Here is a 576,716-nt window from a genome sequence, read left to right as displayed (position 1 = left end):
CCTGCACATTGAGCTGTGATAGTCTGCAGTCGGAAACAGCAGTTATCACAGTACATGAACACGCTGGGGGAAAATGGCGATATATTTTACTCATGACGTTCTATTGCCTCACTGAGCACGTACGACTTGCCCAGCATGACGGAATAGTACGTCAAGGAGCGGGAAGGGGTTAAAGATGATAAATTCACACTTTTTTAGATAATGATGGTAGTAATGAAATTATTACAAAGGTCCATAAAACTTAGAGAACCTTGAAAATTATCAAATTCTCGTAATTATTTAAAGTAATTTCTAATCCCTTTAGTATCAATCAAAAGCAGACAAAATTGCTTTAATGGGTAAAAATAACACTTGTGACCAAGGTTAGAGTTTGAACTACTTATTTTATTTTGTTCAGAGCATTACAAATCTTGAATTACAAGTTTCTATAAATTCATTTTCAATATTATATAAAGCCTACAGAAACTAGAGAAAAAAATGTAGAAGAAGCTGGAATGCCCCTAGGGGTGGCGACCGCCGGTTTGACAGCCCTTAAGTAAGGAAATTTTTGATTGACAGCCTCAGGGGCCAATGGGGCTATTGTTGACAAATTCCAATGTTTCAGTGTTTGAGAACAAGGCCAGTTTTCTACAATGCCTTGTAAAAAGTTCAATATTGAAACCACTAATCACAAATACAGTGATGTGTCACCAAATTCATAGTTTATAACTCAATAGTGGAGTTAGAAGCCGGAATGCCTCGAAGAAGCCGGAATGCCGGCAAAACGCGCATCGGGTGTTTAGTTTTAATGTTACACATGTTTGGGTCCTTCTATCAATCTACAGAACCAGCAATCAATATCAATCTCTAACCACCCCCTGCCCAGTGCTCCCTCTCTACCTCCAGTATTTGCATCAGCGGAGTGAGCGAGAGGCAACTCGGCGGCGCTCCCTGTCAGGTGATCTAACATCACTGACAGAGCAATATAAACAGCTACATACCTCGATTAGCTCACTGTTACATGAGCGGCTAACGTCAGTGAGACCAGCTCTGTAGCTTACTCGCCCTGCCGTCTGTCACTTTCTCCGCTGCGATCAGCGGTGCAGGGGAGAGGGGGTATAACAAGGTTAACTGTCCTGCACTTGATGTGGAGTGTGTAGATACTATGACACCTCCTATCAGAGCCGGAGTCAGCACTCAGGCAAGTGCCGGGGCCCACTGCTCTCATAGGGTCCCACTCGGCCGCCGGGTGCTTTACGCCGCCCACCTGCCTAAATTAACAATAGCTGTCCGTGGTGCACGGCGGCAGATTGCAGAGATGAGCAGATAAAAATAATTTTAAAAAACTCACCTAACACGTTCCCACGACGAACTGAACGGTCCCGTCACTGTCTTCTTACTGGTACTTGGCGCAGCTCGCATCCACAATAACAATGCATTGCGGCTCAGATGACGTAATCATGTCACGCTGACGTGATTATGTCATCTGCGCCCACCGCTTTGTTAGTGTGGATGCGAGCGGCACCAAGTACCAGTAAGAAGGCAGTGACGGGACCATTCAGCTCGTCGTGGGAATGTGAAGGGGGGGGGGGGGGTTTAAAATATTATTATTGGAGCAAAGGCACCAAACTGGGGGATTAGCACAGGCAACAGACTAACTTCTATATGGTTGTATTTATGTATGGCCATGTATGATACTGTCTGATGGGCCCTGTATCTAAGACTACCACATGTTAGGCTTAGATACAGGGCCCCAGCAGACAGTAATCTTATACAGTATAAAATTACTGTCTGCTGGGGCCTTGTATCTAAGCCTACTATCATGGTCTAAAAGACAGTATCACACATGGGCCCCGTATCTAAGCCTACCACATGTGTTACAATTTTTTTTTTGTGTTTGTGTTTTTTTTACAGGTTTGATCGTTGGACTACTTCGATGTTGGCTTTTTTTATTTTCAATAAAATGGTTAATGAGGATGTGTGGGTGGGGGTTTATTTCAAGAAAATATTTTTTCGATGTCTTTGTATTTTCTTTTAAACTTTTATTACTACCGCCTTAGTAATGGCCACTGGCTGATTGACAGCGTCCATTACTAAGGCGGGGCTTAATGTTAGCCAGTAAAAAGGCTAACACTAACCCCCATTATTACTCCGATACCCACCACCGTCGGGAAGAGCAGGGTACGATCCAGTATTCAACCATCCGCGATGGTTGGGCACCGGGGCGGCCGCAGGCTGGTATTATTTGGCTGGGGAAGCCCAAAAACAGTGGTCCTTACCGCCCTGGTAATGCCAGGCTGCAGCTTCTGTGTTGTAGCTGGTTAGTTATGAAAAATGGGGGGGACCCCACGTAATTATTATTTTTTTTTTTTGTTAAATAATTTGAAAAAACGACGTGGGGTCCCCCCCCCAATTTTTTCATAACCATCCAGATACAACACTGAAGCAGCAAGCTAGCATTATCAGGGTGGGAAGGGCCACTGTTTTGGGCTTTTCCCAGTCTAATAACACCAGTCAGCGAATGCCCCAGTTCCCAAACATCGCTACAGATGGTCGGGTACTGGATCGTACTCGGCTCTTCCCGGCAACCCTGGTGGGTACCGGGGTAATAATTGGGGTTAGTGTTAGCCTCTGCATCGGCTAACACTAAGCCGCCTTAGTAATGGCTGCTGTCAATCAGCCAGCCGACATTACTAAGGCGCTAGTAAAAAAGTTTAAAAAAATACAAGGACATGGAAGAAATATTTTATTTAAATAAAACCCCCCACGCAACCGTCGTTAACCATTTTATTGAGAATAAAAAAATGCCGTCATCGAAGTAGTCCTTGAATCCGAAGTAGTCCATCATCTGAACATCTGAAAAACACAAACTCAAAAAAAATTAGTAACGCATAAAAAAAAAAACAACAATTCTTATACTTACCTTTCCTGGGTCCAGCAAAGGAGCCGCAATGTCAGTGAGCTGGACCCTATATCTAAGCCTATCATGTGTGATACTGTCTGCTGAGCCACTGTATCTAATCCTATCCATAGCTATAGGGTCGTAGTGTTATAGATATGCTGTCTCATATATATACACATATATATACACACATTTTTTTGGGGAGTGGACATATGTTAGTACGAGGATACTTACTGCTGGGGCCCTGTATATAAGTCTATCATGTGTGATAGCTTCGGCTGGGCCATGTATCTAAGCCTATCATGTGTGATACTGTCTGCTGGGGCCATGTATCTAAGCCTATCATGTGTGATACTGTCTGCTGGGGCCATGTATCTAAGCCTCTCATGCGTGATACTTTCTGCAGGGGCCATATATCTAAGCTTATCATGTATGATACTCCTGCACTTAGAATTATACTGACCCACATGGGACAATCTTTTAATAATTCTTGTATATTGATATGCTAATAAAGTTTTTTTATTTTAAATTTGCGTTTGGAGGTTGCAGAACCACATGCTATTCCCCTCTTCCCCTTCCATTCAATAATTGTACTAATTTGGTGGTGTACACCTCGTGGCTCCTTCCATTTAATCTATATTGAGAGAGTAACTGTACACTACTCTTTAATTATCCAAAGGCCTAAAAATGGTGATCGTTCTTGATCTTTCTTGATATTATCTGTAAGGATGTCCCTTACCAATATGCTTTAATTTTCAAATGTGTGCAGAATCGCTGATCCAAAAACTGGTCACATGGTGCCCGAAGGCTGTACACCGTGTTCCAAATTATTATGCACATTGAATTTAAGTGTCATAAACATTTAATTATTAGTTTTTCAATTAAACTCATGGATGGTATTGTGTCTTAGGGCTCTTTGGATCATTGTAATCAATCTCAGACACCTGTGATAATTAGTTTGCCAGGTGTGCCCAATCAAAGGAAAACTGCTTTAGGGGGGATTCACACGAACGTGTATTGGGTCCGTGCGGGCCGCGTGGTTTTCACGCGCCACGCACAGACCAATACAAGTCTATGGGGCAGTACAGACAGTCCGTGCTTTTTGCGCAGCGTTTGTCCGCTGCGCAAAAAGCGCGACATGCTCAATATCTCCGCGTATTTCACGCATCACGCACCCATTGAAGTCAATGGGTGCGTGAAAACCACGCAGGTCGCACGGAAGCACTTCCGTGCGAACCGACTGAAACAGCGCACCAGCTGTCAAAAGGATGAATGTAAACAGAAAAGCACCACGTGCTTTTCTGTTTCCAAACATCCAAACGGAGTGTCTTTGAGATGAGCGAACCCGGACAACCGAACCGAACTTCACCGGGTTCGGCCGAACTCGTTTTGGCCGAACCCGGCAAAAAAAATTCCGGTATGCGACGTCAGGAGATAGTCACTGTCGAGGGTGCTGAAAGAGTTAAACTGTTTCAGCACCCTGGACAGTGACTTCCGATCCCAATATACATGAACGTGTAAAAAAAAAAAGAAGTTCTGACTTACCGATAACTCCCGGCTTCTTCCTCCAGTCTGACCTCCCGGGATGACAATTCAGTCCAAGTGACAGCTCCAGCCAATCACAGGCCAAGCACAGGCTGCAGAGGTCACATGGACTGCGGCGTCATCCAGGGAGGTGGGGCCCGATGTCAAGAGAGGCGCGTCACCAAGGGAGGGAAGTAAGTACGAACTTTTTCTTTTTTTTAACAGGTTTCTCGATATTGTGATCGGCATTCACTGTCGAGGGTGCTGAAAGAGTTACTGCCGATCAGTTAACTCTTTCAGCACGCTGGACAGTGACTGACGTCGACTAGACTCATCTCTATGATGGCGGCTGCGCGAAAATCACGCAGCCGCGCATCATACACGGATGACACACGCAGCTGTCAAGTGGTTTTTGCGCACGCAAAACGCCGCGTTTTTTGCGAGCGCAAAAACGCAACGTTTGTCTGAATCAGCCCTAAGAAGGACGTTACACATTATTAAGCAGGCCACAGGTTTCAAGCAATATGGGAAAGAAAAAGGATCTCTCTGCTGCCGAAAAGCATGAAATAGTGCAATACCTTGGACAAGGTATGAAAACATTGGATATTTCAAGAAAACTTAGGCGTGATCATCGTACTGTGAAAAGATTTGTGGCTGATTCAGAGCACAGACGGGTTTGTTCAGATAAAGGCATAATGAGGAAGGTTTCTGCCAGACAAATTAATAGGATTAGGAGAGCAGCTGCTAAAATGCCATTGCAAAGCAGCAAACAGGTATTTGAAGCCGCTGGTGCCTCTGGAGTCCCGCGAACCTCAAGGTGTAGGATCCTCCAGAGGTTTGCAAGTGTGCATAAAGCTATTATTCGGCCACCCCTAAACAATGCTCACAAGCAGAAACGGATGCAGTGGGCTCAGAAATACATGAAGACTAATTTTCAAATCGTGTTGTTTACTGATGAGAACCGTGCAACCCTGGATGGTCCAGATGGATGGAGTAGTGGATGGTTGGTGAATGGCCACCATGTCCCAACAAGGCTGCGACGTCAGCAAGGAGGTGGCGGAGTCATGTTTTGGGCTGGAATCATGGGGAGAGAGCTGGTAGGCCCCTTTAGGGTCCCTGACGGTGTGAAAATGACCTCTGCAAAGTACGTAGAGTTTATGACTGACCACTTCCTTCCGTGGTACATAAAGAAGAACCGTGCCTTCCGTAGCAAAATTATCTTCATGCATGACAATGCGCCATCTCATGCTGCAAAGAATACCTCTGTGTCATTGGCTGCTATGGGCATAAAAGGAGAGAAACTCATGGTGTGGCCCCAATGTTCCCCTGACCTCAACCCTATTGAGAACCTTTGGAGCATCCTCAAGCAAAATATCTATGAGGGTGGGAGGCAGTTCACATCAAAACAGAAGCTCTGGGAGGCTATTCTGACATCCTGCAAAGATATTCAAGCAGAAACTGTCCAAATACTCACAAATTCAATGGATGCAATAATTGTGAAGGTGATATCAAAGAAGGGGTCCTATGTTAACATGTAACTTGGCCTGCTAAGTTTTTTTTTATTTAAAGAGCTTTTGATTTCTGTAAATATGACCTCCTGATGCTGCAAATTCAACAAATTACCATTTTAGTTCTCTTTACAACCTTTAAAATGTTTTGATCTCTGTTGTGCATAATAATTTGAAACAGTGCATTTTGAGTTTTTTACTTCTAAAAAAAATCTGTTATCATTAGGAGATTTGTTCAATAAAATTTGCCTTATACTCCAACGGTTGATGGCTTGAAGATTATACTGACTGTCATTTGCATCGACTATTTAGGAAAATCAGCGAAAAATAACATTTGCATAATAATTTGGAACGCGGTGTAGTTTCCTCTTACTCGACGCATCGACAAAGCCTCACGTTTATGCGGGCTGCCTCTTGCTTCCATTCGTGTCAGTGCGTCAGCAAGCACGTGATCGCAAGGGGCAAGCACTTTGACAACTGCAGGACTAGGAGTCTTGGTGTAGTGGTTCAGGACCACGGGCTTCAGGAGGGAGACATGAAAGGAGTTGGGGATCTTGAGGGTGGGAGGCAGCCGAAGCTGGTAGGACACTTAAAATCTGAAAAAAATCAAAGACAGAAGTGCCTCATAGTGCAGAATCCCAAAACAATGTTGAATAGGAATACAGGTGTAAGAATTATCCTCACCTGGAAAAGTTGTGCAGTATCCAGGCACAACGCTGTCAAAAGGCATTCAATGGATAAAGTTGCTGCTTCCTAGCCAATGGGACCAAAAAGTTCCACCGCGTAGTAATGGATCCGTGCGAAAAAAATATTATATATGTATGAGATATATATATTTAAGGAAGTCAAAAAGCACTACTTCATCCGGAGGTGGAAAAGAAAATAAGTTAGGTATTTGAGCAGTATTTATTAAGGTAACGCGTTTCAGCGCCGGACTGGCGCCTTCATCAGACCTAATACATTAACCCCTTCCCGCACCTTGGCGTAAATGCACGTCCAGGTGAGCAGTAACTTCGCGCACCTGGGCGTGCAGTTACGTCCGCGCTTTAACAGTTAACCGCTGCGTGGCGCTACACCGCAGCGGCGGTTAACTGTGCAGGGTGTCAGCCCTGCTCTCCCCGTTGCCGATCAGCGGCCTGTCGCCGCTGAAATTGGCAATTAACCCCTTCGATGCGGTGGTCGATTGCGATTACCACATCGAAGAGGTTTACAGCGGATCGGCAGCCCCTCACATGTATTTGCGGGGGCTGGCGATCCTTATCATGGCAACCAGAGGCCAGACAATGACCTCCGGGTTGCCATGTATGGAAGCCTCGGAGGAGCAGTCTCCGGCCGGTCCTCCGATGCTTCCTGTCAGTGTGACAGTTACGTCACAATGACAGTTAGAACACATTACACTACGTGTGTAGTGTAATGTGTTCTAGCAGCGATCAGAGCTGCAAGTCTAAGTGTCCCCGAGTGGGACAAGTAAAAAAAGTAAAAAAAAGATAATAAAAATGTTTTTAAAAAGTGTAAAAATAAAAGTTATAAGTGACATAAACAAAGAATGCTTTTTTTCCTATAATAAGTCTTTTATTATAGTTAAAAAATTAACACGTTAAAAAAAGTACACATATTTGGTATCGCCGCGTTCGTAACGACCCCAACTATAAAACTGCAATATTATTTTTCCCGCACGGTGAACACCGCGAAAAAAATAAACGAAAAACAGTGCCCGAATCACAATTTTTTGGTTACCAACCCTCCCAAAATATACAATAAAAAGTGATCAAAAAGTCGCATGTACGCCAAAATGGTACCGATACAAACTACAACCCGTCCCGCAAAAAACAAGCCCTTACACCGCTTTTTTGACTGAAAAATAAAAACGTTATGGTTCTCAGAATATGGTGACACAAAAAATTATTTATTTTATAAATAAGTGATTTTATTGCACAAACGCTGCAAAACATAAAAAAATTATATACATCTGGTATCGCCGTAATCGTATCGACCCGCAGAATAAAGTATAATGGTCATTTATAGCCCAGGGTGAAGGCCATAAAAAAACGAATAAAAAACATTGTCAGAATTGATGGGTTTTGGTCACCTTGCTTGCCAAAAAATGGAATAAAACGTGATCAAAAAAATTTCTGGTACCCAAAAATGGTACCAATAAAAACTACAGATTGTCCTGCAAAGAATAAACCCTCACACAGCTCCGGTGGAGAAAAATTAAAACAGTTCTGGCTCTCAGAATATGGCGATGCAAAATGTGCAGTGTCCAAAAGCAGATAAGATTGGGCACCATTTATCAGTGCGACACTGGCCACATATCTGCGGATTATTATTTATTTACTGCATTATTATACCATCTTGTTATACCCTGATGTACCCCGCACAGATAACATATGCCCCCACATTATAAACTGAAACACCAGTAAAACCCCAAACAGAACAACTACCAAGCTACATCTGCGCCCCAAAAGCCAAATGCTGCTCCCTCCCTTCTGAGCCCTGCAGCATGCCTAAACACCAATTTACGTCCATAGATATGGCATTGCCATACCCGGGAGAACCCGGTTAATATTTTATGAGGTATTTGTCTTCAGTGGCACAAACTGGGCATAACATATTATGCACTAAAATGGCATAGCAGTGGAAAATTGTAATTTTCACTTTGCACCATGCGCTGCGCATTAACCCCTTCGCGCACCACAACATAGCATGTCGTAGTGTGGGGGGTGATGTATGGAGCATCTCACGTGAAAAATAAAGAATTTAAAAGGGCAAAATCACTGTTTTTTGGTCACCTTGGCTCTACCTAAAAATGTAATAAAAAGTGCTCAAAAAGTTGTATGTACCAAAAAATGGTACCAATAAAAACGAACACTCGTCACTCAATAAATAAGCCCTCACACCGCTCTATTGACTGAGAAATAAAAAAGTTGTGGCTCTTGGAACGCGGGGAGGAAAAAACTAAAAAGGAAAATAAAAAAATGGATCAGTCCAGAAAGGGTTAATTACTTTCTAATGAAAAACCATTTATGACCACACGTGGGGTATTGCCGTACTCGGGAGAAATTGCTATACAAATGTTGGGGTGCTTTTTCCCCCTTTATCCTTTGTGAAATTGAAAAAAATGCAACATTTTAGTGGAAGAAATGTCGATATTAATTTTCACGGCCTAATTCTAATAAATCCTGCAAAAGACTTGTGGGGTCTAAATGCCCACTATATCCCTAGATAGATTCTTTAAGTGGTGTAATTTCCACTTTTGGGGGGTTTCCACTGTTTTGGCCTCTCAGGGGCTTTGCAAATGCGACATGGCACCCAAAAAACATTTCAGCTAAATTTGAGCTCCAAAAGCCAAATAGCGCTCCTTCCCTTCTAAGCCTTGCTGTGGGTCTAAACAGCAGTTTATTACCGCATATGGCATATTTCCGTAATCGGGAGAAATTGTTTTACAAATGTTGGGGTGCTTTTTCTCCTTTATTCCTTGTAAAAATTAAAAATGGCTACCTTTTTTCAGAAAAAAAAGTCGATTTTTACCTTTACAGAATAATTCCAATGAATTCAGCAAAACAACCGTGGGGTCAAAATGCTAACTTTATCCCTAGAAAAATTCCTTGATGAGTGTAGTTTCCAAAATGGGGTCACTTTCCAGGGGTTTCCACTATTTTGTTCCCTCCAGTGCATTTCAAACGCGACATGGCACTGAAAATTATTCCAGTAAAATCAGAATTTCAAAATCCAAATGGTGCTCCTTCCCTTCTGAGTCCTGCTGTGGGTCCAAACAGCAGTTTATTACCACATATGGGGTATTGCTATAATCAGGAGAAATTGCTTTACATATGTTGGGGTGTTTTTTCTCTTTTATTCCTTGAAAACATTAAAAATTTCTAAGTTTTTTCAGAAAAAAAGTAGATTTTCATCTTCACAAACTAATTCAAATAAATTTAGCAAAAAAACTGTGGGTTCAAAATGCTAACTATACCCCTAGATAAATTCCCTGAGGGGTGTAGTTTCCAAAATGAGGTCACTTTTGGGGGTCTTTATTGTTTTGGCCCCACAAGACCTCTTCAAACCTGACATGGTACCTAAAATATATGCTAAAAAAAAAGGAGGCCCCAAAATCCACTAGGTGCTCCTTTGCTTCTGAGGCCTGTGTTTCAGTACATGACCGCACTAGGGCCACGTGTGGGGTATTTCTAAAAACTGCAGAATCTGGGCAATAAATAATAAGTTACATTTCTCGGGTAAAACCTTCTGTGGTATAGAAAAAAATGTATTACAAATTAATTTTGTAAAAAAAAAATGAAATTTGTAACTTTCACCTCTACTTTGCTTTAATTCCTGTGAAACGCCTAAAGGGTTAATACACTTTCTGAATGCTGTTTTGAATACTTTGCAGTTTTCAAAATGGGGTGATTTATGGGGACTTTCTAATATATAAGGCCCTCAAAGCCGCTTCAGAACTGAACTGGTCCTTGTAAAAATCGCCTTTTGAAATTATCTTGAAAATGTGAGAAATTGCTGCTAAAGTTCTATGTCTTGTAACGTCCTAGAAAAATAAAAGAATGTTCAAAAAACTATGCCAAACTAAAGTAGACATATGGGAAATGTTAACTAGTGACTATTTTGTGTGGTATTACTATCTGTTTTACAAGCAGATACATTTAAATTTAGAAAAATGCTAATTTTTGCAAATTTTCTCCAAATCTTGGTGTTTTTTTACAAATAAATATTGAATTTATCAACCAAATTTTTTCACTAACACGAATATATAAATCAAAGGAGGGCTTGGTTGAAGCAATACATTAGTAAAGAATCATTAAATTAATATATTATAGGTAGCAAGATCTAACAGTATGATGTATCAATGAAATGTATATTATTAAAAGTAGAGGTGTTATTTGATAAATATATTGTCAGAGAAAGTATCAGTCAATAAATATATGATCTAGAACAATAATAGTGAAGAGAAAAAAATATATATATATATCTCAGTGAAAGTATAAAAGGATACAATGTTGGTGAGTAGTGCATAAAAATGTCAGTGAGTAATGCATACAAGGATGTATAACACACATATAAAGTACTTCACATAAAAACATATATAAAAATATATAAAATAAAATATATAAAATACGTATAGATATAAACACGTGTGCATGCACATTGCCCATATAACCTAGGAATCTAATAAGTGAATAAGAGTAAAAAAATATATATAATACCTAAAATATGCAAACACTAAATGTATATATATATATATATATATATATATATATATATATATATATTTATATATATATATATATATATATGTATATACAGACAAATATATAACAAGGATAAAAAATACATGGTTGAGAATTAATGGCATTAATAAATAGATAAATATATGATGGCTGGCATTAGAATAATGTCTCAATGTATTCATTAAGAACGTGCGGTTGTAGACATGACAGTTTATAAATCCAGTAGTTCTCACGTTGCCTGAGTTTGGCAAATCTATTGGGGGTGGAATTAGCAATTTGTTCAAAGGGCGTGATACTAATGCATTTAAAATCATGCTTTAAAAAACATTGCTGACATTAGACCTATGCTTATTGATCCGGTTTCTCAGATGCTGTATAGTACGTCCGATATACTGGAGGTTACAAGGGCCCTGTAATAAATACACCACAATGTCTGACTCACAATTTAAAAAGGTTTTGATTGGAAAAACCTCCTGTGTCACCAATGAGTGGATAGATGTTGCTCTATGGGTGATATTGAGACAACACAAACATTGAGATTTGTTACATCTAAATGAACCGATGATATTAGGCAACAAATTGACTGGCTTAGCGTTCGCTTGTCGAAGTCTACTTGGCGCCAGTAAATTTCTCAGGGTAGTGGACCTTCTAAACGTCATCTTAGGTTTATCAGGTAGAACTTTTTTTTAGATGTGGATCATTAAGTAAAATATACCAATGCTTCTTTAAATTTGTTCAATTAATTTATGATCAGAATTAAAAGCAGTTAAAAAATTTTTAAAGTTTTTGGTGGCGGCTTATTTTGTATCAGACAATCACTTTGTGAGTATGTTGACGCCTTTTTAATAGCCCCATGGATTAGGCTTTCTGGATAGTGTTTTTCACGGCACCGTTTAGTCAATATTTTACAGTGTTAAATATGCATCATTAGTGGAACAGTTTTTTCTAATCCTTTTAAATTGGCAAAAAGGAATATTTGTTAGCCATGGTTGATAGTGTGCACTTCTAAAGTTCAAATAGCTATTAATATCCACTTGCTTGAAAAAATTACTCGTAGCTAAGTTACCCCTAATATCCTTTGAAATTAAAAGATGTAAAAACTCAATGCAGGCCTCTGAGTAATGGTGGGTAAAAGTAAGACCAAACAAATTATTATTAAGATACTCAAAAAAAAAACTAGCATCAGTTTCACTATCGTGCCATAATAAAAACAAATTGTCTATATATCTGCGGTATAAAATTATATTCTGACAAAAAGTGTGATGACTGTATATGTACTGATCCTCAAATAAGACCATATAGAGGTTTGCATGTGATGGAGCAAATCTAGAGCCCATGGCACAGCACCTTGTTTGTCTGTATATATTATTATTAAAACTGAAAACCATGTGATCTAAAATGAAACGTACACAATCCAAAATAAAATAGCTCTGGCTTAATAGCATATCCGAGTGCTTTTCTAAAAAGTGTTTTATAGCCCCTACCCCTTTGTCATGAGGTATATTGGAGTAAAGTGCTGTGACATGAGCCGTTAGAAAATACAGTTCCTTAAAAGAATGGGATGTATCAAGTGCTTGTAGCTCTTTAATGATCTGGGTGGAGTCTTTTAGATATGATGGAAGTTTTATTACCCACTTCTGTAAGTGCAAATCAACAAAATGAGGAAGATTACTAGTCAAGGACCCTATCCCAGAGATAATAGGATGTCCAGGGGGTGAAATAAGTTTTTGTGCACTTTAGGCAGATGATAAAAAAAATGGTAGGACAATGTCATGAATTTTTAAAAATTTGCTCTCTTTTTTTATTCAGAAGATGGTTATTCACAGCAGTGGTTATTAGTAACTTATAGTCAGCAAGATAGTCCTCTAATGGGTTTACCCTCAGTGTTTTATAAAAAGTATGATCAGACAGTATTCTGAGAGCCTCCGCCATATAGTCATATCTGTCTTGGATAACGATACCACCAACTTTATCAGCTGATCTGATAACTATATTTGAATTATTGGCTAGAGTCTTAATCGCTTTTTTTCTCTGCAGGGCTAAGATTATTTTTGGTAGCGCGTATTGGTTCAAGAGATCTAAATTCATTACCCACTATATTTAAAAATGTGTCAATGGCAGGTCCACGGTGATGTATGGGGTTGAAGGATGATTCTGGACGTACATCTAATGGAATAGCTGTAGATGTTGTGTGGAGTAGCACCTCTTTGGACTGAGGTTCATTATTTGCCATAATTTTAAAAGTGTCTAGTTAATGTGAGATTACGTATATAAGTATTAAGGTCCAGGAACAGTTGGAAACCATTAGGTGAGGAAGATGAACAAAAAGATAAGCCTTTGGAGAGTAGTAAAATTTCATTATCTTGAAATAAATACTTGGAAAGGTTAAAAAGCTTTATTGTTTTGTTTGGTGTTTTTTTGCTTTTCCCGGCGTGTTTGAGGTAGTTTTTGTTTTTACCTCCTCTGCATCCTTTATATCTATTTTTCTTTTTACTTGCGGTTTTTGAAGCGGTTTAATGAAAACGTGTTATATGCTGGCTCTTTGGGCTTGTAAGCTGTGGTACTAACATAGACACTGTTTGTGTTGATAGACGAGTGAAAGCTGGGGAGGGGACAGGTGGCATGGTCAGCTGTGATGGTAGACCTAAAAAAGAGAACATCGATAACGATCAGTGAAAGTGCTATCAGACTGATTAGGTAAGGATTCCAATGTGATGGTTAGGTCTGAATATGTTGCAAAAGGGGTAATTGGGTCGGACCTAGTTGGGGACTTTTGACTAAGTTTCATTAGTGTAGACTCATCATGCACAGTGAGTTGTGATAATTAAATAATCACAGGGCCGTGATGGATAAGTTGGAACTTGTTTGGGAGACAGTTGTAATGGAGGATCAAGCTGTGCTAATGAAGTATTAGGCTTCATGCCCACTTCAGTCTCTTTCTTCAGGGTGCTAGCCATTTTTCTGACGGCTAGCACCCTGACCCATTCATTTTAATGGGGCCATGCACACTTCCGTTTTTTTGACGGTCCCGTTGCTCCGTTCCGACAAAAGTAGAGCATGTTCCACTTTGGTCCGAGATTCCGTGACCGTGAGGCCCATGCAAGTCAATGGGCCGTCAAAAAAACTGAAGGCACACGGAAGGCATCTGTGTGCTGTCCGTGTGTGATGGAGCCGTTGCCTAGCAATGGCCAGGCGGGCAGAAGTACATTAGAGATATTACACTAATCGGCAGCCACTTCTCTCTATCCATCACTGATAGAGAGAAGAGGCTGCTGATAAAAATAAAATAAAAAGCAGTTGTCTTGGTGATGAGTCCCTCTTCTTCCTCCAGTTCGACCTTTCTGTATGACGCGGAAGTCCATGTGGCCGCTGCAGCCTGTGATTGGCTGCAGAGGCGGTCACGTGGGATGAAGCGTCATCCCTGGAGGCCGGCCTTCTGACGTCATCCAGTCTTGCGTGACCGCCACTACAACCTGTGATTGGCTGCAGCCGTGACATGGGATGAAACGTCATCCCAGGAGGCCGGACAGGAGGAAAATGCATGGAGTTCTGGGTAAGTATGAACTGATTTTTTTATTTCATTAAAATTTTATTTTGCAAGCGCCGAGCATGGTCATTCTTCAACGCTAGTCACTGTCAAGGGTGCTGAAAGAGTTACCGCCGATCAGTGCAGCCCATTAACTCTTTCAGCACCCTGTAAAGTGACTAGCGCTGAACAACCCTGCTCTTTAAGCACCCTGGACAGTACCATGCTTGTCGCTCGGAAACGGAAAAACGGAGTGCCCACAGAAACCACACGGCTGCTAAAACGGGCACACGGATGCGTCAAAAACGTCCGCTAAAACGGTGAAGGAAGTGTGCACGAGGCCTTAGGTAATCCGCATTGCATTTTGCATACATGTTCTAAATGTTCTAGTGCCAAGGTTAAATCTACAGCTTTAAAGGGAACCTGTCACCAGCATTTCACCTATTGAACTTTACTTATCCCTCACTGGCCGCTGCTATCAAAAGTTCATTGCCATTATCCCCTCTCCTTAACTCCTCCTCTGACCGTCTGCAAACATTTCGTGCCTTTCATGGTAATAATACGGTGTCCCTTTGTGCGCACACAGCAGAATAGGACATCAATGCACAAGCGCATGATTTTGTGTGCTGGGGGAAGGCGAGGAGCTGTCAAACAAAAGTAAGGAGGCAGGGTAAACTCGGAAAGACTTGAGGAATGAAGATATGACTCTTTTCAAATGAAGATTTGACTCTTTTCAAATGAAGATATGACCTTTTATGGGAAACTATACCCCTCCAGGAAATTATCTATGGGTATAGTGAGCATTTTGACCCCACAGGTTTATTGCAGAAATTATTGGAAGTAGGCCGTGAAAATTAAAATCGACATTCTTTCAAAGAAAATGTGGGTTTAGCTAATTTTTTCTCATTTCCACTAAAGGACTAAAGGAAAAAAAGCACCAATACATTTGTAAATAAATTTCTCCTGATTAAAACAGCACTCCACATTTAGTCCTAAATGACTGTTTGGACACACGGCAGGGCTTAGAAGGGAAAGAGCGCCATTTGGCTTTTGGAGCTCAAATTTAGCAGGAATGGTTTGCGGAGGCCATGTCACATTTGAAAAGCCCCCGAAGGGACAAAACAGTGGAAACCTCCCACAAGTGACCCCATTTTGGAAATTAAACCCCTTGAGGAATTCATCTACAGGTGTAGTGAGCATTTTAACCCTACAGGGGTTTTATAGATTTTATTTGGATTGGGCAGTGAATATAAAAAAAATCCTTTTTCTTCAATAAGACGTAGCTTTAGCTAAAAAATTTTCATTTTCTCAATAAATAAAAGAAAAAAAAGAACCACAATGTTTATAAAGCAATGTCTCCTGAGTACGGCAATACCCGATATGTGGTCATAAACTGCTGTTTGGGCACGCAGTAAAGCTCAGAAGGGAAAGAGTGCAATTTGGCTTTTGGAGTACAGATTTTGCTGGATTGGTTTCTGGTTGCTATGTCGCATTTGCAAAGCTCCTGTGGGAGTAAAACAGTGGAAACCCCCCACAAGTGACCCCATTTTAGACACTACACCCCTCAAGGTATTCACCTAGGGGTGTAGAAAGCATTTTGACCCCACAGATGTTTCATAGCTTTTATTAGGATTGGGCAGTTAAAATAAAAAAAATCCTTTTTCTTCAATAAGACGTAGCTTTAGGTCAAAAATTTTCATTTTCTCAATAAATAAAAGAAAAAAAGAACCACAACGTTTGTAAAGCAATTGTTCCTGAGTACGGCAATACCTGATATGTGGTTATAAACTGCTGTTTGGGCACACGGTAGGGCTCAGAACAGAAGGAGTGCCATTTGGCTTTTGGAGTGCAGATTTTGCTGGATTGGTTTCTGGACACTATGTAAAAGCCCCTGTGGGACCAAAACAGTGGAAACCCACCACAAGTGACCCCATTTTGGAAACTACACCCCTCAAGGTATTCACCTAGGGGTGTAGCAAGCATTTTAACCCTGCATGTGTTTTGCAGAAATTAGTGTGCACTTGATGTTGCAGAGTGAAAATGGGATTTTTTTCCATAGATATGCCAATATGTGGTGCCCGGCTTGTGCTACCATAACAAGACAGCTCTCTAATTATTATGCTGTGTTTCCCGGTTTTAGAAACACCCTACATGTTGTCCTAATCTTTTGCCTGAACTATTGACAGGGCTCAGGAGTGAGAGAGTACCATGCAAAATTGAGGCCTAATTTGTCAACTTACAAAGTATTGGTTCACAATTGCAGAGGGTCTGATGTGAAATAATAAAAGGAAGCGCTGAGAAGTGACCACATTTTGGAAACTACACCACTCGAGGCATTTATTAAGGGGTGTACTGAGCATATTCACCCCACAGGTCTTTTCCATAAATGATTGCGCTGCGGATGGTGCAAAGTAAAAATTAAAAGCTTTTCCCTAGATGTGACATTTCAGTTTTAAATATGTCGTGGGCAGCTAATGCCACTGGAGACACACACTCCAAAAATGGTTAAAAGGATTCTCCCAGGTATGGCGATGCCATATATGTGGAAGTAAACACCTGTTTGGGCACGCTGTAGGACTCAGAAGGGAAGGAGCGCCATTTAGCTTTTGGAGCGTGGATTTTGCTTGGTAGTAGTTTTGTTTGGAGTTTTAGTGGTGTTTCAGTTTATAATGTGGGGGCACATGTAAGCCGTGCAGAGTACATCAGGGGCATAGTCAGGTGGTATAATAATGGGGTAAACAATAAAATGATCCATAGATGTGTATTACGCTGTGACACAATCCTTTCTGCACAGGCTGGTGTCGCACTGATAAATGGTGTCCTTACTTATCTCCCATTTGGTCCACACTCCGCACCTTTGCAGTTTGAGGAATTTTGCTGGGAAGTGCTGTCCTGGTATAATACGGGCGCCCTCACTTCCAAAAGATATGTTTGGGCCCTCCCCTTCCTGGTTCCCTAATTTTAGTGCCTTGATAATTTGCCTCTTGAAACAGAAATGTTCCCCTCGGGCCTGCACAACTGCATATTTTTCTTTCCTGACTTATTGGAGCCTTAACTTATTTTATTTTTTCATAGACGTAGTGGTATGAGAGCAGTTTTTTTTTGCAGGACGAGCTGTAGTTTTTATTGGTTTCATTTTGGGGCACATGCGACTTTTTGATCACTTGTTATCCTTTTTTTGGGAGCCAAGGTAATAAAAAAACAGCAATTCTGCCATAGTTTTTTTCTGGGTTTTTTTATACAGCGTTCACCATGCGTTATAAATGAAATGTTACCTTTATTCTGCGGGTCAGTAGGATTCCGGCGATACCTAATTTATAGAACTTTTTTATGTTTTACAACTTTTTGAACAATAAAATTACTTTTGTAAAAATAATGTATTTTTTCTGTCGCCAAGTTGTAAGAGCCATAACTTTTTAATTTTTCGTCGACGGAGCTGTCTGAGGGCTTGTTTTTTGCGAGACGCGTAATAGTTTTTATAGGTACCATTTTTGGATACATGCGACTTTTTAATCACTTTTTATTTAAATTTTTGTAAGACAAGTGACCAAAAAAAAAGCAATTCTGGCATTATTTTTTAGGTTGTCTTTTACGGCGTTCACTGCAAGGGACAACTAACATAATATTTTTAGAGTTCGGGTCGTTACGGACATGGCGATACCAAATATGTATGGTTTTATTATTTTTTTACAATAATAAATGACCTGATAAGGGAAATAGGGCCATCATGTTTTATGTTATTACTTGAAACTTTTATTTTATTTTTTACAACTTTTATTTTTACTTTTTTTACACTTTTTGTTTACACTTTTCTTTAGTCCCACTAGGGGACTTGAAGGTCCAAGTGTTTGATTGATGTTCTAATACATTGCACTACCTATGTAGTGCAATGTATTAGAACTGTCAGTGAATAGCTCCGGCCGGGGCCTAATCGGCTTCAGTAAATGGCAGACAGCCTGCCGATTTGCTACAAACCACTTTGATGCAGCGATCACATTGGACCGCTGCATTGAAGGGGTTAATGGCAGGAATCGGAGCTAGCTCCGGTTCCTGCCGATACATCGGGGTGTCCGCTGCAACATACAGCAGACACCGACTGCTGATGATGCCGGCTCAGCTTCCGAGACAGAAGCTAAGCCGACGCCATCTTGCCGATAGTACCGGAAGTCTTTTAGGCCCCGCCGGGAGGTGAATATTAGGCCTCCGATCGCCTTTGCAGCCACGAGCAACCCAGTGATCACGTTGCTCTGGTGCCGGTGTCTAAAAACTCCTCACAAGCTGCGTTCTCTATTGAACGCAGCATCTGAGGGGTCAATCGGCCGGATCGGATACTAGTTCCGGTCCTGGCCAATACCTCAGGGTGCCAGCTGTAACATACAGCTGTCACCCTGCGGTGATGGTACTGTGCTTTGCGGGAAGCCCTTCCCGATTGCGCCGTACAGTGAAGGAAATAAGTATTTGATCCCTTGCTGATTTTGTAAGTTTGCCCACTGTCAAGGACATGAACAGTCTAGAATTTTTAGGCTAGGTTAATTTTACCAGTGAGAGATAGATTATATTTTTTTAAAAAAAACTGAAAATCACATTGTCAAAATTATATATATTTATTTGCATTGTGCACAGAGTAATAAGTATTTGATCCCTTTGGCAAACAAGACTTAATACTTGGTGGCAAAACCCTTGTTGGCAAGCACAGCAGTCAGATGTTTTTTGTAGTTGATGATGAGGTTTGCACACATGTTAGATGGAATTTTGGCCCACTCCTCTTTGCAGATCATCTGTCAATCATTAAGATTTCAAGGCTGTCACTTGGCAAATCGGATCTTCAGCTCCCTCCATAAGTTTTCTATGGGATTAAGGTCTGGAGACTTGCTAGGCCACTCCATGACCTTAATGTGCTTCTTTTTGAGCCACTCCTTTGTTGCCTTGGCTGTATGTTTCGGGTCATTGTCGTGCTGGAAGACCCAGCCACGAGCCATTTTTAATGTGCTGGTGGAGGGAAGGAGGTTGTCACTCAGGATTTGACGGTACATGGCTCCATCCATTCTCCCATTGATGCGATGAAGTAGTCCTGTGCCCTTAGCAGAGAAACAATGTTTCCACCTCCATGCTTGACAGTGGGGACGGTGTTCTTTGGGTCATAGGCAGCATTTCTCTTCCTCCAAACACGGCAAGTTGAGTTAATGCCAAAGAGCTCAATTTTAGTCTCATCTGACCACAGCACCTTCTCCCAATCACTCTCAGAATCATCCAGATGTTCATTTGCAAACTTCAGATGGGCCTGTACATGTGCCTTCTTGAGCAGGGGGACCTTGCGGGCACTGCAGGATTTTAATCCATTACGTGTAATGTAATGTGTTACCAATGGTTTTCTTGGTGACTGTGGTCCCAGCTGCCTTGAAATCATTAACAAGTTCCCCACCGTGTAGTTTTCGGCTGAGCTCTCACCTTCCTCAGGATCAAGGATACCCTACGAGGTGAGATTTTGCATGGAGCTCGAGATCGATGTCGATTGACAGTCATTTTTGTATGCCTTCGATTTTCTTACTATTGCACCAACAGTTGTCTCCTTCTCACCCAGCGTCTTACTTATGGTTTTGTAGCCCATTCCAGCCTTGTGCAGGTCTATGATCTTGTCCCTGACATCCTTAGAAAGCTCTTTGGTCTTGCCCATGTTGTAGAGATTAGAGTCAGACTGATTAATTGAGTCTGTGGACAGGAGTCTTCTATACAGGTGACCATGTAAGACAGCTGTCTTTAATGCAGGCACCAAGTTGATTTGGAGCGTGTAACTGGTCTGGAGGAGGCTGAACTCTTAGTGGTTGGTAGGGGATCAAATACTTATTTCTCTGTGCACAATGCATATAAATATATATAATTTTGACTATGTGATTTTCAGTTTTTTTTTTTAATATAATCTATCTCTCACTGGTAAAATTAACCTAGCCTAAAAATTCTAGACTGTTCATGACTTTGACAGTGGGCAAACTTACAAAATCAGCAAGGGATCAAATACTTATTTCCTTCACTGTATATATACGGCGCATGTCGGGAAGGGGTTAAGGTTATTTGAAGCCTAATCTCTCACTTGACCATTTAGGTAATCCTTACAATCACGATTACGTTTTTTGGTCTTACTAGTTATCATATCGTATTCAAATTCTTTAAATGTTTGTTAACCCTTTCAAGACCGAGCTCATTTTGGCCTTCAGGACCAGCCCCATTTTTTCAAATCTGACATGTGTCAATTTATGTGGTAATAACTCCGGAATGCTTTTGCCTATCCAAGCGATTCTGAGATTGTTTTCTCATGACATATTGTACTTTATGTTAGTGGAAAAATTTGGTCAATAAATTCATTGCTTATTTGTGAAAAACACCAACATTTTGAGAAAATTTGCAAAAATTCTGATTTTTCTAATTTTAAATGTATCTGCTTGTAAAACAGATAGTAATACCACACAAAATAGTTACTATTTCACATATTCCACATGTCTACTTTATATTTGCATCGTTTTTTGAACATTATTTTATTTTTCTAGGACATTACAAGGCTTAGAACTTTAGCAGCAATTTCTCACATTTTCAAGAAAATTTCAAAGGGCGATTTTTACAGGGGCCAGTTCAGTTCTAAAGCGGCTTTGAGGGCCTTATGTACTAGATAGACCCCATAAATCACCCCATATTAAGTACTGCACCCCTCAAAGTATTCAAAACAGCATTCAGAAAGTTTCTTAACCCTTTAGGCGTTTCACAGGAATTAGAGATATGTAGAGGGGAAATTGCCAATTTTTATTTTTTTTGCTGCAATTCATTTGTAATACATTTTTTTCTGTAACACAGAAGGTTTTACCAGAGAAATGCAACTCAATATTTATTGCCCAGATTCTGCAGTTTTAGAAATATCCCACATGTGGCCCTAGTGTGATAATGGACTGAAATACCGGCCTCAGAAGCAAAGGATCACCTAGTGGATTTTGTGGCCTCCTTTTTTTAGAATATATTTTAGGCACCACGTCGAGTTTGAAGAGGTCTTGTAGTGCCAAAACAGTGGAAATCCCCCAAAAGTGACACGGTTTTGGAAACTACACACCTCAAGGAATTTATATAGGGGTATAGTTAACATCTTGATCCCACATGTCTTCTGCTATATTTATTGGAGTTTGCCTGTGAAAGTGAAAATCTCCTTTTTTTCTGAAAAAATATTTTAAAAAAAAATATTTGCAAGGAAAAAAGAATAAAACGCACCCCAAAACTTGTAAAGCTACTTCTCCTGATTACAGCAATACCCCATTTGTGGTACTAAACTGCTGTTTGGTCCCACGGCAGAGCTCAGAAGGGAACGAGCGCCATTTGGATTTTGAAGCGCAGATTGTGCTGGATTGGTTTTCAGTGCCATGTCGCGTTTGTAACGCCCTGGAGGGAGCAAAACGGTGGAAACCCCCCAAAAGTGACCCCATTTTGTAGACTACACTCTTCAAGGAATTATTCTAGGGGTATAGTTAGCATTTTGACCCCACAGTTTTTTTGCTGAATTTAGTGGAATTAGGTCGTGAAAATTAAAATCTACTTTTTTTCTGAAAAAACATAGAAATGTTTAATTTTTACAATGAAAAAGGAGAAAAATCACCCCAAAATTTGTAATGCAATTTGTCCTGATTACAGCAATACACCATATGTGGTAATAAACTGCTGTTTGGACCCACGGCAAGACTCAGAAGGCAAGGAACAATAATAGGCTTTTGGAGCTCAAATTTAGGTGGAATGGTTTTCGGGTGTCATGTCGCATTTGCAAAGCCCCTGAGGTACCAAAACAGTGGAAACCTCCCAAAAGTCATTTTAGGGGACTAGAACGAGCGATCATTAGGTCGCTGGTACAATACACTGCAGTACTAATGTATTGCAGTATAATATAATTTTTACAGGCTCCTGTAACAGCGCGATCGCTGTTCCTGTCCATTAGTCCTGGGTGTCAGCTGTAATACACAGCGGACACCTGCAGATAATGGAGCGGGTGCAGCGCATGAGCCCGCTCCATATATAACCCTCCGCACCACGACATGTTATTAAGTCGTGGTGCGCGAAGGCGTTAATGCGCAGCGGATGGTGCAAAGTGAAAATTACAATTTTCCACTGATATGCCATTTTAATGCACAATATGCTGTGCCCAGTTTGTGCCACTGAAGACGAATACCTCGTACAATGTTGAGGGGGTTCTCCCGGATATAAAATATCATATATGTGGACGTAAGCTGGTGTTTGGGCACGCTGTGTGGCTCAAAAGGGAGGGAGCGCCATTTGGCTTTTGGAGCGCAGATTTTGCTTGGTAACTGTTCTGTTTGGGGTTTTGCTGGTATTTCAGTTTATGATGTGGGGGTATGTGTAAATTGGGCAGAGTACATCAGGACATAATAAGAGGGTATAATAATTTGGTAAATAAATAATAATCCGCAGATATGTGGCCAATGTAGCACTGATAAATGGTGCGATCTTATCCGCTTTTGGACACAGTACAATTTCTGTCGCTATATTCTGAGAACCAGAACTTTTTTTATTTTTTCTTCACCGGAGCTGTGTGAGGGCTTATTTGTTGCGGGACAATCTGTAGTTTTGATTGGTACCATTTTAGGATATATGTGATTTTTTTTATCACTTTTTATTAGATTTTTTTTGGCAAGCAAAGTGACAAAAAACAAATTCTGACAATGTTTTTTGTCTTTTTTTTTTTACACTTTTCACCGTGCGCTATAAATGACATTTTACTTTATTCTGTGGGTCGATACAATTACGGCAATACCATATGTATATAGTTTTTTTTATGTTTTGAGGCGTTTGCGAAATAAAATCACTTTTCGATAAAAAAAAAATTTTTTTGTGTCACCCTATTCTGAGAGTCATAACTTTTTTATTTTTCTGTCAAAAATGCTGTGTAAGGACTTGTTTTTTGCGGGACGGGTTGTAGTTTTTATTGGTACTATTTTAGGGTACATGCGACTTTTTGATCACTTTTATTCTACATTTTTGGAGGGTTGATGACCAAAAAAATAGTGATTCTGACATTGTTTTTGAATTATTTTTTTTGCGCTGTTCACCGTGCGGGAAAATTAATATTATAGTTTTATAGTTTGGGTCGTTGTGAACGCAGTAATACCAAATATGTGTACTTTTTTTAACATTTTCATTTTTTTCCTATAATAAAAAGCATTTTTTGTTTTTGTAACGTATAACTTGTTTTTACACTTTTATAAAACATTTTTATTACTTTTATTAAATACTTTTTACTTGTTTTACTTGAAGACCTGCAGCACTGATAGCTGCTATAATACATTACACTACCTAGGTAGTGTAACGTATTATAAACTGTCAGTGTGACGCTGAGAGTCACACTGACAGGAAGCTTATGAGGACCGGCCTCTGGCTTGTTCTCATAGGCTGCTGTGCATGGCAGACCCGGGGGCCGTTGTATGGCCTCCGGTTTTGCCTTATAACCGATTGCAGCACCTGCAATCAGTCCCCGGGAAAGTTTGTTGTAGCAACAAACATTCCAGTTTGTTGTAGTAACAAACTTTCCAGTTCGTTGCTACAACAAACTTTCCCTGCGATCACATGACCGGGACCTGAACCAATTAGGTCCCGGTCATGTCTCCGGGACTAGAGGCAGGGGATAACAGCGCGATCCGGGTGTCAGCGCTACTCTGAGACACCCGGATCGCGCTTTTAACACCCACCGTGAATTCACGTCGGCGCTGCACAGAGCCCAGCATGCGCCGACGTGAATTTACTGTCGGGAAGCGGTTAACAGATTCAACCAATTTAGAGTAGTCGGGATGTGCATCAAATGGTTCCAAATCCATCAGTAACATATTGATAAGTATCAGCTCGCTCATTGCAAAGCGTAGTTCTCTTATTTAAAATGCGTTCCATAAACCCAAACATGCAAGTATCCATATACATCTCCCAATCATTATTAAAAGTAAAGTCATTTAAAAAAGGGAATTTAAAGAACAGACGTAAACCCCTTGGGAGTGATTTTTTTCTCTAAGATAAATCTCAAGGAAACGGCAAGTCAATGCAGTGGGCGGCCTCTTCTCTAAAACAATTTTCAAGAGAGAGGAAAGAGTTAGTCATTAGTTTTGTTTGATCAGCAGTGTATGGTATATTCATACCTGAAGGATCTGTTGCATAATGGTCAGATCCAGTCATTTCAGCTATTATGCTGTTTCTTACATAATTTCTTTCATCCAAAGGTGCAAACATCCTGTCTGCTGGTAAGGTGAAAAGGACACAAGTAATAGGAACACCAATCCACTAAAAAAATGTATGCAGCAATCCTACAATCTTACCTAATCCCTGAATAAATATACTTTACTACCGCTATCTCTTTTGAATCCCTTCCTAATTCAGTAGCCCAAGCACCTGCCACTGATCTTAATGCTCATTACCTCATCTCCTGCCTTAAAGGAACAGTGTCATCACAAATTATTTTTTTATATGTTAAAGATGTTAGTGCTTTATTAAAAACGTTTATATTTATTTGTGTGTTTGTGTTTTACTTTTTCTTATTTTTACACTTTTTCTTCCCTATGGGGGCTGCCATTTTTTGTTCAATTTCTGTATGTGTCGATTAACGACACATACAGACATGGAATACGGCAGCCACAGTCCCATAGGGACTGCGAACGGCTCCCGTCCCATTCACTTGTGTGTACGGCGTCTGTGTGGGAACTGCGCATGCGCCGCTCCCACACAGTCCAATTTGAAATTGGCGCCGTCCGGCGCCATTTTCCTGTGGACCGGAAGTCGCGGCCGGACAGTAATATTACTACTTCCGGTCGCGGCTTCCGGACTTGTGCACTTGCACCAGCGGCAGCAGACGGAGCGGACGGGCCGGAGGGAGCCGCGGCGGCAGGAGCAGGTAAGAGATTTAAATGTATGTTCCGTGTTTGTGTGTGTTTACTACTGTATGTAAACCTACTACACTTTGTGTTAGCTCAAAAAATGGCGACACACAGTGTAGAAGGTTACACCGTTCAAACCCCTCGTTTATCCCGGCACTAGCCAGGATAAAGGAGGGGGGGATGCTGAGAGCTCACTAGAGTGAGGGCTTTTCACCCAATGTTGCAATGCTGCAATTTTGGGAATAGCTCCATCTAGTGACCAGAAATGGGAAATACTATAAATTAGAATTAATTTATAATATTTCCTGACTCGTGAAAAAAATAAAAAAAATTTGAACAATGTTTAATCACCCACACACTAAATGTTTAATTAAAAAAAACAAACATGTTTTTCTGGCAACACATTGCCTTTAAAGTGTACCTAGCATTTTAGTTGACTCTTCAGAATGGTGGAGGATATTATACAGCAGTAATGAGCAGTTTAGCTGAGAATCCAGCACTTAGGTGACATACTGTATAACTTACTAGGAAGCTACAGCACATCTGACTGTGTCTTTCTCACTCTGTTCCTGCTCCCCTCCCCTCTACATAGACTTGTATGGGCAGCGTGTCTGTATCTCCTCTCTCTGCTCCCTCCTCCTCCTCCCCTCTTTATAGACTTGTATGAGCAGCATGTGTGTGTCTCGTTCTCGTCTCCTGCTCCCCTTTCCGTCTCCATAGACTTGTATGGGCAACGTGTCTGTGTCTCTTTGTCTTCTCTTGCTCCCTCCTCCCGATCCCCCTCCCCTTTTCATAGACTTGTATCGTAGGCAGTGAAGAGTCACACACCCATTTTTGGCAGTCCATCAATTCTTCTCTAGCTAGGGAAGGATTTTGGTTGACAACAGGGGGAAGGACAGCAGATTACACTAAGGCTATGTTCACACGGGGTATTTTGCCGAGTTTTTTGACGCGGAAACCGCGTCGCAAAACTCGGCAGAAACGGCCCGAGAACGCCTCCCATTGATTTCAATGGGAGGCGTCGGCGTCTTTTTCCCGCGAGCAGTAAACATGCCTCGCGGGAAAAAGAAGCTACATGCCCTATCTTCGGGCGCTTCAATGGGAGGCAGGAGAAAGCGTATTTCTCGCTGTTTTATGCCCGCGGCGCTCAATGGCCGCGGGCGAAAAACGGCGCGATAATTGCCGCGAAAATCGGCGTGCAGGGAGAGGAATATCTGCCTCAAAGTTCCAAACTGAATTTTGAGGCAGATATTCCTCCCCCAAAATACTCCGTGTGAACATAGCCTAAGGGAGACAACTAGTGGCAGTAACTTCACACTGAATTTGAATAGGAAAACAACTACATTTTAACAGTAAGTAGATTACAAGATGGATCTATATCAAGTATACTATTAGATTAGCATAAGTTGTTTGAAAAATTAGTGTCTATTTAAGGACAAGACTGATAAAATAGGTGAAGAAATTCTATTAAACCTTCTCTGTATTTTATCCTCTGGAAGAAGTCTCTGCAATGCTTTCTTCTGACAGCCTAAGACCTGTCTTCTTGATCCCATTCACTTTGTTCGCGCAGTGTCACTAGATGTTATTCCCCACTAAACTAACATTTTCAACCTTTTTCTTTCAACTGGAATTTTCCCTTTGTCTTTAAAATAAACGCTAGTCACCCCAAGTTTCAAGAAACCAATTCTCGACCCTTCTTCCATGCTAACTATCACTTTGTTTGTAACCTTCCCTTTTCCTTTAAACTTTTAGAACATCCGGTGTATACCTGATTGGTCAATTTCCTCTCTATTAACTCTCCAATGAACCCTCACAATCTGACTTATGACTTATGTACTTTACATTCTACTGAAACTACATTAACCAAAGTATCCAATGATCTCTTATCAGCCAAATCCAATGGTCAATACTCACATTTAGTCCTTTAAGATTTATCTGCTACATTTGACACCATAAATCACCCAACGCTCCTAGACACTCTCCTCTGTTTTTAGATGAGTTTTAACCCTCAATGCCATTCTTCAGTAAATAAACATCTACTTCTTTTTTAACCCCTTAACGCAGCAGGACGCACCGGTAGGTCCTGGTGCAGGGGGAGAAGTATGGAGCGCGTTGACGCGTTGAGGGCGCTCCATATGCTGCGGATGTTGACTGTGTTTTATAGCCGACACCCTGGACTAACAGCCAGGAGCAGTGATCGCGCTATTCCTGGCTGTTTAACCCCTCAAATGCTGCGGTCAATTGGCGACCGCAGCATCTGAGGCGTTGAAAAGCGGGGGCGGCCCCCTCCGACAGCTCATCGCCCCCCCCCCCCCGCAACGATATCGGGGTTGTTAATGGTTGTTATGGCAGCCCAGGGACCAAATGAAAGCCCTCAGGGCTGCCTTCACTCTGCCTTTGTTAAGCCTTGCCTGTGGCAGGGCTTAACAGATGCCTTTAAAAATGACAATATACTGCAATACATTGGTATTGAAGTATATTGTACCAGCGATCTAATGATAAACTAATAAAATGGGTAAAACGAAGTGAAATAACGTTTTTAATAGTGAAATAAAATAAAAAAATGAAAAGTAATGTAAAGTAATGTAAAAACTAAAAAGAGTAAACACAATTGGTATTACTGTGTCCGTAAAAGTCCGAACTATTACAATATAGCGTTATTTAACGTGCACAGTGACTGCCTTAAAAAATAACAAATGTAAACCGCCAAAATTGCTGTGATAAAAAAGTTATATATATCAACAAATGGTACCAATAAAAACTACAGACCGTAACCCGCAAAAAATAAGCCCTCACACCGTTGAATGCACAGAAAAATTAAAAAGATATGGCTCTCAGAATGTTGTGAAACAAAACAACATTTTTTTAACAAAAAGTTTTGTTATTTTAAAGTAGTAAAATATAAAAAAAATCTATATAACTTTGAGATCACCGTAATCGTATTGAGCCACAGAATAAAGTTAAGTTGTTGTTTTTACCAAACGGTGAAAGATGTAAAAACCGAACTGAAAAAATAATGGAGGAATCACAGTTTTTTTTTTCAATTTCAGCACACAAATAATTTTTTTCAGCTTCCCAGTACATTATATGGTACTTTAAATTCTACCAATAGAAACTACAACTCCTCCCGCAAAATAGAAGCCCTCACACCACTCTGTTAACGGAAAAATAAAAACGTTATGGCTTTATGTCCTTAAGGGGTTAAATGCTGACATAGTATCTGCCGTTACAGCCTCTTGAGTGTAGGGCGTTCCATAGTTTAACTACTTTAACTGTAAAGAACCTTTTTCTAGATTGATGTCTGAAACATCTTTTTTCCACATGCAATGAATGTCCCCATGTCTTTTCTAAAGTCCTTGGAAAACACAGAGAGGTGGTCCGTTTTAACCCCTTAACGCTCAGCGACGTACTATTCCGTCATGCTGACCGCCCCATTCGTGCTCAGTGACTGAAGAGTACGTCGCGGGAGTAACGGCCATTACGGCCGTCTTCCCGACACATAGAGGAGCTGTGACAGCTGCTGTCTTGTACAGCGGTTACCGCAGCTCCTATATGTGTCCCCGCTGATTAACCCCTTAAAAGCCGCGTTAAATAGCGATCGCGGCTTTTTAGGGGTTAAGCTACCATCACCGGCCTGCTACACGATAGCGGCCAGCGATGGTGACTATGGCAACCGGACACCTAACAATGGCGTCCGGCTATGCCATCGAAGGAAGCCTAGTTGGTCCTGACAAAGTCAGGACCCACTATGCTTGCTGTCAGTGAGTAGCTGACAGCTCCAATACACTGCACTACGCATGTAGTGCAGTGTATTAGAATTGCGATCAGGGCCTCCTGCCCTCAAGTCCCCTAGTGGAACAAAGTAATAAAGTAAAAAAAAAAGTACAAAAAAGTTGTGTAAAAATAAGAAAATAAAAGTTTTAAAAGTGATAAAAGTAAAAATCCCCCTCTTTCCTTTATCAGTCATTTATTATTAATAAAAATATATAAACAAACAAATAAACTATACATAATTGCTATCGCCGCGTCCGTAATGGCCTGAACTACAAAATTATTTCATTATTTGTCCCGCGCGGTGAACGTCGTAAAAGAAAATAATAATAAACCGTACCAGAATCACAATTGTTTGGTCACTTCACCTCGCAAAAAATGGAATAAAAAGAGATCAAAAAGTCGCATGTACCGAAAAATGGTCCTGATCGAAACTACAGTTCGTTACGCAACAAATAAGTCCTCGCACGGCTTTATTGATGGAAAAATAAAAAGTTGTGGCTCTTAGAATATGGTAACACAAAAAGTAAATGATTTTTTACAAAACGTATTTTATGGTATCGCCGTAATCGTATCGGCCCGTAGAATAAAGTGAATATGTCATTTATAGTGCACGGTGAACGCTGTAAAAAAAATAGAATAAAAGAACAATAGTAGAATTGCTGTTTTTTAGTCACCACGCCACTTAAAAATAGAATAAAAACTGATCAAAAAGTTGCATGCACCCATGAAAACTACAATGAATTCCTCAAGGGGTCTAGTTTCCAAAATCGGGTCACTTTTTGGGGGTTTCCACTGTTTTGGCACCACAAGACCTCTTCAAACCGGACATGGTGCCTAATAAAAAGGAGGCCTCAAAATCCACTAGGTGCTCCTATGCTTCGGAGGCCGGTGCTTCAGTCCATTACCGCACGGAGGCCACATGTGGGATATTGCTCAAAACTGCAGAATCTGGGCAATAAGTATTGAGTTGCGTTTCTCTGGTAAAACCTTCTGTGTTATAGAAAAAAATGGTATAAAAAGGATTTTCTGACAAAAAAAAAATGTACATTTCACCTCTACTTTGCTTTAAATTCCCGTGAAACACCTAAAGGGTTCATAAACTTTCTAAATGCTGTTGTGAATACTTTGAGGGGTCTAGTTTCTAAAATGGGGTGTTTCAAAGGGGTGTCTAATATATAGGCCCCTTAAAGCAACTTCAGAACTTAATAAATGAGGCAATACTTCGCTTCTTACATTATACTGATAATGAGCAGTGCCCACCTTGTGATGGCCCCAGTTTTGACCGTTTGTATAAACAGAGACCCCTATTAGACCGTTTCAGTGCCCGGTTTCCCCAAGCATACACCCCCGAGAAGTGTATTTCTATTGATGAGTCCTTGGTCCTTGGTACATTTTAAAGGGAGGCTTCAATTCCGCCAGTACCTGCCGAGTAAGAGGGCAAGGTATGTGCGAGAGTGCATCAGGGTATACCTACAAATTTAGGATATATGAAGGGAAGGACAGCAGTATTCAGCCCCCTGAATGCCCCCCTTACTGGGAATTAACGCAAAAATTGTGTGGCATTTGGTGCACCCACTGCTGGACCAGGGTTACCACCTCTACCTGGATAATTTTTATACCAGCGTCCCTCTCTTCAAGTGCCTCGCTTCCAGAAGTACTGCGGCATGCGGCACTGCTAAAAGAAATCTGAGAAGCCTCCTTAAAAACTCTGCTTGGGCAAACAGTCAGAAAGGGTGAGAGCAGGGCACAATCTAGCAGCAACATATTGTGTGTCAAGTACAAGACAAGACAAGGCAGATGTCCTTGTATTGACATCAATACATGCCCACACCAGTACCCATGTACCTGTACGAGGTACCAGTACAGAGACCCCCAAACCAGACTGCATCCTGGACTTTATAATAGGTAAATAGGAAGGGTGGACTTGTCAGATCAAGTCCTGAAGCCCTACAGCACCATGCGGTGTGGTATAAGAAGCTGGCCGTGCACATCATTATCAAGAACCTAATCTTTAGGGACCAAGAAGGGGGAACCCAGTACTTCTGGAAGCGAGGCCACATGCATCATACCAGGGCAACACTTTCTAGAAGAAGTTCCCCAAACTGGCAAGAAGGGAAAAAGTCAAAAGAGGTCCAAAGTCTGCTATAAGAGGGGGATAAGGGAGGACACAATATATCAATGGGACACGTGTCAAGAAAAACCAGGGCTCGGTATGAAAGTGTTTTAAAATTTACCATACATCCCTTAGATTTTTCTTCTAACCTAACGCACTCCGCACAGCTTATCCCCCTCATCTTTCCCTTCTGAGCCCTGCTGTGTGCCCAGGCAGCTGATAACAGCCACATGTATGATATTGCCGTACCCAGGAGAACCCATATTACAGTTTATGGGGTGTATATCTCTGGTGGCGCATGCTGGGCACAATATATTGGACACTGAAATGGCATAGATATATAGAAAATTGCAAATCTCACACTGCACCATCTGCTGCGCATTACCTTTTACACAATACCTGTGGGGTCAAAATGCTCACTACACTTCTAGATGAATGTCTTAAGGTGTGTCGTTTTTAAAATGGGGTCACTTCTCGGGGGTTTCAACTGTACTGGTACCTCAGGGGCTTCTGCATACATAACTTAGCAACAGAAAAGCTCTAGTAGGCCAAATGGTGGTCCTTCCCTTCTGAGCCCTGCCGTGTGCCCAGGCAGCTAAAAACAGCCACATGTAGGGTATTGCCGTACCCGGGAGAACCCACATTACAGTTTAAGGGGTGTATATCTCCAGTGGCACATGCTGGGCACAATATATCGGACACTGACATGGCATATATAGAGAAAAAATTGCAAATCTCACTCTGCACCATCTGCTGCGCATTATCTTTTACACAGTACCTGTGGGGTAAAAATGCTAACTACACCTCTAGATGAATGTCTTATGGGGTGTAGTTTTTAAAATGGGGTCACTTCTCGGGAGTTTCAACTGTACTGGTACCTCAGGGGCTTCTGCATACATGACTTAGCACCAGAAAAGCTCCAGTAGGCCAAATGGTGGTCCTTTCCTTCTGAGCCCTCCCATGGGCCCAAACGGCAGTTTATCACCACAAATGGGGTATTGCCGCACTCAGGACAAATTGGGCAACAAAATGGGGTATTTTGTTCCCTTTGAAAATAAGAAATTTTGTTAAAAAATGACATCTTATTTGAAAAAATTAAATTTTTTTAACTTCACAGCCCAATCCAAATACGTGCTGTGAAAACAATGTGCGATCAAAATGGTAACAACAACCATAAATCTATTTCTTGAGGGGTGTAGTTTCCAAAATGGGGTCACTTCTGGTGGGTTTCCATTGCTTTGATACCTCTGGGGCTCTGCAAATGCGACATGGCACCCGAAAACCAATCCAGCAAAATCTGGACTCCAACAAACACATAGCACTCCTTTCCTTCTGAGCCCTCCCATGGGCCCAAACGGCAGTTTATCACCACAAATTGGGTACTGCCGCACTCAGAACAAATTGGGCAACAAAATGGGGTATTTTATTTCTTGTGAAAATAAGAAATTTTATCGAAAATTACATCTTATTGGAAAAAATTTCATTTTTTAAATTTCACAGCCCAATTCAAATATGTGCTGTGAAAAAACCTTGTAGTCAAAATGGTAATAACAACCATACATGAATTCCTTGAAGGGTGTAGTTTCCAAAATGGAGTCACTTTTGGGGGACTCCTACTGTTTTGGCACCTCAACACCTCTTCAAACCTGGCATGCTGCCTAAAATATATTGTAATAAAAAAGAGGCCCCAAAATCCACTAGGTGCTTCTTTGCTTCTAGGGCTTGTGTTTTAGTCCACGAGCACACTAGAGTCACATGTGGGACATTTCTAAAAACTGAAGAATCTGCCCAATACATATTTAGTAGTGTTTCTCTGGTAAAACCCTCTGTGTTACAGAAAAAAAAATTAATACAATTGAAATTCAGCAAGAAAAATGAAATTTGCAAATTTCACCTGCATTTTGCTTTAATTCCTGTGAAATTCCTAAATGGTTAAAAAACTTTCTAAATGTTGTTTTGAATACATTGAGGGGTCTAGTATTTAAAATGGGGTGTTTTATGGGGGTTTCTAATACATAGACCCCTCAAAGCCACTTCAGAACTGAACAGGTACCTTAAAAAAAAGGCTTTTGAAATTTTCTTAAAAATATGAGAAATTGCTGTTTATGTTCTAAGCCTTGTAACGTTCAAGAAAAATAAAAAAATGTTCAAAAAACTATGCCAATCTAAAGTAGACATATAAGAAATGTGAACTAGTAACTATTTTTGGGGGTATAACCATCTGTTTTACAAGCAGATGCATTTAAATTCAGAAAAATTCAATTTTTTCAAAATGTTCTCAAAATTTTGCAATTTTTCACAAATATACACTGAATATACGAACAAATTTTACCACTAACATAAAGCCCAATGTGTCACGAGAAAACAGTCTCAGAATTGCTTGGATAGGTTTAAGCACTCCGACGTTATTACCACATAAAGTGAAATATGTCCGATTTAAAAAATGGGCTCTGAGCCTTAAGGCTAAAACAAGGCTGCGTCCTTAAGAGGTTAAGACATACAACCACTATACATATTTGTGATATACACAATATGGATAAAGTATTGGGACAGCAACACATAACACCTACAGGAGCTTTTATGCAGTCAGGCAGTCAATTTTCTCCTTTTCTCCTGGCATTTGCCAAACCCAGACTATTTTATATTACATGAAAACCTACAATAGTATCCCAATCTTTTCCTGGGGATGTGGGAAGGAGAAGTAGTCCTTCAAAGGCTTTAAAAAAACACACAAAAAAAAAGTCAAACAACGTCGTCAATTCAAAATCTGCTTCAAAATTCCTGAAGGAATTTTAAGGCAGATTTTTTTTGCCTTACAAAAACACAGTGTGAACGTACCCTCCGAGTATGGTGCTTGTTTCTAGCCATTTTTCTGTCTTTTTTGAAGAAGGAAATTAAATTTTTCCAGTGGTGCCTCGAGTCTGAAAAGGTTTGGAAACTCTGTACAATGCTACAGGATCATGCTAATGTATGCAAGGATCCCATAGTGGAGCAGCTCAGTTTGTCGTGGGAATCTACAGGGGGGCTCTATCTACACAGGGTGGGCTGTGTGTGGCAGCCAGGGGAGTGGGCATTATACTGTTTGGGGGCCACTAAGCGGACATTATACTGTGTAGGGGTACTACAGGGGGAAATATACTGTGTGTGGCACTTACGGGTCATAATACTGTGGTGGCACAATTACTGTGTCCTTGAAGGGGTTATAATATATTACATTATTAAATATTATTATTATACTGTATGGGGGCACTAAAAGGGCATTATACTGTGTGGGGGCACTATATAGGGCATTATACTTTTTTATGGGGCATTATTTTTATGATGGGGTGGGGCGCTGAAAGATAATTTCGCACACGGAGCCATCTATCCTAAGGCCGGCCCTGGCTCTGCTATAGCTGTCTCAAACATAAGTACTGTTACTGAATTGTGGATATGCCTAGAAGCAGTAACAGCTCAGCTGCAAAGCAGTAAGCTACACAATCTTATAGAAAGGGGCCATCAAACGCAGAGGCACATGGCACAAACAGTACAAGATGTGTGTCCTTATTTACAACACCATCTACCAATTTCCAAACTGCCTCTGGAAGCAATGTCAGAACAATAATTGTTCATCAAGAGCCTAAAGGAATTGGATTCCCATCAGTGAACAGCTGCACAAAAACCTGGATTCATCACGTGCATGCCAAGCATCTGCTCGAGCAGTGTCAAGTAGACTAACATTGGGGTTTAAATTAGGTTTTCCCACAATGGACATTTACTGTATCCCTTATACACAGGAGAGATAAAAAATATGTATACTCACTGGAGAGTCACTGGGACCCCCGCCGATCTCTAGAGCGGGGGCCTTGACCACCGTTCGTCTGTACGATTGCAGTGAAGAGGATTTTGAATGGAGCAGAAGTCGGGCTGCCGCTCAATTCAATGTCTATGGGTCCGACAGAGAGAGCCAAGTGAAGCTCTCGACTGTTTCTGTCAGCGCTACCGCTGCTTCATTCAAAATTCTCCTCACTGCGATCGTGCAGTGAGGAGGAACGGAGGTTGGGACCCCGGTTTTCGGTGGGGGTCCCAGTGGTGAGGCCCTCAGTGATCATACATTTATCACCTATTCTGTGGATAGATGATAAATGTATTGTACATTGTGGGAAAACTTCTTTAAAGCAATGACAATTATTTCTCTGCACTGGTAAATCATGTTTCTCCAATGTGAATCTAATGCAGGGATCGGTGTGTGGCAAATGGCAAGGGAACACCCCTTAGAAAAATTTGTAATGCTATTTTTTAAGCTTGGTGGAGGAGGATTCATGGGCTTGAACTTCATAGTTTTCGCTGTAACCCGTACTTCCAGTAAACAGAAATCATAATGTTAAAACACACTATGACAATCTATAAATTGTATTGTGCAAAATTTCTGTTGACCTTTTGCATAAAGCTTTGTAAAAAAAAATGTTTTAATGTTGGTGTGAATGAACTTGAAGTCCTGATTTTAATTGAATAAGTAGAGATGGTTCAGTGTTTTTCACTTACTATGAAAAGAGCCGGTGGATGTCCTAGCACCATCTAGGATTGTTACTGGCAAAAACTAAGGAGCAAAGTCTATCGAGTCCTCTTTTATTCACCAGTAAACCCTGAAAGAAAATGTTGGATGTTGCTGCAGGGGACACCGGGCCATTGTCCTGTGGTCGCAGTTGGTACAGAAGAAAGAAGCCTGAGATGGACCAAGCTGAACCCTGCCCTGGTAAATGTGGTGTAGTAGCACTATGCAATGTTGATCCAGAGAAAGGGAGGACGTTTTCTGACTTCAAATATTGCAATTAGAATAAATCCCTGGATCAAGCAAGTAGGACATCTAAATACCATTTAATCCCTTCCTTACCGCTTCACTTAAATATGCGGCAGCTAGGAGTGTGCCAGTCTGCTGAGCTGCCGTATATATTCGATCCCCTTTCCCCCACACAATCAAAGCATTTTTGTTACATGGAGTGTCCAGATCTGGTTGTAACTAACAGTCACTGCTCTGGGTTCAATCATTGGCCCCTGGATCAGAAGCTGTTAATTACGGTAAGACCTGGACTTCCTTAGGCCAGGGCTACACTGAGACTTTTTGTAGTACCACTGATTGATTTTAACTAAACGAATCATGTTTCAATAAGGGCACTCAGGTCAGAGACTGCTTATAAATAAATATTATAGTCAAATGTAAAAAAAATATTTAAAAACAAATAAAAACAATGAAAAATACAAAAAAATTAAATAAAGCCCCCCTCCCCACAAAAAAGTACATACCTCTTCGAACCCAAATTCCCCAAATTAGATTTCCTGCGTGATGTAGACGCATTATGCATGGGCATCAGGCCTTCATCACGTTCCTGACATGTACAATGTACGTTACTCCAAATATATAAGAGTTACCCCCAGCCATCATATTTCGACTATTCTATCTGCTTTTCACACCTTCACAAGAAAAATCTGTTCTTGGATCATTATGATCCATTAACAGAGGCTGCATCTAAAGATAAGGAGGGAGATGCGGTACATGTAAAACTAAAATAGTGTCTTTGTTCTCTGCGCTATAGTGACATCATACGTTCTACAATATACATATATTTGGCATCGCTATGCACAGGAGAACTAGAAAATTATTTCTTTAATTTTCAATATTTGCTTGTTCTGATATAAATGCTTGTGGACTTGCAAGTTCAGAACTCATCTCCTGTGAAACATGCTCTCTCCCTTTACTTCTCTTAACCCCTTCCCAACATTTGACATATCCATATGCCAAAGTCGGGTAGGGGAAGTATGGAACGGGCCCACGGAGTAAACCCGCTCCTATACGATGCCGGTATTGGCTGTATATTACAGCCGACACTTCAGAGTAACGAGCGGGATTGCGCTCGAGTGCGATCCCGCTCGTTTAACTCGTTAAATGCCGCGGTCAATAGCGACCGCAGCATTTAAATAATTCGAAAGAGGGGGCGACCCCCTCTAACAGCTCATTGCGCCCCCCACAATGCAATCGCGGCGTGGCGATAGTTGCTATGGCTGCCTGGGGGCCTAATGAAGGACCCAGGTATGCCATCTTTGTGCTCCTACTAAGCCCTGTCTCTGGCAGGGCTTAATATAAGCCTGCCAGAATCATGGTATACTGCAAAACATTCGTATAGCAGTATATAGTGCAAGCGATCTAACAATCGCTGGCTGAATGTCCCTCGGGAGACTAATAAAAAAAGTAAGAATTAGTCAAATAAAAGTTTTTTTTATGTAAAATAAAAATGTAAAATTAAAAGTTAAAAAAACATTCCTTTTCCCTTTTTCCCCCTAGAGAATAGTAAAAAAAATAATAAACATAATTGGTATTGCCGCATCCGTAAAAGTCTAAACTATTAGAATATATCATTATTTAACCCGCATGGTGTACGCCGTAAAGAAAAATTGTAAACGCCAGAATCTCTATTTTTTGGTGACCTCATCTCCCACAAAAAATGAAATAAAAAGTAATCAAAATGTTGCATGAACCCCAAAATGGTATCATTAAAAACTAAAGCTTATCCCGTAAAAAATTAGCCCTCATAACACTTAATCGACGGAAAAATAAAAAAATTATGGCTCTCAGAATTTGGCGACACAAAATAAATTTGATTTTTTACACTTAGGTTTTTACTTGTAAAAGTAGTAAAATATAGAAAAAACAATATATATTTGGTATCGCCGTAATCGTATTGACCCACAGAATAAAGTTAACATGCTGTTTTCATTTCACAGCGAATTCCATAAAAACGAAGCGCAAAAAACAATGGAGGAATCGCTGTTTTTTTCATTTTCTACCCCACAAATAATTTTTTCCCGATTTTATAGTACATTATATGGCACTATAAATGGTGCTACGAAAAACTACAACTGGTCCCAAAAAAATCAAGCCCTCATAGGACTATATCGACGGAAAAATAAAAAAGTTATGGCTTTTGGAAGGTAGGGAGGAAAAAACGAAAATGAAAATATGAAAAATGGCTGTGGCGGGAAGGGGTTAATTCACTAGCCTGTCTATCTATCCTGTCTCACACTGACATGACTGTGCACGCTGTGATTTCTGTGAGAAAATGCTGTGTGTGAATAATACTAACCTGCTCTGACCATAAATGCCCCTACAGTGCTCAAGGGTCCACACTGATACCACACTAACCACTGGACTAACTCATGCTTGAAGTCTTCACTGCAATTGTGTAAAGGATAAGGTACGCTATGGTTTTAAATTATAAAAAAAATGCATCCAAAATCTGCATTTTTTTAACTGCAGTGTTAGAATGAGATTTTTAAAAATTCATTAAGTTCATTGGAATGGGAAGTTATACTAACAATAAAATTCTTCTTCAATATGAAAAGAAGGTTAAACATAACACTTATTGCTACAAGTGATCATTACTTCATGCTAAAACCGTCATTGCATGCTTGTCTTATGGCCCATTTCTGTAAATGTATAATCCCATTATGTGGAGTGGTAGGCGGGAACAGTAAAGCAGACTGTTTTACAGAGCTCAGTATGTTACATAAGATGAAACATCTTGCATGGTTTCTAGACTGAGATAATCAGTGACTTACAGGACACGTTCCAGTTTTCCTGTAGTTTATGCTGCTAAACAATATTTCAATCTGTGCTTCAAGCTGGTCATAATCAAGCTGTTACTATGGTAACCTGAGTGTAGATGGAGTTGTTATACCAAATTGCATATGGTTCATATTGCCATGGAAACCAGTTTTTTTTTTTTTTTTATCAGGGCAGCTGTTTCTACTTTGCATTAAGATGTTGATGAAAACCTTTTCACCACGGGTCATCATGACAATGACTTTTTTAAATTGATCTGAATTGAAATCACCCGAAACAATTATAACTCATTCTGAACCCTTGTTGCTTGGGTAAATGGCATAAAGTATTACCTCACAGCATCTCAGGCATTGCAGCTATTTGCATCATAAAGCTGTGATGGTCCGCTTTATGTTATACTTTCATATTCCTATACTCTTTTGACCCATCCTGACGTTCATGGTTGTTGGAGAAGCTATGGGTAGTGATCTGAGTAAACAACATTGAGTATTCACATCAGTAGGGCACTTATTTAAAGGGGTTATGTGGGGACCGAAAAGTATTAGCAGTGTACTCACTGCAGTATGTGACTACACTCGTTAATATACTTTCCGGTTCCCCAGTCGCTCTGATTATAAGATTTTAATAGTTTTTATAGCGCTGGCAGGGGACCAGAAGTCTAATGGCACAGTCTTTTTTCATAACGACATGACTCCTCGTCATTTGACCACCCCCGGTGGTCCTACAGGTGCTCTAGACCTTCCTACAGAGTACCCGATGATAGTTAAGACCTGGAAAAGACAATACCACCTTACAAGGATTCTAGAGTGAAGAATGAGATTTCTTAGACTCCGCATCTCAGTTTAGCTAGCTTCCAACCAATTGAAGTTTTAAGGATTCACTTCTCTGGTGAGAGCTATAAGAGGCACACAGAGGTACATTGTGCGCCTATATATTGTTATGGGCGCTGTATTTCACATCCATGTTACCGTACATGAGGCCTATTCTTTATTATAGTAGATGCAGTGTCCAGTGTCTTCACATCAATGTAACTCCTAGTAGCCATATTATTAGCATTCTCCTGGAATGTTTAGGCTTCTCAATTGTAGGTTCATGATTCCAGTGACTTTCTCCTATTTTACTTGTCTAATAAGCTTCTCTTAAATCTTCAGTGGAAGATTAGGGCATGCAAAAACAGAACAAAGCGGAAGTGAGTGCTGGCGTCTCCTGAAGAGGAGATGCGGGCCAGTACTCACAGATCCGTGGCTGCGGCCGTCGGAGGGTGAGTAATCCTGACGGTCCGTGGCCATGGGCGTTACATTATTCGCAAGGGATTTGGCAGGATAAGTTAGAAAAACAATAAAAACACAAAGTAAAACACAGTCCGTAGGCTGTTGTACTATTACACAGGCGATCGCAAGGCAGCGTCCCTGGAGTCAAGGCTACAGACAAACTATGGAAGCCGAAGGGAATCAAGCCAACTCCGGCACGGAACGTCTACAGGACTGGTGAGTAGATGAATAATTTTGTTAATAAATGGTTAATACTAGTGTGGGAAACACGGAAGTATTTCTGAGATAATGTATTTGGAATATCGGAGGACATCATAAAACTTTTGGAGTTACAATACTCTCTTAGGGATTATGCACTCTTGCATTGTTACTATGGGAGTATAATTCAGTAATATGGCACCATGCGACGCACGATACTATGGCATAAGAATATGCTCACCTATATGAGTTGTCCTAGTCAGACACAACTCTGATGTAAACCGGGGTTTAAAAAGTCAAGTGTATGCTGCTGCCACGGTTCGATCCAGTAAACAGATTTGTTACCGCCAATAATTCGGAAGAAAAATAAAGAAAAGGTGGACCAAAAAACGGCGCTGCTATACATGTACTATGGGCCAATGTATTGGTAAATAATTTAAAAGGATTTATTGCAACAGGCTACGCGTTACAACAGAAAACTGATGTCTTCATCAGGCCATAGATATGACAAACAATACTACATCTTAAATACAAATAGTTAATAATGAAAAAAAATTACAAATCTGCACAGGTCCAAGATCAGTCATGAAGTCATACAGGGGTCAAGGTGATGCAAAACAAAACTAGAGTTTAAAAAGAACAAAGTTATAATTTAAAAAACCAAAGTTATATATAAATGTATAAAATGTAATTATATAGACAATACCTAAAAAGAAACATTAGAACTCAGAAAAACAACTACAGTTGTTTATTCACTGTCACAATCTGTGGGTATGTGGACACATTAGGCCATACCGCTGTAGCGGGCAGGCAGCTGGCCAATCAATAGAGTACCCAATAATACAAAGTCCAGTATAAGGGTACCTGAATAGTCCAGACAGTCGTAGTGGCTAGGCACAGATGGTACTTCAGACGGCAGATGATGCAAAGTGCGGCAGATGACACCAGGCGTGGTGTTACACAGCAGGCGTGACCAGAGGCACAACACGACTCCAACTTCTAAGGCACAGGAACAACGGTAGCACGGGATACAGGTAGCAGGAACGGGAACACTGGGAACAGGATAACACTTAGGGACCATTTGCAAGACTAACACGGGTAAACACAACAACGTTCAGGCAATGAAGGAAGGAGCAGGGCCCTTCTTATAGTCCAGGATGAATATGTGCTAATTAATGATTTTCTTCATGTGCGCGCAATGGTCCTTTAAGGCCGGGCACGAGTGTGCGCGCGCACCTTACGGGACACAACAGAACGAAGCGGAAGTGAGTGCTGCCGTCTCCTGAAGAGGAGATGCGGGCCAGCGTTCACGGATCCATGGCTGCGTACGTCGGAGGGTGAGTAATCCCGACGGTCCGTGGCCATGGGCGTTACACTCACATATTATCCGCAGGGGATTTGGCAGGATAAGTTATAAAAACAACAAACACAAAATAAAACACAGTCCATAGGCTGTTGCGCTTGTACAAAGGCGATCGCGAGGCAGCGTCCCTGGAGTCAAGGCTACAGACAAACTATGGAAGCCGAGGGGAATCAAGCCAACTCCGGCACGGAACGTCTACAGGACTGGTGAGTAGATGAATAATTTTGTTAATAAATGGTTAATACTAGTGTGGGAAACACGGAAGTATTTCTGAGATTATATATTTGGACTTATATTCAAAGGAGGGAGGGAAAAAAGCTACGAGTAAAACTATTATTAATTAACCGTACTTTGGTTACAATAAACTAAAGGACAGTAAGTCTCCTAAAAATAAACATAAAAAAGTGATTTTGTGAATAGTATAATTGAGTAACTATTTACTGGATAGTTTTAGATTGCGCTGATAAGGGGACCAGTAGTGTATCAATAATGATACAAACACATGGGATATAATATAAAATGTAAAAGAGTTAAAAGGCTACAGGTTTATAATGATACTTGGAGGCTACTAGCATAATCTAATATACATTTGAGTTTAGAATTTGAATGTTTAAACAATCACTAATTTAAAGGTATGCAAATTTTCGATATTCAAAAGGTGTCTTACAGGTAATTCAATGGGTATACAATAATATGCAGAGACCATACGGAAAGCAGTGTAAACAACATATTTGCTATTTAAATTGTGTATATAAAATGTACAATAGTATCAATGGGATAAATTTGATAATAACAAACTGGTAAAATAAACAGCGATGGTTAGGTACAGGGGTTACGATCAAAGGATTGCATCAATATTTAAAAGCTCATAAAGAACCCATAAAAACAAGGGCAAAACCACTGCAACTAAATGAATAAAATACAACAACGTGGCTTTTCTAAAAACATATAATGTTAAGGTAGTCAATCTAAATACGATTCAGTTATATCATTTAAGCCCCCTGGCTGTAAACATGATAATTTGAAAATCCAGTCATTTTCCCGTTGTTTTAATTTAATTAATCTATTGGGGGTCTCTGGGGGAATTTGTTCGATGGGAGTGATGGTAATAGAATCGAAATTGCACTTATGTTCATATGTAAAGTGGCGTGAAACACTATGTTTGAGAAAGCCTTTATTGACGTTGGAACGATGTTTATTGGTTTTGTTACATAGGGCTTGGGAAGTTCTACATATATACTGTAAATTAAAGGAACATTGTAGTAAATAAATTACATAGTCACTTCCAGAATTCAGAAATTACTGTATAGGAAATGATTCAAACATTACAGATGAGGAAAAAAAATATTCATCCTGTGGGTCATGTTTTTACAGCACAGGCATCTAGATTGTCCACATTTAAAGAGCCATATAATGTGGGGAACATTTTGAGAGCTGAGTTTTTTTTGTTATTGCTACTTAATCTACTTGGAGCAAGGATGTTCCTAAGGGTCTGAGATCTTCTAAATGTTATATTTGGATTATCTGGTATCAGGTCTTTGAGATGTGGATCATTTTTTTAGAATATGCCAATGTTTTTGTAGAATGGACCTAACTATTTTTTTACCTGTATTGTAAGAGGTGATAAAGTTATTAGTAAAAAAAAAAAAATCATCTTTTTTTGTTGTGGCTGGGTTAATGCAATGGGTTAATGGGTTAATGTTCCTGTGTCATCTCCATAGCTTTTTTACGGGCTCCTTTAATAAGGCTAATAGGAAATTCTTTCTCTTTAAATCTTTTTTCTAAAATATTACATTCTTTAAAATCGTTATTTTGGGAGGAGAAATTCTTCCTTATCCTTTTGAATTGGCCAAATGGTATGTTCTTTAACCATGGAGAGTAATGTGTACTCTTAAAATTCAGGTAACCGTTCACATCCACTGATTTGAAATGTGTTTTGGTGACAAAATTGTTCCTATTATCAATCCCGATATTAAGGTCGAGAAAATCAATAGACTTATCTGAAAAGGTGTGTGAATGATAATCCGAAGGTATTAGAATTTAGAGACTCTAGAAAAGAGATGGCTTCTGCTTCATCAGCGTTTCATATATAGAAGAGGTCATCTATAAACCATCTGTACATTATAATATTATTTTTATGCGGATGATCCCCTAAAATGTGAAAATCTTCAAATGTCCCCATATATAGATTAGCATAAGCTGTTGCGAATGGAGAGCCCATAGCACAGCCTCTTAATTGGTTGTAATTTTTTTTATTAAAACTGAATAAATTGTGTCTTAAAATAAAGTTAATACAGTTAGTTAAAAACAATACCTGTGCTGGTGGTATGAGTGGGTCGAATGACAGGATTGATTTAATAGCCTGCACACCTCTGTCATGGGGAATTTTCATATAAAGGGCTGTTACATTGGCTGTTATAAACTTAACTGTAGATTTAACCCCTTCCCGCTGTGGCCACTTTTGACCTTCCTGACAGAGCCTCGTTTTTCAACGTTGACATGTTTCACTTTATGTGGTAATAACTCCGGAATGCTTTCACCTATCCAAGCGATTCTGAGATTGTTTTCTCGTGACACATTGGAATTTATGTTACTGGCAAAATTTGCCCGATACATTCAGTATTTAATTGTGAAAAATGTAGCGAAAAATTGCAAAAATTAGCATTTTTCTCAATTTAAATGTATCTGCTTGTAAGACAGGCAGTTATACCACACAAAATTGTTCCTAATTAACATTCCCCATATGTCTACTTTAGTTTGGCATCGTTTTTTTAACATCCTTCTATTTTTCTAGGACGTTACAAGGCTTAGAACTTTAGCAGCAATTTCTCACATTTTCAAGAAAATTTCAAAATGCTATTTTTACAGGGGGCAGTTCAGTTGTGAAGTGGCTTTGAGGTCCTTAAATATTAGAAACCCCCAATAAATCACCCCATTTTAAAAACTGCACCCCTCAAAGTATTCAAAACAGCATTTAGAAAGTTTCTTAACCCTTTAGACGTTGCGCAGGAAAAAAGGCAAAGTAGAGGTGAAATTTACAAAGTTCATTATTTTTTTCCAGAAATTCATTTTGAATCCATTTTTTTTGTACCACAGAAGGATTTACCAGAGAAATGCAACTCAATATTTATTGCCCAGGTTCTGCAGTTTTAGGAAATATCCCACATGTGGCTCTAGTGTGCTACTGGACTGAAGCACAGGCCTCCGAAGCAAAAGTAGCACCTAGTGGATTTTGGGCCTCCTTTTTATTAGAATATATTTTAGGTACCGTGTCAGCTTTGAAGAGGTCTTGTGGAACTAAAACAGTGGAAACCCCCCAAAAGTGACCCCATTTGGTAAACTACACCCCTCGAGGAATTTATTTAGGGGTGTAGTAAGCATTTTGACCCACCAGTTTTTTTGCAAAAATTTTTGGAACTAGGCCATGAAAATGAAAATCTAAATTTTTTCAAATAAAATGTAGGTTTAGCTAATTTTTCTTCATTTCCAAAAGAACTAAAGTAGAAAAAGCACCACAACATTTGTAGAGCAATTTCTCTCGAGTAAAACAATACCAACATGTGGTCATAAACGATTGGTTGGACACACGGCAGGGCTTAGAAGGGAAAGAGCGCCATTTGGCTCCTGGAGCTCAAATTGAGCAGGAATGGTTTGCGGAGGCCATGTCACATTTGCAAAGCCCCTGAGGGGAAAAAACTGTGGAAACTCCCAACAAGTGACCCCATTTTGGAAACTATACCCCTTGAGGAAATTATCTAGGGGTATAGTCAGCATTTTGACCCCACACGTTTTTTGCAGAAATTTTTGGAATTAGGCCATGAAAATGAAAATCGACATTTTTTTCAAATAAAATGTAGGTTTAGATCATTTTTTTTTCATTTCCACAAGGACTAAAGGAGAAAAAGCACCATACAATTTGTAAAGAAATTTCTCCCGAGTAAAAAAATACCCCACATGTGGTATAAACGGCTGTTTGGACACACGGCAGGGCTTAGAAGGGAAAGAGCGCCATTTGGCTTTTGGAACTCAAATTTAGCAGGAATGGCTTGCGGTGGCCATGTCGCAATTGCAAAGCCTCTGAGGGGACAAAACAGTGGAAACCCCCAACAAGTGACCCCATTTTGGAAACTAAACCCCTTGAGGAAATTATCTAGGGGTATAGTCAGCATTTTGACCCCACAGGTTTTTTGCAGAAATTTTTGGAAATAGGCTGTTAAAATGAAAATCTAAATTTTTTCAAATAAAATGTAGGTTTAGCTAATTTTTTTTCATTTCCACAAGGACTAAAGTAAAAAAAGCACCATAAAATTTGTAAAGACATTTCTCCCGAGTAAAACAATACCCCACATGTGGTCATAAACATCTGTTTGGACACACGGTAGGGCTCAGAATGGAAGGAGCACCATTTGGATTTTGGAATGGTTTCTGGGCGCCATGTTACATTTGCTGAGCCCCTGTAGTACTAGTACAGTGGAAACAACCCAAAAGTGACTCCATTTGGGAAACTGCACCCCCTGAGGAATCATCTAGGAGTATAGTGAAAATTTTGATCCCAAAGGTTTTTTGCTGAATTAATTAGAATTAATCCATGAAAATGAAAAATATTTTTTTTTTCCAACAAGATGTAGTTTTAGATCAACATTTTTAATTTTTACAAGGAATAGAGAAGAAAAAGCACGCCAACATTTGTAAAGAAATTTCTCCCGAGTACGGTAACACCCCATATGTGGTTATAATCTTCTGTTTACATATATGGGAGCATTCAGAAGAAAAGGAGCGGTATTTATCTTTTGGAGCGTAGACTTTCCTGGAATGGTTTGCGGACGCCATGTTGCATTTGCAAAACCACTGATGTACCAAACAAAAGTGACCCCGTTTTAGAGACTACACCCCTAAAGGCATTTATCAAGGGGTGTAGTTAGAATTTAGACTCCACAGGTGTTTTTCAGAAATGAATATGCAGTGGATGGTGCAAAGTGAAAATTGCAATTTATCCACTGATCTGCCTATTCACCGCACAATATGTTGTGCGCCTAGAGAATCTTACCCCATAAATTGTTAAGCGGGTTCTCCCAGGTATGGTAATGCCTTACTTGTGGCCATAAATTGCTGTTTGGGCACACTGTAGGGCTAAGAAGGGAAAGACCGCCATTTTGAGCATGGATTTTGCTTGGTAGTTTTGTTTGAGTTTTGCTGGTATTTCAGTTTATAATGTGGGGGCATAGGTAATCTCTGCGGAGTACATCAGGGCATAATAAGAGGGTATAATAATGGGGTAAATAATACAATTATACATAGAAGTGTGTTACGAAGTGAAGCAATCCGTTATGCGCAGGCCGGTGTCACACTGATAAAGTTTTCTTTCTTATCCCCCTTTTCTAACGCTCTGCACCTTTTGGGGACTTTTTCTCCTTCGTAGTTTGGGAAATATTGCTGGGAAAGTTTTGCGCTGGTATTATACGGGCGCCCTCGCTTCCAGCGGATGTGCTATGTCCCTTCCCTTCCTAGTTCCTCAATACTAGGGCCCTGAAACTGAAGGAATGTTCCCCTCCGGCCTGCGCATTGAGATGTTTTTTCATCACCGCATTACTAGTGCCATAACCTTTTTTATTTTACAGTTGATTGAGCGGTGTGCAGGCTTCTTTTTTGCGAGACGGGCTGTATATTTTATTAGTACCATTTTAGAACACATACGACTTTTTTATCACTTTTTATTTCATTTTTTGGTAAAGGAAATTACCAAAAACAAGCAATTCTGGAATAGTTTTTTTATTGGGGTTTTTTCCGGCATCCACAGTGCGCCCTAAATTACATGTTAGCTTTATTCTGCGGGTCAATATGATTACGGCGATACCAAATTTATATAGTTTTTTTTATGTATTGCAGCTTTTGCACAATAAAATCACTTTTTTTATAAAATCATTTGTTTTCTGTGTCGCCATATTCTAAGACCCATAACTTTTTTATTTTTGTGTCAGGGATTATTTTTTGCGGCAGGGATTGTCATTTTCGTTGGTACTATTTTGGAGTAAATGTGACTTTTTGATCATTTGTTATAGCATTTTTTGGGAGGAGATGTGACCTAAAAACAAAGATTCTGGCATTGTTTTTCATGGTTTTTTTTTACGGCGTACACCGTGCGGGATAATTTACATAATAGTTTTGTAGTTTGGGTTGTTACGAACGTGGCGATACCAATTATGTATGGTTTTTTTATTTTTTTTTTTTTTTCCTATAATAAAAGACTTATTATGGGATAAAAGGCAGTTTAGCTTTTTTTTTTAACTTGAAACTTGTGTTTTTTTTTTTGTTTTACGACATTTTTATTTACTTTTTTAACTTTTTTGACTTGTCCCACTAGGGGACATGAGGGCCTGATGCCCCGATCGCTACTCTAATACACTGCACTACATACGGGTCCTCATCGGTTCCCGTACAAGGCAGACTCGGACTCCCATTTTTTGACGTCGCTAGGTTGCCGGTCGGGTTAAAACCCATCAGATGCTGCACACTATTGAGCGCAGCATCTGAGGGGTTAATCAGTCGGATCGGAGAATAGCTCCGGTCCTGGCAGTTACAGGAGGGTGCCAGCTGTATAATACAGCTGTCACCCCGCGGTGATGGTGCCGGCTCTGCTTCTGAGCCCGCACCATCACTGCGACGTAACTGTACTGCGGTTTGCGGGAACACCTTCCCGGCAGCGCCGTATATATACGGCGGATGTCAGGAAGGGGTTAATATGGTTAATTTGTAAATCCCATAGATCCCTGATTAATTGCGTCCATTAAGTAGGATGGTAAGCTTAATACAAATGGGTGTAAATGTAAGTCCACAACATGGGATAAATTGCTCGTTAGAGATCCAATACCCAAAATAATGGGGCAACCAGGAGGATTAATACAGGATTTGTGGATCTGGGGAAGATGATATATAAATGGCATGGTCGGGAAAGGAACTTGTAAGAAGCTCCTTCCTTTTTTGGTAAGAAGGCCACCAGAAAATGCTTCCTCGATCAGGGATTTGTACTCCACCATATTAGATGATAGTGGGTTGTATGTTAGCGTTTCGTAAAATGTACAAAACCTCATTGTTTAACATATATAATCAGTCTTTTCTTGTATAACAATACTACCTCCTTTCTCCGCAGAGCGGATAACAATCTGATCATTGTTGAGTAAGGATTTAATAGCCCTTCTTTCAGCTACGATTAAATTGTCAGAAATATTAGTTGGTTTTTCTATGGTTTTGAATTCATTACCCACTAGTGTTGAGAAAGTATCTAAAAAGGACCCACGGTGGTGTATGGGGTAAAAGTTTGATTTGGGGAAAACACCTACTGTGATAGGTGTGGCAGATGGATTAATAGTAGTATTTAAAGGTGTGGGTGGAGGGGAAATAGAGAAGTGTCTCAGTAATGTTAATTTTCTCACAAATCTATTCAGGCCAATGAATAATTCAAAAGTATCTGGGGGGCTTCGGGACAATAGGATAACCCTTTGGATAGGAGACTAATTTCATTTTCGTTTAGACTATAAGTAGATAAATATTGGGGGAAATATTGTTGTCTGGCCAAAAAAGATGTATGAAAGACAAGCTTTTAAAACTGCTGAATGACATCACCTGCTATAAAAAATTAAGTAACAATCCACTGTCTCTTTTCCAAAAACAGCTTTTTGAAATTCTAAATGAAGCCTTGGAAATGGGTATGATTCCCAAAACCATTGTGGAAGTACTGATGTTTACTAGTTCTAGGATTCCAACCTTCTATTTAATCCCCAAAATTAATAAAAAATATCATAGATCCACCCAGAAGACCGATAGTTTCAGGAAACGAAGGTATGTGTGAAACGGTATGCCAATTCATTGACTACTACCTTAAACCTATAGTTGCTGAAATACCCTTTTTCGTTAAAGACACTACCGATGTTCTGAATCTTTTGGAAGGCATGAACCTAGATTCTAACATGATTATGGTAACAGCAGACGATGAATTGTTGTATACGTCAATACGGCACACAGATGGCCTCCAAGTAGTGTCCCAAGCATTAAGATCTACCAACTAGGAAGACCTATGTAAGGTACTACTTACTCTTTTAGAGTGTATCCTAACACATAACTTTTTCATCTTTAAAGACAGGTATTTTTTTGCAAATACAGGGTACTGCTATGGGGGCCACCTATGCGCCGTCATATGAGAACATTTTCTTAGGAGCCTGGGAGATGGAAATTTTCATCACATACCCTGTCACTGGCATTGAGAAGGTCCACAACTGGATTAGATACATCGATGATGTCGTGTTCATTTGGGAGGGGTCTAGCGAGGATTTGGAGGCTCTAATGAAGAAACTCAACAATAATGACATTATTGTCAGATTAACATATAAATACGGAAGAGATATCGACTTTTTGGACATCAAAATTCAGATCAATGAATCAGGAAATCTTGAGACAGACGTCTTGAGAAAAGTGACATCAGTAAATTCGCTTTTACATGCAAAATCGGCACATCCTCTATGTACAATAAGAGGAATTCCGATAGGACAGTTCCTACGCATGAAGTGAATATGCTCTACAGACAAACAATTTAAAGATAAAGAACAAGATCTTAAGACTAGATTCCAGGAGAGGGAATACTCAAATAGAAGCATCAAAAAGGGTTACAAAAGAGCGCAGTCTAAGACTAGACAAAATCTCCTCTGTCCCAATACCAAATCTAAGACAGACCATCAGCCAGTTAGGATGATTACTACTTACCATTCACAATGGCAAAACATGATGGCAATTTTCAAAAGACATTGGCAAGCTTTACTTGCCAATTCAAACATTTGAAGGTTGTTTATCTACCTACCCCCATGTGACAGCAAGAAGGGCCAAAAATTTGTAAGATCAGTTGGTCCATAGCCACTACATCCCTGAGACGATTAACTTCTGGGGCAGTAAAGGGCCTCCATGGGGATGTTTTCCCTGTGGAACCTGCAAAGCGTGTCACAATATTGATAGAGCCTTCAGTTTTGAGGACTCTAAACATCAAAAGGTTTTCAAAATCCCACAACATATTTCATGTAGTTCCACTTCAGTCATCATGCCACATGCCAATGTAGTAAGATTTATGTAGGTTTTACCACGAGAGAATTCAGAGTTAGGGTACGGGAGCACGTCAGAGACATAGATAATGCAATTATGGAGGAAGATGTTACAAAACTAAAAACCATACCTAGGCACTTCAAGATTTTCCCTCCAATCCAATTCCAAGCTCCTTCGGGGTTTCGTGGTATCGACAAATTAAACTTAAGATCCTGAGGAGGAAATTGGGGTAAGAAACTCGCACAACTAGAGAGTAGATGGATATATAATTTGGGTCTTAATGAAACATCTGGTTTAAATGCCTTTTTGTGAATGTCCCTGATTTTAAGGGTGGAGGGACCAGCGCAAAGTAACCCCTGTTGTTACTGTTGGCCTTCATAATTTTATTCAAAATTTTAAATAATGTTTCTAATTATATTCTCTATTTACCTTTTCCTTTGTAGTTTAGATGTTCTTCTTTTTCCCTTCTGGGTAGACGTTCAAGAAAGAAGAAACCAAGATCTTCATGTGATAGAAATGGAATAATCCTTAAAAATTTGGTTGTACTGTGTATCGTATTTGTATATATAATATACTTGTTAGCAAAGTAAGCCAATTTGGTTTTAAGATATTAGTGACAATCAGTACTTGGGAGTATATTTTTTGGTTAATGCTGCTTTAATTTATGCACATAGCACTTTTTTAGAGTTGGAATATAGATATTGCAGAGTCATATTGACTATTGTTTAGTCCCCTTTGGGACCTTATGACACTGTTACCATTATACACATTGGTGCAGTAAAATATATTCACAGTTACAGCTGTTGATGCTAGTTTGGTAACATACCGACGTCACATGCAACTCTAGACACAATATGATTGGTTTAGCTTTCCCATATGAGCTGTCTCCCTCGGCCCTGCTAATTACGCCTCTTGAGGAGAACTTTAGTGAAATGCGCGTTGAGGTGGCCAGTCACACTCCCTACATACATTCATTTGTAAGACACCACTTCACCTCTTGTACCTTATGAAATCTTCAAAAACGTTTAAAACCTTGGTTATACCTAAGTTAAATTCCACTGTATAGTTTGATAGAAATTTAATTGTGCTCCCACAATATGAAAAAAATTATAAGATTCACTGAAGTAACAATTGAGTAAAAAATACCTTTTAATAGTAACTTGTTAAAAACAGGGGTATCACACCACTGTGACATAAGCCCCACCGTGATTATTAAAAAATGTATTAAACAAAAAACACTGAGTCATTATGATGCATATATCTCGGTGTTTGTAACGATATTTTGTCTGGAATCGGCATATATCCAGGGCACACCAGTAGTACAATCCCCAAATAAAGCACAGGTGTCCGAATAAATCGGATCTCCTAGTGCTGGGTGTAACACAATATGACTGTCCCCAATGCAAACATTCCATAAACAATAAACGACCCTACACGTTTCAGATACTCATCCTCAGGGGTCCGTATCTTGGTAACTCTGGCCTCTTCACCAGCGATAGTGATATTCAACAGCAGATATTCTGCTGTGCGTCACGGCAAGATGCACGTATCGATGTCAACGGCATACTTCATAGCAGGCGCTAGGTTACTATAAACGCTAAAACTCCACCCCTCGTATTAGGCGGCAACACATGAACTGACCAATCCCAGCACCCTCTCGATTCGTGACACCTGCCCATGTGACCCCCCGCCGTCAGCTGACAACCAGGGGTCATCATCGGCCGCATCAACCCGAACGCGCAGGCGCAGTAGAAGCCAAGGACAAGTCGCCCGGACTGCCAAACACGAGGAGGTAAGCGCTACACGATAATGTATTATAAGTATATATCTTGCGGGACAGTTAAACACCGCAAGTGGACTACCTCACAGAGCAACTAAAAAGTAAATAAACACATGTAAGGTGGACAAGAATACTAGATCCCTCATGTCAGGAGGGACTGAAGGCGATCTCCAAATGTATCGGCTGACCCATATGGCCATCTCAAAACTTAGTATATTAGGCAAATATGAACTCACCCACCCTATAGGCAACCCAGTGGAGATAGGCCACCCACAGGGGAATGGTAAGGCATGTTAGATAAAACATGTGTAATTAGTCTGCTCATTTAAACCTGCTGGTTGTATACATTCCAGTCTATGGATCCATTGTGCTTCTTTGCGTAAAATCAGGTTATCCCAGTCCCCTCCTCTTTTAGGGGGTCTAACAAGTTCAATTGCTTGAAACTTTAAGCATGCTGCCTGACCTTGGTGTTTAGCATGCACATGCTTAGATATTGGGGTGTCCCTAACATGGATAATGTCTCCAACATGCTCCCTAATACGGCGACGAAATTGTCGTGCTGTTTTACCCACATAATTAAGGGGGCATGGACATGTGATAAGGTAGACCACTCCCGCTGTCTTGCAATTGACATAATCCCGAATATTGTATTGTTTCTGTGTAACGACACTAGTGAAGCTATTCCCTTTAAAAATGAATTCACAGGCTTTACAGCTACCACATCTAAAGGTGCCCGGTATTTGTCTATCCAGCCACGTACCCCTAGGTGAGATAGGGTCAAAACAGCTATGCATGACTCTGTCCCTTATGTTTTTCCCTCTCCGATACGTGACAGACGGCCTCTGTGTGATCTGATCTACTAAATCTATATCAGAACTGAGAATACGCCAATACCTATTCAGTATCTGCATGATATCATTTTGTTTGGAATCATAGGTGCCTATGAGTCTCGTGACCTGTTCTTCTTTCCGTTTTTTAGGGACCAGGAGACATTGTCTATCTGCATCCCTTGCTCCCTCATAGGCCTTCCTAATAACACTCTTGGGGAAGCCTCTGTCCTTCAATCTTGTTTTGAGTTCCTGGGCCTGGCACTCAAAATCACCCATAGAGCTACAATTCCTGCGTACTCTCATAAATTGGCCTTTCGGAATGCCACGTTTGAGGGAATAAGGATGACAGCTATTCCATTGCAGAAAACTATTAGTTGCTGTTTCTTTCCGATGTACCTTAGTGCGGATTGTGCCTTCTTCTGTTTTTGTGATTTTCAAGTCTAAAAAGGACAATTCTTTCTCACTGATCTCACATGTGAATTTTAGTCCTACATCATTATTGTTGAGGGCTGCTACAAACCTATGGAACTCATCCGCTGTAGAGTTCCAGAGGATCAACACGTCATCAATATATCTAATCCATAATCCAACGGATGAAGTCCATTTGACAAATTTGTCCCCAAAGACAATTGTCTCCTCCCACCAGCCAAGAAATAAATTTGCATAGGTGGGAGCAGCAGGACTCCCCATTGCAGTACCACATTGCTGATGAAAGATTTTGTCTTCAAAAATAAATATATTTTTTTCAAGAACAAACTGTAATAACTGCAAAACAAATTGGTTATGAGCTGCAAACTGAGTACCTCTAGATCCCAGATAATACTCGACCGCTTTGTAACCACATTTGTGAGGTATGGATGAATACAACGCCTCAACATCCAGACTAGCCAGGATTGTATCTTTCTCCAGAGAAATACCGTCAATCTGTTTCAAGACATCCATAGTGTCACGTACATATGATGTGAGACTCAAGACAAAGGGGCGCAACACCTGATCAACATATGTACTCACATTTTGAGTTAAATTATTGATGCCTGAAACAATGGGTCTGCCACGTAAGGGAGGATACCCTTTATGGATTTTGGGCAGGCTATAAAAACACGCCATAACAGGAAATTGTGGGTATAGGAACCCGAACTCACCTGCACTAATCAAAGATCTGCTCTTTGCATCATTCAAGATGCTCAGCAGCTCTTTCTTGAATAGTGCCGTAGGGTTATCCTTTAAAATGGTGTAGCAGTCATGGTTAAATAAGATGTCCTCACACATTTTCTTATAATCATCCCTGCTCATGACCACAATGTTCCCACCTTTATCAGATGCCTTTAGAACAATGTTCTGTTTTTTCTCTAAAGTGGTCAGAGCTAATCGTTCAGACCAAGACAGGTTGTTATCCATGCCCCTACTGTCCTGACTAAGACTTTTGATCTCATCTCCTACCATATCCACAAATAAATCCACATTGGTAAAGTCTCCTATAGGTGGCAGCTTCCTACTCTTCATTTTTAGGTTGGTGAAGGGACCTATACCTGGAGCTCTTCCAGATTCCTCTAGTAACCCCTCTAGGGCTGAAAGGCCTTCCATATCAGACTCCTCTAACCCTAATTCCATACATTTTTTCCTATTATGGTGTTTAAAAAATTTAATCCATTTGAGTTTACGAGCAAATAAGTTGAGATCTTTTATCCACGAAAATGAGTCAAATTTAACTGTAGGGACAAAGGAAAGTCCCTTTTCTAATAATGTATTCTCTGATGCACTCAAACTATATTCAGAAAGGTTAATAATTTGAAGCCTATCCATATTATTCCCCTTCACTAATCCTTTTGTCCCCTCAGCATATAGCGGGAAATGGGAGGATTGTTGGCTAAAAAATTATTGCCACTATTAGAAGAGGCTCTCCCACGGCCTCTATTTCTACCTCTTGCTCCTCCCCTAAATTTTTGTTTCCCACCACTACTACCAAAAAATGGGCCCACTCTTTCAGAGTCTGTAGTTTCACTCTCTGATGTGGAAGGGTCAGATTCCCTCGGCTCCCTATTGGTCTGTTGATATTGCTGTTGTTGTGTAGTAACAAAATCATACGCTTTTTTCTCCCTAAATTCCTGTAGGTCTCTCTGGAATTGGAAGTGTTTACGTTCCTTTAGATGATTAGTGAACCTTTCTAGAGTTTGTTGGAGGATTTTATCCCTTTTATCAAAGCCAGGGGTATCTACCAAGGACTTAGCTGCCTCAATCTCTTTTTTAAGCTCAGCACTAATAAAGTCAAACTGGACTTTTTCTTCCTCTACCAAAATCTGCATCAGCCTAAGTGAGCTCCCTGTGATCTCCTGTTCCCACCTTTCTTTTATATTAGCGGTTTTTAATCTTGATGCTGGAACAATGGGGACCCTGAGACCTCTGGGAACTATCTTGTTCTTCAAATAGTTTTCCAGACTCTGGATCTCCCACCAACTTCTAGTATAATCTTTATGCAATCTATTAAGGTTTTTGAAGGTAGTTTTAAGAGATGCACCCTGAACTGTATACATCAGTTCACATTCAGAAAAAACGCTTTTAGCCTCACTCATCCACCCATCTGTGTTTAATTCAGAAAGTGCAAAGGCTGCCATACCTAGATATAATGAAATTATTAACTGTATGGACTAAATTTAATTTCACTGTATAGTTTGATAGAAATTTAATTGTGCTCCCACAATATGAAAAAAATTATAAGATTCACTGAAGTAACAATTGAGTAAAAAATACCTTTTAATAGTAACTTGTTAAAAACAGGGGTATCACACCACTGTGACATAAGCCCCACCGTGATTATTAAAAAATGTATTAAACAAAAAACACTGAGTCATTATGATGCATATATCTCGGTGTTTGTAACGATATTTTGTCTGGAATCGGCATATATCCAGGGCACACCAGTAGTACAATCCCCAAATAAAGCACAGGTGTCCGAATAAATCGGATCTCCTAGTGCTGGGTGTAACACAATATGACTGTCCCCAATGCAAACATTCCATAAACAATAAACGACCCTACGCGTTTCAGATACTCATCCTCAGGGGTCCGTATCTTGGTAACTCTGGCCTCTTCACCAGCGATAGTGATATTCAACAGCAGATATTCTGCTGTGCGTCACGGCAAGATGCACGTATCGATGTCAACGGCATACTTCATAGCAGGCGCTAGGTTACTATAAACGCTAAAACTCCACCCCTCGTATTAGGCGGCAACACATGAACTGACCAATCCCAGCACCCTCTCGATTCGTGACACCTGCCCATGTGACCCCCCGCCGTCAGCTGACAACCAGGGGTCATCATCGGCCGCATCAACCCGAACGCGCAGGCGCAGTAGAAGCCAAGGACAAGTCGCCCGGACTGCCAAACACGAGGAGGTAAGCGCTACACGATAATGTATTATAAGTATATATCTTGCGGGACAGTTAAACACCGCAAGTGGACTACCTCACAGAGCAACTAAAAAGTAAATAAACACATGTAAGGTGGACAAGAATACTAGATCCCTCATGTCAGGAGGGACTGAAGGCGATCTCCAAATGTATCGGCTGACCCATATGGCCATCTCAAAACTTAGTATATTAGGCAAATATGAACTCACCCACCCTATAGGCAACCCAGTGGAGATAGGCCACCCACAGGGGAATGGTAAGGCATGTTAGATAAAACATGTGTAATTAGTCTGCTCATTTAAACCTGCTGGTTGTATACATTCCAGTCTATGGATCCATTGTGCTTCTTTGCGTAAAATCAGGTTATCCCAGTCCCCTCCTCTTTTAGGGGGTCTAACAAGTTCAATTGCTTGAAACTTTAAGCATGCTGCCTGACCTTGGTGTTTAGCATGCACATGCTTAGATATTGGGGTGTCCCTAACATGGATAATGTCTCCAACATGCTCCCTAATACGGCGACGAAATTGTCATGCTGTTTTACCCACATAATTAAGGGGGCATGGACATGTGATAAGGTAGACCACTCCCGCTGTCTTGCAATTGACATAATCCCGAATATTGTATTGTTTCTGTGTAACGACACTAGTGAAGCTATTCCCTTTAAAAATGAATTCACAGGCTTTACAGCTACCACATCTAAAGGTGCCCGGTATTTGTCTATCCAGCCACGTACCCCTAGGTGAGATAGGGTCAAAACAGCTATGCATGACTCTGTCCCTTATGTTTTTCCCTCTCCGATACGTGACAGACGGCCTCTGTGTGATCTGATCTACTAAATCTATATCAGAACTGAGAATACGCCAATACCTATTCAGTATCTGCATGATATCATTTTGTTTGGAATCATAGGTGCCTATGAGTCTCGTGACCTGTTCTTCTTTCCGTTTTTTAGGGACCAGGAGACATTGCCTATCTGCATCCCTTGCTCCCTCATAGGCCTTCCTAATAACACTCTTGGGGAAGCCTCTGTCCTTCAATCTTGTTTTGAGTTCCTGGGCCTGGCACTCAAAATCACCCATAGAGCTACAATTCCTGCGTACTCTCATAAATTGGCCTTTCGGAATGCCACGTTTGAGGGAATAAGGATGACAGCTATTCCATTGCAGAAAACTATTAGTTGCTGTTTCTTTCCGATGTACCTTAGTGCGGATTGTGCCTTCTTCTGTTTTTGTGATTTTCAAGTCTAAAAAGGACAATTCTTTCTCACTGATCTCACATGTGAATTTTAGTCCTACATCATTATTGTTGAGGGCTGCTACAAACCTATGGAACTCATCCGCTGTAGAGTTCCAGAGGATCAACACGTCATCAATATATCTAATCCATAATCCAACGGATGAAGTCCATTTGACAAATTTGTCCCCAAAGACAATTGTCTCCTCCCACCAGCCAAGAAATAAATTTGCATAGGTGGGAGCAGCAGGACTCCCCATTGCAGTACCACATTGCTGATGAAAGATTTTGTCTTCAAAAATAAATATATTTTTTTCAAGAACAAACTGTAATAACTGCAAAACAAATTGGTTATGAGCTGCAAACTGAGTACCTCTAGATCCCAGATAATACTCGACCGCTTTATAACCACATTTGTGAGGTATGGATGAATACAACGCCTCAACATCCAGACTAGCCAGGATTGTATCTTTCTCCAGAGAAATACCGTCAATCTGTTTCAAGACATCCATAGTGTCACGTACATATGATGTGAGACTCAAGACAAAGGGGCGCAACACCTGATCAACATATGTACTCACATTTTGAGTTAAATTATTGATGCCTGAAACAATGGGTCTGCCACGTAAGGGAGGATACCCTTTATGGATTTTGGGCAGGCTATAAAAACACGCCATAACAGGAAATTGTGGGTATAGGAACCCGAACTCACCTGCACTAATCAAAGATCTGCTCTTTGCATCATTCAAGATGCTCAGCAGCTCTTTCTTGAATAGTGCCGTAGGGTTATCCTTTAAAATGGTGTAGCAGTCATGGTTAAATAAGATGTCCTCACACATTTTCTTATAATCATCCCTGCTCATGACCACAATGTTCCCACCTTTATCAGATGCCTTTAGAACAATGTTCTGTTTTTTCTCTAAAGTGGTCAGAGCTAATCGTTCAGACCAAGACAGGTTGTTATCCATGCCCCTACTGTCCTGACTAAGACTTTTGATCTCATCTCCTACCATATCCACAAATAAATCCACATTGGTAAAGTCTCCTATAGGTGGCAGCTTCCTACTCTTCATTTTTAGGTTGGTGAAGGGACCTATACCTGGAGCTCTTCCAGATTCCTCTAGTAACCCCTCTAGGGCTGAAAGGCCTTCCATATCAGACTCCTCTAACCCTAATTCCATACATTTTTTCCTATTATGGTGTTTAAAAAATGTAATCCATTTGAGTTTACGAGCAAATAAGTTGAGATCTTTTATCCACGAAAATGAGTCAAATTTAACTGTAGGGACAAAGGAAAGTCCCTTTTCTAATAATGTATTCTCTGATGCACTCAAACTATATTCAGAAAGGTTAATAATTTGAAGCCTATCCATATTATTCCCCTTCACTAATCCTTTTGTCCCCTCAGCATATAGCGGGAAATGGGAGGATTGTTGGCTAAAAAATTATTGCCACTATTAGAAGAGGCTCTCCCACGGCCTCTATTTCTACCTCTTGCTCCTCCCCTAAATTTTTGTTTCCCACCACTACTACCAAAAAATGGGCCCACTCTTTCAGAGTCTGTAGTTTCACTCTCTGATGTGGAAGGGTCAGATTCCCTCGGCCCCCTATTGGTCTGTTGATATTGCTGTTGTTGTGTAGTAACAAAATCATACGCTTTTTTCTCCCTAAATTCCTGTAGGTCTCTCTGGAATTGGAAGTGTTTACGTTCCTTTAGATGATTAGTGAACCTTTCTAGAGTTTGTTGGAGGATTTTATCCCTTTTATCAAAGCCAGGGGTATCTACCAAGGACTTAGCTGCCTCAATCTCTTTTTTAAGCTCAGCACTAATAAAGTCAAACTGGACTTTTTCTTCCTCTACCAAAATCTGCATCAGCCTAAGTGAGCTCCCTGTGATCTCCTGTTCCCACCTTTCTTTTATATTAGCGGTTTTTAATCTTGATGCTGGAACAATGGGGACCCTGAGACCTCTGGGAACTATCTTGTTCTTCAAATAGTTTTCCAGACTCTGGATCTCCCACCAACTTCTAGTATAATCTTTATGCAATCTATTAAGGTTTTTGAAGGTAGTTTTAAGAGATGCACCCTGAACTGTATACATCAGTTCACATTCAGAAAAAACGCTTTTAGCCTCACTCATCCACCCATCTGTGTTTAATTCAGAAAGTGCAAAGGCTGCCATACCTAGATATAATGAAATTATTAACTGTATGGACTAAATTTAATTTCACTGTATAGTTTGATAGAAATTTAATTGTGCTCCCACAATATGAAAAAAATTATAAGATTCACTGAAGTAACAATTGAGTAAAAAATACCTTTTAATAGTAACTTGTTAAAAACAGGGGTATCACACCACTGTGACATAAGCCCCACCGTGATTATTAAAAAATGTATTAAACAAAAAACACTGAGTCATTATGATGCATATATCTCGGTGTTTGTAACGATATTTTGTCTGGAATCGGCATATATCCAGGGCACACCAGTAGTACAATCCCCAAATAAAGCACAGGTGTCCGAATAAATCGGATCTCCTAGTGCTGGGTGTAACACAATATGACTGTCCCCAATGCAAACATTCCATAAACAATAAACGACCCTACGCGTTTCAGATACTCATCCTCAGGGGTCCGTATCTTGGTAACTCTGGCCTCTTCACCAGCGATAGTGATATTCAACAGCAGATATTCTGCTGTGCGTCACGGCAAGATGCACGTATCGATGTCAACGGCATACTTCATAGCAGGCGCTAGGTTACTATAAACGCTAAAACTCCACCCCTCGTATTAGGCGGCAACACATGAACTGACCAATCCCAGCACCCTCTCGATTCGTGACACCTGCCCATGTGACCCCCCGCCGTCAGCTGACAACCAGGGGTCATCATCGGCCGCATCAACCCGAACGCGCAGGCGCAGTAGAAGCCAAGGACAAGTCGCCCGGACTGCCAAACACGAGGAGGTAAGCGCTACACGATAATGTATTATAAGTATATATATATATATCTTGCGGGACAGTTAAACACCGCAAGTGGACTACCTCACAGAGCAACTAAAAAGTAAATAAACACATGTAAGGTGGACAAGAATACTAGATCCCTCATGTCAGGAGGGACTGAAGGCGATCTCCAAATGTATCGGCTGACCCATATGGCCATCTCAAAACTTAGTATATTAGGCAAATATGAACTCACCCACCCTATAGGCAACCCAGTGGAGATAGGCCACCCACAGGGGAATGGTAAGGCATGTTAGATAAAACATGTGTAATTAGTCTGCTCATTTAAACCTGCTGGTTGTATACATTCCAGTCTATGGATCCATTGTGCTTCTTTGCGTAAAATCAGGTTATCCCAGTCCCCTCCTCTTTTAGGGGGTCTAACAAGTTCAATTGCTTGAAACTTTAAGCATGCTGCCTGACCTTGGTGTTTAGCATGCACATGCTTAGATATTGGGGTGTCCCTAACATGGATAATGTCTCCAACATGCTCCCTAATACGGCGACGAAATTGTCGTGCTGTTTTACCCACATAATTAAGGGGGCATGGACATGTGATAAGGTAGACCACTCCCGCTGTCTTGCAATTGACATAATCCCGAATATTGTATTGTTTCTGTGTAACGACACTAGTGAAGCTATTCCCTTTAAAAATGAATTCACAGGCTTTACAGCTACCACATCTAAAGGTGCCCGGTATTTGTCTATCCAGCCACGTACCCCTAGGTGAGATAGGGTCAAAACAGCTATGCATGACTCTGTCCCTTATGTTTTTCCCTCTCCGATACGTGACAGACGGCCTCTGTGTGATCTGATCTACTAAATCTATATCAGAACTGAGAATACGCCAATACCTATTCAGTATCTGCATGATATCATTTTGTTTGGAATCATAGGTGCCTATGAGTCTCGTGACCTGTTCTTCTTTCCGTTTTTTAGGGACCAGGAGACATTGCCTATCTGCATCCCTTGCTCCCTCATAGGCCTTCCTAATAACACTCTTGGGGAAGCCTCTGTCCTTCAATCTTGTTTTGAGTTCCTGGGCCTGGCACTCAAAATCACCCATAGAGCTACAATTCCTGCGTACTCTCATAAATTGGCCTTTCGGAATGCCACGTTTGAGGGAATAAGGATGACAGCTATTCCATTGCAGAAAACTATTAGTTGCTGTTTCTTTCCGATGTACCTTAGTGCGGATTGTGCCTTCTTCTGTTTTTGTGATTTTCAAGTCTAAAAAGGACAATTCTTTCTCACTGATCTCACATGTGAATTTTAGTCCTACATCATTATTGTTGAGGGCTGCTACAAACCTATGGAACTCATCCGCTGTAGAGTTCCAGAGGATCAACACGTCATCAATATATCTAATCCATAATCCAACGGATGAAGTCCATTTGACAAATTTGTCCCCAAAGACAATTGTCTCCTCCCACCAGCCAAGAAATATATAAAGATATAGATTTAGTAGATCAGATCACACAGAGGCCGTCTGTCACGTATCGGAGAGGGAAAAACATAAGGGACAGAGTCATGCATAGCTGTTTTGACCCTATCTCACCTAGGGGTACGTGGCTGGATAGACAAATACCGGGCACCTTTAGATGTGGTAGCTGTAAAGCCTGTGAATTCATTTTTAAAGGGAATAGCTTCACTAGTGTCGTTACACAGAAACAATACAATATTCGGGATTATGTCAATTGCAAGACAGCGGGAGTGGTCTACCTTATCACATGTCCATGCCCCCTTAATTATGTGGGTAAAACAGCACGACAATTTCGTCGCCGTATTAGGGAGCATGTTGGAGACATTATCCATGTTAGGGACACCCCAATATCTAAGCATGTGCATGCTAAACACCAAGGTCAGGCAGCATGCTTAAAGTTTCAAGCAATTGAACTTGTTAGACCCCCTAAAAGAGGAGGGGACTGGGATAACCTGATTTTACGCAAAGAAGCACAATGGATCCATAGACTGGAATGTATACAACCAGCAGGTTTAAATGAGCAGACTAATTACACATGTTTTATCTAACATGCCTTACCATTCCCCTGTGGGTGGCCTATCTCCACTGGGTTGCCTATAGGGTGGGTGAGTTCATATTTGCCTAATATACTAAGTTTTGAGATGGCCATATGGGTCAGCCGATACATTTGGAGATCGCCTTCAGTCCCTCCTGACATGAGGGATCTAGTATTCTTGTCCACCTTACATGTGTTTATTTACTTTTTAGTTGCTCTGTGAGGTAGTCCATTTGCGGTGTTTAACTGTCCCGCAAGATATATACTTATAATACATTATCGTGTAGCGCTTACCTCCTCGTGTTTGGCAGTCCGGGCGACTTGTCCTTGGCTTCTACTGCGCCTGCGCGTTCGGGTTGATGCGGCCGATGATGACCCCTGGTTGTCAGCTGACGGCGGGGGGTCACATGGGCAGGTGTCACGAATCGAGAGGGTGCTGGGATTGGTCAGTTCATGTGTTGCCGCCTAATACGAGGGGTGGAGTTTTAGCGTTTATAGTAACCTAGCGCCTGCTATGAAGTATGCCGTTGACATCGATACGTGCATCTTGCCGTGACGCACAGCAGAATATCTGCTGTTGAATATCACTATCGCTGGTGAAGAGGCCAGAGTTACCAAGATACGGACCCCTGAGGATGAGTATCTGAAACGCGTAGGGTCGTTTATTGTTTATGGAATGTTTGCATTGGGGACAGTCATATTGTGTTACACCCAGCACTAGGAGATCCGATTTATTCGGACACCTGTGCTTTATTTGGGGATTGTACTACTGGTGTGCCCTGGATATATGCCGATTCCAGACAAAATATCGTTACAAACACCGAGATATATGCATCATAATGACTCAGTGTTTTTTGTTTAATACATTTTTTAATAATCACGGTGGGGCTTATGTCACAGTGGTGTGATACCCCTGTTTTTAACAAGTTACTATTAAAAGGTATTTTTTACTCAATTGTTACTTCAGTGAATCTTATACCTAAGTTACTATGTTCACTTACCGATTAAGGTAATAGCAACTTGCATGTAAATCTAGACCTAATAACATTTACCATGTTCGTATCACATTGTGTCACTTGGTCTCTGAATCTGCAAACCATTTTGTCTGGATCATAGCTTTGTCTATTACACGTGCACTATATTGCACTAACTTATTATTAGTTATATCCCGGTAAATACCGATATTCGTACATCTATTGACTAACTTAATTGCGGCTACCTACATTTACCTCCCCTTCCCTTTTTTGTTAGTATCTGTCACGGTCTGTGGGTATGTGGACCCACTAGGCCGCATCGCCGTAGCGGGGAGGCAGCTGACCAAACAACAGAGCACCCCAGCAATACAAAGTCCAGCACAGGGGTACCTGAATAGTCCAGACAGTGGCAGAGGCTTTAGCACGGATGGAGGTGGGTGCAGCAGGTTGCGCCAGACGTGGTTGATGACAGCAGGTGCAGCAAGTTGCACCAGATGTGACGGATGACAGCAGGTGCAGTAGGATGCGCCAGACGTGACGGATGACAACAGGAGCAGCAGGGCACGACTCCAATCACTAGCAGGCTCAGGAACAATAACAGAGCACGGGATACAGGATACAGGTAGCAAAGCACGGGAACACTGGGAACAGGGTAAACACTAAGGGGCCATTTGCAAAGACTAACATGGGAATTACTAACAAGGCTCAGGCAAGGATCAGAAGGGCAGGGCCCTTATTATAGTCCAGGGTGATCTGGGAATAATTAATTAATTATTTACATATGCACGGGCTGGCCCTTTAAGGCCGGGAACCAGTGCGCGCCCTCTAGTGAGCGCTACGGGACAGAGCAGACGCATGTGCCAGTGTCTCTGGGGAGGGAGACGCCAGCAGGAAGAGGAATATCTGCGGGAGGCAGGTAAGTGGAGTTCGTGGTCCGTGACCGCGGCCGTAACAGTATCATTGCATCGTCCCTTATTTTACCTCCTCCTATGTTACACATTCATCAGGATCATGCATCCAACAAAGTTGTCACAATATTGATGTTGCATTATTTGAGTGTTGACTGGTTCAGAGCTGTATCCATATCCTTATCTCATTCTGTATTTTAAATTTATTGAGTAAAATGTATATTTTAAATTCATAATATTCTGCTCATTGTGCATTTGTGGATTTTATGACTTAATTTTTCGAGTTGGTTTAAATATATGCATGGAGTTGTTCTAAGCCACTTTCAAATACTGTGGGAGCATTGTCTAAGTTGATCATTAAATGACTGATGGTACTGTTGTTAAAATACTAATGAAAAAAATGAAGAATATGGAGACTTGGAATGTCTGTCGCCTAGCTAAAACTTTGTATTGATTCCTGCTACAATATGCCCGACAAGACATGTTATAAATAAGTAGTCAAATGAAAAGCTGCCAATACCAAAGCTTCCAAGATATTTAAAATACTAAAGCAGATCATACACAGAAGAACATCATTTGTATTCAAGTATATGCTCTCAAGAAGCAGAAGCACTAGCTCCTACAAATGGTAAAAGAGTAAACTCTTTAGATATTTTGGTGCAAGAAATGCAAATGACCAGCTTTTTACCATCAGTCTGTCTGTAAGGGGTGGGTTTGATCAAATCAATCTGAGCCAGCAGATGTAGTTCAAGTGGCGCTTTCATAAGTGGTCCTATTCTGAGACTGAGGACCTCAAGCACCATGGGAGTACCACCGTAACCTTGTGTCAACATAACTGTGGACTCTGCAGTCCCTACGACAAAGTGTCACTGAGTGGCGATCCTCTACCACAAAAGTCCAAAAAGCTGTAAGACAGTATCAGTCACTGCATCACTGCAGGTCCTAGTACCAGCTACGCAACTGCCTTTCGCAGACTGGATTGCCATTCGGAGACGAAGACTAGTAGCAGGTCCTACCTTATAGAGAGAAAGTACTATGCACACCAAAAGGGAAATTCTTTTCCAAATAAATTATTTATTTATAGCCAGTAACAGTGCGACGTTTCGGTCAATACTATGACCTTCCTCAGGCACTATAGAATTTACAAACGTATATATATATTTATTTCGATTCCATAATATATAGTACAGAATGTCATAAGTAACAGTGGGATCACAAATGTACAGATCACAAATGCATATAAGTCTTCATAAGAAGCAATATTAAAAGTAAGTACAGTTAAACCTATGTGTCACAGATTACTTAAGGTCAAAGGAGAACATTTTCATCAAATGTATTACACATTGTACATATTCAAATATGTATATAAGGGTGCGTGTTATGCAGAAAAAAAATGACAATTGCAAAGAGAGGTTGCAGATCATCAGACAACGAATAAAATATCAAATATTCAATATCAAAATACTAGTGGTTACAGTGTAATGTTTGCAAAATCTGGATACCATCTGTGGAGGTAGTTAAGGAAAAATGACATATCAAGAAATATATAAATACACATCAGAGTAGACAGTGAACAAGTAGCAACGGATGGATCCAAGTATAAAAGATCTATTAGGTGGTATAGAAATGTGCTGTTTGATGTGCGTGTGTATAATTTATAATAGAAAAAGACAGGTTGATGTCCCATGTGTTATATAGCAATCCACACAAATGTGTGTGGGGATTTACCTGTGTAAATGCAGGATCCTGTTCGCTGGAGCATTCGTATGGCGGCTGACCGCTAGAGTCAGATAGAGTAGAGACTCCTCTATTTTATACCCAGCTGTGTAGTCACATGTATCGCCTCGGCGTGCTTCATACGCACATGTGGAACGCAATGTGACCGGATGTTGTTATATACCGGAAGTGGTCACCGTGATGTGCAGCCTACTGCTAGGAGTGTATGTGAGAGCACATGGCTCATTTGCATATCGCCGATAATTGGACGGGAATCGTTGCCACAGTACTAGAGATTCAATGTGATGTTAACCACTTCCCGACCGCCACAGTAAATTCACGTCAGTATTTGCTGGGCTCTGTGCAGCGCCTACGTGAATTCACGGTGGGTGTTAAAAGTGTGATCCGGTTGTCTCAGAGTAGCGCTGACACCCGGATCGCGCTGTTAACCCCTGCCTCTGGTCCGGGAGACATGACCGGGACCCAATTGGTTCAGGTCCCAGTCATGTGATCGAAGGGAAAGTTTGTTGTAGCAACGAACTGGAAAGTTTGTTACTACAACAAACTGGAAAGTTTGTTGCTACAACAAACTTTCCCGGGGACCGATTGCGAGTGCTGCAGTCGGTTATAAGGGAGAACTGGAGGCCATACAACGGCCCCCGGGTCTGCTATGCACAGCAGCCTATGAGAACCAGCCGGAGGCAGGTCCTCATAAGCTTCCTGTCAGTGTGACTCTCAGCGTCACACTGACAGTATATAATACGTTACACTACCTAGGTGGTGTAATGTATTATAGCAGCGATCAGTGCTGCCAGTCTTCAAGTAAAACAAGTAAAAAGTAAAAAATATAGTAATAAAAATGTTTCATAAAAGTGTAAAAACAAGTTATAAGTTACAAAAAATGCTTTTTTTCCTATAATAAGTCTTTTATTATAGGAAAAAAATGAAAATGTTAAAAAAAGTACACATATTTGGTATTACTGCGTTCACAACGACCCAAACTATAAAACTATAATATTATTTTTCCCGCACGGTGAACAGCGCAAAAAAAATTATTAAAAAACAATGTCAGAATCACTATTTTTTTGGTCATCAACCCTCCAAAAATATAGAATAAAAGTGATCAAAAAGTCGCATGTACCCTAAAATAGTACCAATAAAAACTACAACCCGTCCCGCAAAAAACAAGCCCTTACACAGATTTTTTAACTGAAAAATAAAAAAGTTATGGCTCTCAGAATATGGTGACACAAAAAATAAATAATTTTATCGAAAAGTGATTTTATTGAGCAAATGCCACAAAACATAAAAAAAACTATATACATCTGGTATTGCTGTAATCGTATCGACCCGCAGAATAAAGTAAAATTAAATTTATAGCGCACAGTGAAAAGTGTAAAAAAAAAAAAGACAAAAAACATTTTCAGAATTAGTTTTTTTGTCACTTTGCTTGCAAAAAAATCTAATAAAAAGTGATAAAAAAATCACATGTACCCTAAAATGGTACCAATGAAAACTACAGATTGTCCCGCAACAAATAAGTCCTCGCACCGCTCCGGTGAAGAAAAAATAAAAAAGTTCTGGCTCTCAGAATATAGCGACAGAAATTGTGCAGTGTCCAAAAGCTGATAAGATCGGGCGCCATTTATCATTGCGACATTGGCCACATATCTGCGGATTATTATTTATTTACCGAATTATTATACCCTCTTATTATGTCCTGATGTACTCTGCCCAATTTACACATACCCCCACATCATAAACTGAAATACCAGCAAAACCCCAAACAGAACAGTTACCAAGCAAAATCTGCGCTCCAAAAGCCAAATGGCGCTCCCTCCCTTCTGAGCCCCACAGCGTGCCCAAACACCAGCTTACGTCCACATATATGATATTTTATATCCGGGAGAACCCGCTCAACATTGTATGAGGTTTTTGTCTTCAGTGGCACAAACTGGGCACAACATATTGTGCATTAAAATGGCATATCAGTGGAAAATTGTAATTTTCACTTTGCACCATCCGCTGCGCATTAACGCTTTCGCGCACCACGACTTAATAGCATGTCATGGTGCGGGGGTTATATATGGAGTGGGCTCATGCGCTGCGCCTGCTCCATATTCTGCAGGTGTCCACTGTGTATTACAGCTGACACACGAAACTAATGGACAGGAACAGCGATCGTGCTGTTACAGGAGGCTGTAAAAATTATATTATACTGCAATACATTAGTACTGCAGTGTATTGTACCAGCGACCTAATGATCACTCATTCCAGTCCCCTAAAGGGAATTTTTGGAGGTTTCCACTGTTTTGGTACCTCAGGGGCTTTGCAAATGCGACATGACACCCGAAAACCATTCCAGCTAAATTTGTGCTCCAAAAGCCAAATATTGTTCCTTCCTTTCTGAGTCTTGCCGTGGGTCCAAACAGAAGTTTATTACCACATATGGCGTATTGCTGTAATCAGGACAAATTGCTTTACAAATTTTGGGGTGATTTTTCTCCTTTATTCATTGTAAAAATTAAACATTTCTATGTTTTTTTCACGGCCTAATTCCACTAAATTCAGCAAAAAATCTGTGGGGTCAAAATGCTAACTATACCCCTATAAAAATTCCTTGAGGGGTGTAGTCTACAAAATGGGGTCACTTTTGAGGGGTTTCCACTGTTTTGCTCCCTCCAGGGCGTTGCAAACGTGACATGCACTGAAAACCAATCCAGCAAAATCTGCGCTTCAAAATCCAAATCGCGCTCCTTCCCTTCTGAGCTCTGACGTGGGTCCAAACAGCAGTTTAGTACCACATATGGGGTATTGCTGTAATCGGGAGAAGTCGTTTTACATGTTTTGGGGTGCTTTTTATTCTTTATTCCTTGCAAATATTATTTTTTTTTACATTTTTTCAGAAAAAAGTAGATTTTCACTTTCACAGGCAAACTCCAATAAATATAGCAGAAGACCTGTGGGGTCAAGATGCTAACTATACCCCTAGATAAATTCCTTGATGGGTGCAGTTTCCAAAACCGTGTCATTTTTGGGTCATTTCCACTGTTTTGGCACTACAAGACCTCTTCAAACCCGACATGGTGCCTAAAATATATTCTAAAAAAAGGAGGCCACAAGATCCACTAGGTGCTCCTTTGCTTCTGAGGCCGGTATTTCAGTCCATTATCACACTAGGGCCACATGTGGGTTATTTCTAAAAACTGCAGAATCTGGGCAATAAATATTGTGTTGCGTTTCTCTGGTAAAACCTTCTGTGTTACAGAAAAAAATGTATTACAAATCAATTGCAGCAAAAAAAATAAAATTTGTCAATTTCCCCTCTACATTGCTTTAATTCCTGTGAAAAGCCTAAAGGGTTAAGAAACTTTCTGAATGCTGTTTTGAATACTTTGAGGGCTGCAGTTTTTAATATGGGGTGATATATGGGGTCTATCTAGTACATAAGGCCCTCAAAGCCGCTTTAGAACTGAACTGGTCCCTGTAAAAATCGCCTTTTGAAATATTCTTGAAAATGTGAGAAATTGCTGGTAAAGTACTAAGTCTTGTAACGTCCTAGAAAAATAAAATAATGTTCAAAAAACGATGCAAATATAAAGTAGACATATGGAATATGTGAAATAGTAACTATTTTGTGTGGTATTACTATCTATTTTACAAGCAGATACATTTAAAATTTGAAAAAATCATAATTTTTGCAAATTTTCTCTACATTTTGGTGTTTTTCACAAATAAGCAATGAATTTATTGACCAAATTTTTCCACTAATATAAAGTACAATATGTCACGAGAAAACAATCTCAGAATCGCTTGGATAGGCAAAAGCATTCCAGAGTTATTACCACATAAAGTGACACATGTCAGATTTGAAAAAAATGGGGCTGGTCCTGAAGGCCAAAATGAGCTCGGTCTTGAAAGGGTTAAGGTAAGATGACATGTGTATAGCCGGGGATATAATGTGGATATCCTTGTATCAGAGGGTAAAATGATATATGCAATGTTAAATACGGCATGAAAAGATAATACTAGAGGAATTGGTGTATAGAGGTAGTAGATTTTGTAAGGAAGAGTAGAAGGATAGGTAGAGAGGGGTTACTAATAATAAAACCATGTCCAGATGAAAGGATACATGGGGATGTAGTTAGTCATTCTTGGATCCGGAGAAACCATGGATAGTGATTTTATGTCTGCAATGAAATGCTAGTAATTAGTATAAATTACATTAAATATGAATTCGAAGATAAGTTATTTTGAAAGTAAAGCGCTAAGGCTAAGTATGCACAAATCAAGATGCATGAGTGTTGATCAGATATATAATCACTATAGAGGGGCTGATGATGTGGTAATTTAATTACAATGTATTACAGAAAGCTGCTCATTTCATACTCCCTATTGAGTCCCTTGGGATGCAGTGTTTGTAGGGTGTGGATCCAATATGCCACTCTTCGTTTTAACGAAAGTATTCTATTTCCTCCTCTTCTAGGCATGGGTATGTACTCCAGTACCTGAAAATGCAATTGTGATATATTATGTTTCTGTTCAATGAAGTGGGCAGGAATGGGAAGTATAGTGGACTTGTGTTGTTTAATGCAATCACATATACGTTGTGAGGGTTTAGCATCAGGAGAGGTTGGTACAGAGGTTTCTTTGTAGCCAGAGACAGGGATACCGTGCATTAAAAGTCATAACAGGGCTTTGCCTGTGTTTTTATTCTTGTCAAAGAAACAGCCTCTTGTACAACAAGGCAAAATAAAAAATAAATCCTGCTCGTCTGAGCACTAACTAAACAAGATATTATCTAACTATACCAAGTGCCTTCCTACCAGGCACTGGACACAAAGTAACACAGGTCTTTACTCACATAGAATACAGGCTACTCCAGCCTTAGTAGTCCCCAGTCTGAGTCAGGGGTGAGACTCCCACACACACTGTGTCTGCACCTTTTTATACACAGGCTACAGGTGCAGCTAATTGAGCAGCAGCCTTGTCCTACAAACAGAGATGGACTAGGGATTGGGGAACCCGCCCTGCTCTTCTCCAATCCAACTCCAGGCCCTTTTTTCCGGCTTTTCCTTAAGCCGAGATTGGAAAACTAGAGCTTTCTATTGCAAGAACTACTCATTCCCTGGAGCCTAGGATACATATGACAGGATTCTAGGGGAAATATACCTTCCCTCAATGACTTTACCTGTCACTGTCTCACAACGTATAATCTGTGACATATAGGTCTAACTGTACTTACTTTTAATGTTACTTCTTATGAAGACATATGCATTTGTGATCTGTACATTTTTGATCCCACTGTTACTTATGACATTCTGTACTATATATTATGGAATCTAAATATATATATATAAGTTTGTAAATTCTATAGTGCCTGAAGAAGATCACGGTATTGACCGAAACGTCGCACTGTCACTGGCTATAAATAAATCATTTATTTGGAAAATAATTTCCCTTTTGGTGTGCACAGTACTTTCTCTTTATTGTATTGGATCGGGTTGGGCCCCTACGTATGCACCCACGCCTAAACCTAGTGCTATCCGAACCTTGCTACAAGTCCTGCCTTATGCTTCCCTAGGGGAGGCAATTAATGCATTTGCATAACGCTCGGTCCTGTGTACAATACACTTAGTCCCTGTTGCCTAGTGTATTTGATTGGTTAAGGCACACCATTCCGCTAAGGGCCATTCTGGTCAATAATGTTTGAACATCTTTTGCCACTAATACTGATCGTATGTGAATTGTATGCTCTATGTGGTATTCACTTCAATAAAGCCCAGCTGCAATACCAGATAGGTTAGGGAACAGAAATTTTCCCAAATATACACATGCTCACTACCTCTACTGATAACAGGTAAACAGCTGCATAGTATATGCGTAGCTTAGCATACACTACCGTTCAAAAGTTTGGGGTCACCCAGAAAATTTTGTGTTTTCCATGAAAACTCACACATATATTTATCAAAAATATAAAAATATAGTCAAGACATTGACAAGGATAGAAATAATGATTTTTATTTGAAATAATAATTTTCTCGTCAAAGAATGCTCCATTTGCAGCAATTACAGCATTGCAGACCTTTGGCATAAGCTGTTCATTTGATGAGGTAATCGGGAGAAATTGCACCCCATGCTTCCAGAAGCCCCTCCCACAAGTTGGATTGGCTTGATGGGCACTTCTTGCGTACCATACGGTCAAGCTGCTCCCACAACAGCTCTATGGGGTTGAGATCTGGTGACTGCGCTGGCCACTCCATTACAGATAGAATATCAGCTGCCTGCTTCTTCCCTTAATAGTTCTTGCATAATTTGGAGGTGTGCTTTGGGTCATTGTCCTGTTGTAGGATGAAATTGGCTCCAATCAAGCGCTGTCCACAGGGTATGGCATGGCGTTGCAAAATGGAGTGATAGACTTCCTTATTCAAAATCCCTTTTACCTTGTACAAATCTCCCACTTTACCAGCACCAAAGCAACCCGAGACCATCACATTACCTCCACCATGCTTGACAGATGGCGTCAGGCACTCTTCCATCATCTTTTCAGTTGTTCTGCGTCTCACAAATGTTCTTCTGTGTCATCCAAACACCTCAAACTTAGATTCGTCTGTCCATAACACTTTTTTCCAGTCTTCCTCTGTCCAATGTCTGTGTGCTTTTGCCCATATTAATCTTTTCCTTTTATTAGCCAGTCTCAGATATGGCTTTTTCTTTGCCACTCTGCCCTGAAGGCCAGCATCCCGGAGTCGCCTCTTCACTGTAGATGTTGACACTGGCGTTTTGCGGGTACTATTTAATGAAGCTGCCAGTTGAGGACCTGTGAGACTCTAATGTACTTGTCTTGTTGCTCAGTTGTGCAGCGTGGACTCCCACTTCTCTTTCTACTCTGGTTAGAGCCTGTTTGTGCTGTCCTCTGAAGGGAGTAGTACACACCGTTGTAGGAAATCTTCAGTTTCTTGGCAATTTCTCGCATGGAATAGCCTTCATTTCTAAGAACAAGAATAGACTGTTGAGTTTCACATGAAAGCTCTCTTTTTCTAGCCATTTTGAGAGTTTAATCGAACCCACAAATGTAATGCTCCAGATTCTCAACTAGCTCAAAGGAAGGTCAGTTTTATAGCTCCTCTAAAGAGCAAAACTGTTTACAGTGGTGCTAACATAATTGCACAAGGGTTTTCAAGTGTTTTCTAATCATTCATTAGCCTTCTAACACAGTTAGCAAACACAATGTACCATTAGAACCCTATGTAGATGGTTGCTGGAAATAGGCCTCTATACACCTATGTAGATATTGCATTAAAAACCAGACGTTTGCAGCTAGAATAGTCATTTAGCACATTAACAATGTATAGAGTGTAATTCTGATTAATTTAATGTTATCTTCATTGAAAAAAACTGTGCTTTTCTTGCAAAAATAAGGAAATTTCTAAGTGACCCTAAACTTTTGAACGGTAGTGTAGGTACATATCATAATAGGGATAATACAGCAACATGATGACTGTCACATAGGGTTCGTGGATCCACTGGGCCGTACCGTCTTGGCGGTATGGCAGCTGGCCAACAGGGCGCAGGTCAAGGTCTATAATTCGTATAGGGTACCTGTGGCAGCTCGGACAGTAGCAAGGCAGGCTTGGCTGGGACTAGGCAGCGGGTAAACGTCAGGTGTGGAGTAGCAGGACAGGTGTAGAATACAGCACAGAGCACGACTACAGCTCAGCACGGCACTTTACCAGGATAGCACGGGATACAGGAAACACTGGGAACTGGAAAACACTGGGAGACCATTTGCATAGACAAAATAGGAAACGACAAACAACGCTCAGGCATCGAAGCAAGGGGCTGGGCCCCTCTTATAGTCCCGGGCACTCATGTGCCGATTTAAACATTAAAGTCCGATGCGCGCGCTGCCCCTACCTAACCTGACAGCCCGCAGCCACGTACATGACAATGACATAGGAGAGAAACCAACCACAGTCTACCACCAGGGGCCTAACACATATATATGTTTGCATATCAACCCTGTCCTACAACATTTTCTTAGGGCCAATTCCTTCTCCAATTTTGAATCCTAATTGTATGATTTTATTGATGTATTTGTAGAATAAAAGTTGTTTATTAATTATATATAAATTTTTGTCCTGTGTAATTCTAAGGCTTCAAATGAATAGCACAATCGACTATGGTATTGATTCCGTCAAAACGTTGGAACCCTTACACAACGGTGGCTAACAGAAAAAAATTTGCACTGGATCCATTACCATTGAAATCAATGGTGATGCAAACGGAAAACTATGGCTTCCATTTGTTTCAGTTTGGATTCCGTTCCTGGTTCCCCTGACAGAAAGCTCCGACGGGACCCATGAACGGAGTCCTGATGCAGATCTGAACAAAGCCTTAGTTATAGTGCAATAAAAGTAAACATCAATAGTAAACATCAAATACATATTTATGAATGTGGTATACATATTCCCTTATGTTATCTAGAAGTGTAAGACATAGGAGATATATTTTGATGAGTTAGTATTACATAAAATAATTCTTGTCAACCCAGCGAAGTGTGACTGTAGCAAGTACTTTGTTGTGTTTTGTTTGAGAAGTCAATGTGCTGTTCTACCCTTCATCAGATCTGGATTTCAGAATGTTGATTTGTTCCGCACTTCATACAGTGCATGGGAACAGAATACTGACACTCTAATTATAGCAACATTTCATATCTATACCCAATACATTCAAGACAGAATATGACACACCAGTAATTTCTCCATTTCCATATATGTCACTCTCTCAGTACGGAAATAACAATGTTAGAAAGGAAAGGTAATATATGCAGCTTCAATATTCTGTGCTGTTTTCCTAAGCATGAAGATGATATAATATACATAGAAAAAATATTGTATCATCAATATAATATAATATTCTATGTAAACTGACCTTTTCGTGCATATTTACTATTATATATTTATTTAACTATAATCTAAAAAGCAAATAAAATACAAATTAATAAGGATGGTATTAACTTTGTAGGTCACCCCAGGCCATGAAAAGCAAATATTCAATTTTCTTCAATGGTTCTGTAAAGGATCTGCCAGACACAGCTTCTGTGTCAACGCCCATAGGTAATCAGTCTGCACCTGCTTCTATGTCTGTGAGACTGACTCCATCTTCCACCACTCAGGATGGCAGGCTTAGGAGTGGGAGAGCCTATCACAGCCTGGCCAGACGGAGCTAGCTCCCGCCCTCTGTCTATTTATACCTGCCTTTCCTGTTCCTCCTTTGCTTGTGATTCTTCTCTGCTGGTTTCCTGGCCCTGCTGCAGCTTCTTGAACTACTGATCCTCTGCTTGTGATTGACCTTGGCTTTACTGACCACTCTTCTGCTCTGCGTTTTGTACCTCGCTCATCTCCTGGTTTGACTCGGCTCGTTCACCTCGCTTGTTGCTCACAGTGTTCCCGTGGGCAACTTCCCCATTTCCCCGGCTTCTTTGTACCCTTGTCTGTTTGTCTGTCGTGCACCTATTGAGTGTAGGGACCGTCGCCCAGTTGTACCTCGTTGCCTAGGGTGGGTCGTTGCAAGTAGGCAGGGACTGAGTGGCGGGTAGATTAGGGCTCACCTGTCTGTCTCCCTAGCCCATCATTACAGGTTCCAGTTGCCAACAATTGTAGGTCTTAAAGGAGCACTAAACCTAGAAATTAATGATACAATTGAACATGACTTGGATAAGTAGAGTCGAGTGATCCATAATTATTCCTTACCCTTTTAGAATAATAACACACGACACCAGGTTGGATTTTAATGGCCACAGCAGCCGTTTATTATAAATTTTATAAAATTAGAAAATTTTATAACCCAAACTTTAAATAACTTAGAATTCCCAAACATTGGAAATTCTACCAGAATACACATACCAAACCCTTAACAGGGTCAATATAAATAACACCTTATAATTGACCAGGGGAAGCCCTTGAGGTTACCACGACTTATAAAAAACGTAGCCATCTGCCACCACCACTTGTTTTACCTCCAGCCGTAAACCGGCTCGAAGGCACCTTCTTGCAGATGGCTTTTCCATAAAGCACTTCAAAGGGGTAACACCCTAAGAAGCCTTCCACCTATTTTTGGGGGACGCATACCCCTGATGCGACCCCCCCACCAGTTTTACTGACCAACCTCAAGGACTCCCCCCGCCAGCCACCGTGACAATGCAAACACCACCAATTACACCAGGCAATAACCACCATTCAATACCCACACTTCTCCTTCCAAAATCTGTAAAATAAAAAAGGGGCGGGTGGGCGGGACTCCTGTGATGTCTCACTTCTCACTGTCTCCCTCGCACTGAGGAAAACAGCGGGAAGCCCGAGACCTACTCCCCCTCCCTCCTCACTTCCAATCCCCTCCCCTTCATTCCCTGCACATAACCTTAACCCTTTCCTCACCTGTTCCCTCCTATCCTGTCATGTCGGCCTCCCCTCACTCCTTGCAGTCAGCAGTACGGCCGCTTCTTGACTTGGATAAGTAGAGTCGAGTGATCCATAATTATTCCTTACCCTTTTAGAATAATAACACACGACACCAGGTTGGATTTTAATGGCCACATCAGCCGTTTATTATAAATTTTATAAAATTAGAAAATTTTATAACCCAAACTTTAAATAACTTAGAATTCCCAAACATTGGAAATTCTACCAGAATACACATACCAAACCCTTAACAGGGTCAATATAAATAACACCTTATAATTGACCAGGGGAAGCCCTTGAGGTTACCACGACTTATAAAAAAACGTAGCCATCTGCCACCACCACTTGTTTTACCTCCAGCCGTAAACCGGCTCGAAGGCACCTTCTTGCAGATGGCTTTTCCATAAAGCACTTCAAAGGGGTAACACCCTAAGAAGCCTTCCACCTATTTTTGGGGGACGCATACCCCTGATGCGACCCCCCCACCAGTTTTACTGACCAACCTCAAGGACTCCCCCCGCCACTGCGACATGGACCTTCACCGCCTCAAGGCCGTGAGCTCCTCCACACCAACACACCTCTTTCAATCCCATCTGCTAGGGCCAAACTCCACAAATCCATCCCCACCTCATTCAAATGCACCCCATCCTGTCTCCAATAACAACCTACCCCCCCTTCCAGATCCCTATGCCTGACCACAACACCTCCATTTCTTGCCACAAATGCCGACACAGCCCTGTTTACTTTTATTCTGGCCTTATTAAGTCTCTCCACGGATCGGGCCAAGCGCCATGTCTTTCTTGGTACAATATCTGACCATACTATAATCAGGCCCGGGTGTAATGCCCATAAACACAACAAGTTGTGCTTAATATCCCTCACCAAATCTCGAAAAGGGCGAACACTCAAATCATTCCCCCCAACATGTAAAACTAAAATTTCGGGAACCCGGTCTAGCTGCGTATACACCTGGAATTCCGGTAGTACCCTTGACCAAACCATTCCCCGAAAACCCAGCCAATGCAGGATAGCATCCTCCCGCGGAATCCTTAGTTGACGACCATCCGGGCGAACCTCCGCCCGTAATGCGCCCCAGTACACAAAGGAGTGCCCCAGGATCCACACCAGCAAAGGACGCGAACCTGTGAAAGAAATAAACACACACTTCTTACAACTCCCAATCACACTCCATCTTCCACCAGCACCACATAACTCCCAGCAGCTTCTTAACAGTCTGACAGCAAGTGAGGCCGCACATAAGATCGAAAACGGTTAGACTCCCATCTCCCGATACGCCTGACCCCAGCCTCATCCAACCCCCATCGCACCGCCTCAGTTGCTGCGCCAATACGAAACGAATGGGAAGAATACTCAGCTGACTGCAACCCAATTGCCAGCAAACAGCGTTTAAACACTGCCCCAAATTGAAACCTGGATAAAAAGGACCCGTCTTCATGCCGCAGTAACGGAACCCCCATTACCCCCACCTGTACCCCAAAAGCAGACATACACTGTACCGGACACACCGCTGAGCCCCTGATGGAAAATAACACAATTCGCGTCCCCTTACCCGCCGTGTCCGCTTTTGACCTGCGCAGCAATGTCTCCACTCTATCGGCAAACAACTCCACATCCTCTTGACTCAGTCCCCCCGCGCGCAACCCACTTGGTGACACCAATTCACCCACTCTAAAAGCCCCAAAAAAGGCTAATGAAAAAGCCAAGCGAAACAACCGGACTTCGAAGGCTGAACTGCAAACCAACTCCACGGCCGTTCCTAATAGGCAAAGAATTCGGTAAGAAACTGGCCGCCGCCGATCTACCGACCCTCTTCCCCTGCGAATACCTTTTAAAGCTTGAACCGCCAAAAATTCTTTGGTAACGTCTTTTTCGCCATGCAATTTCAAGCCAAATGCCACAGCGGACACAAACTTATTCACTTTCGCTACAGACACACCAGACTCATACGCATCCCCCAACCAATACAATAAGGCCACCATCCTGTCCCGGTCTGACCGGACGTCACCCAAACCTCTCAACCAAAGCTCCCATTGAGCCCAGCCAGCCCTATACGCTGCCCATGTAGAACTCGCCAAGGATCGCTCAATCAATGCTCCTGCCGCAGAGAGACCAACTCCCAAAGATGATCCGGACATACCATGCCGATCCGATCCGCTCCCGGCGCCAGCTGACGAAAACGATCCCACTGTGAGCGAGAAAGGGCATCAGCAACGCAATTTTCAACCCCCGGCACATGCACCGCCACCACCCAAGCATTTAATGACAAACAAACCAACACCAAATGCCGCAACAGTTGAACCACCGGAGGAGAAGACGCCGAGATGTTATTGATAGCCAACACCACCCCTAGGTTATCGCAGTGAAAACGAATCTTCTTGTCCCTGAGCCTATCCCCCCAAATGGTCACAGCGACCACGATGGGAAACAGCTCGAGCAGGGCCAGGTTCTTTGTCAAACCGCTTTCCACCCAACTAACCGGCCATCCCCCAGAACACCACTGGCCACCACAATAAGCACCAAAACCGCCCCCTCCAGCCGCATCCGTAAATAAATCCAGATCCACGGAATCGAAAGCCCCAGCCATCCACAAGGACCTGCCGTTGTACTGTCCCAAAAACCGATGCCACACTTCCAAATCGTCCCGATGCTCCCCTCTCAATCTGACAAAGTGATGCGGAGCCCTCACACCAGCAGTCGCCGCCGCCAACCGCCTACTGAACACCCTGCCCATAGGCATGATCCGACATGCAAAGTTTAACTTCCCTAACAATGACTGCAGACTACGTAAGGTGACCTTTTTAAGCCGACACGACGCCTGAACCTCCAAACGAAGAGCCACCAACTTATCCTCCGGAAGCCTGCATTCCATTAAAACCGAGTCAATTTCGATGCCCAAAAAACGAATAACCGTAACAGGCCCCTCCGTTTTGTCAGGAGCCAGCGGGACTCCAAACTCCTTCATGACTCTCTGCAAGGCAAACAAAATATTGGCGCACACCGCTGATCTGCCTGGGCCAACACACAAAAAATCATCCAGGTAGTGAATACCTGAATTCACACCTGCGACATCCCTAATTACCCATTCCAAAAAAGAACTAAAAGCCTCAAAGTAGGCGCAAGACAGGGAACAGCCCATTGGCAAACAACGATCCACAAAAAACTTCCCCTCCCAAAAACAACCCAACAACGGTTGACTCTTGGGATGAACCGGCAGCAACCGGAAAGCCGCCTCAATGTCGGTTTTTGCCAACAAAGCACCTGCGCCCGCTTCCTGCACCAGCGCCACCGCTTTATCAAATGACGCGTACACCACCGAAAACAATACCGGATCAATACCATCGTTAACCGATGCACCCCGGGGAAAAGAAAGACGATGAATCAACCGAAACTTGTTTGGCTCCCGCTTCGGCACCACACCCAACGGGGAAACAACAAGATCCGACACCGGTGGTTCAACAAAAGGCCCAGCCATCCGACCCAAACCCACTTCCTTAAGAAGTTTTTCAGTCACCACCCCCGCATGCTGGTAAGCGGACCGGAGATTCCGGCGAGTCACTGGAATATCATAAGGAGGAGAAGGAATTACAAAACCCACGCTAAAACCATCTGCAATCAATTGCGCCCCATCCCTATCCGGGTATCTACCTAGAAAGGGGGCCATCCTTTCCAGCTTCACCGGCGTCACCCCCTTGACCAGCTGAACCCCCTCCCTTCTTGCCTTTTCGCAAACACCTTGATGCGCCATGAGATGACCCGCTGCAATGGGAACACACGTGCTTGAACTTACACGTTGCCCCAAATTTACACTGGCCGTCGTTAAACTGCCAGCAAAAACCGAGTTTTGAACCGGAACTTTGACCAGACTGACCGACCTGCCCTGCAGACCCTCCGCTCCCTGGAAAGGACTGTCCCGGCTTAACCGGAGCCGTCACCCTCAACCATAATGCGATATCCTTCTGATCCCATCTAATGCCGGGCCGAACCGCCTTCCGCTGCCGAAATTGTTCATCATAACGCAGCCACGCCATACCGCCATAAGCCCGATGCGCCTCACCGATAGCATCCATATAGCAAAAAAGCGCGGAACAATTTTCCGGCGCCTTTTCCCCCACCACACTAGCCAAGATCGCAAAGGCCTGCAGCCAATTCACAAATGTTTGTGGGATAAGCCGATAACGCCGACGTTCCTCCTCTTCCTTTTTGCTCTCATCCCTCTTCCCTTTGTCCAAATTAAATTTTACCAACGGAAGAAGGGAAAATATCTCCACATATTCGTCTTTCCAAATACGCTCCCGAACTTCCTGTTTTAAATGCGCCCCCAACGGCCCCTCAAAACAGACATACACCTCCCCCCTTGCTCTATCATCCAAGCGCACCCTGTCAGCCTCTTGAGCCCCGTCTGTCTGCACTGACACAGCCACCGCCCCCGCCGAGCCCCCCACTTGCACCCTATCATGCGGCTGCACTACCAACGGCGGCGCCGACCAAACCGCAACCGGGGACACCCCCGCCGATACCGGGGCCTGCGACCTATCCAATCTGCTAACCAGCTCACGCAAACATCCCACTATGTCATCGAGACCGCTACCACCTCCCCCGGCAGACCCGACGACTGCCCCAGAACCCGCCGCATCCCCCGCGCCACCCCCCATGCGCGGAGTAAGAGTAGGAAAAGAAGAAGAGCACCCACCTGGCTGCTCAGGCGCTGTGATCCCGCCAGCCGGACGAACTTGCCCACGCCGATCCTCAACCCCGTCTCCTTCATCCGTGTCACCCGTTATCTGCGACCGCTGCCCGCACCTACAATGCGAACACGGAGATCCCCGACCAGACTGTCCCGAAGGGCCGGCCTCCATATTGGCCCCGACGCTGATAGGGCCAGCCACTTGCTGCCCGTTATGCGGTATCCACAGTTCCGACCGCACTCCACATCCCACCGGACTCGCCAGTCTTCCGGACTCAGATCTCGCAGCAGCCAGCCCCCTGATTGGCACTTCACCAGGCGGGGCTGCCGACATCACCGCATCATGAACCACACTAGATGGGGGGGGGTATTGGGGAAGCCAGGAGCCAACCCCCCCCTGACCGCCAAGCACCGCCGCGGCTGGGGATTTCTGCCAGGCCGGGACCCCCTAGGGGATGCCGCTCTCCCTGGGGACCGGCCTGCAGCGACCCTGGAGGGGCTTCCCCGGCGGCGCCGAACCCGCGGGATTTCCTCTGGGCTAAGTCTCGCTGGGGGTCGTGTACGCCGTGACCTGCGAGCAGGCACCACCCCCGGCGTAACTACCTCGGGCCTGTTCACTCCACTATCCGGAGGGCTGAGCAGCAGAGGGCTGCCTAGATCCAAGGACAAAACAGCAGGGGATGATAGAGAGGAAGCCGCCCCTCCCCCCTCCCTGGCCACCGCGCGATGAGAGCGCCGGGGCACAGCAGCCTGGGGCACGGGCCTGCTCACTCCACTATCCGGAGGGCTGAGCATCAGAGGGCTGCCTAGATCCAAGGACAAAACAGCAGGGGATGATAGATAGGAAGCCGCCCCTCCCCCCTCCCTGGACACCGCGCGATGAGAGCGCCGGGGCCCAGCAGCCTGGGGCACAGTCATCCCCACAAGTCTCGTCACCTGCTCCTCAAACCAGCCGACGTCCTGATTATCAGCTGCCGCCCGGAGCCGCTCCACAAGTTCACTGAAGGACGCCATCTCCCACGATCAGGTAAGAACACACACACACACACACACACACACACACGCTGCTGCTGCTGCTGCTGCTGCTGCTGCTGCTGCTGCTGCTGCTACTCCTGTGATGTCTCACTTCTCACTGTCTCCCTCGCACTGAGGAAAACAGCGGGAAGCCCGAGACCTACTCCCCCTCCCTCCTCACTTCCAATCCCCTCCCCTTCATTCCCTGCACATAACCTTAACCCTTTCCTCACCTGTTCCCTCCTATCCTGTCATGTCGGCCTCCCCTCACTCCTTGCAGTCAGCAGTACGGCCGCTTCTGGAGATAAACTTGCCCACAGTGTTTGTCAGTGTGCAGGAATTTCTGTGTGTTCCTGAAACAAACATTCTTGTAGAAACACTGGAGAGGTAACAGGGTTCATTTTCTCCTGATATCTCTTACATTAGCCTCTCTTTAAATGAACACATGCAATAAAGGGGTGATACTTTTTTTGGAATGTAGGGTATTGAATAATATAAACTCTGGTTGTGACAGTAGAAGAGTCTTAAGGCAACAACATTATAATCTTCTATTATTTTAAATTTAGTGCTAGGTTGAAACTGAAGAAGAGCAAAACACTACAAACTTTGAGCTTCTATGTAATCTACAGCTTGATATAATCTGAAAAAAAAAATCTACATTACTTGAGCTAATATAAAAAATAGGTTTTCTGGCATATAAGCTTGAGGTTGCAGAGACTTGTGAAAATAAAAAAACCTATTGTAATATACTCATCCTCATTGCTCCAGTCCCATGTCATGGTTTCACTTAAGTTTTGAGTTCTCTGTTTCCATAGTGATGATGTGATGTCCATGTGACTCCCCTGACTAATCAACATGCTATGGCATGACATCACCATTAATGGAACATCAGTGTGGTGGGCAGCGTGGCTGGCCACCACATGTCATCACGTCATCTTGGAGGCAAAGAGAACTGTGGTGCGGGAATAGAACAAAACCAATGAGGTGAGTATATTATTGTTATTATTTTTACATTTTAAGACCCTCAATCTCCATTCTTATATCCCCAAAAATCTCTTCTGCTGAATAACTAAAAAAAAAAAAAGTACCAAAGTACACGTTTGACTCTAGTACCAGATAACCCTTCAGAGGCGAATGTTCACCAGTAAATCCAAAAGACAACAAGCCAGTGGAAATAAAATTATTTACTTTATTATCATCTTATAAACAATCTGCCTATTATCAGGTTCATAAGAGACAGTATTTTTTAAAAATTTCAATTTGCAAATTTCCATGACATACATGAAAAAAAAATTCACTTGATTTGGTTCAAAATTTGGTAAACAACTCTTAGGCATAAATTCCTTTTAGAAAGGAACTCCGATCTACCACTGGCTTTTTCTGTATGTGGAAAATGGGTGGGCACATCCAGTATAGACAGCCAAATGGCATCCATAGAAGTTGTTACTTTCTTACCTACTCTACTACTAGCTCCCTCAGAAGTTCATATTGGCATTCTCAGTAGCATGGGAACATCATAGTGGTGCCCTCCTGGGACTGGTACTTGTACAGAGGCAAGTTTGTGTAAATATGTAGTCAAGTTGAGATGCCCATTATTTATTAATAATTAAACGAGCCATAATAGACAGGGCATGTTGACAGTGGACATTTAATACATGCTTAATGTTGATTATATAATTGGCAAAATGTTAATTGTTTTGATGTATTTGTACTTCAGATGTATTATTGACGTAGACACCATTCCCAATAGTGCTTTACAAATCTGCTTATTTCATGGCATTTAAAAGCGGATTTCCATTATGTAAGATTTAAAAGCGTATGTCCATTACGTAAAAAATAAAAGTATGATCAATTCTTCACACTTTACTGAATTATTCATTATGATTTAATGATTAAGTAAAAAGAGGCCAAATGACTATGATCATGTCACATTTTCAAAAGAGTTTAGGTCCTATAAAGAGATTAGACACTTTCCATTTTCAGTGACAACAGGCAAAGCTTTTGAGCTGGTTGTAATATAATATTACAAGTACAGTAATAAAAGTTATTTAACTATTTGTCCATATCACAATCTAATTGTTAACATGGGTGAGGGACACCATTTGGTTTGGAATACATCATTTATGGGTGTAACATCCACAGCCACAGATCACAGACTCCTCTCATCCTGCCGATGCCTTCCTTCCAGGAGATGCCAGCACATGCGGAAGTCCTGGCCTGCAGTGACCACTAGGGTGCGCGCACAAAATCAGTCCCGGTCTTAAAGGGCCAGCGTACACATGTTTAGAATTGTCTAATCACCCTGGACTATTAGAAGGGCCTGCCCCTTCACTCATTGTCTGAGCGTTGTTGTGTTTACCCGTGTTAGTCTTGCAAATGGTCCCTTTGTATTTTCCAGTTCCCAGTGTTCCAGGTCCTGCTACCTGTATCCTGTGCTACCGTTGTTTCTGTGCCTTAGAGAGTTGGGGTCGTGTTGTGCCACCAATCACGTCTGCTGTGTTAAACCACGCTTGGTGTCTGCTGCCAAGGTCCCATCCGAGCCTAACCATCGCTACTGTCTGAACTACCACAGGTACCTTTACTCGGACTATAGACTTTACCTGGTACACTGTGTGGCCAGCTGCTATCCCACTTCGGCGGTACGGCCCAGTGGGTCCACATACACACAGATCGTGACAGTACGCTCAGGCCATGGACCCCGCTGGTCAACCCAAGACCATGACGACGTCATAAGTGATGCGGGCGGATATGCTAGACCTCCAGTCTTGACAGGACCAACTCCTCCAGGCATTGAACATTATTGCACATCGGCTGGATACGCAAGCTGCAGTTTATCTGGCACCTGCTCCTATTGCCTCTGCTGTTCCTCCTACTACACTTTGTGGCAGTACTGACCCGGCTACACTTCCTGGCAGTGCTGAACCACGATTTTCTAAAGCCACAACCTCATCGCTATGATGGAGACGCGAGGACCTGCAGGGGATTTCTAAACCAGTGCCAGATCCTCTTCAGTCAGTACGCCAGGGCATTTTCTATTGACGGCACAAGTGTCGCTTTCGTCTCTCTCCTTACTGGCAAAGCCCTAGCATGGGCAAATCCCATATGGGAGCATCAGGGACCATAGACCCGTGACTTCCAGGGGTTCCTACGGACATTTTTCACTGTATTTGAAGAGCCCAGATGGGTCTCGTCAGCAGCTGCCTCCCTGCTGAACCTTCGCCAGGGAGAAACTTCCGTGGGCGAGTACGCCATTCACTTCCGCACCCTGGCGGGAGAGCTGTTATGGAACAATGATGCTTTGGTGGCTACATTCTGGCAGGGACTGTCGTCCGATATCAAGGACGAACTTGCCGCTCGTGATCTGCCATCTACCCTGGATGAGCTTGTCTTGCTTGCCACCCGGGTTGACATGATGGTCCGCTAACGATATCAAGAGGCTCGTCCAGAGAGAGGACTCCACTTGCCAGCAATCCCTCGCCAGTTGGCCCTCCTGAGGAATCTATGCAGGTGGACCGGCTTAAGTTATCCTTCCCGGAGAAACAACGCAGACACACTTTGGGACTTTGTATTGCGGCCTCGGTGGCCATGTTGTGCGTCTGTGCCCTCAAAAGCCTAAGCAACTCCAATGCCTAGGATTGGTTGGGAGACAACCGTAGGCGATACAGTGCTGGATAAGAAACTCCCCTCAAAATTGTCCATCCCAGTGACCATAGTGTTTGGCAGGAAGACCCACCGGGTCTCTGCCTATCTGGACTCTGGATCTGCAGCCAATTTTATCCAGAGGGATCTAGTGGATCTCCTCCAGTTGCCCACAGTTCCCCTGGAGACGTCTTTGGCTGTTGCCTCAGTGAACGGTCTGCCTCTGCCCGATCCAGTCGTATCTAGGACCAAACCGCTGAGGTTCCAAGTTGGAGCTCTTCACTCAGAGCTAATTTCTTTCCTCGTCCTGCCCAAGGCCGTCAACACTGTGCTTCTGGGTCTGCTTTGAATTCGACTACATGCCCCAGTCCTGGACTGGATTTCCGGCGAGCTTCTACATTGGGGCCCCAAGTGTCTCAACCACTGTCTGGGACAGATCCATCCGGTCCAACCTCCTCTGCCTCGGTCGTTGGCAGGATTACCCCCTCACTACTCACAGTTTGCAGATATCTTCAGCAAGAAGGAGGCTGAGACGTTGCCCCCACATCGGGCGTATAACTGTCCCATTGAACTGGTTCCTCCTCGTGTACGGGTACACCCTCTCTCCTTGCCAGAGACCCAGTCTATGCCCGCTTATATCCAGGAGAATTTGGAGAGGGGTTTTATACAAAAGACCTCCTCCCAGGCCGGGGCCATTTTCTTCTATGTCAAAAAGAAAGACGGCTCTCTTAAACCTTGCATCGACTAACGGGGTCACAATCAGATCACGGTCAAGAACAGATACCCGTTGCCACTAATCTCTGAACTGTTTGACCGCATACAAGGAGCCAAGATATTTTTCCAAGCTAGACCTACGGGGGCTTACAACTTAATCCGTATCCGCCAGGGTGACGAATGGAAGATGGCATTCAACATTCGAGACGGGCACTATGAATACCTGGTAATGCCTTTCGGACTGTGTTACGCTCCCGCGGTCTTCCAAGAGTTCGTCAATGACATCTTCCGAGATCTCCTCTATGTCTGTGTTGTGGTCTACCTTGATGACATCATGATCTTTTCTTCAGACCCGACGACTCATCAGACACATGTCCGTCAAGTTCTGCTTCGATTAAGGGAGAATCGCTTATATGACAAGCTGGAGAAGTGCGTGTTTGAGAGAAACTCTCGACCCTTCCTCGGCTACATCATCTCAGATCAAGGCCTCAAGATGGATCCTGAGAAGGTAAAGCCCGTCCTGGAATGGCCACGTCCTCAAGGATTAAGGTCCATACAGCACTTCTTGGGGTTGGCCAACTTCTACCGGCAGTTCATCCCAAACATCTCTTCGATGACAGCGCCCATCTCTACCCTCACCAAAAAGGGCATGAATGCCAAGGTGTGTATTCCAGAGGCAGAATCTGCGTTTAATAGCCTGAAGAGAGCCTTCACGTCAGCCTCTACCCTCCATCATCCTGATGTGTCTCGACAGTTTTCGTTGGAGATGGATGCCTCCTCGATTGGTGCAGGCGCACTTCTGTTCCAGAAAGGTCCTAAAGGCAAGGCAGTGGTATGTGGCTATTATTCAAAACTTTTCTCTCCCGCAGAGCGCAACTACTCAATTGGGGATCGGGAGTTACTGCCCATCAAGTTGGCTCTGGAGGAATGGAGACATCTTCTGGAGGGCGCAGCTCACCATATTTTGATATTTACCGACCACAAGAACCTCACTTATCTCCAGTCGGCCCAACGGCTGAATCCCCGTCAAGCCAGGAGGTCTCTGTTCTTTGCCCGGTTCCAGTTTGAGCTCCACTACCGTCCTGCCGACAAAAATGTGAGGGCCGATGCCTTGTCCAGGTCGTTCGAGACCGAGGACACCATGGGGTCCCCGCGCAAAACATCATTGATCCGTCCAGCATTGTCTCTGTCAACCCCCTGCAATTTAGAGACATTCCTACGGGGAGGGCTCTTGTGCGCCTGGCGGACAGAAGTAGAATTCTTCGCTGGAGACACAGCTCCAAACTGGCAGGTTACGCGGGTGCCCGTAAAACCCGAGACTTGATTGCCCATCATTTTTGTTGGCCCACACAGCCTCAAGACACCATGGACTTTGTCTTATCCTGCACGGTGTGCCCGGCTAACAAGGTTGCTCACTCCAAGCATGAAGGCCTGCTCTGGCCACAGCCGATGCCCAATGCTCCCTGGCAGTATATAGCAAGGGAGTTTGTCACGGATCTGCCTCCCTCTGCTGGATGCAGTACGGTCTGGCTCATTTTGTTCCGCTGACCGGCATAACTTTTGCTTCTCGTCTGGCCAACCTCTTCATCCAACACATCTTCCACCTGCATGGTTTACCTCTGTATATTGTGTCTGATCGGGGGTTCAATTTACCTCAAAGTTCTGGAGAGCCGTCTGTAAACTTCCTGATGTGAAGTTGGACTTTTCCTCAGCCTACCATCCCCAGTCCAACGGTCAAGTCGAGAGGATCAATCAAATCATTGAGAACTATCTACGACACTTCATCTCAAGGCAACATGATGACTGGGTGCAGATTCTTCCTTGGGCCAAATTCTGCTATAACAACCGGACAAGCGAGTCTGCTGCTGCCACACCGTTCTTGATTGTTTACGGCCAACACCCACGAATTCCTCTCCCGGTGTCAGCTACGTCCCAAGTGCCCGCAGCTGACTCTTCATTCAGGGACTTCCTGCAGATCTGGCAGCAAACCCGATCCTCTATTCTGCTGGTGCTCGACCGCATGAAACGGAAGGCAGACACAAGGAGAAGAGAGCCTCCTCAGTTTCTTCCGGGTACCAAGGTTTGGCTATCCTCTAGCAATATCCGGCTGAGGGTGCCATGATACAAATTTGCTCCCAGGTTCCTCGGACCCTTCGAGATCCTACAGTAGATCAACCCTGTCTCCTACAAGCTCATATGTTTTTTTTAAAAAGTATTGTGATTGTTTTTTTGTTAAATTGTTTGTATACCTTTGTTCACCTCTAATTGGCCGTTTTAACTGTCACTCAGGAGTCATTCTGGCATTTTTTTAATGTATATAAACCAAACTTTTTTTGACTTTTAATGTATTAGGTCTGATTCAAGCGCCAGTCCGGCGCTGAAACGCGTTACCTTAATAAATACTGTTCAAATACCTAACTTATTCTCTTTTCCACCTCCCGATGAAGTAGCGTTTTTTGACTTCCTTAAATATATATATCTCATACATATATATTTTTTTGCGCACTGATCCATTACTACGCGGTGGAACTTTTTTGTCCCATTGGCCTAGGAAGCAGCAACTTTATCCATTGAATGCCTTTTAATAGCGTTGTGCTTGGATACTGCACAACTTTTCCAGGTGAGGATAATTCTTACACCTGTATTCCTTTTCAACATCGTTTTGGAATTCTGCACCATGAGGTGCTACTTTTTTTAAATTTATTTCAGATTTTAAGTGTCCCACTTCGGGTTTGTTACTGGCTTTTTTTGCCCCTACCCGCTCTGAGGTCATCTTCTGGTCCCCCCTGCATGTAAGCAAGACTTTCTCCATTCGCACTCAGCAGAATTTAAGCATCTTTGTAAGTAGCAGGTTTGGGTTGTGTGTCGTCTACAGTGTCTGGAGATATGCACAGTAATAAGCGCAGCATGATCCAATGTGCATATCAGTGTATTGTCGTAGGAGACTCTGGCCTGGTTAGATGAGAGGTACAGGTCATCGGGTGTTTGTAATATAGTCCAAGTCAATGTAAATTTCTATGGGTGTACGTTTGTAGGTTTTGGAGAAAGATAAAGGTGATAGGATAGTAAAGAAAAGGAGATAGTGATCCGAGAGTGGAAAAGGTGAGTTAGAGAAATAACACAGAGCCTATTAAATAAGCTCTAAGAGATCAATTCAATGGAGAACTTATGTTAGCTTCTCCTGTGGCTTCTTGACTTGAAAGGGGAAGAGGTAGCACATCATGGAGGAGATTAGCTCAACAGGAGTCTGCTTTTTCCCTTTGTTAACCTGTGACACCTATTCTCGAAATAATCTATTTATTGCACATTCACAGCTGACAAATGCACTGAAACAAGTCTGCTCATTACCTGCTCATGGACCTCACACAGAGCTGTCTCTTCTGGCTGTATAGGTTATTGATAGCAGCTGTAGCGTTAGGGTATGTTCACACGGCTTATTTTCTGACATTTTTTGGGCCATAAACGGTGTTCTGCTCCGACGGGGCGTTTTTTTACGCAGCCGTTTTGAAAAATGGGAGTGTAAAAAAATGTCAGCGAAAAAGAAGTGCATGTCACTTCTTGGGCCGTTTTTGGAGCTGTTTTTCATTGACGCTATAGAAAAACAGCTCCAAAAAAGGCAGCGAAAAACACTAGTTAATTAAAAAACATCTGAAAATCAGGAGCTGTTTTCTCTTGAAGACGTTTTTTGCAAAGCATGTGAACATACCCTTACCATGCAGGCAGGTTGGAAAGGCTGTGAGCTGTATTCCTGCTCTTAGAATTGAGGTCCATTGGCTGGGATGGGGAGCTCATGTTAAAAAAACGTACACATATTTTTGCAGGTTCTTTTGAGATGGAAAAGCATAATCTACTACTCTTTTTCATCCTGAAAAAAAAAGGTATACATGCATGATGGAAGCCAAAAGAACACACTTTTGGCCTCTGTTGGGCTACTGGATCCCTATAAACGCATTTAGCGTGTGTCGGGAGATTTCTCGATACGTAGGCCAAAAACGTTACATGCACATAACCTGAGGGTATGTTCACACGCAAAATAAAAAAACCTGTAAAATACGGAGCTGTTTTCAAGGGAAAACAGCCTGTGATTTTCAGCCATTTTTGAAACAACAAACTTTTTGTGGTATTTTATGCGACCATTTTTGGAGCTGTTTTTCTATTGACACAATGAAAAACGGGTCCAAAAGCGGCTCAAGCAGTGACATGCACTTCTTACGGGGCATTCTTTTATGCACCGTTTTTTCAAGCGGCCATGTAAAAAAAACGCCACGTTGAAACGAAACGCCGGTTTTCCCATTGAAATGGGCAGATGTTGGGAGGTGTTCAGCTCCTGCTTTTTCAGCTGTTTTTCGGGGCGTTTACAGCTGAAAAACAGCTGAAAATAAGCTGTGTCAACATACCCTGAAACTGACCGAATTCCAGCACTTGTCAGGTAGCAGTGTGGAAAAGGTTTATGCATAGTACACTGGGCACTGCACAAACTAATTATAACAAAGACACTTTAGCCTGTTTTTGGTTGCCCGGAAATCAGTGTCTCTGGTGTTTAAAGCAATACTAATCCTAGACAAATTATACATTTGTTCACACTGCTTGTCTGGCTGCAGGATCTTCTGCATGTTCCTGCAGCCAAACAGTCTAGTAGAAATCCTGCAGAGAACACAGGTGTTAATTTCCTGCTGATCTCTTACGTTTTTGGCTGCTGAACGGCAAACAAGGGAGGGTTTAGCATAGAGGGTGGGGCTCTATGATATGTGTGTCCTGCTATGAAGAGGGCAGACGGGGGAGGCTCCTGCTGCAGCCAGTAACCTTGATATATTTCTCAGTATCAAATAGCATCAAATGAAATGTGGGAGATTAAGGGATGAATTGCTGGGATATTTATTTTAATTTTTTTTGTACATTTTGTATGTTTTTTTTAAGGTTTTTTTAAGTGGTAGTTTGTAGCCTATGGAGGTATTTTTACTGCATTATCTAGTCATAGACAATTTGTTTGGTTACCTGCGGAGGAATAATGCTCAGGAGCTGCTAACCTGGTGCACCGTCATTGGTTATCTAGTAAATTTGTTTTGGTGACCCAGTGGAATAATTCCATCAGTACCTAGTGATCTTGTAGAAGTTAAAAAAAGATGTTCTATATACCGTATAGCAATGTGCAAAAGTCAGTGTCAGGGAAAAAAGGAGAAAACATATGTAACAGAATAGTGCACATTTTTAATTTAATGAAAAAAAATTGAATACGGATATTAAATTAACACAAGGGTTGTTTCTGACAACAATGTAAGATGCATACCAACAAAAATACTGTATTTCCAATATTGAATATAGTTAAAGTTTGGTCTAGTCATAATTTTTTTTATCACATATAATAACAACAAAACTACCTACAAAACTACCTACAAAAAAGCCAAAAAAAAACAAAGTCCATTTTCATCACAACCCTGTTTATCCATTTGGACCACATATTATTTCTTTAACTATACTTCGAAAAAAATAAATGAAATAAAATAAAAAAAAAATATATATATATCATATATATTTCCCTGCACTTCCCCCGTTTTTACCATTTACCAAAAAAAAATGAAATAAAAAGTGATCATACTTACCCAAAAATGATACCAATAAAAACTACACGTCCTCACACTACTCTATCTGCAAAAAATAAAAAAAGTTATGGCTCTCAGAATATGGCGACACAATGCAATTTTTTTAACAAATAATTTTTTCTATGTAAAAGTAGAACATAAAAAAAGAACGATATAAATTTAGAATTGTTGTACTCCTATTGACCCGTAGAAAAAAGTTAAGATGACGAAACCCAAAAAACAATGGAGGAATCGTTTTTTTTCCCCATTCCATCCCACAAAGAATTTTTTTGTTTCCCAATACATTATATAGTACATTAAATGGCGCCATTAGAAACTACAACTCGTTCTGCAAATACCAAGCCCTCACATGGCAAGGTTGATGGAAAAAAAAAGAAGAAAAATGGCTGTGGTGTTAGGGTTAAAGTTATATGTCTGAGAAAAAAGACACAAACATGAAGTGATCCTAGGCATAAGGGCATGTTCACACGTGGCGGATTTCCTCCGCAACTGTCCGCATCAATGCCGCACCTAATCCGGGTTGCGGATTACGGCTGCGGATCTGCCCAAAATGTGCAGAAAATTGATGCGGACTAGCTGCTGCGGACTGCGGGAAAAGTGCTTCCCTTCTCCCTATCAGTGCAGGATAGAGAGAAGGGACAGCACTTTCCCTAGTGAAAGTAAACGAATTTCATACTTACCGGCCGTTGTCTTGGTGACGCGTCCCTCTTTCGGCATCCAGCCCGACCTCCCTGGATGACGCGCCAGTCCATGTGACCGCTGCAGCCTGTGCTTGGCCTGTGATTGGCTGCAGCCGTCACTTAGACTGAAACGTCATCCTGGGAGGCCGGACTGGAGACAGAAGCAGGGAGTTCTCGGTAAGTATGAACTTCTATTTTTTTGACAGGTTGCTCTATATTGTGATCGGTAGTCACTGTCCCGGGTGCAGAAACAGTTACTGCCGATCGCTTAACTCTTTCAGCACCCTGGACAGTGACTATTTAGAGACGTCTCCTAGCAACGCTCCCGTCATTACGGGAGCCCCATTGACTTCCTCAGTCTGGCTGTAGACCTAGAAATACATAGGTCCAGCCAGAATGAAGAAATGTCTTGTCAAAAAAGCAAGACGCATCCGCAGCACACATAACATGTGCATGACAGCTGCGGACTTCATTGCGGAAATTAGAATCTCCATTGAAGTCAATGGAGAAATTCCGCCATGAGTCCGCCACTGCTCCGCAACAGACAGAGCATGCTGCGGACACCAAATTCCGCTCCGCAGCCTATGCTCCGCAGCGGAATTTTACGCATCGTCTAAACGAACACTGCTAAATTAAAGTGGAAGTCAATGGACAAACGGCTCCGCTGCGGATTAACGCTGCGGAGTGTCCGCAGCGGAATTTAAGTGAAATTCCGCCACGTGTGAACCCGCCCTAAAAGTTCCAGGATTGTAAGAGGCCATCCTACAAATGACTTAGCAGGGGTATGTTGAAGCTTAGGGAACTCTTCTTGAAGGTACAGCACTCCAATAAGAACCTAAATAATTACATATTAGATAATGCAATTATTAAGTTACGTAAAAAGTGTTCTATTTGTTCATTACATTTTTAGACTCGCATTTTATACGCCAGTGTTAAACATAAGGCCTTATTCACACGAACGTGTGAAACGTCCGTGTGACGGCTGTTGAAACAACGGCCGTCACACAGACCTATATAACTCAATGTGGCCGTTCACACGGCCGTTGTTTCAACAGACCGTGTGAAGGGTCCGTGAGAAAATAGGTCATGTCCTATTTTTTCACGCTTCACGCATCTCTCCATAGACTCTAGTCTATGGGGGATGCGTAATATCGCATCTAGTAGCGCAAAGCACGGATGCACCTCAGACATGAAAAACTGCAGTTTTTCACGTCCGAGATGCACAACGCTCGTGTGAATAAGGCCTAAGAGTGTCGGAATAAGACGCTCCAAACTTATTAAGAGGCACACTACTCTTAATAACTTTGGCGGACGGAAAGTGAAATTTGTTGTAACTAACTCAGTGTAATCAGAGGTTCCCTTGTAGTGGATATTATTAGTTCCAGGCAACGGAAACGGTGTGTATTAGGCATAAGGCCTTTCTTTATATATATATATATATATATATATATATATATATATATATATATATATATATATATATATATATATATATGTATATATATATATATAGTTTTTAATAATTACATTGCTTATATTTAATTAACTTTTTAACACTTTTTGTAACACGAGGATATTACACTTTATGAAAAGCAATATGTTATATCATGTTTTATCTTTTGCACCATTGATACTTATGTCACTAGTCACTTTATATCATTGTATGATGACAAAAAATCCTTTTATTATATTATTGTATACTGATTGATTGCACTGATTGTTTTGGGTTGTACCCCTTATATATACACGTATGTATTCCTAACACACACTGCTTGAAAATGCCTTCATAGAGGAGGTGAAACGTTGTGGTTCCATGTTGGATGAATAAATTCACTGTATTTGAGTGCTGCTTCACGTTCTCTTTTTTGGATATCTAACAAAAGGAGAGGTCACTCCTTTATTTTTGAAGCTTTGCACCAGCCTAATCAGGCTTATGTTTATGTTCCATTCCTGATTTTGGCTTATAAAATACATGCAAAATCTGCATTAAATCCACAATGTGTGAACAAGCCTCAACTGCAGGTATGTATACAGTATTTAAAACTCCTGGATGCAGAGTGCAGTGAACGTGAAAATAAATCCTTGAGTGGCAATGTCTGTGCTAATAGTATGTTCTTCCGGCCGGCAGCGTGCTTCCTGCATATAAATACAAACTCCAGACTTCATTGGTTGTGATGTCACTCACCAGTGGTACAAAGTTCAGGACTTTCTTCAATAGAAAATCCTCAGAATTTAAAAAATCATCAGAAAACTTAAATTTGACTGTAAAAACTGGACAATTGTCTTATCTTAAAGGGACACTAAACATAAAATTCACAAAAATAAATAAATAATAATAATATCTCCCAGCACTTCCTCATTTTTTCACCAGCGTTTTTATTGAAAATAATTTTAAACATGCATTTTTGGGGTCGTTTTGCAAATGAGAAGCTTATGGGGAAAAACAACAGACAACACAACATACCCAGAGTATGCAGCATTTGTAAAAGACATCACTGACCCCAAAAACATAACATAAATGCAATAAACCAAAACACTGTGTATGTAGACTGTTTAATATTTCATATATACTTTAAAGGCTATGTACACCTTTGGAGGGCAAATATTATTTTTTTAATAAAAAGGTCAGTTCATGTGATTAGTTAAACTCTCCAAATAGTTTTTTTTAATTAAAAATTAGTTTTACTTTTTGAGATACAGCTGATTTCTATTCTCTATACAGAGCAGCAGTATCGTTCGCTATGGGCTGAATCCGTCAGTCCCGCGGACCTGAAGGGTTCAGTGTCAGCAGGTCCTGAACTTAGATGTGATAGATAACAGGTGGATCCTGCGTGTCAGAGACATGTAGAACCCGCTTCAACTGAACCCATCAGTCCGGTGTACTTGACGGGAGCAGGATTTAGCGCTAGATACAGCTGCTCTGTATAGAGAATACAGAGCAGATGTATTTCAAAATGTAAAACTAATAAAAACTATTTAGAAAGTTGCGCTAATCACACTGACTGACCTTTTTATAAAAATTTGCTTTCCAGAGGTTTACATAGCCTTTAATGTAACATCTGGCCTTATTGTTTTTGACCTAACAAAAAGGTAGTGGAACACACCAATGAAAACGCAACACAAAAAAATGCAGTAAAACGCTGTGTATGAATGCAGCCTCAATGTAAGAAGTTTAATGATTGCCTGACATTACTAATAACAAGGACAAGTTTTCAATGTTTATTATGTATCCTCTTGGTTGTGATAGAAAAAGTCAACCTCACAGGCAGACTTGCTCCCTCAATAATTTTTTTAGCAGATGCCTCTACTGAACTTGCAAAGGTTCATCGAAACCAGTTTGCTGCATCTTCCTTTTGATGTTCAAAGTCTATTGAAAATGTTTCTCTTTCGTCAAAAAGTCCTAAATAACTAAAATAAAAAGTTTACTGTTGTCTAATTATTTTCTGTCTCAAATGGAAAGATGATATGTTTTTTTTCATGCACTCAAATGTAATGGCATCATAAAAAGGTTCATATTAAGACTTTCTGTGTGTAAGAAAAGGGTGATGAAAAATTTACCCAGACGCCCAGTGGGCTTAGGCATACAAGATATAAAAACATTAGAACAGGTTGGATAAACTCGCTTAGCACCTTAAGGCTGGGTTCACACGGGGCGGAATTTCACTTAAATTCCGCTGCGGACACTCCGCAGCGTTAATCCGCAGCGGAGCCGTTTGTCCATTGACTTACACTTTAATTTAGCAGTGTTCGTTTAGACGAGGCGTAAAATTCCGCTGCGGAGCATAGGCTGCGGAGCGGAATTTGGTGTCCGCAGCATGCTCTGTCTGTTGCGGAGCAGTGGCAGACTCATGGCGGAATTTCTCCATTGACTTCAATGGAGATTCTAATTTCCGCAATGAAGTCCGCAGCTGTCATGCACATGTTATGTGTGCTGCGGATCCGTCTTGCTTTTTTAACTTGACATTTCTTCATTCTGGCTGGACCTATGTATTTCTAGGTCTACAGCCAGACTGAGGAAGTCAATGGGGCTCCCGTAATGACGGGAGCGTTGCTAGGAGACGTCTGTAAATAGTCACTGTCCAGGGTGCTGAAAGAGTTAAGCGATCGGCAGTAACTGTTTCTGCACCCGGGACAGTGACTACCGATCCCAATATACATGTATCTGTAAAAAAAAATGAAGTTCATACTTACCGAGAACTCCCTGCTTCTGTCTCCAGTCCAGCCTCCCAGGATGACGTTTCAGTCTAAGTGACGGCTGCAGCCAATCACAGGCTAATAACAGGCTGCAGCGGTCACATGGACTGCCGCGTCATCCAGGGAGATCGGGCTGGATGCCGAAGGAGGGACGCGTCACCAAGACAACGGGCGGTAAGTATGAATTTCTTTGACTTTCACAAGGGAAAGTGCTGTCCCTTCTCTCTATCCTGCACTGAATAGGGAGAAGGGAAGTACTTTTACCGCAGTCCGCAGCAGCTAGTCCGCATCAATTTACTGCACATTTTGTGCAGATCCGCAGCAGAATCTGCAACGCAGATTCTGTGCGGCATTGATGCGGACAGTTGCGGAGGAAATCCGCCACGTGTGGTCATGCCCTAAAACTGTGCTAAGGAGCACACAAACAAAATTCTTGTTGGTAGAAGTGGAACGGCCACAGCTTCATTAAAGGGGTTTTACAGCGAAGTATACCGGTATATATAAAAAAAAATACCTGCAATCAATTTGAAAGCTGTTTCTTGTTCTCCATGTCATCTTGGAGATTTTCACTTTATTACTGTATAGTAGAAAGCTGTTGCTAGTCCATTAGTTGAGCTCGTGCCACTATAAACTACAATTCCCATGAGACTTTGCAGCATATCGTTTGTCTCTCTCCAACTCTTACTGTCCATGTCTCCACCCCTTTCATCTTCCTCCTGGCGACATAATGCGGGTAAAGGAAGCAGCAGTGGGTGGGAGATGTAGCAAGTGGTGCGGCTTGCATCAACAGGAGGAATTCAAGCCAAGCCCACTTGGATGACGAGAGTTCTGACGTGTCTACACAGAAGTGAGAGGTGGTGTTTGCGTAGTACAGGTGTCGACATGCATTTAGGAATACAGGACGTTGCCGCTCCCGGACTATAACCCACAGAAGTGGGGACAATTTGCATAAGGCCCTGTTCACACTGAGTTTTTTGACGAGTTTTTGGGGGCAGAAACCGCTCCAAAAAACTCCTCAAAAACCGCCCGAAAATGCCTCCCATTGATTTCAATGGGAGGCAGACGAGTTTTTTTACCACGAGTAAAAAAAACTCGTCGTGGTAAAAAGAAGCAACATGACCCATCTTGAGGCGGTTTCCGCCTCCAAAACCCCATTTCAATGAGTCAGAAAGAGGAAAAAAAAACCTCGACGAGTGTTTTGACGAGTTTTTGTCAAACCACTATGCAAAAACCTACTGGAGCAGTTTTTGCAGGAGGAATTTTCCTCCTGCAAAAAACTCAGTGTGAACACAGCCTAACAGTTATATTAGAAAGGTGTGTAACTTTGGATGTACTGGCAATTAGAAATAATTTTTGGGGACATTTTTAAAGAAAATAGGGTGAAAACCTTGCAACTCAATAAAGAAACCTCGTCTTTGTGTCCCCACTTGTATGAGGGCTACCTTGTCCCAGATGGGCAAATTAGTAAAACAGTACATGACTGACAGCAAGGTTCTGTCCTTCGCCAAGCTGTAATAAATAAAAGAATAAATAACTTTATAAATACAATATAAACATTAGAATAACAGTTGAAAACAAACATCATGCAGAAAAGGAGTGGGAGAGTGGGCAATTGTTTGACCAGAACACATGGGGTGATGGGAAGGGGCCACGCGCATTTAAACTTTTAAACGCCCCTCCCAAACCCAGCACAACAGCCAACAGAAAGGGAACAAAAAAGCCCGTTGTTATGATCATCTCTAGCCCTCCCTCTCGGTCAGTAGGGAGCCCAGCATTAACCCATTGGGTGCCTGTAATGAACAATATTCTCAAAAGGACTAGATTAAAACAATGAAGAAAATTATGTTCCTCTTTTGTCAAGCCACTAGTTCAAAAAATTATTCGCAAGTGCCACTTCTGTTTGAATCAACATATTGTATTGCTCTGAACCAAGAGCAGTGACAACCCCTTTTCATTTATCTTATTGGAGCATGCAGATCTGATAGACAAGGTCTAGAATTGGGGTGTCCTTTATAAGCTAAAGCTAAGGCCTCATGCACACAAACGTAGGGTTTTTACTATCCACAAATATGGATCAGACTGCTACGGATACACATCTGTAGCCGTCCGCAATTGTGGAAGCGCCCATGGACTTCTATGGGCAAGTCTGTGCCGCAATTGTGGACAAGAATAGAACATGTTCTATAATTTGCAGATTATTTCTATGGCCCGAACACACTCGTAAGTATGTTTGAATGGTGTCCGAGGCCAATAGAAATGAATGGGTTTGTAATTTCATCCGTAATTACGGGTGAAAATTACGGTCGTGTGCATGGTGCCTAATAGCCAGTGGTGTTTATAGAGGATGTGGGGCTCTATATCATACATAAACAAATTAGACCCCATTTATGTGCTGTTTGACACCACCACACTGGGGTGTCTTTATAGTATGTGCGACCGTGCCAATAGCAAGTCTGGCTTTTTTTTCTGTAGAGAACAACCAGTCTCAAATGAAATCAATAGATGGCCCACAATTTCAATAAGTGCCCTGCAATGTCCAATGCATCTCGGCTGAAGTTTTGCATTTGCCCAGCTTTTCTGCTAGAATTACAATACTGAGGTTGACTTGTTTCTAGGGAACTTCCATTCTAGTAACCCTGTGTCTCAGCATGATTTTAATTCTATAGAAGCTGCCAGCTCTCCTGACATGTCTGTTTTAAGAAATACTTGTATTCCTCATGAATTTTTTTTTTTTTCTTAGAACTGTGCATTGGACTGATTTTCTGTTATTATTACTTGAAATGTATAAATAAATTGAAAACTGGGCGTTGCCATTCCCCTTCTCAATAGGGTGCGTCCTTACATAGTCTAAGGCCGAGTTCCCACGTAGCGTAAGTGCTGCAGAATTTCTGCAACAAAATTCTTTGCGGAAATTCCGCACCATTTACAGTAGTAGCAAAGTGGATAAGATTCAGATAATCTCATGCCCAAACGTTAATAAATTGACCAGCAATGAAAAATGTAATTCCCCAGCATGTAAATTTATGCTGCGTTTTTGTTGATTTTCTGTTGCGGGTTTTTCCCATTGAATTCGATGGGGTTGCAAAACCCGCAACAATAAGTCCAGTGTTGCGACTTTTGCGGCGTATTCACAGCGATTATGCCGCAAAAATCCCAACTACGGAATATTAGAAAATAATCCTACTTACACAGAACACCCTACTCCTTCCTGCAGTCTGGCCTCTTGGGATGACGTTGCATCGCATGTGACCGCTGCAGCCAATCACTGGCTGCAGTGGTAGTCACATGGGATGATACGTCATCCCAGGAGGCCTGCCTGGATGAAGTCAGAAGCCAGCCTCCTGGGATGACGTTACATCCCATGTGACCGCCGCTGCAGCCAATCACAGGCTGCAGCGACACATGGGCTGCAGTGTCATCCAGGGAGGCTGGACTGCAATGGAGGGACGCGTCGCCATAACACCGACCTATGTAAGTATGAGCGTTTTTTACTGCTGCTTTCCGCAGTGGAAATTCTATCTGAAAAAAGCACCACCATGTGGTGTGGTTTTCGGACAGAATGTACTGCGGGTTCCAGGTCGGTTTTTACGCAGAAGTATCCGTCCCGTGGGAACTCAGCCTAACACTTTCAGCACTGATAAGACCGTGTCAAAGCATGCAGTGATGAATGGTAACACCCAGTTGTCAATTTATTCATACACTTCCACGAGGAATAAAAAAGGAACGGCACAAAACGGATTTCTAAGAAAAGATTCTCCAGAATTCTTATTTCATGGGGAATATAAGTATTTTCTAAAATAGACATTTCAGGAAATCTAACAGGTTCCCTTCAGGTGATTCAGAAAGCTGAAGTGATGTCATATTCTTTACTTCTGTTTAGGAACTGAGTATTATACTGCTATGCTGTTATATGTATTATCTTTTTTTCAGTAGTTTGAATATAATTTCTTTACCTTTTTTGACCTATTTTTTACCTTATTATGCCTCAGCTTTAAGAAAACTTTACAGCAAGCATTTTGTTATCTTTTACAAGTTCCAGGTTAATGGGTCTCTCTGTGTAACATGGTTATTGCATTAAGGAGAAATAGAATGATATTCCAATAATATATTAGTGCATTGACCTTACACATTGTCCTTGAAGTGACAATAAAAACAAAACAAAAAAATGACGTTTTGGTTCCACACAGGAACACTTTTATTATTTGGTTGATTCAGTGACACACTGGATTGTGTGTAATGCATTCTTTTAAGAGATCTTTCCAGAAATGAAATCTTTTTACTGTAAACACAGGGGCTCTGATCCACAGGTTTTATAAGTTTTGGCAGGTCCACCATACATGTACTGACAGATGGCATCAACTAAAATAGTATTTCTCAATTACAATCCACAACTAACCCCATGTTTTGAGGATTTGAGATTATTTAAACGGGTACTCTACTGAACATGTCATAAATATCTGACATGGTTTTTTTCTTTTTGTAGATCCCATAGACTGCAATGGACAGAGCCTTGTTTACATGCAGCTAGTTCTTCACTTTGTCCCATTCTATATAAAATAACTTACTACTTTTGATTGTCAAACAGAAATCAGGGGATATCCTCTTTTCCGATGGAGGTGGGGCCGCCATCTTTCAAAAAAGTATGGCATATCTTGTGGATATTCCATAAACGTCTAGTTATGAAACCTATTTAATTATAATAACTACACCTACTACCACAGGTGTTCTTTCTATATAAAAAACATGACCGGTTGGGTTTCTTTGAGGACTGAAATTGAGAAAAACTGATCTAAAACCTGTGGATGGATACCTAGCCACTGCATTAAAAATATAGTCTGTTTCTGCAACCTAAGGCAGGGGTCCCAAACACACGGGCTGCAGGCCGCATGCGGTCCCTGAGGCTGTCATCTGCGGCCACGGGGAGAGAGCAGATGGAAAAAGGAGCGCTCCTTCATGACATCAGTCCTTTTCCCGCGCTGCTGACGCATTGGTGGTAGGTGAGCAGTGGCCCGACAGTCCCCTATAGTGTAACCCCGCCCTGCAGATAGTGCCCCACACACCCCACTTTTGCTCTGGCCGGGGATTCTGGTAGACGAGGGAGTCCCAATGGAGCAACCTACATGAATGGGGTGTGTGGCGCTGTCAAGAGGGTGGTGTGTTTGTGTGGGGAGCTATCTACAGCTGAGAAATCCCAGGCCTGTGCGTCGACAATACTCTGGCTGGGAATTCCACTCATATTGGGGGGATGTGGTACTATCTATAGGGTGTGTGTGTGTGTGTGTGTGTGTGTGTGTGTATGTGTGTGTGTGTGTGTGTGTGCGTGCGTGTGCGTGTGTGTGTGTGTGTGTGTGTGTGTGTGTGTGTGTGTGTGGCAACATCTACAAAGGGGTGTGTGGCAACATTTACAAAGGGGTGTGTGGCAGTACCTACAAAGTAGTGTGTGTGGCAGTATCTAAAGAGGGCACGTGTGGCAGTATCTACAGAGGGCAAGGGGGGCAGTATCTACAGAGGGCACGTGAGGCAGTATCTACAGAGGGCACATGAGGCACTATCTACATAGGGTACTGGGGCACTATCTACAGAAGGCACTGGGGAACAATCTATAGAGGGCACTGGGACACTGTCTACAGGGGGGCTGCCCAATATTGACATTCTTGTGTTTGCCAAACGCTACCAACTGAGCAGCCAGACTGCATTTAGCGACACTTAAACTGGAAAACTGGATTGTTAAAACAAGCACGTGGAGTAAACTCGCAAATTTCCGGTAAGTTTAAACCTAGCGCTATTATTATAGTAATGTAGTGTTGTTATAGTAATGTAGTAGTGTTGTTATAGTAATGTAGTATTATTATTATAGTAATATAGTATTATTTTAGTAATGTAGTACTATTATAGTAATGTAGTATTATTATTATAGTAATATAGTATTATTATAGTAATGTAGTATTATTATAGTAATACAGTATTGTTATAGTAATGTGGTATTATAGTAATGCAGTATTGTTATAGTAATGTAGTATTATAGTAATGTAGTATTGTTATAGTAATGTAGTATTGTTATAGTAATGTAGTATTCTAGTAATGTAGTATTATTATAGTAATGTATTATTATAGTAATGTAGTATTGTTATAATAGTACAAATAACTAATTGATTAACAATAATTTGAAAGTAATGCAGCCCGTCAACTCCTAATTTTTTCTATGTGCGGCCCATTTACCCACCCGAGTTTGAGACCCCTGACCAAGGGAGTATCTAGTATGTATTTTACTTGAGTAAAAGCATATTAACATATTTCTGCTAGGGGTTCCCAAATGTGGGACCACTTTTATTTCTAAGGCCCCATGCACACGACCATGGTTTCCACGGTCCGTGCATGGCCCAGGAGCCTGGACCGCGATTTGTGGGCGGCCCGCGAGTGACACTCTGACCCGAAAATCACAGCCGTGCACATGGCTACGGTCATGTGCATGAGGCCTAAGGGTAGAGTCTAACCTGAATTTAGCTATAAAGAAACATGACAGCTACATTTTATATAAAGCATATGTAAGACTACCATAATTGAGGGGGCTATAACAGGGGCATAACTATAGGGAAAGCAGAGGTTGCAGCTGCACCAGGGCCCCAGGGCCATTCTTCCATATAAGGCAATACTAGTGACATCACTGTGTGCATTATTTTTGTATTATGATGCTGTGTTTATTATTTCTGTGCTGTGACATCACTATGTGTATGTTCGTAATAACCCGTTCATATGACTTGTCACTGGTTAAAATCCATACAATGTGACATTACTGTTTGTTATTTCTATTTTGTTACATCACTTTCTGCATTATCTCTGTATAGTTATTTACAGACCATGATGACATGTACTGTGACATCACTGTTAGCCTCATCCCTGCACTTTGACATCACTAACTATTATTTCTTTGCTGTTATTTCACTTTGTTTATTACCCATGTGCTGTGGTGTCAATATGCCTGTGTGGAAATATCTCTGTACTATGACATTTCTGTGTTTATTACCCTGTAATTACCCTGTGACATAACTACATTATCCCTGTACTGGGATTATACTGTGTTTATTATACCATTCATATCTACAGAGGTTGAAGCAAGACACATGTCGATCAAGTTCAAGCTTTCTCAATAAATTACCCGTCATTCATTGCTTGATTAGTTATAACCCATAATGCCATTTGTCAGTAAATAATTAGCCTTTTATTAAATGCTGACATAGTGTCTGCCATTACTACCTCTTGAGGTAGTGCATTCCATTGTTTGACTGCTCTAACTGTAAAGAACCCTTTCCTATATTGATGTCTCAAACATATTTCTTCCATACGCAATGAATGTCCCCTGATTTTTTGTAGAGTCCTTGACAAGAACAGATTATGCGCAAGTTCTTTATATTGCCCTGTACTGTGACTTCACTGTGTGCGTTAACCCTGCACTATCACTTCTATGTGTTTATTATCCCTGATGTGGGAAATATATGTTTGCATTATTAAGGCTCTTTGACATAACTACAACAATTGTTGCATTAATGGAGATATCACTGTGCATTTTTGGGGTTATAAGTATATAAGGTTCAGAGGCTGCAGTTGCACTTGGGAACTGACGTGATCCAACAATGCTATAAATCTGACACTTGCGCGGCAGAATAAAACTTATTTTTTACACTGAAAAGCTAGAAATACTAGGTTTTGGAGACTCCTAAATGGTAGAAGCCCCTGTTCAATTGTCTGTTTTAGGCTCCCTATATATAATCCAGCCCTATGTGTACCCCATAATTGTTGCCAATAGTAAAGTGAACTTACCTGTAAAAGTCCCTATTCCTTTGAATGTATTGGGTGGATGGGGAGTGGGCATAATAATTGTAGGATAATTTCACTTTATTGGTGGAATGAAGGACAAATACAGTATACATATTTACACAGGAAAATCAAAAATAAGAAATATGGCAACCCTATATCTATATATTCACAATGAGATTTTTTAAAATGTTTTTGAACTAATTTAATAAGTATGAGTTACAATTTCTTATTTGACATTAATGGCTGAAAACCTAAGATTATTCCACTTCCTCCAATCTAATTCCTGTTATTAATAATAGAGAAACCAAACGTAAAAAGCATCTAATGCAAAAGCTATTGAAATTTTTTTTTTAAATGAGTTTCTTATCTTAATGGGTTTGGTGGTTGGTAATAATGATGTGAAGCAATTAAATGACTTAGCTAGGTATTTCTCAGTAACGGAGGTGCTTGTATATACACAGTGTATTTACTAATTAATGCTTTTCCATAAGACACACTCAGCGTCCGATGGAAATTATTTCCCCTTCATTTAAATGGCCAATTAAGTATCAACTCGTGAATGTGTCTAATGAAACATCTTCAACTCCTCTTCTTCTTTTGTGCTTGTTGCTGGAGATACAATAAACATTAAGGCTGCTATTTTCTTATATACAGTTTTTCATGAATTTTCTGAAATTTAAAACTCCCAGTTTTACCAAACAACGATTCCCAGCGTGCTATGTCACTCACAGGCTGGTGAGGCGTGGTGGGACTTTTAATAGGAAACACAATGTTATTGAATGACACTTGGCTGCACTACAAAATGTATATACATATATATATACATATATATATATATATATATATATATATATAAAACCAATCATATAAATAACATATAAAATCTTAGTGCCAATGCACATAGCAGAGCGCCGTGGCCCATGTGCTGAGCCTGTTCGGCAATGCACTGAGCCTGTATGGCTCCTTTAGTGCAGGCTCCGTTGGATTGTTCTAGGGGAGAATACCCCTGTACATACGGAGTAGAATGGAGCATGCCACCATTTTTTTATGTCGGGTTTGTATGTAATCCGACAGAAAAAAAGCTCTCTATGAAAAATCGAAGGAATACAGAGGTACAGTAAAGGCCCATGCTCTTGTATGGGCACCGTAGTATGGCTTCATACAACTCAGAGATTTTACGGAGCCATAATATGGCCTTTGTGCATGAGCACTAGGGGAGCAAGCCACTTTTTTTTCTCTCTACATTGTAACATCTATAATTAGTTTTTCTGTCCTAGCTGACTTTATATGTTGTTTTTTGTAAGTCAATTTATATAGTTTTTAGACTTCATTTACCAATAATAACATACTAACTTTATTTTATGGTTTGTTACAGTTATAGGGATACAAAATGTGTATTATTTGTTTATATAGAAAAATAGTTTATTCTGTTTTGCAAAATTTGTAATTGTGTTTTTATTTGTGTTTATGTTCATTTATTTCTGTTTAACTTTTTTTTTTTTTTACGTAGGCCCTGGGCTGTCAGCATAAAACCAGTAGCCCCGGTGATTGCAATGCCTAAACTGACGGGGTTGAAGCAAATTAACTGGAATGGGGCAGTCACACACGGCAGATTTTGTTTCTGAATGGAGTTGTTTCTGCAACAGTTGCATGGATTTCTGCAAGACCCATTCAGATGACTGGAACTGATATTCAGTCGCAGAATATATCCTGCAAAAAAATTCTTGTGTTGTAGAAATTTCATTGATTGGAAATCAGTTTCATTTATCTAAATGAGCATTTGTTTTGCAGCAAGCCCATGGATTTCTGCATGTTCCATTATTGAACGGAACTGGTTTCCAATTGTTGAAATGCCAACAACAAAATCTGCCGGAAATTTTGCAGTGCTTACAGTAGCAGCAAAATGGAAGAGATTAAACAAATCTCATCCGGACACTGGGTATAAAACCATTAAGACCAGGGGCAGGGCATAAAAGAATACTAAAAAAAGCACAACATACTGCAATACATAAGCATTGCAGTGTATTGTGCAAGCAATCTAGCAATCACATGTTCAAGTTCCCTAGTGGGACTAAACTTTTGTTTAAAAAAAATTAAATAAATAAAGTTTTTAGAAATATTGGAAAAAAAAATCAAAGTAAAAACATAACACTTTTCCAATCTTTCATCTGAAGTAATGTAAACAATGAAAGATGTAATCATAATTGGTATCAAAACGTCTGTAAAAGTATGAACTATTATAATATAAAGTTATTTTTGCAACATGGTGAATGCCTTTAAAAAAACTCACCATAATTGCTATTGTTTTGTCAACTTGCCTTCCAATAAAAACAGAATAAAAAGTGATAAAAAATTTGTATGTACCCAAAAATGTAATTAAGAAAAACTACAGGTCGCACTGTAGAAAACAAGCCCTCACAGCTCAATCAACGAAAAATAAAAAAGTTATGGGTCTCAGAATATCGTGACACAGAACAAATTTTTGTTTTTAACTAATTGTTTTTGTTAAGTGAAAGTAGTAAAACATAAAAGAAAACTATATCAATTTGGTAACGCTGTATTCGTATTGGCCTGCAGAAAAAAAGTTAACATTTAATTGTTCCACTTGGTGAATGCCATAAAAACGAAATCCAAAACGCAATTGAAGATTTGCTCTTTTTATCTCTATTCCACACAATCTGCAGTGTCAATGGGATAAATTTAACATTGTTAAAAAAATATATAAACAGAAGGAAACATGTTACAGAATGAAACATAGTCATGGACAACACAACATGCTTCAACAAGATCAACTTTGGCAACATCGAGTTGAAGGGCTGAAGTAAAAATGTTCCACTTTTCACTCTAGAATACCAAAAGTGCTTTTAATAAATCTTCTAGCCCGGCTTATCCTATTTTTAAATATCCACCTGCGTACATTCATTCCTCTTCAGGTAAGACATCAAAGGGAAAGCTTCATCACCCACCGGGACTCTTTGTGATGTTCCAAGTAGTGGTCTGGATTCAGGAATTGATATGTGATTGCTCAGGATTTGGTGGCCAATCATTGATAATTAAAGCACCCGAAAATCACCAGTACTCCCATAGGCACCTATATCAATGGCTAAAACGGCATAATTAGTGTCATCCATCGCCATGAGGACCACAATAAATATTTTTTATATTTGAAGAAACTTTATCCTGATTGTGGTGGCTGACGGACTCTGATATGTTTGCCATTGCCATTAAAGATTACAGAGTTTTTGGCAAACATTATTATTTTACTATACTCTCTTAAAAAATGGTGAAATAAAAGATGTTAAAGTATAAACCATTACAAAATATTGAACATAAAAGTGAGACAATGTAAGATTGTAAATATAAAAGGTAGACATTAACTTACCGTAGGATTCTCAGCAGCCGCTTTTCAGCACTGATGCTTATCCTCATCTTGGTGTTTTGGCCTCAAAAGGTCATGGAGCCTGTTAAAGGCCTCCACAGATATTCTTGCAAAGAGGCAAAATTTACAGGGAAAACTAGGTGAAACATATTATATTTGTACACACAAACATTTGTTCATAATGAAAACCTGTCTGTAGTAATGCAAAATGACCTTTATATTCTCACCAATAATTGGCTGAACCTACATGCGGACTCTCCTTCTTGCTTGAAGTCAAATAAATGATGATTGGTACATAACATATTGGTCACATATATTATCCCAAAAAAAAATCATTTTAAGATATGTGAAAATCCAGGAAGAGTAGCAAAAGGGTGAGTAGCATGTAGCAGGCGTTGCATAATTGGATGAGGCGACAGAAAAAAACCCACATAAATACATTTTTTATCTTTTAAATGGCACACAGAACATTTGTACAGGTAGGTGTTTAGATATGTTACTGAGGCCTACATGAGGTTCATGGATCACCTGTAAGCTTAAAAATATCTTGCAAGGTGAAAGCAAGATTTTTGACTCATTTAGGGTCTGCACATCTGCATTGTAGGCTCCATTACAGCCCGTCACAGATTTTGTTGCTTATGCCTGACAAAATAGCGCAACATGCTGAACTATTGACAGAAACCAATTGACGTAGACCCGATGGAACCCATTAAAGTCAATGGGTCCCATTGGAGCTGATGGGTTCCATCATTGTACGGCTCTCGAGCTTCCGGTATTTTCTTTGTTTTGCTCCTAATACGAAGCAGAGCAACGGAAACCCGAATGCAGAGCTAAACCCAGCCTTAATATATTTGACAGACTAAAGTTTAACAAATGAATGTAATAGTTTACTTGCCCACCTTCTTCTCCGCATTATTCTGGAGGTAGTGTAGAGCAGGAGTGCAAGGAATGATGGTGTCAATTTTATTTGAGGGGCTAGAATGCAATAGGCAAAGGGGATGAACTACAAAAGTGAGCAAAATATATTATTGAAACAGTAAAATCCACAATGAATTCTGGACAGAAATCTGCACGATAATACATACTACAATATGTATTATCGTGCAGATTTCTGTCCAGAATTCATTGCGGACTTTACTGTTTCAATAATATATTTTGCTCACTTTTGTAGTTCATCCCCTTTGCCTATTGCAATCCGCATGTTTAATCCGCAGAAAAAACTGCATGAAATTCATAAATCCATATCCAGATTTTCATGCAGATTTATTTCAGGAAAACACACTCGATGTGTGAACACACCCTTAGGGGTTAAACGGCCAGAGGGGTTATAATATGAGTCAACTGCCTACTAAAAAGGGTTTCAAGGGGCAAATTAATGTATTTGAGATTTAGAGTTCAGCACAATATAATATTGGCACACGACCATAATGGTTTTTACTGTCCACAAATACGGATCCGCAAATACAGATTCGCAACGGTAGCCTTCCGCAATTGCGGAAGTGCCTATAGATTTCTAAGGGCGAGTCCGTACCACAAATGCGGACAAGTATAGAACATGTTCTATATTTTGCAGATCATTTCTACAGCCCGGATACACAAAAAGGTGTCTGTGGCCTATAGAAATGAATGGGTCCGCAATTTCATCCATAATTACGGATTCCGTGATTACGGATAAAAACTACGGTCATGTGCATGAGGCCTTACGGTTTTTAGAAAAAGTATTTGATTATGAATTTCAAACAAGAGAGAGAACACAAGGAAACCTGAGATTTTATTTAATTATTACCCCATATGTTCAAGGAACAAAATATCAGACACCCATATCACCCATATAAGAAAACAACTGCCCCTTTACACCACCACAGCAGTAATTGAATTGTAGTTTCTTTTTTTATACTGTGACTATACTTATCTGTCATTTTGTTAGATAGATTATTTGAGAAAACTTAATTATTGGATTAGAAAGAATGTAGCCCGCCAGAGCTCAACTGCTAAGACGTTCCTTGTATTTGGAAGTACTTTGATTTATCATCTATAGAGTATAGCCTCCTAACTTTTACTTAGAACAAATGTCTGGAATCAATAGACCATCAGTCTGCCAATTCATTCCAGTGTTCTTCCTCCCTCACAGCTGTTGTTCTCAAATTGTCCGATTCTGTTAACTACAGATGCACAAAAACAATGTATTTTGTTTTAGTATTTGCAAAATATCACAAATAGTAAAATATGGAAATAGATAGATGACAGGTAAAATAATGTCGGGAATTCTATCTATCTATCTATCTATCTATCTATCTATCTATCTATCTATCTATCTATCTATCTATCTATCTATCTATCTATCTATCTATCTATCTATCTATCTACAGAGATCCAAAAAATAGGCAGCACACCATAGAAATCAGTGAAAAAGAGGGTACTTTATTAACCCCAAGTGCGACGTTTCAGCTCTATCCACTAGAGCCTTTCTCAAGCAAATGACAAGTGAAACAACAGTGGTATAAATCAAGGTACCAATCAACAGATCAATAACAGCAATCAAATACAAATCTAGGTACAATATGAAAAAGTGTACGTACAATGTGAAACATTTCTTCAATAGTGATACATCAGTACAAGTGCATTCAGAAGAAAATAATGCAAAAGTGTTAAAGCATACACTTACAGGTTAAATCATCAGATCAGTGTAAATTATAAATCAATAATAATACATACACATGTGTATACAATCGTGAAATCAAAACAATGTTAAGTTTAAAACGGATATCACCTGGGGATGTCAGATCATGCAGCCGCAATGGCGGCGTCCACGAGGCGCAACTACGCATGCGCGGACGTATGGCTGAGAGCAAAGGTCACCCAGGCGTGTGACGTAATGGGCGCATGCGTACTGCGCATCTGAGTATACGGACGCCATCTTGGGTACTGGCTACAGCGAGGTAAGGGAAATATTACAGGCATTATGCCTATAGATAAACAGTAACCCCACTGAAAACAGACGCTAATTGACCGAGGATAGATCAGGGTGGCAGACATGGAAGCCCAAGAATCCCACGGACCCCAACATTAAATAGCTCTAATCCAGTGAGGGGGAAACAACGTCTAAACAACGCTAAAGGGACGGTAGGAGGTCACAGATCCGCAACCAGCAGATCTGTGTCACTCACATACAGGGAAAGCACCGTCACATGTATGCGTGAATAACACACACATGTGACATAGTGCAGTCCCAAACCTCCCCAATTGCATCGTGAGGCGGTCCAACCTTTATTTATTTACGCAAAATGAGTTTTTTTGCAATCGTTTTAAACAAATTTCAAACAAATTTGCCCTGGACATTATTTTGCTGAATTTAGAATTTTTACAACAAGAAATACGGACGGTTCAAGATAACATGCAGAAGGTTGATGTTGCGCTGAGGGCGGCTCTGGATAACCAGGAATATGAAAAATTTTCTGAGAGTTTGGTCATGCAAGTACAAAGATTAAAAACCGAACAGGAGGAAATAAAGAGAAGGAAGTGGAAAAGGGATGCGGATGATTATCAGAAGGGGAAGGTGTACAATTGGCAAAGAGACGACTACAGGGTTGGAACCGTGTGTCCAAGTATATTTGGAGACGCAGAAGATCGTTGGCACCCAATAAGGTTGGGATGGAAAATTCCTTTCCTTTTTTAGGGGAGACCCCGGACACTTCCATACCGGCAGGAAGCGTACCAGGAGAGGGGGTAGAAGGCACGGTTGGTGGTCTAAACCAGAGAGTGAACAGACCCAGACAACAGATGAGGAGAGGTCCAATGGAGTTGAGGAAACGATAATTGTCAATATCTCCTCCAAGGTATTGACTGATGCTCAATCTTTACTTTTGAATAAGGGTCTGTCGTTTTGTCCTGCTGCATGCACTGATTGGTTTATAATTGAGAAAGATCTGTTTCGCTTTTTTAGGTCCATAAAATTAAAATGGTGGTTCTCTGAGAAGCTTTTGGATATGCCTATTAGGAGCTCTGAATTAAATCTTAAACATGTGGGTCTTTTTAAGGGGAGTAATTTCACACCTTCATCCAGTATGCCGGCTATTGAGGCATTTATCACTGCAGTTAGGAATGATATTGAAGCTATTAAAATAGGTCCTAGTTCTGATAATAGACATGCACACCCTAATTTGACTACAGTAGAATTTGAGGCACTCAATGAGCTGACTAAAGACACGAGTATCACAATCAAACCAGCTGATAAGGGTGGTGCGGTTGTGGTTATGGATACTACCCTGTACTTGAATGAGATACAGAGACAGTTGAGTGACCCCGCTGTGTATAAACGGATCTCACAAGATCCTAAATTTGAGATCAGTAGGGAGATTAAGGCGATACTGGACAAGGCTAAATTGGGCGGGATCATTGATGAGAGTCTGATTGATTCAGGCTACGCGTTTCGACACTGTACCAGCGTCTTCCTCACTGGTACAGTGTCGAAACGCGTAGCCTGAATGTTCTAATAAATATCTACTTATATATTTTCGTATCTACCATCATTGACCATCTTTAAACAACCACGCAGCAGCGCCCTATAGGATCCTCCCTTTTGCTCCTTTTTGTCCATATGTTTTGACTAGCCGTAACCGTTCTGGTTTAACGGCTTTGGATCCTGGCAGCAGCACGAAGTGGACTGATTATTCTTTGCCTTTATCACATTCTAACGAGGTGAGCTTAACCGATCATGTTTATCGCTCTCCCGTTATCCCATTGACCTGCACTATGTGGCGCCGTGCCTTTTGCTTCTTTATACTTTTAGATTCTAGGGATTCAACAACGGATTTAGGACGCATTCCCTTTGTCTCGACCTATACGGAAAGGAGCAAGGATATTGCTAGTGTGATTAGACGACATTGGCCCATGCTGGGCAATTGTCTTCCCCGTGTTAATGAATTCACTAACCCACCACTTTTCTCGTATCGCAGACCTCCTAGTTTAAAGGACAGGCTAGTCAGAGCTGATATTGGCCCCATCAGAGCTAAGAAACAGACGTTTCTGTCCAAACCCAGGTTGGGTTGTTATACGTGCTTAAGTTGTGTTAACTGCAACCTTATGTATAAGGGGCACATTTTTGAACACCCTTGTACAGGTAAACAATTCCAGATTAGGCACTATTTGACATGTAATAGTGATTTTGTGATCTATGTACTTCAGTGTCCATGTAAATTTTTATATGTAGGTGAGACCACCTTGGACCTGAAGACTAGACTCAACCAACATAGGTATACCATTAGGAAGAAGAAGTTGGATCTTCCTGTATCCAAACACTTCTCTGACTTTGGGCATACCGAACAACAACTAAGATTTTCAATCATAGACCGCATCCCGCTACCCAGAAGAGGCGGTGACAGGACTAAGCTCCTGAAACTTAGGGAGCTTCAATGGATAGGGAGACTTTATACTCTAAAACCAAGGGGCTTAAATGTGGGTTTTGCTTTGGGTGGGCTGGTGTAGACCCTCCTTACATTGAGTCGCAGTGGTGGTATGTTCAGACCTCCCGTTCCGTATATTTGACATGAGAATTGACTTTCTATTGAATTTATACTAATTTTATTTTTTCTATTTTAGATGAAGATACATCTTTTGGGATATCACTCATGTGGATCGATTGGATCATTGCTTTATATTTTATGTATGGCTGGTTACCCTGTTATTATGTTTTATGGTACTGTTTCCTCATCAGATTTATGCAGTCTAAGTCCGAATGTGACAGGTGGTGGCTATAGGCATATATGGCTCCATGTTACTATGACCCGTCTTTGACACCAGTGCTCTCCAGTTTTTCTCTTTGTACACGCCTCACGATGCAATTGGGGAGGTTTGGGACTGCACTATGTCAAATGTGTGTGTTATTCACGCATACATGTGACGGTGCTTTCCCTGTATGTGAGTGACACAGATCTGCTGGTTGCGGATCTGTGACCTCCTACCGTCCCTTTAGCGTTGTTTAGACGTTGTTTCCCCCTCACTGGATTAGAGCTATTTAATGTCGGGGTCCGTGGGATTCTTGGGCTTCCATGTCTGCCACCCTGATCTATCCTCGGTCAATTAGCGTCTGTTTTCAGTGGGGTTACTGTTTATCTATAGGCATAATGCCTGTAATATTTCCCTTACCTCGCTGTAGCCAGTACCCAAGATGGCGTCCGTATACTCAGATGCGCAGTACGCATGCGCCCATTACGTCACACGCCTGGGTGACCTTTGCTCTCAGCCATACGTCCGCGCATGCGCAGTTGCGCCTCGTGGATGCCGCCATTGCGGCTGCATGATCTGACATCCCCAGGTGATATCCGTTTTAAATTTAACATTGTTTTGATTTCACGATTGTATACACATGTGTATGTATTATTATTGATTTATAATTTACACTGATCTGATGATTTAACCTGTAAGTGTATGCTTTAACACTTTTGCATTATTTTCTTCTGAATGCACTTGTACTGATGTATCACTATTGAAGAAATGTTTCACATTGTACGTACACTTTTTCACATTGTACCTAGATTTGTATTTGATTGCTGTTATTGATCTGTTGATTGGTACCTTGATTTATACCACTGTTGTTTCACTTGTCATTTGCTTGAGAAAGGCTCTAGTGGATAGAGCTGAAACGTTGCACTTGGGGTTAATAAAGTACCCTCTTTTTCACTGATTTCTATAGTGTGCTGCCTATTTTTTGGATCTCTGTTGATACTGAGAGCTTAGTCTGCTCCCTGGGGCCTGCACCCACATCCTTTAACCGGTGCTGATGGATCTGTTCGTTTTTCTATCTATCTATCTATCTATCTATCTATCTATCTATCTATCTATCTATCTATCTATCTATCTATCTATCTATCTATCTATCTATCTATCTATCTATCTATCTATCTATCTATCTAATCTATCCATCCATCCATTCATCCATACATCTATTTATCCATCATCTATCCATCTATCCATCATTCAGTACCACCAATAGATCTACCTGGATGCTTAACTACTCAACAGATCAAATTTGATGGCTGAACGGCTTCTGCTTGCAGACAGTCAATGGATATAATATTCCTAGAAGTGAAGTCATTAGATTGCGATATTCCTACTCTGTTGAGGTCTGGTAGGTTATCAAGTGAGCAAAGTTGGAGTTCATCTGTTACCATTATTTTTTAACCAAAGAAAAACATCAGAATATGTTCGCTTTTATACAGAAATATCATGAAAACCCAACTGTATTGAGATTTTATAATATTATAGTCAATAAACAAGTCTAAGGGCTCATTCATACGAGCGTGAATCTCGTCTGTTTGCTGTGCGTTGAAAGCACACGGCCCCATTGATTTCAATTGGGCTATTCACACATGCGTGAATTTTTACGCACCTAGCCGCCCATTGAAGTCAATGAGTGCGTGAAAACCACGGACAGCACACGGATGCGCATCTGTGTGCTGTCTGTGTTTTATGCATCAATTACATTGAAAAAATAAAAAGTGCTTGCGAGTGCGTGAAAAACACATGCCACTCTCAAAGCACACTGATGCATAACGCAACGCAAACTGACAGATTTACACTCGTAAAATTTGTCACGCTCGTGTAAATGTAGTCTTACGCAGTATATTATATATTTGTGCCCTATGACTAGTACCAATAAACATAAGGAATATATAGCATATTATTCCCATAGTAACTGTATATTACGAATGTTTTATAATCATTGTTTACATTGTGAGACTTTACCCATCAACAATGTAATGTCAATCACTCAGGGCTCTAATGACAAGACACAGAATTCTTATAATATTCATAGAAGTAGAACAACAAAATAAATTATGAATGGAATACAAGTTAATGGAGCCTGACACCGAACACCACATGTAATACTGTAAGAAATCCATAAACATTGCAGATACACTGCATTTCCTTCTATGAAATAAACAGCCGCTTCTCTGGTGGCCTCAGCCGGTCTCTGTTGGCTTCCCTGCAGCGATGAAGTACCGTTCTAGTTAATCACTGGCCTCACCGGTGTCTAGCCATTCTTGCTACCATCATTACTGAGGCCAGTGATTGGCTGCAGCTGTCATGTGCAAAAACGGAATGTCATCACTGCAGGAAAGTCAACAGAGACTAGTGTGGACTACCGGAGTGGTGAGAGAATGAACTGGTGAGGATTTTTTTTAGGTGACGGAAAAACCCTTAACCACTTCACGCACCATGACGTAAGTGCACGTCATGGTGCGGGGGAGGGGTGATGTATGGATTGGGCTCACACTCTGAGCCAGCTCCATATGCTGCAAGTGACAGCTGTGTTTTACAGCCGATCCCCGACACTAACGGGCAGGAACAGTGATCGCACTGTTCCTGGCCGTTTAACCCCACGAATGCTGCGGACAATCGCGACCGCAGCCTCTCAGGCGTTATAAACAGGGGGGCGGCCACCTCTGACAGCTCATTGGTCCCCCCATGATGCAATCGTAGGGTGCTGGTAGTTGTCATGGCAGCCTAGGGGCCTAATCAAGGCCCCAGGTCTGTCTTCACTCTGCCTCTGTAAGCACTGTCTGTGGCAGGGCTTAATAGAAGCATGTAAAAATGGCAATATACTGCAATACATTAGCGATATAACGATCGCTGGTTCAGGTCCCCGAGGAGGACTAATAAAATGTGTAAAATAAGTATTTAGTAGTGAAAAAAATAAATTAAAAGTTCAAAAACCCCCCTTTCCCATTTTTCTTCTAAAGTAATGTAAAAAATAAAAAAAGGAAACAAAATTGGTATTGATGCATCCGTAAAAGTCCGAACTATTACAATATAGCATTATTTAACGCACGCGGTGAACGCGGTAAAAAGAAAAAATATAAAACGCCATAATCGCTGTTTTTTTGGTCAACTTACTGGTGAATTTTTTTTAATAAAGTTATCTAAAAGTTGTATGTACCAAAAAAATGGTACCAATAAAAACGCAAAAAATAAGCCCTCACACTGCTCAATCGACGAAAAGGTATTCTGGCTATCAGAATATTTTAAAAAATGTTTTTTTTTTCTAACAAATAGTTTTTTCTTTGTAAAAGGAGTAAAACATTAAAAAGCCTATATAAATTTGTTATAAATTTGGTATCGCCGTAATCGTATTGACCAGCAGAATAAAGTTAAGTTGTTGTTTTTACTGCACGGTGAAACATGTAAAAGCGAAACACAAAAGAAAATGGAGGAATCACAGTTTTTTCTAATTCCACCCCACATAGAATTTTTTATTTTTTTTGCTTCCCATTACATTATATGGTACTTTAAATGGTGCCAATAGAAACTACAACTCCTCTCGCAAAAAACCAAGCCTTCACTCCTTTCCATTGAGTTACGGCTCATAGAAAGCGTGGAGTGTAAAACAAAATTGAAAAAATGGCTTGGACTTTAAGGGGTTAAGATTGTAATTATACTCACGTTACAGTTGACAGTAAAGTCTGCTGATGTGTTAACATTCATTAAGATTTTCATATTTGTCCTTAAAAATTTAGTTTTTCTGTTATTTTTGGCTAAATTGCCTAGAAAAAAAAACAAAACATTACCCTGATTGGAAACCCCACTATATGTCTAAGGCCCCATGCGCACGGCCGTGCCCGTAATCGCGGTCCATGATTATGGGCACGACCGGCCGCGGACAGTAACCCGCATTTGCAGGCCATGCTCCCATTATAAAGTGTGAGAGCACGGTCCGTAAAATAAAAAAATAGGACATGTCCCATTTTTTGCGGAAGCTTTCTACGGCCCAGACATCTTCCTGCAAATATACAGATAGGTGTCTGTGGGCCATAGAAATTAATGGAACCGTATTTTGATCTGCAATTACGGCCCGTAATTGCGGACCAAAATTACGGTAGTTTGCATGGGGCTTTATGCAGATTTTGATCAAATGACAATTTAAAAAACCCTGTTCATGATATAATCAAAATTATTACATTTTAGATGTTTGTTATTATTTCAATTGAAAATCTGTTTTTGTGCATTGTTAAATTAGTTATAAATTTTCACATAACCTACAGCGACAGCCAAGTTAAGGGGTATGTATTGGCATATAAAAATATATTGTTCACTTACATGGCCATATTTACGATCTGCATTCCTTCCTTACATTTGTTTGCTAAGAATAGGGTTAAATCTATCTATCTATCTATCTATCTATCTATCTATCTATCTATCTATCTATCTATCTATCTATCTATCTATCTATCTATCTATCTATCTATCTATCTATCTATCTATCTCCCTTTGTCTATGGTTGGGTAGAACTCTCCTACTTGATCATTACCCTTAGAAAAGCCCGTGCTTCCTTGAAGTGGGTGCTTTCTGCTAGGGTGCACAGCAGAAACAGTTGGGTAGCACTGATGGATAGGTTACAAATTACACTAATTGGCTTGGTCTGCCCCCGGTCATAACACTAATATGAAACCCATGCCTGAAGTGATTCCCTTCACTCATTAGTTCTAAAAGATCCTGAAGCTCAGGTTCTCATTTTCAAAAGTTTTACTTCCATTTTTCGGAGTAATGTACAATATATTTGTATTTTACAGGTAATTGATTCTAACTCCAGGTATCGATGATTGAACCCAGACTAGAGGCTAATGGTTACAGCAACATAAATACTGCAAGCAACGGGAAAGGGTGGCTGTAAATATACGGCAGCTCTGAAGACGCACACTGTCAGTGAAGCCTGGAGGGAAGGAGTTAAATTGAAGCCCAATATTTGTATCTTAATTAATCCTTTCCTTACCTGGGGTGTTTTGGGCCTTCAAGTCCAGAGGAAAATATTACCTTTTGGAATGCTCCATTCTTCAGGTAAAAAATGTTTTCTTTCTTAGTCTACCTAAAACATATTTTATCTCTTTTTTGGACACATGGGTCTTTCTTATTATTTAAAATTGGAGCGTATATAATTTTATTTTGTAGGTATTTTTTTAGATAAAAATGGTCAAACGAAAAAAAAAACAACTCTTTTTTTTAAAAATTGAAATCAAAGACTGTTCACATTACTGTCAAGAGTTCCGTTATTAACTAAACCATGACAGTTTTGACGGATCTCATTGACTTGTAAAGCTATGGAAACCTGATGGACAGGAGAATGGCACTGGTGTGAACAGAGGCTTACAAAAATATGTTTTCGTTGCTCATAATTTTGGGTAAAAGTAAAGTGTCACTAACTATGAGGAATTGTTAAATATGAGCAATGTTCAACTGTTCTGCTGCCTACGGGCACCGGAAGCAGGTGTTATACCTGCCTTTATGAGTGAGTATGGCCTATTCAGTGATTTTAAACTAGTATAGTTCTTTTTCAGTGATTTGTTTGCAATAGTGTAAGGACTCTCAATACAATTGGAACCCTTAACGTGGGTTGCGAGCTTGTGTATTTTTGCCAAAATATTAACCAATACCTCATGTATATCATTGATATTTATCGTGTATCATGGATATCTTTTCAGGATGCAGCCAGGTCTAGTGCTGGGGGAGAATGGTTTGTCAGTATATTGGAAGGTGGGCAGCCCGCCTTGTCTAATATTATGGGCGTGTCTATTAGGCTGTAAGCCAGCTGTAAAGGATTTGCCAGACACAGGTTCTGTGTCGACGCCCGTGGACAATCAGTCTGCACCTGCTACTATGTCTGTGAGACTGACTCCATCTTCCACCACTCAGGATGGCAGGCTTAGGAGTGGGAGAGCCTATCACAGCCTGGCCAGACGGAGCTAGGTACCGCCCACTGTCTATTTATACCTGCCTTTCCTGTTCCTCCTTTGCCTGTGATTCTTCTATGCTTGTTTCCTGGCTCTGCTGCTGCTGCTTGTACTACTGATCGTCTGCTTGTTATTGACCTTGGCTTTCTGACCACTCTCCTGCTCAGCGTTTTGTACCTCGCTCACTCCTGGTTTGACTCGGCACCTTCACCACTCTTGTTTCTCACGGTGTCTCTGTGGGCAGCTGCCGCGTTTCCCTAGCTTCTGTGTACCCCTGTCTGTTTTGTCTGTCTTGCATTTACTGAGCGTAGGGACCATCGCCCAGTTGTACCCCGTCGCTTAGGACGGGTCGTTGCAAGTAGGCAGGGACTGAGTGGCGGGTAGATTAGGGCTCACCTGTCTGTCTCCCTACCTTGTCATTACACCAGCATGGGGCACTACATGCACCCATGTGACTGGCACTTTTATAAAAGCTACATTTGTGTTCAATGATAATGCTAAGCAGCCACCCCCTCATGAATAGTAGACGTGTGAGTGGGTTTTTTATCAGTATATTGCACCAGTGTAATCTCCCTCTATGTAGCATTGTTGTTTGTCTGCGTCCTGCCAGGAGGTGTTATACCTGCCTTTATGAGTGAGTATGGCTTATTCAGTGATTTTAAACAAATATAGTTATTTTTCAGTGATTTGTTAAAAACCCATGTTGGGTTGAAACATCACATGATTCGGTGACTAAGAGCTACACATCCTTTTTTGCACCTTGAATGACTACTGCGGTTTTCATTTACTTCTATGGTCGTTTGAGGGGTTCTAGGGCTAGAACCTGACAATGCCAGCACCGTTTGGAATTGTGAGTATGGGTAACTTTTTACTGGAGCGCTGCTGACTTCCATACTTTTAACTTAAAATAGCGGGATTACACACCTTAAAAAGTGCGTGCACCCCTAAACCTTTTATATTTCCTGAAAGCAAACAACCTGACGATTGGAATTGTCTTGATGAGTTTATAGCAACCATTTCACCTTCATAAGCATAACAGATCAAGGTGTGTAACTTTTCTTTATACCACATACATCTACATCAACAAGAGCTTGTAATCTCAAAGACACTAAAATGAGCAATATTTGTCCATTATCCACAAATGAGATAAAAATATAAAAGCTACATTTCTTTGAGCGTGCACAGCATACCTTATATAAAAATAGAACTTAATAATTTATATACGCAAGTTTACATCGGTGATTATAAACAAACATTTAATGAAAATTCAACTTTGTGACTAAAATGCGTATTTCATAAGACCCCTTATGGAAACTAATCAAAGCAGTAGAAATATAGTGTAGCCTCACCTGAATCTAACGGTATTTTAATTTTTTAGCTGAGTGGCTCAGTTGCAGCGATAATCACTTTATTCCTTATATGTGTCACGATCTTTAGGTATGTGGACCCACTGGGCTGCACCGCAGTAGCGGGGTAGCAGCTGGCCAAACAACAGAGTACCAAGTCAATATAATGTCCAAGCACAAGGGTACCTGTAATAGTTCAGACAGTAGCAACGGTTTAGGCACAGATGGGACCTTGGCGGCAGGTGGTGCAAAACGTGGCAGATGACACCAGACGTAAGTCAGCAGGCGTAGCAGACGGCACAACCAGACTCCAACACTAGAGATGACACAGGAACAAATACAGCACGGGATACAGGATACAGGTAGCAAGGCACGGGAACACAGGGAACAGGATACGACTAAGGGACCATTTTAAAGACTAACAGAAGAATACAAACAACGCTCAGGCAAGGAGTGAAAGGGCAGGGACCCTTTTATAGTCCAGGGTGATTAGGGCTAATTAGAACTATATTTTCATGTGCTACGGGACACTGTAGAGCGGAAGTGAGTGCTGGAGTCTCCTGAGGAGGAGATGCGGGCAAGCACTTAGTCCATGGCCGCGGCCGTCGAGGAGTGAGTCAGAACGATGGTCTGCAGCCGTGGATGTTACAGTATCCTCCCTCTTACACCCCCTCTTTTTGGGGCCAGAGCGAGAGAAGAATTTCTTAATGAGGGTAGGGGAACTGAGGTTTTCTTCTGGCTCCCAGGACCTCTCCACCAAATACAATGTCCTTCCTCCTACCCTCTTGAAGTCCAAGATCTCCTTTACCTCGAACACATCAGATGAACTGCTGGAAGCAACTGCAGGACTAGGAGTTTTAGTGTAGTGGTTCAGGACCACAGGCTTCAGGAGGAACACATGAAAGGAGTTGGCGATTTTGAGGGTAGGAGGCAGCCGAAGTTTATAGGAGACTGGGTTAATTTGTTGCAGGATCTCAAAAGGTCCGAGGAACCTGGGGGCAAATTTGTATGAAGGCATCCTCAGACGGATATTCCTAGAGGACAGCCAGACTTTGGTACACGGAAGATACTGAGGCGGCTCTCTTCTTCTTGTATTCGCCTTTCGCTTCATGTGATCGACTGCCAGCAGAATAGAGGACCGGGTCTGTTGCCATATTTGCAGAAAGTCCCTAAATGCAGAGTCAGCTGCGGGTACCTGAGATATAGCCGAAACAAGAATAGGGATTCTTGGATGTTGACTGTACACAATGTAGAATGGTCTGGAAGTGGTGGACTCACTTGTGTGATTGTTGTATGAGAACTGGGCCCATGGGAGAAGCTGTACCCAGTCATCATGCTGCATGGAGATGAAGTGGCGGAGATAATTCTCCATGTTCTGGTTAATCCTCTCGGCTTGACCATTGGACTTGGGGTGGTAGGCTGAGGAAAAGTCAAATTTCACATCCAGGAGTTTACAGAGGGCTCTCCAGAATTTTTTAGATAAACTGAACCCCCTGATCAGACACGATGTAAAGGGGCAAGCCATGCAAGCGGAAGATGTGCTGAATAAAAAGATTTGCCAGTCGAGGAAGGTAGGCCGGTCAGCGAGATAAATTGTGCCATCTACAAAAACAGGTCCACCACCACCCAGACAGTATTGCATCCTGCTGAGGGGGGAAGGTCCATCGCAATGTGCTGCCAAGGGTCATTGGGTACAGGCAGAGGTTGAAGCAGACCAGCAGGCTTGCAGTGAGCAACCTTGTTAGAAGCACACACAGTACAGGAAGAGACATAGTCCACAATATCTTTGGGCAGCGTGGGCCACAAGAAATTACGAGTTATCATGTCTCGAGTCTTATGAACTCCAGCATGCCTAGCCAGCGGAGAATTTTTCTACTGTCTGCCAACCGAACAAAAGGCCTCCCCGGGGGGATGTTTCCAACTTGCAAAGGATTGGCAGTGACAATGCCGGACAGGTCTATTATACTTTGAGGGGGTTCCACAGTGTCCTCTGTTTCAAGCGACCTGGACAGGGCATCGGCCCTCACATTTTTGTCAGTGGGACGGTAGTGGAGCACCAATTGGAAACGGGTGAAGAACAGCGACCACCTGACTTGATGGGGTTCAGCCTTTGAGCTGACTGGAGATAGGTGAGGTTCTTGTGGTCGGTGTATATCAGGATGGGCTGAACAGCGCCCTCTAGCAGATATCTCCACTCCTCCAGAGCCAATTTGATAGCCAGTAGCTCCCGATCCCCAATAGAGTAAATGCGCTCTGCAGAGGAAAAAAGTCTCGAGTAATAGCCTGCCATACTACTGCCTTTCCTTTAAAGCTTCCCTGGAACAGAAGTGTACCTGCACCAACAGAAGAAATTTCCACCTCCAACGAGAACTACCGAGACACGTCATGATGATGGAGGGTCGAGGCTGAAGTGAAGGCATTCTTAAGGCTATTGAATGCTGATTCTGCCTCTGGAGTCCACACCTTGCCGTTCATACCTTTCTTGGTAAGGGTAGAGATGTGGGCCATTAGTGAAGAGAAGTTTGAGATAAATTGCCGGTAGAAGCTAGCGAATCCCATAAAACGCTGTATGGCCCGCAGGCACTGAGGACGTGGCCACTTCAGGACGGTCTTTACTTTCTTAGGATCCATCTTGTGACCCTGATCCGAGATGATGTAGCCCAGGAAGTGGCTGTGAATAGGGGATGCAAGTCTTTTGTAGGAACAACCCCTTCAGTGGCGTTGCGCTGTAGCAGCCATAGCAGCTGCTAGCGGAGCCTCCGGCCATAGGAAGGGGGACCCGTGCCGGCGGGCCCCGTACCAGCTGCTATGGCTGCTATAGCGGTAGTTACGCCACTGTCTTTGGCAAGGAGGGGAGGTATACGCGTCCACAGGTAGGTGAAGCATTAGGGACCAGTTCAAAGGGGTAGTCGTACGCCCGGTATGGGGAAGCCTCTCAGCTCCCTTCTTGCCAAAGACGTCCGGAAACTGCGCAAAATGAGTTGGTAGTCCTGTCAACAACTGAGACATAGGAGGCAGAACAGGATGAACCTCTAACAGGCAGCGGTGGAGACATTTGGAGCCCCATTGAAGAACTTTTCCGGAATTCCAGTCCAGGACCGGAGCATGAAGCCAAAGCCAGGGCAGGCCCAGCAACACCGGATTGTTGGCTTTGGGCAAAACGAGAAATGTAATTTGCTCGGTATGAAGATCTCCCACTTGGAGCTTCAGTGGCTTGCTCTCGGACACGATGGGATTGGGCAGAGAAAGGCCGTTCACCGAGGCAACAGCCAGGGGTGTCTCCAAGGGAGCTGTCAGCAACTGGAGCTGATCCACTAGGTCCTGTTGGATGAAATTTGCTGCAGGCCCGGAGTCCAGGTAGGCAGAGTGCGTTTTCTCACTGGACACTATGGTCACGGGAATCGACAATTTGGGAAAGAGTGTCTTATTTATCGCCGTTCCGCCTATGGTTGTCTCTCCAACCAAACCTAGGCACTGGAGTTTTTTGGCTTTTGGGGGCACAGACGCACACAATTGCCTCCGAGGCCGCAATACAGACAGAGTCCTGAAGTGCGTCTGCGTTGTTTCTCTTGGCGAGACAATTTGAGGCGGTCCACTTGCATACCCTCCTCAGGTGGAGCAGCTGATGAGGGCAACAGGGGTTGCTGGAATGTAGGAGCCAGCCTAGGAAGTCTTCTGGCCCGGTGAATCTCTTGAGACCGATCTTGAATCTTGATGTCAATATGGGTGGCTAGGAGAATGAGGTCATCTAGGGTAGAAGGCAGATCTTGAGCGCCAAGCTGGTATTTGCTATCTGAGGATAGACCCTGCCTGAATGTGGCCACTAAGGCGTTGTCGTTCCAGGTCAGCTCTGCCGCCAGGGTACGGAACTAAATAGCGTACTCAGGGGCAGATTGGGTGCTTAAAATGGTCCTGGATATAATCTAAACATGGCCCCATGTTGTGGGTGGGGTCAGCACAAGTAGGCGGAGTCAGCAAACCGTTAGCTGTAGCTACATTGTTGATAGATGTAATGATGCAGCCTTATTATTATTGTCAGCATTGGGCTGTGTTCACATCTGCATTGTACGCTCTTAGGCGGTTTTCACTCCACAGTATTTCTATTCATATAATGTATGTGCTGATAAAGTTCCCAGGAGATCATTAAACGGTTTAAAATACGAATGTCTCTGCTATCTGTCCTCCATAGGTGCCCATGTTAAAAAAACAAAACATTTATATACATGGAATAGCGCAGCCTTCAAAGTTATTCCACACAGCAAAAAATAGCTTTTTTAACCTCTGTTGGATGTATGGGGGTCTATTGATCCATTTATCATAGGCGTATGGAGCTTTCCTGCCACATACAGTAAACTGATGTAAATACCATGGTGTGAAAGAAGACAAAGAAGCTTCTACTGCAGGGAAAAAAATAGTGACCAAAATAGTGCAGCATGCCGGGCAGCAAGTGGTAGGGGTACTATGTCGAATAGAAAGGGGCAGGCGGGTCTCATGGGGTGCAGGGGACACTGAAGAGGATTTTGAACCTTTATTTGTGGTGGGGGGGACAGATGGTGGCAGAGACTCTGTGGGAGGAGGTGGAGAGGGGCATAGAAGGAGGTAGGGGTTAAGTAGGGGGACAGGGGGAGAGTGTTGGTGAAAGCTGGACTGTATTTAGAGTTGATGCTGCCCTATAACTCCTGAAGTTACGGAAGCAGCGTAGCTCGTTGACATTGCGACTCCAGCGCTGGACCCAGGAAATGTAAGTGTAATAATTGCTTTGCTTTTTTATGTGCTGTTAATTATTATTTTTGTTTGTGTTTTATTACAGGTTCGGTTGTTGGACTACTTTGGATTCTAGAACAACTTAGATGAAAGCGTTTTTTTATTCTCAATAAAATGGTTAACGAGAGTTGTGTAAGGGGTTTTTAAATTCAAGAAAAAAATAATTTTTAATGTGTTTTTCTTTACTTTATTACTACTGCCTTATTAATAGCTGCTGGCTGATTGACAGCTTCCATTACTAAGGTTGGGCTTAGTGTTAGCCAGTGCCGAGGCTAACACTAACCCCCCACATTATTACTCCGGTATCCACCACCACCAAGGGTACTTGGAAGAGCCATTTGTAGCGATGGTCGGGTACTGGGGCGACAGCAGGCTGGTATTAGCCTGAAAAAGCCCAAAAACAGTTACCCTTCCCACCCTGATAATGCTAGCCTGCTGCTGTGTTGTATCTGGCTAGTTATGAAAAATGGGGGGACCACACCCCTTTTTTTCTGATTTATTATTTTTTATTTAAAAAAATGACGTGGGGTCCCCCCTATTTTTCATAACCAGTCAGATACAAAATAGCAGCAGCAGGCTAGCATTACCAGGATGGGAAAGGCCATTCTCTGCCTAGTAAAACCAGCCTGCGGCCGCCCTATTGCCTGACCATCGCTCCAGATGGTCGGGTACTGGATCATACCCGGCTCTTCCTAGTAACCCTGTTGTTACCGGAGTAATAATTGGGCGGTAGTGTTAGCCTTTTCACAAAGCCCCTCCTTAGCAATTGACGCCGTCAATCAGACAGCGGCCATTACTAAGGCAGTAATAATATAGTTAAAAAAACGGAGACATAAAAAAAATATTTTATTCTCAATAAAATGGTTAACACAACCATCATTATCCATTTTATTGAGAATAAAAAAAAAACACTGTCATCTAAGTAGTCCTCGAATCCAACATAGTCCATTGACCAAACCTGTAAAAATAAAAAAAAATAAAAAATCAGTAACACATAAAAAAGCAAAACGATTATTATACTTCCCTTTCCTGGGTCTAGGCTGGAGCGATGGGAAACTCCTGACGTCACTGCCCCTATGTGGGTAGTGACGTCACGAGCAGTGCTGGAGTCCCCGAGCAGAGCGCTAGTAGAGCCACTGACCAAGGACTACGGTCCAGGGAAAGCTCCTGACATCACTGTCCATGTATGGACAGTGCTTTCACGGGCTTCCCCAGAGTCAGAGTCCTCTGGTAAAACACTAATAGAGGCTCTGCCCCGAGATTCTGGCCCCACAAAGTGGGCCATCTTTGAAAATCGATCCACCACCACCCAGAGAGTACTGCATCCGGCAGAGAGAGGCAGGTCCGTAATAAAGTCCATAGCTATATGCTGCCAGGGGGCATTGGGCACAGGAAATGGCTGGAGCAGACCAGCAGGTCTGGAGTGAGTGACCTTATTGGCTGCACATAAAGTCCATAATGTCCTTGGGCAGCGTGGGCCACCATAAATTATGAGCATTCAGATCCCGAGTTTTACGGGTCCCCACGGGACCTGCCAGTCTAGAGGAGTGTCCCCAGCGGAGCATTCTTCCATGGTCAGCCAGGCGCACAAATGTCCTCCCAGGAGGAATGTCCCCAACTTGCAGGGGGTTGACAGGGACAATGCAAGATGGATCAATGATGTTCTGTGGAACCTCCATGGTGTCTTCTGTCTCGAAAAACCTGGACAAAGCATCGGCCCTCACATTCTTGTCGGCCGGGCAATAATAGAGCTCAAAGTGGAACCTGGCAAAGAACAGTGACCACGTGGCCTGACGAGGGTTCAGCCGTTGGGCCGTCTGAAGATAGGAGAGGTTCTTATGGTCCGTAAAAATCAGGATGGGATGAGTTGCGCCCTCTAGTAGATGTCTCCACTTCTCCAGAACCAATTTGATGGCCAGTAACTCCCAATACCCAATCGAGTAGTTGCGTTCTGCGGAAGAGAACAGCTTAGAAAAATATCCACATACCATTGACTTGCCCTTGGAGCCTCTCTGGAACAGGAGTGCACCAGCACCGACAAAGGAAGGGTAGAGCATCTTTTTCAAACACCCACTTTTCCAACTTAGCGTATTCTCCCTTAAGCGCATAAAAACTTGACGGACAAGTCTCTGATGCGTCATAGGATCTGGAGAAAAAAATCAAGATATTATCAAGGCAGACTACTATACAAACATAGAGGAGGTCACGGAAAATGTCATTAACAAACTCCTGGAAGACTGTGGGAGCATTACACAAGCCGACGGGCATTACTAGATATTCATAGTGTCCATCACGGGTGTTAAATGCAGTCTTCCATTCATCACCCTGGTGAATCCGGACTGGGTTGTGAGCCCCACGCAGGTCTAGTTTGGAAAAAATCTTGGCACCACGTATACGATCAAACAGTTCTGAGATTAGTGGCAACGGATACTTATTTTTCACCGTGATCTGGTTGAGAACTCAGTAGTCAATACAAGGACGAAGAGACTCATCCTTCTTTTTGACGAAGAAGAACCCGGCTCGTGCCGGGGAGGAAGACTTCCGTATGAAGCCCCTCTTCAAGTTCTCTTTCACATAGTCAGACATGGACAGAGTCTCTGGGAAGGAGAGAGGATATACCCTACCATGGGGAAGGGATGCACCAGGAATCATCTCGATAGGGCAGTCATACGCCCAGTGTGGAGGCAATGTCTCCGTCTCCCTCTTGCTGAAGACGTCCGAAAATGCAGCATAATGACCCAGCAATCCTGCCAATGACCGAGGCAGCGGAGGCTGAGCCGAACAAATCTTCACCAGGCATCGGCTTTGACACTCAGGGCCCCACTGGAGAACCTCTCCAGAATTCCAGTCCAGGACTGGGGCATGTAGTCAGAGCCAAGGCAGGCCCAGCAACACAGGGTTAACGGCTTTGGATAGGACATAGAACGACAGGAGTTCGAAGTGAAGAGCTCCCACTTGGAGCATCAGCGGCTTGGTCACAGCTATAACTGGGTCTGGCAGAGGTAGTCCATTCACTGATGCAACCGTCAATGGTCTCTCCTGGGGGGTGGTGGTAATTTAAGAAGATCGACCAGGTCTCTACGGATGAAATTAGTAGCGTATCCAGAGTCCAGATACGCAGAGACCTGATGTGTTCTCTCGCCGGACACTATTGTCACTGGTATGGACAATTTAGACAGAAGTCCTTTCTTACCCAAGTTTGTCTCTCCTAACAACCCTAGGCTTTGGGATTTTTGAGGACACAGGTGCACAATATGGCCACCGAAGCCGCAATATAGACAGAGTTCCGAAGTGCATCTGCGTTGTCTCTCCTGGGTGGATAGCTTACACTGGTCCAACATCACAGACTCCTTAGGAGGATCAAAATCTGAGGACAGCAGGGACCAGACTAGGAAGGCCTCCCTCCCGACTAACCTCTTGGAGGCGTTCTCGGATCTGCATATTAATCCGGGCGGACAGAAGGATGAGGTCATCCAGGGTAGATGGCAGGTCTAGAGCGGCAAGTTCGTCCTTCATTTTAGGAGACAGGAGGTGTCTCCTTGGCGTAGGTTAATCAAGGAAGCCGCTGCAGATAAGACCCGTCCAGGCTTCTCAAACACCAGGCGAAAAGTCAGGAGGAAGCCCGGGAAGTCACGGATCTCTAGTCCTTGTCTTTCCCAGATAGGGTTTTGCCCATGCAAGAGCCTTGCCAGTGAGGAGAGAGAAAATGAAAGCGACCCTTGCGCCGTCAGACGAAAATATCCTGACTGAAGGCTGAAGTGGATCTGGCACTGGTTCAAAAATCCATGAGAGGTACCTGCGTCTCAATCATAGCGGTCCGGAAGTAGCAAAGAAAAACGTGGGTCAACACTGCTAGGAAGTGTAGTCTGAGTACCAACACTGCCAGGAGGTGCTGTAGGAGGAATGGCAGCACGTGCCTCATGCTGACGTGCGAGAATGTTCAAGGCCTGGAGGAGTTGGTACTGTCGAGACCGGAGGTCTAGCGTGACCGCCCGCATCTCTTGTGACGGCGTCATGGTCTTTGATCGACCAGCGGGGTCCATGGCCTGAGCGTACTGTCACGTAAGTTTCGTGGACCCACTGGGCCGTACCGCCTTGGCGTTATGGCCACTGGCCAACAGGGTGCAGGTCAGAGTCTATAGTTCATTTAGGGTACCTGTGGCAGCTCGGACAGTAGCAAGGCGGGCTTGGCAGGAACTAGGCAGCAGGTAGACGTCAGGCGTGGAGAACCAGGACAGGCGTGGTATGCAGCACAGCACGGCTACAGCTCAGAACGGCAATAGATCAGGATACAGGTTACAGGATACAGGAACAGGGAACACTGGGAGCAGGAAACACTAGGGGACCATTTGCAAGACAAACTTGGAATACGACAACAATGCTCAGGCGTGGGAGTATGGGGCTGGGACCTTCTTATAGCCCATGGTGCTCTGGGAGAAATTAGCTCAATCTCCAACATGCATGCGCTCTGGCTTCTTAAGTCTGGACTGGGCTCGTGAGCGCACCCTGGTGGTCACTGTGCAGCAGGATGGCCGTATGTGCAGACATCTTTTGAGAGAAGGGCGTCAACTGGATGGAAGGAGTTTGTGGTCAGCGACCATGGATGTTACAAGAACCAAGTTGAGTACATATGAACAGCACCAGAACAAAGCTCAGTAAATAAATACAACACCAGAACCAAGCTTCGATACTGATACTTTGTGTAGTGTTGCGATACTCGATACCAAAATGATACTTTGCCAACAATAATTAAAAATAAATAAAAGTTCTTCCATTTTCTGATGTGAGGTACGTAGTGGGATGAATTTTGAACCTCCATGTGCCTCACATTAGTAGTAATTAACCCCATCCTGTTTCTGGGTTAATCTGTGAGGTACATGATTGGGTTGGGTTAATTAGTATTAATGTGAGATACATGGAGGTTCAAAACTCATAATACCTTGTGCCTCACATTAATAAGTGAAAGAAAGCCGTTTTTTATTATATAATAGCGTAAACATCATGAATGACGCTATAAATTAGTTATTACGGTCGCGACGATACCAAATATGTGTATATTTTATGTATTGAGACTTATTTTAATGTTTATTGTAAAAAATGTGTATATTTTTTTATTTATTTAACATTAATTTAATTTTAAACTTTAATGTACTAACATATATCTACGGATAGTACACAGGCAGTTGTTAGGGCATACCTTATTATGCCCTAACAGGAAATATGGTCAGACAGTCCTGGGGTCCTTCAATGGACCCTGGGCTATTAGCCCATATATAGTATGTCCCTCGATCGCGTCACAGGCATTCCCTGTGACACAATCCAAAAGGTATTCCCCATTCTCATTTCCCCCTTCAATGCTGCGGTCAGCTTTGATCGCAGAATTCAAGGGAACAGATAAGAGTTTTCTCTGATCTCCGCCGTTAGAGCAGCCATTGTAATACAGCCATTACCCCGCTCCTGACAATAAGTGTGCACGCGCGGTCACTGTGAGGTGATGCGGCCGGCACTGCACTAATAAACGGGACGCAGGCACGGAAGAGAGAACATGAGGGTGTTTTGCAGTGCAACCACCATGTTCTGTCTTCAGTGCCGGCAATCATTAGTGCAGCGCTGGTCGCATCACATCCTGCTGTCCGCGCATGCACACTTGTCAGGAATCATACTGCAAATCAAACAATGACCGTCTAGCGGTGAGTCAGAACGACAGTCCGCGGCTGTGGAGGTAACAGTATGCACTATGTGTGACGTAATCGGCGCATGCGCAGTACAGCCGATTAGACCGGTGAAACTTCAGTGATGTACTGCGCATGCGCCAATTCGGAGGCAGAGGTGCGGGCGCGCTCATGGAGAATACGGGGCCAGGTGTGATCATGCCTTCTACACTGCCTGGCACTCTGTATCAAAGAAGGAAGGGAGGGAGGGTCGGACTGGGAATAGAAACCAGGGTGATTTGGAACAACGGTGACTCCCTCGTTGCTCCAAGAAGCACATTTGCATATAAGGAATAAAGTGATTAGGACAATCATTCAGCTGACATTTGTCAACCTTGATTCACCCAGCAGCATGCATGTTTGTTATATCTGGACATGTAACATACATTTATGTATTCTCTTTTCTTTTTATTTTTTTTATTGCCCCTTGCCCCCCTCCCTACCTGTACTGATCCCTTACTTCCCTTCCACCAGCTCCTGCAGCTCCACTTCTAGCTTCATCCCTCAACTCTCTTACATGTACTGTATAATACAGTGAAACGTCTTTGAGTCGACAACCCAAATTTGCCCAGAAAAATTGTCTTTTCTGGGTTTTACAGCATGTTTATGATTAGAAGTTAAAGGGTTTGTACAGTTTTGAAAATCCATTTTAATTTACTCTATTAGTAAATTCTGTGTTATCTCCTTATCTTTTGTGGAAAGCGTTTACAAAGAGTGTCTCTCCGTCCTGAGGACCTGTACGCTCCTGCATTACACGGACAAACCATCGATATGAATGGGCAGTGTGTAATGTTTAATTTTCCCTGTGAAATTACTATACTTAGGCTCTGTGCACATCGACAAAGCTCCCAACTTACAATCTCAACAAGTCCAAAGGGCTCCATTAGCCCGACGGAGGCCAAAAAAGTGAATTTTTTTGTCCTCCATTAGGCTGGTATACATCGGTATACCTTTTCTTGGAGAATGGAATAGCTTACTCAGGGGTGTAGCTGGGGGGCAGGGGGGCATGTGCTCCGAGCGCAGCTAGGAGGGAAGTTAAGGGGGGCGCCGTGCTGTGCGGCACAGGCATGTTTGCCACAGTCACAATTTGCGGGGCCTGTACCTCGGGACGCAGATATAATTGAATATTATGGCAGAGCAGGAACCGTTGCCGACGCTATAGCCGGGTATTCCGCTCCTTGAGGGAGCCCCTGACATCCCTGTCCATATATGGACAGTGACATCAGGGGCTCCTCCTGGAACAAAATCCCCGGCTAGAGCATTGCCGACGCTCTGGCCAGGAATTCATGGAATTAAATTCCTTATATGGACAGTGACGTCATGGGCTCTTCCAAGAGAAGATTTCCCGGCTACAGCAGGGATTCCAGTTCTAGAGGGAGCCCCAATGGCGCTATCTACAGGGAGGGGGAGTGTAGTGCTATCTACAAGGGGGGTGTACACATGTAAGGAGAAAGAGGCAGCACTTCCCTATGCCTTGGAGGTTTTAGTTCTACTGTGCTGCCCATACACCTTCTCTTGGATACAGGTGGGGTGTGGCACTATCTCCTAGGGGGGGGGGTGTGTGGCAGTATCTACAAGGGGCACTATTTATAGGGCGGTGTTTGGCATTATCTACAAGGGGGGCTGTGTGGGACTATCTACTAGGGGGGTGTGGCAATATCTACAGGGGTGCGTGTGGCACTATCTACAAGGGGGGCTGTGTGGCAGTATCTACAAGAGGAGTCTGTTTATTATATCACCATATAGTCTCATTAGCCTCAGTTATACAATCTGTTTTAGTCAGGCACACTGAACTCCTTAATTTATTTTCTTTTAATTTATTGTTATGATAACTACCTTATATAACTATATGAAATGTAAAACGTACAAATGGTTTTATGCTCGAGTTACATAAAAAAAATTTGAGAAAAAACAAAATTACACCTTAATGATTGGCAGAGAAAGCAAACATGGCAAGGGGGAAGGAGATGTCGGGAAAGAGGTTGGAGGGGGGTGCCAAAGTGAATCTTGGCCCCGGGTGCTGGAGAACCTAGCTAAGCCTCTGGCTTACTAGACTATGCTTTTCCTTCCTGAAGGATTCCCTTAAAAAGTTTACCGCACAGTATTCATTATTTTTCACATGGGAGTCTATGGGTGACGTTTGCCGCTGTATGGCATACGGCACATGTATACATTTAACGTATACTTCTTGGGCTTTTCAATAGCTTTTCATGACATATTGTTATGATTAGCAGCAGCACTGCTGCTAATCAATGATTCTGTTATCTCTGTGTTTGGGTGCTGCTAGGCAATGCCTTTGATCTGAATCTGGATTTGGTCATTGGCTTTGCCTGATTGATTTGGCTTTGCCTGGTTGATTAGGCCAGAGTACTTTTCTTGGGCTTATTTATACTTCAGGCCTGGATTACTCAGGTGCTGATTATACTGTCTCTGGCATGTGCTAACTCTTTCCAGATTCTTGTTTGTGACTTTTTTCTTGTCTAGTGTTTGTTTGTTCTGTGGGACCTAATGGTCCCCTCAGAGATCTAGTTTTTGTATAGTGACTTTATGTGTATCCTGGGATCAGTAGTTCCACTGGTATGTTTGCCTTTCCAGTGCGTTTGGTCTGCTGCCAAGTTGTTGTTCTACCCTACTGTGGAATAGTATACCTATAGAGTGAGTGCTGTAATTCTTGTCCACTGTCTATTCATCTGTTAACTGCTTGCATGCTATTTATTTGCCATTCCCTCCATTAGTGCATGTCTCCATTATCTACTGCCTTCAGAGTTCGGTTCCGCTCTTCCACTGGTGAGTTACTTGTTCCTTTTGTTTTCTGTCAGTGTTGATGCATTCTTCAGCCATGTGATAGTGATAGACTGACTGTTGCTGCGGTCTTGAGCACCACCAGCGGTGTAACACATAATAGTCCGTGGGCGACTAACTATTTTTTTTTACACATTTTATTAGTTTCCCTAGGGGACTCAAAAAAGCGATCATTAGATCGCCGGTATAATACACTTGAATACATGGACGAGTTACGGAAACAGCGTAACTCGCTGAGCTATGCTGTTCCTGTAACTCCCATAGTAGTGAATTGCAGTTACAGAAGCAGCGTAGCATGATATGCTGTTTCCTTAAAGAGGCTCTGTCACCAGATTTTGCAACCCCTATCTGCTATTGCAGCAGATAGGCGCTGCAATGTAGATTACAGTAACGTTTTTATTTTTTAAAAACGAGCATTTTTGGCCAAGTTATGACCATTTTCGTATTTATGCAAATGAGGCTTGCAAAAGTACAACTGGGCGTGTTGAAAAGTAAAAGTACAACTGGGCGTGTATTATGTGCGTACATCGGGGTGTGTTTACTACTTTTACTAGCTGGGCGTTGTGTATAGAAGTGTCATCCACTTCTCTTCACAACGCCCAGCTTCTGGCAGTGCAGCACTGTGACGTCACTCGCAGGTCCTGCATCGTGTCGGCACCAGAGGCTACAGATGATTCTGCAGCAGCATCGGCGTTTGCAGGTAAGTCGATGTAGCTACTTACCTGCAAATGCTGATGCTGCTGCAGAATCAAGTGTAGCCTCTGGTGCCGACACGATGCAGGACCTGTGAGTGACGTCACAGTGCTGCACTGCCAGAAGCTGGGCGTTGTGAAGAGAAGTGGATGATACTTCTATACACAACGCCCAGCTAGTAAAAGTAGTAAACACACCCCGATGTACGCACATAATACACGCCCAGTTGTACTTTTACTTTTCAACACGCCCAGTTGTACTTTTGCAAGCCTCATTTGCATAAATACGAAAATGGTCATAACTTGGCCAAAAATGCTCGTTTTTTAAAAATAAAAACGTTACTGTAATCTACATTGCAGCGCCTATCTGCTGCATTAGCAGATAGGGGCTGCAAAATCTGGTGACAGAGCCTCTTTAACTACTATTCAGTTCTATGGGAGTTACGGAAACGGCGTAGCTCAGCGAGTTACACTGTTTCCGTAAATCGACCATGTACGCTGGTTTCTTAACTGTTACAATTCATAACCCTGTAACTAAAGGTTAATAAGAGTACACTTGGTGGCCTAGCTGTATTTTTACATTGCACACAAAACTGAAAATTTTTCATTCATGGGACGGTGGGGGTTGTGGAAGTGGGAGGAGCGTTGGTTGTGGGGGAAGGGGCACAGTCGAAAGTTTGCTAAGTGGAATAGTCTTTGCTAGTTAAGCCCATTTCCCCTGTTTTTAGAATAAACAATGTTAGCAAATATAAATAATTTGCCAAAATACAGTATTTCTAGCTTGACCACACGTTATTCGTTATTTTTACCTTGTTGCTACTGGAGACATCCTCCAGCAGTCCTTTAGTTCACAGGACGAACATGCACAGTTTTCTTCAGCTCTCTGTGTAGAGCCTGTTTTTTAGGCCCACAGGTGTATAGCCGACGGGTCAGAGTCTGTAGACGGTTTTTAGCTAGGGATTATGGCTTTAGTCAAACCCAGTCAGTTGCGGGTTAATGGTAGGATGTATGGCATTGGTTGTTAACCTTTAGGTGGTGTGTCAGTGGTGCCTCCCCCCCTTTTTTCATAAAATTATTGATTTCCCGCTCTGTCTCCTCTTTTGGCTGCAATCTATGTACCGGCAAGAGAACATGGAAGACTCCATTCGTCGGCATCTCCTTCAGGAGGGTCCCGCCTGACTGCAGTCTCTGCTCGAGGAGACCTGCCGCCTAGCTCCCTCTGCGCCTGCTGCGCTTCCAGTCCGGATGTCGGCAAGGCAATCCAAACCGCCTGGCTCTCTCCATCCACCCACGTGAGTCAGCACTTTGCGTCCTTGGGACGTGGAGTGCCGTTAGCCTCCCATTACCTGGCCGCGTCTTCTCCTCCCCCACTGGCTCCGTCATGGACTGCATGCCCGCGGATGGATGCCATTTTCTTGGACTTTGTTCTCCCTTCTCCCGGCCTTACTGTTTCCTAAGGGCTGGGCCGGGCTAGGTCCCACCCGTCGGCTGCGCAAGCTATTCCTGTCACCGCGAGTATGGCTCCTAACACCGCCAGCCTCGCTGAATTTCCCAGGGGTGCCCCCCTTCCCCCTGCTTTCCGGCCCACGCCATTAGCCACATCCACAGCCGTACTCCCCTCTAATAGAGGTCACCATGGGGGGCACATGGCACAACTTATCCCCACCTCCCCATGATGATGAACCCCTACTCTCCCTGTGTGACAGTGGAGATGATTTATTCCCTGCGGAACAGGGCCAGTCCTCCATTCCTCCTGTGGCTTCTTCTCACCTGACAGCTTCTGTGTTAGTTCACAAGGAGTTGGGCCCGGCGTATATTATACCTACTGATCACTCTGGGTCCCGGTTGTCACACACTTACGGGAGGGGTCTGCTAGGTATAGGTCCTGGTCACAGCGTAGGCGATCCTCCCGTCGTCGGGGATCTCCTCGTTCTCTTCATCACTACTCTAGGAGGAGGACTTCACCATCAAGCAGTTCCTCAGAGGCCCCTTCCAAACGTTCCCGTGGTCATTCCTAAAACCGTGGCACTTCTACACGTGGACACGAGTCATCAAGGAGTAATTGCAGATCCAATAGAACTTCTCAGTCTGTGGCACTAACAGTTTCAGTTCCACCAGCATCGGTACCTGGGACATCTGTACTTCCACCACCGACGTCGAACACTGCTTCTGGTCTGGGTGAGTCTGACTGCCTCCGGGCATGGTCTACTGCTAATTCCTCTGATGTTGATTTATTATCTGCCCTGAGATCTTTATTGGCGAGCGTTTTTAGGGATTTTATTTTTGTGGTATAGCTCCTTCCGGTGCTCATTTGTCTGACGATACCAGGGAAAATATATGCAAGCATGAGTATGTGGATATTTGATCTCTTGTGCAGATGTTCGAGTACATCTTAACACACAATTTTTTTGTGTTCAATGGCTGCTTTCACCTACAGCTCCAGGGAACAGCCATGGGGGCAGCGTGCGCACCGTCGTACGCTAACCTCTTCCTGGGGTTGTGGGAGAGGGGTCTCTTCTCGGATGACCAGGGTGACTCAATGGCACGGGTCCTTTTCTGGGCCCGTTACATTGATGACATTTTGGTCATCTGGAAGGGTACACAGGCTGATCTGGTTTCATTCATGACTAGGTTGAACACAAATGATTTAAATTTGAAATTCACTTATAAAGCTCATCCTAGCCATTTGGAGTTCCTGGACGTCCACATTTTTACAGACGAACATGGCTTCCTTCATAGTGATGTTTTCCGCAAGGAAACTTCCGTAAATGCATTATTACATTCTTCCTCTTCCCATCCTCCGCAGACTATTCAAGCAGTCCCCATTGGACAATTTCTGCGGATAAAGAGGATATGCTCGTCTGATTCACTATTTGAAGAGCAGGCAGAGGATCTCAAAAATCGCTTTTTAGAACGGGGATATAGCATGAGATCTATCAAAAAAGCCTACCAAAGGGCAAAGCGCACCCCCAGGGATGACTTGCTATTTCCCAAGAAAATACAGATAAACATAGTCAGGTAAGATTTATTACTGGGTATCATTCCCGATGGCCACAAATGAAAGAAATCTTCAAACGTTATTGGCCGATATTACTGACAGATCCTACTTTAGACAGGTTTATTACTAAACATCCAAGTATTACAGCAAGACGGTCCAAGAATTTAAAGGACCACTTGGTGAAAAGTCATTATGATCCGATAAAAACCAAATACCCATTCGGGACCAAGGGTCCAAAGTGGGGATGCAACCCCTGTGGACAATGCATTGCTTGCCCTAATATAGAAAAAGCTACCACATTTACTAATGCCTCTGGCACTAAGATCTTCAACATTACTTATCCTATAACCTGCACCACCAAAGCTGTTGTATACTATGCAGTCTGCCCTTGCCCAAAAATTTATGTTGGTCTCACCTCCAGAGAGCTGAAGGTCCGAGTACGAGAGCATATGGCCGATATAAAGCGAGCATCAGGGGCAGAGAACCTGGAAAATTTGAAACCTGTGGCCCAACATTTCAAAACGCATCATTCCTGTGACTCCTCCAAAATGAAGGTGAGGGGAATTGACCACATCACATGCGGTATGAGAGGAGGTGCTATTAAGCAAAAACGTGCACAATGCGAGACTCGCTGGATTTGGACCCTTGGGACAATGTTTCCACATGGGTTAAATGAATCTCTGAGCTACGCTTCGTTTCTGTAACCATTGACTCCGCAGTGGGTCTTGGTTTTGAATCCCTTTTATATTTATATTTGTGTTATTTTATAGTACTCGTTTTTGTCCATCTCTCTTGTATGTACACAGAACTTCGCATCGCCTTTTGAGTCTATTTCGAGTAGGCTACCAAGTGGATCACATTTAATGGCATAAAGGAAGACTTCAGAATTGTTGTATTGCACGTGTTTTTATGGTCTCATATGTGTCCTGTGATTATGTAATCTTGTATTATTATAACATATACATACTTCATACATTCTTTTTGTATGTATGTTTTATATTGCATTGAATTCTTGTTGATACATTTGTATTATAATCATTTATTTTGGTAATCTGCTTTTAATATATTTTTTACTATACATATTGCTTCAGTATGTGTTTTATTATGTAATTTTCATTGCATTTCTACACACCTATGTGAATCACATCATGTGTTTTTATCCATTTTCTTATAAAGTTTTTTGATGATTGAATATAACATCCTGTCACGGTTATACTCATTAATTTTTAATTTTGCCTTATCACATTCATTTCCTCTTTTCATTTCATCACTTGTTCGTAACTGAGGTCCCTTCACTTGACTTCACCGTCCTTGTCACACCATATTAGCATATATTTTTGTTTTACCCTCACTGTCATCGGTCCCTTAATCAATATACTGTGCATTACCAATACTGGTCCGTCTTACATTTCTTTCTTTTTTCACACCCATTTCTTCATGCATCCATTCTTATTTTGCTATCATATACAATTAACTACCACACATTCTTCATCTTCCATTTTTATTATCATATGTCCATCACGTTTTTCCCATCTTAGTTCATCCACATTTACACGGCACACTAAGATTGCCCCCCCCCCTTTTTCTACTACTTACACACACTTGCTGACTCATGCTAAACAGTGCAGACATACCCTTTTCTCATTATACCATCTATTAGTTTCTCTCTTCCTTTATCCTTTGGTGACTTAAGTACGATGTGAGGGTACGCTGATGTAGTTTAATAACAAACATAAACAAACTCTCGGGGGGGGGGGGGAGTGGTCCTGGCTCATTCCGTCTGCTGTCTCTAATTGGAGTAGGCTATGGGGGGCGCGGTCAGTCCCCGCCGCCCCACATCCTCTCTGATGACGCAGTACAGGAAGTGGGGCAGCGCCATCTTTGCACCCCGCATCAGACGCCGCTTTTCCTCCATCCGGTTATGTCACCTCCTCTCCTAGACTCATAACACCTGGTATGCGTACTATATAAGAGTGGGCACGAGTAGCTCGACCCCAACCCCGGACGAAGGCAGGTGCCGAAACGCGCGTCGGGTGCAGACGTCTTATCCTCGTATCACAATGTCCATTGGTATGTTGAACAAACATTGTAATTTCTAGCAGCTTGCACAAAACATTGCTGGTAATTTTCTGACTTCATTTCAAATTAGGCCTTTAACAGTAATTCATACTTTTGTAATTTGTGGAGTTATTTATATGATTTCTCATACTTACCTAAAAATCGCCACCATCCTACTAAATATACTCATATATTTGTTATAGTCTTGTCTGACCTCATTTACCTTCATGCTGCCACAATATTACACGCTGACAAAACAACTATATCTGGCTTATGATTGATTTGACGTCTTTTTTGTTGCGTGACTTATCCTCTATTCCATCTTTTAACTTGTGCTATGTCTTTATTCAATAAAATTTGTATATTTTCTGTATTCTCATGTGCCTTAGTCGATCATTCTTTCTTGGTGGCTTCTGATCTCTGGTGTCGGTGGATTCTGGGACCATCAATAAGGAGAGACGTTTTGAAAGGGGGGTTCAAACTAAACCAAAGGTGCCGTAGACTTTTAATAATTGGATACAAGTGTTTGCGGTATTGGGTTGTGTAGTTTCTCAGAGATTTCCGAAAAAATATTTGTGTACTTGGATACGATTTTCAGCGCTTATAGGACGCATGGCGGAGGCAGTGTGGTGGCGTTACAACGAGGAGTTTAGGAGGAGAATGTCTCAGCGTCCCGAGATAGTTTGGGATACCAAGCCGACCAATGTATGGTTGCGACTTATGATGTCGCAACGCCCCTTTCAGCCCGCCGTCCCCTCCTCCGCATCCTTTACCGTTTCTGCTCCCGGGGTTGGGGGCCCTGCGCTGCGCCGGTCTGGATCATGCTGGCTCTTTAACGAAGGGCATTGCAAGTTCTATGGGTCCTGCAAATTCAAACATGAATGCTCTAACTGTGGGGGGAGCATTCCATTGTGCTCCACCGCCCGCTCGCACACCGCACATTAGTAGAGTCAAGGACACCGGTTCGCGTCAACGCTATGTAGCGGTGGCTAGAGCGGTACCCAAGGATAGGGGAAGCCGCCCTACTTAAAACTGGTTTTATGTTTGGTTTTTTCATACCCTTCGTTTATAGCCCCACACTATTGTTTTCTTGGAATTTAAAGTCAGCCAGGGAATTCCCACTTGTTATTAAAGATAAAGTTATGAAGAAGGTCAGCTTCGGTCGCATGGCTTGCCCTTTTCCCGTTTTACCTTTCCCTAACCTTCATATTTCCCCACTCGGCGTGGTCCCCAAAAAAAGAGGTCGGTAAATTTTGTTTAATACATCATCTCTCGTACCCCAAAGGGCTCTCAGTTAACTACAGCATTAGTAAGGAGATAGCTGCTGTTTCTTACGTTTAGTTTGATCGGGCTGTTGAGTTAGTGGGCGGGGGCCCTCATGGCAAAATCTAACATCGAGTCAGCGTTCCAGCTTTTGCCGGTTCATGAGGATTGTTTCCATTTGTTGGGTTGCCAGCTGGAGGGCCTTTATCACTATGACATGCGCTTGCCCATGGGTTGTTCCATTTCGTGTTTTTATTTAGAAGTTTTTTTCTCGAATGTGTTCTATGAGAGGAAACATGCGCTTCGTCTGTTACGCACTATTTGAACGATTTTTTCTTTCAATGGAAAAAACTAAGGGTCCTACTATGGTAATTTCATTTTTAGGTATAGAAATTGATCATCAGACATGGTTTTTCGTTTGCCCGCAGATAAAATTGGCAAATTACAGTCACTCCTAGTTTCAGCAAAGAAAATGCAATTGGGACAGATACAATCGTTGTCGTGTTTGTTAGTTTTTCCTAGCAGGGTGATGCCAATGGGTAGGATTTTTTCTCGCTGCTTGTCCATAGCTACGGCGGGAGTTTCTTCACCTACTCATCTAGTCCGTACTACATGTGACATTAAATCAGACTTGAGAATTTGGTATACCTTTTTTCAGGACTACAATGGGCGGACGTGTTGGAGGTCGCCTACTGTTTCCAGCCCAGATTTCGAGCTGTTTACAGATGCATCAGGTAGCCGGGGTTTTGGGGCCCTCTTCAGTATGGGATGGTGTGTCCCCATGGCCCGATCATTGTGTCTGTGGAATTGTGGGATTGTGCAATGGCAAATTCTTCTGTGCTATTCTCGTCTGACAATGCTAGTGTGGTGCATGCTTTTAACCATCTGACTTCCTCCTCAATGCCAGTAGTAGTATTGTTGCGCCAGATGGTGTTGCGATGCTTACAGCAAAACATCCAGTTCAGGGCCTGGCATGTTCCCGATGTCGACAATAAGGTGGCTGACTCTCTTTCCCGCTTTAATTTTCAGGTGTTTCGTTCTCTTTGCCCGCAGGCAGATCTAGAGAGGACAGTGTGCCTGGATTTGCTATTGTGGCTGTTGGATCCCAACTAGTGCCCTTCGTCAGCACCTCTCCCTGCAGGTAGCGCCTTTGGGGCTCTCTCTAAGAGTGTAATCCCCAAACAGCGCATTGTCGACATTCCGGCCGGGGATTCTGCTTCAGGAGGAGCCCCTGATGTCACTGTTCATATATGGACAGTGATGTCAAGTCAACCCCAGAGCCATAGTCCCGGGCAGAGCGTCTAGCACTGCCTGGAACTCCTGCTCCTGACATCACTGTCCATATATGGATAGTGATGTCTACAGCAGAGGTGAAGTCCAGGGCAGAGCGCTAGCAAAGGCTCTGCTCTCGTACTCCGTCTCTGGGGAAGCCCCTGACATCACTGTCCATATATGGATAATGATGTCAGGGGCAATACCAGAGCCAAAGTCCCAGGCAGAGCGCGACTAGCACTCTGTCTGGGACACTGCTTTGCTCCTGACATCACTGTGCATATATGGACAGTGATGTCAGGGGCTTCCCCAGAGACTGAGTCCCAGAGCAGACCCGCTTCTAGCTCTCTGCCTGGAGCTCCTTCTCTCCTCCTGGCAGAGAGTGATGTCAGGGGCAACCCCGGAGCCGGAGTCCCGGGAAGAGCGCTGTTAGCGATCTGCCTGGGACTCCAGCTCTGCTCCTGACATCATTGTCCAGTGATGTCAGGGGCAACCCCAGAGCCAAAGTCCCAGGCAGAGCGCTAGTATTACTCGGCCTGGGAGTCTTTAGCCAAGTAAAAATGGCGACAGAAAAATGCCATAGCGTTTAGTAGTATCTGCGTGCTAAGAATGCAGATACTATTGAATGTAGTGTTGTTACCGCTGTAGCAGCCATCGCGGTTGCTAGCAGGGTCACTGGGCATTGCGGGCAGTGACAGCGGGCGGCATGGGCTCCTCATATGGCGGCCCTGTAGCAGCCGCAATGGGTGCTACAGCGTTACGCCGCCTCCTAGACAGGGGCACACTCTGACAGGGGCAACACTCTGGCCGAGGATTGCACTCCGGGTGCTGATGCCGGCCCTCGGTATATGGTTTATTGAAAAATGGTTCTGATTCTGGGATAACTCCTTTAAAAATAGAATAGTTATGGTTAACAGAATGTAAGAAAATGCTCTTGGTCCTTAAGGAGTTAGGGTTAAGCTTAATTTCTTATAATGAAAGTTCTGGAAGGGTTTTTATTGCAATAATGAGAAAAATTATATTCATTCCATATTTGAAAAGCAATATGTATTAACACAAGTAGTTCCTGTAGAGAAAATTACAGGTTCTAAATTCATTAATTTGCAAAAGAGATATGTAATACCAAGAGAAATACTTCAGTAAGTATTAAACATTAATAGCTCCAAATGTGAACAAAGCTGTTTTGTCTGAGTCCTAATAAACATCAGTCTACGCGTTCATTTATAAAAGCTTTCTGCTTTGTACTAAGGTGATTATGAAGCTGTTAACATCTCTTAAGAGCATTAAACCCATACACACAATGGATTATTTACAGTATTACTAGCTCACTAGGGTTGCAGAAGGAAAATATAATACATGAAGTGCTCAATGCTCGTCATTCCTTTTCATCAAGATCTGTGCCTTAGTGATAATGCTTGTGTGTGCATTATAAGTATAATAATTAATAATGCCATGGTACTTAACCCCTTCCTGACCGCCCACTGTCTTTTGATGGCGGGCGCTGCTGTTCCGGAATCTACTGCAACGTCTATTGGCTCATGTAGGTGTAATGTGTATGTCCATATTGTGTATATGGGGTCTTTTAGCGAGAACATGCTTTCATTTATATAATAAACATGAATACTCATTAGCGGAGCACGGTTTATGACACTCTAAATGGCTATCATGGGCACAGATTACAGTCTTAGTAACAGTGTCTTAGGTCTTATTCACACGAACGTGTGCATTTTGCACTCACAAAAAAGCGCGCGTTGCAGTTCCGTGTGTCATCAGTGAATGGTGCATGGCTGTGTGATTTTCACACATATGCCATCCTTATGACACGCAGTTTTGATGTTTAGAAAAATAAATTATGGAAGTGCTTTTATTTTTTCCTTCATTTCTTTATCTACAGTTGCGCGAATCATGCGCGACACATGGAAGTGCTTCCGTGTGCTGTGCGTGATACGTGAAAAACGCCCAAGTATAGCACATGTCGTAAGTTTTACGCAGCGGACACACGCTGCGTGAAAATCACGGAATGTCCGAACGGCCCCATTGACTAACATAGGTCCGTGCGACGCGCGTGAAAATCACGGAAGTTAAACACGTTCGTGTGAATAAGGCCTGAGGCCCTATGCACACGACCGTAAAAAACCTCAGTTTTTGCGGACCGCAATTGCGGTCCGCAAAAAACTGAGCCATTCACTTTCATTGAACACTGACACCTTTCCGTAGCACTACAGAAGGGTGTCCGTGCCGTGGAAATGTTCCGGGAATTATGGAACATGTCCGTTCTTTTGCATTTTGCGGGCCGTGCTCCCATACTTTGTATGGGAGCACGGCCCGAAAATGCGGCTGTCAGTCGGCGGACGGCCGTGCCCGCAATCACGGGCCGTGATTGCGGGCACGGTCGTGTGCATGGGGCCTTAGTCTGTGTAATCCTGGTCTTCTCGTCATAACATCTGGGGTTGATATGTCGTGATATCGTAGAAGATAACTAGATGCAGAAAGCAAATAATATGTAACCTTCATGAAACACACACTACATTGTTGTGTTGAAATGCATGTTATAGGAATTTTTATGCAACTTCAGATATAGAAATGAGGGACAATGGGATGTGATCTGAAGTACCATAACATTCAAAATCTGATAAAAGGGGTGCAATGCATATGGTATATGCAATGCACTGGGCTGACTTTTCATTGGCGTACAAACTGTATTCCTCAGATGATTTGCACCTAAATAGAAGGGGGTCCGCTGTCCTGGGGGAGAGAATTCTAGCTGGGGTGGCGGAGTATTTAAACTAGGACTGAGGAGGGAGGTCAATTTAGAAAATAAAGGGGTAGTTAGGTTAGAGAGGGGTCAGACTATATTGGTGTGGGGAGAAACAGACTTTGGGGAGAGGACTACACAACAGGGTAAGGAGATCCTTTTGTTACAAAACAGCAGTGAAAACAAAAATGCCCAAATAATTTTTTAAATAATCTAATTTCTGATACCAAACGTGGCAATTTGAAATGAAAGTTAAATTTTATGTTCACAAATGCCAGAAGTCTAGCAAGCAAAATGGGGGAGCTTGAGGCCTTGGTACTGGAGGAACATATAGATATAGTTAGTGTTTCTGAAACATTGCGGGACTCTTGATATGACTGGGCTGTAAATCTACAGGGTTTTACACTGTTTCGGAAAGACAAGACAAATAGGAAAGGCAGTGGTATGTCTGTATGTGAGAAGTGATATGAAGGCGGTGGTGTATGTCTATGTGAGAAGTGATATGAAGGTGAGTGTAAAAGAGACAATAGTGGGTGAAGATTGTGAGGAGATTGAAACCTTGTGGGTGGAATTACAAAGGGAGGTAAACACTGAAATAATTACTTTTGGTGTAATCTATAGACCCCCCAATATAACTGAGGAGATGGAAAGTCAGCTATATAAACAGATGGAGCGGGCTGCACAGGCGGGTACTGTAGTGATAAGGGAGATTTTAATTACTTGGATATTAATTGGTGTCATGGTTCGACTTCAACTGCGAAGGGGAGACATTTTCTCAACCTGTTGCATGAAAATTGTATGGGCCAGTTTGTGGAAGTCCCGACTAGAGGTGAAGCTCTGTTGAATCTGGTCATTTCTAATAATGCAGAGCTTGTTGGGAATGTCAATGTTCGTGAAAACCTCGGTAACAGTGATCACAATATAGTTATATTTTACTTATACTGTAAAAAAAAAAGGCTGGGAAGGCAAAAACACTTAATTTTAACAAGGCCAAATTCCCCAGGATGAGGGCTGCAATTCAGGACATAGACTGGGAAGAACTAATGTCAAATAATGGTACAAATGATAAATGGGAGATCTTAAAATCTACTTCGTATAATTATAGTGCAAAATTTATTCCTATAGGTAACAACTATAAATGACTAAAATGAAACCACACATGGCTTATACCTTCTGTAAAAAAGGCAATGTATTACAAAAAAGGGCACCTGAAAAATACAAATATGAGGTACAGCTGTAGCCTTTGTAAATTATAAAGAGCTTAATAAAATCTGAAAAAAAGGTAATAAAATCAGCAAAAATACAAAATGAAAGGCAGGTGGCCAAGGATAGTAAAACAAATCCCCAAAAATTATTCAAGTATATAAATGCAAAAAAGCCAAGGTCTGAACATGTACCCAGGGGTGTAACTAGGAAAGACTGGGCCCCATAGCAAACTTTTGACTGGGGGCCCCCCCTCCCCTGGGTGTCACACAACCCCCCCTTGTGCCTTTTTTACAGCCCCCCCTGTAGATAACGCCATACAGCCCCCTTTGTAGATATCTACAGAGGGGGCTGTATGGCGTTATCTACTGGGAGAGGCTGTATGGCGTTATCTACAGAGGGGGCTGTATGACGCTAACGCCATACAGCCCCCCCTGTAGGGACCGCCATACAGCCCCCCCTGTAGGGAACGCCATACAGCCCCCCCTGTAGGGACCGCCATACAGCCCCCCCTGTAGGGAACGCCATACAGCCCCCCTGTAGGGAATGCCATACAGCTCCCCCCTGTAGGGAACGCCATACAGCCCTCCCTGTAGGGAACGCCATACAGCCCCCCCTGTATGGAGCGCCATACAGCCCCCCCTGTAGGGAACGCCATACAGCCCTCCCTGTAGGGAACGCCATACAGCCCCCCTGTAGGGAACGCCATACAGCCCCCTGTAGAGAATGCCATACAGCCCCCTGTAGAGAACGCCATACAGCCCCCCCTGTAGAGAACGCCATACAGCCCCCCTGTAGAGAACGCCATACAGCCCCCCCTGTAGAGAACGCCATACAGCCCCCCCTGTAGAGAATGCCATACAGCCCCCCTGTAGGGAACGCCATACAGCCCCCCCTGTAGGGAACGCCATACAGCCCCCCCTGTAGAGAACGCCATACAGCCCCCTGTAGGGAACGCCATACAGCCCCCCCTGTAGGGAACGTCATACAGCCCCCCCTGTAGGGAACGCTATACAGCCTTCCCTGTAGGGAACACCATACAGCGTCCCCCCTCCCAAAAAAATGTGACCTACAGTATGTCCTACAAAAGACATGTATCCCCTATCCACAGGATAGGGGATACATGTATGATCGCTGGCAGCGATAGGGAGAACGGGGGACCGAAAGTCCCCCGAAGTTTTCCATGGCTAACCTCTGACTTCCGGCGTCTGCGCAGCTCAATAAAAATGAAAGGAGCACTGGTCACGCATGCGCACGAGCGCGATCGGCGCTCCATTCATTTCTACGGCGCTGCCGACACAGACCCCGGAAGTCCGAGGTTTGTGATGGAGAACTTCAGGGGACTTTCAGTCCCCCGTTCTCCCTATCAATGCCAGCGATCACACATGTATCCCCTATCCTGTGGATAGGGGATACATGTCTTTTGTTTAATGGCAGAGCGGGGAGATACCTCCCTGCTCTGCCATAGTGTTCAGTGGCGTCGCGCTGTAGCAGCCATAGCAGCTGCTAGCGGAGCCTCCGGCCATGGTGGGGGCCCGTGCCGGTGGGCGACATGGGCCCCCTCATGCCACGGGCCCCGTAGCAGTCGCTACGGCTGCTACGGCGGTAGTTACGCCACTGGTAGGACCCCTAAATAGTAGTAATGGGGAGTTGGTCACAGGGGATCAAGGGAAGGCAGAGTTACTAAATGGGTTCTTTAGCTCTGTATACAACAGAAGAAAGAGAGGCTGATATAGCCGGTGCATGTGCTGTTAATACATCAATTAATATACTGAATTGGCTGAATGTAAATATAGCCCAAGCTAAGTTAAAGGGAATGTGTCGCCAAATAAAAAAATATTTTTAAGTAAGTTACTTATTTTTATAATATTTTATACGTTTTTTTTGCTGTATTTTTTTTTTCTTCCACAAGGTGGAAAGTATTAAAAATTAAATAATAGTTTGACATGTATTCCTATGTTGGCCACCAGAGGGTGCACTTCCCAGAATTACAGCAAGGTGAATCAGGAAAAGAAGCCTGACCTACAGCTGCTGTAAATGTGTGAGGGAAACTCACCCCCTCCCTATTTTTGGCTACAAGCCAGGAAAAGGTGTCTTCAAATTGCTACGCATTGTCCAGCTCCATTTTGGGTGTGTTTTTGGCAGAAGCTACAGGACAGACCAAAAGGCTAAGAATGATGAAAGTTAAAAGGGAAGACTCTGTGGTGAATGATTTTTTAGTTGACAGGTTCACACGGCGTGTATTTGACTCGGGTTTTGATGCATTTTACAGGCCATAAAACATGTCAAATGCTTGATTAACCTTCCCATTTACATCAATGGGAAAGCACGCCGTTAGTACATACAACACAATTTTTTACGCAAGCATTTTTATAAAACGCATTTCGGAACATTGCAGCGTCTTATCAATTTTTTGACACGTAAAGTGCGCCAAATGTTCCCATTGTCAATGGAACTCCTAACTATGCGCAAAAAAAACATGCACAAAACGTGTAAAAAGTCCCTCGAAAGACGTGTCAAAAAATGTGTCAAATGCTTGATTAAGCTTCCCATTTACATCAATGGTAAAGCCTACCATTAGTACATATAACACAATATTTTTACGCGAGCGTTTTAAAAAAAACGCTTTGTGGGAAAAAAAGAAGCGTCTTGTCAATTCTTTGGCACGTAAAGCGCGCCAAAAGTTCCCATAGTCAATGGGACTACTAATTACGTAAAAAATGCCTGTACTTTAAAAGACACTTACTTTACAAGAAACGCAAGTGTATTTTACACGTCTTTTTTTTTGAGTGGCGTGTGAACATGCCCTAAGGGAATTATTTTTCATTGGCCTGTAGTTTGTATTGCGGTGCAATAGAAACTACAGGATGGGAAGGGCCAAAAACAGTGACCCTTCCCACCCTGGTAATGCTAGGCTACTGCTGTTTTATTGTATCTGGCTGGGGACCCCAAGTTGTTTTCGTTAATTTATTCATTTAAAAAAAAAAAAATAACGACGTGCCCCCCGCCCGTTTTTCATAACCAGCCAGATACAATAAAGCAGCCACAGCCTAGCATTACCAGGGTGGGAAGGTCCACTGTTTTTGGCCCTTCCCAGCCTCATAATACTAGCCTGCGGCCGCCCCAGTGCCTGACCATAGCTACAGATGGTCAGGTACTGGATCGTACCCGGCTCTTCCCTATATCCCTGGTGGAGGTGGGTTTAAGGAGTAATAATGGGGGTTAGTGCTAGCCTTTTTACTGGCTAATACTATGCCCTGCCTTAGAAATTCACATCGTCAAAAAGACAACTGCCATTACTAAGGTGGTAATAAAGTATTTAAAAAAAAACACAGAGACATAAGAAAATAATTTTTTATTGAAATAAAAACTCCCCAACATAACCCTCTTTCACCATTTTATTTAAAAAAAAAAAAAAAAAGTAGATCATCTAAGTAGTCCAACGAGTCTACGACATAGTCCAAACGGTCCAGTGGAACCTGCAAAATAAAAAAATAAAGTTAGTAATATGTCACTGCTTCTTCATTCCTTGCTCCTACTATGAGTCGCCATGTAGTTACACGGCGGTTCACAGTAGGAGCAAGGAACGACAGAGCAGCGGTGCCCCCCCCACACAAACTCCCCCAAACATGCAACCGTGCCACACACAGACCCCCACACACACAGACCCCCCCATCCACACACACAAACACACCCTCTCCATAAACACAACTTATCGGCATGTTTAGGGGGGGTTTGCATGTGAGGGGGGAGGGGCACTTGACGGAGCAGGGGTGCTCGCCGCTGATCCTTAAAAACAGCTGATAAGCGGTCATGAAGGCTCAGCCACGCTTGTTTGCCGCTGATCATTCATAGCCGCCAATCAGCTGTTTTGAAGGAACAGCGGCGAGCACCGCTGCTCCGGCGAGCACCCCCCACAAACCCCTCCAAACATGCAGCCGGGCCACACACAGACACACGCACAAACACACACACAAACACACACAATCCCCCACGCCCGCCCGCACCTACGCACGCACACACCTTACCTGCAGCCGTTCTTTTCCAAAATGGTGCCAGCTTTCCATCTACAACGGGTCCCGTTCGTTATATCCTATGCCCTGTAGCTGCCGTATTCCATCTGTGTATGTGTCGTTAAGAGACACATACACAGATGAAATAAAACATGGCAGCCCCCACTAAAATAAAAAAGTGTTAATAAAAAATCATTTTATGTGAAAAAATTAATAAAGTACATATAAAATGTTAACTAAAAACACAAATTAATTAAAAAAAAAAAAATATTAACACCTTTTCTTTAAATAACATAAATGTGCACAAGGCCCCGGGACCAGATGGGTTAGAACCTAGAGTTGCTAAAGAGCTTAGTTCAGTTATTTCTGTCCCCATCTTCATAATATTCAGTGATTTTCTAGTGACTGGTATAGTGCCAAAGGACTGGCTCAGGGCAAATGTGGTGCCTATTTTCAAAAAGGGCTCTAGGTCTTCCCCCCGGTAATTATAGATCAGTAAGCTTAACATCCATCGTGGGAAAATGTTTGAGGGGCTACTGAGAGACTATATACAGGCGTAGTTTTTTCACTTCCCTTTTCCCATCCCTTGGTTAAACTTGATAGATGTGTCTTTTTTCAACTGTACTAACTATGTAACTATGTATTTGACAAAAAATAGTATTATAAGTGACAGCCAGCACAGTTTTACTAAGGACAGAAGTTGTCAAACTAACCTGATCTGTTTTATGAAGAGGTGAGCATAAGCCTAGACAGAGGGGCCGCTGTGGATATAGCATTTTTGGACTTTGCAAAGGCATTTGACTCTGTCCCTCATAGACGTCTAATGGGTAAATTAAGGACTATAGGTTTAGAAAGTATCATTTGTAATTGGATTGAGAATTGGCTCAAGGATCCAGAGAGTTGTGGTCAATGATTCCTACTCTGAATGGTCCCCGGTTATAAGTGGTGTACCCCAGGGTTCAGTGCTGGGACCACTATTATTCAATTTATTTATTAATGATATAGAGCAGGGGTCTCAAACTCGGCCAGGGAAGTGGGCCAAATATAGAAAAAATGGGAAGTTGACGGGCAGCATTACTTTCAAATTTGATACAATACAAAATTATTTTTAATCGATTAGTTATTTGAACTACTATAACACTACATTACTATAATAATACCGCTAGGTTTAAAGTTAGAGAGAATTCTCCACGTGCTTATTTCAACAATCCAGTTTTCCAGTTTAAGTGTCGCTAAATGAAGTCCGGCGGCTCAGTTGGCAGCGTTTGGCAGACACACAAGTCAAGATTGGGCAGCCCCTTTTTAGATAGGGGCACAGAGTCCTCTGTAGATAGTGCCACAGAGTCCTCTGTAGATAATACCACAGTGCCCTCTGTAGATAATGCCACAGCACCCTCTGTAGATGCTGCCACAGTGCCCTCTGTAGATGCTGCCACAGTGCCCTTTGTAGATGCCTCTGTAGATGCTGCCACAGTGCGCTCTGTAGATTCTGCCAGTGCCCTCTGTAGATGCTGCCACAGTGCCTTCTGTAGATGCTACCACAGTGCCCTCTGTAGATGCTGCCACAGTGCCCTCTGTAGGTGCTGCCACAGTGCCCTCCATAGACGCTGCCACAGTGCCCTACATAGACGCTGCCACAGTGCCTTCCGTAGATGCTGCCACAGTGCGCTCCGTAGACGCTGCCACAGTGCCCTACGTAGACGCTGCCACATTGCCTTCCGTAGATGCTGCCACAGTGCGCTCCATAGATGCTGCCACAGTGCTCTCCGTAGATGCTGCCACATTGCCCTCCGCAGATGCTGCCACAGTGCCCTCTGCAGATAATGCCACACACAACCCAAGTAGATAGCTCCATTGGGGCTCCCTCTAGGAGTGGAATCCCCAGCCAGAGCATTGCCGATGCTTTGGCTGGGGATTCCTCTGCTGTTGGAGCCCCTGACATGACTGTCCATGCACAGTGACATCAGGGGATTCTCCTGGACCGGAATGTTTTTTTATCAAGGGCAACCCCAGAGCCGGTGTCCTGGAGTAGAGCACTAGTATAGGCTCTGTGCCAGAACTCTGGGGAAGCCACTGACATCAGTGTCCATATATGGATAGTGATGTAAGAGGCTTTCCCAGAGCTGGGGTCCCGGAGCAGAGCCACTTCTAGCATTCTGCTTGGGATTCCAGCTCTGCTCCTGATATCACTGTCCATATATGGACATGGATGTCAGAGGCAACCCCAGAGCTGGAGTCCCGGGCAGAGCGCTACTAGGCTCTTCCTGGGACTCCAGCTGTGCTTCTGACATCACTGGGACTCCTGCTCTGGGGAAACCCCTGACAACACTGTCCATATATGTCAGGGAATTCCACAGAGTCCCGGAGCAGAGCCCATACTAGCGCTCTGCCCTGGAATCCACTCTGGGGAAGACCCTGACACACTGTTGATATGTGGACAGCGATATCAGGGAATTCCACAGAGTCCCGGAGCAGAGCCTATACTAGCACTCTGCCCGGGACTCCGCTCTGGGGAAGACCCTGACAACACTGTCCATATGTGGACAGCACTGTCAGGGAATTCCACAGAGTCCCGGAGCATAGCCTGTACTAGCGGCTCTGGGTCCCGCGGGCCACAGATAACCCCTGATATAGAGGATAGGATTAATAACACTATTTCTATTTTTGCAGATGACACAAAGCTACGTAGTATTGTTCAGTCTATAGAAGATGTTTGTAAATTGCAAACTCATTTGGACACACTGTTTGGTCATCCACTTGGCAAATTAAGTTTAATGTAGATAAATGTAAAGTTATGCCTCTGGGTACAAATAATCTGCATGCATCATATGTCCTAGCGGGAGCTACACTGGGGGAGTCACTTGTTGAGAAGGATCTGGTTGTACTTGTGGATCATAAACTAAATAACAGCATGCAATGTCAATCAGCTGCTTATAAGGGCAGCAAGATCTTGTCGTGTATTAAGAGGAATGGACTCGCGGGACAGGGATATAATATTACCACTTTACAAAGCATCAGTGCGGCCTCATGTAGAATATGCAGTTTAGTTCTGGGCTCCAGTTCATAGAAAGGATGCCCTGGAGTTAGAAAAAATAAAAAAGAAGAGCAGCAAATCTAATAAGGGGCATGGAGAATCTAAGTTATGAGGAAAGATTAAAATAATTAAACCTTTTTACCCTTGAAAAGAGATGACTAAGGGGGGACATGATTAATTTATATATATATATATATATATATATATATATATATATATATTAATGGCACATACAAAAAATATGGTGAATTCCTGTTCCATGTAAAACCCCTCAAAAACAAGGGGGCACAACCTCCTTCTGGAAGACAAAAGGTTCAATCTGCAGAGGTGACAATCCTTCTTTACTGTGAGAACTCTGAATCTAAGGAATAGTCTACCGCAGGAGCTGTCACAGCAAGGACAGGAGATTTAACAAAAAGCTTAGAAATATCAGCTCCTATGTCAATGTGTAGAAATGTTGTTTCATTCCTTCCTTTTTCCCATCCCTTGGTTGAACTTTATGGGCATGTGTCTTTTTTCAACCGTACTAACTATGTAACTATGTATATCATGGAGTAACTATGTATATCATGGAGTAACTATAGCCATAGCAGTCATAGTAGATGCTATGGGGCCGAGAGGTTGAGGGGACCACCTCAGTTGCAAGAACATTGTTCCTTTTTGTGAGGAATAACAAGTTGGGCTTTCTGCTATCTAGCACTTCTATCTCGGTTCTCTCATGTATGTTGCTTTTATCCATACTGTACCTTTAATTTTTTCTACTCACGCTGCTGTTTTAGTTTCCGGTCACTAGGTGGTGGGGACCCATCTCATTTTGCTATGGGGCCCTATAAATTCTAGTACATATACAGTTAGGAGAGTGGTTAGGCTTTAGGGTATGTGCACACGGTAGCAGGCTTTTACGTCTGAAAAGACAGACTGTTTTCAGGAGAAAACAGCTGCCTCGTTTCAGACGTAAATGCTCCTCCTCGCATTTTGCGAGGCTTCTCTGACAGCCGTAAATTTTGAACTGTGCTTCATTGAGTTCAATGAAGAACGGCTCAAATTACGTCTGAAAGAAGTGTCCTGCACTTCTTTTGATGAGGCTGTATTTTTAGGCGTCGTCGTTTGACAGCTGTAAATGACAGGTCGTCGGCACAGTACGTCGGCAAACCCATTCAAATGAATGGGCAGATGTTTGCCGACATATTGTAGCCTTATTTTCAGACGTAAAAGGCATAATACGCCTCGTTTACGTCTGAAAATAGGTCGTGTGAACCCAGCCTTACAGACATTGAGACAACCTAATTTTTGATTGAAGATGGACAACGATCAGCTATTGTTACTTGAGGAAGCTTCAGCCAGCCACACATTTTCCACTGCAGAGAAAATGTACTATTGCATGCAAACCATTCAAATAATTGACCATCCATGTAGAGACAGAGCAAGAGCCACTCTTTGTTGCAGCTCTCCATTCTGGTTCCGAGCTGAGTACCCCCCTCTATGACGTCCTCATGGATAACAAGATACATGGAAAAGGGTTATTATGATCAGACACCAGGTTATTATAATCCAGTCATTGTTACAATACAATAAATCTATTTTATGTATCTCTGAAGAGTTTATAAAAATAATATTATATGACTGTTGTTATCATCCATAATATTACATAGTTACATAGTTAGTACGGTTGAAAAAAGACACATGTCCATCAAGTTCAACCAAGGGATGGGATATATCTAATAAATATCAGGATAAACATGAACTCATGAACTAAGCCCCGAGAATGCCGTAAATGAAAAGATTTTAAATTATTGCTGGCTGGGGACAAGAGGGTGGACGGAGCATGGAGTTTAATGATTTTTATGAAATCAATAGCAATAATGGAAGTAATAAGGGAAAGGAGTAAATGAAACTTTTAGATGACAGGGATTTAGTCAGAACAGTGGTCCGCATTTCACTGTATAGTTAATTTGTTACCTAGTGTGAATTATGCAATGCAGAAATCCTGCCATTATTACACAATAAAGCTCAGTTTTCAATGTTTAATTTTGAAGTCAGTGAGGTAAAAACCTACAAAATACCAGCTATAGCACATCTTAAAAAACAGCTATCCATCATAAACTACACCGTGTTCCAAATTATTATGCACATTGGATTTAAGTGTGATAAACATTGAATTATTAGTTTTTCAATTAAACTCATGGATGGAATAGGGCTTAGGGCTCTTTGGATCATTGTAATCAATCTCAGATACCTGTAATAATTAGTTTGCCAGGTGTGCCCAATCAAAGGAAAACTACTTAAGAAGGACGTTCCACATTATTAAGCAAGCCACAGGTTTCAAGCAATATGGGAAATAAAAAGGATCTCTCTGCTGCCGAAAAGCGTGAAATAGTGAAATACCTTGGACAAGGTATGAAAACATTGGTTATTTCAAGAAAACTTAAGCGTGATCATCGTACTGTGAAAAGATTTGTGGCTGATTCAGAGCACAGACGGGTTCGTTCAGATAAAGGCATACTGAGGAAGGTTTCTGCCAGACAAATGAATAGGATTAGCAGAGAAGCTTCTAAAATGCCATTGCAAAGCAGCAAACAGGTATTTGAAGCCGCTGGTGCCTCTGGAGTCCGACGAACCTTAAGGTGTAGGATCCTCTAGAGGTTTGCAAGTGTGCATAAAGCTATTATTCGGCCACCCCTAAACAATGCTCACAAGCAGAAACGGTAGCAGTGGGCTCAGAAATACATGAAGATTAATTTGCAAACCGTGTTGTTTACTGATGAGTGCCGTGCAACCCTGGATGGTCCAGATGGATGGAGTAGTGGATGGTTGGTGAATGGCCACCATGTCCCAACAAGGCTGTGACGTCAGCAAGGAGGTGGCGGAGTCATGTTTTGGGCTGGAATCATGGGGAGAGAGCTGGTAGGCCCCTTTAGAGTCCCTGACGGTGTGAAAATGACCTCTGCAAAGTACGTAGAGTTTATGACTGACCACTTTCTTCCGTGGTACAAAAAGAAGAACCGTGCCTTCGGTAGCAAAATTATCTTCATGCATGACAATGCACCTGTAACGACGGGGGTAGGGAAACGAACAAGTGAGCCCTAATCTACCCGCCACTCTGTCCCTGCCTATTTGCAACGACCCGCCCTAGGCAACGGGGTACAACTGGGAGGCAGTCCCTACGCTCAGTAAGTGCACGAGACAAACATACAAGGGAATACAAAGCAAAGGGAAAGGGGCAGTTGCCCACGGCAACACCGTGAGCAACCAGAGTGGTGAACGAGCCAAGTCAAACCAGGAGAGCACGAGGTACCAAACGCAGAGCAGGAGAGTAGTCAGTAAGCCAGGGTCAGTATGGAGCAGGATCAAATAGTTAGGAGCTGTAGCTTGGCCAGGAAACCACACGAGAAGAATCACAAGCAAAGGAGGAACAGGAAAGGCAGGTATAAATAGACAGAGGGCGTGAGCTAGCTCCGTCTGGCCAGGCTGCGATAGGCTCTACCACTCCTAAGCCTGCCATCCTGAGTGGTGTAAGATGGAGTCAGTTTCAGAGACGTAGATTCAGGTGCAGACTGATTACCTATGGGAGTTAACCCCGAAGCTGTGCCTGGCAGATCCTTTACAGTACCCCCCTTTTTATGAGGGGCCACCGGACCCTTTCTAAGTGGACCTGGTTTACTGGGGAAACGAAGGTGGAACTTCCTGACCAATACCCCAGCGTGAACATCCCGGGCGGGTACCCAAGTCCTCTCCTCAGGCCCGTAACCTCTCCAATGGACCAGGTACTGGAGGGAGCCTTGGACCATCTTGCTGTCCACAATCTTGGCCACCCCGAATTCCACCCCATCAGGGGTGAGAACGGGTACAGGAGGTTTCCTCGAGGGAGCCAAGGACAGGGAGCAGCGTTTAAGGAGGGAGGCATGAAACACGTCGTGTATACGAAAAGATGGGGGTAACTCCAGCCGGAAGGAGACAGGATTGAGGACTTCAATGACCTTATACGGCCCAATAAACCGGGGAGCAAACTTCTTGGACGGGACCTTAAGATGCAAGTTCCTAGACGATAACCACACCAGATCCCCGACCATAAACTACGGGTTAGCAGAACGTTTTCTATCAGCCTGAGTTTTTTGTACGCTCTGGGACGCCTCTAGGTTCTTCTGAACCTGGGCCCAGACTGTGCACAGTTCCCGATGAACGACCTCTACCTCAGGATTGTTGGAACTACCAGGTGAAACGGAGGAGAACCGTGGATTAAACCCAAAATTACAGAAAAAGGGGGAGACCCCTGACGAGTTACTGACCCGGTTATTAAGGGAAAATTCGGCGAGGGGAATGAATGAGACCCAATCATATAGACAGTCAGAGATGAAACACCTTAAATATTGTTCTAGAGATTGATTAGTCCTCTCAGTTTGGCCATTGGTTTCAGGATGGAAGGCAGAGGAGAAGGACAGATCAATCTCCAACTTTTTACAGAAGGCTCTCCAAAACAAAGAAACAAATTGTACCCCTCTGTCCGAAACAATATTGACAGGGACCCCATGGAGACGCAGGATGTGATTGACAAACAAGGTAGCTAACGTCTTGGCGTTGGGTAGTTTCTTGAGGGGCACAAAGTGGCACATCTTACTGAAGCGGTCTACTACCACCCACACCACCGACTTGTCTTGGGATGGAGGCAAATCGGTGATAAAATCCATGGAGATATGTGTCCAAGGTCTCTGGGGAATGGGCAATGAACGTAGTAAGCCCACTGGTCGGGACCTGGGAGTCTTGCACCTAGCACAAACCTCACAAGCGGCGACGTAGGCCTTAACGTCTTTAGGCAACCCAGGCCACCAATAGTTTCTAGCAATGAGGGGTTTGGTACCCAGGATGCCTGGATGACCAGATAGTGCGGAGTCATGATTTTCCCTAAGTACCCTTAGCCGGTATTGCAGGGGAACAAACAGCTTGTCCTCAGGAAGGTTCTCGGGAGCTGAACCTTGATCAGCCGAAATTTCAGAGACTAAATCAGAATCAATAGAAGAAATGATTATACCGGGAGGCAAAATACAAGCAGGATCTTCCTCCGAAGGAGGGCTGGCCATGAAGCTACGCGACAGTGCATCGGCCTTAATATTTTTAGACCCAGCCCTATAGGTAACCAAAAAGTTGAATCTGGTAAAAAATAGCGCCCATCGAGCTTGTCTCGAGTTTAGCCTCCGGGCAGATTCTAGGAAAACCAGATTCTTGTGGTCGGTAAGTACCGTTACCTGGTGCCTAGCCCCCTCCAGGAAGTGGACATGACGAGGTATTCGAAATGACCTTCGGGCGTGTTAAACGCAGTCTTCCACTCATCCCCCTCTTTGATGGGTTATACGCCCCCCGTAGATCAAACTTAGAGAATCATTGGGCCCCCTGAACCTGAATAAAGAGATCAGGAATCAAAGGAAGGGGATACTGGTTCCTTACAGTGACCTTATTCAGGTTACCCTAGTCAATGCATCTCCTAAGACCACCATCCTTCTTCCCTACGAAGAAGAAGCCAGCACCTACCGGAGAAGTAGAGGGGCGAATGTAACCCTTGGCCAGGCATTCCTGGATATACTCTCTCATGGCTTCACGTTCGGGACAAGAAAGATTAATATCCTACCCTTAGGAAGCTTAGCTCCTGGTTCCAATTCGATAGCGCAATCGTATTCTCTATGAAGAGGTAACACTTCGGAGGCCTCCTTAGAGAAAACATCAGCGAAGTCCTGAACAAACTCAGGTAGCGTGTTCACCTCCTCAGGGGGAGAAATAGAATTAACAGAAAAACATGACGTCAAACATTCATTACCCCATTTGGTAAGCTCCCCAGTATTCCAGTCAAACGTGGGATTATGCAACTGCAACCAGGGAAGGCCTAAAACCAAATCGGACGATAATCCCTGCATCAACAGTACAGAGCACTGCTCCAAATGCATGCAGCCAACAAGGAGTTCAAAAACAGGGGTATGCTGTGTAAAATAACCTTTAGCAAGAGGAGTGGAGTCGATACCCACTACCGGGACAGGTTTAGGCAAATCAATCAAAGGCATAGCAAGAGACATAGCAAATTCCACAGACATGATATTAGCAGAGGACCCTGAATCCACGAAGGCACTGCCGGTAGCAGACCTACCACCAAAAGAGACCTGAAAGGGAAGCAAGATCTTATTACGTTTCATATTTACGGGAAATACCTGTGCGCCCAAGTGACCTCCCCGATGATCACTTAGGCGTGGAAGTTCTCCGGCTGCATTCTTACGCTTAGGACAGTTGTTCACTTGATGCATGTCATCCCCACAGTAGAAGCAGAGACCATTCTTCCTGCGGAAATCTCTACCTTGTTGGGGGGACACGGAGGCCCCGAGTTGCATAGGTACCTCTGAGTCTTCCGGGGAGGAACGAAGCAATGGAACCTCGGGAGGCATCATGGGGGAGTCGGAGGAGAAAACACATAAACGTTCACGTTGTCGTTCCCTGAGACGTCGGTCAAGTCGTACCGCTAAAGCCATAACCTGGTCTAGGGAGTCAGAAGAGGGATAGCTAACTAGCAGGTCTTTCAGGGCATTCGACAGACCCAACCTAAACTGGCACCTTAAGGCAGGGTCATTCCACCGAGAAGCTACGCACCACTTCCTAAAGTCAGAACAATACTCCTAAACAGGTCTCTTACCCTGACGTAAGGTCACCAGCTGACTCTCGGCAAAGGCAGTCCTGTCAGTCTCGTCATAAATGAGTCCGAGAGCAGAAAATAAACAATCAACGGAGGAAAGTTCAGGGGCGTCAGGAGCCAAGGAGAAGGCCCACTCTTGGGGCCCTTCCTGGAGCTGGGACATAATTATACCCACCCGCTGGTTCTCAGAACCTGAGGAATGAGGCTTTAAGCGTAAGTAAAGCCTACAACTCTCCCGAAAGGAGAGAAAAGCCCTCCGGTCCCCTGAGAACCGGTCGGGCAACTTGAGGTGGGGTTCAAAAGGTGAGGTGAGGGGAACTACCAAGGTAGCATCAGGCTGGTTGACCCTCTGAGCCAGGGCCTGGACCTGTAGGGAGAGACCCTGCATTTGCTGAGCCAGGGTCTCAAGGGGGTCCATAGTGGTGTCAGGGACCAGGGTAGACTAGGTATGGGCTTGTGATTATGTAACGACGTGGGTAGGGAAATGAACAAGTGAGTCCTAATCTACCCGCCACTCTGTCCCTGCCTACTTGCAACGACCCGCCCTAGGCGCCTGGTACAACTGGGCGGCGGTCCCTACGCTCAGTAAGTGCACGAGACAAACATACAAGGGAATACAAGCAAAGGGAAATGGGCAGTTGCCCACGGCAACACCGTGAGCAACCAGAGTGGTGAACGAGCCAAGTCAAACCAGGAGAGCACGAGGTACCAAACGCAGAGCAGGAGAGTAGTCAGTAAGCCAGGGTCAGTATGGAGCAGGATCAAATAGTTAGGAGCTGTAGCTGGGCCAGGAAACCACACGAGAAGAATCACAAGCAAAGGAAGAAAGGCAGGCATAAATAGACAGAGGGCGGGAGCTAGCTCCGTCTGGCCAGGCTGCGATAGGCTCTCCCACTCCTAAGCCTGCCATCCTGAGTGGTGGAAGATGGAGTCAGTCTCAGAGACGTAGATTCAGGTGCAGACTGATTACCTATGGGAGTTAACCCCAAAGCTGTGCCTGGCAGATCCTTTACAGCACCATCTCATGCTGCAAAGAATACCTCTGTGTCATTGGCTGCTATGGGCATAAAAGGAGAGAAACTCATGGTGTGGCCCCCATGTTCCCCTGACCTCAACCCTATTGAGAACCTTTGGAGCATCCTCAAGCAAAATATCTATGAGGATGGGAGGCAGTTCACATCAAAACAGAAGCTCTGGGAGGCTATTCTGACATCCTGCAAAGATATTCAAGCAGAAACTGTCCAAATACTCACAAATTCAATGGATGTAAGAATTGTGAAGGTGATATCAAAGAAGGGGTCCTATGTTAACATGTAACTTAGCCTGTTAATTTTTTTTTTTATTGAAAGAGCTTTTGATTTCTGTAAATATGACCTCCTGATGCTGCAAATTCAACAAATTACCATTTTAGTTCTCTTTACAACCTTTAAAATGTTTTGATCTCTGTTGTGCATAATAATTTGAAACAGTGCATTTTGAGTTTTTTACTTCTAAAAAAAAATCTGTTATCATTAGGAGATTTGTTCAATAAAATTTGCATTATACTCCAACGGTTGATGGCTTGAAAATTATACTGACTGTCATTTGCATCGACTATTTAGGAAAATCAGCGAAAAATAACATTTGCATAATAATTTGGAACGCAGCGTAGTGTGTTTCCAGGAGTTCATAGGTTTCCATTCACATTCAGTGTGTGAGCGCAGTTTATAGGTTCATATAAGAAGAAATATAGGAGGGAGATTGCCAAGTCCAGTAATGATGACTAAGATATGGAAAGCAGCATGGAGCACAAAGGAAAGAGATTTAGAACAACTGATATGTATAATGGTGGGGCAAAACATCAAGCATCCAATGAAAAACTGCCTAAGGCCAGATTCACACAAACGTGTGCGTTTTGCATGTGTCAGCAGCGTATGATGCGTGGCTGCGTGCTTTTCGTGCAGCCGCCATCATTATGACACTGTTTGTATGTTTGTAAACAGAAAAGCACGTGGTGCTTTTCCGTTTACATTCATAGCTTTTACTGCTGTTGCGCGAAACACACGCGTCACACGGAAGTGCTTCCGTGTGCTGCGCGTGATTTTCAGGCACCCATTGTCTTCAATGGGTGCGTGATGCGCGAAAAACCCACAAATATAGGACATGTCGTTTTACTCAGTGGCTAACACAGGTCCGTGCGAGGCGCGTGAAAATCACGCGCGTTGCACGGACGTATATCACGTTCGTCTGAATAAGCCCTAACTGCGTGCATCCTTTGGAATATTGGGTACAGTTTTGGACACCTGTATGTAAGAAATACTTTGAAGCATTATGTGTGTATAAAATCACTGAACAGGCCATATTTACTCATGAGGGCAGGTACAACACCTCCCGGCAGGACGCAGACAAACCACAATGCTACATAGAGGGAGATTACACAGGTGCAATATACTGATACCCACTCACACACTCAGTATTCATGAGGGGGTTGGCTGCTTAATGTAGCTTTTATAAGAGTGCCAGTCACATGAGTGCATGTAGTGCACCATGCTGGCTTACAGCCTATTAGTCACGCCCATAATATTAGACAAGGCGGGCTGCCCACCTTCCAATAAACTCACAAACCATTCTCCACCAGCACTGGACCTGGTTGCATCCTGAAAAGATATCCATGATACACGATAAATATCAATTATATACATGAGGTATTGGTTAATATTTTGGCCAAAATACGCAAGCTCGCAACCCCCGCTTGCGAGTCTCTACACTCCTATTACAAACAAGTCACTGAAAAAGAACTATATTCATTTAAAATTACTGACCATAGAGGCTGTGTATAGGTGTAGGAAAGTGCCAAGAAATAAAAATTTTAGGTTATTTATTTTGAAAAAAAGATGGCTTATCTTCTCACAATGTACAACAGGCCTAGGCAAATCTTAGCAACATCACTGTAGGGCAACCGGGAATCTGTGAGTCTGACCTTACACGTCACTTTCAGCTTTGTCCCGCCCCCCTCCCTTCCCTCGGTAGTCAGGATAGAGCTCAGCTTGGTAGTTGCAACAATGTCATTGCTCTTCCCTTTAATACCAAAACTATACGTTATATATACTGGATTACTGGAGATGAGTAATTGATCCAGGGATATGTCCTGATGGCCATATTTCGAGTTGGGAAGGACTTTTTTCCTCCTAATATGAGGCAAATGGCAACCACCTCACAAGGATTTTTTTTTACTTCCTCTCGGTCAACACGGTTTATAGGTTGAACTTGACCTCAGCAAATAATTATTGCTTAATCATATGTGTGCTTCAGTGTAGTTTTCTAGTAAAGTACCAACCAAAAGTTGTGTGGCCTCATCAAAGTATGAGCATACTATACATTGAGAAATGGCTGGTATGGAATTGACATGCTATCAGGAGGAAGAACAGTCAACAAATCACAAGAGTGCATATACCATTATCTCTTTGTACTTCGATACTGGTAGGTTTATTTTTGAACTTGCAATACCTAGGATTCCATACGTGATACGGTATTACGTTCAGCAGAAAGTTGTATCTGACACATTGTGCCTACTGGCCTTCGATATGACCTTAATCTGTCGTACTTTATGGTTGAAAGATCTAGCTGTTTACTTAACGTTTTCACTGTTTACTGCCACTCATGCTTGAAAATTGCTTATTCAATTTCGCTGTGTTATATCAGGCATGAAAATTACCACTGCTAATTGATACCAATACAACTTAGAAATAAAATATTTGGAAGGTTATTGTTCTGTGCTCTAAAGTATGTATCATATGCGTTATACACATATATTTGTCAACTGTTTCTGCATTTTCACTAGTAAATATCAATTTTAGACCGGACTTATACACCTATAATGTAGGCATATTTTAGCTAAAATGGGACCATGTAAAACCGATCTTAAGTTGTGTTCAGCTGGCTATAATACACCACTGTGGTTCTGTCTTCTCTAAAGGATGTCCAATTATTTCTGACCTGTGGTAGGGGCTTTAATCCTGTGCCACACATTTATGATGGTACATGGTATGATGGTTTAAAGCCCAGGTCCAGGCACCTTCAATGTACAGTACTATAAAAGAGGAGTTAGCAGGTTAAATTCCTGGCCCATGAACAAAAATTACATTGGATACTTAAAATGGCTGTTTGATACCCCTAACCATACCCCTAACCATTGTCGCTATTACGAGGGCAGGTGAAGAAGTAGCTGGACTACAGATAGGCAGTGCCCAAAATTATGAGTATATAAATAATATCAAATTCTTTATTGTTCTTCCCATAACATGTACATTACCTTCCTCTTCTGAACGAGATTACATATTCGTTACAGTCCTTAAACTCTCCATACATTCTAGCCTATCCTCCACCCTCAACCACCTAGCAAATCACTTTTTCTGAATTAAAAAATCTCTGACATCATAAATATCATTACTAAAAACCCTCCCGTTGTCCAGATATATGGAAATGACCTTGCAACTTTTCCATAGATCTTACATTTCCCACTCCGAAAGTCAAAAGATAAATATTTATTATCCCATGGAGACATGTTTCTGATGTAGACCACCACATGCAGACATCAGCCAAAACCTGTAATCATGTTGAGCAATCCAAACACTCTAGTCCACTGTCAAAGGCTTTACCCGAACACACTTGACCAACTTTTTGCCCTTCACTGGGATATTTTTGGGTTGGGTGGAGCCTAAAAACATCTGTGACTGGAGTACCAAGAAAATACTGCAGATAGTCACTGTGACCAAGAAAGCAATATTACACATGCCCCATGAGGAAGCTTTATTATCACATTACCCATTTGTATCCTAAATAAACTCAACAAACATTGTGTACGTTCTGCGTTCTTTGTCTGATTTTATTTTGTTCACTTCATCACGGTCTGGAAATTTGCTGGAGCTTCTCAAGATTAACTCCATTAAGAACATGTTAAATCAGACACAAATGCCATGTTATGTATTGTTTATTATTAGGTTTAAAAAATGTGCAATAAAAATAGTTCCAAAATAAATTCTTCCCCACAAATTTACAATTTTGAATCTTAAGGCTGGGTTCACACTGAGTTTTTTTGCAGTTTGGAAGTTTGAGGCAGATTTTCCTCTTCCTGCACGCCGATTTTCGCTGCGTTTTTTGCCCGCGGCCAATGAGCACCGCGGGTATAAAACTCCGCAAAATACGCTTTCTCTGCCTCCCATTCATGTCAATGGGAGGTCATGGGCGTAAACGCCCGAAGATAGGGCATGTCCCTTCTTTCTCCCACGAGACGGTTTTACCGCTCGCAGGAAAAAGACACCTCCGCCTCCCATTGAAATCAATGGGAGGCATTTTCGGGCCGTTTTTGACGAGTGTAAACTCAGCCTAAATAACAGTCCCCAACTCCAACATATGTCAAATATGATGGAGTTCATTATGGAAACATCATAGTTCACTGATCTTCTCTACTTCTCTCCTGAGTTTGTTAAAATTTAGCAACATTTTTTTATTTTTAACTGGAACTCATAACCAACATAGCACTTTATATTATTCCAAAAGTTGTTTGAAGCAATTGCTGATTAATGTTGTTTAACTATAGTTTTGTGGAAATTGTCAGAAGGAATACTTCAGGCTCCAGACAAGAGTATAGAGCAAGCTTTTGATGTTGACAATCACTTTTAGAATCTTTGGAGTTAATCGTTTGGGAAGCATGTTTTTTTTATTACAAAAGGAACATTTGTCTTCTGGGAAAATCTTGCCCTGGTACAAATTACCTTGCATAGAACAGTTATACTTAAATGCCGTCCAAGTCATAAATCAAACTGTTTATATTTTATGTATATCCCACTTGGCAGTCAATCTGATATCCAATTGGAAAATAAGACAAAGAAATACAACACAAGGCTTATTGTTAAAAATCAATGTATACAGCTAGACAAATGGAGAACTAGTCCTGAAGCACATTACTACACACACAGTCACACACTCGCACACATATATATATATATATATATGTATATATATATATATATATGTATATATATATATATATATATATATATATATATATATATATATATATATATATATAAAAGACAATGTAGAAAGCAGTGATGGCACCAGGACTTCAAGGCATATGCAAGCAAAGTGGCTTTATTCACCTCAAAAAAACAAAGCAACGTTTCGGTTCAACAGGAACCTTTCTCAAGCCATGACAAACTCACAAAAGTGCCAGGTATATATAAGGAGGACGTACATCAACTGGCAATCAAACAAATTGACAGTACAATTCTCATAAAATACAAAAAATGTGAATATCAGAGTGTATTATAAATTTTATACAAACAGTGCAGCAATGAGTCTTCAAAACGCTATTAATAGACGACAATAAATTTGAAGACATGATTTATACATATCATAAATAGTGAAAACTCAATGTAATAGGATCAATTAGGAGGACAGCAGAGGCTAATTAATGATTAATTTAATTCAATAAACGTACAATTTTGAACTCTCTTCATATGCCCAGCGTGTGGAGTTCGCGCGCATGCACTGCGCATGCTCCAAGATGGCGTCAAAACCGGATATAAAATCCGGTGAAGCGCATCGTGGAACGCAATCGCTACCGCGCATGCGCAGGGATGGAGCTTGCATTCCAATCCCATTGCGCAGGCGCGAATAGCGAAAAAGTATAGACTAGATTAGATATATACAATTAAGTCTTATAGACTAACTGGAGGGTAATATGTGGACAAATATTGCACCAATCGGGATGTAAAGAGATCATCAATGTCAATGGGCATGAATTTAAAAATACAGCGATTTCTTAATATATATATATCTCTCACATATCCCATATATGAAAAATGTGACTATGGTCACATATGGGATTAATGGGCACACCATAATAGATAGACATTGATGATCCCCGACATAAGTGTCAAATACATTAGATATATCAAAAGGAAGAAAATAAATAATATATGGCATATATATCATAGACAATATATTACTGTTAAGGACATGCTCATCAATAAAAAGATGGCAAACCTACAATATAATAAGCACCATACTCCAGAATTAATATAATTATCTATAAATTTATGCATAATAGATATACTATAGTGCTAAGATCAATGCTGGATATAGAGAAAAGTAAGTCAACAATTTCATATGGGACATAATCATCCTAAAACTAGGCCTCTGCTGCTCTCCGCAAACCTTCATAGTGCTTGACACATCCGTATGTATCTAAGGACATATAAGAAGAGAGGCAAATTACCATATAATATACATATAAACACAAAACCAAAATTATGATTAACATTGACAATAAAGTTTAAAAATGTCTGCATAAAAAGAGTAAAAATAGGACTCCCAAGATATGCATACATAAGACACAAACAATACCAATCGGGAATGTAGACCCATCGTATCCCCCAGATCAACAGGCAAGTCAGCCCCCATTTTTTTGTGTAAAAAGAGAATTTTTAAATATGTGGGCCATAAGGATATTCTATATTCAGCCCTTTAGGAGACATAGTTTCCAACTTATAGATCCACTCTAGCTCTTTTCTCTTGAGAGCCAAACCTCTGTCACCACCACGTCTCATTTGAGGTACAGAATCAATGATCCTGAACCTCAACTGTGACAGGATATGATTTTTTTCACAAAAGTGTCTTGACACTGGTAGATCCTGTCTCTTTGTTTTGATGTTAGATTTATGATTTCTCAACCTGAGACGTATTTCCGTTGTGGTCTCACCAACATAGTGTAGACCACAAGGGCAATTCAATAAATAAATCACAAAAGATGAATGACATGTGAAAAATCCCTTAATTTTGATAACACTGCCAGTTTGTGGATGATTAAACGAGTCACCCTTCATCATGTGCTCGCAAATATTACAACCCAAGCAGGGGTAACAACCCGATTTGGGAGGTGCCAAAAATCTTTGACTCATTCAATTAGACCCAATATCAGCTCTCACTAGACTAGTCTTGAACATTTTGCCTCTTCTGTAGGCCATCATGGGTCTCTCCTGGAATTCTATTATTTCCGGAAAGGCTCTACTCAGAACCTTCCAGTCCCTCCTCAAAATCTCACCAATTTGTGAGCTTAGTGTGGAGAAGGTGGAAACAAAGGGCATGCGAACCCTCTTTTCTACACTTAGCTTTTTACCCAAGAGGACCTGTCTGTCCAATACATCCACCTTCCGTCGATTCTGCTCCAAGATATGATTTGGATAGCCTCGATCAGAACATTTTTTGCACATCTGAGCAAGTCGTGAGGATAGTCTGTCATCTTGACTTACCACCCTCTTGACTCTGATCAATTGGCTATATGGTAGTGATTTCAGCATAGCCCCCGGATGTTCACTTGAAAAATGTAGTAGATTATTTCTATCCGTCTTTTTAGAAAACAGGTCAGAAATTAGCCTGTTTTCTATGATAGAAATCCGAGTGTCTAAAAATTCAATTGCAGTAGTAGAAAAAGACATGGTAAATAGAATAGAAGGATTTAGACCATTAAGAAATGCTACAAAATCCTGTAGTTGACTAATTGATCCGGTCCAGATGAGGAAGACATCGTCTATGTATCGCCACCACCGCAGCACTTGGCTGAAGTGGTGGGACACATAGACAAGGTCCTCCTCAAAACAGCACATAAAAATATTAGCATAGGTAGGGGCCATATTTGACCCCATTGAAGTCCCTCTCTTTTGCAAATAAAATTTATCTCCTACCAAAAAATAGCTCTTCATCAGGATAAATTCCAATAATGATTTGACAAAATCAACCTTGTCCCTAGAAAAGCCCGATCCTTCAAGATACGAAAGTGAGGCCTCAATGCCCTCTTGATGTATGATTGAGGTATACAGACTACTCACATCAAGGGTAACCAAGACCGAACGGTCAGGGATCATAAGATCCTGGATCCTGACCAGGATGACCAGAATGCTGAAATCATTACCATATAGCCAATTGATCAGAGTCAAGAGGGTGGTAAGTCAAGATGACAGACTATCCTCACGACTTGATCAGATGTGCAAAAAAAATTCTGATCGAGGCTATCCAAATCATATCTTGGAGCAGAATCGACGGAAGGTGGATGTATTGGACAGACAGGTCCTCTTGGGTAAAAAGCTAAGTGTAGAAAAGAGGGTTCGCATGCCCTTTATTTCCACCTTCTCCACACTAAGCTCACAAATTGGTGAGATTTTGAGGAGGGACTGGAAGGTTCTGAGTAGAGCCTTTCCGGAAATAATTGAATTCCAGGAGAGACCCATGATGGCCTACAGAAGAGGCAAAACGATCAAGAATAGTCTAGTGAGAGCTGATATTGGGTCTAATCGAATGAGTCAAAGATTTTTGGCACCTCCCAAATCGGGTTGTTACCCCTGCTTGGGTTGTAATATTTGCGAGCACATGATGAAGGGTGACTCGTTTAATCATCCACAAACTGGCAAAATTAAGGGCTTTTTCACATGTCATTCATCTTTTGTGATTTATTTATTGAATTGCCCTTGTGGTCTACACTATGTTGGTGAGACCACAACGGAAATACGTCTCAGGTTGAGAAATCATAAATCTAACATCAAAACAAAGAGACAGGATCTACCAGTGTCAAGACACTTTTGTGAAAAAAATCATAGCCTGTCACAGTTGAGGTTCAGGATCATTGATTCTGTACCTCAAATGAGACGTGGTGGTGACAGAGGTTTGGCTCTCAAGAGAAAAGAGCAAGAGTGGATCTATAAGTTGGAAACTATGTCTCCTAAAGGGCTGAATATAGAATATCCTTATGGCCCACATATTTAAAAATTCTCTTTTTACACAAAAAAATGGGGGCTGACTTGCCTGTTGATCTGGGGGATACGATGGGTCTACATTCCCGATTGGTAATGTTTGTGCCTTATGTATGCATATCTTGGAGTCCTATTTTTACTCTTTTTATGCAGACATTTTTAAACTTTATTGTCAATGTTAATCATCATTTTGGTTTTGTGTTTATATGTATATTGTATGGTAATTTGCCTCTCTTCTTATATGTCCTTAGATACATACGGATGTGTCAAGCACTATGAAGGATTGCGGAGAGCAGCAGAGGCCTAGTTTTAGGATGATTATGTCCCATATGAAATTGTTGACTTACTTTTCTCTATATCCAGCATTGATCTTAGCACTATAGTATATCTATTATGCATAAATTTATAGATAGTTATATTCATTCTGGAGTATGGTGCTTATTATATTGTAGGTTTGCCATCTTTTTATTGATGAGCATGTCCTTAACAGTAATATATTGTCTATGATATATATGCCATATATTATTTATTTTCTTCCTTTTGATATATCTAATGTATTTGACACATGTCGGGGATCATCAATGTCTATCTATTATGGTGTGCCCATTAATCCCATATGTGACCATAGTCACATTTTTCATATATGGGATATGTGAGAGATATATATATATATTAAAAAAATCGCTGTATTTTTAAATTCATGCCCATTGACATTGATGATCTCTTTACATCCCGATTGGTGCAATATTTGTTCACATATTACCCTCCAGTTAGTCTATAAGACTTAATTGTATATATCTAATCTAGTCTATACTTTCTCGCTATTCGCGTCTGCGCAATGGGATTGGAACGCAAGCTCCATCCCTGCGCATGCGTGGTAGCGATTGCGTTCCACGATGCGCTTCACCGGATTTGATATCCGGTTTTGACGCCATCTTGGAGCATGCGCAGTGCATGCGCGCGAACTCCACACGCTGGGCATATGAAGAGAGTTCAAAACTGTAAGTTTATTGAATTAAATTAATCATTAGTTAGCCTCTGCTGTCCTCCTAATTGATCCTATTACACTGAGTTTTCACTATTTATGATATGTATAAATCATGTCTTCAAATTTATTGTCGTTATTTATTGTCTATTAATAGCGTTTTGAAGACTCATTGCTGCACTGTTTGTATAAAATTTATAATACACTGTGATATTCACATTTTTTGTATTTTATGAGAATTGTACTGTCAATTTGTTTGATTGCCAGTTGATGTACGTCCTCCTTATATATACCTGGCACTTTTGTGAGTTTGTCATGGCTTGAGAAAGGTTCCTGTTGAACCGAAACGTTGCTTTGTTTTTTTTGAGGTGAATAAATCCACTTTGCTTGCATCTGCCTTGAAGTCCTGTTGCGGTCACTGCTTTCTACATTGTCTTCTATTTCTAAAAAAAAGGGGAATTGATTCATCCCCTGGTGACGAGCACATGGCCTGATTTTCTGCTATTGTGGAGTGCTGTGTTTATCCATTGCTGGACTGTGTATATATATATATATATATATATATATATATATATATATATATATATATATACATATATATATATTTTTTATATATATATATATATATATATATACATATATATATATACATATATATAATTTTCACTTTAAAATGTTCCTATTTTGCTATAAACGTCTGTTAAAATTTGACACAAGCCAGTGGCATACATAAAGAGGGAGGCCTCAGAGCGAGAATCAAAATAGGATTAATTTCCACCCAAGATAGAAGGGTCTGGATTTCGTTTTCCCCTCTACACGCTTTCTATGACCCTTGAGGCAATCCCCCAACCTTGTTTGTTTGCTACAATGAAGTTCCCCTGGGGAATCCTTAACAGGTTCCCGACACCAAATAGCAGGGCTGGGCCCCTCTCTCAAAGAGCCCCGTGTATTTAAGGGCCCCATGCCTGGGCTGCCTCTATGTTACCTACTCCCGAGTCATAAGCTGATAATAAAACTGAAAAATAAATTTTCATCTTTTACAAAACCAAAATGTTTATCCTCAGAACTTCACATGAAGGGCATAAATATGTAAATAAGCTCAAGATTAGATCTGTTCACGGAGAGGCACATTTTTCAAAACAGCAAAGTGTTCAATATGAAAAGCGCCTAGTAAATCATTTCCAAACAAAGCCTTACAACCTTCACCTTTAGGGGGTCTGACTTTTTTTTTAAATGTTACCTTAGAACTAAATTGCCATCCATGCAAGCAATTTACTTCCTCGCACTTTCCAGAAAGAGATCCACCATATGAAATAAATGGATTGTTTTGTGGACATACAGCAATGTTTAAAATGTTTACTTTACATTATGCTATATACTGTATAAACATTTTCAGTCACAGTCCCTCACTTATTAACCGCTTCCCGACCGCCCACTGTAAATTCACGTCGGCGCTTGCTGGGCTCTGTGCAGCGCCGACCTAAATTCACGGTGGGTGTTAAAAGCGCGATCGAGTGTCTCAGAGTAGCGCTGACACCCGGATCGTGCTGTTAACCCCTGCGTCTGGTCCCGGAGACATGATTGGGACCTAATTGGTTCAGATCGTAGGGAAAGTTTGTTGTAGCAACAAACTTTCCCAGGGACCGATTGCGGGTGCTGCCGTATGTTGTCATGGCAAAACCGGAGGCCATACAACGGCCTCCATGTCTGCCATGCTCGGCAGCCTATGAGTACCAGCCGGAGGTCGGTCCTCATAAACTTCCTGTCAGTGTGACTGTCAACGTCACACTGACAGTTTATAATACATTACACTACCTAGGTAGTGTAATGTATTATAGCATCTATCAGTGCTGCAGGCAAGTATTAAAAATGTTTTATAAAAGTGTAAAAATAAGTTATAAGTTAAAAAAACAAAAAATGCTTTTTTTCCTATAGTAAGTCTTTTATTTTCCCATGTAAATAAGCCCTAATACTGCTAAACTGATACATCATATGTGCAAAGAAAACTTTGCAATATTTTACATCTATGTGAGTGGAATATGTTTCCACTATATGTATTTTCTCTGAACATTTTGTTTTTTTGTATACATTTTATATTTCTGGTATATTTGCATGTATACAATAATACTTATACTCTATGCTTTTCTCTTGTAAATATGTAAAGTTAAAGTGATTGTGATAAAGGCCTGGATCGGCCGAAACGTCCAACTAAATCGCCTGTAAAAAAAAACAACTGCACAATAGTGTCTTCAAAACACTGCTTGAAGAAAAATATTAGTTCTGTAAACACCTTTGTGAAGAAAAAACAAAGAAAAAAACAAAATATATTATATTCATCTATACGCTTGAGTGCTTTGGTTGTTTGTTCTATATATAGTGTGGGTTGTCCAAACCCGAACCCTCACAGCACCTGAACATTTCAGCCAGGAGTGCAATCCAATTTTTTACATCTCAGAATATAGCAACAGAAATCACAGTTTTTTAGTCACCTTAGCTTTTAAAAAAGATGTAATAAAAAGTGATCAAAAAGTTGTATGTACCAAAAAATGGTAACAATAAAAACTACAGCTCATCCTGCAAAAAATAAGCCCTCACACCACTCAGTCGACCAAAAAAATAAAAAAAAAGTTATGGCTCTTGGAATATGGTGAAACAAAATGTTTTTTTTAACAAATAGTTTTTACTTTGTAAAAGTAGTAAAATATATTTTTTAAAAACTGTATAAATATGGTATCACCTTAATCGTATTAAGTCTCAGAGAAAAGTTAAGTTGTCGTTTTTACCGCACGGTGAAAGTCGTAAAAACGAAACCCAAAAAACAATGGAGGATTCGCAGCTTTTTTCAATTTCAGCCTGCAAAGAATTTTATTTTCAGTTTTCCAGTACATTATGTGGAAATTTAAATGGTGTCACTAGAAACTATAACTCCTCCCACGAAAAATAAGCCCTCACACCACCTACTGATAGGAAAATAAAAAAAGTTATGGTTCTTGGAAAGCGGGGAGGGAAAAACGAAAATGAAAAAGAAAAAAATGGATTAGTCTAATGAAAATCCATTTATGACCACGTGGGTGTATTGCCGTACTTGGGAGAATTGTTTTACAAATGTTGGGATGCTTTTTCTCCTTTATCCTTTATGAAAATGAAAAAAAAAAAAAAAGTTTTTGGGGAAAAAATGTTTCCTAAATGGGGTCAGTTTTGTGGTGTTTCCACTATTTTGGTACCTCATCAGGGGCTTTGCAAATGTGACATGACACCCAAAAGCCAAATATTGCTCCTTTCCTTCTGAGCCCTCTCATGGGTCTAAACAGCAGTTTATTACCACATATGGGGTATTGCCGTAATCAGGAGAAATTGCTTTACAAATTTTGGGGTTATTTTTCCCCTTTATTCATTGTAAAAATGAAACATTTCTATGTTTTTTCAGAAAAAAAGTAGATTTTCCATTTTCACGGTCTAATTCCACTAAATTCACCCAAAAAAAAATGTTGGGTCAAAATGCTAACTATACCCCTAGGAAAATTCCTTGAGGGGTGTAGTTTCCAAAATGGGGTCACTTTTGGGGGTTTCCCCCTGTTTTGGTTCCTCCAGGGCGTTGCAAACGCGACATGGCATTGAAAACCAATCCAGCAAAATCTGCGCTCCAAAATCCAAATAGTACTCCTTCCATTCTGAGGTCTGCCGTGGGTTCAAACAGCAGTTTATTATCACATATGGGGTATTGCCGTAATTGGAAGAAATAGCTTTATAAGTTTTGGGGTGCTTTTTATTCTTTGTTCTTATATTTTTTCAGAAAAAAAAAGTAGATTTTCATTTTCACAGACAAACTCTAATGAATATAGCAAAAGACCTGTGGTGTCAGAATGCTAACTATACCTCTAGATAAATTCCTTGAGATGTGTAGTTTCCAAAACCGTGTCACTTTTGGGGAGTTTCCACTGTTTTGGCACCACAAGACCTCTTCAAACCTGACATGGTGCCTAAAATATATTCTAAAAAAAGGAGGCCCCAAAATCCTCTAGGTGCTCCTTTTCTTCTGAGGTCTGTGTTTCAGTCCATTACCACACTAGAGCCACATGTGTAAAATTTCTAAAAACTGCAGAATCTGGCAATAAATATTAAGTTGCGTTTCTCTGGTAAAACCTTCTGTGTTACAGAAAAAAATGTATTAGGAATTAATTTCGGCAAAAAAATTTGTACATTTCCCCTCTACTTTTCGAATTCCTTCGGAACGCCTTAAGGGTTAAAAAAAAACTTTCTGAATGCTGTTTTGAATACTTTGAGGGGTGCAGTTTTTAAAATGTGGTGATTTATGGGGTCTATCTAGTATATAAGGCCCTCAAAGCCACTTCAGAACTGAACTGGTCCTTGAAAAAATAGCCTTTTGAAATTTTCTTGAAAATGTGAGAAATTGCTGCTAAAGTTCTAAGCCTTGTAACGTCCTAGAAAAATACAAGGATGTTCAAAAAACAATGCGACTATAAAGTAGACATATGGAATATGTAAAATAGTAACTATTTTGTGTGGTATTACTATCTGTTTTACAAGCAGATACATTTAAAATTAGAAAAATGCAAATTTTTGCACATTTTCTTTACATTTTGGTGTTTTTCACAAATAAGCAATGAATATATTGACCACATTTTTCCACTACATAAAGTACAATTTGTCACGAGAAAATAATCTCAGAATCGCTTGGATAGGCAAAAGCATTCCAGAGTTATTACCACATAAAGTGACACATGTCAGATTTGAAAAAATGGGTCTGGTCTTGAAGGCCAAAATGAGCTCAGTCCTGAAAGGGTTAAAAGTATCTATCTATCTATCTATCTGTCTGTCTATCTATCTATCTATCTATCTATCTATCTATCTATCTATCTATCTATCTATCTATCTATCTATCGATCGATCGATCGATCTATCTATCTATCTATCTAATATTTTTCTAGGTGACAACAGATGCAGGACCCCCTGAATCATGATGCGATTGTCGTGAAAACAATGTAAATGCACATTTTACCTGTAGAGATCCACAGGACAAATATTTATGTTCTTTCTAGAGAAATGTCAAGAAATGTGTCCGGTTTGTGATTTAGGGTGGATTTTGCTTGTTCCCAACTTCTGGAAAATGCCCAACATCTTCTAGTTTGCCGTGGGAATTACATGATACTGGACACCCAATAAAGGGACTGTATTACAAGGAGCAACACCTTTATATAACCTGAGGCAATAACCTGTTGTGTTACATTTATGTCATGTTTAATCTTCTTATTCATGTCTGGACATTTCCTGGACTAATTTATTATTATTGCAGTTTGTCATATTTTTCAACTTTTTATACTTTTCCCTCTCATTTAGGCACAATCATACTGCTGTGTCTTTACTGGACCTATCTGATAATTGTGTGGCACAGGTAGAGGCCGCCACACTAAAATAATCTATTGAAATTTGCTGTATTTCTCAAGTCAGCTTTGGGAATACTTGTGTAAGGGCATCTAAAAGAATTCTGGGAACTGGGTCCTGGAAAGGACAAGGCTGATTCCGATGGGGAGGAAGCAGTGTCAGAATTAATTCTGAGGGCTTAGTCCCTTATACAGAACATATACACGTCCACTTTTCATTTAATTGTAATCTTTGTTTTATCATTGCACAGACAAGACAAATTGTCAATAAGGTCTAAAAGGTTATTTGGTAATCAACTTATAAGAAATACATCCTAGTGGCAAGTAATTGGCTCCAAAAACAGCTCTAAATGCTAGACCTTTGGGGTCTATTATTGTGTCTGAGTCTGGATCCTGTGGAACTCTGGTGGGCAAATCTGACTAGGAGAAAGTGTTGATTATGTCCATTAAAAACAATAATCTTGATTATCGCGTGAAGCTTTTAACCCCTTCCCACATATGGGCATAACTGTATGCCCATTTTAATTATGCCTTAAGGCAAATGGGCATACAGTTACGCCCTGAAGATCAAGCGGGCACAGGAGTTGTGCCTGCATCATCTGTAGCGGGTGTCAGCTTATGGAGCATATGAAGCTAGTGAAGAAGTCAGAGATTAGACAATGGTGGATATTTTGTACATGTACCTTGACGGCGCCGGCCATGGACATCTATGTTCTCTGCGACGTCTCCCTCCAGGGAGACGTCGGCACTTACTTCTGGGTTCTGGGACTGTTTCCCGCAGGGCGCGTGCACAGCCTTAAAGGGCCAGTACGCGTCCAGCTTCCATTATTCAATAATTAGCCCAGAATGTTGCTGGACTATAAAAAGCGCTCTGCCCACTTGATCCTTGCCTGAGCGTTGTATACCTAAAGTTTGTCTTGAAAATGGTCTCCCAGTGTTTTCCAGTTCCCAGTGTTACCCATTCCTGCTGCCTGTACCCTGTATTCCGTGCTATCGTATCTACAGTGAAAGTCAAGTCGTGTCTTCCGCTGCATCTACTGTGCCATCTACGGTGAAAGTCAAGTCGTGTCTCTGCTACTGTCTACATTGCCTCAGGTACCCTTTCTGGACTATAGACATTGTTTTGTACCTAGTTGGCCAGCTGCCATCCCGCTACGTGGTACGGCCCAGTGGGTCCACACCACCGTGACAGTTTAAGGCGATCCACCTGCATCGGAGCCTCGGGCGTGGCAGAAGAAGAAAGCAAGAGGGGTAGCTGGAAGTTGGGCGCCAGTCTAGGAAGCCGTCTCTCCTGCCGAACCTCTTTAGATCTCTCTCTGAGCCTTATGTCCACTCGAGTACCATGTAGAATCAGATCGTCCAAGGCAGCTGGTAGATCTCGAGCAGCACGTTCGTCCATGATCTCGGGCGATAGGCCATGCCAGAAGGATGCTACCAAGGCCTCATTGTTCCTGGACAATTCTCCTGCCAGGGTCCGGAACTGGATGGAGTATTCGCCCACGGAGGCGTCCTCCTGGCGAAGGTTAAAGATAGCGGTGGCTGCCGACGAGACTCGTCCAGGCTCTTCGAATACGGTACGGAACAACCGCACGATCCCCTGGAAGTCTCGGGTCCCTGTCGCTCCCAGAAAGTAATTTGCCCATGCCAGGGCCTTGCCAGCAAGTAGAGACATAATGAAGGTGATCCTGGCTCCGTCCGAAGGAAATGCCCGGGCGTGCAGAGTGAAGTAGATATGGCATTAGTTCAGAAACCCCCTGCATGAACTTGCATCTCCATGGAACTGAGGTGGCAATGGCAGCGAGAACCGAGGATTCGAATCGGAGCTACCAGGAGGTGTAGCAGGAGGGTCGATCGAAGGAACTAGAATAGGAGTAGAGAAGGAAGTAGCCAGCGCCCCTAGCTGCTGTGCCATGGAGTCTACTGCCACAAGAAGTTGATCCTGTCGTGCTCGCAGATCCTGCAGGTCCGCCTGCATATGGCTTGGGAGGGTGGCATGCCCTTGAATTCATCAGCAGGGTCCATAGCCTGAGCGCCCTGCGGGAAACAGTCCCAGAACCCAGAAGTCAGTGCCGGCGTCTCCCTGGAGGGAGATGTCGCCGAGAACACAGATGTCCATGGCCGGGGACGTCAGAGGGTAAGTCTGAACGACGGCCCTCAGCCATAGACGTTACAGTACAATACCACAAATTTACCATATAGCCATGTCCCGTGGTACAAAAAGCTGTCTGTGCCCATCCTACAGATGGCATTGTATAACGTTTACATGCTATTCCAATGTGCAGTCTAGATGGGAACATTTTTTTACTTTCAAGGCTCTCACATATGGGAACCGAGGAGGGCCCAAGCACATCTGTCCTAAAACATCATAAAAAATTATGAGCTAAAACGACCTAATATTGCCCAAAAAAAAAAATTTACATTTTCAAGGCCCAATTCTAATAATATCCATAAAAAAAACCTGAGGGGTCAAAATGCTCACTACACTCCTAATTTAATTCTTTGAGGGGTTTAGTCTTTAAAATGGGATCACATCTCAGGGATTTCTACTGAACTAGTACTTCAAGGGGCTCTCCAATCACGACATTGCCCCCAGAAACCAATTCAGCAAAGTCTGCGCTGCAAAAGCCAAAAGGCGCTCCTTTCCTTCTGAGCTCAGCTGTGTGCCCAAACAGCAGTTCATGGCCACATATGGGCAATTGCTGTATTCAGGAGAAAATGCTCTACAAACTTTGGGGTCCTTTTTCTCCTATAGTCCCTCTGAATATGAAAAATTGGAGCAAAAATACGACATATTATTGGCAAAAAAATGTTTTCCCAATTTTACAGTCCAATCCTAATAAGTTAGCTGAAACACCTGTGGGGTTAAAATTCTTACTACACCCCCAGATTAATTCCTTAAGGAGTGTAGATTCATAAATGGGGTCACTTTTGTGGGTTTCCACGGTACTAGTATCTTAAGGGGCTTTGCAAATGCGACATAGCATCAGAAAACCGTTCCAACAATATCTGCGTTCCAAAAGCCAAATGGCGCTCCTTCTCTTCTGAGCCCTGCTGTGTGCCCAAACAGTAGTTTATGACCACATATGGGTATTGACATGCACATGAGAAATTGCCTAACAGTTTTTGGGGTGCTTTTTCTCCTAAATTCCTTGTGGAAATGAAAAATGTTGAACTAAAACTACATATTATTGGAGAAAAAAATATTTTTCATTTTCACGGCCCAATTCTAATAAATTCTATAAAACCCCTGTGGGGTCAAAATTCTCACTACACCTCTAGATACATTCCTTTAGGGGTATAGTTTCCAAAATTGGGTATTTTTTGGGGTGTATCTAATCTTTTGGCACCTCAAGGCCTTTTGAAACATGAAATGGTGCCTGGAAAACATCCTAATAAAAAGGAGACCCCAAAAATCCACTATGTGCTCCTTCATTTGTGAGGCCTGTGTTTGAGTTCAGTAGCACACTAGGGCCACATGTAGGATATTTTTGAAAACTGCAGAATCTGTGTAATAAATATTGAGTTGTGTTAACACCTGCTGTGTTACAGAAATAAATGGATTAAATTAAAAATCTGGCCAAAAAAATGAAATTTGTACATTTTACCTTCACTTTTAATTCCTGTGAAACACCTAAAGGGTTAACAAACTTCCTAAATGCTGTTTTGAATACATTGAGGGTGCAGTTTTTAAAATAGGGTGACTTATGAGGGGTTTCTAATATATAGACCCCACAAAGCAACTTCAAAACTGAAATGGTACGTAAAAAATGTTTTGCAAATTTTGTTGAATATTTGAAAAACTGCTAGTAAACTTATAAGCCTTATAACGTCCTGAAATAAAATCAATAATCGTAGATAAAAAAATTATCCCAGCATAAAGAAGACATATAGTAAACCTTATTTATTTATTAATTTGCGTGTTACCTTTATCCATTTTAGAAGCAGCGGTTTCCACATGTAGAAAAAGGCAAATTTTTCAAAATTCTCTTTACATTTTAGATTTTTTTTTAGAATAAAGTTAAAACATATCTACCAAAATTTACCACTAACATAAAGAGCAATGATTTATGGAAAAACATTCTCAGAATCACTTGGATAAATAAAACCATTCCATTGTTATTACCACATAAAGTGACACATGTTACATTTTTAAAAATGGGGCTGGTCCTGAAAGCCAAAATAAGCTTAGTACTGAAGGAGTTAAGGAGTAATGTAAGGAGTGTTGGATTTGATGTCTCCAATATGGCTTCTGGGTCTAGGGCAAACAGCTAACAGCTAGGGTGGGAAGAGTAAGACCATGGGGCGTACTGGTACCATTATGAGAACATCCTCTGTCTGCAGGTTAATAGTAAGGTTGGTGGAGGCCCCTGGACAAAAATCTAATAGGGCCCCACCATAATTTTTATTAAAGGCAACAGTAGCGCACAAATAAGTCATTATTGTCTGGGGACTTTACTATCAGAACCCCAAAATGAATTCTAACCCAATCATCAGTCTCCAAAATGTATTCAAACACCAAACCACAAAATAAATTCAGACCTCAGACCAAATCTCAAAATTAATTAGGTCCCCTAAATAAATTCAGACCCTAGACTGAACCCTAAAAATAATCCAAAAATTAATCAAAACCCCAGACCTATCCCCCAAATTAATTCAGACCCCAGTTCCAACCCCAAAATTAATTCAGATCCCCACAACCAGTGGCGTAACTACCGCTATAGCAGCCGTAGCGGCTGCTACGGGAAACGCAGCATGAGGGGGCCTGTGCCACCCGCCGGCACGCCCCCCATGGCCGGAGGCTCCGCTAGCAGCTGCTATGGCTGCTACAGCGTGACGCCACTGAAGGGGTTGTTCCTACAAAATACATGCATCCCCTATCCACAGGATAGGGTATACATGTGTGATCGCTGGGACGCCCAGCGATAAGGAGAACGGGGGACCGAAAGTCCTCCGAAGTTCTCCATGACAAACCTCGGACTTCCGGGGTCTGTCTGCAGCTCCATAGAAATGACTTGCACACCGGTCGCGCTTGTGCGCATGCGTAACCAGCGCTCCTTTCATTTTTATTGAACTGCGCAGACGCCGGAAGTCTGAAATTTGTCATGGAGAACTTCGGGGGACTTTCGGTCCCCCGTTCTCCTTATCGCTGTCAGCGATCACACATGTATCCCCTATCCTCTGGATAGGGGATGCATGTCTTTTGTAGGACAAACTATAGGCCGTTTTTTTTTGGGGGGGGCTATATGGTGTTATCTACAGGGGGGGTCTGTATGGCGTTATCTACAGGGGGGTCTGTATGTCATTATCTACAGGGGGGCTGTATGTCATTATCTACAGGGGGCCAGTATGGCGTTATCTAGAGGGGGGACTCTGTATGACATTATCTACAGGGGGGTCTGTATGGCGTTATTTACAGGTGGTGTCTGTATGGCGTTATCTACAGGGGGGGTCTGTATGGCTTTATCTACAGGGGGGACTCTGTATGGCGTTATCTACAGGGGGGCTGTATGGCGTTATCTACAGGGGGGTGTCTGTATGGCGTTATCTACAGAGTGGGTCTGTAGGGCGTTATCTACAGGGGGGCTGTATGGCGTTATCTACAGGGGGGATTTGGGGCTGTAAGACGTTATCTACAGGGGGGCTGTAAGGCGTTATCTACATGGGTTTGTGTATGGTGCTATCTATAGGAGGCGCTGCGTGGGGGAATCTATAGGGAGGCACTATCTAAAAGGGGGGGGGGTTGTGTGATACCCAGCAGAGGGTGGGCCCCAGTCAAAAGTTTGCTATGGGGCACAGTCTTTCCTAGTTATGCCCCTGCCCACCACCGCTAATAAATTCAGACCCTAGGACTAATTCAGACCTCAGACCAGGCCGATTAAGGAATTAAAGCTCCTAAATAAATTGACAGCTCCTTGGTTATTTTCACCGTCAGGTACCACCACATTAGGTCCTGATACCGCCAACTGGACAGCATCAGGACTGAGTGTGGCTGCACCAGGAGGTGAGGGGGAACGAGGACAGGTAAGTGAGCGGTAAAACACTGTGGTATATGTCGGCAGCGGACTCCCGGCCCACTGAACACCGGCCAATCTAGCATTTGCTAGTACTGCCAGATGGCCAGCCCAGCCCTACTGCACACAGACATCACACACAAACAATACATACACACTACAAACACACAACATACACTATGAACACACTAGAAACACACACGCACTACAAGCACACACGCACACACTCTCAGCAGTGCCTTGGTGATGCCTGGTTACATGACCTTAATCATGTGGCTGGTATTTCACTAAAGGTCCTGCACTCCTCCTAGTTTCCGTCTTGCCGTGATTTTCACAAAACTGCTGTCTCTTAATCTCTGCAAAACCACAAAGTGTAAAAATCATGCTGGGCCGGTGTTCTACGTCACGGGTGATGAAGGTACCAGAACATTTGCCCCGGGTGCCCTCCCTATAATCTGGCCCTGTCAGTGTGGCATTTGATGATTTTTTTGCATATTTATTTATTTTTTAAAATACCATGTATACCATCCCAAAGACTACTTATGTTGTAAGTATAAAGTATAAGTAGCCTTTGTGAAGACAAAGATGCCGATATCTCATATGTTTAAACTTTGTTTTCAAACAGATGTAAATGTAAATGCAAAATGCCTACTAAAGTGTAATGTCATTTTAATGTAATGGTATGCTAGTGCTGGGCTGTTTCTATATCTCCCATAGGCTTGTATGGAATCGACCACATACTTCGCTCCATTATTTTCTCCCTTCGTCAGACTTCAAAGTTTCAACAAATAATTCCTTACAATTCCTTCTGAAACTAAGTAAATTGCAGCGGGACTTATGTAAATGGTTAATGTTAGTTACCTGAATTATGATTAATTAATTTATCACAATTATGGAAAAATCTGCGTATTCTGTTTTCTAGTTTTGTTCTTGAATTATTCTTGAATTTTACCATCACAGATTGCTTAAATATATATATATATATATATATATATATATATATATATATATATATATATATATATATATACTGTATATATAGTTCAAAACTGATAGAGAAAACACAGCACTCAAGGCAAACTGAACATTAGGCCATGTGCATGTTACCATTGAAAGGTAAGTGTTGCTGGTAATTTCTTTCCTCTGCTATTGCAGAAAATAACATATCTAATAAAAATGGCTGCTGCGCTTTTGGTTAATTATTGGAGTGTTTATAAACTTCAGCACTATTACTAAAGTTCAACTATGTCTGTCTAGGGGTCCAGGAGATAATGTAGAATTGCATTCATTTTTATTATCACAGAAGAAGAATTTATCTTTATTCATTTGTATACATGTATACTCCCTACTGCACATCGATGGTCTTGTAATAAAAATTTTAATTGCAGATGCCAGATGGGGAGATGTGATCCCCTGAGCAGTCATGGGAAAATACACCCCCCTCCGACCTGCTTATGTTATTAACTACCCATATTCATTAGCATGTTTTGGGAGATCCTAGGATTTGCTGACAATTTAGTATCTGCAGGGGATTATTCAAAACCCTTATTATTTAGTTAATACTTCATAGCAGTATATTTTACAGGTCATTTTCTATACCCTAGATGCCAGGAAGCTACTCAATGTAAATTATTTTTGGGAGAACAAGTAAAGAAAAAAAAGTAAATGCTAAATAATTTAACAAAATGTTGAAAAACATATAACTTGCTTTAGACCCAGAAATAAACCCCAATATAAAAATATATTATTTTATACAATAAAGGGCTGATTCCATAGTAATTACATTTGTAATTGAATTTATTTAATTTATAGGGACTCTACATGCAGAAGTAAAAATTTATAAAATTTGGTTGTGTTATGGTTGAGTTTTCAAATGTGTTGCCCAAATATCATGTTATTGACCCTTAGGCCTAGGATTAGCTTTTACCACTATATGCAATGAAATCTGATGGCCCGTCAGACACCTGTTACCTTGTAGATGTAACCACACCAGTCGATACTACTTGATTCATATCCTACTAACAGGTGTCTGACGGGCCATCAGATTTCATTGCATATAGTGGTAAAAGCTAATCCTAGGCCTAAGGGTCAATAACATGATATTTGGGCAACACATTTGAAAACTCAACCATAGCCAGGGTTGGACTGGCCCTGCAGAATATCAGTGGATCACACTCGGACACAATAAAAAGCCACTAATACAACAGGGCTCTAAGGGTATGTTCACACGGCAGCGTCCGTAACGGCTGAAATTACGGGGATGTTTTCAGATGTAATTCGGGGCAAAAACGCCCGAATTACATCCGTAATTAGTGTGTGTGAACATACCCTAAAAGTCCAACAGAGGACAATGACATTGGAGCTGATTTGGGAGGCAAACACTTTTCACTAGGGTCTATTTCTTATGGGTTGATTCATATATAACTCATTAGATCTCATAGAGGATAAGTCCTATGTAATTCTATGTAATGTAGATCTATAAAGTTTCATCAAGCAATGAATAAACTCATCACCACATTTGTGAACCAGACACAGCATTATGCTACTGAAATAAAACTAAACAGAACCATTGCATATTATACGCGTGGCAGATCCCATTCTTATCATGCCATTGTTTCAGCTACTTCATCTTAATACAATGTTTGGTTTCCATATGAAGTAAGACAAATATCTCCCCAGGAAAACCTGCAGTATTTCCGTCACGATTCATGGTGCAGAGACTATCAAAATAATTTCTGTATCCCACACAGCTGGGTCTTGCTACCAACCAAATGTATTTATTTGTGTTAGTTTCTTGTGGCGGTCTTCTTCTGAAGGTCTTTTCCTCAAGGTTTTAGCTCTCTGTGGTAGCGACACAATATACGTTTTGGGAATGTTAAATCAATTTTAGGCTACAGTAAAGCACAAACAATGCACAAAATTGTTGAAAATATGACTAGCATCCATGTGAACAAGAAACCATGGGGAGGTACTGGCATCACTGAAAGCTACCGGCACAGAGAAAAATTATTTTATACATGAACCAGATTAGAATCACTAATCTCTGTTTTTTTAGGATGTCTGTTTTTTGGAATATTCTCATTTGTTCTGGTCCAAAAAAGTATTATTATTATTATTATTATTATTATTATTATTTATATTCCACCTGTGCCATCAGTTAATTTTAATCATGGTTTATATCACTTAAAATAAATGGCCAAAAGTATTCGGGAACTTGAACATCACATTCATATTTTGAGCATCTCCACACCCGTGGGTTTTAATATGGTGATGGACCACAGTTTGCTGCTATAACAGCCTCATTTCTAGTGGAAAATTCTCACAAAATTTTGAAACATAGCTGTGGGGATTCATGTTCCTAGGTAGCAGTTGCCCCAGTTAACTGTTGCCTAAGGGGGGCGGTCAAAAGTCCCCTCTGCCACATAAGAGGACACCATTTTTAATAGCACACAGTGTGTGACCCTGTTATAAATTTTGCATTGGGACACTTAAGCTTCATATTACGCTAGTGTCTCTGTGATGGTCTGCTACATCAAACTTAGCTAGCCTTTTTTGTACACCATACTTGTATTGGGGTTGAAGCAGGAAGGGGATTGACTAAATCTGCTGCATCAAGTTGAAAGCAGATAACCCTCTGTAATGCCATTGCATGATTAAAAGGGTATTCCATTCTTAGACATTTATGGCATATCATCAGTATATGCCAAAAATATCAGATAGATGCAGGTACCACCTCTCGGACCCACACCTATCTCCAGAATGAGATCCTCTTACCCTTTCCTGCCATACCACTAAATGCCCCACTTTTTCTGTAATTCCCAGCCACCTCTCTATTGATTCTTTACCTGGATGGGACAGCCGGTGGCTGCCTCACCAGGCAGGACGGGGTCAGGGGACCCGTGTTCTGGAGATAGGTGCGGGTCACAGCGGTAGGACTCGCATCTATCAGACATTTATGGCTAGAGTTAAGCGAATAAGTTTGAGGCAAGTCTCACGTGCCCCGATTGCCCTAAAAAAAACACGTGTCTGACTGTCTTATGTCTTCTATGACTGAAGGGGTTGGTCACGTTATGTTTGTTTTGACTAATGTGTGGGAAATAGCATCATGTGCCGCTTAATAATACATAGTTATTAGAAGGTCAGCACCGATGTGTACTTCTGTGAATCGCCGCCCCCTTGTTAGTGCAGCCTTCTCCAACGGCCTACATTAAACACTGTGCAGATCAAGGGAATCTAGCACATGCACAGTGCCTTGCTCAGTATTATTTAACCCCTTCAGGACTGAGCTTGTTTTGGCCTTGAGGACGAAGCCGATTTTTTCAAATCTGACAGGTGTTATCTTATGAAGTAATAACTTGGGAATGATTTTACCTATCCAAGTGATTCTGAGATTGTTTTCTCGTGACATATTGTACTTTATGTTAGTAAAAAAATTGGTCGATAAATTGAATATTTATGTGTGAAAAACACAAGTTTAGAGAAAATTTGCAAAAATGTGCATTTTTCGAAATTTAAATGTATCTGCTTGTAAGACAGACAGTAATACCACACAAAATAGTTACTATTTCATATATCCCATATGTCTACTTTATGTTTGCATCATTTTTTGAACATTCTTTTATTTTTCTAGGACGTTACAAGGCTTAGAACTTTAGCAGCAATTTCTCACATTTTCAAGAAAATGTCAAAAGGCTATTTTTTCAGGGACCAGTTCAGTTCTGAAGCGGCTTTGAGGGCCTCATATATTAGAAAGTCCCCATAAAACACCCCATTTTGAAAACTGCATCCCTCAAAGTATCCAAAACAGCATTCAGAAAGTGTTTTAACCCTTTAGGCGTTTCTCAGGAATTAAAGCAAAGTAGAAGAAAAACGTGAGAAATGCAACTCAATATTTATTGCCCAGATTGTGCAGTTTTTAGAAATATCACACATGTGGTCCTATTGTCCTAATAAACTGAAACACAGGCCTCAGAAGCAAAGGAGCACCTAGTGGATTTTGGGGCCTCCTTTTTTATATTTATATTTTAAGCACCATGTCAGGTTTGAAGAGGACTTGTGGTGCCAAAACAGTAAAAAAAAAAAAAAAAGTGACCCCATTTTGTAAACTACACCCCTCAATTAATTTATCTAGTGGTATAGTTAGCATTTTGACCCCGCATTTTTTTGCTAAATATATTTGAATTAGTCTGTGAAGATGAAAATCTACTCTTTTTCTGAAAAAACATAGAAATTGTAAATTTTTAGAAGGAATAAAGGAGAAAAAAACCTGAATTTGTAAAGCAATTTCTCCCGATTATGGTAATAACCCATATATGGTCATAAACTGCTGTTTGGACCCACAGCAGGGCTCAGAATAGAAGTAGCGTCATTTGGATTTTGGAGCGCTGATTTTGCTGGAATAGTTTTCAGTGACGTGGCATTTGCAATGAACTGGAGGGACAAAAACTGTGGACCCCCCCAAAGTGACCTCATTTTGGAAACTACACCCCTCAAGGAATTTATCTAGGGGTATAGTTAGCATTTTGACCCCACAGCTTTTTTCTTTTTTTTCTGACAAAACTTAAAGGAGAAAAAACACCCCAGCATTTGTAAAGCAATTTCTCCTGAATTACCACATACGGAAATACGCCGTATGTGGTAATAAACTGCTGTTTGGACCCACAGCGGGGCTTAGAAAAGAAGGAGCGCTATTTGGCATTTGAAGCACAAATTTAGCTGAAATGGTTTTTGAAGGCCATATCGCATTTGAAAAGCCCCTGAAGGACCAAAACAGTGGAAACCCCCCAAAAGTGACACCTATTTGGGAAATGACACCACTTAAGGAATCTATCTAGGGGTATTGTGAGCATTTAGACCCCACAGGTCTTTTTCAGAATTTATTAGAATTAGATAGTAAAAATGAATATCAACATTATTTCCACTAAAAAATGTTAATTTTCCCAAAGAATAAAGGAGGGAAAAGCACCCCAACAATTGTAAAGCAATTTCTCCCGAGTACGACTATACCCCATATGTGGTCATAAATGTGTTTTTTATTAGAAATTAATTAACCCTTTCTGGACTGATCCATTTTTTGCTTTTTTATTTTCATTTTTCACTCCACGCTTTCCAAGAGCCATAACTTTTTTATTTTTCCGTCATGTGAGGGCTTATTTCTTGTAGGAAGAGTTGTATTTTCTTTTGACACCATTTAAAGTACCATATAATGTACTGGGAAACTTAAAATTGATGTCGTTTTTTTGATATTTTACTACTTTTACAAAGCAAAAACGATTTGTTAAAAAAATAATTGTTTTCTTTCACCACATTCCGAGAGGCATAACTTTTTGTATTTTTTGGTCGATTGAGTGGAGTGAGGGCTTATTTTTTGCGGGACGAGCTGTAGTTTTTATTGATACCATTTTTCGGCACATACAACATTTTGAGCACTTTTTATTACGTTTTTGTTTTAGAGCTAAGGTGACCAAAAAACAGAGATTTTGGCGTTTTAAATTCTGTATTATTTACGGCGTTCACCGTGCGAGTTAAATAATGGTATATTGTAATAGTTCGGACTTTTATGGACACAGCGATAACAATTTTGTGTATTTATTTTTTTTACATTACTTTAGCGAAAAAATGGGAAAAGTGTTTTCTTTTGGACTTTAAATATTTATTAAATTTTTTTCACTAATACTATTAACTTTTTTTTTTTACACATTTTATTAGTCCCCCTCGGAGACTTGATCATTAGATCGCTAGTACAATACACTGAAATACTAATGTATTGCAGTATATTGTCATTTTTACAGGCTCCTGTAACAGCGCAATCGCTGTTCCTGTCCATTAGTCCCGGGTGTGAGCTGTGATACACAGCTGCCACCCGCAGCGTAAGGAGCGGCTCAGCACGTGAGCCCGCTCCATACATCACCCCCCGCACCACGACAGGCTATGAAGTCATGCTGTGTGAAGGGGTTAATGCGCAGCGGATGGTGCAGAGTGAAAATTCTAATTTTCCACTGATATGCCATTTTAGTGCACTATATGTTATGCCCAGTTTGTGCCACTGAAGACAAATACCTCATAAAATATTATTCGGGATCTCACAGGTATTGCGATGCCATATATGTGGATGCAAACTGCTGTTTGGGTACGCTGTAGTGCTCATAAGAGTGGGAACGCCATTTTGCTTTTGGAGCGCAGATTTTGCTGTTTGGAGTTTTACTGGTATTTCAGTTTATAATGTGTAATCTCTACGGAGTACGTCAGGGTATATGTAAACTGTGCGGATTACATCAGGGTATAATAAGAGGGTATAATAATGGGGTAAATGAATAATAATCCGCAGATATGTGGTCAGTGTCGCACTGATAAATGGTGCCCGATGTTATCCGCTTTTGGACGCTGCACATTTTGCATCGCCATATTCTGAGAGCCAGAACTTTTTTATTTTTTTTCTCCCCTGTAGCTGTGTGAGGGCTTATTTGTTGCAGGATAATGTGTGGTTTTCATTGGTACCATTTTAGGGTGCATGCGGTTTTTTGGATCACTTTTTATTCCATTTTTTGGCACGCAAGGTGACCAACAACCATCAATTTTGATACGATTACGGCGATACCATATGTATATAGTTTTTGTTATGTTTTGCAACCTTTGCACAATAAAATCACTTTTTTTTATAACATTATTTCTTTTTTTTGTGTCCCCATATTATGAGAGCCATAACTTTTTTATTTTTTAGTCAAAAAAGCTGTGTAAGGCCCCATGCACACGAACCTAAAAACGCCTGTAATCACGGGCCGTAATTACGGCCCGTAATTACTGGCCCATAGACTTCTATTGGCCACGGGTACCTCCCTGTATGCTTACGGGAAGGTGCCCGTGCCGTTGAAAAATATAGAACATGTCCTATTTTAGGCCGTAATTACGGCACGGGCAGGCCCATAGAAGTCTACGGGTGACTACATGTGTGCACCCGTAATTACGGGAGCGTTGCTAGGCGACGTCAGTGGATAGTCACTGTCCAGGGTGCTGAAAGAGTTAAACGATCGGCAGTAACTGTTTCAGCATCCTGGACAGTGGCTACCGATCACAATATAGATCAACCTGTAAAAAAAAAAAAAGACGTTCATACTTACCCAGAACTCCCTGCTTCTTCCTCCAGTCCGGCCTCCTGGGATGACGTTACAGCCCATGTGACCGCTGCAGCTAATCACAGGCCAATCACTGGCTGCAGCGGTCACATGGACTGCCGCGTCATCCAGGGAGGTCGGACTGGATGTCAAGAGAGGGACGCGTCACCAAGACAACGGCCGGGTAAGTATGAATTTATTTTACTTTTATTACGTTAAGGGCTGTCCCTTCTCTCTATCCCGCACTGATAGAGAGAAGGGCTGCCGATTAGTGCAGTGCAATTTTGCAGCGAAAACCTGCCCGTAAATACGGGTGGAATACTGGTGACACTGGACACGTATTTACGGGCACGGGTCCGTAAATACTGGTGCAATACGGGTCGAATACATGTGACCAAGGACCCGTGTTTACGCCAGTATTTACGGGAGGACAAAAATACGTTCGTGTGCATGAGGCCTAAGGACTTGTTTTTTGTATTGAGGTTGTAGTTTTTATTGGTACTATTTGGGGTACATGCAACTTTTTGATCACTTTTTATTGTATATTTTGGGAGGGGTGGTGACCAAAAAATAGAGATTCTGGCATTGTCATTTACTTATTTTTTTAGCGGTGTTCATCGTGCGGGAAAAATAACATTATGGTTTTATAGTTTGGGTCGTTATGAACACGGTGATACCAAATATGTGTATTTTTTTTCCTTGTCCCGCTAGGGAACTTAAAGACTTGCAGCTCTGATCGCTGTCATAATACATTACACTACCTAGGTAGGTACTTTGTATCGGAGCACGGCCCGAAAATGTGGGTGGTCGTTACAGATGGCCGAGCCCGCAATTGCGGGCCGTGATTACGGGCATGGTCGTGTGCATGGGGTCTAAGAGTCAGCCTCTTTACTTCCTCATTGATGGACTGTACCAAACAGGTTCACCACAGAGGGGATACAGAAACAACTGTCACTAACTATAAGACACATAACTATCATACACTTCTAAAGGAGGAGGTCGCAGCACAGCTTCCTTGGCTTATAACTGTGTAACAATTATGTGTCTGCTCATCAGTAGTTAGTAACATAAAGGTCCTATTACATCGGGTGATTTTGGCCAGTGCATCGAGCGCCGATCAACGAGACATCTCGTTGATTGTCGCTTGTTTGCTCCTGTCACAAGGAGCTATGTACGGCGACGAGCGGTCATTACTCAGGGAGATGTGCTGCCGTCAACGATAATATTTTACTTTTTTAAAACTATATGATCAGCAGATGAATGAGCGTTTGCTCGTTCATCTGCTGATCGCTGCCCTCTTTACACAAAGTAATTATTGTCAACGAGCGTTCTATGAACGCTTGTCTGCCCGATAATTGCCCAGTGTAAAACCCCCTTAAGTTTCTGTATCCCCTCTGTGGAGAACCTGTTTGTTACAGTCCATAATCAGGAAGTGAAGAGGCTGACTCTCAATTACATTAACTGCTGTATATTTTATCAGGTCAGATTGAGGTCACATGACTCAACTAAAGAGAAGAATTCATAAAGAAAGGGAATACTAAGTAAGGAAATACTCGCTGAGTATATTTATGAGGGGATAGGTATTTAATGATAGAAAAAATAAAAAGCAGAGTGCTTCTTTAATCTATAAAAAATACCATATTGCCATTCGGTTCTGGAGCACTGGTAAAAACGGGAAGAAATGTGTTGGATACTTCTAGATCATCTACTGGGGACCAGTCCATTGTACTATCACTGCAGTTCATTAAACCTCCTCTGAGCTAATGTATAATTAAAACAATATAACATAATATTTCCCTGGTAACAATCCTGGAGATTTACATAAAAACCTTCCAATGCATTTCAGTGACTGATATGATGTTTTTGTAAAGCACCACAACAATCTGTAGGCTATACCATTTCATTGAAGTAATATATTAAACATAACACTTGTATGTGAAGTGCATAAAATAGTCCAAGCTTCCAGGCTGTACGTGATTTTCAGATTATTCTAAAACCTTCATAGATATTCTGTAAAGCGCAGCTGAATTCCTGAGGAAAAGATTAGGACTGACATCAAATTTATGTGTGTGGGCAACGTTATGAAAACCTCCATTACATAGAGCAGACAGCATTATTCCTGGATGACTACTCAGAAAATATAATTTCCTCAATTTCACTCTGAAAATGTAAAAAAAATTATTTAAATGGGGACTCGCATGAAACAGTTTTCACAGTTATATCCCTGGTTTTGCAACATTTCTCTGGGCAGATGTACACAGCATTCCCCATAGGACTCTCAATGCAATTCAACACTCTGTACAGATATGCTGTCAGTTCCAAAATCCTGTAGGCAGAGAACAAGGGGGAAAAAAAAACTGAATTTAAAATAGAAGCCCTGTCTGTGTAAAGCAGAATACATCACGGTTATTTTATACCAAAGTTACTTTTTAGATTTTTTTTGTTGTGTTTTTCTTTTTGTTTTTTGTTTTTTTTATCTTTGTTTTTCTTTTTTATCTGTGCTTTTCTTTTGATCTTTGTTTTTCTTTTTATCTTAGATAGACGGATAAAATTTGTGATTTAAATTGAATAGAATAGAATTGACCTGCTTAAAATCTGAATGCTACTGTCAGGTTCTATGTGTCTGCCAGGAGCTCTAAAGATTTCGCTGTGAGTGACAGAAATAGAAAAAACACCAGGCAGGCAAATGGAGCCAGCAAATCAGTAGCAAGTGATCAGTGAGCAATAGGGGAGAGGCACGAAAAAAGATTTCAGAAGTCAGTGGGAGGAAGGAAAAACTACTCAGAGAGTGGGAGAGAAGGATAATCGAATGGGAAAGCAGGAAGATCAAAACAGCATGAAGGGATACCCTAAGGGATTTCACCAAAGAGAGGCGGATACTTTACAGCTATGAAAGATGCAGCCTCCATATAAGTCAATGTAGACTAGCAGCAGTCCAGACAAGTGCAAGTGCTAATCTTCATTTCATGTGCATGCTGCTTAACTACAGCAAGACGCGGAGCCCGGAGATGACATGATGGCATTTTTGCAGTCAACATGGGATATTCTTATACACTTCTTTATTGATTTTAGCTCTTCGCCTTGTAAAAGCTTCTAAATACTGAGAAAAACAAGACCATTAAGTCTTATGCCATGAAGAACAGATCGTACCACAAATTTTCAATGTTTTATCTTTCCCCATAAATTTTCCTAATGAAGTTTTACTTGGAAATCCCCAATCGGGAGAATCTGTGAAGTTCACTTGTGGATTTGAGAAAATTGCAATTGCCAAACGTAAGTACCAAATAACTTACTCTACGTATTTTGTATACATTATTTTTGAATTCAGATAAATCAAATGCTCAAGAAGTAAATAGATTGATGATTTTGTATATCGGTGAATCTATTTAATGTGCTAATGATTATAATACATTTTATTGTATTTTTATTCATTTTACTTGGTATCGTGGTTTATAAAATGTACTATGTATCTGAGAGATAACGGACTGTTTTAGTCTATTGTACAGTGGTTTATGGCTAGTAAATGCTGACACCTGCAGGAAGGCTGAAAAATAAAAAATAGCAAATATTGGAACAAAAAAATCATTTTTATTTGCAATGTTGATACATCTAGATATCAGTTTACTAATGAATAGGGATCACTTTATACCTGATAGATAAGGCGTCATTGCCGTTATCTCAATACCATCTATTCTTTATTCCCATCACACAGGAAGCTGAGATATGGGGACTTGTTTGCCACGCTAGAGCTGATTGTCACTAGTGACTTGTCTTCCCTTACTAACGAAATATCAGCTTTATAGGGTTAAACATTTATTTAACCCTAGAAAGGGTTAAATAGGGAAAAACATTTCAGAAAAGTCCAATGTAAGGACCCTACGAAATATTCTATATCTGAGTTTCCTTGACCCTGGACATAGTACGGAGGAGGAAGATGTGACATACTGCGTGTTAAATGGCATTATATCTGCGTTTTCAGGTTTTCAGCGAGTTAAGCTATGTTCACACAGAGTATTTTGGGGGAGGAATATCTGCCTCAAAATTCCGTTTGGAACTTTGAGGCAGATATTCCTCTCCCTGCACGCCGATTTTTATGTTCACACGGGGTCTTTTGCCGAGTTTTTTGACGCGGAAACCGCGTCGCAAAACTCGGCAGAGACGGGCCGAGAACGCCTCCCATTGATTTCAATGGGAGGCGTCGGCGTCTTTTTCCCGCGAGCAGTAAAACTGCCTCGCGGGAAAAAGAAGCGACATGCCCTATCTTCGGGCGCTTCCGCGTCCGACCTCCCATTGACTTCAATGGGAGGCAGGAGAAAGCGTGTTTTATGCCCGCGGCGCTCAATGGCCGCGGGCGAAAAACGGCGTGATAATTGCTATTCACACGGAGTATTTTGGGGGAGGAATATCTGCCTCAAAATTCCGTTTGGAGCTTTGAGGCAGATATTCCTCCCCCAAAATACTCCGTGTGAACATAGCCGGCAATTATTGCGCCGTTTTTCGCCCGCGGCCATTGAGCGCCGCGGGCATAAAACAGCGAGATATACGCTTTCTCCTGCCTCCCATTGAAGTCAATGGGAGGTCGGAGGCGGAAGCGCCCGAAGATAGGGCATGTCGCTTCTTTTTCCCGCGAGGCAGTTTTACTGCTCGCGGGAAAAAGACGCCGACGCCTCCCATTGAAATCAATGGGAGGCGTTCTCGGGCCGTTTCTGCCGAGTTTTGCGACGCGGTTTCCGCGTCAAAAAACTCGGCAAAATACCCCGTGTGAACATAGCTAAACTATTATCTGAAGATGGCTACGATTGGACTTGCCAACATATTTAAAGGGAATCTGTGAGCAATTTTGAGGCCTAAAAACTGCTGATATAGGCGATATAGGGAAGGGGGGGGGGGGATTTTAAATATACTTTTATCTCAGTCATGCAAGTTGCATGACCGAGAACCTGACATTTGATTCACCCTTCACAGGGATTGTAAGTACCACTCTTGCTCTGAGTGACAACTCTAGCAACCAATCAGCAACAGAGGGGCAGCGCTTGCAGCGTGTACTGCAGGGGCACTTGCTTATCAATTCATCAGCGCGCCGGGGGGATTAAACATCGCTTTCTTGGTCAGGCAATGTGCATGACGGAGACAAAAGGTGTGTTTTAAATGTCCTCCTCTTTATCGCTCTGTCAGCAGTTTTGACGCCGCAAAACTGCTGACAGGTTCTCTTTAATCTGAATTGTATTGAAAAATGTGCTGCAAAGTTGAAAATAAGTTCTATTCAATGCATGAAAATGAAAATAGTTACTATTTTTTATTAAATAATATGCATCATGATCATGTGTGATATAAATATTAAACATGAACGTGGGTGTTCTCATGTTATTATTAGAACAGTTTGGAAACCAGACAATATTTTCATGCTGCGCCAAACTCTCAAATGTTCTCTTCTCCATTTACTCTCCAAGATGTCTGATTCACTGCGAATCTCAAACCTGGAGAATCTAATTTCCCAACATCCGGGGGAAGGAACTTAGTGCCCAAGTCCGGGGGTTTCAGAATGCGCTGGGAGCCCACCCCTCATCCCAGGCCTGAGAGAAACCATACGAAGTCTATGGTAATGTGCTTGAACAGGTGCGATTTGCTGTCCGGTGCATCTAACTCCCATTTGGCGCATCATGTAAACGGCTTGATGGACCAAGAGGCATCACGTGGTTGAGTCCATGGCACGTGTGTGCTCAATGAAATCACAGTGGTGAACACATGGTGCCCCTTGTCCAAACAGGCCGGGAGAAGCTGTAAGTTGTTGACAGCGCAAGCTCATAAAACGCTGTCCCGAAAGGGAGTATTCAGCAGGTATGGATGTAGCCATCTTTATCTTGACTCTGATAACTTGCTCCAGCGTGATATCATGCATCAAAGTTAATTGAAAAGCCATTGAAAAAGTCAAGTTAAAGTTGCTTGACACTGTGTATTTAATGCGTTAAAAATCAAGATAAAGATGGCTACATCTGTACAACAGCATCTACTCGACCACATAACAATGAGCATCTTTTCAATGCTCTTTATTAAAGGAGTCTGTCTGGGGGAAAACGTTTTGTTTTTCAGTCTTGTGACTTTAGGATATTATTAGGGTTCACATTGATACAGATGTAGCCGTCTTTATCTTGACTTTTAACGCATTAAATACACAGTGGCTAGATCCCTTATCGACTTTTTCAATGACTTTTCAATGGCTTTTATTGTGTGATATCACACTGCAGCAAGTTATCAGAGTCAAGATAAAGATGGCTGCATCCGTATAATGGTTACACGTTGTATTCTATAATGTCATTAGACAGGTCTTGCAGGTGACAATATGGAATGACGTCTAGATCAATGTTCCTTCAATGTTCTAGTGTGATGTGTTACTGCCCATTATGGCCACTTTGCATCATTAGTGTCTTATCTAGAACACTGAAGCATTTCTTAATTCAATTACAAACGCCTGCCTGTTCGTAGATTATACATTTCATGAGAGGAAACGGTACTTAGGTCCTTCCTCGCTCTACAATCTTATTAAGTTGATGGGATCACACAGGCATTTGTTTTAATTCCCTGTATTAAATAAAGATTCCATAATACGAAGATCTACAGATTCTTTGATTGTTAAAGGGCATCTGTCTCCAAGCAAGACAGATGCCTATATGTTGTTGTCATAGAACATCCACGGTTACATCCACGCTTAGTAAACTGCACCCCAGGGTGCCAATCACAGTGCCGAAAACTAGCATTCTCTTGATCTTATGCCCTCTCTGCAAGTCAGAAGTCCTAAGAGGACTCGTGTGGGAAATTGTTCAAAATAAGAAGTGCTCATAACAATTCTACGGGGAATCACATTATTCTTCTCTGCTCTTCACTATGGCACAGTGGTCAAGCAAGAGGCAGGAATAGCTATTTGCATATAGTAGGTTCTATGTTTCAGACCCCACTGGTAAAATTGGGTCCATTTAGTGGGAGCAGTCATCCTGACTAGTTCCTCTCTATGAGATCTGTTTATTGTCCTAAGTTAGGCTTCGTTCACATCTGCGTCAGGGCTCTGCTCATGGGCTCCGTCGGAGCTTTCCATCAGGGGAACCCATGAACGGTACCCTGACTGAAACAAATGGAAACCATAGGTTTCTGTTTGCATCACCATTGATTTCAGTGGTGACGGATCCAATGCAAATGGTTTCCGTTTGTCACTGTTGTTTAAGGGTTCCATCATTTTGCCAGAATGAATAGAGCAGTCGACTACGGTATTGATTCTGTCAAAACGACGGAATCCTTAAACAACGGTGACAAACGGAAACCATTTGCACCGGATCCGCCACCATTAAAAGCAATGGTGAAGCAAACGGAAACCTATGACAGAAAGCTCCGACGGAACCCACGAACGGAGACCCAACGCAGATGTGAACGAAGTCTTAAAGGTCTGCCTGTCCTAGTGACAGAGCCATCAACATACAATGTTCCCATCCTTTTGCAAGTCACAAGCAACTTTCAAATCTGATAGTTTGTGATGAGCCACACTGAGTATTAAAAAGATAAAAACCTATTCAATTTTTGGATATGGCTCTTATCAGGGATATGGTTTTATATTATTATATTCAGTTGCTAAGAGCCACATACAGGGGGCCCGGGAGCCACATTTGGCGCTCAAGCCAATGGTTGAGGTACACTGTTGGGGGTCATTGCTGTAAAGTAATTGGCTACTATTGAAAAAAACTACAGCTTCTGTAACATCTAAACATAAGCTTGAATTTAACATAAATGATAATAAAATGTTAATATATACAGACAGTTATGAATTATTAAATCCACAGAATGAGTCTGTTTCTGTATTAAAACAGCATTTATACAACCAGAATCAGAAACCAGGGGCATAGCTGGGAAGGGGAGCAGACAAGGCATGTGCTTGGGTGCTGGTTGCCGAGGGCCATCACAAGCTCAGGATGAAAAAAAGCCTAGTGATGACTGCAAAAATTATGTTTTAAGGGCCTCTTCACATCAGCGTTGGCTTTCTGTTGAGGGGTTCCTTAGGGAGAACCCCTCAACGGAAAGGCAAACTAAAACCTTAGCTTCCGTTTGCATCACCATTGATATCAATGGTTTCCGTTTGGGTATGTTCACATCAGCGTTCGTTTCCGCTGAGGGGTTCCGTTGGAGGTTTCCGTCGGGTTAACCCCTCAGCGGAAAGGCAAACGGAAACCTCCGCTTCCGTTTCCCTCACCATTGAACTCAATGGTGACGGATACTTAGCTAATGGATTCCGTCTGTCACCGTTTTGTCTGTCTTTGTTTTGACTGAATCAATAGCACAGTCGACTGCGCTATTGATTCCGTAAAAAAAACAAAACCTGACGGAATGGTGACAAACGGAAACCATTAGCAATGTTTCCGTCACCGTTGATATCAATGGTGATGCAAACAGAAGCTAAGGTTTACGTTTGCCTTTCCGTTGAGGGGCTCTCCCGACAGAAACCTCCGACGGAACCCCTCAACGGAAAGCCAACGCTGATGTGAACAGGCCCATAGCAACAATCCTGGGTATGAGGATAATAGAGATAAAGCAGATCTGAGATTACTTGGCACAATTCACGGCTCTATCATGGTGTTTTACATACAGTAGAACTACGGGCAGTCCTACTACTACAATAACTTAACCAAGGGCATACATGATACTATAAAGGTAGACCATGCCGCTTGGTTGCTTCTATTACCTTTGCTACTGGGTGGAAAAAAGCTGCGCAGGACTCCCCTCTTTAAAGAAATTGTTAGCATAGAAAGAGGATGGGCAATTGGCTAAAGGGTCAGTCAGTCGCTTTTGTTCTGGGTGGCAAAACTCGGCACCATAATGGGTTTCCATTTTGATCTTTGATATGAGGCCCAATGCACTCCACAGACCACATAAACTGATAGTTCTCACCGTACACTGACAATAATGTATATACTGTATATACTTATAGATGTATAACTAGGTATGTATGTTGCTTTTAAGGACATTCATTTCAGAAATATTTATAGTTAATATATTTATTTGTGCACAGAGCTAAATAAGTCCAATAATATTCCCATTGGATTCTTTATACGGTAGTATATATATATATCAGGGTTTTAGAGACTATTGTTACATTGTTCCGTACAATGAAATCTGCTGTAAATGAATCTACCCAGACCCCCCTGGCTCTCTTGAATGACCTCTCAGCATTCAGCTCATTGGTGCCCAACGCTTACATTGTACCATTATAATGCAGGTGTTCAGATGAAGCAGAGCTAAATTTGACAGTTTTTTTTTGTCATGCAGTGAGATAACGCTATATATGACACATTCAGCTCTGCTACGTACAATGTAAATACAAACCGTTTGTAGAACTAATATTAACGTATTGCAATTATTAATTTTCCCTATGTTTTTGAATTAATCGCTTCTCTAAATACATGATTTTATGTCATACATAAGAGCTGCATAAGATGATGTATGGCAGTGCGATGGCAACCAAGGTTTTTCTCACATTCTGTGTGTGGCCAAAAGCCAAGGACAATCATTCAGCTATTTATGGCCGCGCGTTAAATGACACTAAAAGGAGAAGAAAATCCTTTATAATACAGATCTTCTGGTCGTTCTCCTTTACATTCTTCTCAGCGGTTGTAGAGGTAATGGTTTGGGATTTTGAATGATTACATCTTATAGGATTCTAGACAATTGGTTGTATGTTTGTGTATGTGCATCAAGTAGTTAATAACATGTGAGATTATTTTTGTCATCCATCACACGGCCCCCTACTCATCTTATTAAAAGCTCCTCATAAAGACAGTCGGTGGGGTCCCAGTTGGGGATTATATCTGGTCTTATGACAGTCACCAGGCAGTGAAGATTCATTACTTTTAGTTATTATTTACTATGTAAAGGGTTTTAGAATGAAATCTAAAAAAAAAATACAATTTGTGTTGTTTCTTTTTCTTTTGATTATTTGTATAGCGAGGCTGCTGCTACCTGTAACATTGAGTTTGTGAACATATATTATATTAGGTGGCACGCCCCTGGACAATCTGTCTGACTTGTAACAAACCCGATGTACAGTATATAATTCTAAAATGTATATGTCCCATTTATTTAAATTGTCCAGTGTTATGTGATTAAAGCCTTTGTAATAAAATAAGAGGTAACTATTAATATGCTTTGTGCCTTAATTCCTCATCCATCCCTCTGTTTATATACTTTGTGACTGAAGCTCTCTGTTTGCTGTCAGTGAATGGAAACATTCTTGTTTTTATCCAAAGGCTGAAAACCCATACATACCTGATACTCCTTACAACTGAGAGTTTGCTGCATTTGTAGCCAGTCGAGGTATCCCAAAAGAGCAGGGACACAAATCTCTCTTCTGTCCTGAATGTTGTAGCATAGGCAAGAGCTATGAATGCACATTCACACGTGGCGGAATTGCTGTTGAATTCCGCTGCGGACAGTCCGCTGTGGAATTCTGCAGCGGCCGTTTTTCACATTCGTTTCTATACATTTTCAGGAAAGTTAGTTCAGACGTTGCAGAAAATAACTGTGTGGAAATCAGGCTGCAGTGCAGAATTTTCCCTCCGCAGCATGCACGGTCTGTTGCGGAGAAGCGGAATTTCACTGCGGATTTCAGCCTTTGCAATGCAAAAACGGAAATCTGTGGCAAGTCCGCTGTGATATCTGCAGCGTCGGAATTACCTGTCAAATATGCAAATGTTGGTGCAGATTCGTAGCGTAATTGGCCCAAATTTGCATCTGAAAAATTCCGCCACGTCTGAACGTGCCCTAAGCCTGGAGATCCAACTGTTGAGGGGGATAGGACGATTTTACACTACCCAAAACGAGTATTGCTGTCAAACCTCTGTTAACAATTAAGACATCAGAATGTTGCATACATTGTATAAGACCATAGACATGTGATGGTCATCACCCCTGACACACTATAAACATTCATGTTTGGTTTGGCTGAATGCGCCTGATAGTTTAATTGGGGAAGGTAAGTGGCTGCCAAATACCTCTGGCGCCATTTATCTAAGCCAGGGAAGATAATAAGATCGGACAGGGGACATTGCCGGATTAACATTTGAAGATTAGGAGTGCACAATGTATTTTGGTCTGAGGGACATATTGTCAGATTGCAAAAAGTGTCACCAAAATAATTTGACAAAAAAATATAAAAATTGTAAAGCACAGTTAAGTGATATAGATAGATAGATAGATAGATAGATAGATAGATAGATAGATAGATAGATAGATAGATAGATAGATAGATAGATTATGAGATTTACAGGAAAATAGATAGATAGTTTTTTTTTTAACCTGTAATCAAAGGATTATTACATTAATATTGTATAAAATAATATTACTATTGCGTAACTGCTATAGCGCTTACATGTTCTGCCTAGCATTAAAATAAGAAAATACAAATTGCACAGCAAATTACATTCTGTACATGAGATCAGGGCCGGCTCTTGGTTAGATGGCGATTTGTGCAGTATTATGTAGCCCCCCCCCCTCTACCCCACCAGCTGCACAACCTCCATAGAAGGAAAAATAGTAAAGATATGTGCACCTTCACAACCAATTTTTTTTTTAATCACCCCCCCCTTCCAAAATATAATTTCATCCTGCTCTGGCTAGGGTACCGAGGCACCATCTTTTTTCCCTCTATCATCTACCTTTCCTCTCCAGATGTAAAATTTCCTCCAGGTGTCATATAACTCTCCACCCAGGTATAATCTCTCCTTCCACTCCCCCATCACACAGGTATATTCTCTCTCCCCTCCCTTGGATACCATCTCTTCCCTTTCTCCAGGTATAATCTCTGCTTTTCTACACCTCTCCCCAAATACCACCTCTCCTTCCTCCACTCTCTTTCAGTGTAATTTTAACCCATCTCTCCACTCCCTTCAAGAATTAATTCTTTCTTTTCCCCAGGTATCATCCTCCCCCCTCCAGTATTATATTATTTCAGTATAATCTCCCCCAGTTTCATCCTCCCTTACAGTATAATTTGCCTGAGTATTAACTCTCCCCCTATCCAGTTTCCTTAGGTCGCCCAGTACCATCTCCTCCACTTTCATCTCACCCCCTGCATCTCACCCCGTCCAAGTATCATATCTCTCTCTACTGCACTATAACCCTGACCAAGTATCATATCTCTCCCCTGCAGTATCAGCACGTCCAAGTATCATATCTCTCCCCTGCAGTATCACCACGTCCAAGTATCATATTTCCCTCCCTGCAGTATCACCCTGTCCAACTATCATATCTCCCTCCCTGCAGTATCACCCCTCCAAGTATCATATCTCTCTCCTGCAGTATCACCCCCTCCAAGTATCATATCTCCCTCTCCTGCAGAATCACCCGCTCAAAGTATCATATCTCCCTCCCTGCAGTATCACCCCCTCCGAGTATCATATCTCTCTCCTGCAGTATCACCCCCTCCGAGTATCATATCTCTCTCCTGCAGTATCACCCCTCCAACTATCATATCTCCCTCCCTGCAGTATCACCCCTCCAAGTATCATATCTCTCTCCTGCAGTATCACCCCCTCCAAGTATCATATCTCCCTCTCCTGCAGAATCACCCGCTCAAAGTATCATATCTCCCTACCTGCCGTATCACCCCCTCCGAGCATCATATCTCTCTCCTGCAGTATCACTCTGTCCAAGTATCATATCTCCCACCCTGCAGTATCACCCCTCCAAGTATTATATATCTCTCCTGCAGTATCACCCCCTCCAAGTATCATATCTCCCTCCCTGCAGTATCACCCCATCCAAGTATCATATCTCCCTCCCTGCAGTATCACTCCTCCAAGTATCATATGTCTCTAATGCAGTATCACCTCCTCTCAGTATCATATTTCTCTCTTGCAGTATCACCCCGTCCAAGTATCATACCTCCCTCCCTGCAGTATCACCCCATCCGAGTATCATATCTCTCTCCTGCAGTATCACCCCTCCAAGTATCATATCTCCCTCTTCTGCAGTATCACCCCCTCTCAGTATCATGTCTCTCTCCTGCAGTCTCACACCCTCTTAGTATCATATCTCTCTCCTGCAGTTTCACCCCCTCTCAGTATCATATCTCTCTCCTGCAGTATCACCCGGTCCAAGTATCATATCTCCCTCTCCTGCAGCATCATCCCGTCCAAGCATCATATCACCATCTCCTGCAGTATCACCCCGTCCAAGTATCATATATCTCTCCTGCAGTATCACCCCTCTCCGTATCATATATCTCTCCTGCAGTATCACCCCTCTGCCCTCTCAGTATCATATCTCTCTCCTGCAGTATCACCCCTCCAAGTATCATATCCCTCTCCTGTAGTATCACCCCCTCTCAATATCATATCTCTCTCTTACAGTATCACCCCTCTCAATATCATATCTCCCTCTCCTGCAGAATCACCCGCTCAAAGTATCATATCTCCCTACCTGCCGTATCACCCCCTCCGAGCATCATATCTCTCTCCTGCAGTATCACCCTGTCCAAGTATCATATCTCCCACCCTGCAGTATCACCCCTCCAAGTATTATATCTCTCTCCTGCAGTATCACTCCCTCCAAGTATCATATCTCCCTCCCTGCAGTATCACCCCATCCAAGTATCATATCTCCCTCCCTGCAGTATCACCCCCTCCAAGTATCATATCTCCCTCTCTGCAGTATCACTCCTCCAAGTATCATATGTCTCTAATGCAGTATCACCTCCTCTCAGTATCATATTTCTCTCTTGCAGTATCACCCCGTCCAAGTATCATACCTCCCTCCCTGCAGTATCACCCCATCCGAGTATCATATCTCTCTCCTGCAGTATCACCCCCTCCAAGTATCATATCTCCCTCTCCTGCAGAATCACCCGCTCAAAGTATCATATCTCCCTCCCTGCAGTATCACCCCCTCCGAGTATCATATCTCTCTCCTGCAGTATCACCCCTCCAACTATCATATCTCCCTCCCTGCAGTATCACCCCTCCAAGTATCATATCTCTCTCCTGCAGTATCACCCCCTCCAAGTATCATATCTCCCTCTCCTGCAGAATCACCCGCTCAAAGTATCATATCTCCCTACCTGCCGTATCACCCCCTCCGAGCATCATATCTCTCTCCTGCAGTATCACCCTGTCCAAGTATCATATCTCCCACCCTGCAGTATCACCCCTCCAAGTATTATATCTCTCTCCTGCAGTATCACTCCCTCCAAGTATCATATCTCCCTCCCTGCAGTATCACCCCATCCAAGTATCATATCTCCCTCCCTGCAGTATCACCCCATCCAAGTATCATATCTCCCTCCCTGCAGTATCACCCCCTCCAAGTATCATATCTCCCTCTCTGCAGTATCACTCCTCCAAGTATCATATGTCTCTAATGCAGTATCACCTCCTCTCAGTATCATATTTCTCTCTTGCAGTATCACCCCGTCCAAGTATCATACCTCCCTCCCTGCAGTATCACCCCATCCGAGTATCATATCTCTCTCCTGCAGTATCACCCCTCCAAGTATCATATCTCCCTCTTCTGCAGTATCACCCCCTCTCAGTATCATGTCTCTCTCCTGCAGTCTCACACCCTCTTAGTATCATATCTCTCTCCTGCAGTTTCACCCCCTCTCAGTATCATATCTCTCTCCTGCAGTATCACCCGGTCCAAGTATCATATCTCCCTCTCCTGCAGCATCATCCTGTCCAAGCATCATATCACCATCTCCTGCAGTATCACCCCGTCCAAGTATCATATATCTCTCCTGCAGTATCACCCCGTCCAAGTATCATATATCTCTCCTGCAGTATCACCCCTCTCCGTATCATATATCTCTCCTGCAGTATCACCCCTCCAAGTATCATATCCCTCTCCTGTGGTATCACCCCCTCTCAATATCATATCTCTCTCTTACAGTATCACCCCTCTCAATATCATATATCCCTCTCCTGCAGTATCACCCCCTCCAAATATCATATCTCTCTCGTGCAGTATATCACCTCCTGTGTCCTTTCTCCCTCAGTAATGAGCGCAGTACAGCACTACAGTATACTGCAAGTCTTGAGAGTAGATGTGCCGAAGACTAGTAAGACACTTGCCCTTTACTTGGGGATAGGAGAAGAGATATGGCCACTGTCAGAAGGCGAGGTGTGAGGTCGTAGCATGTGGATTTGCAGGGCTGTGTTTCTATTAACAGCAAAGGTGCGCCCTGTACTAGGGAGGAGTGATGTTCCCTGTAACGGCCGTGGTAGCAGACGGCAGACCCCTTTCATCCTGCCGACATCTTCCTCCCAGAAGATGCCAGCACATGCGGCTATCCTGTCCTGCAGTGACCACTAGGGTGCATGCACAAGCTCATTCCGGGCCTTAAAGGGCCAGCGGGCACACATGTTTACATTAGTAATTAGCCCATGATGACCCTGGACTATAAAAAGGGCCCTGGCCCTTTGCTCATTGCCTGAGCATTAGTATTCCCATGTTAGTCTTGCAAATGGTCCCTTAGTGTTATACTGTTCCCGTTGTTACCCGTGCACTGCTCCCTGCATACCTCCCAACCGTCCCGGATCCGGTGGGACAGTCCCGATTTCTCACCGGGGTCCCGCTGTCCCGGGCGGTCTGCAAAATGCCCCGCTGAAGCTAAAGCTGTATCAAAACAGCTGATCGCTGCTGACAGGCGCCCTGCTTGCCAGACGACTGCAGCAGCGATCAGAAGAAGGCAGGAGTCTTGCGGCAGTGTTCTCACTGGGATCGATGCTGACACAGGAGTGGACCAGTCCCGTCACCTGACCTGTCATCTGACCTCACCGGTCAGGTGACTGGACCGGTCCACTCCTGGGCCGGCTTCGTCACCAGTGAGAACGCCGCTGCAAGACTCCTGCCTTCTTCTGACGGTGAGTGACATCAAAGCAGAGCGGAGAGTGGCAGCAGTAGGGCCGGCTACCTCTACCGCTCTCCGCTGGTGGCATTGTGGCACAAAGTATAAGAGGGTTGTGTTGCGTAGCCTACAGGGGGGCTGTGTGTGGCGCTATCTACAGGGGGGCTGTGTCTGGCGCTATGTACAGGGGGGCTGTGTGTGGCGCTATCTACAGGGGGCTGTGTCTGGAGCTATCTACAGGGGGACTGTGTGTGGCGCTATCTACAGGGGGGCTGTGTCTGGAGCTATCTACAGGGGGGCTGTGTCTGGCGCTATGTACAGGGGGGCTGTGTCTGGCGCTATATACAGGGGGGCTGTGTGTGGAGCAATATACAAGGGGACTGTGTGGAGCTATCTACAGGGGGGCTGTGTGTGGTGCTATCTACAGGGGGGCTGTGTCTGGAGCTATCTACAGGGGGGCTGTGTGTGGCACTATCTACAGGGGGACTGTGTGTGGTGCTGTCTACATGGGGGGCTGTGTCTGGAGCTATCTACAGGGGGCTGTGTCTGGCGCTATGTACAGGGGGGCTGTGTGTGGAGCAATCTACAGGGGACTGTGTATGGAGCTATCTACAGGGGGGCTGTGTCTGGAACTATCTACAGGGGGCTGTGTCTGGAGCTATCTGCAGGGGGGCTGTGTCTGGAGCTATCTACAGGGGGGCTTTGTCTGGCGCTATATACAGGGGGGCTGTGTGTGGAGCAATCTACAGGGGGGCTGTGTGTGGAGCAATCTACAGGGGGGCTGTGTCTGGAGCTATCTACAGGGGGCGGTATCTGGAGCAATCTACAGGGGGCTGTGTCTGGCACTATGTACAGGGGGGCTGTGTGTGGAGCAATATACAGGGGGCTGTGTGGAGCTATCTACAGGGGGGCTGTGGGTGGAGCAATCTACAGGGGGGCTGTGTGTGTAACTATCTACAGGGGGCTGTGTCTGGAGCTATCTACAGGGGGGCTGTATCCGGAGCTATCTACAGGGGGCTGTATCTGGAGCAATCTACAGGGGGGCTGTGTCTGGCGCTATTTACAGGGGGGCCGTGTGTGGAGCAATATACAGGGGGCTGTGTGTGTAGCTATCTACAGGGGGGCTGTGTGTGGTGCTATCTACAGGGGGGCTGTGTCTGGAGCTATCTACAGGGGGGCTGTGTGTGGCGCTATCTACAGGGGGACTGTGTGTGGCGCTATCTACATGGGGGCTGTGTCTGGAGCTATCTACAGGGGGGCTGTGTCTGGCGCTATGTACAGGGGGGCTGTGTGTGGAGCAATCTACAGGGGGCTGTGTATGGAGCTATCTAAAGGGGGGCTGTGTGTGGTGCTATCTACAGGGGAGCTGTGTCTGGAGATATCTACAGGGGGGCTGTGTGTGGCGCTATCTACATGGGGGGCTGTGTCTGGAGCTATCTACAGGGGGACTGTGTGTGGCGCTATCTACATGGGGGGCTGTGTCTGGAGCTATCTACAGGGGGGCTGCGTCTGGCACTATGTACAGGGGGGCTGTGTGTGGAGCAATCTACAGGGGGCTGTGTGTGGAACTATCTACAGGGGGGCTGTGTCTGGAGCTATCTACAGGGGGGCTGTATCTGGAGCAATCTACAGGGGGGCTGTATCTGGAGCAATCTACAGGGGGGCTGTGTCTGGCGCTATGTACAGGGGGGCCGTGTGTGGAGCAATCTACAGGGGGCTCTGGTGGATGATTTTTCCATTGACCGGTAGCAGAGTTACACAACTGGAAAAAAATATCCCCATCATGTAACTCTGCTACCTGTCAATTGAAAAATCATCCACCACAGGGTCTTCCTCTTGACTTTCATTGTTCTCAGCCTTTTGGTTTGTCCTGCAGCTGCTGCCGTGATGAGCAAATGTTATACCCAAGATAGGAAAAGTAACATAAAGCCAATATAACCTGATCCATAATATCTGTGATATCCAGACAGTCTAGAGATCCGCAGTGAGAATGTGCACGTGTAATTTGCAGAAGGATCTGGCCGTGATTTGATGTGTTTATGCGGGATATTGGGTGTGGTTAGGGGCGTGGCTTAAAAATGTCCCTCTTTTTCGAATTCAAAAGTTGGGAGGTATGCTACCTGTATCCTGTATCCTGTGCTACCGTTGTTCCTGTGCCTTAGAAGTTAGAGTCGTGTTGTGCCTTCTGTCACGCCTACTGTGTTACACCACGCCTGGTGTCATCTGCCGTCTGAAGTTCCATCTGTGCCTAGCCATCTGTGTCTGGACTATTCAGGTACCCTTGTGCTGGACTTTGTATTATTGGGTACACTGTAGTTTGGCCAGCTGACATCCCGATACGGTGGTGCGGCCTAGTGGGTCCACACTACCACAGACCATGAGATGCCCTGTGTAGCCGTACAGATTGCTCACCCCTAAGGCCAGCCCTGCTTGAAATATTTGGACAGAAGTCCCTATCCATTTGAGCTTACTGTCCAATAAACCATGCTGGGCACACAAATTAAGGCTCACCTATTGTTTACATTTTTTCCCCACAAATCGATAGTGTATGTCAAGATAATAAACTTTGTAATACATCATGTTAATAAAAAAATGCATCTTTTTCACTATACCTAGCTATTTGCACTTGTCAGTAACTTTTCAGAGACACTGCACTTTGAAAAACCACATCAACTATTAGGCATGAAAGAGGATGAGCTGTCAGTCTCAGAGTGATCATATTAGGCTGGGTTCACACGAGCATTTTCGGTCCGTAATGAACGTATTTCGGCCGGAAGTCCCGGACCGAACACAGTGCAGGGAGCCGGGCTCCTAGCATCATAGTTATGTAAGATGATAGGAGTCCCTGCCTCGCTGCAGGACAACTGTCCCGTACTGTAATCATCTTTTCAGTACGGGACAGTAATTCCACTGAGAGGCAGGGACTCCTAGCGTCGTACATAACTATGATGCTAGGAGCCCGGCTCCCTGCAGTGTTCGGTCTGGGACTTGCGGCCGAAATACGTTCCGTCCATTACGGACGTAACATGGTCGTGTGAACCTAGCCTTAGACAGAGCAGAGCTGCAGGGAGCGTGTGAGAAGGAGGGGGAGGGAGTCTGCCTGCACACACATGGCTCATCTGCTGAATCTATGATCTTCAAGTATGAGGCTATGAGGCTATGAAGTTCACACGGCTTATTTTCAGCCATTTTTCGCGCAGTAAACGCCTTAAAAAATGGCTGAAAATCCAGAGGCTGAACGCCTCCAAACATCTGCCCATTGATTTAAATGGGAAAAACGGCGTTACAATCAAACGGGGCATTTTTATGCGGCCGTTCTTAAAAATGCCCAATAAAAAATAAATGCATGTCACTTCTTGAGCCGTTTTTCATATACTCAATAGAAAAAAAGCTCCAAAAATGGCCGTAAAAAACGCTGCAGTTAACGCAAGTTGCTTAAAAATCGTCTGAAAATCAAACAGCTCCGTATTTTACGGACGTTTTTGGTTTGCCGTGTAAACATACCCTTAGGCTGTTGTACACCAGTGCTTAATTGAGAACAACACTGCTATGTCTTTTTAGTGTTACATCTGTTACATTTATAATGTCCTAAACTCTGCTGTGTCTGTAGGACAAAGGGGGCAGGAGCCGCCTGTTAGTACTCATGGAGGAGCAGATTATTGACTACAGTATTGAGGCTGGAAGAACATGGGGAACTCTCCCAGGACACTGATCAGAACCTTCTGCTTGTACATTAGACACCGGCACACAACTGTGGGACAGAGTGCAGTGCTTCTGAGTGTGTGAGAACATCATAGCAGGTAGTACATGGGCTGAGCTTATGAAAAACTGGCAATTAGAAATAAAGCCAGATGAGGGGGAAAAGCGGCTGAAAAATACATGATGAATTGTGGCAAGAAATAGTGTTATTATTCACATACATACATACATACACACATGTACGGATGTAGCCATCTTCATCTTGACTCTGATAACTTTCTGCAGCGCGATATCATGCAACAAAAGCCATTGAAAAGTCATTGAAAAAGTCAAGATAAAGGATCTCGCCACTGTGTATTTAATGCCTTAATAGTCAAGGTAAAGACGGCTACATCTGTACACACATCTGGAATCTGGCTTTAAATTTGGTTGAATCTGTGATTTCCGGTGGAATTGATCATTTATCAAATGTTTATATTATTCGTATTCAGTCAACAGCTAATATGTATGGTCGACTAATGAGGGTGGTGGTAGATAATAAGTATGATAGTGGGTGAGGAGAGCTTTGGTTGTAGTATGGGTGAAGTGTTTGTTTTGTATCCAGGATTTGCCATCTAAAAATATCAAGGATACAATATATAGTACTGAAAGAGCTATTTACCGTATTTTTCGGACTATGAGACGCACCCAGGTTTTACACAACAAAAAAATTGAAAAAATTACATTTTTTACTACTTTTACAAAGCAAAAACTATTTGTTAAAACAAATAATTCGTTTTGTTTCACCACATTCTGAGAGCCATTTTTTGGTACATACGATTTTTTTTTTATCACTTTTTACTTAATTCTTTATTTTTTTATTTTTTAAATTGTACTTGGGGAAAAATGGGAAAAGGTTTTTTTTTTAACTCTTAATATTTTTTTACACTCTTGAAAATGTATCGATCTTTTTTTTTTTTATACATTTTATTACCTCCCCTAGGGGACTTGAACCAGCGATCATTAGATCGCTGGTACAATACACTGCAATACATGGATGAGTTACAGAAACAACGTAAATCGCTGAGCTACGCTGTTCCTGTACCTCCCATAGTAGTGAATGGCAGTTAAAATAGCAGTGTACCATGCTACGTTGTTTCCGTAATTACTATTCCGTTCTATGGGAGTTACGGGAACAACGTAGCTCGACGAGTTACACAGTTTCCGTAACTCGACCATGTACGCTGTTTTCGGAGCTACCGAGTTCCAGAAACAGCGTAGCTTGCGGTGCTACGCTGTTTCCATAACTCCCATTCACTTCCATGGGACTTACGGACACAGCGTAGATCAGCGAGCACCCGGCTGTTTACTTAACTCCCGACCACCTAACCAGGAAGTGGCCGGGAGACGGTGGAGCAAGTAAGATAGAATGGAGCTTAGGGGACCGCGTTCTAGAGATAGGTGCGGGTCCCAAAGACATCTGACATTTATGACATATCTTGTGGAAATGTCCTAAATGTCCTTCATGGGAAAACCCTATAAATGCAGCGGTTGGTATTGACCAAAGCATTTAATTAGTTAAACTGCCATGAACAGCGTCATCGCTGTTCCTGGCCGTTAGCGCAGCGTGTCTGCTGCTGACACCTGCAGTGTATGGAGTGGGCTCAGCGCGTGAGCCCGCTCCGCTCCAAATATCATCTTCTCCCCGCTCCATGATGTGCTGACACATCATGGGTCGGGAAGGGGTTAAGTAAGAAGTGGTCAGCGGGCCCGACGCTGCTGTGTCCCTTGACTGCCGACTATAAGACACAGGGACTTTTTAGCAAGATTTATTCTTGCTAAGAACTGCGTCTTATAGTCCGAAAAATACGGTACCTAGATGTTTTCTGTACAAGCATAGGTATAAAGTGTGGTGAGTAGATTATGGAATGGTGGAGGGTAGAAAAATGCAGTAGAGTAGAAGTTGGATTTATCAGTAGCGACAAAAGAGAACCTATAAGCAATACTGTATAATTCCAATATGCAGCATGTAAAAATCCTTGCTAGCACTGAAAAGCGGTACTTTCTGCATATGCTTAAAAGATTGAATGTCAAAAGTTAGTTGGCTGTAGTGAGGGAGAGCGTTGTCATTCCATATTGTGTAAATGTATACCTCAACTATATTGTCCAAAAGTGCTGTGAACTTTTAATTCATCAGAGAGTGTCTCGCCTCAGATCCTGCTCTAGACCCTGCCCCAGGTAACCTTTTTCGAGTTCCAGGAATCCTCTTACGTGACAACTTAAAGATGTATTTTGGTTATAGAAGTGATGGCAAATTGCTATTATATACCATCAATTCATGGGGTCCAACCTCTGGAACCCTTTACCTTTTACCCATCACAGCAATTCTCCCTCTTCCCCTGTGCAGGTAACAGCCCCAGTGGGTAGATGGTAGCGCCGCTATGTAGGGGAAATCTGAGAAGGAGCCACAGCAAATAATTCTGTGGATTGTAAAGGGTCTCGGCACTCAGGCCCCCACCAATCAGAAAGTAATGGCATTTCATAGCAGTATTCCATCACTTCTTATCATGAGAATACCACTTTAAGCAGTTTAGCACGTCTTATTTCTAAAGTTTTAAACTCTATACCATCCTTAAAACGGTTTTCGGTCAAAATATTATCATGGGATAGCAGATAACAATTTTTTCTTCTGCTCTCAATTTTCCAATTTCTATGAACAATATCACCAATCGCCCATCAGTGATTATTAAAGTATAAACCGTTCCCTAAAGTGCACTCGGCTAAATTTTTGAGAGTTCAATTATCATAAACTAGCCAAGAGAGGATAAGGGGAATTATTGTTCAGAGAACAGAAAAATCATAAGGCATTTCCTGTGGAGGCCGGTAGATCGAAAAATCATTACAGTCTGTCTTAGTGGAATAAATAATTGTTCTAGTCATTCTAAAATCTAACATATGAAAATATCCGGCTGATGAACATAACAGAGGAGATTTTTTTTTAAATAAAACAGTGCAAAGAAATGTGTAGGAATTGTCCATAGCAAGAAATTAGTATGTCACTTTTATTCTCAAGCCCCACACTTACACAAGTGGCAGGTTGATGGAATGATTGCTATGGGCAACACTATTGAAGGCGTAACACAATGCTTCTGGGCCCCAATGGAAATCTGTTACATGGCTCCCGCCTATCATGTGCCATTTATAATAATGGTGTGCCGCCTAGGTCTGACCCCAGGTACCTGGGCCAGGGTGCAACTTCTACCACAGTACTTCTATGGCACTGTTTCCATTTTGCCTAGTATGATGTCCTTGTCAGAAAAAACATTCACATATAGAACTGGAAGAAGACTTTACCTGAAACTCTGTGTGTAAGTTCAAGTTCTAATCTATAATAATAATAAGGAAAAAAAAGTGTGCTCCATGCGGCTTGTTAGCTTCATTCACTTGTTACTTCATACATTTCAATATGGGATAGAATAGAAGGAGACTGGAATTACTGCAGCCCAATACTGCTTCCTTGCTGTTTTTAAGCAGCAGAAGATGATAGATAGATAGATGATAGATAGATAGATAGATAGATAGATAGATAGATAGATAGATAGATAGATAGATAGATAGATAGATAGATAGATAGATAGATAGATAGATGATAGATAGATAGATAGATAGATAGATAGATAGATAGATAGATAGATAGATAGATAGATAGATAGGTAGGTAGGTAGGTAGGTAGGTAGATAGATAGATAGATAGATAGATAGATAGATAGATAGATATGAGATAGATAGATAGATAGATAGATAGATAGATAGATAGATAGATAGATAGATAGATAGATAGATAGATAGATAGATAGATAGATAGATAGATAGATAGATGATAGATAGATGACGGACGGACGGATAAATAGAGAAATTAGATAGATAGATAGATGACGGACGGACGGATAAATAGAGGTATTAGATAGATAGATAGATAGATAGATAGATAGATAGATAGATAGATAGATAGATAGATAGATAGATAGATAGATAGATAGATAGATAGATAGATAGATAGATAGATAGATACAGTGAAAGAAATAAGTATTTGATCCCTTGCTGATTTTGTAAGTTTGCCCACTGTCAAAGACATGAACAGGCTAGAATTTTTAGGCTAGGTTAATTTTACCAGTGAGAGATAGATTATATTAAAAAAAAAAAAAGAAAATCACATAGTCAAAATTATATATATTTATTTGCATTGTGCACAGAGAAATAAGTATTTGATCCCCTACCAACCATTAAGAGTTCAGCCTCCTCCAGACCAGTTACACGTTCCAAATCAACTTGGTGCCTGCATTAAAGACAGCTGTCTTACATGTTCACCTGTATAAAAGACTCCTGTCCACAGACTCAATTAATCAGTCTGACTCTAACCTCTACAACATGGGCAAGACCAAAGAGCCTTCTAAGGATGTCAGGGACAAGATCATAGACCTGCACAAGGCTGGAATGGGCTACAAAACAATAAGTAAGACGCTGAGTGAGAAGGAGACAACTGTTGGTGCAATAGTAAGAAAATGGAAGACATACAAAATGACTGTCAATCGACATCGATCTGGAGCTCCATGCAAAATCTCACCTCGTGGGGTATCCTTGATCCTGAGGAAGGTGAGAGCTCAGCCGAAAACTACACGGGGGAACTTGTTAATGATCTCAAGGCAGCTGGGACCACAGTCACCAAGAAAACCATTGGTAACACATTACGCCGTAATGGATTAAAATCCTGCAGTGCCCGCAAGGTCCCCCTGCTCAAGAAGGCACATGTACAGGCCCATCTGAAGTTTTCAAATGAACATCTGGATGATTCTGAGAGTGATTGGGAGAAGGTGCTGTGGTCAGATGAGACTAAGGCCTCATTTACACGAACGTAATATACGCGCGTGCGACGCGCGTGCTTTGCACGCATGTCGTACGCACCTATATTAGTCAATGGGGCAGTTTAGACGATGCGTGAATTGCGCTCAGCGCGTGTGCGCAGAAAAAAACTCACGACATGTTCTATAATCGTGCGTTTTTCGCGCACTCACGCACCCATTGAAGTCAATGGGTGCGTGAAAACCACGCATGCCGCACGGAAGCACTTCCGTGCGAACTGCGTGATTCGCGCAAGAGCTGTCAAACTCCTGAATGTAAACAGAAAAGCACCACGTGCTTTTCTGTTTACAAACATCCAAACGGAGTGTCAAATTCGAGATGAGCGCACCGAACTTCACCGGGTTCGGCCAAACTCGTTTTGACCGAAACCGGTAAAAAATGTTCGGGTACGCGACGTCAGGAGACAGTCACTGTCCACGGTGCTGAAAGCGTTAAACTGGTTCAGCACCATGGACAGTGACTTCCGCTCCGAAAATCCATGAACCTGTAAAAAAAAAAAGACGTTCTGACTTACCGATAACTCCGGTCCGACCTCCCGGGATGACAGTTCAGTCCAAGTGACAGCTGCAGCCAATCACAGGCCAAGCACAGGCTGCAGCCAATCACAGGCTGCAGCGGTCTCATGGACTGCGGCGTCATCCTGGGAGGTGGGGCCGGATGACAAGAGAGGGACGCGTCACCAAGGCAACGGCCGGGAGCCCGGACTGGGGGAAGCAGGAAGTTCTTGGTAAGTATGAAAGTCTTTTTTTATTCACAGGTTGGTGTATATTGTGATCGGAACTCACTGTCGAGGGTGCTGAAAGAGTTACTGCCGATCAGTTAGCTCTTTCAGCACCTTGGACAGTGAAGGGCGTCGACTAGCCTCATCTCTATGATGGCGGCTGCGCGAAAATCACGCAGCTGCGCATCATACACGGATGACACACGGAGCTGCCAAGTGCCTTTTGCGCGCGCAAAACGCAGCGTTTTTTGCGCGCGCAAAACGCACACGCTCGTGTAAATGAGGCCTAAAATTGAGCTCTTTGGCATTAACTCAACTCGCCGTGTTTGGAGGAAGAGAAATGCTGCCTATGACCCAAAGAACACCGTCCCCACTGTCAAGCATGGAGGTGGAAAAATTATGTTTTGGGGGTGTTTCTCTGCTAAGGGCACAGGACTACTTCACCGCATCAATGGGAGAATGGATGGAGCCATGTACTGTCAAATCCTGAGTGACAACCTCCTTCCCTCTACCAGGACATTAAAAATGGCTCGTGGCTGGGTCTTCCAGCACGACCATAACCCGAAACATACAGCCAAGGCAACAAAGGAGTGGCTCAAAAAGAAGCACATTAAGGTCATGGAGTGGCCTAGCCAGTCTCCAGACCTTAATCCCATCGAAAACTTATGGAGGGAGCTGAAGATCCGAGTTGCCAAGCTACAGCCTCGAAATCTTAATGATTTACAGATGATCTGCAAAGAGGAGTAGGCCAAAATTCCATCTAACATGTGTGCAAACCTCATCATTAACTACAAAAAACATCTGACTGCTGTGCTTGCCAACAAGGGTTTTGCCACCAAGTATTAAGTCTTGTTTGCCAAAGGGATCAAATACTTATTTCTCTGTGCACAATGCAAATAAATATATATAATGTTGACAATGTGATTTTCTTTTTTTTTTTTTATATAATCTATCTCTCACTGGTAAAATGAACCTAGTCTAAAAATTCTAGACTGTTCATGTCTTTGACAGTGGGCAAACTTACAAAATCAGCAAGGGATCAAATACTTATTTCCTTCACTGTAGATAGATAGATAGATAGATAGATAGATAGATAGATAGATAGATAGATAGATAGATAGATAGATAGATAGATAGATAGATAGATAGATAGATAGATAGATAGATAGATACAGTGAAGGAAATAAGTATTTGATCCCTTGCTGATTTTGTAAGTTTGCCCACTGTCAAAGACATGAACAGTCTAGAATTTTTAGGCTAGGTTAATTTTACCAGTGAGAGATAGATTATATTAAAAAAAAAACAGAAGATCACATAGTCAAAATTATATATATTTATTTGCATTGTGCACAGAGAAATAAGTATTTGATCCCCTACCAACCATTAAGAGTTCAGCCTCCTCTAGACCAGTTACACGCTCCAAATCAACTTGGTGCCTGCATTAAAGACAGCTGTCTTAAATGGTCACCTGTATAAAAGACTCCTGTCCACAGACTCAATTAATCAGTCTGACTCTAACCTCTACAACGTGGGCAAGACCAAAGAGCTTTCTAAGGATGTCAGGGATAAGATCATAGACCTGCACAAGGCTGGAATGGGCTACAAAACCATAAGTTTGACGCTGGGTGAGAAGAAGACAACTGTTGGTGCAATAGTAAGAAAATGGAAGACATACAAAATGACTGTCAATCGACATCGATCTGGGGCTCCATGCAAAATCTCACCTCGTGGGGTATCCTTGATCCTGAGGAAGGTGAGAGCTCAGCCGAAAACTACACGGGGGGAACTTGTTAATGATCTCAAGGCAGCTGGGACCAGAGTCACCAAGAAAACCATTGGTAACACATTACGCCGTAATGGATTAAAATTCTGCAGTGCCCGCAAGGTCCCCCTGCTAAAGAAGGCACATGTACAGGCCCGTCTGAAGTCTGCAAATGAACATCTGGATGATTCTGAGAGTGATTGGGAGAAGGTGCTGTGGTCAGATGAGACTAAAATTGAGCTCTTTGGCATTAACTCAACTCGCCGTGTTTGGAGGAAGAGAAATGCTGCCTATGACCCAAAGAACACCGTCCCCACTGTCAAGCATGGAGGTGGAAACATTATGTTTTGGGGGTATTTCTCTGCTAAGGGCACAGGACTACTTCACCTCATCAATGGGAGAATGGATGGAGCCATGTACCGTCAAATCCAGAGTGACAACCTCCTTCCCTCCACCAGGACATTAAAAATGGCTCGTGGCTGGGTCTTCCAGCACGACAATGACCCGAAACATAAAGCCAAGGCAACAAAGGAGTGGCTCAAAAAGAAGCACATTAAGGTCATGGAGTGGCCTAGCCAGTCTCCAGACCTTAATCCCATCGAAAACTTATGGAGGGAGCTGAAGATCTGAGTTGCCAAGCGACAGCCTCGAAATCTTGATGATTTACAGATGATCTGCAAAGAGGAGTGGGCCAAAATTCCATCTAACATGTGTGCAAACCTCATCATCAACTACAAAAAACGTCTGACTGCTGTGCTTGCCAACAAGGGTTTTGCCACCAAGTATTAAGTCTTGTTTGCCAAAGGGATCAAATACTTATTTCTCTGTGCACAATGCAAATAAATATATATCATTTTGACAATGTGATTTTTTTTTTTTTTTTTATATAATCTATCTCTCGTCTTGACTACTGTAACTCATTACTAGTCGGTCTTCCCCTCACTAAACTCTCCCCTCTCCAATCTATCCTCAATGCAGCAGCCAGGCTCATCTTTATGACCAACCGCTACACCAACGCCTCTAATCTGTGCCAGTCACTGCACTGGTTGCCCATCCCCTTCCGAATAAAATTCAAACTTATTACTCTCACCCACAAAGCTTTCCACAGTGCTGCACCTCCTTACATCTCCTCCCTCATCTCTGTCTACCACCCTACTCGGGCTCTACGTTCTGCCAACGACCTTAGATTAAAATCCTCCATAATCCGCACCTCCCACTCCCGTCTCCAAGATTTCTCTCGTGCTGCACCCGTCCTCTGGAATGCGCTACCCCAGACAATCCGATTAATTCTCAATATCCACAGTTTTAAACGTGCCCTGAAAACACATCTATTTAGATAGGCCTATAACATTCCCTAATCTGACTCTTTTCCATGGCCCTCCTTTTAGATTAGTCATCAGAATAAGATTCCCTCACACTCCTTCTCTTCATGTCCGTCATACACGGATACTGGCTGGTGACAGGCTCATGCAGCTTTATGTTACCACCGCATGTGTATAAAAAAGGCGCGGACCATTGTACAGAACAAACACTATTACACTTTGTGTCTCTCTTGCGAGCAGGGTCCTCACTCCCCAGGTTTGAATTGTAAATGAACTTTGTCACTATGTAATGTCTGATATTGTTTGTTTCATGTCCCCTCTAAATTATAAAGTGCTGCGTAATATGTTGGTGCTATATAAATAAAGATTATTATTATTATTATTATTATTATTATTATTATTATTATTATTATTATTATCTCTCACAGGTAAAATTAACCTAGCCTAAAAATTCTAGACTGTTCATGTCTTTGACAGTGGGCAAACTTGCAAAATCAGCAAGGGATCAAATACTTATTTCCTTCAATGTAGATAGATAGATAGATAGATAGATAGATAGATAGATAGATAGATAGATAGATAGATAGATAGATAGATAGATAGATAGATAGATAGATAGATAGATAGATAGATAGATAGATAGAAAATGTTACTGTAGTAATTGTGTATCTGTGTGCCTAAGGGCTGGTTCACATCAGCGCTGGCTTCCGTTTAGGAGTTCCGTCAGTGCAGAACTATTGGAAAAAACGTCAACCTAGTGGAAACGGAAACCAACTAAATAAAATAAAAAAACATTGTATTTGCAATTGCGATGCTTTCAGTTTGGCTTTCTGTTCACCTGTTCCTTTGAACCCAGTGCTAATGTGAACAGGTCCTAAGAAACCCTCCACCTGTGCACTCTAATCCTCTCCCCCTTTGAAACATTACAAGGCGTTCATTACACTAGATCTTTTTTTATGGTAATGCATAAAATAATTACTTCTTTTAATCTATATAACAACTAGTTACTAATAACATAAAAGGTCAGTAAGAATCAGAGCTGTTACTACAGCAACCAGAATACTTATTCAAACATCTGTTACTTTACATAATTAGCAAAATTACATCTTTTATATACAACAGACAGTTATCTAAGCTCAGATGGAATGAATCTATACATCTAATATTTTTCAAGAATAAGTACATTATTGTTCTTGAGTCTTGACGTGTAGTTTTTTTTAGCATACAATGTAGAACACAAAAAAGGAAAACGATCAAGTTCAACATGTCTTTGCATGCTTAATGTGAATTTAAAATTAGTATAAACTTCTCTGTATCATTTATAGACGGGGCATAAAAAGTCAGACAAATGAAAAGATCTAGGTCAAATGTAATAGTGCAGTTAACGATGTCTGAAGACACTAGATTAAAAGAACACAAAAGATAAATATCATGCACTGCCTTGATGCCCTGCACTTGGTATAACACAGTATTTCCTATAACCCCTTAATTTCACAGCCTGTTTTCGCCTAATTGACCAGGCCATTTTTTTTTTCAAATCTGACATGTGTCACTTTATGTGATAATATCTTGGGAATGCCTTTATTTTTTCAAGAGATTCTGAGATTTTTTTTTCTCGTGACACATTGTATTTTAAGTTAGTGGTAAAATGTGGTCGATATATTTAGTGTTTATTTGTGAAAAATACCAAAATTTAGAGAACAATTTGAAAAAATTAGCATTTTTCTAAATTTAAATGTATCTACTTGTAAGACAGATAGTAATACCACACAAAATAGTTACTAGTTAACATTTCCCATATTTCTACTTTATGATTGCATCGTTTTTTGAACATTCTTTTATTTTTTTAGGACGCTACAAGGTTTAGAACTGTAGCAGCAATTTCTCACATTTTTAAGAAAATTTCAAAAGGCTATTTTTTCAGGGACCAGTTCAGTTCTGAAGGGGCCTTATATATTAGAAACCCCCCATAAAACACCCCATTTTAAAAACTGCACCCTCAAAGTATTTAAAACAGCATTTAGAAAGTTTCTTAAAGAGGCTCTGTCACCGCATTATAAGTGGCCTATATTGTACATGATGTGATCGGCGCTGTAATAAAGATTACAGCAGTGTTTTTTATTTAGAAAAACGATCATTTTTGACGGAGTTATGACCTATATTAGATTTATACTAATGAGTTTCACATTGGACAACTGGGCGTGTTTTACTTTTTGACCAAGTGGGCATTGTGGAGAGAAGTGTATGACGCTGACCAATCAGTGACCAATCAGCGTCATACACTTCTCTCCATTCATTTACACTGCAGATAGCGATATACAGTAGCTATATCACTATGTGCAGCCACATAAACACACTATAAAGTTACTGCAGTGTCCTGACAATGAATATACATTACCTCCAGCCAGGACAGGATGTGTATTCAGAATCCTGACCACTTCTGTAGCATCTCTGTGATTTACAGCATAGCAGGCGTAGTCTCACGAGATTACGCTGTAAACTGTCATTCAGAGCGATGGATGCATTATGGATGCGGCAATACCAAATATGTGTACTTTTTTTTAACGTTTTAATTTTTTCCTACAATAAAATACTTCTTATAGGAAAAAATGCAGTTTGTTTTTATGTACTTGAAGGATTTATTTTTACACTTTTATTCAAATTTTTTATTAACATTTTAAACTTTTTATTTGTCTCACTAGGGAACTTGAAGTCCTGCACCTCTGACCTTTACCCTAATGCATTACACTAACCACGTAGTGCAATGCATTAGAGCTGTCAGTCCTTCACTGACAGCAAGCCTATTAGGTCCCGTCTCTGGGCGGGGCCTAATAGGCTATCTTATGTGGCAGACCAGGAGGCCATTGTGAGGCCTCTGGTTGCCATAGTAACGATCGACATCTTCACAATCACATTGTGTCGATGCCAATCGCTACAAACTACTAAGATGCCGTGAAAACACTTGATCGCGGCATCTTTGGGTTTAATGGCAGGGATTAGAGCTAGCTCTGTTCCCTGCCATTACAGCACGGTTTCAGCTGTAACATACAGCTGACACAGGCGGCTGATGTCGCAGGCTCAGCTTCTGAGCCTGCGCCATCTTCCTTTTGCGGCTGGAAGACTTTTAGGCCCCGCCTTCAGGCGGGACCCAGCAGGCTTCCGTACTTGGCAGACAGGAGGCCATTGTTAGGCCTCCGGTCTGCCAGAGCAGCCATCAGAACCCTATGATTGCATTGCAGGGTTCCAATCTGCTAGGTAACAGCATAAATGCAGCACTCGCTTTTGAGTGCTGCATCTAAGGAGTTAATTGGCTGGATCGGAAGCTAGCTGACATCCGCTGGCGATGGTGCAGGCTCAGCTTGTGAGCCCGCATCAGCAACACAACGTATCAGTACATTGTATTACGTTAAGTCCTTAAAGACAGCGATGTAATAGTACTTCGGATGTCGTTAAGGGGTTAAATAAGTGGAACTATTTATATACAATTGTGTCTTGCGTCAAGTGCCCCTACATGCCAAAAGCAACCAATCAGCTTTCATCTTCTAAACTCCACTAAAGAAATAATATGTAAAGTTGATTATCATTGATTTATTGATCTATCTAGAAGCAAGGTCAGTTTTTAATACATGAGACCCACAAGAAACGTGTGGAAGATTTATCTAAGCTATAACCTGAAAACTCTGTTTTGGCTCGAGAATCCATCTTACACCCTGACAAACCTCTTTCCATTAACCATGCAAGTCATTAAAATAACTGGGGGCCCTAACTTTTCAGAAAAAGTTGTCATATGTGTGTACGTGAGGAATAACACTATTTCTGGCCATTATATGTATTGTTTTGTATTCTGCATTCTTTAGCAGTTTTCCCTTATGCAGGCTTTATCTCTAATTTTCAGTTTTCTCTGAGCTACTGGGCGGAGCCTAACTGCTATAGTGTCTGTCATACACTGCACACATAGAGAAGCGGGAAAATCCTGCATCTATCGATCACCGTATAAATATAAGCAGCATGGAAGAGATTATACAGCAGTTATGAGCAATGTAGCTGAGAATCCAGCACCGGGGTGAGGTATAACACTTACCAGGAAGCTGTATATCTGTGTGTGTCTTTATCACTATGCTCCTGCTCCCCCTCCTGTCTCTGTAGACTTCTATGGGCAGTGTCTGTGTCTCCCACTCTACTCATGCTCCCCCACCCCTCTCCATAGACTTGTATAGGCAGGCAGTGAAGAGATACTCCCCCATTTCCTGCAGTCCGTCTCCTCTGCTCTGTAATTAGGGATGGATTTTGGTGTGGACAGCAGATTAGAGAAAGTGAGACATCTAGTATAAGTAACTTTACACAGAATTGTCATAGATAAAAAAAAGTTTACATTTTAATAGTAAGCAAATCACAAAATTGATCTATATCACGTATACTATTAGATTATTAAATTAGCATAGATTGTTTGAAAAGTTAGTGTCCATTTAATATATTTTGTAGAGGTTTGATGTCAGTCTTTCTAGGTAAACTAGTTGACCTAGCATTAATGTGCAGAGCTTCCCAGATTATGTGCATTAACCAACCCCTACTGTAGCTAGCTCTATACATAATTAGATTCTCATCAAGGTCTGATCCAAATGAGTATTTTTGGATGCATGAAGCTGAATTAAATCAAGTGGTGGTTACAGCAGAAAATTTGGACAGTCCTGCACAATATGCTGGCAACCCTTTCCGGGGCTAATATAATATATCTACCCAATGTTAGGAGCAAGAGACCTTCAGTACAGAAGTCGTAGTGGGAAAATGAGGGAATGGAAGGTAGAATATTTAGCCCAAACATTCAGCTTTAATTGACCTTACCCCATTTTCCTAATCTTGGAAATGAGGACACCTTTTAAGATTTTGGTGGAAGAGAGGTGTAATCTTTAGCTAAAACAGACTTTTAGTGCAATCTTTTGTCAGGGATGAAGTTTAACACCTTGGTGACAATTTAAGTTTTTTCTTTTTGCTTTTCCATCGGTGCATTTCAAGAGGCATAACTTTTATGTCTTTCCATCGATATAGCCATATGAGGGCTTGTTTTTTGAGTCAGGAATTGTAGTTTTCAATGGTACAATTTAATGTTCCTAAAATGTACTGCGAAACTGCAACAAATTTTTTTGCAGGATGGAATTGAAAAAAATAATAAGCGATTCCTCCATTGATCTATTTTTTTATTTATTTTTTTACAGTGTTCTCCGTGCCGTAAAAAAAAAACATGTTAACTTTATTCTGCGGGCCAATACAATTACAACGATACCAAATTGACATCTTTTTTTTCATTATGTACAACTTTTACAAACAATTTGTTGAAAATATCGTTTTGTGCTGTCATTATTTTTCTGACGATGGAGGGTATGTTTTTTGGAGGGGTCAGCTGTAGTATTTATTGGTACCATTTAAGGGTACCCTTAAATTTTTGAAGAAAACCAAAAAATGGCAATGCTTGCATTGTGAATATTTTTTTTCCTACGGCTTTTACCCGGCGGGTTAAATAATGTGATATATTACTAGTTCAGACTTTTACAGATACCAATAATGTTTTCTTTTTTTATTGCTTACATAATTTTTTGCAAAAAATGGGAAAAGAGTTTTTATTTTTTAATTTGAGATATTTACATTTTTTTATACTTTTAATAATTTAGTCTTTTCTAAAAGCAGCCCCCCTTTTTTTGCAAATAAACTGAAGTGTAATGTTGACATGTGTAGTGGCTTTCTTGGGGCTATATTTTACTGGCCACCCGCTACTCTGTCATGTGATCTTCATTCTGACTACCGGAATTCTATAGTGTCTGCTGTAGGGACCTGAAGTCAAGCCCTCAAAGTAAGTCTTATAGACTTACATTAAGAGACTGACCTCCAGTTTCTACAGTAGATGCTGTAGGATTTGGGTCGTTAGAGTACAAATCATGTGACCCTGCAGAGTCCCAGAATTTCAGCACCAGGTAAGTCACCACACATGTCCACATTGCACTATTTTACATTTGCAAGTAAGTGGGGCGGTAAGCCACTGATGGCAGACCTAGAGGTCTTTAATAGGTCTCTAGCTGCCACGGCAAACGATCAGCTCACTGGTCTGTCTAACCGATTAGATGTCACGGTTGCTATTGGAGGTGGGCTGGGGCAGCCTGGTAGGGAGCAAGGTATGTGGGTTAAACGTTGTACTATTTATTTTTACTTAATAATAAATAATTTATTGTTTTCTGTTTTTCATCTTTTAATTCTAACTTCACATCTTGTCTAGCTGAATTATGGTGCCTTTGTGCAGGTGTATAAAATTTTATATGATATGTGATTTTATGACTGAATGCATACACCATCTATTTTAATATATGTACCTATTAAAAAATATATCCTGGGGTAAATCTTTGCATATAGAGGAATGGGTTTTCTCAGGCTCAAGAGACAAAATGGCCTTGTTTACACAGAAAATAAAAAAATTAAAAATTCCCCTGTGGCCCAAAAATGAGTTTTGTATTATTTTCCTGTCTTTACACACTGGGATAACACTTGTGAAGCAGCTGGACTCTACAACTGCTGCATCTACAGAGTCAACCCAATAGGAGTGCTAAATCTTACAATAACATATTTACCGTCTATTGTACTTAAAACGTTCAAGGTTAAAGGCTTTCTTGGTTTTGTGTAAGATTGACTGTATATTTTATTATTTAATCATATTTAATTGTATTTATTACATATTTGTAATATTGTTAACACGCATATAAATCCTTTGTTTGTATAGATACCTTGATATATTGTAGGACCAAAAATATCTTATAAATGAGAATTTTTATAAAATGAGACCCTAAACAAACTAGAATGTTTATTAATGAACTGATCCTGTCAGGACCAACCCTGTAGATACCATATTTACTTGTACAGAGAATTTGTGTTTGTTCCCAGGTTCCTGCTATAGTGAGATAAATAAGGTCTTCGTAGCATCAGAACCCCCAATTTTCTGTGAACCATCCCTAAGAATTGTGGAGTGGAAGACTTATAGATCTGTCTGCAGTTTTCTAATTATTATACTCATACCATAGTAGATAAGACTATATTAGTATTAGTATTCAGTGACACTATCAACAGCGGTGAGATTATAATAATCTACTCTTCTAAAAAAAAATCCACATTTTTATACTAATAAGAAGGAGTTTATAGTACACTTTCTAACAAATGACACAAAGTACTACTGTATGTATAGATGTATTATTTGTTGGGGCTCTCAACACATGAACCCCGCACAGATCAGCTGGTCCTCCATGCACTGGACATACATGCCGGAAGCACTTAACTCCGGCCACGGAATAGCGGCCAAACAGCAGTACTGTTCAAGAGAATACGAGCAGACCTGCAGTTCTGCAGCACGGCCACTATGCTATGTACGGAGCCAACTGCTTCTGGGCTCCATACATAGCATTATGTGCCATAACATCCGGTGCCCGCAGGCCACCGGAGCGGCTTATTGATGCGGGGTCCGGTTGTCGGACCCGCACCGATTATATATACTGATAACCTATCCGGTGGATAGGTCATCAGTTGTCAGAAGGTGGACAACCCCTTTAAGAATATTTATGAGCAGCTTTTTTGATTGTTACATGGATAATATTGGGGAGGATCACGTAGGAGTTATATGATGGCAATAAACTCCTTATAGTGCACAATATATCCATTAAAACATTCTAATATGGTTTGCATAAAAACATAGAAAAGGAGCATTTTGGTGACAGATAATCCTTAAGAGGTACAAATGTTGGCGCATTATGATAGAAGGACCTGACATCGGATGTTTTCTAGCAGAAGCACTGTAATGAATTTCACTCTGTGCATTGGTGCAGAATTTCTGTAATATTTAAAACCAACAATGGATAATTGCTTTTGTTTGAAATAATAAAACAAATTGTATTTGAGTCTCTTATTGGATGCTTGTTGGAGATTTCAGATAAAAGGAAATATTTTTTCACATACACCAACATTTCCAAACTAGATATAATTAATTTCGCCAATCCAGCATTCATTTATTTGTCCCAAAAGTGATGTTAATCCTGAACTGAGTAAAATTTTATTATTTTCAGGGTTCATACATAAAACAAGCATTGAGCAAGTAATCGAGTCTTGTCAATGACAATAAGAATTAGAAAGTGCTTTAATCAAATTTTAGAGGAGCTGGAGATGACTCATTCTGGAATTGCAGGGAATTACTCAATTTGCAATAATCCAGAAAATGTGCTAGTCTGGCACCCAACCAGTCCCAAGAGGGCCAAACTTCTGTATGGTTTATGTATTTACTTATTAAAACGTTAAAGTCCTTGATAAATATACAAAACTGTAGTACATAAAATAGTTTACATTCTTTTCCTAGTATAACTGAATTTAAAATATGAGAAATCATCTAAAAAACTCAAAATTTAACTTCTATATTCTTCGGAAGACATTCAAGCACAGCAATCCAGAATTATCTTTAGATCTATTTAATCCTATTATAATGTATTCACTTTTCATTTTTTTGTTTCATCATGATTGGACGGCAGGCATTTTTTTTTTTTAATTTGAATAATTATGACTTTGTTGTGGGTTTTCATATAAACTATGTGTGTTGTCTGAATTGTTGATATTGTAGGCTGTCACATCGAATCAGTCTTTGCAAGTCAAGTAATATTATTTGCTATTTGTCTTTACCTCATCACCATGTCTCAGGCCATGAGGCTCCAACTCTAAAAGTACATATCTTCTGTAAATGCTATAGTGCATTTGCTATAGTGCCTCTGTGACTTGGATGCACCAACAGAAAATACAGAGCGTACAGAGCAGAATTTGCCACTCTCTCACCAGTCCATATCAGGTAAATAAAATCCAAGAAGCAATGTCATGACCCAACAGGGAGCTTCCCAAGGTTATACTTCCTCTGCTGAAAAATGCTTCATCTATCAGCAGGAATAATATTAATGCTGATTGCAGGGTGAACATAGTGCTTAATAGTCATGAGCTGTTAAAAAAAAAAAGACTAAAAAATACACGGCGCACATGGGGCATCATCACAAGGATTTCTGAAGATAGGATTAAGGGTGCTTGAGTTGTGCTCACCCGATGATGACCTTGTGCTAGGAGCACAACATCCTGAAGTGTATATCTATATGGAGAGGACTGCAGCCTGGGATTCATACGGGGACCACCAGGGTTTTGTTGTAAGAATAAAATAGGAGATAGGAGAAAAGGCAATCTCTCCTTGGCACTGTCCGTCTTAGTAAATATTTTGTAGCGGTCTTTTCTCGATTTATCGAGTGGATGAAACCACATGAACAAAACAAGATTTTGTAACTGCAGTCCCTTTATTTATTTCAGTGTTTTAAAATAGTGACGCGTTTTGAGACTGGACCAGTCTCTTCCTCTAAAAACCACATGACCAGTGACCTGTCCTAACAGTTGTTTTTATAACTAAACAAATCCCCATAGAGAGGCTCTGGGGGTCATAGGTCACAAAGTGCTCCGTTATAAGATAAAGCAGTCACAAAACTATGTTATTGGTCAATTGTTGTGGTGTTGTAACATACAGACACATAGGAATATATATTCACAACATAGAAAAGAAACATTGTTGCAACTCAGTACCAGTTTGTTCTGGAAACATTAACCAGCAGACGAATAAACAACAAAAGTAGAAGGTAACTTCTATGAACCTTGATAGATGCTTGATTTTGGTTTAATAATAATATACAATATAATAATATATAATATAATAATATGCTAAAATGCTCTCTTAGCGTTTAAAAAAACCCAAAAACTTATATAGTAAAACTTATACATAAAAAACTTCTCTAAAAAATGGGGAGCCTGGATTTTATTAGACATTTGATGGCAAGGTACTGTTTTCTATTTACGTTTTTTGGGGGGAAACTATTTATAACATTTGGTAATACGTTACATTTATAGATGTTTGTCAATGTGAACAGGTTGTGATACAATCGGGTCGACTCTATATAATTCAGCTATTATTATTCAAGGTGTCATGCCTTGCCACGGAAGGACTCTAAGGCATCCTCAGTGTCTATGGTGATGCTACGTGGATATGACGGAAGCTCATTTAGGCCAATTTAGGTTCATTGATCTCTCTAGTACGGAACTATCTGCCATGAATGCTACGGAAGTTCCTATGGGCCATTTGAAAACAAGGATATCAATGGGTGCAGAACTGTCCTTCGAATGGTCAAGGAATATATTGAAACTGATGCATCATCTTGAGTAGCAGACAGAGAACATAAGAGAAAAAGAAGACTGAAGGAAAAAACGTGTAGGGGAAAAGACCTTGATCTATATAAAGAATGAGCCAGTTAGTTTATTTGATCACCCCATGTTTGGTGTTAACTTTTGTCTGTGTAATAATGGGATTTTTTCAAAGAAAAAGGAGGGGAGGGGCAGAAGGTAGAGAAGGTTGTTTTCTTGATTTGTGTTTTTTTGATGTTTGTTTTTACAAAGTGTGTCAGATGCACTATTGGTTAGATAATTGTTTCTGTTATTATATTAAGACCATCTGGAGTTAAAGTATTTTATTTATACATCCAATAGACTTCCCTCTTGCATAGGTTTTCCAAACTATTGCTCTATATGGGGTCTATGTGGTCAATTGGCGTTATTATGTAACACTCAAAATTGCGTCTATGGTGCAGAGCACACTGTCGAGATGCACTGTGTTGCATAAAGCCCTTGGCACAATTTGACCTACGTTTATTGAGCCTACAATGTTATGGCTGCACTGTTCTTCCGATGTATTGGAGTGAACAGGTGCATTGTAGTAGGTATATTACAGATTTTGATTTGCAAGTAAATTCGTGCTTGATATCAAAGACCCCATTATAGTGTACTGATGTGAAGGTGGATTGATTATGTGCGATGGTCTTGCAGCATAGGCATCTTTTCCTGACACATTTGTAACTACCTCTCCTTATTGTGAGAGTGATGGGTGTTTTGTAATGTCCCAATGTCGCACCCTACTAGGTGCTAGCAGGTTCTTCAAAGTAGGGGCTCGACGAAAGGTCATCATAGGTTTTTTTGGTAAGAGGGGGTCCAGGAGGGGGTCGAGTCCTAATATATGCCAGTGTTTGATTAGGCTATCAAGGATCTTATTGTGTGCAATATTGAAGGTAGTTACAAAATTAAGATCCTGGCTGGTAGTTTTAGTATTCTCAGGTGGGTTGTTTTTTTTTAAAACTTAGCAACCTTTTTGAGATAGGTTAGACGGTTTCCTCTGATAATAGATGTTTGGAATATCCCTTTTCCCTGAAGCATTTGTTTAGAATTTTCAATTGGTTTACGAAGTCAGTATCTAAAGTACAATTTTTTCTGAACCTTTTAAACTGGCTAAACTGAATGTTTTTGATCCATTTAGAATAATGACCACTCGTAAATTCTAAATAACGATTCGTGTCAACTTTCTTGAAAAAAGTGCGTATGGTGATGATATTATTACTGGATGAGATAGTGAGATCTAGGAATTCTATTTCTTTTGTGTTTATGGTGCTAGTGAATGTGAGTCCCCATGTGTTGTTATTTAGGGAGTCACAGAAAATTTGTGCATTTTTGGCACTCCCTTTCCACAGGAAAAAGAGATAATCTATATATCACTTGTATAGAATAATATGCGGTTTAGCCCATGGGTGTTTTCATGTATAGTGGTTCTCAAACTCACCCCTAAAGAGATTGGCATAACTGGGTGCTACTCTTGTCCTCATTGCTGTTCCCCTAGTTTGATGGTATATGGCGTCTTTAAAACTAAATACATTATTGTTAAGAATAAATTTCATACTTTCTAGAATAAAGTTGGATTGTGGGGTGGTGGTCTTTTGCTAGAAAATTCCTTAAAAGTGAATTACACCATCACATCGATGCCCTTTTCCTTAATATCTATCTCAGTGAAAAAATCTCCCCCAGAGGTCTAAGTATGACCACCGAGTCCTCTTTCAATGAGGACTCCATCTTCACTGATGATTACATAGAGGAGTGCTCCCAAGGTTAAGCTGGTAAGACTTTTGCATAAACGGGAGCGCTGCTGCCAAAATCTAACAGCAGTGATTGAACAACTGATTGCCAAATTAAAATTTTACAACCAACACCCCGACTACCATCAAATAGATATTCCTATGTGTCTGTATTTTATAACACCACAACAACTGACCAATAACATACGTAGTTTTGTGACTGCTTTGTCTAACATTGAGCACTTTGTAACATATGACCCCAGAGCCTCTCTATGGGGATTTGTTTAGTTATAAAAACAACTGTTAGGACAGTGCACTGGTCATGTGGTTTTTGCCTGAAGAAGAGACTGGTCTAGTCTCGATACGCGTCGCTATTTTAAAACACTGCAAGAAATATATGGACTTTCAACTCGTGGTTGCAAAGTCTTGTTTTGTTCATGTAGTTTCATCCACTCGATCAATCGAGAAAAGACCGCCACAATATATTTACCAAGAGGGACAGTGCGAAGGAGGAATTGCCTTTTTTCCTACTTTAATAGTCATGAGCTGGCTGTTTGATAGCTGAGGGGTATTGTAGGTCTCTAACACACTGGTCTCAATGTATGTAAAAATTTTGGGAGCTCATTGGTTAGCACTGTTGCCCTGCAGCACAGTTGTCCTGGCTTCGAATCCAACCGGGGATTTTACATAGAGTTTACATGTTCTGCCCTTGTTTGTGTGGGTTTCCTTTGGTTTACTCCCATACTCCAAAAATATATTGAGAATTGAATTGGCTACAATTGGGGACAGGGATAGACATGAACGGGGATAATCTCTGTACAGCACTAAGAAATATGTTGGCGCTATATAAGTAATGCATATGAATGAAGCTGAATTTTCTGTTTGAAGCTACACTTTAAAAATAAAATAAAATCAATTATAACCAATCAACGGCCAATGTAGTGATACTTAGTATATTACATTGCACAGAGTGAAAGGTCTCGCAGGTATTTTGTATTTACCATACATGTGATTAAGCAAGGCTAAATGATTCCAGAATTATGATAAAACTTCCATATTCATAGTCGATAGTGACAAGTACACTTTCTGTTCATCTGTTTGGACTCTCCGTCATCTTGTTAGGAAAAATCTTCAAGCAAAATCGAATTCACTTTTACCCTGGTTAGAGTTGACTTTTTACCTGTATTGAGTAGTATTCTATATGTGTAAATACTCCTGCTGGTGAGGTCTGTATTATATAACGGAACTATTTATACATAGTACACAAGGAACTATGTTACCACTTTTTGCGGTACTGAGGTTGTCATAGTCCAGTGGAAACAGCACAGGAGAACCCCATTGTTCTTTGTAAGATACCAGCTATGTCATGTATTGCTGGAGTCTGAAAGATCACGATAGGAAAATGCATTATCTGTAGTTCCCTAATATTCTTTGACTATAAGAATTGTTTCAATGGGCATGGAATAAGTGGGAGAAGTGAAATTTAGAAATTAAGTTCACCATTAAGTTTGTTGCCACCTCAATGATTATATTTCCCAAAACTGTTCTTCTATAGATACAGGACATTTTATTATTTATGTTTTATTATATCTATACTCTAATATTATTTGCCTTACCATTTTTGACCATAGAACATGGAAACGCAATCTCTAAACTGATGGTTAGGTTCATTTCCTGCTAAGCGCGTCTTGTTTTTCTTTATACTAAAAAGAGCTCTTGATGCCTAATCCCCAAGTAGAAAAAATTACTTCATGGAACATGGCATATTAAGATTTTAATTTCATCATTTGCATAATTAATGTAAAATCTTAATATGCAGTTTTAATGTACATTTTTGCTTAAGGGCATCATGGTTCATCATCCAAATGTTGCTTACTAGAAATAATTCACTGCTGTGTTTTAAAAAAAAACTTTAACACTTTGGTATATAGCTCATTTTCAATGATTTTAAGTTCTATCGTATGGTGTTTTCTACTGGGGTGAAAGCAGTAAAAAAATTTAAGGACTCTAGTTGGATGGCACTAACCACCAGATACCCTCATTCTAGTATGAGTGCCCATTAATGGCATCTTGTTCCTACTAAAGCCCAGTACTTCAATTCAATATTGGTGGCATGCTGTGAAGATCTCTAATGTTCTGGGATATTAATGTAGTAGTACTGTAAAGCCCAGGTTCTTAACCGTTGGTATGTGTAGCCCAGGGGGTCCATTCTAGGTCTCTACTGGGTACTCACAATATCCTTATGCCGTGTTGTTAATAGGTACAGCACAGTATATGGTAACAACCTTTGGAGTACTTGGTTTAAAAACATTGAGAAGGTTCAGCTTTCCTACACATTATTGCCTCTTCCATAGTTCCATGCAGCTGTCGTGATAATATTGCATTTTGTGTATTATAACTTTATCGACTGGTCTCACTGACTGTCTACATTTGTATAGTTGCCATTGGTAAACTCACTGTACCTTAGCCTCAATATTCACATTGCAAAGTCCTAATTCTGGTGGTTGTTGTTACTATTGAAATTTATTTAGTATATTTTATATTTTTCATCCCCGGTTTGCATATAATAATAGAGTACACTTGAGATGAATGGGATTCCGGGCCAATGACTTGAATGACATTTTCAGAAATGGTACTGCCAACAAGGGAGAAAAAGTCATGGCCTGCACATCCATTTAGGCAAAAATATATAAAAAACGAAAATGGAGGTTCTTCGTAAACATTTTAAGTAAAAGGCCTAAGCCCATTTGCCACTTCACGGTGACCTTTTAAGTGGGTCCTTATTCTATTAGTTAATGTACCGCATAAAAAAACAATGCCGCCACAGAACAGCGCTCATAGGGGAGACAACTAAGCAGACCAATTTTCAGACATGGTCCAAGATAATGTACCATTTGGGATAATATTTTTTTTCAGTTATTACACAATAAAACTCTTTATATGGAGACAAACACATAATGCTAACAATTGAATACTGGCTGCTACAGTACAACAGATGGCCAGGCTTTCATGCTTAGTGTAACTGGGATTGATACACAAGGACAGCAATTTTCTTTATGCATTGCACTTGTCTTCATTTAAAAACATGATAGCTGTAGACATTGCCAAGCAACACAGGGGAAAGACGATTATGATTACATGTGCCCAATATATATCATCAAAACCTTGGCTATTGAGTATAATATAAAGAGAAAATGTTACACTAAGTATTATAGTTCTACAGAAGTACTGGTGCTGACTTTTCTAGTTACTATGAGTTATTGTGACCTCTAGCATATAGTGCAAGAAGATCTGTTATATTCAGCGGTATAACTAAAGGTGGTGCAAGGGATGCAGTTGCACCCGAGCCCCGGTGTCCCAAAGGATCCAATGGCTTCTGCCCCATAACAGTGCTCCAGTACTATAAATTTCATGTGGCCCCAATATAACATACAGTATTTGAGGTCCTCAGGTAGAGTCAAGGGTCACATGATTGCTGTATTGTGCAGCTTATAATGTAACACCAGTGCCTGCTACATCTATAATCAAATACTTAACATAGTCACATAGGGAACAACGTCTCTCTTGTGGTGTAACCCCTTCCCGACATTTGTCGTATGGATACGTCATGGAAAGCCAGTGCTTCCCGCATTTTGCCGTATCCATACGACAAATGGATGACACGGGCTCAGAATCTGAGTCCGTGTCATCATCCCCTTATATCAGCTACATGTTACAGCTGACACCCTGGGGTAATCGCAGGGACCAAAGTTAGCTTTGATCCCCGCCATTAGCCCCTTAAATGCAGAGGTCAAAAGCGATCACTGCATTTAATGGGTTTTCAGCTCATCGGCACCCCAGCAACAAAATTGTCGGTCTGCCGGTGGCTGCAATGGCAACCAGAGGCCTATTACTGGCCTCCCAGTCTGCCTAGTACGAAAGCCAATCAGGCCCCGCCTCCTCTAAGGCTTCCATAGACTTCGGCAAGATGGGGCGGGCTCAGGATCTGAGCCGGCGTCATCAGCGGTGGATGTCAGCTGTATGTTACAGCTGACATCCACCTGTTACAGCAGAAACTGGAGCTAGCTCCGATCCCTGCCACTAACCCCTTAGATGCAGTGATCGCTGCATCTTAGAGGTTGGTAGCAGATCGGCAGCCCTGTCAGATCGGCTTGCTGTCAGTGAACGACTGACAGATGAAATAAATTGCCCTACATAAATATGTAATGCATTTGTAATGATGGGGGTAAGGAAACAGACAAGTGAGCCCTAATCTACCTGCCACTCAGTCCCTGCCTACTTACAACGACCCGCCCTAGGTGATGGGGTACAACTGGGCGACGGTACCTACGCTCAATAAGTGCACGACAGACAAACAGACAAGGGTACACAGAAGCAAGGGAAAAGGGGCAGTTACCCACGGCAACACCGTGAGCAACAAGAGTGGTGAACGAGCCGAGTCAAACCAGGAGTGTACGAGGTACCAAACGCAGAGCAGGAGAGTAGTGAACAAGCCGAGTCAAACCAGGAGTGTACGAGGTACCAAACGCAGAGCAGGAGAGTAGTCAGTAAGCCAGGGTCAATATGAAGCAGGGTCAAACAGTTCAAGAAGCTGCAGCAGGGCCAGGAAACCAAACGAGAAGAATCACAAGCAAGGAGGAACAGGAAAGGCAGGTAGAAATAGACAGAGGGCGGGAGCTAGCTCCATCTGGCCAGGCTGTGATAGGCTCTCCCACTCCTATGCCTGCCATCCTGAGTGGTGGAAGATGGAGTCAGTCTCACAGACATAGAAGCAGGTGCAGACTGATTACCCATGGGCGTAGATACAGAAGCTGTGCCTGGCAGATCCTTAACAGTACCCCCCCCTTTTATGAGGGGCCACCGAACCCTTTCTAGATGGACCTGGTTTATTGGGTAAACTAAGGTGGAACCTCCTGACCAATACCCCAGCGTGAACATCCCAAGTCCTCTCCTCAGGCCCGTATCCTCTCCAATGGAACAGGTACTGGAGGGAGCCTTGGACCATCTTGCTGTCCACAATCTTGGCCACCTCGAATTCTACCCCCTCAGGGGTGAGAACGGGGACAGGAGGTTTCCTCGAGGGAGCAAAGGACGGGGAGTAGCGTTTAAGGAGGGAGGCATGAAACACGTCGTGTACTCGAAAAGATGGGGGCAACTCCAGTCGGAAGGAGACAGGATTGAGGACTTCAATGACCTTGTACGGCCCTATAAACTGGGGAGCAAACTTCTTGGACGGGACTTTAAGGCGCAAGTTCTTAGACAATAGCCACACCAGATCCCCGACCATAAACAAGGGGTTAGCAGAACGTCTTCTATCCGCCTGAGTTTTTTGTATGCTCTGGGACGCCTCTAGGTTCTTCTGAACCTGGGCCCAGACTGTGCACAGTTCCCGATGAACGACCTCTACCTCGGGATTGTTGGAACTACCAGGTGAAACGGAGGAGAACCGTGGATTAAACCCAAAATTACAGAAAAAGGGGGAGACCCCTGATGAGTTACTGACCCAGTTATTAAGGGAAAATTCGGCGAGGGGAATGAATGAGACCCAATCATATTGACAGTCAGAGATAAAACACCTTAAATATTGTTCTAGAGACTGATTAGTCCTCTCAGTTTGGCCATTAGTTTCAGGATGGAAGGCAGAGGAGAAGGACAGATCAATCTCCAACTTTTTACAGAAGGCTCTCCAAAACAAAGAAACAAATTGTACCCCTCTGTCAGAAACAATATTGACAGGGACCCCATGGAGACGCAGGATGTGTTTGACAAACAAGGTAACTAACGTCTTAGCATTGGGTAGTTTCTTAAGGGGTACAAAGTGGCACATCTTACTGAAGCGGTCTACTACAACCCACACCACCGACTTGCCTTGAGATGTAGGCAAATCGGTGATAAAATCCATGGAGATATGGGTCCAAGGTCTCTGGGGAATGGGCAAAGAACGTAGTAAGCCCGCTGGTCGGGACCTGGGAGTCTTGGACCTAGCACAAACCTCACAAGCGGCGACGTAGGCCTTAACGTCTTTAGGCAACCCAGGCCACCAATAGTTCCTGGCAATGAGGTGCTTGGTACCCAGGATGCAAGGATGACCAGATAGTGCGGAGTCATGATTCAGCTTGTTCTCAGGAAGGTTCCCGGGAGCTGAACCTTGATCAGCAGCAATTTCAGAGACTAAATCAGAATCAATAGAGGAAATGATTATACCTGGAGGCAAAATACAAGCAGGATCTTCCTCCGAAGGAGGGCTGGCCATGAAGCTACGCGACAGTGCATCAGCCTTAATATTTTTAGACCCAGCCCTATAGGTAACCAAAAAGTTGAATCCGGTAAAAAATAACGCCCATTGAGCTTGTCTCGGGTTTAGCCTCCGGGCAGATTCTAGGAAAACCAGATTCTTGTTGTCGGTAAGGACCGTTACCTGGTGCCTAGCCCCCTCCAGGAAGTGGCGCCACTCTTCAAACGCACATTTAATGCCGAAGAGTTCGCGGTTTCCAATATCATAGTTACTCTCAGTGGGCGAAAACTTCCTGGAGAAGTAGGCACAGGGATGGAGAGGGGTGAGGGACCTGGTACCCTGGGACAAGACAGCCCCCACTCCCACCTCGGATGCGTCAACCTCCATGTTAAATGGCTCCATTTGGTTAGGCTGAACCAGCACCGGGGCCGAGATGAAGCACTTCTTAAGGACCTCAAAAGCCTGGACAGCCTCAGGAGGCCAGCAGAGGAGATCAGCACCCTTGCGAGTGAGATCCGTAAGAGGATTAGCGATGACCGAGAAGTTAGCAATAAATCTCCTGTAATAATTAGCGAACCCCAAGAAGCACTGTAACGCCTTCAGGGGGCAGGTTGGACCCATTCCGCCACAGCCTGGACCTTGGCGGGGTCCATGCGGAATTCATGAGGAGTGAGGATTTGACCCAAAAATGGTATCTCCTGCACCCCAAACACACATTTTTCGGTCTTCGCAAACAGTTTGTTTTCCCGAAGGACCTGGAGCACCTTCCTGACATGCTCAATGTGGGAGGACCAGTCCTTGGAAAACACAAGTATGTCATCAAGGTACACTACAAGAAATACCCCCAGGTAATCTCTTAAAATCTCATTTATGAAATTCTGGAAGACCGCGGGAGCATTACACAACCCAAAGAGCATGACGAGGTATTCAAAATAACCTTCGGGCGTGTTAAACGCAGTCTTCCACTCATCCCCCTCTTTGATGCGGATAAGGTTATACGCCCACGTAGATCAAACTTAGAGAACCATTGGGCCCCCTGAACCTGATTAAAGAGATCAGGAATCAAAGGAAGGGGATACTGGTTCCTTACAGTGACCTTATTCAAGTTACGGTAGTCAATGCATGGCCTAAGACCACCATCCTTCTTCCCTACGAAGAAGAAGCCAGCACCTACCGGAGAAGTAGAGGGGCGAATGTAACCCTTGGCCAGGCATTCCTGGATATACTCTCTCATGGCTTCACGTTCGGGACAAGAGAGATTAAATATCCTACCCTTAGGGAGCTTAGCTCCTGGTACCAAATCGATAGCGCAATCGTATTCTCTATGAGGAGGTAACACTTCGGAGGCCTCCTTAGAGAAAACATCAGCGAAGTCCTGAACAAACTCAGGTAGCGTGTTCACCTCCTCAGGGGGAGAAATAGAATTAACAGAAAAACATGACATCAAGCATTCATTACCCCATTTGGTAAGATCCCCAGTATTCCAGTCAAACGTGGGATTATGCAACTGCAACCAGGGAAGGCCTAAAACCAAATCGGACGATAATCCCTGCATCAACAGTATAGAGCACTGCTCCAAATGCATGGAGCCAACAAGGAGTTCAAAAACAGGGGCATGCTGTGTAAAATAACCATTAGCAAGAGGAGTGGAGTCGATACCCACTACCGGGACAGGTTTAGGCAAGTCAATCAAAGGCATAGCTAGAGACATAGCAAATTCCACAGACATGATATTAGCAGAAGACCCTGAATCCACGAAGGCACTGCCGGTAGCAGACCTACCACCAAAAGAGACCTGAAAGGGAAGCAAGATTTTATTACGTTTCATATTTACGGGAAATACCTGTGCGCCCAAGTGACCTCCCCGATGATCACTTAGGCGCGGAAGTTTTCCGGCTGCTTATTCTTACGCCTAGGACAGGTGTTCACTTGATGCTTGTCATCCCCACAATAGAAGCAGAGACCATCCTTCCTGCGGAACTCTCTACGTTGTTGGGGGACACGGAGGCCCCGAGTTGCATAGGTACCTCCGAGTCTTCCGTGGAAGAATGAAGCAACGGAACCTTGGGAGGCATCATGGGGGAGTCAGAGGAGAAAACACAAAAACTTTCAAGTTCTCCTTCCCTGAGACGTCGGTCAAGTCGTACCGCTAAAGCCATAACCTGGTCTAGGGAGTCAGAAGAGGGATAGCTAACTAGCAGGTCTTTCAGGGCGTTTGACAGACCCAACCTAAACTGGCACCTTAAGGCAGGGTCATTCCACCGAGAAGCTACACACTACTTCCTAAAGTCAGAGCAATACTCCTCAACAGGTCTCTTACCCTGATGTAAGGTCACCAGCTGACTCTCGGCAAAGGCAGTCCTGTCAGTCTCGTCATAAATGAGGCCGAGAGCAGAAAAAAAAGATCAACAGAGGAAAGTTCAGGGGCGTCAGGAGCCAAGGAGAAGGCAAATTCTTGGGGCCCTTCCTGGAGCCGGGACATAATTATACCCACCCGCTGGCTCTCAGTACCTGAGGAGTGGGGCTTTAAACGAAAATAGAGCTTACAACTCTCCCGAAAGGAGAGAAAAGTCTTCCGGTCCCCTGAGAACCGGTCAGGCAACTTGAGGTGGGGTTCAAGAGGTGAGGGGCACTACCATGGTAGCATCAGGCTGGTTGACCCTCTGAGCCAGGGCCTGGACCTGTATGGAGAGACCCTGCATTTGCTGAGCCAGGGTCCCAAGGGGGTCGATAGTAGTGTGAGGGACCAGGGTAGACTAGGTAAATGGGCTTGTGATTATGTAATGATGGGGGTAAGGAAACAGACAAGTGAGCCCTAATCTACCCGCCACTCAGTCCCTGCCTACTTGCAGCGACTCGCCCTAGGCGATGGGGTACAACTGGGCGATGGTCCCTACGCTCAATAAGTGCACGACAGACAAACAGACATGGGTACACAGAAGCAAGGGAAAAGTGGCAGTTGCCCACGGCAATACCGTGAGCAACAAGAGTGGTGAACGAGCCGAGTCAAACCAGGAGTGTACGAGGTACCAAACGCAGAGCAGGAGAGTAGTGAACAAGCCGAGTCAAACCAGGAGTGTACGAGGTACCAAACGCAGAGCAGGAGAGTAGTCAGTAAGCCAGGGTCAATATGAAGCAGGGTCAAATAGTTCAAGAAGCTGCAGCAGGGCCAGGAAACCAAACGAGAAGAATCACAAGCAAGGAGGAACAGGAAAGGCAGGTATAAATAGACAGAGGGCGGGAGCTAGCTCCGTCTGGCCAGGCTGTGATAGGCTCTCCCACTCCTAAACCTGCCATCCTGAGTGGTGGAAGATGGAGTCAGTCTCACAGACATAGAAGCAGGTGCAGACTGATTACCTATGGGCGTAGATACAGAAGCTGTGCCTGGCAGATCCTTAACACTATTAGAAAAAAAAAACAGACAGTTGGAGCTTCAAGTCCCCTAGTGGGACTAAAAAATAAAAGTTGTAAAAAGTAAAATAAGAGTTTCAAGTAATAAAATAAAACACAATTGCACTTTTTCCCTTAATAAACCATACATATTTGGTATCGCCGCAACCGTAACGGCATGATATATATAAATATTATGTTTTTTATTCCAGATGCAAAATAACAAAATGTAAAAAACAATGCCAGAATTGCTGTTTTTTGGTCAATTTGCCCTACAAGAACTGAAATAAAAAGTGATCAAAAAGTCGCATGCATCCAAAAATGGTATCTATAAAAACTATAGCTTGTATCGCAAAAAACGAGCCCTCATACAGCTCCGTCGACTAAAAAATGAAAAAGCTTTGTTTCTCACAACATGGTGACAGAAAAAATACATTCTTTTTACAAAAGTTATTTGATTGTGCAAAAAATGTTACAATTGAAAAAAGTGCTATAAATTTGGTACCGCCAGAATCGTACTGACCCGCATAATAAAGCTAACATGTAATTTATAACGCACGGTGAATGCTGTATAAAGAAACCTAAAAAACTATGCCAGAATTGCTGTTTTTTGGTCACATTGCCTACCAAAAAATAGGACAAAAGTGATCAAAAAGTTGCATGCACCCCAAAATAGTACCAATAGTAACTACAGCTCGTCCTGCAAAAAAAACAGCTTTCATACCACTACATCTATGAAAAAATTAAATTAAGTAAGGCTCCAATAATGCAAGAAATAAAATATATGCAGTTGGGCAGGCCCGAGGGGAACATTTCTTCTGTTTCAGGAGGTGATTTATCAAGGCCCTAAAATTGGGGAACCAGGAAGGGGAGGGCCAAAACATATCTGCTAGAAGCGAGGGTGCCCGTATTATACCAGGACAACGCTTCCCAGCAAAATTCCCCAAATTGCAAAGGTGCGGAGTGTGGACCAAAAGGGGAATAAGTACTCTGAATGGTCCCCGGTTATGAGTGGTGTACCCCAAGGTTCTGTGCTGGGACCACTATTATTCAACTTATTTATTAATGATATAGAGGATGGGATTAATAGCACTATTTCTATTTTTGTAGATGACACCAAACTATGTAGTAATTTTCAGTCTATGGAAGATGTTTGTGAATTGCAAGCGGATTTAAACAAACTAAGTGTTTGGGCGTCCACTTAGCAAATTAGGTTTAATGTAGATAAATGTAAAGTTATGCTCCTGGGTACGAACAACCTGCATGCACAACCTGCATGCATCATATGTTTTAGGGAGAGCTACACTGGGGGAGTCACTTGTTGAGAAGGATCTGGGTGTACTTGTAGATCATAAACTAAATAACAGCATGCAATGTCAATCAGCTGCTTCAAAGGCCAGCAAGATATTGTCGTGTATTAAAAGAGGCATGGACTCACGGGTCAGGGATATAATATTACCACTTTACAAAGCATTAGTGTAGCCTCATCTAGAATATTCAATTCAGTTCTGGGCTCTAGTTCATAGAAAGGATGCCCTGGAGTTGGAAAAAATACAAAGAAGAGCAACGAAGCTAATAAGGGGCATAGAGAATCTAAGTTATGAGGAAAAATTAAAAGAACTAAGCCTATTTAGCCTTGAAAAGAGACGACTAAGGGGGGACATGATTAACTTCTATAAATATATTAATGGCACATACAAAAAATATAGTAAAATCCTGTTCAATGTAAAACCCCCTCAAAAAACAAGGGGGCACTCCCTCCGTCTGGAAAAAAAAGGTTCAACCTGCAGAGGCGACAAGTCTTCTTTACTGTGAGAACAATGAATCTATGGAATAGTCTACCACAGGAGCTGGTCACAGCAGGGACAGTAGATGGCTTTAAAAAAGGCTTAAACAATTTCCTAGAACAAAAAAAATAACCTTTTATGTGTAGAAATTTCTTACTTCCCTTTTCCCATCCCTTGGTTGAACTTGATGGACATGTGTCTTCTTTCAACCGTATGAAATATGTACCTATGCAACTATGTAACTATGTAAGGACCATTTATTAGTGCGACACTGGCCTGTTCAAAAAGGATTGTGTCACAGCATAACAGACATCTATGGATTATTTTAATGCTTTTTTTAACCCATTATTATACCACCTGACTATGCCACTGATGTACTCTGCCCAGCTTACATTTGCCCCTACTTTTTAAACTGAAATACCAGTAAAACTCCAAACAAAACTACCAAGCAAAATCCACGCTCCAAAAGCCAAATGGCGCTCCCACCCTTCTGAGCCCTGCAGTGTGCCCAAACAGTTTACTTTCACATATATGGCACTGCCATACCTGGGAGAACCCTTTTAAGAATTTATTTGGGTGGGTGTGTCTCCAGTGGCATAAGCTTGGCATGACATATTTCCCACTGAAATGGCACATCTAGGGAAAAAAATAAATTTTTGCTTAGCACCATCCGCAGCACATTCATTTATGGAAAAGACCTGTGGGGTGAAAATGCTCACTATACCCTTAATAAATGTCTGGAGGGGTGTAGTTTCCAAAATGGGGTAACTTCTCAGTGGTTTCTTTTATTATTTCACGTCAGAGCCTCTGCAATTGTGAACCAATACTTTGTAAATCGCCAAATTAGGCCTGAATTTCACATGGTACTCTTTCACTCCTGAGCCCTGTCAAATGTCCAGGCAAAAGATTAGGGACACATGTAGGGTGTTTCTAAAACCGGAAAACGTAGCATAATAATTAGAGAGCTGTGTTGTTATGGTGGCACAAACTGGGCACCACATATTGGCATATCTATGGACAAATTCAAACTAATTTCTGCAAAACACATGCAGGGTTAACCTGCTCACTACACTACTAGGTGAATACATTCTGGGGGGTTTCCACTGTTTTGGTCCCACAGGGGCTTTGCAAATGCGACATAGCGACCAGAAACCAATCCAGCAAAATCTGCACTCCAAAAGCCAAATAGCGATCCTACCCCTCTCAGCCCTACTGTGTGCCCAAACAGGAGTTTTTGGCCACATTTGGGGTATTGCCGTACTCCAGAGAAGTTTCTTTACAAATGTGGGGGTTCTTTTTTTCATTTATTTGTTGAGAAAATGAAAGATTTTGAGATAAATCTACATTTTATTGAAGACAAAGGATTTTTTTTTATTTTCACTGCCTAATTCTAATAAAATCCATGAAACACCAGTGGGGTCAAAATGCTCACTACACCCGTAGATGAATTCTTCAAGGGGTGTAGTTTCGTGAATGGAGTCACTTTTGGGTAGTTTCCACTGTACTGGTACCTTAGGGCTTTGCAAAAGCGACATGGTGCCAAGAAATCAATCCAGCAAAATCTGTACTCCAAAAGCCAAATGGCGCTCCTTCTCTTCTGAGCTATGCCTTGTGCTCAAAAAGCAGTTTATGCCCACATATGGGGTATTTCCGTACTCCAGAGAAGTTGCTTTACAAATGTTTTGGGGCTTTTTCTTCTTTATTTCTTGTGGACATTGTTTTTTTTTTTTTTTTCCTAAATCTACACCTTATTGGAAAAAATTAAAATGTTTCATTTTCACGTCCAAATTCTAATAAAATCTATGAAACACCTGTGAGGTCAAAATGCTCACTACACCCCCAGATGAATTCATAGTGGGTGTAGTTTCCAAAATTTTGTCTTTTTTGGGTGTTTGTTTTGGCATCACAAGACCTCTTCAAACCTGACATGATGCCTAAAATATATTCTAATAAAAAGAATACCCCAAAATCCACTAGGTGCTCTTTTGCTTCTGAGGCCTGTGTTTTAGTCCATTAGCACACTAAGGCAATAGATCTTTCTAAAAACTGCAGAGTCTGGGCAATAAATATTGAGTTGCGTTTCTCTGGTAAAACCTTCTGTGTTTCAGAAAAAAATTAATTAAATATGAATTTCTGCAAAAAAAATAAAATTTGTCAATTTCACCTCCACTAATATAATTTCATTTCTTAATTGGTGCAATCAGTGCACATCAGTGGTGCAACTATAGGGGTCGCAGCGTTCGCAATTGTGACTGACCCCCAAAGCCAGGGGGCCTGCGGCCCCCCGCACCACATCAATGAAAAGTTACTATAGTAACTGGGGCCTATGTAATAAACTACACGAGCCCCCGTTACTATAGTAACTGACAGTACTTACATTCTTCCTTCCGGAGCGCAGCGGCGGACCTGGCCTCACAGCGCCATGCGCAGGCAGCGCATGACGTCACAATGCTATGCGTTGCGCACAGCATTCTGACCCTGGAGGGAGTCAGGACCTCCGCTGCGGCCGAAGAGGAGGGTAGGATTAATATTACTGTCTGTCTGTTACTATTAGGGTATGTTCACACGAGGGCGTCCGTTACGGCTGAAATTACGGGGATGTTTCAGCCTGAAAACATCCCCGTAATTTCAGCCGTACCGGCATGTTCAGGCGCTTGAACACCGCGTCAATTACAGCCGTAATTAGCGCTGCTATTCATTGGAGTCAATGAATAACGGCTCTAATTACGGCCAAAGAAGTGACAGGTCACTTCTTTGACGCGGGCGTCTATTTACGCGCCGTCATTTGACAGCGGCGCGTAAATATACGCCCCGTGTGAACAGACAAACGTCTGCCCATTGCTTTCAATGGGCAGATGTTTGTCAGCGCTATTGAGGCGCTATTTTCGGGCGTAATTCGGGGCAAAAACGCCCGATTTACGTCCGTAAATAGGCCGTGTGAACATACCCTTACTGTCTGGAGCTGATGGGTCACGGTCCGACACTAGGGACCCCACCAATCAGCTATTTTGAAGGGGGTGCAGACCTCGTGTGAGCACTACTTCCCCTTCATTCCGGTCACTTTCTCACACTGAATTGCCGTCACGGACGTTTCCAGTCACTTTCTCACACTGAATTGCTGACACGGACGTTTCCAGTCACTTTCTCACACTGAATTGCTGACACGGACGTTTCCAGTCACTTTCTCACACTGAATTGCTGACACGGACGTGTCAGTGATTCACAGTGTGAGCAAGTAAGTGAAATAAAGGGGAAGCAGTTCTCATACGAGCTCTGCACCCTCTTCAAAACACCTGATTGGCGGGGTCCCGGGAGTTGGACCGTGACCCATCAGCTATTGATGGCCCTTCCTGAGGTTTCTGTCGGGTAACCCCTCAACGGAACGGCAAACTGGAACATTAGCTTCCGTTTCCCTCACCATTGATCTCCATGGTAACGGAAACATTGCTAGAGGTTTCCGTTTGTCATCGTTGTGACAGGGTTCCATTGTTATTGACACAACCAATAGCGCAGTCAACTGCGCTATTGATTCTGTCAAAACATGAGCCGAAACGTTGCACAAGGGGAATAAAGAAACCCGTTTTTCACTTGATGTTGGAGTGCTGCCTATTTTTGTATGCATTGGAAATTTATTGGGAGCTTTGGTCGGGTCCCTGAGGCGTGCACCCAGCCATTCATTTATTGCTGGTGCAGCTTGGCGGTAGACTTTTATGTATATATACACTACCGTTCAAAAGTTTAGGGTCACTTAGAAATTTCCTTATTTTTGAAAGAAAAGCACAGTTTTTTTCAATGAAGATAACATTAAATTAATCAGAAATACACTCTATACATTGTTAATGTCCTAAGTGACTATTCTAGCTGCAAATGTCTGGTTTTTAATGCAATATCTACATAGGTGTATAGAGGCCCATTTCCAGCAACCATCACTCCAGTGTTCTAATAGTACATTGTGTTTGCTAACTGTGTTAGAAGGCTAATGGATGATTAGAAAACACTCGAAAACCCTTGTGCAATTATGTTAGCACCGCTGTAAACAGTTTTGCTGTTTAGAGGAGCTATAAAACTGACCTTCCTTTGAGCTAGTTGAGAATCTGGAGCATTACATTTGTGGGTTCGATTAAACTCTCAAAATGGCTAGAAAAAGAGAGCTTTCATGTGAAACTCGACAGTCTATTCTTGTTCTTAGAAATGAAGGCTATTCCATGCGAGAAATTGCCAAGAAACTGAAGATTTCCTACAACGGTGTGTGCTACTCCCTTCAGAGGACAGCACAAACAGGCTCTAACCAGAGTAGAAAGAGAAGTGGGAGGCCCCGCTGCACAACTGAGCAACTAGACAGGTACATTAGAGTCTCTAGTTTGAGAAATAGACGCCTCACAGGTCCTCAACTGGCAGCTTCATTAAATAGTACCCGCAAAACGCCAGTGTCAACGTCTACAGTCAAGAGGCGATTCCGGGATGCTGGCCTTCAGGGCAGAGTGGCAAAGAAAAAGCCATATCTGAGACTGGCTAATAAAAGGAAAAGATTAATATGGGCAAAAACCACACAGACATTGGACAGAGGAAGATTGGAAAAAAAGTGTTATAGACAGACGAATCGAAGTTTGAGGTGTTTGGATCACACAGAAGAACATTTGTGAGACGCAGAACAACTGAAAAGATGCTGGAAGAGTGCCTGACGCCATCTGTCAAGCATGGTGGAGGTAATGTGATGGTCTGGGGTTGCTTTGGTGCTGGTAAAGTGGGAGATTTGTACAAGGTAAAAGGGATTTTGAATAAGGAAGGCTATCACTCCATTTTGCAACGCCATGCCATACCCTGTGGACAGCGCTTGATTGGAGCCAATTTCATCCTACAACAGGACAATGACCCAAAGCACACCTCCAAATTATGCAAGAACTATTTAGGGAAGAAGCAGGTAGCTGGTATTCTATCTGTAATGGAGTGCCAGTGCAGTCACCAGATCTCAACCCCATAGAGCTGTTGTGGGAGCAGCTTGACCGTATGGTACGCAAGAAGTACCCATCAAGCCAATCCAACTTGTGGGAGGGGCTTCTGGAAGCATGGGGTGAAATTTCTCCCGATTACCTCAGCAAATTAACAGCTAGAATGCCAAAGGTCTGCAATGCTGTAATTGCTGCAAATGGAGCATTCTTTGACGAAAGCAAAGTTTGAAGGAGAAAATTATTATTTCAAATAAAAATCCTTATTTCTAACCTTGTCAATGTCTTGACTATATTTTCTAGTCATTTTGCAACTCATTTGATAAATATAAGTGTGAGTTTTCATGGAAAACTTTTGAATGGTGGTGTATGTATATATATGAAAAAAGAGAATCTTGCAGCACTCCAATGTAAAGTAGGAAAAGCGGTGATTTATTCAATAAACATTAAGGCTATATTCACACGGGGTATTTTGCCGAGTTTTTTGACGCGGAAACCGCGTCGCAAAACTCGGCAGAAACGGCCCGAGAACGCCTCCCATTGATTTCAATGGGAGGCGTCGGCGTCTTTTTCCCGCGAGCAGTAAAACTGCCTCGCGGGAAAAAGAAGCGACATGCCCTATCTTCGGGCGCTTCCGCCTCCGACCTCCCATTGACTTCAATGGGAGGCAGGAGAAAGCGTATATCTCGCTGTTTTATGCCCGCGGCGCTCAATGGCCGCGGGCGAAAAACGGCGCGATAATTGCCGCGAAAATCGGCGTGCAGGGAGAGGAATATCTGCCTCAAAGTTCCAAACGGAATTTTGAGGCAGATATTCCTCCCCCAAAATACTCCGTGTGAACATAGCCTTACTGTTCAATGTTGATTAAATAAATCACCGCTTTTTCTACTTTCCATTGGAGTGCTGCAAGATTTTATTTTTCTATATTACATAGTCCATGGATTGGGACTACTTACTGGGCACCCATTCACTTTTGATATTGTGAGTGCTGCAGCTTTATGTGTACACCATTCCTAACTTTGGGGAAGAGGGAAGCACGCATAGAGGGCATAGAGGGCAAGTTCCTCCAAACAACAACCATTATGTCACATTAAAGAATACTGCTAATCTTGAAACCAACATTCATGCCACTAGGTTTGAGGGTACCTAGTCTGTGTATCCATTGAAGTTCTTTTTTCTTTAGAAGCTGAACCCTGTTGCCACACAGCCGTAATGGGGGCACATGGTCTATGACCCTGACTTCATTTGCCACTTAGCATTTTTATGTTCAGAGAAATATTTAGTTATGGGCAAATCACCTTTATTTTTCTGAATAGTATATCAATGCTGGTTAAGCCTGGGCTTTACCTTAATTGACCTTAATGACCAAGCTATTTTTTAAGTTTTTCCATCATCGCATTCCAAGAGCTATAACTTTTTTATTTTTGCGTCGACATAGCTGTATAAGGTCTTGTTTTTTGCGGGACAAGTTGTATTTTTAATAGCACCATTTTGGGGTACATATAATTTATTGATTAACTTTTATTAACTTTTTTCGGGGGGGGGGAATAGAAAAAAAAACATAAATTTTTTGCACTCATTTTTGCGTCTTAGATTTACGCTGTTTAATGTGTGGTATAAATAACATAATAACTTTATTCATTCGGACGTTACGTTTTTGGCGATACCAAATTTATATAGATTTTTTATGTAATACTACTTTTTCAAAGTAAAAAACTTTTTTTTCAAAATTATATGTTTTTGTGTCGCCATGTTTTAAGAGGCATATTTTTTTTATTTTTAAAGCAGCTGTATGAGGGCTTGTTTTTTTTGCGGGACGACTTCTAGTTTTTATTGTTACCATTTTGGAGTACATGCAACATTTTGATCACTTTTTATCCAATTTCTGTATTGCAGTGTATTACTGCCTGTTAGTGTAAAACTGTAAAACATGCCTCTGGCTATATTAGTAAAGATAGAGTCAGTCCCCGAGGCGATAGGATGTCCCTTGGGGTCTATCAAGCTCTTGTGTACTTTGGGGAGAACATATATGGTAGGAGGGAGACATTCCAGCGATACAAATCCACGGCAATGTAGTAAAATCTTTGCTTCTTTTTTTGAACATTTTAAAACAACCACGGCACTACCAAGGAGCCTGATACTGCCATGTGCTAATTGTGGATCGGTGGTTTGTTTGGAGGTGAGCTGGCTATTTACGCTGCTGCTGCTATAACATATATGGTAGGTGTAGTGGGTTGTTCAACCTTCAAAAAGAGATGCATATCATCGTCTATCAAATCTTGAGACTTCACATCTAACAGAATACCATCAATCTGTCTAGACAGTACAAATCTGGGATCCTGTGGTATCATTCTATACACTTCTGTGTCATTCAGTTGTCTTCTGATTTCGGCCAGATATGATCCTGTATCCATGATCACGACTGCACCACCCTTGTCAGCCGGTTTTATGGTTAGGTCGCCATCATGGGCAAGGTCACGCAGTGCTGCCATTTCCTCCCTGGTTATATTAGAGCGAGATCACAAGGCAGATTTTTCAACCATGTTTAACAGCTTCTATGAATGCATCAATAGCTGGTACTGTAGATGGTGGAAAAGTTGCTCCTATTATATAGGCCCATCCCCCGTAATGTTATTTCGGACATGGTAGTCCATGGTAGGCCATGGTGGCAAAACATGACCAGCAACACATTGTTTAAGTCTGATTGACCTAAAAAAATTGAACAGGTCAACCTCAATCTGGAAACATTCAGTCAAAGCTGAAGGACAAAAAGACAAACTCTTGTTCTGCACTCTTGTCTGTATAGTAGTTACAGCTTTAGATGAAATATTTACCATCTGGCTTTTTTCTTCTGTGTCACTTGTCGAGGAAGTGTGGGTCTCTGCTTTTGTCCTCTCTCTCTTCCATCTTCTCCGATGTCGTCTGCCACCTCTTCTTGTTGTGTGCCTTGAATCGTGGTCACTTCCAGGGCCCCTTGGTCTAAAAAAAGAATCCTTGCCAGTATTTTTCTTTTGTTGGTGTTGTGGGCCTTGTCCATTTGTTCGCCATCTAATATTATTTTCCTTTGCAAAAAAAGCAGGTGATGCGAAAGTGAACTGCCAATTGTAAATCCTTCCAATTTTGTAGTCCTCCATATCTCATTGCATTTTTTACTTTTTGTTTCTTCTGACTCTAATTGTAGTTAGGCAACTCGTCTGTTAATGTTCTTCTGGTACTTATCCCAATCATCTGTGTTTAGCGTACCCTTAAGTGCGGACTCTGTGTCTTTTCATTTCATATTGACATTTTCAATTGCCTTTTGAAGAAAGTCTATATTCAACAATAGGATTTCCATTGAGTATTTATTTGATATCTGTGCAAAACTTCTGCAGAATGCTATATTAGTGGCAAATAGGTTAAGTCCAATCCTCAATCTCATCCCTCTAGGAATCTTATGGGACTTATTGTACTCCCCTGGTGTTGCTAAGAGTAGTTTCAAGGTGACTAACATTTTGTATTCTGTTTCAAACCGTCATTTAATCGTTTTATATCTGTGACAGATGGGGTGCTAAGGAAGGTAACATCTTTTAAATATAAAACTAAAAATAAAGTTTTATACAGTATAAAAACAACAATAAATTATACAAAGTTAGAGTAATAAAGCTGAATGTTGGTTTATCTGTATTTAGGCACACAGCCGCTCAGTCTCAGTAAAGGACAGTGCAGTTATTGATTGTGTAGTGTGTCAATTAAGAAAACATTGTCTTAAGACGGATCATCATTCACGTGTTCGCGGGGCTAAGCTGTGATGAATGATTGTACTTACTATAATGAAATGCCAGTAAATATTGTAATTGATGTTAATGGAAAATAAGAAGGAGAATAACTCATGTAGTAGGAAATATAAATGCAGAGTGAATTACATACAAAACATCATTTTAGAGGATGCAACAGTGTTTACTCAACCCTGCCAGTATATAGCATGTGACAGTAATGTCACTTGTTATCTATCTTTGCACTATGGCTTTGTGATAGTTCAGACAGAGTGATGTTTCAGAGTATGATAGTGCATATGAATAGGGCAATAATCAGCCGATATACGAGCAAACGCTTGTTCATCGGCTGATTATATTGTTTATGCAGCCTAAAATATTATCATTATCGGCAGCACATCTCCCTGTGTAAGCAGGGAGACGTGCTGCCAACATAATAGAAATATATGGTGATGAGCGATTGGAGTAACGAGCGCTCGACGCCATACTAACTCCTTGTGAATGGAGCAAATGGGCGCTGATTAACAGGCTGCCTAGTTGATCGCACTCGTTTACACGGCCCACATTGAGCCATGTAAGAGGTCCCTTAGTTACTAGAAATGAACTGCACAAGTTTCTTATTACATGCAATATTAATTAAAGGCATAAACAAAAATCCCATAGCAAAACCCATAATGGGCCCCAGCAAAACCCATAATGGGCCCCAGCAAAACCCATAATTGGCTCATTTGTCAAATGCGCTACGTCTTAAAAATATTTATTTCCCTTGATCTGTTGTAGGTCCAAAATTCTGTTCTGATTAATTTTAAAGTTTATCTGTATAGGAGAACCCTGTCTTTCTTACTTCATAAGTGATATGATACTGTCTTCATGCCGCCATCATCAGGGGGAGCTAACTGAATATAGATTTATACAGCTGGTATTGAACTCAATGGGAGCTGCATAAATCTGTATGCAGTGAGCGCCAATTAATGACAGCTGCAGTTAGCCGCCATGACAGTGATACGCAAGCAGGGGGAGCAAGCAATTACTGAGTCGCCTCTGTCCACAGGCAACAGGCTCTGCCTCTATGGTAGGTACGCCCCTGATATGGTTGATTGTTCATGGTTCAAGGTTTACACACCTTATTCTACTGTAAATTAACAGTTCCATGTTTTCAGGATAAATCTACTTTTTAGTTCTGTGTAGAAATTTTGAGTTATCATGCTTACATAATGGGACCATTTCAACCACACAGGTCAGGATTAACCCCTTATCGGTGAAGTTTCTTTTGGTACCATTTATAGTTCCATATAATGTACTGGCAAACTGAAAAAAAAAATCTTTGTGGGCTGAAGTTGGGAACAACTGTGATTTCACCGTGCAGTCAAAACGACAACTTATCTTTATTCTATGGCTCCATGTGATTACGGTGATGCCAAATTTATATAGTCTTTTTTAGATTTTACTACTTTTATTAATAATAAACTTTTGTTAAAAAATAAAAAATGTTTGGTGTCGCCGCATTCTGAGAGCCATAACTTTTTTATTTTTTCACCGATTGAGCGGCGTGATGGCTTATTTCTTGCGGGACTAGCTGTAGTTTTTATCGGTAACATTTTTTGGCATGTAGAACATTTTGATCACTTTCTATCAAAAAGTTTTTGAGAGCTAAGTTAAAAAAAAAGTGATTTTTAGCGTTAGTAACACAAGCCTACCACATGTGTTACTAATGTTTTTTTTGTGTTTGTGTTCTTTTTACAGGTTCGGTTGTTGGACTACATCAGATTTGAGGACTACTTCGATAACGGCTTTATTTATTTTTATTAAAATGGTTAACAAGAGTTGTGTGGGAGTTTTTTAATTCAATAAAATATTTTTTCTATGTCTTTGTATTTTTGTAAAACTTTATTACTACTGCCTTAGTAATGGCTGCCAGCTGATTGACAGCGTCTATTACTAATGCGGGGCTTAGTGTTAGCCTGTGCAGAGTCTAGCGCTAACTGCCATTGTTACCCCAGTACCCACCGCCACCGCCATATCGGGAAGAGCCGGGTGCAATCCAATACCTGACCATCTGCAGTGATGGCCGCACACTGGGGCGGCCGCAGGCTGATATCATTAGGCTGGGAAAGCCCAAAAACAGTGGGCCTTTCCACCCTGGTAGTGCTAGCCTCCTGCTGCCATGTTGTATCTGGCTGGTTATGAAAAATAGCCTTTTTTTTAAATAAATAATTGGTGAAAACGATTTGTGGTCCCCCCTATTTTTCATAACCAGCCAGATACAACATAGCAGCAGCAATCTAGCATTACCAGGATGGGAAGGGCCAAGGTTTCTTGTCTTTCCCAGTCTGATAATACCAGCCAGCGGCCGCCCCAGTACCCGACCATCACTGCAGATGGTCGGTTACTGGATAATACTCGGCTCTCCCAGTGCCCCTGGGGGCGGTGGGTACCGGGGTAATAATGGGGTTTACTGCTAGCTTTCTCACTGACTAAAATTAAGCCCCGCCTTAGTAATAGCCAGAAGCCATTACTAAGGCGGTAGTAATAAACTTTAAAAAAATACATAGAAAAAATATTTTATTGAAATTAAAAAAAACACACAACCCTCGTTAATCATTTTATTGAAAAAAAACGCCATCATCGAAGTAGTCCTCGAATCTGAACTAGTCCAACAACCAAACCTGTAAAAAAAAAACACAAAAAAATTAGTAACACATAAAAAAGCAAGACAATTATTATACTTGCCTTTCCTGGGTGCAGCGCTGGAGCCGCATTGTCAGCGAGCTGGGCCCTATATCTAAGCCCATCATATGTGATAGTCTGCTGAGCCACTGTATGTAATCCTAAAAATAGCCATAGGGTCCTAGTGCTCCTAGCTGCTAGTGCTGCATTGTAAGGGTACGTTCATACGCCCTATTAATGGACGTAATTCAGGTGTTTTACGCCTCGAATTACGCCTGAAAAAACGGCTCAAAACCGTCTGCAAACATCTGCACATTGAATTCAATGAGTCTTACGGTGTTCTGTGCAGACAAGGTGTATTTTTATGCGCCGCTGTCAAAAGACGGCGCGTAAGAAGACGCCCGCCTCAAAGAAGTGCATGTCACTTCTTGCGACGTAATTGGAGCCGTTTTTCATTGACTCCATTGAAAATGAGCTCCAATTACGTCCGTAATGGACGCCGCGAAAAAGGCGTGCACTTATCAAAACGTCTGAAATTCAGGAGCTGTTTTCGCCTGAAAACAGCTCCATAATTTCAGACGTATTTGTCGTTGCCGTGTGAACATACCCTTAGGTCACTTAGGAGATTCATCTGAAAGCTGTGTGCCGTCGGCCATGAGAAGAAGTTGGTGGGGGGGGGGGGCAAGAAGGACTTTTGCACCCGGGCCCATGAGCCTTTAACTACGCTGTCAATGCTGGCATCTGAATTATTTTTACGAAAAAAATAAAAACAACGTTTTTTTTTCCCTACCACAATATTTTACTATTAAAACAATTTAAAAGAATGAAAAAAACTTTACATAATTGGTATTGACACATCTGTAACAATCTGTATTATAAAATGAATAAGTTATTTGTCCTATACGGTAAACACTATAAAATAAGCTAAAAAAAAACAATGCCATAATAGCTGTTTTATGTTTACCTCACCTACCAAAAACAGTAATAAAAAAGAATCAAAAGTCATATGTACCCCAAAATGATGCTAATGAAAAATAGAAGACAACCCGCAAAAGACAACCCCTTAGACATCTAAATTGACATAAAAATCCTACGGAACTTGGAATGTGGCAACACAAAAAACAATCATTTTGTAAGAAAAGAGTGATTTTAGAAATAAGCGAATTTCCCAAAATTTCCCAAAATCCATTCAGTGGTCCGCTCCTATGCAAATACATTTTCTGCGATTCACAAGTTTCCCGATTGCCCTGATGTATTCTAGGATTGTATCCAAGTTGGCGGCCTCCTGAGATGACCTAGTTTTATGCCATGTAACTGCTGCTGCCTGTGGTTGCTCATCTCTAGTCATATTCCTATCAACTAGTAGAATAAAGTTAACATATTATTTATACAGCACGGTGAACGGCGTAAAAATAAATAAAATAAAAAACAATTGCAAAATTGCTGTTTTTTTTCCACACCCCCCAAAAAAGTCCTATAATACATTACATGTACCCAAAATGGTTCCTATAAAAACTTCAACTCGTCTCGAAAAATACAAGGTCTCATACAGCGACATTGAAGAAAAAAAAATTATGATGGCTGGAACAGAGGGGGAAAAAATGTACTAAAATTAGTTACGTCACTAAGGGGTTAAAAGCAACTATATTTACTTGAGCCATAAATTAAAAAACTGCAATAAAAAAAAGTAACTTTTTTTGGAGGGTTTTTCCATATTTAATGTGACTGTTAGGAAATTAAAATATGCTTGACTCTAATAACAAACGTGTTCCTAGCTGCTACAATGTAGCAATTATATTGCAACAGAAAATACATAGAGAACAAAGCTATTACAATGCACTTTCAGACAACGCAAACACTTTGATTGTGATTGTCAATTTTTTATTCTGGCTTAGAGTTGCCCTTTAATCCTTTACTGACATTTCACGGTTGAGCCCACTCTATATTATAGCTGATTCCTCGCACTAACGGCCGGGATCAGAGATAACTTAGATCCCAGCCATTTGACCAGTTGGATGTCACTCCATCGGTACCCCTGAACGTGAACTATAATTTATCCTGCAAAAAAACAAGCCCTCATACGACTACTGTACGTCAACAGGAAACAAAAAAGGGAGGAAGGGCTTTATAGGAGCCGGTAAAAATTACAATACACTGCAACACATAAGTATTGCAGTGTATTGTACCAACGATCTAAAAATTGCTTGTTTAAACCCCATATGGGGACCAAAAAAATTGAAAAAATAGTTAAAGTTTTTAGTAATGTACACAAAAGTATATTAAAAGTTCAAAGAAAACCTCTTTTAACATTTTTTTTCCCTAAAGTTTTGTAAAAAATAAAAAAATGAACATATTAGGTTTCGCTGTGTCCGTAAAAGTGAAATCTATATAACATTGTTTGACCGGCAGGACAAACGCCATAAAAGCAAACCCCCAGAAAAACTGTTAGAATTGATCAAAATGATACAAAAAACAAGCTCACACAACACTACATTAAAAAATAAAATAAGTTAGGCTTCGTTCACATCTGCGTCAGGGTCCCGTTCGGACGTTCTGTCGGAGCTTCCCATCGGAACTGGACCCTGACTAAAATAAATGGAAACCATAGGTTTCCGTTTGCATCACCATTGATTTCAATGGTGATGGATCCGGTTCCAATGGTTTCCGTTTGTCTCAGTTGTGCAAGGGTTCCGTAGTTTTGACGTAATGGATTACGCTATTCATTCCGTCAAAACTACGGAACCCTTGTACAACTCAGACAAACGGAAACCATTGGCACCGGATCCATCACCATTGAAATCAATGGTGATGCAAACGGAAACCTATGGTTTCCATTTGTCTTAGTCAGGGTCCAGTTCCGATGGGAAGCTCCGACAGAACGTCCGAACGGGACCCTGACGCAGATGTAAACAAAGCCTTTTTGGTCTCAGAATGTCAATACAAAACTTTTTTTTAAACAAATAGGCTTTTTTTTGTAAAAGTAGGGCTGTCACAGTATGTTGGCCTTTTTTGCAGCTCACTTGTCAGCTTTGCTGGATAGATGGGACAGTATGAACAAAGTCTTTTCATTATCATTAGTGGGAAGCTGATTTAATGACAACTCTATTGTCCTGCTGGAGGTTTATATCAGGCAGGATAGCAACACTATATACACAGATAAGGCTTTGTATGCTTCTCCGCTGTCACTCCCTGGTCTTTGATGAATGGGCTGTGCTACATCTCTTTCTGAGACTGTAAGGCCTTGTTCACAGAGTGCTGATATGCTGCAGATTTTGCATGCATTTTTTAAGCCAAAACCAGAATTGGATCCAGACCTATAAGGTGTTCCTTTACATATTTCTTCCTGTTTAGATTCCACTGCTGGTTTTGTCTTGAAAAATGCATGCAAATCTGCACTGTGTGAAGAAGGCCTAATAGTCTATGACATTTCTCACACACCGTGCTGCACTATACAGACAATACAGGTTAGAATTGTGTATGTGAATTGTATATGGCTGCACCCAGGGAATTTTGTTTAAATGGAAAGTTACAAACAAAACAAAAGAACAAACACGTTAAATAGAAAATTAAATACTTGAGACATTCCTTTTAAATGTTGGATTAGTGTAGCCTATAATGCTACAGTTCTTTATAGGCTTAAATAAGCCTCTACATGCACTTTGGATATCTTTTACATCTTAGAAATTCATAGAAATTCCAGAGCCCCATAGCATAAGACAGAACTGGGCACCCCAAAAAGACAAACAATAAAAATGTAATTGTTTTCATGTTAATACAGTACAGTCACTCAATGTGCTGCCTAAAATCTGAAGTGCCTCCCACACACTTACTTTTGGTGTACTGGAGCAAAGTTGTTGAGGTGCAGTGTTCTATAAAAGAGGCGGAGCTATGGCACCAGTGGGTTGGCTTCAAAAGTCACAGGACCTCGACTGGCCAATAAGCAAAGCTGCTCTGTTTATTGCTTAGTCGAGGCTCTAAGGTCACAGCAATAGTGAGCAAGTGGTACAGGTTGGCAGTATTGGGTATCGATAAACGCATTAGCAGGTGGCCACAGCAATAATCTAGTAATATGCTGGGAATCGAGATGGGAACGGTGCTGGTTGGCCGTGAGCCCCACAGTCTTTGGACCCCATGGCATTGACATGTTTTGCCTCCATTGGCAGAACACCGCTATTTGGGACCTATGATTGGATGCAACGATTGCTTAAGGTCTGATCCCTAATAATTAGAATGCTTGCTTTAACATGGATTGTTATTTGATATTATAATATTGAAATATTGATAATATTTTGTACCTCTTATTGACCAGTATTTGTCTTTGAACTGTGTGTTGTTTTTGTTGTTTCTGTAAATTTATAAAGCAAATAAAAATAAGAAATATCATACAGCCTGTGACAATGTGTTATGTAATCATCTCATGTATCACATTGAATATCCCTCAAATTATCAATGTGAATTTTATTCAGGACTGCATACTAATGCGTGATATCATTTCGATCTCAGACTGTAAACTCTTTAGTAATCAATCACGCTTCTATCTAAAACTTAATATGATTGGAATAACGATCAGCATAAAGTATTCTGTTGAGCTCCAGCCCAGAATTTTTGGCTTCTTACAAGTGCCTCTAAAAAGAGGAAAAGGAATTGGTTATGAAAATTAAAAGAAAATCAATTGCCCTTGAATGAAATGAACTGGAGGCTCCTTAGGGTGCATTTTCTATTTATGTTTTCTTTATACAGGTATTGACTTTTGAAGCAACAATGTATCAATCATACTGCAGAAATACCAACCTTGCCCATTGCATATGAATGAGGATTCACTTATTTTAGGACTTCACACTGATTATTTATATACTGTAGCTGCTGTAGAAGGACTGTACTAAGCTATGCAGACAATCTATTGAAGTCATTTCCAAATTAAAGGTGTATTCCCATGATCTTATTTATGTCTCTTTATTCCATATTGGTGATATAAATAACATTGTCAAATACTCTCATTAACCAAAATGAAAGGATTTTCAGCAATTAAAACCCCCTAAATACGTACCTCATGCTATAAGTTTGTTGGTAACCTTTTGCTATTAGATATGTCTGGCAGTAGTTTTTTCCGTTAGGGCGAGCATGTGCAGTGTAGAATCTCGGGTCTTCTATATACGATATCTTCCTTTCTCTGTGCAGTGAGACGGTGCATTCACAGATTCTCTGTGTAAACCTGCGGTCATGTGTGGGGAGATGCAGGACTGTCCACGGTGCACATTGGAAGGAGAACAGAGGGAGTAGAGGGAAAAGAATAATAAGAAAAACACATTGTAAGTTCACTTACGTATGTTAAATTATTATTTTATAGGGTTTTCTAACAAAAGTTTAATTCTGGTATAACCCATTTTAACAATTAAGTCAGAAAATGGTGCTGGATGTCAGGGGAGGCTAACAGATCACTCTGACTTGGCTGAGGTATTTAGGGGGAGAGCATAGGACATCAAACGTAATCTTTGCACCAGGTAAAGGAAAGCGTAGCAACAAATCCGCAGTCTATTATAAACCTATACATGTATTTGCTTTTTATTACAATAACCAGCTTAGGCCTCAATCACATCTGCGTTGAGGTCCCGTTCTGACGTTCAGTTGGAGCTTTCCGTCAGAATGGGACCCTGAACAGATACCAGAGGTTTCCGTCTCCATTACCATTGACGGATCCGGTACCCATGGTTTCCGTTTGTCTCTAATGTGCATCGGACCCGTCGTTTTGCCGGAAGCAATAGCGGTCAACTACGCTATTGCTTCGCTATTGCTTCTGGCAAAACGACAGGTCCTGTGCACAACAGAGACGAACGGAACCCATGGGCACCGGATCCAACACCATTGAAATCAATGGTGATGGAGACAGAAACGTCTGGTTTCCGTTTGTGTCTGTTCAGGGTCCCGTTCTGACGAAAAGCTCAGACGGAACGTCAGAACGGAACCCCAACTCAGTTGTGAACGAGGCCTTATCTCTACACATGAATTGCTAAAATAACTATGATATGGCAAAAATAAAAGCAAATACTTTGATATTTATAGATAATGATTACATAACATGCTGACAAGGCATGCTAGAACATAAATATGTATATATGCATAGCCAAATGTTACCCAAGACTGATGCCAAAAGAAAATATTAATGCTGTGAAAGAGTTCACACTTTCAGTAAAATAGTGGGCACTGTTCTAGCACAACAGAATTATAAAAATTGATGTATTCTAAGTATCAGTTATGCAATTCAACTATTCTTTCCTCTTAAAAAGAAACATCTTAGATCAGGAAGCCCATTATACAGTATAGCCCTTATTGATGGACTGATATTGATGGATCGTTTTAACCTGATATGCGTCTGATCTTTATAGATGGAAGGGCCGGCTCCAGGTTTATGTTGGCCCCTTTGCAGGGAAACTCACGGTGGCAGTAAAATGTCAGAAAACTTCACTTTGTGCCCCCATATGGACGTTAGGCGCTGTTTATGCCCCCATATAGAAGTTAGGCCCCCAGTTTGTACCCCCATAATTTGAATGCCCCCTCTCAGGTAGTTCCATACAGCCCCCCTCCCCGGTAGTGCCACACAGCCCCCTCCTTGGTAGTGCCACACATCCCCCCTCCCTGGTAGTGCCACACAGCGCCCCTCCTAGGTAGTGCAACACAGCCCCCTGCTCCCAGATAGTGCCACACAGCCCCTCTCCCAGGTAGTGCCACACAGCCCCCCTTCCTGGTAGTGCCACACAGCCCCCATCCTGGTAGTGCCAGATAGCTCCCATCCTGGTAGTGCCACACAGCCCCCCTCCCTGGTAGTGCCACACAGACTCCCTCCCTGGTAGTGCCACACTGACCCCCTCCCTGGTAGTGCCACACAGACCCCACTCACTGGTAGTGTCACACAGACCCCATCCCTGTAGGTAGCGCCTTTGGGGCTCCCTCTAGGAGTGGAATCCCCAGCCAACGCTCTGGCTGGGGATTCCGCTTCAGGAGAAGCCCCTGATGTCACTATCCATATATGGACAGTGTTGTCAGGGGCAACCCCAGAGTCATAATCCTGGGCAGAGCACTACTAGCACTCTGGCTGGGACTCCTGCTCTGCTCTTGACATCACTGTCCATATATGGAAAGTGATGTCCGGACCAGAGCTGAAGTCCCGGACAGAGTGCTAGTAAAGGCTCTGCTCTGGTACTCCGTCCCTGTGGAAGCCCCTGACATCACTGTCCATATACGGCCAGTAATGTCAGGAGCAAAGCAGTGTCCATATATGGATAGTGATGTCAGGGGCAACCCCAGAGCCAAAGTCTCGGGCAGAGCGCTACTAGCACTCTGACTGGGACACTGCTCTGCTCCTGACGTCACTGTCCATATATGTACAGTGATGTCAGGGGCTTCCCCAGAGACGGAGTCCCGCTTCTAGTGCTCTGCCTGGGACTCCTTCTCCCCCCCAGACTTCACTGTCCACATATGGACAGTGATGTCAGGGGCTTCCCCAGAGATGGAGTCCCGGAGCAGAGCCGCTTTTAGCGCCCTTCCTTGGACTCCTCCTCTCCTCCTGACATCATTGTCCATATATGGACAGTGATGTCTGGGGCTACCCCAGAGCCGGAGTCCTAGGCAGAGCGCTATTAGCTATTAGCATTCTGCCTGGGAGTCTGTAGCGTAGTAAATGGGAGATACCTCCCTGCTCTGCCGTAGCGTTCAATAGTATCTGTGTCCTAAGGATGCAGATACTATTGAATGTGGTGTTGCTCGGCTAGACAGGGGCTTATGCTAGAAGTAGAATCCCCGGCAAGACTCCACTCGTGAAGGAGCCATGATGGCAGCGTCATCACCCGATGGCCGAGTGGGCCCCCCCCCAAGGGTAGTGGCCCTCGGCACTTGCCCGGATTTGGGTGCTGATGCCAGCCTTGATAGATGGTAAGATAATAGCACATGGGTATGGCAGTTGTGCCTTTCCCTCATAATAAACGTTCTGTTCATAAATCACCTCCTGCAACAACTGTTCTTTGTTTAGCTTGAATGGCTGATCACTGGAGTATTGCTTGGGTCTATTCAGATCTGCTGTGGATTGTGCTGCAAAACCGTGTCAAAGTTTTTTTTGTCAGAGATTTTTCACATCTAATAGATTTTTGATACATGTGACTTGAGTTTTGAATATCCCATTTCCATGTATTGCATTATACTTTGTTGTGGATTTTAGGTGAGGAATCTGGTCTTTGAGGTTGAGTAGTCAATCACATTGAGGGCTCATACTAATTAGCCAGTTTCCCCAATAAGGTAGGGGAATCATCGGCTGGTGAACACCATTTTGTTTTGTTATCTAAATAGGTTTAAATAACGGTTGGAACTCCATTTTTCTGATACAGAGCTCCAAATCTCCTGCATAGACTTTAATTTAAAAGAGAACATATACCTTAACCTGACCTTAACCCCATGGAACACCTTTAGGATGAACTAGAACAAAGATTGCAAGCCAGGCGCTCTTGTCTAACATCAGTGTCTGACCTCACAATGGTCTTCTGGATAAATGGAGAAAAATTCCCACAGACTCATACCTCCCAGCCGTCCCAGATTCAGCGGGACAGTCCCATATTCTGGGCAGTGCCCCGCTGTCCCGGACGGCCGGTCGTATGTCCGATGTCAACTGTACCTGCGTCCTCAGGATGCAGATACAGTTGAATCCAATGCTAAAGCAACGAAATGTGAGCTCCCTGCTTCAGCATTCAACTATGGAGTCCCTGGCCAGAGCAACGCAAGCTCTCTGGCCATGGTCTCCTGTCTTGGGTAAGCCCTTGATGTTACTATCCATATATGGACAGTGACGTTAGTGGCTTCTCCAGGAGCGGAATCCCTGGCCAGAAAGTTGCCGATGCTATGGCCGGAGATTTCGCTTCTAGAGGGAGCCCCTGACATAACTGTCCATATGTGGATAGTGATGTCAGGGGTATATCCAGGAGAGAAATTCCCGGCCAGAGCGTTGCCGACGCTCTGACCAGGGATTTTGCTCCTGGGGGAGCCCTTGATGTTACTATGCAAATATGGACAGTGACGTCAAGGGCTCCTCCAGGAGCGAAATCCTCGGCCAGAGCGTTGCCAATGCTCTCACTGGGGATTTACGCTCCTAGAGGTAGCTCCAATGGGGCTATCTACAGGGGGAACACTATCTGCAGGGGGGGTGGCACTATCCAAGGGGAGTGTGGCCCTATTTACATGGGCACTTTGGCACTATATGGGCACTCTCTACAGGGACACTGTGGCAATATTTACATGGGAACTGTGTGGAACTATCTACATGGGCACTGTGGCACTTCATATTTGGGCACTGGAGCTTTATATGTTGGCACTATGGCACTTTATATGTGGGCATTATGGCACTATGTGCGCACTGAGCCACTATCTACAGTGGGAACTGTGGCACTATGGACACTGGCACCATTTACAGTGAAGGAAATAAGTATTTGATCCCTTGCTGATTTTGTAAGTTTGCCCACTGTCAAAGACATGAACAGTCTAGAATTTTTAGGCTAGGTTAATTTTACCAGTGAGCGATAGATTATATAAAAAAAAAACAGAAAATCACATTGTCAAAATGATATATATTTATTTGCATTGTGCACAGAGAAATAACTATTTGATCCCTTTGGCAAACAAGACTTAATAATTGGTGGCAAAACCCTTGTTGGCAAGCACAGCAGTCAGACATTTTATGTAGCTGATGATGAGGTTTGCACACGTTAGATGGAATTTTGGCACACTCCTCTTTGCAGATCATCTGTAAATCATTAAGATTTCGAGGCTGTCACTTGGCAACTCGGATCTTCAGCTCCCTCCATAAGTTTTCGATGGGATTAAGGTCTGGAGATTGGCTAGGCCACTCCATGACCTTAATGTGCTTCTTTTTGAGACACTCCTTTGTTGCCTTGTATGTTTCGGGTCATTGTCGTGCTGGAAGACCCAGCCACGAGCCATTTTTAATGTCCTGGTGGAGGGAAGGAGGTTGTCACTCAGGATTTGATGGTACATGGCTCCATCCATTCTCCCATTGATGCGATGAAGTAGTCCTGTGCCCTTAGCAGAGAAACACACCCAAAACATAATGTTTCCACCTCCATGCTTGACAGTGGGGACGGTGTTCTTTGGGTCATAGGCAGCATTTCTCTTTCTCCAAACAGGGAGAGTTGAGTTAAAGCCAAAGAGCTCAATTTTAGTCTCATCTGACCACAGCACCTTCTCCCAATCACTCTCAGAATCATCCAGATGTTCATTTGCAAACTTCAGACGGGCCTGTACATGTGCCTTCTTGAGCAGGGGGAGCTTGCGGGCACTGCAGGATTTTAATCCATTACGGCGTAATGTGTTACCAATGGTTTTCTTGGTGACTGTGGTCCCAGCTGCCTTAAGATCATTAACAAGTTCCCCCCGTGTAGGTTTCGGCTGAGCTCTCACCTTCCTCAGGATCAAGGATACCCCACGAGGTGAGATTTTGCATGGAGCCCCAGATCGATGTTGATTGACAGTCATTTTGTATGTCTTCCATTTTCTTACTATTGCACCAACAGTTGTCTCCTTCTCACCCAGCGTCTTACTTATGGTTGTGTAGCCCATTCCAGCCTTGTGCAGGTCTATGATCTTGTCCCTGACATCCTTAGAAAGCTCTTTGGTCTTGCCCATGTTGTAGAGGTTAGAGTCAGACTGATTAATTGAGTCTGTGGACAGGAGTCTTTTATACAGGTGACCATTTAAGACAGCTGTCTTTAATGCAGGCACCAAGTTGATTTGGAGCGTGTAACTGGTCTGGAGGAGGCTGAACTCTTAATGGTTGGTAGGGGATCAAATACTTATTTCTCTGTGCACAATGCAAATAAATATATATAATTTTGACTATGTGATTTTTTTATTTATTTTTATGTAATCTATCTCTCACTGGTAAAATTAACCTAGCCTAAAAATTCTAGACTGTTCATGACTTTGACAGTGGGCAAACTTACAAAATCAGCAAGGGATCAAATACTTATTTCCTTCACTGTATGTGGGCACTGTCTACAGTGGGCACTGTGGTACTATCTACAGGGGCATTGCAGCACTATTGGGCATTATACTTTATGGGAACAGCTAAGGGGCATTATACTGTATGGTGGCAGCTGTGGGGGCATTATATTGTATGGGTGAATCTATGGGGCCATTATACTGTATGGGGGCAGCTATGGGGGCATTATACTGTGTGGGTGCAACTATTTTACATTATACTGTGTGAGATGCAGCTATAGTGTTATTACACTGTGTGGGGGTTCTATAGGGGCATTATGCTGTGAGGAGGCTGAACCAGGTGTGTATGGGCAGGGATTGGGCGGGGTTAGAGGCATGGTTTAAAAGAAAAAAAAATTGCCGCTACGCGCGCTGCATAGGTTATCCCTCTTTGCGATACTTGAAAGTTGGGAAGTATGCAGACACACTCCAAAAATTTTGTCGAAAGCCTTCCCAGAAGAGTGTTAGCTTGTTTAGCTGCAAAGGGGGGACCAACTTCATTTTAATGCCTATCGATATAGAATAAGATGTCATAAAAATTCCTGTAGGTGTAATGTGTAGGTGTCCCAATACTATTGTCAATACAGTGTATATTGAACCTAATATTAAAGGCTATGTACACATTTGAAATCGTTTTGTCTTCTTTTTAATAAAAATTATCAGTGTGATTGGTGCAATTTTCAAAATACTTTTTATTAAAGATTATTTTAACTTTTTTAGATACAGCTGCTTTATATACTGTATTCAGAGCAGCTGTATCTAGCGCTGAAACCTGAATCCATCAGTCCCGCAGGACTGATAAGTTCATAGTCAGCGGGTTCTACCTGTCTCTGAAGATGGGGGATCGAGCTACTATCGATCACATCTAAGTTCATAACTTAGACAGGCAAAGATCAGCAGCACTGGCCGAAAATATTGGATGGGTGCACGCCTCCTGGGTCACAGTCCAATGACCATTCAATGTAACAGAATAGGGAATGAGGCAGCATTACCAAATAAGAAGTGATCCTATTTAATTCCACATGCAACATTTCAGCTCAGTGTGAACCTTTCAAAGGTGTGTATAAAGCCTCTAAACCAGTATGCAGGAAGCTCCCATGCCCACCTAGTGGTGACTGCAGGCACTATATCATTATAAAAATATATTAAGAAGTAAATCAGCAGAAAATGTTGGACTTAGAAACCACTTGATGAAGAAAGGTTGAGATTCATTTTAAGCAAATGCACATACATATTTGTTTTAAGAACTGGTAATCCTTTAGCACAAGGGAGTAAATTGAAAAGCAAACTTCACTGGTGAGTCCCCCTTCCCCATCCTCTTCAGTAGTTCCTGGGTTCAAATGACAAATGAAATGTAAGCTAAGATTCATTTGTAACTTTTATGTGGACTTGGTGCCCCAATAGTGAGGATAAGGCATCACTACATTCTGGCCGGTAAGACCTCAACAGACAAAGCTTGAGTAGCCCTCCTTAAACAGATGAATGATGTTCTGGTTACCAATACTTGTGGAAATATTGTTTGTATTGTATATATGGTTTAGATTTGTTTGTTTTTTTGCCTTTTTTATTATTGTTTGATGGTTTTAGCACATGTAATTCTTACTATTGACAATATGTATCATGCTGACATGAAGCCCTTGAGAACTGATCTGGTTTTATTGATTTACATGCTTCATAATCGTTCAGGCAGCTCCTCAAATGGGATATAACAAATAATCTCCATAGCTCTCTGTTTGTGTATCACATATACGTCATGCTTTGTTATATAAACTCTATTTACGCCAGACCCTTTGATAAACCTATTTTTCAATCATGGACAAGTACTGAAGCTTCTTGCATGCAGACTTTTTGTTATTGTTTCCCTCTTGAATTATATATGTATGACCGCCATGTTTCCTGTAATTGTAACATCAAAGTTGGATATTGCTTTATCTTGAGAGGTGTCTGACATTCTCTACTTTGGAAATAAAAGTTACATTACATTTTTCCATGCTAGTAAACAACTTAGTTTTTATCTTATTATGCTCTTTATGCCAAGAACCTTGACCCATGGGTTTGCGGGAACGCTGCCATTCTAAATAATTGATATTTCAGCTGTTCATACCTTATCTACCATGCAGGCCTACAAAAAAAACACTTAAATAATCTGATATAGCTAGCAAGAAATGCCTTTGGTGTAAGATGTGTTCACATCATTGAGCTCATTTGACGACAAGAGCAAAAGAATATAGTGAATGACACAAAACAAGATAAAGGTCATAATAACATTAGGGCAACAAAAGATCTAGGGCAGATCCATAAAGATGCCATTTTAGGACACTGCAGGGCTTGGGCACAACCAACATATCCCGTGAAAGTGCATGTTTAGCCTCTCTGGGGAAATATTTGGCACAGGGGAACTTTTTAACTGTTTGGTGTTTATGAAGGCTCGGTGCCCCACACAGGTAGTTACATAACGCCAGCATCTTAAAAAGCAACATATAAATCATTCCGGTTAACCTAATAAAACACAGGCACCTTTCATAATCTAAATATTTATAAATAAACTGTAGCACCATGTGAAAGGAATGTTCCTGTTTGCATAAGAAACATATCTTTAGTATTTGCTATTATCTTACAAAGTTTGGAATGGATGAATAGTTTCTAGAATTCCAGTAAGAGTTTATTAAAAATTTCTATATCTCTTTTTTTTGTGATGTAATAGATTTTTGACAAGTAATTATTATTATAATTAACAGAATAATTATTATAATGGGCAGAAGTTACTGTATATCGTTTTTTAGCACAGATGGTAGTTATTTTGTTGGTGGATCTGTTCTAGAGCTGTACTATAATACCAGTGGTATACCTGCAGCACATGGGAGCCACACCACTGATAAGCGGGCCAGGAGGTGGATGGTGGAGGGGATTTCTGGACTGAATTATTTATTAATTTCTGTTGTTTATAGAGCCAACATATTCCACTGCCCTGTACAGAGATAATTACCATTCACATCAGTCCTCACAATCTAATTTCCCTCTCTCAGACAAACATACACACTAGGGTAAATTTCATAGCAAGTCAATTAAACTATTAGCATTATTTGGTGACGTTCCAAATATTGATGCTAGGGGAGAAGCTGACAGACTACGACTACAAGCAAGGTTTTTCTGAGTGGAGCGAGAGTGAAGTAAAGTGCAATTTTGCAGATAAGTGCATATTTAAACAAGGGGACATAGTTTTACTAAAGGACATAGTAAAATAAGGTTTGATACATTTTCTTTGTGCATTGTTGTGTATTCTGTACAACAAAAGTTTTTGTCTTGTTATACTGTTTATGCCCATTTAAAAATATGCTCCATGCAGTGCCGGCGTTAGGAAGGGGGCAAACTGAGGAGTTGCCCAGGGCCTCCATTCTCAAAGGGTCCCCTGCTTCCACACTGCTGTTCAGATGCCTATCCGAGGATGCGTGCAGCTGAAAAACAGTGTAGAGACTGTGAGCCCTGAACTGCTCTGTGTGCTAGCAGAGGAGAGGAGGCCCCACCCACCGGCAGACCAGGCTAGTGACCCTGTCTATCAGGTCCTGCCTCATCTCCGTCTCCTGCCTTAGCCTGGCTTGTAGTAACTTGTTACAGTGAGCATTTAGCAGTCGGGCCAGACATGAGAGTGAGGGAGACTACAGACACTCAAACTCAAGAGGTTTCCTGTACTGTAATGTCAATGCTCCTCCTTGTATATATGTGTTATGCAGGGCCGGCGTCAGCACCCGGCAAACTGAGGCAAGTGCCGGGGCCCACTACCCTTGGGGGGGCCCACTCGGCCGACAGGTGCTGTCACTGCCGTCGTCACAGCATCACTGTCCATATATGGGCAGTGATGACAGGAGGAGAGAAGGAGTCCCAGGCAGAGCGCTAGCGGCTCTGCTCCGGGTCTCCGTCTCTGCGCAAGCCCCTGACATCACTGTCCATATATGGACAGTGATGTCTGGGGGAGAGAAGGAGTCCCAGGCAGAGCGCTAGCGGCTCTGCTCTGGGACTCCGTCTCTAAGGAAGCCCCTGACATCACTGTCCATATATGGCTTGTAGTAACTTGTTACAGCGAGCATTTAGCAGTCGGGCCAGACATGAGGGGGAGGGAGACTGCAGATACTCAAACACAAGAGATGTCAGTGATGTCAGGAGGAGAGAAGGAGTCCCAGGCAGAGCGCTATGAGAGGCTCTGTTCCGGGAATCCGTCTCTGGTGATGCCCCTGACATCACTGTCCATATATGGACAGTGATGTCAGAGGGAGAGAAGGAGTCACAGGCAGAGCACTAGAAGCAGCTCTGCTCTGGGACTCCGTCTCTGGGGAAGCCCCCGACATCACTGTCCATATATGAACAGTGTTATCAGGAGCAGAGCAGTGTACCAGGCAGAGTGCTAGTAGCTGGGCGATTTTGACCAAAAATTACATCTAGAATTTTTTTCAACACTTTGGGCGATAAATAACTCTTTAACATATATTGCTATAAATATTGTACGTAACTTCACAACTTTTAACCTCTGCAAATACTTTATTTTATAATAAATACAGTTGGAAAAATATATATCTAATTGATTATAACTCCTGTGTTCCCCAGCAGGGAAAGGTTAACAGAATCTATAATCAATGATGCGCTGCGTCCCTCTCTACCCGTCACCACGTCAGCCGGATTCACACGACCGTTATTGGACTGTCAAAAATAGTCCGTGTGTCAGCCGGTTTCGCTGCCCTATCACGGTACATGTGAACGGGACTCCTGGCATCAGTCATTTAGGCTACAATCACACGACAGTGAAAAAAAATGACCATTAAAAACGGATTAATTGTCAGTTTTTCATGTCCATTTTGGATCAGTGTCTCCAAATTCTCATTCAATTCCAGTCCGTCGTTCATGGCTGTTAAAAAATAATAATAAAAAAAGATGGATTTTATTTGTCAGGGTAGATAGTGCCACAGTGCCCACATATAATGACGTAGTGCCCACATATAGTAATAGTGCCACAGTGCCCACATATAGTGACATAGGGCCACAGTGCCCACATATAGTGACAATGCCACTGTGCCCACATATAGTGACAGTGCCATGTATCTAAGCCTATCATGTATGATACTGTCTGCTGAGACAAGGTGGGTATGTGGGACTACCTACAGGGGACTGCATGGCACTGTCTACAAGGGGGATGTATGGCTGGGGGACTGTGTGTGGAACCATACAGGGGGTGTGACACTGTATACAGGGGGCATTGTGTGGGGAACGCTCTATAGGTGTCTTTGATTTGAGCCCCGAGACATAACTTTGCTTGGGGCCCCAGAAATTCCAAATTTGCCTCTAAGGTTTAGTACAAGGATACTTACTGCTGGGGCCCTGTATCTAAGGCTATATTCACACATTCGTGACAGATTTACGTATGTAAAAAATGTGTGTAACTCTGTCCATGTGTGTTGCGTTTTTACATCAGTGCGCTTTGCGTGTGACGTGTTTTTCATGCATTTGCAGGTACTTTTTTTCAGTGTAATTGATGTGTGAAACACGGACAGCACACGGATGCTGTCTGTGGTTTTCACACACCCAATGACTTAAATGGGCGGCTAGGTGCGTGAAATACCCCAAAATAGGAAATGCAGTGAGTTTCACGCAACGGACACTCGCTGTGTGAAAACTCACGCATGTGTGAATAGCCAAATTGAAATCAATGGATCTGTGTGCTGTGCATTGTTTCAACGCACAGCACACAGGTGAATATCACACTTGTCTCAATGAGCCCTAAGTCTATCATGTGTGATACTGTCTGCTGGGGCCATGTATCTAAGCCTATCATGTATCATTAGTCTCATAGATATGCTATCTCCGATGTATATGTCACAATGTATTTAATTTTCAGGGGGGGGGATTATATGTTTCGGGGCTTGTGCCCCTGATCTTTTAAGACCCTAGCAACGCCCCTGGGGCGCAATATTGGACACACCGTTGTATCTCCTCTTCTTAGACACTCTTGTAACAGGATCAGTGCCACAGGATTGGGGGACGGCTGATGTTGTACCAATATTTAAGAAGGATAAAAAGGTGGAACCGAGTAACTACCGTCCAGTAAGTTTGACATCTGTGGCATGTAAAATATTTGAGGGTGTTCTAAGAGATGAACTGCAAAATTATATAGCGGAGAAAAGTCTAATAACTGATAACCAGCACGGATTCATGAAAAATAGGTCGTGCCTACCCAACATGCTCGGTTTCTTTGAGGATGTGAGTTCAAATCTGGATGCTGGTCATGCGGCTGATGTGATTTATTTGGATTTTGCAAAAGCATTTGATACTGTTCCACACAACAGTCTTTTTCTGAAGCTACAGACACAGGGACTGGGGGAACATATATGCAAGTGGGTAAAGAAATGGTTAAGGGACAGAAAACAAAGAGTTGTTATAAATGGGACTTACTCAAAATGGGCTGAAGTCAGCTCTGGGGTACCACAAGGATGCCCATCTATTGGCTAAAATGGTACAAGTACAATTTTCCTTTTATATAAATGGATATATATATATATATATATATATATATATATATATATATATATGTATTCATAATTTGTTTTGCTTTTACAAATAGTGATACGTAGGATATGAAACCACACACATGCAAAATACAAAAAACACAGACAGAAGATAAAAAGCTTTTTGAGTTTTTAATTTATAAAGCATTGCAGCGAATGTGATTAAAGTTACTCTTCTGAAGTTTGATTAAACGTTTCTGGATTCATTCAAATGTTCTCGGCTGACACCATCTGCTTGATTAAAATGAGGCGCTTTCTAATTTATTAAAAGGAGATTAGGAAAAAGACTTTTACATGGGTTCATTATTAATGTTAGCACTTATTATGTGGACAGTAAAAACAAGTTTTTTTTTCTTCCTGTATTATAATCGGCTATTTCTCAGCAGTCGTATCCAAAGTACTGAAATTTCCAGTAGATCATATTCTCCATATATTTTGGGTTTTCTAATTGGTCCACACTTGAGCCGTAGTTTTATGTTTAGAACAGAAACCACAATGCATTGCCGGATCTGTCAGAGGATGGATACCAATGGTGCCCAATGGACCCCATTGACTTATGAGTTCTGTCGAGTACCGCTATTCTTCCTGTCAAATTTGATGGAGCTGCTGATGGAGCCTCTGACAACAATGTAACCAACATAACTGAAACTCACTGCTGGAGGGTGGGCAGCACTGTTTATTTAGTTATGCTCATCCATATGGACAGTATATGTCTATGTGGAATTCAACCCTTGAAGATACGATTGTTTTTTTTATAATGCTCATGTAAGAAAAATCTGATAATACTGTTTCTAGGATGCCATATTATTGTATTATTCTTGAACTTGATATGGAATTTCTTTGCCTTATTCTAAATTATCCCCCTTCAATGAGTGAGGTTTCTGGTAAATAGAGAACATTTTATTCTGTTAAACAATTATTTTAAGCTTTCTTTAACCTTTTCCCACATTGCGCCATAAATCTTCGGTGCTGGCAGCAGGGCCTTATCACATTGTGTCGCACAGTTACATCAAAGTGATAGCAGCTGTACACGGGAGACCAGGACTGAGGGAGGGTCCTAGCATTTATGATTGATACTCCCCTCCTACCCATGTCAAGGGCCAGAAATGAAGAAAACCGCTTTATTGCCACAATCTATAGTTACAAATACACATGTCCATCAAGTTCAATATTTCCCAGATAAATTATATATTATTCTTTGCTAAATTATTTATAACCCTCTATGCTATTCGTCAGTAAATAAACATCTAGTCCTTTTTTAAAAGCTGACATATCTGCTAACAAGAAAAAAGTGGGGAGGAATTCCTCCAGCTCACCGACCCGAGTCTACGAATCCAATCTGCACACGGATCCTCGTGGCGGCACGCGATGAGGTAACAGGCAGGGAAAATAAAACTTGGATCAAGCGCAAATATTATCTGCTATTACTACCTCTTGCGGAATGGCATTCCATAGTTTGACTACCCTAACTGTAAAGAACCCTTTCCTATACTGTTGTCTTAATCACCTTTCCTCCACGTGTAGTGAATGTCCCCTGGTCCTTTGTACAGTCTTTGGAATTAATAAATCATGTGCTAGTTCTTTGTATTAACCACACATATACTTATACATGTTAATAAGATCACCTCTAAGGCGTATTTTAACCAAGGCCAATTTTTCTAGCCTATTATTATAAGAGAGGAATCCATCTCCTTAAACAATTCAGTCACCCCCCCCCCCCCTCCTCTTTAGATCTCCTATGTTTTTTTATAATGTGGAGCCAAAAACTTAAAGGGGTTTTCCCACCAGGGACGTTTATGACATGTCCATAGGATATGTCATATAGATGCAGGTCCCACCTCTGGGACCCGCATCTATCTCTAGAACGGGGCCACCTAAACCCCGTTCTACCTTTGCATGCTATCGCTGACTCCCAGCCTCTTCCTGACTTTATGGTCAGGAGTTACGAAAACAGCGTAGCTTGCTGAGCTAGGCAATTTCCGTAACTCCCATAGTAGTGAAATGCAGTTACATAAGAAGCGTAGCATTCGAGCTACGCTGTTTCCGTGCGTTGTTTGGACACACGGCAGGGCCCCAAAGGAAGGGAACTCCCGGAGGCTTTCAGGACTCATATTTTGCTTGAAAATGTTTTAGGCCCCAATGTACATTTGGAGAAGCTTTGAGCTGCCAGAATGATAGAAACTCCCCATAAACGACCCCATTTCGAAAACTAGACCCCTTAAGGTATTTATCTAGGGGTATAGTTAGCATTTTGACCACACAGGTTTTTCGCTAAATATATTGAAATTAGTCTGTAAGAATTAAAATGTACTTTTTTTCTGAAACAACATAGAAATTTTTATTATTTACAAGGAATAACGAAGAAAATGCACCCCAACATTTGTAAAGCAATGTCTCCCGATTACGACAATACCCCATATGTGGTAATAAACTGCTGTTTGGACCCACAGCAGGGCTCAGAAGGGAAGGAGCGCCATTTGGATTTATGATTTTGCTGGAATGGTTTTCGGTGCCATGTCGCATTTGCAATGCACTGGAGGGACCAAAACAGTGGAAACCCCCCAAAAGTGACCCCATTTTGGAAAAACCTTCAAGGAATTTTTCTAGGGGTATAGTGAGCATTTAGACCCCATGGGTCTTTTGCAGAGTTTATTAGAATTAGGGCGCGAAAATTAATATCAACATTTTTTCCACTAAAATGTTGCATTTTCTCATTTTCACAAGGGATAAAGGAGGAAAAAAACAACCATTTTTTTATAAAGCAATTTCTCCAGAGTACGGAAATACCCCCCATGTGGTCATACGTTTTTTCATTAGAAATGAATTAACCCTTTCAGGACTGATCCATTTTTTGCTTTCATATTTTAGATTTTCACTCCCCGCTTTCCAAGAGCCATAACTTTTTTATTTTTCCATCAATAGAGTGGTGTGAAGGCTTATTTGTTGCGGGACAATCTGTAGTTTTCATTGGTACCATTTTGGGGTACATGCGATTTTTTTTGATCACTTTTTATTCAATTTTTTTGCAATCCTGAGCAAAAAACAGGAATTCTGACACCGTTTTTTAGGTTTTCTTTTTGCGGCGCTCACCGTACGCTATAAATGACATTTTTACTTTATTCTGTGAGTTGGTACGATTACGGCGATACCATATGTATATAGGTTTGGTCCTTTTTTTTAGCGTTTGCGCAATAAAATGACTTATTTATAAAAAAAAAAAAATTCTGTGTCACCATATTCTGAGAGCCATCATTTTTTACTTTTTTAGTCAAAAAAGCTGTGTAAGGGCTTGTTTTTTGCGGGACGGATAGAAGTTTTTATTGGTACTATTTTCGGGTACATGCGACTTTTTGATCACTTTTTATTCTTTATTTAGGGAGCGGTGGTGACCCAAAAAATTGCGATTCTGTCGTAGTTTTTTATAGATTTTTTTTGGGGTGTTCATCGTGCGGGAAAAATAACATTATAGTTTTATAGTTGGGTTCGTTACGAACGCGGTGATACCAGATATGTGTACTTTTTTAACGTGTTCATTTTTTTTCTATAATAAAAGTCTTATTATAGGAAAAAAAGCATTTAGTGTTTATAGAACTTATAACTTTTATTTTTACACTTTTTTTAAAACATTTTTATTACTTTTTTTTACTTTTTTAACTTGTCCCACTAGGGGACACTTAGTCTTGCAGCTTTGATCGCTGCTAGAGTACATTACACTACACACGTAGTGTAATGTACTCTAACTGTCATTGTGACGTGACTGTCACACTGACAGGAAGCAGAGGAGGAACGGCCGGAGGCTGTTCCTCCGAGGCTTCCGTGCATGGCAACCCGGAGGTCATTATCTGACCTCCGATTGCCGTGACAAGCATCGGTAGCCCCCACGATCACTTCGTGGGGGCTGCTGATGTGCTTCAAACCACTTAAATGCGGCGACGGCAATCCGTCGCCGCACTTAAGGGGTTAACTGCCGAAATCAGCGGCGATGGTCCGCTGTCCGGCGAGACTGATGTCTCAGCTGTCGGGGACAACTGTCAGCGCGGGTCTGTCACTCTGTGTTTACACAGAGTGACAGTTTGAAATGCGGACGAAAATGAACGTCATGGTGCGGGAACTAGCAGCCGACCATGACGTTCATTTTCGTCCTTGGTCGTTAAGGGGTTAAGGCAAGAATCTAATGTGTCCTTAAGGTCCCAAAGGTTTGTGTCCAGCGCGCTATTTGTGTTTACCGTTTAACTCTGCTATATTGCTTATATGTGCATTAACAATTTTAAATTGATTTGTAACACTTACAAAAACATTTATAATATATACACTTATAATAATATATAACAATCAGCTATAAAATTTGCTATACTTCTATGAAATTAGTGCAAAACAAGTTCTATTTTTCCTAGGTTCTGCTTTTTACATACATGTTAGAGTATGGGGACAACTTCGTCTTAGGCCCATCAGAATATCCTCTGATAAGATTAATTGCCGTCAGTTGGACAATGGATACAGTGACATTCTGTGTATTGATTCTAAATATGCTGTCTTTTTCCTGTTTTATTATAGCACATATTTTTCTAATGAAGGACTAGACACTTTTTAATACTTTTCTACTTGCGCTGGTTAAATGTCTTTTTTTAATTCTCTTTTGCTATTAAAGTGATTATTGTGTTTTTTTTTGTTGCTTTTACTATGTTTATACATATAGCATTTGTTGTTGTTTTTTTATTTTTATTTAATTTTTATTTACTACATAGAGAAACCCTACAATAGAATGTGTGTCTGCTATATTCCACCATTTACTGTATTTTCATATGTAGAATGGCCTAGTAGGGGGAATTGTGTTGTGGCAAGGGCTTCAGATAAGGTTGGGAATATTAGGGTTTATTTGTTTTCTTTTTTACTATTTTATTATTATTTGTTTAATTTTCAAATATTTTTACAAAGTCAGAAAAGACTTTGGGGGACATGATTATTATTTTTTTTTTTTACACAACAGATTTTTCCTGTAACTGGGTCTGTCTAATAATAGATAGACCAAGCAGCTGAGTTAACTGATAGTTATTACAGTGATCACGTGATTGTCTGGGCCAATAGAGGGAGCGGAACTGCCTCTGCTTCTATTGCATTATCACATTGAGTTAATACTTAGCAAAATCCTAATAGTTTTCAATAAGTACGCTTCCTGTTAGATAGTATACAGAATATTTTTCAAGCTACTGTAGAAAAGGATTTCCGAAAATACTAACATATCCTTTCATTTGGAACAACCACAGATCAATTTAATACAGGCTTTGATTCTGATAAAGATGATGCTTTATATCAAGAGACTTTCACAAAGCTGTAACTGATATAAATACAAATACCCTTTTAAATCAACATCTATGAATGTAAATGTCAGCTTAATTGAAAGCCGTTTGGGAGAAATTGATTTGAATATGCAATAAAAGGTCTTGGTTACCACTCGAAAGATTAAACTAAATAATACTTCAGAGGGGTATTAGACATATCAAAATCACAAGATAAAACATGCTGCTGTAATCTAACGGCATCTGTAAGGCCAAGCCACCACACTTTGCTTTCTACACAGTATCCACGGCTGGGTGAGATGGCGCTGTGTCTCCGCTAACTGATGCCGATAGTACTGTTGGATTTCCCATAATCATCTCAGATTGGTCTGTGTAGAGAATTATTATTCTGCAGACTCCATTTAGATAAAAATGACATATTTGAGACTGCCAAAGTACCTATAAAATCATCTAGTCCTATGGTAAAGCAGGGATTATATAAGGGAATAACATGATCAACTGGTTCGGAATTATGTCGAGGTTCTTTTGGACCAAGTTAGAGTTTTGCTTCCTCAAGTACTAGCAGTCTCATTTGTGAAGAGACCAAAGGTGAATATTCAAGACCATTTTCCTTAGTAATACATTCATTGGTATGGTTTTTATTGGGGGGGGGGGATTTTAATGCGTAAGTCAGTTAGGGACATTCTAATCCCTTCAGATCTTCATGATATTTGGCGATATCTGTAGGGGGCTGAGAGAGACCATTCATTTTTTCCCAAACCACATCAAACATACTCCCTTGTTAACGTTTTTCTCTTGGATTTGCAGCTGCTTCAATCTGTAAATAAAGTCGAGATTCTACTATTCACATGGTCAATCAATGCTCGGATTTATTTTTTAATCATGATCAATCCATCCAGTCAAGGAATGAACCATCCAGTTGAAGAATGAACCCTTGAATATTGCAATCCCATTAACAGGAGATGGAAAACGCTATTTGCGAATATTGCAATTTAAATTAGACAAATTAGGTATCTCTATCTATATTTTGGTGTGCCCATAAGGCCTCTACCAGAGGCATGTGCATATCCATACAGGCCTGTCTGGAAAAGCAGGAGAAAAATCAGCTACATCATCACAATATACATACAAATAAGCTCTATCATAATCCAGAACAGGCTGTATTATTGCAAGAGCGTACTGAAAATTATTTTGAAGCTGAAAATGAATTTCAAGCGTTTTTTTGGAGCCGTTTTTGAGTGTCAATGGAAAAGCATTTTCTAAAAACACCTCAAGTGACATGCTCCTTTTAACGCCCTGTTTTTAAAACAGCGGCGTAAAATTACACCTCGTCTGAACTAAACTCCGTATTGCCCATTAATTTTAATGGGAAGCTATTTGTAGGTGTTTCGCTAGTGCTTTTCGAGGCATGATTTTTTTTTTTAGATAAGCATAGAAAAGTTGTATAATGCAAATGGAGACAGTATACATGATCCACAAACAATAATGGATATGTTTGCTGACTATTATTTTAGTCTATATAATCTAAAGGACAACCGAGACCTTGTTAAAACCTAATTCGATTCTATTGATAAGTTTTGAGTGAGTGTGGGAAAACCGACTCTAGATGAAGAACAAAAATACCAGTTAAATATGGAAATTATCGTCTCCAAAGGAAGGCAGTGTTAGGAAACGTTTGTTCCTTTAAGATTACCACGACTACTAGTGTAGCTTCTGGGCAGTTCTGGTTTTAGTTGTTGAGCCTATTCCACTTCTGTCTTTCCTCCTATAAGATTGAAGGGTGGAGTATTTAAATCTGGGTTGGTTCTGTTTTCTTTGCTTGGGATTTTCCTTGTTTCCATGTGTTTGATCAAGCTACTGACTATGCTCTGTACCTTTGACTATTTGAACTTTTTGAAACTGGACCTCGACTTGTCTCTGGATTACCCTTTGCTTACTAATTTGGACTTTCTGCTCCCGGCTGGTTTTGACCTCTGCAATCCCTGATATCCACTAGCTTTGTGATTTGGACTTTCTGTTTGCCCTCGGGCTATCTTGTTATCTGCTCTGGTATTGCCTGCATTGCACCTCATATCCAACACCGAACTCTGTTAAAACAATCTGGGTCCTATGCTGCAAAGTCCAACCTGCCTTGCGATGGGCTCTGGCGAAAACCATAGAGTAGCCTTAGATTCTGTTGGTCAGAGTTGTGATGGATTTGGGGTTGCAGATTTATTTGCACGCTCATTCCTGACAGTCTCCTGCAGCCTTTGGGGAATCGCTCACCTAGCAATTCCACAAATTTCCACCCTGGGAATTCCTCAACTGGTGATTCCATAACAGGGAAGTGATAAAGCTGCTAAAATACAACAAAACATTGGAACCTGATGGTTTCTTAAATTAATATTATCTGGAGTTTGTGGCTCTTCTTGCTTCTCAACAAGCTCCAATGCTACCCCAGAACTATAGACCTATTTCCTTACTTAATGGAAATATTATACTAATATACTATATTAGCTAAAAAAGATTAACCACAGTTCTAACCACTTATTTCACCAGATCAGCTCAGTTTTATGCCCAAAAAGTATACTAGAGATGCAACTAGAAGGGGGATAGAGTAGGTGCAGCTGGCTGGCCTTTAGGGAGAAAGCGTTCGACAGAGTGCACTGCAGATTTCTTATGGCAGTCTTGATTAATTATGGCTTTTCTGGGGATTTTTTGGGATGCTGTCCTGTCACTTTACTCTTCTCCTACAGCTAAGGTTTACAACATGGGTTTTAGATCCAAACTATTTTTAATTACAAAAGGTACACTTCAGGGATGTCCCCTTTCTACATTGATTTTGAATCTTTCTATCGAACCCCTGGCGCAAGCGATTAGCTTGAATGCAGGCATTCAGGGTATTAAAAGCTGCTCAAAAAAAGATACAGTGGGTCTCTATGCAGATGATATTCTTATTTCCTGCATTAACCCCGTCTTTTCTTTGCTCAACTTAAGAAAAAACATTGAGGAATACTCTAGGGTATCATATTATAAACGGAATGAAAATAAGTGCCAACTGTTGGTCATTAATATGAATTATGAACTTACACAACCTCTAAAATCCATGCAGTTGAATCAATAAAGATTTCACTTATCTAGGCATTTAAACTTCACACTCAGTGTCTTCAATAATTAAATCAAATTCAAAAGTCATACTAGATCTTACCAAAAAATTTTATAAATCTATCACTTTCATGGATAGCTCAAATAAATGTAAGACTAATTAAAGATTCTTCCAACTATCTTGAATACTTTTAAGTGTGTTCGTCTGATCTTTTCTAATTCAACAAATTAAGGGGTTGCAGAACTTGATCCTGAGATTTATATGGGGCACCAAATATGCTGGAATTGCTAAGACTATTCTTTTTAGCTAAATAAATTCTAGGGTTATAGGGGTTCCTGACATTACCATTTACCATACTAGAACCGATCAAGGTTTGCTGGTCAGAGCTAAATGAAGTGGGCAGGCCCGAGTTAGAAAAAGTACAAGTTGGGGTTAGCTTACTCAAAGGTCTGTTTATTTATTATCTACTGGTTCTTAAAAAAATAAACCCAAATTTGAATTCTACTACTGTTTGTCTCAAAATCTGGAATAGGATTATATGAGTAAATTAGGCAATAAGGATCAATATTTTGGATTTATCTCTTAACTTTTTAGGGACTTAATCCCTGACATAGTTCTAAAACCTTGGATAAATTCAGCCGATTATACTGTATATGTGCCATGGACATCTTAAACATTTTTTTTTAAATTATCTACTACATATAATCTTCCCAACTCCGCTATGTTTCAGTATACAGTATACAGCTTAGGGCTTTTATAAATACACACTGACTATTGGATAAGATCGATGATACATCGGAAAAGTAATTTTAAATTCAGTAACTTTATACACTCGTACAAAAACATGAATGACAGCCATTATTATTTACACTGATATCATAGAGGCCAAATTCAGGGGCAAAATGAACTACATGATGAGCTGGGCAACTGACTTAAATCTGACACATTGAAAAGTCTGCAGGCAACATAGCATGCTATAGAGTAAGAGTAGCTGAGCAGATTGATATATAGTTTTGTGGGAAAACATTAAGCATAACTCGTACTACCTCTGTTCATTCTGGGCTTAGGAGTACAGTGGATGGTCCTAATAACTGATTGACAACTATCTTTGTATGCTAACTTATACGTGAAAGGCTGTCAATCATTGAGTGAGACTGTCCACTGGATTCCTAAGCCCAGAATGAACAGAGGCCATACGAGTTATACTCAATGTTTTCCCACAAAACTATATATCAATATGCTCAGATCCTCCTTCTGCATTTGCAATGTGACACGTTCCCTTTAAATAAGAAAATGTCCTTACAAAATTGGCTTTTCGTATCTAGCCTTGCCTCTCGCGAGGGTTACCAACCCAATTTTTTTTTTCTGGACAACTTATTCAAAAATCCCAGAAAGCCAAAAAATTTTACTGACTAATTGGAAAACCATAATAAGTCATAAAGATATGTTATATCTGTTTATAGCTGATAGCAGTGTTAAGAACAAAATATCTTCATTTACTGTAAACTGTAAAAGTATAATAATAAGAATCCTAACAATCTGTGAATGCTCCTCCAAATTTAGTAAAAAAATGACGAAAGCACCAATTTCTTAAAAAATTTCCTTATTTTTATAAACTGTCCAGGAATTTACATGATCAGGGGACTGTAGAGTGCGTACACTCCTACCGGGGGGCATGTTACTTCACCCACTCCCCTTCCCTTCTTGGCCATACCCTTTACCAAACCCCCGTCCCTATAATAAAACTCGGACACTTGGGTTGGATAAATTTGGCCACAGCAGCCATTTTATTTACAAACAAACATAATGAACAACAATTTACAAATAATAATAACAATGGAAGGGGAGTCCTTGGAGCTACAAAAGTCTGTCACCAAAACAGCCCACCTGCATCGTATTTTACTCCCAGCCGTCACCCTACTGACTCAGGGGCACCGTTATACCTGCAGTTGGCTGACCTAAACCACAACCACTCCCCGGGACACCACCCAGCAGGAGCCCAAATTGACCAGACTACCAACCATAATAAATTGGGGAGGGACCATACCCCCGATGAATCCCCCCTCCCACAGTAATTTACCACCAACTCCAAGGACCCCCAATCCGCCAAACAACTGCTGCGACATTGCAAAACTGTTCCACAGCATCCTCTGGTACGTGCGGAAAAACAAAAACAACGAGCAACAAAGCGAAATACCAAAATTGCCAAAACACAGATGAACAAAAACATTTAGGGAGGGAGGGCGGGACAAGCTTTCCTGTGCTGCTAGGTGTAATGGCGGCGTTCTTCCTCTTTGCCACCCTTAAGTATCCTAGCCTCGCCCCACTAACCTCCGCCCCCTAACCACCCCTCCTAACTCCTTAACTCCTTCCCTGCCTACATCCCTGATCATGGTGGCCTCCCCCTAGGGCATTCTGCCGGGTCCAGCCTGTACTTGATCAGGGGACTGTAGAGTGCGTACTCTCCTACCGGGGGGCATGTTACTTCACCCACTCCCCTTCCCTTAATGGCCATACCCTTTACCAAACCCCCATCCCTATAATAAAACTCGGACACTTGGGTTGGATTAAATTTGGCCACAGCAGCCATTTTATTTACAAACAAACATAATGAACAACGATTTACAAATAATAATAACAATGGAAGGGGAGTCCTTGGAGCTACAAAAGTCTGTCACCAAAACAGCCCACCTGCATCGTATTTTACTCCCAGCCGTCACCCTACTGGCTCAGGGGCACCGTTATACCTGCAGTTGGCTGACCTAAATCGCAACCACTCCCCTGGACACCACCCAGCAGGAGCCCAAATTGACCAGACTACCAACCATAATAAATTGGGGAGGGTCCATACCCCCGATGAATCCCCCCCCCCCCCACAGTAATTTACCACCAACTCCAAGGACCCCCAATCCGCCGCACGAACATACTTAGACACCTTTAAGTATGCGAGCCCCCACCCAACAAGAGGGCCCTTTCGATTCCTTCCTGCAAGTGCAGAGTCCACAGGTCAATCCCCACGGCCATCAGGTGCACACCATCACCCAGCCAATAGTTACCCAGGCCATCCTCGAAGTCGTAATGATGCACGAAGACCCCCCGTTTCTTACCACGAAACCCGAAACTGAACGATTAACCTTGACCCGGGCTTTATTTAAACGCGACACCGACCTGGCATGCCGCCAAACCTTACACGGGACAATCTCCGACCATACCACCTTAACTCCCAGGAAACTGGACCACAACCTGAGTAGATCATATTTAATATCCCTAATCAATTCCCGGAAAGGACGACTACCCAAATCATTACCCCCGCCGAAAACCCAACTGCCGACCGTCTGCACGAACATCAGCCCGCTCCGCCCCCCAATGAACGTACGAATGCCCGACGATCCACACCAATCGGCCCGAGAGACCTGGAAAATAAAAACCAACTAATTAAAGCAAAAACTATGCACGTATGTGAGCGAAAACAGTGAGGAGGTGTAAAGGATCTGCCAGACACAGCTTCTGTGTCGACGACCGTGGGTAATCAGTCTGCACCTGCTCCTAAGTCTGAGAGAGTGACATGATCTTCTACCAGTCAGGCTGGGAGGCTGAGGAGTGGGAGAGCCTATTACAGCCTGGCCAGACGGAGCTAGCTCCCGCCCTCTGTCTATTTATACCTGCATTTCCTGCTCCTCCTTTGCCTGTGATTCTTTTCTGTTTCCTGGCTCTGCTGCTCCTGCTATGATTATTGACCTTGCTTCATTTTTGACACTGGCTTTACTGACTACGCTCCTGCTCTGCGATTTGTACCTCGTGCACTCCTGGTTTGACTTGGCTCGTTCACTACTCTTGTTGCTCACTTTGTTGCCGTGGGCAACTGCTCCATTTCCCTTAGCTTCTGTGTACCCTTGTCTGTTTGTCTGTCGTGCACTTATTGAGCGTAGGGAACGTCGCCCGGTTGTGCGCCGTCGCCTAGGACGGGCCGTTGCAAGTAGGCAGGGACTGAGTGGCGGGTAGATTAGGGCTCACCTGTCTGTCTCACTACCCCGTCATTACAGGAGGAGAGAAAACGAGAGTGAGGGAGAGAGAAAAGGAGGAGGGATTTCGACTGTATTTGTAATGATGGGGGTAGGGAAACAGACAAGTGAGCCCTAATCTACCCACCACTCAGTCCCTGCCTACTTGCAACGACCCGCCCTAGGCGACGGGGTACAACTGGGCGACGGTCCCTACGCACAATAAGTGCACGACAGACAAACAGACAAGGGTACACAGAAGCTAAGGGAAATGGGGCAGTTGCCCACGGCAACACCGTGAGCAACAAGAGTAGTGAACGAGCCGAGTCAAAACAGGAGTGTACGAGGTACCAAACGCAGAGCAGGAGAGTAGTCAGTAAGCCAGGGTCAATATGAAGCAGGGTCAAATAGTTCAGAAGCTGCAGCAGGGCCAGGAAACCAAATGAGAAGAATCACAAGCAAGTAGGAACAGGAAAGGCAGGTATAAATAGACAGAGGGCGGGAGTTAGCTCCGTCTGGCCAGGCTGTGATAGGCTCTCCCATTCCTAAGCCTGCCATCCTGAGTGGTGGAAGATGGAGTCAGTCTCACAGACATAGAAGCAGGTGCAGACTGATTACCTATGGGTGTTGACACAGAAGCTGTGCCTGGCAGATCCTTTACAGTACCCCCCCTTTTATGAGGGGCCACCGGACCCTTTCTAGGTGGACCTGGTTTATTGGGGAAACGAAGGTGGAACCTCCTGACCAATAACCCAGCGTGAACATCCCGGGCAGGTACCCAAGTCCTCTCCTCAGGCCCGTATCCTCTCCAATGGACCAGGTACTGGAGGGAGCCTTGGACCATCTTGCTGTCCACAATCTTGGCCACCTCGAATTCTACCCCCTCAGGGGTGAGAACGGGAACAGGAGGTTTCCTCGAGGGAGCCAAGGACGGGGAGCAGCGTTTAAGGAGGGAGGCATGAAACACGTCGTGTACTCGAAAAGATGGGGGCAACTCCAGTCGGAAGGAGACAGGATTGAGAACTTCAATGGCCTTGTACGGCCCTATAAACTGGGGAACAAACTTCTTGGACGGGACTTTAAGGCGCAAGTTCTTTGACGATAGCCACACCAGATCCCCGACCATAAACAAGGGGTTAGCAGATCGTCTTCTATCTGCCTGAGTTTTTTGTATGCTGTGGGACGCCTCTAGGTTCTTCTGAACCTGGGCCCAGACTGTGTACAGTTCCCGATGAACGACCTCTACCTCGAGATTGTTGGAACTAACAGGTGAAACGGAGGAGAACCGTGGCCCTGACGAGTTACTGACCCGGTTATTAAGGGAAAATTCGGCGAGGGGAATGAATGAGACCCAATCATATTGACAGTCAGAGATAAAACACCTTAAATATTGTTCTAGAGACTGATTAGTCCTCTCAGTTTGGCCATTAGTTTCAGGATGGAAGGCAGAGGAGAAGGACAGATCAATCTCCAACTTTTTACAGAAGGCGCTCCAAAACAATGAAACAAATTGTACCCCTCTGTCAGAAACAATATTGACAGGGACCCCATGGAGACGCAGGATGTGTTTGACTAACAAGGTAGCTAACGTCTTAGCATTGGGTAGTTTCTTGAGGGGCACAAAGTGGCACATCTTACTGAAGCGGTCTACTACAACCCACACCACTGACTTGCCTTGAGATGGAGGCAAATCGGTGATAAAATCCATGGAGATATGGGTCCAAGGTCTCTGGGGAATGGGCAAAGAACGTAGTAAGCCCGCTTGTCGGGACCTGGGAGTCTTGGACCTAGCACAAACCCCACAAGCGTCGACGTAGGCCTTAACGTCTTTAGGCAACCCAGGCCACCAATAGTTTCTGGCAATGAGGTGCTTGGTACCCAGGATGCCTGGATGACCAGATAGTGCGGAGTCATGATTTTCCCTAAGTACCCTTAGCCGGAAATGCAGGGGAACAAACAGCTTGTTCTCAGGAAGGTTCCCGGGAGCTGAACCTTGACCAGCCGCAATTTCAGAGACTAAATCAAAATCAATAGAGGAAATTATTATACCTGGAGGCAAAATACAAGCAGGATCTTCCTCCGAAGGAGGACTGGCCATTAAGCTACGCGACAGTGCATCAGCTTTAATATTTTTTGACCCAGCCCTATAGGTAACCAAAAAGTTGAATCTGGTAAAAAAAATAACGCCCATCGAGATTGTCTCGGGTTTAGCCTCCGGGCAGATTCTAGGAAAACCAGATTCTTGTGGTCGGTAAGGACCGTTACCTGGTGCCTACCCCCTCCAGGAAGTGGCGCCTCTCTTCGAATGCCCATTTAATGGCTAAGAGTTCGCGGTTGCCAATATCATAGTTACTCTCAGTGGGCGAAAACTTCCTGGAGAAGTAGGCACAGGGACGGAGATGGGTGAGGGACCTGGTACCCTGGGACAAGACAGCCCCCACTCCCACCTCGGATGCGTCAACTTCCACGATAAATGGCTCGATTTGGTTTGGCTGAACCAGCACCGGGGCCAAGATAAAGCACTTCTTAAGGACCTCAAAAGCCTGGACCGCCTCAGGAGGCCAGTGGAGGAGATCAGCACCTTTGCGAGTGATGTCCGTAAGAGGCTTAGCGATGACCGAGAAGTTAGTAATAAATCTTCTGTAATAATTAGCGAACCCCAAGAAGCACTGTAACGCCTTCAGGGAGGCAGGTTGGACCCACTCCGCCACAGCCTGGACCTTGGCGGGGTCCATGCAGAATTCATGAGGAGTGAGGATTTGACCCAAAAATGGTATCTCCTGCACCCCAAACACACATTTTTTCGGTCTTTGCAAACAGTTTGTTCTCCCGAAGGACCTGGAGCACCTTCCTGACATGCTCAATGTGGGAGGACCAGTCTTTGGAAAACACAAGTATGTCATCAAGGTACACAACAAGAAATACCCCCAGGTAATCTCTTAAAATCTTAAATTCTGGAAGACCGCGGGAGCATTACACAACCCAAAGGGCATGACGAGGTATTCGAAATGACCTTCGGGCGTGTTAAATGCAGTCTTCCACTCATCCCCCTCTTTGATGCGGATAAGGTTATACGCCCCCCGTAGATCAAACTTAGAGAACCATTGGGCCCCCTGAATCTGATTAAAGAGATCGGGAATCAAAGGAGGGGGATACTGGTTCCTTACAGTGACTTTATTCAAGTTACGGTAGTCAATGCATGGCCTAAGACCACCATCCTTCTACCCTACGAAGAAGAAGCCAGCACCTACCGGAGAAGTAGAGGGGCGAATGTAACCCTTGGCCAGGCATTCCTGGATATACTCTCTCATGGCTTCACGTTCGGGACAAGAGAGATTAAATATCCTACCCTTAGGGAGCTTAGCTCCTGGTACCAAATCGATAGCGCAATCGTATTCTCTATGAGGAGGTAACAGTTCGGAGGCCTCCTTAGAGAAAACATCAGCGAAGTCCTGAACAAACTCAGGTAGCGTGTTCACCTCGTCAGGGGGAGAAATAGAATTAACAGAAAAACATGACGTCAAGCATTCATTACCCCATTTGGTAAGATCCCCAGTATTCCAGTCAAACGTGGGTTTATGCAACTGCAACCAGGGAAGGCCTAAAACCAAATCGGACGATAATCCCTGCATCAACAGTACAGAGCACTGCTCCAATTGCATGGAGCCAACAAGGAGTTCAAAAACAGGGGTATGCTGTGTAAAATAACCATTAGCAAGAGGAGTGGAGTCGATACCCACTACCGGGACAGGTTTAGGCAAATCAATCAAAGGCATAGCTAAAGACATAGCAAATTCCACAGACATGATATTAGCAGAAGACCCTGAATCCACGAAGGCACTGCCGGTAGCAGACCTGAAAGGGAAGCAAGATTTTATTACGTTTCATATTTACGGGAAATACCTGTGCGCCCAAGTGACCTCCCCGATGATCACTTAGGCGCGGAAGTTTTCCGGCTGCTTATTCTTACGCCTAGAACAGGTGTTCACTTGATGCTTGTCATCCCCACAATAGAAGCAGAGACCATTCTTCCTGCAGAACTCTCTACGTTGTCAGGGGGACACGGAGGCCCCGAGTTGCATAGGTACCTCCGAGTCTTCCGTGGACGAGCGAAGCAACGGAACCTCGGGAGGCATCATGGGGGAGTCAGAGGGGAAAACACAAAAACGGTCAAGTTGTCGTTCCCTGAGACGTCGGTCAAGTCGTACCGCTAAAGCCATAACCTGGTCTAGGGAGTCAGAAGAGGGATAGCTAACTAGCAGATCTTTCAGTGCGTTCGACAGACCCAACCTAAACTGGCACCTTAAGGCAGGGTCATTCCACCGAGAAGCTACGCAGCACTTCCTAAAGTCAGAACAATACTCCTCAACAGGTCTCTTACCCTGACGTAAGGTCACCAGCTGACTCTCGGCAAAGGCAGTCCTGTCAGTCTCGTCATAAATGAGTCCGAGAGCAGAAAAGAAAAGATCAACGGAGGAAAGTTCAGGGGCGTCAGGAGCCAAGGAGAAGGCCCATTCTTGGGGCCCTTCCTGGAGCCGGGACATAATTATACCCACCCGCTGGCTCTCAGAACCTGAGGAGTGGGGCTTTAAGCGAAAATAGAGCCTACAACTCTCCCGAAAGGAGAGAAGAGTCTTCCGGTCCCCTGAGAACCGGTCAGGCAACTTGAGATGGGGTTCAAGAGGTGAGGTGAGGGGCACTACCATGGTAGCATCAGGCTGGTTGACTCTCTGAGCCAGGGCCTGGACCTGTAAGGAGAGACCCTGCATTTGCTGAGCCAGGGACTCAAGGGGGTCCATAGTAGTGTGAGGGACCAGGGTAAACTAGGTAAAATGGCTTGTGATTATGCAATGATGGGGGTAGGGAAACAGACAAGTGAGCCCTAATCTACCCGCCACTCAGTCCCTGCCTACTTGCAACGACACGCCCTAGGCGACGGGGTACAACTGGGCGACGGTCCCTACGCTCAATAAGTGCACGACAGACAAACAGACAAGGGTACACAGAAGCTAAGGGAAATGGGGCAGTTGCCCACGGCAACACCGTGAGCAACAAGAGTAGTGAACGAGCCGAGTCAAACCAGGAGTGTACGAGTTACCAAACGCAGAGCAGGAGAGTAGTGAACAAGCCGAGTCAAACCAGGAGTGTACGAGGTACCAAACGCAGAGCAGGAGAGTAGTCAGTAAGCCAGGGTCAATATGAAGCAGGGTCAAATAGTTCAGATGCTGCAGCAGAGCCAGGAAACCAAACGAGAAGAATCACAAGCAAGGAGGAACAGGAAAGACAGGTATAAATAGACAGAGGGCGGGAGCTAGCTCCGTCTGGCCAGGCTGTGATAGGCTCTCCCACTCCTAAGCCTGCCATCCTGAGTGGTGGAAGATGGAGTCAGTCTCACAGACATAGAAGCAGGTGCAGACTGATTAACTATGGGCGTTGACACAGAAGCTGTGCCTGGAAGATCCTTTACAGTATTATCATAGAAACTGAGGGCAAACATACAGCTGGAAACAGCGGGAATCCGATCGACCTATCCGCTTTACTACCTCCTCCCCCAGCCCCCATGACACCGCCTCCGTCGCCGCCCCAATATGAAATGAATGGGGGGAAAACAAAGACTCCTCTAATCCCAACTGCCGCAGACACCTACGAAAAACCAACGTAAACTGGTACCGGGACAGAAAGGACCCGTCCTCGTGACACAACCACTGGCCCCTCAGTAGCGGCGAAACCTCTCTGTACCCTGCAAAGCATGCGACCGGGCACATCCTGGCCCCCCTGGCCGCCCCCAACACCACTCTCTTACCCCGACCCCCCTGATCCATCTTAGAACGCCGGATCCAGAAATTCCACACTCCGATCCGTCAACAACACATCTTCCATCCTCACCCCCCAGGCCTCCTTTTGCTGGGCACCACCAGCTCCCCGACCCGCAGGGCCCCAAAAAACGCCCACGAGAACGCCACTCTATATAGAGTCACCTCGAAACTAGAAAAACAAATATCACCGAACACCCCCCACAACTGTTCCAACAACATAAAAGACACTGGGCGCCGATGGTCCGGCAACATCCTCCCCTTCCTATAACTCCTCAGGGCCTGGCCGACTACAAAACATTTTGTAACATCCCTGTACCCCAGGAGCCTAAAACAAAAAGCCAGGGCTACCACAAAACGATTAACCTTGGACACCGACCAGCCCGCAATAGAGACCTGTCCCAGAAAAATCAACAATGCCACCACCCGATCGTCATCCATCCTTACCCCATCCAGAACTGCCAGCCAACTTTCCCACTCCCGCCACGCAGAATCATAAGCCGCCCAAGTACCCGGAGCAAGCGAGGCCCGAAACAATCCTCCTGCGGCTCGTAACCCAGCCCCCACAGCCAGTCCGGGCAAGGGATCCCCTCCGCCTCCGCGTCCGGAGCCACCATCCGGAAACGGTCCCACTGCAAGCGAGAAAGAGAATCAGCGATGTAATTCTTGATCCCCGGCACATGAACCGCCACAACCCAAGCGTTTAACGACAGGCAACGTATAACCAAGTGTCTCAACAGCCAAATGACCGGGGGTATATGAAGCTGACACATTATTAATAGCCCCCACCCCCCCCCCCAAGTTATCACAATGGAAACGGACCTTGCTGTCCCGAAACCTCTCACTCCAAATTTCCACCGCCACTACTATGGGAAACAGTTCAAGGAAGGCAAGGTTCTTCACCAAACCCAACTCCGCCCACTGCTCCGGCCACCGAGAAGCGCACCACTGTCCCTTGCAGTAAGCCCCAAACCCCCCCCCCCCCCCGCAGCATCTGTAAACAACTCCCATTCCACGCTGTCAACCACCGGGGACATGATCAAGGACTTCCCATTATAACAACGTAAAAACTCAAACCAAACTGCCAAATCCGCCCTAAGCTCTCTATGCAGACGAATAAAATGATGCGGGGCCGACACCCCAGCCGTCGCTCCCGACAGCCGCCTGCTAAAAATCCGACCCATGGGCATGATCCTACAAGCAAAATTGAGCTTTCCCAACAAGGACTGCAATGCGCGCAAAGAGATCTTCCGCAAGTGCCTAACCCGATCCACCTCCGCCCGCAAAGCCATCAATTTATCCTCCGAGAGCCAACACTCCATCCTCACAGAATCAATGGTGATTCCCAAAAAGACCAGACAGGAGCTAGGTCCCGCTGTTTTGTCCTGTGCCAAAGGCACCCCGAACCACTTTGCCACCCACTCCAACGTGCTCAACAAAGTAGAACAAACCAAAGAACCAGCCGGACCAACACACAGGAAATCGTACAAGTAATGTATCACCGACGAGACCCCCGCCACATCGCAAACCACCCACTCCAGGAAGGAACTAAAAGCCTCAAAATAGGCACAGGAAATCGAACACCCCATAGGGATGCAGCGATCCACAAAATAAGCCCCGTCCCAATAACACCCTAACAGCCGTATGCTATAAGGTTGCACGGGGAGGAGGCGAAAAGCCGACTCAATATCCGTCTTCGCCATTAAAGCCCCCGCCCCATAACGGCGCACCCATGCAACCTCCACATCAAACGATGTGTAAACCACCGAGCAAAGTTCCGGAGAAATACCATCATTAACCGATCGCCCCCGCGGGTAAGATAAATGATGTATGAGCCGAAACTTATTCTGCTCCTTCTTGGGCACTACCCCCAGCGGCGACACCACTAGATCCGGTAATGGGCAACACTCAAACGGACCCGCCATATGCTCCAATTCCACATCCTTCCGCAACTTATCTCCAACTACTCCCGGATACTGCAACGCTGAATGCAAATTACGCAAGGTAAACGGCACCTTGTGTGCAGGAGCAGGGATACGGAAACCAACCCGAAAACCATTCAATAACAAAGTAGCCCTGGACCTATCAGGGAATCTATTTAGAAAGGGCTCCATTTCTTCCCACCTCACCGGCGTCCCTGGCCCCCCGTCCTTTGCCTTTACGAAAACATTTAACCACAGCGTGAGAGATCCCCCCGCAGGATGAGCAGCTATGCTTAAACTTGCAACCCGGTCCGAACTTACACTGGCCCTCAATAAACTGCCAGCAGAACCCGGATTTTCCTCCTGCCCCACCTGACCCGGCCCCACCCCCAGGAAAGGACTGGCCAAAGCGCACCGGAGCCATGACCCGCAACCATAAACCAATATCCGCTGCCGGAACTGCTCATCATAGCGCAGCCACGTCTGCCCGCCGTAAACTCGATGAGCCTCCCCAATAGCATCCATGTAACAGAAGAGGCCGGAACAAAGTTCAGGCGTCTTCTGTCCAATTACGCTCGCCAAAATCGCAAACGCCTGCAACCAATTGACAAAAGTTTGCGGAATCAACCGATACCGACGTTTTTCCTCTTTCTCTTTTTTGCTTTTCAACCATTTCCCTTTATCTAAATTAAACTTCTCCAACGGCAACAACGAAAAAATGTCAACATATTCGTCCCTCCATATTTTTTCCCGTACTTCAGGTTTCAGATGGGCCGCCAATGGGCCCTCAAAACATACATAGACCTTTGTCTTATCATTCAACCGCACCTCATCCTTTTCCGCCTGCACCGACGCTGCCACACCCGATTCCCTATACACCCCCCAGCTCCACATGGCGTGCTATCCACCACTGCGGGCCCCACCGACGGCCCCACCCACGTCGAAACCGGGGACGGGGAACCCAAACGCCCCCCCCTCCGCATCGAGCCAACAGCTCACGCACACAACCCAACAATTCCTGAATCTCCCCCCCCCTCACCAACTGCACTCCCTGGACTCCCCCCGCTACACCCCGGCAACCCCGTAGGCGCAAGTGAACCCCCACCCCTGGGGACCGAAATATAGCAGGCAACGAAAAAGTAGGAGACATCAACTCACCAGGCTGCGCAGGTGCTGTGTCCCCATCACCCGGGGCGAAGGATCCATCCAGACGTCCCTCTTGGTCACCGAACTCTAAGTCGACAACTTCATCCTGGCCAGCCGTACCAGGACAAGCGCCACACGCCTGACATCCACGACCCTCCAAGGGAGCGCTCCGGACTAGCGCAGATGAACTGGGCCTCTCCGCCCGTCTGTCGGGGACCTCGTCCACCCCGCGGCCTGCAGGTAGCCGCCCACCTGCCCACCATGTCACCACCGACCGTGGTACACGCCTGGAACCCGTGACATCATCTTGGCGACAGGTGGGCCGCCCGACTGGATCATCGCCAGCACGGCCCACGACCTGGATCCCGACGTCTGGAGGCAGAGGGCGGTCCCAGCTGCAAGGGCGCCTGCCCCCCCACCTCCGCTGAGCCAGGCCGGCTTCCAGGATTCCTCTCAGACTGGGCCGTCCTGCTTCCGGCAGCCGAGCGAGGGGCCCGGCCTGGAAGGTCCCTCGTGGGGCTCCTTACCCTGCGCCTGGCTCACGGCATTACTTCTGGGCTCAACCTCTCCGGTGGCCTCGTGCGATGGGACCGCCGTCGGGGAGGAGATGACGTCACCGCCTGCGCCCCGGATCCAAGCACCAATGCTTCCTCCATTCCTGCCGCCGGACCAGAGGGCTCCCTTCGCTCCTCGCCTCGTCCGCTCACCGCCGAGCTCGATGTCGCCGACAGCGGGCCTGAAAGCCCCAGCCCCTCCGCTAGCCAAGCCATACCTCGTTCTGCCACCGCCGCCCGGAGCTGAGTGAGTAGTGCATCCATGCTGAAAGCAGTACAGGACAAGCTTTCCTGTGCTGCTAGGTGTAATGGCGGCGTCCTTCCTCTCTGCCACCCTTAAGTATCCTAGCCTCGCCCCACTAACCTCCCCTCCTAACTCCTTAACTCCTTCCCTGCCTACATCCCTGATCATGGTGGCCTCCCCCTAGGGCATTCTGCCGGGTCCAGCCTGTACTGACGGGTGGCAGCCCTGTTTCTCACACAACTCATCCTTTCCTGCCCTGGGACAATGATCCTGTCCACTGTTCTGGTACCATGCTGAGTCCTCTTGCCTGACAATATTTCCCTGTGATGATCTCTTTTTCTGCTGATTTTGTACTGAATGATTCACCATTATTGACTCACTTTACTTCCGTTTAATCTTCATGGCCTGTTGCTGCTCTCTAGTCTGCTGTGAGCTGCCTATCAGCCTTTGATACAACACTTGCCTCAGGACAATTTCTTCCCTGAACGTGAATTTGTTCAGGCATAATAGATTGGCATCTAAATCCTGGGACTAGCCAAGTATCTGTATTCGGAGCTAGTTCTACATGTGGAATTTGTGCTTTAAGTAAATTAGACATTTCACTAGTCTAATATCCCTCATCAAGAGAAACATTAAAATAACATCCTATCTACTTTAATAATTATTTAGGAAGCGGTTAAATTTAAGGGGAAAACTAGTAACTACAAGGACAGAAATGCAAAAGGTAAAAAAGATAATCTTTTAACATTTATAAAAGAAAAGGGAGTGAAGGCTAAAATGTTGAATTTTTGGCAGATTGACATATATATATATATATATATATATATATATATATATATATATATATATATATATATATATATATATATATATATATACATAAAAATGAATATCTGTTGTCTGTAGCATGTTCTTTATGCACGGCCAAACGACTATACCAACCGGCACCAAATTTGGCAGATAAGTAAATCACGCGCTTCCAAAGGTTTATACCATGTTTCACCTCTCTAGGACCTACCGTTCTTGACATATTCACAAATGCACATATGACACCACTGGCTTCCACATTAAGGACCTTCCTCCATATCACATGACCCGTATTAGTCCATAGAAGCTCGCAGGTCCTTCATTCTTAGTCACACTCACATACACATAGTTTTAGACCAGGTTTCCATAACGACCAAGCCATTTTTCTTTACTCGACGTGTTACTTGCCGTAAACTAACTGTATCTATACTGGATTTGAGCATTCTCATAAATTGAAACCCTTTCATACCAGTCATGCCTCCAAAAAGGAACCTGCATTTAGACGAAAGTCTCCTGTGGCAAAGAGCATGGCTGCTGCCTGAGCTGCTGAAATCTCTCAACAGAACCAAGCCTGTGGATTAAAGCATTGTCATAAATTGAACCCCTTTCAGACCAGTCATGCCTCCAAAAAGGAACCCTGCACTTGGACTTTATTGGATATATCGGCTCCATATCAGTAGGAAATTAAGTTTTTAGCCACACACAAACAGCAAACAAATGGACCAGTGTGACAAATGGACCAGTGTGAAGCCGGGGAACTCTGCTATTCTATACTATAAAAGCCAATGTCTGTTTGTCTGTCCTCTATAGGCATCCAAACGCCTGAACCATTTGACTCCAAATTTGGCACATAGGTACATCGGGTGTCCAGGAAGGTTTTGGTAAAGGTCCCAACCTTGCCGTTGTTCTCTGTTATCAGCCATTATAGCGAATGTCTGTTTGTTGTCCTCTAAAGGCATCCAAACACCTGAACTATGTAACCCTAAGTTTGGCACATAGGTACATCGGGTGTTCGGGAAGGTTTTCGTAAAGGTCCCGACCTTGCCGTTGTTCTCTGTTATCAGCCATTATAGCGAATGTTTGTTTGCCATCCTCTATAGGCATCCAAACACCTGAACTATTTGACCTCAAATTTGGCACGTAGGTACATCGGGTGTTCAGGAAGGTTTTCGTAAAGGTCCCGACCTTGCTGTTGTTCTCTGTTATCAGCCATTATCACATGATCACGATCCAGTACTATAAAAGTGAATACAGACATTCGCTTTTATGGTAAAGATATGTTTATCTGGCAGAAGCAGGTAGTGCACTTTACAAGATAATCCTAGATGTGAAGGTACAGGGGAGCGGTTACCCATAGCAACCAATCAGATTACTGATGGCCAGGGGAAATCTGCATTACTAGCTGGGCTGACTTATTTTGTCTAACTACAAGCTGAACAAATGCATCATACTGCTGCTCGAGCTGCTGAAACTCAGGTTTTCTTAGCAACAGATCAGACAGGTGGCTCTCAGAAGCGCAGAGACTCCTGCCCGAACCCAGGCCAGAAAGCAAGCCGATAGAGCACTTCATGTTCAGCGTGCTAATGAGTGAGCTGTCATGCATGATGCTGTTTTCAATTATGATCCAACCGTAGTCTATAGCCAACTGGTAATAAAACTGCCGATGTTGTCTGTCACAGTCTTATGACTCAATTTCCCACCAGTTTAGCTGTTAGGTATTTAGGAAGTTAAAACTGAAATAAACAGTGTGTAACTGCCAGGGTATATCGGGCTACTTGCGATGTCCCTGTAAACCAAGAAAATACAAGGGCATGGATTGGCCTCCTGGGCACCCTTGGAACAAATCCAATGAACACACAAACAGACAGACTGACACATTATACCCGGGCAGCGCTGAGTACTTTTTCTGTTGTCTGTTGAATGTTTTTTACGCACAGCCCAACGACTCGACCAATCTGCACTAAATTTGACACATAAGTAAATCACGTGCTTCCAATGGGTTTAGACCGGATTTCCGCTCTCTAGGGCCTACCATTCTTGACATATTCACAAAAGCAAATATGGCATCATTGGCTTCTACATCAAGGACCTTCCCCCATATCACATCAGACTATCTGTATTAGCCAATAGAAGCTTGTTGGTCCTTCATTCATAGCTTCACTCACACACACAGTTTTAGACCAGGTTTCCATAACAACCCAGCCATTTTTCTTTACTCTACGTGTTACTCGCCATGAAGGGACTGTACCTATACTGCACTGTATCTATACTGGTTTGAATATTCTCAAAAATTTAAACCCTTCCATACCAGTCATGATTCCAAAAAGGAACCATGCACTTGGATGAAGGACTCCTGCGGCAAAGTGCATGGCTACTGCCAGAGCTGCTGAAACCTCTCAGCAGACCCAAGCCCATCTCCAGGCTGACAATATACGTCACAGCAAACAGCAATTTGCTGAAGCTCCCCAGCAGACTGAGGCATATCAGTAGGAAACAACACACACAACAAACAAATAGACCCATGACCCATGCAAAGCCGGGTAACTCTGAGCTCTCTAGGGCCTACCGTTCGACATATTCACAAAAAATTGCAATACAAAAGTAAATATGGCACCACTGGCTCCACATCAAGGACCTTTCTCCATATCCATCAGATGACCAGTATTAGCAAAATAGAAGCTCGCAAGTTCTTTGTTCTTAGCCTCACTGACCTACACATAGTTTTACACCAGGTTCCCATAACAACCCAGTCATTTTTGTTTTACACCGGGTTTCCATAACAATCCAGTCATCTTTCTTTACGCTCCATGAACGGATTGTACCTATACTACACTGTACCTATACTGGATTTCAGCACTCTCATAAATTGAACCCTTTTCCAAAAAGTAACCCTGCACTTAGACAACAGACTACTGCCGCAAAGCACATGGCTACTGTCCGATATTCTGAAACCTCTCAACAGACCCAAGTCCGTCTCTAGGCTGACCAGATACATCACAGCAAACAGAGAGCTGCTAAAACTCCCCAGCAGACTGAGGCATATGAATAGGAAACAAAGTTTTTAACCACACATACAAACAACAAACAAATAGACCCGTGCGAAGCCGGGTTACTCTTGTAGTTTTAAATAAAAATGCTAAATATCTGCGCAGATAAATTGGAATGAATTAACAAAGTAATAGAGGATTTATGTATATTCATTCTAATTACATATTTTACATTTTATTCTCTTATTATGTACAGTTATATAGTCCTTATATAATAAATAATTAAAGTACTGGATATATCGTCTTCACATATAACACGAGCAGCAAACAATCCTCTTTGGAGTAACACATAGCAGTGTCCTGCTTTGAAATGTGACACACCAGTGGTCTGTAATAAAAATAAAGAGCCACAAGGTGCTCCAATAGTGTAAAACCTGGAGGACAGTTGTAGGGTGAAATAACGGTGGTATATTTAACTTACCTTAGTGAGTTGTGCATGAACAGGCGCAACTCTACTGTTAGCATAGGATGGCTGCTGCTTTTCTGGCGATGATCCGGTAAAACCGGTGATTCAATGCAGAAAGATGTAGAAAATTATGGCTCTTAGTATAGTGCTGCCATCAGGGGTTGGGAATTAACCAGGTGTAGCGTCCATGGCCGAGGGCCGTCCGGTTTACGTACCTCCCAACGGCCGCAGCTATGGATCACTTCCGCTCTGGTCCGCTGTGTCCCATAGGGTGCGCGCGCACGCTCGTGCCCGCTCTTAAAGGGCGCGCACATAAAAACAATCATCATCATCAACTCACATGATTTCCTGTATTATAAGAAGGCCTCTGCCCTTCTGATCCTTGCCTGAGCATTGTTTGTCATATCCTAGTTTTTCTAAGCAAATGAACTCCTAGTGTTTTCCAGTTCCAGTGTTCTCTGTTCCTGTATCCTGTATCCCCTGCTATCCTGGTCAAGTGCCGTGCTGTGCTGTATCTACGCCTGTCCTGCTGCTCCACGCCTGACGTCTATCCGCTGCCTAGTCCCAGCCGAGCCTGCCTTGCTACTGTCCGAGCTGCCACAGATACCTTATACGAACTGTGACCTTCGCCCTGTTGGCCAGCTGCCATACTGCCAAGGCGGTATGGCCCAGTGGGTCCACGAACCCAACGTGACAGGCGGTGTATACAAAAGTATTTCTTTATTCCAGGACAACACGTTTGTTGTTGATTTTGAAACGCGTTGTCGTGGAATAAAGAAATACTTTTGTATACACCGCCTGGTTAATTCCCAACCCCTGAAGGCAGCGCTATACTTAGAGCAATCATTTTCTATGCCTGTCTGCACACCAGTGGTCTGACATTAGTTTGCAAGTTTTAATACTTGACTTTACTTGCTAATTATAAGAGGAAGCAATAAGGTTCCCTTTTTGCTTCTTTGGATTAGCAGTTAATTCATCCCTCTCTTGCTATCACCCTATAGCATTTCTACTTTTTTCATTCATACAGCTTGCACATATATCCTCTGATCTCTCTAACTACAGTATGTCTTGTCACAAAGCACAGTATACAACTGACTGTCATAGTCAGAGGGAGGGAATTCCATGTGCGACATATTGGGAGTCTGTAAGGAAAAGCATTTGTACTCTGCCCACCATACAACTTGCCAGTCATAGTAGCATGTCAATGGAGACAGGAGGTTGTCTATGGCAATGGAGAACCTGAGCAGCAGGGGCAGAGGACCGACAATAGACAGGCACCTTTCTAATAGAGGTATAACAGTTAAACAACATCAAGAGATCATCCGGTACAAATACATATGCAGAAGCAAGATCAAATCACAGTACATTATATGTAAAAAAAAAATATTCAAAAGTAAAAGTCCCCTAATGGGACCAAAAAAAATGTAAATAAAAGAAATTAACTATGCAAATTAAAAAATATAATAAACATGATTTAAAAAACCATGGGGGCTATATCATTCTCTCTGATTTGGAATAATTATAACTATAAACAATTTATGACAATTCCTAATTATGTTTTTTTGGGAAAGACTTGGAATTAAACTGGCTGGTCACATTTTTATTAAAGAAGGGCAATTAATCTCTTTTGACGATTTACAAGCCGTGTACGTGGAAAAAAAAGAAATTTGGATATAGGTGTTATCAATTATGGCACGCTAGCACTAAAACCCAAGCACTTCGTTTTGGAATGTATTCTTAGGATAAATGCAGCTAAGATTAGAAAATAATTTTAAGTTTACATTCACAAAACACTTTTTTCACAAGTCAAAGGTGTTGGAATTGGGAATTAGGCCCAATAAGTCAGGAGAAATGGGTGAATATTTATAAGAATGGGAAGGTGATTTCAGTTAGTGCAAACCATCTAATGGTTCAGTCCAATCTTACGCATCGTTTGTACTATAGTCCTTCTTTACTTTGTAAAATGGGCTTTACTGAGGATGCAAAATGCCATAGATGCCAATATCAAGTGGCGGAGTTCGGGCATATGGTATGGGAATGCCCAGCTATTGATTCATACTGGTCTTTGATATTTAACCCCTTAAAGACGCAGCCTGTTTTGGCCTTCAGGACACAGCCAATTTTTTCAAATCTGACATGTTTCACTTTATGTGGTAATAACTTAGGAATGCTTTTACCCATCCAAGCGATTCTGGGATTGTTTTTACTCGTGACACATTGTACTTTATGTTACTGTCAAAATTTGCTCGATACATTAAGTATTTAATTGTGAAAAACACCAAAATTTAGCAAAAAATTTCAAAAATTAGCATTTTTCTAAATTTATATGTATCTGCTTGTAAGACAGATAGTAATACCACACAAAATTGTTGCTAATTAACATCACCCATATGTCTACTTTAGATTGGCATTGTTTTTTGAACATTCTTTTATTTTTCTATGACGTCACAAGGCTTAGAACTTTAGCAACAATTTCTCAAATTTTTAAGAAAATTTCAAAAGGATATTATTTTAGGGCCTTATATATTAGAAATCCCCAATAAGTCACCCTATTTTAAAAACTTTACCCCTCAAAGTATTCAAAACAGCAATTAGAAAGTTTCTTAACCCTTTAGACGTTTCACAGGAATTAAGGCAAATTAGATGTGAAATGTTCAAATGTCTTTTTTTTTTTTGCAGAAATTCATATTTCCTCTATTTTTTTTTTAACACAGAAAGTCTTACCAGAGAAACGCAACTCAATATCTATTGCCCAGATTCTGCAGTTTTTAGAAATACCCCACATGTGGCCCTAGTGCACTTATTGACTGAAGCACGGGCCTCAGAAGCAAAGGGGCACCTAGAGTATTTTGGGGCCTCCTTTTTATTAGAAAATATTTCAGGCACCATGTCAGGTTTGAAAGGCTCTTGCGGTGCCAAAACAGTGGAAATCCCCCAAAAGTTACCCCATTTTGGAAACTATACCCCTTGAGGAAATTATCTAGGGGTATAGTGAGTATTTTTACCCTGCAGGTTTTTTGCAGAAATTATTGGAAGTAGGCCGTAAAAATTAAAATCGACATTCTTTCAAAGAAAATGTAGGTTAAGTTAATTATTTCTAATTTCCACAAGGACTAAAGGAGAAAATGCACCACTACATTTGTAAATCAATTTCTCCTGAGTAAAACAATACCCCACATGTGGTCATAAACGGCTGTTTGGACACACGGCAGTGCTTAGAAGGGATAGAGTGCCATTTGGCTTTTGGAGCTCAAATTTAGCAGGAATAGTTTGCGGAGACAACATCGTATTTGCAAAGCCCCTAAGGGACCAAAACAGTGAAAACACCAAAAAAGTGACTCCATTTAGAAAACTACACCCCTTGAAGAATCCATCTAGGGGTGTAGTGAGCATTTTGAATACACAGGGGTTTCATAGATTTTATTAGAATTGGGCAGTGAAGATGAAAAAGAATCCTTTTTTTCCAATAAGACGTAGCTTTAGCTCAAAATTTTTCATTTTCTCAACAAATAAAGGAATAAAAGAACCTCAACATTTGTAAAGCAACTTCTCTGGAGTACGGCAATACCCCATTTGTGGTCATAAACTGCTGTTTGGGCACACGGCAAGGATCAGAAGGGAAGGAGCGCCATTTGGCTTTTGGAGCACAGATTTTGCTGGATTGGTTTCTTGACACCATGTCACATTTGCAAAGCTCCTAATGTACGAGTACAGTGGAAACCCCCCAAAAGTGACTCGATTCACGATACTACACCCCTTGAGGAATTCATCTAGGGCGTGTAGTGAGCATTTTGACCCCACAAGTGTTCATAGATTTTATTAGAATTGGGCAGTGAAAATAAAAAAAATCCTTTTTCTTCAATAAGATGTAGTTTTAGCTGAAAATGTTTAATTTTCTCAACAAATAAATGAAAAAAAGCACCCCAACACTTGTAAAGCAACTTCTCCTATGTACGGCAATACCACATATGCAGTCATACACTGCTGTTTGGGCACAGAGTAGGGCTCAGAAGGGAAGGAGCGCCATTTGGCTTCTGGAGTAAAGATTTTGCTGGATTGGTTTCTGGGCGCTATGTCGCATTTGCAAAGTCCCTGTGGGACCAAAACAGTGGATCCCCCCCAGAAGTGACCCCATTTTGGAAACTACACCCCTCAAGGTATTCACCTAGGGGTGTAGTGAGCATACTAACCCCACAGGTGATTGGTAGAAATTGGTGTGCACTCGGTGTTGCAAAGTGAAAATCTGATTTTTTCCATAGATATGCCAATATCTGGTGTCCAGCTTGTGCCACCATAACAAGACAGCTCTCTAATTATTATGCTGTGTTTCCCAGTTTTAGAAACACCCTACGTGTGGCCCTAATCTGTTGCCTGGACCTTCGACCAGGCTCAGGAGTGAAAGAGTACGATGTAAAATTAAGGCCTAATTTGGCAATTTACAAAGTATTGGATCACAATTGCAGGGCTCTGATGTGAAATAATAAAAGAAACTGCTGAGAAGTGACCCCATTTTGGAAACTGCACCCCTCAAGGCATTTATTAAGGGGTGTAGTGAGCATTTTCACCCCACAGGCCTTTTCCATGAATGATTGCGCTGCGGAAGGTGCAAAGTAAAAATTAAAATTTTTCCCTAGTTATGCCTTTTTAGTGGGAAATATGTCATGCCCAGCTTATGCCACTGGAGACACACACCCCAAAAATTGTTAAAAGGGTTATCCCGGGTATGGCGATGCCATTTATGTGGAAGTAAACTGCTGTTTGGGCACACTGTAGGGTTCAGAAGGGAGGTAGCGCCATTTGGCTTTTTGGAGCGTGGATTTTTCTTGGTAGTAGTGTTGTTTGGAGTCTTACTGGTGTTTCCGTTTTTTAATGTGGGGGTACATGTAAGCCGGCGGAGTATATAAGGGGCATAGTCAGGTAGTATAATAATGGGGTAAAAAAAACAATAAAATAATCCATAGATATTTGTTATGCTGTGACACTATCCTTTCTGCACAGGCCGGTGTTGCACTAATAAAGGGTCCTTACTTATTCACCTTTTGGTCCACACTCGGCATCTTTGCAGTTTGAGGAATTTTGCTGGGAAGTGTTGTCCTGGTATAATACGGGCGCCCTCGCTTCCAGCAGATATGTTTGGGCCCTCCCCTTCCTGGTTCCCTAATTTTAGGGGCCTTGATAATTCGCCACTTGAAACAGAAGAAATGTTCCCCTCGGGTCGGCATAACTGCATATTTTTTCTTTCCTGACTTATTGGAGCCTTAACTAATTTTATTTTTTCATAGACGTAGTGGTATGAAGGCTGTTTTTTTTTGCGGGACGAGCTGTAGTTTTTATTGGTACCATTTTGGGGTACATACGACTTTTTGATCACTTGTTATCCTTTTTTTTTGCGAGGCAAGGAGGCAAGACCAAAAAACAGCAATTCTGGCATATTTTTTTAGTTCTTTTTAAACAGCGTTCACCACGCGTTATAAATTACATGTTACCTTTATTCTGCAGGTCAGTCCGATTTCGGAGATACCTAATTTATAGCACTTTTTTATGTTTTACAACTTTTTGCACAATAAAATAACTTTTGTAAAGAGAATGGATTTTTTCTGTCGCCAAGTTGTGAGAGCCATAACAGTTTTAATTTTTTTGTTGACGGAGCTGTATGAGGGCTTGTTTTTAGCGAGACGAGTTATAGTTTTTATAGGTACCATTTTTGGGTACTTGCGACTTTTTGATCACTTTTTATTTCAATTTTTGGAAGACAAAGTGACCAAAAAATAGCAATTATGTCAGTATTTTTTAGGTTTTTTTTTACGCCGTTCACTGTGCGGAATAAATAACATAATATTTTTATAGTTCAGGTCGTTACGGTCGCAGCGATACCAAATATGTATGGCTTTATTATTTTATTCAATAATAAATGACTTGATAAGGGAAAAAGGGCGATTGTGTTTTATTTTATTACTTGAAACTTTTATTGTATTTTTTACAACTTTTATTTTTACTTTTTTTACACTTTTTTTTTACACTATTCTTTAGTCCCACTAGAGGACTTGAAGCTCCAACTGTTTGTTTGATGTTCTAATACATTGCACTACCTATGTAGTGCAATGTATTATAACTGTCAGTTGTTCACTGACAGTAAGCCGATCAGGCTCCGCCTACGGACGGGGCCTAATCGGCTTCCGTAATGGCTGATAGGAAGCCATTGTTAGGCCTCCTGTTGCCATGGTAGCAGTCGCCAGCCTTGCCATCGCATGGCAGGCTGCCGATTTCATACAAACCACTTTGATGCAGCGATTGCATTTGATCGCTGCATTGAAGGGGTTAATGGCAGGAATCGGAGCTAGATTTGGTTCCTGCCTTTACAGTGGGATGTCCGCTGTAACATACAGCGGACACTTTGGGAAGTTGCAGGATATTGTGTGGATTGTTACTTTGTCTTATTTTCTTCTGTGGTTATACCACAATAGTTTAATGAACAAAATAAAATATTTATTTATAAAAAAATAAATAAAAAAACAACAAAATTATTTTCCTTAACCCCTTCATGACTGAGCCTGTTTTGGCCTTGTGGACGCAGCCCATTTTTTTCAAATCTGACATGTCAACTTGTCAACTTATGTGGTAATAACTTTGGAATGCTTTTACCTATCCAAGCGATATGGTTTTCTCGTGACATATTGTACTTTATGTTAGTGGAAAAATGTGATCAATAAATTCAGTATTTATTTGTGAAAAACACCAAATTTTAGAGAAAATTTGCAACATTTTTCTACATTTAAATTTATCTGCTTGTAAAAAAGATAGCAATACCACACAAAATAGTTACTACTTAATATTTACCATATGTCTACTGTATGATGGCATCGTTTTTTGAACATACTTTTATTTTTCTAGGACGTTACAAGGCTTAGAAATTTCTCACATTTTCAAGAAAATTTCCAAAACCTATTTTTATAGGTACCAGTTCAGTTCTGAAGTGGCTTTACGGGCCTTATATATTAGAAACCCCGTAAGTCACCCAGTTGTAAAAACTGCACCCCTCAAAGTTTTCAAAACAGCATTTAGGAAGTTTCTTAACCCTTTAGGTGTTTCACAGGAATTAAAGCAAAGTAGAGGTGAAATTTACAAATGTATTTTGTTTTTTGTCAGAAAATCCATGTTAATCTATTTTTTTCTGTAACGCAGAGTGTTTTACCAGAGAAACGCAACCTAATATTTATTGGCCAGATTCTGCAGTTTTTATAAACATCCCACATGTGGCTCTAGTGTGCTAATTTACTGATACACAACCCTCAGAAGCAAAGGAGCACCTAGAGGATTTTGGGGCCTTCTTCTTATTAGAATATATTTTAGGCAACCTGTCAGGTTTAAAGAGGTCTTGTGGGACCAAAACCGTGGAAACCCCCCCCCCCCAAAAAAAAAGACACAACTTGGCAAACTACACCCCTCAAGGAATTTATAGAATGGTATAAGGAGCATTTTAACCCCAAAGGTTTTTTGCTAAATTTAGTGGAATTAGTCCGTAAAAATGAAAATCTAAATTGTTTCAAATAAAATGTAGAAATGATAAATTTTTACAAGGCATAAAAAAGAAAAAGCGCCCCAAGATTTGTAATGCAATTTCTCCTCACACGTATAACCACATGTGGTAATAAACTGCTGTTTGGATACACGGCAGAAGGGAAGGAGCGCTATTTGGCTTTTGGAGCTCAAGTTTGCTGTATTGGTTTTTGGGTGTCATGTCGCATTGGCAAAGCCCCTGAGGTACCAAAACAGTGGACACCCCCCAGAAATCACCCCATTTGGGAAACTACAGCCCTAAAAGAATTTATCTAGGGGCATAGTGAGCATTTTGATCCCACATGTTTTTTGCTGTATTTAATGAAATTAGGCCGTGAAAACAACTATAGTTTTTTATCTTTTTTATTATCACCGTGCGCTGTAAATTGCATATTTAATTTATTCTGCGAGTCGATGCGATTACGGCAATACCATATGTACAGTGAAGGAAATAAGTATTTGATCCCTTGCTGATTTTGTAAGTTTGCCCACTGTCAAAGACATGAACAGTCTAGAATTTTTAGGCTAGGTTAATTTTACCAGTGAGATATAGATTATATAAAAAAAAATAAAAAAAAAACACATTGTCAAAATTATATATATTTATTTGCATTGTGCACAGAGAAATAAGTATTTGATCCCTTTGGCAAACAAGACTTAATACTTGGTGGCAAAACCCTTGTTGGCACGCACAGCAGTCAGACGTTTTTAGTAGTTGATGATGAGGTTTGCACACATGTTAGATGGAATTTTGGCCCACTCCTCTTTGCAGATCATCTGTAAATCATTACGATTTCGAGGCTGTCGCTTGGCAACTCGGATCTTCAGCTCCCTCCATAAGTTTTCGATGGGATTAAGGTCTGGAGACTGGCTAGGCCACTCCATGACCTTAATGTGCTTCTTTTTGAGCCACTTCTTTATAGCCTTGGCTGTATGTTTCGGGTAATTGTCGTGCTGGAAGACCCAGCCACGAGCCATTTTTAATGTCCTGGTGGAGGGAAGGAGGTTGTCACTCAGGATTTGACGGTACATGGCTCCATCCATTCTCCCATTGATGCGGTGAAGTAGTCCTGTGCCCTTAGCAGAGAAACACCCCCAAAACATAATCTTTCCACCTCCATGCTTGACAGTGGGGATGGTGTTCTTTGGGTCATAGGCAGCATTTCTCTTCCTCCAAAAACGGCGATTTGAGTTAATGCCAAAGAGCTCAATTTTAGTCTCATCTGTCCACAGCACCTTCTCCCAATCACTCTCAGAAGCATCCAGATGTTCATTTGCAAACTTCAGATGGGCCTGTACATGTGCCTTCTTGAGCAGGGGGACCTTGCGGGCACTGCAGGATTTTAATCCATTACGGCGTAATGTGTTACCAATGGTTTTCTTGGTGACTGTGGTCCCAGCTGCCTTGAGATCATTAACAAGTTCCCCCGTGTAGTTTTTGGCTGAGCTCTCACCTTCCTCAGGATCAAGGATACCCCACGAGGTGAGATTTTGCATGGAGCCCCAGATCGATGTCGATTGACAGTCATTTTTTATGTCTTCCATTTTCTTACTATTGCACCAACAGTTGTCTCCTACTCACCCAGCTTCTTACTTATGGTTTTGTAGCCCATTCCAGCCTTGTGCAGGTCCATGAGCTTGTCCCTGACATCCTTAGAAAGCTCTTTGGTCTCGCCCATGTTGTAGAGGTTAGAGTCAGACTGATTAATTGAGTCTGTGGACAGGAGTCTTTTATACAGGTGACCATTTAGGACAGCTGTCTTTAATGCAGGCACCAAGTTGATTTGGAGCGTGTAACTGGTCTGGAGGAGGCTGAACTCTTAATGGTTGGTAGGGGATCAAATACTTATTTCTCTGTGCACAATGCAAATAAATATATATAATTTTGACAATGTGATTTTCTTTCTTTTTTTTTTATATAATCTATCTCTCACTGGTAAAATTAACCTAGCCTAAAAATTCTAGACTGTTCATGACTTTGACAGTGGGCAAACTTACAAAATCAGCAAGGGATCATATACTTATTTCCTCCACTGTATATAGGTATTTTATGTTGTATGGTGTTTGCGTGATAAAATCACGGTTTTAAAACAAATATTTAGTTTTTGTGTCGCTATATTCTAAGAGCCATAACTTTTTTATTTTTCCATCAAGAAAGTTGTGTGCAGGCTTGTTTTGTGCGGAACAATCTGTAGTTTTTATTGGTACCATTTTTGGGTACATGTGACTTTTTGATCCCTATTTTATTAAATTTTTGGGGAGCTGAAGTGACTAAAAATAGCAATTCTGGTAGTTTTTGAATAATTTTTTTATGGCGGTAACCATGCGGGATAAATAACGTTATATTTTTATAGTTCAGGCCATTTTTTCTTTTTTTTTTCTAATAATAAAGGACTTTATAAGGGAAAAAGTAATTTTAGTACTTTGAACTTTTTAACTTTTTTATTTTTGTAAATTTATTTAAACTTTTTTAACTTCTTTTTTTTTAGTCCCACTAGGGACTTGAAGATCCAACTGTTGGATCATTGTTATAATACCCTGCAATACTTATTTATTGCAGTGAATTAGACTTGTCAGTGTCACACTGACAGGAGGCGTATTAGGTCATAATCGCCTTTCGTAGATAACAGACCGGAAGCCTTTGTTAGGCCTCCAGTTACCATAGCAAACATCGACATCCCGCAATCGCGCCACGGGTTGCCGACGTTGTTGTAAAGAGGCTTTGCCACCACTCGATAAGTGCCCTATCTTCTACATAATGTGATCGGCGCTGTAATGTAGATTACAGCAGCGTTTTTTATTTAGAAAAACAATCAATTTTGACGGAGTTATGACCTATTTTAGATTTTTCTAATGACTTTCTTAATAAAAATTACAAGTAGGGAAGAGGGGGGGGGGTAATCCTCCAGCTCACCATATGTTGGGTCCGAGAATAGACAGCGCCCGGATTCCCGCACGGCCAGCGGTCAAACAACAGGGAAAAAAGTAGAGCCAAAATCCAGCGCTGGATGTAAGTAAAAAGGAACTCCTGTTCCAATTTTATTGATATAACAAAAATAAAATGAACTATATAGAAATAGTAGTATAGTTGAGCAGAGTACAGAGATGAGAGATGGGTAAAGGATCAGAATGAACCCCGTTAAGGCACCATTTAATGGGGTTCATTCTGATCCTTTACCCATCTCTCATCTTTGTACTCTGCTCAACTATACTACTATTTCTATATAGTTCATTTTATTTTTGTTATATCAATAAAATTGGAACAGGAGTTCCTTTTTACTTACACCCAGCGCTGGATTTTGGCTCTACTTTTTCCCCGACTTTCTTAATAGACAACTGGGCGTGTTTTCACGTTTTGACCAAGTGGACATTGAGGAGAGAAGTGTATGACGCAGACTAATCAGCGTCATACACTTCTCTCCATTAATTTATTCAGCACATAGTGATCTTGCTAGATCATGATGTGCAATCACATACTCACACATTATCGTTACTGAAGTGTCTTGAGAGTTAATAGACATCACCTCCAGCCAGGACGTGATGTCTATTCACAATCCCGACACTTCGGTAACGTTTGTGTGGGACTTTTTCTAAATAAAAAACACTGCTGTAATCTACATTACAGCGCCATTCATATTATGTAGAAGATAGGGCACTCATAATGTGGTGACCGAGCCTCTTTAAATGTGGCGGTCGCTATTTACTGCTGCATTTAAGGGGTTAATCGGCGGGGATCACCACTGTGATACGACCCGATATTTTACCCAGGTCTAAGGCTGCTAGTAGCAGCCTGTACTGGGAGATGCCTGTGCGCTCCGTTAGGAGCACATGTAGATTAATGTTCATCTACGTGGGGTGGTCGGGAAGGGGATAGATAATAATCTCTCAACATATAAAACATATGCATTTAGTATAATTATACTCCTAACAACCTCTAAAATAATATTATTCCATCTATTAAGGCAAATAGTAAACAGCGTACATTTTTTTTTTATAACATATTAAATTCATATAAATTAAATGCTACCATATATGTACTCTGTAAATAACAACGTCTCAAATTGCTATCTATGAAGGCTATGGATAGCGGAATTTTACGAGGCAAAAACAAAAAAATTCCCACGCAGGACATCCACAGGATAGGGGATAAATGTCAGTAGCCCCACTGCTGGAAACCCCACTAATCCTTAGAATGGGGCTCCTGAGCCCCCCTCCTCCTCAATGCTTAACCATATTGAGTAGGACTTTGAATGGAGTGGTTTTCACTAGGGTTGTGTGATAACGTCATTGATTTTCTTTATACTTTTTCTGAAAAAAACATTAGCATTTGTTTTTTACATTGCATATTATGTAAGTTTGACTTTGCTCCTAGGCATAATACGTTGGACATTGCTGCCTTCACTGTTATGCCGGGTCTGTGAGTTCTATAGCTGGGAGCTACTGTCTGTGTCTCGTCGTGATCACTAATGATATGAAACACAAAAACATTTAATGCTGCATTTCCATTTCGATTTCTTGGAGGGTGCATTGGCATATTTTTGTTTAGTTATTTTCTGTATTCATAAGATATTCCCTGGAGACCTTCTCTAATGACATTACACCAGGGCGATGGGAAGATGCTGAAATATAAATTCCATGAGAAATATTTATAGAAAAATGAATACTAAAAATCTATGAAAATTTAAATAGATGAAGATGGAACAAAGAATTATGTAAACGAAATGTCTTTAGATCACAGGTTTAGGACAATGGGTTTCTATGCATTCAAGATTTTGAAAATGATTCTTTTTCTTGAACACTCTGATTTAAATGATCTTAATTTATTCTTGTTTTATTGATAATTGATATGTGAAGTTTAATGTTAGTAAGTGTTAGTGCTTTTGGCCACAAAAAATACTTATACAGAGATATATACATACACTCACATATGGGGGAATTTATTAATTTTTCTATGCGAGTTTCCATCAAAAGTTGCAATTTGCGCAAAAATGTCTAAAAACTAAGCGGGGCTTAGCAAAAGGGGCGTGGCTTGACGCTGCTCGACAAATTTACTATAATTTACCCAAGCAGCTGGCGTAAAGTATAGTGGAAATCTACGACATCTTGTAGCTGGCATAGATTTCCCTTTCAGGTGCACGGACGGCCAGAGATGTGCCTAATTTAATAAGAGAGGTGCACCTCTTATTATAGTAGGCGCATCTTACTCCAGCTAGCTTTATATTAAAATGACAGTCTTGATTGATACATTTCCCCATAGTACTTGCACACAAATACTATATGCACATGCAGATACAAATGTAAACAAACACATACACATATACTGCACATATACACAATGGCTTTTCTTACACCATCATTCCTTGAAACCACGTTCAACTTACATTGCCACAGACAATGCTGATAGGCTACGCATGTGATTTGCTGGAAGACCCACCCAATCAGCATGTGCTTTTCACTTGTAAAATGCCTGTGATTGGCCACAGCCTATCAGTGGATCACTTTTGCGGCATGTAGAGCCACTCAGTATTGCTATAACACTTAATAGTTGTCTAGTAGCACCTCTCCAGGGGCGGATTTAGGGGGGTCATGGGGCAATCACTCCGCTCAAATAACAGCACCTTTTTAGCTCTGGGCACCGCTGTGCTGTTTCCTGATGCTGTCTAGCATCAGAACATAGTGTGTGGTAGCGCATACAACGTCCTAACACTGCCAACACCAGGACGCTGTTTTTTGGCGGAGTCCAGAGCTAGAAGGAGGATCATGGAGTGAGGAAAGGTGAGTATATTGACAGGCTTGGTCTGAGGTCTGATTATTTAAGCGGTCTGAAATTTATTTAGAGGTCTGGTCTGGCCTGCTAAGTTGTATAGAAATAAATCAAGCAGCGCTAAACATTCAATATGTTTAGGGCGTTGTAGAATAGACATTTTAAGTTTAGGACGGGAAGAACCCCAAACAATGGGTAGTTATGAGAGAATTTACTTGACAAAAAAAAGCATTGGGAACAGGGTTGGATGCATGCTCTAGTACAGAGGTGGGGAACCTTTTTTCTGCCAATTCGGATATTTATAACATCATTCACGGGCCATATAAAATTATCAACTTAATAATGCCCCCCATAGCTGACCACCACAGTTTAATGCCCCCACAGTCTAATGCCCCAATAGCTGCCTCCCACAGTCTAATGCCCCACATAGCTGCCACACAATATAATGCCCCTATAGCTGCCCCCACAGTATATTGCCACCCATAGCTGCCCCATACAGTATAATGCCCCCTTACAGTATATTGCCACCCATAGCTGCCCCATACAGTATAATGCCCCATTACAGTATAATGCCCCCATAGCTGACCCATACAGTATAATGTCCCCATAGCTGTCCAATACAGTATAATGCCCACCATGGCTGCCCCATACACTATAATGCCCCATACAGTATAATGCCCCCCATAGCTGTCCCATACAGTATATTGCCCCCTTAGCTGTCCCATACCCAGTATAATGCCCCCTCAGCAGCTACCATATGAGCCCCCCTCTCATACACAGTATAATGCTCCCATAGGTATGTACCTAATAGAAAAATAATAACATAATTACTTACCTATTCCCAAGGATCCTTCATCTCCTCTGCACTATGCTGTGATGCAGATTCAGTTGGAACCGAGACTAGCGCGGTCAGTGCTGTGTGGTAACAGGGGCCCTGCGGACCACCCCAGGCTTAGCGGCCTGGTCGCAATTGCGACCCCTATAGCTACATCACTACCAGCCCGGGAGTGGACAAGTTCAGTCACCTGACCTCACATCACTGACTCAGGTCAGGCAACCGGACTGATCCACTCTTGGGCCGGCACGCACCGACCTCAATCAGACCGCCACCATACTTGGCTCCTAAATGTGAGTGAGTATGGCGGAATCACGGCGGCAGCGGCGGTCAGAGTGCGGTCGGGCCGGACCAAATGATCCTGCGGACCGCATAAGGACGTTCCCCACCCCTGCTCTAGTAGACACTAAATTTAAGCAACCAGCCACATTATTAGCGTACTCTAATAATGGTAATACATTACGATTATGTGCAAGATGGGGTTCTTTTGTTATAATAATGCCCATATACTTAAATTCAGCAACCACCTGCAGTCACACAGTATAGGGGCCCCAGTCCAAGTTTTTGAGTATAGAGGAATATAAACAGACCTCCCCCAAATGATTTAAATACCGGAATGTATAAATTCATATATTAAGTCAATATTAAGAGGGAGGGTTGAGTCAGGGAGGACATAAAAATGATAAGATCAACCGCCTACAAACCTATTTTATCAGTACGGGATCCCAGAGATATTATCTGGCTGCTTATGAAAATGGGAGGGGATCACATCGTTTTTTACAATTATTTTTTTTTTTTAATTACGTGGGGTCCCCCCCATTTTTCAGAACCAGCCAAATACAACATAGCAGCAGCAGCCTAGCATTACCAGGGTGGGAAGGCTCACTATTTTTGGGTTTTCCCAGCCTAATAATACCAGCCTGTGGCCGCCCCAGTACCCGACCATCGCTACAGATGGTCGGGTACTGGATCGCACCCGGCTCTTCCCGATACCACTGGTGGCAGTGGGTACCGGGTAATAATGGGGGTGTAATGACGGGGTAGGGAGAAGACAGGTGAGCCCTAATCTACCCGCCACTCAGTCCCTGCCTACTTGCACAGCCCATCCTAGGCGACGGCATACAACTGGGCGACGGTCCCTACGCTCAATATGTGCACAACAGACAAACAGACAAGGGTAGACAGAAGCTAAGGGAAATGGGGCAGTTGCCCACAGCAACACCGTGAGCAACAAGAGTAGTGAACGAGCCGAGTCAAACCAGGAGTGTACGAGGTACCAAACGCAGAGCAAGAGCGTAGTCAGTAAAGCCAGGGTCAAAATAAAGCAAGGTCAATAATGATAGCAGGAGCAGCAGAGCCAGGAAACAGGAAAGAATCACAGGCAGAGACAAGCAAGAAATGAAGGTATAAATAGACCGAGGGCGGGAGCTAGAACCGTCTGGCCAGGCTGTGATAGGTTCTCCCACTCCTGAGCCTACCAGCCGGAGTGGTAGCAGATTGAGTCACTCTATCAGACTTAGGAGCAGGTGCAGATTGATTAACCACATCTCCTATATAAGAAGATCGGCGCTATAATGTAGGTGACAGTAATGCTGTTTATTTAGAAAAACATTCTGTTTTAAACCACTTTATGAGCGATTTTTAGCTTTATGCTAATGAGTTTCTTAATGCCCAAGTGGGCGTGTTTTACTTTAGACCAAGTGGGCGTTGTACAGAGGAGTGTATGATGCTGACCAATCAGCGTCATACACTTCTCTCCATTCATTTACACTGCACTAGCGATATAGTTATATCGCTATGTGCAGCTACATACACAAACACTAACATTACTGTAGTGTCCTGATAATGAATATACATCACTACCAGCCTGGATGTGATGTTTATTCAGAATCCTGACACTTCTGAATCTTTTCTGTGAGATTCCAGCAAGGCAAGCGTAATCTCATTTGAAATGACAGGTTACATCGTAATCTCGCGAGATTACGCTTGCCTTGCTAGAATCTCACAGAGACGCTACAGACAAGGTCAGGATTCTGAATAAACATCACGTCCAGGCTGGTAGTGATGTATATTCATTATCAGGACACTGCAGTCATGTTAGTGCTTGTGTATGTAGCTGCACATAACGATATAACTATATCGCTAGTGCAGTGTAAATGAATGGAGAGAAGTGTATGACGCTGATTGGTCAGCGTCATACACTCCTCTGTACAACGCCCACTTGGTCTAAAGTAAAAACACGCCCACTTGGGCATTAAGAAAGTAATTAGCATAAAGCTAAAAATCACTCATAAAGTGGTTTAAAATAAATCGTTTTTCGAAATAAAAAGCATTACTGTCACCTACATTACAGCGCCGATCTCCTTATAAAGGAGATTGGGCACTTATAATGTGGTGACAGAGCCTCTTTAAATAAGCTATGATGAGTCCTTTATTGTTTTAATGTTTCACAGGAGTTCTTCCTTTATCTTCTTTCCACCGTCTTTTACTGTTTTTTTGTATCTGTCTGTGTGGTTTATTATATGCTCTTATCCTGGACACTAAAATAAACATTTTCCTTTTCATGAAAGGAAGGTTGCTTCCCCTTAATTTATATAGATCCTTTTATGTTTCATACTTTTTACATCTAATGTATCATTGAGACACTGTACAATTGTTTCCTTTGCTTCTTTACTAAAGCACACAATTGTATAGATAAAAAAAGTAATTAAGATGACTGGCTTGGAGTTGAAATCCGTCTGAGATCTGTATTTATTTAGGGGACTGGTCTGGCATCTGACTTTATTTAAGGGTATAGTCTGGGATCTAATGTAATATAGGGGTCTGGTTAGGAGTTTGGTGTCTTAATTTATTCATGGGCTTGGGGGTCTTCATTTGTGTTGCTATAGAGAGTGGGGATGGGCTGTAAATGCCAGGGGCCAAGGATATGTTTGAAGCAAACTCTGCAGTTGTTAGAAGTCATCATAGTGGTCTGGGCCAGATGGAGAACAAAACAAAAGACAACTGCTCTGTACTGTACTACACATACTGTACTGCTCTCTCCCTGTACTACATGTACTGTACTGCTCTCTCCCTGTACTACATGTACTGCACTACTCTCTCCCTGTAGTACATGTACTGTACTGCTCTGTACCTGTACTACATGTACTGTACTGCTCTGTACCTGTACTACATGTACTGTACTGCTCTGTACCTGTACTACATGTACTGTACTGCTCTCTACCTGTACTACATGTACTGTACTGCTCTCTACCTATACTACATGTACTGTACTGCTCTCTACCTGTACTACATGAACTGTACTGCTATCTACCTATACTACATGTACGGTACTGCTCTCTACCTGTACTACATGTACTGTACAGCTCTCCCCCTGTACTACATGTATACTGTACTTGCTCTCTACCGTTATTGCATGTACTGTACCGCTATCTACTGTACCTATATTACATTTATTGTATTTCTCATATCCTAAGAGCCAAAAACAATGAGTATTGACAAAACCTTTGGGGATGTTGTTCTGCTCTTCAATTATTCTATGCTTTAAGTTTATGTTGTAGAATATACCAGTTTAAATATGCTTTGTAAAAGTTGTATGACATTTCATAAAAAAGGTCTGACTTTCCAAAAACTCTTTTTTTTTAAACTAATCTCATGTAACCCTTTAGTGTTCTGCTTCCTGATTTCTCTTTTTCCTTATTCCTTCTTTTTCCTACTTCTTCCTTCTACTTTTTTCTTTTTCATTTATATTATGATTGTAATCATTACTATTATATTATCTTTATGACTGCTAATACAGGCGTGTTCTACATATTGTTTCAATTAATTTGCAAATACTAATGTAAAAATACTTTACAAAGTATAGACTTAAATCTGCACAGATTTATAATCAATGCACAGGGAGGTGCATGATTCTGTGGGTTGAAATGTTATTTCAGTTCTGGATCTATGAGTCATCTGCGCTGTTCCTAGTCACGAGCTGTGTAATAATGTGCTGTTATATATTGTCTTGTATTTAGGGATTATCTTGTTTTCTTTAGTTTACCCTTTTATTAGGAAAATAATATCACTGGATATGTAAACACACAATGAACAACACTGGGGAACAAATAAAAAACTCAATAACCCCTTGACGTCCAGCAATGTAATATTATGGCGCTGGCTGGAGGGCTCAGACGACTAGCGCCATATAATTACGTTGCTCTTAACACGTGGGCACTGTCACTGTGCCCATGCACTCAGTAGTAGGACCATGGTTGTAAAATACTGCCCTGGTCCTGCCGCAACTGCTGTGATCAGAGATAACTCCATTTAACCCCTTCTATGTCATGGCCAATATTGACTGGCATCTCAGGTGATTGACGGAGAGAGGGGGCTTTTTCTCTTAGACTATCGGTGATAGGTTACCATGGAAGCTCGGGGCCTAACAAAGGCCCTTAGTTCTTCCGTCGGTATCTGTCTATTAGTCCATGCCTGAGGCATGGGCTTATAGGTTGCCTGTCAGTGTAAATATTACAAAGCATTATACAAGTGGGGGAAAAAAAAGTCTCCCAGCCCCCTCCCCCAAAAAAGCACACTTTTTTAGATTCAAAATTAGTACAATTTTTTAACAATTGTCACCCATAAAAAAATACATAATTAGTACCACCACAATTGTAACACACCATAGAACAAAAATAACTTATTAGCTACACTGCACGGGGCATGGCAAAAAAAAACGAACAAAAAAAACAATGCAATATAAAAATAGTGGAAATATGGTGTCTTTTGCATTCCCCCCCCCCCCCCAAAAAAAAAGTAATAAAGTTAATAAAGACTGTCGTTAGCTGTATCAGCCGAACCCACGCTGTCACTGAAGGATGTCAGCAAGTGGCAGCAGCGGCATACTCAGAAATCACAGAGCCCCATAGCAAATATCAGAGATGGGCCCCCCAAAAAGGAAAAACTGATTCATGCACACTGCAAAATTATGCAATAATAAAACCTACAAACAAAAAGGTCAATCATAGCACAAAAGATCATGAACTATTGTAAAAAAGAATCACTTTATTGGGGGATAGATACAAAAACATGTAAAAATTAGTCAAACAATGTAAAACGTTTCATCAGCCTATGCAGGAGATATAAAGTGTAATCAAGGCATGTACATACATGAAACATAATGTACAGAGATGTGGATGCAAGGATGAGGACAGGGCCAACAAACACACCTGACTGAATAGTGTATATATAAATGGTTTCTGCATGAATAAGCAATGTGTCAAACAAATGATCGTGACACATAAGTAGAAAAGCATATCAAGGAGCAGATGCATATGTGCAATGTCAGAGTGTTGGCATCGTCTCAGATCCAAGTGACCACAGGGCTGAAGAGGACATAAATCTAAGGAGTAAAGTACATGCCTATCTAATGATTATGCACAGTGAAGACCCTAGACCCGACACGCGTTTCGGCTGATGCCTTCGTACGGGGGTCATCCAAGCGGGAACCTCCCTTTTAAAGTCTGAATCACCAAGCAGGCACCAGTCAGAGGATCACAGAGGAGGGAAAACAGAATGGCGTCATGCGGAAGGTACAAAGATTGGGGCGGCGGCAATGCCCCCTTTCCACAAAAGTGTGAGGGCGGCGTTAAAATCGCTCTTTTGTGACATTTCTACACCAAAAAACCGACATAGAAAGGTTGATAAATCCCTTCCATAGTCTTTTCATAGCAACTGATGCGCAGCAGTCACAGTTTATTAAGAGTACATTGAGTTACAAGACAGTCCCATGCAGATTTGGATGGAAAATGGTCACATGATGGCGATTGTCTTACAACTGCTGCTATTGAATCTGTTCCTCTATAAGGCCCCAGTGTGTAGTTCCGGCCATACTTGTATTGTAAGCTGTGACTGCAGGGCTCACAAGAACATCTCAGCTCTGGCAGGCTCTCAAGGCCGAAGAGTTTACAGTGATATTTACTTCTTGATGTCACATAAAATTGAAGCTCACATTTCTTGTGTTTACAATGAAAGCAGCAGAATGTGGTTGGCACTGTTGTGTCATTGGCAGCTATGGTCTTATTATGCTTCAGCCCTGTGCTTGGAAACCACTACACACAGGCTGTATTACAATAGACATGATCTCCAATAACTGCGTGCGTGTGTGTGTGTGTGTGTGTGTGTGTGTGCGTAAAATCACCGAACAGGCCATACTTACTCATGACGGAGATACAGCACCCCCCCCCCCCCCCCGGCAGGACGCAGACAAACCAAAATGCTACATAGAGGGAGATCACACAGGTGCAATATACTGATAAAATACCCACTCACACGCCTACTATTCATGAGGGGGGTGGCTGCTTAGCTTTTATAAGAGTGCCAGTCACATGGGTGCATGTAGTGCACCATGCTGGCTTACAGCCTATTAGTCACGCACATAATATTAGACAAGGCGGGCAGCTCTTTTTCAGTGATTTTCGTGTGTGCGTGTGTGTGTGTGTGTATATATGTGTAGGTGTGTATCTGTGTGTCTGGCATTGCAGTTCTCTGCAGTCCGGTCCCATTCAAGTGAAGGAACAGCTGCTAAGGCCCCATGCACACGACCGTAAAAAAATCTCCGTAATTGTGGACCGTTATATGGTCCGCAATCATGGACCCGCCCGGTTCTATTGTCCACGGACACCTTTCCGTATCGCTACGGAGAGGTGTCCACAGGGCCGCCATCAGGAATTTCAGGGCCCCCTACAGCTAAATTTTCTGGGCCCCCTACCGCCTGTTAACGGTACTCCGTCCAGCACCATATCATGGTACCCAGGGCCGCCATCAGGGGGGGTATTATGGGTACTGATGTGAGAGGCCCGGCCAAACCTAATTGAAAGGGGGGCCCGGCAAACTGCCGCGACTTGCCTTTGGTAGAAAAAAAAAACAAACCCCTGCAATGGGGCTTGTTTTTTTCACCAAAAGAATGTCGTGAGCTGCGGGCCCCCCTTTCAATTAGGTTTGGCCGGGCCTCTCACATCAGTACCCATAATACCCCCCCTGATGGCGGCCCTGGGTAGCATGGGGGTCGTCAAACACTGCCGCCCGTGCGACCGATCGCGCGCACCCGCAAACTCCCGCGCATGCCCACCCGCGACCGCCTGGAACCGCGCACCGAATTTTGAGGCAGATTTTGACCTGCCCACACTATCTTGCCGCGTTTTTTGTCCGCGGCGATTGAGGACAGCAGACAAAAAACACAGGGACAAATGCATTTTCTGCCTCCCATTGATTTCGATGGCAGGTCAGAGGCGGAACCGCGACAAGAAAGGACGTGCTGCTTTTTCTTTTTTCCGCGACTGGCTCACATTGATTTCAGATTAAATCAATGGGAAGCGGTTTTGGAAGTTGTTTGGTGCTGATTCTGACGCAGTGTCCGAGTCAATATCAAGGGCCAAAAACTCTGTGAACTGGGCCTTATTGTTAGGGCTTATTCAGACGAACGTGTAATACGTCCGTGCAACGCGCGTGATTTTCACGCGCCTCGCACGGACCTATGTTACTCTATGGGGCCGTGCCGACTGTCAGTGAGTTTCATGCAGCGTGAGTCCGTGTGTCCGCTGCGTAAAACTCACGACATGTCCTATATTTGTGCATTGTTCGTGCATCAATGGGTGCGTGAAAATCACGCCCAGCACTTCCGCAGCCGTATAAACTATGAATGAAAACAGAAATGCACCACGTGCTACAAACAGAGTGTCATAATGATGGCGGCTGCGCGAAAATCACGCAGCCACGCATCATACGCTGCTGACACACGGAGCTGTTATGGACCTTTTGCATGCGCAAAACGCCACGTTTTTGCGCACGCAAAAAGCACACGCTCGTGTAAATCCGGCCTTAGGGTAGGAACACACTAGGCATGAACACTGCGGATTTTATGCAACACATTTTATTGTGGAAAATCCGCAGCGTATTACAGTCGCAGCAGAGTGAAAATCACTGACAGTCTGCACGGCCCCATAGAGTAACATAGGTCCGTGCGAAACGCGCGAAAATCACGGACCGAATGCGGCCGTCTGAATAAGGCCTTAGTCTAGTTACACAGTGCGGTGAAATCCCATTTTTTTGCCACAATTTTTGCAAAAAAACGTGACTTGACCGCACTGTGAGAATATAGCCTAACAGCACTTTTCATGTTTTGTATCTTTTTTTTATGCAATTTTCGTAATTGCGGCACAAATCACGCGGTTTTGGCGCGATTTTTATATAATCGCGGCAAAACTGCGCCATTTTTGCCGCGATTACGAAAATCGCGGCAAAAAAGCGCTAGGAAAACGAAAAAATACCAAAAAACTTTTTAACCAACTTTATACAATCTACAAATGGGGTCAGGGGGATGGGAATCAGAATGGATAGGGGAACATACTCACCAGCCTGCAGGTCCGGTCGGCAGTGTAGAGGAGCTGGGGGGCGGGATCTCCACACGCAGCTTCAGCACATGCTGTATCTTCCTCTCCAGTGAAGCTACAACAGGTATGCAGGGGCTGCCGCGAGTGTTGCTAGGGGAGTGTCGCTAGGGGGGTGTAGCTAGGGGGGTGCCGCGGGCGTTGCGAGGGGGGGCCCGTGAGCGTTGCGAGGGGGGGGCAACAGTCCGAGGGGGGGGGGGCGACGGCAGCCCGGCGGGCCCCTTTTACTTCATTCATGTGGCCGGGCCCCTGACGGGAGTACCAGTAATACCCCCCTGATGGCGGCCCTGGGTGTCCATGCCATAGAACCGTGACAGGAATTATGGAGCATGTCCTAGTTTTCCTTTTTTACGGGCCATGCTCCCATTATTTGTATGGGAGCACAGCCCGAAAATGCGGCCCGCGGCCGTCGGCAGGCCGGCCATGCTCGGAATCGCGGGCTGTGATAACAGGCACGGCCGTGTGCATGAGGCCTAAGAGTTGTCGTTTTTCACACAAATTGCATTAAACAAGGAACTTTTTGCCTTCTTAAAACTGAATTTCTGTCTTGCAAAGTGATGGAATATTTCTAGAATATTTATGATCAGTGGGCATCTGACCTCCAGACCCCTCATGTTTCTGGGAATGAAGGGTCTGCATTGCTGATTTAACACTGCATCCCATTCACTGTTTTTCCTTCACTGCGGTGCTCCCAGACACCCGGCTGTGCAGGGAACTGAAGCACAGCCCTGTTCACTTTAATAGGGCATTTCTGCAGTTCAGGGCACAGCGGGTGGCCAAGACGCCGCTGTGCATGGGCAAAAAAGTGGAGGAGCATTAGAGGGCTAAATAATCTCCATGTTCTCTTTATTGTTTGTCAGGCAGAGCTCTGTACTTTTAGTAGTGACTATGCCTGGTATTACATTTCAGATCAGCTCTGTCCCATTCAATGGAAATGAGCTGTAATATCAGGTACAGCCATGACTATATAATATATATACTGCACTCACCACACCTTCTCATAACCTACAAGCGCACAAACATATTTTACATTCACCACACACCAAGTGAGCCTGTGTGCTTTCAAATGCCAGGTCTGAATTGTAGTCCAGCCTGGCCCTGCCTGAGACCCTGATATTTACAGCTCCATGGTCCCTGATGATCAGCACAACAAAGGGGCAGTGCCCGTCCACTGCAGTATATGGCACAACTATGTTCATACAAGTGTGCCTATGCCTGGTGCTGGAGTATGAACAGATATATAGGCGTTGATGTATCAGGTACAGCAGTGAAGGGGCCTACGGATAAAAAAAAAATGGGAAAACCTTGTACATTTTAATGTCTTAATAAATTACAAAAAAAACATAATAGTAATGCTTTGACGATACTTATTGATATTTTTTATTTTTCAGAGACAGGAAGTGATGGCATAAAATATGGCTCAGTTTTACTACAAAAGTAAAGGTAACAATTCTCATTTTCAAGATCGTATCCCCCTTCGCATTGTACGTTCAGAGTCTGAACTCTCCTATTATGAGAAAGCCTACCTAATTTCAGTGGAGAAAGGTGATTTCGCCAGTGTGAAGCAAGCGCTTGAAGAAGCTGAAATTTATTTCAAAATCAATATTAATTGCATTGACCCTTTGGGAAGAACAGCTTTATTAATTGCCATTGAAAATGAAAACCTAGAACTGATCGAGCTATTGCTAAGTTTTAATGTCTATGTTGGAGATGCTTTACTACATGCCATAAGGAAAGAAGTGGTTGGAGCTGTTGAGCTACTATTAAATCACAAGAAGCCAAGTGGAGAAAAACAGGTAGGATAATTATTTTATTATTGATTTATGACAAAAGGACTGTCGCTTCCCTATGATTGGGAAAACAGTCACACTTTCCTTGCTTTGCTCATATGCTTAACCTGGCGCTGCAGAAAGGGTCTTGTGAGTCCTAGTGGCCACTCTTTCTTTGATCAATCTTTCACTGTGTCACAATGTATGGTTCTACGTCCCCAATATTTTTCAAATATATTTTCTGCTGCGTTAATATTCTTAATTTGATTTATGAATTCATATTTTTTCCTGAAAAATTACTATGAGAAGACTTTTTAGCTCAGGGCTAGTACTGCCTCTTATTTACAGTCAATCTTCCATGGGAAAAAAGTATGCAAATGATTTTATACCAGCCAAACCAGAATCCCAAAAAAAAAACTCCTCCAAAAGGAAGAGACCCATCGGCAGACAGCAATATCTCTGGGTTTTTGCCCCTCATCAGTACAGAGCAGAGTACTGGTTTGCTGACTGAGATGCCTTAGACATAGCTCAGGAGGGGAAGGGGGTACTGGCTTTTATTAAAAAGACCCAGTGGGCGTATGGAGACTTATTTACAGCCAGTTGTAGAAAGATTTCTCAATAATAGAGAAAACTGAAATAGACCCAATTTTTAGAGATTGGATTATAATTTAACTGCATCAACATACCTGTACTGTGCAAAGCAACACATCTTTAAAAGTATGTTCTTACTTTATTTAATGTGATATTTTAAATGGTTTTTTTTCTCCTAAACCAGACAAACCCTTAACTTCTAGGTAACACATTGACTGTCTGACTTTTATAAGAATATTCTAAGTAAATGCCATTCAAAATATCTTATTCTGTTACACATTGACCATATTATGTCTTTGCAGCAAATTTTACTAATTTTACAAAGCTTTCTGGCAATATTTGACATGACTTCCTTTTTTCAATCCGTAGGTGTATTTATAACAAAACATTCTGGTCAATGGTCCCATCCTCTCTTAAACAGTGTAATCTAGGCCTCGATGAGGTATTGACATAAGGGTGTATCCCTACTTTACACAAACTTAAAGAGGCTCTGACACCAGATTATCAAATCCCTATCTCCTATTGAATGTGATGGGCGCTGCAATGTAGATAACAGCAAAGTTTTGTTTTTTTTTAAACGATCATTTTTGCCCAAGTTATGAGCAATTTTATATTTATGCAAATGAGCTTTTCAATGGACAACTGGGCGTGTTTTCTCGTGTATTTCCAACTGGGTGTGTATCGTGTTTTTACCAACTGGGCGTGTATTGTGTTTTTACCAACTGGGCGTTGTGAATAGAAGTGTATGATGCTGACAAATCAGCATCATACACTTCTCATCGTTCCCACCCAGCTTCTTTCACTAAAAACACACAGCGTGACGTCACGTAAGAAGATACATCGGCTGAAAGGCGTCCAAAAGGTTAATATGCTCGTCTCTAGGGAGTTTACTATGATTACCTGCACATGGTGATGCTGCTGCAAATTCAACTGTACGCCTTGAGCTGTGGTGTCTTCTCTCTTCCGACGCCAAGGTTGAAGGACCTGTGGGTGATGTCATCATTCCCAGCCAGCTTCTTTCACGGCAGACACAGCGTGACGTCACCCACAGGTCCTTCAACCTTGGCGTCAGAAGAGAGAAGACACCACAGCTCCAGGCGTACAGTTGAATTTGCAGCAGCATCACCATGTGCAGGTAAGCATAGTAAACTCCCTAGAGACGTGCATATTAACCTTTTGAACGCCTTTCAGCCAATGTATCTACTTGGTCTGACGACAAGGTTGAAGGACCTGTGGGTGACGTCACGCTGTGTGTCTTTAGTGAAAGGAGCTGGGTGGGAACGATGAGAAGTGTATGATGCTGATTTGTCAGCATCATACACTTCTATTCACAACGCCCAGTTGGTAAAAACACAATACACGCCCAGTTGGTAAAAACACAGTACACGCCCAGTTGGAAATACACGAGAAAACATGCCCAGTTGTCCATTGAAAAGCTCATTTGCATAAATATAAAATTGCTCATAACTTGGGCAAAAATGATTGTTTTTTAAAAAAAAACAACTTTGCTGTTATCTACATTGCAGCGCCCATCACATTCAATAGGACATAGGGATTTGATAATCTGGTGACAGAGCCTCTTTAAACAAAGAATGGGGAACATCAAACAACCCCTTAATATGATTACAGATAGCCTTCCTACACAATAGTCTCTTACATGGGGACTTAAATAGACCTCTAACTAGGTCTAAATCCCCTGTCAAACTTATTTTAGTTCTATAATACAACCTTCCCAATGACAAATTCCCTCTAACACAACTTCCATTTTTACAAAAGTGTGAATGTGATTTAAATAGATCCTATACTCCCCAAGAGAAAACTCAGTAACAGGCGATCCCTTCTAGAATCTTTAGATGCGTTCGTATCCAGAACGCCTATAAGATCCTGATGAGACGGCATATTACCCCTGATAAATATTCTCCCTCTGCTGGAGATGCATTGATGACATCGGCTCCTTCTACCACATCTTGTGGTCCTGCCCAACTTTACAAGTTTTCTGAACTCTGCTAATGGAACAGATTAATAAAATATTCATTCCTGTGGACCCAACTATCATACTACTTTCTCTCTCACCAAATTACATCAATCATAACTTCAATTACTTAGTTCGTCTTTTCTTAGCTGCTGCTCAGTTTCTGGTCTCAGACAAATAAAACTCATCCATAATTCCTAGCATTCATAAGTGCATAAGTAAAGTAGAGCATATATTCAGATTTGTGAAACTCTACCACTGGGAGTCACGCTCTCGTGGAAGAAGCATTCACGTCTGGAGTCCATGAACTGCCTTCAGAGACTTCCAGATGAATTAAAGACTAGTATGGTTTTCTTATAACTTCCACTGCTTTCCCAACTTCCGAGTAGTTGTCTGGGCCTTAACGTTAACTGGTCCCCTTATTATCAAAAAGCACGGTAATGTAGTCTCTTTAGAAACTGTAATACACATAGGTGTAACCGGTCTGGGAGAGGAATGTGGTCCACCACAGGGTTCCAGCCCAGCATCCCCCTCAGGCAACTACATCAGGTCCCGGCAATTGTCTGCGCCTGGTGCATACAAAGTACTGACGCTGCTCGACAAAGACCTTTGCTTGGACCTGATGTGGCAGCCCGAGGGGGTACAGGGCGGGTCCCCTGCAGAGAAGGGGAATGGTTAGTACGTTTTTTTTATGTCCGAACTAGAGAAAGGTCTGATCGGGGGAAGGGTATTGGGCCCTGCGCGTGCCCTGCTCTATATTGTTACGCCCCTGGAATTACGGTCTTATCATTAATATCAGACACTACACAAACACCTTGCCGAGTGATGATGCTTACTCGGGAATTCTTTTCTTTTTTTTTGGTCCCCTCCTTCCCATCCACACCCTAAGTTTTCTTGTTCAATGTTTAGAAATGCTTCTGTATTATTTACCCAATGCATAATCTAAATAACCACCTTTGCTGTTAAAAAGATATGTAAAATAGATTCTGTTAATTATGATGTCATGTTTGTGTATAAAACCAATTAAAAGATATTTTAAAATAAAAAATAGTAAGTTATTTACAATGCATTTTTGAAGATTTTCCTAAGGCAGTCAACCCCTTTAATCTTTTATTTCTCAGTTAGCAGTTAATTGACTTGGTCACCGTGTAGCTCTGCCTAGTATATCCTGTTTATTCATTCACAACTCCAATTCCAAACGCTGTATTTATAACATCGAAGCCAAGAAGGCGAAATGTAACATGCACATAAATAGAAACATAACCTGCCTACCCTTTTTTAGTAAAGTGTGCATCGCATGCTAGGGGCTCTCGACTAATTAATTTCTCTTAAATTCTTTTCCCTTCTCTCGCCTTCCCAGAAAATTATAACTTAGAAAGATAATTAGTAAGGCGGATGGATAAGTATTTATTCACATAAATATACAAAAATCAGATGATTGCTGTAGAAGAAAGGCCTAGAGGACATGAAACTAAAATCTATCAAGGGAAATACCTCTTTTATACTACTGTGATACACAATCCCTCTATAGCACATTGATTGCCATTGCTATTTACTTTTACTCATTCTTCTGAGAATTGAGAATAGAAAAAAAAAATGCACATTTTTTTAATGTACCATATCACTGCTACCACTCTTATGGAGTCAATTAAAGAGAATCTTTCACCTGCACATACATGTGCAGCTGAGTGCAGCATGTAATGGCGAGGGCTGCACAAACCCTGGGGTACATTTTTTTGTACCCTCCTCCATTATTTAGATATCGGTGTTGTTATATTTGGCGCCCGATATTTAAATAACCCCCTGAATTGTCAACGGGGTGTGTCATAGCAAGGGGGCTTGTAACATGGCTGTGACACTGTCCAATCAGCTACGGACAGTGCCACCGCAAGAGCTGGGGAGAGGAGAGCGTGTGCGCGCGAAAACGCTCCCACTCTTCAGCTCTCGGCAGAAAAGGACAAGACTGATCTCTAACGAGAGATCACACAGTCTTGTACTTGTCTGCCGAACTGGCAAGGGGGCGTGTAATGGCAAGGGGTGTGTCACTGCTACGGACAGTGCAAGGGCTGGAGAGAGGAGAGCGCACATGCACGTTCTCCTCTCTCCAGCTGTACATGCCCCCTTGCCATTACATGCCCCATTTACAGTTCAGGGGGTTATTTAAATATCGGGCGCCAAACAGTGGTGGATTAAGTAGACCATTGGCCCTGTGCTGCTCCACAAACTTGGGCCCCCTCCCCCACCGCTGCTCTGCCGCGTCTATAGTTAACACCACCTTTTTGTGCGAGCATTGACAAATGGGTGTTACGATTCCTCTTGTCACAGGGCTGTGTCCCTACATACTGACAGTCTCCAACCATCGCTGACAGTATCACACTGTGTAGGTACACTTCCTCTTGACAATGGGAATGGTAACACACATTTGTCTATTAGTCCTGGGTACACAAAGATATGTAGAATACAAGGCTTACCTGCAACAGACATGTCAGGAGAGGGGATAGATCCCCTATAGATCTAGTGACTCACAAGTAACGTCTCCTCTGATAGGAGTCGTTTAATTTTCTTCTCCATCTGACGCAGACCTTTATGGCGACTTCTCCTGATGAGACATCTTTGCCCATCACTTCTGCAGCCATTTCCAGCCTCTATAGAAAGACACAAATTTAGACACCAAGGCCAAGGCCCATACATTAAAGGGGTTGTACGGGCACAGACCATTTTTTATACTGATGACCTATCGATATGCCTGGACAACCCCTTTTACTCAGACTAATAAATTTGGAACCCAGACTAAATCATAGATTACATACAGACCCAGACCTTCTAAACTATTGCAGTCCCCAGACCAGACCCCCTAAACAAATACAGACCCCAGAACAAGCACCCTATATAAATACAGACCTCAGACCAGACCACTAAATACAGACCCCAAACCTGACCCCCTACACTTATAATGAACCCAGACCTGACTCCCTTAATACAGACCCCAGACCAGACCACCTAAACTAATACAGACCCCTAAATAAAGACCCCTAAACTAATACAGACCCTAGACTAGGCCCCCTAAATACAGACCCCATAAACTAATACAGACCCCTAAATACAGACCCCCTAAATAGAGACACCCAGACCTCAAACTAATACAGACCCCCTAAATACAGACCCCAGACCTAACCCCCTACACTAATAATAACCCCAGACCTGACTCCCTTAAGTAATACAGACCCTAGACAAAACCCCTAATCTAATACAGACCCCAGACCAGACCTCTAAATACAGACTCCTAAATAAAGACCCCAGACATCAAAGTAATACAGAGCCCTTAAATACAGACCCCAGACCCCTTAAACTAACACAGACCCCTAAATATACAAACCCTAAACCCCTTAAACTGATACAGACCTCAGACCCCCTAAAGACAGACCCCAGACTTCTTAAACTAATACAGACACCAAACTTCCTAAATACAGACCAGACCCCTTAAACAAATCCATCCCCTGATACTTACATAGTAGCTCGCCTCAGTCTTCTCTGTGGAATTTTGCTGCTGCTACTCAGGGAGCTGCGGTCTTGTGACCAGCAGGTCTTTAAACAGTAGTAAGAACTTCAGAGATGAGGTCATGTGACCTTATGTCTAAAGGTCCTTTTGCAGGACATATACAAAATCGCGGCAAAAATGCGACAAAATTACATTGTACTTTGGGCGGCCATGGGCCCCCTGGGAGCCTCGGGCCCTGGGAGGCCGCCCAAAACGCCCTATGATGATCCGCCGTTGGCGCCAAATATAACGGCACCGATATCTTAATAACGGAGGAATTATTTTTTTAAAGTGCCCCAGGGTTTGTCCAGCCCTGCCCATGTATGGGCAGGTGAAAGGTTCTCTTTAAAGTTGTTTTCCTAGCACAGTTCGAAAGGATATGCCATAAATGTATGATTTGTAGGAATCTGACAGCTAAGACCCCCACAATTCTGAGAATGGGGTTCCTGTATCATTCATTTGCAGAGGAGAGGTGGTATGAATGCATGGGTACTGACTACAAATTATATTTAATAAGAGATACAGAGACAGCCAATTGAAATTGAGTATTAAAACAAAACCTACCAATTCCCAGGATCAGTGGGAGCTTTAGTGGAAGGATTTATTAATCAGTGTTTCATGAGATGTTCTACTGGTATAAAATACTTTCATTGGAAAATTCTACAAAGTTTGTATGACCAAAGACACTCTAACACGCTTAAGAAAGTGATCTACAATCTGCAATATCATTACTATAGTCAAAGTAATGAAATATATAACTATTCATACTAGTTAGGCTCACTACTAGTTAGGCACACCTTGTTTTTCAGGCACGTCAGAGGTAGATGCCATAGTATTCCCTGATGTATACTTCAACGTGCCCATAGCCCCCTATGCACCCAGTGTATGCTAAAAAAGCGTCCTTTTGGCATACGCTGGTACCTGTTTTATAACTGTATAGAAAAGCGTGGTCTACAATACTTTTCTATGCAGACGGACATAGTAAAATAATGTATACCACGCGGTGTATGATTGTTTACAATGGGAGTCAATGCCGACATATGCCACTCTATGCCATACAGTGGCATACATTGGAGGCATACTTCAGAGCCATATGTCAAGGAATACTCCTGACGTAAAAATCTGACGTGCTTGAAAGACGAGATGTGAACTGAGCCTTACTGTGACACCTAGGAAAAGCCGGAAGGTTTCAGAAGTCATATGGAGATCACCTGTGTGATCCTCTCTCCTTCTGTACCAGTCTGCCATTCATTAAGGTCATATTTATTTTACTTGGTTTTATTGTCTCATGTCATGTACCTAAACCCTTTTTTATATGTACAGCGCCATGGAATTAATGTCGCTTTAAATTTAATAATAACAATTTATTCTGTGCCAGTTTTCTGGCATAGAAACATCGCAAATGCTACAAAACATGGCTATTTGCACAAAACATTTGACTTTTAAAGGCATTTGTGTCACTTTACCAAAAAGTGGGCAGAGCTGAGTGAAAGGGCTCGACAAATGTAAAATAATTTACGCCGGTAATATGTGTAAATTAAAGCACAAATTCACGCCAGGTCCCAGCTAGTTTAGATTTGACTTTTTGCGCAAGAGAGATGCGTCTAATTTATTAAAAGACGTGCGTATTCCCTCTATAGTTTCTGAAGTAAATTCAACAGTATCTGGGAGGTCCAAATATTGATAAATTAGTTTTCTGATAAAAAAAAAAAAAGATAAAAAACCCAAAATGCTCCAATCAGCTGAATGGCAATGTTTTTTTTACTTGTCAGGGGATTGATGCAGAAACATTTCCAAGTCACTGAAAATTCCTCAGGGTACAGTTAAATCAGTTATTAAAAGAAATGGAAAGAATATAGCACATTTGTAAATCAGCTGAAGAACAGGGCATGACTGCGGCGGATAGAATGTTAACATAGTAAAAATTTGCTGGCTATCTGAACCTCAAGACTGATTGAAATGCGCTGCATATCCTTCATTGTTTACACAATCGGCCAAAAGGACGTCTGTGTCTGGTACTGTAGCTTAGTCCCATTGAAATGAACTTGGACCCCACCTAAGGAAAGGCCATCAATATTTAGGTCACTGTAGCATTATCTATTAATACGTTTTACCATGGCGGGTTTTCATTCATTTTTGTTCCGTTATCTATTGGCAGTCGTCTCAGTAATATTTCCAGAATTGTAATACTTATCTTGTGAACATTATCCGAGAAGAAGTGTATTCTGGAAACAATCAAGAGTGACTGCTTCCATTCACAATTTAGGCATTCTGTCTCAAAACATTGTGCAATAGAAAAAAATAATATATAGAAAGTTCCTTTTTGAGAATGTCACCATTTCCCGTAAGGTAATATAATTAACATTTATAAAAGAGGATAGAATAATACAATGATTAAATGTGTCAATGAAATGCAATTCTACGCTCCTGGAGAAGCCATAAATAGCAGACAATAGAATGGTAATGAAACCTCTCATTCATACTAGAAATATATATATATATTACCAGCCCTTGTTTCTATTTTATACTTAGATAATTGACGTAATGTCTGAGGTAGAATTTAAATTCTCTTTTCGCTTTTCTTGTTATTGTTTCAAATTTAGTCTGTAAAAAAATATTGCCCATGTATTTTCTTTCCATTGATAAATGTACAACATAGTTATTAAACATTTCGGACAGAATTTTGTAACATTTGTACCATAAATGTCAACTATATCTAAGGCCTAATTCACATCTGTGTTGGAAGCTCCGGTAGGGGCATCCGTTACAGATTCCTCAGAAAATACCGGAAACAATAGTGCAGCATGCTGCGCTATTGTTTCCAGTAAAAGCACGGACACTCCGACGGAAAACCAACAGAACCCATTTAGGTCAATGTGTTCTGTCGGCCACTGATGGTGTCCGTGCTGCAATGAAACCAGCGATTCGGTTATTTCCTTGTTCTGCTGAGCAGAACAATGGAATAACGAATGCAGGTGTGAACTAGGCCTAGCAGGGTTAGGGTCTTGATCAGACATCCCCTTTCTATGAATTACCAAAAAAGAGAAGATGTGCAAAAACATGCCATAAAATGTTATACGTTTATTCACAAGAATAGTACATGTAAGAAAATATAAAATAAAAAATGAGACACACGACTACAGAACAACAAAGGAACAACATCAAGAGGAATGCAGAAAGTGTACAGGAATACACAACAAATGGTGATAGGCAACAATAAAAATAAATAGTACATACAATTAGCATGGAATGGGAAGGCAACGTACAAGTGATAAAGTGTGATACGATACATGTACCAACAGGTAAAGTGCAAAGTAATGGAAACATAGATAAATGAATACATACATAAAATGATAGCGACCCGTGATAATCTGCACATCAGATGGCGTCAACCCCAACACGCATTTCGGCGCAAACCTTCTTCCTTGACCCCTCTACCACATGAGAAGACACCATTATTATAATTGGCACATGGTAGAAGGTGGGGTTCTTTTACAAATTTTGCATTGGGCCCTAAGAGCTTCAACTTACGCCTCTATGATATATGTTTAGAGGGAAAGCTAGCGGCAATGGGGGCGGGTGTCAAAGGTGCTGGGTGTGTGTGGGGGAGCACCACTGGCACCAGCAGATACTATATTGGAAGTGGACTCACTTTACATGGCAAAGCAGAAAGAATGATGCATCAGTTACTAGGCATGGCAGGCGCATGGCAGACTGAAATACAAATCCATCTGTGCATATTACTTTGTGCGGGAGGATGCGTTTGTAGAGGAAAGATTGCAGTTTTGTACATGTATTGTATATGTTTTAGTCACGAGCTTTCACAGGGCTTTTGTTTATTTGAACAGACCATTGGACATGCTCCACGTCATGCTCCATTATATCTGTAATGGCAGGGGGGTAGGGAAACAGACAGTGAGCCCTAATCTACCCACCACTCAGTCCCTGCCTACTTGCAACGACCCGCCCTAGGCGACGGGGTACAACTGGGTGACGGTCCCTACGCTCAGTAGGTGCACGACAGACAAACAGACAAGGGGACACAAGCAAAGGGAAATGGGGCAGTTGCCCACGGCAACACCGTGAGCAACAAGAGAGGTGAACGAGCCGAGTCAAACCAGGAATGTACGAGGTACCAAACGCAGAGCAGGAGAGTAGTCAGTAAGCCGGGGTCAGTATGAAGCAAGGTCAAATAGCTAGGAGCTGCAGCAAGGCCAGGAAACCACACGGGAAGAATCACAAGCAAAGGAGGAACAGGAAAGGCAGGTATAAATAGACAGAGGGCGGAAGCTAGCTCCATCTGGCCAGGCTGCCATAGGCTCTCCCACTCCTAAGCCTGCCATCCTGAGTGGTGGAAGATGGAGTCAGTCTCAGAGACATAGAACCAGGTGCAGACTGATTACCCATGGGCGTATACACAGAAGTTGTGCCTGGCAGATCCTTTACAATATCTCTTCCCGGTCTTTTTTGCATTTAAACACTAAATCCAATATTGTAATGCGTGACCTGATGAAGTGACCTGTTCAGTGCTGAAACGCATTGTCCTAACTCAATAAAGGTGACCTCCTCCCTGCACAAAAAGCTTTCCTGCTTGATGTGCCTGCCACCTGATCCCTATACTGCAATCTTTCCTCTATAAATGCATTCTTTTTTCCGCATACAGAGCTTTTCCCAGAGGGGCAGCAGTTGGGAGGCAGCTGGCAGGACATATTACCTACATGCGTACAAATAATGTTAAGTTTATGTCAGCACTCAGCATAACTGTAATAGGTCATCGGATCTACTACTACCTGTACATGATTTAAGAACCAGATTGATCCTAGACAATATTACCTTGGAGGATCACGGCCTCTTACCCTTTTCTTACTTAGTTACTGTAGAATCTTCTTTTCACTGGTGGTTTAGATGCTTGTAATTTATAATCATTCTGTTCTTTCTGTAATGGAAATTAGATCTCTACGCACTAACTTCCTTATGAGTTTATGCTGACGTGTTTTATCGTCATTAAAAAATAGTGCAAATTTTACCAAATGCGCACCAAATTCCCAAAATTGCTGCCTTTATATGAATTCGGTACTAGGTATTGGAGCATGCTCACTGAAGCCCAAAGTGTTGCCAAATTAAAAAAATGTCTCATCTGCTACTTTTTGCGCCTGGTCTGACTATGTGGTAGGCATTTTTCTGCTATTGTAACACACACTTAATAGTTCAGGATAATGGAGTCATACATGAAGAAAATTAGGGGGTTCGCTAATGGGGCATGTGCCCTGGGTGCTGGGCGACAGGGGAGTGCCAACAAACCACTTTATTTTGCCTAGGGTATTTAGGTACAGGGCTAGGACAGCAAACATAATATTTGCCCCAAGTGAAGGAAAGCCTAGCTACCATTCTGCATGTATGAGCCATTTACAAATACAGATTTAAACCAAAAACAATATTATTTTTATACATGTGTCCCTTTCTGTTATCATAGAGTAAGGTTTGTTCCCAGCACTGATGTGGTTAAGTAAATTTGCATTTAATTATGCAAGTGCACAGATTGTACTTTTTTTGTAGCTAGAAATAACAGTCACTGGGAAATAGAGAAACACATCTGATTCCAATACTAAGAATATTATTAAAGTAAACCATGTGACAGTATTTTTTTTTATCTACTATGCTTATTTTATAGTAGCAATTATTGAATGATTATTGAAAAAGCCGGTACTACATTTCTGGAAACAAGTGTTTCTGGGAACATTGGTTTTCCCATCTGTCTCTTAAAATACACATATATTAACCCCTTAATGTACTATTACGTCACGGGCGTTGACCTGTTAACACAAAATGCCGTAATATTATGGCATCGCTTTAACAGACTACTGTGTCTGCAGACACAGTTTTAAAGCAGTGATAGCTTAACGCTATCAACTGCTGCAAGGCTAAAACCGGAGCTAGCCTCCGATCCAGCAGATTAATCCCTTAGATGCAGCGCTCAAATGCGAGCGCTGCATCTATTGGGTTAGTAGCAGATCGGCACCCGCGATGCAATCGTGGGCTTACCGATTAATTCTTTGGCAACCGGAGGCCTAACAATGACCTCTTGTCTACCAAGCATGGAGGCCTGTTAGGCTCCGCCAGGAGGCGGGGCATAAAAGGCCTCCGATCGCAAAAAGAAGATGGCGTGGTCTCAGAAGCTGAGCCTGTGCCATCAGCCGTATGCTACAGCTGACCCCCTGCTGTAACGGCAGGGAAAGGAGATAGCTCTGCTCCCTGCCAATAACCACTAAGATGCCGTGATCAAAAGCGATCGCGGCATCTTTAGTGATTGTAAGCAATCTCGGAGGTGCTGATGGCTGCTATGGCAACCGGGGCCTAACAATGGCTTTCAGATCTGCCACCTACAGAAGCCCATTAGGCCCCGACCAGAGGTGGAGCCCATTAGGCTTGCTGTCATTGAATGACTGACCGCTCTTATTCACTGCACTACATGGGTAGTGCAATGCATTAGAATAAAGATCAGAGAAGAAAACCTTCAAATCCCCTAGGGGGAAAAAAAAAAAAAAAAAAGATGCAAAAGTTAATAAAACTGCTTTTTTTCTATAATAAATCTTTTATTATAGGAAAAAATTAAAATGTTAAAAAAGTACACATATTTGGTATCACCGCATTCATAACGAACCAAACTATAAAACAATAATGTTATATTTCCAACATAGTGAACACCGCAAAAAAACATAATTAAAAAATAATTCCAGAATCACTATTTTTTGGTCACCACCCCTCACAAAACAGTGAATAAAAAGTTATCAAAAAGTTGCATGTTCCCGAAAATAGCACCAATAAAAACTACAACCTGTCCCGCAAAAAAACGTCCTTACACAGCTTTTTTGACTGAAAAATAAAAACGTTATGGCTCTTAGAATATGGTGACACAAAAAATCTATATATTTTTTTTAAAAAGTGATTTTATTGTGCGAAAAACTATATACATATGGTATCGCCGTAATCGAATCAGAATAAAGTAAGATGTCATTTATAGCGCACAGTGAACAGTGTAAAAAAAAAAAGAAAAAAAAAACATTGTCAGAATTGCTGGTTTTTGGTCACCTTTATAAAAAGTGATCAAAAACATTGCATGTACCCCAAAATTGAACCAATGAAAACTACAGATCATCCCGGAACAAATAAGCCCTCACACAAATCCGGTGGAGAAAAACTAAAAAAGTTCTGGCTCTCAGAATATGGCGACACAAAATGCGCAGAGTGTTCCAAAAGCAGATGAGATTGGGCACCATTTATCAGCGCGACACTGGCCACACATCTATGAATTATTAATTATTATACGCTCTTATTATGCCCTGATGTACTCCGCACAGCTTACATATGACCCCACATTATAAACTGAAATACCAGTAAAACCCCAAACTACTACCAAGCAATATCTGTGCTCCAAAATCCAAATGGCGCTCCCTCCCTTCTGAATCCTACAGCGTGCCCAAGCAGTAGTTTACGCCAACATATATGGCATTGCCATACCCGGGAGGACCCACTTAACACTTTATGAGATATTTGTCTTTGGTGGCACAAACTGGGCACAACATATTTGCACTTAAGTGGCATATCAGTGGAAAATTGCAATTTTCACTGTGCACCATCTGCTGTGCATTAATGTCTAATGAAAAAAACACCCGTTAGAGCAAAAGGCTCACTACATCCCTTAAAATGCCATAAGGGGTGTAGTTTCCAAAATAAGGGTCAAGTCTAAGGGATTTGTGTTACTATTTGACCTCACAGCCCTGCAATTTTGGGTCACTGCTGTGAAAATCACCAAAAGAGGCCTCAAACACGCATGGCGCTCTTCACTTCTGAGCCCTGTCATATGTCCAGGCAATTGATAAATGCCATGACGGGTGTAGTTTCTAAAATGGGGTCACTTCTCGTGGCTTTCACTGTACTCTGGTACCCCAGGGGTTTTGCAAATGCGACATGGCCCCCAAAAACCAATCCAGCAAAATCTGCATGCCAAATAGCGCTATTGACTTTCTGAGCCCTGCCATGTGTCCAAACAGCAGTTTATGACCACTGTGTGGTATTGCTGTACTCTGGAGAAATTGCTTTACAAATGTTGGGGCGCTTTACTTTTTCTCTTTTATTCCTTGTGAAAATGAAAAAAATCAACTTTGTAGTGGAAAAAATGTTGATATTCATTTTTACGGCCTAGTTCCAATAAATTCTGCAAAAGATCTGTGGCGTCTAAATGCTCACTATACTCCTAGATAGATTCTTTAAGAGGTGTGGTTTCCCAAATTATGTAGCTTTTGGGGGGATCCTACTGTTTTGGCCCCACATGGGCTTTGCAAATGCAACATGGCACCTGAAAACCATTCCAGCTAAATTTGAGCTCCAAAAGCCAAATGGTGCGCCTTCCATTCTGAGCCCTGTCGTTTGTTCAAACACCTGTTTCTGACCACATATGGGGTATTGCCGTAATCGGGAGAGATTGCTTTTCAAATATTGGGGTGCTTTTTCTTCATTATTCCTTGTAAAAATGTAAAATGTCCACGTCTTATCGGAAAAAATTTAGCTTTTCAATTTCATGGCCTAATTCCACTAAATTCAGCAAAAAAAAACTGTGGGGTCAAAATGCTCACTATACCCCTCGATAAATTCCTTCAGGTGTATAGTTTCCCAAATGGGATCACTTGTGTACAGGGGCTTTGCAAAAGTGACATGGCACCCGGGGGTCTAACAAAGAACCCCAGGTCTGCCTTCAGCAAATGCCTGTTAGGCGATGCCGGAGGCATGACCTAATAGGTTGCCTGTCAGCTTGAGGCTGGGTTCACACAACCTATTTTCAGACGTAAACGAGGCGTATTATGCCTTGTTTTACGTCTGAAAATAGGGCTACAATACGTCGGCAAACATCTGCCCATTCATTTGAATGGGTTTGCCGACGTATTGTGCAGACGACCTGTAATTTACGCGTCGTCGTTTGACAGCTGTCAAACGACGACGCGTAAATTGACTGCCTCGGCAAAGAAGTGCAGGGCACTTCTTTGCAACGTAATTTGAGCCGTTCTTCATTGAACTCAATGAAGAGCAGCTCAAGATATACGAGCGTCACAGACGCCTCGTATATTACGAGGAGGAGCATTTACGGCTGAAACGACGCAGCTGTTTTCTTCTGAAAACAGGCTGTCATTTCAGCCGTAAAAGCCAGCTAGCGTGTGAACATACCCTTACACTGACAGGCAATAATGCTTTGGTATACTAAGTATACCAAAGCATTATATATGCGATCAGCAGATCGCATAGTGAAGTCCCCTGGTGGGACTTCAAAAAAAAATTTAAATCAGTTAAATAAAGTTTGTGAAAAAAAAATAAAAAAAAAATTACAGTGAAAATCAAATAAAACTACTTTTTTTGCCCAAAAAGTGGTTTTATTTAGTAAAAGTGTCAAAACAAATAACACACACATATATGGTATCCCCGTGATCGTAACAACTTGAACAATAAAATGAACACACTAATTAAACTGCCGGATGAACGGCGTCCAGAATAACCGCAAAAAACAACGGCAAAATTCTCTCTTTTGTCCCATTCCCCCCATAAAAAATTTAATACAAATTAATCTATAAGTCCTATGTACCCCAAAATAGTACTAATGAAAACTACACATTGGCCCGCAAACATCAAGCCCACATACGGCCACATTGACGGAAAAATAAAAAAATTACGTCTCTTGGAATGCGGCGATGCAAAAACAAGTAATTTCTTTCTAAAAGGGTTTTTATTGTGCAAACGTAGGAAAACATAAAACCTTTACATATTTGGTATCCCCGTAATCGTGCTGACCCATTGAATAAAGTTAACATGTTATTTACGCTGCATAGTAAACGGCATAAATTTATAACGTGAAAATCAATGCTGGAATAGCTGCTTATTTTCAATTCCCTCCTAAAATAAAGTTAATAAAAGTTAATCGATATGTTATAAGCATCTAAAAATGGTACAGTTACAAAATACAACTCGTCCCGCAAAAAACAAGCCCTTGTACGGCTATGTCATCAAGGGGTTAAAGTACAATGTGTCACGAGAAAACATTGTCAGAATCGCTTGGATAGGTAAAAGCATTGCCAAGTTATTACCACATAAATTAACGCTTGTCAGATTTGAAAAATGGGGCTGCGTTCTGAACATGCCAACTAGTCCATGTCCCTCAGGGGTTAAAATGAATGTAACTTTTTTCCTAAAGGGGTACAATGTATCACTGTTGTTCTGTTCATTGTGGCTCAGTGGTTAGTATCGCTTTCTTGTAGTACTGGAGTCCTAGGAACTAAATTGACTAATTGAAACATCTTCAAAGAATTTGTGTGTTCTCTGTGTTTGCGTGAAAAAAACAGAATCCAAAGTAGTTGAAAAGGTCCAAATTCTATGGAGCCAACCAGTGGCAGATTAAGAAGACCATAGGCCCTGGGCTGTTCCACAAGCTTGGACCCCCTTCTCCACCACCGCCCTGCCACACCGTGTCTTTCTGTGCGTTGACAAATGAGTATTACGATTCCCCTTGTCAAAGCGCTGTGTCCCTACATACTGACAGTCTCCAACCATCGCTGACAGTATCACACTGTGTATCACACATCCTCTTGACAATAGGAATGGTAACACACATTTGTCTATTAGTCCTGGGTACACAAAGACTTTATATAGAATACAAGGATTTCCTATAACAGACATGTCAGTAGAGGGGACAGTGATTTCTTCTCTGATGGGAGTCTCTCTTTTCTTCTCTATCTGACACAGACCGTTATGGCGACTTTTCCTGATGACTGCAGAGTTTCCTGATGATAAATCTTTGCCCCTTAATTCTGCATCCATTTTCAGCGTCTATAGCAACACAAAAATTCTGAAACTTAACACCCTAAATTGTTTTATTCCCCAGACCAAACCCCTAAGCAAATTAAGACCCCAGGTCCATACATTAACTCAGACCAATAAATTCAGTCCCCAAGGGGTAACTAAACTTTTAAAAAACTTTTGGCGTGTCATAGTGACATGTCAGAAATTTTGATCGATGGGGGTCCGAGCATTAAGACCACTACGATCACTGAAACAAAGCGGCAGAAGTTCTCGGGTGAGCGCTGTTCCACTTAATTTCAGATAGTCTTTCCTCGGAGTGGTGTACGGACTCATAGACTTTCTATTGAGTCCATACACAGCTTGCTCGGCTATCAGAGGAAAGACGATCAGAAACAAAGTGGCACAGTACTCACCAGAGTGCTTCTGCCGCTTTGTTTTAGCGATTGGTGGGGTCTCAGTGCCCGGACCCCCACCGATCAGATCTTTTGACATTTCACTATGACATATCAATTTTTTTTTAAAAGTTTAGTTACACTTTAAGCAGTCAGACACCCCTCCCCTTGCAGTAAAATAACTCCTGAGGGCTATATGGGGGGATTATACTGCAAGGAGGGATCAGTGTGTCTGACTGACTGCTGAGTGCTCTATGGGAGGTTCTGAGCATCTGACTCCTATGACTCTGAGGGGGAGGAGTTATCCCCCCATAGAGACCTAAGCAGTCATTCAGATGCTCTGACCCCCCCATTGCAGTATAATAACTACTGATGGCTCTATGGGGGAGGAGATTATACTGCAAGGGCGGGGGGGGGGGAGTTCTGAGCATCTGACTGACTGCAGAGGGCTCTATGGATGGGAAACAATTTCACACACAAAAATTTAGAGACAAAACACCCTATATACAATTCCCAGTAACTCCCCACACTATATATTCAAACCAGACAAACTATATACACACACTACACGAGCACACTTAAACTATATAGACTTACATTATACACACTATAAACTCTATACACACAGTACACATTATATAGACTTACACTATACATACAAACACTATATAGACTTACACTATATACACTATACACACTATATAGACTTACATTATACATACAGCACACACTATTTACACACTATACAATATATATACTATACACACATATATGCAATATACACACACTTACACTGTATACACGTACATTTAACACACTGTATATAGTGTGTGCTGTGTGTATATGGTTTATACTTACATTATACACACTATATACACTTACATTATACACACAGCACACACTATATAGACTTACGCTATGTTCAATATATACACACACACACACACTACATAGACTTACACTATACACACACAACACGAACCAGAGCCCCTTCCTCTGCGGTGCTTGTGCTCTGGCAGCCTCCAGGACCTTGATCATGTGACTGTGATGTCACCACAGGTCCTTCACCTCCTACTTGCAGTCTTGCCGTTATCATGCAGCTACTGGAGGTTTAGACAGATGGACAGAGCACAGCAGCACAGAGGAGCAGACTGTCAGGGAGAGAGACATTCTACACCTGCCCATCACAATCTCTGACAGTCTGTTCTCTGCAGCTGATGTGCTGTGCCACCTGCTCCCTGTTCCCTGACCACTATTGACTCCCCCTGAACATGCCCCACCCCCTTCATCAGCAGGTGGGACCAATAACCACGAGAATGTGGCCGGCAGCAGCCATGGATAGTTTTTTTAAACTTATTGTAATGACGGGGATGGGGAGACAGACAAGTGAGCCCTAATCTACCCGCCACTCAGTCCCTGCCTACTTGCAACGACCCGCCCTAGGCGACGGGGTACAACTGGGCGATGGTCCCTATGCTCAATAAGTGCACGACAGACAAACAGACAAGGGTACACAGAGCTAGGGGGAGAAAGGGCAGTTGCCCACGGCAACACTGTGAGCAACAAGAGAAGTGAACAAGCCGAGTCAAACCAGGAGAGTACGAGGTGCCAAACGCAGAGCAGAAGAGTAGTGAACAAGCCGAGTCAAACCAGGAGTGTACGAGGTACCAAACGCAGAGCAGGAGAGTAGTCAGCAAGCCGGAGTCAATATGAAGCAAGGACAATAATACAAGAAGCTGCAGCAGGGCCAGGAAACCAAACGAGAAGAATCACAAGCAAAGGAGGAACAGGAAAGGCAGGTATAAATAGACAGAGGGCGGGAGCTAGCTCCGTCTGGCCAGGCTATGATAGGTTCTCCCACTCCTAAGCCTGCCACCCTGAGTGGTGGAAGATGGAGTCAGTCTCACAGACATAGAAGCAGGTGCAGACTGATTATCTAGGGGCGTTAACCCCGAAGCTGTGCCTGGCAGATCCTTTACAGTGCCCCCCCTTTTATGAGGGGCCACCGGACCCTTTCTAAGTGGACCTGGTTTACTGGGGAAACGAAGGTGAAACCTCCTGACCAATATCCCAGCGTGAACATCCCGAGCGGGTACCCAAGTCCTCTCCTCAGGCCCGTATCCTCTCCAATGGACCAGGTACTGGAGGGAGCCTTGGACCATCCTGCTGTCCACAATCTTGGCCACCTCGAATTCTGCCCCCTCAGGGGTGAGAACAGGGACCGGAGGTTTCCTCGAGGGAGCCAAGGACGGGGAGCAGCGTTTAAAGAGGGAGGCATGGAACACGTCGTGTACTCGAAAAGATGGGGGCAACTCCAGTCGGAAGGAGACAGGATTGAGGACTTCAATGACCTTGTACGGCCCTATAAACCGGGGAGCAAACTTCTTGGACCGGATCTTAAGGCGCAAATTTTTAGACGATAGCCACACCAGATCCCCGACCATAAACAAGGGGTTAGCAGAACGTTTTCTATCTGCCTGAGTTTTTTGTATGCTCTGGGACGCCTCTAGGTTCTTCTGAACCTGAGCCCAGACTGTGCACAGTTCTCGATGAACGACCTCTACCTCGGGATTGTTGGAACTACCAGGTGAAACGGAAGAGAACCGTGGATTAAACCCAAAATTACAGAAAAAGGGGGAGACCCCTGGCGAGTTACTGACCCGGTTATTAAGGGAAAATTCGGCGAGGGGAATGAATGAGACCCAATCATATTGACAGTCAGAGATAAAACACCTTAAATATTGTTCTAGAGACTGATTAGTCCTCTCCGTTTGGCCATTAGTTTCAGGATGGAAGGCAGAGGAGAAGGACAGATCAATCTCCAACTTTTTACAGAAGACTCTCCAAAACAATGAAACAAATTGTACCCCTCTATCAGAAATAATATTGACAGGGACCCCATGGAGACGCAGGATGTGTTTGACAAACAAGGTAGCTAACGTCTTAGCATTGGGTAGTTTCTTGAGGGGCACAAAATGGCACATCTTACTGAAGCGGTCTACTACAACCCACACCACCGACTTGCCTTGAGATGGAGGCAAATCGGTGATAAAATCCATGGAGATATGGGTCCAAGGTCTTTGGGGAATGGGCAAAGAACATAGTAAGCCCGCTGGTCGGGACCTGGGAGTCTTGGACGTAGCACAAACTTCACAAGCGGCGACGTAGGCCTTAACGTCTTTAGGCAAACCAGGCCACCAATAGTTTCTGGCAATGAGGTGCTTGGTACCCAGGATGCCTGGATGGCCAGATAGTGCAGAGTCATGATTTTCCCTAAGTACCCTTAGCCGGAATTGCAGGGGAACAAACAGCTTGTTCTCAGGAAGGCTCCCGGGAGCTGAACCTTGATTAGTCGCAATTTCAGAGACTAAATCAGAATCAATAGCGGAAATGATTATACCTGGAGGCAAAATACAAGCAGGATCTTCCTCCGAAGGAGGGCTGGCCATGAAGCTACGTGACAGTGCATCAGCCTTAACATTTTTAGACCCAGCCCTATAGGTAACCACAAAGTTGAATCTGGTAAAAAATAACGCCCAACGAGCTTTTCTCGGGTTTAGCCTCCGGGCAGATTCTAGGAAAACCAGATTCTTGAGGTCGGTAATGACCGTTATCTGGTGCCTAGCCCCCTCCAGGAAGTGGCGCCACTCTTCAAATGCCCATTTAATGGCTAAGAGTTTGCGGTTGCCAATATCATAGTTACTCTCAGAGGGTGAAAACTTCCTGGAGAAGTAGGCACAGGGACGGAGATGGGTGAGGGACCTGGTACCCTGGGACAAGACAGCCCCCACTCCCACCTCGGACGCGTCAACCTCCACGATAAATGGCTCCATTTGGTTGGGCTGAACCAGCACCGGGGCCGAGATAAAGCACTTCTTAAGGACCTCAAAAGCCTGGACAGCCTCAGGAGGCCAGTGGAGGAGATCAGCACCTTTGTGAGTGAGATCCGTAAGAGGCTTAGCGATGACCGCGAAGTTAGCAATAAACCTCCTGTAATAATTAGCGAACCCCAGGAAGCACTGTAACGCCTTCAGGGAGGCAGGTTGGACCCATTCCGCCACAGCCTGGACCTTGGCAGGGCCCATGCGGAATTCATGAGGAGTGAGGATTTGGCCCAAAAATGGTATCTCCTGCACCCCAAACACACATTTTTCGGTCTTCGCAAACAGTTTGTTTTCTCGAAGGACCTGGAGCACCTTCCTGACATGCTCAATGTGGGAGGACCAGTCCTTGGAAAACACAAGTATGTCATCAAGGTACACTACAAGAAATACCCCCAGGTAGTCTCTTAAAATCTCATTTATGAAATTCTGGAAGACCGCGGGAGCATTACACAACCCAAAGGGCATGACGAGGTATTCGAAATGACCTTCGGGCGTGTTAAACGCAGTCTTCCACTCATCCCCCTCTTTGATGCGGATAAGGTTATACGCCCCCCGTAGATCAAACTTAGAGAACCATTGGGCCCCCTGAACCTGATTAAAGAGATCAGGAATCAGAGGAAGGGGATACTGGTTCCTTATAGTGACCTTATTCAATCTTCGGTAGTCAATGCATGGCCTAAGACCACCATCCTTCTTCCCTACGAAGAAGAAGCCAGCACCTACCGGAGAGGTAGAGGGGCGAATGTAACCCTTGGCCAGGCATTCCTGGATATACTCTCTCATGGCTTCACGTTCGGGACAAGAGAGATTAAATATCCTACCCTTAGGGAGTTTAGCTCCTGGTACCAAATTGATTGCGCAATCATATTCTCTATGAGGAGGTAACACTTCAGAGGCCTACTTAGAGAAAACATCGGCGAAGTCCTGAACAAACTCAGGTAGCGTGTTCACCTCCTCAGGGGGAGAAATAGAATTAACAGAAAAACATGACGTCAAGCATTTATTACCCCATTTGGTAAGATCCCCAGTATTCCAGTCAAACGTGGGATTATGCAACTGCAACCAGGGAAGGCCTAAAACCAAATCACCCTAAATTGTTTTATTCCTCAGACCAAACCCCTAAGCAAATTAAGACCCCAGGTCCATACATTAACTCAGACCAATAAATTCAGTCCCCAAGGGGTAACTAAACTTTTAAAAAACTTTTGGTGTGTCATAGTGACATGTCAGAAATTTTGATCGATGGGGGTCCGAGCATTAAGACCACCACGATCACTGAAACAAATCGGCAGAAGTGCTCGGGTAAGCGCTGTTCCACTTAATTTCTGATAGTCTTTCCTCGGAGTGGTGTACGGACTCATAGACTTTCTATTGAGTCCATACACCGCTTGCTCGGCTATCAGAGGAAAGACGATCAGAAACAAAGTGGCACAGTACTCACCTGAGCGCTTCTGCCGCTTTGTTTTAGCGATTGGTGGGGTCTCAGTGCCCGGACCCCCACCGATCAGATCTTTTGACATTTCTGAGCATCTGACTCCTATGACTCTGAGGGGGAGGAGTTATCCCCCCATAGAGACCTCAGCAGTCATTCAGATGCTCTGACCCCCCATTGCAGTATAATAACTACTGATGGCTCTATGGGGGAGATTATACTGCAAGGGGGGGGGGGGGGGTTTCTGAGCATCTGACTGACTGCAGAGGGCTCTATGGGTGGGAAACTATTTCACACACAAAAATTTAGAGACAAAACACCCTATATACAATTCCCAGTAACTCCCCACACTATATATTCAAACCAGACAAACTATATACACACGCTACACGAACACACTTAAACTATATAGACTTACATTATACACACTATAAACTCTATACACACAGCACACATTATATAGACTTACACTATACATACAAACACTATATAGACTTACACTATATACACTATACACACTATATAGACTTACATTATACACACAGCACACGCTATACAACATATATATATACTATACACACATATATGCAATATACACACACTTACACTGTATACACTTACATTTAACACACTGTATATAGTGTGTGCTCTGTGTGTATACGGTTTATACTTACATTATACACACTATAAACACACTATATACACTTACATTATACACACAGCACACACTATATAGACTTACGCTATGTTCAATACACACACACACACACACACACACACACTACATAGACTTACACTATACACACACAACACGTACCAGAGCCCCTTCCTATGCGGTGCTTGTGCTCTGGCAGCCTCCAGGACCTTGATCATGTGACTGTGATGTCACCACAGGTCCTTCACCTCCTACTTGCAGTCTTGCCGTTATCATGCAGCTACTGGAGGTTTAGACAGATGGACAGAGCACAGCAGTACAGAGGAGCAGACTGTCAGAGAGAGAGACATTCTACACCTGCCCATCACAATCTCTGACAGTCTGTTCTCTGCAGCTGATGTGCTGTGCCGCCTGCTCCCTGTTCCCTGACCGCTATTGACTCCCCCTGAACATGCCCCACCCCCTTCATCAGCAGGTGGGACCGATAACCACGAGAATGTGGCCGGCAGCAGCCATGGATAGTTTTTTTAAATTTATTGTAATGACGGGGGAGGGGAGACAGACAAGTGAGCCCTAATCTACCCGCCACTCAGTCCCTGCCTACTTGCAACGACCTGCCCTAGGTGACGGGGTACAACTGGGCGACGGTCCCTACGCTCAATAAGTGCACGACAGACAAACAGACAAGGGTACACAGAGCTAGGGGGAGAAGGGGCAGTTGCCCACGGCAACACCGTGAGCAACAAGAGAAGTGAACAAGCCGAGTTAAACCAGGAGAGTACGAGGTGCCAAACGCAGAGCAGAAGAGTAGTGAACAAGCCGAGTCAAACCAGGAGTGTACGAGGTACCAAACGCAGAGCAGGAGAGTAGTCAGCAAGCCGGGGTCAATATGAAGCAAGGACAATAGTACAAGAAGCTGCAGCAGGGCCAGGAAACCAAACGAGAAGAATCACAAGCAAAGGAGGAACAGGAAAGGCAGGTTTAAATAGACAGAGGGCGGGAGCTAGCTCCGTCTGGCCAGGCTGTGATAGGTTCTCCCACCCCTAAGCCTGCCACCCTGAGTGGTGGAAGATGGAGTCAGTCTCACAGACATAGAAGCAGGTGCAGACTGATTATCTATGGGCGTTAACCCCGAAGCTGTGCCTGGCAGATCCTTTACACTAATTTGTGCAGTTTGGGTGGCCATGGGCCCCCTGGGAACCTTGGACCCCGTGCGGCCGCCTGAACCGCGCATATGAGGATCCGCCGCTGGGGCCAGCTCTTATGACCCTGGGTGGGATATATCCAATACTTTAGAAAACTGAATCCAGGTGGTTCTGCAGCAGATAACTGCATTTTTACTGTACATTTGTTATGTTTTTGTAATTTTTCGTGTTTTTTTTACCCATGTTAGATCTACAGACTAAAAAATGAAGAATGTTAATATGAGGTTACAGATGAATAGCCAAATTGTTTTACTAACCTCCACCTTGGCACATTAGAAAATTATCTAAACTACTGAATGTTTGTTTGCATTTCTACCCTGCCCAATATATAGTCTGCATTTGTCGAATGTACGCCACTGACATTGATACATTTGTCCCACTCTTGTTAAAACTACTATGATAAGCATAAACTACATGGCCAATTTCTATCATACTCTAAGTCCGATCGTGATTATTGTTAGTATATTACTGACACATTGATCCTGGACATATTTAGCAGCATAAATGGAAACGTTTCTATTTCTTAATACAAAAAAATTGCCTTTTATTAGTGAGAATCATTTTTATCTGGGAATGAAATATTATTTTGTAACTGTAATGTGGGATTTCTAATTCAATATTTTTTTCTAACTGGTGAATATCATGAACTATAAATGGTTCTCTTGTGGTGGTTATGTAAAAAGCAGTAGAAGATTCATGCCAAATTTTGGTACAGCTTATAATGTGTAGGAAAAAGTTAATAATAAAGAGTACTAGTTGAAAAAAAGAAAATCTATAAAACTTCTCACCAAAGATTCCCAGCATTACAAAATGAACAGGATTTCTTCCTGGAAAAAACTCCTTCCCAACATTTGCTCTAAGCCCGCTCCATAACTTAGGCTTGTCCGCAGTATTTTACAGTCGACATGTAACTGCAACACGTGGGATACCGTTCATTTAACCCCTTAGATGCCACGGTCAATAGCGACCGCAGTATATAAGCTGTTAGAAAGAGGGGGCAGCCTCCTCCGATGTTCCATTGGCTCCCCCGCCGCATATGAAGGCCCACAGGTCTGCCATCTTTGTGCTCCTATGAAGCCCTGTAAAAATCTCAATAGACTGCAATACATTAGTATTGCAGTCTATTGTGCAAGCAATCCAATCGCTGGTTCAAGTGCCCTAGGGGAAAATAAAAAAGTTAGATACAGTTCTGTTCTTTTCTTTCTAATACATATATATATATATATATATATATGTATATATATATATATATATATATGTATATATATATATATATATATATATATATATATATATATATATATATATATAAAAAGAAAAAATATTAAGATTTCAAAAACCCCTCTTTTTTTCTACAATTTTCCCCCAAAAGCTATGTGTAAAGGGAAGTATCCCATATATAAATATAAATACACTACCGTTCAAAAGTTTAAGTTCACTTAGAAATTTCCTTATTTTTTAAAGAAAAGCACAGTTTTTTTCAACGAAGATAACATTAAATTAATCAGAAATACACTCTATGCATTGTTAATGTGCTAAATGACTATTCTAGCGGCAAACGTCTGGTTTTTAATGCAATATCTACATAGGTGTATAGAGGCCCATTTCCAGCAACCATCACTCCAATGTTCTAATGGTACATTGTGTTCGCTAACTGTGTTAGAAGGCTAATGGATGATTAAAACTGACCTGACCTTCCTTTGAGCTAGTTGAGAATCTGGAGCATTACATTTGTGGGTTCGATTAAACTCTCAAAATGGCTAGAAAAAGAGAGCTTTCATGTGAAACTCGACAGTCTATTCTTGTTCTTAGAAATGAAGGCTATTCCATGCGAGAAATTGCCAAGAAACTGAAGATTTCCTACAACGGTGTGTACTACTCCCTTCAGAGGACAGCACAAACAGGCTCTAACCAGAGTAGAAAGTGAAGTGGGAGGCCCCGCTGCACAACTGAGCAACAAGACAAGTACATTAGAGTCCCTAGTTTGAGAAATAGACGCCTCACAGGTCCTCAACTGGCAGCTACATTAAATAGTACCCGCAAAACGCCAGTGTCAACGTCTACAGTGAAGAGGCGACTCCTGGATGCTGGCCTTCAGGGCAGAGTGGCAAAGAAAAAGCCATATCTGAGACTGGCTAATAAAAGGAAAAGATTAATATGGGCAAAATAACACAGACATTGGACAGAGGAAGATTGGAAAAAAGTGTTATGGACAGACGAATCGAAGTTTGAGGTGTTTGGATCACACAGAAGAACATTTGTGAGACACAGAACAACTGAAAAGATGCTGGAAGAGTGCCTGACGCCATCTGTTAAGCATGGTGGAGGTAATGTGATGGTCTGGGGTTGCTTTGGTGCTGGTAAAGTGGGAGATTTGTACAAGGTAAAAGGGATTTTGAATAAGGAAGGCTATCACTCCATTTTGCAACGCCATGCCATACCCTGTGGACAGCACTTGATTGGAGCCAATTTCATCCTACAACAGGACAATGACCCAAAGCACACCTCCAAATGATGCAAGAACTATTTAGGGAAGAAGCAGGCAGCTGGTATTCTATCTGTAATGGAATGGCCAGCGCAGTCACCAGATCTCAACCCCATAGAGCTGTTGTGGGAGCAGCTTGACTGTATGGTACGCAAGAAGTGCCCATCAAGCCAATCCAACTTGTGGGAGGGGCTTCTGGAAGCATGGGGTGAAATTTCTCACGATTAGCAAATTAACAGCTAGAATGCCAAAGGTCTGCAATGCTGTAATTGCTGCAAATGGAGCATTCTTTGACGAAAGCAAAATTTGAAGGAGAAAATTATTATTTCAAATAAAAATCATTATTTCTAACTTTGTCAATGTCTTGACTATATTTTCTAGCCATTTTGCAACTCATTTGATAAATATAAGTGTGAGTTTTCATGGAAAACACAAAATTGTCTGGGTGACCTCAAACTTTTGAACGGTAGTGTATGTAATGTCTCATGAGCCAGGGCTGTAGAGACACAGCCCTGGTCATGAGTAACTGCCTCACAACAAAACAGGTCAATTAGTCACTGTCCTGCTTTGGTTATAACCCATGGAGACAGGAGATACTGTCTTCAACACTATTCATGTTGTAAAAAAAGAAATAACGTAAACCTGACAGGCTCATTATAAGTCAATGGGATCCTTCAAAATTTGTTGGGACCCATTAATAAATGGATCTGTCAAAGCTGTCATGGCTCCGCTAAGAACGAAAGCCATGACGCTAATGTGAATAGATATTTGTTCAGTTTCAGTCAAACTGTGGAGTTAATTGACAGGATACAGGATTTAGTAAAGGGTAACCTAAAATCTGCTGACGATCCCATCACCTGTGTGACCATCACATGACCATGGACAGAATTCTTACCACTGGAAGTAAACAATGAATGCTCCTACTGAATAAAAACAAGCAGAGATCTTAAAAACGTGAAGAAATAATGCAGAAAGTATATTGGAAAATTGTCTAACTTTTAACTATACAAAAAAAATAATAATAATATTAACCCCTTCCTGACATCCGCCAAATATACAAAAAAGCGCAGGTCTGGTGGGGAAGTCGGCTTTATAGAATGAGCATGTTGACTGTATCTTACAGCCGATAATGCAGTGTAGTGAGCGGGATCACGCTTGAGCGAGATCCTGCTCATTTAACCCTTTAAATGCTGCAGTCAAAAGCGCCCGCAGCATCTGAGTGGTTAGAAACAGGGGGACGGCCCCCTGTTACGTTGCATCGCCCCTCCCTATGACGTGATTGCGGGGTGCCTTTGGTTGGCATTGCAGCCTGGGGGCCGGATGAAGGTCTGCCATCTTTGTATTCCTATGAAGCACTGGGTAAGTATAATGACATACTGCAATACATTCGTATTGCAGTATATCATGCAAGCGATCCAACGATTGCTGGTTCAAGTCCTGTTGGGGGACTAGTAAAAAAAGTTAAATAAAGTTTTTTTGATACAAGCAGAAAAAATGGGACATAGATAACATCAAAACCACAAAAAAGGCCATACTTACTAGGTGGGTGGGTGAAAACCCGTTCCCAGCAGGACGCAGACAGATCAAAAAATGCTTCAGAAGGAGTGTGCATTAAATAGTGATAGCCACTCCCACTAGTCTTTTGGGGAGTGGTGAACTAAGTGCTCAAAGGTGTGCGATAAATGAGTGTCAGTGTTAGTGTAGTGCTAGGGTGTGAAATGTATGGTAAAAAAGAAATGTGTATGTATCAAAGTGTCAGAACTGTGTGATAATGTAATAAAAATAAATAAATGTGAATAGGGGTCAGTGCTGTGAATAGTACATGGGGTGTCAGTACTATGTGTAATACATGGAGGGATAATGTGCTGGTCATCAGGCATAGCATATCTTGCCGAATAACAGCCTATTTGTAACGCCCCTACTGTTAGCTAAAGCGGGCTGCTCTGCATGCCAAACCAAACGCCAGCACATCATGCCCTCCCAGCATATAAGACCTGGCTGCGTCCTGAAAAAAAGTAGTATGCATAGTAAAAAATATATCCATGAAACATGGGGTATTAGTTGTTATTTTGGCCAAAATACGCAAAGCTCGCAAGCCAACGTCAAGGGTCCCCAGTGCCTTGCGAGTCCCTAACTAGAACTTTTCGTTCCTAATTTAAAAACACAAGCAGAAAAAATGGGACATAGATAACATCAAAACCACAAATAAGGCCATACTTACTAGGTAGGTGGGTGAAAACCCGTTCCCAGCAGGACGCAGACAGGTCAAAAAATGCTGCAGAAGGAGTGTGCATTAAATAGTGATAGCCACTATATATTTTTTACTATGCATACTACTTTTTTTCAGGACGCAGACAGGTCTTATATGCTGGGAGGGCATGATGTGCTGGCGTTTGGTTTGGCATGCAGAGCAGCCCGCTTTAGCTAAGGCTTTATTCAGACGAACATAAAATACGCGCGTGCAACGCGCGTGATTTTCACGTGCGTTGCCCGTAGCTATATTAGTCAATGGAGCCGTGCAGACATGGCAGCGTTTTTTGCGCAGCGTTGCTCCGTTGCCAAAAACTCACGACATGTCCATTGATTCAGCGTTTTCAACGCATCACGCATCCATTGAAGTCAATGGGTGCGTGAAAACCACGCATGTCGCACGGAAGCACTTCCGTGCGAACTGCGTGTTTGCGCAACAGCTGTCAAAAGGATGAATGTAAACAGAAAAGCACCACGTGCTTTTCTGTTTCCGAACATCCAAACGGAGTGTCTTTGCGATTAGCGAACCCCGACAACCGAAGCTAACTTCACCGGGTTCGGCCAAACTCGTTTTGGCCGAACCCGGCAAAAAAATTTCCGGTCCGCGACGTCGGGAGACATTCACTGTGCATGGTGCTGAAAGAGTTAAACTGTTTCAGCACCATGGACAGTGACTTGCGATCCCAAAATACATGAACCTGTAAAAAAAAACGAAGTTCTAACTTACTGATTACTCCTGTCTCCTTCCTGCAGTCCGACCTCCCGGGATGACACTTCAGTTCAAGTGACAGCTCCAGCCAATCACAGGCCAAGCACAGGCTGCAGCCAATCACAGGCTGCAGCGGTCACTTGGACTGCCGCGTCATCCAGGGAGGTGGGGCCCGATGTCAAGAGAGGCGCGTCACCAAGGACGTGTCACCAAGGCAACGGCCGGGAAGTTCTCGGTAAGTAGGAACTTTATCTTTTTTTTTACAGGTTTTTCGCTGTTGTGTTCGGCATTCACTGTCGAGGGTGCTGAAAGATTTAGCTCTTTCAGCACCTTGGACAGTGACGGGCGTCGACAAGCCTCATCTCTATGATTCCGGCTGCGCGAAAATCACGCAGCCGCGCATCAGACACGGATGACACACGCAGCTGTCAAATGGTTTTTGCGCGCGCAAAACGCTGCGTTGTTTGCGCGCGCAAAAACGCAACGCTCGTGTGAATCCAGCCTAACAGTAGCGGCGTTACAAATAGGCTGTTATTCGGCAAGATATGCTATGCCTGACGACCAGCACATTATCCCTCCACGTATTACACATAGTACTGACACCCCATGTACTATTCACAGCACTGACCCCTATTCATCACATTTATTTATTTTTATTACATTATCACACAGTTCTGACTCTTCCATACATACACATTTCTTTTTTACCATACAGTTCACACCCTAGCACTACACTAACACTGACACTCATTTATCGCACACCTTTGAGCACTTAGTTCGCCACTCCCCCCAAGACTAGTGGGAGTGGCTATCACTATTTAATGCACACTCCTTCTGCAGCATTTTTTGATCTGTCTGCGTCCTGCTGGGAACGGGTTTTCACCCACCCACCTACCTAGTAAGTATGGCCTTTTTTGTGGTTTTAAAGTTTTTTTTGATGTATATGAAAAAAATGTAAAATACTAAAAGTTAAAATAAAATACTTTTTCCATTTTTCCCTAAGCACAATATAAAACTCCCCAAAAATTAACATAACTGGTATCGCCGCATCTGTAAAAATCCAAACTATTACAATATACCATTATTTAAACTGCACGATAAACGCTATGAAAAAAAAATAAAATGCCAGATTCGTTGTTGTTTGGTGACTTCACTTCCCTCAAAAATTGAATAAAAAGTGATAAAAAAACTCATGTACCCCAAAATGGTACCAATAGCAACTACATCTCGCCCCGCAAAAAATAAGCCCTCATACCACACAATTGGTGAGAAAAAAAATGTCTCTGAGAATATGGCGACAAAACACAAATTTTATTTTTAACAATCGTTTTTTTCCTTGTAAAAGAAGTAAAATATAAAAAATATATATATAAATTTGGTATCGCTGTAATCGTATTGACCCGCAGACTAAAGTTAACATGCCGTTTTTACTGCACGGTGAACGTTGTAAAAACGGAAAAAATAAATTAAAAAATTGAATAATCGTTATTTTTTCCCTATTCCACCTCACAAAGATATTTTTTCTAGTTTTGCACTACATTATAGGGTACAATAAACGGTGCTGTGAATACCTACAACTTGTCCCGCAAAAAACAAGCCCTCATGCGGCTACATCGAAGAAAAAATTTATGGGAAGGAAAAAACAAAAGTAAAAATCTGAAAAATGGCTGCGGTGGGAAGTGGTTAATTTGCAAAAAAAAAAAAACGGACAACCCCTTTAATATATGCTTTCACAGGAATCATTGCCTTTATGTTTACATTAATTGCATTTGTAGCACCAGAGGATATCTTATAATAACAGTCCTTCACCAGTAATCTTCGCCATGAAAATGTAGGTCTTTAGCTGTTAGCATGGATGCATCATGCTATGACATAAGCTAAAAATACGTATAATGGGCTTTTACCTCTCTTACACTTTAGAATCTTGTGGCAAAGCTGAAATCCGCACGATTTTCCCTTTGTTGTTGCTCAGTATGGTTGTCATTCTTAAGTACAGTATCCTCCTCCCGCAGATACTTATTTTCTTGCCTGGAGCTATACCCCATAGCTGTACCAATTGCTGTCATTTTAAATTACACTGGCTTTTCTTCTTGCTCATCTGTGTCTTACCCTTTTAGGGCTTTGCGCAGCTTCAAATAACTACAAATTATTTGATGCTAGTTCTAGCAGTTGAAATGATTATATGTGCTCTTCTCTGCAATAGCCAAGTAAAATGTTAAGTTTTTGATCTTGGATCCTCTGCTCTATGAACATTGTATGATACCAGGAGTAAATGCTGGATGGATATACCGTTAATTAAAAGGGAAACAGGATTCTGCCAAAAGCCTAAAACCAATCAACTCTGAATAATTGAATACGGAGTCCTCTGATAAGAAGTACTAAATTTTAAATGTCACCTTTATTTTCTAGATAAGTGAACAAATCTTACTATGGATCAATGATCTGTTCTCAGTCTGTACAGAAATAGCAGAAAAGTGACAAATCCAATTATTATCTTAATTTTATATCCTGTTTATTTCTGCAAGAAGCAAATAAAGTTCTGGATAGGTGGACACTTTTTTTTCAGAAATTAATGTTCCAAGGCTAACAAGCTAAAAGTATATAGCTATTAACCGATTCAGGACCGAGCTATTTTGAGCCTTCAGGACCAGACACCTTTTAGCCATTTTTAGCACGCGTTAGTTAAACGGCTATAACTTTTTTATTTGTTGGGCTAACGACGTGATTTTTGCGATGTTTTGCAATGCAGGTTTCTTTTTTTAATCTTTTTTAATACACAGCCTTTTTGCTATTTTAGAATTTTTAGGCTTACATTTTGAAAATAATAGTAAAAAAAAAAAAAAAAAAGCTTTCTTACTTTCTAGCTATTTTTTTCTGGTAATAACATAGTTTTACCCTAAAATAGTCCTTTTATTTGTGATCGTCATTATCTACCATAAATTGGGATATATTACATGTCTATATTAGGGTAATTGGGTAAGGGCTAGCGTTACAACAATGATTGGCGGGGGGAACGTTTTTTTGGGGTGGGTATTTTATGTGTATTCATTATAATTTTTTTTATTATAATTTTTTTTGCACTTTTATTTTACTTTTATTTTTTTATTATTACGGTCTGTCCCTCAAAGTTCAGAAAAGACCTTTGGGGGACTTTATTTTGTTTTACTTTCTTCTTTTACATCATCTTTTTCCACTGTAACTGGGGCTGCACAGCAGGGGAAATCAGTCCTCTTATAGTGACTATTGTCACTAATAGGGCTGTGCTGGGTCTAGTAAGACCCAGCAGCAGTCTGACACTAACGGCACCTGGTAATGGAAATAAATCATAAGTTCAATTGTAGTGATTAAGACATTTCTATTTGACAAAGTGTGATTAGGGGCATATTAATTGTTTTTTCCACATTTTTTTTATGCTATATACTTTTTTTATCTTTATAGATGGTCGGCATGCTTGTGATATGTTTAAAGAGGCTCTGTCACCAGATTATAAGTGCCCTATCTCCTACATAATCTGATTGGCGCTGTAATGTAGATAACAGCAGTGGTTTGTATTTTGAAAAACGATCATTTTTGAGCAAGTTATGAGCTAGTTTAGATTTATGCTAATGAGTTTCTCAATGGACAACTGGGCGTGTTTTTACTTTTTACCAACTGGGTGTTGTACAGAGGAGTGTATGAGGCTGACCAATCAGTGACCAATTAGTGACTAATCAGTGTCCTGCACTTCTCATTGTTCCAGCCCAGCATGATCCACAGCACAGTGTGATTGTGCAGTGAAAGAAGTAAACACACCCAGTTGCTTAACCCCTTAAGGACACGGCCAATTTTGGCCTTGAGGACAGAGCAATTTTTTTTACATTTCCCTCTTTGCATCCCGACGCTCATAACGCTTTTATTTTTTGTACGACGTAGTTGTATGAGACTTCGTTTTTTGCGGGACGAGTTGTACTTTATGTACGTACCATTTTTTGGTACAAATACATTATCGTTTAATTTCTATAAATTTTTAATTCGATTAAAATGCAGAAAAAAAGCAGTTGCGCAGCAGTTTTAATATTTTTTTTTTTACACCATACACCGATCATCATAAATAATGTTATACATTTGTTGTACAGGTTGTTACGGTTGTGGCGATACCAAATATGTCTATATTATTTCATGTTTTGGGACTTATATTTTAAAAAGTTGATTTATTATAAAAAATGTGTGTTTCTGTATATTTTATTTACTTTTTATTTATTTATTTACCATTATTTTTTTTTTTACATTCATTTAACTTTTTTTTTTAATCCCATAAAGGGATTTATCATTTTGATTTTTATTTTGTAACTGCAATGTACTGGCATAGATCTATATGCCAGTACATTAGCCTGTTACTGATCGTACACAGGCAGTTGTTAGGGCATACCTCAGTATGCCCTAACAACAGGAAATATGTTCAGACAGCCCTGGGGTCCTTCAATGGACCCTGGGCTGTCTGGCCATACGAGTTGTGGGCTTTGGTCGCGTCACAGTTATTTTCTGTGACGCGATCAATGTGCAGTCCCCTCGCTTTGAACGCCGCGATAAGCTTTCATCGCGGCGTTCAAAGGGTTAACAGCGGAGAGAAGATGTTTCTCTTCTCTCCGCTGTCAGAGCGGGGCCGTGGCTGTGTATTACAGCCGTTGCCCCGCTCTCGATCGCGCGCACAGACGCGCGCAGGGACGGCTGTCACACAGGACGAGTATGCTCGTCCTAATGCGCGAAGTGCTCGCCGCTCAGGACGAGCATACTCGTCCTGTGTCGGCAACCAGTTAAAACACAATACACGCCCAGTTGGAAATAAGAGAAAACACGCCCAGTTGTCCATTAGAAAGGCTCATTTGCATAAATATAAAATTGCTCATAACTTAGCCAAAAATGATCGTTTTAAAAAAAAACAAAAAACGTTACTGTTATCTACATTGCAGCGCCGATCACATGCAATAGGAGATAGGGATTTGATAATCTGGTGACAGAGCCTCTTTAACATTTGTGAAACTACTGTATATTCTATTGGTATACTGTATATTTTATTATACTGTATATATTTTTTTTCATTTCTCTGGAGCATTAGATTTATATTTTTCTATATTTACTAATTGTGCTGTGCTCCAAGGGTGGGGGAATAAGGAATAGTTATCTTGGCTGCTGTTTCTTTTGAACACTGTTGGCAACATATAAACTGCCCAGATTTACTCACTAATCTGCATATGCCACCTACAGCCCCCCTTTTAGCTTTAAATTGCTGGAATTCTGGCGCGATGCCAATAGTAAATCTGTCCTAGTGTGTGTGTTACTGCAATGTTTTAGAGAGAATCTAGGGTCTAACCTGTTATTTTAAGGGCTGTTGTTTCCGACTGTAACATCTAATGATCTTTGCAGACATTTTAACAAAGTAATAGCATTTTAAAATAAATAATAATAATTTTAATAATATTAATAATAACAATAAAAGGGGCATGACAATTCGAAGGGACTTGCACTGACTGCCAAGGACATGAGAGGAAAGAGGAGGAGGGAGAATAGCAGCTGTATAAAATATAAAAGGGCTGGGCATAGCTTGGCTGCTGAGCGAGATAGCCGCTGACCCCCGACACCTTACCGACTCTAAAAGCGACTGATACCCCGTATTAACAGAGGACTTTCTCCATTCCATTCTCTACTGACCTCTACAATGCCTAGACGTCGAAAACTGGTTGCCAGAGCAGCCAAGCTGACCGACTTTTACCCTCGCCAGTCGGACGGTGAACGAAATGGAGCCGACTCCTGTTCCCCTCCAATGTGAGGTGAGGCTCTCTGGCCTCCGAGCCGCCTCCACATTCGTCTTTCCTGTGGTTTGAAGACCTCACCTCACATTGGAGGAGAAACTCTGTGCCACTACTTGCCCTTCGCACACCCCAGGTATGGAGGAATTCTCCAGTTGGTAAAACGCTTACCTCAGCACCTCCTCTAAATGGAGACTGCATCCGCCATTACCCCACCTCACCACGTGGGACGAAGTTGTCCGCTCCATCTTCTCTATCTTTCGTGAGTCCTGCAAAGCCATGGCAAAGACTGCATGACCCAGACCTGATACAGGAGATGGTAGGAGATTATTTACTCATCAACTCTCACTGGGTTAAGCACAAGCTCATATTAGAGAACCTGCCATCTTCCTCTAATCCTGTTACGGATTATATAATGAAAAATTCAAAAGTTTAGGGTCACTTAGAAATTTCCTTATTTTTGAAAGAAAAGCACAGTTTTTTTCAAAGAAGATAACATTAAATTAATCAGAAATACACTCTATACATTGTTAATGTGCTAAATGACTATTCTAGCTGAAAACGTCTGGTTTTTAATGCAATATCTACATAGGTGTATAGAGGCCCATTTCCAGCAACAATCACTCCAGTGTTTTAATGGTACATTGTGTTTGCTAACTGTGTTAGAAGGCTAATGGATGATTAGAAAACACTTGAAAATCCTTGTGCAATTATGTTAGCACCGCTGTAAACAGTTTTGCTGTTCAGAGGAGCTATAAAACTGACCTTCCTTTGAGCTAGTTGAGAATCTGGAGCATTACATTTGTGGGTTCGATTAAACTCTCAAAATGGCTAGAAAAAGAGAGCTTTCATGTGAAACTCGACAGTCTATTCTTGTTCTTAGAAATGAAGGCTATTCCATGCAAGAAATTGCCAAGAAACTGAAGATTTCCTACAACAGTGTGTACTACTCCCTTCAGAGGACAGCACACACAGGCTCTAACCAGAGTAGAAAGAGAAGTGGGAGGCCCCGCTGCACAACTGAGCAACAAGACAAGTACATTAGAGTCTCTAGTTTGAGAAATAGACGCCTCACAGGTCCTCAACTGGCAGCTTCATTAAATAGAACCCGCAAAACGCCAGTGTCAATGTCTACAGTGAAGAGGCAACTCCGGGATGCTGGCCTTCAGGGCAGAGTGGCAAAGAAAATGCCAGATCTGAGAATGGCTAATAAAAGGAAAATATTAATATGGGCAAGAGCACACAGACATTGGACAGAGGAAGATTGGAAAAAAGTGTTATGGACAGACGAATCGAAGTTTGAGGTGTTTGGATCACACAGAAGAACATTTGTGAGACGCAGAACAACTGAAAAGATGCTGGAAGAGTGCCTGACGCCATCTGTCAAGCATGGTGGAGGTAATGTGATGGTCTGGGGTTGCTTTGGTGCTCGTAAAGTGGGAGATTTGTACAAGGTAAAAGGGATTTTGAATAAGGAAGGCTATCACTCCATTTTGCAACGCCATGCCATACCCTGTGGACAGCGCTTGATTGGAGCCAATTTCATCCTACAACAGGACAATGACCCAAAGCACACCTCCAAATTATGCAAGAACTATTTAGGGAAGAAGCAGGCAGCTGGTATTCTATCTGTAATGGAGTGGCCAGCGCAGTCACCAGATCTCAACCCCATAGAGCTGTTGTGGGAGCAGCTTGACCGTATGGTACGCAAGAAGTGCCCATCAAGCCAATCCAACTTGTGGGAGGGGCTTCTGGAAGCATGGGGTGAAATTTCTCCCGATTACCTCAGCAAATTAACAGCTAGAATGCCAAAGGTCTGCAATGCTTTAATTGCTGCAAATGGAGCATTCTTTGACGAAAGCAAAGTTTGAAGGAGAAAATTATTATTTCAAATAAAAATCATTATTTCTAACCTTGTCAATGTCTTGACTATATTTTCTTGTCATTTTGCAACTCATTTGATAAATATAAGTGTGAGTTTTCATGGAAAACACAAGATTGTCTGGGTGACCCCAAACTTATGAACGGTAGTGTATATGTCCCAAAACATTAAATAATATAGACATATTTGGTATTCCCACGACTGTAACAACCTGTACAACAAATGTATAAAGTTACTTATGATGAACGGTGTATGGAGTAAAAAAAAACAACCTTAAAACTGCAGCAGAACGGCTTTTTTTCTGCATTTTCGCCAAAATAAAAATGTATATAAATTAAATGATAATGTATTTGTACCAAAAAATGCTACCTAAAGTACAACTCAACCCGCAAAAAAACAAACTCTCATACAACTACGTAGTGCAAAAAAGACAAAAGTTATGAGTTGTGTATGTTCTGTCCTCAAGGCCAAAGTTGGCCGTGTCCTTAAGGGGTTAAATCTAGGTCCGTGAAGATGCTAAGGTATTACAGAACTTTCTCATATCTAAGAAAGTAATCAGCTATTGAGCTTTCAATACTTAATGTCAAAATATTCTTGCCACAAAAAGAAATGTTTCGATATATACAAATTAGACACTTTGTTACACACTTTGTTATACACCATAACAAATTGAGCTCGCTTTGTGAACTCAAGTTGATAGGGTTGTATAATAAAGGATCTAAGGGACTCAAGTACATATATAACATGATTGAACCTCACGCATACTTTACGAGAACATACCCTATTAAGCAATGGGAAAGACATTTAGGGAAGGCATTTGAAGATAAGCAATGGCTCAATGCTTTTAAATGGATGCATACTTCCCTACGATGCATTTCACCTGTTGAAGCTGCTGTTAAAACAGTTTTACGCTGGTACTATACCTCTGACCGCTTGCAACAGCTGTTCCCTAATAGCACTTCACTATGCTGGAAAAACTGTGTTTGTAGGGGGACCCTCTTTCACGTGTTGTGGGAATGCCCTCTCATACAAAGTTATTGGGGAGAGGTGATTGCTCTCCTTGAGGAATTGCTTCACCTTAAAATCCCCACTTCTCCCCACCTGGTTCTACTTTTTCTAGATATAGACATTGTTCCTACTCAACATAGAAGGTTGGTTTGTAAGATCTTTGTAATGGCTAAACTCATTTTGAGAAGATACTGGAAAAGTTCCAAGATTCCACCATTAGGCGAGCTGATATCTCTGATAGACACATCCTACAATTATGAAAAAACAATAGCCTACGGCAATTTTACCTACTTTATCTTCATCAGACATTGGGCTGCTTGGATGGGTAGTTCTTACTGCTTTAGGCAATAAAGGTTGGTTTCATCAGGTCAAATCATTCTTCTTTTTAGTAGGTTATAACTTAACAGGGGGTGTACTCATATCTGTACAACTTTGAGAACACATGGTGGGCTGCTGGCGATATGTTTAAAGTATGTTTGTGTATGTTTACACTTGTTTTCATTTATTTTCTTTGAATGGTAGTCTGAAGACTCTTGTTTCGATGATATGGAAATTGTTTGCACATATGACTGTAATTCCTGTTGTATTGTTCTGTTTCCATTTTTTGCTAACAAAAATGCAATAAAAATCATTAAAATGAAAATATAAATGGGCTGTTCATGTAAAGCACGAACATGCCAGGTCCTCAAACTCTGCTCTGGTTACACAGTGGAGGTTCCCGAATGCAGACAATCCCTTTTGAAATGTGGGGAAAATAGATTATGTTTCCACTGGGGACTAATGTTAGTGGATGGATTCTGTGTACAATACTACATTGGCGCTATATAAATTCTTGAATTAAATACATTCTGTGAGTATTGCTGCCTAAGTGAACGGCGATACAAAAGTATATTGTGAGATGTTAGTAAATCTCCTTTCCACAAAATTGACTTTAGGTAAATTGTACAATAGGAGAATTGTTTGATATGTATGTGGGTTATTGGACTGTGTTGTCCTGTTCCATTAGGTTTTGCGATGTGAAATGCTAAATGTTACATCGCTGGCACAAGGGCCAGGGATACCTGGTAATTATTCTGCTGATAACCGCTCTGCTTCTATTTATATTTCTGTCTGAAAACATGGCATTTGCTTTTCAAGCTTGTCAAAGTCCTGATAAAAAAAATAGCAGATAGACGGCTTCTGCACCAGTCATTTCTGGTGTTACCGACAATTAAATCTTATATTGTGTGTATCTTAAATTCTCTGATTACTTTTTTCAACATTTAGCGCAAATTATTCAACAAACTTGATCAAAGCAGCATAAAAATAACAGTATCATAATTGCATCCAGTTTGATCAGTGGCGGATTAAGTAGACCATAGGCCCTGGGCTGTCCCACAAACTTGGGCCCACCTTCCCCCCCGCCACTCTCCCGTGTCTATAGTGAACACCACCTTTTTGTGCGAGCATTGACAAATGGGTGTTACGATTGCTCTTGTCAAAGGGCTGTGTCCCTACATACTGACAGTCTCCAACCATCGCTGACAGTATAACACTGTGTAGGGAGCCATCCTCCTGACAATGGGAATGGTAACATGCATTTGTCTATTAGTCCTGGGTACACACAGATTTTATGTGGAATACAAGGATTTCCTACAACAGACATGTCAGGAGAGGGGACAGATCCTCTATAGATCCAGTGACTCACATGTGACGTCTTCTATGATGGGAGTCGTTCTCTTTTCTTCTCCATCTGACACAGACCAGCATAGCGACTTTTCCTGATGAGACATCTTTGGCCCTCGCTTCTGCAGCCATTTCCAGCCTCTATGGAAATACAAAAATTCAGACACCAAGGCCCAAGACCATACATTAAAGGGGTTGTCCGGGCACAGACCGTTTTTTCATACTGATGACCTATCGATGTGCCCGGACAAGCCCTTTTACTCAGACTAACAAATTAGAATGCATATAGACCCCAGACCTTCTAAACTATTGCCGTACCCAGACCAGACTTCTCTAAGCAAATACAGACCCCAGAACAAGCACCATAAATACAGACCCAGGACCAGGCCCCCTAAATACAGACCCCATAATCTAATACACACCCCAGACCTGACCCCATAAACTAATTACCCCATACCAGAACCCCTAAACTAATGCAGACCCCAAACCAGGCCCCCTAAATACAAACCTCATAAACTAATACAGACCCCATACCTGACTCTCCAAATGAATACAGGACCCAGACCAGACCCCCTAAATACAGACCCCCATAAACTAATAGAGAGCCCAGACCAGACCCCCTAAATATACAGACCCCCGACCTCCTAAACACAGACCCCAGACCAGACCCCTAAATACAGACCCCAGACCAGGCCCCGTAAATACAGACCCAATAAACTAATACAGACCCCATACCTGACTCTCTAAACGAATACAGAATCCGGACTAGACCCCCTAAATACAGACCCCGATAAACTAATACAGAGCCCAGACTAGACCCCCTAAATAAACAGACGCCAGACCATACGTAAATATACAGACCCCAGACCTCCTAAATACAGACCCCCAGACCAGAACCCTAAATACAGACCCCAGACCACACCCCCTAAATACAGACTCCAGACCAGACCCCCTAAATATACAGACCCCAGACCTCCTAAATACAGACCCCAGACCAGACCCCCTAAATAAAGACCCCAGACCCCTTAAACTAATACAGAACCCCAGACCCCCCTAAATACAGACCCCTTAAACTAACAGACCCCAGACCAGACACCTTAAATACAGAACCCCAAAATACAGACCCCCTTAAACTAATACAGACCTCAGACCTCCTAAATACAGACCCCAGACCAGATCCACTAAATACAGACCCCCTGTCCTGCCCCCACTTCACGCACCCCCGGGGTCTATGTGGAGCTCGACAGGCAGCTAAACACCTTCCTACTAGCCAATAAATGAGACTGGTTGAAAGTCTGTAGCTTTATTAACTGGTCGTAGGATTAGGGTAAAACTGAGGAACAAACAAGAATATACATGCCATTAGATTACAGCAATACATAAGAACAAGGCACATTGAATAAATGTACTACATATACAGGTAACAGGCTGATATATATTAAGCCTATATACAAATAAACAGTAGAAATAACAGTTATAGTACAGTATGAACAGTGTATGGCAGTACAAATACAGTATAGGACCATACATGGCTGACCATGAGGCTAGGCCGAGCTTCACAACTACACCAACTGATATATTACAGTCCCATGTAACAGAGTGAATACTGTCCTAACAGTATTTCTGTGGCTGCTGATAGCCAGTAATATAAACCATCTATCTGCTTACCGACTATACTTGGACGAGAAGGATGGAATGAATCAAAATGGTCTTCTCTCAGAGCAGATATAGAAGAGACTGCCCTTCTTCTTCCCAGAATGCTTTTCACCTTCTCATGGGTGGGCAAAACAAGAAATTACACAAAGGAGGAAATTACTAACACTGGCCACTAGATGGCACCTGGAGCACTAATTACTTGCATAGAAAATAACGTCACAAATCTCAGTCTATAACATTACGCCTATGAGCAGCACACTCCCCGTCTGGCGTCAATCGATGCCACCATCAGAGTCCCCAGATGAAAACAGTAAAATAAGTTCTGTTACTGGTCTGAGAAATAGTTTGGTCTCCTTCTGATTATGAACCTTGACCTCAACTTTCCGGACGTTCCCATCCTCTCCCGGGAATGTTTTAGTAACGAGACCTAGAGGCCACTCATTCCTATGTGCTTGGCAGTCTTTCATAAGCACGACATCACCAGTTCTGATGTTGGGTTTGGTGTTCTGCCATTTATTCCTTGGTTGTAGCGTGGAGATGTATTGCTTTTTCCACCTATCCCAAAAGGTATTGGCAAGGCTTTGTACTTGTCTCCATTGACCTTTGTAAAGGTCTTTGGTACTGAATTCTCCAGCGGGAGCATGGACAGTGCTAGTCTTCTGAGTAAGCAGCATTACAGGAGTAAAGATTACTGGATCTTCAGGATCACTTGAGACTGGAGTTAAAGGTCTGGCATTAATGATGGCTGATACTTCTGCCATGAAAGTAGTCAAGCACTCATGGGTAAGCCTTGCTGTACCCACTTGCAGGAATATGGAGTCCAGGATTCTCCGTGCTATACCTATCATTCTTTCCCAAGCTCCACCTATGTGAGAAGAATGGGGTGGGTTGAAAGTCCAAGTGCAACCTCGCTCACTTAGGTATCTTTCGACACTCATCGTATCCAGGTTCGCAGGAATTTGTAGCTCTTTGGCTGCACCAACAAAGTTAGTGCCTCTGTCGGAGCGAATATGTTTCACAGGCCCTCTGATAGCAATGAAGCGCCTAAGGGTATTTATGAAGCTTGAAGTGTCCATGGATTCAATTACCTCTATGTGGACGGCTCGGATGGACATACAAGTAAACATGACTGCCCAGCGTTTGCTGTTTGCATGGCTTGCCCTGGTGTATCGGGTAGCTACAGACCAGGGGCCAAATACATCAAGACCAACATTGGTGAAAGGAGGATCTGTACTAAGCCTGTCTGATGGAAGGTTGGCCATCTTCTGTGTTTGGAAAATACCCCGGAGTTTGCGGCAGATAACACATTTGAAAATGAATTTGCTCACACATCTCTTTGCTCCAACTATCCACAGTCCAGCAGCTCGTAGAGCCCCTTCTGTAAACAGCCGACCCTGATGTTTCACCTGATCATGGTAATGCTGCACAAGCAAAGAAGAAATGTGGTGATGACCAGGCATTAATACGGGATGCTTCTCTGTAAAGTCTATTCTTGCTTCCTTGAGGCGACCCCCAACTCTTAACAGGCCATCTTCAGCAATAAATGGATCAAGTTTCTTTAAAACACTGTCTTTAGGGATAGGTCTCTGATTGACGATGCTATAAATTTCCTTAGCATAGACTTCTTGTTGCACAGTCCGAATGATCACATTTCTTGACTGATCTAGTTCAGTCACTGTGTAGACATTTTTACAGCGGTGCCAGCCTTTGCAGTCATTGACATGAGCAGCCCGGGTATCTTTGAAAGAACGAGCCACATGGGCCAAGCAGGTGAAAGCACGAACAAGTGATTTCCAGGTCGAGAACCTACTGAACCGGCAAGATTTAAGGCAGCTGTCTGAAGTCACCGTCTGCAGTGTTGACACCTGAGGGCGGATTTCTGTATCTATGTCTGCATCTACAAGTCCAAATGCATCAGGATCCTTATTGTTGGGTTCTGAATTGTACAAAAAAGCAGGGCCTGAAAACCATATTGTGTCCTTAAGGCGGCAAGCAGCAACAGATCTAGTTGGTAGGTCTGCAGGATTGTGGTCAGTAGGTACGAAATGCCATTGTTTTGGGCAGGTTGACCTCCTGATTCTTAGTACCCGGTTATTGACATACACATAGAAACGCCTGATTTCATTGTAAATATAGCCCAAGACTACATTGCTGTCTGTGTAGAACTCAGTGTCTTTGATCTCAATGTTCATCTCAGTTGTGATCAGCTCAGCTAGCTCAACTGCTAACACTGCAGCACAAAGTTCTAGTCTGGGTATTGTGTGCTCAGGGAGTGGTGCAAGTTTTGCTTTGCCCATGACAAACGCTATATAGCATTGTCCTTGGATGTCCACTGTTTTAAGATAGGCTACAGCAGCAATGGCTTTAACAGAAGCATCAGAAAACACACACAGTCTTTGTATTTCAACTTCTGTAGATGGCACAGGGGCATATGGACGTGCAACATGTAGACTAGATAGAGTGGTTAAAGAGTTCCTCCACTCTACCCACAGACCTCTCTTTTCAGTGGGAAGTGGATCATCCCAGTCGGAAGTATCACAAGTTAAATCTCTGAGTATTGCTTTACCTTGTATGGTGACAGGAGCTGCAAATCCTAAAGGGTCATACAAGCTGTTAATAGCAGACAGGACTCCCCTCCGAGTAAAGGGTTTTTCCTCCCTGCTGACTTGGAAGGTAAAGGTGTCAAACTTTAAGTCCCAGAGTAACCCAAGACTACGTTGCATGGGAAGAGTGTCAGTTCCCAAATCTAAGTCCCTTAAATCATTTGAGTGGTCGTGCGAAGGAAAGGCTTCCATCAATTCTTTACTGTTGGAGGCGATTTTGTGGAGTCTCAAGTTTGAACTGGCGAGCATTTCCTGAGCTCTTTTAAGAAGACTGATTGCACACTCATTTGTAGGCAGGGATTTTAAACAGTCATCCACATAAAAGTCTTTTTCCACAAAGTGTCTAACATCTGACCCATATTCTTTCTCACCCTCCTTCGCTGAATGTTTTAGTCCATAAATTGCCACTGCATGGGAAGGACTGTTACCAAAGATGTGTACCCGCATGCGGTACTCTATGGGGTCTTTGGAGGGATTGTTCTCCTTGAACCAAAGGAACCTTAAGAAGTTCCTGTGTTCTTCTTTAACAAGGAAGCAATGGAACATTTGTTGGATGTCAGCCATGAATGCAACAGAGTCTCTGCAAAAGCGGAGAAGTACTCCTAGGAGTCGGTTGTTGAGGTCTGGACCTGACAGGAGGACATAGTTTAAGGAGACACCCTCATGTTTGGCACTAGAGTCAAATACCACTCTTATCTGACCTGGTTTCTTTGGGTGGTATACACCGAATATGGGTAGGTACCAGCACTCCTCTGTGTCCTTTAAGATAGGAGCTATCTCTGCATGATCATTCTCAAATATTTTTTCCATGAATGTAAAGAAGTGATCTCTCATATCTGGCTTTCTCTGCAAATTACGTCTAAGGGAAGTGAAGTGTTTATAGACTTGTTCTCGGTTGTTAGGCAAGCGTTGTCTCTTGGACCTGAAGGGAAGTGGTGAAACCCAGCTATTTGATTTATCTTTGACTATTTCCTGCTCCATTATTGATAAGAACAGTCTATCTTCATGTGACATTGCCACCTGATTGTCTTCCTTTGTTCTCTGGAAGACTGTGCATCCTAAGTGGTCTTGGTCCCTGTCATAGGCATGGTTGTCACAGGAGTTGCCTATGAAGGGACATGGCAGATGGATGCTGTAAGGTAGCTCTTTTATGAGGAAATTGCTTTGACATTGTTGGAAAAGAGAAGGGTGTCCATTCTCTAGTGTGCTAGTAAGCATGTTGGTAACTGAGGGTGGTTTGTGCACACTTCCTAGACAAACATCTCCTAGAATCACCCATCCTAGGTCAAGTCTCTGGGCATATGGAGCATTGTGAGGACCATTGATTTGATCTCTAGCTTTGTGAACTCGTAAAATATCTCTTCCAAGAAGCAGGATTATCTGAGCCTGTGGATCTAATTCTGGTATGAGATAACTTATATGTCTCAAATGGGGTTGGTGTTTTGCAGCATCTGGTGTAGGGATTTCAGACCTGTTATCAGGGATCTGGTTACACTCAATTATAGTTGGTAAAGGCAAGGATGTGTAACCATCTATAGACTCGACTTGGTAACCAGTAGCTCTCCTCCCCGCCATCTCAACAGTACCGGCACAAGTCTTTAGGGAGTAGGGAGAGCTGGGTCCTTAAATTTTGAAAATTTCAAAGAAGGTAGATCTGGCTAGAGACTTGTTACTTTGGTCATCGAGAATTGCATAGACTTTAATAGCTTTGTATTTGTGGCCTGTTGGGTAAACTCTGACTAGGCAGATTTTTGAACAGGACCTGCCACCTATAAGTCCTTTGCAGACCTCAGTACATTGAGAAGTAACTGCTGGTGTCTCTGTATCAGTGTTCATTTCCTCTCCGCCCTGCTCCTGGGCACTTACTGCAGGTGTCCATGGTGGTGGCCCATGGTGTAAAGCTGTGTTGTGATCTGTGCTGTCACATTCTGTACATTTTACACTGACCTTACAGTCCTTGGCGAAATGTGATGTCGCTAAGCAGCATTTGTAGCAGATCTTGTTTTCTCTGAGGAAGGCTTTGCGGTCCTCCATGGACTTCTCCCTGAAGGCTCTGCATTTCAGTAGGGAATGTGGCTTCCTGTGCAGGGGACACTGCTTACTGGGATCCTGGAATCTGTCCTCTTGGTGACAGGAGCTTGAAGACCTGTAGGGATAACCTTTAAGAGAAACATCAGTTTTGTGAACTGCCACTGGTGTTTTATGCTGCTTGAAACCAGAAGGAGTGGCACAGGATAGTGTAAGATCGAAGCTAGGATCATTCCTAATTCTTGCTTGCTGTGTAATAAATTCCACAAACACACTGAAAGGAGGGAATGGTACATTGTGAATTTGCTTGTACCTAGAGCCATGTGTGACCCACTTCTCCTGCAGGTTGTAGGGAAGTTTTTGGATTATAGGGTTGACACCTCTGGCTGTGTCAAGGAATGCAAGTCCCAATAAATCTCCTTCTGCCTTGGCGACCTGTAGTTCCATTAAAAGGTCACTAAGTTCCCTACGTTTTTGGTAGCCCTTACTAGCTATTTTAGGGAAGTCCTCAATTCTTTTGAATAATGCACTTTCTATGACCTCTGCCGAGCCATAACACTCATCAAGTCTGTCCCAGATCATCTTAAGACCTGTTTCTGGGTAGTTTGTGTTGATGGCCCTGATCCTCTTAGCATGCTCAGCAGATTCATTTCCAAGCCATTTCACTAGGAGATCTAGCTCTTCTCTGCATGACAAGTCTAAGTCTCTGATAACATTCTGGAAAGAGGATTGCCAAGCTCTATAGTTCAAAGGACTATCGCTAAACTTTACAAGTCCCTTGATGACCAGCTCATGTCGAGCAAAGAACTTAGCAAAGTCTATTGTGGCTTGGTTAGTACTGAGACAGGTTGGCAGAGCATTGCCATGGTGAGAGTGTGGTGTGTGGTCATACCTGTTAGGAGTCTCTGCTTCAGGCTCGCCCGTGCCATACCGTTTTGGGGTGAAGAAACTTCCTGTATACTGGAATGGAGGTTGGGTTCTTTGGTGAGCAGGGAAGTTGACTTGAGCTGTGTCATTCTCTTGCTTGCAGAACTGTGGTCTGAGGTCAGTTTCCTGACGCAAGGTCTGGTGTGTTTGACTTGGCTCTCTGATGATCTCTTTTGTTTCTTGTGCAGTCTGAGGGTTACTGATGGAGTGTTGAAGGACATATTCTGAAGTGCGCTGTAGTGCATCTTTGGGATCCTGTTCTAGGCCTAGCACATTGCTATGTCTACTGTGCTCACTGTCAGGGTATGCGGCTGCTTCTAAGACTTCTGCTTCAGCTATGGCAGCTGCTGCTTCCATTGCAATGGGGAGCTTTGCAAGTGTCGCTTCCAGGCGCGCCCTTTCCACGTCTAGCGAGGCTTCCAAGGATGCTTGTCGTTGTGCCCTCTCTGCTTCCAAGGATGCTTGTCGTTGTGCCCTCTCTGCTTCCAAGGATGCTTGTTGTAATTTCAGTTGCATCTCTTGCTCAGCAAAGGTGGCCCGTGTCTTTGCTGCTTCAGCCTTTGCGCGGGCGATGGCGGCTGCATTGCCAACAGATGATGCCTTGGAGGAACTGACATGTGATCTTGTCTTGAGAGATGTCTGGCTTCGTGACATAGTTTGACCGTAGAGATCGCCGTGTTGCCTGTTTGCAGGTGACTGCGTAGACAGTAGCAGACCTCAGTGTAGTCTTAATCCTTTCCTTCTTGATTCCAGCAGTCGTTTTACTGTCCTGCCCCCACTTCACGCACCCCCGGGGTCTATGTGGAGCTCGACAGGCAGCTAAACACCTTCCTACTAGCCAATAAATGAGACTGGTTGAAAGTCTGTAGCTTTATTAACTGGTCGTAGGATTTGGGTAAAACTGAGGAACAAACAAGAATATACATGCCATTAGATTACAGCAATACATAAGAACAAGGCACATTGAATAAATGTACTACATATACAGGTAACAGGCCTATATACAAATAAACAGTAGAAATAACAGTTATAGTACAGTATGAACAGTGTATGGCAGTACAAATACAGTATAGGACCATACATGGCTGACCATGAGGCTAGGCCGAGCTTCACAACTACACCAACTGATATATTACAGTCCCATGTAACAGAGTGAATACTGTCCTAACAGTATTCCTGTGGCTGCTGATAGCCAGTAATATAAACCATCTATCTGCTTACCGACTATACTTGGACGAGAAGGATGGAATGAATCAAAATGGTCTTCTCTCAGAGCAGATATAGAAGAGACTGCCCTTCTTCTTCCCAGAATGCTTTTCACCTTCTCATGGGTGGGGAAAACAAGAAATTACACAAAGGAGGAAATTACTAACACTGGCCACTAGATGGCACCTGGAGCATTAATTACTTGCATAGAAAATAACGTCACAAATCTCAGTCTATAACATTACGCCTATGAGCAGCACACCCCCAGACCCCTTAAACTAATACAGACCCCCTAAATACAGACCCCTTAAACTAATACAGACCCCCTAAATACAGACCCCTTAAACTAATACAGACCCCAGACCAGACCCCCTAAATACAGACCCCAAACCAGACCCCCTAAATGCAGACCCCTAAATACAGACCCCCTAAACACAGATCCCAGACCCCTTAAACAAATCCATCATCCCCTTATACTTACATAGCAGCTCACCTCTTGCTGCTGTTGTAGGACCTGCGGTCATGTGACCAGCATGTCCCTAATCAGTAACAAGAACTGCAGACATAAAGTCATGTGATCTTTATGTCTGCAGGTCCTTTACAGTACATACACAATGCCGTTTTGTCAAGTTTTTTCCGCGATTCGCGGCAAAATCGCGGTAAAAATGCATTGTACTTGAGGCGGCCGCCCAAAACGCCCAATGATGATCCGCCATTGAGTCTGATTATTCATGCTAAACCTCATAGAAGTGACATGTATTTTTAAGCCATAGAATTGAGTTTAAATGCTACGTAAACCTTTGAACAATTTTTTTAAATAAAACAATGTATCATGGTATTTTAAACAACTTTGTAATTGTGTTAATTTTTTTTTCACATTTATGTTTTGAGATACAGCTTCTATGTTTTCTGGATACATAGAAGCTGTATCTTGCGCTCCAACCCGAATTCGTCAGGTCAGTGGGACTGATGGCTTTGGTGACTGCAGGTCCTGCGTGTCTCTGACACACAGAATCCAGCTATTATCAATCACATCTAAGTTCATGACTGGATCCTGCGTGTCCGAAGACCTGCTGTCAACAAAGCAGTCAGTCCTGCTGATCTGACGAATTTGGGTGTTGGAGCGCAAGACACAGCTTCTATGTATCCATGATACATAAAAGCTGTATCTCAAAAAGTAAAAATTTGTTTTAACAAAAACCAATTCAAAGTTGTTTAAAAGATCATGATACATTGTTTTATTTAACAAATAAAAAAACATGTGTTCAAAGGTTTGCATAGCCTTTAACAACTTCTGGACATTAAGGCGGGATTCACACGACAGGGTTTCGCGGCCGGGTGCCGGCCGTTCATAAATCGGCCAGCACCCGGCTGCATTAGGAATAATAGACCCCTAATGGGGCTATTCACACGACCGATTTTTTGACGGCCGGGAAAACCGGCCGTCAAAATATAGGACATGCTCTATTTTCGGCCGGGTGCCCAGCCGCCTGGCTCCCATAGAAGTCTATGGGGCCGGGTAATACCCGGCCATCACCGGAATGTGTCCCGAGTGATGGCCGGGTCTACCGTCGCTCGCGCACTCTCTCTCCTCCTCCTCACAGTGCAGAGTGCATGTGAGGAGGAGGAGGAGGGTCTTTTATTGCTCGCTGTAGGAGTCGGAATCCCCAATCCCCGGCCGGGGATTGGGGATTCCGCTACAGGAGAAGTGCGTGACTACACTGTCCAGATATGGACACAGCAAAGTCACTCACTTCTGCAGCGGAATCCCCGACTCTATGGCCGGGGATGCCGCTACAGGAGAAGTGCGTGACTACACTGTCCATATATGGACACAGCGAAGTCACGCACTTCTGCTGCGGAATCCCCAACTCTATGGCCGGGGATGCCGCTACAGGAGAAGTGCATGACTACACTGTCCATATATGGACACAGCGAAGTCACGCACTTCTGCAGCGGAATCCCCGACTCTATGGCCGGGGATGCCGCTACAGGAGAAGTGCATGACTACACTGTCCATATATGGACACAGCAAAGTCACGTACTTCTGCAGCGGAATCCCCGACTCTATGGCCGAGGATTCCGCTACAGGAGAAGTGAGTGACTACACTGTCCATATATGGACACAGTGACGTCACTCACTTCTGAAGCGGAATTCCCGACCTGTGGCAGGGAATTCCTCTTCAGGAGAAGTCAGTGACTACACTGTCCATATATGGACATTGAAGTCAGTGACTTCTCCTGGAAAGGGGGGGGGGATGGGTGCAACCTACAGGGGGCTGTGTGGGATCACCTACAGGGGACTTGGTGGCATCACCTACAGGGGGCTGGGTGGCATCACCTACAGGGGGCAGGGTGGAATCACCTACAGGGGGCAGGGTGGAATCACCTACAGGGGGCAGGGTGGAATCACCTACAGGGGGCAGGGTGGCATCACCTACAGGGGGCAGGGTGGGTGGCATCACCTACAGGGGGCAGGGTGGGTGGCATCACCTACAGGGGCAGGGTGGCATCACCTACAGGGGGCAGGGTGGCATCGCCTACAGGGGGCAGGGTGGCATCACCTACAGGGGGCTGTGTGGCATCGCCTACAGGGGGCTGTGTGGCATCGCCTACAGGGGGCTGTGTGTCATCGCCTACAGGTGGCTGTGTGGCATCGCCTACAGGTGGCTGTGTGGCATCGCCTACAGGTGGCTGTGTGGCATCGCCTACAGGTGGCTGTGTGGCATCGCCTACAGGGGGCTTGGTGGCATCACCTACAGGGGACTTGGTGGCATTACCTACAGGGGGCTGGGTGGCATCACCAACATGGGGCTGGGTGGCATTACCTACCAGGGGGGCTGTGGCATTATCTACAAAGGGCTGTGTGTGGCAACAAATTTAAATGAAATGCATCCGATTTTAAAATGGACAGGGAAAAAAACGGATGCAAATCGGGTCCAAATCGGCCGGTAAAAACGGCAACTCGGCCCGGAACGGAATCGGAACGGATGCAAATCGGATGCAAACCGGCCGGGAAAATCGGCCAAAAACGGCCGATTTTCCCGGCCGACACTCGGACCCTGTCGTGTGAATGAGGCCTAACTAAACCTAACTCATTTTGCAGCATGTTCAATCAATAAGAGAGTCACAGTTTGACCATCAGCTAATTCACAGATGACAACCAATATGGCGGTACTTTCTTTTGTTACTATTTTAAAAATGGAAACTGCAAACAAAATAAAAACAGAGATATGGCAATATCTCTTCTAAGCTCTACTTCACTGGTATATGGGGTAAAGCCAGTGACAATCACATTTGAACCCTATTTTTTGCTTAATTTGTGATTCATTTCTCAGCTAAGTAGAATTTCTATGTATATGCAGGAACTTTTTAGAATGTCATGAAACACAGTGCTAAAAGGGCCAATAGTGCCATATTTCAGGTGAATCACAAATACTCTAAAATGTCTTGAGAAATCATAAGACATGATTAAAGAGGACCTATTACCTGCCCAAAAAAACCGCAGCTGACATCTCAGTTAGATTGCCGACGCCATACAGATTCTGGTTCTTTATGTTAATTTTTTTTATAGCACCCACTGTTCCTGAGATATCAATGCCGTTAGATTTGCTGCCCGATATGCAAATAAGGCCTTTGAATGTCAAGTGGGCATTTACCCCTTGGCAAGTGAGAGATGTTAACCGCCCACTTGACAGTCAAAGGCCTTATTTGCATATCGGGTACCAAAACTAATGGCACTGATATTTCAAGAACAGTGGGGGCTAGGATAAGAAAAAAAAAGCCAGAATCTGTGAGGCGCTGACAATCTTACTAAGATGTCAGAAGCAGTTTTTGTCTGAGAAGAGAAAATATACACAGCGCCACATGGTGCAAGATAAACCTTGATAGGTAGAGTAATGGATAGTAGTGGTAAGTTGTTAAACTCACCGTAAGGGCTTGTACTGGCAGGTACAGCTTAGAGTTGAGGGCCGTTTTGTAACCAGGTTGCAGCTTTCAGTATCCAGGTACCGGCATCAATAGTATTGAGCCGCAAGTAAATAAAAATTATAGATTTTTTTTAAAACAATATATATGTCAAAAACTGGATGTTTGGAAAGCGCTACTCAATTTGAAGAATAAGCAGAGTGATGCTGATAAGCATGTTCATTGTACAAAGAAGTATGGGCAACGCGTTTCAATGCAGAACATGCGTCTTCGTCAGGCCGAAATTAAGTAAAAAACAAGCAAAACATCCATCTTAAATACACATGTGGATGAGGGGGAGGGGATAAGAGCAAAAAAACGCCAAACAAGAAACAATCAGGTACATAGATAAAAACAGATGTGACTGACGTCATCAGGTAAACAGTCACAGTCGTAAAAAAAAAAAAAAAAAGAGGTACATAAAAAAGGTATTAGGGACTGTATATACAGGTATAGAGTGGCCACACAATTGAACAATGCAGATCGGAGTGATAAAAACAAAGAATGCATAAATATAAAACCAGAGCGGAAACGAAATTACTTTGCATTTTAAAAACATGATAAGAAACGTGATAGAGAAGAGCTTACCGGTATTCAGACGGGTAAGGGTGGACATGGAAGAGACAGTAACCACGGCACAGTCAGTGATAAGGCTGAAGCAAAGTAAAAGTAAAGAAACCGCACGCCGGCGTCAGCGTAGTCCAGGCAACATGAAAAACTACGGTGGCCGTAAGGGGGAAAAAAGATGCGAAAGCAAAATGATGCCGGAGAGAAGGGAGATGCATGTACAGGGAGACATGGAAAATGTAAGTGAGGAGAACAGTTTCTTTTGGCAATGTTACTTGAAAAAGATATTAATTAACAGGAGGTAAGGAAATGTGAAAAATAATATATTGTTTGTCGGAGAGGGAGGGAAATGAATGTAGAGGAAACAAGGAGATGTAAATGCAGAAATATTTGAAGAATTAGGTGTGGTTGAAATAAAATATACTGGGATATATGAGTTTACAGACATATTGAGACTTCATAGTAATACATGTATAACATGACCGGAGAGATGGTCATATAATTAATGAGAAAACATATATTTTGGACAAGGTTAATATTAATCAATCTAGTGCAGATTCAGAAATGTCATTGAGACCACCAGGTTGCAGACAGGACAGTTTAAAAATCCAATAATTCTCCCTCTGTTTGAGCCTATTAAACCTGTCGTTATCAGTTGCTGAGATAGATTCAATGGGAGTCACAAGAATATTACCAAAGTCGTTATTATGGACAGTTGCAGTTTTTGGGCAGGTGACAGGTCCTCCTTAACATGAACACCCATCATTGAGATGAAGGAACTGTGGCCACTTATCGAAACTTATATACTAGGATACACAAACAATAAGGATTGTTGCTAAACAGCACAAAACTCAGAAGAACAAAAGCCTAAAATAAGAAACTACACATTGTTAGAATCACGCTGCTGACATTTAAGAATCTGCAACTTTACACAAACTGATATAAGGAGTGCATCATCTGGATCTATGAGCAATAAAATAAAGTGATGTGGTCTCATCTGTTGTTTTTCATGTTTTTTTTTTCTCTTTATCAAATGCTTTCAAGAAAGTCTGTTGTTGACTGTTAAAATTGTTGTCTGGTTTAGAAAATACCTTATTATAGAATTCTGACATCATGAAATAGAATCCTATATTCAGGACCCTCATACAATAGCCAAGGGATAGTGCGGCTATAATGAGTGGTTTGGAGGACCTGGCACGTCTGTACATTACACATACAGTCCATTGATTTCATTGGCACAGTGTAATGCTAGATATCCCCTGTGGTGGAGCTGCAGGGGAATTGGACACGTGCTGAATATGTCTAAACATCAGTAAACCTTTCAGATTCTGTTAAATTTGTTAAACATTTAAAAATATAACATATATATATTTTGAGAAATATAATGCATCATCATATTATAAAATTATATTGACATAATTCATGTATTTGCATTTTGTTTCCTTACAGGTTCCACCAATACTTTTGGATAAGCAGTTCTCTGAATTCACTCCAGACATCACCCCAATCATTTTGGCGGCTCATACAAACAATTATGAAATAATAAAGCATCTCGTTCAAAAAGGAGTCTCAATCCCCAGGCCACACGAGGTCCGCTGTAACTGCGTGGAATGTGTTTCTGGATCTGATGTGGACAGTTTACGACACTCTCGATCAAGACTTAACATCTACCGGGCATTGGCGAGCCCCTCTTTAATATCGCTGTCAAGTGAAGATCCTTTCCTCACAGCATTTCAATTAAGCTGGGAGCTTCAGGAATTAAGCAAAGTAGAAAATGAGTTTAAATCTGAGTATGAGGAGCTCTCAAAGCAATGTAAGCAATTTGCTAAGGATCTGCTGGATCAGACAAGGAGCTCAAGAGAATTGGAAATTATCCTCAACTATAGGGATGATGGTGGAATATTGGAAGAGCAGAATGGTAATGACCTTGCTCGATTAAAACTGGCAATTAAATATCATCAGAAAGAGGTAAGCTCTGATTATTAATATAATAATGGGATTTTAATAATATGCTTAAAAGGGACCCGTCCTGTTGAACATACTGTCCGATTTGTGGGCAGCATGTTATAGAGCCAAAGGAGATGAGCAGATTAATATATAGATGTATATTAGGATAACTTACAATTTATTGATTGAAATCTCTGATCTCTGTGGCCTTATGAGTCCAGTGGGCGGTCCTACTCACAGATTAACAACTTTCTCTGTATGCTCACTGTCTCAGAGAAGCATGTCAATCATTGCGTAACTCCACCCACTAGACTCATAAGCAGGGATTTCAATCAATAAATTACAAGATGTCCTAAACCTTTTTCCACAAATCTATACATCAATCTGCTCAACTTCACCTGCTTTATTAAATTCAGCTGCCGCAGATCAGGCAGCATGTTTACCGCAACAATAACTCAAAAATGTTGAGATTATACAGTAAAAATATTGAAATCCGCCATTAACAGGACATGACAGGTGCCAGATTAGAAAACATTCTTGGATGGCCATAACATTTTACACAGGTATATAATTTACTTGTAAGGGTAGATGGACTGCAGAAAGATAGTCCTAAATAAAAATGCTAATACAAACTTCATCACTTTTTTTTTAATCATCGGAGTCTCTTAATTTATTGCTCAATGTCTTACAATCTTGTGAAATTCACAATTTTTATGCAGTACTGTTCTAGAAACGAGTACGAGATTATCAGAATCTCTGGATTATTGTATTAGATAAAAATAATTTAACTTTATTTAAAGTTATTCATAAAATGTAGAACTATATTTATTGTTATAGTTACCCATTTTTTTTGTTCCTACAATTTCTACAAGGACCAATGATTGAAACAAATTGAAATTAAGTGAAAAATAATGCAAATTTGAATAATTACAAATACGACCTGATAGAATTTCATGGATTAATTTTATAAAGTCAATTGTACATATTATAGAATTATAGAATGATTGATACATAACATCCCTTGGACACATGCAATTTGTTCTAATGGAAACAATCATTATAGTTCATGTTATTGATTATGTTATTTGCCATCTTGAGGTAAAAAAAAAAAAGTATTTCCATATGGAGAAACAATCGGTTTACTATGCATAGAAGTAGGATTTCCCTACAAAACCTTTGATTGTAAACAATAATATTCCCATGAACTCACAGCAAGCAGAGATCTTACAAATGTTGAACTGAAACACAAAGTTTCTTAATCCCTTAATATCGTAGGTATCTTAAACCCTAGTGACCAAGCAATTTTTTACATTCGAAGAGCTTTTTTATTTTTGCGTCGACATAGCTGTATAAGGACTTGTTTTTGCCGGACAAGTTGTATTTTTCAATAGCACCATTTTGGGGCACTTATAATTTATTGATTAACTTTTGTTAACTTTTTTAGTGGGGTAATAGGTAAAAAAACTGAAATGTCGCCACTTTTCTGTGTCCTAATTTTACGCCGTTTACCGTGTGGTATAAATAACATAATAACTTTATTCAGCGGGTCGTTACCAAATTTATATAGTTTTTTTATGTTTTACCACTTTTACACAGTAAAAATACTTTATTTTTTTTTTCTAAATTATTTGTTTTTCTCACCATATTTTAAGAACCATAACTTTTTTATTTTTCTGCTGACAGCTGTATGAGGGCTTTTTTTTTTGTGGGACGACATGTAGTTTTTATTGGTACCATTTTAAAGTACATGCGACTTTTTGATCACTGTTTATAAAAAATGTTGAAGGCAGGATGAACAGAAAACGGCTATTCTGGCACTGTTTTTTTTATTTTATTTTTTTAAGGCGTTCACTGTGCGGGTTAAATAATGCAATCGTTTTATAGTTGAGGTCGTTACCGACGGGGCGATACCAAATATGTGTAACTTTTCACTTTTTTTTTTATAATAAAGCATTTTGTGGAAAACAGTGGCTTTTTAATTTATTTTTTTACTTGGGACTTTTATTTATTTACTACAAACTTTATTAAACTTTTTTTACTTCTTTTAGTCTCACTAGAGGACTTTACTATGCTATGTTTTGATAGCTTTTATATTACACTGCAATTCTTCTGTATTATGTGTATTATGTATGTCATGCTCTGGCATGGCCTAACAGGCATTTACTAAAGGCAGACCTGGGGGCCTTTGTTAGGCTCCAAGGCTGCCATAGAAACCATCCGCACCCTGCGATTGCAATGAGGGATGCTGATGGGGTAAGTGAGGGAGCCCCAGATGCGGCGCTCGCTATTGAGTGCCGCATCTGAGGGGTTAAACATGATCGGAGGACACAGTTAGTGGTCTCCGATCGATGCCCTAAAGCCAGAGGCTGTTAGCAACAGCCACGGCTTCAAGAGCACCCTGCCCGATGTGGAAAAACTTATTCTAAAGCACCGACGTGGAAAGGCAGCACATCAGAAGAACTACCCTTAACGGCTGATGTAGAAACACTATTCGCCGATCGTTAAGGAGTTAAAGGCCGATGACTTCCGGTTCCGGCGCGCACATGGTTAGACGCGAGTAAGGAGAGCTCCGTTAAACCGACTCAAAAACCGGGGTCCCGAGGCTTTGATACCCGACTTGAGGCCATTGGCCGACAACCCGACGTACAGGCTTCTCTCCGGCGTATGGAGAGATTCCTGGTATGAACCGGGACCCCAGGATTAAACTCACAGGCCCTGCAGACTGACGACATGCTGCCGCTGGGGAAAATGGCGCCTGAGCCGGCCAGGAACACGAGGAGCACGAGCTCGCGCTCGGCATCACAACCTCCTCTGGTGCAGCCAGCAATGGAAGAAGGTGAGCCTGATACTATGCTTCACAATATGGACATTTCATGTCGAGCTTTTGCCATAGAAGTAGCTAAACTTATAGCCCCAGATATTACAGCTTCTTTGGAGGCGACGGTGTCGAAATTATTACATCAAATACAGTCGGATGTCTCAGCTCAGGCGGAACGAATCACTGATTTGGAGCAACGTCTCAGTTTATTGGAGGATGAGTTAGCGGGATCACAGGAGGAGGTGAAGAAGGTGATTGCTTCCAATCTCCAGCTGGTAGATAAAGTGGATGACCTGGAGAATCGCTCGAGAAGGAGCAATTTACGCATCATTGGGCTCCCAGAATCTATACCAGCAGGCCAGCTGCTGAAGTTGTGTGCTGTGGAGTTGCCTCAGGCGCTGGGCTTGCCTGCCCCGCTGAGAGCGGAGAGAGCTCATAGAGTGGGACCAATGCGAAGTGTTACCCAAGATGGCGCTCCAGCAAGACCGCGACCAGTTATTGTGAAGTACCTGGACTATGTGGATAAAACAAACGTGTTACAGGCCTATCGAAGGTCCTCGGCACAAGTGAGAGTGCGAGGCAACAGAATCTTAATGTTCGGAGATTACTCGGCAGAGGTTACACGCAAGCGACGTGCCTTCAGCACGGTGTGCTCTCTACTGGTCCAGAAACGCATTCGGTTCTCCTTGATGTTTCCCGCCATTCTTAAGATCTTCGAGCCCGGTGGTGGCGTGGAATCGTTTTCATCTCCAGGGGAGGCGGCTAAATTTGTGGAAAGCTTGTCCCAAGACAACAATGGGGATCGCCAGACATACAGAGATGGATTGCCTCGCAGGGGACGTTCCAGAAACAGGAGTACCAGGAGGGGTCTTACCTCTTCTTCTCCGGACTGACGGGAGATGTCCAGATGGTGATGGAAGGAGACTCATGTTATTTTAAGATTCACAATGTTTGAGGCACAATTGTTATACCTATAGGTGCATCGGATGATGATGCTTACTGATGTTATTGGTAGGGGATTGCGCAGCTGAAGTGAGGCTTCAGGGAATTTCTGCATGGAGTCGGGTGGGAGTGTACGATTTTGTCGATACTTTCCTGATATACAGGGGGTTCATGGTATACCAAGGGGTTCCTAGTGGTGGAATGTGCAGAGATTCCACGCTAAAATGTGCGAAAAAAGAGAAGTCTGAAACTAGTAATGATCTGTTGTTGGGGTTTCAATTTTGTTTTATGTTTAGGGAGGGGAGAGGAGGGGGGAAACTGTCTCGGTGGATGAGGTTTGCTTTGCCATTGCTGTGAGATGCCTAAAGTAATAACATGGAATGTGAAGGGACTGCAGTCCCCACACAAGCGCATGATGGTCCTTCCCCACCTGAAAAAGTTGAAAGCGGATATAGCAATTTTGCAGGAAACCCATCTGCTGGAATGTGATTTCCAGAGAATGTGCAAGCTATGGGTGGGCACAGTAGTGGGTACTCCAGCAGTCAATGGCAAGGCGGGCGTCTTACTCCTCATACACAAACAAATTGATTGTTCTGTGATTACTTCTGAGCAGGATGGAGGGGGCAGATATTTACATGTGATCTTAGATGGCGCAATGGGGAGAATGAGCTTGTACTGTATATATGCACCGAATGACAACAATCGGGTCTTTTTTCAATTCCTGGAAGGTAAACTTTTAGCGGATATAGAACCTCAGATTCTTTTGGGAGGGGACCGTAACTCGGTTTTATGCACAACGGAGGACAGGCGAAGGGGAGATGGTAGGGTACTGTTGAAAGAACGCGCGATAAAGTCTTGGCCCCATTACTGGCCTCCACAGGCATGGTAGATGTATGGAGAACACAATTTCCATTAGGTAGAGAATTTACTCACTTTTCCCTTGCGCATACCGCATGGTCGCGTATTGACTACTTTGTGGCTTCTCCGGTGCTCCTCCCTAGGATCCTTAGTGCTCGAATAGAGGACTTGGTGATTTCAGACCATTCACCGGCTTCTCTGATCTTGGCAGATACATTTTAACGGGGATCGGATATCTTGTGGAAATTTCCTTCTTTCTTGGCAACTGATGAATCCTTTCAGGCATGTTTGAAGGGCTGGTTATTGGAATATAGTCAGGAAAATCAAGCCCATAGGGAGGACAGCCACTTGTTTTGGGACACAGCCAAGGCAGTGCTAAGGTGGAGGATCATTTCTTTTGTGGCGTCGCTTAAACGAAAAACCAACAAGCTTTATAACGAGTCTAGTAGAAATCTTCGCATGAAATATACAGCGTACTCAGCAAATCCCACATTAGCGCTTAGGGATGAATGGCTTACTGCTAAGGCAGAGTTTGAAATGTGGCTAGATAGAAAGGAAAGGTTCCAGAGAGAGCACATTTCTTTAGGTATGGTAATAAAACAGGGTCCCTGTTGGCCAAAATGGCGAAAGGGCAATTTCGCCCGACTCAGATAGGGGGGTTGAGAAATGGGAACGGGGAAATACAGAAAGATCCAAAGATCGTCAATGATATACTGGGAGATTACTACACTGCGCTATATGCACAGGATACTTCGGGGAGGACTGAGGGGAGGGCGTTTCTGGACTCTTTAACGATACCATCTCTCTCGGACTCTGATAGAGAATCGTTAAATGCTTTGATCACGGAACAAGAGATAGTATCAACCATTAAATCATTGACGAATAATAAAGCGCCAGGACCAGACGGGTTTTCTAGTGACTTTTACAAGCTTATGAGGGAGGAGGTCACACCCATTTTATTGCCGGTGTATAATCATATGCTTTTAAATAAGGAATTCCTGAAATCAGGCAATGTAGCTTATATCAAGGTATTGTACAAGGAAGGGAAAGATCCGACTAACCCGGGCTCCTATCGCCAAATCTCTTTGATAAATCAGGATGTTAAAATATTGTCGAAGATATTGGCCGACAGGTTGGCCCTGTTTCTCCCGGATCTGATTGGGTCACACCAGGTGGGTTTTGTTAAAGGGAGATCGGCGGTCAAAAATATACGCACGGTTCTGGCGGTACAAGACGCAATAAAGACTACTAGGATGGAGGGATACGAGTCGCCAGCACTTTTAACATTAGACGCCGAAAAGGCCTTTGATAATGTTCACTGGGATTGGCTGGGGTTAGTTCTAGACAGATTTGGGATACAGGGCTTGTTTAGGAATTACCTGGAAGCGTTATATTCAGAACCTCTAGCTAGGGTGTTCACCACAGGTTTTCTTTCAGCACCGATCCATTTACAGAAGGGAACAAGACAGGGCTGCCCCCTGTCTCCATTGCTGTTCGACTTGGCGTTGGAACCGCTGGCGAGACATCTTTTGTCCTCCAGTGATTTTGAAGGGATAATGGTTGGTAGTCAGGAGATTAAACTGACATGCTTTGCTGATGATCTTTTTCTATTTCTGAGATCGCCTGGGGATCATTTGGGGGGGGGGGTGCTGGAGAAGCTACGGTACTTTGGATCATTCTCAGGATATAAAGTCAACGTGCAAAAGAGTCAATTACTCTACTTGAAGGAATTAGGCGCAAGACCACCCTTGCAGGGTACGGTGGAAATAGCCAGATCTTATATCACATACCTGGGGATTAAAATAGGCAAATTTCCCTCTTCCCTCTATAAACTAAATTATTGACCCTTGTTTGAAAAAATTAATAAGGAACTAAATCAATGGGCGTCACTGCCGTTGTCATTGTTTGGGAGAGCTGCTCTTTTAAAAATGATAAGCTTTGCTCGTCTGCTATATCCAATGCAAACAATACCCATATTGATCAAGCACCTAGATAGCCAAAAATTCCAGACAGCATTTCTACAATTCTTGTGGTAGAAGAAAAGACGTAGGATTGCATATAAAAAATTGGCACTGCTCAAAGTTGATGGTGGCATACAGTTACCACTTATTCGATATTACAATTTAGCGGCCATATGTAGGCACATAGGTGATTGGCTGCATAACACTAATTTGTACTCCAATGTTCAACTGGAACAGGCTTTGGCTGGATCGGATTAGTTGACGGCACTGTTACACCTGCACTATGCTTAGCTGCCTAATAATGTTAAGTCAAGTCTGTTGCTAAGGGATACAATAGGCGCCTGGAAGACGGTGCGGAAGCTTTTTGGCCTTCCGTATGGTCTTTCTAAATTCTGGCCATTATGGGATAACCCCATGTTCCCACAGGGGAGCCAGAATAAATTATTTTCGCAGTGGAGATCTGAGGGGATCAATGTTCTGGGCCAACTCATGAATGTTGAAGAGGGAAGATGGTTTACGTGGCAGGAGTTCTCTAGCAAGTATAATTTGAGGGATAATCAGTATCTGCAATATGCTCAAGTAACAGAGTTATGTAAAACCAAAGTCCGCAATATTGATGTAGTGGAGATGCGGGGAGCATTTGATGGGATGGTGCCGCAGGGCGTTATGGGTAGAAGTCTTGGAAGTTTATATGGTAAGCTTCGGAATGTCCACCTTGACTCTTTTAGCACCTCCTGCTTTCGGACCTGGGAAGTGGAGATGGAGGATCCAGAACTCTCTAGCAAAATTCGGGAAGGGTGGGAGAGGGTGAGGAAGGTCATGGTAAATGAACAGTGGCGTGAAATGCACATCCGGCTTATGCACAGAGCGACATATGCCTTTAATTTATCCTATAGGGACGCTCCAGCACACTATCTGCGTAGTTGTCCTAAATGTGACCTACACAAAGCTAATCTACTTCACGGGATGTGGTAATGCCCACAAATTCGGGCGTTTTGGAACCTTGCTCTACAATTTATTAAAGACACCTGGGGGGAAGAGGTGCACGCAAGCCCACAGGCAGTGCTGTTTCACTATATCCCCATGGATCCAGAGGGGGGGGGGGACCACCTCTAATAGCCCGGAAAGGAATCCATATGGCATTATTGGCTATCAAGAAGTGCATCTTGCGTCACTGGTTACAGGCATCGGTCCCGGAAATGGCGGAGGTTGTGACTACTCTTAAAACTTTATTGGGATATAATAAAACGGACCTAGAAAGACACAAAGAAAGGTCTACAGAACAATTTTTTAAAACTTGGCGTATATTTATTGAAAAACATTATTCCACAGCGGAGATAGGGGTGTTAATGCGCACATTTCGACACACATCATGGTATAGTTCACAGAGTATCCAGGGCACGCTAGGCATGTTACTGGCTAGTTAAGAAACTGCACACCGAGATGGAGGAGAATTGGGGGGAGGGAAGGGGATGTTCGGCCTTGTTTTGCCTTATTCATTGCCTTGTAACTTGATGATGACAAGTAAAATGGAAAAATTATTTTGGAGTTAGAACACATTGTTATATGATGTACTTATTATTGTATGTGTGACACGTACTTTATACCTGTAACTGTTCTGACTTTGAATAAAAATATATTTGAAAAAAAAAAAAAGGAGTTAAAGGCCCATTCTCATGCTGCGACTTTTCAAACTACTGACGAATAATTGGAGGTTTAAGATTTTGTTGCAAGGATCTCATGAACATTTCCATCAGGACGATCCTCTCAGTGTCGGAAATAGGCAGAAGAGGGCCCCTGTGGATGAACAGTGGGCCACTGGATGTCCAACAACCGATTTGTCAAAATTTAGATGATAGTCATAGGTCACCTCTCCTGATTCTCTAACAAATGCCAGTTCACAAGATAATTGTTAACACGGTCCCTTACATGCAATTTAAGAAACGCTATGACAGTCTTTATAATGGTGGTCATTGACCGCTTTGCCTAAAAAAACGTGTACAGCTACAAAGACTTACACATACAGTGGGGAGATTTATTAAAACTGTCATTTGATACCCAAGTCTCAATATAAAGATCGCAGGAGTAAGATGCACCTAGTTTGGCCTACGCCTTTTAATAAATTAGGCACTTGCCGTCCGTGCACCAGAAAGTCAAATCTACTCCAGCTACAAGCTAGAGTCGATTTTCACTATCATTTGCGCCAGTTTCTAGTGTAAATGATAGTAAATTATTCACCTCACCCCTTCCTACCTTACTATGTGCAATCTAGGTGACACTTGGAGAAACTGTAATTTTGTTATGATGTGGTTGGTTGGCCCCTTGCCCAAAGAGTGGGAATCCATTGAAGAGGAATGGGGGGTACAGTTCTATTAATCGGGGAGGGTCCCAGCCTTAGTGCCCCAAGCGCTTAGACACTTACACCTATTATGTGGATAGAGTCATGCAAAGTTCCCCGGAGTGTATCCAGAAGAAAGAGAGGCAGCACACTAGCATAAGTACGAAATAAAGGTGTTTATTCACCTAGTGCAAAAGGCGATGTTTCCCCTTCTCAATGAAGGCATTATCCTTGTGACATCACCTTTATTTCGTACTTATGCTGGTGTGCTGCCTCTCTTCATTCTGGATACATTCCTTGGAACTTTGCATGACTTTGTCTGGTGGGATCTATGGTCCAGATCCTCGAGGTTCAGCACCCATTACCTTGCTCGCTGTGCAGCTCCTATCTTGCTCTATTTGAAATTTATTATGTGGATAGGTGATCATTTTCCAGTCCCTTTAACTCATTTTGATGTTTACAGACAATAAAATGAAGTGATCCTAAGAAAATTTTAAATGAGCCTAGAATTGATTTATAAAGAGAATCAAGTAAATACCTAAAGATTCACAAAATTCAATACTGAACCTTTGAAATCAGAGCCTATACTCCCACAAAAGTGGAGGTTTATCAATAGTTTTGTAGGATGCATGCATATGGAGTTGGTCAAAATGGTGTAAATTACAATACACCAAACTTAACAAAGTGGCATGATAAACGTGGTAGAAATCGTTGGGCACGTTAGACATTTTTCTCTTTCACTGCCTCATGGCCGGTATGCACATACATCAGTATTTTGAGACATAAATATGCTGCACATCTTTAATAAATGTGGCGCATTTACTACTGTCCACCCATTTTCCTTAACACTTTTCAAAACTGTCCTGGTAGAGTACATTTTCCCTCGTATGAATTAAAGGCATTTTTTATGTTGTTCTGATGGTTCTAAAACTGTGCATCTTCTGAGACTGAAAAAAAATACGTCCAAAAATGTGAAAAATTCCAACTCCAAAGGTGCCTTACGGGAAACAAAAGGGTTAAGCATTTCAAGCTACTGAAAAAGATCAGTAGGAATGTATATATTTCTAAGTAACGGGTAATATCAGATTGCACATTGACACTTAGCTTGATACCATTACATGGGGAGTGTTGGCACTTTCTTGAAAGTTGTTGCCTTTTATATAATCAGACATATGATTCTGTGTTTGACAGATGGATCACGGATGGCATTTGTTTCTTTTCAAACATTCTATATATATTGATGTTATAATCAATATGGAAACTCCCACTCACATCTATTAATACAGTATACAAGGAATCTGCATTGCACTCACTGAACTGTGTCCATATGCTCATTCCTGTGGGATTTAAAGAGAAACTACACTATGTTTCTTGTATTTACATGACTGCTTGCCCTTCTCTTCCCTGCTAGGAGAAACATGTTACCAAACTGACAGTAAAATTCACAGCTTTGATGTTATACTACTAATATTATTTTTATGTATACACTGGAGGAAAAAAAGGAGCATAGACGCCATATATCATAAGAATAAACAATTTTATTTAACACATAAATACACATAAAATGTTAAAATAGGTACAAGAGGACAAGAAGACTCTGTAAATTCCAGTATGAGCACAACAAGAAAGACTCCCTGTAGTATAATAAGGGAAAATGTATGACACTCCAAATAAAAGATTTGGGTTAGGGGCGGTAAACTCAATCATATGAATACACATATCCTGACATGGTATAATCGGTATAGCGATAAAAAGAGTAAGGATAAAGAGTTATCTGAAATGACAGTCAGTACCCAAACTGATCGGTCCGCCCTCCCCCTCTGTTAGTGGAGAGTCTTACCCATTAAGCGTTTGATAGGAGAGTCAGTCAAGTGTGCGGTGAATCCCAACTCGCGTTTCGCGGTTTCTTCCTCAAGGGGTGTATCATTGGGGGTGTAATATTATTTTTATTATTAACAGACCCGGTTCACACTATCATCATGACCGCTGTATATAATGGAGCAATGACAGAAATGCTGATCTCTAAGCAAAGAGAGGCCAAAAAAACCAGACGGACCCCGCTGACTTATAATGAGATCCCTCAGGTTTTCGGTTAGGGTTCTGGTATTTTTGACAGTAAGAATACCGGATACCCTGATAGCTCATAGCGCATATGGCAGAAGCGAATCACTGAAAGTCACTATTAGACTTTGTGTTAACCCCTTAATAACTGGGCCTAAAAAAAGCCTTATTGATGTGCTAATTTTTGATGTTTTTTGCCTCTCTGCCTTTCAGCAGCCATATCTTTTTTATGTTTTCATTGACGTGGTAATTTATTTTTGCAGCGTGAATACAGAAAAAGTAATTTCCAGCATTTTCTTTATTATTTTTTATTCAGTTCATGTTTCACACTGAATAACCTGTTAAATTAATTTTTCAGGTTATTATGGTCATGTAGATACCCATTATGTGTAGGTTTTTTAGTTTTTATGTAATATATGGTCAATAAAATATATTTTATGCAAAATAATTACTTTTTTGTGAATATTTCTTTATTATAATTTTTTTTGTTACATTTTTTTTCTAAACCCATGAACGGATAATTTTTTAACAACTTTATGTTATACTTATAGTGTATTACTGTGTCACATAACAACACATAGTGTGCCCTGACAGCAAGCTTACACAACTGACTGCCCTAGGCTCTTTCTAAATACCCAGGGTTGACTGAAGGGGTTCCCCCAGTCTCTGATTGTGTCACTGGGCTTCTGATGATGTATTCGCAGAGGGGAATCCCCTTTGATCATACCGCCATCATGGACTGTGGCGTTCAAAGTGTTAAACAGCTGGGATCAGAGTTTCTGTCGCTGGAGACTCTAGGCCTGAACCACCCACTGTCAAAAGACAGTGAGCAGTTGGAAATGGGTTAAACAATGAATTGTAATGGAGCATTGTATGACTCAGAGAAAAGAATAGTACTGTTGTATATTTTTGTGAAAACCGATCATGGCGGATCAGTGGCAGACATAGAAAAAAGAGGACCCCTGTTTATAGGCTTTGTTTTATTGTGATGATATCCCAATAGTGCTTGTCTTTATTACAGGGCTGTGTTCTATTGTAATGATGTTATTATAGTGTTTGTCCTTATTCCTATACTATGTTCTATACAGATGATGTCACAACAGCATGTGTCTTTATAAGATAATATGGTGATGTCACAGTGGTCTATGTCTACTTTTACAACCTATATACTATTTATATGAATATAATTAGTTATATTCTGTATTATATTGTGATGATCTCACAATAGTGTTTGCCTATAGTTTTAGGATGTATTTTATTGTGATAATGTAACAATAGTGTGTGGCTGTTTTCCTAGGCTGTGTTCTATTGTAATTATGTAAAACTAGCATGTGCCTTGATTTATAAGCTGTGTTCTCTTGTGATGATGTCATAATAAAATTTCTCTTTATTCCTATGCTGAGTTCTATATTGATGATGTCATAATGGTCTGTGTCGTCATTATAAACTGTGTTACAATAGATTTTGCCTTTAGTTATATGCTTTGTTCTATTCTGATGATGTCACAATAGTGTTTGCCTGTATTCACAGGCTGTGGTTTATAGTAATGAAGTCACAATAGCCTGTGTCTTTATTAACTGTGTTTTGTTGTGATGATGTCACAACGATCTGTTTTAAGTAATACGCAATGTTCTATTCTGATGATTTTACAATGGACCGCACACAATAGATTGTAATTCTGTCATAATAGTGTTAGTCTTTATTCCTTGGCTGTGATAATGTCACAATAAAGTTTGTCTTAAATTCTAGGAGGTGTTCTTTATTGATGATTTCACAATAACCTGTGCCCTTATTTTTAGGGTGTACTCATATTATAATGTCATAATAATATCTTTGTTTTATAGCTAGACTGTGGTCTTTTGTGATTGTTTTTATTGCTAGGTTGTGTTTTATTGTAATTATGTCATATTGGCCTGTGTCTTCATTAATAATGATTTTCCAATAAACTGTGTCTTAATTTTATAAGCTGCTTATTTTTATTGTATAAAAATATCAGTGTGCATGGTGCAACTTTCAAAAAACTTTTTATTAAAAATTATTTTCACTTTTTGAGATACAGCTGCTTTGTATTCTGTATACATAGCAGCTGCATCGTGTGCTAAGACCTGAATCCATCAGGTCCGCGTGACTAACAGGTTCAGTGAAAGTGGTCCTGCGTGTCTCGGACATGCAGAATTCACCTGTAATCTACCACATCTAGGTTATGAACTTAGAAAGTAAAAATTATTTGCAATAAAAACTATTTTGAAAGTTGCACCAATCACACTGATTAACACACACACACACACACACACACACACACACACACACACACACACACACACACACGCACATATATATATATATATATATATATATATATATATATATATATATACATACATATATGTATGTGTGTATAAATAAATATATATATATATATATATATATATATATATATATATAAACACTCAAGGTGTACATAGCCCTTGAGTATTTCATGGTGCTATTCAAATCAATGGGTTTACAACTGCGTTGTGTATGTCCTGCAAAAGGACCTTTAGACATAAGGTCACATGACCTTATCTCTGAAGTTCTTACTACTGCTTAGAGACCTGCTGGTCACATGACCGCAGGACTTCCAGCAGCAGCAGCAACTCCACAGAGAAGACTGACTATGTAAGTATAAGGGGATTGATTTGTTTAATGGGTCTGTATTTAGGGGGACTGAATTTAGGGGGTCTGGTGTGGGGACTGTATTTAGGAGGTTTGGTGTCTATTAGTTTAAGGGGTCTGTATTTAGGGGGTCTGGTCTGGGGTCTGTATCAGTTTAAGGGGTTTAGGGTCTGTATATTTAGGGGTCTGTGTTAGTTTAAGTGATCTGGGGTCGGTATTTAGGGGGTCTGTTTTAGTTTGAGGTCTGGGGTCTGTATTAGTTTATAGGGTCTATTTAGGGGGCCTGTTCTAGGGTCTGTATTAGGTTAGGGGTCTATATTTAGGGGTCTGGTCTGGGGGTCTGTATTTAGGGTGTCTGTACTAGTTTGAGGTCTGGTGTCTGTATTTAGGGGGTCTGGTCTGGGGGTCTGTATTTGGGGCTGTGGTCTGGGGTCTGTATTAGTTTATGGGGTCTGTATTTAGGGGTCTGTATTAGTTTTGGGGTCTTTATTTAGAGGTCTGTATTAGGAGGGTCTGGTCTGAGGTTTGTATTAAGGGAGTCAGGTCTGGGGTCATTATTAGTGTAGGGGGTTAGGTCTGGGGTCTGTATTTAGGGGTCCAGTCTGAGGTCTGTATTTATTCAGGGTGCTTGTTCTGGGGTCTGTATTTGTTTAGGGGGGGGTCTGGTCTGGGGACTGCAATAGTTTAGAATGTCTGGGGTCTGTATGAATTCTATAATCTAGTCTGTGGTCCAAATTTATCAGTCTGAGTAAAACGGGTTGTCCAGGCACATCAATAAGTCATCAGTATAAAAAACGGTCTGTGCCCGCACCACCCCTTTAATGTGTGGTCCTGGGCCTTGGTGTCTAAAATTGTGTGGAAATGGCTGCAGAAGTGATGGGCAAAAATGTCTCATCAGGAGAAGTCGCCATAACAGGTCTGCGTCAGATGAAGAAGAAAAGAAAACGCCTCCCATCAGAGAAGATGTCACTGGACCTATAGGGGATCTCCTCTCCTGACATGTCTGTTGCAGGTAATCCTTGTATTCTACATATCTCTGTGTACCCAGAGCTAATAGACAAATGCGAGTTACCATTCACATTCTCAGGAGGAAGTGTCCCTACACAGTGGGATACTGTCAGCGATGGTTGGAGACTGTCAGTATGTAGGGACACAACCCTTTGACAAGGGGAATCGTAACAACCATTTGTTAATGCTCAGACAAAAAGGTGGTGTTCACTATAGAAATGGCAGAGCGGTGGGGAAGGGGGGCCCAAATATGTGGAACAGCCCAGGGCCTATGTTCTACTTAATCCGCCACTGCCGGCCATTCAGCACCTTTTTCTACGAGTGAAGCGGCGCGATACTTTGCGCCGCTTACGTCATTGAAAGGCGCTGATTGACAGGGAAGCATTCAACCCCAGGAGACCTGCGCAGAAGAGAGTAGGTCTACATTGCTACTGGACAGCGTGGGCATGGGTTTAAGGTGAGTTTGAATAGTGTGTTATTTTATCGTAATAAAAAACTGTGTGGCATTATCCACGGGTGTGGCTTTATCTACAGGGGGAGGCTTTATCTATGGGGGGCTTTATCTACCAGGGGGGTTTCTATGGTGGGGCTCTATATACAGGAGGTGCTATATACTGGGGTGGGCTATCTGTGGAGCACTATATACAGGGATGGGCTATATCTACAGGGGGACTATATACAGGTGTGGGGTATCTGTGGAGCACTATATACAGGGTGGGCCATATCTACAGGGGGCTATATACAGGGGTGGGCTATACATGGAGCACTATATACAGGGGTGGGCTATATCTACAGAGGTGCTATATACAGGGGTGGGCTATCTGTAGAGCACTATAGGGGAGCTATATGTGGGATACTATATAGGGGTGGGCTATATGGGGGCACTATCTACAGGGGGCTCTATGGGGGGGCACTATCTACAGGGAGCTCTATGGCAGGCACTATCTACACGGGGCACAGTGTGTGTGTGTGTGTGTGTGTGTGTGTGTGTGTGTGTGTGTTCGGGACACAGTGTATGGTGCTATTATAATTAGAGGTGTAGTGTATGGCGCTATTATATTTAGGGGCGTAGTATGTGGTATAATGAGAACTTTATCTTTGTTTATAGGTGTAGAAATGTTGGAAAAGTGCAGAAATGGGCTGTGACCGGGAGAAGTCATCATAGAGGTCTGGACCGGATGGAGAAAAAGAACTAGAATCTGAGACGTCACTGGTGAGTCACTTAATGTAAATGTTCATTCTGCCTCTAATCAGCACTGTAGTCACTGTATGATCTGCAGCGAGATGATGGGTGGTATGATTGTGATATGATTTATGTTTTGTGAAACAGCAACTCCCAGCATATCCTCACCATTGTTCGGGCCATGCTGGGCGCTGGAAACAATTTAGTTTGAATCTATACGTCAGGGGGTGCACTAAATTGAGCTGTATTTGTGCTGGTGCTGTATATACTGTATGTACTGAGCTTGGTTCTGGTGTTGTGTATAGAACTATATTGCTTGTAAAATGTACAAATGTTTTTATGCTCGAGTTACATAAAAAGAAATGTGGAAAAGAAATGACACGTCGATTGGTAGAGAAAACAAACATGGCGAGTGGGAAGGAGATGTCGGGAAAAAGGTTGGGGGGGGGGGGCGCCAAACTGAATCTTTGCCCCGGGTGCTGGAGAACCTAGCTACGCCTCTGACTGTCTAATTGATAGAGATCCTTCCCTCCATTTATTGGATTGCCCTGATAGGGTATTTTTTTTAAACTAGACTACCCCTTTAAGAAGTAGTTCTACCATTACAAAGAATGCAGCTAACAGCTGATAATTCATAGCTTCACATCCAAATGATGGTGGAGTTGCTTCCTGCAGAAAACATTGAAGTAGAAAAAAAAGACATAGGTGGACAGAACCTGTCAGAATATAAAGATAAAAATAAATATTTTTTTATTTTTCATTAAGCTAATTACAACGACATTAATTGGAATGGACAGTTTCTTTCAAGAGCAGAAAGCCGACTGTGAACATCATATGTAAATTGAGAACAAAAGTTCTGTACACTAAGACTTTTAATAGAACTTTAAAATATATGTTGTAGGCTTCAAATTAAATTTGACATTGTCATATAAAATTGCTGTTATCATGTGTCTATGACTCAATTTATATAAAAAATTACTGAGATGGATAATGTATTTATAATAAGTGAACACATGAGTAACTGAAATTAAATAATTTTTATAAGACCGTGCACTTACATGATATAAAAAACTGCAAGAAAGAACTTTACAATAGTAGTGGGTCAATAAAATGCTCAGTACGGATGAGAACAAACTGGGGCTTTTTGATAAGGTTGTAGCAATTGTTCCCAGATATTTATCAGTAACTTAGGCTTCATGTACATGACCGTAATTTTTACTGATCTGTAATTGCGGATAAAAATACTGATCCATTTATTTCCATGGGCCACGGACACTTTCCCGTATATTTACGGGTAAGTATCCATGCCTTAGAAAGATTCAGAAGATATATAGACAGAAGATATATAGACGATTTGTTTTTGATTTGGGAAGGTGATCTCATAACAGCGACAGATTTTTGTCAAACATTAAACAACAATACCTGGGGGATAAAATTCACTTTTAATATACAACCAATTGAAATTGATTTTTTGGATCTTACAGTAGTTAAAACTACTAATAAAATCATTACCCGTACACATTTCAAAAAAGTTGATAGCAATAGCTACCTGGACTATAAGAGTAGTCATTACCATAAGTGGTTAAAAAACATCCCATATAGTCAGTACAAAAGAATTCGAAAAAACTGTACATTGGATAAAGACTTTAATGATCAAAGTCGTATTTTACAAAAAAGATTTAAAGAAAAGAATTACCCACAGACACTTCTCACGGATGCATATAAAAAAACAGTAACTCTAACCAAGAGGATTGTCTACCCCCTAAGAACACACCAATAAATGGAATCGAAGTAAGAGATACAACAGATATAAAAAAAGTGAAGGAGAAACAACAAACAAACTCCTTTTCCCTCAACTTCACAACAAAATATAATGCAGCACACAAAAATATAAAAGATATCATGAACAAACATTGGCATATTTTACACATCGACCCGTTTTTAAAAAATAGCCTACCAATAAAACCAATGATAACTTTTAAAAGAGCAAAAACTGTGAAGAATATTTTAGCACCGAGTCGGATCAATTTTGCTGGAAAACAAAAGATTTTTCAACAAAGTACTTTGACCCCATGTCTATACACAAAGCGCAGTTCTAAATGTAGAAAAAAAAGATGCTTATGTTGTTCTAGTATACGCACTACAGATACCTTTAGATCAAATCAAACAAAAAAGGAACATCAAATCGAAACACAGCTAAATTGCCAATCAAATTACGTTATATATCTTATTGACTGTATTTGTGGTCTCCAATATGTGGGAAGAACCATTCAACCTCTACATTGTCGACTAAATAAGCATCGTTCCAACTGCAAGAAAAAATTCCTTTTGCACAGTATCTCCAAACACTGCACTCTATCTCATAATAACGATTTTAAGTGTTTTAATATTACGCCTATTGAACATATAAATGTAAGCCGAGTGGATAGATACGATTCACTAAGCAAGAGGGAAATTTATTGGATTTATAAATTGAAGACTTTAAAACCTGAAGGTTTGAATGAAATCACAGAGATTATAATCTAACAAAACGAATTTACTCTGGATAAGTCCTACTACATAAAGATAACTAAGAAATTCGTTATATGTGACTTTATAGATAGAATTTTTATAAGAACCGGCAAAGATCGCACCGAAGAAAGGAGAGAAAAGATGTGTATATATGTATACCACTTTTTTCTACTTTTTTCAAATAATAAAAATCACAAAATCTGACTTTCTGAAAGTAACACTAAGTCTAGTGTAAAGAAAAAATCAGTATTTTTCTATGAAAATGATACAACCATAGAGGGGGAAAAAAAGACACATGAAAATGTATATACACAGAATTCGCAAAAAAACTATTTTAGCTTAATAGATATGAATCTATATAGCTGAATATAAAAATAGAATAAAGTATGTAAAGAAAGAAATTTATCCTCTAGACTGCCTTTAGAAATAACTATAAACAAGATGATACTCCATTTGTACGCTAAAACTCTCTTCACGATAATTACGCTCGAGTGTTAGGAATGCCATGGTAGTTTTCTCTCACTTTTAAAAATCTCTTTTTAAACAAATCTTCTTTTTAAACAAAAACCTTTCTTAATCATTTTTTAAACCACAATAATTTTTCCACGATATATATATATGTATATATTCAATCGCATGTATATATGTATAAGCTTTATTCTGTTTAATTAGAGTTTTATGTAATTGTTAGATATGTTCCGTTTATAATATATGGAAATTAATTATGTTTTTAACTTATATACATACATATATACTTTTTTACTTCAATTTTAAAAGTTTTGCAACTATATCCACTATTTGATACGTATTTCTGTTTAATCTGTGTACCCGACCCGGTAGTTCTTGCTCTCAACTGACCTTTCATTCGGTTATTTAACCGACACCCCACCCAGTTACGTATTTGTATGCTACCTGAGGAAGAAACCGGTCCGGCTTCGAAACTGTTCACTGCTAAACAGTCGTGTTTTATATCCAATACATCTTTTTTTACCACCGATCACTATCCTATCCTTGAGGAAATTGGATTGTATGGATGACTACTCCGATCAGTAGCGCATAGAAGACACCCGTTTTTCTGCTTTTGCTTTTATTCCTTCACATGCCTTAGAAATGACCCGCAAAAAATAGGACATGTCCTATTTTTCAGACCATTTTCCTATACTTTATAATGTGAGCACGGGTGACAGTCCGCGGCCATCCGTGGCCATAATCACGGGCCGTCAGCATGAGGCCTTAGCCGCTTGAGTATCAGGGTGTCACCAAACAGCGAATGCTAACATTTTAACAGTATATTATTTTTAGTCCTGTGTTATTTAATGTCTTAATATAACTTCATAGTGGTTTTTAACTCAGTTTTTCCAATTCAGAGCACCAAATCCCCTGCACAGACAGAGCTAAATGATATAATTCTGTCCGCCTGCTTCTACCACTAAGAGTTCAATGTATACTATAGCAAGCTAGTGACATGTTCACTTTACAGCAGCTTTCTGACATTCATGTAAATAATTTATTTTATTTCTCTTTGTGTTTTTTAGTTTGTCGCTCAGCCTAACTGTCAGCAGCTGCTCGCTTCCCGCTGGTATGATGAGTTTCCAGGCTGGAGGAGACGACATTGGGCAGTGAAGATGCTGACATGTGTAATAATAGGGCTACTTTTCCCTGTCTTCTCAGCGTGTTACTTGATAGCTCCAAAAAGCAACCTCGGACTTTTTATTAGGAAACCATTCATCAAATTTATCTGCCACACGGCATCACACTTGACTTTCCTATTCTTCCTACTACGCGCTTCACAAAATGGATACAACATAGACCAACCCGGCCCTGCACCAGCACCCATTGAATGGATGATATTACCGTGGGTTTTGGGTAAAGGAATTACTAAATGCAATACAGTCGATGCATAAATCTGTTTCCTATGCAGCTGAATTTTCACTGTTTCAAAAAGAATGTTTTAACTATTCTGCAAAAAAATTATTTGGGTAAATAATGTTTATCTATATATAAGGAATAATGTTCCCCCTGCTGTAAATTAAAAGGATATTAGAAGTCACCAAGAAGTTCTGTGACCATATAAAAGCATGAGGCCACAGGCTTTGTACATTTATATGTCCCAGAAATCCAAGGGGATTTCATATATTTTTTATAATTTATATTAGGGCAACATTATTCATTATAATACATTATAATACATACCTCAGCTGCTACAGAACCTCTTTTTAAAGTAAGGGGAGCTTTCTGTCCACCATTGATTAACTAATCACATCCTTTTCAGGTCGGCAGCTTCTGAGGTATTTTGCTGTTTTGCAAGAGCTGGGACACAGTACTGTATAAAACATACTGCAGTTGCTAAAAAATTAACTTTTTAAAAAGAAAAAGAGCGCTACATGTCAGTCATTCAGTGGTTAGCACATGCAGTAACGCAGTGACGGTTTAAGTAGACCATAGGCCCTGAGCTGTTCTCCAAATTTGGCCCCTCCGTTCCCCAATGCCACCCTGCTATGCTGTGACTAAAGTCAACTCCACCTTTCTCTGCGAGCAATGACAACTGAGTGTTACCTTTCCCTTTGTCAAAGGGCTGTGCCCCTACAAACTGACAGTTTCTAATCATCGCTGACAGTATCACAATGTGTAGGGGCAGATTTACTAATACTGTCTAAGTTTAAGACAGCGTAAAATACAGCAGAAAATGCTCCAAATTTGTCACAGCTGTGCATGATGTATGATACATTTGGCAAATATAGCTAGACATGCTAGACACATTTCCTTATACCAACTGTTAGTTGGCTTAGTTGACGTATTTTTGGTGCACAGTGTCGTATTTTGAGCGGCTACCCTTTTTGCTAGACCACACCCATTTCCCTCGAAGCTACACCCTTCGTAGAACATGTAAAAAAAGTGTCTAAAACAGTTAGAAAATGTGGAGCACAGCAATTTGAATAGCAAATCTGCTCCAATACCTTCATCCTAATGCCCCAAAATAAATACCACTTCTTGTGGTCAATACGAATCCACTTTTACTCTGGGGGAAAGGGGGGCCATGATATCAATATGTAAAAGATTACTTTACAGGTATTTGCTTAGAATAAAATTTTTCCAATTTTTTCCCCCATCCTATCTAAAATAAAAAAAAAACTATTTTGCAAATAGTCCAGACTTAAAAATGTTTTACTCTTTTATGTATACAGCTCCAATTCAGACCTGTGTGTCTCCATGGTAACAGACTACAAGCATACCCTGTGTGTAGTCTGACCCTACAGTGAGACTCCCCTACATACGTCCCTCTTGGGCTAAAAACATACTGCATTTGGTGTTTATGCTTATTTAAAATAATCTTGTGTGGTACATTATTTTTAGTATACAGTTGTGTTGAAAAGCACAGCCGAAAACACATTCATTACTGTTGGGGCTGCAGGATCGAGATGTATTCTGACCTAACATATGGCAAACATATGGACTACCTTTTGGGAAATGTTTGGCCATTAAAGTCTATGGGTATGTCAACATATAAGTTATACGACTTGCCCAGTAAATACACTAAGAGTACACTTTGTCTGTTGGTTAGCATGAAGAGGGAGTGAAGTAACACATGACTGCAGACTGCCGACAGGGTGTATTTGTAGTCTGTAAGCATGCAGAAACAACATTTTGCATAGAAGCTGTAGAAATAAAACATGGTACTTGGATACAATTCTAGGGCAGAGAACGGAATCACTACCCTGGGTGAAGGAAATCCTAGCTACGACTCCTGCCCTCTTGTAATGAAGGTATTTACAACAGCACTCTTCTTCCTTGGAGCCTGTTCTTCCAATCTACTCTCTCTTTCTCCACTAAAGTCAAAAAGCTACATTGATAAAAATTACCCATTGAGAGAACAAAAAAGTTTCTTTATAAAAGTGCTAATTACAAAATTAGATACCACTGTATAGAATATAACTGTTTATATGATGATAAAACTGACTTTTCTGCTACACTGATTTAAATCTGCAAATCCAGAATTGTGCCCAGGCTTTACGACAATAATACACTCTGCGATATTCGCTCTATGTGATATACCAGTGACCAGGGTGAGATATAAAGATATCTCTATCAGTGTTACACAATAGTGGTGTGAATATTACACAATGACAGCAGTATTATCGCTCTGGATCCCGTTAAGAATAATATAATTTTGGCCCTTTAAAAGATGAACACTATGTAAGATATGTAAGGAAGAAGAAATTATCCAATCAGTTATTAGAAAAATGTAGCATTATTTGTGATCCCTGGAAAGATTTTTATAGAGACTTCAAAAGCTTTCCGCTCCTCAGCTGGAAGTCTTGCCGGTTGTTTTTTTAGTGTCACACACTGGGCTGAATAGACAGACATGAATTCAATTTATATCTAACAATTTAAAGATTTGGACCAGAGTACAAGAAAAAATAATGCTGACTTCTGCACTGTCACATTCCATCTTCACATTTTTAGATACATGTCCCCCATGTACTTTTAGAAGCATGTGTCAGAAAACTTAGGTGACAAAGCAATGAAAATTAAATGTAATTATTTAACAGAATAAGCACTATTTTATAGAAAGCCATTCTCCCGGCGAAAGCTAAAAACAACAGCAGAAGAACCTTCATAAATTAGTTAAACTCGACTCCAACTTTTATGTGTTTAAGTGATGGAGGAGAATCATAAATATGGTGTTCGGATAGGAAGTTGTAATAGTTGTTCTTCCGCAAAAGTGGACTTGAGTATAGACTAGCGGCGTGCTTGAAATGCCCTTTGTTGCTAGTTGGGCATTCTTGTTATGTTTTGCATTGTGCTAAAGATGTTCTAACATGCTTTTGTTCACAGGTAACCGTGCCTTTAAGAGTTGTTGAGATGTTTACTCTGTTTTTAGATGGGCATAGAGGTCTGGCAAGGTCTCTAGTGCAAGAGGGAAGCTAGAGGTATTGCTAGCACTGGGCAAGGAGGGGTTCTGACTCCAGTACCACACATTAAGTCAAGTCAATTCTCTGCTTTTGTTTCCTATTTTGCTATGGAATAAATGCTGCAATGAATATAATAAACTTCAAAGGCAAAATTATCATCAGAAGATTACATATTATTTATTAAAACAAATTTGTAAAAAAAACTAACATTCTTCTCTCCCTCTCTCTCTCTCTCAATATATATATATATATATTAGTATTTATTTATTTATTTTGGGGGAGAAAATATATGTGGCATGGCATGTGCAACTTCTGTCTTAAGACCCAAGTAATGCCCCTGGGTGAAGCTAGACTATATAGGAGGTGTTTTGGTGCACCCCAGACTGTTGAATGTGTATTGTAGAACGAGTGTCGAATGTGTATTGGGGTAACAAGTTAGGTTAGTTATTGTCTCAAAGGTGTTTTTTAAAGATTAAAAAAATTCTGTCAGCTACTTTTGGCAAAAACTAAGCTCATACACACCATAAAATCCCCCACTGCTCGGATGGCGGCGTGGCCCCTGCCAGTCTCTGTTTAGTGATAACTTGCTGTACTGACACATGACTGCTGCAGCCAATCATTTACCAACCACAGAACTGTCCATGTGGAGGATTTCAAAAAATTTAATAAAACAATTGGACAAAATATGGGTCATTTTTTATTGTTTTAGATGGCACTGGTATGTGAGTTGTACAGTTTAGAGGAGAAACGCAGTCAAACTCTTCTGATATTGCACAGAAGATCCCAATGGTGAAGTCCGTGAACTCAGACCATTACTTATTCCCTGAATAAAAGGGTTTAAGGCTGTGTTCACATATTGCAATCATATCATTGTTTCTACTATGGTACCGTGGTGCTATCAATAGAACTGCAACTTGTGTATACAACTTCATAGGACACTCAAACCCCTTTGGCATTTCTCAGAGATTTCTGTTACTGGAACACATAATCCTAATAGGGTCAACGACTAGAATATTTTGTGAGATTTTTAGAATCAGAAATCTCTCCGCAGTGTCAAAGAGATTTGAGTGCTCTACAGAGTGAACAGTTAGTCATGAGGTCACTGAAGTAAAAGATGCTTAAAACAGACATTGCAGTTACTCTAATATTAATATAAATCAGTTATTTCAAGCCGTTTTAGTCATTTAAAACATTAGAAATATATTCTTAAAGGTGTCATACACTACCAGTGGTGGTACCCACACTTTATAACATACGTTCTTTAATTTTTTTTCTGTGAGTGGCCGTAAATGTCGTAGGCAGAAGAGAGTCTTTTCTGTACCCTGTCTGAAGGGCATGGTAGAGAGCGGGGAGCTGTTGCATTGACCTCTATATAAAGAGATTAATGCTATGTTCACATGGGTCAGATTTGCTTCAGAAAACGCCAAACCTGATTCCGCAGGGAACTCCGACTGAAAGTCCCCACTAAATCGTGTTTGTTCTGCTGCAGTTTTTCGGCAGGATTGTCAGCTACGGACAACAAGAGAGATTGAAAAATAACCATACTCACCACCCCTGGCCAGGGCCGCCATCAGGGGGGGACTGGGGGTACTGCAGTGAGGGGCCCGGGCATAAATTTTAAAAAAAGGGGCCCGCACTCTGCCGCTGGAATTAATATACTTACGGCAGTGTGACTCTTACGATTTCATTTCGGTGAAAGGAACAGGTCCCATCACGAAGCAGGGGCCCGTTCATTACATCAGAATAAAATCGTAAGGGCCCGCTGGAGAGTGACATGTGCCTGCCCCTCCTCCTCCGCAACAGCTGACAGCGTGTGGGGAGGAGACAAGGGGTGGAGACATCACAGCAGCGGGAGTTATGAGCTCAGCCTCGGAGGATACGTCCAGCAGCAGCAGCAGTCGTCGTCTTCTTCTTCTTCAGACACAGTGAGTACTAAGTTATGTCTGTGTCCGGCTGCTGCTGCCCGGAGCCTCCTGAAAAAATCTCCTCCTGCCCCCATAGAAAGTAAATATCTTCCCCACCTCTGTATTATGTTAACACTGCAGCATAGGATTGTATCAGCTCTACGGCTCTTATCTCCCGTCCTGTGTAACATGTGGCAATAAACCTGTCTTCTCCCTCTGTTTACACAGGACAGGAGAAAAGAGCCGTTGTAGAGCTGAGTGATACAATTCTATGCTGCAGTGTGAACCAATACAGATGTGGGGAAGAGTTTTGCTTTCTATGGGGATGGGGTAGAGTTAGATGATAATGGGGGCAGGGAGATGATAATGGGGGCGGGGAGATGATAATGGGGGCAGATAGATGATAATGGGGCAGGGAGATGATAATGGGGCAGGGAGATGATAATGGGGGCAGAGAGATGATAATGGGGCAGGGAGATGATAATGGGGGCAGGGAGATGATAATGGGGGCAGGGAGATGATAATGGGGGCAGGGAGATGATAATGGGGGCAGGGAGATGATAATGGGGGCAGGGAGATGATAATGGGGGCAGATAGATGATAATGGGGGCAGGGAGATGATAATGAGGGCAGGGAGATGATAATGGGGGCAGATAGATGATAATGGGGCAGGGAGATGATAATGGGGGCAGGGAGATGATAATGGGGCAGTGAGATGGCATTGGGTAGGGAGGGAAATGATGCTAGAGTGGGAAGGAGATAATAATGGAGGGCGGATGGCACTTGAGTAGGGATGCACGATGCATCAAAACTTCGATACAGTTTCGATACCGTGCACCCCCAAACGGTTCAATACCGTTATTTCATGTATTTCGATACTAAGCTGTGCGGCCGCACAGCTCAATATTGTAATACATGAATGTATGAGAGCGGAGCTGCGGCTGTGTAACACAGTCACGGCCCTGCTCCGGAGTCCTGACATGTGCGCGCCGCCAGGATTATGTGATGCGGCCAGCGCTGCACTAATGAGCGGCGGCACTGAAAACAGAACATGGCGGGCGCACTACAAAACACCCCCACATGTTCTGTCTTCAGTGCCTGAACCGCCGCTCATTAGTGCAGCGCCGCCCGCATCACCTCGTGCTGACCGCGTGCGGGGCGGGGCGATGGTTGTATTACACAGCCGCAGTCCCACTCTATAAAGGCAGAGATCAAAGAAACCTCTCATCTCTGTCGCTATTCCCCTGAATGCTGCGATCAAAGCTGACTGCAGCATTCAGGGGAAAATAAGAAGGGGGGATGCCCCTTGGATCACGTCACAGGAATCCCTGTGACGCGATTGAGGGACATACCATATATGGGCAGACAGCCCAAGGTCCAATGAAGGACCCCAGGGCTGTCTTACCATATTTCCTGTTAGGGCATACTCAGGTCTGTCCTAACAACTGCCTGTGTACTATCCGTATATAGATATATACCAGTACATTAAAGTTTCAAAAAGAAAGTAAAAACATAAAGTAATGTTAAATTAAAAAAAAATACACATACACCTTTTTTACAAAACACATTAAAATAAGTCTCAATACATAAAATATTCACATTCAGTATTGCCGCGGCCGTAATAACCTGCACAACAATTTTTTTGCATCATTTATGATGTGTACGTTGTAAAAAATAAAATAAAAACTTCTTTCACTTATTAATGTGAGGCACGAGGTATTATGAATTTTGAACCTCCATGTGCCTCACATTAATAGTAATTAACCCCATCATGTACCTTACACATTAACCCTTTATAATTGAGGAACATGATGGGGTTAATTACTATTAATGTGAGGCACATGGAGCTTACATTTACCATCACACCTCGCGCCTCACATAAGAAATGGAAGAACTGGTTTTTTTTTTTATTACTGTTGGCAAAGTATCGCTTTGTTATCGAAATCGCAATACTACACAAAGCATCGGTACCGAAGTCCAAATTCTGGTATCGTGACATCCCTCCACTGGAGGAGGCATTATACAATGGGGGGGGTAATAATTGGGTGAAAAGTGATGATATCTGAAGGGAGGTGAGAAATTATACATGGGGAGGGGTAGAGGAAGGAGAGAGTATACCTGGGTAGGGGGAGAAAGCTTATACCGGAGGCATAGTTAGCAACAGTCCTGAATTTGCAGGGACTGTCCTGAATCTAAAGAGGCAGTCCCGGCAAATTACTGTCCCAGACGTGTCTCAGCCACTGCCATATTCAATTGTATCTGCGTCCACAGGATGCAGATACAATTGAATACTATGGCAGAGCAGGAAAGTATCAGCTTCCTGCTCTGCCATTCACCCATCCAGGAGCGGAATCCCCGGCCAGAGAGTTGCCGACACTCTGGTCGGGGATTCCTCTCCTAGAGGTAGCCCCTGAGGTCACTGTCCATATATGGACAGTGAGGTCAGGGTCTCCTCCTGGACTGGAATCCCCTGTAGAGAGTGCCACACACTCCCCTGTAGTTAGCGCCGAACATACCCCCTGTAGATAGCGCCACACACACACTCCCCTGTAGATAGTGTCACACACTGCCCCCTGTAGATAGCACCACACAATCCCATGTAGATAGCGCCACACCCACCCTGTAGATAGCGCCACACACTCCCCCTGTAGATAGCGCCTCACCCACCCCTGCAGATAGCGCCACACACAGCCCCCTGTAGATAGCGCTACACACAGATAACGTGTGTGCAGCGTGTGAAGAGAATGCAAAAGCATCATCCTGACATGCCCGTGGCGGTGGGAGATCTTAGGGACTACATTTTGGTGAGTGACTCTGCTGTGTATAGGGCTTCAGTGCAATGATTTTTGTTTATAGTGCCCTCCTACACCCTGACAGATTCTACATACACACACACATACACACACACTCACTTTCCCTTTTTGCCCCCCACAGAGCCGCTGTCTCTTGTCTCTTCCTTGTCACTCCACAGAGCCCCTGTAAGGTTGCGTCTCCCCCCTGGCTACCACTGCTACCTTCAGTTCTCCCAGCCCTGGCACTTAGTTTCTCCCCTTTGCCCTCCGACACCCACCTCCTGTCTCTGCCCTGCTCCTCCAAAGAGTTTTCTTTTTAATGTGCCCTACCTCCCGCCCCTTTACATTTCACACCCCCTCCTAATAACGAGGGGGGCGGGGGCCCAGACTCATTGGCAGTATGGGGCCCAGAAATTCCTGATGGCAGCCCTGCCCCTGGCGCTCCTGTAGTGACGCCTCCCTGCTCCCTATGACTGGTCTCTGTGCAGACCTGATCCTGGAGTGACGTTTTGTCCCATGTGACCACTGCAGTCAATAACACGCCAGATGGGACGAAACTTCAAACTGCGCAGGGACCAGCCGGGGAAGCAGGGACACATTGCAGGAGCTCTAGGGGAGATGAGCATGGTATTGTTTTTTCTTTTAAAGTTTACATTGGTGTCTTTATTTTTCTACTTGCGATTTTTGCTGCAGAAATGCAGCTATACCGCTGAAGGGAAAACGCGACATTTGGCATTTGTTGCAGATTTTCACATCGCCATTGAATTTAATGTGGAAATGAGCAACTATTCGTCAGCATAAATTGACAGGCTGTGGATTTAAAAACACGCAACGCAGGTCAATTACTGCACAGGAATTTTCCACCGTGTGTGGATGAGATTTGATAAAATCTCATCTACTTTGCTGCTGCTATAATACGCTGTGAATTTTCTGCCGGCAAATCCAGACGAAATATTCTGCAGCAATTCTGCTACATTTGAACATAGCCTAAGTTGTAATATCTCCGTGTATAAATCATATTTTGATCTTGTGACTTAGGACTCATGCACACTATCGTGATTTTCTTTGTGTGCTATCCGCATTTTTTGCGGATAGTACACTGACCCATTCATTTATTTTTGCGGATAGTACACTGACCCATTCATTTCTATTAGGCCAAGCACACATCATTGTTTTTCCGTTGTTCCGTTCCGCAAATTATAGAACATGTCATATCCCTGTCCGTTTTTGTGGACCCGTGCCTCCATTTAAGTCTATAGGTCCACAAAAATAACGAACAACACACGGAAACCATTTGTGTGCTGTCCGTTTTTTGCGGATACATTGCTAGGAAACACCTGGTTACGTGACCTTCTTATGGGTATGGAACGAATAACAGACAGAAACAACACAGCCGTATTATATGGACATACAGATTGGTTGCGGAAGCAACTCGGAGGCATTACTGACCCAAATCCCAAATACGGAAACTAGGATCTGTAGTTTGCGGCACGATCAACTGCAATGGTCATGTGGACGTAACTTACACACAGAAAGTAATAATCACACGGAAAAACTCAATTATTAATGTGATTTAGAAAACTCACATTTTCCGCTTAGATGATGCCAAGAGGAAAATATACAGGGTATGAATATTTAATGCTAGCTAAACTTGTATCACCCCTTATAAAATGTTTAATAGTTCCTTCATTTCCCTAGCAACACAGATGGCATTTTGGAAGACGCTTTCTGTTCTTATTTTTTTGTAGCAATAAGATACAAAGTTAAATAATTACATGTGGAACAAATGTACAATTAAAATGACGCGTGTAGACTATTCAGACCTATATTTCCAGTGGAATGTATATATAAGAGCATAATGTCAAATATTCCATGTATAAGAAGCTGTGATCCTACTGTGTATTATGTATAAAAACTAGTGTCAGTTGCAAAAGTGACAACAGGAAGTGCCGCCATATTGTTTGTCAGCTTTGAATTATCCAAGTAATTAATAATTAAACTGTCACTTAATAGACTATGCTGACGGAACGACTATTTATCATGAGTTGCTATGAAGTTAATTCAAAATTGACAACCAATATGGCCGCACTTCCTGTTGTCACTTTTGTAAAAATATCTCTGTAAGTAAAATAATCATAGGCTGCTATTTTAACTTCTTATTTACTAATATGTGGTCATATTCGATAAATTAAATTTCATCTCTCGTTGTTCTAGCGCAGGTTTGAAAATAAATTGATCTAAATGGTTATATTAAAGGCTATGTACATCTTTGCATAAACATTTTTTTTTAATAAATCAATGTTTTTAGTGATTTCAAACAATTTTTAAATTGACTTCAATTATTTTCTATTTTTTTTACTGAACTTAGATGTGATCATTATTAGCTGGAACTTAGATGTGATATTTATTAGTTGGATCCTGTGAGACAGGCAGAACCGGCTTTCAGCAGAGCCGTCAGAGCAGCTGACCTGATGGAATCGGCTATGACTCAGGATACAGCATCTATGTATACAGGATACATAGAAGCTGTATCTTAAAAAGTAAAAAAAATAAATATTAAAGTCAATTTTAGGACGGATTCACACGAGCGTGTGTTTTTTGCGCAAGCAAAAAATGCGGCGTTTTGCCTGCGCAAAAGGCACTTAACAGCTCTGTGTGGCCTCGGCATATGATGCGCGGCTGCATGCTTTTCGCGCAGCCGCCATTATTATGACACTCCGTTTGGATGTTTGTAAAAGAAAAGCACGTGGTGCTTTTCTGTTTTCATTCATCCTTTTCACAGCTGTTGCCCGAATCACGCTGTTCGCACGGAAGTACTTCCGTGCGGCATGCGTGGTTTTCACACACCCATTGACTTCAATGGGTGCGTGATGCGCGAAAAACGCTCAAAGAACGAACATGTCGTGACCAACGCTGCGTAAAAATCACGCACATGTAGAGCAGAAGTTGGCGACCTTAGGTAAAAAAAACAATGTGCATTCGTGTATGTATGAATCCCGTCCAGCAGCCCTGGTCTCCAGTTTACTTCTATGAAAAGTTTTGGATTTCGCTGGATTCCTGTTGCCAGAGAGCAATGCATTGTGGGAGCTCATATGAGAATTAGGCTATGTTTACATGGTATCGATGGCCAGCAAATCTGTAGTTGGAGCAATGGAGCTGATCAGCGGCTTTTCAGCACGGAATCCGCGGCTATAATGAACAGCTTGCAGATTTTAAAATTTGCTGCGTGATCATTATTCTGTGTTAATATTATTCTGAGCGTGTGAATGGGCTTACACAGTTATTGCTGTACAATTAAAAGCATATTAATGTCATATTAGATTTTAACTGTGAAATGATAGTGGATGAGTGACGGGTTCTGCTATCATACAATTTAAAGGGGTTGTCCATTTTGGTTACCCAACAGTGAACCCCCAATGATTAAGTTTTTAGGTGTAAGATCCCTTTAATTATACAATTCTGCAAAATTAATTAGAAATATTTAAGCAGGCGATAATAATGTACATGATGTTCTCAATGAATAATACTTAGATAAGAAATAATGTTCAGTGTTTTTATCGCTATTTTTTATCTGGTCTATAAAAATAGAAGATGTGATATACTGTGAGACTGTTGTAAGAAGACTTGGAAAAACATTTCCCTATGTTGTTCAACTCATTTTTTACTTTCCCACAATTCTAAAAATATATTAGCTAAATTGGGTGTAATCTGTTTGAGCATCACTCTGTAATAATCCATAATAAAGGATTTTACTGATATTTTTGCATTTAAACATTATATATTTTTACAAGTTTTCCCCTAGGGGCATAGAAAACAGCACATCTAGGGAAAAACCCAGTCCGATATATGCATCCATTGAAACATGCTGCATTTTTTTTTTAAGTAAACATAAAGAAACCTTCATATACTACCTTATTTTTAGATGGCAATATGCATGGCCCCATACATGTGACCATACAAATATGGTCCTGTGCATGACGTCTTAAAGTGTCCACCGTTTAACACAATTTTAGGTTGAAAATTCTGTGCTGATTAAATTCATAATATATCTTTGTAGCAGTCAGAGATCTGTTTACCTTTTTTCATTGACCATCACTTGAGATGCCACCAAAATAATTTTTATAGGTGGCACAACTGATAAAAATAAATGCTACTGATTTCTGAAATTTGCACTTGACATTGCTATCTAGCAGGTCCTGGTGTTCTGTGGTGTGGACTGTGTTCCTCAAGAGTCATGCGCTTTATTACGTAATACAGGCCACACTATGCTGTACAAGAATCTGAAAGGCTGTATGCATAAAATAGACCCACCCCCAAATAATAATAAACATAGTGACTAAATATTACCACCATATCGTGACTGAATAACACCACCATACCGTGACTGGATAACACCACTATAAAGTGACAAAATAATACCACCAAACAGTGACTAAATAAAACCATCATATTATTACTAAATAACAACACTATACAATTACTAAATAACACCCCCATACAGTTGATAAATAACACCCCTATACAGTTGATAAATAACACCCCCATACAGTTGATAAATAACGCCCCTATACAGTTGATAAATAACACCTGGATACTGTTAATAAATAACACCTCCATACAGTTGATAAATAACACCTCCATACTGTTGATAAATAACACCCCCATACAGTTAATAAATAACACCTCCATACTGTTGATAAATAACACCCCCATACAGTTGATAAATAACACCCCCATACAGTTGATAAATAACACCTCCATACTGTTGATAAATAACAGCTCCATACTGTTGATAAATAACACCCCCATACAGTTGATAAATAACACCCCCATACAGTTGATAAATAACACCTCCATACTGTTGATAAATAACACCTCCATACTGTTGATAAATAACACCCCCATACAGTTGATAAATAACACCCCCATACAGTTGATAAATAACACCTCCATACTGTTGATAAATAACACCTCCATACTGTTAATAAATAACACCTCCATACAGTTGATAAATAACACCCCATACTGTTAATAAATAACACCTCCATACTGTTGATAAATAACACCCCCATACAGTTGATAAATAACACCCCCATACAGTTCATAAATAACACCTCCATACTGTTAATAAATAACACATCCATACAGTTGATTAATAACACCTCCATACTGTTGATAAATAAAACCCCCATACAGTTGATAAATAACACCCCTATACAGTTGATAAATAACACCTCCATACAGTTGATAAATAACACCCCCATACAGTTGATAAATAACACCTCCATACTGTTGATAAATAACACCCCCATACTGTTGATAAATAACACCGCCATACTATTACTAAATAACACCACCATACCATGACTAAGCAACACTACATTACCGTGACGGAATAATACAGTACCACAGTACTGTTACTGAATAAAAACCAGTGCAGGAATACCAAATTTACCACCATACTGTTAGTGAATATTACCACCACACTGAGACTGAATACAGTGATCATATAGTGGTTAGATTCCACAGGCGGTCTACAGATTATAACCTCACTGTAGACTGGACAAATTGATAAAATACTGATCAGAGGCAGTCAAAGGCAGAATAAACAATTAAATCCATTGACTTACAAATGACGTCATCTCTGATTGGAGTCATTCGCTTTCCCCGTTTTCTCCACCTGTCCCAGACCGCCATGGCGACTACTTCCACCTGCAATTCGCCTCTGCAGAGTTTTCTGTACAGACCTCTAAGCTTTCATAGCACATCCTCAACCTCTTCAGAAACCCCCCAACTTGCTGCTGCTTTTAAAATTGCTATCCTGCTATTACCCCTAATAAAGTGTCTACTGTGCTGCTCAGTGCATTCAAATACTGTACTGCAATAAAAGACAGTGCCTCGCAGTAAACAGTGCCGTACACATAGCGCCACCCTTTAATGTGCACTACAGTAAATAGCTCCATACAGATATTGCCCTCCTAAGTGCCCAATATAAAATGATGTCATGTTTAGTGCCTCATATAAAGTTGTTCCATAAATAGTGCCCTATGTAAATCTCACACTGATGACATCATTGCATTATATCAGCCAGTGTGCAGTAAATCAGGACCCAGAATAAGCTGCCCTTAAACAACCGAGTTACTAAATTGATTCAGACCCAAAACCAGACCCCAAAATGAATTCAGAGCCCAGAACTCCTAAATGATTTCAGATTATAGACCAGACCCCTAAATTAATTGAGGCCCAAGACTAGACCCCTAAATTAAATCATACCCTAGACCAGATACTTTAAATTAATTAAGACCCAGACCCCTAAATTGAATCAAACTGAAGATCAGACCCCTAAAATTAATCAGGCCCCAGATCAGAAAAAAATAAATTCAGAGACCTTCGATATACTGCCCAGTGTCACCTTGTGCACCGAACCGCTGTGCCTTCTGCAAAATACAACCGTGCATAGACATATATTTAAAACATTTCATTCTAGCTCCCTGCTGTTACCACTAGGTAGAGCTTATAAGCTTACTGCATACTGTATTATTATTGAATTGAATGCATAACAGTATGCAATAAGCTCATAAGTTCCCCCTAGTGGTGGTTGCAGATAACCAAAATGTTATATTTCAAGTCCATGTCTACGCAGGCGATTTGGTGCTTTGAAAAAACAGAGCTCTGACCATTATAAAGATATATGAAGAAATTAAACACATCAAAATGTTGGAGCTATTTGGATAGAAGCAAAAACAATCAAATGGTATATAGGAGTGGATAACAAACTGGGTAACAGGCAAAGGAGTGAAATATAACACCACATATAACTGTCCAAGGCTTTTGTGTTACATGTATGAATAGAAAGGTCATCTGATATATTGGACATCTATGATATTTCCTTCAGTTTATTTCTTAAATTAGTGAAATACAGAAGTTGTATGATGAGTTGTGTACTGTCCAAATATATTATATGTTTTGTTGCTGGTAATAGAATTGCCCTTTAAACCTCTATTTAGATAAATAACCATATCAATTCATGAAATTACAAAATTCTAATTAAAGTGCAAATTAGATATTTTCTTTGATCCTGACCCAAGCAGAAGTTTTTTGTTTTTTTTCAGAATCTGATTCCAGGGAGTTCAGAGCTCTTTAACACTTGACTATGGTTCCATTGTTGTAATAATGAATTGCTACCATAATGAATGCCAATAGACCAAGGCAAGTGCTTCCAGAGTCAGGTTGCAGCAGCCCAGCCATCTTACAACATGCTACTTTGGGGTAGAAAAATATAGCTTTTTTTTTAATCATGAGAATGTCTAATTTACTTAGTTTTAGTTCCATTAAGAAGAAAAATAATGTGTTTGTCATTTGTTTTAATGTTGTAGCTATTTAATTATTTTAGTTTTAAAAACTAACCTGGCAATTGCCATATTGGAGACACACTAACTTTCAATATTGTATGTATAGAACAGGGGTATGCAATAAGCTCATAAGTTCCCCCTAGTGGTGGTTGCAGATATCCAAAATGTTATATTTCAAGTCCATGTCTACGCAGGCGATTTGGTGCTTTGAAAAAACAGAACTCTGACCATTATAAAGATATCATCTGCCGCTAGTATCGGCTCTGCTCCGAGACTCTGGAATTCCCTGACATCGCTGTCCACATATGAACAGCGATGTCTTGGGCTTCCCCAGAGCCGGAGTCCCGAGCAGAGCGCTGGTGTCGGCTCTGCTCCGGGACTCTGTGGAATTCCCTGACATCGCTGCCCATATATGGACAGTGTGTCAGGGTCTTGCCCAGAGCGGAGCAGAGCGCTGATGTCGGCTCTGCTCCTGGACTCTGTGGAATTCCCTGACATCGCTGTCCACATATGAACAGCGATGTCTGGGGCTTCCCCAGAGCCGGAGTCCCGAGCAGAGCGCTGGTGTCGGCTCTGCTTCGGGACTCTGTGGAGAATTCCCTGACATCGCTGTCCACATATCAACAGCGATGTCTGGGGCTTCCCCAGAGCCGGAGTCCCGAGCAGAGCGCTGGTGTCGGCTCTGCTCCGGGACTCTGTGGAATTCCCTGACATCGCTGTCCATATATGGACAGTGTGTCAGGGTCTTCCCCAGAGCGGAGTCCCGGGCAGAGCGCTATTATCGGCTCTGCTCCGGGACTCTGGGGAAGCCTCTGACATCGCTGTCCATACATCGACAATGATGTAAGGGGCTTCCCCAGAGCAGGAGTCCCAGTGATGTCAGGAGCACAGCTGGAGTCCCAGGAAAAGCCTACTAGCGCTCTGCCTGGGACTCCAGCTCTGGGGTTGCCCCTGACATCACTGGGGCAGCCTCTACAGAGGGCACTGGGGCAGCCTCTACAGAGGGCACTGGGGCAGCCTCTACAGAGGGCACTGGGGCAGCCTCTACAGAGGGCACTGGGGCAGCCTCTACAGAGGGCACTGGGGCAGCCTCTACAGAGGGAACTTTGGCAGCCTCTACAGAGGGCACTGTGGCAGCCTCTACAGAGGGTACTGTGGCAGCCTCTACAGAGGGCACTGTGGCAGCCTCTACAGAGGGCACTGTGGCATTATCTACAAGTGGGTTTGTGGCAGTATCTGAAGAGGACACTGGCATTATCTAGGGGTGTGTTGCATTATCTACAGAGGGCACTGTGGCCTTATCTACAGAGGGCACTGTAATCTTATCTACAGAGGGCACAGTGGCCTTATCTACAGAGGGCACTGTGGCCTTATCTACAGAGGGCACTGTGGCCTTATCTACAGAGGGCACTGTGGCATTATCTACAGAGGGCACTGTGGCCTTATCTAGGGGTGTGTTGCATTATCCACAGAGGGCACTGCGGCAGCATCCACAGAGGGCACTGCGGCAGCATCCACAGAGGGCACTGGGGCAGCCTCCACAGAGGGCACTGCGGCAGCATCCACAGAGAGCACTGCGGCACTATCTAAAAAGGGGCTGCCCAATCTTGACATGTGTGCTAACTGAGCCGCCGGACTGCATTTAGCGACACTTTAACTGTAAAGCTGGATTGTTGAAATAAGCACGTGGAAAAATATCTCAAATTTTAAACCTAGCGCTATTATTATAGTAATGTAGTATTATTATTCTAGTAATATAGTGTTATAGTAGTTCAAATAACTAATTGATTAGCAATAATTTTGTATTGCATCAAATTTGAAAGTAATGCGGCCCGTCAACTTCCCATTTTTTCTATATGCGGCCCACTTACCCGGCCGAGTTTGAGACCCCTGGTATAGACAATGCATCAGGGTGTGTCTGCTTTATGGTAGGAGTTAATGGTCAGAAAAGTGTCAATATGCTAGTTCAGTCTCCAGGATGAGATGGAGTAAAGTTCCCTCCTCCCAAAGACTAGGGAGTGGCAGGAGAGCTGCATACAGAGCCTTTTCTGTGAGTAAAGTGTTACTATCCTGCCTTATGTAGGCCTCTAAGGGTATGTGCACACACACTAATTACGTCCGTAATTGACGGACGTATTTCGGCCGCAAGTACCGGACCGAACTCAGTGCAGGGAGCCGGGCTCCTAGCATCATAGTTATGTACGATGCTAGGAGTCCCTGCCTCGCTGCAGGACAACTGTCCCGTACTGAAAACATGATTACAGTACAGGACAGTTGTCCTGCAGAGAGGCAGGGACTCCTAGCATCGTATATAACTATGATGCTAGGAGCCCGGCTCCCTGCACTGAGTTCGGTCCGGGACTTCCAGCCGAAATACGTCCGTCAATTACGGACGTAATTAGTGTGTGTGCACATACCCTCACAGTATAATAGAACTAGCATCAGTTCCTCCAATGATAACGAGGTGACTCTGCTGACCCTTTTCCAGTCTATACAGCAAAGCTGAAAGTGACTGCAGAAAACAGGAAATATCAGTGTATATATATTGAGAGAGAATAATGTTTTTTTTTATTACAAATTACTTTTAGTAAATAATATGTAATTTTCTGATGAAAAATTGCCTTTGAAGTGTATTATATATATTGCAGCATTTATTTCATAGCAAAAACAGGAAACAAAAGCAGAGAATTGACTTGACTTAATATGTGGTACTGGAGTCAGAACCCCTTCTATCTCAGAATAGAGGGCTATTCCGCATATTCTGCATGATTGTGGGACAAGCCGCTGTACACAGATAATAGAAGGGTTCTGACTACAGTACTTTGTAGTCAATTACCTGATATTGTTTGTGCCATGGAGTGAAGGCTATAGGATAAAAAGATAAATGCTATCTATTACAAAAACCTGTCTCTTAGGCATTAGAATAATGGTAACATTTCATGTCCATGGAGCAAAAATTCCTGCCATTACTTCCTAAATTCCAATTTATTAAACTGTAATTTGTCACAATTCACATGATATTTGCTCAGTAAAGCTTACGAGTCGTGCTGTAGACCATATTATCTAGCCCTCCATGAAAAGGCTAATACTCAGTCTGAATTTACGGTTCTGTAATTAAGTAGTTAATCAACTATTTGATATTAAAAGGAATTGTATGTAATTAGAATAGTACTGCTCGCATCTATAGGCTGTGTCTAGTATTGTAGCTCAGTCCTTTCCAAGTGAATGCAGCTGAGCTGCAATACCTGACACGGCCCATGAACAAGAGTGGTGCTATTTCTGAAAAAATAAAAGCTGACCATTTTTCCGCTCTTATATAACTCCATAAATACATTAGCTACTAACTGACCCCTCTGTCTTTCAATTCAACATATCGACAGAGAAAAATCCCAAAAATGGTCATGTGTAGGATTTTCAGATAAGCTAATATTGTTCTGTGTATATAATACTTTTTATCTGATGAGGTTCTAATGGTAATGTGTTCTTAATTGATAAATGCTAAGTTAATAAACTGTATTTATTCTCCCTTTTGTATTTCATTACTTTAAATATCTTCAAATGTCTTCTTTAAAAAACAACAGGTATCATATGGGCTGAAATTAAACAGATGTGGGATGGAGGACTTCAGGATTATGTAAATGACTGGTGGAACTTAATGGATTTCGTAATGAATTCATTATATTTGGCAACTATTTCATTAAAAATTGTTGCATATTCTCAGGTACAGTTCAGATGTAATATCAATATTTAAAGTTTAATATCTAGATTAAATTAAAGAGAACCTTTCACCTCCCCATACATGTGCAGCTGAGTGCAGCAAGTAATGGGGAGGGCTGCACAAACCATGGGGCACTTTAATTTTTTTTTACCTCCCTCTGTTCTTTAGATATCGGTGCCGTTATATTTAGCGCCCGATATTTAAATAACCCCCTGAACAGTCAACTGGGCGTGTACTGGCAAGGAGGCGTGTTACTATGGCTGTGACACTGTCCAATCAGATAAGGACAGTGCCACAGCAAGAGCGAGCAGAGAAAGTGCACGCTCTCTCTCTTCAGCTTTGAAGATCAGTCTTTTCACCCGAACTGGCAAGGGGGCGTGTCATTGCTACGGACAGTGGATGAGTTGGGGAGCGCTTACACTGTCCGTAGCAGTGACAGTGTTACCAGTTCAGCAGACAATACAAGACTGATCTCTCGCAAGAGCTGAAGAGAGAGAGAGTGCACTTTCTCTGCTCGCTCTTGCTGTGGCACTGTCTATATCTGATTGGACAGTGTCACAGCCATAGTAACACGCCCCCATGCCAGTACATGCCCCGTTGACTGTTCAGGGGTCTATTTAAATATCGGGAGCCAAATATAGCGGCACCGATATCTAAATAACGGAGGGAGGTAGAAAAAATATGTAACGTGCCCCAGAATTTGTGCAGCCCTCCCCATTACATGCTGCACTCAGCTGCACATGTATAGGGAGATTAAAGGTTTTCTTTAAATAAAAAGAAACTGTTCTACTTATATTTGCTTTCCAACATTGATATTATTATTATTATTATTATTATTATTATTATTAATATTAGCAATAATAATATATGTAACATGCATTGAAAAGGCATCTTACATGTTTTGCTTTCATTAATAGTCTTTTGTGTTGAAAAGTATTTTGCAAACATTATTAGCACTAGGTGGTATTGTGCTTTTCCCCTCTAAAAGAGAAAGCTTCATGCTCTTAAAAAGGGGTTGTCCCAAGATCGACATCGATCACGTATACACAGGATAGGTGATAATTGTCTGATCTCTGGGGGCCTCACTGCTGGGACCACTCTGATCACTAGAATGGGGGTACCGAAACCTCCCCCGTTACTCCTCACTACACAGACACAGGAAGAAGAACTTTAACTGTAGCGGTGGTCGAGCAGGAACGGTGCTGCTCTATTCAAAATCCTAGTAGAGTGTTGGACCCTTTCCGTTAGCCCCATAGACATTGAATGGAGCGTCAGGGAGCATGTTCAACTGCTGCTCCATTCAAGCTGCTCCTCACTGCAGGGGGTACACTGGGGAAGAAGGAGGGCTTGGGAATCCCATTCCTCTGATTGGTGGGGTACCAGCAGTGTTCCTCCCTCCCAGCGTGCATATATTACGGGACGATCATTTTAAAAGCACACCGGATTGTTACCTATGGTATTGCATGTAAAAAATAAAATAACCGTTTTCATTTAAAACAACTATCACTGATTCCCACCAAGGAAGTTATACATGTAAACCATAATTTTTAGACAGATATCTCATCTTAAATCTATTTTTACACTGCATTTATAGTTTCTGCTTGATTTATCTGCTGGGAAAATCGGAGGCTGTGATGGATGCCTAAACATTGGCATTTGTCACCAACAGACTATTGTGGCATCTGTTTAATGCATACGTCAGGAGCTTTTCATGACGTATATGTTAGATGGATGCCGTAATATCGGTGATGGATACCACTGTCTGGCATTGGTCACACGCATGCGTTAACCATAGGCTATTATGGAATCCATTTAACATGTACATGATGAAAACCTAATGAAAAGCTCATAATGTATATGTTTAACAGATGCCATATAGTGCCGTTCAGGTGTATACTTTTTGTTACTGGATGCCTATTGGTGGAACAGCTAAGACTAGAGCGCTATTCCATTTACCAAAAGCAAAAATGGTATCCCTGACAGAGACCAATAGAACCCTTTTTTGGCCTCTGTCGGTATAATGGGAACCTATAGTTATGTTTAATGAATGCTCCCGGAAAGTTCCAACGTATGTCAAACAAGTAGGGGAAAAGCAGTGTGAAAAGGGCCTAACAAAACAGGCATCCAGTAAGGACACCGCATTTTTCACACTAACAGCTCTGAGTTTCCATGTAAACATTATCAGTAATTACAATGCATGATGGACTCATATTGCATGATTTTTCGAGTGGTAAATGACAGTGATGCTACATCCTTTCTTTCTTTGGAGACAGTACATCAGAGATCTGTCTTGTAATGAGCCGTGGACTTGTGTGATCATCCCATGACAGATTCTTATCATCTGTTAACAATTAAGGATTACCCTCACTGACTACAAGCAGTGATTTTGAAATCCATGTGGAATAGAAGTAGTCGACTAAGCTATTGTTTCCATGAAAATAACCCGGAAACCTTACAGAACAGAAACAAACTGCAACAGAAGCATTACCATTGAAATCAATGGGAATGCAAACGGAAGCTATGGTTTCCGTTTGGTTTTCCGTTCATCGGTTCCCCCAACGGAAAGTTAGACCGGAACCGATAAATGGAAGCCTGTCGAAAGCCTGTCGCTGATGTGAACAGGCCATTAGAAAATGGCAGAGCTATGTTTATTTAAATTTTAGCATTTTTCTGTTTTGCTGTGGTACTTATTTATTATTTTATTTTTTTGCAAAAGTGGCAATAAGAACCGCATTTGTTCTCATTAAAATTTATGAAAACTGTTTTATTGTCACTTTTTTATTGATGGAATTTGCTGATAGAATGAAAGATTGTTGTTAATTTCTGAGAATTTCAGATATATATGAATATAACTCGAATTAATGGAATTTTTAGAAAATTAACCTTGTTACTTTTTTCTGTTGTTTTTAGTACAGTCAAGAATACCAGCCCAGACACGACTGGGTCACGTGGCATCCAACCTTAGTAGCTGAAGCATTATTTGCTATAGCGAATATTTTCAGCTCCTTGAGATTGATCTCGTTGTTCACAGCCAATTCTCACCTGGGTCCTCTGCAGATCTCTTTAGGAAGAATGCTTTTGGATATTTTAAAATTTCTCTTTATATACTGTCTTGTGTTACTGTCGTTTGCAAATGGATTGAATCAATTATACTTCAATTATTATACAACTGAAAATAAGTCCTTCAACTGTATTGGAATTCGGTGTGAAAAGCAAAACAATGCCTTCTCCACGTAAGTGATACATCAAAACGTTATTCTTTTTATTTACATGTTATCCTTTATTATGGTATAGATTACATCGAGCTGATCAAATAAATATTTGTATTTATTTACATTATATTACATAATGCAGTCGTACGTCTGATATCAGGTAATAAACTGTAATTTGTCACAATTTATATGCTTTATCTATCTATCTATCTATCTATCTATCTATCTATCTATCTATCTATCTATCTATCTATCTATCTATCTATCTTTCTATCTAATATCTATAAATATATCTTGCTATCTATCTATCTATCTATCTATCTATCTATCTATCTATCTATCTATCTATCTATCTATCTATCTATCTATCTTTCTATCTAATATCTATAAATATATCTTGCTATCTATCTATCTATCTATCTATCTATCTATCTATCTATCTATCTATCTATCTATCTATCTATCTATCTGTCTGTCTATCTATCTATTATTGTATTATCTATCTATCTATCTATCTATCTATCTATCTATCTATCTATCTATCTATCTATCTATCTATCTATCTATCTATCTATCTATCTATCTATCTATCTATCTCATATCTATAAATATATATTTCTATCTATCTATCTATCTATCTATCTATCTATCTATCTATCTATCTATCTATCTATCTATCTATCTATCTATCTATCTATCTATCTATCTATCTATCTATCTATCTAATATTGTATTATTTATTTATCTATCCATCCATTAATCCATCCAAAAGTCCAGCAGAACAGGCAGTGTGTGGGTGCAAGCCCTGGGAACCGACCACTGTCCCCAATATACAGAGATCAAAAATTAAGCAGCACTTCACAGAATCAAGTGAAAAATAAAGGGTACTTTATTGCTATGTGCAACGTTTCAGCTCTGTCCACTAGAGCCTTTTATCAAGGCTTGAAAAAGGCTTTAGTGGACAGAGTTGAAACGTTGTACATGGCAATAAAGTACCCTCCGTTTCTCACTTGATTCTGCGGAGTGCTGCTCAATTTTTGATCTCTATCTTTGCATTTTTTATCTATCCATCCATTCATTTTCTGTTCATCTATTATCTAATCTATCTATCAGATAGATCCTCTTGTACAAAACCTTTGTGGAGCCTTTCCCTTAAAAGCTTAGCCATTTGTGCTGCAGTCCTCTTCTTCTTCCTAAGTCACTAACAGGAAGTTTTTACTCTTGACTGCCATGTCACAGAGAAAGTGGAGCTACGACTCGGTCACTGTTTCTACAAGCCTGAGAGTTCACATTACACTTGCCACTCCTCTTTAGAATGGAAACTCCTTCTACACAACTCTTATTCTATCTACATATCTGCATAATTTTGTGTTTCCAGCTTTTTTTAAAATCTTGTGGTGGTCTCTAAATTAAGCTAAATGAGGAATACTTCAACAAGTGCACACAATGGACAGAAGTCAAGCATTTCATAAAAAAAATACCATGTCATTACCCTTCTCATAATTAACACTCGGAATAAAAGATGAAGTTAAATAAAAGCATACAATGAGCCTGCCAATAACATATTTCCATCCAGTCCCAAACAGGTCCGCTGAAATCTAGTGAATAGAAATATTGTGAATATAAATAATTGGGATCTTTTAAATGAGAGAGGATTTTTTTAAATAATTCTTTAATTGAAAAGACAATAGCTTTCATATATAAAGGTCATGGGCAATACATAGGTCATTGTAATTTTACATGGAAATTAATATGAGAGTATTCAGAACATGATCCATGTATACCCTCATAACTCCAAACCCTTGGCTGTATTATATTGCCTCACAGAGCTAGTACTTTAAAAATTGGGGTGAAACTGAGACTGTAGAGGGTAATACTCCAACATCACATGGGAGAATGCCCACTACTATCTATAGCTAGAATCAGGCATTTCTGCCCACCTAATAAGTGTTTAACTATTACATTGATGCATAAGGTAAAGTTGAAATCGTACATTTCTCAGGTGGGTAATGGGATTCATATGTTATACCCTCTGGCTAAACCGTAGACTGTCGGATTTTAGATATTAGTGGGATTTGAGAATTGGCAAGCCACCGGTATTACAGGACTGTGCTACTTATTAACAGCTAAGACTTTTAAAACCTACTGTTTCAGAAGCTACATTTTTATTAAATTTACTACATAGACACTATTAATAATTACACTAAGTAGAGTATCTAACATACAAATCCCAACTGGACGGATAATGGATTTGTTGGTGTCTGATTGGAACACCTAGGAGGTAATCTCCTATATCTTTAACAATATATATAGAAGCTATTTGGGAAAATACCGTCTTACTACTGTACCCAAATGAGAAAGTGATCCCATATTAGTGGGTTAGTTTAAAGGAATCTATCCCTATTGATTCCTTTAGCGAGCCAAGCTGTCTCTATAGTAATATATCAGACACTATGGGTCACTTTCAGGTCTGGGTTCAGAAAACGATTCCTAATGCCAATGATGGAACAGACTGATCTTCTACCCATGTCATGGAGCTCATACCAAATTGAGTATCAGTTAAAAAGCAGTTGGAAGAATTGCATTGGATTGCAGTAACCCAGTTAGTAAAAGGAGCATATTTTAAAATAAATTGGGAAATATGTGAATCCGATGGCTTGACACATCAGGTTTAGTATCCACAGCATTGACAAGACATAAGATATTTAAGGAGTGATCCTCATTAGGCAATATTACCAATCTCACAATTATTTTTACCTTGCCTGGTTAGTGATAGGAGTATCTAATATTCTGTATATTTCTGTGACATATCTGATGTAAATGTCAAAATAAGGCAAAGTGAATGCCCAAAGTGGATGATTACAATGATAATATGTTTACTGGAGGTCCAATAAATTATTGTATGATGCAGGTGTATGATACCATGCCCTATAACATGTAATGACAAATCCATGCATTTACCATGCTAAAGTCTTCTTTATTTATGTACCCAAAAGCTGTACCGGAAGGGGTGGATGAAAAGGATTTATAAAATCTGACTTAAAGGTTATGTGCACATTTGAAATAGTGTTTTTTTAAATCTATCTATCTATCTATCTATCTATCTATCTATCTATCTATCTATATCAGTGTATTTGGCACAACTTTCTAAATACTTTTTATAAAAAATTATTTTTACTTGTTGAGATACAGCTGCTTTGTATCCTTTATACAGAGCAGCTGTATCTAGTGCTGAAACCTGCATCTGTCAGGTCAGCGGGACTGACGGGTTCAGTGACATATCTTAGATGTTATCGATAACAGGTGGATCCTGCGTGTCACAGATATGCAGGAACCATTGTCACTGAACCCGTCAGTCCCGCTGATCTAATAGATTGAAGTCTCAGTACAAGGTAAAGCTGCCCTGAAAAAAGGATACAAAGCAGCTGTATCTCAAAAAATAAAAATATTTTTTAATAAAAAGTATTTAAAGAGTTGCACCATGCACACTGATAGACATTTTTATTGAAAAAAAAAAGGCCAAAGGTGTACATAGCCTTTAAAAAAAAAAAGTTAGGACCATAAAGTTCAGAAATGTGCGAGATTCAATCTTCTCCTGCCCTGGTTGGCCCTCATGCTCATGGCCGGAGAACTTTGCTCCCTCTCATTGTTGTGTGGGTGACAACTGCATTGAGGATCGCTTGTCACTATTTTAGAAGCAGGCTATGTTAACATATTGAAGCAATGGGAGGATTTTACAACCATTTTTGATGCTCATTCGAATGTAGAAAATGTGTCAGAATCAGCATGAAATTCCGCCGTGTCAAATTCATATTTTCATAAAAATACCCTTCAATTATTGCATACTATCTATGTTGTGTTAGGAAATTATCTCTGAAATGATGATCTTTTTTCTGTTTTATTGCAGGCTATTTGAAACATTGCAATCTCTGTTCTGGTCAATTTTTGGACTCATCAATCTTTATGTTACAAAAGTACAACCTGATCACAAGTTTACAGAATTTGTTGGCGCAACCATGTTTGGCACCTACAATGTAATCTCCCTGGTCGTTCTTCTTAACATGCTGATTGCCATGATGAACAATTCCTACCAGCTCATTGCGGTGAGATATATTTTTTAACATTTGTCGTCTCTCATTACGTATTCTTTATATTTGTTTTTATTGTCATGGGAATGTTCCAAGAAAGACAATTTGATCTTATATTATGCATATAACAGCTCAGTGCTGTGAAACACTAGCCTTTCAGTGGAGTTTGTATGAATCCAGGTCATTGTTTAACTTTTATGGGTCCTTTGCTGGCAGAGTAAGCAGTGGTCTCTTCTCTGAATTTCTTCATCTGCTGGATGTAATGGGGGTGTCATTTTCTGTTAATATTGTAGGCTGTGCAAGCACTTGAGGCATAGTTGTGGCCTGCAGAGCCCGTCATGTTTTTAAGCCAGTAGAAAGTATTAAATGTAGCCACATGTCCATTTTAGACAAGTCCTGGAAACTAAGCAGGGATTTTGGACCTGAACATTTGTGTTTCATACCAACATATAACTCCTGAAAGGGATTTGAACAACCCCGTCTATGTGGATGTCAAAAAGGAAGCTTCCTCTGGAGTATACAGCTCACCTGTGGATTACATGGATGGCACATTGATTTCATGTAGTATATCCTTTCCCCAGTGCTAACAGCTGTTTGGAAAACCTCTTCCCACAAAACAGGTGGCAACCGTGGTCTAATTGTTGGGTGCCCCGGAGATCAGTTCATGGTTCGGGTACCTGTTCTGTTGCAAGGCGCAGTCCAAACTAAACAAGTCTTTTTAAGCTGCCAAAACAAGTTGTCTCTACAAATTAGCTACTTGCATTTAGAACTATATCCTATGTATAAAATGTACAAGATGTTAAGACAATCACATTGAAATACTTAAATTCACAAATTACATCTGCCCTTGAAAGGCACTGCAATACCCCCCCCCCTTCTGCCTCCCCCTCCCCCGGATTGAATGGCTAATAGCTGAGAAGAAAAGTTAATACCCAACCAACACTAGAAGGCTCTATTTCATATTAAATAGATTGTCTCACCACAGACAGCCCCTTTCATATGATGGCACGCCACTGTTGAAAGTAGTATTAAATGGCAACAATTCAGATAAATGTTCATTCATATAATAAATGGAGGGATCAAGTGCACCAAAGTGGGGACCATTCTTACCAAAAGGCTTTTTATTCTGACTCATAAAGGGGGGTCTCAGGCAGAGGGACCCCCTCTATGAAATGTATATGCCCTAATAGGATGCATGGACAACCCCTTTAATGCTCTGGCCACTGTTGGACCAAAATAACGGAGCATTATATTATGATAGTGTCCAGATAGCATTCTGCCCCAGATCTGGAGTATTTCTACCTCTGCGCAAAACTAAAGTGGAGTGTATATTTAAACTTAAATTTCGTTTTTTAGCATAAGAATTCAAACTCATGTCACATTTTGCATTTATTATTAATGTTCTTTTATGTCACCTCCCTAGGATCATGCGGACATTGAATGGAAGTTTGCAAGAACAAAGCTCTGGATGAGTTACTTTGAAGAAGGAGCTACGCTTCCCACCCCTTTCAATATAATTCCAAGTCCTAAATCTCTGTGGTACTTTTGTAAATGGGTTCGGAAACAAATATGTAAGAAGTACAAAAGAAAAAAGCCTGAAAGTTTTGGAGCATTAGGGGTTAGTAAAATTGATAGTAATATGCAGGCAGTATGGCCGGCAACATTTTTTTATTTTACAGGTTTAAATATAAAAGATAAGAAAGACTTTATTGATCTCCGAAGGGAAATTAATAATAGTCACACTGTAGTACATAGTACATAGGTTAGAAGAAATATAAATATTTAATGCAACCTGAATATGGAAAATCAATCAAGTCATCCAATGAGAATATATCTATATATTTGATAATGAGGTCATACTGATAGAAGTTGAATATTGAACTGGAAGTTCCACCAACCATGTGCCATTTATACTGGTGTCTTCTTATGTGGCAGGGGGACCCCTAAGCACCATGTGCGACGGCTACCTCTGCGTACCCTATAGCTACGGCCCTGCTTTCCATCCTTTCTAGCAGACACCATACTCTACAGACGCTATCATAGTAATGTCACATGATATTACACCACATCTCAGTGCCCCAAAATATGGCAATGGCATTATATTAAAGGTTTTATATCTACATTATAATAATACACGTTTGCTCCAAAATAATAGGACGTCCAACTTTGTATGTGTATTTAAATCAATGTCAGGCCCCATGCACACGACCGTATTTTTCATCCATAATTACGGACCCATTCATTTCCATGGCCTACGGACACTTTTCCGTATTTCTACGGATGGGTGTCTGTGCCGTAGAAATGATAGAACATGTCCTTTTTTTTGTCTTTGAGCGCTTCCGTAATTACGGACAGCTACAAATGTGCATCCGTAGCCGTCCGTAATTACGGAAGCGTTGCTATGCAATGCCAGGAGATTACCCAAGATTCCTCCCTGTTTTTAAGTGGATCCGTAAATACGGATGCATTACTGATGCACTACAGACAGTATTTATGGACACCGTTCCGTATATGCTGATGATTTACGGATGACTATAAATGATTACAGATACGTATTTACGGACAGTATTTACGGATGGATGAAAAATACGGTCATGTGTATGGGGCCTTAAGGGCTGGTCCACACACAACGGAATTGCTGCAGAAAATTTCTGCAGCAATTCCGTTGAAAATAGCAGACTTTCTGATCAGCAAAAAAATCACTATTTCCTGTGGTTTTTACGGCAGAAAATGGTGAGTAAATTTACTACTTTTTTTCTCAATGCTAGGAGATTTAAGATCTCCTCTGAAAAATGCAGAAATTCAGTCCACTTTCCGCAGCAGGAATTGACATGCTGCGGTACGAAAATGATGCACCGCAGGTCAATTTCTGCACTTAATATTTACGAAGCGCAATCTCATCCACTATGCTGCTACTGTATTCTGCTGAGTTTTTCTGTCCGCAATTCCGGACAGAAAAAACACAGCAATTCCGCAGAGGGTGGACGGGCCTAAGAATGAACCCCTTCTATTTTCAGTAGGTTACTGTGCTAAACTTACTCTGTGCATGGACAACTTTCGAGATTCTTATGCTCATAAAAAGGAAAAGATCATACCTCCTGTGATGGCGAATGGCCAATACAAGGGATTTCAATCTAAAAATGAGAGGTGGCTCACAGGCCAATGATATTGAGAGACATCTAACCATACATGTTTGGCTTATTTACGTGATTAAATAGATTTTTTTTTCTTTACAGAGAAGAGCAGCTGACAATCTTCGAAGACACAATCAATATCAGGTTATTTAACATTTTCATAAAAAGTCCCACACTATAGTATGTATATGTGTGCAATTACCCCATCATCGACTTTTTCTAATTTGTGGTTATTGGTGGGGGTAGTTTATAATCCCTCTGTCCTTGGTTTCATATAAATCAACTCTTCATACACTGCTTTCTTGGTGACATTGAGGTGGGTTTGTGCTTTTATACAGCAGCCAATCTGAAAACACAGAGCTGCAGTATAAAAATATGGGGGAGAGGCAGAATAGCTGTATAAACCTCTCATGAAACAGGAGGTGAATTTCAGTGTACCCAAACTCTCAACAGAAAATGGAGTTTATCTGGAGTCACAGATCGTTGCTGTAATATAATGGAGCCCAGCTAAAAAGGATTCCCCCATCAGTACAACCTCTGTCCATATGACATGGACATCATATATGGGGTCCTCTGTTCGGGACTCCCCTTTATGAGCTAGAACGGGGAGAGCCACTAACAAGTATTATAATTTTAAATGGCCGCTATGTAATTCTACATATGTAATGATCAGCTGACAGCAACTTCAAAAACAGCTTATTTTGCAGGGGGTCTCGGCAGACAGAACGTTGTGATCAGTTGATTCTCGCAGTGGCTCTCTCATATAAAAGAGATGTCTGTGATGAGGCAACCCTTTAACAAACTACGATATTACCATTATACTGATTGATACAGATGTAGCCAACTTTAACTTGACACTTCACGCGTTAAATACCCTGTAACGCTCCTCGATTTCTCTAAGAATCCCTGATTTATAGGCAAGAAAATATTTATTGTTTCATTCCTCCTCTCCTTCCTGCTCAGTTTTACAAAATAAACATTTCAACTAGAATCTATAACGCTGCCATGGATCTTAAAACCCAAATATTTTAAAATATGTAACTCTTTACTGATATATGTTCTACAGCATTTGTGGTGGGTCTTGAGGTTATAAGGAGTATGAGGATGAGATATAAACAGATACAGCTCAACTAAGTTAGGTTCACATGTAGCAGTAGTGGTGAGGCAAGGAGCTGCCACGTTTTAAAAGTGTGGTAAAAACAGTGGACCGTGTGCAAAAACACCACGTAGGGACCTTCGCTGTATAACAACTGATTTATTGTGGCCCTTTAGCAATGTCTAGACCAGTGTGCCATGTCCTCTGCTGGATCATATTCCACTGGACATCTGGCCTACAGTGAAACTATGCAGCAGCAAAGGCTCCGCAGCACAACTGCTGCCTCATGCTCTACAGTATATCTAAGAACCTTATTTACAGGTAGGTTTGAAAGCATCAGAAGCTCTAGATAACACCAGCACTGCTGCCGTCCTAGGGATGAAAAAAATTTAATTTATATTTTCATTACCATTTTATTTGTTTTATCCCCTGATTATTTTCATACGATTTTATTATGCTGGAAAGTGAAATGTTTGATGTATCTCATCTTCTTTTGTCAGGAGGTTATGAGGAATCTTGTTAAAAGATATGTTGCTGCAATGATCAGAGATGCTAAGACTGAAGAAGGGTTAACAGAAGAAAACTTCAAGGTATTATAGGTTGACTATTTCTGTTTCTTTAATTGTTTACTACTAGTTAATTTTGTGCATTCAATAGATTAAACGACTTGACCTTAAAAAAGGGTGGTCACACTCGTGAACATGAACTGTCCATATATTACATAGTCGGTCCTTCATTTAAATGACCTGTATGCAATAGTACATTTTTCCTTTAGTGGACAAAATAATAACTGGTGGTAACATCCGATGAGTTTCTAAAGTCAGGCCCAGCTGATCACTGGGCAAACTTCAATTTGAAATTGAGTTTTCTTCATGAGGCAACACTTCACTCTGAATGATAGACAAATACATTACCTTTAACTATATGAATTAAATATGTTCAAATTTATATTCATATAGAATTTTCATATATGTTTCCCAATTTTTTGGGTATTCTATTCTGGTTTAGAGACTACAACCGTACATCTTAACATGTTAAAGAAAAGACATACAACTGACATAAAACATATTGATGCTTTTTAAACCTTATTACTGTACCTTTATGTTGCCATATAAAATTAATTCAACATGTTAGGCCCAATTGAAATCGATTTTATACTCTACATTTAGCCTATACGCCGGTAAAACTCCTGACATACATGCCACAAGCGTCTATAGGACTCCTTTAGAGGGCTTGTATTCGTCAGTATACAATTTTTTAAGAATGGAGTAGCGTAGAAGACTACGCTATTCTATCCTGAGGGATCCCACAGAAAAACCTGTACTACATGGTATGTCATCCATCACAGGTTAAACATATACGTTGGGGAGCTTCCCCAGGGCCGGAGTCCTCGAGAAGACCATCAGGTAGCGCTCAATATGGGGATCCCAGGCCTGGGGATGCTCCTGATGTCAATGTCTATATAAGGACAGTGATGTCAGGAACTTTCAACTACGGAGTCCCCGTTCAAAGCACCGGAAACGTTCTGGGCGTTACTTCTGGGACTAGGAAGCCCCTGACATTACTGTCCATATAATGACAGTGATGTCAGGAGCTTTCAACTGAAGAGTCCCTGGCCAGAGCATCGGAAGTGATCTGGTCAGGAACTCCTAGACTGGAGAAGCCCCTGACATCATTGTCCATATATGAACCATGACATCAGGGGCTCCAGCACCAGAGTCCCCAACCAGAGCGCTTCCGATGCTCTAGCTGGGAACTCCATAGTTGAAAGCACCTGACATCACTGTCCATATATGGACAGAGACATCAGGAGCTATCCGGTGGAAACAGCACTTCAGGTAGCACTCTATCCAGGGGTATTCCGGTCACGTACCCCACTGTATGCGTATATAGTGGAATACATCGCCATCTTCCATCAGAGGTATGGATTCAACCATAGTCATTCAATATTGACCCTCTTTCAGTAGCAGTTACTACTTCTGCATATTAATGAGGGTTTGTACAACCATAAGCCATTTTGGAGCATTTAGATCAGTAGTAGAGATGAGCAAATCAATTCTACACTAATAAAATTCAATCCGAATTTCCCAAAAGCTGGATTTGGCGAATTCTGAAACTTTTAGCACAAATCACTGCAAATAGGCGACCGCCAGCAATCACTGGCCGCCAATTTACAGATTAGTGAAAGGATCATATGACCTTGGACTGGCTTCCCCATAATGCCTTTCAGACGGCCTTCCCAAAATGCACTGTGGTTATCTCTCCCCTCGACCCATTAATGTTGCTGTCACTTTACTATTACTAATGTCGGCTTGGCATTGAGGAGCTTGAAAGGGGTTGGATACAGTCCTTGAAGACTCTAATTACTAGTCCAAAGATTGCTCCTAGATGTGACTGTTGGATTTAGCTAATAGGCAAGGCTTCCGAATTAAAGTAGGTAAACAATCTCTAGCTTGTGTTTCCAAAACTGATTATGACCAACAGGGGGAAACTGTTCTTTCCTTTATACATTACCTACTTTCATGTCATCAATGTGTCCACCCTTCCTTTCTTCAAGAACTCCAATTTAACATGCTAGCAAAACTTTCCACTGCAAATAAAGTCACAATCACTGGGTGGCCGCATATAGACACATACCGTATAAACAACTTCCGACAGAATATTGTGAAATCATGTTTTTTTCAAAGCTGTTCGTCTCGTGCCACTCATCTCAGCATACAGATATGTCCTCCCTTAACTTATCTCTAAACCAAACATATCCTGAGATGCATGGCGCGAGATGTTAAACAAATATAAAAAGAATGTATAACTCTGACAGATGCCATCCATTAGTCATCCGTCGCTCATAGAGTCCCATGTTAAAAAAGTATATGTTTAACGTATACTTTTTTTACTGAATGGCTGTTAACAAAGGCCTCTGACGGATGCTATGCGTCGATCATCCATCGACCAAAGACTCCTACGTTAAAGAAGCGTATGTGTTTAATATATATCTATTTTTACCGGATCCCGGAAGATTGTATTGAATTGGTTTCATGGCAAATTGTATAACTTAATGCAGTTATAGGAAAGTTGAGCCAAGAAGAAAGATAAGGAAGGACACATGTACTATTTGGATTATGTTTTATAGCATATATTAGTGCTGATATTGGATGTAGCAATCTTATCAGAAAAAAGGAAATATTTTACCATGGTAGACACTAGTTGAGAAACATTTACATGTCATACTATTGAACCTTGATTGACATCAGTGTCTAATAGTAAAACTTCAGGTTGCTTGAAAGTAAATGTAAACAGTTCATTCAGGGGAAAGAAATAATGAAATGTTTGCATTATAAATCCATTAGAGTGTGAGTCTTTCTATGAAGACCTGCACTATTGTTATTTTATCCTGGTGATGATGACATTTTTTTTTATAATTTCTCATAGGAACTAAAGCAAGATATTTCTAGTTTCCGTTTCGAAGTTTTGGGATTGTTAAAAGGAAACAAGTTAAATCTTCACAATACTAAAATGAACAATGTATCAGTGGAGGCAGAAGAGAAAAGTAAACCCAAGGAAAATAAAAGTAGAACAAAGAAGAACAACTTTAGCTTCTTTGACATAACCACAATGATTCATCCTAGAACGGGAGAGATAACGACCGATAAGCATAACAATGTGAGCAATGGCTCCGCTTTGCTAGCTTCAGAGACTGCTAAGGAAAAGCCGAAGAAAATTCAATTTGCCAAAGACGTAAAAAGCTTTGGGCTTTTTCATAGACATGTAAAAACTACTAACACAGAACAGAGTTCTACTAAAATCTACTCCGTTTCTGAGGAAATTCTTGAGCAAGAAATATCTAGCCCAACAGAAAAAACATTGAAGTCGGTAAAAAGCCAAGAACTTAACTCCGAATTAAATGTCAACAAACTGGATGAACAATGCATAGTAATTCAAGGTTGTAAGGACACCTTGGAATGTCTACCATTAGAGCCTTCTGCCAGTGGCACCAGTTTAGCAGAGATGAGTCAATCAGATGAAGTCAAACACACAATGAGCAAAGAGCTACAGTCAGTTACAAAGAGCACACAAGAAGAACCCCCCTCAAAAGAAGATACAATGACAAGACTGTGATTATCATCTGTACATACGACATACATAGATTTTAAGTGCATTTTGGAATATTTAATAATTCCGTACATGACTGAGTTAAGCATTGTCACTTTTGGGCATGACAACCATTTATATAAATATGATCATCCATGAGGATTGGAATGCACCGTATGATTTGCTAAAAAACAATATGCTAATGTCATTTATGTTTGTTATTTTTGTAATAACCCATGCAGTTACTAACAGTATATAAGTTTACCCATATAAATACCTTCATATGTTAGACTATGCAAAGTTATCCTATTGAACACATTCAAGAAAGCTGTTGAATCTATTGTACATTATGTCTTGTAAGGATCTATTTATAGGCATCGACTCTATGTATGGATGGTAAAATTGTTCTCCACATTGAATAAGATATGAAGCTCAGGGAATATTAGAGAACATGTTATTCTATGTACAGGGTGTTTCATTGTGTATTGCACAAAACCTTATGGAAGTTAGGGGTATGAATCATAAATAAGGTGGAGCCCCACTTTATATATTTCTCAATGAACTCTTTGAGGAGGAGAAAACTATATGAACAGTTTTCAAAACAAGTGGTAAAAAAATCTCATTAACCATTTTTGTTGCTGGATGGTCTGCGTCTTCAAGCCTCGGTGGTTGCGTTGATTTTGGCTTTTTCCATAGATTACAATAGAAATTCCAGGAATTTTATCTTGTAAACGGACAAACCCTGCAGAAGACAACCATTATAGGAGCAGTGCAGCAACTAGTTTTTTTCATTTGTAACAATTTTGATAATTTCCAATACGTTTTTCTTTTAAATCATTGCTTTATCAACATCTGATGGTCATACTGATACTTGATGAATTCACTTTAAGGGGTATGTCTACCTTTCATAAGAATCTATGTTTATATATTGATACATGAAGCAGAGTAACTTTGTAAATACACTACCTTATTATGTATCTTGTACGTGTCATGAATTACAGCCGGTATTATAGTCCAGAGCTGCATTCACAATTCTGTTGGTTGTTATTGGAAATAGTTGACAAGCTTGAGGACAGAGACACCCCCAACATTTACTTTATCCCATATGTCTTCCCAGAATGCAAATCATCAAAAGAATATAGATGTAGACATTGAGCCAGCAAGGAATGTTGTGAGATTTCAGAAATATGAATGCAGCGTTGGTAGGATATAACTTTACAATATAAGAAATATATTTACAAAGTTACTAAATTGTTCTGTTACTTCATTTTCTTAAATGTCTCTTCCATAAAAAAAACATTTTAGGTTTTTAGATAGCCATAATGTGTCCACATTTCAGCGTCTCTATTATGACCTTAATGCCCCCGTGGATCTACTAAACCAAACTTAGATCCCCATAGAATCTTAAATTAATTTAAGTTGAGTACAGTAGAACTCCGGGAGGTCTAAGTAATGCGGCTGTAATACGGATGTAGTCTGAACCTGTCCTAAACCAAAAGCTATCACATAACCTGCTATTGTTCTTTGATTAGACAACACGCTGTTGATCATAAACATAGCCCAACATTTACCTCCCACAGATCCGAACTTCCTGGTAAAAAAGGTCAACAGTCAACATTGCTTGCGTACCGAATAAATATGAATGCCAATTTGTATGACAATGTCTGGTTTGAAATTGTCTTCATTGGATTTAGTAGAAACACCTTATATGTGGCTATGACAGAGCTGTTTTTCCAAAACCAGGAAACCCTGGGATTCTAGGGATCCTGGTTAGGGGTTCCATAGAAGATCGCAACAGCAGAACATTTTTATCAGAGTTCCATCATGATAAAAAGTTTGGGATTTACTGACTTAGAAGATACCATTGGAAAAAGTAGGATAGGGTTTAATAAATACGAATGGAAAATATAATAATATACTGTATATATATATTGTATTATATGTATTATAAGTAAAATAATAATAGAAATACATTGCATTGTTTATAGTATTGATAGTAATACACATTTAAAACCAAATCAAATCATAAAAGATGTAAAAAAAAATTATGTAGGTTTTAAAGAAATAGAATTTTGTTTTATTTATATATTTAAATAACATTTGTTTTATTTATATATTTATACTTCCTTAAGACAACTCTTATTTATAAAAAGAATTCAACTTTTAGCCAACGGTTCCACTGCGTCAGAATAAGTAGTAAAAACTCAAACTTCAGAGCATATATCTAAGGCTTCATTCACATCTGCGCCAGGGCTCCGTTCTGATGGAATGTCGGAGGTTTCCGTCAGAATGGAGCCCTGACTGACACAAACAGTAACCATAGGTTTCCGTTTCAATCACCATAGATTTCAATGGTGATGGATCCGGTACAAATGGTTTTCGTTTGTCTCAGTTGTCCAAGGGTTCCGTCGTTTTGCTGAAATCGATAGCGTAGTTGACTACGCTATGCATTCGGTCAAAAGACGGAACCCTTGCACAACTGAGACAAACGGAAACCATTAGCACCGGATCCGTCACCATTGAAATCAATGGTGATGGAAACGGAAACCTTTGGTTTCCGTTTGTGTCAGTCAGGGTCCCGTTCCGACAGAAAGCTCAGACGGAACGTCGGAACGGGACCCTGGCGCAGATGTGAACAATACTATATACTGTGAGAAAAAGACACAAGGATCATAATGTACATAAAAACATATTTCCCACCATATAATGACTATAGAATCATGATTTATAGAAAACCATTAATATTGTGGAAAATATTGTACTCTTACATTGCTGCACATACTGTTTATTTTTCTTTGGCAATAGATGAATAAAATATTGTAATGTTTACCATATGACCAAAAATCATGATAAAGCATGCGCAATGCCGGAAGAAGAGGTCATGCCCCGAATGAAGCCATTCTAGGCGAAACTCGAGTCGGTGGTATGTGGCTGGACCCAGCATGGACTTTTATCGATTTTAAATGCACTTTTTCAACTCATGTTTTGAGTATAATGCCCCTGATGAGTTGGAGGTTGATCGTACTATGTCTGTCCGTATGTTTTCTCTTGAACAGTGTAGACATCCAGTCTTACATCAGCGGACGGTACGCCAGACCGAGGTACAACTAACAACTGAATTGTCAACTATTCCTGGAATTAGGAAAGAAGGCTGTATCTTTTATCTTCACTTTGTACACTGGTAGAGCACAACAATTGTTTTTATTACTTTGGAATTTAGAAGAAATCGGACACTTTCTTTATATTGTTTGCTGCACTCAGTTGTCTTTTGTCTAAAGTGGATGGACTTATTTTATCTTTTACAATCATTGACAATTATTATTACCTGTAATCTCCTAATATGGTCAGTTCTGACTGATGGACCATGAACTATGGTGGGAGCAAAAAGTGTCTAAAACACATAATAAATCCGGCACAAGGCATGTACGCCAATTTTGTGGTTCAAAATGAGCCAGAATTATAAACCAAATTTAGCTCAGTAAATCTCTCCCTTTATGCATCAATTCTTCGCTGTGGCTAGATGTTAGCTTGAAGGCAATGGGGAAATATAAAATGTCCTACAAACATGGCATTTCTTTAGGTGGCGCTTAATTTATTTGAACTTGCGTTTTATAGGTCAGTGGCATTTCTCCAAAATCACAGCAAGTCTGGCTTTTTTTGTTCCTCTTGCAACAAAAATATGCAAGTGACAATGTGTGTTGGGTTTTTTAATGGTGTTTTAGGTGGTGTTTTTCAGAAAGAAGCATGTGTGGCAAAGATAAATCTTTGCATCATGTGATCATTGAATCACATGATTTTCAATGAGAAGAATGCCATCTAAATAAAACACAGGTGGTAAAACACACTATTAGTATAAATGCCACTAAAAACGGCATAAAAAAAATACATGTACCATTTTACTAAAAATCTTGAGTATTTTAGATGCCTTTTTTTGACCAAAAAACGCCACACAAAAAGTGTGTGTGTGTGTGTGTGTGTGTGTGAAGGAAGCCTTATGAGGTAAAATATAACTAGACAATCAATTCCGTCATTTGTAACAAAATGCACCAAAAGAAAGCTGCAAAAATCTGTGGTCGAAACATCACAAATTTGCCACGTGTAAACATATCTTAACTGTAAAGAGCTGTGACATGATCATCTAATGAAGGTTCCTATTGAATGTCTGCAAACAGGTATCTGGCTAGGGGCCTATTCACACAACCGTTTTTAACAGCCGTGTGTTGACCGTTTGTTTTTTTACCGCCATCACGCGGCTGCATTCAAATATGTTAACCCCAATGGGGCTTTTCACACGGCCGAGTTTTTGACGGCCTTTCTTACCGGGCCGTCAAAAAATAGAACATGCGCTATTTTTTTGGGCCGTTTTCACGACTACACGGCCCCCATACAATTCAATGGGGCTGTGTAAAAAACGTCCGTCACTTGGATGGCATCCGATTTACGACCGTTAAAAAGGGTTCCTGCCCTGAAGTCCCTGAGCCGAGTTTCAGAGCATGCGCTCTGCCTGGGGACTCCAGTACTGCTCCTGATATCACTGTCCATATATACATAGTGACTACAGGAGTTTCCTATCGCTGGAGTCCAAGAGCAGAGCATCAGCTTGTGCTCTGCCCGGGACTCCGTAGCTGTGGAAGCTCTTGATGTCACTGTCAATATTTGGACATTGACTTCAGGAGCTTCCCTAGCGCTGGAGCTAGGGGAGGCCTTAGGATAGCTGGTGCCCCGTGCAAGATTTTTTTTTTACGCCCCCTCCATGATAAAAAAATGCCCTATAAAAAGTATAATGACCCCACACAGTATAATACCCTTTTAGTGCCCCCACACTGTATAATTACCCCTTTAGTACCCCCACAAAAGTATAATGTCCCCCTTTAGTGCTTCAACACAGCATAATGCCTTTAAGTGACTCGCCACACAGTATAATACCCCTTGTGACCCACACATAGTATAAATAATGACACCCACTTCCCTTCCCTGGGTGCCACACACAGCCCCCTTGTAGATTCTGCCAAACAGCCCCCTGTAGATAGTGGCATACAACCCCCCTCTCCCCCTTGTAGATAGTGCCATACAGCCCCCACCTCCCCCATGTAGACAGTGCCCCCACCTCACCCTTGTAGCTATTGCCATACAGCCCCCTACCTTTCCCTTGTAGACAGTGCCCCCACCTCCCCCTTGTAGATAGTGCAATACAGCCCCCCACCTCCCCCTTGTAGACAGTGCCCCCACCTCCCCTTGTAGCTAGTGCCATACAGCCACCCACCTCCGCCTGTAGGCATTGCAATACAGCCCCCCACCTCCCCCTTGTAGGCAGTGCCCCCCACCTCCCCCTTGTAGATAGTGCCCCCTGTAGATAGTGCCATACAGCCCCCCTGTAGATTTTGCCATACAGCCCCCTGTAAATAGTGCCATACAGCCCCCCACCTTTCCCTTGTAGATAATGCCATACATTTTTAAAAATAAATAAATTAATAATTCGGAAAAAAAATTGTGGGGTCCCCCCCATTTTTCATAACTAGCCAGGAACAACATAGCAGCAGAATAGCATTACCAGGGTGGGAAGGACCACGGTTTTTGAGCTTTCCCAGCCTAATAATACCAGCCTGCAGCCGCCCCAGTGCCCATCCATCACTACTAATGGTCGGATACTGAATCGTACCCGACACTTGCCGGTACTTCTGGTGGCGGTGGGTACCGGGGTAATAATGGGGGGGTTAGTGTTAGCTTTTCACCAGCTAACATTAAGCCCCTCCTTAGTAATGGACGCTGTCAATCAAACAGCGGCCATTACTAAGACAGTAGTAATATAGTTAAAAAAGCACAGAGACATTAAAAAATATATTTTATTAAAATTTTTAAAAAAACATAGCCCTTGTTAACCATTTTATTAACAATTAAAAAACGCTGTCATCGAAGTAGTCCTGGAATCCAAAGTAGTCCAACAGCCCAACTTGTAAAAAAACACAAGAAAATAAATAATTAGTAACACATAAAATAGCAAAGCAATTATTATCCTTACCTTTCCTGTGTCCAGTGCTGGAGCCGCAAGCGAGCTACACTGTTTTCGTAACTTCGGGAGTTGTAGGGGCGCTAGCACTAAAAGTGGCTAGGGCAGCATCAACTCTAAATACAGCCCTGCATTTATCTACACTGTCCCCCACTTAACCACTGCCTCCTTCTATGCTCCTCTTCCCCTCCTCCTACTACCCCTGCCATCATCTGTGCCCCCCACCACAAATAAAGTTCAAAATCTTCTTCCATCTTCCCTACACCCCATGAGACCGCCCTGCCACTTTCTGTTCCCCATAGCACCCCTAGAACTTTCTGTGCCCCCCTGCCATATTTTCTATTCCCTGTCTGACACCCTCATAGAGCCCCAGGCACATTCTAAAACCACAAAGAGCCCCTTCCTCCGACTTCTGCCCCCCCACCTACAACAGTATCCTGTCTCCTGCTATATACCTTGTATCTGCTCTCTCACAGAGCCCTGTCACCTTCTGAACCCTGCTCAGTTCTTCGTTCAACATCTGCGATTGCTTCACGAATTGCCAAGAAATCAGCCAAAGCTGCAGTACACGGTTCAATTGTTGTGAGGACATAAATAGCAGAGAAAAAGCCAGAAACCAATGCAAAGAAGCTGAGGCATCAGACAAAGCTCTCTATACTCTGAAAGCAAGAGAAAATGGTGACTGGGTGATCATGTGACCTTCCTGTGGATGTTTTTAGTTGATTGGGACCAAAAATATTGACAAATGAAATTCATCTGTTTTTAAAATGGACAGGGAAAAATGGATGCAAAACGAGTCACAATCAGCCGTTAAAACCAGAAACACGGCCCGGAGTGGAAACGGAACAAATGCCAACACCCCGACCCTGTTGTGTGAATAGAGAATGAATGCACACGTTGCGTAATTTGAAGCTGAAATTCTGCATCAAAACCATAGGCAAACACAGGTAATTCCGCAGGAAAAATTCACACTGTTTTTTTTTAATGCATTTTTAGATGCGTTTTTTACATTTTCATATGGAAATAGGTGCAGTTTTATGCTGTGGGTTTTGGTGCATTTTTTCTAAACTTGTCAGATACAATTCTGAGGCGGAAACATAAAATACCTTGACATGCTGCAGGTTTTTAACCCTTTCATGAACAAGGGTCATTGATGCCCCTGTGTCCAGGTCAAATTTTCCATTTTTGATATGCACTTCTTTAAACGATAATATCTTTGGAACCGCTTTGAATGTCACAACTATTTTTACATTTATTTTTTTACAAGACTTATGAGGCTTTCATTTTCTAGATTGGTTAAATTAATTCAGTGTTTTTCATTTTTATTATGAGCAGACAAATCACTAAAAATTAAAACACTTTTTTGTAATTTTTTCTATCTGTCATCTATCTATCTATCTATCTATCTATCTATCTATCTATCTATCTATCTATCTATCCATCCATCCATCCATCCATCCATCCATCCATCCATCCATCCATCTATCTATCTATCTATCTATCTATCTATCTATCTATCTATCTATCTATCTATCTATCTATCTATCTATCTATCCATACATACACTGTAGAGTTCTGTAACAATTAGTCCTGTTCTCTCTCCGTCAGCCTGGATTGCTGTGAGGGGAGAGTGAAGAGGGCTATATACACACGACTGTGAAAAAAATGGCAGTAAACAACTAATCAACTGTCAGTTTTTCATGGCAGTTTTGCATCAATGTGTCTAAAAATTTGAATCAATTTCCCGGCCGTCTGACCGTTTTTAACCGGCATTTGCTATTTTCTTGGACATTAAAAAAAGGATGAATTTTATTTGTTAGAGCTTTTGTCCCAACCCTCTGAAAACACCACAGTGCCCATGTAGATAGTGACGCAATACCACTGTAGATAGTATCATATTGCCCACATAAATAGTGCCAGTGCCCACGTAAATAATACCCACTGTAAATAGTGCCCCAGTGCCCACATAGTGCCACAGTTCTCCCTGTAGATAATGCCCACTTAGTGCCACACACAGTGCCCATGTATATAGCGCCACAGTGTCCCCTGTAGAGTGCCAATATAATGACACAGTACCCATGTAGATAGTGCCACACCCCTGTAGATAGCACCCCACCCCCTGTAAATAGCGTCACCCCTCTGTAGATAGCAACATCCCCCCTGTATTTAGCAATATCCCCACTGCAGATAGCGACACTCACCCCCAGTAAATGACACCCCCTTCCTGTAAATAGCACCACTGTAGCTCCCTGTAGGAGCGGAATCCCTCTGGCCGAAGATTCTGCTCCTACAGGAAGCCCCTGATGTCTCTGTCGATATATGGATAGTGACACCAGGGGCTTCTCCAGTAGCGGAATCCCAGACGCAGAGCGATCTGACACCGGGAATTCCGCTCCTAGAGAGAGCCACTGACGTCATTGTCCATACATGGATAGTGAAACCAGGGGCTTCTCCAGAAGCGGAATCCCGGCCAGAATGTCGGCCAGGGATTCTGCTCCTAGAGGGAGCCACTAACGTCACTGTGCAAATGGACAGTGACGTCAGGGGCTCTGTCTAGAAGCGGAATCCCCGGCCAGTGCGATCTGACACAGGGGGTTCCGCTTCTAGACTTAGTTCAGGTGGCGCTATTTACAGTGGGGGGTGTGATGCTATCTACAGCTGGGGGGGTTAGCTATCTGCAGGTGGTGGCACTATCTACAGCGGGGATAGAAAGATGGTGGGGGCTCCATCTAGGAGGGGAATCCTCGGCCAGTGGGCTTGCCGGGGATTGCGATGCTGGAGGGAGCTTAGGTGGCGCTATTTACAGATGGTTTGGGTGGCACTATCTACAGTGGGGGGTGTATTGTGGGGCTCTCAAAGCTCCAGCACACATGAGAGTGTAGCGCTGCTCACACTGAAGCAGCACAGCACTCATTAAACCCCTTCCAGCCTGCCGACGTATATACACGTGCTAACTACACGGGGTATCGGCAGTTAGAACGTATATAGCCGTATGGCAGTCGTGAAGGGGTTAAATACACAACGCAAGTCAATTTACACACAGAAAAATTCTGCAACGTGTAACTTTTCTGGTACTGTATTACGCTTTGAATTTGCTGCAGGAAAATCCATGCGGAAAATCTGCACGTAATACGCTTCGTGTGCAGAGGGCCTAAAATTGGGAGAGATCTTGACATTTTTAATAATTGATACAAAAAGTAAATCTCAAAATTGTATAACTTTTCATTATACAGTAAATATGCTTTATTTGCTGAGAGCAAAATACCCTTTTACATTTTTTTTTCCTAAACAAGCATCACTTGCTAGATGTGCCTCAAATCTTAGGACAAATAGGCGGTAAAAAGAAGAGGGGTTGGAAATCATGCATCATGGTAGCTAAAAATAAAATAAATACATTTATACATTTCGATGGCACAATTTACAAGCCTTATCAATGTAACATTATCTGATGACTGAAGTATTTCATAAGTTTATGTTTCAAAGATAAATGCCAAAATAATTTAAGCTGTCCATCATCAAATAGAAGCTGAGGACTTTGCTATGGTAACACTAATGCATACACAGTGTCATGCAATTTACATTTACAAGATCAGTGTTTTGTCTCCATGAAATGTCATTTTTTTTTCTTAATTTCATATGGAATTCATATGGACAAGAGTAAAAATATAAATAATGTAAAATCATCGCTGTGGGCAGTTTTATTATTTTCACATGTTGATAGATCCAATGAATTATTCTACATTTTGTTTTAGAAACATTTAAATGGGCCTAATTTTTTCACTGCAGCTTTTAGTTTTTCCAGAGCAGTTTTTTACATAAAAAAAACTGCTGTCTGGTTGGGCAGCAAGGCCAGTTTTGATAAATGAGGTAATGAAAGGCTTCCTTTCAAATGAGCTTCAAATATTACTTATATGTAATACTATTACATCCAGGGAGATGGAGTAATTGCATATTAGAAACATTTGAAGACCAAATCCCAGGACTTTTTAAGTCTTGTCCACATCAGTCAAGATGCCAAGAAAAGCCCCTCTTTGAAGGAAATGAAGATACCCCACTTCGTGGGTTGCTTTGTGGGACAGTAACCCTAAATGCCAGTGGTTTGAAGCTGTGATTTTATTGGGGTCTTTGAGTTCATTTTTATATGACTGTTACATTATCCAGATAAGGATTCAAAAATACAATGAAATGCAATCTCACTATTTCAAGGAAACTTTTTTTTGGGGGGGAAACCTCTTGCATGGACGCATAACAATCCCCAGGCTGCTTCCTTGTCAGTGACTATACAGTGCCGTTACATTAGGGAACCTATTTCTAATTTTCGTGGTAATGCCATTAATGACTACTAGTTTCTGGGGTCTGAGATTAAAAAATAGGTTCATTTTTCTTCCAAAAATTCACTTGAATGGTGCTAAGATGTAATACCAGACCCAGCCTATGGACAAGAGTGGCACATTTTCTGAAAAACAAAATCAAAACAGACAACATCCATCGGAAATTTTAGCGATTATTATTTGTAGATAGATCACCAGAAAGGAAACAATGATGCTCTGTGTTCTAATCTTTTGAATTTAACTTTGGAAAATATACACAACTTACAACAAACATACAGAAGTGTAACTTGAAGCTCCTGGGCCCTAAAGCAAAATCTGTAACAGGAGCCCCCAAATGTTCACGTCTTTTAGTCTCTACATATGAGGTGGAGCCCGGGTGCAAATGAAAACTCTGCATACCCTATAACTACTCCCCTGCTTATATATTAGAGAATTGCATAAATATCAATTCCCTTATGTATATATATTAGTTTTTCAAGAGGGAGCAATAAGATAATAAGGCCACTTTCATATTGTACCACTGCTAAACCGTCAGTAAACCGGACGTACTTGAAGATCTGGACTCCGTCGTGGTTCTACTAAGCTGAGTCTACAATACCATAGGGATTTATAGTCTTACAAGTTCTGTAGAGTTGGGCCGGATTCACACGAGCGTGTGCGTTTTGCGCACGCAAAAAATGCGGTGTTTTGCGTGCGCAAAAGGCACTTGACAGCTCCGTGTGTCAGCCCCGTATGATGCGCGGCTGCGTGATTATTATGCATCATTATGACACTCCGTTTGGATGTTTGTAAACAGAAAAGCACGTGGTGCTTTTCTGTTTACATACATAGTTTGACAGCTGTTGCGCGAATCACGCTCGTCCCACGGAAGTGCTTCCGTGTGGTGCGCGTGATTTTCACGCACCCATTGACTTCAATGGGTGCGTGATGCGCGAAATACGCACAAAGAACGGACATGTCGTGACTTTTTCGCAGCGGACTCACGCTGTGTAAAAAACACGCAACTGTCTGCACGGCCCCATAGACTAATATAGTTCCGTGCGACGCGCGCGAAAATCACGAGCGTTGCACGGACGTATATCCCGTTCGTCTGAATAAGCCCTTATGGTGATTCTGGATTTAAGGCTGCATTACAGCTGGGGATACGAATGCTCCTCGTTTGCCCTGCAAATTCAGTAGCAGCCTGGATTCTGCCTAAACATAGCACGGCATGAGCAGGACTTCATAAAACAGGCTGTGCAATTTTAATTCCCAGAAGCTTCCATTCGCTAATAAACAATTTCCTAATAAGTAAGTGAATGACGTAATAAGTGAGTGTAAAATCACTAAATGTGGACGACCTACAGTACATTTGATAGAAACCTGCCATGGTTCTCCTACACCTTCTGTCACTCTTCTTGCTTCAAAGGTGTCATGAAGGTGAGAAATAATAATAAAAATAGTCTCGCAAGTCTGGGGATCCTTGTCGTGGATTGCGAGCTTGCGTCCTTTTGGCCAAAATGATTACCAATACCCCAGGTATTTTTCATTATTATGTATATTCGCTTCTCTTGGACACAGCCGGGTCTTTGATGCTGGGAGAGCATGGTGTGTTGTTGTTTGGCATAGCAAGCAGGGTAGCCCGCTCTATGAATTATCAAGGCGTCACAAATAGGCTTCTACCTGGCTATACACGTTGTGCCTCATGACGTACACACTATCCCTCCATGTTTCACTCACTTGCACCCCATTATCCATTTATTTCTATTGAGGCACTTCATTTATTACTGCCCCCTATATTTCACTTATAGTATTACACTTGCACACACACTATTCATTTATTATTTCTTACTACACATCCCATGCACCACACACCACTCCCCTCAAGACTAGTGGGAGTGGCTATTATTATTTAAAGCACCTGCTCGCCCTTTCAGCAGCATTTCTGGCCTGGCTGTGTCCATTTGTAAGTATGGCCTTTTTCGGTGTTTCTGGACTGATGATCTCATAACCAGATGAGTATATTCAATCTAATCTGGATCATATATATGCTTATCTTCAACTCCTGCTTGCTGGCTATAACTTGGCTCCTCTACCCATTTAACCCTCAATATGACTGACAGGCTCAGTGTGCTTACGTCCTTCTTGTTCTAAAAGGGTGATATATTTATTCTCTATCTATGTACTGCATATGTTTTCATTGGATATATTGATATAATTTATGTGACTTTGTTTCCATATACTGTTCGGTTATTGCATTCACTGGTTAAATTTTCATGAATTGTTACTATTTGTAATATCAATGTTCCCTTGTGCTTTATATAATATTTTTCCTGGCCAGGTAGCTTTTTTAATTGTGTTTTCTTTATATAACTTTTTGGTATTTTCTTATGGGAATTGGTCTGTGTTTTGACTTTTTAACTTTTTTTACTATTCAATTAAAAAACTATTTATTCTCATTACATACCCATGTGAGTGCTTGATATAGCCTGGATGTTTTTTGGGTTTCTTGTTTTCAGTTTACATACCCTATAGCCGTGACAGTTTGTTCAGACCAGGGATCCCGCTGGTCAAACCAAGACACTGGTTCAATTAATGGAAGTGAACATGCATGACCTCCGAGCACGACAGGATCAGCTTCTACAAGCAGTTAATTTTATTGCCACACGTTTGGATTTGGATTCTGCTGCTGTTCCATCTACTCCTCCACCCGCTATCACTCCAGTCAGTAAGGAAAGATGGCTCTCAAGAAAAAATACCCCTAGCCACTAATCTCTGAGGTCTTCGACAGAATTAGTGGTGCCAAGCTTTTCACAAAGCTGGATCTACGCGGAGCTTATAACTTGACCTGTATCCGCAAAGGTGACAAATGGAAAACCACATTCAACACCCGAGACCATTGACATTTGTCCACCATTGCCTGTGAATTAAGGTTCCTCCTTGCTTGCTAGAGATATCCAGCTGATTGATTATTTGAGATTCCTGTGTTTTACTCTGCCTGTACCTTTGACTATCTTTGCCTGGCGCCAGCCCTGACCTCCTATTTGTTACCCATAATGAAGCTCTGCCGCCTGCCCTGACCTATGTTATACCTGACCTTGCATTCTTTCTGCTATTTCTGTACCTAATCAATTGCCAAGGGAGATTATTCTGGTAGTAAGAACAGCAAAGTCAAGATCCCAATATAGGGGTTATCCCTACGACTCCCTAAGATTCTGCTCCCGAGTTTAATAAAATTCCTTGGAGACACAGTGGGATTCTTTGCAGGCCGTATGGCAGTCTTACTATTGCTGGGCCCCAGATGCAGAAGGTAAATCCTGTCACTTACAGCCATACCTCCCAAACATCCCGCATTTAGCGGGACAGTCGTGGAATCCGGGAGGTGTTCTGCTGTCCCAAGTGGCAGGGGCTATGTCCCGCTGTCAACTGTATCTGCGTCCTCAGGATGCAGATACAGTTGAATCCAATGCTGTCAGCTCCCTGCTTCAGCATTAGTTCAGAGTGGAGGAGCAGAGGGAGCTCCTCCGCTAGCCGAGTACTCCCCGGGCCCACCGCTACTTTAAGCGCTGGGCCCGGAGAAGTCCTTGACATCACACTCTGGTAGGGGATTTAACTCAAGATAAGCCTGTAATGACGGGGTAGGGAGAAGACAGATGAGCCCTAATCTACCCGCCACTCAGTCCCTGCCTACTTGCACGGTCCGTCCTAGGTGACGGCATACAACTGGGCGAGGGTCCCTACGCTCAATATGTGCACGACAGACAAACAGACAAGGGTACACAGAAGCTAAGGAAAATGGGGCAGTTGCCCACGGCAAGACCGTGAGCAACAAGAGTAGTGAACGAGCCGAGTCAAACAAGGAGTGTACGAGGTACCAAACGCAGAGCAGGAGCGTACTCAGTAAAGCCAGGGTCAAAATGAAGCAAGGTCAATAATGATAGCAGGAGCAGCCGAGCCAGGAAACAGGAAAGAATCACAGGCAGAGACAAGTAGGAAATGAAGGTATAAATAGACCGAAGGCGGGAGCTAGTACCATCTGGCCAGGCTGTAATAGGTTCTCCCACTCCTGAGCCTACCAGCCTGAGTGGTAGCAGATCGAGTCACTCTATCAGACTTAGGAGCAGATGCAGACTGATTAACCACGGGCGTCGACATAGAAGCTGTGTCTGGCAGATCCTTTACAGTACCCCCCCCCCTTTTATGAGGGGCCACTGGACAATTTCTAGGTGGACCTGGCTTATTGGGGAATCGAAAATGTAACCTCCTGAGCAATACCCCAGCGTAAACATCCCGGGCGGGTACCCAAGCCCTCTCCTCAGGCCCGTATCCTCTCCAATGGACCAGGTACTGGAGGGAGCCTTGGACCATCCTGCTGTCCACAATCTTGGCCACCTCGAATTCTACCCCTTTAGGGGTGAGAACAGGGATCGGAGGTTTCCTCGAGGTAGCCAAAGACGGGGAGCAGCGTTTCAGGAGGGAGGCATGAAACACGTTGTGTATTCGAAAATACGGGGGTAACTCCAGTCGGAAGGAGACAGGGTTAAGGACCTCAATGACCTTGTATGGCCCTATATACCGGGGAACAAATTTTTGGGATGGGACTTTAAGGCGCAAATTTTTTGAAGACAGCCACACCAGATCCCCGACCACAAACAAGGGGTTAGCAGAACGTCTTCTATCTGCCTGAGTCTTTTGTATGCTCTGGGACGCCCAGACTGTGCACAGTTCCCAATGAACGACATCTACCTCGGGATTGTTGGAACCACCAGGTGAAACGGAGGAGAACCGTGGATTAAACCCAAAATTACAGAAAAAGGGGGAGACCCCTGACGAGTTACTGACCCTGTTATTAAGGGTAAATTTGGCGAGGGAAATGAAGGAGACCCAATCATATTGACAGTCAGAGATAAAACACCTTAAATATTGTTCTAGAGACTGATTAGCCCTCTCGGTTTGGCCATTAGTTTCAGGATGGAAGGCCGAGGAGAAGGACAGATCAATCTCCAACTTTTTACAGAAAGCTCTCCAAAACAATGAAACAAATTGTACCCCTCTGTCAGAAACTATATTGACAGGAACCCGATGGAGACACACAAGGTAGCTAACGTATTAGAATTGGGTAGTTTCTTGAGGGGCACAAAGTGGCACATCTTACTGAAGCGGTCTACTACAACCCACACCACCGACTTGCCTTGAGATGGAGGCAGATCGGTGATAAAATCCATGGAGATATGGGTCCAAGGTCTCTGGGGAATGGGCAAAGAACATAGTAAGCCCGCTGGTCGGGACCTGGGAGTCTTGGACCAAGCACAAATTTCACAAGCGGCGACGTAGGCCCTAACGTCTTTAGGCAACCCAGGCCACCAATAGTTTATGGTAATGAGGTGCTTGGTACCCAGGATGCCTGGATGGCCAGATTTTCCATGAGTACCCTTAGCAGGAATTGCAGGGGAACAAACAGCTTGTTCTCAGGAAGTTTCCCGGCAGCTGAACCTTGATCAGCCGCAATTTCGGAGACTAAGTCAGAATCAACAGAGGAAATTATTATACCTGGGGGCAAGACACAAGCAGGATCTTCCTCCGAAGGAGGGCTGGCCATGAAGCTACGCGACAGTGCATCAGCTTTAATATTTTTAGACCCAGCCCTATAGGTGACTAAAAAGTTGAATCTAGTAAAAAAACAACGCCCATCGAGCTTGTCTCAGGTTTAGCCTCCGGGCAGATTCTAGGAAAACCAGATTCTTGTGGTCGGTAAGGACCGTTAACTGGTGCTTAGCACCCTCCAGGAAGTGGCGCCACTCTTCTAATGCCCATTTAATGGCTAAGAGTTCGCAGTTGCCAATGTCATAGTTACTCTCAGTGGGCGAGAACTTCCTGGAGAAGTAGGCACAGGGACGGAGATGGATGAGGGACCTGGTACCCTGGGACAAGACAGCACCCACTCCCACCTCGGAGGCGGCAACCTCCACGATGAATAGCTCCATTTGGTTAGGCTGAATCAGCACTGGGGCCGAGATAAACCACTTCTTAAGGACCTCAAAAGCCTGGACCGCCTCTGGAGGCCAGTGGAGGAGATCAGCACCTTTGCGAGTAAGATCCGTAAGAGGCTTAGCGATGACCGAGAAGTTAGCAATAAATCTCCTGTAATAATTAGAAAACCCCAAGAAGCACTATAACGCCTTCAGGGAGGCAGGTTGGACCCATTCAGCCACAGCCTGAACCTTGGCAGGGTCCATGTGGAATTCATGAGGAGTGAGGATTTGACCCAAAAATGGTATCTCCTGGACCCCAAACACACATTTTTTGTTTTTAGCAAAGAGTTTGTTTTCCCAAAGGGCCTGGAGCACATTCCTGACATGCTCAATGTGGGAGGACCAGTCCTTGGGAAACACAAGTATGTCATCAAGGTACACTACAAGAAATACCCCCAGGTAGTCTCTTAAAATCTCATTTATGAAATTCTGGAAGACCGAGTGAGCATTACACAACCCAAAGGGCATGACGAGGTATTCAAAATGACCTTCGGGCGTGTTAAACGCAGTCTTCCACTCATCCCCCTCTTTGATGCGGATAAGGTTATAAGCCCCCGAAGATCAAACTTAGAGAACCATTGGGCCCCCTGAACCTGATTGAAGAGATCAGGAATCAAAGGAAGGGGATACTGGTTCCTTACAGTGACCTTATTCAAGTTTCTGTAATCGATGCACGGCCTAAGACCACCATCCTTCTTCCCTACGAAGAAGAAGCCAGCACCTACCGGAGAAGTAGAGGGGCGAATATAACCCTTGGCCAGGCATTCCTGGATATACTCTCTCATGGCTTCACGTTCGGGACAAGAGAGATTAAATATCCTACCCTAAGGGATCTTAGCTCCTGGTACCAAATCGATTGCGCAATCGTATTCTCTATGAGGAGGTAACACTTCGGAGGCCTTTTTAGAAAAAACATCAGCGAAGTCCTGAATAAACTCAGGTAGAGTGTTCACCTCCTCAGGGAGAGAAATAAAATGAACAGAAAAACATGACGTCATGCATTAATTACCCCATTTGGTAAGATCCCCAGTATTCCAGTTAAACGTGGGATTATGCATCTGCAACCAGGGAAGGCCTAAAACCAAATCGGACGATAATCCCTGCATCACCAGTACAGAGCATTGCTCCAAATGCATGGAGCCAACAAGGAGTTCAAAAACAGGGGTATGCTGTGTAAAATAACCTTTAGCAAGTGGAGTGGAGTCGATACCCACTACCGGGACAGGTTTAGGCAAATCAATCAATGGCATAGCTAGAGACATATCAAATTCCACAGACATAATATTAGCAGAAGACCCTGAATCCACGAAGGCACTGCCCGTAGCAGACCTACCCTCAAAAGAGACCTGAAAGGGAAACAAGATCTTATTAGGTTTCATATTTACGTGAAATACCTGTGCGCCTAAGTGACCTCCCCGATGGTCACTTAGGCGTGGAAGTTCTTCCGGCTGCTTATTCTTATGCCTAGGGCAGTTGTTCACTTGATGCTTGTCATCCCCACAGTAGAAGCAGAGACCATTCTTCCTGCGGAGCTCTCTACGTTGTTGGGGAGGCACGGAGGCCACGAGTTGCATTGGTTCATCCGAGTTTTCCGTGGCAGAACGAAGCAACGGAACCTCGGGAGCCATCGTGGGGAAGCCAGAGGAGAAGGCACAAAAACTTTCAAGTCGTCGTTCCCTGAGACGTCGGTCAAGACGTACCGCTAAAGCCATAACCTGATCTAGAGAGTCAGAAGAGGGGTAGCTAACTAACAGGTCCTTGAGGGCGTTCGACAGACCCAATCTAAACTGGCACCTCAAGGTAGGGTCATTCCACCGAGAAGCTACACACCACTTCCTAAAGTCTGAACAGTACTCCTCAACGGGTCTCTTACCTTGACGTAAGGTCATCAGCTGACTCTCGGCAAAGGCAGTCTTGTCAGTCTCGTCATATATGAGCCCGAGAGCAGAAAAAAAAGGTAAACAGAGGAAAGTTTAGGGGCGTCGGGAGCCAAGGAGAAGGCCCATTCTTGGGGCCCGTCCTGGAGCCGGGACATAATTATACCCACTCGCTGGCTCTCGGAACCTGAGGAGTGGGGCTTTAGACGGAAATAGAGCCTACAACTCTCCCTGAGAACCGGTCAAGCAACTTGAGGTGGGGTTCAATAGGTGAGGTGCGGGGCACTACCAGGGTAGCATCATGCTGGTTGCCCCTCTGAGCCAGGGCTTGGACCTGTAGGGAGAGGCCCTGCATTTGCTGAGGGAGACAGACAGGTGAGCCCTAATCTACCCGCCACTCAGTCCCTGCCTACTTGCAACGGCCCGTCCTAAGCGACGTCGTACAACTGGGCAACGGTTCCTAAGCTCACTAAGTGCACGACAAACAAACAGACAAGGGTACATAGAAGCTAAGGGAAATGGGGCTGTTGCCCACGGAAACCCCGTGAGCAACAAGAATAGTGAACGAGCCGAGTCAAACCAGGAGTGGACGAGGTACAAAACGCAGAGCAGGAGAATAGTGAACGAGCCAAGTCAAACCAGGAGTGGACGAGGTACAAAACGCAGAGCAGGAGAATAGTCAGTCAAGCCAGGGTCAATATGAAGCAGAAGACAAGTAGTAAGTAGCAGCAGCAGAGCCAGGAAACAGACTGAAAGAACCACAGGCAAAGGAGGAGCAGGAAGTGAAAGGTATAATTAGACAGAGGGCGGGAGCTAGCTCCATCTGGCCAGGCTGTTATAGGCTCTCCCACTCCTCAGCCTCCCAGGCTGATTGGTGGAAGAAGGTGTCACTTGACCAGACTAAGGAGCAGGTGCAGAGTGAGTAACCACGGGCGTCGACACAGAAGCTGTGTCAGGCAGATCCTTTACAGACAAATAACAAAATAGCGAGTCTTGTAGAGTCAGAAATAATTAAACAAAATTGAACAGTGGTCAACTTAGTCCCGTCATATTAGTTACTAGGGCAGCTCTATAGCTTGAGGACCTTTTCACACAGTACCCAATGGCGGATAATCACTAGGGCAGTTCGAGCGGCCGATCGGGGCCCCAGTCTCATGCCCAGTGACCAAACATGAACGCACGGACCCCCTTATGCCCAGTGACGTTTCTAGCACCAAAGGAGGCCCCAGTGCTAGCAAGAGCCACATTCACATGTATTTGCTTCCTCAAGACGCAGATACAAATGAATACTATAGGTTGCAGGCCACGATAGGCCTGCAGCCTATAAGGCGCTGGGAAGACTCCCTGCGCAGTCCAGCGTCATGACGTCACTGCATCACGCAGGATGTGCAGCGCTCCGTCCATCGCGAGAACGGGGCAAGGTAAGTAAAATATTTCTTATTGTATTTGTTTTTTTGGGGTGGAGCGCTGTGGAGCACTATATACATGGGGGAGGGCTGTGTAGCACTATATACAAAGGGGGAAGGGCTGTGTAGCACTATACTCAAGGGGGCACTGTGTAGCACTATATACAAGGGGGAAGCGCTGTGTAGCACTAGACACAAGGGGGTGCTGTGTGGAACTATATACAAGAGGGGAGCGCTGTGTGGCACTATATACAAGGGGGAAAGCGCTGTGTAGCACTATATACAAGGGGGAGCGCTGTGTAACACTATATACAAGGGGGGGAAGCGCTACGTTGCACTATATACAATGGGGGAAGCGCTGTGTAGCACTATATGCAAGGGGAGGAAGCGCTGTTTAGCACTACATACAATGAGGGTAAAGTGCTGTGTAGCACTATATATAAGGGGGTGCTGTGTGACACTATATACAAGAGGGGAACACTGTGTGACACTATGCAAGGGGGAAGCACTGTGTGGCACTATATACAAGGAGAAAGTGTTGTGTAGCACTATATACAAGGGGGGAAGCGCTGTGTAGCACTATATACAATGGGGGCGGGGAAGCACTGTGTAGCACTATATACAAGGGGGCGGTGCTGTGTGGCACTATATAAAAGAGGGCAGCACTGTGTGACACTATACAAGGGGGGAAGCACTGTGTGGCACTATATACAAGGGGGGAAAGTGCTGTGTAGCACTATATACAAGGGAGACGGCTGTGTAGCACTATATACAAAGGGAAGGGCTGTGTAGCACTATATTCAAGGGGGAGAAGTGCTGTGTGGCACTATATACAAGGGGGCACTGTGTAGCTCACTAAGTGCACGACAAACAAACAGACAAGGGTACACAGAAGCTAACGGAAATGGGGCTGTTGCCCACGGAAACCCCGTGAGAAACAAGAATAGTGAACGAGCCGAGTCAAACCAGGAGTGGACGAGGTACAAAACGCAGAGCAGGAGAATAGTGAACGAGCCGAGTCAAACCAGGAGTGGACGAGGTACAAAACGCAGAGCAGGAGAATAGTCATTCAAGCCAGGGTCAATATGAAGCAGAAGACAAGTAGTAAGTAGCAGCAGCAGAGCCAGGAAACAGACTGAAAGAACCACAGGCAAAGGAGGAGCAGGAAGTGAAGGTATAAATAGACAGAGGGCGGGAGCTAGCTCCGTCTGGCCAGGCTGTGATAGGCTCTCCCACTCCTCAGCCTCCCAGGCTGATTGGTGGAAGAAGGGGTCACTCGACCAGACTTAGGAGCAGGTGCAGAGTGAGTAACCACGGGCGTCGACACAGAAGCTGTGTCAGGCAGATCCTTTACAGACAAATAACAAAATAGCGAGTCTTGTAGAGTCAGAAATAATTAAACAAAATTGAACAGTGGTCAACTTAGTCCCGTCATATTAGTTACTAGGGCAGCTCTCTAGCTTGAGGACCTTTTCACACAGTACCCAATGGCGGATCATCATTAGGGTAGTTCGAGCGGCCGATCGGGGCCCCAGTCTCATGCCCAGTGACCAAACATGAACGCACGGGCCCCCTTATGCCCAGTGGCGTTTCTAGCACCAAAGGGGGCCCCAGTGCTAGCAAGAGCCACATTCACTTGTATTTGCTTCCTCAAGACGCAGATACAAATGAATACTATAGGTTGCAGGCCACGATAGGCCTGCAGCCTATAAGGCGCTGGAAAGACTCCCTGCGCAGTCCAGCGTCATGACGTCACTGCATCACGCAGGATGTGCAGCGCTCCGTCCATCGCGAGAACGGGGCAAGGTAAGTAAAATATTTCTTATTGTATTTGTTTTTTGGGGTGGAGCGCTGTGTAGCACTATATACAAAGGGGGAAGGGCTGTGTAGCACTATATTCAAGGGGGCACTGTGTAGCACTATATACAAGGGGGAAGCGCTGTGTAGCACTAGACACAAGGGGGTGCTGTGTGGAACTATATACAAGAGGGGAGTGCTGTGTGGCACTATATACAAGGGGGAAAGCGCTGTGTAGCACTATATACAAGGGGGAGCGCTGTGTAACACTATATACAAGGGGGGGAAGCGCTACGTTGCACTATATACAATGGGGGGAAGCGCTGTGTAGCACTATATGCAAGGGGAGGAAGGGCTGTTTAGCACTACATACAATGAGGGGAAAGTGCTGTGTAGCACTATATATAAGGGGGCGCTGTGTGGCACTATATACAAGAGGGGAACACTGTGTGACACTATGCAAGGGGGAAGCACTGTGTGGCACTATATACAAGGAGAAAGTGTTGTGTAGCACTATATACAAGGGGGGAAGCGCTGTGTAGCACTATATACAATGGGGGCGGGGAAGCACTGTGTAGCACTATATACAAGGGGGCGGTGCTGTGTGGCACTATATAAGGGAGGGGAGCACTGTGTGACACTATACAAGGGGGGAAGCACTGTGTGGCACTATATACAAGGGGGGAAAGCGCTGTGTAGCACTATATACAAGGGAGACAGCTGTGTAGCACTATATACAAAGGGAAGGGCTGTGTAGCACTATATTCAAGGGGGAGAAGTGCTGTGTGGCACTATATACAAGGGGGTACTGTGTAGCACTATATACAAGGGGGAAGCGCTGTGTAGCACTATATTCAAGGGGGAGAAGTGCTGTGTGGCAAGGGGGAGCACTATATACAGCACTATATACAAGGGGGGCACTGTGTAGCACTATATATAAGGGGAAAGTGCTGTGTAGCACTACATACAAGGGGGCACTGTGTGGCACTATATACAAGGGGGAAGCGCTGTGTAGCACTATATACAATGGGGACGGGGAAGCTCTGTGCAGCACTATATACAAGGGGGAGCGCTGTGTAGCACTATATACAAGGCGGGGCACTGTGTGGCACTATATACAAGAGGGGAGCACTGTGTGACTAAACAAGGGGAGGAAGCACTGTGTGGCACTATATACAAGGGGGAAAGCGCTGTGTAGCACTATATACAAGGGGGGAAGTGCTGTGTAGCACTATATACAAGGGGGAAGCTCTGTGTAGCACTATATACAAGGGGGGAAGCGTTGTGTTGCACTCTATACAAGGGTGGAAGCGCTGTGTGACACTATATACAAGGGGGAGCGCTGAGTAGCACTATATACAAGGGGGGAGCGCTGCCTAGCACTATATACAATTGGGGAAGCACTGTGTTGCACTATGTGCAAGGGGGAGCGCTGTGTAGCACCATATACAAGGGGGAGCGCTGTGTGACACTATATACAAGGGGGGAAGTGCTGTGTAGCACTATATACAATGGGTGGAGCACTGTGTAGCACTATATGCAAGGAGGGAAGCACTGCGTGACACTATATACAAGGTGGGGGAGGCGTTGTGTGACAATATATAAAAGGGGGGAAACACTGTGTCTCACTATATACAATGGGCGGAGCGCTGTGTAGCACTATATACAAGGGGGGAAGTGCTGTGTGACACTATATACAAGGGGCTGAAGCACTGTGTGACACTATATAAAAAGGGGGGAAGCGCTGTGTGACACTATATACAAGGGGTAGCCCTGTGTGACACTATATAGAAGGGGGAGCGCTGTGTGGCACTATATACAAGCAGGAAAGCGCTGTGTGACACTATATACAAGGGGAAGCGCCCTGTAGCACTATATATAAGGGGGAAGCGCTGTTTTGCACTATATACAAGGGAGAGGCGCTGTGTGGGATTATATAAAAGGGGGAGCACTATATGGCGCTATCTATAGGGGTGTTGTGTGTGGCGCTGTCTACAGGGGGATGTGTGTGATGCTATCTACAGGGGGTCTGTGTGGCGCTATATATAGGGGCTGTGTGTGATGCTATCTACAGGGGTTTGTGTGTGGCACTATCTACAGGGGTTTGTGTGTGGCGTTATCTACAGGGGTATATGTGTGGCGCTATCTACAAAGGGGTATGTGTGGCGCTATCTACATGGGGGTGGCACTATCTACAGGGGGCACTGTGTATGTGGTGCTTTACTTTACAGTGTGTGACAATTCAGTGGCACAGTGTGTGGTACTATTTTATTCAGTGGCGCTGTGTTTAGTGCTATTATATTTAGGGTCATAGTGTGTGACACCATTATAATTTTATCTTTGTTTATAGGTGTGGAAATGTTGGAAAAGTGAGGTGCCGCAGACATCTGAGTGGCAAATTCTGCAGAAATATGGGTCATGGCCGGCAGAAGTCGTCATGAAGTCTGGACCGGATGGAGAAGAGAAGAGGAGAAAAATTACTAGAATCTGAGAAGTTGTCACCTGTGAGTCACTAGATTTATAGAGAATCTGTCACCTCTTCTGACATGTTTATTATAGGAAATCGTTGTATTTCACAAAAAGTCTTTGTGCAGTCCAGGACTGATAGACAAATTGGTGTTACCATTCCACTTGTCAGGAGGATGTATGCCTGCACAGTGTGATACTGTCAGCAATGGTCAGAGACTGTCAGTATGTAGGGAGACAGCCCTGTGACAAGTGGAATCGTAACACCCATTTGGTAATGCATGCACAAAAAGGTAGTATTAACAATAGTTATGGCACGGCAGGGCAGCTGTGAGGAAGGGGGGCCCAAGTTTGGGTAACAGCCCATGGCCTATGGTCTACTTAATGCACTACTGACAGTACCACAGATCTCAGCTTCCAAGAGTCCGGTTAGTATGGTGTGAATGAGTTGGAGATTTCGTTTATATTTGAGTTACATCTAAGACTATAATGTTTTCATGAAATTAGCAGAATGCAGTGTCAGACTGAAATTTTTACAGCCCACCAGGGGAAATGATTCTGAGGGTCCACCTTACACTTGTGTGAAACATGTGCATATCCACTTTTAATTGCATCGTAATCTTTGTTATCATTATTGCCCACACAGGACATATTATCAATAAGGTATAAGACTAGGATCTTTCATCGCAGTTTAAATGCTTTTTTTTGCAGCGAATCGTGACAAAACCGCTGTTTTCCCCACGATTTTCGTAAAAACTGTTCATGTCCTGAAGGCCAAAATTGGCCTGATCCTAAAAGCATTAGGGTACGGCCACATGGAGCAGCCCTGACACGGTCGCAACACGGCCAACAACCGCACTGGCAATGTGTAGGAGCAGCTGACATGCACATGCGCACTGACACTCCATTCATTCTCTATGGGAGCGCCGGAGATAGCCGAGTGCAGTGTTCGGCTTTTTCCGGTGCTGCCATAGAGAATGAATAGGAGGTAAGTTGTAATTTGCAAAATCGTGCGGCCATAAAGGGAGTATTAAGTCATGGCCGCACGATTTTGCAGATAAAGGGACGGTTTAACCGCGTTGACATGCGGCCACTAACAGGCTGTTTGACAGCCGCACCGAACATGGTGCCAGCGCGGTTGTTAGCTGCGTTGCGACTGTGTCAGGGCCGCTCCATGTGGCCTTACCCTTAAAGAGCACCTGTCAGCTCCCCAGACAAGTCTGTTTACAATTCAGGAGAATCTTTTATTAGAGTTCTGCACTGTGCCAGTCCTCTGTTATTCCTCATGTAAATGTATGAATAACTTGACCACTGGGTATCATCATTCCTTATTTCAATGGTAAAAGGAACCCATTCTGATGACACTATTCCAATCTTTACAAAATAAGTATTTTATGTAACAATTACAGTTTGATTAAATAAATCCTTTACAAGCGCTAAACCAGAGCCTGACTGGCTATATATGAAGGAATGGAAACACAGTGTCATCTACTGGCAATTTGAATTAACTACACAGCATTAAATATTCCCTTATTAACATCAATTTTGCTGCATTTATATGAATCTGTAAAACAAATAACACGACCAAATAAACAACATTATGTAAAATTCAAGATATATAGACATAGTGCACAAAAAGCATTTATAATTAAATCACACAAGTAGAAAATAGTGGAAATGTTCTTTCCTCTTGTTTTCTTTGCCTTTTTACTACAGAAACTGTAATGTCGGGGTAGGGAAACAGACAGGTGAGCCCTAATCTACCCGCCACCCAGTCCCTGCCTACTTGCACGGCCCATCCTAGGCGACGGCGTACAACTGGGTGACGGTCCCTACGCTCAATAAGTGCACGACAGACAAACAGACAAGGGTACACAGAAGCTAAGGGAAATGGGGCAGTTGCCCACGGCAACACCGTGAGCAACAAGAGTAGTGAACGAGCCGGGTCAAACCAGGAGTGTACGAGGTACCAAACGCAGAGCAGGAGAGTAGTCAGTAAAGCCAGGGTCAAATTGAAGCAGAGGTCAATAGTACAAGCAGGAACAGCAGAGCCAGGAAACCAGACAGAATCAGAGGCAAAGGAAAAGCAGGAAATGAAGGTATAAATAGACTGAGGGCGGGAGCTAGCTCCGTCTGGCCAGGCTGTGATAGGTTCTCCCACTCCTCAGCCTACCAGTCTGAGTGGTAGCAGATCGAGTCACTCTATCAGACCTAGAAGCAGATGCAGACTGATTAATCACGGGCGTCGACACAGAAGCTGTGTCTGGTAAATCCTTTACAGAAACATTTTCAATGTATAAAATTGACTGAAGCATTAAAATGTCAATTTTTTTTAAGTGATTGTGAGTAATGATATTGTTCTGTCTACTATGGTCTCGGTTTACATCTATAAGAGGAACAATCTAGTTCAACACTTAAAGGGAGATTATTACAATATGGATAATACATAAAATAGCCTATTGAGGACAAGACACAACCGTTTAGAATGCAGTTTAAAATAAGTTATTAAATAACCAAACTAAAATATACAAGCATGTATACATGAGATAAAACAGAACATGCAACCTTCACAACAGGACAGAGAAAAAAAAAAGCTCAAGTTACGGCGAAACGCGTGCCGTGGGACTGTTCTCATTCGTTCCAGCCTGGTTGCATTACGTATGGATTTCATTTCATCAGGATTTATCAACTACAGTATGCATTTTGTCATATTAGGCACTTTTGGTTGTTAATTATATCAGCTATTTAGTGTCTCCACTGTGAGAGCTCTGTACCCTGATGTACTATGTTGGGACATTCTATGATTTGATACTTTGATACTTTGATCGATACTTACTGGCATTCCCACGTAGGACCTTGCAGGCTTTACTCTTGATACACTAACTGCATTTTTACTTTCTCTGTCCCATTGTGAAGGTTGCATATTCTGTTTTATCTCATGTATACATTAGTTTGGTTATTCAATAAAAAAACTTGTTTTAAAATGCATGCTAAAAGGTCGTGTTTTGTCCTCAATAGGCTATTTATATTCGTGTTACACGTACCACTATATAAAGAGTTACTTTATTTAGTTTTCCTATAATACATATAAACATGAAGTAACCATTTGTGAAAAGACACAATTTTCCAGGAGACAGATAAATAGATTTTGTTTCTTTTAATATAAAGAGGTGAATACATATGTATCTAATATAATAGAATGCTTCACTTATACTGTTTATTCAATTGTTTGCATTGTCTCCTTTTCTGTGATTCTGTTTAGTATGCTGCTAAAAATGTGCAAAGAAATTGTGTACCCAATAGCCAATCAACTTGAAGGGGTTAATTCTAAGCACTCCCTTTTCCTTGTTTTCCCCAATATCTGATCCATAAAAGCAGACTCTATACAACAGAGAGTAGCTATGATTAAGAACTGAAAAGTTAGAAACGCGTAGGCGTTCTTTCCCGGGATTTTTTAATTTCTTGTTTTAATTTTGACTTAAATAAACAGTTTTGTATTTTTTCACAACATATCGTGTGCTTGACCTCTAACATTTTTCCTCTATCTCGAATTCTCAGTTGCCTCTGAGCTTGTGGGTCTAACATCTATCATGTCTACTATATACTGTACACATAAAAGAGGAGAATCCTGCTCTCCTATCTCTTATCTATCACATATATATATAGAAGTTGAAACAGCGTGGAGGAGATTATACAGCAGTAATGAACAGTGTAGCTGAGAATCCAGCACTGGGGTGACATAGAAATCGTACCAGCACATCTGTGTCTTTCTCACTCTGCTTCTGCTTGCTCCCCCTGCTCACCTTTCTCCTCTCCATAGACTTGTATGCAGGGTCTATTGCTAACTCACTCACTGTCTGCTACCTCTTTCTTCTCCCTCCTCCCCCTCTCTACAGACTTGTATGGACAGGCAGTGAAGTGACACACCCCCACCTTCTGCAGTCCAACAATTCTGCTCTGTTACAGGGACAGAATTTGCTTGACAAACGGGGGTTGACAGCAGATCACAGGTGGGCAGACACCCAGTGGCAGTAACTTCACACAGAAGTTGCTTAGATAAAACAACTACATTTTAACAGTAAGTAAATTACAAAGTTAGGCTAGATTCACATGAGCGTTTATGTTTTGCGTCTGCAAAAAAACAGACACGATTTTCATGTGTTGCAGTTCCGTGTGCCATCATTGTTTGTTCCGTGTGGCATCAGTTGTTGATGTCATTGTTGGTGCACATTTATTTATTTTTTCTCTGCATTTTAAGGAATGGTGAGTGAATCACGGACAGCAAATGGATGTGCATCCGTGTACTGTCAGTTATTTTCACGCACCCATTGACTTCAATGGGTGCATGATCCGTAAAATCGCACAAGAATAGGACATGCAGTGAGTTTCACGCCACGGAAACACGCTATGTGAAAAACACTGCATGTCTGAATGGCCCCATTGAATTGCATAGGTCCGTGTGACGGCTGTTGTTTTAACGGCTGTCACATGGACGTATTCAACTTTCGTGTGAATAAGGCCTTACAAAATCTATAGCAGGTATATTATAGGATTAGAATAAAATGTTTGAAACATTAGTGTCCATTTAAGCAGCTTTCCAAATAGACTTTATAAAAATTTCTACCATTTTGCTGCTGTAAAGTCTATGTAACTCCTGTATATAGCTGGTGTACAGCAAATTCTGACATAAATCCGACAGTGAACTGCTCCTGTCCGGGGTGACTTTTCTGCTCTCATGTACATGGCAGATCAGAGATCACACGGGCTATCAGTATCAGAGTGTAGATAGGAAGGAAAGCATAGAGGGAGGGGGAATAACAGACTTTGCAGAGGAAGGGAGGGGGGATTCACACGCTCCTCAGCATCAGTGTCAATGTATTCACAGTCAGGGCCAAATAAGGGTGTTCAGGATATGGAATAGTTAATTTATTGGGGACCCCCAACTAACTCGGGGGCCCTCCACTAACTACAGACACGGATAAAGGCAACACTTACACGTTTTAAGCCATATGATTGACAATATGTAGGTTAAAACGCAATAGCCACTCTTTTAGCTCACACCTCTATTTTACTGCAACACTTTGCTTCTTCCTTAAGCACACTGTCCCTGTTACCAGGCAGGGACATATTTACCTCTAATACTATATAGAAATATTAATCCCATACAATATCAACATATTAGCAACACACATAATAATGCCTTTTAATGTGCATATAATACTACCTATACCGAGTCACACAAATATTCTGCAGTTAGGGGCCAATTACTATGCAATGCCTAATAACAGTGTGATACAGCATCTATGTAATACCGTCTGACAACATCTAGTGCTGCTGTACAAGTAACAATAGTACTGAAATAATACCTCCATATAGAGTCCAAATAATATCACCATACCATGCCTAAATAATACCCCCATACAGTGCTCTTAACAGAACATGAAATTTGCTCACAGGACAATACGACACCATACTCTCATGGTTTCTTAGGACACATCCTCCAATGCAGCATAACAATCTACAATTGTAGTTCTGCACCTGACATATTTTTTATTATTGATTTAAAAAATGTTTATATATACATAAAAATATTAAATGCCATTCCACCCCTCTGATCCATGGGCGAAACCAGGATTGAAACCTGGGGGGGTGGAAAAATAGCGGAACGTTCAGAGCGCCACAGCAAATTTAGCTCTGTTTGCTCACCCTCCTCGACATATGCTTAAATATGCGAACCACACCAACAACACAGGAAAAATAAAAGTGGAACATGGAAACACCTAATCATATGGTCATTTGCTTTTTCAGTCAGAAAACTGGTGTACACTACCACTATGCAAGCACCAATAGTACACAGTAGCGTAGCTATAGGGGTCGCAGCGGTCGCAACTGCGACCGGGCCCCGTACTTAGGGGGGCCCGCAGGCCCCCCTCACCACACTAGCGCTGCAATGATTTCTCTGCATTGCTGGTCCCTGCTGGGGTACAAAAGAGACCCGGTGGCAGCTCGACTGTCAGAGAGTCATAGCGTGGAGGGGGAACAAGAGGGTGTTGTAAGATGGGTGGATTCATCTATCAATAATTTTCCGAGACCCAGCTCCGCCCACTGTGCTGTCCACCCAATCAGCTCACTTCTTACTGTTTGCCTCTTCCTTGTGACCTGTGCAAGGGAAAGGAATGGCTACAGTAAGAAGATCGTGTGCTGCTGCTCCTCCCCGGCAGTACGAGCCGCAGTGTCCACTGTTACAGAGCTCAGGAATCCTGACTACTGATGCTCTCTGACCCCTACACCAGATGTAAGTAGCAACTATTAACCCCTTCACTGTGTGTCATGCTGAGCTCTCACACCTCAGGGCTGACCATCTATCTATCTGTCTGTCTATTCTATCTCCTGTCTCTATCTATCTATCTATCTATCTATCTATCTATCTATCTATCTATCTATCTATCTATCTATCTGTCTGTCTGTCTGTCTGTCTGTCTGTCTGTCTGTCTGTCTGTCTGTCTCTGTCTGTCTGTCTGTCTGTCTATCTATCTATCTATCTATCTATCTATCTATCTATCTATCTATCTATCTATCTATCTATCTATCTATCTATCTATCTATCCATCTAATCTATCTATCTATCTCTCATATCCATCCATCTTTATCTACTTATCTCCATTTATCAATATCTATCTATTTATATCATATCTATTTTCTATCTATCTAGAAATATATATATATATATATATATATATATATATATATATATATATATATATATATATATATATATACATATATAAAAATAAACACACACATACATACACTGGCGTAGCTATAGGGGTCGCAGCGGTCGCAATTGCGGTTGGGCACCGAAGCCAGGGGGGCCCACAGCCCCCCGCACCACATCAATAAAAAGTTACTATAGTAACTCGGGCCGCGGGCCCCTGTTACTATAGTAACAGACTGTACTTACCTTCCTGGTTCCGGATCCCAGCGGAGGTCCTGACGTCAAGCGCTGTGCGCAGCGCATGACGTCACAGCGCTATGCGCCGCGCACAACATCGAGAGGACAGGACTTCCGGCGCGGCTGAAGAGGAAGATAAGATTAGTTGCCCTGACTGGCGGGGTCCGACTCCTGGGACCCGCCAATCAGCTGTTGTGAAGGGGCCGCAGCACTCGTACGAGAGCTGCTCCCCTTCATTCCTGTCACTTCATTCCGGTCACACTGTGAATCCGTGTCGGCGATTCACAGTGTGAGCGAGTAGTGAAAAGAAGGGGAAGCAGCTCTTGTACGAGTGCTGCGGCCCCTTCACAACAGCTGATTGGCGGGTCCCGGGAGACGGACCCCGGACACATCATCTATTGATGGCCTATCCTGAGGATAGGCAATCAATGTTTAGGGACTGCACAACCCCTTTAAGCCTACGATGTTGCAGGCTTAGGGGGCTCATGAGACAGGATCACAGATTGTGTGATCCTGTCTGCTGGGCCCTGTATCTAAGACAATCACATGGTAGGCTTAGATACATGGCCCATGTGTGATCCTGTCTGCGGGACCCTGTATCTAAGCCTACCACACTGTAGGCTTAGATACAGGGCCCCGGCACACAGTAATCTTATACTGTATAACATTACTGTCTGCTGGACCCTGTATCTAAGTCTACCTTGTGGTAGGCTCAGATACAGGGTCCCACAGACAGTATCACACATGGGCCCTGTATCTAAGCCTAACACGTGTTACTAATCGTTTTTTTTGTGTGTTTTCTTACAGGTTCGGTCGTTGGACTACGTCGGATTCCAGGACTACTTCGATGACGGCTTTTTTTTTTATTATCAATAAAATGGTTAACGAGGGTTGTGTGTTATTTTTTTATTTCAATAAAATATTTTTTCTATGTCTTTGTGTTTTTTTTTAAACTATATTACTACCGCCTTAGTAATGGCCGCCGGCTGATTGACAGCGTCCATTGCTAAGGCGGGGCTTAGTGTTAGCCGATGCAGAGGCTAACACTAACCCCCTTTATTACCCCGGTACCCACCGCCACAAGGGGTGCTGGGAAGAGCCGGGTACAATCCAGTACCTGACCATCTGTAGTGATGGTCGGCCACTGGGGTGGCCGCAGGCTGGTATTATCAGGAGGGGAAAGGCCAAAAACAGTGGCCCTTCCTACCCTGGTGATGCTAGGCTGCTGCTGCTTTATTGTATCTGGCTGGTTATGAAAAATGGGGGGGACCCCATGTCATTTAAAAAAAAAAAAAAAAATAAATAATTGGAAAGAACGATGTGGGGTCCCCCCCCCAATTTTCATAACCAGGCAGATACAACACAGCAGCAGGCAGCATTACCAGGGTGGGAAGGGCCACTGTTTTTGACCTTCCCCAGCCTAATACTACCAGCCTGCGGCCTGCCCGTCACTACAGATGGTCGGGTACTGGTTCGTACCCGGCTCTTCCCAGTACTCCTTGTGGCGGTGGGTACCGGGGTAATAATGGGGGTTAGTGTAGCCTATGCACCGGCTAACATTAAGCCTCGCCTTAGTAATGGAGGTTGCCAATCATCCAGCGGCCATTACTAAGTCGGTGATAATAAAGTTTAAAAAGATACAAGCACATAGAAAAAATATTTTATTGAAATAAAAAAACACAACCCTCATTAACTATTTTATTGAGAATAAAAAAAACGCCGTCATTGAAGTCCTCGAATCCGAAGTCCAACAACCGAACCTGTAAAAAAACCACAAACACACAAAAATAACCAGTAACACATAAAGAAGCAAAATTATTATTCTTACCTATCCTGGGTCCAGCGCTGGAGCCGCAATGTCAGCGAGCTGGGCCCTGTATCTAATCCAATCATGTTTGATACTGTCTGCTAGGCCCTGTATCTAATCATATCTTGTGTGATACTGTCTGCTGGGCCCTATATCTAATCCGATCATGTGTGATACTGTCTGCTGTGCCACTGTATCTAATCCTATCATGTGTGATACTGTCTGCTGAGCCACTGTATCTAATCCTATCATGTGTGATACTGCCTTCTGAGCCACTGTATCTAATCCTATCTTGTGTGATACTGTCTGCTGAGCCATTGTATCTAATCCTATCATGTGTGATACTGTCTGCTGTGCCACTGTATCTAATCCTATCATGTGTGATACTGTCTGCTGAGCCACTATATCTAATCCTATCATGTGTGATACTGCCTTCTGAGCCACTGTATCTAATCCTATCATGTGTGATACTGTCTGCTGAGCCACTGTATCTAATCCTATCCATAGTTTATAGGGTCGTAGTGCTATAGATATGCTATGCTGTCTCCTATACACACACTTTTTTTTGGGCGGACACATATGTATTGGGGCTATTTCCCCTGACATTTTAAGCCCTGAGGGTATGTTCACACGGCAGCGTCCGTTACGGCTGCAATTACGGTGCTGTTTTCAGGAGAAAACAGCACCGTAATTTCAGCCGTAATGGCATGTGCAGGCGTCTTTCGCTGCGTCCATTACGGACGTAATTGGAGCTGTTTTTCTATGGAGTCCATGGAAAACGGCTCCATTTACGTCTGAAGAAGTGACAGGCACTTCTTTGACGCGGGCGTCTTCTTTACGCGCCGCCTTTTGACAGCGGCGCGTAAAAACAAATGACAGTCGGCACAAAACATCGTAAGACCCATTCAAGTGAATAGGCAGATGTTTGCCAACGCTTTTGAGCCACATTTTCGGACGTAATTCAATGCTAAAACGCCCGAATTACGTCTGTAAATAGGGTGTGTGAACCCAGCCTTAGTGACGCCCCTGGCTGCTAGTGCTGCATTGTTGGGTCACTTAGGAGACCCAGCGATGCAGCTGAAAGCTGCGGACCATCGGCCATGAGGAGTTTGCGGGGGGGGGGGGGGCCCAGTAAGAATTTTTGCATCGGGGCCCATGAGCCTTTAGCTACGCCCCTGATAGTACAGCTATACAGTGATCATGTGGTGGTCACGTACCTGTTCTACACAGCGCTTTGCAGAGTATTATATCTTTGCAGACCATACAGTGAACATATAGTGGTCAGACACCAATTCTACACTGGCGGTCTGCAACATATTATCACGCCACAGATCATACATGAGAATACAATGTTGTTCAGACGCAGTTACAGGCAGAATACATAAAAATTAAACAGGACCTATCACTCTTGACATGTCTGTTTTAGCAAATACTTGGATTCAACATGAAATAACAATTCTGGAGCATCTTTTCCCAGAACATTGCTCTGTTATTCCCCCTGGAAATGTATGAGTACATTGATAACTGGGTATTACCATTCCCCTTTTTAAAGGGCTTTCGAGTGACAGCTGCAGACTACAAGATTGCATGTAACTCAATGTATTGCTTTGTACTGCAGCTGTAGCTTAATTAGTAGTGATACAAAAAGTCTCCATGTGCACGTCTCATTCATACATTTCCAGAAGGAATAACAGAGGGATGTCACAATAGAAAGTAGATACTCCATTATTGTTATCCAATGTGGAATACAAATATTTACTATAACAGACGTCAGGAGAGGTGACAGCTCCTCTATAAATCCAGTGATTTACAGGTGACATTTGCTCTAATTGTAGATGTTCTCTGTCCTTTTCTTCCCCATCCAGCCCAGATTGGCATAACAATTTCTTCTGAAGACTGTAGGGCTTCCTGACAAAACATATTTTTATATATGTATATATATATATATATATATATATATATATATATATATATATATATACAGTGAAGGAAATAAGTATTTGATCCCTTGCTGATTTTGTAAGTTTGCCCACTGTCAAAGACATGAACAGTCTAGAATTTTTAGGCTAGGTTAATTTTACCAGTGAGAGATAGATTATATAAAAAAAAAAAAAAATCACATAGTCAAAATTATATATATTTATTTGCATTGTGCACAGAGAAATAAGTATTTGATCCCTTTGGCAAACAAGACTTAATACTTGGTGGCAAAACCCTTGTTGGCAAGCACAGCAGTCAGACGTTTTTGATAGATGATGATGAGGTTTGCACACATGTTAGATGGAATTTTGGCCCACTCCTCTTTGCAGATCATCTGTAAATCATTAAGATTTCGAGGCTGTCGCTTGGCAACTCGGATCTTCAGCTCCCTCCATAAGTTTTCGATGGGATTAAGGTCTGGAGACTGGCTAGGCCACTCCATGACCTTAAAGGGAATGTGTTGCCAGAAAAACATGTTTTTTTTTTAAAAATTAAACATTTAGTGTGTGGGTGATTAAACATTGTTCAAATTTTTTTTATTTTTTTCGCGAGTCAGGAAATATTATAAATTTTTTCAAATTTATAATACTACCCATTTTTGGTCACTAGATGGAGCTAGTTCCCAAAATTGCAGCATTGCAACATTGGGTTAAAAGCCCTCGCTCTAGTGAGCTCTCAGCATCCCCCCCTCCTTTATCCTGGCTAGTGCCGGGATAAACGAGGGGTTTGAAAGGTTTAACCTCCTACACTGTGTGTCGCCATTTTTTGAGGTAACCCATAGTGTAGTAGGTTTACATACAGTAGTAAACACACACAAACACTAACATACATTGAAATCTCTTACCTGCTCCTGCCGCCGCGGCTCCCTCCGGCCCGTCCGCTCCCTTTGCTGCCGCTGTTCCATGTGCACAAGTCCGGAAGCCGCGACCGGAAGTAGTAATATTACTGTCCGGCCGCGACTTCCGGTCCACAGGAAAATGGCGCCGGACGGCGCCAATTTCGAATAGGACTGTGTGGGAGCGGCGCATGCGCAGTTCCCACACAGACGCCGTACACGGCAGTCAATGGGACGGGAGCCGTTCGCAGTCCCTATGGGACTGTGGCTGCCGTATTCCATGTCTGTGTGTGTCGTTAATCGACACACACAGAAATGGAACAAAAAATGGCAGCCCCCATAGGGAAGAAAAAGTGTAAAAATAAGAAACAGTAAAACACAAACACACAAATGAAAATAAACGTTTTTATTAAAGCACTAACATCTTTAACATATAAAAAAATTATTTGTGATGACACTGTTCCTTTGTGCTTCTTTTTGAGCCACTCCTTTGTTGCCTTGGCTGTATGTTTCGAGTCATTGTCGTGCTGGAAGACCCAGCCACGAGCCATTTTTCATGTCCTGGTGGAGGGAAGGAGGTTGTCACTCAGGATTTGACGGTACATAGCTCTATCCATTCTCTCATTGATGCGGTGAAGTAGTCCTGTGCCCTTTGCAGAGAAACACACCCAAAACATAATGTTTCCACCTCCATGCTTGACAGTGGGGACGGTGTTCTTTGGGTCATAGGCAGCATTTCTCTTCCTCCAAACACGGCGAGTTGAGTCAATGCCAAAGAGCTCAATTTTTGTCTCATCTGACCACAGCACCTTCTCCCAATCACTCTCAGAATCATCCAGATGTTCATTTGCAAACTTCAGACAGGCCTGTACATGTGCCTTCTTGAGCAGGAGGAACTTGCGGGCACTGCAGGATTTTAATCCATTACGGCGTAATGTGTTACCAATGGTTTTCTTGGTGACTGTGGTCCCAGCTGCTCTGAGATCATTAACAAGTTCCACCCGTGTAGTTTTCGGCTGAGCTATCACCTTCCTCAGGATCAAGGATACCCCACGAGGTGAGATTTTGCATGGAGCCCCAGATCGATGTCGATTGACAGTCATTTTGTATGTCTTCCATTTTCTTACTATTGCACCAACAGTTGTCTCCTTCTCACCCAGCGTCTTACTTATGGTTTTGTAGCCCATTCCAGCCTTGTGCAGGTCTATGATCTTGTCCCTGACGTCCTTATAAAGCTCTTTGGTCTTGCCCATGTTGTAGAGGTTAGAGTCAGACTGATTAATTGAGTCTGTGGACAAGAGTCTTTTATACAGGTGACCATTTAAGACAGCTGTCTTTAATGCAGGCACCAAGTTGATTTGGAGCGTGTAACTGGTCTGGAGGAGGCTGAACTCTTAATGGTTGGTAGGGGATCAAATACTTATTTCTCTGTGCACAATGCAAATAAATATATATAATTTTGACAATGTGATTTTCTTTTTTTTTTTAAATATAATCTATCTCTCACTGGTAAAATTAACCTAGCCTAAAAATTCTAGACTGTTCATGTCTTTGACAGTGGGAAAACTTACAAAATCAGCAAGGGATCAAATACTTATTTCCTTCACAATATATATATATATATATATATATATATATATATATATATATATATATTTATTTATTTATTTTAAGAACATTATATAATAGCCATACCAGCAGTGTACTCACTCTCGAACACCACAGCTTCCCTTTACCCTCCGCCTGATGCAAAAAAAAAAATAAACAGATGGGGCACTTTAATAACTGGCGCGGTGCGGCCTTTGCTCTGCTTGATAACGGCCCTGGCTGCTGTTGCCATGGCGGTACTGCCTCCATGCTACAATAGAGACGAGGCCTGCCTTTTGGCGTATTGTATTCCCACAGCGGCCAAGCAACGTCAAGCGATGTCATGTCACAATAGTCACGTGACGTTGGTGAGGTCAGTAATTACTTGTGAGGGAGCTGGGGCACAACGCAAGTTTCCAGCCTGCAATGTTGCCCTATCTGTATCTGTTTATGCATAGATACATAACCAACCACTTTATGTATCTTTACATACATCTGTGTATACACGCTGGGGAAGTTGTATGTCGATAGAAAGGGGCCAGGCAGCGGGGCCCTTACTGAGCCGGTGGGAAAGTATGGCCTGGAGTTGGAGCTCCAATGATAATCTGGCCCTGTGCACAATAGAGAGGAGCAGAGGGGTAACTTGATTAATTTATTAAATCTGTAACAGCCCCACTCCGCTTAAAATGTGCCATTTATACTGCTGATGTACTTTTATGTGGTCCCCTCAGACAACAGGGCCCGCTTGCGATTGCTACCTCTGCACCCCCCATGGATATGCCCCTTTAGAGGAGATTAGATAGAGGCAGTATTAGAAGTAGAAAGCAGTACATGGACGAAGCTGTGCTGATACATGAGAGTTATAGTCAGTGGCGGATCCTCATATGGGTGGTTCGGGCGGCCGCCCGGGGCCCAAGGCTCCCAGGGGGCCCATGGCCGCCCAAACCGCACACAAGTTAAAAAAAACTATCCAGGGCTGCTGCCGGCCGCATTCTAGCGGTCATCGGTCCCACGTGCTGATGAAGAGGAGGAGGGGGGATGTGCAGGGGGAGTCAATTGCGGCCAGGGAACAGGGGCACAGCACATCAGCTGTAGAGAGCAGACTGTCAGAGATTGTGATGGGCAGGTGCTGGAGTCTCCCTGACAGTCTGCTCTTCTGTGCAGCTGTACACTGTCCCTCCTGTCTAAACCTCCAGCAGCTGCCTGATAACGGCAAAACTGCAACTAGAAGGTGAAGGACCTGTGGTAACGTCACAGTCACATGATTAAGGTCCTGAAGGCTGCCAGAGACAAGCACCGCAAGAGGAAGAGTTTCTGGTAAGTGTGTGTGTGTGTGTGTGTGTGTGTGTAGGGAACATAATGTAAGTCTATATAGTGTGAGCTGTGTATATATTGTGTACTGTGTATATAGTGTGTGCTGTGTATATAGTGTGTGCTGTACATATAGTGTGTGCTGTGTATATAGTGTGTGCTGTGTGTATAGTCTATATAGTGTGTGCTGTGTCTATAGAGTTTATAGTGTCTATAATGTAAGTCTATATAGTGTGTGCGTGTAGTGTGTGTGGTTGGAATATATAGTGTGTGGTGTTAGTGTGAATTGTATATAGGCTGTTTAGTTTAACATTTCACAACCCTCCCCCTCTTGCAGTATAATCTCCCCCATAGAGCCCTCAGTAGTTATTATATTGCAAGGGGGGGTCAGAACGTCTGATTGACTGCTGAGGGTTCTATAGGGGGATAACTCCTTCCCCCCCAGAGCCATATGTGTCAGACGCTTAGACCCCACCCATAGAGCACTCAGCAGTCAGTCAGATGCACTGGAGAGGGGTGTCTGACTGCTTAAAGGGTAACCAACTAAACTTTTTTTTTTTAAATTACATGTCTTAGTGACATGTCAAATGTTCTAATCGGTGGGGGTCTGGGCACTGAGACCCCACCAATCGCTAAAACAAAGTGGCAGAAGCGCTCAGGTGAGTGCTGTTCCTCTTTGTTTCTGATTGTCTTTCCTCTGATAGCCGAGCAAGCGGTGTATGGGCACAACAGAAAGTCTATGAGTCCGTACACCTCGCCGAGGAAAGACAATCAGCAATTAAGTGGAACAACGCTCACCCGAGCACTCCTGCTGCTTTGTTTTAGTGATCGGTGGTGGTCTCAATGCTGGGACCCCCATCAATCTAAACTTCTGACATATCACTCTAACTATGACATGCCAAATGTTTTTTAAAAGTTTAGTTACCCCTTGGGGACTGAATTTATTGGTTGGAGTTAATGTATGGGCCTGGGGTCTTAATTTGCTTAGGGGTCTGGGGTATAAGACAATTTAGTGTGTTTCATTTCTTAATTTTTATGTTGCTTTAGACGCTGAAAATGGCTACAGAATCAAGGGGAAAAGATTTCTCATCAGGAAACTCTGCAGTCATCAGGAGATATAACAGTCTGTGTCAGATGGAGAAGAAAAGAGAACGACCCATCAGTGAAGACATCACCTGTGAGTCATTGTATTTATAGATCTGTCACCTCTCCTGACATGTCTGTTATCGGAAATCCTTGTATTCCACATAAAGCCTTTGTGTGCCCAGGACTAATAGACAAATGCGTGTTACCATTCCCCTTGTCAGGAGGATGTGTCCCTACACATTGTGATACTGTCAGCAATGGTTGGAGACTGTCAGTATGTAGGGACACAGCCCTTTGACAAGGGGAATCGTAGCACTCATTTGTCAATGCTCACACAGAAAGGTGGTGTTTAATATAGATACGTCTGGCAGGGCGGTGGTGGAGAAGGGGCCCAAGCTTGTGGAACAGCCCAGGGCCCATGGTCTACTTAATCCGCCATTGGTTATAGTGAAGGCACCAACATCCTGGACACACCGAACTCATATTCAGCATGTATTACTGTAAGAAACATGCCCACTAGAGAAAAGTCTAAAACTAGCATCAGGTTTCAAACCACACATCAGGGGGTCTGAACATAAATAAAGGAATGAAGATTGCAGCCTGAAACTTAGTGAAACTTTTTTTTAACTCCAGTTTTTTTACATGGCAAATGTCATGAACAAATACACAGTAAACAGTGAGATCCCTGTTCTTCCCAAACCTCTGTCCCTACCTACTTGTACGACCCGACCTAAACAACGGCGCACAACTGGGCGGCCCTATACTTGTACAAGTGAAACTGACAAACAAATAAGAGAGAGACAGTACAAAATAACAAAGGGTCACCTGGGAAGTACACGGAGGTAGAGGCAGGGCAATTGCGCCGTGGACAAGTCCGGGCGCAAAAGGCGGAGTCAGGCAGGGTCAAACCGGGAGAGTGCGGAAAAAACAAAAGTCAGTAGGCAAAGAAAAGTCAGGAGTCCAGCCGAGGTCAGGTCACAAGAAGTGAAAAAGCAAGTCGCTCAGGGGAGTCTGAAACAAGGGAAAGCACCAGGCAAGGAAACTCTAATTACGGACAAAGGCCAACTATCCCAGGCTAAACTAAATAAGGAGAGGGCGAGATTTCAGGAACATCAGCCAGGCTTTGATTGGCTTGACGCTCCTGAGCTCCTATTGGCAGCAGACTGTCTCAGTCTGCCAGGCCGGGCGACGCCCGAGCGAGTAACTCTCGATGTCCTGGAGACTGAGGGAGCCGCAGGCAGAGAGTACGTGACAGTACCCCCCTTTTTACGAGAGGCCACTGGACCCTCAACCCCCGAACCAGGTTTATTCGGAAACTTTTTATGAACGTTTTTTATAAGGGTTCGAACGTGGATATCTCGGACTGGGACCCAAGTCCTCTCCTCTGGACCATATCCTTTCCAATGGACCAGGTACTGGATAGACCCCTGAACCTTTCTACTGTCCAGCAACCTGGCCACCTCGGACTCCTGTCCCTCGGGTGTCAATACTGGGACGTGGGGTTTCCCTATGGGAAGGATGGGGGGAACAAATCTTTTCAGAAGGGAGGAATGAAACACATCGTGGATGCGGAAGGAGGGGGGCAATTTTAAGCGGAAGGAGACTGGGTTGATCCTCTCCATGACTTCATAAGGACCGATGTACCTGGAGGCGAGCTTTCTTGAGGGTGCCCTCAGGCAGAGGTTCTTGGAAGATAACCAAACCCGATCTCCCACCAAGAAATCAGGATTAGCCGAACGCCTTTTATTGGCTTGAAGCCGCTGGTGGTCCTGGGCTGCCCTGAGATTACTCTGGACCTGGTCCCAGATGACCCTCAAATTCCCAGTGAGAAGCTCGACTTCAGGGTTATCTGATACACATGGGGAAAATGAAGAAAACCGGGGATTAAAACCATAATTAGCAAAGAATGGAGAAACTCCTGACGATGTGCTGATGTGATTATTGAGGGCAAATTCCGCAAGCTCCAAAAACCTGAACCATTTATCCGGCCACGAAACATATGAGATACTGTTCCAGAGACTGATTGGTCCTCTCAGTCTGGCCATTAGTTTCTGGATGGAAGGCCGATGAAAAGGACAAGTCTAGTCCTAACTGCTCGCAGAACGCCCTCCAAAAAAACTATACAAATTCGACCCCCCTATCAGAGATGATGTTAAAAGGTACCCCGTGCAAACGTAAAATATGTTTAATAAAGAGGTTAACTAGCTCTTTAGCATTGGGCAATTTCTTCAGGGGAATGAAGTGGGCCATTTTACTAAACCGGTCTACCACTAATCAGATCACCGACCTGCCCTGGGACGAAGGGAGATTGGTGATAAAATCCATGGCTAGATGGGTCCAGGGTCCTTGGGGCACCGGCAAAGGACACAGCAAGCCTGCAGGTCGGGATCTGGGAGTTTTAGACCGGGCGCAGGTCTCACATGAAACCACGTAGGCTCGGACATCCCGTAGCAGCCCTAGCCACCAGAAACCATGAGTGACGAGGTCCCTAGTACCAGAGATGCCTGGGTGACCTGACAGGACTGAGTCATGACACTCCTGGAGGAGCCTCAGCCGGAGGTTTAGGGGTACAAACAATTTGCACTCTGGAAGGGCTTCAGTGGCAGAGTCCTGGCTGGCCGTGATCTCTGTGGCCAGGTCAGAGTCTACAGTTGCCACTACCGCACCAGGAAGCAATACTTCTTCGGGTTTGGTCTCAGGCGGAGGGGTGGCCAGAAAACTATGGGACAGAGCATCCGCTTTAATATTCTTTGACCCAGGAATGTAGGTAACAACAAAGTTGAACCTGGTAAAAAATAGAGCCCATCTAGCCGGTCAAGGGTTGAATCTCTTGGCTGATTCTAGAAAGACCGTGACCCGATGTCTTGACCCTTCGAGAAAATGGCGCCATTCCTCCAAAGCCCATTTGATGGCCAGTAGTTCCCGATTACCCACATCGTAATTTTGCTCAGTGGGAGAGAACTTACGGGAAAAGAAGGCACAGGGTCGGAGGTGAGTGTGAGAAGTAGGACCTTGAGACAATATTGCTCCCACACCCACCTCGGAAGCATCCACCTCCACAATAAAGGATTGAGCTTGATCCGGTTGGATTAGTACCGGGGCGGAAGAAAAGCACCCTTTAAGGAGCTCAAAGGCTCGGACTGCCTCCAGAGACCAGTGGAGGAGATCCGCACCTTTACGGGTGAAGTCAGTAAGGGGTTTGGTGATAACTGAAAAATTTAGCATAAAACGTCTGTAATAATTTGCGAACCCTAAAAACCTTTGGAGGGCTGTCAGGGAAGCATGCCGATCCCAGTCAGATACCGCCTGGACCATGGCAGGATCCATGCGGAAATCCTCAGGGGTAAGGATGTGTCCCAAGAAAGACATCTCTTGAGTACCAAAACTAAATTTTTCAAATTTAGCGAACAAATTCTTCTCCCTGAGAATGTGGAGGACAGTCCTGACATGTTTGACGTGCGAGTGCCAGTCTTTGGAAAACACCAAAATGTCATCTAAGTATACCACAAAGAACAGCCCCAGATAGTCTCTAAAAATATCATTTATGAAAGTCTGGAACACAGCTGGCGCATTACATAGACCGGAGGGCATCACCAGGTACTCAAAGTGCCCTTCGGGGTGTTAACCCCTTAAAGACGCAGCCTAGTTTTGGCCTTAAGGCTCAGAGCCCATTTTTCAAATCTGACATATTTCACATTATGTTGTAATAATAATGTTTAAACCTATCCAAGCGATTCTGACATTGTTTTCTCGTGACACATTGGGCTTCATGTTAGTGGTAAAATTTGGTCGATATATTCAGTGTTTATTGGTGAAAAATTGCAAAATTTAGAGAATATTTTGAAAAAATAGCATTTTTCATAATTTAAATGCATCTGCTTGTAAAACAGACGGTTATACCACGCAAAATAGTTACTAGTTCACATTTCCCATATGTCTACTTTAGATTGGCATCGTTTTTTGAACATTCTTTTTTTTTTGGATGTTGCAAGGCTTAGGACATAAACAGCAATTTTTCATATTCTTAAGAAAATTTCAAAAGTCTTTTTTTTAAGGTACCTGTTCAGTTCTGAAGTGGCTTTGAGGGGCCTATGTATTAGAAACCCCCATAAAACACCCCACTTTAAAAACTAGACCCCTCAACGTATTCAAAACAGCATTTAGAAAGTTTTTTTTTAACCCTTCAGCCATTTCACAGGAATTAAAACTATGTTGAGGTGAAATTTGCAAATTTCATTTTTCTTGCTGAATTTCAATTTTATTAAATTTTCTTTCTGAAACACAGAAGGTTTTACCAGAGAAATACTACTAAATATGTATTGTCGAGATTCTGCAGTTTTTAGAAATGTCCCACATGTGGCTCTAGTGTGCTCGTGGACTAAAACACAAGCCTCAGAAGCAAAGAAGCACCTAGTGCATTTTGAGGCCTCTTTTTTATTATAATATATTTTAGGCACCATGCCAGGTTTGAAGAGGTGTTGAGGTGCCAAAACAGTAGGAATCCCCCAATGACCCCATTTTGGAAACTACACCCCTCAAGGAATTAATTTACGGTTGTTGTTATCATTTTGACCGCACAGTTTTTTCACAGCACCTATTTGAATTGGGCTATGAAATTAAAAAAATGAAATTTTTTCCAATAAGATGTCATTTGTGATCAAAATTTCTTATTTTCACGGGGAACAAAATACCCCATTTTGTTGCCCAACTTGTCCTTAGTGCGGCAATACCCCATTTGTGCTGATAAACTGCCGTTTGGGCCCATGGGAGGGCTCAGATTGAAACGAGCGCTATGTGTTTGTTGGAGTCCAGATTTTGCTGCATTGGTTTTCGGGTGCCATCTCGCATTTGCAGAGCCCCAGAGGTACCAAAGCAATAGAAACCCACCAGAAGTGACCCCATTTTGGAAACTACACCCCTCAAGGAATTCATATATGGTTGTTGTTACCATTTTGACCACACAGTTTTTTCACAGCACCTATTTGAATTGGGCTGTGAAATGAAAAAAATTTAATTTTTTCCAATAAGATGTCATTTTGTATAAAAATTTCTTATTTTCACAGGGAACAAAATACCCCATTTTGTTTCCCAATTTCTCCTTAGTGCATCAATACCCCATCTGTGGCGATAAACTGCCGTTTGGGCCCATAGGAGGCCTCAGAAGGGAAGGAGCGCTGTGTGTTCTTTGGAGTGCAGATTTTACCGGTTTGGTTTTCGGGTGCCATGTCGCATTTGCAGAGCCCCAGAGGTACCAAAGCAATAGAAACCCACCAGAAGTGACCCCATTTTGGAAACTACACCCCTCAAGGAATTCATATATGGTTGTTGTTACCATTTTGACCACACAGTTTTGTCACAGCACCTATTTGAATTGGGCTGTGAAATGAAAAAGAATGTAATTTTTTCCAATAAGATGTCATTTTGTATAAAAATTTCTTATTTTCACAGGGAACAAAATACCCCATTTTGTTGCCCAATTTCTCCTGAGTGCATCAATACCCCATCTGTGGCGATAAACTGCCGTTTGGGACCATGGGAGGCCTCAGAAGGGAAGGAGCGCTGTGTGTTCTTTGGAGTGCAGATTTTACCGGTTTGGTTTTCGGGTGCCATGTCGCATTTGCAGAGCCCCAGAGGTACCAAAGCAATAGAAACCCACCAGAAGTGACCCCATTTTGGAAACTACACCCCTCAAGGAATTCATATATGGTTGTTGTTACCATTTTGACCACACAGTTTTTTCACAGCACCTATTTGAATTGGGCTGTGAAATGAAAAAAAATGTAATTTTTTCCAATAAGATGTCATTTTGTATAAAAATTTCTTATTTTCACAGGGAACAAAATACCCCATTTTGTTGCCCAATTTCTCCTGAGTGCATCAATACCCCATCTGTGGCGATAAACTGCCGTTTGGGCCCATGGGAGGCCTCAGAAGGGAAGGAGCGCTGTGTGTTCTTTGGAGTGCATATTTTACCTGTTTGGTTTTCGGGTGCCATGTCGCATTTGCAGAGCCCCAGAGGTACCAAAGCAATAGAAACCCACCAGAAGTGACCTCATTTTGGAAACTACACCCCTCTAGGAATTCATATATGGTTGTTGTTACCATTTTGACCACACAGTTTTTTCACAGCACCTATTTGAATTGGGCTGTGAAATGAAAAAAAATAAATTTTTTCCAATAAGATGTCATTTTGTATAAAAAATTCTTATTTTCACAGGGAACAAAATACCCCATTTTGTTGCCCAATTTCTCCTGAGTGCATCAATACCCCATCTGTGGCGATAAACTGCCGTTTGGGCCCATAGGAGGCCTCAGAAGGGAAGGAGCGCTGTGTGTTCTTTGGAGTGCAGATTTTACCGGTTTGGTTTTCGGGTGCCATGTCGCATTTGCAGAGCCCCAGAGGTATCAAAGCAATGGAAATCCACCAGAAGTAACCCAATTTTGGAAACTACACCCCTCAAGGAATTCATTTATGGGTAATGTGACCATTTAGATTCCATAGTTTCTTCACAGAACTTATTTGAATTGGGCTGGGAATTTAAAAAAATATATATTTTTTCCAATAATATGTAGTTTTAGCTTAAAAGTTCTTATTTTCACAAGAAATAAAATACTCAATTTTTTGCCCAATTTGTCCGGAGTGCATCAATACCCCATTTGTGGCGATAAACTGCCGTTTGGGCCCATGGGAGGGCTCAGAAGGAAAGGACCACCATTTGGCCTATTTTCTGATGAGAAGTCATGTATGTAGAAACCCCTGAGGTACCAGTACAGTTGAAACCAGCAAGAAGTGACCCCGTTTTAAGAACTACCCCCTTAAGGCATTCATCTAGAGGTGTAGTGAGCATTTTGACTGGAGACATACACCCCATAAACTGTAATGTGGGTTCTCACGGGTATGGCAATACTCTCAATGTGGCTGTTATCAACTGCCTGGGCACACAGCAGGGCTCAGAAGGGAAAGATGTGAGGTATAAGCTGTGCGGAGTGCATCAGGGTAAGTAAAACTGGGGTAAATTAAAAACCAAGGGATGTATGATAAATTTTAAAACACTCTTTCATACAGAGCTCTGGTTTTTCGGGACACATGTCACATTGATATATCGTGTCCTGCCTTATCCCCCTCTTATAGCAGACTTTGCACCTCTTTTGACTTTTTCCCTTCTTGCCAGTTTGGGGAACTTCTCCTGGAAAGTGTTGCCTGGTACGATGCGTGTGGCCTCGCTTCCAGAAGTACTGGGTGCCCCCCCCCCCCCTTCTTGGTCCCTAAAGATTAGGTTCTTGATAACCACCTCTTGAAATTCCAGGAAAGTTCCCCTCTGGCCTGTAAATCGACGTAGCACATACGCATTGTACAATTCCACCAGTATGATGTGCACGGCCAGCTCCTTATACCACACCGCATGGCGCTGTAGGGCTTCAGGACTTGATCTGGCAAGTCCACCCCTCCCATGTACCTATTGTAGTCCAGGATGCAGTCTGGTTTGGGGGTCTCTGTACTGGTATCTCGTACAGGTACATGGGTACTGGTGTGACATCTCTCTTGTTCTTGTACTTGACACACAATATGTTGCTGCTAGATTGTGCCCTGCTCTCACCCCTTCTGAGTGTTTGCCCAAGCAGAGTCTTAGGGAGGCCTCTCAGATTTCTTCTAGCGGTGCCGCATGCCGCAGGACTTCTGGAAGCGAGGCACTTGAAAAGTGGGACGCTGGTATAAAAATAATCCAGGTAGAGGTGGTAACCCTGGTCCAGCAGTGGGTGCACCAAATCCCACACAATTTTTGTATTAACTCCCAGTAAGGGGGGGGGGGCATTCTGGGGGTTGAATACTGCTGTCCTAAATTTGTAGGTACACCCTGATGCACTCTCGCACAGCTTATACATCTTCACACCATACCTTGCCCTCTTACTCGGCAGGTACTGGCGGAATTGAAGCCTCCCTTTAAAATTTACCAAGGACTCTTCAATAGAAACACACTCCTCCGGGGTGTATGCTTGGGCAAACCGGGCACTGAAACGGTCTAATAGGGGTCTCCGTTTATACAAACTGTCAAAACTGGGGTCATCTCAGGGTGGGCACGGCTCGTTATCAGTATAATGTAAGAAGCGAAGCATTGCCTAATTTATTCATTTTTTTAGGTTCCAGTTCAGATCTGAAGTTGCTTTGAGGGACCTATATATTAGACACCCCTATGAAACACCCCATTCTAGAAACTAGACCCCCTCAAAGTATTCACAACAGCGTATAGAAAGTTTATAAACCCTTTAGGTGTTTCACAGGAATTTAGAGCAAAGTAGAGGTGAAATGTAAAAAAAATTTTTGCCAGAAAATCCTTTTTATACCATTTTATTTATAACACAAAAGGTTTTACCAGAGAAACGCAACTTAACACTTAATGCCCAGATTCTGCAGTTTTGAGAAATATCCCACATGTGGCCCTAGTGCGGTAATGGACTGAAGCACCGGCCTCCGAAGCAAAGGGGCACCTAGTGGATTTTGAGGCCTTTTTTGAGGCCTGCCAAAACAGTGGAAACCCCCCAAAAGTGACCCCATTTTGGAAACTAGACCCATTGAGGAATTCATTGTAGTTTTCATGGGGTGCATGCGACTTTTTGATCCGTTTTTATTCTATTTTTAAGTGGCGTGGTGACTAAAAAACAGCAATTCTGCTATTGTTTTTTCATTCTATTTTTTTTACAGCGTTCACCGTGCGCTATAAATGACATATTCACTTTATTCTGCGGGGCGATACGATTACGGCGATACCAGATGTTTATAGTTTTTTTTATGTCTTATGGCGTTTGCACAATAAAATACTTTTTGTAAAAAATCATTAACTTTTTGTGTTACCTTATTCTAAGAGCCAGAACGTTTTTATTTTTCTGTATAACTGAATGGTGTATAACTGAATGTTGTATAACTGAATGGTGTATAACTGAATGGTGTATAACTGAATGGTGTATAACTGAATGTTGTATAACTGAATGGTGTATAACTGAATGTTGTATAACTCAATAGTGTATAACTGAATGGTGTATAACTGAATGGTGTATAACTGAATGTTGTATAACTGAATGGTGTATAACTGAATGGTGTATAACTGAATGGTGTATAACTGAATGGTGTATAACTGAATGGTGTATAACTGAATGTTGTATAACTGAATGGTGTATAACTGAATGTTGTATAACTCAATAGTGTATAACTGAATGGTGTATAACTGAATGGTGTATAACTGAATGGTGTATAACTGAATGGTGTATAACTGAATGTTGTATAACTGAATGGTGTATAACTGAATGTTGTATAACTCAATAGTGTATAACTGAATGGTGTATAACTGAATGGTGTATAACTGAATGGTGTATAACTGAATGTTGTATAACTGAATGGTGTATAACTGAATGTTGTATAACTCAATAGTGTATAACTGAATGGTGTATAACTGAATGGTGTATAACTGAATGTTGTATAACTGAATGGTGTATAACTGAATGGTGTATAACTGAATGGTGTATAACTGAATGGTGTATAACTGAATGGTGTATAACTGAATGGTGTATAACTGAATGTTGTATAACTGAATGGTGTATAACTGAATGTTGTATAACTGAATGGTGTATAACTGAATGGTGTATAACTGAATGGTGTATAACTGAATGGTGTATAACTGAATGTTGTATAACTGAGAGGTGTATAACTGAATGGTGTATAACTGAATGGTGTATAACTGAATGTTGTATAACTGAATGGTGTATAACTGAATGGTGTATAACTGAATGGTGTATAACTGAATGGTGTATAACTGAATGGTGTATAACTGAGAGGTGTATAACAGAATGGTGTATAACTGAATGGTGTATAACTGAATGGTGTATAACTGAATGGTGTATAACTGAATGGTGTATAACTGAATGGTGTATAACTGAATGGTGTATAACTGAATGGTGTATAACTGAATGGTGTATAACTGAATGGTGTATAACTGAATGGTGTATAACTGAATGGTGTATAACTGAATGGTGTATAACTGAATGGTGTATTCACTTATATTGGTCAGTTTATCAAAATTAAGTCTTTATTCATCAGACAGCAACACTGTGGTCTTTTCCTTAGCATACACAGGAGACCCCCAATATAGCTATGCTTCAAGCTATTAATAGCAAAATATTTAGCTAGAAGTAATTGAACGAAAAAGAAAGGTACTATTTAAAAAAAAGGCAAGGTTTTTATGTTATTGTTTTTATTAAATATAACATAATAATAATAATAATAATAATAATAATAATAATAATAATAATAATAATAATACAATTTTTATTTAATTCATTCAATTGGTTATAATGTGTCACTGTACAGTATTTCTCTTCTTACTTCCAAGTGGTGAATACAAGCAGTGAAGTTTCTACATTGACTTGGTATGTTGTTAATACTGTGTTTTTTTGGCTCTGTTCAAATCTGCGTCGGAGTCTCAGTTATTGCGTTATTGCGTCCTGTAAAATCACGGACACCCCGATGGAAAGCTGTTGGAACCCATTAAAGTCAATCGGATCTGTCAGAAACTGGCGGTGTCCGTTGTGCAATGGAACCCTTGGTTTCGTTATTCCCTTGTTCTGCTCCTCTGAAGAAGCAGAACAACGTAACAGCAATGCAGGTGTGAACATAGCTTTAGTTATAATGCAAAATTAGATTAAATGGAAACGTAGAAAACAAAAATTTGGAAAGAAATAATATTCAACTCATCCACTAGAGGTCCCTAGAGAATTACAGTTCACAGCTTACTTATTATAAATCATTTAAGAGCTCTAAGCCATATATTATAAATAAACATGAGAAATTAGTTTATTTGTGTAATCATTCATCAATTAATCATTTATCAATTAAACATGTACATTTTTTATTTATATTCAGCCAGTTGTGGGATTTTTCTTATAGATAGATAGATAGATAGATAGATAGATAGATAGATAGATAGATAGATAGATAGATAGATAGATAGATAGATAGATAGATAGATAGATAGATAGATAGATAGATATGAGGATAGATAGATAGATATGAGATAGATAGATAGATAGATAGATAGATAGATAGATAGATAGATAGATAGATAGATAGATAGATAGATAGATAGATAGATGATAGATAGATAGATAGATCGATCGATCGATAGATAGATAGATAGATAGATAGATAGATAGATAGATAGATAGATAGATAGATATGAGGATAGATAGATGATAGATAGATAGATAGATAGATAGATAGATAGATAGATAGATAGATAGATAGATAGATAGATAGATAGATAGATAGATGATAGATAGATAGATAGATAGATAGATAGATAGATAGATAGATAGATAGATAGATAGATAGATAGATAGATAGATAGATATGAGGATAGATAGATAGATAGATAGATAGATAGATAGATAGATAGATAGATAGATAGATAGATAGATAGATAGATAGATAGATAGATAGATAGATAGACGCCTATAAAGATATAGTATAAAGTCAATGAGCACAGAATTTTTTTATCCATTTTAAATGGAAAAGAATGATAAACGATAGGGTATAAGTGCCTCATATGCTCAGGTACATACACACAAGCAAAGCCTCCAATGGAATTCCACATATAGTAAATAACACATAATTCATTTCTTTTGGTCATTTTAGTCATTGGTGGTTTAGTATACTTGACTTTGTGCTATGAGACTGTACTAGGAATGTGCTAGACCTCCAGGCTCCACATTCCATAGTGATACAATATTGTACCAGGTCAAGAACGTGCAGTACATTAGCCAGTCTGAAGCACAAGCTGCACCTGTATCTGCTGTAAGGAAATGCTGGAAATATACGGTATCAAACGTCACCCAAATTAAAAGATAACTGTATGCAAATTCCACATATAATAGGATTTATCTTTCACTGTAGCCACGAGACACTTTAGGTCAAGTATGTCTGATACTGTTATAAATAGACCGTTCTGGCAACTCAATAAAGAAAGACATTTCTAAAAGGTAACTAAACGTTCAAAAACTTCTGACGTCATAGTGACATGTCAGAAGTTTTGATTGGTGGGGGGACCCCAATCGATCGCTAAAACAAAGGAACAGAAGTGGGGGGGATGAGTGCTGAGTCGCTTTGTTTCTGATCTGCTTTTCTCGGAAAGACGAGTTTTTGGTGTACGGACTCAATAGAAAGTCTGTGGGCACGTACACCAACTGCTCGACTTTCCGAGAAAAGCAGACCAGAAACGAAGTGGCACAGCGCTCACCCGAGCGCTTCTGATACTTTGTTTTAGGTGGGGGGTCTCAGTGCTCGGAGGGGTTCCGTCTGAGGTTTCGGTCGGGTTAACCCCTCGACGAAAAGGCAAACAGAAACCTTAGGTTCCGTTTGCATCACCATTGATCTCAATGGTGATGGAAACGTTGCTAAAGGTTTACGTTTGTCACCGTTGTGACAGGGTTCCGTTGTTTTGACAGAATCAATAGCGCAGTCGACTAGGGTTTCTGTTTGCCTTTCCTTTGAGGGGTTAACCCGATGGAAAGCTCAGACGGAACCCCTCAACGGAAGGACAACGCTGATGTGAACAGGCTCTAAGGCGGATTGTTGCTTTTGGTAGGTAATATCAGGCATTGTCACCAACCTCTTACTATCATGACCAATGGAAGAAAACTGCTAAATAAAACAATTTATTAATAAGAGCAATAAGAGGGAGGGTGTACTACAAAGTGTATGACATAAAGTGCTATACAATATGCTGCACTAGAGACTATAAATTAACAAAACTTCATATGGCAAATACTCAACGACCCTTCCTCTATTGTATTTTATAAAGTAGTTGCCTTGCTGGTTGGATGTGCAGCATTGTAAAGACTAAGGACTCATGTTCATTACTTTATCTTGGCTCTGTATAACCTCAGAAATACAGCAGCCATAAAAATTGATGTGGCCCTACTGTACCTCCCTATGTCTCGAATTTCATACAGAGGAACGCAAAGGTTTTGTTTTTTTGTATGAATCCGATAAAAAAAAATAAAAAATTGGCATACTCCACCAGGTACAGTTACCCTATTATGGAGCTTTTCTGCTCTTTTTCCCTTATGGTGAGGTACGAAGCACCATACTGTACAGTATATCAACACAAGGAGGACCTATTGGGCTGATATACACAGATATTGTGTGACTTTTTTCCAGAAACAGCGCCACTCTTGACTATGGGCCGTGTCTTGTATTGCATCTCAGTCCAATTTAAGTGAATAGAGATGCAATACCAGACAGACATGGACAAGGGTGGCACACATTCTGGGGGGGGGGGGGGGGATCTGATTCTTTTTTCTAATCTCACAAGAAAGGGCTGAAATGTCACCAATTGTTCAGACACCTTCCGGTCTACGGCTGTCCTGAGCACTTTTGACAAAAAAAAATTAAAAAGAGGATTTAAATTAACAATAATGCAGCAACAAAATTGTGTTTCCCTTATGGCATACTTATTTTGCTAATAAAGTAAATACCTTGCCCATATTACATGAATGTTACAAAATATACATACAGTATACCCTGTCGACTACAATTCTTTAATTTAATAAAAATGCTGCAGAAACTGAACGTACTCACACGGCGCATGCACGCCTAGTGTTCAGACCCCCTCAGATTTGTGACATATACAATCACTATACTATTAAATTACATTGATGAGAAAAAATATATATTACTAATAATAAAAGTTTCAGGACATACAGCAGTGACTGACATGAAATGTTCCATACATGCCTTGTAAGTCTCGATTGTGGAAAATTCTATGTAATTTTGAGTGAGGCATGTGTAGGACCCTTTGTAATAGAAGTCAAGCACTAACAAGTCCTTACTTGCCAGACTAGAAATCATATCGCATCACTTGAAAATCGTTTATTCACAGTGACAGGTCTCATTTACCATCAGAGTTTAAAATCTAAAACATTTACAGTATATCAAATTTCAACCTATAGAAATACTTTGATATAGGGAATTGTATTATATACAATTACCAATTCCTATAGCTGTGGTTGCCAATGAATAATCTATAAATGTTCTTTTCAGACAATCTATACCATTGGGCCCCAACTTGTGGCTCTCCTGTTATTGAGAATCTGCAATTCTCCGCATGCCCTAACAGACTTCTACAGTAACATGCTGAGAGTTATAGTTTTACAACAGCTGGAGAGCAACAGCTTAGAGATCACTGGTCACTCGTGTGTTTAGACTGCAACCTGTGGCTCCCCAGCTAAACCTACATGTCCCAATATACACTCCTCAACATTGAAATTGCAACACCAAGAAGGAAAAGTTTTGGAATTGTGGAAATCACAGGAGGGATAGACATGTTAATGATATGCAAATGATAAAAATATGGAAACAAAATATTCCAAACATCTTGATTTATTCAGTATCGAGTATAAGCGCCACACGCAGAAATACACTTACTTACACGCCTTGGCATGCTATCAATGAGGTTATTAATGGTTGTCTGAGGAATGTTAGGCCACGCTGAGTGCACTTAGGCACGCAAATCATTAAGATTGGCTGCTGGCAGCTCCCTTTGCAATCGCCGACCAATGACGTCCCAGATGTGCTTGATAGGAGACAAGTCCGGAGACGCTGCAGGCCATGGTAGCACGTTAAAGCCATGCAGGCTGCTCACAGTAGCACAAGCAACATGTGGCCTGGCGTTGTCCTGTTAAAAATTGGTCTCTTGGACACTTTGGAGAAATGTCTGTACCACTGGTTTCACGACCAAATCAATGTAGCGCCGAGCTGTTAGTGTACCTGAAATGAAGACTAGAGGGGTCCGGCTACAGTACATTATGCCACCCCATGCCGTAATCACGGGAGTAGGACCGGTGAAGATCCCTTGTGAAGGTCTCTTCATGGCATTGCCCACTTGGTGTCCAGACCAATCTCTGGCTTTCATTGTGTCCTAGACAAAAGCGGGACTCATTGCTGAAGAGGATATACCTCCATTCCAGCTCCATTGCCGTCTTGCTGTGCACCATGATAGCCTTTGAGAGCGGTGGCGTGTGGTCAATGGAAAACCTGTAGCTGGACGTCTGACTCGTAGCCCCATGTTGTGCAGACACCTTCTGATGGTTTGCGTCGACACTGGTTACCGCCCTAGGCTTGGGAAGTGACGTTCAATTTCACTTACAGTACAGAATATATCACTACGCGCCATTCTTCCAATAAGATGATCCGTCTGTGCAGTGGTTCGACTCCGCGCACCTCTTGCTGTCATTCCCGTTCGTTGTTGCTTTCCCAACTCCTAGGACACGCAACATTGAACAGTGATGACATCTCAGCCTAGGCGCGTTGCGATCTGCTGAAGTGATAAACCAACGTCTCTCAGTTAAAGGATTCTGTCCCTCTTAGTTTGCGACAAGTGGCGATAACTGGCACATCGATGAACGGAAGGCATCGCACAATCATCCCACACCACTTGATCCAATTTTTTGAGGTTTCATGTTGCTAAAAAACTTTGCTTTCAATCTGGCTTTTATGCCCGCCCCACATGCCACAGATTGGAGCTAGGTGCTTGAAAACGTCAATATTTGCAGATCTTAGCGACACCTGCTACTTCCTAGATTTGCGTAACCCCGCAGCTTGTCCTCCTTGGTGGAATTTCAATGTAAAGGAGTGTATCGTGATAACAGCAGATTAACATGTCGGGCTACAATTTGTACTTTTACAAAATCCAGAGAGCCACCAATTCCAGACCAATACTATAGATTACCATAGCCTATCATGGCCTATTGACTGTAGGTAAATTACAGGGAATTTTATTTCCTAGAGTCTTCCCCGGTCAAGTTTTAAATAGCTACTAGATGGCTAATAATGCAATTCCCTAATAATTAAAAAAATTGTCCAGGATAAAAAAAAAAATAAAGATCCGCTTTTTTTTTCATAAACCATGCCACATCTGTCCATGGGCTGTGTATTGCATTGTAGCTATTCCCCATTCCAGTGAACAGGACTAAACTACTATACCAAAGACAGCCTATAGACAGATGTGATGCTGTTTCTTGACAAAAAGCAGATCCTTTTTTCACTTTTCAGAAAGATAATGGATGATAATTCACATACCGATGTCATCTTTTTTGTAAACGAGAGGTCAAGGTCAGATATGAAGATCAGGTACTGTGGCATTCCCTATGTTAAGAACAGAACAGATGTCATGTGATGCCTTTACGAAACCTTTTAAGTTACAAGTCTGCCTGATCTCATCTTATCCAACATTCGGGTCAAATGACTGTACAAGAAGTTTTGAAAATTAATATCAATAACTTTATTAAAACGCGCTATTTTAGGTGAAAGTAAAATAACTGATTGAATTACATCTCTTTGCCAACTTTAAGTTTGGCATGCAGCAGTGTGTTAATTGAAGGCAAATTATTTACTCATGTGATGTCGTGCAACTTAGTTTCAATGTGGAATTGCTGGAGAGCAGCTGCATTAAAGAAAAACTCCTCACCCCCCCCCCTCATTATTTTCCTGTTAACGGTTACAGATATGTTGATATGCAATCTCCTATTCTTAGGTTTCCCACCTATGCCCCACAACTGGAACCCCCACCTACTGGGAGAATTCTACACCGCGTTCCAAATTATTATGCAAATATTATTTTTCGCTGATTTTCCTAAATAGTCGTTGCAAATGACAGTCAGTATAATCTTCAAGCAATCAACCGTTGGAGTATAATGCAAATTTTATTGAACAAATCTCCTAATGACAACAGATTTTTTTTTAGAAGTAAAAAACTCAAAATGCACTGTTTCAAATTATTATGCACAACAGAGATCAAAACATTTTAAAGGTTGTAAAGAGAACTAAAATGGTCATTTGTTCAATTTGCAGCATCAGGAGGTCATATTTACAGAAATCAAAAGCTCTTTCAATCAAAAAAACTTAACAGGCCAAGTTACATGTTAACATAGGACCCCTTCTTTGATATCACCTTCACAATTCTTGCATCCATTGAATTTGTGAGTATTTGGACAGTTTCTGCTTGAATATCTTTGCAGGATGTCAGAATAGCCTCCCAGAGCTTCTGTTTTGATGTGAACTGCCTCCCACCCTCATAGATATTTTGCTTGAGGATGCTCCAAAGGTTCCCAATAGGGTTGGGGTCAGGGGAACACGGGGGCCACACCATGAGTTTCTCTCCTTTTATGCCCATAGCAGCCAATGACACAGAGGTATACTTTGCAGCATGAGATGGTGCATTGTCATGCATGAAGATAATTTTGCTATGGAAGGCACGGTTCTTCTTTTTGTACCACGGAAGAAAGTGGTCAGTCATAAACTCTACGTACTTTGCAGAGGTCATTTTCACACCGTCAGGGACCCTAAAGGGGCCTACCAGCTCTCTCCCCATGATTCCAGCCCAAAACATGACTCCGCCACCTCCTTGCAGACGTTGCATCCTTGTTGGGACATGGTGGCCATTCACCAACCATCCACTACTCCATCTGGACCATCCAGGGTTGCACGGCACTCATCAGTAAACAACACGGTTTGAAAATTAGTCTTCATGTATTTCTGAGCCCACTGCAACTGTTTCTGCTTGTGAGCATTGTTTAGGGGTGGCCGAATAATAGCTTTATGCACACTTGCAAACCTCTGGAGGATCCTACACCTTGAGATTCGCGGGACTCCAGAGGCACCAGCGGCTTCAAATACCTGTTTGCTGCTTTGCAATGGCATTTTAGCAGCTGCTCTCCTAATCCTAATTATTTGTCTGGCAGAAACCTTCCTCGTTATGCCTTTATCTGAACGAACCCGTCTGTGCTCTGAATCAGCCACAAATCTTTTCACAGTACGATGATCACGCTTAAGTTTTCTTGAAATTTCCAATGTTTTCATACCTTGTCCAAAGTATTGCACTATTTCACGCTTTTCGGCAGCAGAGAGATCCTTTTTCTTTCCCATATTGCTTGAAACTTGTGGCCTGCTTAATAATGTGGAACGTCCTTCTTAAGTCGTTTTCCTTTGATTGGGCACACCTGGCAAACTAATTATCACAGGTGTCTGAGATTGATTACAATGATCCAAAGAGCCCTAAGACACAATACCATCCATGAGTTTAATTGAAAAACTAATAATTAAATGTTTATGACACTTAAATCCAATGTGCATAATAATTTGGAACACGGTGTAGTAACCTTCTACTCGGAGGGTCTACAGTAGTAAATAGAGTGGCCTGTCAAATGGTGTTGGCTCCAAGGCAATTTCCCTTCTTTCCCATGCTATAATTCGATCCTTTGGTTAATGGTTAAACCTAAGCAGCTACTGTAAATAATTATTTTTAGGTATATGTAGCTGCATATTTCTAGTCATAAATGTACTCTAAGCAATTATCACTTAAAAAAAATGTTATTTGAGTTGTTCAACTCGCATTGAGGCCATGTTGTACAGCACCTGTTAACAAAAAGAGCACTGCAGCCATAAAGTATATCATCATATAGTGTAAGTCACAGGTTGAAATTGACAAGAATCAATGATATAGCGCTATATTAACATTGTCTAAGGATGTACAGTATATACTCTACAGGTAGTGCCTACAGGTAGCCGGGACGTGATGTGTATTCACAATCCTGACACTTCTGTAGCGTCTCTGTGGAATTTACAGCAAGGCAAGCGTAATCTCGTTTGAAATGACAGGTTCTCGAGAGATCACGCTGTGATGTCACTTCCTGCCCCAGGTCCTGCATCGTGTCGGACAAGCAAGGACACATCGGCACCAGGCGACAGAGGCTACAGTTGATTCTGCAGCAGCATCGGCGTTTGCAGGTAAGTCGATGTAGCCTCTGTCGCCTGGTGCCGATGTGTCCTTGCTCGTCCGACACGATGCAGGACCTGGGGCAGGAAGTGACATCACATCGTGATCTCTCGAGAACACGCTGTGTGTCTGTGCACTGCCAGAAGCTGGGTGTTAACGAAGAGAAGTGGATGATGCTGATTCGTCAGCATCATACACTTCTATTCACAACGCCCAGCTAGTAAAACAAGTAAAAACGCCCAGATGTACACACACAATACACGCCCACTTGGACATAACTTTAAACACGCCCAGTTGTACTTAAGAAAGGCTCATTTGCATAAATATAAAAATGCTTATAACTTGGCCAAAAATGCTCGTTTTAAAAAAAAAACAAAACGTTACTCTTATCTACATTGCAGCGCCGATCTGCTGCAATACGAGATAGGGGTTTGAAAATCCGGTGACAGAGCCTCTTTAACATCCATTGTGGGGAAATCAATGCTTGAAATGCTCTTAAGGGACTATATACCGTGATGACAGTCAGCACGGTTTTACTAAGGACAAAAGTTGTCACACCAACCTGATTTGTTTTAATAACGAGATTTTAGAAGCCTGGACAAAGGGACCACTGTGGATATAGTGTTTTTAGACTTTGCAATGGCATTTGACACTGTTCCTCATAGACGTCTAATGGGAAAATTAAGGACTATAGGTTTAGAAAGTATAGTTTGTAATTGGATTGAAAATTGGCTCAAAGACCATATCCAGAGAGTTGTGGTCAATGATTCCTTCTCTGACTGGTCATCGGTTATAAGTGGTGTACCAGGTGAACCAGGGTTCTGTGCTGGGACCACTATTTTTTTAATTATTTATTAATGATATAGAAGATGGTTTTATTAGTACTGTTTCTTTTGTTGCAGATGACACCAAGCTATGGAGTATAGTTCAGTCTGTGGAAGATGTTCATAAATTACAAGCCGTCTTTGACACACTGAGTGTTTGGGCGTCCACCTGGCAAATGAAGTTTAATGTGGATAATTGTAAAGTGATACATTTAGGTACTAATAATCTGCATGCATCATATGTCCTAGGGGGAGCTACACTTGTTGAGTAAGATCAGGGTGCACTTTTAAATCATAAACTAAATAACAGCATGCAATGTCAATCAGCTGCTTCTAAGGCCAGCAGGATATTGTCGTATATCAAAAGAGTCATGGACTCGCGGGACAGGGACATAATATTACCACTTTACAAAGCATTAGTGCAGCCCTAATTTGTTATATGCAGTTCAGTTCTGGGCTCCAGGTCATAGAAAGGATGCCCTGGTGTTAAAAAAAATACAAAGAGGAGCAACTAAACTAATAGGGGCATGGAGAGTCTTAGTTATGAGAAAAGATTTTTAAAAATTACATTTATTTAGTCTTGAAAAGAGACGACTAAGAGGGGACATGATTAACTTGTATAAGTTTTATAAATGGCCCATACAAAAATATGATAAAAAGCTATTCCATATAAAACCACCTCAAAAGACAAGAGGGACACCCCCTCCATCGGGAGAAAAAAAAGCTTTAGTCTTTAGAGAAAACAAGCCTTCTTTACCTTAAAGTGACCCTCCAGTCCAAACAAAAAAATTTGACTTTAACAAGCAAATGTATAGTCAACATGCCTGCTGCCCTGCTCCTGAACAATCCAGCCTTCATTTCTTCATACCGGTTGCCCATTTTCCGCTCGTAAAAATGGCCATCATCTCAAACTTCGCTATGGAGAGGTTATCTGGAAGTCTGAAACACGACACATCCCCTCCATTGCATCCAATGGACCAGCACTGATGACATGGGGATGTAGGTTTTATCTCAAACTTCGAAAGAAGCTCTCCATAGTGAAGTTTGACACGTTGACGTCAATTTTAGAAAGTGGAAAGCACGAAACCGGAAAGAAGGCTGGATCATTCAGAGGCAGGGAAGCAACTATAATTTGCAACATATATTTTCAATATATAGTTTAATATTTATTTGGACTTGACAGTCGCTTTAAGAACTTTGAATCCTACCAGTAACTACCGCAGGAGCTGGTCACAGTAGTAACATTTGATGGCTTCAAAAAAGACTAAGATCATTTCTTGGAAGAAAATAATATTGACGCTTATGTAAATATATAGAATTCTTCTTTTGAATGTTGATCCAGTGTGATCGCCACTTGGGATCAGTAGAGACATTTTTCAGTTTTAGGGCAGATTGGTGTACGCCTTTTGATTTTTTTAACTTCCTCTGGATCAATAAGGGTGAAACAAAGTTAAAAAAAATTACCCAAATCCCTTCCCTTCATTCACATTCTCTCAAATTCCTCGGTTGAACAAGATGGAGATATGTATTTTTTCAACCGTAAAAACAATTCATGCATTTAACTAATTATTTACCGGATATTATTAGACCGGATATTATTAGAGATAAAGATACAAATTTAATTATACTGTAGTAGAAAAAGCCACACTAGGTGTACACCACCAATGAGAATGTCAAATTATACAAGGGGAAGGGGAGAAGGGAAAAATTGTGTGACTTTTTTTTTTTTTTTTCAATATTTCTTCATATTCACACAATTTTTCCCCTTGTATAACCGGATATTATTAGACCCTGTTTATATCTGTGTTGGAAAGTCCATTAACTGCCTCTGTCACAGATTTCGTCACTTTTGTTAGATAAAATAGCGCCGCATGCAGCGCTATTTTGTCTTGCAAAATACTGTAAACCATGACGTAACACAACGGAACCCATTAAAGTCAATGGGTTCCGTCATGTGATGAATCCAGATATGTGTTTTTTCCCTTTATAATGTTCCTCTGATGGAATAGACTAATGCAAATTGTAGTGCAGATGTGAACAGAGCCTTAGATGAATTGTTTTGGTGCCACAGTGTTACACTTAATACATGTTTTTAATGGCTAAACTGCACTAATAAATAGGGTTTTTTTTAATTCTTTTTAAATGACTACAAATAAAACTTGATATGTTTTGTATATATTTGGCCTGGCACTTTTTCTTTTTATGGATATATTCTGTGCGCTATGCGTCTAGGACCTGGTCACTTATGTATAGGGATTGTGCATTTTTTGGTGACATTTTTCACTACTGGTCATATTGTATAGCAAATCATTGTATCTATGGACATCTCTATATTGTCTATAATGTCGCACCAGAATATTATATTCTGTAAATATTGCTATTTGGTAAATATTTCAGATACTCATTATAGACCATATATGCACACATGCCATTGCCAAGCAAAGGGGAATAAAAATGAGTAAACTTCCAAAAACTACAAATATGCTGCGCATATTTGCAAGGAAAATGATTCATATATGAATTAGTCACAACTGGAGCAGTGTAATATTTCTTTTCCTGGAAAGGAAAAAAAAAAGTTGCACTTGGCTTAAAGTTCTGTGAGTTCTTAACTGATTTCAGCAGTGGCTGATTTTCCTCTGGAGGGTGGTACATTTGTCTCAGGTTGATACACTGCTCCCCTCCCACAGAATTCCAGGCTGTATATAAACTGATCAGCTCTATTACACTTGGCAGTTCTCCCTTTCCATTTACAGGGAGCATTTGGGGGACTAAACAATGAAGGTTATATTTTTATCTATCTTTGCCATTTTTGTACTGTCTGCATTTGATCGTGCAGACAGTAATGGCTACTATGACAAGATTCTGACACACAGCCGCATAAGGGCCAAAAAACAAGGGTAAGTATAATTATTTATCCGTGCAAGTTAACAAATATGAAACTTTTTTTTTCATGTATCAGTTCCAGAATAAATGGTTTTTGTTTTTTTTCAAATTCTTAGAAATTGAAAAATCAGAAAACCAACATTTTTAATTCTTTTACCATTATATTAATGTTATGATTTCATTTATTAAACTCCTGTTTAAGATAGACCTGTAATTCAAGGACCTAGACATGAGGGATAGATAGATGATAGGTAGAGAGATAGATAGATAGATAGATAGATAGATGATAGATATGAGACAGACAGACAGACAGATAGATAGATAGATAGATAGATAGATAGATAGATAGATAGATAGATAGATAGATAGATAGATAGATAGATAGATAGATAGATAGATAGATAGATAGATAGATAGATAGATAGATAGATAGATAGATATTGAAAAAGTAAAGGTAACGTTTCTTGCCACTGTGTATTTAATGCGTTAAAAGTCAAGATAAAGATGATTACATCTGTAGATAGATAGGTAGATAGATAAATAGATGTATTTAGATAGATTCATGTACATAATTGAATTGAAATCATTGTTTGTCTAATATGTAATAAGTTCTTATGTTATTTTTAGAAATAGAAACTATTTGATTAAATTCGAAATATTTTTTACTAATCAAAGAGATGTAGCAGAGCTTTATTTGTTACATACCATTTATTTTGTAAGCAGTATGCTTACCAGCAGTCCTATGTAAATCAGCAGATAACACACTGTGATATCACTATCTATCTATCTATCTATCTATCTATCTATCTATCTATCTATCTATCTATCTATCTATCTATCTGTCTGTCTGTCTGTCTGTCTGTCTGTCTGTCTGTCTGTCTATCTATATTCAGTAAAGTTCTCTGACTTTAAAGATGGAATATGGATATATAGAATTTTCTGTGTGCAGTAAGTGATTGGTGAAATGTAAAATTCCATCGTTCTGAATGATCAACATTTAAAGTGCACACAGACTTTATTTCACACATACTACAACACTTACAATTATGTAATAAAGAACTACATCTGCTGAGCAACAGTGTTAAACGTCCCTTTCTCACTATTTGGGGGGCCGTGGGCTGTTTGCATAGCTGTGCTTGGTATTCTACACACTGAAGATGGGTATTAGTAACAGTAATTGCATTTCATTGTACTGGGAGACTTCTGAACAAAGAAACTGCCTTTCGCCTCCAGAGCACATGGCGTTTTTACAAGGTTTGCCTCAGTTGTAATGGATGGGAGACCCTGTAAAAAAATAAAATAGCAGCTATAAAGCACATAGTAACATGTCCCAGGGCACCTGGTGGTGACCGCTGGAAAGTTTACCAGACACAAAGCTTCCTTTGTTTCCAGGATGAGGACGTGTGAAAAAGTGATTTTACAGGGATCAAAATTATATTCATTGTATTTTAACCTCAATATTTAAATTCAAAATTTATATATTTTTCAATTTATTCCCTTTTAGTCCAAATGTCTGTGCTCTGCAACAAGTCATGGGAACGAAAAAGAAGTACTTCAGTACCTGCAAAAACTGGTACCAGGGCGCCATCTGCGGAAAAAAAGCGTAAGTGGCATTAACGTTTTCAACACTCATTATTCATGATCTTACTGTTTTCTTTATAGAATGTGTACGGCATCCTCTTAACATATAGGACAATACTAGATGAATGATGGAAAGTCAATGGGATGTGTAACCCTGTACAGAGTCGCAGTAGTTCTGGTGGGATTACCTGCTGAATTATGGTTCCCATCAGAGATTAATACTTATTATAAATTATTTTCTTATAAGATTTACATTTGTGGCTTCAAGTTTTAAACAGTTTACAAAAATGTTGACTTTATAGTGTAAATGAGAACTTCCAGGCTGAGGATGTGAATAAACAGGGCTCCAGTAATGCGCTCTAGAGCAGAATAAGATGTGTATTTAGATATCTTTAGCTCATTTTGCATGATAAAGCTTCTGTGCTTTATATAATATGATTTCTGAAAGTTCGCTCAGGGGGGAATACCTAAGGTTGACTGATGGGGCAGTGGTTTTTATTTTGAAAAACGATCATTTTTGAGCAAGTTATGAGCTAGTTTAGATTTATGCTAATGAGTTTCTCAATGGATAACTGGGCGTGTTTCTACTTTTTACCAACTGTACGTTGTACAGAGGAGTGTATGAAGCTGACCAATCAGTGACCAATCAGCCTCATACACTTCTCATTGTTCAAGCCCAGCATGATCCACAGGACAGTGTGATTGTGCAGTGAAAGTAAACACGCCCAGTTGCTAAAAACACAATACACGCCCAGTTGTCCATTAGAAAGGCTCATTTGCATATATATAAAATTGCCCATAACTTAGCCAAAAATGATAGTTTTAAAAAAAACAACAAAAAAACGTTACTGTTCTCTACATTGCAGCGCCGATCACATGCAATAGGAGATACGGATTTGATAATCTGGTGACAGAGCCTCTTTAAAGAACTACACGCTTTGTAGACTTTTTACAGGACAGAATCTGAATGTGTAGAATTTGTGTCTAATACATTCTACAGAGTATGAATAATGTTAAAAGCAAGAAGAAACTTCACGATAAATACCCTAAATGTAAAACCTTGGGGGAGATATATCAATACTGTGCTAGTGTACATGTATTTCCGAGTCAATAAAGATGGCTAAAACTGAAGCAATTGATTAAAATGGTGCATGTGACAAAATAAATTTGGAGCAACTCGCTAGGCATATTAGACACTTATCTGTTCCTTACACCACCTCGTGCCCGGCATATATTCATACTAATATACTGCGCCACAAATGGCACACGTCTTTAAACATTTTGGCACTTTTAACAATTCCTCCTAGCAAACACCTCTTTTGTCAAGTAGATGAAAGAAGTGTCTAAAATATAATAGATTTGGCACATGCCATGTTCTCCACCCTTTTGCCACCACTCGTGACTGAACTCTAACCACATTCTTACCAATTTTCCTTTGCCACACTCATTCAAATTATCTGATAGAGTTGTCTTCGAGTCTAGAGAGTTCTTCTCTAATGGGACATAAAGTGATGCGTAATAATTCTAGATTTTATGAATTAAATTTATTCAACAGGCATCATTGAATCTTTGACATTTTTAAAGTATTCTGGGGACTGCATACATGGAAAAGTTGTCATGTAATGTTCTTATCAGCCTCACCCCCTTTAGTTATGAGTGTTCTAAAATAGTAATGTTACAGTATGTAAGGATGCAAATCTACAACAGTCTAAAGCCCATTGACAGGTTATAGTTAATGGCAGCCTGTATTCTGCTGACAGGTCTAAGGAGGAATTTAAATTCTCTGCAGTCTTGTAAGGTATTACCATATCACTTTCCTAGCTAAAGGGAGCATTCCTCAAAGTGACATGCTTTATAGCTCTCCCCCAGAAGCAATACAACTCTCTCTAGTGCCACCTATAAAAAAAATAGTGTAGTACCGTGTTAGCCAGAAACAATATGTATTGTTAAATACTTTTGTGTGAAAAAATACAAAAGTATAGAAGGTATGATACCTTTATTGGCTAACCATAAAAGTTCTATATGCGGCTTTCAGAGCACAGAGGCTCCTTCTTCAGGCAAGTTTAGAAATGAATGACTTAGAAAAAAGCACAACATTTAAGATGTTACACAAAGACAATTAGTACATGAGGTGATACATCATTAAGATAAGCCGGGGTAATAAAACTGAGGTTATAGGGGTGATGACTTAGGAGTGCCACCTATAGGTGACTACCTTGCAAGTCAGTTTCCAACCTCTTATAAAGCCTTGAAGAATTACTCAGGTCATTAGAGGAACCTTTTTCTTCCTTCTAGAGGAGAACTATTTTGCATACGTTTTCTCAGGTAGCTTTGCTCTAAAGACTCCCTACTATTTTGATCTCCACAGGGAGCCACAGTACTTTGTGTGCCCCAGTAACTTGATATCAGGGATTTCTATTCAACCAATTCTCTATTACAAACGTAACATTTCTATAAAAATTGAGCTTAACTTTAAGGCTGTTGTGTCTTTCTTGGTTAAGTTTCTGAGTGGGATTGTCAGAGGGTCCTTAATGGCAAATAGTAAATGAATAAAAGTCTTCTATGTAAATGAAGCATTTGGGGATTTATGGTTATGTAAAGAAAGTTAATCTCTTTTACTGGAGGACCCAGAATGATAGTATATTAAACGGACAGTCCATTGATTTAAGTGGGCACCCTGTAATACTGAGTCTCCCCTGTGGTGGCACTGTAGGGGAATTGAATGCATTTGCTGCCAGACTTCTGTTCAAGTAATCTGTTTATCAAGAGTTAGTATTTTAGATATAAGTTTATAAATCTTTTTTAGCATTTGGGACAATCTAATAGGCTGTCAGGCCATGCTGGGAGTTGCAGTTTGAGAGAGCGACATGTTAGAGACCACTAGTTTAAGCAATGATCATATGCAACATTCTAATTATTCTTAAATATGTGGAAACACTAGAGCATTATTTTATCTTCCTATTCCTAGTTATCATATACTGCATTAAATTTGCACATTTAAGACATTTTTTCCTTTTTGCAGCCACTAGGGGGAGTAGTGATGCTTTCATCATATTCACATCATTCTTTCTACTAACTTCTCTGAATGGATATGACTTGTATCAAAGACTTGTGTTGCTCTTGTTTTATTTTAGAATGCTCAATTCAGCCCGTTTTTATTTAATTTTTTTATAGAATTTATTTTGCATCACATGAAATATGGCAAGAAGAGAATACAACAATTTAATATTTTATACTTTTGTATTAGTGTAAATTTTTTGTTCTGATGTTTAAAAAGCAAAAACCTTAAACTATTGATTTGCAACCATAATTTGAGGAGATTACTTACCTAGTGAGGTACCTTAGTGGTGAATTTAGCTGAAGAAGAGAGTCACCTTTTAAACACTTTATTAGTTGAAATATGAGTTGTGATGGTTATTGAAAACTTGCCAAAAAGAAGTGTCCCATATACTTTTTTATGGGCATAATTAATGGTCACAATCTCTTGTTGACTGACCCTTGCCAGAAGAGATCCCTGATCTGCTAAGCATTGGCATGGGCCAGTATCATGATGAGTATTGGGGATCAGGTGCTATCCTCCTCTGCACTAAAAGCTGTTTGACCCCAGAAAATGTTGGAGATCTGTTGTGTCACCCACTGACCATAAATATACTTGGACAGCGGCACAGCATGGAGCATAATACAGTCTTTAGTATAGTCAGTTGTGGGATACCCCTATAAATTCACCCTTTTCCAAATTCTCCCACACTAGAGATACGAGGGATGCTTTGTATCTTTGCATGATACATACAAGGTGAATATGTGTTCCAACATGTTCTTATTATACCCAAACGCTTTTAATTTTGATTAAATGTACTGCATTTTGTATTGGCTTCTGAAAGTAATGTGCCAAACAAAGTTGTATGCGGAAGAGTGTATTCACTATCTACATACATGCACTGCAACATGATCCCCTTCTAACTCAACAGTGTAAGGAGGGCTTATCTCTATATAGTTTGTGTACAGGGGGGGGGGGGTCCATGCTATGTGTAACTTTTTTGGAAACTAAATCATAGCAAGAGATAAATAAATTCTATAAGATTTCCTAACTTGCATAGACTTGTAACACTGTTTACATACAAATCACTACATGGAGCAGCTCTGAAACTCCAACGTGCAGTTAAAAGCTTGTTTGGCCAATAGATAAATCACCTGACTCCCCCATAACCACGTACGCTCATATCGGCCAAGATTGCAAGTTTATTTCAATTGGAAGAGGGAAAAAAGTTGTTTCCAGACACCTCTGGCATTGACTTATTTCCAGGATATGGAATATTGAGCTCCAACATAACCAATCCTACTCTCCTCCGAAGTCTGTCGCCAAGGGGCAGTTAGGCTACACATTAGATTGTCGACTGATCATGCTGAAATGGATATGTTTGGCTGACAACTCTAATGTGTGTGAGCAGCTAATATATAAGTTCAGCTATTATGTCTCAATTCTACATAGATCTTGAATTAGCAATTCCTGGAGCCTATGGCTGGATCTTGCGAACATTATGTGGTTGCACTGTTGTCTTGCAGCATTTGGGTCCTAGGATATTCATGCATGGATTTTGTATCTTCTTCCCGTGGTTGTATGGGGTTTCCTCTGGGTTCTTCCGTTTCTTCTCACACTTAGAAAACTGGGACTGACGTGAGTGATGACAATCTCTGTAGAGCGCTGGAAAATATTTTGGCACTATAAAGGCAACGGTGGAATAAATATTTGCATTAGCAGATATAGAAAGTCTGAATATGTCTTTAACCCGTTTCTTTTCAAACATTTTACCAAAGCTTCTATTCTTGGTAGGACTGTTTAAAAGTATAAAATATAAAGTATATTGCTGATATAAGTCTAGTCTTTTAATATGTCCTAAGTTCTTATGTTTTTGCAGTGGCCTTGAATATAAATTTTTCTTTAATTTCATGTTTAGAGTCCAAGGTTCAGAGCCCAATTTTACTGATAGAAACGCCATTGGCAGTTGCCAGTGTATTCATGTGTGATAACATATGATTTTAGATAGAAGAACCATTCATTGGTTGTTATTGCTTTGACCTTTGGGGTCATGTCAATCATGATAAATCAGAAAAAGACCTGTCAGCAGTCTAGCCAAGTTCCTGTTGCTATAGTTATATGGAACTTTAAAGAAGCTTTAGATTAAGGGACTGGCAATGTTGCATTGTATTGCAATTGGAAGGGATACAGATAGCAGACATGAAGCTAATTTTTGTTTTAATTGTAAAGATGTATGCAAGAATAATGAAGCTAAAGTAACATATTGTATGCCTATCGAGACTTTCATTCATCTAAGTCATGCCATATATATAATTGCTAAATCCGGGGAGGCACAGTGACTTGGGTCCTGGTTTTGAATCTTACCAAGGACTGCATCTGCAAGGCGTATTGTATGTTCTGTGTTTTTGTGAGTTTCCTTCAGGGACGCTGGTTTTCCACTTCCCCTCCAAAAACATACCGATGGGTTAATTGACTTCATATGAATTCGCTCCTGGTGTGTATGTGTGTGCCTGAAATGGGGAAATTAGATTGTGAGGCCCATCAGGGACAGGGACTGATTTGGTGACAATCTCTGTACAGCTTTGTAGAATATGTTTGCACTATATAAGCAACAGGAAATAATAAAGTCAACTGGAATTCGCGTAGAACTCTTGAAGATGTTTCTCCACTTTTTGAGTGGTTTTCAGATTCTTAGTGAATAGTGAAATGGCCTCAAAATGCAAGTTGATTATGATTTATCACTAAGACACAAGTACATTGAACTTATTGAGGCAGATTTACTACTGTGTCTGCTTCTAGAACGTGTCAAAATTCGGCACGTTTCAATTTAGACTAATTTAAGAACAGCTGCTTGCGCCTCACATTTAAAAAGTGTCTAGAAAATGGGACATGGCTTAAAATGTGCCAAAGTGCAACAAACAAAAACTAACGTAATCAAGAGTTGGTATAAGGAAGAAAAATGGGTCTAGCATGCCTAGAAATATGTGGCAAATTTATCATACAGCATGCACCACGGTGATAAATTTGGCACATTTTCTAACTGCCTGGTTTAAGGTTATACTGCCTGTAAATCTGCCCTGCTGTGTGTGTATATATATATATATATATATATATATATATATATATATATATGTGTGTATATATATATATATATATATATATATATATATATATATATAAAGAGAGAGAGAGAGTTAAAGACTCTATACTAAGGAGGACTCTAAGCTCAGAATATATATGTATGTATGTATATATATATATATATATATATATATATATATATACATATATTGTTTTCTTTTGTTGTTGTTTTTCTTCTTAGAGTCTCATGTTGAGTGTTGCACTTAAAGTCTAGTTTAGTTTACCTCTACCCTTGTGCATTAAATCTTAAATTACACTGTGTAATGTAACATGATCTGTATTGTCAGAATTTGTGAGTCTGAAAATCTTGTGCAGTTCCTGTTGTAAAATATCCAGAGGAAAAGAAACCCCTCACCATGAAATCATAATTTGAGTTATACCTTTAAATTTTACATCTGTTCTCTGTTAAAATCACAAGTTAGAACAAATCCTGCCTGTAAATGAGGTAGTGTTAGCACATTTCACATAAGTAAAAGGGAATCGGTGAAATTAAATAATTTTGAAGTTAGAACAAAGAGAATATTATTTCTGTTTATGCCACAGGATGTAAGGGATTATCTCCCAAGGCACCATTAAAAGCAAGGTATACATGTACTGTGTAACATTTCAGATACTAAAGTACATATATAGATATGCCAATTGGCAGACCATATGTCATGCATCAAAAACTAAGCAATTCTTAAATAAGATGATTTATAGAAATGTTGTTGTTTCTAAACATAAAGAATATGTTTTTAAAAGGGTTATCTCATGAAGACCACCCCTTTTTATAAACCCTATTAAGGCATATAGATGTCTCAGAGAGGGGCCCCCTTCTTCGGACCCCACTATTAGCCAGGGCAGAGAGGCACTAACAAAGATCAGCTCTCACTCTGACAGACCTGGCACATCCATGTGTTACTTGGTCAGCCATCATTATCTCAGGCTCATCTTTATAGAATGCCAATTAACCTAGGCATGATTTCAGAGTATGGGAGGAATCCATGCTGGCAGAACATGCAAACTCCATGCAGATGTTACCCAGGTTGACTTTAAACCCTTCATCCCAGTGTTACATGGCAACAATGCCAACCACTAAGATACCATGCCATTATATGTGGAAATAAGTAGTGTGCATGGCACATTTTATATTGATTTAATTTTTATGATGCTGCTATTTGCTGAATACGGTAGACCATTACAGATTAGAATATGGGTAGATCATTACCTATTAGAACATGGTAGACCATTACCAGTAACAACATGTTAGACCATTACTTGTTAGAATATGGTAGACCATTATCAGCTAGAACATGGTAGATGATTACTGGTTAGAATATGGTAGACCATTATCAGCTAAAACATGGTAGATCATTAATGGTTAGAACATGGTAGACCATTACTAGTTAAAACATGGTAGACCATTACAGAGTAGAATATTGTAGACAATTACCCATTAGAATATGGTAGACCATTACCGGTTAGAACATGTTAGACCATTACTTATTAGAAAATGATAGACCACTACTAGTTAAGACATGGTAGACCATTACTGGTTAGAATATGGCACTCCATTACCAGTTAGAATTTTGTAGACTATTGCTAGTTAAAACATGTTAGACCATTACTGGCTAGAATAGAGTAGACCAGTTCCTGTTTTACAAGCAATATATAGGGATGTTATGTATGAAGAAGAAGAATATATCACTCATTTTATACAAGCAATATATTTGGTTAAAGGAAAGAATTTGGTTCTGTTGTGGTTTAATTTGCTAAAGAATATCTAAAGTTTTCTACTGAGCAGAATAAAACTCTGTGTTCTCCTCATTGGGTGGCACTTCTGCAATGTCTCGCCTTGCTACAGAGAGGCCCTTTAACTACAGAATATAGAGCACAAAGCAATAAGGCTCCAAGCCATGAAAGATGAGTTGGGTTTTAAACGATCCAGGAAAATGCTTCTTCACTGCCAGGTTATAGACAGGCTATAAACAATTGTGCAACGGTCCATATTGTGTGTCTTATTTGCAGTCTGCCATAAACAGCAGTGTACAAAAATATAGGGCCATTGGCAGATCTTGAATCCTCCTGGTTATCCTGCTCCATTTACAAATCCTCAGGAACAATTTTGTTGCTAACACTGCATCATGTACTTGATATTAATCTAGTTCCCTAATCTTTTGTGCAAATTACTTTCAATCCAGCACGGACCGGTTGAATATAGCTTTGGTTCAAATGTCAGGGTACCAATATTGTCCCTAGAAATGTTTCCCTTCTCTTTTAGTATTGATCTGCACAATGAACGGCACAAAAAGATAAAAATATTTCTGACAAATCTGACAATTACTTATGATAGGAAATATAGTCCTGCCAGGTTCTCTGAGACAGTCCTCTGTGTGATAGATTTAGACATAACAGCTTAGCAAAAGTGTTGAGGAAATTATCTTGAAATGCTGGAAACTGTGTATTTAAACCTTCTACTGCCTAAGTAGGACGTCACCTTTGATGTGTGTATTAAGATTGTGAGCTTTTTTGAACTTTTGCTTCTAGATGAATAATTGCATGCAAGAACATGAAAGGTATTTTGCAAGGTTCATATCAATACTGGGACAGAGATACTCTACGTGTAGCTTTTCCCTGCGGAAATGAGCTAAACATGCTTAAACAAATGTATAAAACTATATGGATCTTCACATCTCAACTTGCTATATATATCTGTGTGGGGGATGGGGACTGAGTTGGTTTAAAATATTTGTTAAGTATAGCTGACAAGACACATGACAGAAAAGCATTGCTATCAAGCCTTCGGGTTAGCATCAAGATTCATTTAGTATTGGCGATAGATGGTTTAAATTGAGAACTTTTCAATAGTACTACTGGCTATCAAGGATGTACATACTGCAAAGGCAGAGGTATGTGGCTAAAAAGATGGGGACGCCAGCAGTGGATGGTAACACCCCCGTCCCTGTCGGCCTGCACAGCACTCCTCTCTCCAGGGGAATTGCAGTGGGGAACCAGCATGATGTCACACTACTCTCCTATAGGGAATATTGGCTCCAGAATAGGGGAGGTTGAGGTTGCATGAAGTAGGACCAAGAAGGGACCCAAATTTCCTTGCCTATGCACCTCCCCCCCCTTTAAGCTATAAATTAGCATTCGTTGTTGAAATAATCCTCAATTGCTCTAAATCCCAAACCTGGTGTGTCTGAATACAAGCCAAAATTCACGCATCTTCTACACAGGGTATCCACCACATGTGAACTCAGCCTTAGACAGCCTTATTTGCTGTAAATCTTGAACTTAGGATTCAGCTATCTTTAGTCGGGGTATACTATATTAAGCCAAACCATGTACCGGTAACTTTTTTTTTATGCGTATACCCTGATATTCTTTCTCCATTTGTGTTGTATAATTTACCTTTCTTCTGTAAGTCAAGGTGGGAATCCAGCATTGATCAAAGTTATCATTGTCTACATTCCACATAGTCACTTTTTCTCTCCAAAGTTCTCATGTTCTTCAGCTCTAGTTTATTCTTGTCAGCACAACTTAAAGGAACATTAAAATTAAATTCTCTCTTCTCTACTTTTGTAGCGCAGTTGAATGCAATCTATAATGTTCTTCAGTAGGATAACTGATAGGAAATGTCTTCCCCTTATTCACTACTTAACATCACTTATTAGTTATTAGGACCTCTAGAAACATTTTGAATAACTTTAATCCTCTATTTATGAGCATTACCTAATGGAAAGGACTATAACTGCCATTGATGTACCACCATGGTCACAAAGAATGCTAAATTTAACATAAAGATATAATGCAACCACAGTAAGCCATGGCTAAAGTTGCTATAATTTATAGTTAAACTAATCCTTTGAAATGTAGATTACTAAATAAAGTCACTCTACTCATTTTATTCTATATTGTACAGTTATCTATTCCACAAAATTACAGATAATTCTGCAACTAAAGGAACATTCCAGGCAAAACGTATACACTGTGTTACATCTAGTATTGGGCCTAAAGGAGTGGTACATGACACAGGGACTACACCAAATAAAGAATCCCTCTGTCATGCACACTTAGGCCCAGCATAAGGCATAACACAGTGCAAGCTTTTTTTCCAGAAGTTTTATTTTAAGTTATAATGAAGACAACTTTGTTATCTGACAAACATTCAGCCTATAAATTAATTGGGAATTACTGACTTTACAAGATAGTGATACAGCTATCAGTTCACCAGAAGACACCCTGATATAAACCATAACTAAATAAGCTATAATACACCAGTGAATGGAAATGTCGGAAACAGGCTAACCTGTATGTTCGACTTTTTCCAATTGTCTCATTAATTTTGCAACCAACTCTCTGGTCTGGAATGGGTTGTCCTAGAAGTTTAACCCCCATTCCTTGATGACCAGTCTAATTGAAAGGTCATAAAAGTAAAAAAAGGATTATCGAAAAACAGCCACTTTAAGGGGGTTGTCTCATAAAGACAACATTTATCCGTATGTCCTATTAGGGAATTTGGACATCATCGAGGGGAGTACTTACCTCAGTACCCCCATCTATGAGCCAGAAACTAGAGTCACTCTGTAAGAGTGACTCATGCTCTGGTGGACCTTCCCCTTCCATGTATTACGTGGCTGGCCATTCATTTGAAATGAGTGGCAAGAGTCAGGTTCCTCCGGTGATAACAGCTGATCACTAGGGTTTAGAGAAGCCAGACCCGCAGCGATCATCTGACTGACACACCAGCTTTGTTTATCTTGGCGAGACAATCCCTTTAAGGAATTGCTATATAGTTACATAGTTAGTATGGTCAAAAAAAGAAATTTCTCCATCAAGTTCAACCAAGGGATGGGAGAAATAGAAGGCATGGGATAAATTATAGAACTATGTTTTACCCCTATTGATCCAGAGGAAGGTTTAATCCAACTGGATCAACATTCAAACAAGAATTCTATACATTGACATATGAGCTGATATTTTTTTATTCTAGGAAATTATCTAAGCCTTTTTTTAAAGCCATCTACTGTCCCTGCTGTGACCAGCTCCTGCGGTCGGCTATTCCACAGATTCACAGTTCTCACAGTAAAGAAGGCTTGTCGCCTCTGGAGATTGAACCTTTTTTTCTCCAGTCGGAGGGAGTGCCCCCTTGTCTCTTGAGGGGATTTTACATGGAACAGTTTTTCACTATATTTCTTGTATGGGCGATTCATATATTTATACAAGTTAATCTTTTCCCCTCTTAGTCGTCTCTTTTCAAGGCTAAATAGGTTTAATTCTTTTAATCTTTCCTCATAACTTAGATTCTCCATGCCCCTTATTAGTTTAGTTGCACTTCTTTGTATTTTTTCCAACTCCAGGGCATCCTTTCCATGAGCTCAGAACTAAACTGCCTATTCTAGATGAGGCCGCACTAATGACTTGTAAAGTGGTAATATTATATCCCTATCCCGCGAGTCCATGCCTCTTTTAATACACGACAATATCTTGCTGGCCTTAGAAGCAGCTGATTGACATTGCATGCTGTTATTATATACAGTCTCCTAATAATTATCTGGCTCTATAGATACACATTCACTTTAATCTAGTGGACTAGCAATGCACAATGATACAATGTACAGGGTGGGCCATTTATATGGATACACCTAAATAAAATGAGAATGGTTGGTGATATTAACTTCCTGTTTGTGGCACATTAGTATATGGGAGGGGGGAAACTTTTCAAGCTGGGTGTTGACCATGGCGGCCATTTTGAAGTCGGCCATTTTGTATCCAACTTTAGTTTTTTCAATGGGAAGAGGGTCATGTGACACATCAAACTTATCGAGAATTTCACAAGAAAAACAATGGTGTGCTTGGTTTTAACGTTACTTTATTCTTTAATGAGTTATTTATGTCATTATGGGTGTCAGGTCCGAGCATTCCTAGATGAACAGTTTCCTGGAAAGTGGATTGGTCGTCGTGGGCCAGTTGAATGGCCCCCTAGGTCTCCTGATCTGACCCCCTTAGACTTTTATCTTTGGGGTCATCTGAAGGCAATTGTCTATGCTGTGAAGATACGAGATGTGCAGCAACTGAAACTACGGATACTGGAAGCCTGTGCTAGCATTTCTTCTGCCGTGTTGCTATCAGTGTGTGAAGAGTGGGAGAAGAGGGTTGCATTGACAATCCAACACAATGGGCAGCACTTTGAACACATTTTATAAGTGGTCAGAAACTTGTAAATAACTCATGAAAGAATAGAGTAACGTTAAAACCAAGCACACGATTGTTTTTCTTGTGAAATTCTCGATAAGTTTGATGTGTCACATGACTCTCTTCCCATTGAAAAAACTAAAGTTGGATACAAAATGGCCGACTTCAAAATGGCCACCATGGTCAACACCCAGCTTGAAAAGTTTCCCCCCTCCCATATACTAATGTGCCACAAACAGGAAGTTAATATCACCAACCATTCCCATTTTATTTAGGTGTATCCATATAAATGGCCCACCCTGTATTTACCACTTATAATTGGCAGCCATGGGCTTAACTATAGTCATAGCAGCGATAGCAGCTGCTATGCGGCCCAGAGGTTGAAGGGGGCCACTCTGGTGCCAGAACATTGTTCTTTTTTGCGAAGAACAAGTTGGTGGCTTTTTGCTATCCAGCACTACTATGTGGGTACCATAGTGCTATTATCCATACATTTTAATTATTACTATATATGCTGCTGTTTCAGTTTCCTGTCACTAGGTGGTGGGGGCCATCTCGTTTTTGCTATGGGGCCCTCTGAATTCTAGTTAAGCCCCTGTTTGCAGCTCTATTACAGACTATGTTTCCATTTTGATTTATTAGTTTAGGCAGATAAGATCTATTTTTCTAGGCTGCTCTTGCCTTTCCTGTTTTTAAACTTTGTATAATCTCCTCTCCCTTGTGTCTGCACTACACTTTGGTTTGGATTTTCGCCGAGCTTTGTGGCAATTAATGATTTTCAGTAGTGGATTACATTAATCTGAAATAAAAATAATCTGTTTTAGCAGAATCTTCAAGTTTAGAAGTAGAAATGAATAAAAAACGAGGGAGAAGAAAGTTAAACATGTCTAATGTAAAAATATAGAGAGTAGTGTTAAATTAATTCAGTGTTCTGTAAAATCTCCACTTCTAATTATACATTTTCAGTATTTCAAGTACATGGTCAGTCGTGGATAAAAGCAAGGGTGTACACAAACACATAGTACATTTACCGAAACACAACAGAAGATTCAAAGTTAGGAGAGTGACAATAGAGAGTAGAGATTGAGGAGCCACATCTGAACCCTGGAGCCTGTGACGGCACAATGATCCTTGGCCCCAAGACACTAGCATTATAAATGTTACATGGTAGCTGGGAGGCCCTGTTATAGATTTTGCATTGACGGGCAAGAGCTTAAATTTACACCTATGTTCGAAGCTCAGTTTAACTTTGTTAAAATAAAAGTGTGGCAATGTAGTTCATATTATGAAAGGGTACAAATGCCATAAAAAAATGTGACCACTGATGGGACCCAAATGCTGATTATACTACTTGGGCACTATTTGACAACTAAAATGTCATGCTTGGTGTGTACCGCACATTGTATTATTACAGTATATAGACTTGCTTTGAGATCTAGAGATGAGTGAATCAGTGAAAATTTGATTCCTCAGGGTTTCGCCAATGTACACATTTTCTATTAAAGAGCGTTATTTGCCATATTTAAGATAATGGATGCTGAAACGCTGTAATATGGACCAGTATTTCACCCTGTAGTATAAGCGGTAAATACGGATCTGTAATAGAACATTATCCATCTCATGAGGAGTTCTATAGACAGAATAGAACATTTTACCATGTGATGAAACTTTAAACATTTTTAAAAAATGTTAAAATGTAAAGTTTTTCTGATTGGAATAATCTTTCCTGTTTACTTTTTTATTTGGCTCTCGGTTCTTTTTAAGCTATTCTCTGATGTGTGTATTAATAGCTGCACAGCTTATATAATAGTATGCTTAAATCCCATTGGCTTTCACCCAGATCTCTTTACTGAACAAGAGTTATTTTGTAAAATATGCATGTCCTTCAAAATCTGTAAAAATGTTATCATGTTACACAAAGGCCCATTGCACAATGATCACCAAATTTAGTTTTATGATCTCATGCTTTCAGCGTCAAAGATCCCAATTCTGCTTTCATAAGGGAATTATTTCGTAATATGAACCTATTCTACAGACTTTTTTAATCTGCAGGAAAATTTACTTTATTTGGCCTTTTGCCATACTAATTGATGTAGTGCAGATGTAACAAGGCTGGATATATACATTTCATATTGCTGCTATGGGAGGTCATATGAGGTCTTCCTTACATTGGCATGTTGTACATATGATATTGAACACACACAAGGAGCAAGTTAAGTGTTTTGTATCCAGTCTGACGAATACAAAAACATTTCTGTATAACTATGGAGATATTAGTTGTTTAGCGATCCACTCAAAGATCCACTGGACATGGAGTAAAAGCTGAACTGCTATCTAGAGTTGACACCAAAAACATTATTAGATTCACAATTATAGTGACTTTTCCTGAAAATTCTTAAAACTGTAATAGCTTAAAATATAAAAATTTTGAACGTGTCCATGTTTCTATCTCTTGTACATCTTTTCCATAAACTGCCTTAAAATGTCTGGGCATTATCATTGTGTCATATGTAAAAGAACTGTTTATTCTGTTTATTAGTCCATCATTCAAGAGCCCATGCGTATCGCTAATATATTGCCTTCACATAGATCATGTATTGACATATTTTAAGGGATTGTCTCAACACAAAACCCCTTTATTCTGAGATCCGAGACTCCTGGCAAACAGTTGTTTTTGCTAGGGGTAGATAAATTTCAGACACGGCAGGCAAAATGTAGAGTATCATTACGTGAAAACAATTCAGACTCCACTGTGTTTTATAGAGGATCCCCCTCTATGATGTCAAAATGACGCATGTGGCATGATAAATCTGAAGCAAATCGCTAGGCTTGTTAGACATTCTTCTCTTTCTTTTGCCACCTCATTGTACTTCAAAATAAAATTGGCACATAATATGAGACCTCTCAGCTATGACATTTTTCCTAGACTGTTTTAAAAACTGTCAAGGCAGACACAAAAATTCTTTAAAGGAACAGTGTCATCACAAATTATTTTTTTATATGTTAAAGATGTTAGTGCTTTATTAAAAACGTTTATATTTATTTGTGTGTTTGTGTTTTACTTTTTCTTATTTTTACACTTTTTCTTCCCTATGGGGGCTGCCATTTTTTGTTCCATTTCTGTATGTGTCGATTAACGACACATACAGACATGGAATACGGCAGCCACAGTCCCATAGGGACTGCGAACGGCTCCCGTCCCATTCACTTGTGTGTACGGCGTCTGTGTGGGAACTGCGCATGCGCCGCTCCCATACAGTCCAATTTGAAATTGGCGCCGTCCGGCGCCATTTTCCTGTGGACCGGAAGTCGCGGCCGGACAGTAATATTACTACTTCCGGTCGCGGCTTCCGGACTTGTGCACTTGGACCAGCGGCAGCAGACGGAGCGGACGGGCCGGAGGGAGCCGCGGCGGCAGGAGCAGGTAAGAGATTTCAATGTATGTTCGTGTTTGTGTGTGTTTACTACTGTATGTAAACCTACTACACTGTGTGTTAGCTCAAAAAATGGCGACACACAGTGTAGGAGGTTACACCGTTCAAACCCCTCGTTTATCCCGGCACCAGCCAGGATAAAGGAGGGGGGGGATGCTGAGAGCTCACTAGAGCGAGGGCTTTTTACCCAATTTTGCAATGCTGCAATTTTGGGAATAGCTCCATCTAGTGACCAGAAATGGGTAATACTATAAATTAGAATTAATTTATAATATTTCCTGACTCGTGAAAAAAATAAAAAAAATTTGAACAATGTTTAATCACCCACACACTAAATGTTTAATTAAAAAAAACAAAACATGTTTTTCTGGCAACACATTCCCTTTAAAACACATGACAAATTTGATGCATGCCATGTACTCCATTTTTGGCACAATCTATATTTTACTTAGTAAATCCTCATTTTTTAAACATTCAGTAAAATTCAAAAATACCAATGACAAAAATCTAATATAGCTATTGCAGTGATCCCCATTTACCATGTCTATCTATCCTAACACCAAATAACTTTATGGCTATGAGTTAATAGGTTAGTCCTGCAAATTGAAGGGTCAGTAGAAGGCAGAAAAGTAGGACCAGAATACAGTAAAACAAAATTAGAATTGCTATGAAAGTGTATCTAGTAGGTTCTTAGCAATAGCCTTATATCAGATATCATTTTCAAATGTGACAGATAAATAGCCAATAGAAATTTATTAAGTACATATGTTATATAATATCAATTAAAGGACTCAATGTTGGGGGTATCTACATAATAGGAAAAAAAATATTAGTCCCCTTCCAGATGTTCCGTGTTAGTACATATTTTCCTCAATAATTGGTTGATGGTTTTGGGCAAAAGGAACCTGATACAAAATATCCCTAATATCACCCATGTGAAAAAGTAACTTTTTCCTTAAATATAATAACTAGTTGTACTATTGTTAGAAGCAATAATTTAACAATGGTTTAATACAATACAAATACAGAACTGTAAGTCGTTTACAGCACTTACAGCATTTTTTGCACAACCACTTTGATTCAGACATGTTGGTGGGTTTTTATGCATAAACTGCTCATTTCCATTTCTTCCTCCTCATCGGTTGGGGTTAAAGTCAGGACTTTGACTAGACCAACCAACACTTTGTTTCTCCTCAGCCATTCAGATGTAGACTGAAGTTTGTGCTTCAGACCAGTCTTTTTGTATAAACCAATTGCACTTCAGCTGCAGCTTATAGGAAGATGAACAGACAGTCTCCATTAAAGGGGTTTACACACCAGGGTAAGTTATGGCATATCACAAGAATATGTCATAACTTGCTCATCAGTGGGAGTCGGACCTCTGAGGTCCCACCCATCCCTAGAACTCAGGTGTCACAGCGCTAGTGCAGTATAGAGGCCGCTTTGAATTTTCTCCCTGCTCAGCGCCACCCCAGACCCCATATTGTGCGGATAGTGCTACTCAGTTCCCATTATTTGAATAGAGCTGAGTTGCATTTCTCTGCCCGGTGCCTTAGGAGGGGTTAGGAGTTATGCTGTGCAGGGAAAATGCTGAACGTCTCAGAGCCCTTCTAGGGATTGTGCGGTTCCCCCTGATCAGTATGCCATCATTTACTATTTCTGGGGTGTTGCAACTATAGTAGGAAACCGATTTAAATTCATGAATCCCAGCAGAAAACAGTCTCTAAGTAGTAATTCTTCAACTGGAATGACATTACCTACTGGAAATACAATTTATTAAAAAATACCTTTGTGTATAAAAATGTTAGCAGGACACTATTAGAATATGTTTGTCGTGATGCCATTAAGATCTTTTGTACAAAATATATAATTTAATTGACATGCTCATTTGGGCATTTATTAATAAATGTATTCTTCTGAACAGCACTGTCCTCTATGAATGCTGCCCCGGCTACATGAAAATGAATGGTCAACCAGGATGTCCTGCAGGTATGACACTACTACAATATCAGTAATTATGTGTTATATTTTATCATTGTATTTGCAATCTTACTTATTTTTGTATATTGACCCTCTGGCCCACTGTTCCCACTAAATAATCTGACTACCCATCTCACTTTTCATTTATTGCTGGAAATGTTTCTTAGCTTGTAATATAGCTTTAAAGCTGACCACTAGCACTTGCAATAAAGACTTACAGACTTTAACTTGACTCTGATAACTTGCTGCAGCGTGACAACTTATCACTTGAAAAAGCCATTGAAAAAGATAAGTTAAAGTTTCTTGCCACAGTACTTAACGTGTTAGGTGTCAAGTTAAAGATTGCTACATCTGTACTGTAATCTCCTTGCAATGGATGGACCATGTCTTATAGTTAAAATTCAAATAATTTCATGGTGACTCATTCTTTGCAGCACAGATAAATGTCTACAGAATTTCTGACTCATTTTTTTGTCCTTAAACGGGGGCTTATGTCTGATTATTCCCCTTGGTATCACCTTTTGTTTCCATTGTGTTAGCTTTCATAAATCATCCCTAAAGGCAAAAAGATTTACCTTTTACTTAACAGATGTTCCAAATACTGACAAGAATGTTCTCACCACACATGCTTCATAATTTTAAAGTCATTCTTTAGAATTTGCTAGTATTGAGAGTTTCATCAGAATAAATAGGGTATTTCATCAAGATAAGGAATTGTTACAATAATGATGTTGAATATATCTGATATAATTCGTTAACTGCTATGATTTTTGTGAATCCATGGATTCACAAATGAATTCTTTAAATCTTTCATTCCACATATAAAACATGCTTTATTAAATATTTGTAACTGTATGTATCAGCATGGTAAAGGTCTGCAATTGGGGAATGAGGCATATATAAAATTGATACCAAGAAAATATAAAGACCCTTCAGATCCAAAATATTATCGCCCGATTTCCCTCATCAATGCCGATATAAAAATCTATACTAAATTAAAAATAACTAACTTGGTTAGCAAAAGTGATATAGAGTTTGATAGGTCCACATCATAATGGCTTTATAAAAGGAAAGAATGGGGTGATAAATATAAGGAAAATATTGGCAGTCCATGATTGGACCAGGGTTAGGCCCCAATCGAATCCAAGGGCTGGAATAATTACATTTGATGCAGAAAATACCTTTCATAGAGTGGCCTGGCCCTATTACTGGCAATTTTTTCAATATGATACAAGCAATATATCATTCTCCTACATCTCATATATCTATTCCAGGACTTATTACACCAAGTTTCAAATTATCAAGAGGAATCAGACAGGGATGTCCACTATCTCCTTTACTGTTTAATTTATATATAGAGCCTATAGCTAGATCTATCATACAAAAGGATAAAATACAGGGAATTAAAATTAACAACTACGAAGTTAAAGTGGCAATGTTTGCTGATGACCTTTTGGTCTTTTTACATAATTTAGATAAAGACGTTCGTAGAGTTATGAATATTCTTAATAAATATAGCCAACAATCAAGGTTTAAACATTAACTATGAAAAAAATTAGGTATTGTTTCGAGATTAAGCACAAAATATTAGGGAACATCCGTAACTTCAGAAATAGGGATTAAAAATTAAGATGGGACGAACAAAACAATTTATCGACAAGAACAATATACAGACGCTATTACCCAACGTTGAAAAATCTTTACGAACATGGAGAGACTTGCCACTCTCTCTGTTTGGAAGAATGTCATTGGTGAAAATGGTACTACCTCCAAAAATCTTATATACATTCCAAATGATACCTTTCATAACAAAGAATTAGAAGCGGCTTTTCTTCGATTTGGAAATGGAAAATACATAAAATGTCTCTAGATAGACTCCAAGCTTCCAAGCAGGGAGGGGATATATCCTTTCCAAACCTGAAAAAATACAATTGGGCATGTATCATGAGATATCCTATTGAGTGGATTAGAAAGAGCTCAAATTCGGTTGATACCGAGCTTGGGGAGGCTTTTTTTTCCACTGTTTCCTCTGAGCTCAATTGTTCTGGCAAAAAATGCTGACATACCAGTAGCCCAGAGGAATACGATGTTATTCAGTGATACATGGAAGGGTTGTGGTAAGTGCACCTCTATATTTGCAATTTTACCCCACATTACTAGGTTTTCCATAATAGGAGAACATCCTGGATTAGTGACTACTATACCTAAAAAGAGTCATTTTAAAATGGCAACAGTGTGGGTTGAACTCTATAGAAAATGGAATGATTTACACTTTCCGTGAAATGCTAGATGAATTTCCAATCTCAAATAAAGACTATTTATATTATTACCAGTGGAGACACTTAATGTGGCAGTTTTGTAAAGACCATCCTTGTCTCTGGAATCCATCAGATTTTTATAAAATAATACCAAATGCAGGAGGTAAAACCTCAATATCTCGTATCTATCATATATTACATATAACTAGGATAAATTATAAAGAGTTAAATTCTAATTGTTTTGAAAAATAGGCAAAAGAAACTCTCCCAGATATTAAAATATCACCAGTTGAGATCCAGGAAAAAATATATGGGTTGGAATAATACCAATATAGCGGTAAAATCTGAGACATTAGGAGAACTTCAATGGAAGATACGTTTTAGAGTTTATACTGCTTTTAATGTGGGGTTCGAACCCATGAAAATTGAGCTGTCAAAATCCCGAGACCAACAAAGTCCAACTGATGCATGTCCAAAATGCTCACTTCTTAAAGCTGGACTATGGCATTCTTTGTGGAAGTGTCCACAGATTCAGATCTTTTGGAACCAAGAAGTCTCATTTATTAATACTGTAGTAGATAAGTCCATAGTTATGAATCCGTGGACTCTCGTCTTCAGTGCTGACTTAGAGTTAAACGAAAAAGAAATAAAGAGAATTATTATGCTATTAATATTGACAGCGAAAAATACTATTTTGAATTATTGGTTAAAACCCTACAAACCAGCATATAATGACTTCTTAAAGTTTTTTTTACTACATTAGAATGGCTACATATTTATCAGAGGGAAGGAGTTCAGAGGAAACCATGTCAAAAACTGATGAAGTGTCTATTTGATAAACAAGACATATATAATTTTTTCGATTAAAACTGCAATATGTTTCTCTTTCTTTTTTCCCCTCCCCTTTTTTTCTGTGCGCCCAAAAAAAAGAGAGATGTGGAGTGGGATTCAATGTATTTTAAGTGGGGTCAGGGATTGGAGGATATGTATCCGTGTGACCTTATATTAATATCATTGTTTTTTCTGTTATTGATCTTTTTGAAATAAATGATTTAAAATCTTTAAAAAAAAACAAAAAAAACTGCTATGATTTAGAATAATGTTTCCAATGACACCTCATTTTTGGGACAATTAAAGGCTAAAAAATGAATAGCTTTAATTAAAAATATCCTACTGTTTTTTGTATTCAGTTTTTATGCATACCTATGTGTCTCCATGGTAACAGACTACAAACAAGCCCTGTGTAGTCTGATCCTGCAGTTATAATTGCTTCTGTCAGTCTTGTTTATGTATATTAGTAGGTTAGCAAGAAGTAGGAGACAGATGGAAGGGAGTATAACTACACAGGAAAACACATTGGTCTACATGGAGGCTGCAGAAACAAAAGGGTAGAATTTTTTTTTAAATAAGATTATTTGCGAATTCATTTCATTTTTCATTTTGGTTGCATTTTAGCAAAACAATAAAATTGATTGTAAAGGTGGACATAGCATTTCATATTTATAGTAGATAATGATATATATTCAAATTCCTTAATAATATCACTTATGAAAATCACTCAGAGCTATATAGTAGCCTGATACTTTTAGACCATAGGTAAATCTAATGTAGCAGAGCCCACCAGCTATAACTCTACATACTGATAAAGTCATACTGAACAGGATCCATGTATAATATAAAATAAAATATACATTTGTGTTGTGAGATTGCTCTATAAAAAAAACTATGGTATACTATAGTGCCTCTCCACCCTTCAGGGCCATTGTTATATAGTAAAGAGTCTTTCGAGCCCCGAGGGCATAGTTGCCTGGATCAGATTGCAACCTATGTAATCATCACTAATATTCTTCTAATTGTATGCACGTAAATCTTTGACGTTTTTTTTTCTTCATCATCAGTTGCTCCTATTGACAATGTGTATGGCACTCTTGGGATTGTGGGAGCCATATCAACACAAGATTACTCTGATCGGTCAGAACTGAGGAAGGAGATAGAAGGAGTTGGCTCCTATACTTTCTTTGCACCCAGTAATGATGCATGGGACTTGCTGGATTCTGTAAGCACATTCATTGGTTCTAATAATAATAATAATAATAATAATAACAACAATGATAACAAAATTACAATTTCTAAAAATAAATGCTGGGATTTATGTTTTTAGGAGATTCGTTCATCACTGTTAAGCAATGTGAATATTGAATTGCTTAATGCTCTGCATTACCACATGCTTGACAAGAGAATGCTGACCAAAGACCTCAAAAATGGGATGACTGTAACCTCAATGTTCAACAATCAGCCTCTTCTGATAAACCACTATACTAATGGGGCAAGTATAACTTCCATGTTTTTATAGTATTTTATCATATTTAAAATTTGGTTATAATGTAGATTATATGATTTTTTTTCCACCTTAAAGCAAATGTATTATCAGAAAACAACATATTATTTAAATCAGGTTTTTGTTATAAACATATATATTTGGCAGTGTTTTTTATTAAATTTTTTATGTGACTATCTACAAAAAAAAATCTTGAAATATTCCAGTTTTCACATGGGCAACTAAAGCAGACACAATGGGCTGACGCTTCCTCTGTTCTGTATCTCACTTGGCAACTTTGCTGTATAGATTGGGACATGATTGGGAGTCATCTCAATATCATTAGAAGGTGGGCGAATTAATGACAACTTTATTATACTGCTGGTGGATCGGATAAGACAGAATAGCATCACTATATACTGTATACACATATCGGGCTCTGTATTCATCTCCCTTATCACTCTTTGGACTATGGAGGAGGGGGCTATTCTTCATGACCTTCTAAAGACTGTAATAGTCTTTGACATTTCTGTAAATTAACTCTTGTTTATTACAGCTGCCATAAATCACACTTACCCTGCTACACTGTCAATAATCTCAATACAGGAAATTAAGCGTGTGACTTCAGTTTAGAATAGATAGCTACAACATTCCTAAAAATAGAACCAACATATTATTTATTTTCCTTAAATCTAAATTTGATTAGTGAAAATATAATACAAATTAATTAGACATTCCCTTTAAGGTTATTGAGCTATTTTAATTCCTGCTTTTTTCTATTATTACAGATCGTTACAGTAAACTGCGCAAGAGTTATCCATGGTAACCAAATTGCCACCAACGGTGTTGTTCATGTGATTGATCGTGTTGTGACAGCTGTGGGAAACACCATTGAGGACTTTGTTGATACTGAAGATGAATTGTCATCTCTCAGAGTAGGTTTCCTAAAGTAAATATAGCATGCTCAAGTACCCTTAGGTCTTAAGCATCCACTTGGAATATTATTAAATATCATTTATAACCTCAGATTTGTAGAGTTTTATGTGAATATTTTGTACGGTTGTGTCTGGTTCATCTCAATTTAAATAGTTCTTAATATGTCTCTGATGGAACAAACCGTCTTCAAGACAGAAGTGTATAGTACAATATTCTACATATAATGTTCTTCATTAGAAAGACAGCTCATGATTTTGTAGGATTCCATAAAGGTAAACAGCAAAGATGTATACAGCTTTATTCAGTTTATGTTAATATAAGATAGGTGTTTATCAATTTAAAAAAGAATGGCAATCATTGGTCAAGAAATGCTAAAAAATATTATTTCATTTGCTTTTTTAGGCTGCTGCTATTGCTTCAAATGTACTGGAAAAACTTGGAAAATCTGGACATTATACCCTGTTTGCTCCAACTGATGAGGCTTTCGAAAAACTTCCACGAGATGTTCTTGAGAGGATTATGTCTGACAAAAAGGCAGCTGAGGGTATGTTTAATAGAGGATATAGTCAGGGCTGGTAAGCACTAGGAAACCTGGGCAGATGCCAGGGCCCATTGGGTCTTGATGAACATGTTCTACACTGTCATGCTACAAATATAGTAGACAGAGGGACCTCAAGGGCCAACATACAACTGAAACAAGCTCTCAATATAGCAAAATGAGACCGTTGTTACAGTATTTCAACCTTTGATAAATAACAGTAGCCTGTCTGAATTATGTGGCTCTTAAGTAACATTGTAATGACATAGGGTTAGGTATTTAGTCAATAAAGTATTAAGTATACTTGATTAAGGAAATGTTACTTTTTGTAAAAAAAAATAATATTAATAATAATAATAATAATAATACTAGGACGTTGATAATCCTATGATGTTATGATTTATACTTTAATCTAAAATGGACATGGGAAAAAGGAGATTTCCGTACAAAAATAAGTTTTATATTAATAATCATTTACATATATTTTTCAGCTCTGGTTAACTTCCACATCTTGGATACTGTCCAGTGTTCTGAAGCCATAATGGGTGGAGCTGTTTTTGATACCCTGGAAGGAAGCCCTCTACAGATTGGATGCGATGGTGACAGTCTGACTGTGAATGGCAAGAAGCTGGTAAACAGGAAGGATATCGTCACAACCAATGGTGTTATTCACATGATTGATGAGGTTCTTATCCCTGACTCCGGTAAGTACATACCAGGGGAGTAACTACTGCAACATAGTTTAGTTAGACTATTTTCACATTTGCATTGTGGCTTACTCATAATGGGGTTCGTCGGGTTCCGGCATTGTTTTTGTCATTTTGACGAACGGTAATCTTCTGTTTTGGCTCAGCTCAGAATCTAATGCAGATGTGAACAAAACCTACTTGTAATACAAATTTTACAATAGAAGTAACTATAGAGTCCTGTGTAGGTCATCTTAAAGGGGTTGTCCGGTAAGGTGACAGTTTTTTATACTGATGACTTATCCACAGGATAGGTCATCAGTATATGATCGATGGAAATCCAACACCTGGACCCCACACTGATGAAGCTGCTCTGGCTGCCTCTGTGCACCGGATGTCCGTGCCGGAAGCAGATGGCTCTGGTGACAGTTTAGCGGCTGTTCTGCAGTACTGCAGCTCTGCTCCTATTCAAGTGAATAGGAGCAGAGTTGCAGTTCTGTAGCACGACCCCTATGCCGTGTACGGAGCCATCTGCTTCCGGCACTGAACACTGCACAATAACCGATGCCCGGAGGCAGCCGGAGCAACTGATCGGTGCAGGGTTCGGGTGTCAGACCCCCACCCTGTGGATAGGTCATCAATATAAAAAACCGCCCCCCCCCCCCCGTCTGGACAACCCCTTTTAAGGGTATGCTAAATGACAGTTCACATGAGCTATATGCATTCATTATAATTTAAGAAATGTGATAGAATTCACAAAATAAATTAATAATATCTTAAGATACTAATTCATTTGCATTTATTATTTCAGCAAAGCAAGTCTTGGAACTTGCAGGAAGCCAACAGACCACTTTCACTGATCTCATGGCACAGATGGGATTGGCAGCCTCCTTGAGACCAGAGGCAGAATACACTCTCCTGGCTCCATTAAATGATGCTTTCTCTGGTATGTAAAACAAATAGTTTATGCTCATAGTTAACGTAATATGCCAACTAAACCAATGCTTTAATTTCTATAAAAAATATATATAGGAAAGACTGTATATATTTTGTATGTCTTCCATTTTCTTACTATTGCACCAACAGTTGTCTCCTTCTCACCCAGCGTCTTACTTATGGTTTTGTAGCCCATTCCAGCCTTGTGCAGGTCTATGATCTTGTCCCTGACATCCTTAGAAAGCTCTTTGGTCTTGCCCATGTTGTAGAGGTTAGAGTCAGACTGATTAATTGAGTCTGTGGACAGGAGTCTTTTATACAGGTGACCATGTAAGACAGCTGTCTTTAATGCAGGCACCAAGTTGATTTAGAGCGTGTAACTGGTCTGGAGGAGGCTGAACTCTTAATGGTTGGTAGGGGATCAAATACTTATTTCTCTGTGCACAATGCAAATAAATATATATAATTTTTAATATGTGATTTTATTTTTTTATTTTTATATAATCTATCTCTCACTGGTAAAATTAACCTAGCCTAAAAATTCTAGACTGTTCATGTCTTTGACAGTGGGCAAACTTACAAAATCAGCAAGGGATCAAATACTTATTTCCTTCACTGTATATGAGAAGGACACTTGTCACTTTTCCGGCTGCTGCAGCAACATGGCTTCATCTATAAGCCTTTATTATTTAATCCATGTGTGTAAAACATGGAACAATCTGTGAGAAATTTAGTTTGTAGCAGGTACCTATGTATTTCAAAGCATTACTGCCGGTGCATGTAAAGTACACAGGCCTCTAATCCAGGACAGCCTTGGGGGTACTCTATTAGCCCCAAGCTATCACTGGGACCGCCTATTAGAGGCTAAATAGAGCCCCCCTCCCTTGTGATGCCTTAATCGCTGCATCGCTAGGGCTTAACAGCTGTGACCAGAGTTTCTCCGATTCCGTCCACTGCTGCTCCACGACAGTGCTGCGAGTTAAGTACCTGTTCTCAGTACTGTACAGTAACAGCGCTGGGCAGGAAAAGGTTATAGTGGAAGTTCACCTTTAGACACGTTGGGGCCAAAAGATATTGAAATAGAAAAAATCAAAATATACCACTTTGGAATATATTTGTATTGCCTATTTTTGCCTCCTTAGTCTGGTTTTACTGCTGGATGTTATTGTTACTGGTGTCAATTAATGAATACATACTACAAACTGTCTAGATTTTATCAGGGGAAGCTACCGTTAAGGTGAACATTCACATTAGATGTATGTCGGCTGAACCGACCATCGAATGGGTATGGCAATGTGCTGACTCTCCTTCGACAACAGATGTCGGGGGGAGAGAAGGGTCGGGCATGTTGGATTCTAACATGCACGATTCTTTTGTTTGCAAGGAGATAAACCACCGGCAGAGGAGTCTGCAGCAGCTTTACTTCTTCTCCCTATTGACTTAGGAAACACAGAGTGGTGAGAGGGTGTAGGAAGAAGTTTACTGTCTCAGTGTAAACAGGTATGCAGGAAAACAGCAGCACAGCCACAAAAAAATCTTCAGTGTGAAAGGACAACTCCCCAAACATGGGTGGCGCACGCAGCAAAGAATCCCAGGTCCAAGGGAGACAATCAATATGCAATCGAAGAAAGGAACTGCAGCACTCAAGATAATCCAAAGAAGTGTATTTGATTTATTCATCAAGCATAAAAACACTTGCAACGTTTCAACCCATGAATGCTTGATAAAGACCCATTCATGGGATGAAACGTTGCAAGTGTTTTTATGCTTGGTGAATAAATCAAATACACTTATTGATTATCTTGAGTGCTGCAGTTCCTTTCTTCGATTGCATATTTAGTGTAAACAGGGCCGTTTTTGGGGAGGTGGCAAACTGGGCAATTGCCCTGGGGCTCCATTTCCTAGGGGACCCCAAGGGCTGGAGTCACAGAAATAACTTGAGAGTGGGGCATGTAAACCCTCTCTGCCCTGGACCACCAGGGACTTTACCACTACCCTCTTCAAATGTATGCATTGTATGGTGGTATGTATAACTTGGACACTAAATGCTAGTTTTATTTGGGCATTGAATGACAGTATTGTATGGGAGATACATAGCAGTGTAAGGTGGACTCTATCGGACAGTATTATTTAGATAGTTTATGAAGCTATTATTTAGGCATTATTTGGAGATATATATATATATATATATATTGAAATTACAAGAACAACTGCCCATGGTAGTAAACTTTCACTTTAAGTTAATATGACAGAATACAGACCAGACAGACACATTGAGTCTCTGGCAGGTCTTGATTGAAAGAGAAGCAAACTCCTCTTATAATAAAACATATGTCGTAAAAAGAAAAAAGATGTCTTACTGGTCATTCAACCCTTGAGAACATGTAGAGTTAGTGGAAACATCTGTTGCTTTAAGCGACCTCCGAAAACTTGTGGAAGTCCAAATTTGGATCACAGGCCATCACTTCGACAACTCTGGACACTATAATCAACCAAAGTTCTTATTTCAAGGACTCAAACATACATATCTAATGGTGTCTGTCAAACTGCTCTCTGCTCCCCATCCTGTAATATTCTATTTAAAGTCACCATTTTGTGTGAGGTGAACTATGTTAAGTTCTGTCTTCGAGTGTATACTGTATAAAAATATATATTTTTTATTTGTTACATTTCTAATGATTCTTGTTCCTATTGTTGTAGATGAAACATTGAGAATGGATCAACGTCTTCTTAAGCTGATTCTGCAGAATCATGTTATCAAGCAAAAGTTTGTTCTTAATGGTCTTTACAATGGACAAACACTTGAAACCCTTGGTGGACAGATTCTCAGAGTGTTTGTATACCGAACTGTAAGTATATCCTATTATCTCAATCAATTTATACATGATACATGTAATAAAAAAATGGAAGTAATAAAAGGTGCAGCATGAGACTTTTGTACATTTGTGGTTTTTAAAAAAAGGGGGCCGCTAAAGGGGATCCATTTGGAGCCTCATTTATCAAGACTATAACAAGAAAAAATTGTCTTGTTGGCCATAGCAACCAATATGAGATCAGCTTTAATTTCTTAAACTTCATTTACATCTGCGTTGGGACTCCGTTCATGGGTTCCGTCCGAGTTTTCCGTCAGGGGAACCCACGAACAGAATCCAAACTTAAACAAACGGAAACCATAGATATCCGTTTGCATCACCATTGATTTTATTTGTGACGGCTCTGGTGCAAATGGTTTCCATTTGTCACCGATATGTAAGGGTTCCGGCGTTTTGACAGAAGTAATACCGTAGCCGATTGCGCTACTCATTCCGTCAAAATGACGGAACCCATACACAGCGGTGACAAACGGAAACCATTTGTACCGGATCCGTCACCATTGAAATCAATGGTGAAACAAATGGAAACCTATGGTTTCCGTTTGTTTCAGTTTGGTTGACGGAAAGCTCCATCGTAACCCATGAACGGAGTCCCGACGCAGATGTGAACAAAGCCTTAGGAAAAATGAAAGCTGGACTGTGATTTGTTGCTCTGTGCAATAGTCCAGCTTTCTGTCACGCTGGTTTGATAAATGGTGCGCATTGAGTGTTTCGATAGTCCATTGCACTAGAAATACTTGTTTCATATTATTACCACAAGTTAACAAATTAATAAGATCCCTTCTGCACGAGAAGTAACTATTTTTAACAAATTTCATGCAATTATGGTTTGCGGAACAGAAGCATGTTCTAATAATTTTTTGTTTTTTTTATGCTAACGTTAGGCTGTGTGCATTGAAAATTCCTGCATGCTTCGCGGCAGCAAAGAGGGACGAAATGGTGCCATTCACACATTCAGGGAGATAATCAAACCTGCTGAGAAGTCGTTCATCGATATCCTGAGCCTTGATAAACGCTTCAGGTAAGGACTATGGCTTTCTTTACTTATACTGTATATATATAGTCTTTACTTTCTGTAATGTCATTTTTAATCTCATACAACTCCTTTAAATTCATGGGTGCCCAAAATCATCTATAATATCATAAAACATTAAAAATTTGCACTGTGTGTGTGTATGTGTGTGTGCGTGTGTGCGTGTGTGCGTGTGTGCGTGCGTGTGTGCGTGTGTGTGTGCGTGTGTGTGTGCGCGTGCGTGTTTGTGCGTGTGCGTGCGCGTGCGTGTGCGTGTGTGTGCGTGTGTGTGTGTATTATGCCTTAAAACAGCTTTTATATTAATACATGTTATATCCCTATTTTAATTGCATCTATTTGTATGTGTATCTACTGGTAAGAGTCACTTCTGTTATATCCATTAGAATCTTCCACCATATGCAATAAATGAAGTTGAATCTCTTGGCTAGACTTCCCTTGTCTCCCACAGAATGCTGGGAACAAGGACATCATTACCACCGTCCTTTGTTCAGGTAAATGAGACAACTCTCCACCGAGTCATCTCATTTACTAGACCGATTGAAAACAGCAATGACTGATGCTTATACCTCATATTAAGGGTATTAGTATCATAGATGCAGCCCATGCTGCTGCTATAGAGCCCATGAGAAGGGGAAACCTAATTCAGATTATGCCTTTTCTCCATGGGCTGTGTGAACCTGCGCAGGGCTCCCCATCCTCAATCACAGCAAGCACATGTTCACACAGTATTAGCTGCCTCTAAAATCAGTTCGTTTATCACACTCGTTGTGGATGCTGATTTCCAAATACAAGCTGATTTTCACGCTGATTTTGACCAATTCTTTTGGCACGTTTTTAAAAAAAACAAAAAACAGCCTACTGGAGGTTGAAGGCGTTTGACGCTGTTTTTCATGCTTACCATTGATTTCAATGGGAATTTTTGGCCAATTTTCCCACCTAGATACACTCGTTCTCATGCCTACATTGGATAGAAAGGGAGCAGGAGAGGGCAACTTGCGATAGGCCCTTTTGTTGGGATATGAAGAATACTTCAGTCAGTAGCAATAGCATCCGTCCGCATTTTTTTTTTTTTTTGGGGGGTACTCCCTGCTTTCTGTTTGGCCCTGTTTCATTTGGTTGAGCTTTCTGATGGATATGATGTATATATGTCTTCAGGGGCAGATCTTGAAGGGCCTGAGCCGCTGTGCAAAATTTATGCCTGGCCCCTTCGTGTAATAATATACACTGCACATGTATAGGATCTGTAGACAATGTATGAATAAAGAATTTATCAAGCATGATAACATCAGTGTACATACAGTTACCATAATTCCCTATTACAACCACGTACGGCAGGAATGTTCTTATGAACCAGGGTAGATTATTGGTGCCCCAGGAGATGGGGCCAGTAATGTCATTTGTTGCAAGAAAAGCGTACGCAAATAAAAATATTTATTTTCAGTTAAATAAAGGTTAATATATGAGGTCATGTGCTGGAAAAGAAACCCTGTAATTTAGATCTGCCGATTGAGCAGTTTTTATTAGTAATTTCAGTGCAGGTTTATGAAATGTCTATTAAACCACAAGCCATCTGGCACATAACTGTCAAACCATGCTTAAAGCTTACTTCATTTAGGTTTGGCATAACTGTAGTAAAAGTCTTGGTTTGTGGCTCACATAACAGATTAAAAAAGATTTTAGGATACTGAAATGCTCCTTTTATAGCGGAGATAGATAGGTAGATATAAGATTATTTCTAAAAGATAGATAAATGGATAGATAGAGAAGATAGATAGATAGATAGATAGATAGATAGATAGATAGATAGATAGATAGATAGATAGATAGATAGATAGATGGATGGATGGATGGACGGACGGACGGACGGACGGACGGACGGACGGACGGACGGACGGACGGACGGACAGATAGATAGATAGATAGATAGATGATAGATAGATAGATGATTAATTCTAATAGATAGATAGATAGATAGATAGATAGATAGATAGATAGATAGATAGATAGATAGATAGATAGATAGATAGATAGATAGATAGATAGATAGATAGATGATAGATAGATAGATAGATAGATAGATAGATAGATAGATAGATAGATAGATAGATAGATAGATAGATAGATAGATAGAAGATTAATTCTATTAGATTCCTAACTCTGGTGACATCATATGAACTGCTTTGCTTGCTGTTTTATTTTTTGGTCTATATCATGTACTGTACGACTACCTCACCATAGAAAAAGTTTTGTGTGGTCTGTGGTTTTTCGGACTTCTTGCAATGTGGTCAGTATCCCACTATTGTGTTTCATCAGCTTGTACTGTATATAACAGCATTAACCTTGGCCTTCTGCATTCAATACAATGTTTCTATTCTCTATAGCATTTTCTTAGACCTGATCCAGTATGCTGATCTGAAGGAACTGCTGTCAGAAGCTGGAGCATGGACTCTGTTCATTCCTACCAATGATGCGTTCAAGGGACTCAGCAGTGAAGATATTGAAATCCTAAAACGTGAGTTTGATCCAACCTGTAAGTTTGAAGGGCTGTAAACTAATCTTTTCCCATGAGTCAATTTTAGATTTAGGACAGATTGGTGGAAGTCAGACTACATTGCCAGCCCCCCCCCCCCCCGTCACGAAAACTATTAGAGGGCAAAATCTAAGTCCTTAATGACACAAAAGATCGTGTGAGATGCTAACCGAAGGCTGACTTGTATATTTTCATTCACTGTTCTGGTGTAGTCCTTGTCACATTTAAGAAATCTGCCATTTTGAATAACAGATTGGCACCAATATGCATGTGGCACTATTGTCATGACATTATTACCATTCACTCGTTTCGCCTACTCACATACTTATGCAGAGATCCTTCTGCGTTTTGTCATTGTAATGTATGTCATTGTTATCCCTAAAGACAATCTCACCAGATCCACTACGAACGAGTAGTTGTCCATTGTTTTCATAAATCACTAGTGTATGGCCAGCTTTAAACGTTGCTTTACTCCAGTTTTTAGCTTTCAGTATTCTACACTGATAAATCTATTTTGTTTTGTGTTTTTCTTCAATTCTGAAACGACAAGGGCTGCATTGTAAGCATATACCCAAAGATATAACTTGAAGTTATTGGTCCCTGATGAAAAATTTGTACAAGTGGCCCCCAATTAGCGCATGCAATTTATAGTACTGGTGCGCTAATAGGTGGTAGAGAGACTCCGCGCCAGAGCCTGGGTGCGACTGTTACTGCTAGATACCCCCCGGCTATACTAAAAATCCCATTGTTGATCAACCACCTTCACAATGTTGTTATGAACTGTACATTTACGTCCATGTACTTTCAGGAGACAAGGTGGCTCTTCAGAACATCCTTCTTTACCACCTGGCCCCTGGAATATTCATTGGTGGTGGATTTGAGCCTGGTGTAACCAACATTGTGAAATCCCTTCAAGGAAGCAATGTTATGATTAAACTGGTAAGCGAATGTCTAGGTTTCTCCTCACCTGTGAATATTAATTATTTTTATCGAAACTTTAATGTTTAATGTACTGAAAGTTGACAAAAGTTAATAAATCATTTAATGAACGTATCATTAGAAGTATATTGCATCAGTAATGAATTCATACATTACAAGGGAAATTAAAAAGTACTAGTAAAATGAGCACTGTCCCTCCAAGGCAATGACTTCATCCAATTTTATTCAACAGATTAATGATTCCATTGCAGTAAATGATGTCTTCACTAAGGAAAAAGATTTTATGGCAACCAATGGTGTGTTTCATGTTGTAGACAAACTGCTGTTCCCCGCAGGTAAGAATACAAAAAAAAAATTTCTGTTAGAAATTGTAATGGAAAATATGGTGACACACCCCCTAAAAAATGTGCATTTATTTTAACAGGACAACCAGTTATGAAAAGTAAGCCTCCCTGCCATACATTTGATGACCCCTGGTCTAATTTAGATGTTATGGAAGTTGTGGCCCACCACCAAAGGGGTTTTCCACGTTCTGATAACTGATGACCTATCCACCGGATAGGTCATTAGTATATGATCAGTGCGGGTCTGACACCCGTACCCCGCACCGATCAGCTGATCCGGCTGCCTCCAGGCACCGAATGTCTTGAACGGTATGCAGTAGTTGGAGCCGGAAGCAGATGGCTCTGATTACTACAGTACTGCAGCTCGGCCGCTATTCTTTGACCGGAGCCATCTGTTTCTGGCAATATCGTCCAATGCCCAGAGGCAGTCGCAGCAGCTAATCGGTGTGGGGTCCGGGTATCGGACCCGCACCAATCATATACTGAAGATCTCATCAGTTGTCAGAAGGTGGAAAACCCTTTTAAAGAGGCATTTTTATCTTATCGATAAAGTGATGGCATAAAGTGATTTATGGTTGCTAAGGGTCTGGAACCCCCACATTTAGGGCTGTAGCGATGATTTAGAGCTGCGTTCTTTTCTATAGTTTCTCTGCACAGCAGAAACCGGGCCACTTGCTTATCAGGGAAGTGCAGCAAAGACCAATTTAAGCGAATGGGGGCGGCTGCAGTTCCCTTTCACAGCCGGGTGGCCAGGAGTGCAGGGAAACTTAGGAAGAGATACAGCACTAAAGCAGCACTGCAGCCCCTTTATTCTCAGGATTAGTATGGGATTCAAAAGGTTGGACCCCCGCACATCATAAAGTGATGGAATATCCTAGAGAATAACCATTTGATGTATTATTAATATATGGTGTTCATTCAGTTGTTATACATTGTAATACCAGGCAGCATCTCCTACTACAGAGAGTTCCAGGAATTCTAATAGAAGGGGATCCCAAGCAGAGGGAACCCCATCCCCCTCTATGTCTTCATAAGAGAACTCCATTAATGCTATTGATATTGATTATGATTAGGATGGTGATGATTTGAATTATTATTATTTGTCCGTTTTTTTCTACTTTTATTTTCAATCTGTGGAATTTGGCTACTAAATAAGTTACTGTAACTTCCTTGTCTTTTAGATTTGACTGTTGGCAATGAACAACTCTTTGGAATTCTTAACAAGATCATAAAATATTTCACAATTAAGGTACATTACTGTTATCATTGTCTAGAAGAAAAACTCATTTATAAGTATAGAGTCAGTACATAATGTAGTATTCATAAAACATTCAACTCCAGCGCAAACATAGTCTAATGTAATGCAGAGGAATCCTTTTAATATTTATATTGATATTGATTAATATTAATATATAAATATTGATGTTTGTACTTTAGGTTAAGTAAATATTGTATGTAACATTTTACTTCTATGCTGAGATATGATTGCTTGAACTTACAGTCCCATAGCCTGTCGCTGCACTACTGATGACATTTACCCTTTCCCTTGTTTCAGGTGTAGTGTTGTCGTAGATATTCTGTGTGGATTCAGATCATTATTTGCATTTATAGACATAATGTATATCAGACACTTTACAAGCTAAATAGGAGGTAGATGTTGAAATGGACATTAATAAGAATCCACACAAAGTCTTCATGACAACACTGCTCCTGACAGAAAACAGAATATAAATTGCTGCCATCAGAATCTCTCAGTAGTTCTGCCTTAGGTTTTGGGCCTGTAACTTAAATCGATCAAATCTAAGAAGCATAGAAGTAAGATATCAATATATTCCCATTTTATTGTACACGTTAGGGAATTTTTTTGACTGATAATTCAATATATTCTTTGCAGATATAGGAGAACTTTAATATAAATTATTAAATAAAAATAAATAATATAAGTGGCTTCTTTAGCTGTTTCAATAGTTAACTTCGGGGCTGTCCTATAAAATATCTTGGTCCCATACAGACAACAGGGCAGGGCAGGGAAAATCTGCATGTTCGTCTTAACGTACCTTAAAAAATGTCCTCCTTCCCACATACAGTGGCTCATGTATCTTGTAATCTGTGGGGCTCGTACCATATATTTGGTGGGCCACTAAGGGAGGGGGAAACCGTTTCATTAAATATACCAGCCCGACTTTTGCACATAATCTCCTGCTGAACCGGACATGTGTATTTACCAAACAAACTTGTGCAGATTCTGTGAGATGGATACTGGGCAGGTGGGAGTGGGCCGTTTTTTTTTTTTTTTTTTAACTGGGACCCTAACAAATATACTGCATGTTGTTAGCCCTGGTTTACTGTATTCCTAGTACTAGTCAGTACTAGACTATAAAAATCCCCTCTGCTTACCCTCTGGCCAACATACCACAACACTTCACGACACATCTATAAGTTATATGTTATAAATATTGCAAGCACATAGCATTTTAAGTAAATCTACTGTATATTTATTTTACCATGTAATGTTTGTTGTAGTTTTACCGAGGAAGCACATTTAAGGAAATCCCTCTCACCAAATACTGTAAGTAAAATTATCATTACATAAGCAAAAATTACTTAATCTATAGATCTTTTTTTTTTTTTAGCAAAAACGGAAATTTATTAAAAGCAGTATTTGCTCATCTCTCTTTAAGAACTGTCCATATTCATTTTGTTTTGGCACATGTTTTGGCGTACAGCCTCACTTTCTGCTTTGTAAATTATACCACAAAAGATCATATTTTCTTCTGATATATTTCCAGTCTAATGTGGTTTGCTGCATATTTATGACTCTCTCGGAAAAGAAAATGCCTGACTGCAGCATTTTTTGTATAAAGTTCAAATAAAAACATAATTTTAACAAGCTGATGTTCAGCAATGAGTGAAACCACTGGATGATAAAAACTGGACGTAGTTTCTGTTAATTGCAAGTTTCTCCAATAATTTAAATTTCAATATTTTGCTAAAAAAAATACTTGTGCAAATGATTAACAACATTATATAACATAACTAATTTTGCAGTATTTTTGGGCATTAAAGTTAGAACTAGACTAGCGTGCGCCCTTTTTTAAACCACTAACTCTATAACTATTTAACAACAGTGTTTGTCAAAAATGTAAATCTTGACCAAGATCTCAAATAGTCCTAAGAAAAAAAATATGCATGTAGAAATCTTGGACAGAGTTTGTTTTTGAGCAGAATAGTAAAATTACCAAATTTTTTAAAACATTGATGACCCCCAACGATCAGACTCAGATATTGTAGGAACAAAATTGAGAGTAAACACTCTTACATAACAAACTACATGAAGTCTGAACATTCCTGGAAAAAAGTTCTCTTACAATCAAAACAAACAGTAAATGTAGAAAATACACAAACAAATAATGTAAGAGAATCCCTGCAATTCCTTCTTTAATATTCTCCTCTCCTTGAATCTTATGTCTTCTTATATTACTATCAAAACTGTGAAAAATATATGGATCATTCCTCTCTATATATCCCAGGACATCAGCAATTTCCTCCCTTGATTCTTCTAATAAACTTGAGTCTGGTGCGGAAGGTACTGTCCTCCACTGCTCTTTCTGCAATGCTAAGCCCCACTACTGACTGATGTCGGCCAGCTTAAAATGGAAGGGACATGGAAACTAGATGGAGATGGAAACATTCACCAGGCCCTTCTGTCCTGGGGAGCCCTTTTTGACCTTTGATATGGAGGCCCCTTTTCCATGTATGCCGCTGCCGCCAGCTCATGGTCCTATATAATGTCTAATTCTCTCAGGCTGCAGATATACTTGACCCTGCTGTCCAGTTGTGTGTCTTGAGGGAACTAGCCAAGCTAGTTTTACAAGAACAGAAAAAAAAAAAAATACCAGACAGTGGTGGACACATTTGGATGAAATTGTTAGTTTCTTGGCAATCTAAAAAATACGACCATTTTGTAAAGTGATAATAGAAGGATGTGATTCTTTGTAAAAGTTGTTTGGTTTTGGTCCTTGAACCTAGAATTAAACTTTAGATAAGCAACTGCACTACATATCTGGTAACCCAAGAAAAGACAATATTTTATGTATAGCGTGTTTCAGCTGTGTTGACACAATTGAAATGTGAAAATTATATCTTGAGTTTGCCAGGCAGAAAGGTAAGCTTCAACAACTTGTTGTATGGAAAGTGAGGTCTTCTATCTATGACTTTCACAGGGTATTGGTGTTTTTAGTTAATTTGTATTTCTTAAATCAAATTTCTGACAAATATTTGCAGGTCTTGCTTTATATTTGTTGCCCATTTATAATTTTTTCCCAATATAACATGGATTACATAATGAACCTAGGGCAGGGTCTAAGGGGGAAGTGCATGCCTTCTATCTTTGGTGTTCTTTGACTCTCTGAGTCAAGCACCACCCCCTCCTATGCTACATTAGGCACAACATGGTGTATCTGTTTTTCCTAAAGTGTTCCTTTAATATTTTCTTCTATGTGCATGCCAACATTGGAGTTAGTATAATGGTTTACTATTACAAATATAGATTAGAATCTAACTTTATATTTTCCTTTATTATTTTTCTTAGTCACAAAAGTTACAACTCATGTAATCAAGGGTGAGTAACATCAAATCATTTATTCCCAGCTACACAAACATCAATAGTTAGAGAGTGTTGCAGTGCAGCACGGAGCGCCATTGAGGCTACATTTGTAGAAACGTATGTTTGCCTTGCCTTAGTAACAGGGAATCCCAAAAATACAGTTCAAGTCCAATAAGTTATAGCTTGTCGTGTTGTAACAGACGGCAGAATTAACATCTGTACAGCTCATATTAATAATCTTAAGACCTGAGCTGCTCACCTATGGCATAGCTTACGGGTTTTCTGCTGTATAGTTGAATACATGCCTTGTCAAATAAACATCGCCACTGATGCTTTGCAAAGCCTCCAGGCTATGTTTCTTTTTCTTTTTTTTAGGACATAAGACTTAGTTCTGTTTAAACTGGATATCCCAGCAGCTGAAAAGGGTTTTGTCAAAATATACATTCCTTTAAGTTTTTAAACACGTTACTTAAAGCAGTATACTGTTACAGTACATATGTATTGTAGCTACAGAAATAACTTAGGCCCTGTTCCCTCAGAGTTTTTGCAGGCAGAAAAAATCTGCCTCAGAATTCCTCCAGGAATTTTAAAGCAGATTTTGAACTGCCTGAATGTATTTTTCCACGTTTACCGTTGCATTTTTTCACCCACGACCATTGAAGCTAATGCAAGGATCCTGTAAATAAATGCAGCGAAAAACGCTCAGAAACGAGCACTGCAGGTATTTTCTGCCTCCCATTGATTTCAATGGGAGGTCAGAGGCAGAAACCGTGGCAAGAAAAGACATGCCGCTCTCTTTTCCGCGCGCGGCCAAAAACCACCCAGGGAAAAAAACGCCTTTCCCTCCCATTGAAATCAATAGTGGCGATTTCCGCGTCAAAAGCAGCGCCAAAAAAACTCTGTGTGAACTGACCCTTAAATGAAACTGTGTATATTGTAACAGGTAACATAACTTATGAATTATAGGAGGTTACAAATTATTTTGTAAACATTTAAGATCATGTTATAGAGGGAGCTGTGCGGACTCAAAGTACATTTAGATACAAAATATCAGTCAGCTGCTATATGTTGAATTGACAAACTTAAAGTGTAACTAAATGTTTGACAAACTTCTGACATGTCATTGTGACATGTCAGAAGTTTTGATTGGTGGGGGTCCGAGCACTGAGACCCCCACCAATCGCTCAAACGAAGCTGCAGAAGCGCTCATGTGAGTTCTCAGCCGTTTTGTTTCTGTTCGGTTTTTTCTGGCAAGCCGATGTATCGGAGTACGGGCTCATAGACTTTCTATTGAGCCCGTACTCCGATACATTGATTTCCGTTAAAAGCCGAACAGACACGAAGCGGCTGAGCTCTCACACGAGCGCTTCAGCAGCTTCATTTGAGCGATTGGTGGGGGTCTCAGTGCTCGGACCCCCACCAATCTAAACTTCTGACATGTCACTATGACATGTCAGAAGTTTGTCAAACGTTTAGTTGCACTTTAAGGTGATCAATCTTGTTTCCTTATCTTTCCAAATAATAAAAACTGATTGGCCCACATTTATTATGTATTCACACCATGTTTTGGCATAAACTGAACCTAAAGGTCAGAAACTGTGACGCATGATAAACTTGCAGTACAATTGACAAGCTTTCTCATCACTAGGCAAATTTGGAAAGAGTCTTAAAGAAGACGTAATTTAGGAAGCATTTATTAAGAAAAATAAATGGGATCCTGGTAGCCCCTAAAGCGCCACCGTAGAGGAAATATTAACTGCATTTTAACAATGTATTTTTATGATGTTTTTAGTTTATACTAAAAACTGTATGTTATTAAATTAAACTTATGTTTCGTTAACTTTTTTTTTTTAATGCTTGTTACAGAGCCATTGACAACAATCACAAAAGTAATTGGTGGTGAAACAAAGACAATTCGCAAAGTTATTCCAGGTATGCAGCACTTTGATGTAGAGCATATTTTTTTATATATACATTTATATATTAGCGTCTACCAAATATCACTTGTTGTGTTTTTTGGCCACTGCAAGGGAAATGTTGTTTTACATACAAGCCAATTCAAATGAATAGGTGACCATGTAATATATATCAGGCTGAATTCATCATTCTTTGTTAGTGGCCCTCTGACCTGACTATGAAATCAATCAATATGACCTAATAGGACGTATGGAAACGAGTTGTCTTCATGAGACAATCCCTCTTAGGTTAACTGGATGCGAGCATAATATGGGCGTTTGGAATTGTCCATTATTAGATTCAACATTCAAGAACTATGCTTGAAGGAAGCCACATGATAGGTTCTTGGTCATACTGATTCTTAGTGTGAAGATATTTATTGTAGTTTCCCCTACGAAGTCTTGTACATGTTAAGTCATATTATTATCTTTACATAACAGCCAAAGGGGAGAGATGTAAGCATTGCTTTAAAGGGGGTTTCCCAGCAAGAGCATGCTATAACTAACTAATCGGTGGGGATCTGAGCTCTGAGACGAATTTCTAAAAACAGCAATCGATCATTTTGTCTTTTTCCCTTCATAGCCCCCATCCTGACCTGATGCTGTGAGAACTGTAGGGCACTGGGATGGGATCTGAACCTGTTAAGAGTACTGAGAATTAAACATAAAGCGGTTTTCTGGGACCATAAAATTGATGGCCCATAAGTTGCAGTTTCAGGCAAAGCAGTCTGTACTGACGAGCCGCTGTGCCTGTGTAAATAATACTGGACTGCGGCTTCTTCATTGTGCTGATCAATGGGAATCCTGGAGGTTGATCAAACAATGATCCATGTTATAGTCCCAGAAAAAAACCCTTAAGATTTGACTCATGTTTCCGTCTTAGTCAAGATTTGCCCAAGACTTTGGGCAATGTTAGCGTTGCTAAAAAACAAGTGATCATACTTCTTTGAAAAAGAAATCCATAATGTTAAAGAACAGGGATCTAATAGTATCGTGCTTTCAAGCTTCTCCTACATTTTTTTGCCACTGGAGAACCAAATGATTGACCTCCAGTACTAATGTTCTCAGAGTAGATATGCATATTGTAACTAGCTGTTGGTGAACTACTAAAAAATAGTCTGCAATTGATTAGATTCGTCAGAGGACAGTGCTTAAAGTGCCTGTCTGGGGACAGAGACAAATTAAAGAAAAGTATCTATAAGTTTCATAAAGGGTTACACTGTTAAATGCTAAGGGCTCCCACTAAACAGAACTGGAGTTTGAGGGGGCCTGTATACCCTTTATGGCATCCAGCTGAAACAGACATTTGGGAGGAGCATTGTGAACTGTCGTTTATCAGTCAGTTGGTCTCAGCCAATCAGCACCACTGGGAGTGATCTCAGAAGTGCTGTTTGGCTTAGAGCAGCTGAAGACAGGGCCCTTTTTCCAAATGTTTTTTTTTCAGCTAGATGCCATAAAGAGTATACAGGCCACCAAACTTTTCTGTTTGCCCTGTAAGTACCTACACCCAACTAATGTGGACTCCCTTTTAAACGGCATATCGAGCAGTTGTAACAACAAGATTTATATCTATTACTTTACCAAAAAAAATCAGGTGTGATTCAGGAGCACGACGATACATTGGATACAGATTCAGGTATTTTAAAGCTCGATGTGTCACGGTTTGAGACTCACTGCTTGTTAGCCAAGTGTCCACACCTCAAAGCACTGGATGTTGTCCTAGACATAACTATTTATTCCTTGTTCCTGTTGTGATCTGAAACCAACAATCTACTATCACTACCTGCACTATATGCATGTTCTAGAGTGAGATGAACAGTAACCCCACAATGCTTTACATATACACTTTATGGACAGTTGTATAAGTGTGTTATTGGTTGATATGTTCACTGCACCTTCCACTGCATCTTTGCTTGGCTTCTGCTTTCGCATGCTTTTACTTTTTATGTGCTTTGCTCACAATAGCATTATCACCGTCAAGTATGAAATGGCACTGATTTTTGTATTTCTGTTTTTTGCATGTTTTCCTTTGAAAGTTGCAAGTTTATTATATGTGTGAATATGTAATTGTACAATGGATGTACGCTAAGAATTTTCAATTTTTAATTAATACTTCATTATTTCTATGCATCGAGTAGAATATTTTTAATTAATCCTATGCAAACCTCTTCACATTAAGGAAATATTTAAGTACGTATATGTGTACAACTAGTCAAACTTGTTGAATTGTATTCTCAATATTCTAGCAAATTAACTTTTTATATAATGTAATCGGGCAGATTTGGCTTGTTGGCTATTGCCTCCTTAAAGGGAACCCGTCACATTAAACTTGCCGTCCTATCTAATGGCAGATTGTTATAGAGCAGTAGGAGCTTAGCAGATTTATATATATATAGTTTTGTAGGGAAATATTTAGTATAACTTGTATTTTATTCATTTAAATCCTTGCATATTGTGGACTTAAGAGTCCAGTGGGTGGTCCTACTCAGTGATTGGCAGCTATCTCTATGAAAAAAATATATACAGTGTGCTTTGTTTAATGACCGTCTATTGCCGATATATGCAACTGTAGAGGCATATGGCTGCATACATTTGTCTATACATTTGTCGGGACCATTTTAAACTTTCCTGCCAAACCTAAACACTAAATGTGGTAGGAATTGGGCAGTAACAACTGCAAACTGACCGTTTTTCTGCATTTGCTTCCTTGGTCCAAGCACTTCCCCCATTTGGCCCAGGTGTTTTTAATTAGCCAGAGACTATATAACTACTTGCTCAGTATAACTACTTACGCCCAGTCTGTTGACTAAAGCCACATGGGGTGGAGGGGGGGGTGAGTTTTTGAACTTTACACATGGTTGCAGTGCTGTGCAGTGATATCTGGTACAGTGATATATTTCCTGCATGGGGATGTAGCCCCATTGATTACACCCCCTGTGTAATTGTTAGACTGATTGATTACACCCCCTGTGTGTGCTGTGTTGCGGTAGCATTCATCGCCGTGTGTTCCTGCCCCTTCTAGTAGGGACCCACTTGAAATAGGTTTCTGTGAAATGGCAAGTGTGGTACTAGGTTCTATTAAAACATGTACTAGAAATCCAATTTTTTTTTTAAATAATTGCTTAGCAGCAAATGGGATATGGAAAATCTCTGCAAAATCCAAGCTATGAATGTGTGAATAGCTAAGTACATGTATGTGTTTAATTAAATTGGAAAATCCCTTTAAATTATACAACCAATCCCAAAATTGAGATTATTGGTTAACTTGGAAACACGTATGCACTTGCTCTCTTTACACACCCAGTGTGTTCTTACAATAGATAAACTACTAAGTAAATGTAGTTTGTAAACTAGTAATTCTTATTATTTAGCGGCTTCAATGTACCTATCACCTATCCTGTACGAAGAGTGCAAATAAATCAATATTTTCTTTTATAATTCTAGAGACATCCATTACTAGAGTGACTAAAGTTATTGAAGGACAACCAGAGGTCAGAATAATTCCAGGAAGCGAAACCAGAGTGACTAAAATTATCCAAGGAGGTGAGTGAATTTAAGTTGATAGCAAAGTCATGTAAAAGTAAAGCAAACTATATACAGGCAGGTCCAGTTGGCAATATAATAGTTAAAGGGACATTAAACCTAAAAATGAATGAAAAAACATAAAGAGAACGAAAACTTGTCTATTTTCAGCCTCAAAAAGCTTATAAAACAATCAACCTTTTAGAAACCTGACAGGGAATTGGGGGTCTTTAAGGAGATAAAATGAATGCCTCCTGGAATATATAGAAGAATATCAAAGGCTTATTTTTATTGTTTACCCTTGGAAACAGAATGTTATAAAGTAAATGGGGAGTATAGTTTTTTATTTTATTAATCTTTTGTAGTAGAATGAGATTCAGCTGTTGAACTCTTCATTTGGTTTCATTTGAGTACTTGCTTATTTCCCCAAAAGATTAATTCGATTTTATTCTAAATTGAATTGAAAAAAATCAAGAATGAAACTAGTATGACAGTAAGTTGTGTAGTAAAAATGACTGATCAAAAGAACTGCACAATAAAATGTTACTTTTACTTCGTATTAGTTAAAAAGGTTATCATTAAAAAAAAAAAGAGGGTGGGTCAAAAAATTCTACAGGAAAACAAACTGACCCTGTTAAACCCTACTACTTCACCCGCCTCATTGGAGCAACACCCCTACTCAAGGGATGGCCCCGACCTCCGACCTGTACACTAGATGCCCCGTTAATGGCCTAACCAATTAACAGTTTAGAGAATGGGTGTGGTGTAAACACACTGAGATTTGGTGTGATACCAATAGGTCAGAGGCGAATACGAAAAAAAAAAAATGGAGCAGTTCAGTATTCAGATAGACAACAAGTTGGCCTATATTACTCAAGGATGGAAAAGATGTATTGTCTAAAGTAATAATATACACATGTGCTACATTACAGATCTTATTGGCCTTATGTTTCTCTAATAGAAGGAGGAACTGCACATAAAAAACGAAATAACTACAGATAGTAATTAGAGTTCCAACGCGTTTACCCGGGTAAAATGGTAGGTTCAACTGGAAACCACACAATCAAAAAATAAAAAACAGATTGCCACCAAGATAACTGGTGCAACCTGACAGAAAAGCTGGATTAATGAGCTGTTATAATGTACAGGCTACTCAATATATTTGACAGGTGAGCAGAGAAATAAAGAAGAAAACACTTTAATAGTCACAGTGTTATCTGGGTCATTTGCATGTTGATACTCAGTCACGACCCCTATCACCATGTCATGTCTGCCACAGACCGCTGGTAGGTGTGATCATGTCCGGTGGAGGTAGTCCAGAGATTATTAGAATGGAGATCCCTCAATGTGGATGGTTACGGATGTGCTGATGACAACCGCTGGCTATTATCTGGCCTACCAAAGCCGTTACATTTGTTTGGATCTGTGAAAATAGTATGACAGTAAGGGCTCGTGGTAGCTCAAAAATTCAGATAAAGCATTGAGTTAGAAAATGGAATCAACCAAAAATATAGGGAAACTGTTCCAATTAGAAAACAATCTTTGGGTAACATCTCAGAAAACTGAAATGGGGATGGTCTTTATACTTCAGTATTCAATTATATAAGGGAGACAGTTGTGAGATAAATATCTTTCTAATGTCTATAGAATTAAGTGAATACTTATTATTGTATAACAATTATTACAGAACCCACTATCACCAAAATCACCAGAGTCATAGAAGGCAGTCCAGAATTCAGCCTGATTAAGGAAGGAGAGACAAGGCTAACCAAAGTCATTCAAGGTAGTAATTCATTTTATATTTATGTATAATCAGTATATTTTTCTAACTTTACTTGACTTGAAAAATAATTTCAGCCTTTGTTATATGTAAAAAAAACATCTGCTTCTCATCTATTTCACAGCTTAATGTTGAAGGTGCCCAACACAATCACTGTTATATCAATTACTGGTAATATAATTTAGAGTATATATACATTTCTGGAATAACAAAGACTGGGCTGCTTTACCTTACAGTTTCTGTGTGGTTTCCTCTCACAGAGTCTCCTGTTGCATGAACTTTAGATAGCATTTCACTTTGGCAAATTCTACTTGAGTAAAGCTTATGTGGTAATTACAATGTATAATTCATCTGTCTTTGTCAGTGGCTTAACTTAAAGCTTATGGTCTCCAATGGCGAAAAATCAACAGGACATGCAGGAGACCAAGTATAATATGTGAGGCCACAAGGGAAACAATATTGAATTGACATAATATATTGAGATCAAAGTAAACAGTGCTCCAGATTACCTATACAACAACCTTGATTATTTTAGTATTCTCATATATACAGATCATTATTTACAGACAATCCAACATCATGTTCATCATTAGAGTAATCGTAGAGTAGTAACATATATTTAGAAACCAGTTTCAACTTTCAAAAAACGTTTGACATATCATAGTGACATGTCAGAAATCTTGATCGGTGGGGGTCGAAGCACTGCTATAACAAAGCGACAGAAGCAATCGGATGAGTGCTGTGCCTCTTCATTTCTGATTGGCTTTCCTCAAAGGGGTGTATGGGCTCAATAAAAATTCTATAAGTTCGTACACCGCTCACTCATCTTTTCAATGAAAGCTGATCTGAAACTAAGTGACACAGCGCTCACCTGAGCGCTTCTGCCACAATGCTTTAGCGATTGGTGAGGGTCTCAGTGTTCGGACCCCCAGCCGATCAAAACTTATGATATTTCACTATAAAATTTCAAAAGTTTTTTAAAGTTTATTTACCCTTTAAGCAAAACTGGGCAGATGCCAAGCCTCACTGTGTTTTGTGGGCCCATAGTGATCTGGGTAAATATACTAAATATTCATCAAGGCAAATGCGAAATAAGAGGCCCACTGTAATTCTTGCCAAAGTGGCCCTGTGTCTCTATATCTATATATATGAACCTATCAAATCTATCATATGTATATTAAAATTAGCATTTATAATTTAATATAATACATTTATGCAGCTTATTTACCGTAAGTACAGAAGGTAAAGTATAATCCAACAAATATGTTTAGAAGACAAATGTTAATTTTGGTGTTGAAAAAAAATAAAAATTGGCGTGCCTTTATGAGCACCAAACATCTAAAAGAGCAACATAAATTATTGTAAACGTTTGTTATAAAATTGTGTACAAATTTTTATACAGATACGTTACCTATTATTTTCCTATTAGCTGATATCCATAAAAATAATATTCATTTTGTACTTCCATTTTTAATTGAATTTGTTAGAGCCCATGATTACTAAGATCACTAGAGTGATTGAAGGTGAGACAGAATTTAAGCTGGTAAAGGAAAGTGATATACAACTGACTAGAGTGATCCAAGGAGGTAAAGTTCAAAAGAAATGACTTTTGCCTTTCTTTATTTTTACTGAGAGATCCATATAATAATTTTTTTTAAATTTCAAAATAATTGATCTGCACAAAAGAAAATTGTGATTTTTGTATTAAAATTAAGGCATGGTAATCCTAGAAGTCCTCTGCGTTCTCAAAATGGACATCTGCCAAAAGTAGATTGAACAGCTCCTTTGTAAATTTACAAATATATTTTTATCATCCAAGCACACAGAATTTCATATACAATTTTATTTTTGTTTTTCTTATAATCAAATTTGTTAGGGCCTAGAATTACTAAGATCACTAGAGTGATTGAAGGTGAGCCAGATTTTAGGCTGGTAAAGGAAGGTGAAATTCAAGTGACCAAAGTGATCCAAGGAGGTAAAGTGAAATGATGAGATCTCAAAAATTCTCTTCCTTTCCTTTCCTTTATGTCTATAATTTTTTTTAACACCAATGGCATATGGGGGTCTAATAAAAAAAAAGCTTTGAATTCACAGGTTGAAGAAGTGTATATCACCAAGACAATGGTGGGCCATATGCTTCATTCCGCCTTGCTTTCCTTTCACATTTATGTAGACAAAAACTCCTGAAATGTAATTAATCTTTTATTTCCAGGTTTCTGGAGAAAATTCCGTAATGGAATGCACCAAAAAGGTTTTATATTTTTATTTTAGTTTTTTAATTTATTTATTTATTTTTTTGTTTTGCAGGCCCTGAAATTAAATACACTCGTTTTTCTACTGATCTTGGATCTGAGTTGGATGATGCTGAACTCAAAAGGAGGCTAGAAGAAGGTGGGGTTGAGTAAAATTATTTGTTTATTTACTCAGTAGCTTCTTAGTGGCAAAGCAGATTATGAGTAATGTTAAAAAGGAAGAATTACATTGGCACTCATGTATCAAAAAGTGGCCATTGTAAACAATCGTTTTCCAAAAAAACACAACACTAATGTCTGCAGGACATGTTTTCTTTGAGATAGTTTTGCCATATGAGGCCCTGCATCCGTAAAGAGGAAAATTAAAGGCACATTTGATTGAAGTCAGAACCATAGATAGAGTTTAATATGGCCACAGGCCTGAGTGGGAAGTATATTAACATAATAGCTAGAATCAAATTAGCCAAAGTTAAAGGGGTTTCCCAAAATCATAAACTATCACCTATCCACACGATAGGTGATTTTCTGATCACTGGGGGTCCCAACACATGCTACCATTCCATTTAGTGTCTATGGGAATGACGGAAAACAGCCAAGTACAGCGCTTGGCTGTTTCTGACATTCTCATAGTCAGTGAATGGAGCGGCGGGTGCATGCTTACCTGCCACTCTGTTCAAGCTCCTCTTCACTGCAATGGGTGCAGTAAGGAGGATCTGAGGGTTCTGGACCACCGTTCTTACGATCGGTGGTGGTCCCAGTGGTGGGGTTCCCAGAGATCAGGAAAGAATCACCTATCCTGAGGATATCTAATAATTTATGATTTTGGGAAAACATTAAACAATAATTTGAAAATACAATATTAATGTATATATACTATGTACTACTACAACAGAGAAAACAATTGAATAGTTAATACCGTGTAGTACTGTGAAATGCTAGAAAACAAAAGCAGTAAAAACAGTAAAAATAAAGAGATGTATATTTGAAAGAAATTCCACACTTTTGCTAAATTTTCACTGGTGAAATGTAATAAAAAGTTGAGTAACTTTGTAAATGCTTTTTTTTTTACTGTTTTGCAATGAATTTGAAGTTATTTCATATTTATATTAAAAACTGCTTTCAAAACCATTTGGTTTTGTTTGAACAGACAGCAGATTATTGCCATCTCAGACATGTGACCTACTGTAAAAGCATAGTCATAACTGTGTAACATTTGTGCTCCCATAATGCACTGCTCTCTGGTACCAGGAGCCCAGCAGAATTCAAAATATATTTTAAAAAGCAACTTAAGATATGTAAAGCAAATGATATACAGTTTCTTAACTTTTTATAAAGTTAAACTGTGGCATATTGTAAAATGTTATCCAAGGGGGAGTTTTCAAGGAGGAGTAAAGGATGAGCGAAATAGAAACTGAGCATTAGTTTCTGAATTCTGATAAATACAACACCCTTTTACAGAGATTCAGATTTTATATTACTTTCTATTTATACAAATGTATGTATTGTCAATTAATCATTTTAGGCTTCCACATACAAGTATTGATCTTTTTATAATTGATTTATTTAATTTTTGATTCAGTAGAAGGATGTGAATAACACATTTACTGACTGTCAATATTCATGGAGAAATACAATTATCACGTATTGACTTTTTACCATCAGATGATGGGATAATAGGTAATGAATTAATGCATAGTGTCCTTATCAATGTTCTAGCATCATGGTAAGAAGTCTATATGGGCAGCCTATATGTGTTTTCATAATATTGGAGATTCTTTTGCAATTCCGTATTCACCACCCATACATAAACACATTTTCTATGGCCCCAATGCAAATACTTGTCTTTTTTGGCTTCCTGAAGCCCCTGGTTGATAAATACATTCCTGACAATTTATGCCATAAACATGTATCCTATCAGAAGTCACCAGAGTTTCCAAGTTCATTGAAGGTGATTCACAAATACTGGACGATGACGAGCTGAAAAAGCTTCTCCAGGGAGGTTAGTGAGTGCAAATGGGCAACTAATATCACTTAACATGGATTTGTTAGTGATGATAAGCCATCTAGTGCATTCACGTCTTTTTAAAGACTAAATTGATTTCATTCTACAATTTATCGGCACATTTCTAAAAAAAAAACAAAAAAACAATCAGGTCAATATCCAAATTCAAGTTTCATTTTAATTTAGTCTTTAAAAATATAACTAACAAAGGGGACAATGAAGATTTGTTTGATTTCTTGAAAGATTGTTATTCCTTATTTGAACATATTTGGACAGACAAATAAAAAAAATACAGAAAAAAGAAAAAAGATAGCAGTAAACAAAGAGAAACAAATATTCATTTCTCCCCTTAACCACTTTCAGCATGTATTTTGGTGTTATGGTAAGAAATTTAACTCAATCCTATAAATGTATTAACATTTTTTTTAACACATAAGTGAAAAAACAAAAATCTACTAATGAATTCTTAAAAATGTCATATAATTCTTTGAATTGTGAAATTGCCTTGGTCATTGATAAAATCAAGTTGAATCCATATTCTGGGAGTATAATTTTAAACTTTTGTGTAAATTGAAATATATACAGATTCATAAATCTTTATATGATTAGTCTGCATACCTGCATATTATAGCCCTAAAATGAGGATAGAAGCACCAAAGTCTTCACAACTTGAATTATAATTGAAATCAAATATACCTCAAAGTCTAGAAGGCTATGTCTCAGAAACGTTTCCAGCCAATAGAAGTGGCCTGGTTATTCTCATTCACAAACACAGTTTTCGTGCAGTTTTTAAAGCCATTTCTTTTTTAGCCAAAGCCAGGAGGGAAGGAAAATCTTAAAAAAATTACTCAAACTTTTTGTAAAAAAAAATGCATCAATAACTACATTAAAAACTGCACGTATGATTCCAACCTGACTGTATGTTTGTTTGTTTGTAAGAACTTTAGGTCATAAGACAAAAGATCTGAATGGTCAACATTCAAAACTTGAATTAATGACTAAATTTATAAATTATTAATAAATACAATGTATTTACAAGCCTTAAAGTGAATATTGATCCTTCAAACCATTTTTTTTTCTTTAATCTAAATATATCCAAACTTCTGTTCTGATTAATTTCATAGTATATATTTAAAGGGGTCAGAATTCTATCTTTTGCAATACAATGCTCCGAATCCCCTGCCTAGCCGTAGAGTTAAATGATAAAATTATTTCTGCCGTCAGCCACTTCTAGGAGGGGGGGGGGGGGGCTTAACAGCTTAAGGTATCGAAGTACAACCACTTAAAAGATATATTATAAAAAGATTCAGCACAGTCGGACCTGAAATGACATGGTGTTAAAAGGTGGAAATTGACTTGCATAAAAAGAATCACAGCTTAAATGTATAACATAGACTTTATATACAAATAACATTTTAAAGAAATCAATTGAAATAAACATTCATAAAGTATATAGTTTAGTCTATACAATATGAACCTATTCTCTTAAAAGCAAAAAGTGCAGAAAAGTGTTTTAGTATAGAAGTTATACTGTGCGTCTTTCTGGACTCTCAAAGAAAGATGGAAAATGTGTAAAATGAAGCAACCATTGAAATATTAGCACAAAACGTGAAACGACCTTCTAAGGTGTTACACAAATAACAGTTTGAATACATATTAGCAGTTAAATTATATAGAATGATGTGATTGTTACAAGCTTTATATTTTGACATTAAACAAAACATTTCAATCATTGTGAATATTTTGGAATGTATTTATAATGTTTATAGAATGAAACATCTCGAAGAGTCTTTAAAAAGGACCAAATTTGACCTCCAGATGTGTAAGGTTGATAATGTAAGATTATTCTAGCTCTCGCATTTGTTCTGCTTGTTGTCACCTCATGGAATGACATAAATGTTGGTAAATGTTGGTAAATTGTAATGACTTATGAAAGGCAAATAGCGTTGTAGCTCTTCTATTCTTCATTTACTTACATTCCAGGTTCTTAGATTTCCTCTAAAAGACAACCAGCAAAATCAGTTCAGATTACAAATATTTTTGAAACATCTTTTTCTAACAATCTAATTACATGAATTCTCTATTGATTGTTTGCTTTCTGTGTTTAGAGCCCCAGGTCAGAAGAATACAGTCTGGAACCAGAAGGGTACAAGGTATAATACATATTTATTTAACACTTTATTAATCATTAAGGCATTGTCTTTTTTATATTTTTATTCAAAACATCTTCAAGGAGCAAAAGTGTCCTACAGTAGGGTCAAGTTCTGATCAATCTTTAGCATTAGTTATTTAATAATAAATGTTCCTGTTCTCTTAGTCTACACAGTATTTCAGTTACACTTGTGCTACAGAGCTGCTCCTACTACTGTAATGTGGAAAAAGTAGTCAGGGAGGTCACGGAGAGCTGTCTTCTGTCACCTACAGTAGTTACCCACCTAAGATCAAGAATATGCAAACATTAGTCAATCCCATTATTATATTACATATCTATTCCAATGCAGAAAGTTTAAGCTACTGGAGGACAATGTCCTAATGGAATTTGTAAAATTAAAAAGGCTAAGTCAGAATGCAATCCCTTTCATTTCTCAAGCTCAAGAAAGGCTCTATGGTAGAGCTGAAATGTTACTGGTTTGACTGATGGAATAAAGCACATTTTTCTATTTTTGCTCCATCTCTGGAGTGCTGCCTGTTTCTTGGAATATAGGTGATAGATAGATGATAGATAGATAGATAGATAGATAGATAGATAGATAGATAGATAGATAGATAGATAGATAGTATTATTGCAATGGTACAGTTGCTTATTGTAGAGTTCTAATATGGAATAGTAGAGGAGTTCTAATGAATAATGATATAAGGAAACATCAAGCCATTGTGGAATCTATCTCCTCTGGGCAAGTATCTGTATAGTGCAACTTCAAATGCTTTATCATAAAGTGATCACTAATAGCCACCAGTTCCTAAATGCTTCAGTGCGTTTTCAATCAATTTCAATTTTATATTCCTGGACCCTGTGTTTCCTTTAGAATATTTTTGAATTGAATAAGTAGAGTTAATATTTTTTTCATGTGTATTCATTGATTCTGCACGAGTATAAAATTGCATAAAAATAGGTCTACTATTTCTCCACTGCTGTCAAGTTGATAATAATCTGGTAGGAAGCTGGGTGACAACCAATCATGGCTACCATTAGAGCTCCCGTGGACTATTTATCAACTTTACAGTAAAGGACTCTTTATGGATATATATCACTGGTGATTTTATATTTTATTTTATATTTCTGGGGGAAAATTCGACTTTTCTTGTTTAAATCTCGAATTTTTTTTGCATGTGCCTATAGCTTGGCAGCCACAATAACATTTTGCTTTCTGCTCGGTGCTACAATTCAACTGTTTAACCTTTACAGAATGCTTACATGATGTAACAAATGAATGTATGTTAAGGGAAGTCTATCATCAGAAAATTAACTATTATTTAAATCAACTTTTTATGATAAACATAATTTTTTTTTAAATGTTGGTGAAGTCCACAGTCTAGCAGCACAGGAAATTAAGGCGGGTGCACATCCCAGGGGCTTGACCGTTGTCCCCAACTGAATATACAATATCAGAAAAAGACAACACTCCCAGTTAAGGTGAAAAAAAGAAGAGATTTTATTAGCCCTGGTGCGACGTTACGGCTCCACACACTAGAGCTTTTCCAAGTTTGAGAAAAACTCTAGTGTGTGGAGCCGAAACACATCACACCACGGCTAATAAAAGCTCTTAATTTTTTCACCTTAACCGGGAGTGCTGTCTTTTTTTCTGATATTGTCTATATATATATATATATATATATATATATATATATATACATATATATACACACAAAAAAAAGCATAGGGCAGAATAACTATGAAAGTTAACACCTCTATTATAAAGCTGGAGACAGATAACACAGGTTCGCACCATTGACAAAAAAATTATATGGATAACTCAGCACTTCCCTCACCCTTCACAGTGACCTCTGCACATCACAAAGCATGCCCACGACACTCTCGCATAGAAGCCAATGAGTTATTCTCTGACTGAGGTTTCTTATGTCCAGGTCCCCCAGATTTAATAGCTGCCTCCATGAACATAAAATAATATAGAATAAACTAATGCAATCAGAAAAGATATAGAGAAATAGAATGGAAAAATACATATTTTTCATTAGTAAAAAAATAAATGCCGTGATAAATCCCTATCAAATTAATGCATTTGAGTAATTTAAATCGGCTACTTCTCTTTACATGAGCAATACACAATCTACTTGTAACATTATACCCCTGTCAGAATAACAAATTCAAAGCACTTTATAATCTGTGAAACATGATCTACAGGGAGATTAATCCATCAACAAACATGCACTTAGGAATGAAGATTAGAATTAACCTTATGACTTTATTATCTGGCTTTCAACAACTTTATACATATTACCCCCTTGAAACATTACATTCAGGGGTGTAGCTATAGGGTGCAGGGGTAGCTATCTAACCCGGGGCTATGTGCCTGAGGGAGCCCAAAGGCTCCTCTGCCACATAAGAAAACACCAGTATTATAAATGGTACATGGCAGGTGGGGGGACCTGTTATAGATTTTGCAATGGGGCCCAAGAGCTTCAAGTTACATTTTTGATCCCATTGGTCATAGTTGTTGAACTATTGCTTTTTTGGTTTTAGGCTAGCTTGCTCTCACTTGAAATTACGGCAGTAAGGTAGCTTTACTAATGGCGTGCTTATGCAATAACCGCATGTCTGTATGTGCTGTAACATCTTCATGTAATGTCTGAAATATTCTTTGAGCAATTTTTACCTAACAAATTTAAAATAACTTACAATAAATAATAAATAATTTAAAATAATCATTTAAAAATAAAACTGAGTAAGAGAACCAAGTATTTTCAAATCAATAGCAGCAACATTATGAATATATTCCCTATAGTCCATGATTTATTTAAAACCAGGCTGAATTGCCTCTCTGATCCATAGTGGAGATTGATATGATCTACTACATTAACACATTTGACCATCATAGGACATTTATTAAGTATCAGAAGAATTTTTTTTCTAAAAATCAAGATTTATAATATGGTTATAAAAAGTTTTGTATATTTTTAATTTCAAAATTTTCAAAACTATAATTCAACAAACAGAAAGCAGTCCATCATACCATATAATGATATTTAAGTGCTCAAATTTGAAAATCTGGTAAAGTTGTTCTCCATATGGGCATGTAAAAAAGTCACAGAGACTTCATCCTGCCCTGCTAGATATCTGGAAATTTCATAAGGAACTGACAGTAATAGTAATTTCATTGATTTAAGTACAGTTTCAGATGGCCCTAATATGGCAACGTTCGGACCAGTATTATGGCCCCACACGATTCTACTAGACAGATAGAAGCCTATGGTGAATTAAATTGGTAGAACCGCATGGTGTCCAGATGTTACATCTATAATCTGAAATCTAACATGCGTCCATTTTAAGGCCATCTGCACCTAAATTATATTTACATTGCTTTTTTGTGCAGACTTTTATTTAGAAATACTTGGTATCTCTTGTTTACTCCAATTATATTGGCGTTTTACAGAATATGTGATATGCTCAGACATGTATGTCAACACCATTGGATGTAGAAGTCATGTACCAGCTGACCAGAGAATTGTTGACTTAGTATTCTACCCCACTCTTCTAGCTCTGATAACATAATGGGTTATATGAGTTTACCATACACAGTATAAGTTTCTCACATTATTAATCAAAGGACAATTATAAACTTGGTCAATATTATTTCAACCACTAGTGGTCAAAGGTTATATTGGGCATGAGGTAACTGCTAGGAACACACTGTTTAATGCATATATACATTCACTTGAACAAATTTCACTTTCCATCTTTAGTGATAGTCCTTGAAGTGACAAGAAACAAATTTAGGCCTAAGTTAATTTGTGGTATCAAAAACAATCCATACGTCCTACATGACCATCTCACAAACTCAACTCCAACACGAAGCTTTTAAGAAGAATGAATGGGTGAAGTCCTTCAATAGACTCATCTGCTAAACAGCTCTGTCTCCCTAACAGATAAAGATGGTCTTGGGGATTTCATTATACTGCCAAAATATAGACAATATACATATGCAGCTCCGTAGAATAATTTTATGATCATGGAGATGACCTCAGCTCATTAGCAGGCGTACAAGCTAGGCTTCCATGCGATATTGATGAGAAGTGAAGATAAGGATGTATTTCCTCTTCTGCCCTTCTTTTTTGAGTCCCCCTTCTTTCCTTTGTATTAAATTAAGTAGAATACATTATTGACGTTCTTCTAACCAAAATGCATTTTTGGTGATGCCAGATGGTACATGGACACATTACATCATTTCTTTAACTTACTGTACAGTACATTCCCCTGATATTTAACATAAAAATATAAATTTTATGCTCTCCATAAGTCAACACAGACATGTCTGAAGTAGAAGTTTTCTCCATTCAACATGAGAAGATCATAGCAAACCACATGCAGAGGAATAATGGCAATAATCACTTCTGTACAACCAGTTTTCCCATGTTAACATTGGTGATGGGTTCCATGATATCCCTCTTATAAAAGAAAATGTTGGTTTTAATATTGAATTAAACATAGACTTTCCTTTTCGACAGGTCAACCACTGAGAAGAAAGCTTAGAAGAAGTCATCAATCCTAAATTCATTTCCAACAACGGTTAATTAAGGAATTACAAAGGATCTGCTCTGAGAAAGTGATAAAGAGTATGCTACGTTGAATGAGGGATCATCTGGACTAGCTCACATCTTGCACAAATTGTCTTCAAGCAAGCCAATACATTCTTTCTGTTCTAAGTTTTCTTAAAAGAGGGTGATTTGTACAAAGTTTTTGAAATGTAAAAGAAAAAATGCTGAATGTATCAAAGAAATGGATTGTTTATAATATGTTGCCCTCTGGTATATGCAATAGGTTGTGATGTGCTGTATACTAATTTTAGAGAACAATTCTATACCACTTCATGAATGGAGAACCACCAGACCTTATAGGAACCTTGAATTGTTGATGTATCGGACACTTTAAATAAATTGGTGCTTTGTTTTTTTTCGGAACCTTTTGTTATTTTTAATCAAAACCTTCACGGCTAGTCTTTGGTACTAACTCCTATGGGTTAATTTGTAAATTATGCCATTTTTATATCTCTGGTTTTGTATGCATAAAATGATAGAGTCATTTGCTTTCATGTTTATTTTTACTCAGAAGTTGCAATGCAACTAGGTTTTGCTAGGGGAGAAGTGTTTACTTTACATTCCTGTGCCTTTTTCTTTAAAGTGAAACTGAATTAAATTAACTATGGTTTTAGAATGTGAAAGACAAAGAATATGTACGTCAGGGAAATATCATATCACAGTGAATTTGGTAGATGTTTATTCTGCTTTTGTAGCTATTGTGTGTCCTCCACATCCTAGGATGTTTTAGCTAAGACGTTCATGCAATTATTTTGTGGTGAACAGAGAAGCTCTATGATATGTCTACAATGACAGAAGTACAAAAATGATAAACTATGTAAAAAAAAGAATTCTCTTTCACATCCTAAAGCTTTGTTTTAGAACTTAAGTTTCTATTTAAAGGCTTTAAAAAGCTATTGGGTGTGCCTGTATACCTCTGTTTCTTAAACAAGTACTCAATAAAGAATGTGGTTGAAAAAATGCATTTGTTTTTTATATTTAATTGTACATTTAACAACTATGACAAAATCCAATCTGTAAAGTGTTTAATTTTGTTTTAAATCACATAGAGAGGGAGATCACTTTTCAGCTTGTCCTGTGTATAATTTGACGTTAAGCAACAATTGTTGCATTGATATATACCAGGTGTCCGTTCACTAAATGAGTTAAATAGTATCACTGCCTGAATGAACGATTAAAATACGATTTTTATTGTAGAAAACCTTACTAAAATAAGGGCTAAATAGCCAATTGTACTGTAAAGGCGTAAGCACGGTAGACCATACAGAGGAGGAGCGGTTATAATACTGTTGATAGCACCATTGCTGCCAAACAACGATTCACCCTGTCTGCATTATATTATAACACCTTGTCAATCCGTGCCACTAACACGTGTCCCTACGCGTTTCCGCACCGTTATTGGTCACAGTGCTTCATCAGGGGTACACTGATGTGATTTCAACACATCTAATTCGATTGTATGGCCGGGAGACACCTATTGCGTGTCTCATTACATTCACCCGGCTCGTGCACGACACTAGTCAGCTGGTCGAACACGAGCCGAGTGAAATGCCGGACATAAGAAGTACTAGCCCCTCCCTCCCCAGAGCGACGCAGCGGCCGGGCAGCCAACCCGTGTCGAGCCACGTGCATGACGCGGCCCGAGCAGGGCCGGCCCCCCGGTGTTCGCTGTCACCACAGGGGGGAAGGGCAGAAGCGTCCCTAGTAACCAGGGATCACAAGGCGGCCAAGTCTCACTGACTAGAGAGAGGGGACCCAGAACAGGAACACAGCGATCGAGAGCCACCGCTATGGCATACTCGATCGCCGCGTGTGGCATCCGAGGGACGGGAGACACAGCGGTCCTGGGACCGATGATTACCGCACTCCTGATCACCGTAGGTGTCTCGGAGGAAACCAGGGGGAGGGGGGGAGGGGAGGGCTTGGCCCATTCACCATATAGTCTAACGGTATAGGTCACTATGATAATTCTCGCAGGGAGAAGGGCAGAATTGGAAATGACTGTGCTAAAGTGACCAAGGGGTAGTGAATGCAGGTAGGGATGAAGAGTACGGTGTACATACAGAGATTCACCCAGTCAGGGTCATAGCAATAAGTTCAGAGGAAGCAATTAAATGATATTTGTTCATTGAGACCCGCCGGTTTCATGGTATGCATGCGGAAAATCCATTGGGCCTCTTTTTGTAAAATCCTCTTGTCCCAATTGCCACCCCTGGTAGATGGCCTTATATGCTCAATCCCCTGAAATTTGATGACATGGGTGTCACCACCATGCTGTTCCCACACGTGTCGGGCCACCGAAGTATCCACATTACGACGAATGTCGCCTATATGGTCCCTTATTCGTCTCCTGAATTCTCTAATTGTCTTACCGACATATTGCAGTCCACAGACACAAGAGATCAAGTAGACAATGCCCTTCGTTTTGCAATTGATAAAGGATCTGTTGTCATATGTCCGACCAGTCGCATGGCTGTTGAAATTTTTGCCACACGAAATGGATTCGCAAGCTTTACAGGACCCACATCTAAAAGTGCCCTTGATGTTATGTGTGAGCCATGTTGTGGGGCGAATGGATAGCATGTGGCTATGAACTATACGATCCCTGATGTTCCTACCCCTCCTGTATGTAACGGAAGGTCTAGCGCCCACAAGGTCCCCCACATCTGGGTCAGTCTGCAGAATCCCCCAATAGGTCTGTAGGATTCTGATGACTTCGCGATTAGATGAATCATATGTGCCAATGATTCGCATTTTGTCATCGGTCGTGCGTTTTTTAGGATTGAGGAGTTCACTCCTATTACAATGAATTGCATTGCGGTAGGCCGATCCAAGGACATCATGGGGATAGCCCCTACGATGAAATCTATTCTGTAGGTCCGTAGCAGCTAATTTGAAGTCAGTCATAGTGGAGCAATTCCTACGTGCCCTTAGGTATTGACCCTTGGGTATGCCTTTTCTCAGGGGTGCGGGATGCCAACTCTCCCATCGAAGGAGACTGTTGGTTGCTGTCTCCTTCCTAAAGATATTGGTTTGTATATATCCCTGTTCAGTCTTAAGTATATTAATATCCAAAAAGGTCATTTTGCTCTCATGAATAACCGACGTAAAAAAGAGCCCCATTTTGTTGACATTAAGGATGCTCACAAATTCGCTGAACTCCTCTTTGGTTCCAGACCACAAAATCATGATGTCATCAATAAATCTTAACCAGAGGATGATCATAGAGGTCCATCGATCCATCTCCTCCCCAAATACAATCATCTTCTCCCACCAGCCCAGATATAAGTTGGCATAGGAGGGTGCACAGGGGGTCCCCATTGCTACCCCCTAAGCTGGTGGAAGAATTTGCCATCGAACAAAAAGAAATTCTGTTCGAGAACAAAATGAAGGAGGCTAACCACAAACTCGTTGTGAGCCTGGAAATGTGTTCCCCTTTCCTTCCAAAAATCCTCCACAGCCCTACATCCCATGGCATGGGGTATAGAGCTGTACAGGGCCTCCACATCCAGTGAGGCCAGATGTACACCTGGATCACATTTGATGCCCTCTAGGCGTCTGAGTACATCCATCGTGTCACGAACATACGATGGGAGGGCCAATACAAATGGACTAAGGATCCGATCAATATAAAGACTAGCATTCTGAGTCAGGTTGTCAACCCCAGAGACAATGGGGCGACCCTTAAGAGGCGATGTGCCTTTGTGTACCTTAGGCAGGCTATAAAAGGTGGCATATTGTGGATGATCGGTCAGAATAAAGCGTTGTTCATTAGTGCTCACCAAATTGAGAGATCTACCTTGGTTTACAAATCTTTTTAGTTGGTTTGCAAAAGTCGGCATAGGATCACTCGATAAAATTCTATAACATGCTGTGTCACTCAGAATCCGGTGGCACATGTCACTATACTGGTTACGATCCATCACAACAATATTGCCACCTTTATCTGATGGTTTAATGACAATACTGTCATCCTGCTCAAGGGCCTGTAGGCCTGCCATCTCATCTCTAGAGGTGTTGAATTTAATAGTACTGGAGGAATCAATTTTCCTAAGCTGGTCCACCACTACCTCCAGAAATACATCCATTGGGGTATTGTCATTAATGGGGGCATTTCTGGTAGAAGGCTGCCTCAAATCCGTAAAGGGACCATCACCCACATTTCTCTGACCTTCTTCTAGTAATTGATTGAGTATTCTGAAATGTGGCATATCCTCCTCAGAGATCCCCAATTCAAGGCATTCACGCCTATCATGGGTTTTGAAAAATGTCTTCCATTTTAATTTGCGCACGAGTAGATTCAAGTCCTTAACCCACATAAAGAGGTTGAATCAATTCGTGGGCACAAATGAGAGGCCTTTCTTCAGGATGCTAGTCTCCTCAGTCGTTAGGGTACGTGATGAGAGATTAATTATCTGCAGGTCGTCCTCATGATTCCCACACACTACATCTCTCTCCTGTCTCTTAGTAGATATTCCGAGATGGGGTGATTTCGTGATAAAAAACCGTCCCTATTGGGGCCCTTGCCTCTACCTCTGGCCCTTTGATAATTACGGGTTGGGTTCTTCCCAGAATTGTGACTACCCCTAGCTCTCCTACTGGGGTTTCTAGCAGTATCAGTCTGATTGATCCTGTTCTGAGGAGGACTGTTCGGTCTCAATCTCGAATCCCCCCAGATTTTTGACACTGTAATCGAAGATTTTCCCTTCTTTAAAATCAGATGTATCTCGGACATATTGGAAATGCTTTCTCTCTTTAATATGTCCAGTAAATTTTTCAATACCCTTTTGGAGTGCTAACTCTTTTCTCTCATAGTCCGAGTTGTTTGAAAATCTCCTAACTGATTCAATGCCCTCCTTCAATTCTGCTGTACTACGTGCCAACAATATTTTTTCCTCCTCCAATAGGATCCCCATAAATCTAAGGGACGAATCGATGGACTCCTTCTCCCATTTGCGGAGTAGATCTGGGGACCTGACCCGTGCAGCAGGGATGAGGGCAATACGTAGGCCCCTAGGTACTATCTTATTCCTGAGATACGTATCAAGCGTCTGAATCTCCCACCACGACCTAATATGATCCTTGTAAATTCTGGTAAGATTACTAAGGGTATGTTCACACGGCCAAATTTCAGACGTATACGAGGCGTATTATGCCTCGTTTTACGTCTGAAAATACGGCTCCAATACGTCGGCAAACATCTGCCCATTCATTTGAATGGGTTTGCCGACGTACTGTGCAGACGACCTGTTATTTACGCGTCGTCGTTTGACAGCTGTCAAACGACGACGCGTAAAAATACAGCCTCGTCAAAAGAAGTGCAGGACACTTCTTTGGACGTTTTTGGAGCTGTTTTCTCATAGACTCCAATGAAAACAGCTCCAAAAACGGACGTAAAAAACGCCGCGAAAACGGCGCGAAAACGCCGCGAAAAATGCGAGTTGGTAAAAAAACGTCTGAAAAGCAGGGTCTGTTTTCCCTTGAAAACAGCTCTGGATTTTCAGACGTTTTTGTTGACTACGTGTGAACATACCCTAAAGGAGGCACTAATGCTAAGCTGTTGAGTCTGTGAAAGCAGTTCATTTTCGGAAAACACCTCCTGAGCATCACTCATCCACTTAGCCACATTGATCTCACCAGTGAGGAAGCCTGCCATAGTATGCGATCGAGTATGCCATAGCGGTGGCTCTCGATCGCTGTGTTCCTGTTCTGGGTCCCCTCTCCCTAGCCACTTATTGGATGTCAGTGAGACTTGGCCGCCTTGTGATCCCTGGTTACTAGGGACGCTTCTGCCCTTCCCCCCTGTGGTGACAGCGAACACCGGGGGGCCAGCCCTGCTCGGGCCGCGTCATGCACGTGGCTCGACACGGGTTGACTGCCCAGCCGCCGTGTTGCTCTGGGGAGGGAGGGGCTAGTACTTCTTATGTCCGGCATTTCACACGGCTCGTGTTCGACCATCTGACTAGTGTCGTGCACGAGCCGGGTGAATGTAATGAGACACGCAATAGGTGTCTCCCGGCCATACAATCGAATTAGATGTGTTGAAATCACATCAGTGTACCCCTGATGAAGCACTGTGACCAATAACGGTGCGGAAACGCGTAGGGACACGTGTTAGTGGCACGGATTGACTAGGTGTTATAATATAATGCAGACAGGGGGAATCGTTGTTTGGCAGCAATGGTGCTAACAACAGTATTATAACCGCTCCTCCTCTGTATGGTCTACCGTGCTTACGCCTTTACAGTACAATTGGCTATTTAGCCCTTATTTTAGTAAGGTTTTCTACAATAAAAATCGTATTTTAATCGTTCATTCAGGCAGTGATACTATTTGTCCTGTGTATACTGGGAGCAGGGTCAGCAGTCATCTCATTATCAGTGGGCAAGATTACAATGAAAGGTAACACCTCTATAATACACCTGGAGGCAGATATCACAGGATCACAACATTGACAATCGGTGATGGGGACTGATTGGCTCCTCCTCCCTCCTCCCCCTCTCTGCACATTCACTACTGTGCATGCCACAGAGCATGCTCACAATACTCTCCTATAGAAGTGTTTTTCTACAGGTGCCTGCTGTAAAGTAAATCCCTACAGCTGCTGTTAAAAGCTCAGAGCAGCAGTGAAAGCAAAGTGACTGCCCCATAGACAGATTAGTAGAAAAAAAAACTAAGGTGCTACATTTTCTCCAAAGAGAAGGGTGATTACAACACAATATCTGAACATCTCCTGGAATATCTCTTAAAAAATATTTTTAAACAGGCCATTGGTGTTGTGATAGAGAGCTTAGACACTACCAGTTTTGCAGCGATTCTGTGAAATGTTTTTAGAATTGCATTTATGGAAAACCGCAAGGGATCACCACATCTACATAGAGCTGCATCTAGAAGTAATCTAAGTATCATTCTTATATACTACAAAAGTAATACTAGACACTGGAACAGATACATTTTTGGTGAGATTTGTCACATGTCCTTTAAAATTCTGTCACCTTAGCAACAGACAACAAAAAAGCAACCCTTTATAAAAAAAAAAAAGTTAAAATAAATGGAGACAAATTGATAGTGCCTATGATGATGTTTACAAGCAATTTTATATAGTATGGAGGTATGAATTCTATATGAAACATCCATCATAGAATTATTTATAATGCAATAAAGGCATGCCGAATTATATAGGAACATGCAATAATTTTTGCTGAGATATAATCCTATAGAATAAGATTATAATATTTTTTTTTTCTTTTTCTAAATTTATTTTATAAAATGTAAATCTACATTCGCTACATTCAAGGTGAGGGTGGTAGGCAGGTTCTGATTTCTATGGCATTACAATTGGATGTGCGATAAAAGATCGACCTGTTTAGATCCACCTGCTGTGACTCATCAATCATAAGAATAGAGATCTGGACCAATTCACTCACATGATCGGGGGGGGGGGGGCTACCTAAGATTTAGACCCTCACTAATCATCTTTATGCCTAATTGTCATGTCATTAGAATTAGGCTTAGAGACTTTTAAGGTTCTGTACCTGTTACTACGTTTCAAAACCATTCGTAATAAGTGCTATTTTAAAGCAAAGGCTTAAATAGAGGACAATAGAGCAAAGCTAAAAACTAGGCCAGGGTGCTGCCTGACACCATCACCATCACACTCCTAGTAACCCAGGTCAGGAGATCCTGGTGCCCATACATCCTATTACTATTTTATTTCGTTATTTGCAAAAATTGCATTACCAGTGTAGACCACATCCATGTGTGGGTACTCACCACCTATTCAAATATGGGAACAAAACCAACTTGGAATAAGCATTACATGGGCTGTCTCTATGATACATACGCTGTTGGATTGGAGCAATGCAAATGGAAGTCCTTGAAAAAATGAGTCTATTTCCAAATTAAAACCCATTGTCAGAGACATTGTCAAGACACCCATGTCAAGACATTTTGATCAATAAAAAAACTAAATTACCCAGCGTTTTTTAATACTGAACACCTAGAACTGTTAGAAGCATGCACACCAGGGTATTTTCTTTTTGGGCCATTGGTATAGTGTCTCTTTCACATCTCTAAAAATATTTATAGATATAGTATCAAAAATGTCTTTATGTAGCAGCCAGTGGGGAAAAAAAGTTGTCAGCTGATATGAAAAATCCTCAGATCTCACTACCTCAAAACTCACTACCAGCCATAATAAAATAGCGTGGCAAAGTAAAGTTTAGGATCATTTCCCAAAATTCCTCTGTTATTGCCTAATTATTGTGGCTGGTAGTGAGTTTTAGAAGTTTTGCAGTGCTGAGGATTTTGCAAATACGCTTTCACACCGGTCTTTTCTACTATTGAATTCCCATTAAGGGTCCCATAAAGGTCTATGTAGGTCCCTGGTAAAAAAACAAAAAAAAACAAAAGCTAAAATAATATTTACACCTAAAATTAATCCTCCCTTCCATAGCGAATCCTTATATGTTTACATTATGTAACTCATGACTAGAGATGAGTGAACCGGGACAACCGAACCCGGTTTCGGTCCGAACATCGGGAAAAGTTCGGTTCGCAGCGAATCCGAACTTCACCGGGTTCGGCCGAACACGTTTTGACCGAACCCGGCGGAGATAGTCACTGTCCAGGGTGCTGAAAGAGTTAAACGATCGGCAGTAGCTGTTTCAGCACCCTAGACAGTGACTTCCGATCACAATATACATCAACGTGTAAAAAAAATAGAAGTTCCTACTTACCGATAACTCCCTGCTTCTTCCTCCAGTCCGACCTCCCGGGATGACGATTCAGTCCAAGTGACCGCTGCAGCCAATCACAGGCCAATCCCAGGCTGCAGCGGTCACATGGACTGCCGTGTCATCCCGGGAGGTCGGACTGGATGTCGAGAGGGACGCGTCACCAAGGCAACGGTGAGGCGTCCCTCTCTTGACATCCAGCCCGATTGTGATTGGCTGCAGAAACAGATGACCTTCTTGTGAGATATTGAGGTCAACCACCTGACAATGAAACCGCTGCAATGTCCCTCCAATTCCTTAGAATAAGTTAATAAAAGGATAATGAGAAAAGGCAATAACTTACAGAAATAATAGTAAAACAGAAAATTGAAAAACCGTAATTACTTCTCGTGGTGCAACCATGAAAACACCTTATTGTTAACAGCTTTATATTACATGTGTCTATACACAAGCTAAACATTTGTCAGTCATTGTTAAAAATGCCTTACTGCACACAGCTCCGCCATGAGCATGGAGCCTATACAGAGGCAGACATCGTCCTTGTACCTCTGTACTATGTAGCTATAGGCACTCCGTGTACTATTACAGGTTACCTTCATATCAGGCTGCAGCCAATCACAATCGGGCTGGATGTCAAGAGAGGGATAGTCACTGTCCACCGACTCCGCTCTGGGGAAGACCCTGACACACTGTCCATATATGGGCAGCGATGTCAGGGAAATTCCACAGAGTCCTGGAGCAGAGCCTGTACTAGCGCTCTGCCCGGGACTCCGGCTCTGGGGAAGCCGAAGACATCGCTGTTCATATGTGAACAGCGATGTCAGGGAATTCCAGAGAGTCCCGGAGCAGAGCCGATACTAGCGCCCTGCCCGGGACTCCGCTCTGGGGAAGACCCTGACACACTGTCCATATATGGGCAGCTATGTCAGGGAATTCCGCAGCGTCCCGGAGCAGAGCCGATACTAGCGCTCTGCCCGGGACTCCACTCTGGGGAAGACCCTGACACACTGTCCATATATTGGCAGCTATGTCAGGGAATTCCACCGAGTCCCGGAGCAGAGCCTGTACTAGCACCCTGCCCGGGACTCCGGCTCTGGGGAAGCCCCAGACATCGCTGTTCGTATGTGGACAACGATGTCAGGGAATTCCAGAGTCTCGGAGCAGAGGCGATACTAGCGGCTCTGTGTCCCGCGGGCCGCAGATGACAGCCCCGGGCCACGTGCTTGAGACCCCTGGTGTATATATACATGTTGCAATACTGCGTTAGCCACAAGGTCATGAATTTCTCATGACCCACCTTTAAACATGAACCTAACTTCTGTATGTTTCCTGAAGAGAGACATTTTTTTTTTTTTGGCCTGTGATTGGCTGCAGCGGCCGCGGCAGCCTATGATTGGCTGCAGAGGCGGTCACGTGACGTGCGTGACCGCCACTACAGCCTGTGATTGGTTGCAGCGGCGACATGGATGAAACGTCATCGCTGGAGGCCGGACAGGAGGAATGTAAGTATGAACGTATTTTTTTTTTTATTACATTAAAATTGTATTTTCCGCGCGCCGAGCCTGTTACTGTCAAGGTTGCTGAAAGAGTTAGTGCAGCCCAATAACTCTTTCAGCACCCTGGACAGTACCATGCTCGGCGCACGGAAATTACAGGTTCGGTCAGAACTAGTTCGGTCCGAATCTAACTTTTTCGTGAAATTCGGCGAACCAGCCGAACCGAACTTTTCATAAGTTCGCTCATCTCTACTCATGACGTTGCTATTGTGTTGAGAACAAAAACTCGAATTTAGTTTTTGATGTCTCTCCTTCCCTTTGCTTTAGTCGCAGCATCTGTTCATGGATGATAACCACCCAAGTACAGAAACGTTTAAGTAAAGGCGCAAATGTAGATAAAGCCGGTGTACAACAGAAAAAAATTGATGGTTGAGGGTAATTATTTTATGTTTGAGGTACTGTACATTCTGCCTGACAGGAAAGTATAAATTCCCGAGCAACTGTCTAAAATGAGTCAGTTTAGAAAGGTGTGAATATTTTTTGGAAAAGGGTTTTTTAAAAATGTTTTCGTATTTATTTTTTGTTTTAATTTTGTTCTTTTTTTTTCTTAGTGTGGGGTACAGGTTATCAGGGAACACTTCATCTATTTGTTCCCTGCTGTCCCCATATAAATGTCACTGACAACAGAGATCTAATGGTAACAGCCCATTAGATCACTCTTATCAGTGATCTGTATACACAGACATGTATAGAAGATCATGATCGCAGCTTCTCTGCATGCTTACAAACCCTCTCTGCACAGGGACTCTCGGACTTCATAACTGACGTCACGGGGTTCCCTAGCAACTGCCTAAATGTAGGTGCAGCGCTTCTGCGTTCGGTAACACAGCAATCTAAGGCTATGTTCACACAGGGCGGATACGCTGCATAAAAGTACACAGCGTATCCGCCCTGGGCACCGCAGTGAATTCTGGCTGAAAAACGCACCAAATTGTGATGCAGTTTTTTGGCCAAAATGTCTGCTGCGGAAAGCTGCACGTAGAAAAAAAACAAAAAAAAACTGTACTTACCCTTTGGTGTTCTGCAGCAGTCACATGGGATGAAACGTCATCCCAGGAGGCAGATCTGGACGAAGAAACGCAGAATTCTAGGTAAGTATAAGATTTTTTTCTCTGATTTGTGTTTTTTTGCGGTGGAATCGCTGCTTTTCCGCCACAAAAAAAGCAACATCTGCTATTTGTTGTGGGTTTTACCTCCCCATTGAATTCAATGGAGAAAACCTGCAACACAAAAGCAGCGATTATGCAAATACAATTACTATGATGCGGATTAAAAAACGCACCGCATGTCAATTTTTTCCACATATCATTTATGCAGCATGGGGATGAAATTTGTTCAACTCTCATCCACTTTGCTGCTACTGTATTGTGCTGCGTATTTTCCGCTCTGAAAACCGTTGCGGAAAATCCACAGTATTTTTCTAAGTGTGAACTTACCCATGTACTGCAGGCAGGAGTGCGCGGTGCCATCAAACACAGTATATAAATTAAGGGGCTTCCGGCACAGGGACCAGTCCATTAGCCCATTATTTACATGGAACGGAGAAAAAGCGTTTAATATTAGCGCTATATGGTTTCTAAATAATGCCATCATTTGAAGTACATTTTCTACTAGACATTGGCTAACAGTAGAGCTAAACGTGTTCTACTCAATTGGCAGTTTTGGTCCATAACTGTACCTCAGGGTTCCTTTCATAGATGAGCCACCCAGAAGTACTAGAGTAGGACGATTGAGACCTTTAGGTGGCAGAGATCCATGATCCAACACTGTTCCTGCCTTGAACAATGTGACTGTCTGCTAAATTGATAATTTAGTGTCTTTATTTATATTATTTTTAATCCAATGTTTATGGCTTTTTTCTCATTTATCTTCAGATTCATTTTCTTTAAAGCAGGTTGAAAAATGTGAACATCAAATTGACTGGTTGCATTGGGCAATTACTCCACTTTGCTATACAATATTTAAAGGGTATGTACACCTTTGCTACACCTTTGCAGCCGTTTTGTATTTCTCCAATGCTTCTCTTCTACTAAAAACAAAGAAACTGTGTGTCACTATGGTAACAGACGACACACAAACCCTGTGTAGTCTGATCCTGTAATCATATGCTCTCCCAACTGTCCTCTACTTCTTGCAAACACACTGTTTGCAAATCTGTAAGAGGTAAAAATATATAGATCTGTTTCACATTTTTTTTGAGATGCAGATGGAATTTGGCTTAAAGTGAAATCAGAATTTTCCATAGGAATTTAATATTGATACAATTTCTACTACATAAAGACCACTGCGAGCCATTATTCCCAGATGCATTGTAAAACATAGAATTCGCCTCACATTAACTGTTAAATTTAACACTGCAAAATATGCGTAGGTTTTGCATTGAGAAAGTTCACATTGAAATGGGTCACAGTTTATAAGAAATCACTGGAATAGCTCTGTTTTCTTTCTGGATTTTTTCCTGTTCTATGAAATAACAAAATTAAATCACACTGGATTTAAAGCACTTGACCCAGAGTCAACGTTTGGGGGCTGTATACTGTCATCTAGCTAAGAAAAACATTTGGAAGTGATTGTAGTATAACTACACTTGCAACTATCAGGTCCAACTGCTTATGAGTTTCCTGGTAAAACGACACCTTGAAGACTAAAGGGCATATCAAAAAACAACGTGACAAGTAAAAAAAATAAATATATATATATATATATATATATATATATATATATATATATATATATATATATATATATATATATATATATATATATATACAGTATACCAGTCAAGGGTTGGATAACGAAACATTAATTTCCAAGCCATTAAAAATGCTAATAATATAGCACAGATCTAAATCAGGCTAAAAAAAGGATATCCTCAAAAATCAATGACGATACAAGGAGAACACTTGTGAGAGTAGCCTCAGGGGGGACATATGACAAGTCTAAGTGAGTTACACACAGTTTAATTTGCCATTAAAACAAAACAGCATCAGAACAACACTAATTTTCTGTTATATAATATATGATATTAATATATAATATATATATAATATATATGTATAAATGATATAATATTATAATATATACATTATACCCATATCGGATAGAAAAACACCAGTTTCGAATAAATGAACTGTTTTGTGATATTCATTTTGGTAAATAACTTAAACTGAAAGGAAACTTTTTACCACATTCTGAAAAATAAAGTTAAAAAAATACCATATTTAACATTTCTTTATTGTCCTACACATTAAGCTTAATCTTGGTTCAGCTCTCCCTGCATTCAATAAGAGCTGTCAATCACTGTGTGTGGGCAGGGGGGGGGGGAGCAGGACTCACATGCTTCCTCTGTGAGTCCTGGCAACATTTAAACAGATTTGTACAGGAAACTACTTAATTAAATAATAGAAAACGACATATTCTGACCTCAGGATATGCTGCTCCCAGATAGGATAATGTAGGGGACCTCACAGAGAAGCTTTAATAACTTTTTACTTCAATCCATATCAAGTCTAAATATGCCGCAAAAAAACGCAACAAAGAGAGTGCAGGCAGGTCATTGCCTGAAAATCTCCATGTGAACAGGGCCTAAAAACACAAAATCTGAACAATAAAAATATTCCCATTTTTCTGCTGGCATTGTTTATGTTGTACCCAAAGTAAATCAAGGGCTTTCTGCCAATGCATGTTGCAGAGCCCTTTGACTGACAGGGCTGTCATCTTGAAGTGGCGCCTGCATGTCCATTTCAAAAGAACTGCAATAGCCATATTTAGTACCTCCAAACTCTGGTTTAAAGCAATCGTCACCTGTAATTAGGTATCAGCAATGTCTAGTGAATGGAGCGGCAGGCCCTGCTTGTGACATCATTCACTAGCGTCTAAAGCGGAAAACGAGCCGCTGGGAACTTTTTTTTTAAGTATTACCTCTTAGTTATGAACATATGGACATATATTCGCCTATATAGTGAGTGTTGAATACGGCAACCAATCAGATAAAAAAAATTCAAGTCAGGTTCGAAATAGTGCTTTTGTGCTTTGGACAATACTGATATGTTTGCTAGCACTATGTTCCTACTATGTCCTTATTTTATAAATTAGTCTAGTACAGAGGTCTCAAGCACGTGGGCCGCATGCGGCCCCTGGGGCTGTCATCTGTGGCCCGCGGGACACAGAGCCGCTAGTATCGGCTCTGCTCCGAGACTCTGGAATTCCCTGACATCGCTGTCCACGTATGAACCGCGATGTCTGAGGCTTCCCCAGAGCCGGAGTCCCGTGCAGAGCGCTAGTATCAGCTCTGCTTCGGGACTCTATGGAATTCCCTGACATTGCTGTCCATATATGGATAGTGTGTCAGGGTCTTCCCTAGTTCCCTAGAGCGGAGTCCCGAGCAGAGCGCTAGTACAGGCTCTGCTCTGGGACTCTGTGGAATTCCCTGACATCGCTGTCCATATATGGACAGTGTGTCAGGGTCTTCCCCAGAGCGGAGTCACAGGCAGAGCGCTAGTACAGGCTCTGCTCCGGGACTCTGTGGAATTCCCTGACATCGCTGTCCATATATGGACAGTGTGTCAGGGTCTTCCCCAGCGCGGAGTCCCGAGCAGAGCACCAGTATCGGCTCTGCTCCGGGACTCTGTGGAATTCTCTGACATCGCTGTCCATATATGGACAGTGTGTCAGGGTCTTCCCCAGAGCGGAGACCCGGGCAGAGCGCATGTTTGGATACGCGATGTCTGGGGCTTCCCCAGAGCCGGAGTCCAGTGCAGTGCTCTAGTACAGGCTCTGCTCCGGGACTCTGTGGAAATCCCTGAAATCGCTGTCCATATATGGACAGTGTGCAGGGTCTTCCCCAGAGCGGAGTCCCGGACAGAGCGCTAGTATAGGCTCTGCTCCGGGACTCTGTGGAATTCCCTGACATCACTGTCCATACATCGACAATGATGTCAGGGGCTTCCCCAGAGCAGGAGTCCCAGTGATGTCAGGACCACAGCTGGAGTCCCAGGAAGAGCCTACTAGCGCTCTGCCCGGGACTCCAGCTCTGGGGAAGACCCTGACACACTGTCCATATATGGACTGTAATGTCAGGAGCAGAGCTGGAATCCCAGGCAGAGTGCTAGAAGCGGCTCTGCTCCGGGACTCCAGCTCTGGGCGAGCCCCTGATATCACTGTGGCAGCATCTGCGGAGGGCACTGTGGCAGCATCTGCGAAGGACACTGTGGCAGCATGTACAGAGGACTTCCCTAGAGCGGAGTCCCGAACAGAGCGCTAGTACATTCTCTGCTCCGGGACTCTGTGGAATTCCCTGACATCGATGTCCATATATGGACAGTGTGTCAGGGTCTTCCCCAGAGCGGAGTCTCAGGCAGAGCGCTAGTACAGGCTCTGCTCCGGGACTCTGTGGAAATTCCTGACATCGCTGTCCCTATATGGACAGTGTGTCAGGGTCTTCCCAAGAGCGGAGTCCCGAGCAGAGCGCTAGTACAGGCTCTGCTCCAGGACTCTGTGGAATTCTCTGACATCACTGTCCTTATATGGACAGTGTGTCAGGGTCTTCCCCAGAGCGGAGACCCGGGCAGAGCGCATGTTTGGATACGCGATGTCTGGGGCTTCCCCAGAGCCGGAGTCCAGTGCAGTGCTCTAGTACAGGCTCTGCTCCGGGACTCTGTGGAAATCCCTGAAATCGCTGTCCATATATGGACAGTGTGCAGGGTCTTCCCCAGAGCGGAGTCCCGGACAGAGCGCTAGTATAGGCTCTGCTCCGGGACTCTGTGGAATTCCCTGACATCACTGTCCATACATCGACAATGATGTCAGGGGCTTCCCCAGAGCAGGAGTCCCAGTGATGTCAGGACCACAGCTGGAGTCCCAGGAAGAGCCTACTAGAACTCTGCCCGGGACTCCAGTTCTGGGGAAGACCCTGACACACTGTCCATATATGGACAGTGATGTCAGGAGCAGAGCTGGAATCCCAGGCAGAGTGCTAGAAGCAGCTCTGCTACGGGACTCCAGCTCTGGGCAAGCCCCTGACATCACTGTGGCAGCATCTGCGGAGGGCACTGTGGCAGCATCTACGGAGGGCACTGTGGTAGCATCTACAGAGGACTCTGCGGCAGCATCCAGAGAGAGCACTGCGGCAGCATCCACAGAGGGCACAGTGGCAGCATCCACAGACGGCACAGTGGCAGCATCCACTGAGGGCACTGTGGCAGCATTCTCAGAGGGCACTGTGGCAGCATCCACAGAGGGCATAGAGGCAGCATCCACAGAGGGCACTGAGGCAGCATCCACAGAGGGCACTGTGGCAGCATCCACAGAGTGCACTGCGGCAGCATCTACAGAGGGCACTGCAGCAGCATCTACAGAGGGCACTGTTGAAGCATCTACAGAGGGCACTGTGGCAGCATCTACAAAGGGCACTGTGGCAGCATCTACAGAGGGCACTGTGGCAGCATCTACAGAGGGCTCTGTGGCAGCATCTACAGAGGGCACTGTGGCACTATCTAAAAATGGGTTGCCCAATCTTGACATGTGTGTCTGCCAAACGCTGCCAACTGAGCCACCGGACTGCATTTAGCGACACTTAAACTGGAAAACTGGATTGTTGAAATAAGCACGTGGGGAAATATCTAAAATTTTAAACCTAGCAGTATTATTATAGTAATGTAGTATTAATTTTATAATAATGTAGTATTATTATTATTATAGTAATATTGTGTTATAGTAGTTCAAATAAGTAATTTATTAACAATAATTCGGTATCAAATTTGAAAGTAATGCGGCCCGTCAACTTCCCATTTTTTCTATATGCGGCCCACTTACCCTGCCGAGTTTGAGACCACTGGTCTAGTATTACCACTAGCATGTCATATGAGCATCTTCTGCAGTATTTACAAATTACAGTTACAAAAATGTAACAAATTTGACCATATTATTATCTTGTTCTCATGGTTTAACCTTCCTGTGCTATTAAAAGACCTGTCATGACAGGCGCCCAGGTAAGACATCAAGTTCCTTCGTTTCTATAGCATCTGTTGCAGTGACAAGAGTCATCATCAGAGTCTTCTAGTAGCACCAAGTGGTATTTTGAAAATCTTAACTCTATCGAAAAACCCTCTGTAACCCAATATTATTTTCATTATGCAAATGTGGAATTAAATAATGCAAACTCCAGACTCCTGATGACACCTCCTTCTGGTTCCTGTATAATCCTGTGTCATTGGTGTATCAATTTACATGAACAATGGTTAATAGGTCATTGTAGTTTCACATGTGGAAATATTATTTAAAGAGGCTCTGTCACCAGATTTTGCAACCCCTATCTGCTATTGCAGCAGATAGGCGCTGCAATGTAGATTAGAGTAACGTTATTATTTTTAAAAAACGAGCATTTTTGGCCAAGTTATGACCATTTTTGTAGTTATGCAAATGAGGCTTGCAAAAGTCCAAGTGGGTGTGTTTAAAAGTACAAGTCCAAGTGGGCGTGTATTATGTGCGTACATCGGGGCGTTTTTAATACTTTTACTAGCTGGGCGCTCTGAAGAGAAGTAACATCCTCTTCTCTTCAGAACGCCCAGCTTCTGACAGTGCAGATCTGTGACGTCACTCACAGGTCCTGCATCGTGACGGCCACATCGGCATCAGAGGCTACAGTTGATTCTGCAGCAGCATCAGCGTTTGCAGGTAGGTCGATCTTACCTGCAAACGCTGATGCTGCTGCAGAATCAACTGTAGCCTCTGGTGCCGATGTGGCCGTCACGATGCAGGACCTCTGAGTGACGTCACAGATCTGCACTGTCAGAAGCTGGGCGTTCTGAAGAGAAGAGGATGTTACTTCTCTTCAGAGCGCCCAGCTAGTAAAAGTATTAAAAACGCCCCGATGTACGCACATAATACACGCCCACTTGGACTTGTACTTTTAAACACACCCACTTGGACTTTTGCAAGCCTCATTTGCATAACTACAAAAATGGTCATAACTTGGCCAAAAATGCTCGTTTTTTAAAAATAAAAACGTTACTGTAATCTACATTACAGCGCCTATCTGCTGCAATAGCAGATAGGGGTTGCAAAATCTGGTGACAGAGCCTCTTTAAGGGAACTAAATAAAGCCAGCTTAATACTAGTATTCATGATGATTGAATAAGAGGCTCGGCAGATTAACTTGGCTATAGAAAATTTCCAAGGGAAGGAAATAATTATATCATACAATCAGCTGAACTGCAGTTTTGAGAAGTCCATATTTGTGTAAATAACAGCTAATTGTGACCAATTACTGATACTGTTATAGGTTACTTAAAGGGGTTGGCCAGGAAAAAATTATTTTCTAGCCTTGGGTTGCCTTCCTTTTAACCCCCTGCTAACCAGTTTCTGTTTGATCTCAATCGTCACTGCTGCTCTTTCTGTTTGTTTACATTCCTTTTGTTCTGATCCTGGCTGTTTACTGTCTTCTAACCCAGCATAACCCATGATCCCTTGCTGCATCTGAGAAGACAGTTTACACCCCCCTTAAACAACAGGATCTCACCTATTTACATATTGCCACAACCCTATGTTCACAGGGTTATTCCCTGCTCTAATTACAGTCACACAGCTCCCTCCGTGCACAGTGTCACAAACACTGTCATTATATACAGAAATGATGGGGGTTATATACAGGGGTGATGGGGTTATATAGAGGAATGATGGCTGGTATATACAGGGATGATGGAGGTTATATACAGGGATGATGGCAGTTATATACAGGGATGATGGGGGTTATATACAGGGATGATGGGGTTATATACAGGGATGATGGGGTATTACACAGGGATGTTGGGGGTAATACACAGGTATGATGGGGTTATAAACAGGGATGATGAGGTAATACACAGGGAGGATGGCGGTTATATACAGATTATATACAGGGATGATGGGGTAATACACAGAGATGATATATACAGGAATGATGGAGGTTATATACAGGGATGATGGCAGTTATATACAGGGATGATGGGGGTTATACACAGGGATGAGGGTGGTTATATACAGGGGTGATGAGGTTATATACAGGGATGATGGGGTATTACACAGGGATGTTGGGGGTAATACACAGGTATGATGGGGTTACGAACAGGGCTGATGAGGTAATACACAGGGAGGGTGGCGGTTATATCCAGATTATATACAGGGATGATGGGGTAATACACAGGGATGATATAACTCAATCATCCCTGTATATAACCCCCACCATCCCTGTGTATTACCCCCAACATCCCTGTATATAACCCCCATCATACCTGTATATAACCCCCATCATCTCTGTGTATTACCCCCAATATCCTATACAGGGATGAAGGTGGTTATATACAGGGATAATGGTGGTTATATACAGGGATGATGTTGCATAAATACTGCAGATTTTCGACAACGAAATTAGTTGCGGAAAATCCACAGCATAATACAGTAGCAGAAAAGTGGATGAGATAAAACAAATCTCATTCACATGCTGCGTAAATGATAAGCAAAAAAAGAAAAAAACACCCAGAAATTGACTTGCAGGGCAGAGATTTATTCAATTGTGTTTGCGTAAAAGTTGCTCGTTTGTTGTAGGTTTTCCCCATTGAATTCAATAGGGAAAACCCGCAACAAACAAGCAGCTTTTACGTAAAAACAATTGACATGCTGCGAAATCAAACAAATAATAAATAGGTAAAAGCCGCAACAAATAGCAGTTGTTGTGTTTATTGCAGTGGAAATGGAGCGATTCCGCCACAAAAACCGTAACTCAGAAAAAAAAATCTTATACTTACCCAGAAGTCTGTGTTTCTTCCTCCAAGCCGGCCTTCTGGGATGACATTTTATCCAATGTGACCACTGCAGCCAATCACAGGCTGTAGCGGTGGTCACATGGGATGATACATCATCCCAGAAGGTCGGCCTGGATGACGTCGGAGGGCCAGCCTCCTGGGATCACGTTTCATCCCATGTTACCACTGATGCAGCCAATCACAAGCTGCAGCAGTGATACACAGGGATGAAGGGGTTATATACAGGGATCTTTGGGGTAATACACAGGGATGATTTGATTTATTACACACAGGGAAGTTCAGGGTTATATACAGGGATGATGGGGGCTATACACAGGGATGTTGCCGGTAATACACAGAGATGAAGGCGGTTATATACGGGGATGATGGGGGTTAAATACAGGGTTGATGGGGTTTATATACAGATATGATGGGTTTATACACAGGGATGATGGGGGTTATACATAGGGATGTTGGGGGTTATACATCCCATCATCCCTGTATTTATGTAACCCCCATCATTGAGGCATAACATGAAGTGAATGGGGTGGGAATATGGCAGAAGACAAGTGGAATCTTAAAGGAAGAGAGGGCATGGATGATGAGAGAAGAGGAGGGGGCATGTTTGAGGAGAGAGGCGGGGGCCAGGCAGTGCTGGAACTCCAAGAGAGAAGAAGAGGGGGCGTGGACGATGAGAGAGGAGGGGGCGTGTACTAGGAGAGACAACATTCTGGTCTTTGGGACCAGAGGCGGAGCTCTGAAGAGCTCATGAAACATCCGCCCAGCCCACTGCCTGTAAATGTAGTTTAAGACGTGCCGTGCCCCTGCTCATCCGGAAGTGCTGGCTGAGCAAAGACATAGAGCGTCAGAAGAAATAGAAAGATTACTGTAGGTGCGGTCACGTGACTGCAATGAATAAATAAGTAACAGTGCCCGAAAAAAACATTGTTTATATTAGAAAATTAATTGTGATTGCCACATTAAGTTAAAATACTAATCAAATGTATTCCTGGACAACCCCTTTAAAGCATACCTGCCTTTTCAGATGACATTTTAGAATGAGCTGTCATATGTGTGTAAAAGTATTTCTGGCCATTATATGACTTGTATTCTGCATTATTTAGCTGTTTTCCCCTCTGCAGACTATATCTCTAATTCTGAGCTGTCTCTGAACTAGTGGGTGGATCCTAACTATCATGTCTTCTATACACTACACACATAAAAAAGGAGAATCCTAATCTCTTATCTCTATATAGCACATATATAGAATCTTCAGCAGCATGGAGGAGATTATACAGATGAGCACTGTAGCTGAGAATGCAGCACTTGGGTAACATATAACACTTACTAGCAGCCTGTGTCTCTCTTACTCTGCTCCCTCCTCCTGCTCCCCTCCCCTTTCCATAAACTTCTATAGGCAGCGTCTGTATCTCTCTCTCTCTTCTTACTTTCTCCTCCTCCTCCCCCTCCCCTCCACATAGACTTCTATAGGCATTGTGTCTGTGTGTCTCTCTCTCCTTACTTCCTCCTCCTGCTCCCCAATCCACTCTCTAAAGACTTCTATGGGCAGCATGTCTCTCTCTCTCTCCCTGCTCCCTCCTGCTGTTCCCCCCTCTCCATGAACTACTATGAACTGACTCTGAAGAGAGACACCCACTTCCTGTAGTCCGTCTCTTCTGCTCTTTAACCAGGGATAGATTTACTTGACAACTGGACAGCATATTATAGGAAGGGAGGCACCTAGTAGCAGTAACTTCACACAGAATTTGCATGGATAAACCAACTAAGTTTTAACAGTAAGTAAATTACAACGTTGTTCTATAGCAAGCATACTATTAGGGTAGCAAAAGTTGTTTGAAAATGTAGTCCTCTACCATCAGATCATAAATCAGCGGGGAAACGGGACAGCCCTAAACATACATTTATTAATAAAATATTGGGTATTTAAATGTCTGCTTGTATATTAGGGAATTGAATTTACAACAATTCCCTAATATACTGTGCTCCTATAATCAGAATCATTCCCTATATAAGAAGAATAATGCAAGACTAGTAAAGTGAAGTTGCGGTAAAGTGAACTTCCCTGAAATGTCCCATGCATTCTGTTAATCAGTGTCAGATTGGAGTTCCTTGGCTGCAAAAGACAAAGTTCTGATATCCGTACTGTGACTGTAACAGGAAGAGCAACTGTGTGACCATCACTTCACCAGAACAGGTTGTATTCCTCTGGTAGTAAACAATAAAAATTCCTATTCAATAATTATAAGCAAAGATCTTAAAAGCCATGAGGAATTGATACAGAAAGTTTTCAATGAAGGACATTTATTTGCAGAAACTGTAATACCCCTTTAAGACTTTTTCTGCAGTGCGACAAGACATTGTGTAGAAATGTGAAAATGCAAATCCAATTGTTTCCTATAGGGAAAATATTCAGATATTTCTGACAGTTGAGCATTTTGAGATTGGGACTTTTTCCTCATAGGTAATAATTAAAGTTGCACTGTGACAGGAATTTACACACGATTTGCAGCTGTTGTTTAGTCTAAGCCCTCTTTAGTTGCCAAAAACAAAAGGCAATGGCCAGCGGCATACATAGAGTACAGGAGGCCATAGTAATGGTACGAAAAGGATCCCCTTTCAGGGGTTACTTGAAACACTCACATTCCTAAAACCCGAAATAGAAGGTCTTGGTGCCTCTCCCATTTTCATGATATGACTACAGCACCTATGGAGGCCACATCCCTGTGCAGGTTCTCATCATGTATTAAAATGTGGAAAAGACAAATATCAATTGGGCCCCCACTCTCCAGGGACCCCATAGCAAACAGATGGTCTGCCTGTATGGTACATATGCCCATGTCAGGGAATTTGATTTCCTTATTGGTTCCCTGCTGTATTATCCAATCACAATATCACATAAAGTGGTTACAATAACATAAGTATATTAGGGAGTTGCTGTTTTTATATCATAATATGTAAGCACACAATAGAAAGTCCTACATATTTACATATAATCATTTGCAGCCAGTGAGTGGGACCTTTCCTACAAAAAGTTTAGAGTCAGGAAGGACATTTTCTATTTATGAAAAGTGTTTACTGAACTTTTCTTCTTCTGGATCAACTAACATTTTGAGGATAAGGGTTGAATTTGATTTATTATCAATACTACTACTACTACTACTACTACTACTACTACTACTACTACTACTACTACTACTACTACCAATAATAATGATACAGTTTTAATGTAATACAAGGCTCATATAGTGTTTGAACCTGATTTTCATATTCTATATTATCAGACGGTTAAATGCACATATGAAAATATATTTGTGCATTATACTAGAAAATGCAGTGGACAGATTAGAGATTGTATTATGTTGCTTTGTTCTGCACTAAATAAACATCTCTTCCCATTTCCTGAGCTTTGAAGAAGAGCTACTTAATATCACACAGCCAACAAGTCAGAACACGAAGATATCTTTACCTTCTATTGTACGACTGCCTAAACAAGCCGTATCATTAGAAATTGTTCAGGAAGGAAATCTCTCAGTGATGGTAAATGGTCTATCAGGCTCCCCAGGCATTTGAACTTCAAAAGTAGAAATGGCTGTCAATATTTTGTTAGAATTCATGTAGTATTGAACAGTGGAAAGAAGAATAGAAGATAAAGGAAAGAATAGAGGTGTATCATCTGCTGATATGCCCAGTATGAAAATACGCAGTCTTTCAGATACAATGACATGGAGTGTTAGCTCCTTATTATAGTTACAAAACTCATGTGGGTATTGGCATTAAAGCTCTTTTTAAAGAGATAGGTCAGTAGAAAAAAAAGATGAACACACGCACATACACATATATACAGTTAAAAGTAAGGGGACTGAATTATTAAATGTTCTGAATTATTGGACTATTATATATTAAAAAACAAAACAGGATGCCACTGTTGCAGCAAGTCAGTTTGTGTCATTTTCCCCCTCCTAAATATTCCATGATCAACTGTGAGTGGTATTATTGTAAAGTGAAAGCGTTTAGAAACCAAAGCAATTCAGCCGCAAAGTGGAGACCATGTAAAGTTACAGAGCGGGTCCCTGGGGGCTGAGGACCATAGTGCATAAAAGTCACTAACGCTCTGCTGACTCAATAACTGAAGCGTTCCAAACCTCCTCTGACATTATCATCTGCACAAAAACTGTGCCCAAGGAGCTTCATGGCATGGGCTTCCATGGACGAGCAGCTGCATGTAAGC

General features: G+C 41.6%; 2 protein-coding genes across 6 annotated transcripts; both read left to right on the top strand.

Annotated features, from left to right (window-relative positions):
- The first annotated feature begins 194,425 nt into the window (after window positions 1-194,425).
- TRPC4 (transient receptor potential cation channel subfamily C member 4) lies at window positions 194,426-434,695 on the top strand. Of its 2 annotated transcripts, XM_075851740.1 has the most exons (11): window positions 194,426-194,922; window positions 322,579-322,983; window positions 377,655-378,173; window positions 398,023-398,353; window positions 417,030-417,169; window positions 420,077-420,399; window positions 424,286-424,481; window positions 425,890-426,084; window positions 427,703-427,744; window positions 429,197-429,286; window positions 432,126-434,695. In XM_075851740.1, exons 2-11 carry the CDS (start codon window positions 322,603-322,605, stop codon window positions 432,810-432,812), a joined length of 2,904 nt encoding a protein of 967 aa, XP_075707855.1. In that variant the 5' UTR covers window positions 194,426-194,922; window positions 322,579-322,602; the 3' UTR covers window positions 432,813-434,695. The 2 variants fall into 2 exon arrangements, with proteins under 2 accessions (XP_075707855.1, XP_075707856.1); XM_075851741.1 differs by lacking the exons at window positions 194,426-194,922; window positions 322,579-322,983; window positions 377,655-378,173 and having other exon boundaries at window positions 398,256-398,342.
- A 28,136-nt stretch (window positions 434,696-462,831) lies between these two features.
- On the top strand, window positions 462,832-553,357 carry POSTN (periostin). 4 transcript variants are annotated; one of them, XM_075851739.1, is made up of 25 exons: window positions 462,832-462,975; window positions 496,271-496,369; window positions 514,061-514,125; window positions 518,273-518,430; window positions 518,536-518,700; window positions 519,480-519,626; window positions 520,030-520,171; window positions 520,657-520,869; window positions 521,663-521,797; window positions 524,488-524,636; window positions 525,545-525,681; window positions 528,075-528,205; window positions 529,032-529,162; window positions 529,395-529,497; window positions 530,688-530,755; window positions 532,030-532,075; window positions 534,098-534,127; window positions 535,979-536,044; window positions 537,662-537,703; window positions 539,512-539,610; window positions 541,277-541,372; window positions 543,677-543,760; window positions 545,540-545,620; window positions 547,732-547,776; window positions 552,308-553,357. In XM_075851739.1, exons 2-25 carry the CDS (start codon window positions 496,299-496,301, stop codon window positions 552,349-552,351), a joined length of 2,448 nt encoding a protein of 815 aa, XP_075707854.1. In that variant the 5' UTR covers window positions 462,832-462,975; window positions 496,271-496,298; the 3' UTR covers window positions 552,352-553,357. The 4 variants fall into 4 exon arrangements, with proteins under 4 accessions (XP_075707854.1, XP_075707851.1, XP_075707852.1 ...); XM_075851736.1 differs by lacking the exon at window positions 462,832-462,975 and adding an exon at window positions 494,627-494,780; XM_075851737.1 differs by lacking the exons at window positions 462,832-462,975; window positions 537,662-537,703 and adding an exon at window positions 494,627-494,780.
- The last annotated feature ends 23,359 nt before the right edge of the window (window positions 553,358-576,716 follow it).

The sequence above is a fragment of the Rhinoderma darwinii genome, chromosome 2 (genome assembly GCF_050947455.1).
Source record: "Rhinoderma darwinii isolate aRhiDar2 chromosome 2, aRhiDar2.hap1, whole genome shotgun sequence".
Lineage (NCBI taxonomy): Eukaryota > Metazoa > Chordata > Amphibia > Anura > Rhinodermatidae > Rhinoderma > Rhinoderma darwinii.
This window is presented reverse-complemented; position numbering and strand designations above follow the sequence as displayed.

Excerpts from the sequence above, each read along its gene's own strand:
- TRPC4 (XM_075851740.1), top strand. The coding sequence starts at position 322,603 with ATGGCTCAGTTTTACTACAAAAGTAAAGGTAACAATTCTCATTTTCAA. Across the intron at positions 417,170-420,076 it reads AAATTGTTGCATATTCTCAG|TACAGTCAAGAATACCAGCC; the intron begins GTACAGTTCAGA and ends TGTTGTTTTTAG. Across the intron at positions 426,085-427,702 it reads AAAGTTTTGGAGCATTAGGG|AGAAGAGCAGCTGACAATCT; the intron begins GTTAGTAAAATT and ends TTTTCTTTACAG.
- POSTN (XM_075851736.1), top strand. The coding sequence starts at position 494,659 with ATGAAGGTTATATTTTTATCTATCTTTGCCATTTTTGTACTGTCTGCA. Across the intron at positions 521,798-524,487 it reads ATTAAATGATGCTTTCTCTG|ATGAAACATTGAGAATGGAT; the intron begins GTATGTAAAACA and ends CTATTGTTGTAG. Across the intron at positions 529,163-529,394 it reads GCAATGTTATGATTAAACTG|ATTAATGATTCCATTGCAGT; the intron begins GTAAGCGAATGT and ends TTTATTCAACAG.